At 38.8% G+C, this 576,716-nt stretch overlaps 4 protein-coding genes and 3 long non-coding RNA genes across 28 annotated transcripts in view; 2 read left to right on the top strand and 5 right to left on the bottom strand.

The window, feature by feature from the left end:
* Positions 1-87,046, bottom strand: part of FGD4 (FYVE, RhoGEF and PH domain containing 4) — a 205,269-nt gene extending 118,223 nt beyond the window's left edge. Inside the window, exons 1-2 of the mRNA XM_082742459.1 lie at positions 86,556-87,046; positions 41,841-41,936 (exon numbers count right to left, since the gene is read on the bottom strand). Of these exons, the coding sequence (XP_082598585.1) occupies positions 41,841-41,936; positions 86,556-86,721 (262 nt within the window). The 5' untranslated portion in view covers positions 86,722-87,046. The remainder of the gene's footprint in view (positions 1-41,840; positions 41,937-86,555) is intronic.
* Positions 19,447-21,913, bottom strand: LOC309868605. Its single transcript, XR_014313747.1, has 2 exons — positions 21,751-21,913; positions 19,447-20,182 (listed from the first exon to the last, which is right to left on the bottom strand). It is a non-coding gene; the product is annotated as an uncharacterized lncRNA (long non-coding RNA).
* Positions 87,047-100,541: 13,495 nt separating the features above from the next.
* Positions 100,542-322,198, bottom strand: BICD1 (BICD cargo adaptor 1). Of its 12 annotated transcripts, none has more exons than XM_082738619.1 (10): positions 321,980-322,198; positions 223,986-224,198; positions 164,578-164,730; positions 156,822-157,247; positions 143,252-144,346; positions 139,111-139,262; positions 136,115-136,432; positions 134,938-135,131; positions 112,280-112,355; positions 100,542-106,720 (listed from the first exon to the last, which is right to left on the bottom strand). In XM_082738619.1, exons 1-10 carry the CDS (start codon positions 322,190-322,192, stop codon positions 106,633-106,635), a joined length of 2,928 nt encoding a protein of 975 aa, XP_082594745.1. In that variant the 5' UTR covers positions 322,193-322,198; the 3' UTR covers positions 100,542-106,632. The 12 variants fall into 12 exon arrangements, with proteins under 12 accessions (XP_082594745.1, XP_082594749.1, XP_082594750.1 ...); XM_082738623.1 differs by having other exon boundaries at positions 134,938-135,103; positions 136,225-136,432; XM_082738624.1 differs by lacking the exon at positions 134,938-135,131.
* LOC309868602 (uncharacterized protein) lies at positions 142,361-223,237 on the top strand. 5 transcript variants are annotated; one of them, XR_014313741.1, is made up of 5 exons: positions 153,585-153,650; positions 188,125-188,304; positions 210,127-210,250; positions 216,164-216,279; positions 223,207-223,237. XR_014313741.1 is itself a non-coding variant. In XM_082738658.1 (4 exons), the coding sequence occupies exons 1-4, from the start codon at positions 153,621-153,623 to the stop codon at positions 216,175-216,177; spliced, it is 348 nt and encodes a 115-aa protein (XP_082594784.1). In that variant the 5' UTR covers positions 153,585-153,620; the 3' UTR covers positions 216,178-216,485. The 5 variants fall into 5 exon arrangements, 1 of the variants encoding a protein (XP_082594784.1); XR_014313742.1 differs by lacking the exons at positions 153,585-153,650; positions 188,125-188,304; positions 223,207-223,237 and adding exons at positions 142,361-142,491; positions 145,511-145,585 and having other exon boundaries at positions 216,164-216,485; XM_082738658.1 differs by lacking the exon at positions 223,207-223,237 and having other exon boundaries at positions 216,164-216,485.
* Positions 322,199-433,046: 110,848 nt separating the features above from the next.
* Positions 433,047-462,260, bottom strand: RESF1 (retroelement silencing factor 1). 7 transcript variants are annotated; one of them, XM_082738616.1, is made up of 9 exons: positions 462,026-462,135; positions 460,411-460,504; positions 458,267-458,441; positions 451,134-451,310; positions 446,858-446,923; positions 444,070-444,216; positions 438,106-443,148; positions 436,740-436,823; positions 433,047-433,773 (listed from the first exon to the last, which is right to left on the bottom strand). In XM_082738616.1, exons 7-9 carry the CDS (start codon positions 443,093-443,095, stop codon positions 433,610-433,612), a joined length of 5,238 nt encoding a protein of 1,745 aa, XP_082594742.1. In that variant the 5' UTR covers positions 443,096-443,148; positions 444,070-444,216; positions 446,858-446,923; positions 451,134-451,310; positions 458,267-458,441; positions 460,411-460,504; positions 462,026-462,135; the 3' UTR covers positions 433,047-433,609. The 7 variants fall into 7 exon arrangements, with proteins under 7 accessions (XP_082594742.1, XP_082594741.1, XP_082594740.1 ...); XM_082738615.1 differs by lacking the exon at positions 451,134-451,310 and having other exon boundaries at positions 462,026-462,177; XM_082738614.1 differs by lacking the exon at positions 444,070-444,216.
* An 873-nt stretch (positions 462,261-463,133) lies between these two features.
* LOC309868603 lies at positions 463,134-465,835 on the top strand. Its single transcript, XR_014313745.1, has 2 exons — positions 463,134-463,650; positions 465,382-465,835. It is a non-coding gene; the product is annotated as an uncharacterized lncRNA (long non-coding RNA).
* Positions 465,836-562,630: 96,795 nt separating this feature from the next.
* LOC309868604 overlaps positions 562,631-576,716 on the bottom strand; it is a 55,426-nt gene continuing 41,340 nt past the window's right edge. Inside the window, exons 2-3 of the long non-coding RNA XR_014313746.1 lie at positions 569,401-569,560; positions 562,631-562,724 (exon numbers count right to left, since the gene is read on the bottom strand). This is a non-coding gene — a long non-coding RNA (uncharacterized lncRNA). The remainder of the gene's footprint in view (positions 562,725-569,400; positions 569,561-576,716) is intronic.

Here is a 576,716-nt window from a genome sequence, read left to right as displayed (position 1 = left end):
TAAGTTGTACTGAAGGACTGAAAAGTAGCATGCCATCAGTTTGAAAAGTTGGAAGAAGGCTCAGAAACCACAAAAATCTAGCACCTACAGGTAAGGACAGTGAGAATCAGAAAGCAACACCTGGCAGGAGACCCAAGAACGGAGTACAGTCTGAACTCGTTACAAGACTGTGGACATGATGCTGGGTCTCACTCCCGACAGTGTTCATGAATGGAGACAAACACCTCACCGCCTGCAGTAAGAACCACCAGGTCCCAAAGTCATATCCCCTCAAACGAACTCACATAGTTCTATGACCGTGCACTCCCGTCCCTCGGGTACGCTGGTAGGGATCTCAAATGCTCCAGGAGTGTCCCAGCTGTCCAGTCCTATTCATTAATTTCTGAAAGAGCAGCCTTAGGTTTCACGTCCGTGGTTTTCAACACATTTAAATATGCTTGTGGCTTCACTATTTCTTACTCGGAAAACTCAGTCAAGGGTGATATTAATAAATATGCTAACAAGTGAAAATAAATGACTAAGTGCCTGCCAATATCCGTAAAACGCCGGGATGAATTCTGACATGGATACCCACTGAAAGCAAACACAAACTTTTAACTTTAATTCGGTAATGATAAAAATGGTAAAGAAGTTCACAAACACTAGAGAACTTGAGAAATACACAGATTGATCCAGCCTCCCTCAACTGCTCAAGCAGTTGTGCTCAACCACACCCCAGGCACACGGATGCTCACACACACTCATTTACTCAGAGCCTTTTTCAGGTTTTTAAGATAATGGGTAACTAAAGCAACATGAACATCCTAAATATGGATGCTTTTTGAATATTTCATTTCCTCCTTAAACTTACAATGCTTGTGTTTTTATGGGTGAAAATTTCACCCAGTAAAACAAGATTAGCCAAAAATTTCTTACAGATGCTAAGGAAAATTTCAAGCAGAGGCACATTATTATTGAAAAAGATGCTTTTTAGAGCAGGTATATACCTAATTTAATTCTTCATAGTAAAAACAGTTCAAATAATAATAAGGTATATAGATCAGTAAGTGCAAAAGAAGGTTAGGATTTTAAAGTAAACTACAGTTAATACCAAGAACCCACAACTAGCAGTCAGGCCCCAAATCCTGTTCTGGAAGTAAGACCATGAGTCCTTGACCAATACAAGGTTATCTAATTTTATACTATCATTAAAAAAAGAAAATCAAACAAGGTAGGGCCTATTAGCAATGACCTTTTCTAGCTCTCCAGGCAGCCAATGACCCACTGACATCAACGTCTAAGGTGACAGCCAAACAGCACAATTAGAAGGACTCCAGCTGCATAAGCAAAAGCTTTTCTTTGCAACCCTTCCTATAGCAAATAAAAATGGCAGACCTAGCAAGACTCAGAGAGCCCTTGGTACTATGGTTTAAATGACAGAAAAACACAAAAGGAGTATCTGGAGTATAGACAGCACTCTTTTTGTTTTTCACTTTTATATTTTAGGACACTGTTTTAGGGAAGGGGATACAATGCTGCTTTACAAAGGACATAGAAGTCCCTTGTTTGAGCTACCAACCTCTTAGCCACACAGAGAAATGTCAGTCATCCATTTGTTAGCACCAAAATCTCCTTCGACTGCTTACAATATGCACCACACATTTTAAGGGACTGTTGAACCAGAAAAACAAAGGAAGCCCTTGAAAAAGAAACCGAGCTTCCTAGCACTGCCCCTGCCCTTATCACTGTGCCTGCATGCCTGCGGGTAAAGCACGGTCACATTGTTTCCACATGCTCAGGGCCCACGAAACTTGTGCAAAAGCATTGCAAAATAAAACTGCATCAACATTGCATTTCAAAACATGAGCTAGTAGTGGTAGGTCAGCCATGTGGGCTAGAATAATCCTTAATTAAACCATAACCTACAAATGTCCCTGACCTGAGACCTTTTCTTATTGAACGAACAGGCATAAGAACACGCTGTGGCCATGGGCGTATTTCAAAAAGAATATGGGTATAATTCACTCTCAGACACCATTAAAAATGACTGCCTCTTTGCCCCTTTCAGAGGTCATAACACAATTTCACAGGCACAAAGCATTTAAAATGATTAAAATGCAATTCTTTCATTTTTTCCATCAACATAAAATTGTACAGGCATAATTAAGCTGCTCAGATTCAATACAAGAGAAGTGTATAATGCTGGAGATGTGTTCCAGAAGAGCTTCTAGCTCCGGTTCCTGGGACCACATGGAGATAGTGCCCCACACCAAATGTAGTACAAACTGGATACAGAGAACTGGGGTTACTTACCTTATAAAAGCTGGATGTTTTCCTCTTGATTAGAAGTCACAAATGGTTTAAGTAAAACTCCCTTCATTTGTTCTTCCAGCGAGCCAAATCTAGCTTCGCATTAACCCAGTCCATTGCAGATAATTTCACACAGCACACGCTTCCCAGTTCCCAGCCCAGCAAGGATAATCACATTCCAGCGGGGAGTGAACAGATGGTGGATTCCATGGTAACCAGCCCTCCTAAGGCGATTGGTAGAAGTGTGTGACTACAGCTTATTGGGTAACAATCACTGTCTTTGTGCTCCAGCCTTGCAAATCCTAAAGGAAGCAACATATAGCCACTCACATGCGCAAGGGCTTGCCTAGCAGGTGTTTGGCTATTTAAACAAGGCAATGCAGGCCAATTAAAAGCTTTTCAGCGAATCTACCCTTGGTGGTTCAAAGTCCTAACGTTTCAGATAATGTCTACTGCTCATTCAGGGAGAAAGGTCACAAGCAGCTTAACTTGAGAAACAGAAAATAACACTTGAAAGTTAACTTGAAAATTCAAGATAAAGCAGTCTAGAAATCTAAGCTGCATCAGCAAATCGTTTTCTGATTTGCAATCCACATGAGAAGTGGAACTGGTTTTGTATTTAGATTTATTTTAAACAATATAACTTTTAAATTTGCTGAACTACCTTAGTTTGAAAATAAGTTTTCAAAACCAATTGTTTTATAAATGTGCACCTAGTCATTTAAAAAAATAACATATTCATTTTTACTGTGTTTGTGGATTTTGGGGGTTGAGGGGAAGGCTATTAAATTTAAACTTTTCATTAGAGCCTTACCCAATTATGGGATTGAAATCTCTTCGTTAGGTGCTTCCCACAGGTTTAATTTGTTTCTGCAATCATGAAAGTTAAATGCTGGGTCAGCAGGGAAACAGCTTTCCCCTCAACCCGTGGAGCTCAAGAAATCAGAGGGTAAGTCCTTGAAGGAGCAAAATGGCTGAAAACCAAGTACAACCTCACACCAAAACCAACTATCAGAAGTAACGCACAAATCTAAAACAGATAAACTCCAGATACTCCAAAAATCCATCAGAAATAAAATTTTAAAACAGCAAAGAAATAATTAGGATAAGCCTAAGGTAAAAAGAAAACAAAACTTTTACGTTATGACTAGAAGTAGGTATTAATTGCCTTCACAGTTACTTCCTATCTTAAATTGAGGAGTTCTTTTCCTGGCAAGAACATAAATGAGACAAATATCGAAAGGAACGAGACTAAATTATTTGCAGATGATGATTCTATCTTAAAAAAAAAAAAAAAACAGAAATCAAGTAGGCTATTATTTATAGTACCAGAAGCTCAGTGAACTATCCAATAAATTAATACAATTCCTTTAGAAGAGCAAAAACTATCAGAATACCAACGAAAGGGGAATTACTAACAAGGGCAAGGCAAAGTATACAATTCATGAGAATAGTAGCAAGAAATTTGTGTGAACTACCTGGCGAAAAAGAATGAATTCTTACCAGAAGGGGTAAAGGAAAATGAAATGAAGACACCTAGTATTTTGTTGAATAGAAATATCTATTTGAAAGACGCCAAGTTTTCCCAATTACCGCAGAGTGTAGTAGTAAAATTTCCAACATACTTTAGAAAATAAATTTAACAAAGTGACTCTAAAGTTTATTTGGATTTCAAAAAGATGAAAATACCAAAGAAAATTCTATATGAGATAAGTAATAAAAGGTAAAATAACTATACCAAGTTTTTAAAACATGCTATAAATACAACATACTGATACCTCCCATATTATATCTCCAGGAAAAACCTCTTTCTCATTGAATTCCTAATCTAATTACCTATTCTGCCTGGATGTTTAATAAATATCTCAAATCTAAGTCCCCCAAACTCAACTTCTGATTGTCTCCCCAAACCTACTCCTCCTGTATCCTTCCTTGTTTTTGGAAATGGCAACTCCACTCCTGCAATCATTCAATCTAACACCCAAGAGCCCACCTCCCAGCCTTCGCTGACACATTCTCATCCAACCTGACAGCTCATGTCATGAGCTATTTCTTCCAATCTGGCCACTTCTTACCACCTGGTCTCATAATAACTTCCTAATTAAACCCTGCTTCCATCTCACCTTCTACAGGCTGCAAACCTAAACAGACAATGCCAATTCTCTTCTCAAAACTGCCACTCCCATTGCACTAATACAAGTCCCATTCTGTGACGGCTTAAAAAGCCCTTGATAACCGGGCCCCCTCCCATTAACTCACTCAACTCCTTTCCTACAACCTTCTCCTGCCTTCCCCAAGCTCTCCAAGCAGTCTGCCCTTTTGTCCTCTCCTCAGCACTTTCTCAGTAACTCGGACAGCGATGGTGTTTCCCACAGGCCAGTTATCTGTACACATCCCCCCAAACCCCACCAGACTGTGAGCCCCTCAAGGCCAGGGACTTCCACTATGGACTCTGTGCTCCCAGTGCCAAGCAAAGGTCCTTGTGTATCACGAGCACTTATTAAATCTGCAATGAGTAACAGCTTGCTGCAGAATTTTTTATTCCACTGCACCTTTAGAGACAACCTAACAATCTAAATAATAAGTGAATGATTACACAAGAATGCGTGCTTGATGGAATATCATGTGGTTATTAAAAATAAAGTCACAAAAATGAGGAGAATGATGATGGCATATTAATAACAATATACAATGAGCCCTTAGTATGTGCCAGGCATTGTAATAAGCACTTTACAAATATTTTATTCAAACTTCAGAGGGACTTTAAAGTAGATCTTATTATCCTTGTTTTTTAAGTGTGGAAACACAGACTCAGAAATTCAGCTCAGTGTCCTATGTCTCAAGGCTAAAATTTGAACCTCATTTGTGGCCAAAGCTAGGGTCTAAGTCATTATTGCTACACTCCCTCCTGGAAGTAAAAGGGGAAAAATAAATACATAACTGAACACTCACTATGAACAACTACATAAAAAGGAAAAGATTCTTAGGAACAAAAGCCTAGGCTTACCTATCTCAAAATTATAAGAGCAGTTGTGAGGAAGAAATATTGGTGATATTGTCCTTTCTTCTATTTTCCAAAATTCCTAATATCAGGAATGATTACTTTCTTTTTTTTTTTTTTTAAGATTTTATTTATTTATTTGACAGAAATCACAAGTAGATGGAGAGGCAGGCAGAGAGAGAGAGGGAAGCAGGCTCCCTGCTGAGCAGAGAGCCCGATACGGGCCTCGATCCCAGGACCCTGAGATCATGACCTGAGCCGAAGGCAGCGGCGTAACCCACTGAGCCACCCAGGCGCCCAGGAATGATTACTTTCTAAAAATAATATTTATTCCTACTACACGGCCTCTTCACTATTCATTCCCCTATGTTCTTGGGTGGATCTACTAAGTAGCAAGCCACAACAAAAAAATCTAAAAATAACTTGACTCACAATTTCTTGAGAATTGATTCTATGGGAATTCATGAGAAAGAAAAAACAGTGGCAGATTCAAGAAAGGCATGTCAACAACAGTGTCCTCTTCAGAACCATAGTCAACTCTGGGTACTCTGACATTGTCTACAACAACAGCACCTCAAGCCACATTGCCCAGAATCTAGTAATAGGACCTCCAAATGTAAACTGTAGGGCAGGTGACAGAGCCAACAATCCTTAGAAAGGTTCTCAAGCTGAAAAAGTGTTGGAAGCAAAGAGGCCCAATAATTTATCTTCTTCAGATGGGGGCAACATCACTGCCTAGAATCTGTTAGAGTAGCGACTATGCCAGCTAAGGGAGGAAATAACCTTGTGAGCATAGTTCTATCTCCCTTCACTATTGAATGTACCTGGTTTCATTCCCCCTTAGTCAACCTTTATCTCTTTCTTAGCAAGAAGATACTCTTAAGTCAGAGGTCCCTAACCTCTTTCAAATTATGGAGCCCTTAGCCTCTCAAGGCACTCCAGGCCAACAGACATCCCTAACGGGCTCATTTACTTCGTGTTTAGGTATAAACAACTTAATAACGATTTCTAACCCAGCAACTTAGCATCATTTGAAAATGTAATATAAAACATTCGGAAAAAATAAATTTTTCTAAGATTTTACTTATTTGAGAGAGAGAGAGAGAGAGAGAGAGAGAGAAAGAGCATACGCACATGTGCCAGTGAGGAGAGAAGCAGAGAGGGAGGGAGAGGGACAAGCAGACTCTACGTTGAACATGGACCCCGACTTGGGGTTGATTCCAAGACCCCAACACCATGACTGAGACTCTGACGGAGTGAAACCAAGAGTCGGATACTCAACTGACTAAGCCACCCAGGTACCCTGAAAAATACTCTTACTCCACTCTTAAATCACTATGTCTACTTACTAATGGCATGTGGGTCCCTGTTGGGTTTGGGTCCCGCAAAACCTCTCACACCACAGGATCTAATAGTAGACCTTGCCCTCCTCATTCTTGCTTCACATGGATTTTTAACAGGTATTTGCTTGTTATCACAATAACCTGCCAACACCCCAGCTCTGCAAAACTTGGATGTCTCCTAAAGAAATACAGTTCAATCTAATACTAAAGCAGAAACACCTAGAGCTAATATAGTTCCCACAGTGTTTTATAGATGTGACGGTGCTTGTCTAGAAATGTTAAAATGTCCTGCAGGCAGCACACTCCAGTGAGCTGAGGGGCTATGCCCTCCAAGCACATAAGCATAGGGACATATTTTGGCAATAATGTTTTTAAGCTCTTAGATTTTGTAATGCCCCATGACAGAAAGACTCCCTAATTAGAAATCCAGAAGCCTGGACTGCCTGCTTAGCCACTCATGACATAGGCACGCCATTTTGTCCTCTCTATCCTGTGCGCTTCCATCACAAAACAAGGGAGCTAGGTTAGATCATCTCCAACATTCCTTCTCTTCTGAAATAGTAAGAATGAATGTTGGAGGAAGAGGGTCCTTCCTCGTTCTTACTAGTTTCAGAGGAAAAGGAGAAAGGGCAGAACAAGTATTTATTTTCCAGAAGGAAACCCAGACTAAAATTCATGTGTGCCATGATAAAGTTTTGAATGTGAGGTGTTACTGAAGTACCAGGTAAGGTGGTAAGTGGATCCCACGTAGGGCACACTCTGAGTGACCCTGTCACCAGTGCCACACTTTCGGCACTTTCTACTCTTAATGAAACTCCTCTAGACAAAAGGTTTGTATGATTAAGTGACTGGATATTGTCAGGGTTGGAGTATGATAATGAAACAGATTCAAATGACCTATCCTGATTGGAAATCAAATTTATCATCTCTGCCTAAGCAGCACCAAATTAAAAAACAGCACTAACCAGGTACAGACACTGAAACACAAAATACAACATTCAAAAAGAGGTGACATTTTCTCAGATATTTATACCGTGTTACCAAGAATTTTGTATTCTTAATGAACATTCTATTGTTTTTAATTTGACTTTTTTTTTGCAATTAGTTTTTAAAACAATGGTTTAGAACAAATATGTAGGCAAAGGAAACAATGGCAAAAGCTTTTGCACAGCAAAGGAAACAGTCAACAAAACCAAAACACAGCTGACAGAATAGGAGATATTTGCAAATGACACATCAGATAAAGGGCTAGTACCCAAAATCTATAAAGAACTTATCAAACTCAACACCCGGAGAATGAAAAATCCAATGAAGAAATGGGCAGAAGACATGAACAAACATTTCTCCAAAGAAGACATCCAAATGGCCAACAGACCCATGAAAAAGTGCTCAACATCTACGGCATCAGGGAAATACAAATCAAAACCACAATGAGGTACCACCTCACACCAGTCAGAATGGCTAAAATTAACAAGTCAGGAAATGACAGATGTTGGTGAGGATGCGGAGAAAGGGGAACCCTCCTACACTGTTGGTGGGAATGCAAGCTGGGGCAGCCACTGTGGAAAACAGTATGGAGGTTCCTCAAAAAGTTGAAAATAGAGCTACCCTATGACCCAACAATCACACTACTGGGTATTTACCCTAAAGGTATAGATGTAGTGATCCAAAGGGGCATTGCACCCGAATGTTTATAGCAGTAATGTCCACAATAGCCATACTACGGAAAGAGCTCAGATGTCCATCAACAGATGAATGGATAAAGAAGATGTGAACACACACACACAAACTCAGGAATATTATGCAGCTATCAAAAAACCTCCAAATCTTGCCATTTGCAATGACATGGATGGAACTAGAGGGTGTTATGCTAAGAGAAATAAGTCAATCTAAGAAAGACAATTATCATATGATCTCATTCCTAAGTGGGAATTTAAGAAACAAAACAGAGGAGCATAGAGAAAGAGAGGAGAAAATTAAACAAAACAAAACCAGAGAGGGAGACAAACCATAAGAGACTCTTAATCATAGGAAACAAACTGAGGGTAGCGGGGGGGGGGGGGGGGGAATGGGGGAAATGGGGCAACTGGGTAATGGACGTTAAGAAGGGCATGTGATATAATGAGCACTGGGTGTTATATAAGACTGATGAATCACCGACTTCTACCTCTGAAACTAATAATACATTAATTAATTGAATTTAAATAATTTTTTTAAAAAATGTATTTGCAGGGTAAAGAGCATATTATGAGCAAAAGAAAATAAATGAAAACAAATAAAATAAAATGGAAATAAACAAATGGAAAATTTCTGCCTAGTTTGCAAGGGGTTAAGATGATACAGTAACAAATCTGGTCTGATTTGATGGAAGTAAATTTTTTTTTAATTGCCCATCATTCCTCTCTTGTGGTTAGCATTTGAAAGAAGTACTTTCCTTTCTAGGACTTGCTACCATATTGTAAAGAAAACAATTATAAGGAGGATAAATCTATATCAGGGGTCTCATATACTAGTCATTTTCCATGCAAGTCCAGCCATCAGATAGACTCAGGTCTAACAATGCGTCAGGATTTTTTTTCTTAAATAGGCTCCATACCCCATGTGTGTCTTGAACTGATGACCCTGAAATCAAGAATTGAGCCAGCCAAGCACTCCACAGGGATATTTTTATTTACAATCAGAAGAACAATGTCATAGTCCAATGTGAATAACGGGATCCAATTTTTCACATCATTAGATTATCTACTGCTGTCTTCCATAGGGTAATATTCCCTCTCCTTCCAAATCCTTCACTTTGACTCTAAAACCCACGCATTGGGTCCTAGTCTGTTGCTCTCCCCATTCTCCATTTGTACCCACATTTTTTTTTAAAAGAAGTGATTCATTTAAGTTGGAATCTAGATGTTTTAAATTCTTGTGTAAGAAAATTCCAGAAATATATGAAAGTTGAAGACTCTTTACAGGGAGTACCTATGTCTAATATAATATACATTTCTGCTAATGTAATAATTATATTAATTAATTACATTAGTAAATACATTTAAGTTACATGTTTATGAGAGGGTTCAATAAGTGGAAAATGAGATAAGAACAAAGAATGTTATGTAAGCAAGACATTAGGTTTCCACAGTTTGCAAAGTGCCAACCTAAACTCCATAGGTAAGAAAAAGGAGACACAGGCTCCTTTTTCCAAAGGAGTCCTCAGCATGTTTAAGAAACAGTTTTACCTCTGGTGCAGGGGTGAGAGCAGGTATGGTGCTAACAAGATAAAGCAGTGATAGGGGCACCTGGGTGGCTCAGTGGATTAAAGCCTCTGTCTTCGGCTCAGGTCATGATCCCAGAGTCCTGGGATCAAGCCCCACATCTCATCGCATAGTGCTCTCTGCTCAGCAGGGAGCCTATTTCCCTTCCTCTCTCTGCCTGCCTCTCTGGTTAATTGTGATCTCTGTCTGTCAAATAAATAAAATCTTAAAAAAAAAAAAAAGGTAAAGCAGTGATAGATTTATAGTGCTAGGGAAGTGGCAAAGATACATCACACAAATGTCATTCCATAAAATTATCAAAATGATCAAAATGATGAATTCTTTTATTTTAAGAGACTGAGATAAGGCCAGAGTGAAAATGACAACCCAGGTTTTGTGCTCGTAAAACTCAAGGCTCAATAATTAACACTTATAGCTCAAAAAATAAATATCCTGAAAGATAACCCATGCAAACCACTATTACTTTTGATCAAATTTATTCAAAACTATTGAGCTTAAGTTGTACAGGATTTCCTTTGTTAGGAAGGAAAGCAAATCCTGCAAAAATAATCAACCGAACCTTTATTGTTGAAACCTGGAGATTTATTTATGGCCTATCTGGTCTTATAAAATCAATTCTCTCAACCTAGCTTTATCTTTCTATCATAAGCCCAAACCCCAGAGAGGAAAGTATTGAAAAGAGTAGCCAGGCTTTGTGAGCAAGAATCCTCTAAGACTAGGACTGAGGTAAACTCAACTGTGAACATTGGAAGGTGTGTGTGTGCGCGTGTGTGGTATGTGTGGCAGGAGTGTGTGTGTGAGGGGGTATACGTATGAAGATGCACATGTGGGGGAGAAGGGTGTGTGTGGCACATGGGACCTAACAGCATATTCTGAAAAGTTTCTTCATCTGCCCTGTAAATTATTTCTAAATGCCCTGGGTTCTTTTCTGAGGCAACCAGAGGATAACTGGCTGAATGGGGGGGTGGGGGGCAAATCCTGGTTAGTTAATGCTGTGAATACAGACTGCCGAATTCTGGGCAAGATGGGATGGAAGGATTAAACTTCTTCTTCTTCTTTTTTTTTAATTTATTTATTTGACAGACAGAGATCACAAGCAGGCAGAGAGAGAGGAGGAAGCAGACTCCTTGCGGAGGCGGAGATCAAGACTTGAGCCGAAGGCAGAGGCTTTAGCCCACTGAGCCACCCAGGCGCCCCAGGATTAAACTTCTTGTCCCTAAAATATTAGTGGGGTGACTCCGGAGCTCCAACCTGAGCTTTGAGACTTGCATCTAAGAAACCTAGGCACAATACTTGGTACCTTCCTCTCAAGAAGTTCAAGATCACACAGGTGAACTCTCTTTGAATACCTGGAAAACTATGCAGGTCTAAGATGTTTTAATCATGTTTGAAAGTAGAGTGATGGGACACATACACAAACAACTGTTTACTCTGTGAGCCAAGAATAGCATTTCTTGTCATGAAACACACACACACACACACACACACACACACTTAAAAGTTTCTTCTAAAATAAAAAACAAAACCCCTCTGAGCTTCATTTTCTTGTCAAGCTGTCCAATCTTGCTCCTTTCTTTCTCATTTGCACTTCTCAAAAGGTGAGACCTCTACAGTCAACTGCTTCCACTTCCTCAGCTCACCTCTGTCTGACCCACACGCACTGACCCTGCTCTCATCAAGATCAGCAGGGACATTCCAGTTGCCCAACCCGCAGGTTGCACTGTTACGTTCCCGTATCCCTACACTGTTTTTCCTGCCTATGTCTGGCTGTGCTGACCTTGTGCTTCTCTGAACATTCCTTCCTCCCGTGCCACCTCACTACCACCTCTCCTGGTTCTCCAGGACGCTCTCCTGCAACTCCTTTCTTCTCTTGTATCAGCAACTCCTTCTCTACCTTCTCCCTCTTTGGTCACAACCAATTAATCCGAGAAGGTCAGTAAATGTTCACTGAATAAATTCATAAAACACATCCCAAGCAAATGTGCTTAGATATTATACAGCAATTCATGGGCAAAATATGTAGTTATCAGTTCAAACATGGACTCCATTAGCAGAAGAGAAGCTTTTCATCCCTTTATGTAAAAAAAAAAAAAACACACACACACACAACAAAAAACCAATGTAAATGATATCTTACTAAGCATAGAGCAGGAGGTGGGTCAGAGTAAAGGCCTTAACAGCCGTCATATAGTCCGCCCAACAACTGTACAGGAATTTAAATACTTCCCAACCACATTCGGATGCCAAACCTCATTCTTGTTTCAGATCCTCTGCGCTTGCAGTTCCCTCTGCCTAGAACATTTCCCCAAATCTTCCTCTTGCTTCTGTAACACACTCCATACAAGTCTGCGCTTAGATGCCACGTCACTTCACAACCCTATCTCTTGTGACTTTCTACCGACCCCAACACCTTCGTCTCTTTGTTGCTTAATAGCACTAATCACTCCCCAACATTAAATGTTTGTTCTTTTTCCACTCATTTTCGGGTTCCTACCCTAGATGGTAAACTCCTTAAATAAGGAACGTTTGTTTTGTTTACTAAGGACTCTTTAAGGTCTGGCCCAAAGTAGATGCTCATTAAATCTTTGCTGCAAGAACAAATGAAAAGAATAAAAAAGGGTAGGGACTGAAAGAAGACCGCGTAAAGATGGGCTACACCTCTGTAACCTATGTGGGAAGTGGCCATGAAGCCAGGTCCCTAACACATCTGAGTGAATGGGAGTGGAAATAGGTGACGAATTTCTGAAGCAAGTTGAGCAGGTATGTTTGCTGGTCTTAAACAAGCAGGCAGTAAGCCTGTATCTAGGACTAATGATCTCGACTCATCAGGATATCACACTTCGTCCAGGACAAATGAGGGGGCTCAAAAGAAAGATGGCTAGCAGCCCAGGAGATAATAAGGGATCCTACAGAGGTCACTAATATCCTAGATGCTTTCAGTGGGAAAAGTGAAAAAGAGACGTCTGCCTTAGCAAAACTGTAAATCAAGGGAAATTTTTTTAACTTTCTTTTGGCACTTTCCTATTTCTTTGGTCTCCTACAGGGTGGCTGGACAGTGACTGGTGACTTTGACACCAGATCTCCATGTTCCCTGGCTATGACCCGGACTTTACCTCACAACACAAACCTGGCAGTCATCTAAATCCTAATCCTATTCCAGTGTGATCACACTATGGGGTTTTCCTCTCAAAAACAGCAGAGTCGGGGCGACTGGGTGGCGCAGTGGGTTAAGCCTCTGCCTTCAGCTCAGGTCATGATCCCAGGGTCCTGGGATCGAGCCCCACATCGAGCTCTCTGCTCAGCAGGGAGCCTGCCTCCCCCTACCTCCCCCCACCGCCTCTCTGCCTACTTGTGATCTCTGTCAAATAAATAAATAAATAATCTTAAAACAAAAAACAAAACAAAACAAAAAAAAAAACAAGAAACAGCAGAGTCAGCCAATCTTGGAGTTGAAAATAGCTGGCCAGTTCGTAAGCCTCCAGTTACATTCTCTTCATACATCTCCACCTTCACTGCCTTGTCCCTGGAGAGCAAGGCTGCCTCTGTTTAAGGCCAAAGGCTGATGTTTAACTGACTGAGAACCCAGGCACCAACCCCAGAAAAAAAATTTTTTTAAAAAAATAAGCAAAAGGCAATTAAGCAGCTTACTCTCACTACGTTACTATCTCTGGATAACCCCTAATTACTGTTTTGCGGTACTTATTCTGAACTCTTTTCTACACATTCATATATCATACAGATGTATATAACAAAAGTTTTATTTTTACAAAAACAATGTATTACATATCCTGCTTTACCTGTATGAAAAATTATAGCAATTTCAGATATGCACTATGTTAACATGTTTCTAAGTGTATTTCAATAAAAAGTATGGCTTCTTTTTTCTTTTTCTTTTTCTTTTTTATAAGTAGGCTCCACACCCAACATGAGACTTGAACTCAGGACCTTGAGATCAAAAGGCACCTGCTCTGAGCACCAGGGTGGCTCAGTCTGTTAAGATTCTGCCTTCAGCTCAGGTCACCATTCTAGGGTCCTGAAACCAGGTCCTGTGACAGGCTTCCAGCTCAGTGGGGAGTCTGCTTCTCCCTCTGCCCCTCCTCCTTCATGCTCTCTCTCTCTCTCTAATAAATTAAAATCTTAAAGAAGAAAAGTGTCACATGCTCTACTGACTGAGCCAGCCAGCCTCCCCAACCCCCAAAGTACAACGAATTTTAACTGCTATGCTCACCGTGAAAAAAAATTCTATTTTTAGTTAACTCTTGCAAATATTACTAAACAAAAATATCTTAATGACTAAAAAGCAATGTATTTTTACAGATTAAGAAATTACAGAAATAAAATTAAAATCACCTATAAAGCAATCATGTAGATATAATCATGACCAATATTTTGATGCCTTTCCTTTAAAACATTCATATAATACACATCAGGATTGGAATTTTTCTAAATATTGTGCTCTTTAAGAAATTCTATGAAATCATTTAGGGGCACTTGAGTGACTAAGTCATTAAGTGTCAGCCTTTGGCTCAGGTCATGATCCCAGGGTCCTGGGATCGAGCCCTGCATCAGGCTCTCTGCTCAGCTGGAGGCCTGCTTCTCCCACTCCCCCTGCTTGTGTTCCCTCTCTCACTGTATCCCTCTCTGTCAAATAAATAAATAAAATCTTTTTTTTTAAAGAAATTTTTACGAAATTTTTTTTAAAAAAGCAAACTCTTCTTAATTAAATAAAATAAATAAATAAATAAATAATTTATTCTTAATTATGTCAGGGTAGATGGGGTTAAAAAGGTGACTTTGTGAGGCACCTGGGTGGCTCAGTTGGTAAAGTTTCTGACTCTTGATTTCAGCTCAGGTCATGATCCCAGGGTCGTGGCATCAAGGTTCCTCCACCCCCGCCCCGCCCCATTAGGCTCTGTGCTCTGTACAGAGTCTGCCAGAGATTCTCTCTCCCTCCCCCACCCCTCCTTGTGTGCTATCTCTCTTAAATAAATAAAATCTTTTTAAAAAGTGACTTTGATATATAATTAAGCTATTTAACATGTTGTAGTGGTTGGTACAGCTAAGGAACATAATTTCTGTTACAGTCCAATAAATACCAGTATAGTCATTTCAAGTTTCTTCAAATAAACAAAACTTTCCACCCAAGAAGAGTTGCCTCCCAATTCAAAGGAGACTTATTTTCAGCTGATGTACCATTTTCTTCTGTAGGTTAAGCTAATTTATTGTGCAGAGTTGCTATCTGACTTTCTAATAAGGTTTCTAATAGTCTCCTAAATGCTGTTCACTTTGGAGGATTTTTAACTGTTAGCTGATTAATGTCTCATGCAAGATGAAACTCATGAATTTTAAGCAGCAACTGGAGTGCTATAATTTGATTCTTTCTTTAAAAATGGGCAACATATGGGACGCCTGGGTGGCTCAGTTGGTTAAGCGGCTGCCTTCGGCTCAGGTCATGATCCCAGCATCCTGGGATCGAGTCCCGCATCGGGCTCCTTGCTCGGCAGGGAGCCTGCTTCTCCCTCTGCCTCTGCCTGCCTCTCTGTCTGCCTGTGCTCACTTGCTCGCTCTCCCTCTATGCCTGACAAATAAATAAATAAAATCTTTAAAAAAAAAAAAAATGGGCAACATAGGGGCACCTGGGTGGCTCAGTGGGTTAAGCCTCTGCCTTTGGCTCAGGTCACGATATCAGGGTCCTGGGATTGAGCCCCACATCAGGTTCTCTGCTCAACAGGGAGCCTGCTTTCCCCCAACTCTCTCTGTCTGCCTCTCTGCATACTTGTGATCTCTGTCAAATAAATAAATAAAATCTTAAAAAAAAAAAAAAAAGGGCAACATAGGTGCACCTGGGTGGCTCAGTAGGCTAAGCCTCTGATTTCTGCTCCATTCATGATCTCAAGTCCACTGAGCTCCACATGGGGCTCCATGCTGACTCTCTCTCTCCCTCTGTCCCTTCCCCACCCACCAAAATAAATAAAAGGTTTTTTTCTTAAATGGGCAACATAGTGTTCAACAGAACTGTAATGCTAGGAAACACACACACACACACACGCTGCCCTCCACAATCTGCCCTTTCCAGCCCACCCCAAACTGCCATTGCTAGGAAGAGGATCCACATTACTTTTGGTTTAACTCATGACTGCAAGATTTATGGTTTTAGGTTAAAGGATCATGTCTGGGACCAACACAGCCCACACTCACACCCAACATGATTTATATGTTCAATCAAGGAAACCCTGAGGCCTTCCAAATCCTATAGTTTCACAAACACAAGAAATTAAAGTGCTTTCATTTCAGTAGGGTGTGCACATTTTCTGAAATGAACTAGATCAAAGTTCAGTTCCTTACTAAAGAAAGGTAAAGAATTGTAGGGTTTCTCAAGGGAAGAAATTTCTCTACTTAGTACTGAGTTATCCAATCAATTCTATTTAACAAACATTTCCCAAGAATGTTATGTCACATGCAAATAAAGAGGTTCGAAAGTTATTCCTTGCCCTCACAGACCTCACGGCCTAACACAATGGTTTCTGGGTTCAGCAACGTCATGTTAACATCATTATTTCTGAAAATTCTGAATTGCCAGTTCAACTTCTTTAGTAGGTTGTATGACTACTCAAATTCCTGTTTCTTCCCATTTGTTTTGTTTCCTCAGTTTGTCTTTCCTTTTTTTAAAAAGGAAAATTTCTGTTATTTTTAAGATTTGAGAGAGAGAGAAAGATTGAGAATACAGGAGTTGGGGGGGAGGGAGGAGAGAAGCTCAAGCAGACTCCTGGCTGAGCAAGGAGACTGCCACAGGCTCAATCCAGGGCCTTGATTGAGATCATGACCAAGCCGATATCAAGAGTCAGCCATTCAACTGACTTAGACACCCAGGGGCCACCTTAATTTGTCTTTCAAAGAAATTTGTGTATTGCATCTAAGTTGCTCCTAGTAACTACTTATCCCTTTAATATCTATAAGAAACCTGATATTGGAATTGTTTTTTATTCTTGATCGGTCTCAACAGTGATTTATCAATCTTACTATATTTCGGAGAAACATTTTGTTGTATTTTCTCTCTTGTCTGTTCTCTACTGCATATTGTTCACTTTCATGTTTCTTATGCCTTTCCTTGTATTTACCGTCACTGATTCTAAAACTTCTTTCCTAATATAAGCACACGAAGCTGCATATATCTTTCCATTTTTATAGTTTTCTTATGGCAGAAAAGTATTCCAATACCAATTATTCCATCATGGCCAGAACCAAAAATCCTTCATGGATGCTTTCTTTGTGCTTACTTAAAAATCAAATTAAAAACCAATGAAACCAAACAAATGAGGGGGGGAAAGTTCCCCACTATGGGGAACATGTATGTTTATCGAGCAAATATAGAACGCATCAGAGAGTGCAGCTAAAGAACTATGTTTTCGGTGAATGAGTCCTGTGATTCTTGCTTTCAGTCCAGTGAGAACTATAATCCAAACCTCCACAGTTTTCCGTGTAAAGAAATTTAGGTGAAAAGTGCAGCTAGGAAGACTTTGCCTCAAAAAAAGCCCATACACTGCTCCCACCTAGCAAAGCCAAGCCACTTCCTTTTCCTGCCCCTGCAGTGATATATACCCAGATGGCTGCCATTCTGTCAATAAAAACCTTTCCACAAGTGGCAAATTCTCTACTCTTTCCTACAATGTGTATAGGGCACTATCCTAGGTGAGGCTAGAGGAAAGAGAAAACACGGCCTGCACTTGAGACAACTTAAGGAAAGCCATGAAGAGAATTTAAGATGGTTTGGATTCTGGAAATGTCAAATGTCAGAATTCTCCCTTAAAATTGTGTAACAAAACTGACACTGAGAGACAGTAGGCGAAGGACAGTCTTTTCAGTAAATGGTGCTGAATCCACTTAAGATCCATATGGCACAAAAAAATAAATCTTGACCTTCTACCACACAGCTTTTACAAAAACCCATTTCAGAAGAATCATAGACCTAAAAGGTTAAACAATTATAAACAAGCAATAAGCTTCTAGAAATACTATATGAAAACACCTTCACCACCTTCAGATAGGCAAAATTTTAAAAAAGAACACAGAGACCTAACTTTAAAGGATGAAACTTAAATTGGACATCATTGATGAAAGGGCACCACTAACTATAAAAAAGACAGCATTAAAAGAAAAACAAACATTTGTAACTCACTGTCCAAGGAACCATATCCAGAATACACAAAGCACTCAGACAAAACAATCTGATTTTTTTTTTAATGGGCAAAAGTCTTGACTGGGAACTTCAAGAAAGAAGGTCTCTAATAAGTACATAAAAACCATTAATCATCAGAGAAATGTAAATTAAAGTCAAACAAAATAATATCATTAGACACATGACTAAAATGTTTTAAAACCAGCAGAAAGTACTGGCAAGGAATTGGAATAACTAAAATATTCACACACTACAACCACTATGGAAAACTTTTAGGCTAGCATCTCCTAAAGCTGAATATATGCATACCCTGTGACCCAATAATTCCACCAAAAGACATGTACAAAATGTTCATAGCACCATTCAGCATAATGATCAATGTCCATCCGTGGAAATAAAGACCTTTCAAAATGAACAAAACTACTGCTACAATGTGTAATGGACTGGACACAAGCTTTGGAAACAAATGATCCTGGACACGAATTTCAGCCCTGCTATTTCTCATGTAATACTAAATATGTAGACATGAGTACATAAACCTGCTTTCTCCATCTGAAAAATAGGGTCATATCACCTGTCTTACAAGATTACTCTTATAATTAATCTGAGGACTAAAGGTAATATGCACATAACACAAAACACTACATCTAATAGGTGCTCAGTAAACATTTTCTAGGATTTAGGAAATGGAACTTCTATCAGTCAGGATCAATACCAGAATTTTTAATATATAAACTCTCTTCCTATGAAGATAATGTTCCATCTGACCTGCCAAACCAATCTGTAGCATTTCTAAGTTGCCAACTCAGTCACTGGTAAAACTACACAAGAATCAGTTCATGGCATTTTGTTACCCAGCTACTTCATGAACCCATATGCAATTGCAGCTGTCGCCTCTAATGCCAGAGGATCAAATGAATTGGAAAGATTAAACAAATGGGCAGGAGAAATGTCAACTAGTGCATACACTGGACAGGAGTCCAAATGGTTCAGTTACAAAGTTGATGCTTAGAAACTATGCACACTGGATGCACACTCTGAAGAGAAGCATATGCAGGTTAGGATGTTTGAAAAACAAAAGAATGAAAATGGGACAAAACGCCCCTTAGTACTACTGCGGTTTTCAGCCCAATTCTTAGTCTACTTTAGTCTCAAAAATAAATCTATTCATACTTGTCATTAAAGACTAAAACAAACAGGTGCTACAATAAATCTCACATTGACGACTTCTTAATGTAAGAGAGTGTGTGTGTGTGTGTGTGTGTGTGTGTGTGTGTGTGTGTGTATAAGGTCTTGTATTTAGTAGCAACCAGATCCTAAATTTTAGTTATAATAAATATTAAGAGAAATGACTATTCTTAAGTATAATATATATTCAGTAAAATTTTTACTCATTTATTAAGAAAGGTTAGGATATTAACTTATATTGCCGTCTAAACTAGGAAGGGGAAGGTGGAGGTAGGGCAAAGAAAAAAGAATAAGTCTCCTGAAATCTTGAAATCAAATTTCCTGATCCAAAATAGTTTCTTGAAGAGAAAGGTCCAAAATTTCATATTTTGACTGTAGTCAAATAGAATAGCTGGTTCAATTCTATTAAAATTTATCATCAGGCCCATCAAGTTTTAAAAAGAAGATACATTAAAGAATTTATGAGTAATTCAAAGTAACTCTAAACTCAGTTCCAGTCATTCCACAAGAAAGGTCAGAACTCTGTCTGACCAAGTCAGTGACATAGGGGCTCCGTAAGAAGGGAATGAAGCTTTTTTTTCTTCTGTGGATGAATTATCAGGAGAATCCCAGGCCACTTCTAACCTAGTGAAACAAAGAGAAAAACTCTGGCCAAAGCCCTGTAAATCTGTTTTTCTGAGGCACATCTTCATAGCCCTTACTTAATTTATTTTGTTGCATGGATCTAGTCTTCCATTCATAGGATGTTGTGCATCTAAGAATCAACCTTAGTTAGGGAAGTCCTCTTTTAGTTTTCCTCAGTGATCCATTTATTTGCAAAAGTGTTACAGATTCCACTCCAGTTTGTCTCTCTAAAGAAAGCAATGTCATCCACATTTGAAAAACAGCTAGCACAAGGCTGTCTGCCACACAGAAGCAAAAGCTGAAAAAAATGTGAAATCCATAGTTTAAACCAATATGGAACCCAACACATTTGTTTGAAATCCTAATGCAATGTTTGCGAGTGCAATTCAATTGTAAAGTGCAATTCCCACACTTTGCAAGATAGTCTTCTAATTTAAAATGATGGTATTCTCAGTTATTTTTAATCCAAAATCTTGAAAAATTTTAAATATCTAGGACATCTTAACTAAATTAATGTACTAGTTTTTAATGGAACCATACAGTTACTGAATTTTTACTAAAGATTTTTAGTAACAAGAAATAATATAATGTTACATGGGAATGGAGAACCATGATTAAAAAATCTACATAAAATAGGACCTCAACTTCACAGAACAAAGAGGAAAAACACCTCAAAATGTTAGTTGCACCTTGATGTTTATCTTCTTTCTTACTAAGAATAATCTTTTTTTTTTTTTTTTTTTTTAAAGATTCTATTTATTTATTTGACAGACAGAGATCACAAGTAGGCAGAGAGGCAGGCAGAGAGAGAGGAGGAAGCGGGCTCCCCGCTGAGCAGAGAGCCCGATGCGGGGCTCGATCCCAGGACCCTGGGACCACGACCCGAGCCAAAGGCAGAGGCCTCAACCCACTGAGCCACCCAGGCGCCCCTAAGAATAATCTTTTTAAAACTTTTTTTGAATAAAAACATTCAGTAGCTTTTCAGTGAAATACAAAAGACCATGAGAACATTATTTAGCCATAATGACAGAGGATCAAGTGAACTAGAATTCAGACTCTAGCATGTAATTTCAAGAAATCCTTAAATTTGTACATGATCAGTGTACCTTGCTAATGTTTTAGAAGTACAGGGAATCTTGGGGCGCCTGGGTGGCTCAGTGGGTTAAGCCGCTGCCTTCAGCTCAGGTCATGATCCCAGGGTCCTGGGATCGAGTCCCACATCGGGCTCTCTGCTCAGCAGGGAGCCTGCTTCTTCCTCTCTCTCTTTCAGCCTGCCTCTCTGCCTACTTGTGATCTCTGTCTGTCAAATAAATAAAATCTTAAAAAAAAAAAAAAAAAAAGAAGTACAGGGAATCTTATCCCCAAATAATTGATGACTAAGAGAACATTAACTACACAAATAAGTTCTAAGAAATTGATTGGAGTTTTAAGAAATTGACTGAAGTATAGCTTTTATGTATTAGAAACAGAAGGAAGAACTGGATATTAGAAATAGATAGTAAGAGGTTGTAAGTCTCTGATTAGAAGGGTCAACAGTTTCACTCAAAGCACAGCTCACCTCCATCACTCTAAGGGCACACTGTTACGCTATAAATCCCAGGGAGAAGGTCCATTACCTCAAGGTATTAGACATGGACCATAAAAAAAAAAGAAAAAGTACACCCTCATGCTAAAACCACACCATGAAACCATTCTAAACAAGAGCCATGATAATTTTAATAGCGACAAATTACTTGTCATTTAGTAGTAACCAAAAGACAAATACCAGTTACTTCATCTACTCATATACTTTGTATATTAAAAGTTTCAAATGTTTTTAACCTGAGATATTTTAGAAATAGAAATTGCAAAAATAACAATACTCACAGCCCCCCATAAAGGACTTTTTTCCAACAACATCCAGCAGTGCCTTTTATTCTTCTGATTAATCATACTTTTTTCCTGCTTGTGGAGCAATTATTTGGATCTCTGATTTATGGGTAAAACCTAAAAGTCTGTATTTAGACACCAGACACGCACACATCTTCTGTCTGACATGGTGAAGAACTAACTAATAGGAAGTGCAGAGCTAGGTTTCATAACTTTTCTAGCACTGGTGTAGCCTCAAAGATCTACGCAAGTATAGCATTTCAAAATTCCATGAAGGTATTTCAAAATGTAGTGAGAGAGTTCTACGGTCCTGGGTTGGAATGGTAAGGATGGGGCCAACGGCATGTGATTTTACAGCAGTTATAGCCTAGAGTTTCATAACAAACTCTCCTTTAAAAACAGGCTTTAAATGGTCTTGGGATTTTTTTCACATTCATCAGAAAGTCATAAAGAATGCTGAAAAGCAAAACACAGTGAAATAGTGTTTATGCCCTCTGTTTCCTGAGCAAAAGGGCCTTCTATTTCCTTCCTAGGTTACCTAACAATGCCAAATAACTTCATAAAAACATCAGAATTTTAGAGGAGGAGCGTTACGAAGGAACAAATTTCTCATCCTTGCCAGATATTATATCAGAAAAAATTACTGATTAAAGTCAATGCTTTAGTTAATAAATCATAGACTTCTCAAGACACTTAATGATTTATCATGTGAATTCAACATTTACATAATAATCCAAATGCTAATTTGCCTTTCCTGTGATATTTAGATATTGTCAGAATCAAACTTTAATACTGAGGGTCAGTTCACTTTTGCTGTATCACTTCTTCAAATTACCGTATCTCTGAAAGAATGACAAATTGAAAATAGCATACTACCTTAAAGAGCTTGAAAATATGTGAGGAAATTCTGATGGATAGAAAAAGCATTTCATGTAGCTTATCAACCAACAAGTAGAAGTATAGAGGAAACTACTTGGAGACACTCATTAAAATCATGAAGTCTTAGGAATTTAGAAACCCTCCCATTGTATGGATGAGAAAACAGAAACCATAGGTGTCAAGGTAAATGTAGCCATACTGATCTATTAGGGAGACAAGCTATATATAATCCAGATCTTCTGATAGATTTTTTTTTTTGTATGATTTCCATAGAATTATATTTCTTTTTTTTTTTTTTTAAGAGATTCCATTTGTTTATTTGACAGACAGAGATCACAAGCAGGCAGAGAGAGAGAGAGAGAGAAGGAAGCAGGCTCCCACAGAGCAGAGAGCTCGATGCGGGGCTCGATCCCAGGACCCCGGGACCACGACCCAAGCCGAAGGCAGAGGCCTTAACCCACTGAGCCACCCAGGCGCCCCACCATAGAATTATATTTCTAAATTAGTTCTTAAACATGCTGTTATCCAGTAGAATATTTCAAGGATTGGTGATTTTAAGAGCTAATAAGCCACCTGCAACAATGTCTTGCTTTTGATAAATATTATTATCAGTTTTGAAAGCTGAATTCTAAGAAGTGAAAGGTACAGTAAAGAGACATGACATGTTCACATAGTGTGGATACCAGCAAGGTGAGGGCTTCACCAAGTCAAGCCATCATCCCTACCCAGATCAGTCAAGGGTTGGGGTGTCCTCTGCAGAATGAGGGTAGGTTTTATACAGGAAGTGCTGGTATATGTACTTAGGCTCCAGTGATGAAGTCAAATGAGGATGTCAGCATTCTTGGTTCCCTTCAAACTGACCACATGCTAGTAAACTATTGGCTAAAACTGCAACTGTCCTCCTCCGCTAAGTGTACCAGGGCCAGAAGGATCCTAATGAGTAGGTTGGCTCTGGTTCCCGACATCTTTTTCACTGTTTTAGCAGTGTGGTAATCAAAGAAAAAGAAAATCAAAAGCAAGTATTTTCTGATGATCTGACCCTGTATACTGTATATTTTTATATGTCTTTATAACTAATTAAGACTCTTCCTCACAGTTCTTTCAGATACTATGTGGCTATAGTTGTAGAAACAGGTTACAAAAATTATACTGAAATAACATTTCTCTCATAAATGTGTGGGGGTTGTTCAGTTTGCTGCTTATATTTTGGTCTACTGGATTTTTTTATAAGAACAGATATATCTTGGGACGCCTGGGTGGCTCAGTTGGTTGAGCAGTTGCCTTCGGCTCAGGTCATGATCCCAGCGTCCTGGGATCGAGTCCCACATCCTGCTCCTTGCTCAGCAGGGAGCCTGCTTCTCCCTCTCCCTCTGCCTGCCGTTCAGTCTGCCTGTGCTCTCTCTCTGATAAATAAATAAAATCTTAAAAAAAAAAAAGAACAGATTTATCTGTCTTAGCTTCAAATCAAGATTCGCTCTCTTTAGTCATTACTATATACATCACTTAAATTTGAGAATGGCTTTAGAAACCATGATATTAACCAATCTATTACAAAGCTAAAAATTAGTATCCTACCTCCAAAAACATTATCTAAATATTTAACTAAAAATACACCTTTATCATGATCCCAGGGTCCTGGGATCGAGTCCTGCATCGGGCTCTCTGCTCAGCGGGGAGCCTGCTTCCTCCTCTCTCTCTCTCTCCCTGCCTGTCTCTCTGCCTACTTGTGTTCTCTGTCAAATAAATAAAATATTTTTTAAAAATACACCTTTAAAAAAGGAAAATAACAAGGCTATTTAACTGTTCCTAACACCATCATTCTGTTCCATGACTTGATAAAATTATCAGTAACTAGAGAGGGAACACAGTAACTTGAGTCCTTCTCAAGAAAAACCTGACAAAGAGGTTTTTTTATAGCCCCATTTTACAGATGGTGAAAGTGAGAAGTCAAGTTAGGCAGCTTTCTCAGAGACTGAGTGGCAGAGCTGTGATTCAAACCCTGCACTGTTGAATTTCAAAACCTGGTCTCTAAAATCCAAAATGTCTGCTTAGTCTCCCAAAGCTTTCTTGAAGTTATTAACCTTGGATGGAAGAAGAAAAACTTTCACCCTGAGTTTTCTTGTATTCAACTCCAAACTCAAAAACTGAAACGGTCTGTACCTGGTAAACTTCTGCTTTCTATTCCATGTGACCTTTTCATAACCAAATTCCTCAAAACTTTGTATTTAATCTACTTGTAAACCAATAGTTTTACAAAGGATCCTCCTTTTGTATACCTCAGCCCTTAGTTCTCTCAAGCAATAGTCTGTTTTAGCTTAGTTTGCTCATTGGTTAGGAGAATGAGAAGAGTACATTTGTCATTTTCTCAAGGCCACTCTGAGCCAGAAATATAATTCTGGTCTAAGGTCTGGTTGCTAAACCACGCTTCCTCTGCAATGGTAAGCTACTATTGGTAGACTGGTTATTAAGAAACAAAAAATAACAAGAAGCATGGGATATTTAAAATACTTATTTTGCTGATCTCTTTCCCCTAACTTGTCCCTCCCCTCTATTTTGCCCATTTCCTATATATCCTGTATTGTGATTATGGAAAGAAACTGCAACTGCTTTGGCAGATAAGGAAAAAAAAACCTTACTCCTATTTCAAACATGAAGCAAAGTTTCATTTCCTTTTCTTATTAAAATATGGGATATAGCCTCAAGAAGTTTGATACTTTCAAGAAGTGTCATGTTAAGTCCATTTCTTCTATCTAAATTTTATTGATGCAGAACGTGATCTTTAATATATAAATTTAAGACAGTACACTAAGAAATGGGTTGGTACCCACGCATATGGCAATCAGCACTGTTGAGCTGGTCTAAATCAGCACTGTCAATTGAATTTCTGTGGCGACGGAAATGTTCTGTATTGTGTAATATGAAAGTAGTCACATGAGCACCTGAAACATGGCTGGTGTGACCAGAGGGCTAAAATTAATTTTATTTTTGTTAATTGAAATTTTAAAAACAACCAGTGGCTAATGGACAGCATAGGCCTCAGATCTGGGTGTCTTTTCAAATTTTTATTTTGAATTAATTATAGACTCACAGGAAATTGCAAAAATAATACAGAGAGGTCCAGTTTCCCCTAATGATTACATCATATTATATAACTATAGTACAATATCAAAACCAGGAAACTGACATTGGTACAATGTGTGTGTTTAGTTCTATGCCACTTTATCACTTGTATAGACCTGGGTAAGCACAGTCACAATCATGATACTGAAGGATTCCAGCATCACTAAGAGCTCCCTCATGCTACCCATTTCTAGTCATCAACACTTTCTCCTCACTGTCCCTAACTCCGGGCACTCACTACTCTGTTCTCTCTCATGTTGTCATGTTTAGAGAACGCTCTATAAGTGGAATTACTCAGAATGTGACTGTGACTCTGAGACTGGCTTTTTTCACTCAGCATAATGCTCGAGGCCCTTCCTTCCTTCCTTTCTTACGATTTTATTTATTTGACAGAGGAAGACAGCAAGAGAGGGAACACAAGCAAGGGAGAGTAGGAAGGAAAGAAGGAGGTTCCCCACAGAGCAGGGAGCCTGATGCGGGGCTTGATCCCAGGACCCCAGGATCATGACCTGAGCCAAAGGCAGATGCTTACCCGACTGAGCCACCCACGTGCCCCTCTTGTGGCCCTTTCAAGTGCTTGCATATATCAATAGTCTGTTCCTTTTCTTTCACTGGGTAGAATTCCATGCTGTGGTGATACCACAATGAGTTCAGCCATTAACATGTCAATGAACATTAAATGGTTAACAGTTTTTGACAATTACAAATAAAACTGCTATGAACATTCGTGTACAGCCTTAGTGTGGATCTAAGTCTTCATTTCTCTGGGATGAATGATCTGGGTATGACTGAGTGTCATATATGATGAGTGTCCACATGTGCTTATTTTCACTTGTTAACCTGAATGTTTTTGTGGTGTTTGCCCATTTTCTAATTAGGTTTTTAGGGTTTCTTTCTTTCTGTCTTTCTTTCTTTCCTGTTCTTTTTTTCTTTCTTTTAGTCTTCAGTTTTGAGAGTTCTTTATACACTCTAGAGATCTTTGTCACATATAGGGTTTTCAAATACTTTTTTCCAGTCTATAGCTTGTCTTTTTGCCCTTTTTAAAAGTCACAGAGCCAAAAGATTTAAACTTCGATGAGGTCCTATTTATCAATTTTTTTCTTTTATGGTTTTTATGCTTTTGGTGTCATGGCTAAGAACTTTTTGCTGAGTTCTAGGTCTAGAAGATTTTCTCTTAGGTTTTCTTTAAAAAAAGTTTCACAGTTTTATGTTTTACATTTAGATTGATGACCTACTTGGAGTTAATTCATGTATTCAGTCTAAGGTTTAGGTGGAAGTTAATTTTGGCAGGGGAGTCCATAGATATTCAATTGTTCTGATACCATTGTTGAAAGGTTCACCGTATTTGCACCTTTATCAAGAATCATTTGGCTCCACTTGTGTGGGCCTAATTCTGGGTTCTCAATTCTGTTGCACGGACCTATATGTTTTCCCTCTGGCAATACCCTAGTCTTGGTTACAGTAACTACATCACTTCTTAAAATTAAAGTGATTCTCCCCACATTATGCTTCTTTTTCAAAACTTTTTTTTTTTTAAGCTGTTTTGGTTACTTTGCCTTTCCATGTAAATTTTAGAATAATCTTATCTACACCTATAAGAAGTTTTGCTAGAATTTTAGCAGGAATGTTGTTAAACCTATATGTTAGTTTGGGAGAACTGTCATCTTCATTGTATTGACAGTCTTATATCCCCAGAACACAGTATGTCTCTCCATTCATTTAGATTTTTATTTCTTTCATCAGCACTTTATAGTTTTCATGGGTATATCTTTTAAAAGCAAACCTAGAAGTGACCTAGAAATACCTTATAAATGCCACCAAAATACAAAGGGGGTAGTCTACACAGGTTTTGGAATCCAGCGTGAACTGAGCTAACTAAAGTTAATAACCAAGAATCACACAAACACAAGTTCACTTGGGGCAAATAAGCAGATTTTGCTGAAAGACTGGCTTCCTATCATTTACAAAGAAATAAAAGGGCATTATAGGTAATTCTGCAATTAAAACAGTACATAGGACACATTGGAAGTTTAAAGGATGGAATATCTACCTTCCTATTACAAGTAGCACTTCTTCCCTTTCTTGATGTTATTTTTTCTAGGTATCAAAGCTGTGCATTACATGTGCAGTAACACTGCAAGATGGGAGCTCTAAATTACACATTTGCAAAGGTCCATTCCAAGTCCTACAGTATTTTATGAATTATATTTTTGAAAAGTGATAGAAAATAATGCCTTGTGAACGTTGCTGCTCAGAGATCTACAGAGGGCAGGTCAAGTGGAAAAACTTCTGTTGAATAGTAAGTGTATGTAACTATTTGGACAATCCATGAAAGCTGCAGGGAAAAGTGAGATACAAGAAAATTTTGAAGAGATTAAAATTATTTAGCCCAGAAATGAGAATTCTGTGAAAATACCTGTCAGGTAATTAGGAAGTTATGCACCTACCCAAGGGAAATGAACAACTTAAAAATATACACAAGAATACATTCTTAACAACTGGAGTTCAAAATAGAACACAGTAGATTGTACAAATAAGTAAGGTCCTATTCATGATGATTATAATTGTGAAGTATATTTGTGAAATAGGAGAGCAACACAGTAATTCAGACCAGTGTATGATCCAAGTCTTCCAAATACCATGCCCAGCTTTCAAATCTAACGGATAAAGAAGAATCTGAGGACTGGAGACTAAGGAACGATTAACAGTGACATCCCTGCTTACCTCTGTGCCTCCTAGAATGTTTATCAGTTCACACTGATATGCTAATTGGTGGAGAAACAGAGGAAGACAATTTCTGAAAACCGAAAGCATGGGCATCATTTTCTAAACCATTGGTCATGATTATCATGCCAGGGAAGTTGGATACTGACAGGTAGAAAGGACTATTCCACAGAATCAAATACAGGTATCATGGTCATCTTATCCACACTATCCATAATCTCACTCCTGGATAGGTCACTACACCAGACTCTGCAGGGTATGAGGAGAATAAAGAAGAAAAAACAAACAGAAGAACCAAGGATAGAGGGGGGGAAAAAAAAAAGAGGAAGTACATTATTAGTCAGCTTGACAACTACTTAGATATAGGAGAGTAAAAACTAAAACTAAGGGAAACAAGTGCTGCCTTAAACATTTTTACAAAAGATCAAATTAAAGTAAAAATATTCAACTTATTTTATGTTTAACAACATCTTATCAGTACTATCAAGATAACGTATAACCAAAACCAAAAGCATTCAAATGTTTGATTCTGAGCTAAAAATAGGAACTAAAGGTCAAAGATTTAACAGCAGTCAGAGTCTTTTAATTTTAAAGCTACAAGTTGTATTTAAACTCTTGAATCTAAACGAAATCTATAATAAACTATTGGAATAAAGTACTGCTTGATTTTTTTTTTTTTTTTTTTTTTAAATAGAGCTCCAATTTGAATAGTGAAAAAATCTACTTACACAAGTGCTTGACAAATTCAGGAAGCCATTTACCAGGCTATATGAGCAAATCTAATACGTGATTCGGGTGAATAAACAAAATCAGAGGCCACTTCTGCTGGCTGTTTTGTCCTCTCTCACCAGTCGAAACAGCTGCACACAAAAGTTCCAAATGGTAGAAAACCTTGGGACTCTTTCAGCCCATTATTTATTTCTGCCTTTACCACAATCATTTCTACAATGCACCCAGAGTCTGCTTTTTATTGTTCCCAATTCCTGAACAAGATTTAATCCCTATTATAAAAAGGAAAGTCTGTAGAAGAGGGGTATTTCTCTACTTTTGGTAATATATAAGGCCATCTGTACTAAAAACAACCATTTCTGTTTTCAGACCAATTAAAACCACAAATATATTCAGATATCCCTGTCACATCCAAATCTTGACACAACAAAGGTGCTAAAAACTATATTCTGTTAATGAAGAATTTAAGTTTAATTCTACCCATAAAAATGACTTTTGTGTACCAGTGAAGTACAACATTTAAAATTTCCACAGATATACTGAGAGGCTCTTTATCTGTAAATGTTTCTTTCACCCCCTTTCAGAGCTTGAACCTTTCTCCAACTAATAAACAATTACTTGCCACCAACTTATAACTTACGCCAAGTGCCTTTTCAGGATTACAAAAAACAAAACCAACACCAAAACACCAAAAACAAAACTCAAAAATATCTCTAACCGATTACAGTGGGTTAATGATGGCCACAAATTCTTTGCCACTATTCCCACACCAAGAGATGGGATCTATTTTTTCCCCCTCCTTGAAAGACTATCCAACAGAAAACAGCAGAAATGACACTGTACCAGTTCTGAGCTTAATCTTTAAGAAGCCTGGCCATTTCTATTTCCTTTCTGGAGCCCAGCTGCCATGTTATGAAAATGTCCAAATAGCTACACACGTGAGAAAAGCCTCCACGGGAAAGAATGAAGGCCCAGCTGACGACTCCAGCTAAAATCACAGCTGACAGCACCAAGCTGCCAGGCCTGCAAGTGAGCTACCTTGGAAATAAATCTTAAAGCCCTAAACATGCTGTCCCAGCAGACAACACATAGACCAGAAATGAGTCATCCTTACCAAACCCTGGCCAGATTCCAAAGCTATGAGCAAGAAAACAATTTTTTTTTTAAAGATTTATTTATTTATTTATTTGACAGAGAGCAAGCATAAGCAGGCAGATAGAGAAGCAGGGTCTCTGCTGAGCAGAGAGCCCAACCTGGGGTTTGATCCAAGGATCGTGAGATCATGACCTGAGCCAAAGGCAGACGCTTAACTGACTGAGCCACCCAGGTGCCCAAACATCGTTGTTGCTTTAAGCTACAAAATTTAAGGATGACTTATTAGGCAGCAACAGATAACCAAAACAAAGTTTAGAACTAGAAAGCCTGGGGAAAAAAAGCCTAAAATATACACTGGCCTTGGGTCCTGGTGGTGGGCAGAAATGAAAAGAATCTTGAGGAGACAGTTAATAAAAATCTGAAAAAGTGAAGAAATGTTATTGGTGGCTGAAGAAAAGGAACCTACATCCATGTTGGCAGAATAATAATGAGCAAACCCAAAGCATGCAGTAACATGGAAATAGAAAGGGTGCCTAGTGAACTCATGGATCTGATGAAGGAGAATTTCAGGAAGAATGCTGAAAGAACCAAATGGTTCATGTTAGCCGCCTATGATAAAATATGGGAGTAGTGAAATGAACTAAAAAAGGAACAGTGTGGTTCCTTTTCAAGTAGAATTTAGAGGAAATAAAAAGGAGCCGGACTTGATGGGTTCAAAAATAAAACCATTCCTCATTTGAGCATCTTAGCAAAAAGCAAGCTCAAAGTAAGCATGTCTCAAAGTAGGACATGGCTCAAGGCAAAGATCAAATCCTATAGTGCCCGTCAAATGTGGCCTCCAAACATTTTTTGAGCTCTCAAAGATTTTAGGTGGTTGGTTCCTCACAGACTAAGACGAGTGGTTCTAAAACTTCATGTGCACCAGACTCAGCTGTGGGGTGGGGGGCCAGTGTGTGTGTGTGTTAAAACCCAGACTGCAGCATCCAATCACGGTTTGATTCAGTAGGTCTGCAATGCTGTCTGACCCCTGTGGTTCCCAAGTGATGCTAACGCTGCTGATACAGAGACCATACTTTGCGAATCAGTGTGAGACCAAAAGGCTTTGGAGGATTGTAAGTGTGTCTTAAGAACCATCTCTACCAGACAGTAGAACTTGTAAGAATTTTTTTTTAAGACTTTATTGATTTATTTGAGAGAGAAAGCACAAATGGGGGAGAGAGAAAGGGGCAGAGAGAGGGGGAGAAAATGATTGCCCTCTGAGCAGGGAGCCCAGCACTGGGCTCAATGCCAGGACCCCCAGATAATGAACTGAGCCGAGGCAGGCACGTAACCAACTGAGCCACCCAGGCACCCTGAGCTTGTAAGAATTTTAATGGTATTTTCACACAATGCCCTGACTTAAAGGCAGTTCGAGGTAGAGCCCTGTCTCAAAGAGATTAGTGGGAACAGTTTTAATCTAATGTTGTGAACCCCAAAGAAATCCATGGGAATACTCAAACTCTAAATAAAAACATATGAATGGAAAGACCACCGATCTGGACTAAGAAGGCATAGTTCAAAATGAAAATTATCAGGGCCCTTATTCAGATAGGAAGAGGCTACAAACATAAGTCATTTCTTATGGAAAAATACGATTCAGAGGACATAACCAAGAGCCTAGAGAGTAGAGACAAGAGCCACAGAGAACCCCCTAGATTATAAACTAGCCCCAGGGTGCCTGGGTGGCTCGGGCAGTTGGGCATCCAACTCTTGATTCAGATCAGGTCATAATTTCAGGATTTTGAGACCAAGCACTTCCTCAGGCTCTGTGCTGGGTGTGGAGCCCACTTGGCATGCTCTCTTTCCTTCTGTTCCTCCCTCCCTTCTCTCTCTCTCCCCAACCCCCTAAAACAATCCCCAAAAACAAGAACAAAAAAATTAGTCCCAAACAAGGAACCACTGACATTTACCTAGCTGGATTTTAGAACTGTTGTGGACTGGGGACTGCTAGGTGTCTCTCATTTCCCTCTTCTGTTTTGTTTAAACAAAACAAAACAAAACAAAACAAAAACAGCTTTACTGAGATATAAGTCACATATCATAAAATTTACCCAAAGTTTGCAACTCAGATTTTTTTTTTTAGTATATAGCCACAGATACAACCAAATAGCTTTAAAACATTTCCATCTCCTCAAAAAGAAACCTGTACCCTTAGTTATTACCCCCCCCCATACGCCCAACCCACCAGCTCTAAGAAGCTGCTAGTCTACTTTGTTTCTATAGATTTACCTATGTAGGACATTTCATATAAATGGAATCATACAGTAAGTACTCTCTGTGACTAGCTTCTTGAACCTAGCATATTTTCAAGGTTTATCCATGGTGCAGTATAGGTCAGTACTTCATTCCACTGTATGGATATACTAGATTTTATGTTTCATCAGTTGATAGATATTTGAGTTGTTTCCACCTTTTGATTATATAATGTTGCTATGTTGTATTCAGGTATAAGTTTTGGGGGGGCATATTTTTTCCTTTCTCTTATGTATACACTTAGGAAAGGTATTGTCAGGTCACATGGTCACTCTATGTTTAAAATTTTTCTGGAACTGCCAGACTGTTTCTAAAGTAATGGTACCATTTTATATTACCATCAGCAGTGTATCAGTGTTGTGACCTCTCCAAAACCTCCAATACCATTTTGAAGATTTTATTTACTTGACAGAGAGACACACAGCAAGAGAGGGAACACAAGCAGGGGGAGTGGGAGAGGGAGAAGCAGGCTTCCCGCCGAGCAGGGAGCCTGAAGTGGGGCTCGATCCCAGAACCCTGAGATCATGACCTGAGCCGAAGGCAGATGCTTAACGGACTGTGCCCCCCAGGAGCCCCTCTAATACCTTTTTGAAGGAGAGTGTCTGTTGCAATTTTCCTGTCCCTGTCTTGCCATTGTATATTGGGTGGGGAGAAGAGAGCAAAGAACTTGTGCTTTTAGTTCACAGGTAGTTGTTTGAGAGTAGCTGTACCCAAAGAGCTTCATCTGCACCTGGACCTGATTTAGATGAGCTCCTGGACCCAAGCTAACGTAGCAACAGAGTGAGGCTTGTGGGAGTCTTATGTATGGGTGAGTATAGTCTGTCTGTATGTGTGAGGGCCAGAGAGCACACCGTGGTAAACTGTCATTCTGGTGACCACCTCCAATGAACCACACCTGTGGGTATTCATGTCCTTGTACAGTTCCTTCCCACACGGACGCTGGGCTGGGTCTGGGTCTATTACTGCCTACACCATTAGAATATGGCAGAAATGATGCAGTGCCAATTTGGGGCCAACTTAACTGGTTGGGTAGCATCTACTTCTATTTGGGAAGACAGACACCACAAGGCTACCTAAACAGCCACTGAGTCCCAGCTCCCAAGCAAGTCTCAGAGGACTACAGCCATCCCAGCATCCAGCTGACACCAACAGAACAGAACCTCCTGGTCAACTCACTGAATCATGAGATAAGTCACCGTTTTAGACTATCAAATTTTGGAGTGGTTTATTACACAACCATAAATAACCCAAACACTTTTAGCAGTATTTTAAGCTTCACTTCTCTCTAGTCACACTAGGCTACTTAATTATGAAGAACTATAATGTGCGTACACTTTTTTTTCCTCTACGAATTTAACCTATTATACCTAGGGTTAATTCAACAACCATTTAAGCAAATGAAATATACCTTCTAGGTCTCAGGAGACTTTTCACAGAGTCTATTTTAGAGTTCAAGTCTCTAAGAGTGACAAAAACTTGAAAGTTTCCATTTCCAGTAGCAAGCACTGAGCAGCTACATAAGCCAGCAGAGAGGACTGGCCAGGGATGGGAACCTCAGCTTTAGAGGACATCTCTTGGTGCTCAGTAAGGCACTCCAGGAGCACAGGCAAATCCGAGGAAAGGCCCTGCTGATCAGACAAATTCACAATAGGAATTCGGAAGAGAAGTGGGGACACACAAATACCAAGCAGTCTGTGGTGACAGCCAGGGAATCCTCCAGGCACAGTCACAAGGGTTAAGATGGCAGGGCTTCTGAAGCCAGTTGTTATGACAACCAGCGAATTTTTTTTTGTTTTTTGTTTTTTGTTAACATCAGTAACACCATTAAGATTTTCTCACCTCTGCTTTCTCTTATGCTGACACACCTGCTGTCCTGCTTAGCTCCTCTGGGTTTAAAGAGTGCTCACTTGTCTGCCTCAGTGACTCCTGACTTTCAGTTTATCTTAGGGATGGCCATGATGGCATGCAAGGATCTCAGAGGTTTTCTGCATCTCAAGAATACAGACAAGAAGAAATCCCTCATAACAGAATTACTCTAATTTTCGCAAGATAATGCTTAGAAAAGTTCTAGGCAGGTAGTAAGCTCTCAATATATTACACTATGAGTATATTGTATGTGGTAACTTTGTTCAATTGCAAGCGCATCTAACCCTAAAAACAATGATCTTCGAGGAAAAAAAATAGAGTATCAACTCAGAAGTCTATTAACAGAGAGCTGGTTTGAACAAATTGTAGTACAGCTATACAGTGAAATACTATGCTAACTTAAATAATAAACCAGAGGATTTTGAAAAATTTGATGTGGAAAATTTCCAATACATATCAATGAAAAACCAAGTTGCAAGAACATATAATCCCATTTTTAAAATATTTCTATACTGCTTGTATATGCACAGAAAAAATCTGCCAGAAGCCACCAGACTAAGAAGACACCACAATCTAGGTGAAAATTTCACTTTCTACAGAACATATTGCTGTAATATTTGGTTTTCTAATAGTGAGCACATGACTCTTATCATCAGAATGACATGGAGAGAAAGGCACACAGAGCCTTCTTAAAAAACAGCATGCTTTTACCTGAGTTTGCTCACATGGTCTTCAGTGTTCACTCCTCTTTAGCACTCAGAGCAGCTCAAGTCTGTTTTTAGAACGGTGTCAGGAGCTGCTAAATGAGCTGTTTCCTGTATGGGGCAGCTATTTTTAATTAATGAACATCTTGCTGTAAGAGTTCACTGGAAAATAAAACCACCACCACTTCTGCAAGTCAAACGAAAGAAAGGCTTACTCTCTAGAGTAAAATGAAAGATTTCAGTTATAAAAACTGAAAGGTATTAGAGGGTACATAACAATGAGTATTAAGCACTTTATTTCCACCCTGATACTAAGATCAATCTCATTTAAACATTTCTCAAGGGAATCTAAAACTCCTATTTACTTCATTTCTCCTAAGGAAAAAAATAATACAGCATTCTTCGTATCACAGACACTCAAATGTGAGCTGCAGGAAACATCGGAAGGAGAGAGAGAAAAGGGAATGAATACAGAAAGAGAATAAAGCTTTCCAAACTCTTCCTGAGCAACTAGGTGCAAAATACAGTTTTGTACTAACCTAGAAGAATTAAAATTGTGGTTGCTCTATCTGTAAGGGTATTAGCAACAAAATCACCGCTTCCAAATCATTTGATTCTCCCACGGTTTATGAGATAATACAGCCCAGAAGACAGCTACTATGGAAACAAGTTGTATTGATCTAGGCAATTCTTCAACCTATGGGCTCACGGCACCACGAAGGGGGTCCTCTCAGGGAGTCAGTAGCATGGCCAGCAGGAAGAATTCAATGGTTAGGTAGCAGACCAGAGTGTCAAAGGCCCCCACCAAGCCACTCCTTCCCAGAATGAAGACGGGACTTTCCTGCAGATCTAAGAAGATTCTAAGAAGCAGCTCCCGACACATACACAGTATATGGGAACATGCTGTCCAGTCACAAAAACAAGGGTTTATTGTTCTCTTGCCAAACTGTACTCATCACGACAGGTGGCAATACACAGTCTTACACTTAACTCCTCCCACCCTCTCCCCTCACCACATCCCTAATTTCCTTGCATTTGTAAACTATTACAGTTTTTTTTATTTTTTACAGATTTTATTTATTTATCTCAGAGAGAGAGAGACAGAGCGCACGTACAAGCAGAGGGAGCAGCAGAGTGAAATGGAGAAGCAGGCTCCCTGTTGAGCAGGGAGCCCAAAGAGTGGCTCGATCCTAGGACTTTGGGATCATGACCTGAGCTGAAAGCAGACACTTAACCAACTGAGCCACCCAGGCGCCCCTATGACACAATTTTAAAATTACCTTCTTGCCTGTTAATTTGATTCAAACAGGTTATAGAATTTCTACCTAATACACTGAACTGCTACCAGCAGTTTAATAACTACAGAGGAAGAGTAATTCAGTGAGGGGAAACAGCCTCTCCTGACCACAACATGCCTAACCCTTCTTCCAATCATGGTGTTGCCAGCAAATCATGCTGTTTAGGAACACATGAATACGCGTGGAATAGGATATAGCTAGGCACACCTTATTATCCCTTACTTATTAGCTTCTTAAGAAGAGAAAGAGTCCTGAAGAGAGTTTATACTTTGCTCAAAGCTTCAAAAGACAAACATAATATTAAAAAATCACATAACTAGGGGCACCTGGGTGGCTCAGTGGGTTGAGCCGCTGCCTTCGGCTCAGGTCATGATCTCAGGGTCCTGGGATCGAGTCCTGCATCGGGCTCTCTGCTCAGCAGGGAGACTGCTTCCCTCTCTCTCTCTCTCTCTCTCTCTCTCTGCCTGCCTCTCCATCTACTTGTGATTTCTCTCTGTCAAATAAATAAATAAAATTTTTTAAAAAATCACATAACTAGATAAACTGGCCTCATCAATGGCCTGCTGAGGCCATGGTGGTAATGAAAGGAAAATGGCCGGTAGAGACAACAGACAGTAGCGGAAAGTACACTGATTTTTGTTTTGGAGCATCACACACATCTTTTTCTCCATTACAAATGGCTGAATTATTCATGCTTGCCTCAAAATACCTCAGAATTTCCAAATATCTATCTACCTAGTTGTGGAACCTCTCCACCCAGCTCTCGCCCCCTCCATCAACATTTGCCTGGTTAAGCAAATGACCCACTCTTGCTGCTCTCTAATGTGGCGACCCCACTAAGCAGCAGCACCCAGAGGGCATCCCTATACATCCATCCTCTGATCACCAAAACTGCTACTTCTCCATTCTCCTTACAGCTCCTCATCTTCCCATTAATATGGTTACCTGCAGCCTACCCTGACCATTTCCATGTTAGGAGAAAAATAAGCATCACCACACCAACATTTTGGAATATTTCTTGCAGATAAGCTTTCTAAACCTACACTTTCTAGCACTTTCTATCATCTTTACCTCCTCATTGCCTCTCATTTCCACAATATATCCTGCTCGAGGGCCACTATACCACTCTAGTTTTTAATCCCCACTGAAGGTGTGGGCAGAAAAAGAATAGATTTTTTAAGATTTCTTTTTTTTTTTTTTTTAAAGATTCTATCCATTTATTTGTCAGAGAGAGAGAGAGCACAAACAGGAGAAGAGGCAGGCAGAGGGAGAAGCAGGCTCCCCACTGCGCAGGGAGTCTGAGGCAGCGCTTGATCCCAGGACTCCAGGACCATGGCCCAAGCCAAAGGCAGACACCCAACCCACTGAGCCACCCAGACACCCCCTGAAAAGATAATATACACAATTTAGAGATGAGGACAAAAAGGTAAAAAGAGATGAAGTGACTTGTACAAGTTCAGACTACAAATTATTAAAACGACAATTAGGACCAATTTTTCTATTAACTTAGATTTCTTTTACACCAGGAGGCTATATATCAAAAAGCCTTTTTTATCAAAAGCCTAAGATCAGAAGTCAGATTATACTTGTTTTACCACTTATCACAGTATGACCCTCAATTAAGTATATGAAGCAATTAGTTTATTAACCTTGGTTTCCCAGGCACCTGGGTGGCTTAGTCGTTAAGTGTCTGTCTTTGGCTCAGGTCATGATCCCAGGGTCCTGAGAAGAGCCCTTCATCAGGCTCCTTGCTCAGTGGGAAGTCTGCTCCTCCTTCTCCTAGTCCCCATGTTTGTGTTCTCTCACTATGTCTCTGTCAAATAAATAAAGTCTTTAAAAAAGCAAAACAAAACAAAACAAAACCCAAAACAAAAAACTTGGTTTCCTCAACTGTAAAAACCAGAATAGTATTGACCTTGGGTTTTGAAATTTCACAAAATAAAAAGGATAAAACCTTTGAACACTGCCTAACACATAGGAAATATTAATAAACTTTATCGATTCTCCTACTGTTTTATAATGAAATCAGCTTTTCAGTGGTTATGATATACATGACCTACTCACACTTGTCCTTTTTAATCTTTTGTAGAGTCATTAATTTCACCTGAAAGAGACTGAACACATTTAAAAACCACTGATATGGGGCGCCTGGTTGGCTCAGTGGGTCAAAGCCTCTGCCTTCAGCTCAGGTCATGATCCCAGGGTCCTGGGATCGAGCCCCACATCGGGCTCTCTGCTCAGTAGGGAGCCTGCTTCCTCCTCTCTCTGCCTACTTGTGATCTCTGTCAAATGAATAAATAAAATCCTAAAAAAAAAAAAAAGATTTAAAAACCACTGATATATCCATTGGTTTATTTACATAACATGCTTTATTGGGTCACATGCAAATAAGTGCTTAGCAAAAACTTTAAAAGAAAGTTGGGGGAGGGTGCTTGGGTGGCTCTGTTGGTTAAATGTCTGACTCTTGATCTCAGCTGAGGTCTTGATCTCAGGGTCATGAGTTCATATCCCTACGTTGGGTTCCACACAGGGCATGGAGCCTACTTAAAAAAAAAAAAAAGTTGGGAGAGAAAGGAAAAATCACAACTCAAATAACATTTCTACCTGTTGAGTTGGTTGCTTACTGGATATGTGAAATAGCCAGTAAGTGCAAAACTTAATTATTCTGTCATGGGGTCACTTTATAGAACATTGATCAAACAGTCTTGATATGACTACATTTTAAACTTAAGTGGCAGGTACATTTTGTGGTGCTCTTCCTCTGCCATTTTAGACCTTGGGCCTTTACTCAAAACATTCAGTTACTCTGCCCACATGGCTTAACGCTTCTGCAAAAAAAGTAGGCAGGTGGTCAGAAGACCCAAGTTCTCATTTAAATTCTCACATAACCTTTTCAGACCTCAATATTGCCAACAAGGATACCACCAGTCCCCTTACTGCACAGGTTTTTCAGACAAAAACAGTGAAGACAAACTATGAAACACAGGCACAGGCTTCCAAGTTTGCTGCACAGAGGGAAAAAATCATCTGTGGGAATGGTATCAATGTTCCTCCCAATGAAGGCATCTTAAATATCTAAAGTACAAAGTTTGTAAGAATGGGTTATTTGCCTTGAAACAATGACAGATGAGGGACAATTTCATGTGCTGTGCTCTTTAACTTGTCTCCCAAAGAATTAGTATTTTATTTTTTTTAATATTTTATTTATTTATTTGACAGAGAGAGAGAGAGAGATCACAAGTAGATAGAGAGCCAGGCAGAGAGAGAGGAGGAAGCAGGCTCCCTGCTGAGCAGAAAGCCCCATGCGGGGCTCGATCCCAGGACCCTGAGATCATGACCCGAGCCGAAGGCAGAGGTTTAACCCCCTGAGCCACCCAGGCACCCCAAGAATTAGTATTTTAATTTGTATGTAAAAATACTCTCGACATTGACATTTCCAAACTCATATCACAGAAGGTTTTGGTATCCAGATTTTTAGTAGTAAGGCAGACCTGGATTGAAGCCTTTTCCTAGCGTCTCTTCCACTAGCTCCGTGACTTTAAGAAGCTGGCTAACCTTGTAGATCCCTGTGCTTTGTTTGCTTTTGGTGCTGGTGGTCACAGTGAACAAAAAAGACAATTTCATCTTTTCTCTCACAGGATGATGAGGAGCAAATGAGCCCCCCACACACAGCACATTACGAGCAAGGCAGCACCAGTCAACACGGCTGCCCTCCGCCATCAGCAGCCGTGGCAGCAGTCTGTTTCATTCACACCTGGATTTCCAAGCTGTCTCAAGTGGATTTGCTAGATGATGTGAGTTAACACAAGTCCGCTGATCCAAGAACTGCAAGATAAGTTTAAAACCTACCCACAGAAGAAATACAGGGGGAGTAAAAGTTTAAGCAAGACTGTTAGCTGTGATTCACAGTACCTATGTTGCATTTTCTTTCCGTTCTCACTGCCTTTAATCATAGTTCTGGCACGAGTACGTGTAGGGAAAGCTGATAAAAAAGACAACGCCCCATCTGAAGCTCCAAGGACTACGGCCCAAACTTGCATGTTTCAAGTTCCTCTTCTGTAGGAGTGCTGACAATACTGACTCCATCTTGGGCCTCCATCTTGTTCATATTTGCTCAATGACCTCTCCTGGGGCTATGTGTCCTGGGTCCCTTGGAGATTAATATATATACCTTAGAGATGCCCACCAAGGCCAGGATGGGGACTTTATTTTGGCCTCTCATGAATCTCTTAGAGATAACATAGTCTTTCTTTCTTGAGGCACAGGTGATGCCACCAGATCTAATTAAAGGGTAACTGTCAAGTAAGTGCATGCAAGCCCTTTGAGGTGCATGTGAACCCTTTGATCCTACCACAGTGCCCTTCTGTGTTTCCCTCACCCTGTAAAATCTGTGGACTAAGGGCTGGACTTTGTGAGGACAGCTATGTGGCTGCCAAGGATCACCCTCTGCCCGGATCCCCGGTGTCCGTCAGGTACCTTAAATAAAGCTCTGTGTAAACTCTACAAGGGAGCTGGCTGTATTTTCCCGTCTCAAAGTGCCCACTCCATTTGGGAGATACTTTACTGTCTCTCCCCGACCTTCCAACACTTTTTCACTTTGAATTCGGCCCTGGATGTTGCCAATCTGCCAAAAAAGAATGTTTCATTTTCTTACCATCTTTTTCACTAAGGCATAAGATTTTTCAAAGTGCAGTCTCCTTCCATTAGCAGGCCTGACAGAAAACAGAGTTATGTATGCACACAGAAAAAATAAGTTTTATTCCACACAAACATGGTGTCATACAGGGTTGTGGTTCATAAGCTTGAAAACCACTATTCAAAAGCACAGTGACTGACTACTCTCCATTTGACAGTAAGTCACTGATGGTAACATTATTTTTTAAAAGGTCATTGCTATCACAAAGACAGTTTAAAAGGCTGAACTGTTAAGAAGAAAGTTCTCCCTCCTCCTTTAGCACGTTGGTCCAACTGATAATTAATAGGTCCAAATATCTTCAAGTCAAAAGGCAGATACGGAGCAAATCATGAGGGAGAGGGCAGGTACAGAGGAGAAGAAAAACTTTACTAATTCTAGGTATGGTGTTAGATTATATTCTAGGCACAAATATAGATTTCCTCCTTTAATCCCCCCAATCCTGTAAGTATCATGGTGTGGCAGCTACACTTCACAGTTCTGCATTTTAAGTGATGACCTAATGAAGATCATTTTCTTATAGTCCCAGGCCTGACAAGTTTGGTCATTACCACCCGTGGACCAGCAGTGCCTGGTTTGCGTAGGACAGGGCCTCCCTTTAGGGTTATGGATAACCAGAAGGTACAATTTAGAACATCCTCCCATCTCTAGATTTTTCCACAAATAGCACTTAAAACAACAGCTTACTTGGCACAGAACTGGAACTCGATGAGTAAGAACAGCCAGCGACTTGCTGTAAGATCTTGGGAAAGCCGACTTCTCCATGGACCTCTATTTGCGTGTCTATAAAATAAGTATAATTGTGTCTTAACTCCCTGATCACAGAACTTTGCAAGGTTTTGACAGCAAAGATTTTATGATTCATACCGTTAAAGGACACATTCTAAGTAATAAATCCCATCACCAGAAACTTCCTCAGAATTAAGGACAGAATTTTAAAAAGTAGCAAAGACATAAACCCTAGGGCACAAATTTTTTCCCTGTGGCATCCTGACTGGCTAGACCACCCTCTCCCACCCCCTGCAGGTAGGGCTGACCTGGCTTCCTAACTTTCTAGGTCGCCCCAGGATTCTTGCCTGTCCTGCCACCTAGTGGCAGCAAGGATTCTAGTGGCAGCAAGGATTCACATGACCAGAGCAAGTGAAGGCGCCCTGTGTTCAAGTTTGTTTGTTTGTTTGTTTGTTTCCTCAGTCCCTGCTGAGACAGAGCCTCTCCCTTGCTTGGACCCTAGTCTTCAGATGCCACCTATCTCACAAAGCCTGTCTTCATTAGGACAAACTTCACTTTCAGATGAGCCATCAATTGAGAAGCCACTGTATTTGTTACCATTTACTTAAATGGTAAAACACAGATATGGGATTTTTATTTTATTTTATTATTTTTTTAAGATTTTTATTTATTTATTTGACAGAGAGAGAGAGATCACAAGTAGGCAGAGAGGCAGGCAGAGAGAGGGTGGGGGAAGCAGGCTCGCTCCTGAGCAGAGAGCCCGACAGCCCGACGCCGGGCTCGATCCCAGGACCCTGGGATCATGACCCGAGCTGAAGGCAGAGGCTTTAACCCACTGAGCCACTCAGAAGCCCCGAGATGGGATTTTTAAAGAGACTTAAACACCCATACAAATAGAAAATGATCTCTATTCAGAAATTATCCATCTGTTAGATTCAAGGCCACTGTGCTATACAGCTCTGAGGTCCCGACGGGGCATTCTCAAGCTAGCCTATATGAATGGCACTGCATGGACCTTTCGCAAACACCCAAGGGTCCTGATGAGACTCACCAGTATTTAATATACCTAAGTTTGAGAACCTAAACTTGTCAGAACGCCCTCTTACTTCTTTCTTTGCAACAGGAGCTGTCTGGCCTTATAAGCAAAGGTAAGCTCCTGAAACGCTTACTCATTTTAAAAAAAAAAAAAAATCTTCAAACAAACCCTTCCTTAAAAACCCTATTTTTTTTTAATTTTTTAATTTTTAAAAATTTCTTTTCAGTGTACCAGAATTCATTGTTTATGCACCACACCCAGTGCTCCATGCAAAACGTGCCCTCCTTAATACCGACCACCAGGCTCACCCAACTTCCCACCCCCACCCCTTCAAAATCCTCAGATTGTTTTTCAGAGTCCATAGTCTCCCATAATAACCCTAATTATTAAGGGGTCAAATGGCTTCTAGCTCCCTGCACCTCTTGTTCAGCTCCCACTTATATTCAAAATAGAAAAACTTTGTCGGGGGTGGGCAAGTAGGTGAAGGGGATGAAGGGGTACCAACTTCCAGTTATAAAATAAAATAAGTCATGGGGATGAAAAGTACAGCAGAGAAAATATAGTTAATAATATTGTAATACCATTGTATGTGACAGATGGTAACTATACTTACAGTGAGCACTGAGTAATACAGAGTTGTCAAATCACTGTGCTGTATACCAGAAAATAATATAATGAAATGCCAATTGAATATTACCCCCACCTTAAAAGACCACCAGAGACGTGAGTCAAAGCCAATCACCAAGGGTCGTTTATTGCTGGACCTCTGCGCCGCTCGTTGCTGATAACACCGAGAGGTCCAGGTCCGGAGCTGGGATTTTTATAGACAGATACAAACAAGTTTCGGGTGGGGCTGAGCTGATTGATTGATAGTTTGAACACAATTGGGAGTCTCCTGGTGGAATGTTACATTCCTGCTATCAAGCATCCCTGTTAATGAGATTTAGGTTTAGAAGTATTTACTTTTCCTTCTACCTCCGCCTCCTTCTTCGGTTTTTTATGGAGGGGAGGGTGACATTAGGGCTATTGATAAGGTAACTTCTTTGTTGTAAATCTCAAGGACATTTGCAAACCAGGGGAGACTCCTACCTTGCAGGACTGTGATCTCTGCAAGTTAACTATTTATCGTTTTATGGCAGTCAGGGGTGCCTGAGGAATGCTACACATATGGAAGGGAGCGGGTGAGGGGGGGGTGCAAGGCACCAGCTTTTGCTTTGTCCTCAGCCAGCCTCCTGCTCCTTCAATAACATTTTATGTCAACTGTACTTCAGTAACAAGAGTTAAAAAGATAAGAAAAGGTCTCTTTTGAGTGGTCCCTTTATGCTAAGCCCAAAAGAGATAAAGCAGCATCCACATAGGTTTCTTTTCTTTTAATCAAGTTGTCCCTTCCCCCAAAGGGGGAAAACAGCAGCCAATCCCCTTTGTGGGTTTTCTGTTTGTTTCAGTGAAAGTTACAAAAGTTCAGAGAAAGAAAAAGGAGAATCTACATTTATTAAGAACCTACCAAGCAACAGACAGCAAGCTAAGACTTTTTTATATATATATAGGTTATCTCTCTTGAGAAAAAGTAAAGCAATGGGACCACAGTCAGAAATCAATCCCCACTTTGTCAGTTATTGAGGGTATAACCTTGAAAACACATTTAAATTTTCTGAAGCCTACTTTCCTCCCATGTAAAATGGAAATACTACATTCCTAGTGGGCACTACACAGCTATGCACTATACCTGGCATGTGTGGGTTGTATTCTCTCCTTTATTGCGGCCCCAGTTATACTTTCTAACTGGAGGCAGGCGGGGAGGGGCGGCAGCTTTAGGGAGCTAAGTTGGGTCCCAAACATTTATGCACTTAGAAAACTGCTTTCAGGATTTGTCTATTTTTAAGAATACTTGCAAACCTATTTAGATGAAAATTAAGTTTTATTTTAAATACAAGCATATAGTCATTTCCTCATAGATGGAAAAGAAATAGACAGAAAAAGAAGTAATGCATTATCGTATCTGACAATCATCATTAAAGGCAAACCGTGGAGTAAGCTGTGAAGGCACTTAAGGCTGCCCTACGGTGGATGGAAAAGTAGTTTTTCTACCAACTTTCCTACAACAGATATGCAGTGTTTACTTGTTATTAACCACCTGACATCATGCAGGAACCAAACCAAATCCATAACAAAAAGGGCAAAGTTAAAACCTTTAAAAGGACAAAATAATAGTCACAGGGCAGAGGGCATAAACTGGGAACAAGCAGATACTTCCATTTAAAACATTCTTGAAATTCCCCCAGGAAGGTTTCTGTTTGCTTTGAAGCACCTCTCAGTGTTCTGTGAAAATATGCAGACTCAAATTCCATTTTTGCTAGTTATATAAATTCACAGCAAATAAATTAAGTACCTGGCAAAAGGAGATCAAAAAGAACCAGAGAAATAGATGAATCAAGGGAAATATTATTACTGAACTCAATAAGTAAAAGCCTCTTGAGCTCTGAGGCATTTTTCTTCACCTTGTTAGCTTCTAAGACTGAAGAAATCATTTGAGAACTTTTATTACAAGCCTGGAGATACATAAGGAGCCATGAAAGCCTTCATCTGACAAGGGCTTAATTAAATACAACAGTAAATTTTGTACTTACATCAGTTTTAGTTGCTTGAATAGTGCTTATGTCCCCCCCTCCCATATGTTCCGGATTCAAATTAGGACAGACATTCCAAAGGGAAAAAAATTTTTTCTTCTAACTGGGTATTCTATTATCATACAAAAACTTAGATAAATCCATATTGACTTCGATCATGATGAATAAATGTTGGACCCTCAGACACAGGAATAACACACATCGTATATGGATTAGATGTTTCAAGTAGGGTTTCTATAAACACAACTCCATTAAAAATTCACTAGTAATCTACTGGAAAAAATGGGATACTTATATTCTTTTTCTCAGTTAATAGCATTTTAAAATCCCTAGTTATTCAATAGAAACAATATGTAGAAAGCCCATGAATTTTTAAGAGACCTGGGCTGAACTACTCAATCTGTAATACATATTGTAACTGTGATCTTGGGCAAGGTATTCCATTTCTCTGAATCTCAGTTTTGCTGTCTATAGAATGACAGTATCTATTTCAGGGGAGTAATGTTAACTTATCACAGAAAAATATACAAAGGACACAATAAGGTCTACAGTGCCTACGAAGAATCTAAGTAGATCCTCTGATCACCGACTCTTCTTTGCCTTAGTTTTTCAGCATCTTTCTCTAAACCAATCTTCTTGAGTTTTTTTTCATACAACCCATTAAAACTTCTGCTTCTGCACCCCAGAACATGAGCATTTATAAATTATATATGTATGACTACACTAATATATTACAGAATACACAAAAATAGAACTTTTAGTAAGAGGATATAAAGATAAAATGAAAAGTAGTTTTAAATACTGGATTCATAGTATTACTTAATATTTCAAAGCACAATAAAGCTTAAGCCAAGCACATACTTCACACTGGATGAACACCCAGATGTCAACTTTCTTTTTCTTTAAGATTTTATTTATTTATTTAACAGAGAGAGAGATCACCAGTAGGCAGAGGCAGGCAGGGGGTGGCAGGGGGCGGGGAGCAGTCTCCCTGCCAAGGAGAGAGTCCAATGCGGGGCCTCGAGCCCAGGACCCTGAGATTATCACCGGAGGCAAAGGCAGAGGCCCAGCCCACTGAGCCACCCAGGCACCGCAATCTTTGTGATAATTCTGATTTTAGTTTTTTGGTCACCTTCTTGTCCTATCAGGTTAAACCTTGTATTTGCATCATAATGTGACTCAGGGCTACAGGGAAGTGTAAGCTCTACCATTTACTTATTGTTCACTTGCATTTTACTGTTAGGCTTATCTTCAAACTGTGGTTTCCTTAACAGTATTTCTGCACTCTTGTATCATTCTGTAAGAGTTTAAAGCTGGCCAACAAATTGTGCAAATCTGCTGAACCGAGTACATACGAACTGTAACTTTTAGCAAAATACTAAAAGCAAAGACTAAAAAGCCCTGCCATGCCCTTTGAGTCACAGAGTTGCAATTCTCCTTTCAGGAAGCCTTACCTAACACATGGGATGCGACAATGTAACATTCACACAAGGAAGTCACCATCAACAGAATGTAATAACGATTTTTCAACATATATAACAATTCCTGGTAAGGATTTTTTTTTAAATAACCAAAAGTTTGAAAATTTTCTCCCAACACCTGAAATGTCTTAGATACCTCCAAGTATACACACACCCTACACCGCACTTGGCCTTCAACTTTTGATACAGCTCCTCCAGTCTTTGTTCTACACGGCTTAAAACTGTTACCTTTTTAAATTATAAAACTAATCATGTTACCCACTCCCTCCTCAGATATCCTCAATGGCCCTACCACTCCTTACAGGGTAAATCCAAACCCTTTGGCCTTGCATTAAAAGCCTAAGATATGGATAAGGGTATTATCTACATCCAGCTTTATCTCTTACCAATCCTCCACCACGCCTTATTCTGGAGCCCTACCGCATTGTTAGATGTTTCTAACATATGGTCTTGTATACCTTCACTCATTCAGCAAGCATTTATTGGCTACCTATTATATACCAGGCATTGAGGAAAATAAGGAAGACCCAGTCATTCATTGCCTACAAATGCCCAGACTCCCAGCACAATTATCAAATAAATAAGATTACAGCATAATGTGAAAAATACTGTAACGGAGCCTTAGACTTACTTGCCAAGAACAAACACCAGACCAGACCACTGGCTATAGTCATTGTCTGGGCTATAGAGCACTTGAAATTCATGATGCTCTTTGCAAAACATGTTCTTGTGGATAAAATATTGATTTACCAACAAGTTCAGTGTTATAACACATAGGAGACTCTTATTACCAGAAAATGTAACTCTATTATACCAATTAGAAAAAGAATGAAAGAAAGAAAATCACAGCCACAAGCAAACAAGGCCACAAAAAAATAGGCTGTTTGTGTTTTTCCCATTAATTTGCATTCATATGTACTTAAACAAATTTCACCGTGAATTCAGTTCATACTCCCAAACAGATAGATGGCAAGAAGTGATAAAGGTTAAAAGAAATTTTGAGTTAAAAAAAATTGTAATGAGGAAATGCTATTCATTATCTAACAGGAAGGAAAGCAATCCTGTCCTTACTGAATTTAATTATTAATCATTTGATAATTAAGTTTTAAAAGCAGAAGTCTTCACCCCAGCTCCTGGGAGCAGAGATGGATGACTAAAGACCTGGAAACTCTCTAAGGTCCCTTTAAGCTCTAGAACTTTGGTTTCCACTGAAATTTGCATTCTATCCCTATATGCTGTATGTTCTGGGCACAAATAACAATGTTGTGCTTTTAATAATGTGTAATAAGCTGATCGTTTTAATGAAAACAGCCCATCCCACACACATGTACATATACTCACACATAAATACATACCCACAAAACACAACCCTGGAGGGCTGGGTCCCCTGAATCTATCCTTGAAGCACACCTAATGCTCTAACCGTACATTTTTTTCCATATTTGATAAACCAAGCATAAGTTAGTTAGTTTTCTTACAAAAGATCCTAGCAATTAGATACTGAAATCTCACCCTTGTTACTACAATTCCCCATCTTAAGAGGAGTTGGACATCTTTTAAGCATTATTATTTCAGCTGTAATAATCCTGAATTAAGTTAAGGGACAAAAATAACCCTAGATACACTTGGGCTAAAATACAAAATGTTTGGGGCACCGGGGTGGCTCAGTCAGTTAAGCGTCTGCCTGCAGCTCAGGTCATGATCCCACCCTGCATTGGGCTCTTTGCTCAGTGGGCAGTCTGTTTCTCCCTCTGCCCCTCACCCCACTTGTGCACTCTCTCACTCTCTGTCTCTTTAATAAAAAAATAAAATGTTAATAAATAAATAAATAAATAAATAAATAAATAAAAGTTTTAAAATGTTAAAAAAAATACAAAATGTTTCACAGTGATTTTCCTTCATATAACTCTGATTTCTAGGGCACCTGGGTGGCTCAGTTGGTTAAGTGTCTGCCTTAGGCTCGGTTCATGATCTTGGGGTCCTGGGATTGAGTCTCACATGGGGCCCACTGCTCAGTAGGGAGCCTGCTTCTCCCTCTCACCCTCCCTCTGTCCTTCCTTCCCTCTCTCCCTCTCAAATAAATAAAATCCTTAAAAAAAAAAATTCTGATTTCTAGTTAAAAGAAAAACAGGAGGGGCGCCTGGGTGGCTCAGTGGGTTAAAGCCTCTGCCTTCGGCTCAGGTCATGATCCCAGAGTCCTGGGATGGAGCCCCACATCGGGCTCTCTGTTCTGCAGGGAGCCTGCTTCCTCCTCTATCTCTGCCTGCCTCTCTGCCTTCTTGTGATCTCTGTCTGTCAAATAAATAAATAAAATCTTTAAAAAATAAATAAATAAAAGAAAAACAAGAAACTAAACAATGTTGAAATAGAATACTCAATTTTTTTGATACAAACTATATTTTCCTATAAGAAATGTTCTAGTGACCTAATGCAGAATACATAAAAAAGTTGAGATAGAAACTATTTTGCTTCTTAAAATCTAAAGATTTCCAAATGATTGAATTCCCTCAAGTACATGCCGGCTCATTACAGAAATCACACAGGTTATGCCAGCTCAAGCTCTCCCATTTCCATTCTGTCCCAAGTATCAAACCCTGAAAATGCAAAGACAATAAACATTAAATGAACATTAAAAAAAAAAAATGCAAAAAGCAGCCCAGCGCATTAGGTGACTGTAGACCTTTGTGTCTGAAATACAAAAGGGGAGGTGGAAACCTCAGACCATTCCAAACAGAAAATGTCAGATTTTATGCTAAGATTTCCATTTTTATAATTTATATTTTATTTTTTTTTAGACTTCTGTTTTTAAAGGACTGTATCCTTTTATGGAAAAAGAACTACTGGACTTCTTCAGAATATACGGTACTCTAATTTTCTTTCACATTGATCAATTCGTTCAGTATTTGATGAATCCTTTCTGAATTAAGTACATTCAAGGTCAAAAGAGTGTGACCTGAACTTTGAGGTTTGGGTTGAAACAGACCCAAAACTAAATTACTGAAATTAACAATATCAACATCATAAATAAGGTTATAAGTAAATCTTCCCACCAGTTCCTTTGCCCCCTGAACCAACTTTTGAACTCTGAGCAGAATACATTCTCCTAAAAGTAGCAATTCTAGGAAAAGCAATGGGTATTATTCCTCTACTGTATTACCATCATCCAAATCACTAAATAGCAATCATTCAGGGGGCATGAAAACAGGAAAAGAAAAATAGGTCAAAATGGCTGTTCAAGCATTATCCCCTGACAACACATTCACAATTCCTGTTCTCCTGAAGACAATAGTTTTAATGTCATGAACACATTTTGATCACACCCAGAAAGTATAATTAAAATGAAAATACTAACATAATGTAGTTCTGGAGTTTCAGCCAATTTTAGATAGCATTTAATAGCTATAAGAGAGCCATAACATTTGCCAGTAATTTTAATCAAATTATACTTAAACGCTTACTATAGTATTTTAGCAAAAACAACAGCTAGAAATAAGAGTCCCAAACTATTAATGACAGTAATACTCACACAGCATTTCCATAAGAAAACTGATCTGCAAATGGAAAAGTACTTGTCCATTAAAATTATTAAGTCCTTTGTTTTCTCAATCATTAGGCTACTACTATGGCAATGACAACAATTCTTTTTCTTTTTAAATAGTCACAAAAGAGAACAACACAATCACAATCTCCAGCTGTAAGTCTGTGACTATCAGTTGTTACTTGTTCCCAGTATAACTTTATGAATCAAGGAGCAAATGTTTTCATAATGAAAAGTTCTTAAAATGACAAAGGACCAAGGATCCTTAGGATGTAGAAATTTTACTAGATCATGCTGCCTCCTGGAGGCCAAAGTACATAAGAATACTACATTTATCTCAATTGTCTACTTTCAACAAACATCACAAAACCTCAAGTTCAAGTGCTGGCAATCACCAAACAAAACATGTCCTGCTTATTTTTTACTTTAAGTGATTCTTTCTCATTTCTGAAGAAACATATACTTGCATTAAAAAAAAAAAAAAAAAAAAAACTGGTGCCCCAGGTGCCCCACCTGGGTGGTAGAGTCAGTAAGCTTTCAACTCTTGGTTTCGGCTCAGGTCTCAATCTCAGCCTTTTGAGATCAAGCCCAGCACTGGGCTCTGTGCTCAGCTCAGAGCTGGCTTGAGACTCTCTCTCCCTCTCCCCCTCCCCCTGCTTTTGCTCTCTCTAAAATAAATATATCTTAAAAAACAAAACAAAACAAAAACTGAAATGGGTAGGTAAAAATGTTTATTGTAAATGACCCAAACCTGAAAAGATCAAGCAAATGACCTAAATATTCTGCTGTCAATCACAAATATGGTGTATGAGGGGTGCCTGGGTGGCTCAGTGTGTTAAGCCTCTGCCTCCAGCTCAGGTCATGAACTCAGGGTCCTGGGTTAGAGTCCTACACTGGGCTCTGTGCTCAGCAGGGAGCCTGTTCCCCGCCCCCCAACTGCCTCTCTGCCTACTTGTGATTTCTCTGTCAAGTAAATAAATAAAATCTTTAAAAAATATATGGCATAGAGTAAATGCAAACATTGAAAATGTATACTGTAAGTTTAAATACAGTGACCTGACAGTTCATCTTTAAATACCAAAAAAGACTACACTGCTATACTTAATAGAGCCATACACGTAAGAAAGGTAAGGTATAAAGTAAAATTTTATCTGAAAGTATCATGTTGTATTAAACAAAATGTTTCTCACTACAGCAAACATACTGAGAAGGAACACACGTGCAAGCAACTGTTGTAAAATCCTTGTTCAGGATATTACTGACAAACAATCTGTAGAAAACACTAGATGAATAAAATGTCTTAATTCAAGGAAGTCAAGAACAATGCAATCTTCCTCCCTGCTTTTTGGCTACATGCTGTTCCTTGTGTTCAAATAATAAAAGATCTGGTAAGTGGGAAGTTTGGAAGCATTCACACGGGGCAATTCTTTAGCAGAGTTACCCTGGGGATAAACATTCTCTCTACTGCAAAAAGCCATTCCAAGTAGGTCAAAACACTCCCAAACGATATTTAGGATCACCAGAACCTTCAACAAAGACTTTAATACTGCCACATCACCCAAAAGGTGGAAAAATACAAAGAATCACAAAATACACTGTTAGATACAAGAACATTAAAGATGATAAAAAGAGCAACTGTTTAAAGATTTAAACTTTCTAAGATTCTGAATTGAAGTCTAGTCAACTTAAGATATTTAGCAGCAAAATATTTGGTCAAAAGCATGCTTATGATCCTATTGAATTAAATAAAAGAAAATAATATCTAATGACTAGGATAGAAATACAGACTACATGGAAACCAAACCTTACTTAAAACAACAAGCATTTGGTAAAGACCCAGAGGCTAGCATATCACATTGATATATTTTTTTTAAACATTAGTGAAAAGGGGCACCCCTGGGTGGCTCGGCTGGTTAAATTTCTGCATGGGCTCAGGTCGTGATCCTGGGGTCCTGGGATCAAGCCCTGCCTGCATTGGTCTCCCTGCTCGCGGGGAGTCTGCTTCTCCCTCTGACCCTCCCCCCACTCTTGCTCTCTAATAAATAAGCCTTTCTAAAAACAGTAAAAATAAAAAGACTAGAGATTAATGGAAAGGCAAAAGTCAATTTTTTTTTTAAGTCAAAGATTTTATCTAATATCAACCAGAGCATAGGGGCATCTTGTGGAGGATGTTAGAAAAGCAAACAGTCCATACAGAAAACCCTAACTTCTCTGGGACTCTTGTATCAACACTGTGAAGCTCTTGTCACTGTTTTCCTGTTTTCTTCAACAATTTCTGGCTGTGTGGGTACTCCAGATAGTGAGACAGAAAACTAACTTTATAAGCTAGAGCATCTTTATGGTGAGTGCTGTGAAGTGTGTAAACCTGGCGATTCACAGACCTGTACCCCAGGGGCTAATAATAAATTATGTTTAAAAAAATAGTTAACAAAATTGATATGCTCCAATAAAAAAAAAAAAACCTTTCATTTAAATATTTACATTTATTAGAAAAAAAAAAAAAAAAAAAAAAGCAAAAGCTAGAGCATCTTTTTCCTTCCATGACTCAACAGAAATCTAAGACCTTACAGTTAAGAAAACCATAACAATCCTAAATAGGTGACTGGCCTAAAAATGCTAAATCCTCACAATTGACTCCTCTTTCTGTTCTTATGCCTAGATGGGACATCTAATTTACATTAAAATAAATCTTTTTTGGGGGGGGGTGACAAGTATCTAAGAACATGTTAAAAAAGAGGTAAATTTAGGGGCACCTGGGTGGCTCAGTGGGTTAAAGCCTCTGCCTTCGGCTCAGGTCATGATCCAGGGGTCCTGGGATCAAGCCCCCAATGGAGCTCTCTACTCAGTGGGGAGCCTGCTTCCACCTCTCTCTCTCTGTGTATGCCTACTCTCTGCCTACTTGTGATCTCGGTCTGTCAAATAAATAAAATCTTAAAAAAAAAAAAAAAAAAGAGGTAAATTTATCCTAACGATGGAGTGGCTTCTCACAGATTCAAAATGCAGGTCTGCAACTCAGCCTCAAGAATGACTAGAACTGGGAATTGGAAGACCACTGAAAACCATGGGAATGTCTGCTTCTTGCCTCCAAGTTGCATTTCATGAACTGTTTTCTGTGCTCAACTTTGTTATTCAGTTCCCATAGACTATTACACATAAGCCCCAATTTCACATAGGAACAGGATTTCCTCAGTTCAAGTTTCACATTCCTACAAGGATATATTTTTTAATTTAAATTCCCGTTAAAAAATAATAAAAATAAAATACACTCTAGTTAACACACTGTGTAATATTGGTTCTAGAAGAATATTTGGATTGGCTCAGCTAAGGAAGTCATCTGAGCCCAATCAAATAGGGTGCTAGGAAGCCCATCTCTTGATGAATTCTTCTAGCTTTTGTACATCTGAAAATGTCTAAAAATGTTTTTATTTCACCTTTATTTTTGAAAGACATTTTTGGTGATGCAGAATTCTAAGGTTTTTTGTTTTGTTTTGTTTTGATTTGAGTACTTTAAAGATGTTGCTCTCTTGTTTTCTCACCTGCATTTTCAGACAAAATTTGCTGTCAAAGACCTTTGCCTTTATTCCTCTGTATGTATGGTATCATTTCCCCACCGGATGTCTTTTTTTTTTTTTTTTTTTTTTTTAATTTAAGTAGACGCCACTCCCATGTAACATGGGGCTTGAACACCGCCCTGAGATAAAAAGTTGCATGTTCTACCTACTGACCCAGCCAGGTGGCCCAGTCTGGTTGCTTTTAAGATGTTCTCTTCATCATGGATTTGAAGTAATGTGATTATGATGTGCTTCTGTGTAACTTAGTGTTTGGAGTTTCCTGAGCTTCTTGTATTTATGGATTTATTGTTTCCATCAAGTTTGGTAATTTTTTTGGCCATTCCTTCAAAATTATTTTCTGTCTCCTATGCCTTTCAAAGATTACAAGTAAATTATATCAGGCCACTTAAATCTGTCCATGATTAACTTACCTTCTTTTCAGTTTTTCTCAGTCTTGTCCCCCTACCCTCATTTTATTTCAGATAATGTCTATTATGCTCAAAAGTTTCTTAGTCTTTTGGAGGCGTGTGGGTAGCTCAGTCAGTTAGGTGTCTGCCTCCAGTTAAGCATCTCCCTTCAGCTCAGGTCATGATCCCGGGGTCCTGGGACAGGGTCCCAAGTGGGGCTCCCTGTTCATCAGGGAATCTGCTTCTCCACTGTCTTCTGCCCCCCTCTACACCACGCTCTTTCTTGCATGCATGTACACTCTCTCTCTCAAATAAATAAAATCTTTTTTTAAAAGTTCCTTGGTCTTTTCTTCTGCAATGTCTAATCTGCCATTAATCCCAACTGGTGTGATTTTCATCTCATATTATAGTTTCCATCTTTCAAAGTTCAATTTGGTCTTTGGTCAAAAATGGTCTTTTTTCCATCTCCCAGGTCTGTTTTTCATTTGTTTTGCCTTTTTTTTTCCAACATGTAATACATATATAGTAACCTGTTTTAATGACTTCTGATCGTTACAATGTCTGTTAGTTTTGGATTGGTTTCAAATGATTATCCTCCTTATTAAGGATTATAATGTTTCTTTGCATGCCTAGTAATCTTTGATTAAATGCTAGACATTGCTAATGTTATTCTTCTGGATACTGGATATTTTTATACTACTAAAAATATTCTTGAGTTTTGTTCCAAAATGCCATTAGAAATTACGTGAAAACCATCTGTGCCTCTCAGGGCTTGCTTTTATGATGTGTTAGGTAGGTCCAAGGCATTGCTCAGTCTAGGGCAACTTATTCTGCTCTATGAAGGCAAAAATCTTTCTGAGTATTCTCCCTAAGGTCCCATGACTCAGAAAAAGGACTATTCCCTTTGAGCACTGGGCACTGTTTCTTATAATCTATATCAGTGGTTTATCATGGCCTTTGGGTAGTTTCCTTATATGTAAACAATGATCAGTATTCTATAGGGGGTCTCCCTACAGATCTCTGGAGATTTCCCTTTGCAGCTCTGGTACTCTGTCCTAGAAATCCTAACCATAGTGGTCTAACTTCTCAACTCAAAGAATCCTCTGTGCTCTTCCTGAGATCTTCGCCCTCCCTGAGCTGTGGACTAGAAACACTCTCAAAGCAGTAAAACTTGGGAAATCTTAATACTTGCCTCATCTATTTCCCATCTCCCGGGGATAACACTTCTCAAGATCATTGTTCCTTGTTACCTTATGCCACGTCTTTTGTCTGTTTTGTTGGTTGGTTGCTTGCTTATTTTAGTTTTGTTTTAGATGGGAGGGTAAATTCAGTTATCCCATCATAGGCAGAAGCAGAAGTTCAAATCTATCATTTGAAGAGGGAAAGAAGAAACAATTCAGAGACTGACTGGCAGATACCCCAAAAAGCATCCACACTGCATGGATTCTATAATAAAGAATACTCAGAAGCACATGGAATTTATCACATCATGACAGACACATTTGACATTTCTGATTTTTTTAAATAAATATTTATTAAGTGTCTAATATGTTCCAGACTATCAAGATATGTAAGTGAAGAACATGTGACTTCTGTTCTCCTGCAGCTTTTAATTCAGTAGAGAAGACAGACGAAACAAACAGTTTCTGAGTAAACTGAGATAAAGAGTGACAGATGACCATGTAGTGCAGAGTCCTGAAATGAATCAAACCTCAGAAATCAAACTAAGTAGTAAATGTGGGCTTGTGGGAAGGGGCAAAGGGGTGAAGGGAAGTGGTAGGTAAAGGCTTCTAGGTATGGAATGAAGAAGTCACAGGAATGGGTACAGCACAGGGAATATAGTCAATGATATTGTAACAGTATCATATGGAGACAGATAGTAACTACATTTGTGGTGAGCATAGCAAAATGTACAGACTTGTTGAATCACTATGTTATATGCCTGAAATGGATTTGACACTGTATACCAACTATATTTCAATTTAAAAAAAAGTGTGAGGTGCATTGAAGAGCTAAGAAATCTTGTCAGAATAGGAATTTCAAAGCTTAGTTTTAGAAATAACTTATTTTAAACTTTAGATGAAATAACCAGTAATTGTCTTATTTCATCATTTACTAAACGATAAAAATAAAAATAAGAAATTCTGGTAGCCATTTGCAATGACATGGATGAAAGCAGAGGGTTTTGTGCTAGGCAAAGCAAGTTAATCAGAGAAAGACAATTATATAATCTCACTGATACATGGACTTTTAAGAAATAAGGCAGAGGATCACAGGGTAAGAGAGGGTAAAAATGAAACAAGACAAAACCAGAGAGGGAGAAAAACCATAAGAGACTCAATCCCAGGAAACAAACTGAGGGTTGCTGGAGAAGTGGGGGTAGGGGGGATAGGGTGGCTGGGTAATGGACATTGGGGAGGGTATGTGTTGTGGGGAGCGTGGTATGTTTTGTAACATAATAAAAGCCACATATGAAAAAAAAAAAGCCACATATGATAAACTGATAGTGAACATCATACTCATTTGAGAAAGATTAAAAGCTTTTCCTCTATAATCAGAAACCAGGGAAGGATGCCTGCCTTCACCACTTCTATTCAACATAGTACTGGAAGTTCTAGCCAGAGCAAACAGGCATGAAAAAGAAATAAAAGGCATCTAAATTGAGGGAAGAAGTAAAATTATCTGTTTGCAGATGATGATCTTATTGGCCATTTAGGAAACCCTAAAGATTACACACACACACACACACACACACACACACACACCTGTTATAAATAAAAAATAAATTCTACAAAGTCAACACACAAAACTCAATTGCATTTCTGTAAACAATGAACTGAAAAGAAAATTGTAAAAATATATTTGCAAGAGCATCAAGTAGACTACTTAGGAATACCCAGTGAAAACTATAAAATATTGCTGAAAGAGATTTTAAAAGACAAATGGAGTGGCACCTGGGTCGCTCACTCGGTTGAACATCTGACTCTTGGTTTTGGCTCAGGTCATGATCTTGGGGTTGTGGGATTCGGTCCTGCATCAGGCCCTGTGTTCAATGGGGAATCTGCTTCTCTCCCTCTCCTTCTGCCCCTCCTCCTGCTTATTCTCTCTCTCAAATAAATAAAATATATATTTTTAAAGATTTTATTAAACAGAGAGAGAGATTTTATTAAACAGAGAGAGAGATTTTATTAAACAGAGAGAGAGACAGCGAGAGAGGGAACACAAGCAGGGGGAACAGTAGGCAGAGCGAGAAGCAGGCTTCTTGCTGAGCAGTGAGCCCAATGTGGGACTCAATCCCAGGACCCTGGGATCATGACCTGAGCCGAAGGCAGATGCTTAACAACTGAGCCACCCAGGTGCCCGTCAAATAAATAAAATCCTTAAAAAATATATTGTTAAAATGTCAGTACTACCCAAATCAACCTACAGATTCAATCTCTATAGAAATCCCAATGACTTTTTTTGCAGAAATAGAGAAATCCATCCTAAAAGTCATATGAAATCTCAAGAGATTCTGAATACCTGCTGTAATTTTGAAGAAAAAAAAACCTGGATAGCTCACACTTCTTGATTTTGAAACTAAATACAAAGCTACAATAATTAAAACAGTGTAGCACTGTCATAAAGATATATAGACCAGTGGAATAGAACAGAGAAGTAAAAAATAAACCCTTACATATACGGTTAAATGATGTCTGACAAGGAAGCCAATACCATTTAATGGGGAAAGGATGGTCTTTCCAACAAAAGGTGCTGGGAAAAGTAGGTATCTACATGCAAAAGAATTAAGTTGGACCTTTACCTAATACCACATGGAAAAACTTAAATGGGTCAAGAACCTAAATTCAAGACCTAAAACAATAGAAGTCTTAGAAGAAAACATAGGACAAAAGATTCACAACATTTAATTTGACAACAAAGCAAAGGGACAAGTAACAAAATAAAAATGGACAAATTTGACTTGATGAAAATCTGTTTTTGTGCATACAGGACACTATCAAAAGAGTATAAAAAGGCAACCTACATAATGGGAGAAAATATTTACAACTCTATCTAGACTACATATAAAATTCCTAAAACTAAAAAAAAAAAAAAAAAAAAATACCCACAGGTTTTTGTGTTTTTTTTTTGGGGGGGGGTGCAGAAAATGGAGATTTGGTGTCTAATGGGTATAGTGTTTCAATTTTATTAAAGATGAAGAGTTTTGGGGATAGAGGGTGGAGATGGTTGCACAAAACTGTATTTAATACCACTGAACTGTACACATAAAAATGATGAAGACAACAAAATTTATGTTATGATTATTTTACCACAGTTTTTGAAAATGAAAAAAAAGTTCTATAGATGTTTGAGCAGAAAAGAAGAATACCACAAAATCAGGAGCAAAAGAAATCTTGCTACACAAACATCTTCTTGAACTTCTGTGATTAATTCAGGCAACTAACAATCATCAGTGCATTAATGTTTTTGTTTGTTTTATTTACTGTTGGTTAAGCCTTGAGGAAAGGTTTTTTCCCAGAAAGAAATCTTAATGATTTTACAAAACAAAAGGAGAAATGGAATAAATTGTAGCTAAGGCAATGATAACCTGGAATCCAAGGAAAATTTCTCATTTGCCATGGTATAGACAAAGTTTACATATGTACGATGCTTTAAATATAAATTACTTAATTCTGAGAACATAGCAGGCTAAAAGTTCTAAGTCCCATTTCATTAAAATTCAAAGGGTTTTAAAAATACTTTGTAACTTAAAATCATTTGTCCATATGTTAAATGGCAAAACTGGGTGATAGAACTGAAGGTCATACTCTTTCCGAACTTATGCAAAGTAGAGATTTTCCATAACAAAAAAAATTGTTCATTTTGTGCATAAGGTGTTTATACACTTCAGCTATTAAGGATCACATAGTTCCATAGGGCAATGACGGGCTAGAATTCAGAGCAGGGAAAATGCTCAAATAATTCACCCATCTTATGATCCCTTAAGTTCTCTACCTTTTGTCTCAGGGTCCCAACTTCCAAAAAGTAGCACATCCAACCAATCCAGCTGGTTATATTACTTTGCAATAGAACTGTACCTCACAAACTGGTATACCTACATGTATATTGCTATTTTTTTCTGCAGATTCCCACTTTTTTTTTTTTTTAACCAACATGCCATTCTTAGACAAACGAATCTTTAACTTGTTTTTGGATGAAGAGTGATCTGTCCGTTCATGGGTGCATAGTGATCTCCACATTCACTAAGAAAGAAAGATGAGATCTGAATAGTGTCTGGTACATACTGACAGTAAACTCCTCAAGAACTACCCTGTACCATGGGCATATATGCAAAACATTTTCCTATAAAATTGTTCCCCAAATCACTGAAGAACAATGAAAAAGTATGGCTTCTCAGAGTGCTATTTCAGGACAGACTTACGAATGGAAAATGTTAAGGAGCAAAGTTTAAAAGAATCTCAATGTGAGCATGCTTTTTATTTTTTTAAAATATTTTATTTATTTGACAGAGAGAGAGTGAGCACAAGCAGGGGGAGTGACAGGCAGAAAGAGAAGGAGAAGCAGGCTCCCCACCAAGCAGGGAGCCTGATGCAGGGCTCAATTCCAGGATGCCAGGATCATGACCTGAGCGGAAGACAGATTCTTAATAGACTGAGCCATCCAGGCGCCCCTCAGCATGATATTTAATCAATTTTAATCAATCAGATTGGCAATCAGTCAACAACTATTCAGAGTGCCCACATTTACATAAGCTTCCTACAGAACACACAAGTGCACACAAGAAAGTAAAGTCCAGAAAGCTCTATTTCCCAACAAATTGACTTGTGAAGGATTTCCAAAGGCATGCAGTTCAGGAAAGTAAGAAACCCTGTTCTTGTTATCTTTAAAAGACAGGCATGACCTTAATTAGTAATTTCCTCCTTATGCATATTTAAAAGAAAAATAAATTTAAGGAAAATAAAAGAAAAATAAATTTAAGGAAAAACACAAATATAAACCAAAAGAAACTGATACACCACTGGTAATGTCTTTGCTATACTTTTAAAATTAGAGGATCACAGGGCGCCTGGGTGGCTCAGACAGTTAAGCAATCAACTCTTGATTTTGGCTCAAATCATGATCTCAGGGTCATGGGAGCAGAGGAGCACAGTGGAACCGTGCTGGGCTCATGATCTCAAGGTCCGAGGATCAAGCCACATATTGGGCTCTGTGCTCAGCAGGGAATCTACTCGAGATTTTCTTCTTCTCCCTCTCTCTGCCCACCCCCCACTCACATGTGTGTGCACACACATGCACACTCTAAAATAAATAAATCTTCAAAAAAAAATTAGAGGATCATGACATTGTGCAATATTCTAATTTATATTGCAATCCATGAGAAAGAGAATTACAGATGAAACTGGTTCTTACATCTTTGCATTTTATGTTACTACACAAACATATGGCTTCACCACTTATACCACAAGCTGTCTAATAATGATACATATAGGCATTATACAAGAATCACAATACCACACATAAATATATTCATTGCTTTTGTACAAAGTACAAAACAAAAAGAAACCTAACCACATGAAAAAACTGACTAAAAATATACAATTTAAGATTAGGAGAGTACAGGCAAAATCTCAATTACCCCTTCACAAAGCTTCATCTGAAGTGCAAGAGAGGTAAACCTAGTGCCTCCAGTCTCGCCACTCTTCTAATTAGAGTCATGCCCATGTTCAATCAAGAAGGTATCCAAACGGGGTCAACATGGGACAGAATATCAGAGCCCAAGCAGTAGGAGGACAAGAGCACAGAGGGAGGAGAGGCAGCAGCAACAACAGACTGGGTCTGTATAGCAGAACTGACCAAATAAGAAAATACATTAAAGCTAATAGCCAGAATATCCACTTTCTGAAAAGATGTTGCAAATATGGCAAGGGAGAAAACTGGAATGAATCCTGTGGTGTCAGATTAGAACTAGCTATATCTTTATGAACAGCTCACAATTTTTAGATTGAGAATGTATAAATATGTGAGTGTGTGTGTGTGTGTGTATGGATGTATGCATATAACCGCGTATATTCCCCTAGCTGAGAAGCCCTGAGAGCAGTTAACACCCCCATAGTCATGATCTTGGTTTCTCTATACCATTCTCCACTAAGAAAAACAAGGACTCCTTGGAGAATCACTGATGCCAGGACAATTCCAGTACGGAGGCAAAAGGGAAGAACAAGATGACCTTGGAACAACTTGTGTCCACCAGAAGTGCTCAAAGAATTATGGGAACTTGTCAAACAGAAACAAAAGCTACAACCTGAAAGGAGTATAACAGATAAAAACCTACCAGGAAATGATGCATCCATACTACTGTAACCAAATAAACTTAAAAGTTTGATGAGAAAGGAGATATTTACAGTCTCAAAGTACTCAACCACAAAATACTTGGTAATTAATTACAGAGAAAGAAATTTGCATTAGAGAAGCCTGGCAGAAATCACATTAGTCAAGGGATCAAAGGGAACAGCATTAGCAATGAGATAGAGAAATCAGTCATCTTATGATTGCTAAGATTCAATTAGAAGGAAAGCAGTGTAAGTCTTGTGATATGCCTATTAAAGACATCTAAACTTCAGACAAACCCATTCCATACAACAGCTGGCCTTCAATCTTTGGAAGTGTCAAGGTCATGAAAATGAAGGAAAGACTAAGATTCTGTTCCAGGTTGTAGGAGACTATAAGTACACAGAGCGGCTAAAAGCAAGGGGCAATTCTGAACTGGATCTCCTGCCATAAAGGACATGACTGGGGCAACTGGTGAGACTCGAATGGGACCTATTGAAAAGGACCTGAATTGTTGGAAACTATTTACTATCCTGATTTTGATGGCTGTATTATGAATACATAAGTGAATATCCTTAGTTTAAAATATATATATGCACTAAATATTCAGGGTTGATTGGGTATCAGGTAGACCACTTATTATCAATCAGGAAAAAAAAATTCTATGTACTATAATTTTAATTTTTTTGGCATATTTGATACTATTTTAAATTTATTTAAAATTTTAAGTTAGGGGCACCTGGGTGGCTCAGTGGGTTAAAGCCTCTGCCTTCAGCTCAGGTTATGATCAGGCAGGGAGCCTGCCTCCCCATCTCTCTCTGCCTACCTCTCTGCCTACTTGTGATCTCTGTCAAATAAATAAATAAAATCTTTAAAAATAAATAAATAAAATAAAATAAACTTTTAAGTTAAATTTTAAGTTTAAAAGACACAGAATCTGTACCCTAAACACATCATCTGACTTTGATTACCTCAAATTCTCAGTCTACAAATGGAAACAATATTGCCTATTTTTCCAGGAGTATTATGAAAATTAAATTACATAAAAATACAAAGGTTAGTATGCTGGAAGAAATATTTTAACATAAAACTACATTACTTTATAACTCTACTTCAGAAAAACTGTCTCAGGAGATATCTTATGGTGTCAGGTTTTTCCCAGTTTTTCCTTGCATCCCTCCCTTATGTCTCTCCCCATAATTCAGCTTACAGGAGGTGATCCCCAGTGCCCTACCTTTTCTTTCCTCTTACTCAACACGTTCATGGTTTTTTAAGATTTCATTTATTTATTTGGCAAAAAGAGAGAGCACAAGCAGGGTGAGTGAGGGGCAGGCAGGCAGTGAAGGTGAAGCAGATGCCCTGAGGAGTGGGGAACCTGACGCGGGGCTCAATCCCAGAACCCTGAGATCATGACCTGAGGGTAAGGCAGATGCTTAACCGACTTAGCCACCCAGGTGCCCCAACACACATTCACATTTCCAGACCTAGCTCAAGTACCCCTTTTTCTACGAGCCCAAAGGACTCTGCTCCAAGGGCTCCCTTACTTGCATTTCCACTATTCCTTCTATATACACTCACTATAATACCTCTAGCATCATACAGCACTGTGATCTGCTTCTGTTCATTTCTCTATTAAAATGACAGCCTCCTGAGCACCTGGGTGGCTCAGCTGGTTAAGCGACTGCCTTTGCTCAGGTCACGATCCCAGAGTCCCAGGATCAAGTCCCACATGGGGCTCCCTGCTCAGCAAGGCATCTGCTTCTCCCTCTGACCTTCTTCCTTCTCATGCTCTCTCTCAGTCAAATAAATAAATAAAATCTTAAAAAAAAAATGGTGATGGTCTGTTTAATGGTATGAACCTAATTCATCTTAGCCACCGTCATGCTTAAACCAGGACTCAAGACCTGGCAGGTGCTCAAGAAATGAGTTCTGAATAAATAAATGCATCAACCAAAGTGAATGAGCAAGTAAAGGCATAAAAAAGGCCAAGATTACAATCTGTAGGACCTCAAGATTTGGGAACAGATCAGGCAAGCACTTACTTTTAATTTTTGCCACACAGTTCTGTCTTGTACCTGTGTCCTTCTCTCAATGAGTTTTACACACACACACACACACACTCATCAAAACAAACACTGACGATACCTATCTCTGCCTCTTCTAGTACCATGGTGGGGGAGGAGGGTGGATTTCTTTTCCATATTGATTTCATCCAACAAATACTTGAGAACCTGCTATGTATGACGCACCACACTAGGATTCCAAGGTGAACAAATCAGACAGTACACTGGTGGGAAGGGACAGCATTTGCGTGTGTCTGTTCCAAATCTTGCCCTATCAGGCATTTAACCTGGCTACACATCTCTATTTAACAGATGAAAAACATCACACATCATTCAAGGTAAGTGACTTGCCCTAGGTCACTGAGCAAGTTAATGGATGACCCAGGACTAGAAAGGCTAAGCCTTTCCGTTGTACATTTAATTTCAGTTGTGTTAGATTATCTCCTACAATGCAAATGGAACAGATAGTCTCACCTAATACAACCCAATAGCTCATACAGCACACTGGTGTCACCTTAAATCAGAAATCGAATGCTTAACAGTAAAGACAATAAACTTGAACTCCAGGAAAGTCAAAGAGTAACTATAGTAACCTTGAGTCATCCAACCACACCTCAGGAAACTACTGAGAAATATAAAGGTGATTCTAAAATATGAAAGTCTAGTGAAGGAAACACAAAATTTAAGGGACCAAAGCCTTTAATTATTCTGGTACTCAGCCAATATCCTCTTTACTTAAAAGTAAAATGTGAGACTACTCAGGACAGCAGCTCCACTACACACAAGACATTTTTTTTTTTTTTTTTTTTTTAGATTTTATTTATCTATTTGACAGACAGAGATCACAGGTAGGCAGAGAGGCAGACAGAGAGAGAGGAAGGGAACCAGGCTCTCTGCTGAGCAGAGAGCTAGATGCGATGCGGGGCTCTGATCCCAGGACCCTGGGATCACAACCCAAGCTGAAGGCAGAGGCCTTAACCCACTGAGCCATCAGGGCGCCCCCGCACGAGACTTTTTAAGAATCAACAATCCGGTCAGTCTAGGGGACCTGTCTTAAAGCTGTTTTTTCTTATTTTTGAATTTTCACATTCTCTTTTTTAACTTATAGTGCATGAATCATTTTGAGAGGCTGGGGGTGTGGGGGCACACAGATTATGGGAAGCGCTTGGCTTTATCCTTCTTCTCCTCCTGGGGACATCTCCAGAGCAGAAGGCTGGAGGCACACTGAACCAACTGCCACTCCCAGTAATCGGCTGGTGCTTTCCCCCTCTGGGCAGGACGTGTGCTCCTCACTGACCCCCCTCTAAATCTGACCTGTGCTTCAGGCTCCAGATCAATGCCACTTCCCATCTACACTCTTCCTCTGGGTCCCGCTGCAGGACCGCAGCACGTCCCTGCGCTCCAGACTTGTCAACTTTGAGTGTGTTGAACAGGTGCTGCTGTTGTCTCTCCACGGAGGACAGAATCATACCCACACCACCCAGCCTGAGAGTGCACACCGCTAAAAAGAGCAGGTTAGTGTGGCCCACAAAACAAAGTAACTTTTCATTAGTGGCAACCATCAAGAAATTTTTACATACAATTCCCGCTTCTGGTCTTCTGTAGAAAAATCAGAAGTTCCACCGGCAGGAGGTCCTTACAGAAGCACATCGAGACAGATACATAAATAGACAGATCTGTCTCCATGTTTAGTAATTTAGCAAAGAAATTTGAAACTTAGAAAGAATATGTATCGTATTCACAATTCACAGTATAGCCCAATTCCCAGTCTCAACTTGGGCCTCATTTTCAGTGACTGCTTACGTGAAACATGTAAGTTCAGTCCCAAAATAATGAATGCATAAAGACCTACTGATGAAATGCAGTAAATAGGCTTTCTGCCATTTTCAGCACCCACAGAAACAAAAGATTTAATTCAATAATCCTATCATGAGCTAGCTGTTTCCTTCAGTCCGTACCCATATAAAAAGCTATTGTACCAGAGGCAACCTCCAACTTTCAACCTCATCATTTTTAAGCAATGGTCAAAGGGTAAGAATTATGTAAGTCAAAGTTCAACTTCCTAAATACCTATTTTGTAAATGGAAAAGAAAACCTTGACACAGGCTTTTATAAATACTAAGCATGTCAAAACTTACTTTTAAAGAGCTGTATTATGAAGATTGTATATTCTTTTAAAGGATTTTTTTTTCTGATAAGGACTAAAGAGATTTCACTAAAGACATCACTGGATATCATTTTTTCTAATAAATCTCATTATGCTAAGTACATGTTCTCCTAGCTCTTTAAGAACCTTTGAACCATCTTCATACTCTATTTGTCTCACATTCTTTCATGGCCAATTCATGACACACCGCTTAGTCTTCAACTGGGAAGTGTTAAAGAAAGCAAATATTTGCACAGGAACTTATTCATTAATGACCTTTTTTTTTTTTTAAATTTTGTTTTGTTTTGTTTTTAAGATTTTATTTATTTATTTGACAGAGAGAGACACAGAGAGAGGGAACACAAGCAGGAGGAGTGGGAGAGAGGGAAGCAGGCTTCCCACTGAGCAGGGAACCGGATGTGGAATGATCCCAGGACCCTGCAGGATCACAACCTGACCTAAGCCTAGGGCAGACACTTAATGACTGAGTCACCCAGGCACCCTGGACCCTTGCTTTTCTATTTCAATTTGCTAAGCTTCTGTGAAAGATATTCTAATAAGCCAACCATGTCTTCATGCATTATCAATCACCATTTCAAATGTTATGCAGTTTGGAAGAACGCAGTTAAATCATTACAAATTTGGGACAGAGTGTCTTCTTAAGGGTTGCCAAAACTTTCCACTGATCTCTGAAGAAATGCCACCCATTTTGTTTGATCTTTGCCTTGTTCCTACTTTTCCATAATTAAGCACTTCTGAAGAACGGAGACTCCTGTCAGAAATCATTGCCTAATTCAGAGCTTTACGGAACTATACTGAAATAATCCAAAGTTTTTTCACCTCAGAAGTCAGCTGATTCACTTTAAATGAGTAAAGTGTATAGTATTTTAACTATATCTCAATAAAGCTGGTTTTTAAAAAGAGACCTTGTCAATTTTCTAAAAAACAACAACCAAAAAACAAACAAAAATCTACTACCTCACAATGTATTACTTTGATTTGGTTTTAAGCCCTTTCAAATACTGCTCCTTCTTCAAAACTGTCATCACAATCAAGTGCAAAAGACTATGGTTCATTTTCATTTTTTTTGATGACTACCCCTACTGATGTGGGAAACAAATGCAAAAGAAACATTAAATTTCCTTACTACTTACAGCCCACTACTGACAAGTCCTGGAAGCAGGCAGAGTGACATTCCTCTAGGAACTCAGCTGCCTTGATGTTAATATTAATACTTTGCTAAGGGCAAAAGGCAATCTTAGCCCGACCCCCAGGATCCTGGAAGTCTTTAACTTTAACATATAAAAATTCCTTGGAAACTTCATCTCTATCCCCCAAAATGTATGTTGGCAGTCATCCCCAAAGCATATGACCCACTGATATATATCTAAAGGGTCTCATGACTAAGGTTTTATTAGACAGTAATAAATGCTCTTTTCCCAACAATAGCTAGCCCCCTCAAGGTCCTGGAAATCTTGCTTCCAAAATTCCTTAGAGACTTATGTTATCCTTAACCCCCTCCAAACTTGAAAGTATATATGTCACCAGTCCCAACCCCAGTGCAGCACTTTCTGCCCACAGGACCTGTCCCTGTGTTTTTTCTTCTTTTTTTTCCCTAAGATTTTATTTATTTATTTGAGTGAGGGAGAGAGTGCATATGTGCAAGAGAGAACATGAGCAGGGGGAGGGGCAGAGGGAGAAGCAGACTCTCCGCTGAGCAGGGAGCCTGACGGATGTGGGACTCCATCCCGGGACCCTGGGATCATGACCTGAGCTGAAGACAGCCACTTAACTGACTGAGCCACCCAGGCACTCTGTCCCCGTGCTTTAACAAAACCCCCTTTTTGCACCAAAGATGTCTCAAGAATTCTTTCTTGGCTATTGGCTTGGAACCCTAACATCAAGTACTATAACTCTCTTAAAACAGATTTTTTTGACTGACCCTCTTTTCTTAGTCAGAAAGCAAGAACACTGAGGAACATGAAAATTTACAAACAAGAATGGTGCTCTAAAGATAAAACTTTTGGCTAAGGAATGGCTGGGGACAGAAAAGAGCTAAGCCACCATGACCAGATCCTAGGGCTGATGGTTCAGTGAACTTTAAGTAGGAGGGGCAGAGGAATTTACTGTAAAAACATTCCACAAAACCAGAGGACTACTAGCTCATGAACGGATATCACCAAAAGTAATTCTCTAAGTACGGATCCAGAGATCTATAAAATGGCAGTAGGCAGAAACCATGGTTTGAGACATGCCTGGGTGATTTTACATTTATCTTACCAAAAAGCAACAGTGACCATGTATGTAATCTCCTTACAAATACCTACCTAGATGTGCTTCCTGGTTCTACCATACACTAGCTGTGAGACTCAGAGCAAGTCAGTCACCTCTCCAAGACCTTGGTATCCTGATCTATAATATGAGTGGAACGGTGCTCACCTCAGCAAATTGGAGGGAGAATTCCATAAAGTTGCACATAGAAAGCGCTTTGCTCAACACCTGGCATATAGAAGACATTTAAGCACAACGAATACAATGCCCACTCCACAGCAACAGCTCTTAAAGCTCTCTCTGGTCTCCCATGTGCTTCTTACACTCTGCACTTGTTCCTGGACCTATTCAGAGCTCTCCTTCAAAGCATTCCCCACTGCCCCAGCCTTCTCTGGTTCTCCTGCCCACCCGCCTGGTCCAATTCATGCTTCTGTAAAACCACTACAAAAATGATGTGACTCCTGATGGAATGAGGAGGAAGAAGAAAAAAATGAGAAAGGCAACCTTCAACACCTTCTGTGGTCGGCAGGAAGCAAAGGCTGCAACATTCATCTCCCTGGTAGGTTCTCTGGCACTGTGCCCCACTTTGTCCGTGCTGATCGGCATAGCCAGAGACCAGCGTTAAGGGTATCAGCTATTCCAGGGCACCAGCTACAAATCGGCAAGTTCCAAATACTCTCCTCTTCAACCAGCACTTGGCATTCTACTAAGAATTATATGCCCCACCAAAATGTTTAGAAGCTTTGATAATGAGAAACTAAAACAATGATGTATACTCCCCTCTATGAGTCATAGACGTCTTTTTCAGTACTTTAAAGTCACAATAGGGACAACATAAAACAAGTAGGAAACAAATATCCAAATATAAGCAGTTCTTTCATCACTCAACAAAAAAAGTGAGAACAGAAGGTACCCAGAACTACCAAAAAAAGATGATGGTGATTGGATATTTTTGCATGGCTAAAACAATGTTAGCAATGCATTTGGTTTTAAGTTTATACCTAATATAAATACACTTACAGGGCGCCTGGGTGGCTCAGTGGGTTAAGCCGCTGCCTTCAGCTCAGGTCATGATCTCAGGGTCCTGGGATCGAGTCCCGCATGGGGCTCTCTGCTCAGCAGGGAGCCTGCTTCCCTCTCTCTCTGCCTGCCTCTCCATCTACTTGTGATTTCTCTCTGTCAAATAAATAAATAAAATCTTTTAAAAAAAAAATACACTTACAATAAACCAGTGGTTCTCAAGCTGGGGCAATTTTGTCTCTTAGTGGAAAACCTGGCAATGTCTGGAGCTATGTGCATGTAGTGAGTAAAGGCTGGCATGCTACTATGCATCCCCCTATGCACAGGACAGCCTCTACAATGAAGAATTATCTAGCCCAGAGTGCCAATAGTGCAGATGAGAAATTCTGCCCCAACTAAATTCCTTATTGGCAGTACTCTTAAACATCATAACTGGGGTTGATAAAGAAAATCCTGTTTACCAACCACTAGCATTTGAAAAGAATTTAAAAACCCATTATCTATACTGTTTGCTTTGTTCTCACGAAGACCCAAGAGATAAGCCAATGGAAACCACAGGGAAGAAAAAAAAAAAGAAGAAGAAGAAGAAGAAGAAGAAGAAGCCTGGTCATGATTTAACAGCCAGATTGTTATTTCTATTATATTACACTATAATCCTAGTCTGGTACATGAAGGTATACCTGAAAACTATTACAGTTGAAATTTTAAGGAAATTATATACTATTGCCTTTTACAATGTTGGACACTATTTAACATTTTTATTGAGAAAGATATAGTTGTAAATACCCATTAATGAAACACCGGATGGTATCTAATTTTTTTCTATTCTTTATGCCAGATTATCAGGTAATTTCTGGAGTATTGTCTAAAAGCACACACCTGTAGTCACTCTCTTGCAGACCAACTTTCTTGCCTCTCCTAATCTGTGGCTTTTCATCTGCTGTGAACAGTGGGGAAAAGTAAAACCAAGCTTAAAGAATTTGCTGATGAAGGCTAACATGAATTAAGTGCAGAGCTTTCAACATTATTTTAAAAGCAGATATTTCTTCCTTTTCCAAGGTGGGATGGTGTCCTAATAGTTACTACTGTTATCTCAAGACTGACCTATAGAGGTACAATGCTGTCAGGTGCTATGTATTTCCAAGACATTTTTATAATGCAAATGTAAATGTACTGTTTTCTAAAATGAAAGAAGTAAATAAGCATTGTCTGCCAACTCCTAACCCTAAAATTGGAGAGCAACATTATGAAAAATAATTTTCATGGTGACAATATATCAGTGGTATACAGAGTTACAGAGGATGATGGGAGAGTAAAATGAGTGAAATTATGTGCAATAGTAAGATTGTGGGTCTACGAAAGATATTTCACTTGTACTGAAAATGAAAAGACACAGGTCAAATGTGAAACATCGAAAAGGATATTTCAAGGAATAAAGGAGAATATATATTTTTTTTAAAAAACTTTGTAAGCATAACTTTGTAAACTAAGAACAGATTAAAATCTTTGTAAGATTTTTAGGAGCTAATAAAAACACTTCCTAATTTGAAATCTGCTAGTTCTACTTAAATACTGTGGGTATCTGTCTAGAAGTTTTGCTACATTAGTTTTAGCAGATGTCTTCAAAAGAGCCCAGTCCAATTCTAATTACCAGTTAAAATGCACACACCGGGGTACCTGGGTGGCTCAGTGGGTTAAAGCTTCTGCCTTCGGCTTGGGTCATGATCCCAGGGTCCTAGGATGACTCCTGTATCGGGCTCTCCGCTTGGCAGGGAGCCTGCTTCTCCCTCTCTCTGCCTGCCTCTCTGCCTATTTGTGATCTCTGTCAAATAAATAAAATCTTAAAAAAAATGTACACACCACCATACACACACATACATAGTTTGTATATAATTAGTAGCCAGCATTTATTGAGGACTGAATATGTAAATGTACTAAACTTGCCATTCATTTAACCCCTTACAACCTTATGAATATTTTCATTATTCATTATAATCCTAATTATAAAGAAACCCCTAGGGAGGTAAGACAACTTGCTCAAGCTGTAGTGTAGCAGAGGTAGGATTTGAACCCAGACCTGTATGATTACTGAGCCAGAACTCTTAACCAGTTTGTCCCACTTTCAAGAAATGAAGCTATGCCTCTCAGAAAAGAAATTTCTAACATTCATCATTGTATTGAATTTTTCTTTCATCTGTCTGCTACTCCACTACTGTCTACTACTGACTTTATATACAGGGCACAGACAAAATTTCATCAAAACACCAGATGATGCCTCATCACATTGTACAGATTTTTGCATTAGAATAAATCTGAACTCTGTTCATAAGTTAATCATTTTCTAAATGTCAGTATCTACAGAAGTTTAAAACAGTTCCCTGCCCCCTGGCACGAAGAACTGAGAAGGCAATTAAGTTAATTATGCCTATAAAGAAACCAGAGTGGGGCCAGATACACAAAAATCCTAATTTACATGAAGGAAGTGACCTTCCTGTAGACAGCATAATTAAAGCTTTCTTCTGTGAAAACGCCAGACTATTATAAAGGAGCTAAGAAATGAATTTAGCCTATGAATATAAAATTATTTTCATGTGCATTAAATTTATGGGGAGGAGAACAAAACCATTTTAGATATTCCAGCTATAAAAAGTTTTGTATTCAAATGATTAACTGCTCACCTGCAGTTACTGTTTTAGTTACAGGATAACTAACTTTTTCGTAGCTAAGGAAGATCTACTGCAAGCTAACACAGAACAAATTAGCGTGGTTTAAGGTCTTCCTCCATTATATAAATGTAGATGGAAAGTTTAGAATGTACTATTAAATAAGAGCTGAAGGAGAAACCTTCCTGGGTCCTGTGAGAAACCTTAGAAAACCAAGGGAAAAGGCTCAGCTTGTTTTGTAGTTCAGATTAAATGTACATGATCAAATAGCTAATCCCTCCGCTTGTCAAAGGATTCTTCCTTCGCATCCCACCCCAACCCAGGGGAGATTTTCAAAGATACAACTCTGTCTCAAAGAAACAATTCAGAGATATAACTTCAACAGCTATAATTAAAGGATACTTTGTATATCAAACAAATAAACTTTTAAAAGTTATACACTTTTAAATTGAATTACTTCTCAACAGCACCAAAAAAAACTTATTTAAAGGAACTCTATTTCGGAAAAATAAAGAAACCGAGTAAAGAAAACAATTAAGGTAAGATGCGATAAAACGTGTGTATTAGCCAGATTTTTAAGTATTGGGCTGACATATTGAAAGCCTATGTTGAGTGCTACATTTTTATACTCTTGCTCAACTTCACAAAAACCCAGTGAACAAGGAACTCTTCTAGGTACTGGAGAAACAGGAAGGGACCGAGACCAAAAGTCACTGCTCTCATTATACTAACATAAAGTTTCATCTTCATGTCAAAGTGATTTAACAAATTACTAAAAGAGGTGATGAAGAAAGCTTCTCAGAATCCATAGTTTCAACTTAATGAACTGAAGGCCTCACACCAACTCTTGTCTCTACCTTATTCTTAAAATCAGTTTGACCCCACACTCTACCTCCACCTGTTCCTGTTAAAACCTCAGCCAAGAGTGTTTGGGTTGCTGCAGCCACCGGTGCTCTGGGAAGGGCCTCGGCCTCACACCCCCTCTCTCAGGACTATGCTCACTTCTACCACACACGCCACACACACCTACCTCCTACCTCCCTGTCTCCCAAGTCTGCAGGCTTAGGCTGGGCAGTCTCCACAATGGGGATCCTGACTGTACCCTGCCTTTGGAAAAAAAGAATGCAACAGACAAAACCTCCGGCTCTTGGGGTGCCTGAGTGGCTCAGCTGGTTAAGCTCTGCCTTCTGCTCAGGTCATGATCCCATGATCCAGCCCCACGTTGGGCTCCTGGCTCAGGGGGGACCCTGCTTCTCTCTCTCCCCCCAGCTCATGCATGAGCTCTCCCTCTTTCTCTCCCCCTCCCTCTCTCTCCTACTCAAACAAGTAAAATCTTAAAAACAAAAACCTTCTGCTCTCATGGAATTTAGTATATGCACTAGGGCAAGAGAGGCAGGGATAGAAAATAAAACTTAAAAAAAACAGAGATAGTGGCAAGTGTTATAGAGAACAAAAGATGGAGGAGAGAAGTGTGGAAGCGAGACTTTCAACATTAAATCAGGTGGTCAGGGAGGGTCCTCAGTGAAAAGGCAAATGTAAGTAAACACATGAAACCGACGAATTCAATACTTTTTTAACATTAAAAATGATGTTTCAAGTGGCCAAAACTTCTATTAGTCAAGACTTTCAGGTCTACAATAAGTTGTATCACTTAACACATGAGCAAAGAGGAAATATTAGAAGAAAAAAATAAAGAGGAATAATTTATTCATCTGTTCTTGCAGAGGTATTTTTGGATAAGAGAAAATAAGCAGATATAAACTATTAAGCTTTTCTAAAAGTCCATGACAAAGCTTATTTTCTGAATGAGCTGCTATAACATTTGTAGGAACTAATTGTAAGGAACTGGCTTTGAGACCTTTTCCAGATGGAAAAGTATAAATAGTAGGACCCAGAAATCTCTGCCAGAAATGGACAATTAACAAAAGATCTGTAGGGATGAATATTCTAAAACAAGAGCTTTTAGTGCAATGATACATGTAATTGCCAATATAATTTTCTCAGATTTATAGAAATGAGCTACCGTCAAGACCATGAGGAAGAGAAGTAGGGATTAGATCAGTATCTTAATTTTCGAATTCTTTGTTCTATCTCCCCAGTGCCCACCATGTGGTTAAAGCAAATCTCCCAGGTTAACAAAAACATGCAAGTTGGCCATTCAGTTCCCAAACTTGGAAACGGGCATTAGTTCTCCAGTGAAAAGGAGCTTATACTGGGCACCACACTGACTTCAGAACAATGATTGCCATCATTGGCAGTTTCCTCCTTGCTTCCCCCTGAATCCTTCTCTTCCCTTCTTTTCACTGTTTTCATAACCAGTGGCCTGAGTTTGCCACTTTCTATAAAAGGACTACAGAGGGGCTCTAATTAGCACCCTTGTCAGTTGCCTAGTTCTTTCACAGCGGCGGGCATCTGAGTTTGACTACTCACACCCAGTTTTATTACACTAAGATGTTAGGAGTGGGGGAAGAGGGAGTTATGCATAATTCTCTTTGAAAAATTAAAATGGCAAATACCAGTAGGTTCATGATATTGATATATTTAACATTAGACATATACACATATCGTGTATAGTAGATATGATCTATTATATAACCATATACTATAGTTCTATTTTTTAATTAGTTAGGAGAAAAGTAGTTTTGCCTGTTCACAGCACATCTACAAATAACAGGATTCTTGAAAATCAATACCATTCATGTACCATCCAAGTTCAATAGGTCACTATCACTGTGCTAAAGGTAGGATCTAGTCTAATCAAAACTTCCTCGAAAGAAAGCAGTAGAGGACTTGAATTAGGTGAGTGTTCCTGAGTCGGGTTGCACAGCAAAGACCAGGAAGCTATTTCTGGTTTCTGTTTCCATCTCCAGAATCTTTTTTAATAGGTTTCTCTTTCTTCTTGAAAATATCTTTTTTTTTTTTTTCCTTCCTTGCTAGCTACAGTGGGCCAGAGCATTGCTTTTGTTTTTAATACTATGGATAAAGTAGACAAAATTATCAGGGAAATGTACTTCCTCCATTATTCAAAATCAACAACTAATATCTTTAGGTTCAGAGATGTTAAAAACTGGCAATAAGAAATTAATGAGAGAGAGAGAAAAGTCCAGGGGTTAAAGGCATGAGTTTACATCCTGACTCGCCCAGCCATATGAACTTCAACAAATTATTGAGTCTGCCTGGGCTTCTGATTCCATTTTTCTTATTTTTTTTTTTTTAAGATTTTATTTATTTATTTGACAGAGAGAAAGAGAGATCACAAGTAGGCAGAGAGGTAGGCGGGGGGGGGGGGGGCGGGGGGGAGCAGGCTCCCTGCTGAGCAGACAGCCCTATGTGGGGCTTGATCCTAGGACCCTGAGATCATGACCTGAGCCAAAGGCAGAGGATTAACCCACTCAGCCACCCAGGCACCCTGATTCCATTTTTCTACAGTGGAGATTACGGATTCTATTTGTAATGAGTAAGTTTATGCACATGAAGTACTTAAGACAGTGTCTGACCAACAAAGTGCTGGATAAATGGTAACTATTATTATGACTCTTATAGTAATTATAATTAAGGAGGCTGAAGAAGTTGCCAGAGATACAGAGAGATAACAATGCAAAGTATGTTTTGGGTTTAGAGGAGAGGAAGAGGAAAGCTGTTAGTCGATGTTCTTAGTTATATAATCCAGGAATATATTTCGTCATCTTTACTACTATTTAGAGGCAGTAAATATTGTGCAGTCATGTTTTAAAATTCAGGCCAATCTACATTTCACCATCTTACAATTTTTTTAATGCCATCAACAGAAAGCATCCCATTTCAGAGATGTTAAAATGTGATAAAATATACATTTTAGATCTGATGAAACACACTACGATCTGGAAAATAATATAGAGCTATTTCAGGTATCAGCTGCTCCACAGTCCCATCTTTTGCTAGAAGAGCTGGAAGCTAAAACCTTGCTTCTGATCATACCTAGCACCTACCACTCAGATGGCTTTTAAGACAAGCCTATTAGATCTGGGCAGAAAGACAATGATTATTAAGAGTTTGGGGGGCGGGGGGAGGGAAGAGTTTTGACCTTAAAAGACAGGTCCTACTAGTGAGAAACCCAACAGGCAAGGAAGAACAAGGCTTGGAAGTGGGCAAGGAAGAAAGAAGGGCAGCAGGAATGGAAAACAAAAGGCAAAGCTAGAAGAGAACAAAACTTCTACAACAAAGTACTCGGGGTCTTCCAGTGCAGGAACCACCCAGGTCCTCCCAACTCCAATGGTCTCTTACTCAAGACATATCAACAGCAGCACAACTGATTAAGCACAACCGGTAACCAGGTAACCGGTAACCAGGTCCTCCCAACTCCAATGGTCTCTTACTCAAGACATATCAACAGCAGCAAGAATACCTGAATAAGCACAACCGGTAACCTACAAAGGACACCTAGTACATGAATTCTCAAAGACCAAAGTACACCACTCCCTGGCCTTCCCTAACACATGTTGCTGATGGGAGCACAGGAACCGTGTAGACTCAGAAGGAAAGCAGAGAAGCACTGAGGCAAGAAGGGTCTGTGCACAAGGTGCACAGGCCAGAGAGACAGCATATCTCCTCTAAGCTCAGCCGCTCAGTCCCCCAGCCCCTCCTTGAGCATCCTCATTAATAAGAAGCTCACAACCAGCAAAGGAACCTAATTCCATTTTCTGGCAATATTGCCAGAAAATTCTCATGCTGAACCAAAATGTGCCAAGCTAATTCAGGGTTCTTCTGTGTACGTAATATTTATTGAGTCCTCAAATGGACTTCAAAAAGCCCCTAAGGAGTGATGGCAATGGACCACACAAGTTAGGGACTGGACAGCAGGTGCAGCAACTTGAGTTGGCTGGGAAGAGTGAGTGCAGGAAGATTTTCTTCTAGGAACACAGACAACAAATAGTCAGGGAAAGTTAAGGGAGGGAGGGCCTCATATCCTGACCAGGAGATCTGTGGATCGATCCTGCAAGATGCCCAGCAGGTACTTGTGTCACCAGAAAAGCAGCATGGTAAAGAGGAGAAGGCCAGAATGTTAGGAAACAGAGGCAGAGGATGATGGTTTTGTGACACAATCCAGGCTTTAGGGAAGTCTGACATCAAAGTGGGACTCAAGACAGCACAAGAGGAAAGACCGAGGACAGAGGTCAGCAGTGAGAGGTACTTTCACGAGGGGGTGGGTGGGGCTGAGCAGGAAGGGGATGTAAAAGGATGGAAGACATGTGCCCAGCATAGCCTGCTGCTTGGGGAGGAGCTCACACTCTGTGGGGATGACTGGAGGCAACTAATCACAATCTTGTGAGACAGCAGTAGACTAGACAGACACAGAAAATGAGAAGAGAACACCAGATTGTGAAGCTAGCACTTGTGTTCATCCCAACAAAAATACTGAAATTTACCTGAACACTTCCTAAGCACTGTTCTAAGCCCTTTAAGAATATCAATTTTTATCCTGCCAACTTTTCTATGATGCGGTAATATTAATATTCCCATTTTATAGATGAGAGAACAGAACCAAAGAGATCCAAATCAGCCAGTTAATTACTAGAGAAGGATTCAAACCCAGCCAGTCTAACTCCAAAGCCCACACTTAGCTCTTATCATGGATTCTTCTCACCTTGATTTCTAGACCCTGCCACAATGCCTGATCCATAGTAAACACTGAGATATCTGTTGAAGGACTGAAGAATCCCTAGCTTTAGTGGGATTAGAGGAGGCAAACTCTGTAGTGCAGGGTACAGGGATCTGAAAAGAGAACAGAAATACCGATGGAGGTAGCTGGCACAGGGCTCTGAATAAAACTTGGAGATGAAATCGTTTTTCCAACCTGGTACAGATTTCCTTCCCCTGAACTACAAGCACACTAATTATTGCTCTTATACACAATACTAACTTACACCCTGGTGTTTATTATAGATCACATTCCTCCTTCTAGGATGGAAATCACTAAAGGTCAGGGCATCTGTCTCATTCAGCTTTGGACTCCCGATACCATTTATCAGTATGGTATGTTGTCAATATGATACCATTATGTAGCATAATTTAGGGGGAAAAAAAGGTATAGGTAACTCAACTTTTTACAGGGAAAATGAAGATGACTTTGTTTACAAAAATCCTTGATAGGAAAATTAAATGCATTTTTAACTGAATTTGGCTATAATTTGATAAACTCACATATACCATTTTGCATTGTATGTGAAACTATAAGCATGATCCCTCTGTATCCTTCAGTTAGGGCATCTTATTTATTTGGGACTTTCCACTCCTAAATACACTCACTAACATACATTTTAAAAATACAAATAACCTTTTCTTAAAGTCACTGCACTTTTTAGGATTACTATTAACATGTGGCCTAACCCAAAATCCTGTTAGAGGTCCCAGAGAACAGCCCAGCCTTGCAGAGCAGGTGGACATTTTAAAAATACAAATAACCTTTTCTTAAAGTCACTGCACTTTTTAGGATTACTATTAACATGTGGCCTAACCCAAATCCTGTTAGAGGTCCCAGAGAACAGCCCAGCCTTGCAGAGCAGGTGGCAGATTGGTCTGCAGCAAGGCTGCCCGGTGGCTCAATGCATTCCCCAGAATGGGGGCAGCTCCCAAGCTTCTGCAGATGCTGAAGCTGAGTCTGGTTTCAATGCATGGGTATGCATAAGGGGGAATGGCAGCTGGGTTTGTCTTCTCCACTCCATTCCTGCATCAGTGAAGCAATACAAAATTGATTACAGGCACGAGAACACTTGTTGGTGATGTGCACACCTTCAACTATAGTCCAGGAACAGAGAACTAATTCTAGACAATGCTCTTCAAACCATGCCAAATTTATTCCTGAACACACACACACAATTTCTCAGGTGTGATCAATGTATGACTAGTCCAACTTTCAGAGTTCAAATAAGAGTTAATATTTGCATGAATTTTAAAAGGTCCATCTTCATACTGAAAGGTTCCTGGTGAAGTCTGACCCAGAATCACTAAGGTGATCATTTTAGAACAGAGACATCAATAACAGGCAGTTGGGGAGCCACAGAAGGTGGCTGATAATGTGAAAATTATGATCAAGACCCAGATTTAAGAAAATTAATGGGACTGTGTGAGGTGGATAATAACACTACTGGTTAGAAGCTGGTCTGAAATAAGACAAAGGCCACCATCAAAAATGAAGGTGAGTCAGTAAGAAATGGCAGATGACCGGGTGGCAAGTAGACAAGAGAGAAAAGCAGATTTAAAATAAACTTTGAAGCCTTAAAGTTAGTAACACCTCCAAGCAAAGTTAGGAGGAGGGGCTGTGCTGCTGGCAGAAAAAGAAGTCACACTTTGGTACCCTTAGCACATTAACATGTATTAAAAGCCAGTTCTCGAAAATGCAGAGCAGTATAGATAAGCTACAGAAGCCCGGGGTTGGGGGTGGGGAATGACACCACCAAAGAATAGAGGTGGCAGGAAATAATGGGGCAAGAAGAAAAATAGGCTAGCCAGAGGAAGAAACCTGGAGATCTGGTGCAATAATAAACTCAGATGACAATCAAGACCAAGAAAAGTGCCTTCAGAGGAAGCAAACATGGAACACCTGGATGGCTCAATCAGTTCAGTGCCTGCCTTCAGTTTAGTTCATGATCCTGAAGTCCTGGGATCAAGCCCCACATCCGCTCCAGCACAGGGAGCCTGCCGCTCCCTCTGCCAGTGTGCGCTCTCTCCCTCCCCCTCTTCCTCTTTGTCAAATAAATAAATACACACACACACACACACACACACACACACACACACACGGACGCAAACACCACAGAGAAATTAAGAAAAAGGTCCCAAAACAGCCTATAGGAGAATACTTGGGAATCTACAGCTGACCTAGACTACCTACCAATGCCAGCTTGGGAAGAGAAGCCAGCCGAAAAGAAGAGGAAGTGGGGAGAAAGACAGGGTGACCGGGATGAAGAAAGAAGTGGAGGCAACAAGGGAAGTACAGAGTAGTTTAAGGGAGAAAGCTGTTGGGTCATAGCTCCAAAGAACTTCCAAGTATAAAGTGTAGGCAGACCTCATCTGGAGGGAAAAGAGGGAGTGAGGGCCAAGCCCAGGACGGGATAGTAAAGAGGCATGCAGCCCAGGGAAGGTAAAAAAGGAGAAATGTGGCTGAGGACCAGATCTGTCCACCGGAGAAAGAGGTCAGCTATCAAGTACAAAGAAGCCAAGTCTGAAGTGAAAGGAAGGTATGTGGGTTCATATCAGATAATCCAGTCAGATATAAATTGTACATCTGCATAAATTAAAGTCTCCTTCAAGAGGAACAGGATGAGGCTGAGAAATAAGACAAAGTAGAAAAGACCTATAACAGATGTAAAAAAATGCAATTAAGAATCAACCAGTTAGGGGCGCCTGGATGGCTCAGTGGGTTACAGCCTCTGCCGTGGGCTCAGGTCATGATCCCAGCATCCTGGGATCGAGCCCCGCAAAGAACCTGCTTCCTTCTCTCTGTCTCTGCCTGCCTCTCTGCTTACTTGTGATCTTTGTCTGTCAAATAAATAAATAAAGTCTTTAAAAAAAAAAAAAAAAAAGAATCAGCCAGTTAGGGGCAGAAAATTTGCCAAAAGTTACAGAGGGCCCAGAAGATGTGCTAGTTGAGAAGCCATCTAGATTACTCTTTGCTTTGCACCTGCAAATTTTGGTTGCCTGTGCTCAAGACTGAAGGCAGGGTTTGCCCATGTTTGGGAATGCACAGTAGTTCATAAAGCTGGTTACACCTCAGAATCATCTGGGGCACTTGTTAAAAATATGGCTTTTCTCACCCTACCCCTGGAGATTCTGACTCATTATACCTAGGGTGCGGCTGGGAATTTCTAATTAGCACTCCAAGTAACTCTGATGCAGCCATCAGGAGAACATTTGGAAATCAAACAGATCATGAGAATTATCTGATGTACTTTTTAAAAAAGTAAAGGTTCATGAGCTTCTATCCAAACGGAGTGAATCTCACACTATACTCACAAAATTAAATGCATCATGTTTGACTCCTTTTTCAAGCAACTTTTCAGCAGACGCATGTACAGAAGAACTTCAGTACAACCTTGACTATAACAAGGAAGGAATCCAGTGCCCCATTAGTCCAGGGCTTTGGGCAGACCCTTAATTCCATTCCCCAAAAGTCCCACATCCTCTTCTGTCACCAGTTGGATCTATGAACCTAAGTTTCCATCAGCAGAGGAAGAATGCAAGCAAATAAGTAAATGTGGAATAAGTCTCTGAATGTCCTCAGGTTCACAAGTTGGCAGAGCTGTTCCTTAAGAGACGACTAACAGCTCTTAGAAGGAAATCCAAGTAAGAAAACGCTTCCTGGTTCCTGCCCCTCTGAGGGACTTTCTTATTTCAAAGTCCATCTTTAAGCAGCTTCCAAGAAACAAACAATATTGATGGACACTGCTATTTTACTCTAAATCCTCAGATAAATTATTTGCTCAGATCATTATATTCATTAAAGTTACAAATAATCTTAGACCTAAATACATAACACATCATTGTTGCATTGCACTTTGCCTCTTAAAGCCCTGGGAAACCTTCAGAACTAGTGGGTCAAGCATGTGAGCACTGAAGCTAGAGAGAACTGGTTCAAATCTTGCCCCCGAAGATTAGGCCATTTGTACAGCAACAAGTTAAGACTTTCTGAAACTTGGTCTTTTTCTCTAAAAGGATAATATACCCTATCTTATAGGATTGTCATAAGAATAAGAAGTGGAAGTAAAACACACATGGTCCTGGCTCAGAGACAGTGTTCAATACACAGTAAGTGCTCATCCGGGGATCCCAAATCTCCATCCCTCCTCCCCCCAATAGTGGTGACATCATCCTTAAGAGACGACTAACAGCTCTTGGAAGGAAATCCAAGTAAGATGGATGAAGAAGTCATCTTCATCACTCAGGATATTGGAGTTAAGTGTTGAAAATCCAAGTACCCCAGCCATGGTGAGAACTAGAAAAAGAAACTCTACTTATGTAAAGCTAGCACATCATACAATGTGAAACATCTATGGCCACAAAGTACCAAGATGATGAATACATTACAACAGTTATGCTTTGAAATGTAGTTTTATTGTTGAGATTATAAGAAAGGAGGTTCCCAAGGACAAGAGGGAAAAAAAAGAAAAAGAACAGTAAATCTAAACCTGAATGGCAAACTAATTCGTAAGCCCGTGCTACCCTGGGGGCAATACCATTCCCAAGAACCTAGAGCCCAAGAACTGAGGGGCTTGCAGGAGAGAGGGAGACTGGCCTTGACCTTGTGAAATGGGAAAGGACTGAACCTCAAACCAGACACCAATGTTCCACACTGAAAGAGCTACACCTGAATACAAAGGTGGCCTAGGAAAAATTTGCCATCACAGCAAACTGACGATAAAGTCTGCCCCTACACCAAGTGGAAAAATTAATGATGATAATGATGCTGATCTCCCCTGAGAAAGCCTGAATTCAAATTTACACTATCTTCAAGTCATGGAAAGGCCTGCCTAATAAAAGTAGCATTAGGTTGCAAGTAAAAACAAATATTTTCTACAGGAAGTCATCTTCAATAAAGGCCTTCAGGATTCCCATAAAACTACAGAATTACAGAAATAAGCTGCCTTGAATGATAGCAGAAAAAAAACAAAACAAAGAACTGACTAGATCAACTCTTCCCCACCATCAAGGGCAACCAGTATTCAGAGTATGGGGTTGGGGGGAAGCACAACAGAAAATTTTCATCTTACTTTATGTGTATACAAGTAACCGTTTAAATTTATGGATTTTTTTTCCCGTAATCGAATTACATGATTAATGTTATATGCATAGGACCATTACCTTTGACTCTAAGCACACTTGAATTTGAATCCTAGTAAAACAAGTACCAGTTTTAGGACTCCAAGCAAGTTAGTAAAACTCTTTGTGCTTCCATTTTTTCAGCTGTAAAATGGGCATACTACTGCTACTATTTGGACTGTTATAAAATAAATTCATATACATATACATGTGTGTATCACATAGTATTTCATAGAAAACACACTCAATAGATCATTATTATGAACATTATAGGGGGAGGGTATTCATTCATTCAACAAGTATTTTTAGAGTATCCTAGTGCCAGATTCTTGGAGACACAGAGAATAAAGATTCCTTGTTATGATACTACCTGGAATGTTTGCTTTGTGCCATTTATTTCTATTATCTTTTAAAGTACTGTTTTCTCCATTTTATAAATGAAGAAAGTGAGAAATTAAGAGGCTTGGTCTAATTCACACAACTAGGACTTGGATGCTATATGACCCCAAAGCCTAGATCTTAATCACCTCAACTCTCTGCTTCACCTAGACGAGGAAATTTATAGCCAGGTATATACAGCATATGCAGTTGGTAGACTTTTTCTTTTCCCCTGGGAAAAATCACAAAACTCTAAAGTTAGTGGGTTTCACAATCATAGATATAACACAATACCATGAAACTGAATTTTCTGTTAAGCTCTTGACCTCTCAAGTTTTTGTTCCTTCTTTAAGAGGGAAAGTAACAATTATGAGTAACATCCACTCTGTATGTAATGGGTCTAAATGCTGTGGTTTCATATATAAATACTTTTCTAGGTGCTGCAGTGAAACTGGCACTCCTTGCAGATTTAAACCTGGTTGAGTTTTTGATTTGGAGAGGATCTTATAAAATAATGGTTGGATGAGACTGAATAGGGAGGCAGATTTGATTCAAAGAAGGAAGCGCTTTCTAAAATGTTTTTATACTACCCAGTTAAATAGGGTGTGGCCACTCAATAGGTTAAGACTTCCTGTCAGAACACTGGATCATTCTCCAATAGATACTATAGATTATATATCCTGGTAAAGAGGAACAATCTTACCTTGGAAGATTAAGTCATTTTCACTTTTCAACTTTGAAACTACAGCAGCAAGAACTCTGAGTTTGTGTAAACAATATTAAGACAATGTAACAGACTAGAAAAGTTACTGCTACACTCTACATATCATTTTATTATTTTAAACACTTTTTTTTTTTAAAAGATTTTATTTGACAGACAGCAATCACAAGTAGACAGAGAGGCAGGCAGAGACAGAGAGAGAGGGAAGCAGGCTCCCCGCTGAGCAGAGCCCCCAACGCGGGGCTTGATCCCAGGACCCTGGGATCATGACCTGAGCCAAAGGCAGAGGCTTTAACCCACTGAGCCACTCAGGCGCCCCTATTTTAAAGATTTTATTTTTAAGTAATCCCTACATCCAGCATGGGGTTTAAACTTCTAACCGGGAGATCAAGAGTTGCACCTCTACTCCCTATCACGACCCTACCTACCATTTTAAAAAGAACAAAAAGGGTGTCTGAGTGACTCAGTCAGTTGAGTGTCTAACTCTTGGTTTCAGCTCAGGTCATGATCTCAGGGTCATCAAATCCAGTCCAAGGCAGTGTCCCCACTCAGTGGGGACTCTGCTTGAGAGTCTCCTTCTCTCTTGCCCCTCCCCCACTTGCTCTCATTTGCTCTCTCTGTAAAAGAAATATAGTTTTTAAAAATTCAAAAAGAAAAAGAAAAAAACTGTTGTGGGGGCACTTGGGTGGCAGTCAGTTAAGTGACCAACTCTTGGTTTCAGTTCAGACTCTCTCTTCCTCTCCCTCTCCTTCACTATCCCCCCCCCCCACCGCCCTGATCCCTGCATGTGCACTCACTCACACTCTAAAATAAATAAATCTTTCAAAAAAAAAAAAAAGTGTTCTGGATTTTCTCTGAAGTAAAAAAGGACTGTTTCTTCTATAAGCAAAGCTACTTTATAGAAGATTATTTATAGCCTCCAACAACTCCTTTCATTCCTACTTCTAAGTCACTTCATCTTTTGCTCACCTATTCAGTTTGGAAACTGAATGTAATGTAATTTTAAATAAAAACATGATGTAAAGAACTTGAATCCTATTGCCCTCAAAACTGAAAACAGTCAGTGATTAAGAAATTGGTAACTCTGGGACGCCTGGGTGGCTCAGTTGGTTAAGCAGCTGCCTTCGGCTCAGGTCATGATCCCAGGGTCCTGGGATCAAGTCCCACATCGGGCTCCTTGTTCGGCAAGGAGCCTGCTTCTCCCTCTGCCTCTGCCTGCCTCTTTGTCTGCCTATGCTCGCTTGCTCTCTCTCCCTCTGTCTCTGGCAAATAAATAAATAAAATCTTTAAAAAAAAAAAAAGAAAGAAATTGGTAACTCATGGCACCTGGCTGACTCAGTCAGAGGAACACGAGAGTCTTGATATTGGCTTCATGAGTTCGAGCCCATGTTGGATGTAGAGATCACGCTTAAAAAAAAAAAAAAATGGTAGCTCAATTTAAAAATGTGTAAATAACTTCAGAAAAAGCAAAACATACTCACTAAGAAAGGAAAACACTCTTCCATTCATTTTAGAGTGAATCACACCTAAATCTAGAAGAGATGATTTCACTGTCCTCATTTCACAGAAGAGGAAATTGAGAGGTAACCAACTGTAATTCAGTTACTTGGTTGCATTATTTTCTCACATCACTATTTCTGCCCTTATCTAATGTGGCTTTAAATTTGTAAATCATCCATCATGTTTTTCTACCCTATGACTACTAACTACAACTTCAGGACAAGGATTAGAGAAATTTTAAAACTCCAACAGTTATCACATTTAAATAATCATGGCACATTTGCTTAATCAAAACAAAATGAAAGTGAATAAAAGTATTTGCGTTTCTGCTGCGTGAATGAGGGTTTTGTCTCATAACTGGTCTACATACAAAACGTTTCTAGCTATAGTATGATAGGAGCACAAAAATCAAGAAAAAATCCCTAGCGTTCCACATAGTTTCAAGCTCCCCTCCGAAATGCCGAGGGCTTGAACAGATCTTTAGGATTTCTTCCAATACTAAGATTCGACGAGAATTCACTACTCAAAATACCGCATTACTGATAGCTGAATTTATCTATACGAAAAGAGCAATAATAGTTCCATTTCTTGATACTAGGAATCTGTTTCCTTATGAGAGACGCCGCCTTTCACACGTAAGGTGGGAGTCAAGCGTATTCTGCAAAAGCGAAAACCGGAGCCCTCCGGATAGCTGGTCCCAGGTTACCAACAACTACGCGAGCCCAAGGGGAACATCAGCCTAGTACAAGTAGGCTACATGTGTTGTACTAGTCCTTCACGAGGTCTGCCGAAGCAGGAATTTAACTAAGAAACTTAAACTTCAGTGTCTCAAAAGAATGGGCTTTATTACTTCGTAGCCAAACTTTTAAAATAATACCTATAGTCCCGGAATTCCCTGATAAGGGACCTCCAGGGCAAGCTCGGGCCCCCCGCGGATTCTTGCCCAAGGTCCTTTGGGGGAAGGGACACAGTCTTTGGGGGAAAGGGACACAATCGGTAAGGGGTGGACGGCCCGGCTCAGCCGTCTGGGAAGCTCCCCCCACTGGGCTCCCTTAGCAGCAAGGAGACTGGGCGCACCTGCGGGGCGCTCCGCCCGGCTTACTCAGGCAGCAACGCCTCCGCCCGCCCCTGCCCCGCGGGGCACTCACCTGGGCGGTCCGCAGGTGCCTGGCTCCTGAAGGCGTCCGTCTCGGGCCGTCCCCAGTGCGACCCCGAGGGTCTCCAGGGCTGAGGGGTCCCCAGCGGCAGGCAGAAGGGACCGGGCTTCCGCCGTATAGCGGTCCGCCTGAAGTTGTAGCCGCCCTCGCCGTTCATCGCGCCGGGTTCGCTCACAGCTCCCGCCTCTCTATCACGCTCGTCCGTCAGCAAAGGTGCGCTCGACCGGCTCCTTCGGGGTGACCGGACCCCGGGGGGGGGGGGCGTCGCCTGCGTGCCACGCTAGGTCCGACTCAAGAGGGGCGACTGCGGGCTGCTCGGCGCCGGCGTCCCCTCGGCGAGTGCCCCGCGGTCCCCTCCTTCCCGGGACGCTCTGGGCCGCGCTGAGAATTTGGCTCGGACTCCTGGTGCTGCCGCAACGCCTCAGTCTCTGCGGCGCCCGCACTCACCTGACGCCGCTGCAGCGGCCGGCCGGGCTGCGTCCACCCTCCTCCCTGCGAGCGGACGGCCGCAAGCCCCGAGGGCGGAGCGCAGAGCGCGCAGAGTACAGGCAGTTCGCGCCGCCGCCTCCGCCTCCAGCCGGGCATGCAGCCAAGGACTCGCAGTGCTGCTGGAAGAGCCCAGGGCGCGGCTCGGGAGCCGGTTTTCACCGGACGGCTCCGCCCCCGTCCCGCCCGGCGCGTAACGGGCACTCCCATTGGCCGAGAGGCGCGCACCTGCGGCACACACCTGGGTGCTCAAAAGGTCAGCCGCGCTCACCTGCGGTCTCACGCCGCTGTGCCGGGCGCTCGATAATAATCTTATTTATGTCCTAGAGCTACCCAGTGAATTAAGTATTTCAGATAAGGAAACCAAAGCGCGGAACCTACAGTGAGTCGCTGCCGACCTAGAATCCCTACTCGAGTTTCTGCATCAATGTCTGTCCTTGTCTCACCGAATCAAATTATCTTACCAGAAGCATCATACTAGAGATGATGAGGGATGTGTGGAAGTAAAAGAGAAAGGTGGTGCTAACAATCCACAGATTTCCAGAAGGGCATCAGAACCCTCCATCACCATGAACACTTTTAGGACTGTATTAGTAATCACGTTAGAGTCCATTTAATTTGTTGTTTTAACACTAGCTAAACAGCAAATTGAAGAAAATACATGTTAAATTGGTTTATGTGCACTTAAAAACTCGCGACTCTAATAATGAAGGGATTGTGTTCCAAAATCACAGAGATAGGAGGGGAAAGGACATTCCAAGAACTCCAGCGTTCCAACTCAAGCAGATCAAGTTCCCCAGCCATCACTTCCACCTGAGAAACCACTCCACATTTATTCAAATGGTCCTTCACCCAGGTAACATCTCCTCTAGCAAACTGAGGTTAGCCCTTAATCCAGTCCTCCTGAAGTAACCTTTGAGGAGGGCAATTCAACTGTCTCAGTTATTTGGCTGATACTTCAATAGACACACCACTGAGGAGAAGGAAATACCCCCTAATTTTTAATGCATCCTTTCAGATCTTGTTGAAAGGAGGTTTTGCTCCCTTTGGATTTATTATGCATATCACTACATTCCCCTTAAACATTGTTTCACTTTCAGTGTAATTGCAGTGTTATCTACTGTGCCATGTATAGTACTGGAAATAATTTAAACAAGTAGTTTCAAAGACAAGTTAATATTGAAAGAAGTTTTACTACAATTACCATGAGTTGATCATAATTGAAAAATTTATAACTTAATGTATTTGGTTCTATAAAAAAGTGGTATTGCAATCAATACTATCATACTAGCCACCTATGTAATAACCTTGAAATAACCTATTTTTTAAGTGGGCAGATGCTGTCAATCTTTTTTTTTTTTAAGATTTATTTATTTATTCTGGAGGGATGCAGAGGGAGAAAAGCAGACTTCCCACTGAGCAGGGAGCAGGGACACTGATGTGGGTCTCAATCCCAGGACCCTGAGATCATGACCTGGGCCAAAATCAAGAGTTGGACATTTAACCAACAGAATCACCCAGGCGCCCCTGCAACATTTTTTAGAGAACTGGTTACTGATAAAATCACCCCCCTCACACACACACACATGCACACATACACACACAGAAATACTTTCTATGTAGAAAGCTCATTCTTTCTGTAGAGAACTGCAGTAAACATACCTGTTTCGGGCAAAAAGGTGTCTTATCACAAGTGTTTGTAGCAAGAGTTCTATGCTTCCTCATTTGGATATTTTGAGTTATGTATACATATTTCTATTTCTTTTTTGATTCAAAGTTGTTCATAGTTGCCTAATAATATACCAGAGGATGTCTTTATTTTCAGATGGAATGTTTATAATTTATATACACCATCTGGGGGCACTGGGTGTCTCGGTCAGTTAGGCATCTGCCTTTGGCACAGGTCATGACCCCAGGTCCTGGGATGGAGTCCCACATTGGGCTCCTCGCTCAGCAGAAAAGCCTGCCTCTTCCTCTCCCTCTGCCTGCTGCTCCTCCTGCTTGTGCACACACACACTCTCTCTGACAAATAAATAAATACCATCTTTAAAAATATATGTATATCATCTGACATTACTTCTATCAATATTACTGCTGCTTACAATTTTCTGCAACAATTTCTAACAGACTTTGCATTTGATGGCTGTGTTTTGAAACACTAGGTGAATGGATCAAATGACTCCATTTGATCTCAAGTTATCTTAGGTTAGAGTAGAACAAAATATTGAGTATCACCTTGTACATATAGTCTTCATATACTGTTTTATTCATCTATATATCTAATAGGAAGTTTACCACTAATTAACACATATTGAGTGAGAGCTCTGCTGGATACTGACACAGATATGTGCAGGTTTCTTTTTGTTTGTTTGTTTCTTTTTTTAAAATTGTATTTATCTGAGAGAGAGCAAGAGCTGGGGGCAGGGAGAGGAAGAAGCAGTATCCTTGCTGAGCAGGGAGTCTGACTTGGGCATTTAACGGACTGGACCACCCAGGCAGCCTGAGATGTGCATATTTCACAGGTTTCTATGCACGACAGCTCTCTGTGACTGAGACAGCGCTGAACGCTAACCAAATCCCACATCATTTTCATTTGGACACACACTTCCCTTGCACTTAGGTGGAGCCATGTCACTACAGTCTTCAGAATTTTGTGGACAGAAGTGGTATGTGTCACCTCAGGCCTGGCTTCTGCACCCTTACCAGGAGATGTGCTAGTCCTCTTCTCTGTCTGCTGGAATGCAGAAGGACCGTTGGAGGAACCTGGAACCCCACACTGTGGTGGAGTCACAGTATGGAGAGGAGGTGGCAGCTCAGAATCAACTCTTTCCTAGGAATTAACATATAGGGTCAGACTAGAAAAATGCACAGGAAGACTATAGACTAATTCATGTTCCTTAAATTTTATCTTTAGACTTCCCAATGTAGCAAAAATCACATGTAGATTGGCATATGTCTCTTCGGTCTAGTTTAAATGTTTTAAACAAACATTCAATTTAATTTTAACAACCTAACCAGTCTCCAACTGATCTAGTTCCTAATAAGCAAGATAAAACCAAAAAAGAATATTCAGGAGAAAAATTAGGAATCAGTAAGCTGCTTCAACTATTAATAGGACATCATTTCCAAAACTGGAATCTAAGGGAAATCAACACTTTGTAACAAAGTTATTCTTATTTTTATCTCACGAGAGAAAGATAAAAGTTCTCTCATTTTAATAATAAATTGTTATTTCCTCAGTAAATAAATTATAAATTTATTAGTTATACACTTTGATGCTATCACTGGGTAGAAATTTATATAAATGCTATTAAAGTAATAAAGGTGACTAAAAGCCATGAACACGAGCCATGCTGCCTTTATGTAGTAGCATTTACAGGAGATAATTTTATAAAAACCTACTTGAAGAAGATGATGCATTTATTTTAATAGGAACTTAGTAAACAGTATGATATATTGAGCGGATGCAAGTTGAAATTTCAATAGTTTCATATATATGAAACCATATATATGAAATGACACGTTAGAAATTATAGTCATAGATATATAATTTTACATGTATTATTTAAAGTTAATTAATGTCCATGTTAATTTAGTTCCTACTTCTGCATTTTTACCAGGTGTTGCATGTATTAGTGACTTGTGCAAGGAAAAATATATACACACCTCTTAGAAGATTTGCACAAATTTGAGGCGTCACCTAAACCTGTCATGATACAAGTTTGGCCTTGAAGAGCTGAAATATTCAGGACTGATCAAGAGTGAATTAGTGGCAGAGTATAGAAAGAGTTAGAAAATGTACCATGGAGTTACAAAATACATAACAAAATACAAAAAGTGCATATGGTGTAACAAAAGCCTCATATCTTATTCAATAAATTGTGTTTTTCCTGTTGATTTGATTTTATACACCTTAAATATATCAACTCATAAATTATTAAAAATTAAAACAACGTGGCAAGCACTTGTCTACTCAACTGCCATCCCCACTTTTCCTTCCTAACAAAACCCAATGTCATTCAAATATTGGAGGCAATATGGACGGACAAGTTGTATTCCTTCACAGCAAAGGCCAGATGGGGCCAGATGATCATGGTAATCCTATTTTCTTTGTCAGCTGATGAGTTAAGGGGAGAGCGTACATGCATATATGACTGGTTCTGCACTATGGGTCTTAAGGGGAAAACTGCTGTGGGACTTCTGGGAAGAATTTTCTTACTCATTAAGAGAATAACCTATTGAAAAGAACTGATTCCCTACCCACCTCCTTCGTGCTCCCTTTGCTTGCAGATGTGGCTTTGTAAGGATACAGATATAAGTCCTGAAATGCCTATCATCTTGTGACCAAGAGAGGCGATGTTGCGGGATCTACTAAGGGTGGCAGAACAGCATGTTGGAAAGAGCCCCGGGCCATTGCAGAGTTCGGTGTGCTCTGCAACCAACCCTGAAATGTCTTATGTCTTGAATCCTTGATAAGTGATAAAATTACTTGTCCTCAGAGTTAAGCCACCATTAGTCACACTTTGTTGTTACCTGTAGCCAAAAGCATACCAATACAAGGGAAATGGTTGATCCAAATTTTAAGAAAAGTACTTAGAGTTGTAAAATTATATATACCACATCTTCTTGATCCATTCATCTGTTGATGGACATCTAGGTTCTTTCCATAGTTTGGCTATTGTGGAGTTGTAAAATTATAAAGCCTCGTATTTAATCTTTTAGTATTGCTGCTTAAAGGGTTTTATTTTAGAATTTGTACATAACTGTTGTTTTTGAATGAGATAGTCTAGGCAACAAGCCAGCAAACGATGACCTGTGACCCAAATGCAGCCCACCCACGGATTATTTTTGTATGGCCCATGAACTAAAAAGGGCTTTTAATTAAATGGTGGGGGGGGAATCAAAATAATAGTATTTTATGACATATAAAATTTATGTAAAATGTCAATTTCCATGTCCATAAATATTTATTGAGCCAGTCAGCAGTTCACAATTGCTTTCACATTACCATGGCAGAGCTGGGTGGCTGTGACACAGATGAGAAGGACAGTCTGAAAATTTCCTCTCTGATTCTTTTACAAAGTTTTTTGATACAATGAAAATAAGAAACCTACATAAAAGTTTCGTCTGACTTTGAAAAATGATAATACTATTATCAAAACCTGTCATTTAAGCTCAGCGAGATGATGCCTTTGTACCTACCATAACAAATCAATGGAAGCTAACATACTGAATCTGTGAGAGTGTATGCTAATCTATAATCGCAACCTACACCTATCCCCAGTGACCATTGCTTTATTACAAGGTTCGCGACACCATTGCTTTATTATAAGGCTTGCGCCTATAGGGATTTGCAGCCACCCACATAACCCTGCATCGTTAGAAAACAAAGTGCTCATATTCAAATGCTTGAAATTTCTGCTGGGAAAAAGACAAACTATTAAACCTGAAGTCAGTAATACTTATGCAATACATCCAACAGAGGTTTTTTTTCCAAAGTAGACACAGAGAAACGATAAACATTTCAATGAGAATATTAGCAATCAGAAACAGCTTTTAAAGCAGGGAATAAACATTTTCAGGCAAAGAGGTTTCAATTTGTCATGAGAAAAGAGTCCTCATTTTTGAGTCTCCAAAGGGCAAATCAAAACCTTTGTTCATGAAATGTATCCCTTTCCCATATTTATTACAGTTATGTATACTTTTGTCTGATTTTCCCTTCTAGATTGTAAGCTTCTTAGTGGTGAACTCGGTTTAATTCATATTTGTATTGTCTGTAGTATCATGCACAGTGACTTCTATATAGTAAAATGCTCAGTGAAATTTCCTGGAGAAATATGCATTAAAGGAAAAATGTGCATTATAGTAATTCTTCTTAAAGGAATGGATCCCAAGAGTCATAAATTTAGATGACAATTTCTGTACAAGGATTTTAATGGCATTATTATTTATAATAGTAAAAGTCTGGAAGCAATTTAAATGTTCCAAAACAAGAGTATTTTATAAAGTATAGTTTATTCATTCCATAGAATAATATATCAGCATTAAAAATGACTTAATTAAGAACCTTTAAAGCCCTAGAAAAAAATGCACCATAAAATAGTAAGAGAAAAGCTGGATTCAAAACTGAGTATTCAGTATGATTCAAGGAAGGACACCAAAGTGTTATCAGCGGTTTCTATTGAGAGATGATTATGGGTGAATTTCATTGCCCTCTTTCAACTTTCCCACGTCTTGCAAATTTGCTAAAATAAACACGTATTGGTTTTTATTACTAGGAAAAGACAAACGTTTGGGAAGTAAATGAATGGGATTGTCAGAACCTCTTCTGTGACCAGTCTGAAGGAAAATAACCTGATTTATTCCAGCTGAAATGAATGTTTTTTTTAAATCTTTTTAAAAAACATTTTATGGGGACGCCTGGGTGGCACAGTGGGTTAAACCCTCTGCCTTTGGCTCAGGTCATGATCCCAGGGTCCTTGGATCGAGTCCCACATCGGGCTCTCTGCTCAGCAGGGAGCCTGCTTCCTCCTCTCTCTCTACCTGCCTCTCTGCCTGCTTGTGATCTTTGTCTGTCAAATAAATACATACAATCTTAAAAAAAAAAAAAGATTGTATGTATTTATTTGACACAGAGAGGGAGAGCACGAGCACACTAGCAGGGGGAGCTGCAGGCAGAGGGTAAAGTAGGCTCTGCCCTGAGCAGGGAGCCCAACAATAAGAGGCGAGGTCCCAGGACCCCGGATTCACAACCTTAGTTGAAGGCAGATGCTTAACTGACTGAGCCACCCAGGTGCCCCCAGAATGAATGCTTTTATCCTGAACTGATCAGGTCTCTTGCAAAGTTCCCAGTTGTGAGGAGATGTAAGTAACTCCCATCCAAGGACAAAGAGAAGCTCTGTATGAATATACTGAGCAAGGTTCAGCCGTGAATGGGATCTTGAACTTAAAGGGCTGACACTGTGTCCACAGCCTCACCAGCGTGATCCTCACTTCTCCAGCCAATTATCACCCTGTGTCTTTGCTGATCTAGAGTATATTTAAGAACATGATCAGTTCTTGCATAATTTGTTCAATGCCTCAGGTGCAATATTTCCATCCGAAAATAGACACAGGCTCTCTGTGCTTCTTTGCAGACTTTACCAGATATATTCTGGTGAAAGTTTTAGCTCTATTATACTGCATTCATGTCTTAAATGACAGCACTGCTTTAGAAGCATCAATGTTGTTCAGTAGAGGGCTTGTGAGCACCAGGACATTGCCATGACTTTGGCACGTGTTCCAGCTTTTCATGATAGAATAATTTTTCTCAAGGAAGTTTTGAGAGTCCACTGACACACATAGTACATGGTCAATAAATGTTCGTTTAATGACTGCACAAGAATCTTTTGTAGTCACCGAACAATTTATAAGAGAAAATTGCAGTTTTCTACTGGGTATTTACCCTAAAGATACAAATGTAGTGATCCAAAGGGGCACATGCACCCGAATGTTTATAGCAGCAATGTCCACAATAGCCAACTATGGAAAGAACCTAGATGTCCATCAACAGATGAATGGATAAAGAAGATGTGGTATATATACACAACGGAATACAATGCAGCCTCAAAGGAAATGAAATTCTGCCATTTGTGATGAAGTGGATGGAGCTAGAGGGTATCATGCTTAGCGAAATAAGTCAATCAGAGAAAGACAACAATCATATGATCTCCCTGATATGAGGAAGCAGAGATGCAATGTGGGGGGTTTGAGGGGTAGGAAAAGAATAAATGAAACAAGATGGGATTGGGAGGGAGACAAACCATAAGAGACTCTTAATTTCACAAAACAAACTGAGGGTTGCCGGGGGGAGGTAGGGAGAGGGTGGTGGGGTTATGGACATTGGGGAGGGTATATGCTATGGTGAGTGCTGTGAAGGGTGTAAACCTGGCGATTCACAGACCTGTACCCTGGGGCTAATAATACATTATATGTTCATAAAAAAAAAACTTAAAAATTAAAAAAAAAATAGAAAATTGCAGTTTTAGTGGTCACATGCAATGTTATACAGAGAACCAAAGGCAAGAACAGCTTGGTGCCTACACATTGAACTCATTTAGTTTTTATTTCAACAATGGAAGAAATATGAAATTGCTCCATTTCTCTGGTCTGACCCCAAAGTTCTTTCTTTCTTTGTGTAAAGGATTTTATTTATTTAACACAGAGAGAGAAAGCACAAGCAGAGAGGGAGCGGGAGAGGGAGAAGCAGGTTCCCCATTAGGGAGCCTGATGTGGGACTTGATCCCAGGACTCTGGGATCATGACCTGAGTGGAAGGCAGATGCTTAAGGACTGAGCCACCCAGGCGCCCTAACTAAAGAGTATTTTCGGATAATCTTGTTTTTTTTTTTTTAAATCAACCACTAGATGTGGAAATTAAATGGCACTACCAGTAATGGAAGGCTGTCATCATCCAGTCCAATGACAGCCATTTTCCAGATAAAATGCACTTTTAAAAGACAGTCTTTGGTTTGGTGTGCATAATTAAAACCACATTATCGTAATTATACCTGAATTCAGTCAGCTTTGTATTTGCATCTGCTGGAAAAAAAGTGACATTAAATTAGACTTAGATAATTGGACTTTTAATAGGTAATATTTTCATCAGTTGGATTTTATTTTCATCTTTGTTTGAAATTTGTTAAGTATGCATACTTACCTAGATTTATAATTTGAAGAGACTCTTTCCACATTACATAAGTATATTTAGAAACACGGATTTTATTTTCTAGTAAAGTAACCCAGAATTAGGGGAACTATTTATGAGAATAAAGAGAAGGCTGACTTCAAAATATATATTCCTTTCTGCTGATTCTAATGAGATAACCAGGCTTGAAGTTTGAATCTGCACAAATCTAAGAAAAGTGGTAATTCTCAGCAGCAAGCTAACGTAAAGTTTAGCAATGTGGCAATATCTTCTTTCTTTTAAAGATTTTATTTCTAAGTAATCTCTACACCCAGCATGGTGCTGGAACTCACAACCCTGGGATTAAGAGTTGCATGTTCCACCAACTGAGTCAGCCAGGTGCCCCATGACAGTATCCTTCTTTTTTTTACCTTTGTTTTTGGAAAGAAAGTTTGTGCAAATGTACTTGGGTGGGGAGGGCTGCAAATGTACTGGGGAAGGCTGCCAGTGTATTTTTAAAAGATGCCCTTACTTTTATAGAAAATTTAGATGAAAGGGTCATTCAAGGAGAGAGTTGGAATTCACAACTAGAAGAAAGAACTGTTTACGGTGCCTGAGTGGCTCAGTCATTAAGTGTTTGCCTTTGGCTCAGGTCATGATCCCAGGTCCTGGGATCAAGTCCCACTTCAGGCTCCCTGCTCGACAGGGCGCCTGCTTCTCTCTCTCCCATTCCCCTTTCTTTTGTGTTTCCTCTCTTATGTGTCTCTCTGTCAGATAAATAAATAAATAAATAAACAAACAAACAAACTATCTTAAAAAAGAAGAAGAAGAAGAAGAAAGAACAGTTTAGTCTCTGGCTATATGTTGAAAAACACAAGTCCTCATAAAGATTATTTCTAGGGTCAATCACAAATTCATTCATTATTCAACCAAGTTGGTTGAATAAAATTATGACTCAATTTTTTTTATTGTGTTATGTTAGTCACCATAAAATACATTATTAGTTTGTTTTTTTTTTTAAGATTCTATTTATTTATTTGAGAGAGAGTGCATGAGAGGGAGAGGTCAGAGGGAGAAGCAGACTCCCCGCTGAGCAGGGAGCCTGATGTGGGACTTGATCCCAGGACTCCAGGACCATGACCTGAGCCGAAGGCAGTTGCTTTAACCCACTGAGCCACCTAGGTGCCCACATCATTAGTTTTTGATGCAGTGTCTGACTCAAATTTTTATTGGAGAAGCATAAATGGGCTTGTCCTGAATCTTCAAAAAGGCATGATACCTATTTGTAGAATGAATATTGAGTTTTTAAGCTCATATTGTCATGAAATGAGATTTTGTAATGCTCACTCTAAAATTATTAGAACATCTTAAAAGACTAGCTTTTGAAAATGCTATTGCTTAATGTTCATGGCGTTTGATGTTTTTAGATGGATAATAACATCTAAAACTCTAAGTAACATGTAATTTAATAATTTTAAAAACTGAAACAATCACAATGTGAACAGGATTATATTTGTTTTCTTCTTTTTTAGTAAAGCCCCACCTGCCCACCCCATTTAATATTGTGATCTGTTTCACCTTCTCCCCAACCCAACCCAGCATAATCTCTTTTCTTGGTCCTGCTTTTTTCCTTTTTCCATAAGTTTCACTGTTTGAAACTGTTTTACATACTTCGATATTTACATTTTTATTCTGTTTACTGCTTTTCGTATCTCTTCCTCATCAATGCAACATATCTGATACAAACTTCAAAAGGACATGAACCTTCTTTGCTTTACTTTCTGATATATTAAGCCCTTAGAGCAAAATCTTGTCTCAAAGCAGTATCTCAATAAAAATTTGCTGAATTAATGTATATATAAGTGATTGAAGAATTTCATGCAGATAAGACTCCACTAGTCTAAGCATTATATTATTGGAAATAATATTAGCTATCAAAGACTAAACACCATTTTGAAAGGTATCACCTTTGTCATTTCCTTTAATCTTTGCAATAAACTTGCCAGGTGAGCATTTTTATCCTCATTTATAAAATGAGACACTTGAGGCATAAAGAGGCTAAATACCTTTCCAACGCACAGAGCTTATAAATACCAGGGCTTAAAATTGAACAAATTCCATGTTTTTCAAAATACTTCCACTGACATAGCTTGCTTTGGAACAATTCTTTCTCTAGAATTCATGATAATTTTTATTTTTTATTGCTTTTTAAATTATTATTATTATTTTAGATTTTATTTATTTATTTGAGAGAGAGAACGAGAAAGTGAGCATGACTGTGGGGAGGAGCAGAGGCAGAGGGAGAAACAGGCTCCCCACTGAGCAGGGAACCCATTGGGGGCAGGGCTTGATCCCTGGACTCTGGGATCACGACTTGAGCTGCAGGCAGACATTTAACCAACTGAGCCACACAGGCGCCCCACTAATTTTTATTTCTGACTTAGTCATAAAATGTGGGGGAGCCCATATTTTTTTTTCATTTTTGAACAGATACTGTATTTCCATGGTTGAAATAGGAAAAAATACAAAAAGGAGCATTCAGCTCCTAGTGAGGAATCTGTCCCCTCTGGTTCCCTTCCACCACATGCTTTGCTCTTTTACAGATAACCATTTCTATCGGTCTTTACTGTTGCTTTACCAAGAAGAAAAAAATTAATATATATTCTAATTTTCTCCCTTTTTTTCGTATAGGGTAGCTTATGTTTTACTAAGCTATCTTCAGTACCAATGGCTCTCGATGAAGTAAATAGTCTTTTTCCTCTTTGATTTATTTAGAAGTTGATATAAAACAATTACTAATCTTGGGCTATTAGCTCTTCTAAATGACATAAATCTTCCTGTGATATTTGGCTGACCTTATTAATCATTCATAACTTCAAAGGAAGTCAAGTTGTGAAGCTATCAGTAGAGATCTTATATTAGTTTTACTTAAATATACGGTAATTACAATGTCTACTGCTATTATTTATTTATTTTAATGATTTTTATAATTTCTATACAACTTGATAGATAACATCAGAATTTACAAAATTTTAAGTTGAAATGTAAGGCTGCATTGGGTTATGGAATTATTGCCAGATTCAACTTGGTAACTCTTTAAAGTAATAGCATTAAAATGTTTTGTCCCAGATAATAAGTACATTGTTTTCTTTTTGTAAGCACGGAAACTGGAAAATCCATTCTGTTAATAATAAAGTCCAGGTTCTGGATAGCTACCTTCACTGTTTAGGTCCTGGATCACTACTTTAGCATATTCTGGGGCAAGTCTGGCTTCACGGGCTAGCCCTCTATAGTCACATAGGGCCCTACACTTAGGATTCCCTGCCCGACTTAATGTTCTGCTGTCACAGTTTTGAAATTCTTAATAATTTTAGAACAAGGAGGTCCACATTTTCATTCTGCACTGGGTCGCACCAATTATGTAAACAATTGTAACTTTTCTTTGCTCTTTACGGGATGTCACTATAGTGATGATTTATCTTATATTGTTTTCTACAGTTAAATTACATTATGAATTATGTTTACTTTTGATACTGGCAATATTCTTTCCAGTAAGATTCATCTTCCTTATTGTTAATGTTGTGGCTGATTTATCCTTTTCTCTTAAAGTATTTCAATGATAGTTCACTCATAAAATGTTTAAGAAGGAACTCTGGAGAGGATTTCATTGTACACATGAAGACTCCTTGAAACACAGTTAGAGATCTAGATTGACCAAGAGAGAATGAGGAGAATAACCATTCACTGAATTTAAAGGCCATTTCCCTCGACTGGTTGGTATTTGGTGTCTTCTGGTATTACGGCAGGTAAAGTTAGGTTCTATAATCTCAATTCCAGATAGCTATAACTAAGGCTTGGTGACAAGGAGCCAAGGAACCCATCTCTCAGGAACTTACTGCTCACATTCAAAATTCAGGTTCCCATAATTTACTAGTCAATGTGTGTACAACCCCAAATAAAGGAAAATCCCTCCCACAAGTTCCCATCAATTCTGGACTCTTTCTTACCTCCAGTGGGGATGCAGGGCTACCCAAATCACCCGCAAAATGCAGGGATAAGAAGAAATTTTCTTGGTTCTCCTGGAGGCTGATCCAGTTTTTTAGCTTTTGAATGCAACTATCAGCTTCCTTGTGTAAGAGAAGATTAGGGATCAAACAGATTTAGAGATCCAGCCTCCAGGAAGTGATAGTTCTTAGAAGAGAAAAAGGAGATATCTGGGGGAAAGTTTACACTATTATTTCTAGAGTTGTATTCATACAACAGGTAGACAGACACCATTAGCTAGAACTGTTGTTGTACCCATTAATCTGCTTAGCTATGGTGAGGATTGCATTGGAGTTTTCGACTCATCAAAACCTCACGGAAGTCCATATTTGCTCCAACATATATTTCTGGGAGGACTCTGCTGCTCCTTCATGTGAGAGAGAACAAAGAAGTATTGTGTCCCAAATAAAGCCTACAAACTTCATTCTTCTTTCATTAAAATAATGTTTCCCTTTTTTTTTTTTTTAAACAGGCATTTTCTTCATGTTGGAACATTTCTAACCTAATTCAGCTAAGTGTAACCACCTGCCAAAATATCCTTTTAGAAATGATTACAAGTGGGAAAGATGACAAGTGGAGAAAATGGGCAAATTTGATAAACATTACTTACTAGAAATGTGTAGACATGTCAAAGCAAAGCATTTAGTTTTTAGTTCAAATAAGGGCTCTTTGCATAGATATATAAATTATATAGAGATTCATTTACTTTTTTTCTTATTTGATAAATACAAGTCAAAATGACATACAGAAAGATTGCTAAAACTGATAAAAAGGTAGCATAGATGAAATGAACAAAAGATAACCAGTTTATTTACTGGAAAGAGTTATGCATTACACCATAGTCAGTTGGTAACATAAACCAAGATATAAGAACTATTATATCGGCTTTTGGTTATTTTCTTAGCATTGGAGTGCCTTTTCCAACCATTGATTACACAAACACAAGCAGATATCATAAACAGATTCTCCCATAGACATTCACTTAGGAGTGTCTACAATAAAAAAATTCAAAATGACAAGCAATAATAAATTCATAAGAATTATTTTGAATTTAAAATAAATGCATATGTCTTTGAGAACAAGTTTCTGTTGAAATTTGGATTTTAAAAAATGATTAGCAACAAAAGAATTTCTTAGGTCAGTCTTTTAGTCATGTTTTCATATGGTATTATCATTAGGTGGAAACACTTCACATCATTTAATCCCAAAAGGCATAATAACAAAATTGCAATTAAATGTAGGAAGAGCAGAATCCTTACAACAACAATTATATAGTGTACAAATCAGGGTTGGTCACACACTACACAAATGTTAATACTGGAAAGAAATACAATTCAGAATCATGTATGGTTCATCATATACATGTAATCATGCAAATAAAAACACTGAGTAGATTACAAAAATATCAAAAAAGATTTTCAAAGAATTGTTTAATTGACTCTAACAGTCAAACCATGGAGCTTAAAAATTTTGTGGCAATAATGGTAAAATCATTTCTTTCCTCTAAGATTTGGTGTGTAATCATATCTATAAACCTAAATGACAAAAATGATTCATTCTGGATATTCCGTATTACTGAATAATGGTTTGTCAACAAAAAGATGACATTTTTCTTTACTTCAAACGGTTCTCTGATCTTTGTTTTTTAAATGACTTTTTAGAAAGAAAACCATACAGTCACACTAAAAGCATCCAATTTACTTCTCAGTGTTTTTATTAGAGAACCATAATAATCAGAGAATAATTCTGAAAGAAATAAAAGTTAAAAAAAAAAGATGTGTTCTCGGCCAATGTTCTACAGCACTTAAACTCCAATCACAGAAATCATCCGGCTTGGTAGTTTATCCAGGTGTCAGTTTAAATAGGACAAATTTTAAATAACTGTGAAGGAAAGGGCTAAAAATACATTGAGGATTAGAGCCATGCATTTCAATATGGAAAGGAGACCAGATATAGGTAATAATCTCTTTACATTCCTAATGGAGAGAAGATCATAAGAGAAATAAGACGTCTATAGTGTTTGCATTATGAGTATGAGAAAGCTTACATGATGTGAAATTTCTCATGCAAACATTTTACACACATACTTATGTACTCACACCCTTATAGTAAAGGCAGTTAATTACTCCTCTTCTTCTTAAGTAGAATATTATTTCTGGAAAATTGTCGACTGGGAAACATATCTCAGTACTAAATATCTTCCTCAGTTATACTTTGAGGGAGAAGGATGAAAGAGATGCCTCGACAAAATCTTTCACATGTCAACATAATTGGATCAGCCTACAAATGCAATACATCAGGGACTATGGCGGTTAATTTAGCATTTAAATAAAGATGAACTTACTTACAGATGCAACTCATCTGGGGGCATAACTGCAGACAGTGGAAAAGGTCACTCGGAAGCTAGATTGGTCTTCCATGTCCATAGAAATGGATTTCAAGGTAAAAATTACTTGTCGGTATCAGCATTGATCACGAACGTCATTTATCACAACTAGTTCAACAACTTTTTGGAGAACTATATCCTCTTATGTGAAAACACATTCTTCTAAATTTTTGCAATCTTAAATATAAAGATTATTTTAAATCATCCTAGTTTATAAACAAACAAAACACCTGAAGAACAAATTTTTTTAAATTGTGAACTTTTCCCTAGGAGTTCCTTTTGAATCTAGTCCTACGTTCTATCTACAGTATCAGTGGGTTTGGCCTCCTTGGGCTGAATCAGCACAGTTCCTTACTGGGAATTGATTAGTGTCCCTTGATGTGTCTTTCTGGAAGACAGATTATGTCTTTTGGCTGTTTGATTATAACAATTAGACATTAAATTTGCCATTCTTATCCTAGTAGAAAATATATTTCATTTCTTCTTTTTCATATTTTGTAATTTCTACTTGAGAATTGTAGAGGATTTCATTTAATACTGTCCACATTCACAGTTGGTTTATTTGACCAATATTTCATGGTTGTTTGAAACAGAAGGACTAGCTGCACAGGAATATTTTCCAAAGCAATAAGAAAGAGGAAATATTGAGATTGAAGATCCTTTTAAGAAAAGATAAAATTCGAGAGGCATTTGCCCCCCAAAGGATTGCATACCTTCTATTTCCAAAGTATTCCTGAGGACATTTGTTTTTTCAAACTCTGACAATTGAGGCTTTTTAAAGTAAAATTACTAACAATATTATGAAATACAGCTGGAAGAAAAAACAATACCAATGATTTCCTTTTTTAAAAATCAGATATCTTGGAAAAATTAAGATTGCCTTCCTATTTTCAAGGGATAAAATATTTTGTGACTAACCAGCATAACTTTAATGTATTTTTAAGTTCAAAAGAAGCATAAGATTATGAAACCCCAGAATTATAATACATTATCATAAGATACATTGCCCCCTAACTCAATCCTTACTAAATAACCAATAATGTTTAATTTGTAAAAAACCAATGTTCCTTATGATTATCAATATTAGTGATTCATATTCCACTGTTAAAAATCTCTTTCATCGAGGTAATATAAATCCTACACACTAAAGGCTTAGATTTTCTTATTCCAGTTTAAATAGTGATATCTATAGCTGGTACCTCTTGTTAAATTTCCTTTCTTTAGAGGTCACTATTGTACCTCCTCTTCCTTAGGCTAAATAAAAGTATTATCTTTCTAAATGGGTCTTTTCTTAATTATGTAATAGCTTTCTGTTTTCTCAAAGTTCTACAAATTCTTCTTCTTGAAGCAGAATCGGATGTAAGAAAGGGATCTGATGAGTCAGAAGTTGATTGGAAAGAATTATGCAAGGGTCCTGTATACTCCTGTGCACTCAGGCTAAAGGAAATTTATTGCTCCCTTAAATTTAATTTAATTTTTTAGCTAAGAGGAATCCTCAGTTAGGAAAGCATTTCTGCATAAGGACTTCTTGTTAGGATGGTAATTGTGTTTACTTTAAAAAACCTACCTAATTACTTTGCTAACCACTCTTGCTGGTTACCTCTAATCTTTGACCACTCTGTTCCCAATAATTAGCCATATTCTTATTGTATTTCTGTGTTTGGTTTTTACGCTACAATTCTATCTACAATTAGTCTTACTGAGGTTCACTCTTTTTGATTTTCACTGATATTTCAATTTTTCATTTCCTTTTGATTCCTGATTTTTTTTTACAGGTACTAATTTTAACACATTCTACACATATTTATTCTTTTAAATGCATCTAAATAAATACAGATATGGCTCAGTTTAAAGTGTACTAAATGATGCCACAGGGTAAGTACATGGAATTCTCTCCTACTGCTTAGGGATTATTATCTAATTTTGTGCTGAAAATTAGACATTTATTTCCAAGTCTCGATATCTTCTTGGCAAAATTTTGCTAAAATTAACATGTTTATAGAATTTGTATTTCAAAACAAGCATTTCCCACTCTATTAAGATAAAGAACTGAGTTAAAACCAGCATATAATAGACTTTGTATGGGAAGAAATAAATGTTTCATCTACAATGTGGCTTTTCACCAGGTCATAAATACAAAGTCAGGGAGCATGAAAGCAATACTACACTGTAAGTAGGCACACAGATGGTACTGTGTGGCAGTACTGTGTGTAGTTACACACAGACAGTACTTACTGCTCAGTTCCCTGTACCACCAACAATATCGAGATGCAGCATAGGAAGATTTTCTGAGGTACTTTTTAAAAAGGCATATTTTCCCTCAGGCACAAACAGTTTTTCTTAAAAGTCAACTTAGCAGCTATGCCACTTCTCAGCTCTGAAAACATGATGCTTGAAGAACAAATAAAAAGATAAAAAAGAAAAAGCAGGAATGGGGAAGTATGGGGAATGGGGTCATTTCTTTCACTTGAACTCCAACAAAACCCACACTGTCTCACTCACACTGGTACCAGGCAGATAAAACGCCAATAAAATGAAGCAAGTGTTTAGGAACAACAAGGCGATGCAGGTAGGGAAAGAGCAGAATGTTAGCGTGCCATGATCTGGACTTTGTGAAGATTTGCTTTGTTTCTTGTTTTCTTTACTTTAACCTGAATCTCTATTTTGGTGAAGATTTCCAGTTACTCCAAGTTGCATAAAGAATGACGCTGTTGAAAAATAGCACTCATAGAAGGAACTCAAAACCTCCTGGTTGCTTTGGTAATAGTGTGACCACTACTTACTAGGTATACGATTGACGAAAGCTCCTGCACCGTGCTTTATGATTTACCGACTGGCTGGCATCTTTGATGGACCGTCCATTAATGTACACCCGCTCCCACTCAGTAAGCCGCGATCTCCACTACCAGATCGTCACTGTTAGAACCCGGCGTTGTTAACTACCTTTTGTGTTAACAGTGAGGATTGTTTTTGTTTTGAAGAGAAGTTACAGATATAGTTACACGAAAAGGTCAAACTGTTAATGGTCTTAAATAAGTTAAGGCTACCTGACTAGACAAGGAATCAGGGCTAGGAGCAATTGTGTGGGCAGCACTTGATAGTTAAGGAGCCCAGGAGTGTTAGACCTTTCAGCTCGATTAGCTGTTTTCCTTGTTTGTCAGATTATGTGCAAAAGAAATTTTGCTATGAAAATCCACTGCCTTAAATCAAGTCATAAAAGTTACCCAGCAGAATCTGAAAACAAACTAAGAACATGGACTATCTCAATATAATATAATGATTGTAGGCACCTGAGTGTTTGTCAAAAGTAGACAATGAGCTAAGGTTTATTATTGTTTTTTGGCAAGGACGATTCACTATGAGAAAAAACCCCAACAACAACGTAACGTACAATCCTACTCAAAATTTGAACACTTTCTGGGTCAACTAATTAACCAAACGCTACATCTATTTATATATTTTCCCAATTGTTACCTTTTTGCAGGAAAAACTCCTAGTAGGACCCTGAATTTGGGAAAGTAAAAAAAAAAAATCTGGTCATTTAATAAACACAGCTTTTTGTTTCCCTTCACGTTATTTAGCTTTCTTAACATTATCACACACACATACACACACACACAAATGGGCAGCACCAGAGCATCTACTTGTCTGTAATTTTAAAAAATTAAAGATGCTGTCAAGAGTTCAATAAGTCAATGAATCATAGCATAGTCTTTCTTAGAGTTACTTAATGATGGCAACTGAAGAATTCTGGTTAAAAAAAAAAAAAAGAAAGAAAGAAAAAACAACAACCAGCAGTTAATGAGCTACTGATCAGAAAATAAGTGCATAAACAGTATCATTGTAGCAGCAAAATACAGTTATTGTTAACATTCTGATGCACCTCATTTATTATTTTGTGCAAGAAACATGACCACAGTCTGGCCAATTCCAGATTTTGAACTAAATTAAAACTCATACTTAACTGAACAAATTATGTATACTTAACAATAAAGGAATTAAGTTCACCTCTCACAGAAATTATTTTTATAGACATAAATCATGTGGTAAATAAAATACAAAATAAATATCAATGACAAAAAGTATCAGAATCAACTCCTATAGCTGAATTTGAAGTACAAGGAAAGATGATTTTACAATATATGTATTTTACATTGTCTTAGGTCTTTCTTACGCTATCGAGGTAAAGCTAGCCATCTGAGATACATAGTTCTGGTTTCCTTTTATTTTTTGTTTTTATTGAACTCAACCACAGCCATTTGATTGCAGAATTCATCTGTGACTTAGAGAAACCATAAAGTGTTTTATCACACTTGAGTCTGTGCTTTGTGTTATTCTTCTTAACTTTCTCTCATCTTCCAAAATGATGAACATGAATCCAATCCTACATCTCACAACCGAGAAGAAAACACCCGCCGGGTCTTGGGCAGTATCCTGTGTGTGGCTACAAAGCATTCACCTTAGATATCCATCCGCGGGAGATGAAGACTAGGGGTAAGGAGGCTTGGAGAGACAGTGGAGAGGGGCGCAGTGTGGGCTGGAATGTGGCTGCTCATCAGGGAGAGCTAGGTCAGGACTGAAAATGAGAAACAAGCGTGTCAGCAAAAACGCCATTTACGGGAGGCCAGGCATACTCTTTAAGAGTTACAGAGACACAATCTTTTCATAGAAATTTTAAAAACATAAACACAAATTTTGCACAGAAAATAGTTTAAAGCATGCCAAGACGACTGCAGCTTTTCAAAAAGAATACCAAAAATACCCAAAACAAACAAACAAACAAAAAAACCTTAGGGAAATGACACATAAACCCTTCCCCTAACGTCGCTCTATTCAATTTCTGCACACAGTCTCTTTTCTTCTAGGTCTCTGTGTTAGTTGCAAGATTTCTTCAAATCAGTTCTTTTAAAACTTCAATATGCATACCATCCACTCGGGGGATCTCGGTAAAATGCAGCTTCTGATTGATAGGTATGGGATGGGACAGGAGAATCTTCATTTCCAACAAGCTCCAGGGGAGTAGGCAACGTTGGATCAAAGCTTTAGAGGACCCACAGTTCTCTGCTGGATCTAGATTCCCTAGGATAAGTAATTTGCCCATGGAAGCCTAAGTTGCTCTAAGGGTTCCCACTACTTGCTTTAGTTTGGCAGTATAAGTAAGACAGGACAGTTTTAAGACTTCCTAGTTATTGAACATACCATGCACCCTTCCAAATAACCACTTCTGAGAGCCTCCTGTTTAAATGAATGCATAAATGCTCAGGCTAATTAATGTCTTAATGAATAATCTTGACAGACAAGGGAGTAAAACTTCCTAAGGTAAAACTACAAAACACTTTTGGGTTTGGACCCTCTCAAAGATGATTGACTGGGGGAAACACACACTATAGGTTTATTTTAAATCAAAAAAGACTGGCATTTTTCTAAAACTCTGCTTTTCCCCTTCATATATTATGAATTCAGTACCATAGAATTTATTTCAAATCAGAACCATTTAATTAAGCCATGGCCCAAATAAAGAATTATTTAATAAATAATTTATTTTCTATTTTGTTTTTATATCTAAAGTTAATATTCCCATTGAATTCATTAAAAATTAGCATTCAAAATCCTTTTTATCACTGGTACTGAAATTATCCTTCACGTGTAACTCTTGAACTTTAAGACAAAATTATAATTATGTAAACTGCTGATTTACTTGAGGTCATCCTTAGTTCCCAAACTCTTTGAACTGCTATGAATTTATTTTCAGAGGACAGCGCCCTTCTGTACTAGTTAGAGCAACCTGTGATAAAAATGACTTTTCCTACCTATTTTTAAAACGTGGTAGGTAGCCCTGGGAGAGCTGGAGCTTCACCCCCGAGGGCGGGGTGGGGGGGAATCATTGCATGGCAAGGCTCTTCCTCCCCACTGCAGACGGAGTCAGATGGCCCAGGAAACACAGCAGCAGACAGACTCTCCCACAGATCTAACAGAGTTTCTCTCTCTGTTAGAGCTGCATGGTTTAGAACACGTTTCTTTTTTAGGAAGCTAAACACATTATTCAACATAAGTTATGGCAAGTAGTGTGGGGTGGTCACATTATGAAAGAAAGATATTGGAAGGTCCCATGTAGTCTAAATACTCTTCCTAATCAAAGAAGACAAACATTTCTTTTCTTTTCTGAGCTAACATACAGCATGATTTTGGTTTCTGGTCGAAGGCAAGAATTTCTGCTGGACCAGCTGAAGGGTGTGGCAAGAGCTGAGCCACAGGTTATGTAGCTCACTTGGCCCAACACCATCACATTATGTCATTCATGATGATTTCAAAATGAGTTCACTATTTCAGATTTCTGACATGATTTCAGATTTTCATAAATACTTTATATTATAATATTTCTACTTTACATGATTTCAAAATGTGCTCACTACTTCAGACTTCTTAAATGATTTCAGATTTTCATAAATACTTTATATTATAATATTTCTACTTTACATGATTTCAAAATGTGTTCACTACTTCAGACTTCTTAAATGATTTCAGATTTTCATAAATACTTTATATTATACTATTTCTACTTTACATGATTTCAAAATGTGTTCACTATTTCAGGTTTCTTACATGATTTCAGATTTTCATAAATACTTTATATTACACTACTTCTACTTTACATTTGCATAAACTGCCATCACACTATATACATTAAGATAGAAGCATTTTCTTGGCTTACTGGTTAAGAAATTATTTCTTAGATGTAAATATTTAATAAGTTCTAATTATTTCAGGTATAGGATGTATTTAGTTCCAATTGCTAACAGCCTTCGGGAACCCACTTGTTATTCAACCTTTACCATTTAAGAACCTACTTTTTGTAGGTAGATCATTTTGTAAACAGTAGGCTTAGGAAACTGTTCCTAAGATGTAAAAATTGATATTTCTTCAGAAAGTTTCTTTTTTCGTCCCAGTAAGCAACTCCCCGATAGAAGGGGAGAAGTGCTAAATCCCAAACATCTCCATATATTTAAATATTACATCTAAGGCTGCCCCATGTTGGCCATTCCCTTCACATTTTGATTATCTATTATCTATAAACAACTTTAATAATTTAGCTTTATAACGGAATCAGTCTGTAAGAAGCATACATGGAAAATATGAGAATGCTCATTTATTTAAAACCCTAAACCTAAAAAGTTATTTGAACATATGTATAAGCTGATGGACATATAAAACAATTTTTATTGTGAGAAAACAGAGATAGAGAACACCGACCTAAAGTTACTCAACATTGGGAGCATGTTCTATTTCTCATGTTTCTCATTAAACGAATGTTCCTTTTTTTCAATTCAGTGATACAGGGTCAACATGAGTGATTGAAATTTTGATTATGCTCCTTACAGTATAATGAAAACCAGGGAGGGTCTCCTGGCGGTACAGTGATGTACCATGGTGGTTAGGACAACACCTGCCAGACTCGTTGGGCTCAATAGCTTTCAGGATGGGTGACCCTGGAGAAGTCATGTTAACCTCCTACTCCTCCCCCTCAGTTTCCTGGTTTCAAAATGGGTGTGATAACGGTTCCTGCTTTCTGGGAGTTGTAATGATTAATAAGTGTAAAGAACCGAACACATGTCATGTACACGGTAGAAATTCAAACACTGGCTGTTAACTTTTCTGCCACCAAGAAGTGACAAGAGCAGTGAGGGCTTTAAATTAGATCCATTTGGCAGCCGGTGTGGGTGGGAAGGAAGTCAATCATAATCCCAGTGACTATGAAAATAAGTTTTTCCAGGTCTATGTGGATTTTATAATTTCTCTGGGGACCACAGAACCTGGCTATGCTTTGTTTATATGGGTAGAAACTAGAAACATTTGTAACTCATTAAATTGCTCTTCTTTAAAGTAAATCATCCCTGTGAAAGTCTAACGAGCAACCTAAATTCTGTAAGCTCAGAAGATACCGAACTAGGGCAGGTAACCATTTACTCAAACCAATTCCTTAAAAAAAAAAAAAAAAAAAAGTAAAGTGAAATAAAATTTAAAAAATTTCCCCAGTAGCCTTTCCCCTCCTTACCTAATTGAAACACTTAAAGAAGTAGGCTTCTCTATTCTTTCCCCAAGCAAATCAGAGAAGTTATGAAAGAGAAAGAGGCCACAGACCTTTGCCTTGAGGAAGTTAGGTACTGACAACGGTTAGTAAGAGCAACACATCTTGAGAGCACACTATGCGTTGGGTCTGTGACATACTCAATCCCTCAGAACTATTCCCTTCCTTACTTTACAAGTTAAAAAAACAAAAACAAAAACCACTCACACGTAGACAGAGAATCTGAGCTAGCAAATCAGGAAGCACGATTACACAACTAGCAGGGGGTAGAGATGGGATTTCAACCCAAACAATCTGCCTCCAGAGCTCATTCCCTTACTCCTGTAATCAGCAGGGGCTGAACATGGGTTGCGTGCCTGGCACTGTGCCAGAACCTGGCGGAGGTGGGGTGCTTGGTGGAGAAGGGACGGTGGCAGTGGGTTAAGACCCCATGTTGTTCACCACTGCATGCACTGGGTCCCACTAGGATGGGTCTGAACATTTACCATTATATTCAGTTAGTCACATCATTAAAATGACTCGACAGCTGGCTGTTATGATAAGATGGTATTCATATGTCAGCAAAGAATGCTCCTGAAATAAAAACTCTGTGACTGGAATCCTGTTGGCAGACTAGACATCAATCAGGAGACACTGGCTTGGGCTTATTTAATCGTGTACCTTCTCCTGCTAACTCCATGTCTCCCTTCTGCAACTGGCAGGCACAGCCCCCTCTGAGACCAAGTCACATGGGGGCTTTGGCTGCCCTCGTGTTTCTGCGGAGCGTCTGGGGCTCCCCAGCTCTCCTGGTTTGAACCCCTGACCACATGGAGCCTGCTCCTGAGGTCTGTGGAGATGCATTTAGGCCTGCCCCTGTGCCAAAACAGCCTTCCTCTGGTAGAAGAGTGACACATACATTAAAATACAGAAAGAACAATAAGTAGACTATAAAAGCCACACCAGACTATAAAAGCTTTGTACCATCAGAGGCCAAATAACTGGAGATGAAGTACTAGCCAGAGATGGAATATCCTGAGGGGGTGCTCTGATGCCGAGTGTGGATTCACCCACATGGGGGTAAATTCGTGATGGATTTGCAAAGCTTTCACTGGAATAAAAACCGTCAGCCACTATGGTGAGTGCTATGAAATGTGTAAGCCAGATGACATGTACATCACCTGATGGGTACAGACCTGTACCCCTGGGGCAAATATTACATTATATGTTAATTTTAAAAAACTGTCAACCAGTTCTCCAATTTAGTGTATGGGGAGTGAGTAACACTACTTTTAAGATTCCTCAGTTAATCTCACATAAAGGGCACTATCACTGTAAATATTCTTTTAGAATGCCAATTATAAATTTTTCTCCAGCCTTCAAATCCAGTTTTAATGAGGATAGTGAGTGGAGACAAAAGAGAAACACATTCATAATGTTGTCTTGGAACAGACAGGAGATATGCTTTCTATTCTTACTGCTTGTTTCTCTGAGAACTATATTCTAAGGACAAAAGACAAGCAAAAGAAGAAGTAGAGGGCGCCTGGGTGGCTCAGTGGGTTGGGCCGCTGCCTTCGGCTCGGGTCATGATCTCAGGATCCTGGGATGGAGTCCCGCATCAGGCTCTCTGCTCAGCAGGAAGCCTGCTTCCTCCTCTCTCTCTCTCTGCCTGCCTCTCTGCCTACTTGTGATCTCTGTCAAATAAATAAATAAAAATCTTAAAAAAAAAAAAAAAAGAAGAAGAAGAAAAAGTAGGGCAAACATCCTAACTCCAAGTTTTGTACTTTGGAAGGTAACGAACCACTGCACTAATCCTAGCATTTATTCACATAAGGGAGCTGAAGGGAGCTTGGAGTCTACCCACTAGCAGCCAGTAAAATAAACTAGCTCTCCTGCCTGTCCACAGAGCACATGTAGACTTCAGGTATCCAGAGTATGTTAGCATAGCCCATGTTTAAGATAAAATGTAGCAAATATAATTATGGATAGGAAGTTATGGTGTGGAAAGGAGAGCTTGGGATCCATGGATCTGACATGCAGCTGGGTAAGAAGAGAAAGGATGTCCGAATTTACCTGACAGTTGGGCAGTCTTGCCTCCCGGCTAGTTGTGAGCACTGTGGCGGTACGGAGGCAGCAGGCTGCTGACAATCTACAAGAAACTGATAAATTAGACATGTATACAAAGAGATGACGGAGCATTGTGTTAGTAACAGTAACGAAAGCAGTTGCCTGAGAGATTTAGTGAGGAATGTGCATTCATACAGAAACATCTGACATTTTATTTCCCCCTGAATGAGGTCAATAAGAAAGATGTTTTTCTTAATTAAATACAGGATTTAAAAATTAGTGATGCAAAATTGATAGTGAGCTTTCTCAAGAACATTAGAATATATGTGGCTATTCACATTTAGTATCTGGATTAAAAATAGAGGGTCTATTAATATAACGAAAGATCTTCAAGTTCTGAACTTGAACACGATGGCAGTTACACGCTTAGCACCTAAATGTGCTTTTCCAAAATGGAATATATTCAGATAACTGCCTTTATTGTCAGGACACATGGTCATATTGTCAATCCCATAGGTACACTGAAAAAACCAAGCATGCATACAATGTTTTCCATGATTAAGGAGATATTAGAGAAAGAAATCATCTTTACAGTTTTCTGAAAATTTTATTAATCAAAAGCAAGATTTGTTAGCAGAAATATTAGAATGTTTATTATATAGTAAATTGTTATTAACTTGGACTGATGGAGAAAGCTAACCTGAATGGGAAGTCCACTTTTGTTATATTTTAAAGTCATATAATGTAACTCACACTAGGTTAACAAAATGCTAGCTATTAAAACTCCATGTTTTAGCTAATCAGTTATGTTAATCATCTACTGCAAGAAAGACCATGTGCTGAGTGTTCTACACTAATGAAAGAACATCTGTTTATTGGTACCAGGCTGACTGTACCGGAGTCACCTGAGAAGCTGGTTAGAAATGCATGTTATACTTCTGCAAAAAGATTTTGCAAAAAAGTTAAAATTGGAGTTAGACTTGAAAATTCAATTAGTCTAAAGTAACTGCAGGTTGTCCTCTCACTAAGTGTTCAGACCAAGTATTTTCTTGCAAATTGCTTTTTGTATTTGTTATGTAGGTAATACTGAAGCCAAATTATCATAAAAACTTGGAATTACAGGATTGAATTATTGAAGCTCTCCTGAAATTTACATTCACAGGCCTGTATCTTAAGTACCACTTGTTTTAAGCCAGAATATTTTTTATTACAGCAAAACCTGCCTATATAATTCCAGAATACCAAAATTCATGCAAACTGCTGATGCTTTTGCTTACGACATTGAAAACACACTAAAGTTGTCTGTGATGTAAAGTACACAGGCTTGATTTGCATTCATTCAAGAGAACATCCTTCCTGAAGGGAGCCTTTCACAGACGGTCTTTGTTGCAGAGTAGCTTATTAATTATCATTTATTAATAGGAATGAGATCTGCTTCTGATTGGTAGCTGGTCTATAGGTTATCACACTCAGTAAAAGCCCTTCAAATGTAACAATTCCATTTTCTCCACTTTGGGGAATTTTTTTTTTCTTCTCCTTTAACTCCTTGTCTTCTCATTTTGCATCTTGATTAGCTCAAAGATTCGCTTTTGTAGAAACTCAGAGTCTTAAAGGATGAATTCCTTTATGCTCCTTTTATCCTTTCCAACAGATTTCCTATCTGAGTTATCATTTAGGGATGTCAAGGACTTTGAGATGGTCAGCAGACATGCAGTTTTGTTTAAGTTAACCAGGAGAGTGCTGCCCTCCTATGGTGTATTTGGGTAAATACAATGGATGTAAATGAAAATGAACTCTTGGAGAACCACTCTGGAATTTGGCCTCAGGTCTTCCATTTCCAGGCAGGTAAAAACGAAGCACTCCTATAGCAAAATTTTGGCCTCTGTGGAATTACAGACCTTAGAATTAGAGTAATTCGAGTAGGGGGTTTAAATTTGTTTCCATATTTCACTTACATTAGAAATGGTTTTTTTGCTAATACAATTATAGATTATTATTTATTCAAAATATGCTCTGTGATGCAATTTAGAGAGCAGGTGAGCAGAGGCACAGTGCACTCTCTTAACAAAATGTCAGTGAGTGGTGGATATTCCTGACATTTGTAGTGAATATAACTTTTTCTCCTTTAGAAGTAACATCACATGTTGCAACAGGCCATACTGCCCTGAACACGGCCGATCTCGTTTGATCTCAGAAGCTAAGCAGGGTCAGGCCTGGTTAGTACTTGGATGGGAGAAGTAACATCACCTCTGGGCTAATTATTATTATGATTATTTTGTACCTGTTATTTACATTTACTTAGCTAAGTGTTATTTTTAAAGGATAAAAAGCAAATTCTACAGGTAAGATGGTGACAGATGAAAAAAGTGGAATTTGAAAAATGGACGTATTGCTCTGACTCAACCATCTTCTAAATCTCTCTTCTCAGTTTAACAGCCCTCCAGTTATATACACATCTAACCCAGCAGAGCAGCGGAGGTGTGACAGCATGGGCTTTGTAAAATCAAAGGAGTGAACTGGGAGATGGGAAAAATCCTTCCTAGTTCCGAGATGCTATGGGTTCTGCATAGTCTCACCTGCTCTTTCTGGGATCTACGCCAGGGGTAGACTCACTCCTGAAGGAGCGAGGCCTCATCTCATTACGTTTGAGGGCATAAAAGATGAAAATTATTTGACCCAAGCAGGATGCATTAAAGTACGCCAGCAGCCACTGTTGTCTTGTGGGCCACCAGAACACAACCATTCAACAATCAAGTTACTAAACTCCTAGTATGTGTTCAAAACTGTTAGGTACTAGAGACAAAGGGAAAACAGAGAAGATGTGGTCCCTGGCCATTTGGGTGAGACAATCATATTCAACGAGCAGTTACAATAAAGTGTCACGATGATGATGATGGTGACGATGATGATGGTGAGGATGATGACAGCACCGAGCACTTATTTATTGCCCACTGTGTGCCAGGCACTGTGGAGGCACTTAACCTGCATGCTCTCCTATAACCCTGTTTTATGAGTGGCAGTTGATGGATGAGGAAAGGGGGACTTGGGTTAAGTAGCTAGCCAAAGCCCACTAAGAGATGAATCTGGATTTAAATCCAGGATTGCATGATCCAAAGGCTAGATTGAATTTACAGACATATCCCTGCATTGCTTTCCATGATAGGGAAATGTAGGGGTCTCAGAGCAGAAAAACTTAACTAAATCTAAGTGGTCAGGAAATGCTTCCTGGAGGTTGTAACATCCATGCTAATGCCTTAAGAAAAAAATGTAGCCAGAGAACTTCTTAGCAACTCTAAATGGTTTATAGTCTCTACTAATAGCAATAAAATATTTCATCATAAAAAAGTCTTTTGAAATGCTCAGAACTGAATTAGATCCCACTGTACATTCATAAGGTTACAGGACTGAGAAATGTCAGAGCATACTCAAGAGATTTTTAGTGCCTCAAGGGCAGATGAATAAGGCATATGACAGCTTAAAGCATCTATAGGTCTGTAGTGACAGACGTAGGAAGAATACCCATGGATGACATTCCTCCATAAACAAAAGCTAACTAGAAAGGAGGGTTAAAAAAAAATGAAGGAGAAAGAAGGAAGGAAATTATGTGCTGAATCAACATGATATAATTTCTCTTAGGAACTTAATATGAGTTACCTTTTTTTTAAGTTCTAGCAACACTCTGGGGGCATTATTTTCACTATTCCTACCACGAGCAAATAAATATTTCTGATCTATGGGACTATATCAAGATCTCACATACCCTGAGGCATTTTATTCCTTGAACACCTTTCAGGGCCCAGAAGCAAATACAGAGCTGGTGTCATAGGAGGGGCTCCCCAAACATCTGCTGATTATATTAATAATACACGATCACCATATACATTAACTCACCCACAGTCACAGTGCTAGGAAGTGGCAGAATAAGGATTTAAAATCAGACTTTTCTGATGCTGAGGCCTATTTTCTACTCTTTACTCTGGCCGGCACTCAAATTGACACCAACTACCTCTAGAAAATGTGAGGGTCATAGTCAAAGAAACCTAAGTAAGAACTTCAGACAGTTGAGAGAGTAATTTGAATGTACCCCATTACTTCAAAAACACAAAGCAAGGTAAAGGGTGTAAGAATGGGGATATTATTCCATGTCTGTAAGTTAACGAATGAGGAGAGAAATTCTGGTCATAGGGTTCTTGCCTCAGGCGTCTACTACTTTTAAGCTCCCTAGGGTAATTTAGAAAATTAACCAATTTTCTAAAAGTCAATGTCTTAGAAAGTCCCATGAGCCCAATTGGTTCGGGGAGGGAGGGAGAGCCCCATGTGGAAGGAGGCAGGAAGCCCCTCTGTGTTTGGGTTCCACACCGGGCTCCGCTGGCAGTGCTGAGAGGTGGGTGAGGACCCTATGGGTGAAAGCTGATCCATAGAGACCATACCCAGCAATCGTGCGGCTGCATGGACAGCTTCCCTGGTCCCCAGATGTTCTGTGGGAAGTGGAACAGCAGCTCTTTGTGGCAAGCATTCTCCTACAGAATGGCCAGCACGACAGCCCCTGGTTTTCCAGAACGGAGAACTAATGCATCCCTACTGCTTCATGAGCACCTGTACTCCCTCATGACCACAAACTCCCCAGGGCTGCACACTTTTTATGAAAACTCTCTCTGTCCCTTGAGTTTTCTTCCGGGCCAAATAGGGCAAGTTCTTCCTCACAGGACACATTTTCAACTTCGCTCACTCTCCTCCTCGCTCTTTGACTATGTTCCAGGGTGTGCAACCGTCTTCTAAAAACGAGGCGTTCTGAAAGGAAATCATGTGTGATTAGATGTGATTGGTGGAGTCAAGTGGCAGGCTTGCCTCATTTGAGATACCCTCACTCTATTAAAAGAGCAGAAGCCTGCATGGCAATTGTTTTTGGCAGCTGACCTGTTTCATATGAGCTTACTTTGGCTACAGATGGTGCTATCAAGTCATGCTTCCTCCACCCTGTATCGGGGTGTCTGGAATCCCAATGCAATATTTTACACACTTTCTTTTTTTAAAGTTTTATTTATTTAAGTAATCTCTACACCGAATGTGGGGCTTGGACTCACGACCCCGAGATCAAGAGTCACATTCTCCTCTGACTGAGCCCGCCAGGCACCCCCACATACTTTTTACTTGATGTTTATCTCTAGTAGGTCTCACCTTTTCCTCCCTGATGCATCTTTTAGATCCTATTCTATAATTTAGCATATCAACTTCCTCTCCCTCATTTCTCCCTTAAATCAGAAAATGTGGTAATCATGACCTTAATATCTTCATCTTTATCGAAGAGTAGTAACTAATAATGGGGTCAGGCTAAGTAGAGACCATATTTCATAAATATCCATCTATGAATTTGGGCCCTCACTCAATCAGTTATGGACCCCCAAAATTATATCACCACCTAGAATTTTCTCTCTTTGTCTAAAAGATATTTTATAAAATACCTGGTTAGTTGTTTGCCAAAATTCAGGTATATTATGTTACCACTTTCCCTGATCTTATGAGATAAAGAATGAAAATGAGTCTAGCGTAAGTCTTTCTTGATGAACTCATGCTGGCAGTTAGTAATCCCTATTCTACATGGAGTGTACGAACCCATTCACTTCCAGAAATTTGCCTAGGACCAGCCTCAAGGTTGTTGGTCCGTAGGTTAGAGAAACATCTTTCTTTTCCGTTGTATAACAACTCTGTTTCCACCTTTCTTCCTCTGACCCACATAGCAATCTACCTTCTCACTTGCATATCCTGTTTCTCCCTGGGTACCTTTTCCTCGACCTTTCACAAAGCCATGATTTTTTGGCATCTTTCCTTCGACAAGGAGGAAAGCCATGTGTATTTTCCTTTTTTTCCTCTTCTCATTTAAAAATGGCAACTCATATACTTAAAAAATTGTTGTGTATGGCTCATGGTGAGACAGTTAGGATCTCTGTTAACTTGTACTGTCTCCAAGACTGGTAAAGAAAGATAGGCTCAGTAATTAAATTTAACCACTTAAACAACTGCTGCTGTAAAACAATGACATTGCTGTTATTTCCGAATAGGTATCACTTTGAACCAAATAAATATCCTACCTAGTTAGAGTAAATGTTCGATATTCATTAAGGACCTTTCAATGAGAACAGATGATTAACAGTAGAAAAGCAAGAATGTTTCATGATGAAAGTTATTAAACAGAAGATCGACAGAAATAGTTATGAATTGTCCAAAAATAACTACCTAGTTAATGATCAAAGCATAGAGACATCTTTTGTGTCCTTAAGAGAGATAGGATATCTCTCTTTCTCCTTTCTGCACACTTGGTCATCTCTTCCCGACTACTCACTAATTGGGATATTGGCAATGACAGAAAAGGGAGAGCAGGCAGCAGGAAGGCAGAAGAGGAAAGGATGAGAAACAATGGTAACACAGAGTACTCATTAAGTGCTGTATCTATGCAGACATTAGGCTAAACACTTTACATGCAACAGCTCTTTAATCCCTAAATAAACTTAAAGAGATGGTTTTTATTTTTATTTTAGAAATGACAAACTGGGGCCTAGGGAGGTTCAGGAGTGTGCTTGGTCACCTTCTGTATGATTTTTTTTTATAGTGAACAAAAGCTTTCTGGCACTCACAAAACAACGGAGTTTGGCTGCCATAATCCTCCTTTGAGAGGTCAGGACACTGAGGATCGGAAAGGTTAAGTGATTTTCTCAGGGGCTCTGGAGCGAGCGGAAGATGAGAACATGAGCCCAGTGGAATGCCCCATGGAGCCCACAATGGATTACATTTTGTCACCCCAAATTCACATGTTGGAAACTCTACTACTACCTCAGAATGCAACTACATTTGACGATGGGATCTTTAAAGAGGTAATTAAGTGAAAATGATGCTGTGTTAGGTGGGCCTTATCCGGCCTGATTGCTAGCCTCTGAGCAGACAGGACTGGGAGATTTAGAACAAAAGACACCAGAGATGGCCTCACACAGGCCATGTGGGGACTCAGGGAGAGGGTGGCCATCTACCCACCAGGGGGAGAGGCCAAACCTGCCTAACCTTGATCTTGGACTTCTAGCTTCCAGAACCATGAATAAATACATGTAGATTGTTCAAGCCCCTCAGTTTGTGGTCTTTTGCCCTGGCAGTCCTTGCAAACTAATATGGAGCCCTCGTACTTGCTCCAAAGTGGAAGCAATTGTCACACCTTCTCTTACCGTTCACTCTAGTCTAGGTAAACTGAGAATAGCCAAAGTTCTCTCATATTTTTTTAAATTCTAAGCATTCTAACAGTTGGGACAAATAAATCTGTCTTATTGGGGAAGACTAAACTGATGATAGAATATGATATTTGAGTCATTGATAGAAAATACACAACTCTAGGGACACCTGGGTGGCTCAATACATTAAGTGACTGCCTTCGGCTCAGGTCATAATCTCAGGATCCTGAGTTGGGAGTCCCACGTTGGGCTCCCCGCTCAGTGGGAAGTCTGCCTCCCTCTTCTCTCCCCACTTGGGCTCTCTCTTGGTAACTCACTCTCTCTCTCTCTCAATAAATAAATAAATAAATAGAAGAAAATACACATTTCTAGGCACTATGCTCCGAAGTAGAGATAGGAAATTGCATAATTATTAAAGAAAAGCCTCCCAAACTCAGGAATTCTGGATAATAACACAAAGGTGCTCCCCATCATTAGCTACTGACATACTTACGCATACACCCAGGTCTTAAGTGAGGGCTTTACACAACAGTTCTTGAGCATGGACAATGGGTGTACCACAGCGATTTTCTTCCATCTGCCAACGACGTAGCAATTCTCTGTGGTCTCCTCATCCTCCTCTTCATTCCCATTCTCTCTCCCCTGTGTTCCTCAGCTTTCCTCCATTTCAGCATGAGATTTAGTGTCCATCAGAGACACTTTGGTGTTGAGACCCCTGCTCTACCAAACAATAACTGAAGGAAACCAAAAAAGGGGACTTAATGGTTCTGAGTCTCAGTTTTTCTGTTAAGTGAGGACGTTAAATACCACTTTGCAGACCAGGTGAAAGAATGCCTGTGAAAGCATGTAGCCCAGGGTCGGCTGATAGGAAGAGGTCATTAATTACACATGAGGGACCAAGGGGAGGAGTCAAGGTGACCTTGAGGTTTTCAGCCTCAAGAAATGAAGTAAATGCCATTGACAACAATGAAATTTAAAAAGCCAAGATAGACCATAGGGTGAAATCATTTTGACAATGATCTTTCTTCTTCTTCTTCTTCTTTTTGCGTCTTTCGTTCATTCATCTGAAATGCTCTTCTCTTGTTCTATTCAGAACTAACAAGTTTCATCTTTGTTCCCAACCACCCAGGAGGAAGTGTCTGCTTCTCCTAAACTGCTTTAGCACTTACAGCATCTTTTCCAGCATTTCTGCGTACAGCTCTGACCACTGCTGTCCTTGCAGTGTATCTCATCTCCTTCATCACTCTATGTGGTTCAGAGCAGGGTGGACCCTACCTTATAATTCTTTGTTTTCCCACCATAGTTTGCTTGGGGATGCGTGCATTAGCATGTATTACTAATATATTGATTTCACCTTCCCTAAAGCACCCTTGGATTTGCTTCTCTATTAGTACTTTATTAATGCATTGTCTGACGGATCCATTTGAAGAAGGGAGAATTTAAAATTAGGCATTCCTAACACAACACCTTTCTGATAAAAGTTTTAAAGTCAACTTAATAATTTGGGGGAGATTAATTATTCTTCTTTATAATAATTTATAATAATTATTTAAAATAATTTTAGTTGCCATTATTTAAACTGTGCCAAATAACATTAATACTGAATTATTCCTCACTAAATCTACAAAATGATTAATAGTGTGTTAGTGAATTAACAGAAAAGTTAATGGTAAGAAGCATCAAAATACATTCTCCTAATAGTAACAGTTTGAACACTGAAGTACTCCTATGGATGTCTATACACATAAACTGAAAAAAACAAACAAACAAAAATCATACATACATAGTAGAGAATTTAGGAAAAAAATAAGAAATATTTAAAGTAGAAACATTTTATAAAGAAAAATAATAAGGAGAGCATGAGATAAAAACATTGACATAAATATAAACAGTAATCAGGAAAAATCTAATGATGAACTTAATGGTACATTGACACTAATAAAAATGGAGAGCTGTGAACAACTTTTAGCATTTTATAATCAAACACATAGAGTTGGCTATCTCATCCCTTTTTGCCAAACATATGACATATCCTGTTAATACATTAGTTTCTCTGAAAGCATCCACAGATAAGACAATAACCTTATTTCCAACTATTCAGGAGTGTAATTTACTAATTCATGTCACCAAACGCTTCTGCCTTAACTTTCCATCAGTGTTTAACACAGCAAATTCCATTATAGGTTTATACCCTTGACAGTCAGAAACAATCATCATTCATCAAAAGTTTCCAAAGAACAGTAAAGACAGAATTGTTGAAATACACAGAAAAAAAAAATTCAACATAGACAATGTAAAAATACGACCTGATAACAAATCTTAAAAAACATCTGGCTCTGCCTTCATGTGTATGACAACTGCATATAGTTTATCACATTTTGGTGACAAGCATTAAAGTGGTCTTCAGTGATGTAAAATCAGAGTATGACTTGTGAAGAAGAGGAGGGAGCATTTTTAGACCTTTCCGTCATTATAGATTAGACAAAAACTTTCACCCAGCTTTCCATTTGCTGTCCTGATGGCTAACATCTGACTAGCTGATAAAAAAAGCAATATTCACAATCTGTTTTTTATTTCAAAGCTTGCAAGAGAAATATACAAATGCCCTGCAGTATAGTCAACTTTCTGTTCCCAAACAAGATACAATGAAACCATGAGCGTGTGTGTAATCAACTGCCTACCACAGGAAGACAGAAGATAAATTTTGGGGGAAGGGGAGGGTGATAAAAGACAGTGGCACCAAGAGGTAAAAGTACATTTTGCTGCCATATTTTTACACCAATTAAACACCTTTTCGAAATGACCTTCTCAAGAACAGTGTCAGCTGGCACAGAGGTAACTCAAGGTGGTAGGATGGTCTGTTCTCATTCAGCAAAGTCAATAATAGCACGCAACAGATGAAGACCAGCTATACCTTGGAAATGTCAGAATTAATTCATCATCAGAAAGACACAAAACAGAAGTTAAGTTAAACAAACTACAACCAAAAACCCACTAAAAGGATCCACTGTAAAAAATATATATCCCCCAAAGAAAATATATGAGACACCACTCAGTGAAATGTGTTTGATTTTCTTATTTAATATTTTTTTATCATTAAAAAAAAAAACAACACTAGAAAATATTCTGAGAGGTTCAGGGCATCCTCTTCTGTAAAGTGATGGATCTGAAAATTATAGGTTTTCAGCAATGTCAGTGGTTTCTTGGCTTTTTTTTTTTTTTTTTTTTTACTTCTCTTAGAAAAGAAGAAATACTTATGTAATCCATATTTTTGGGGGGGAAGCATTCCAGAAACCCCCAAACTAAACCAAGTATTATAAAATGCACTATGTCCTCACAAGCAAATTAAACCATAAGTATAACTCAGTTAAAGGAAAAGCAATATATGTCAATATTAAATATTTTTAAAATCCAAGTTTACAGAAGGCGCTTATTCATTTTTCAAAGAAAAGAATAAGAATTTACAAAGGCAAGCTTCCTAATGTGAAAGTATGTGACTTATAGAAACTTATCTGAAGCAAAGCTACTCAGGAATAATTCTATTAAAGAAAATAAGGTTCACCTACAGGTTTGTAGCCAACTTACCTCTTTTTGCTTTTGATGTCAAGTAGAGCATAAAAAGAGAAAAAAATTTATATTTAACTGATTCTATTGTTATTACATAATGGCTATTCCATAAATACCTACTCAGAGTAAGTGACTATCCTACACTTCTTTTTTTAAGGACATACGAATAGAGGTGAAGCTGGGATTGCCTGGACAGCCAGACATAGGCACACAAGGTGCACTTCGCAGCATCCTCATTGGGATGTCTGTGCCAGAGCCTTGAGTGTACCCCCTCCTCTACTCTAAATTTCATATTTCAGATCACATGATCTTAAACTGATCACAGACTGATTCTGTTTGTTGTAAGACACTCTTATGTGCAATGCAGAATTGGGAGGCAAGGCTCAGCTTAGAGCAAAAAACAATCCAGATGAACAGCATCAGAGCAGCAAAAAGTCCTTAATATGAGGAAAGTTTTTCCCCATCAACTAAAAAAAGCAATGATTTTACAGCCACTAGAAGTAGGTTTAGCTAAGATAACAGTACTGCTCTAAATCAGTGTCCTGCAAAATAAACACACATATTTTCATATAAATCTATCAATGCAAATATTAGAGTTGTTTCTTTTAACTCTTTTAAGAGTAACAATCTAATCTAGTCCATTTCTGGAGAACCTTCAGGCACTAATTCGGTTACATGAGAGGCCAGCTTCAAAAGCAGCCCCTTAGAAGAAGACCTGATTTATGGTCTGGCCACAGAGAAGTGACATAACCTATACAAACGTACACACACACACATACACAAGAAAGAAAGAAAGAAAGAATCCCCAGAGTCCAGTAATGAGTAAAACTGAAACAAAATTGGCTTTTACATGTACAGTTCCTAAAAACTTTAGATTTGTGATGAGGGAAACATACCAATTACTGTTCGTTTTTGGCTGACAGGTGACAATAGACAGTAAAATTAAGAGTAATATGACATCTTTATGACTTTACTTTTTTAAAAAGTAAACAATAGAAAGGAATAAAGCAGCTGTTTTGAGTTGTGGTTTTTCCTTTTTCCTCTCATAATTTCAGGCACAATACACTGGTGAAACAGCCTAAGAAACCAAACAAGCATCAAGAGATGACTAAAGAGACAAGTGTGTAGAGGAAGGGACACAAGTTGCGCAAAAGGAAAACCCGGGTGGCCGGATATTCCGTTGTTATGCCATGAATACAGTGCACTATGAATCTTTTCTGCTTCATTAGTTGCACACGTTAAGTCACATTAAGTAGCACAGGTGCAAGCACTACATTTTACTACATCACTTAAAACCAAGGAACAAGCAGCAAGGGTAGCCTTTCCATGAGCATTACAACCACCCATCGTGGGTGCCACACTCACAGCAGAACTCAGGCTGCTCCTTCCGACCTTGACAAACTTGTTCAGAGGTCAGGAGAGCCACTGAAGCCAGGGCTAGCACATAGAAAGGCCCATTCCCCAACTGTTTGTTAAGGCCTCAGAAGGGTCTGGTCGGCTGCCATGTTGTTCAGCACCAGAGAAAGATTCTTGAATTAAATTGGTGGCCTCCGTATCATGTACACCAATCTAGATATGCTTTTAGAAATTGAATCCCATCAGTTGTGAGAAGGAAATCCAAGTGTGAGAATACTGCGAGAACTTGGCATGAACTCTGGAACACTGTTCCTTTCTGCCTTGTACATTCAGTGCTAACACACAGACACTTTAAAATGTCCAAAAAAAAAAAAAAAGCTTGTTCTGTTAAGATAATCCAAATCTTCCTTTTTCTTGATGCAAACGATACTACTGGTGCTGAGATACTTTAATATTTTTCCTTACAAGTCTATTTGGAAACATGGGTTGTGTACAGTAAGTCCAGTACCAGTCAAGAAGGGAATAATTTATATTATTGGAATCAGAGAGCTTCAGAATTGGGAGAAGCTCCATCAGTATCTTTTCATTGTAACTGTCCATATATTGTTATAAATGTAAAGGAGAGTTTACAGTTGTTAACCTCAAGATTGACTTTGCTAGGTACCAATGTGGCCTTTTCTTATCACGTTTTTCTTAGTGTTCTTTGTAAATAGAAAATGTCTCTTTGAAAGCTGAAGTTTTGATATAACTTCTGGGAAATGCTTATGACCAAAGGGTTTGTTGCTATTTTTTAAATAAAGGTTTAAAGGTTGTTAGGTAGTTATAGTGAGGGCAAACAGTAGAATACAACAGACTAGAGCCAGCAGACTGGATTAAATAGTGTGAGCATAGCAGAGAAGATGCTGGTGGTCACCTTCTCCCGGAATACAGTAAGGGAGAGGTACCAGCTACCTACCAGAACTGAGACCTGAAACTCTTTTTTGCATAAGGGGCTTTGGGATATGAAGGCAAAGTGATGCCAATGGTAGACAGTTGTAGCACTGGATACCCACGAAGGACACCAAAGATCCTAAGGGTTAGGTGCTATAGGTATTGTAATTAACAGCACGTGGGCAGAATAAAGGCTGGTCTCTGACTTGATATCCCCTGGGGAGCATACATAGGTAGAAAGCAGGGAGAGAACATGAGCGATTTCTTATTTCGGTATTTGGACTAGTGTGTCGTTAGGGGGCAGAGACTGATCACTTCAGTGAGTCTGAAGCAGAGCTATGATTAAAACCAATCCTAGAGGTGTGTCTCTTTCATGTTTTCTATTTCCCTATTGATATTTGTAGTGAGCCAGAAAGTGTCATTTGGGCAGAATCAGGAGAGGAAGGCGGTTATTGGCTGCAATGTCCTGAGCCTTCTGTATGTCTCAGCCCATCTGTGCTGTGCACCCCCCGTCCTGCCCCCGCTGTAGCCACTCCAGACTCAGCCACCTTCTGGAGGCCTCTGTCTCTACACACCATATGTTTGGACTCTGGTGGACACAAGGATGCCCTGACTGCTGTTGCCCTGAATAGGTAATACATATATATATATACACACACACACAAATCCTGTATTTTTTTTCACTTAATGGATATATTAGGGGAAGATTTTAGTTTTTTCCTTGAAGAATTTAATAAGAAAATTTCAATTTCCATGGGATTAATATGAATAAAACTCAAAAGACTTTCAAACTACATAGTTACACTAAAATCGTCAACATGGATTGAAAAATATTATCTAATATAATATGGACATTCCGGCTGCAACGTTGGATCCCTTCAGTAATCCTTCCATCATCACTTATTTGGCTTACAATGCTCAGGGTTTGAATATGGAATCTTTTAAGAAAATTTAAGTTCTGGTTAGTAAACCCGACAGAGGAAGGAGTAGGAATCAAAAACAAAAATAAAAAATAAGTAAAAATGCTGACAGAGCTGTAGTCATCAGATGTTCCTTAATCACTGCATTATTTACTGAGTGGCATCAGTTTGTACCATGAAATTATTTACTTGGTATTATCTTTATCATCTCTGTTATCCTGGACAAAAGGAAGTACATGAGACCCACCTGGAAAGTGGTGGTTTTTGGTCCCCTTATGGTGACCCCTTTGTGTTTTTCATCCCCTTATGGGGTCATTAAATTCTGCCATTTAAAATGGCCAGGATGCATTATAAATATTTTCAAAGTACTCCTTACTTAAAACAAATAAAAACAGACTTTTTATAAGCTTGCCTACACTGATTTTTTTAAAATTAAGTTGTGTTATTATTTTAAGAATGTTTAAGACACATGGTTTCTTAGGGTGTACCTAAACAATAGGAATTAATTATAATACTGACAAAGAGACCTAGTAACAAATAAGAAAGATGTATAAAGAAGAGTAAACAAACATTTACTATGCACCTACTTAAAGAGCATTGCCACCAATTGGAGATAAACAAGGAAGAATCAAACTGCAACCAAAAACATATGGCCCAGTATTTCATTTCCAAAGAAAAGCTAAATATGTGCCATCTTAACTCTTATTTAAAATTAGATGTTGTGTGTAAAATTTCAGGTTTCTGTGCAGAAATTATATCTAGTAAAGCCACCGGTGAGTAAGAAGGCCTAGAACTATACTGTCCAATAGAGTAGCTACTAGCCACACCTGGCTATTGAGCCCTTGAAATTCGGCTAGTTCAAACTGACATGCATTCTAAGTGCAAAATGTATGCTGAATTTCAAAGACTAAGAAGAACAGAACATAAAATATCTCAATAGTTGCTTCTATTGATTGCATATTGCAATGATAATATTATGGGTACATGGTATTAAGTAAAATATTACTAAAATTAAGTTCATGTGTTTCTTTCTACTTTTTCTCATATGGCTACTAGATTTAAATTACATATCTGGTTCACATTATCTTTCTATTGAAAAGCTCTGGTCTAGAAAGTAAAACATTCTTTTGGTGGCCATTTTATTGTTTGGCAAGAAATATTTCTATTCTACACTTGAAAACGTTCGAGCTTTCATAAAGGGTTCAAGTATCTTCCTTGTCCTCTATAGCATCCAGTTAAAAATAAACAGAAAGATGAAACTGATATAAAGAAAGCCAAGATATATTAAGTGAAAATAATAGCATGCAGAACAATGTTTCTGGTTGTGCCAATTTTAATACATATATAATCAGCAGTTGTGATTATCTATGTACACATTTTTATATATTCACCTATACATATAGAGAATGTTCCTGGAAGGACACAAGCAGTAGGCTGGGAGAGAGCTACTTTCTATTTTACAATCTTTATACCCTTTGAACTTTGAACCATCATTATCTATTGAAAATACTTTAAAACTATTTTAAAAACAGATAAAAAAAAGTAAAAAACGAGGAAAGCCATATTTATATGTAATCTTTTACTGCATATTACATGGATATTTTCTTATAATTGTCTTGATTTTTAGGCACCCATATATAAAAACAACCAACTAAAGAAACTTCAGTAATATATTACATATACACATATACATATGTATATACATATGTATTGTATATATTATATATATATATATATATATATATATATAATATTACACACATACACACAGACATACACACTGCCTAAACTGAATGATAAGAGAAGTGAATAACTGACTTGGGAAGTTCCCAAATTCAATTCTTATGGAGAATTTATTATATCACCTACATAAATCACATCTGAAATAACTATTAGAAAATCTACATGTATAGGTGGTAAACCACAGTAAAGCCATATCTTTTGAGATACTGTAGAAAATTTGGGCTAATTACCAATTATCCACCCAACTGAGGGCCTACTATGTGCCAGGTACAGTGCAGGACCTGAAGATTAAAAGATCAAGGAGCAAGGTTCCTGCTCAAAAGCTTACAGATTCATAGGGGAATGTGATTTAAGACACTCCATCTGTAGTTAGGCAAAGAGGAGGAGGTAGGTAATTCTACCTGGTGAATATAAGAGATCATAAAAGTCTTTATAACTTATGTACACAGTAGTAAAATTGGTGTATATGATACATATAGGTTAAAGACTTTGTAAGAGAAAATAACAGGGGAAGAAATCTTAAAATTCTAAAATATCTTTATATGAAACTGTTATCTGGATGAAAATAAAAACATTCAGCTAAGTTAGAGAATATCAGGTATTTATCTATACAAAGCAAATCTGGAACTATTGGGAAAAAATGAAATACATTTTTCAGGTTTCTGGGTATTTTTCACTTGGTTATCTGTCATCACAGAGACAGATGGAATCTAATTAAGACCTCTCATTTCATGTCATTTTTAATATTGTACATTCCAACTCAAGATCATCCTATAGTAAACGATTTCCTTGAAAAAAATACTGAATAGAAATATGAAGGTATTGCACATTTCCACTATAAAATGAATCATGAGTACCCCCAGAAAAAGAAAAATACTCCTGCAGCATACATGATTCACTAAAATTTGGACATTTGAACCCACTTCTAATTGTATATTACATTGGGGCTAGATAGAAACATGTATATTTCAGCATGTGGTTGGTGATTTTCTGAATTAATATTTTCGATTTAACTTCTGTCAGATACCAAACTAAAGGCAACATGCTCTAGCATTAGAAAATGCCCAAGCCTTCCTCTGCAGAGAAGAACTCTACAGAAGCTATGTTAAGAGAAAATATAGGCCTAAAAGATGGCTATTTCAAGGACTGAATCCTGCAGGGGCAGAAAAAAGCATAGTGATTTGGGGAAGGGGAGCTCACAAAAATGGAGAAGAAGCCTCTAGAGAAAAAAATATACCTTAGGGGGGAAAAAAACCACCACTGAGGCTATCTGTTAGTTCAGGAAGTCAGTTCAAATAGCATTCACTGAGCTCCTTCTACATACAAAATGTGGGAGGATGAAGCAGACAGGCAGTTAGAGGAGGTGGTGTGTACACAGGACACACTGGCTCTCAGGTATGGTTGGACTTCTCTCCATTCAGACACATGTCAACATTCACACTCCTCCCCGTTTTGATTTTGAGTCTCCACCATCTCTCATCTGCACATTTCATGAGTCTTCATACCTATTTCTTTATCGTAGGTGTTAGCCACATCTAATCCATTCTCCACCTTGCTGTCAGGGCAATTTAATATAATGAAAACCTGGACTTATTCTTTAAAGAGTCAACTATGCCCATGAAGTAAAGTCCAACCTATGAACCCGGCTGTCTGTTTCCAGGTCCTTGTCTGTCTTTCCAGTGTCACTTCCCAACACTCCCAAGTCCTCCTTCAATTTCTAGTCCCGAAGCTCCTGGCCTTTGCAAAAGCTGCCCTTTCCCAGACGGCTCTTCACATTACCCACACCTGCATTCCTACTGTCCGCCATTAAGGTTTAGTCAACTTTCACCACCAGAGCTCGCTCTTCTTTTGGGCGAATGCTCCTAACCACCCCAACTCCTCTTTTATTTTGGGAACATCTATTAACACCACTACTTATTGGAAGCACAGGGATGACATTTCACTTAAATAACATATTATATTAAAAGCCAAAAAAAGTGCCTGACACATAGTGGTAGCTCAATACATTCTGTTAAAATTTGATGAATGAGTGAATGAGCAAATGAGTTAAAGAAATGTGGGTTTGGTACACGCTTAAGAACATCAACTACAATATAAAAAACAGACAAATGTCGTTTGAATAGTGAAATGTAAAGGCAATTTTCACTCATGAACATGCTTGTGTCTGTTGACTACACATTTAAAAGGGTGATTACATATCTAAGGTTAACACATTTCTGTGAGCTACTTTAAACACTGACAAAATTTAAAATATCATACAAAATTTTCAGATTTCAAAACAATACCATTCTCTCACACTAGTTCAGTAACGGTGTCAGAGAAAGAGAAGGAAAGGGAGTAGTAGGGAGGGGCAGTGGGAATTGAAATGATGGGGGAAAGCAAAACATCTAAAAGGGAAAACTCCCACATGGAAAAAAGAGTGTGAAGAGCAAATTGCTTAGGCTGTAACTTCAAGAAGAGTTCAAACTTGCTTTTTAAGTTTGAGATTTCTTGTTTATCCTGTTGCAATATTGTGATTTAGAAGAAAGATTTGTTTGGTTTTCATTCACATTTCCTGGCTCATAGCCCTCAAAACCCTTGCAATTTCCTAAGTGTTGAGAGTGACAAAGGTGTCCCCAGTTATTTTAATAAAGTGACATTCCACCTAAGAATGGGGGCTGATTGCCAGGAGAATCAAGAAAACAATCCATGTGACTAGAGGGTTGGAACATTTAGTCCTACTACCTAACCTCTGCGAAGGGGAAAGAGGCTGGAGGTTGAATCAATCACCAACGGCCAGTGATTTAATCAATGATGCCTATGTAATGGTACCTCCACAAAACCCCAAAAGGACTGAATTGGTGAATGCCTGGAGATCCGGGGAGAGTGGTGTGCTCTGGGAGAGAACATGGAACTCCAAGTTCCTTCATTATACCTTGCCTTACACATCTCTTCCATCTGGCTATCTCTGAGTTATATCCTTTTATAATAAATTAGTAATCTGGTAGGTAACATGTTTCTCTGATTTCTGTGAGCTGCTCTAGCAAACTGACTGAAGTTGAGGAGGGGATCATGGGAACTCTGATTTACAGTCAGTTGGTTAGAAATACAGGTAACAACATAAACTTGTGACTGGTCTCTCAAGCCGGGGCAAGGGGTGGGGGGGCATTGTCACCGGAACCTCTAATCCATAGCCAGTTGGTCAGAAGCACAGTAATAACTTGGGCTTTCAACTGGTGTCTGAAAAGGGGGAGGGGCAGTCTTGTGGAACTGAGTCCTAACAGGTGAAATCTAATGTTATTTCGCTGTAGACAGTGTCAGAACTCAGTTGAATTGCAGCACACCCTGCTGGTGTCTGAGAATTGCTTGTTGGAGTTGGGAAGCCTCCACACAGACAGACATACTCTCAGTGCAGTTGGGTTCGGGAACTTCATTTAACTGTGCAGATCACATAATCAAGTCTTTACTATAGAAATAACATCTCTTGCCTATAAATTACATGGATCCTCTTTCACATATTCTGGTAGGTTGAGTTTAATTATTGATGAATTGGTAAGATTTTATTATTATTATTATATAAGTAATATTCTACAGCTATTTGTATGATAAATACTATGAAACAAAGTGATTTTGTGAAGATGTACCACCTGCTGCCTGACTGCCTCACTGGTGACAGCAGGGTCCTTTTTGACTCAGATTCATCAAGGGTGGGAGCAATATGGGGGAGAACACTGGAGTTTGTATGCTAAGATAAGGACTAAGTCAGCAACAAGAAAGTCAATAAACAGAAATTCTGGAATTTGGGGGGGGGGGTGAGGCAGCAGAAACAGCCAGAGTCAAAGGCAAAAGCCAGAATTTTCCTCCACAAGGTTGTATTAATGTTGCAAATCAATTAGTACAAAACAACCTTTTAATTTTGAAAATCAATGCCCCATCCCAGAGTTGATTCTTCAGAAATTGAGAAATTGTGGCTTGAAGAAGATGGGGTTTTCTGCTGACCATCTCATAGAAAAACAATCTATTTGAAAATATCCCTTATATATGGTAGATAATATTTTATGCTTTGTGCTTAAATTTTTTTTTAAAGATTTTATTTATTTATTTGACAGAGGGAGAGAGATCACAAGTAGGCAGAGAGGCAGGCAGAGAGAGAGAGGGGGGAAGCAGGCTCCCTGCTGAGCCCAGGACCCCAGCTGGGATCATGACCTGAGCTGAAGGCAGAGGCTAAACCCACTGAGTACCCAGATGCCCCGTGCTTAAATTTTTAAGTGAAATTTAAATCTGTCATAATTCCTCAAGAAAGCATTCAAAAAATTTAAACTCTTTGTATTTCTACTGCAATGATTCAATTAATTTAATTACTTCAACGGTTCTCAATAGAAAACCCAATTAGAATAATAATAACCACCTACAAAGATATATTAAAAATACCTTTCAGAAAACTTACCCAAAAACATTCTAATAAATTAACGGGGAATTATCCTTTTAAAAAATGATGAATGGATATTGTTACTAGCTAACAGATTCTATAATCATCAGTAACTTATATTAAATTCATGAATAAAAATCTATTTATTTATTTAAAAATCTGTTGCTTCTCATGGGTTTAAAATATTTCTTACAGAGAACATAGGACTGCATCTATTTGGCATATCCCCTTCTCAGCTTATTGAACACATTTTATACAGTAAAAGTACCATAAATAATTTTTAATATGTCTTATCCTATGGAGTTCAGTCTACAAAAAATAATATACACTGTTTAATAATACAAATATTTTTAGAAGCTACAATTTTTTGATGTAGCTAATTAGTCACTTTCTATAGCAATTGATTTAACCAAAACTTTTTAGAAGCTGTTGCTCAGTTGATTAAAAATTTATTAAGAACAAATCCGGTTGTACTCACAGTATATAACTAAAAACTCCTTAGGCTATAATAACAGCTTTACTTCCTCCCCCTGTCATTATTGTAACTTCAAATAAATGGTTAAAAATGTAAAATTTGTTAGTATGCTACATTGTCATTAAAATGATTTTCTGGCCTCGTGATGATTCTGAATGCCATGTTCTTTATATATCTAATCTTATATATAATGATAATTTCTAAGGCCAATGGTTTTTCTAGTTATTCAAAACTAAGAATGTAAGACAACATAATGGTGCTTTCATTCACATATGGTAGGTAGCCTTAAGAGTTGCAAGTTGTAAATGGTGTGCAAGAAGTCTTAGAAAGATTCAGAATGTATGAAAACAGGAAAAATGTTTTGTGAGACTGTTGGTATACTGATATATTCTTTTTGACAGGAATGTCAAAATGGAGCAAAAAACAGAGATGTTTGTAATTTTAACCCAATGATGTTGCTCAAGAAAAACTGAACCAATGAGAAGTTGACTGCATGAGGCTATTTCCAGCAACACTGCATAAAATAACAAATAATGAAAAACTATCCAGCGGTTAACAAGAGAAGAAGTACTGATTAAAGTGAAAACATTTGAAATAAAATTTATGATACAACAACCTTTAAAAATAAAAATAGACTAGGTAGTAAACACAGAAAAGTTTACAATATAATGTTAATGGTTTTGACAATGTAATGACAATGACATAAATACATATTAATGTAAATAAGGATCGAGTGATCATATAAAAAATGAAAATAGTTATTATTTATTAATTTGTAATCTTACTGATATGTCACTTTTAAATTAAAATACCATAGGGTTATTTATTGATCACAAGATTTCTTTTCTAAGTTCTAGTAGGTAGTGCTACTAAAGTCAGTTGGAACACTAAAACAACTGGTGGGTTTTATTCAAGTGTCCTGATGAATTATAACTACTTTGGTGATTTATAGATACTCCAAAGTACGTTCCAAGAGGTCTGAAATAAAAGGAAATGAGTTATGAAAGTAAGAACGTCCAGCAGCGTTCTTGCTTTTTTTTTTCTTTTCTCTCCTTTCTTTTCTTTCTTTCTTTCTTTGTGTACATTTTGGCTGTTATGCTCTCTGAACTCATTATCACTACTTATTCACTCAAACATTCTTAGAATGTAGAGTATGTGCTGCAAATTTCCACACCACACCTTTTAAGTCCAATCAGTAGACTGATTTACAAATCAGATATGGAAAGTATTAGAGATCCAAAGGCTGAGGTTTCCAAAAAGGAATTAAGGTAAAAATTGAAGTAAATGAGGTAAGGTGATAAAATCAAAGTGAATTAAAAAACAAAATTTGGTGGCAAACTCAAAGGCTATACAATAGGGTCAAGAAGACAAAACAGGGCAGCGGTCTGGGTATCCATACTCAGTCACATTTTTAACAAGCTCTTCATAGGAAAAATTTTTGAAAAAGAAAAAGAAAAATGCAAAACAGTGAAGCTAAACATAAAATGTGAGCATATTGGTAAGCACAAATCAATAAGGGCTTGGAAACTATAAGAATGTTATACTAAGGTGTAAATGTTCCTGAGGAGCAAAATCTGAAGAGGATTTTACTTCTATTTTCTCTATGGTGATAGAGGAGACATTCTGAGTGACTACAAAAGGAGAAGAGCCCTAAAGGCTTTATAAAGACGGTTCCCTTTACTGAAATTACCTTAAAAATTATCAGAACAAAATGGCAAAATTTGATCAGGATGGAATCCCTATGAGCTACCGAATTGCAAATAGGACCCAGGGCTGTGCTCTGCATTATACCTGATGCTAGGTTCCCTTGACATGTCCCATTCCTTCCAACTCTCATTTTCCATTGTTGGCTGTTAAAAGGAATGCTTGTCTAGCTGAGTAGAGGAGGAAACAGGATGCTAACTGTAAAGGTGTTTTTACGTTAGCTGTAGGAATTCACCCGTCATTAAAGTTGGACTCCGATGGGTGCGCACGAGTGGCTGGGAGGAAGGGGAGAGTTGTCTATTCAGCTAACCATCTGCATCACATGCACCCAAGGAAAAAATGTTTACCTGGTGGAGCCACGGTTAACCTTTTTTCCTTGCTGAGCCGGTGCCCTTGGATGAATTCATTCATGGAAGGGGGGCCCTTCAGAAGAAATGATTCTGTGGAGGTGGGATCAGGGGGAACTCTTAATAAATTCTGTAGGTAGGTAGCCCCTGAAGTCCTGGGACGGCTCTGATCACAAAGGGAAGGTGAAAATTGTCTTGCAGGAGATCCAAGAAAATACATATAGGAAACAAAAAAGTTTTACTTTAATTACCTTTCAAAGCCTCACCAGTGACAACATTATTTATACTGGCATTTAATTTTTTTTTAACATGTAAATCAAGATTGTTTGCTAAGTGCTTAGTTTCCATAACAGGATACAACCCTGTTTGGAAACTGTATTGGATACTGGAAAAGAAATTTATTATAGTTAGTCAGTTTGAATCCCAAATAGAAAATATTGATATTCTTTGATTCTTTACTGAAAGTTCCTAAAATAAAAATTTTACCATTAACTGATAATACAGGGTAAGTAATTCAACATTCAGGACTCTGTAAAAAGGTCACAAAATTAAGCCACTAAAAACCTTGCAAATGAGTTCTTGAGCAACATTCACATACCAAATGAAAAGGCACAAAAACCTGGTTTTAAGAAAAAGACTATACATATTCCATTCCATTTTACCTCAGGAGAGACATCTCCTTTTAGTCAGTTGTTAGTTTGGTAATACAGACAAAAATTTCTCTAAGAGAACAGATTCATATTCTTGCCCCATTAAAGAGAAGCTGGTGAATAGCACCATTACCAGAGGTACAGTAACTTTTAAATGTCACGTAAAACATGTAAAACGTAGCTCCATTCTTAATATCCACCTTTTATCTAGCAATTTTTAGGTTGGAGGTAAGGGAGAGGCATAATTACGCATACAAGGAACAGCAAAAATGTTGACAGATACTTGAAAATTATATTATGGTTAATCAAGAGGTGGGGTATGGGAGGACAGAAAGGAATAAATCAACACAATTATCAAAAGGTTTTGATTTGGAAAAACCAACATTAGCAAGGCCCGTTTATACACCCACTCCCAGTTTTTCTCCTCCTTCCCTTCCTCCATCCTCCACAATAAGAGCACATTAATTTTTGCAGTTAACTAAAAATCTGGCCTCTGCACCATACTATGAAGATCGCTGCATGCATACCTTTTCCTCTGAGTGCCACTGCTGACCCGAATGTTGGGTGTCTGTGGGCCCTGACTATGCAGGAGGTAAGTGTCTATGGTGGGCACGGTGACTGATGCCTCCCCACTTACTTTAGGGCTGCCGATCTTGCTCTTTCCAAGTTTGCCTTTGCTGCGTCGGGACTGCTCATGGTCAAACTCTAAGTCCTCCAGCCGCTGGGTCAGGGCGAGTTTTTGCTGGATAGCCATTCGTAACAAAGTGTTTAGAGTCTTCTTCTCATCTTCTGCGGCTGCTAACTGTCTCTGCATCTCATCCAACTGTGTGACATATTCATCACATCTAGAACCCAAACAAATCTCAGTGAAAATCTCAGTGAAATTAAGTGGTGAACTTATGCAGAACAGTAACAAATTTTCCTGGAATTTAGATATGGAATACTGGTCTTCCCTGAGCAGAATGGAGGTAAGCTATGGCAGAGGAAACTAGATACAGTAACTGATGGTTCATCTCTACAATGGAGTACATATAGACATTCTTAGTAGAGGACATCTTAAACCCCAAAGACAGAGTTCCTCTGGAGGCTGCCACGGGCGTCAGAAGAATGAGCAGTAAAGTCTCGGGTAATGTTCACACGGGCGTCAGAAGAATGAGCAGTAAAGTCTCGGGTAATGTTCACTGCTCCTTAGATGTGTTACAATAGTTTCTTCTATAGCATAACACTGTAATCTTTGGAGGAATGTGACAAGTTTGTTATAGAGCAGGCTTGTAGCATGCAAAAGAATAATAATGTTTATAAAGAAAATGCTCATTTCCTTCTTTATCTGTATCTATGGGTTTTATTTTGAGTACAGATTGCAGCTGCACTGCTTTCAATATGGCAGATCTGCCTGAATTAGAAACTTGAATATTTTCAAAGCTTTCTCAACCCGTGATAAAGCAATAGATGTCAAAGAAAACCAAGATTTGCATGGAGTTTGATACAGAGATAGCAGGCTGTCAGGAATCTCTTTATTCAGATTTGATACTCATGCTACAGCAGAAAGAAAAGCTCAGGGATCTTTTTCCCCATCAAAAGTAAAATGTAAGCACATAAACATTTGTAAGGAAAAACTAATCACATAATTATTCAGAGATTTTTTTTCTGAGTTTACTTCCCCACTAAGAAAAATAACAAATATTTTTCATGCACCAGTTGAGACTTAATGACTTGATGGAGGTATCTAAAATCTGCTATACAAACTTTGAAATTAACACAAGCCTTGCAGCATTTTAAAGAAAAAACAGATTCTAGTGAAAGAAGTTGAGATCCAGGCCGGTGCTTTTTTTTTTTTTTTTTTTTTTAAAGTTAAATCTCAAGAAGCAGTAGGGATACCATAACAAAGATTAAGTCTTAGTAAAATAGAAGGTGGATTTCAGGACCTTGGATTTATTTTAATTGCTTAGATAAACAATATTTTTAAAAATACTACAGAGAAACGCAATTATGATACATAAAAATACAGTGTGAAAATGCACTATTTGGGAGAAATAATGCTTATATAAGCTAGATTTAGACATAAATGTCCCCTTAGAAAGTTTTGATTTCTTTTTAAAAGAACGTATATATACTACACGTAATGCTGACTGATTTCATTCATCAAAGAGGGGAGCACTGAGTATCATCCCCCTTCTCTATCTTGCCCTCTACAGTGGCCAGAGGTGTATATATATATCCTACTCCTTGAACTCTCCCAGGCTCAGACCCAGAAGTCAGTTTCTTCAGGTCCCCTGCATCCCTGTGATCCACAGGCACTCAGCCTTCTCACAGCCATCACTAAGAGAATCAATCACAAAGTATGAGCTTGAAACTTTTCTCTCTATATACAAGGGAGCTGGACAAACTCCAGGGCTCCTATAAAAACCAGGACTTTTTTTTTACTACAAACAAGTTAATTACTGAATCTCCAAATAAAGCCACAATTATGCTTTGTGAATTTTGTACCCTGTTTGTATCTTATAAGATACGTGACTGGTATTGTTTTGGTACTGAACTGTGACAGCAAAAAAAAAAAAAAAAAAAAAAAAAGGATGGCAAAATCTTTGAAAAGCTCATAATTTTAATGGGACACCTGGGTGGCTCAGTCTGGTTAAATATGGACTGTTGATTTGGGCTCAGGTCATGATCTCAGGGCCATGATTGAGCCCCAAGTCTAGGCTCTCCCCTGAGCATGGAGCCTTCTTAAGATTCTTCCTTTCCCTCTGCTCTTTCCCTTCACACACGCTCTCTTGCTTTCTCTCTCTGTCTCTCTCTCTCTCAAAACAAATAAATATTAAGAAAAGGAAAAAGGAAATTTCAGGATTTCAAAACATTTGAATCAATATTTGAAACCGTCTTATCATGCTTAATCACTTCAAGTTTAAAAGCAAAGTACAGAACCAATGAATTGTGATAATGAAACTGGTGGGGGGAGGGAGTCACTAATATCTGCCTAATTAATTAGCTGGGCAATGTGAAAATTTTAGTGATAAATACAATTACATTTTAGAAATTCTAATTTAATTCGGTATACTAAAGTTTCAGTAATTAGCTGATATAATGCATACTGATATTCGCTGTGGAGCTTTCTCACACAATACTAATGATAAGCACTTTTATGTCCTTTACTCACAGAAATAAATTTCAGTGGTAAAAATATAGCACTTAGCTATTTTAGGAAATATGTTCCCCCCCCCCTTATCGGAGGCTTTTGGGGGAGGGGTCTAAATCTTTTTGGCACATAAGCTCTAGGAAAAATATCTATTGCATTAATTTAAAAATTCTTCTGTGTAAAAAATTGCTTGATCCACTGTGCCCAGTAGAGGGCTCTGGAAAACAGGGCAAAACATTTTGTCTCAGATTTCTTCTCGGGGAATGTCAAGTGATTTCTTCACACCTTACCTTCTTGGATGGCACACCAAACAACACTCAAGAGATACATATGAATTTTAAAGTCTTTTTACCACCTATTGCACCTAATCTTGGAAGAAGAAAATATTACCTTGTTGCAAACATTGCTCTCAGGGATGAGAAAGTCGCTGCATCTTCTTTCAAAGCCTTCAGTTCATTCCTAAGCTTCGTCATCGTTTCGGTCACCATTGCTTTCTCATTTTCGTATTTGTTCTTGAGATTAGCTAGTGCCACCTCAGCTGTCTGAAGCAGAAAATTCACAGTGCTTATGGTTTTCATATCAGGAAAACCGATCATACAGACTTATCCTTGCTGGGTCTATTACTTTCTTTCAGAAAGAGAAAGTGAAATTGACTTGGTTATTTTATCTATCTATTATCTATCTATCTATCTATCTATCTATCTATCTATCTATCTATCTATCTATCTATCTATACTTTAACATAGTTAAAGTGCCCTGGAAGCCAGCTGTGAACCAGAGTCAGTATCAGGAGCTAAGGAAATGATAGTAATTCAGTAGATAGTTGATGCAGATGCTTGAAAGTATAATTTTTCAGACAGAAAGGGAATTGAACTGAAACTTTATACAAGAAGGATTTTATTAAGGAGAAGGTAGTGAAGAAGCATAGTCCAATTGAAATATAATAGAATGCAAATATTCTTGTGTCATTTGTGCTCTGTGGGCCTAAAAGACACAGGCCATTGCAATTTATAGCATGGGTATATGACAAGCTATAAATCCACATTACATATTTAAGGAAAAGAATTAACAAAGAACCAAGTACTTCCTATCTTTGCCTATAATTTCAAAACAAAAAACTATAGTCTAATTTAATTCTTCACAATCTCCATAAAAGCAGAAATTTCAAAATGTTGAATGAATTAAAATACTTGTTTGAACTTGGAATTTGGGCATTTCTGAATCTGGGAATTAACAGTATTTCAAGTTGAGAACTAGCTGACACATAGTAAGAAGAAAAATGTGGACTGAATCAATGCATGAAATCAATGTATGTTTAGGGATTACCTGTTTGATGCATATACATCGCAAATATATACATATATGTGTGTATATACATGTATGTGTATATATATGTATATACACACACACACAGCTGGAAGCATACTATTTTTACAAACTGTTAACCACAGCTTTTCAGAGTGTGTAGAAATAGTCAATACTAATGAAAAAGTCCATCATTAATTTAAAAAAAATCTATTACTAATGGGATTTCTTAAGAAGACTATCCTGGTTTTTAACATTTCTTTTTGTGCTTGAAATGGACAGCCTCAACTTCCTTATGCAAAGTGCCAACTTCTATAGAGACAAGTGGATTCTTTTTAAAATTAAAACAATGTTGGGGTAGGGTAGTTTGTTAATGTTTTGATTCCAGAGTAGTTTCTCATGAGTTTTAATTGAATCTCAGACTCAGATTAAAATGAGAATTTACTCATAAAATATTTTGGTATGTTCTGTAGTGCTACAGCTCAGTGGACTCTTCAGAAATATTATGGATTCAGAAAATTATCCAGAATGCAGAAATTGACCTGGGGGAAAAATGGACATTGTTTAGTTTTTTAAAAAAATCTATACACATATTTACTTCAGAAAGGCCATTAACTCTGAAAGTCGTGAAAATGTTGACGGATAAATCATGTAGGAGCCTCATGGTCAGTCATGTAAGGGTTGGAGAGGAGGGAATGACAAAAGAGCAAGATCTGAAATAGAAATACAAACTCATTTCTTCTTCGTAAGAAATGCCCCAAAGTCTCCACTTTGTCTGCAGGGTGTTTGTTAGTTTGTTTATGTGTCCACAGACTGTACAAAGCTTTCTCAGAAGTCAGAAATTCAAGTTTCTACAACCTTTGAGTGGATTTGGTGATGTCTGCATGCGCTACATTCTCCATGCTCCCAGAGTTGACTTTCTAAATAAAATACCTTGTTTCCAGCCACAGAGATCTTCACCACCATTCCATGAGTATATCCTTCTATTCTGTGGCTCTCTACCTACGCTTCTTGCTGTCTGGAATGGTTTCTTCCTCTCCTGGAAAGCAGCTCTTTATCCTTGAAGAACAAACTCAGGTATAACTGCCTCCATGAAGTCTTCTGCTAACCCTGTTAGAAAATGTTAATCCCTTCCTCGGCATCGCTTGTATAGCTTCTAATGCACCATGTGTAACATCACACTGTCATAACCTGTATCTTTCCCCACAGGCTCCCTAGTTTGCGAGCCCTCATCTGGAAGGTGAGGACTGTGTATTAGTCCTCACTGAATGTTCAGCCTCCCATAGAGTTTAGTCCACAGATGGTATTTCATAAACATAAACTGCATATTTCAGCAGAAGACAACGTGCATGCAAAAAACCCTGAAGTATATTAAAAGACTCACAGATAGCAGAATGCCTCTTTTTAAAACAGGAAGAGTCCCCTTTTCCCCTTTATGACTGAATTCTTACCTTAGTCTTAATAGTGAACATTCCACAATGTCTAAATATAATGGATGTCATTTGCAGACATCTGAAGTTATTCATGGCACATAAGTATCATAGTTGTAGGCCCAACATCATTAAAATGCAAACCAAATGCATGGCTAGAAATGTATTTTCATTTTATTTACTGAGACCATAAGAGTTGCAATGCTAATGTAATGCAAATGGTACCACAAACCACTGAGGAAATAAAAATTTAGCCAGGAATGTTTTGTATTCCTGTATCACACTGAATTCCAATGGTTCTGTTTAGACTGCTCAATATGTCCTACCCTGTAAATAGTTACAGGCATGTGTTGAATTCCTACTAAATTACTTGACACTTATTTTTGTATCCCTATTTATTACCTGTCTTGAAATATGTAACCAATGAATACTTGTTCACAAATTAGTCTCCTGTTGCTTATCAGCCATGCTTATCTATACTTCTGCATCAGTAAAGCCTCTTGACATTTATAGACCTAGGTTTCCAGGTTGTTAACATTCAACCTGCAAGAAGTCGAAGATGTTATTTGAATGGCTTGACCAACAAGCCATTACGTCTTTTATAAAGTCTTATCTATCATGGTATTAGTAATATGGTATTGGTTATTGATGACCACTCTAAGTCACTGGGTCTTTGGACTGTAGCAGTTTATGACAACAGATTCTTTCACTCTGACCTAAAACTGGAATCAGATCTCTCACAAATCCTTTATTCATCCTAATCTTTTCTATTTCCCTGAAGTGACGGCACAAAAGAAGGTCCTAATTAGCCCTTAGATTTATATAAAGATATTTATAGTGCAGACAATATTAGTGCTTGGGTGATAGACCTCCCATTTACATCAGTGGGTTTATGGTAACTGAAGATAAAGATGCTAGAATGCTGCATTGTGGATGACATAATAATGGTGTGCTTCCCCCCCAAATAAGGGCAAAAGAAGGAGCATTACATCTGAAATCACCCCCCAGCACCAGCCCTGGTTACGTTTGCAAGAAGGTATTTGATGCTTTGTTGTTTCTCTTTTATCAACACCCTTTATTAGCACCCTTCTCCAATGTACCTTTCAAGGTTTACCTGAGAAACTAAACAGAAATTAAAAGTATTTTCCCACCTATATATCATAGCACTCCCACCCAGGTAAAGTTGAAGGGTGGACAACAAAATTCAGTCGTGAAGGAGATTTAGGGATCAGTTACATAAGGTCCTGTCGTAGCATTCCAACTTATTCCAGAAGGACAAGATCTACCATTAGGAAAATTTTTCTACTGCTTTTGGTCAGATGAATTAACATCCCACTGGATGTGGTATGTGGCCACTGACAAGGCTAGTGGACATTCTATCTCTATCTCTGTCTGTCTCCAGACCTGTTTGCTCTAGCCCCTTGCCAGCATCTCCCTGGTGAGAGCTGCCCTGACAGCCTATTCTGCCATCCCTCCAGCTCCTGTTTCTCCACTCAGTGACTGCTGGACTCCAGCTAAGTACTGCCTGAATTGCCATTCTACATCTGCAACTGGATTCTCCTGGGGTCACCTCTACCGCTCTCTACGGGGCATCCTTACTCCCTCAGATCATCCACTCACTCACTGAAAAATAATTCTCACATTCTGATCTGGCACTGGGACATAGTTTGATTTATTCCGCTGCTGACCAGGAATCTGAACTCTCATCCTGATGCGAATGGACACTCAGAAACCTTAAAGAATTAACTAGTTAAGAAAGTGGTAGCTAGCATGCATTGTCAGTAGGATGAGATCACCTGTTTGTTGGCCTTCAGCACTGCTCTCAGTGTGGCGATCTGCTCCCGTTTGGTGCTCAGGAGGGACTTGAGCTTAAGGATCTCTTCCATTAAGGCTTCCTTGTCTTTATCAATCATGGGGGCCAGCTCCCGTGCTGCTGCTCTTTGACGAGACAGTTGCAAGGACCGGTCTACAGCCTTCTGCAGATGCTTGATTTGGTCCCGGATTATGGCATTAAGGTTGTAGATATTCATTGGCTCTTTGCGGATGTCACTTGTGTCTAATACTGGAGATGATGGTGGGGCAGTAATAACAGGAGAGATTGTGGGGGTCTTGGTTGGACTTGGTTCTTTGCTGGCCTCTGTGTTTTCTTTTGAAACTGGTTCAGATGAGGTCCTTGTTTCTACTGGGGATGACACACCTCTCCTGGCTAATCGTGGAGATAAAAGTCCCCTGGGATCATCAGGCCCTTTCAGGCTGCCACTACGAGTGACTCTGCTTTGCCTATAGTAGTCCAGCATGACCCTGTTGGGGGTTTCATTATTACACAGACACACATGGTGGTAAAGCTGGGCAAGCTCCTCACTAAACGTCACCAACTCATCCTGGGCTGTATTAAGGGTATTGTGATTTTCATTGGCTATGCTGGTCATCTTTTGCAGTTCCTTCTCCATGTGGGCCATCTTCTCTCCACTCTCCTTGGTGGTCTTCTCAAGACCTGTAACCTGCTCATCATACATTTGGATCTTACTCTCATACTTGGCTTTTTCTTCAGTATAGTTCTCTACAGATTTATTATATTTCTCTTTTAAGGCCTTAATTTCAGCTTTCAAATCAATCACCTCAGTTACTGCCACCCTATATTTGCATTCAAGGATCTCTAAGCCATTGATGTCCACTTCGTAGTCATGGGCCTCCTCCCCTGAGTCCCGGCCCTTCTCCCCGTCCAGCTCAGCCTTGAGTTCTTTGCTGCTCTGCAGGCCTCTCATGGCATTAACGTGTTCTGTGAGCCGGTGCACCCGTTCATGCTGCTCTGTCAGTGCCCCCTTGGTGTGTTCCAGCTGTGTCTGTGACTCCTGGAGATTGGCCAGAAGAATGGCCTTTTCCCGCTCTACCTGCAATGGCAAAACAAAGTCTGTGAATGACTTCAGTGCAGTGCCAATGATGCACTTGATCCCTTCACTGTCAGGCACGTATACATCTCACAGAACTGCAGCACAGCCAATATCCCGAATACTTCAAAGTAAATTGGAGTGGTTTTCTCACTTCAGCAGTTCTGGTAAGTCAATCAGTCTAAAAGTACATCATTTTAAAAGAATTATACTATGCATATTTACTTATCCAAATTCTCATGCATTATACACATACACTCATGAAACTTGAATGTTATTCAAACAATCTTATTTTTATCTTTTAACACCTTGTAGAAAATATAACATGATGTCAAGAGATAAGTACTTGGCACTGTCTTTATTTTGAGAGCCCTAGGGTATATCTGTTCCTTAGTTCCTGTGGAAGAAGTGACTGTCTCAAGGTGCCTGTGTATCACCCTTTCCTTCTGAGAGCTCAACCCCAAATCAGATTTAACACCTGAGGCTTTAACTTACTAAATAATACTAGGACCCTTAACCATTCCCTTAAAATAAAAGGAAATTTAATCCCCCAAATAGACATGTACTACATTTGATAGCTTTTGATATAAAAGTCAGAGAACACAGAGTTTTAGGATTAAAAGAACAATTTACAAATCATTTCAATTCCTTCAGTTCAAATAGGAATCTTAAAAATTAACAATTTACTTGAATAACATGACAGTTTTGTTATTATATGATAGTATTATTGTATATTGAAAAATATTCTGGTGTTGGGGCGCCTGGGTGGCTCAGTGGGTTAAAGCCTCTGCCTTTGGCTCAGGTCATGATCTCAAGGTCTTGGGATCGAGCCCCACATGGGGCTCTCTGCTCAGTAGGGAGCCTGCTTCCTCCTCTCTCTCTGCCTGCCTCTCTGCCTACTTGTGATCTCTGTCTGTTAAATAAATAAATAAAATCTTAAAAAAAAATATTCTGGTGTCAATATAAAATATGGTCTCATTAAATATAAATATATAAGAAATTATAATAGGAGAATTTAAAAAACCATTTTCTGTCCCTCTATATGGGTAATCATTATGAATTAAAATTTTTACATGCTTAAAACATAAATGTGTTTTCAATAAGCAAATATTATTGAGACCTGCTTTAAAGATAATGGATTGATGTTGAATGTTTTTCTATCTAAAGGAATTTATCAATTTGAACTTTTTAATTTTCCTGGATCGTACATTACAACCCCCCAAACGTCTAAATTGCTAGGAGGTAAGTAAAATTATTCTACTAGCATGATAAATAACAATTCTTAAACTATAATGAATAAAACACTAGCATATTACTTTAGGAGATCTATACCTATCTATAAATTTGTAATTCAGTATAGTAGTAGTTTTTTAAATAGCTTGAGATATCACCAAACTTCATTTTTAAAAAAAAATTTAAAAGACGTATTTATCTATTTTAGAGAGAAAGAGAGAGAGAGAGAGCCTGGTGGGAGGAATCAGGGGGAGGGAGTTGGGAAGAGAGAGTCTTAAGCAGACTCTGTGCTGAGTGCAGAGCCCGATACAGGGTCAATATCATGACCCTGAGATCACAAAACCAAGAGTCTGCACTTACCTGGTGCCCCAGTAAGTAGTATTTTTATGATCCTTTGTGGTATAATATCTTTCATATTATTATCATATGTAGACAGTCCTCACTTAAGGTTCTAGTATGCATGAATTTCAGTGACCATGGTTAGTTAAAACACAGGTCCCCCAATACACAGTACATTAACTGTGAGCACTGTGTAAGTATAAACTTTGCTGCTTCCATTTACAAAGTTTACAAAATTATGAAATTACCCATCATATCACTTCTTTCAAAGTATTTCCGTGATTGGTCACGGTGTATCTGTTATTCAGTTCATTCACAGAGAGCAAAGTGTAGCTGTGTTCTCTTGTCTTCTTGTCTCCCGGTGGTAAACCCACCTGAGGTTTTACCAAAATCGGTAGTCCAAAAAAGGGAAATGAGAAAGAGAAGGAAGGAAGGAAGGAGAGAGAGAGAGAGAAAGAAAAGAAAAAGAAAGAGAAGGAGAGAGAAAGAAAGAAAAGAAAAGAAAAAAGCAAAAGGGAGGGAGGAAAGGAAGGCGAGGAAAAAGGAAAGGAAGGAAAGAAAGAACAAGCAGCAGAGAAACAAAGTGATGACAACACTGGAAATGAAATCCGAGTCAGATATAAATGGAGTTACGGAAGAAATAGTTGAATGTGACAGTGTTGACACTGATGTCATTTGAAAGAATTTGGATATGTAGTCAAAGCAGTTGGTGATGGAGAATGCATCAACAAGAATAAAAAAAGTAGTTGTTACAAAAAGGATAAAAATGTCCTAGAGGAAGTGACAAGGGCACACTCAATGTACTCTCAGAGATATTTTCAGACATTGAAAGTGCAACGGATAGAAGATTGAAGGTTGATCCAAACAGAAGTATGACAATTTACCAAAGCATAGAAAAGATTTCTCCTATCATAAAACATAGGATGAGAAGAACGTAAGACTGAACTGTAGTTGGTAAGTTTGTTGGGGGGTATAGGCACAATTTAAATTTTTGTTTCAAAAGCTTGGATATCTTTGGTATTCTATAAAATGTAAAGTTAATTTCCCTAGTTTTTTGGGGGGGGGTAAGTTTTTATTTTAAAGGTAAGTTTTTTAAACAAGAAAAACTTTATGTTTCTATTTTCTGGATTACAGTGTACTGAGTCATTGTATTATTTTTTCATTTTTTTTATACATTTATAACAAACTGTAAGAGAGTTTTTGATTAGCATTTTAAAGATCATAAAACAGAGGACACCTGACTGGCTCAATTGGTAAAAGCATGAGACTCCTCATCTCGGGGTTATGAGTTCAAGCATTGGGCACTGAGCTTACTTTAAAAAAAAAAGAAAGGGTCACGAAACAATTGAATTTTCTCCATTTCTCTATTAATTATGAGTTTGTTTTGCATCGTTTCAGCTTGCACAATCATTTATGGCCTAGCAATTTCATGCAAAGCAAGGTCTGCCTGTGTGGTAGGTCATGAAATTAGAATGAAAAATTCAGTTTTATTATTTTAAATTATTATCAGAGGCTTCTAAGTTGTAGCTTTGATTTTATGACACAGTACTTGCCCAGATCTGGAACACAATCCACAGGTTACATATTATGGCTACAGAAACCAAAATATTCCAAAAAAATAGTATAACAGATTAAAAAAGAAAGTCTACTGGGGCTGTAGCATCTGAGAACTCAGCTCTAATTTTGGCACCAACATTTACCTAGCTACGTGGCTCTGGGCAAGCTACAGTTTAAGCAATTAAAAAAGGATGATTGAGTAAGACAGTGAATATAATGTTCAAGCTATTATAATGTTAACCATTGTTAACATTTGGGTAGCTGGTCATTGCCAGGACCAAAATATTTCTTTATGCCAAACACATTTGTTTCGCAGATTTGTATCTGTAGTTGCAAAAGCAACTCTTTCCTTTCAGAGTCAAGATATATTCTAATACAAATCCCCTTAGTTGGGTTTCACTAGGTGTAACAAATTATGTTCCATAGCTGAAGATCTGATTTATCCAGACTATTGGGCAATACCTTTAAGTGAAAAACCCAGGTAATTAGGTAATGTGGTACTTGATGAAGAGCCAAGTTATTTGCAATTTTGATAGAAAATAAAAAATAAATCCTAAATATTCTGTTATTGATATTGCATATAATCTCAGTGAAAATAGATTATTTTAGGAGTTTTCTTTTTCTCTTGAAAATTAAGTGAATTTGCTCTGAAAAGCCTAAACATCATTTGATCAGTATACATGATTACAAAAGACAAAGCTGTTTTCTTTTTTATGATTTTATTTATTTACTTGAAAGAGAGAGAGAGAGAAAGAGCACTCATGAGCGGTGTGGGGGGGAGAGGCAGGGGGAATCAGACTCCCTGCTGAGCAGGGTCCCCCCCCCCGCCCCCATGCAGGATTCAGTCCTAGGACCCTGAGACCATACCCTGAGCAGAAGGCAGACACTTAACGCCTCGACAAAGGTATTCTCAAAAAGCCTTTTATTTTTTTTATTTTTATTTTTTTAGATTTTGTTTATTTATTTGACAGACAGAGATCACAAGTAGGCAGAGAGGCAGGCAGAGAGAGGAGGAAGCAGGCTCCCTACTGAGGAGATAGCCTGATGTGAGGCTCTATCCCAGGACCCTGGGATCATGACCTGAGCCAAAGGCAGAGGCTTTAACCTACTGAGCCACCCAGGCGCCCCTCAAAAATCCTTTTAATAGGGGTGCCTGGGTGGGTCAGTTAAGTATCTGACCCTTGATCGAGGGGTCATGAGTTTAAGCCCAGCAGCAGGCTCCACACTGGTTTTGGAGCCTACTTAAAAAAAAAAAAAAAAAAAAAAAAGCTTTTAATAAAATAAAAATTGGACTAGAACAAAATGTACGGAAGTGTTTCAACCTCATTTTTAGAGGGAAAAATGTTATAACGAAAGAGGTAATGCCATTAGGAGAGCTCCAATCTGTGCTCTGCCAATTCTGATTTTAAAATAACATTTTTTAAGACTAAAAGACAAATCAATCAGGCTCCTTAGGTTAGCCTCTCTAGAAAACATCAGATAGAATATTGTCTCTTTCGTGTATGGCTCTTCCACACACTCAGTGCATTTCTGGTGGAATCCCTTGAACAGAGAGTGATATCCAAATTTACACACACACATTTTTCCAGATAGTTATGACTGGTCTGCTTTCCCTCCAAAGATGACTAAATGGTGGGTAATTTTATACAACTCCAGCTTGATTATTATTTTCACTCAGCTATTGAAGTTTGGAGTACCTTAAATTGTATTTGGATTTCAGAAGCAATCCATAAACTATTTAAGATATCTTGCATTTTGAATTAATAAAAGCAAAGGACTTCAAATATTAAAATTTCTATTCATTTTAAGTGTACTATTTTATTCTCCATTTATGAAGAACTTATCCAAGAGACACTTGCTGGTTTAATTATCATGTTCTATAGTGACTAAGAATGGTTGCTTTATTTCTCTTTCTACAATCTTCATCTTCTACCTGGAACTGAGGATTTTAATTTTTTTACAGTAGGACTGGTTGCTTTGCCAGAGAACTTAAATGCAGAATTTGTGAACTCTGTAATCCAGTGTAAATATACAGTATATGCTTATTATTATTGTTGTTATTATGTCCAATTGAAATATTTTTTACAAGTAATCTTTGCTCCCAATGTGGGGCTCAAACCCATGACCCTTAGGTCAAGAGTCATATGCTCTACTTACTGAGCCTGCCAGGTATCCCTCCCACAGAAATTTTTTTAATTTCACTGAGGGTTTATCTTTTTTTTTTATAAACTTATTTTATTTTATTTATCTATTTGACAGAGAGAGATCACAAGTAGGCAGAGAGGCAGGCAGAGAGAGAGGAGGAAGCTCCCTGCTGAGCAGAGAGCTTGATGCAGGACTTGATCCCAGGACTCTGAGATCATGACCTGAGCCAAAGGCAGAGGCTTAACCCACTGAGCCACCCAGGCATCCCGAGGCTTCATCTTTTAAATAAGCACACTTACATGTATTGAATACTGATAGATTCTTTTGTGGAAGAACAAAAGAAAAGATAATCAGAATTTGACATTCATATTAAGACTTTTATAGGAAAAGAAGCCAAAAAGCTGTTTCGTAGGCTATTAATTTTCATCGCCTTTATCCTGGTCAACGGACTCTCAATTTGACATTTGAATGCTTGGGTGTGATTCTTGTAATGGTATACATAGTATCGACATGCACAAATAGAACTTATAAATAAATAGCTTATTCTCCTCTGCTTGAAGTGAAGCAATTCTGCCAATGCCTGTCTGGGTCCTGAAAGGAAAGAACTGTGAAAAAGATCAACCTAGTGCAAAGTTGATCTGGTGACAATGAGTTACCATATGACCTAGCAATCCCATTCTTAGGCATAAACCAAAGAGAATCAGAATATATGTGCACACAAAAAGTAGTATATAAATGTTCATGCCATTATTCGGAAGAGTCAAAAAGTGGAAACAATTCAAATGTTCATCACTGATAAATGGAAATTTAGAATGTGGTCTATCCAAACAATGGAATATTACTTGACAATAAAAAGAATGAAGTACTAATATATGTTGTAACATGAATGAACCACAAACATGTTATGCTAAGTGGAAAAAGCCAGTCATGAAAGGCTATCTGTTGTATGATTCCATTTACATCCAATGTCCAGACCAGAGAAATCTATCAAGACATAAAGTAGATTAGTGGTTGCTCAGGGGTGGAGTGGCTAATGGGTACACAGTTTATTTTTGTTGTGATGAAAATGTTCTAAAATTGACTGTGGTGATGGTTGCACAGATCTGTAAGTAAACTAAAAACCACTGAGTGGCGCCTGGGTGGCTCAGTTGGTTAAGCGTCTGCCTTAGGTTCATGATCTCAGGGTCCTGGCATGGAGCCCTGGATTGGGGCCTTGCTCAGCTGGAAGACTGCTTCTCCCTCTACTCTCCACTCATGCTCTCTGTCACTATTTCTGTCTGTCTCTCTCAAATAAATAAATAAAATCTTTAAAATAAACAAACAAACAAATATCATTGACACACTTTAACTGGTTGGATATAATTATATCTCTTAAAAGTTGTTCTTAAAAAAGATCACAAAGACTCTTCCCTTGCTGTTGTGACAAGAGATGCTCTTCTTATGTTTTCTGATATGTGGTAGAAAAAGTTCTTCTGAGAAATACATTTACCAATAAAGCTTACATTAAAGGTAACCTTTATAAAATCTGTAATAGTTTAATGGGTTGTCAACTCTGCCCTAGAAATTTTTATTTGTCACTTTAAGTTTTAAAAGACACAAACTGCCTAAATTTCTTTTAATTAATTTCACCCCATAAATATTCTGTCTTTGTTAAGCACAGAGAATATTTAACTTGTTTGACTTGCTCTCTGTAGCAAATTTACTTACTAAGTTCTTGACTTTGAGCAAATGATAATAACATATCTATGCCTCAATTTGCCTCTCTGTAAAAATGGGGATAATAATACTCTCTACCTCAAACAGTTGTTATAAAACCAACCAATTAAGCAAATATATATAAATTGCTTTGAACTCTTAGTGGACATAACAGCAAACTGACCACTTACCATCATTATAGGAAAAATCAAAATAGTCTTCAATAGAGTAGACCTAAATATATAATATGAATCTTTATTTCTTTCACATCCGTGAGGATACAATAGAACATCAGTTTCAGTTTCATAGAAACATTGCTGTTTTGTCACATTAGATGTGAAATTATATAGCTGGTATGATATTGAAAAAAAAAAAATCTGAAGAGTTTTCTCCCTAGTTTGACTCTCTGCAATGTGAGGTTAAACAGAGACTATCAAAGGCAGAAATTTTAGTACAAGCAGAGAGACTCCTTTAAATAGATTAAGTAATTTAGCTTCCCCAGACAGGATCTACTTATTTTCATTCTAATAAAACTAATTAAGGTACTTGGCTGTCACTGGAAAATATCAATTACAGCTGTCCCTTGAACAATGCAGTACTATAGATTGTAAGCCTTACCAATAACATAAATAGTCTACTAATACATATTTTGAATGTTACGTGTATTATATACTTTTTTTTTTTTTTACAATAAAGTAAGCTAGAGAAAAAAGTTAAGGATCGTAAGAGACACCTTTACAGTACTATATTGTATTTACGCAAAAAGAACTACATGTCAGTGGACCGATGCAGTTCAAATCCGTGTTGTTCAAGGGTCAGCTGTATAGTCTATTAGAAATAACTGAGTCTTGAGGGCAATACAACTCTGGGAATTACTCTAAATTACAGTTGTCCTAGATTTTCGTATTAGTTATCACCACTTCCCAGCAGATGGCAGTATGATCTCTTCGACTTGGGTATGTTGTTTTCAAAAGGTTTCTGTAATTTTAAGAACAACAATTTAAAAGCTGCATATTCCCTGGTACAGTGTGTTAGATCCCTCCCTGTGCCCCCACATATCTCCACAAACTGTCAACAATAACGAAGCACTGGTGTTCGATTTCAAGGTACTTTGGACCCCAGCCAAAAGAAATCCTAAAAAAACAAGGGAACCATGAAAACACAAGCTGTGATATCCAAAGTATGCTGATATTAGAAACTGAGATACACAAGCCAGCGAGCTGCAGCACAGTACGGCAATTGCCATGCCCCAGACAGCCGTAACTTCTAAATCTCCAGTGGCTTTAAATAAAAGTCTACTCTTAACTCACAGCTCTAGACTTCTCCAGCAGCAAAATTGCACCTGACTGATGAGAGACCTTTTCTGGTCCTCATTTTCTGCTCTTAGCATGAATAACCACATGTTGCACTACAGAAACGTTTATACTTTTTGATCATTCACTGCTGCACCCCATCGCATTAGGGATGTCATAAATATATCACACGTGTTGCATATTACCTTTCTACATTCTGAACATTTAATTTCAAAACACACCTGGCCCCAAGCATTTCAGAGAGCCGCACCTAAAGTGCGCTTTATTGCTTGCTCCTTGGACCATCCAGGAGAGTGGCACTGATACACAGTATATACTGCAAGGTGTATTAGTACTGTTGAATATCAGAACTTTCATACTCTTTATTAACTTTATTATAACTTTATTAACTTTATTAAATGTCATGCTCTAACATTAACATGGTGAAACATTAAGATCAAACACAAATGCAATCACTTCTAGGCAGTATATCCTGGCATGTTCTTTATAATTTACTTATTTACATAAATTAAACTTAGGGGATGCATAGCTAAGGAAAATCTGTCCGATTATATAGACAAATTATGCATGAAAAGATATATTCTGCTATATTTGTACTCAATGAAATATATTCTTAGAACAAGTTGATATGCTTTTTTAAAAATGTTGCTTACCAAAAGATGGCTACTTTGTCTAAAACAAAATTACACGTTAGTGTTGTAGGTTGTGAGGCTGGAAGCTGCAAAACCCTTCCTGTGTTGAGCCTGGTTTCTAAAATTAAACGTGGAGCAAATTTTGGAACATGAAGCCCTCCCTGTGCCCCTCTATATCTTGACAAACTGTCAACATGAATTAAGCACTGGTACAGTTTTCTGCTGTATTGAGGGAAGGCTTACCAGTCATGTTTTTCTCTCCCTCTTTGCTAAATGAACATCAGTTTTCAGAAAGAACTCCCCCTCAGACACTATTACCTTTCTGTATTCCTACCAGTGACCACATATGTTAGTCCTTCTGAGATGAGTCTCCTCGAGCAAAACTTTCCAGAAGTAAGTTAATATTAATAGAAGCTAAATGAATCAAGAGCTTAATAAATGAAAGGCACTGTGGAGTTGAAAATAGTAATAATAGCTCACCATCACTGCATTTACTGTGTGTCTGGCCCTGTTCTAAGCACTCTACACACATTAACTCATAAATCAAGCCATTCTAACCAGGAAGGTATTCTGTAGCCCCCATTTGATGGTAGAGTAACATGCTGTCCCTCTAAAGGGTTCCCAACTAGTGGTTGGCCCTTGGAGCATCTGAAATGTTTGGGGCACTCTGGGTCATCAAGTTGACTGAAGAGATGTACCTAGCACTAAATGGGTTGGGTCCAAAGTGCTAGACCCCTTGCAGCTCACTAGTCTCAGACAATGAGGAATCTTCCCCCCCCTCCCAAATGCAAATGACATTCCAGCCAAGAACCACTCTCTTGCTGAGAACTCATCTTCAGCATTCTTCTTGTTAAATGACTCATCTCTTCCAGAATTTTGTATTATTTCAGATTAGATTTAGGATTAAATGCAAAGAAAACAGCTCTGAGTTTTCAGCCAATAGCTGACCTTGCTGAAAACTGTTGAGCTGTTTTGTGCATAAAAGCCCCTCTTCCTATTATTTTCTACACTGCCACCATAAAAAGAAGAAACAAAAAGTCTTGGTACACTAACTTTGTTTACTAAAGCTATCAACGTGATAGTTTAAGAAAAACTTTAAATTAATTCTATTTAGTTGGGGGGTATGAATTCTTACAAATTATGCAAAAATTTAAAATATGTTTGCTATCAATCTAGTTGTATTAGTGTAAACTGAGCAAAAAGACACAGAGAAATATTACCCAACAAAACTGAACTTCACAGTCAGGTAAAAGTCTATATGAAATTCATTTTCTTCCAATGGCCATGCCCTCTTGATTTCTTGATTTAAACACTGTGAAAAAGAATTCTTTGCTAGTAGCCCAACACACAGGGCAAGTAAAGTGCATGATATGTTAATTCTCGATGTGCTGTCAATAATAAACCTATTAACATCACTGGTTCTCTAGTTTCTTACTTCTACTATTTTCACTTTTTAGTCATCATTTCTGTAAAGGCAGGAAAGTATAAGCCCCAGTGGCTATAGAAATAAATGCCTGCCAGAATCTCCAACAGCCTCTAATTATCACCCAAATGCAAAGAACCTGGGGGAGATAAGAGACTGAAAATTCAGCCTCAAACCTAATCACCTGACCAGCCTGTTGAACCAGATTCCCGGTTCCACAGGTCTGCTGGAGCCCAACAATTTGTAATAGTGAGAAGCCCCCAGGCCATGGTGACAGCGGTGATGCTGTTCCTCAGGCAAGACTCCTATCAGCACTGGATTAAGATATGGCAGGGAAGAAAGACCTAAACTAGAAAAGCCATTTCATAGCGAGATAACCTTAAAGGCCAGGACTCTTCACAAGGCATTTGAATTTGAAGGTGCTAAAAATTTAAGGCCTAGATCATGTTGGAATAACAACTCCTTGGTTTCAGATTTATCCCTGTTCTGTATTTTGAATCATATGATATCCTGGCTAATTAGCATACTGAAAGTCCTTCATGTCTTTTAAAGCTTAAGGTATTCTTGTGAAGTCTACCATATTCTTGAAGCTATATATACAGTTGTTTGTGATGGAAACGTTCATTTTTCTATCATTTCACTTGTATGTAAAGGTTCTGAATTTTTCTCAGAAAATGGATGGAGACCTTTTTCTCCTTTCACACCTGATTGCAATCCACTTTGTGGGTTTAAGATAGATTTCTTTTTTTTTTTTAAATTTGTTTCAGGGGTACAGGTCTGTGATTCATCAGGCTTACACAATTCACAGGACTTACCATAGCACATACCCTCCCCAATGCCCATCCTCCAGCCACCCCTCCCTACCACCCCCCTTCCACTCCAGCTACCCTCAGTTTGTTTCCTGAGATTGAGTCTCTTATGGTTTGTCCCCTCTCTGGTTTAGTCTTGTTTCATTTTTCCCACCCTTTCCCTATGATCCTCTGCCTTGTTTCTCAAATTCCTCGTATCAGTAAAATCATATGATAATTGTCTTTCTCTGATTGATTTATTTTGCTTGGCATAACGTCCTCTAGTTCCATCCATGTCATTGCAAATGGCAAGATCTCATTTTTCTGATGGCTGCATACTATTCCTGAAAGACCCCTCCCCTAGAAGATAGACAGGATAACTAACCGCTTGTTTGCTTTTCTGTAAACCGCTGGCTTTTAGGGATGAAATTAGGTTATCAATGGTGTGATTAATTGCTTATTTGCCTTTCTGTAACTGCTTGGCTTATAGAAATAATAGGGACGCCATGATGGCAGTCCTCCCTTCCCCCTTCTTGTTCCCCTTCCCATCCTCTCCTTTCGAGCGCGCGCGAGCCCTCATAACCAATCAGCTTGTGTCCCCCTTCCCGCTGCTCTCTTCGCGCGCGCGGGTCCCCAAAACCAATCAGCAAACTCCACATATGCCTTTTTCAAAAGTTCAAACTGTCCACCAATCAGTTGCGCCCCACCCAAAACTTGTTTGTACCTGTCTATAAAAACCCAGCACCACCCCAGCCGGGTGTGCTCAGCTAGCGGGAGCTGCTGACCACCCGCAGGCGCCTGCGTAACAATAAAGAACCTCTTGCTGATTGCATCCAGTGGCAGTGTTGGATTCTTGGGTAAGGGGATCCGCGGGTCTTTCATTCCATTGTGTGTGTATGTATGTGTATAGATAGATCTCCCATCTTCTTTATCCATTCTCTAACATAGATTTCTTAAAGTGAGGCAAATGAGTTTTCTTTTCTTTTTCTTTTTTTTTTTTTTAAAGATTTTATTTATTTATTTGACAGAGAGATTACAAGTAGGCAGAGAGGCAGGCAGAGAGAGAGAGAGGAGGAAGCAGGCTCCCTGCTGAGCAGAGAGCCCGATGCGGGACCCGATCCCAGGACCCTGAGATCATGACCTGAGCCGAAGGCAGCGGCTTAACCCACTGAGCCACCCAGGCACCCCATGAGTTTTCTTTTCAACACATATTCTGTTATGTCTTTCTAAGATACTGTACGTTCAAAGTTGCCAGTTGAAGAAGCTAGAAGTAAAATGTGAGAACAAAAAATCCCAGAACAGGTGACCGCAATCTTTAAGAAATCTACTCTCACAGCCCTAAAGAGATCTTACCTGCATAAGTTGTTGCTTCAACTTCTGTATTTCTGAAATGTTCAGCTCACTGAATAAGTCGGAAACAGGGTGTAGAGATTCTCCTTTCCTTAAAGTGGGAGTCCGATAGTCTCCATTCAGTTTCACAAGGGGCCCATGGATATGTCCATTCATTTTGTCATCATTGTTTGGTTCACTTGCGTCCTCCGTGAACTTGAGTCCATCCACAGAGATGCTGATATGGTTATCGTTGAGGGTGATGTACTGAGAGAGCTCCTTCCGCAGGATGTTCTTTTGCTCCCTCTCGTTTTTTAAGGTCTCAAGGGCTTCTTCCAGTTGGTGCTCCGCAATCTCTTTCAACCGGATGGCGTCTTCCAGCTGGCTGTTGAGCAGCACAGTTTCCTCCTCAAACCGCTTAATCTCATGCTTTAAGCCTTCGTATTCAACCTGAATTAGACAGGATAAAGAAGATTCATAGAACTAAAATTTGGGTCTTACAAAACTGCCATCAACCACTCTAGTAGACCTAACTATATAAAAAAATTAAAATGTTAACCAACTCATTATATTGTACACCTGAAATTAATATAATACTGTATGTTAACGAAAAACAGAAAACCACACAGTATAAAATGTGAGTCTACAAAATAAATCTAAAAAGGCACACAGTATATATACTCTTCAGATAACATAGGATGGTGTCTTTGGAAATTATGCATAATTTATAATAATTTATATTATATAAAATTTATATATTATATATTATAAAATTTATAAATACTTTAAGTTATATATAATTTATATACATAAATTCAATTCTTAGCAGAGATAAAAATGTCATCTGTTTTAGGATTTCTTTTCGTGGGGACCAATGGCCAACAGGGGGCACTGTTTGCTTAAAAAAAAAAACCCAGGAATTTTCTTTTTTTTTTTTTTAAAGATTTTATTTATTTGACAGGAATCACAAGTAGGCCTAGAGGAAGGCAGAGAGAGAGAGAGTGGGAAGCAGGCTCCCCGCTGAGCAGAGAGCCCAATACGGGGCTCAATCCCAGGACCCCGGGATTATGACCCAAGCTGAAGGGAGAGTCTTCAACCCTTCAAGAGCCACCCAGGAGCCCCTATTCCCCCCCCCCCCAAAGATTTTGTTTATTTATTTATTTGAAAGAGAGACAGAGGCAGGGAGAAGGGTTGAGGGAGGGGGAGAAGCAGGCTCCACGATGAACAAGAAGCCCTACCAGGGGCTGGATCCCAAGACCTGAGATCATGACCTGAGCTAAAGGCAGACACTTAACTGACTAAACCACCCAGGTGCCCCCAGGAATTTTTTAGAAATAAGTTTATCAGGGACGCTTGGGTGGCTCAGTTGGTTAAGGGACTGCTTTCGGCTCAGGTCATGATCCCAGGGTCCTGAGATTGAGCCCCAAATCGGGCACCCTGATCAGCAGAGAGCCTGCTTCTCCCTCTCCCTCTGCCTGCCTCTCTAGCTGTGCTCTCTCTATCAAATAAATAAATAAAATCTTTAAAAAAACAAAAAGTTTATCAGAATCAAACCAAGAAAATATTTTACCATCACTATTACTGTTTTATTTAATTATTAATGATAAGGAAATTTTTATATTCAGAGATAGATTAGCTAAAAGATCACACTAAGAATTTAATCTCAACAAAATATGTTTGCAAGTAAAATGAAACAAAGAAAAATTTTATGTGCTTACGGATAGAATCTGGAATAGAGGTACTGATTATCTGATAACAAAAAAATACATATATATTGTTATCAATGTGATAGTCCTTTGAATTAAGAGCCAAATAGCCTGTGTAAACACTCTCTTGGTCATGAAAGCCCACAGAGGAAAGAGATCTATCTATATTCTAAACTGACAGGCCTTCCTTGAGGCCTTTTCCATGGCACTAATGACATTCCACTTTTTAATAAATATTTTATCTCCACAACTATACTGTGGTCTCCTCAGAAGGAGGAAATACTTGTCATGCTCCTACGTGTCCCTCAGTGCTTCAATATTCCATCATTGTATTGCAAGAGAATTCCACTCTTCAACAAGCATTTGCTGTTGTGAATGAAAAAGTAAACTAGAAAAGGTATTATCATAAAGTCATTATGATATTAGATACTAGTATAAACTTTGTGCTTGGTTGTACATTTATTTTACTGTTTATATTATTAAACTTATATTTTAAGAGATATTTTAAATTATTTTTTTATTTTTAGATTTTATTTATTTGAGAGAGAGACAGAGAAGGGGCAGAAGCAAAATCCTCATGGGGCAGGAAGCCAGAGGATTCCTGGGATCATGACCTGAGCTGAAGGCAGATAAGTTTAACTGACTGAGCCACCCAAGCACCCCCAGAAATATTTTTAAAAATGAAAGAACAGGGATCATAGACCATTGCCATTTTCACTTCTTTATATTCCACACCCCACCCTACCCTTCTTCACATAATCTCAGTGCCATGTCTTGTAAAGGTTAGGATAACAGTTTTGACATAGGTTTAAGTCAGATGTAGGTTTAGGCTGATGTAACAGAGACATATATAAGAATGACTGAGTCTAAATAGACATTTGGCTTTCTCTCATGTAACACTATGGAAATAGACAGTCAAGGGCCAGTAGGATTCTCTGTTCCATGAGGTCATCCAGGAACCAGGCGTCTTTTTTTTTTTTTTTTTTTAAGATTTTATTTATTTATTTGACTGACAGAGATCACAAGTAGGCAGAGAGGCAGGCAGGAGAGAGGGGAAAGCAGGCTCCCTGCTGAGCAGAGAGCCTGATGCGGGGCTCGATCCCAGGACCCTGAGATCATGACCTGAGCTGAAGGCAGAGGCTTAACCTACTGAGCCACCTAGGTGCCCCGGGCATCTTCTATCCTATTATACTACCTCCTACTCTGGTCCATATGATCTAAGGCACCTTGCCACCTTGATCATGTTTCAAGCAGTGGGTCAAAGTAAGAGGAACACCCTTTCTCTTTAAGGACATATCTCAAAAGGTGTTCATACACTTCTTAGACCCCAGTGGCCAGTACTAAACACATAACAGCTACTTACAAGGGAGGTGAAGAATCTTGTCTTTACCCCACATAGCCTTAAGCTCAGTTAAAAACTGAGTAACAAGGGCGCCTGAATGGCTTAGATGGTTGAGTGCTTGACTCTTGGTTTCAGCTCAGGTCATGATCTCAGGGTCTTGGGATTTTCAATCAGCAGGAATTCTGCTTATGGATTCTTTCTCTCTCTCTCCCTCTGCCCCTCTCCCTGCTTGCTTTCTCAAATAAATAAAAACAAACATACAGACAAACACAGGGTAATCACACTGGGAGAGGGAACAATGGATACTGATGGACAACCAGTGCTCACTGCTATACAAGATTACTGGAATTCCACATGTCTGTGACAGAAAAGACTCAAATCATAAAAACCGTCTGGGATAACAGAATCTGGGTCCTTGTTTCATGGTTCCTTCTAGGCCTGCTTATAAGCTATAAAGTCATCTTTCTCCTGATCTTCTCTTTTCCTTTCCCTGGGCAACTCAGGATACCTGCTTGCTACCCTTTCCTAGTATTTCAATCAACCCTCTGATTCTCCCAAATTATCTGATAGCGTACATTTGCAGAGACTTCTTTAGTTTGCATTGTAGAACTTTTATTCTGTAATCCTTGTTAGACTGATAGCTTAGGCCAGGGATTGTCTAATATTATTGTGTCTTCTGGATGAAATCTAGCCCACTACCAACCAATTTTTGTGAATAAAGTTTTATTAGAACACAGTCACACTATTTTGTCTCTGGCTACTTTCATGCTACAAGAGCAGAATGTAGTAGTTGGAAGAGACACTGTTAGAGATATATTAGACATACAAAACCCAACATATTTACTATCTGGCCTTTATAGAAAAAGTTTACTGATTCCTGGGCTAGACTTGAAGACATTAATTTAGTTTGCATCATAGATTTTTAAATTTTGTAATCCATATTTAATTGATGGTAGACGTCATATAAAACCTGATCTCTCTCTCTCTGGTCACCTCCACTCACTCTACTCATTCCAATGTGGTTCAGCCTCCTAATATTCATGCCGCTATTTCATGTTTCTCTGCCTTAGCCAAGGTTGTCATCTGGAAAACTCTTATTCGACCTTTAAGACCAGTATAAAAAATATGATCCTAACTCCAAAGTCCTTATTGACTTGTTCAGGCAAACAGATCAGTCCTTTCTGGTGCCATTACTATAAGGCTGAATCAGATCATTTGAGCCCCCCCAAAAGTGGAGGCACCAAGAAACAGGAATGAGAAGACACTTAAAAACTGATATCTGGGGCCACCTGGGTGGTTCAGTCAGCTAAGCATCTGATTCTCGATCACAGCTTAGGTCTTGATCACAGGGTCATGTGTTCAAGCCTCTAATTGGGCTCCATAAAAAAAAAAAAAAAAAAAAAAAAAAAAAAAGCCTGACATTTTTAAGATAGCATCAAAGTAGTCACCATTACAAAAATCAGGACTTTGGTGCAATTCCTTCTAGCAACTTCCTAGTTTAGTAACTTCTTTTTCTATTTAACTACATGATGGTTGGGGGGTAAGTATTATAATCATTGCTTTTAATATGCAATTACATGGATGGTTATGAGTCTATTAACTGCCTTCTCTTCTGGGACTATACATTCTTTAAGACAGTGACCATATCTTTTGTCCTTAAAAAAAGTACATGGACTCATAGAAATATACTCTTGAAACACTGGTTAAATGAAATCAAACTGAATATGTTCCCTAGGTCTCTTATGATATTATTTCCTGATCTAGAGACATATCCCTGGAGGAAATGTTCTTCATAATATCAGTATGGTTGAATTATTAATTTTAACAAGTGTTTTCAATGGTTAGATAACTACTGAGTGCTTTAGTTCAGTATGTGAGATACTGGGGACATAGGATTTATTATTTCTCCCCTACCTCCCACAAGTACATCTCTAGAAATGGAAGCTGACATAATTTCCTGCCCCGGTAGTTAACACTGGGGCCAGACAAATTTTCCTGTTAACCTTATATTAACCAATACTGAGACTAGGCATAGAACACTTAGCTGCTTGTGGGAAATACTCTTCTAAAAGATGAGACCCAATGAAAACAAGGCAAGACCCAAGTAAAAGACCTTCACTCTGTTACGCCCCTCAACAGAGTCATTATGTCATAAACTCTACCTATCCCAACCAGTTTCCCACCATCCAAAACCCAGTCCAGACCCTAAAACCCTATGAACAGCCTTTCTCTAAACCTCCCATTTTGAGAAATTACTGAGGCTCTGTCAAGGTGGGTCTCTTCGTGGACAGATGTAATACATAGCTTTGCTTCCTCAGTGGGTTTTTCTGATGGGGAATTGACAGTCAACTCGACCTCTCTTTAGGCTGCTGCTTCTTTCTACACTTCTTTCAGATAATTCGGTTTTCAAAAATATCAAAGTATAAAACGTATTTGTAAGGCTGGGCCTGATTTTATATTGTACACAGAAACAAGTCAGCACACAGAGGGATGTGGCTAAAGTTTTCAGAGTCAACTCTCTGATGTTCTTATGGATTTCATATTTAGGGTCACAAATAAAACTTGGTTTGGTTAATTACAATAATCTTCGATTTTAGTTTCCTTTCTAAGCTGAAGAGTGAATATAAGCAAGAAAAAAACCCTAATTTACTCATTCTTTCAACAGATATTTATTTAATGCCTTCTATGGGCCAGGCAGGCTCTGTTCTTGATGTTGTATTATAGTTGAGGGGAATGGAAAATAAATAAACTAACCTATAGGAACTATATAGGGAATAAGAAGTGCTATTTAAACAACAGTCACTTAGCAAATAGTATATAGCTAAGCATTTTATGATGTTAGTAGCTTGGCTACTCAAGAGAAATGTCAACCCAGATGGCAGAAGTAGATTTTGTATAGGGAGCTTCAGTACAAAGAACATTCAGAGCAGTTTTGAGACTGAAAGCGAGCATTGTCGTCTCTTTGAAAAACAAACAAACAAAAAAAAAAACGGTGGCATTTGTACATAAACTATTTTACTGAACACTTCACTAATAAGAAATGGAGTATATGATGGATTCTAACTCCTGTCAATAAAGGCCAATAGTAGGGAAAAAACAAAACCCAGCATTTTCTTCACTGGGAGAGACTTGTACAGGGCGTCCACTTGTCAGGAAGTAAGACGGAATGGCCCTCTGTGGAGGAAATAATGTCAGGTTAATTAATTAGACACTTAATTGGGAAAATTACCATATTGCATCTAGAAAATAAAATTAAAGAGATGTGTACATTTTTTCATTTGTTTGTTTTGTTTCAAACTTCTGAGGTAAGCCTTTGATTTCCATATTTCAGTGACTGGTGGAAGGGCCTGGGTAAACCATAAACAGTAATCAGCCAGGCTAATAGTACAAATTCCCACAGAAACGGCCTCTGGGTTAATGAATACACACAGGATACCTTGGCAGACTTTCAAAAATACCTAATACTGGCCTAAATTAACCTCCTGAGTAAATTAGTCCACCACATGCAGGGATGGGAGACTACAGCCTCCTGTCTGTGCAGAGAGCAGAGAGGATTTGTAGGAATTGGGAATAATGACCACTTTAAATATGTGAACTGCAAGTACATTTGCTTCAAATCCTCTGCAACCAGGGTTGCTGGTAACCAAAAACAAAACAAAACAAAACAAAAACCTTCTTTAGAAGTTCTGAGCATACTTGAAAAATTCTTCTCAGTATGATTTTCTTCACCGTGGGCTCATTGACCCCAGCCAAGCTGAGACCAGGGATGTTTACAATACCGTCAAGCCTCAGTACACAAACACACAGTAAGTCAGTGCTCAAAAGGGAAGGACTGAGGTAAAACCAGAGGGGACATCCTGGCAAACCTTTCTAAGGGTCTAAAACCACCCGTGGTACTCCCGGGCAAACATCTTGTTCCCCGAACACTCCAAAGCTGGAGGAAGTGGCAGTGATCAGAAATCAAATTTCAATTGTGTCAATACATGCATTGTTTCCCCTTCTGGATTCTCTCTTTCTCTTCTTAACCCATGTATTTGTCAAAACCAAAAATAGTTTTGTATAGAGATACGAGCTTTGGAAGGGAGTAGAAGTAGAAGCATACATCTGGGCTGGCCTCTAAGTTTACCTACTAATTTACTAAGACTTTTGTTACTTACTGTAACAAACCACAATGCAAACCAATCAGGAAAATAAAGCAATTAAGCTGCCAAACCATCACTACCAAAAAAAATTATTTAAGTGTAGACATGCAATGTTTTTGGTTACATTATTGCTGAAAAAAAAAAAAACCCAGAAATATCTTTCTCTTATAATTTTATTCTTATTTATTTGTATTTCATAATTCCTCTCCAAGTATGATTTAAAAGCAATTTACAGAGAGAGAGAGAGACAGACAGACAGACAGAGAGAAGGGATTCCTTTTAATGAGAAGTTGTCAATTTAAATGGATTATAATACATTCCACTTCCACCTAAAATACGTTAACACAAAGCTAAAGGATCAACTAAGATTCTGTGTCTTACCCAATAAAACTCTCCTGTAAATCATCCTTCTAGGTTTGCCTTTTAAATGTCAGCTGAAATAGGAGGGGTGGAAAATTTCAGCACATACATATTGTAGGAAGATTAAAGCAAATTTTGACACGTTCCTTTCTGGGAAAGAAGATTTAACCTTAGTGGTCAGAAGATATGGCTCCAACTGGGGTGTAGCCAAAAAATTTCTTGAACCTTACCTGGTTCTGCTTTAATGTGGACACGAGTTTCTGCAACGTGATATTTTCTTCTTCCAGCTCAGTGTAGTCCTGAAGGAGGCGGGCCTCTCGGAATTTGTATTCTCGGATTTCATCCTTCATCCGTATTCTCTGCAGCTCCACCATCTCATTGTTCTGAAACAACAGAAGAAACAGTCAATATAAAACTTTCTTATCCTAGAGTTAATAATGTGCAGATCTCTTGGTGGTTAAAGATAATAAAACACCTCATAGAAGGGAAGTCAGGACCACCTTCTTTTGAATGGCAATGTAATGACATCTGTCAAAACTTTTTAAAGCACACACATGAGACCCAGCAATTCTACATCTAAAAATCACTCTAAAGTATATTTTCATAGAGGTAAATAAAAGAGAAAAATAAATCCTGTATATTTACACAAAGAATTAGAAACAGTCGAAATGTTTGCTATCAGGGAAACAACGAAATAATCATGCATCCATTGAATTGAACATTATAAAATTATGTAAAAGAATGAGAAAAATGAGGAGCTTTATGTATTAAAAGAGAAATATAGCTACAGCATATTATGAAATATTAAAGAAAATTGTAGATTAGTATGCAGATAGTATCAACTTTCCATACTCCGGAGGGTGTGGGGGAGTGTCCAACCACAAGTTCCCCAACAAGCCACATGGTCTGACCTGCCTTTGTTCAGCCCTTGGTCACTCGCTTCAGCCTCAGTAGCTTTCCTTGTGCTCCCTGACCTCGCTGGACTTGCCAGCTCACTCCTGCCTTGAGGCTTTGCACTTTGTACTTCCCCTCCCAGAACTCCCTGCCTCCAGAACAGGGGTTCTTAACCTCATTTGTATGATGGCTCTCTTTGGCAACATGCTGAAGGTGATGAGGATCTTGTCAGGATAGTATTTTAAAGGGAAGTGAAAGGGTTCAGAGCACGTCACCCCAAAATATGCCCCTTTGACATACTGATTATTTTGAGCTTCAGGCCCTTGGGAAATAGGAGATGCAGGAAGGGCTCTCTGCCCTCCTCCTTTCCACCTAAAAGCAGGACACAAAATTGCTCCTAAAAATGGTGAAGAATGATCTTAGCAGCAGACACTGGGAGTTGGCACCAAAATGCACTTGTACAAACAAACATATAAAATAACCCTGATCTTCCATTAGTTTCTCCATACATTTCCTAGTCCCTGTCCTACAACTTACAGCCCCTAGCCTAATTTATCATATTTTGTCACATCCCCACAATTCATCATTCTTTGTGTAAAAAAGGCATAAAAGTTTTGGGGCCTAACGGTTTCTTTGGGTCTTTATTTTCCTGGTAAAGACTCCGTATACATGTAAAACAATTAAATACATTTGTATGCTTTCTTCTTGTTTATCTGTCTTAGCTCAGTTTAATTTTTTGGCCCAGCCAAATTTTCCTTACTTGTAGCATAAAAGACAGGATTACAAAGGAAAGGATACCGATTCTATTAGAATTAAGTTAATACAATATTTAAGAAATTATGATATGGTAATCAGGTAGTTTATCATAGTAATGGTCCTAAATTAATTACACTTCCCTGTGGAGTCTCCTCTCAAACTGACTCTGAGCGGGCCTCTGACTTGCTCTGACCCACAGAAGGCGGTAAAAGTGAGGAGGACTTTTGAGCCTCGGCCTCAAGAGGCCTGGCTACCCTTGCTCTCTTGGAACACTGCCACGGAATGATGAACCCAGGTCAGCCTGCTGGAGCCACGTGGCCCAGCCCAGAGTCAGCACCAGCAGCTGATGGGAGTGAAGCTTGATGGGCTGTTTGGCTCAGTGGAATGCCCGGTGATGGCAGCCATGGGAGTGACCCCAGGCAAGTCCATAAGAACTGCCCAGCTGAGTATAACCCAAACGACCGGTCCACAGAATCATGGGGTATTGTATGAAGGCTCTGTGTGTTCGATGATTTCGTAGGAGTACATAACCAATTCTGTAATTATGTATGCTTCTTGATTTATACAATGTATTGATCAGATTTAGTGGCAGATCTAAGAAATACCATAATTTCAAAGCAATGAAGGTATTTCAAAAAACCTGCAAGAACTGAGATGTGGTATGAAAATACTGATCACCAAGTCACAGGCAATGCTAATACTGCTAAGGTATTCAAATAGGATACATTCCAATGGAAGAAAATGTTAAATTTCAGTCAGTGTAGCAAAAACAGAAATGGAATTATTTTTCCCAACCAATCATCCCACCCTGTTTCCTGAATTCTATCCACAGACTCTTAGGACCTAGGTCAAAAAACTCTTCTGCTTCTACTTAGATCTCAACTCAAAAGTCATCTCAACTTTCAACTCAACTCAACTCAAAAGTCATCTCCTTAGAGTGGCCTTCCCTGAACAGCTAAGACGAGATAGCTCCCTGGCCTTCATCCTACATGATTTACTTTATATATCAGCATTTAGCATATAGTAGATACTCAAAAAAATCACTGTTGCAAGAACAGCACTAACCATTACTTGAAACCACTTATCTACCTTTTTTGCATTTATTAAATTTCCTGTTTGATTTGAACATAATGAACATTTTTTGTATTGTTAATCAATGTGTCCCTAATTCCTGGCAAATTACAGCAATACAAATGGTTAACACAAAATTTAAAGAAGAATATTATTGCTGGGATGATGGCTTTTGTCTTGTATTGTTTTATAGTGGAGAACAAAGGGAGAATAACACACTTTGAAATAAACATACCTAGATTTATGAAATAACTAGACCTGTTATAATTCTTCTTCACTACATAGTCCAGCAACTTGGAGGCAGAAATGTTACTTTATTCCCTAGTCCTTAGATAATACTTTGAGCATATGTGTCCAATAAATGAAAAGAATGAAAAATAGAGTTGGGTATAAAGCCAAATTACAACCTTTCATTAAATTCTTTTATTTTGCAGAAACATGAAACTTTAATATAATATTTTTTTATTTCTTGAGAAACTTACCATTAACTAAGTGACATATATTTATTTAGTTTTCTGTATTTACCTGCATAAAGATATGAAGAAACCAGACAAACTGGATGCCAGCCATTGATACAAAATTATAAAGAAAAATGTTAAGATACAAGAGATTCTATAAAATGTGAATGCATACATTGTAAAAAATGTAATGACCAGAAGCCTAGCTTGCACACACTGAGAATTAACCATAAAATCCTATATAGTGAGACAGTAAATGTCAAACAGATTTAAGGCCACAGCAAAGCTAATGAGGATCACTAACAAATAAGTCATAAAAGAGCTAAAGAAAACTCCTGATGCTAATTAAGGAAAAGCAAGAGCATAGCTGAGAGACTGGCTAAGTTGAAAGACTAGCTAACAACGAAACAGACATAGGACCAAAGGAAGAAAACCCATCTTACGAATTTTGCTAGAAGTCCTTGTTTTTTGAACTGTCAAAGATTCCATTCTATGGCAATGTTCTTTGCTTCCATAAAAAATTTTAAAGATAACTCCTGTTGTTTTTCGTGCCACTCATCATCATAAATTTATCTATGACAACTTCTTCTTCCTGGGATAAGATGGTGCTGAGCTCTACTAAAAACCCCCATGAAGAATAATGGGAGTGAGAAAAATAAAGCAGGTGAGAAAGGGGAGAAATAGGTACAACCAGGGAATGCTTTAGCCTTTCACCTCCAGAGCCCTGGGCCCCTCAGGAAGCTCCTCAGGAAGATCAGATGAACCCGAGACGGTTGGGGCAGGCGATCCTCATTGTTTGCACTAGCAGCGTTCTTAAGTTTTAACTGCTATTTAAAGGATTTCTTTACGTGAAAATAATAAATTCTATTATTGGAAAGAAAGAAATATAAACATCTGTTACCACACAAAAGTAATGTATAAAAAAGAATGCCTCCCAGTTCTATAGCTTAGTCCTTTATAAATTAATTATATTTATGATCAAATTAGGTCTTAATAATAGCTGTGCAAGATGGGTGAGAGACCCTCTAGTTCACTTATCTGTAAAATGAGGACTTAATACTTAACATTTTGTGGTAGTTGTGAGGATTTGATGATGTCACGTGGGGACAGGAGCAGCGATGCCAGACACACAGATAATTTACCATAACACAACAGAACAAGTGCTGTGAGAGGTTCGTACCACAAGGCTGAGCGATCAGTTACTCCGGGATGAGTCAGCAAAAGCTTTACAAAGGAAGTTACATTTGAGCAGAACCTTGAAGGACAAGGGGAATTAACATAATCGATAAGGAGGGCAGACTTTCCAGTCAGAAGTAAACTTCTGAAACAAAAGCAGAGTCATATTTGTATTGAGGGCAGTGTTAAAATACCCAGTAGTCAAATTGGGCATTTCCGTGGGGGATCAGCAAAGAGCACTAACAGAGAGACAGTAAGAGAAATTCAAAAAATCTAGAAAATAGCCTATTTTCAGCTTATGTCTAAATTACACATTATTCCATACAATAAAATTAAATTAATTACAGAATAATGTTGTTAATCTATGAGGTAGGAAAAGAAACAAGATGTTTTTAGTGCTTAGAACCTTTAAAGTTCTTAACTGGGGGTTCCTGGGTGGTTGAGGGCATGATCCCCGGGTCCTGGGATAGAGCCCCACATTAGGCTCCCTGCTCAGCAGGAAACCTGCTTCTTCCTCTCCCACTCCCCCTGCTTGTGTTCCCTCTCTCGCTGTGTGTCTCTCTCTGTCAAATAAATAAATAAAATCTTTAAAGTTCTTAACTGTGCTGTGGTTTAGAAAATAGTGCCGTTTGGTGTTGTTGGAACAAAGCAACTTGAGACGATTTTGCAGGAAATTCAATGTTAAAATAATTTGGAGAACCATCAAAGTCTTTCACACAAAGAAGCCATGTGATCAGATCTATGCTTTGGCAAGTGACCCTGCTGAGAGCAGGGAGGGTGGGCTGTAAGAAGAAAGCGCCCCAGAAAATTGGCTGAGCAGCCGTTCCAAGAGCCCATAGTGAGGGAGACAGGGAATGTTGAAGGACATTGCAGTTAGAATGACGGACTTAAGAAACGAAGAAAAAAACAAAGAGTAAGGATAAAAGTGCCTAAACCAAGCTGTAAGAAGAAAAGACATCTACAACAAAGTGAATGCAAGGGTTAGTGATGTGGCTTATAAACAATTATAAGTAGCATTAATTTGGATAGTCAAAGTGGGAACTTCTGATCTGTGAGTGGAGTAAAGGAAGACAGCTGCACTGGTCCAAGGGGAGGACGCTGGAGAGGGGAGTGGATGGGGTATTTCTTACTTCTCTCCCAGAGAATTGCCGCTGCCAGGCAATTTGCTTATTTTATTTTTCTTCACTTGGCCAAAAATGAAGACTTCTCTTGTTGGTGAGAGGAGTGAACCATTGTTCTATTTGCCTCTCCCCAGCCAAGAATTCTCTGACCTGGGGCCAAGAATGCCTGGCTTAGGGTAGTTTAGGGGTGTGGGACAGAGAGGGAAAGGAGTGACACTTTAACCCAAGGGAGCCTGCTGATATTGCTGCTTGCACTGCCCAAACTCTCCATGCCCTAAGATAAGCACACTTCATATGAGGACGCCACAAGAGCGCAAGGCTCTGAGTTTCTCTTTTGCAAGGAAAGAAGGATGAGGCTCATGGATGACAGATCCATGGGACAGGTCCTGACCCCTCAGTTCCTCAGCCTTAGCTCAGGTGATCTGCCCTTCTATCCCACATCAACCACCCACTCTGTGAGGTTGTCACCAATAATCATACTGCCTAGTCTTCCAAATCATCTCCAGTTCTCCTAACCCAGCCACTCTTCCACCTTTGACCACCAATTTGCTCATTATCTATGACCTTGGGTCTTCACTTCCCTCCTCATCCAGCTTCAATCCCACTGTTGTCACACACTGTCTTACAAACATATTTAACTCCCTTGTATCCCTCTCTCTTGATCATAAAGCCCAACTCCGCCTTGCATGCCCAAAGCTAAACATGCTCAAAGCTAAACTCCAACACTTACTAACCTTGGTGAAGTTTATTTACTTCTCCCTGTCTCCTTCTTTTCCTGTAGGGGGAACCACTTCTGGAGGATTGCCTTGTAGATTTGAATGGTGTCTGGTAGGAGGCATCAATTAAAAAACCAAAAAAGTCCTGACTCTCTCAAATTCAAACAGGCTTTAAACACTAGTGGCCATACTCTGTGTCCACAATGTAGTTAAGTTTCCTGCTTCTCTCTTTTCCTTTTATCAGTTTCTCCTTTCCTCCTAAGAATCTTGCCTCACATTTCCTCGGTGGTGGTGGTATGGGGAAAAGGGAGGGAAGAAAGAAGGTGGAGCTCCTATTCCCATTCTCATTTTTATTAATTTCTTCCAATCTACTCTACACAGTTTAAATCCTGCCTTAAAACAAGCAAACCTTGACCTTTCTATCTGTATTTCTTTTTCTATACCCATGAGCATTCTCAGATCATGTTCGTCTTCAGTCCATTCTGATGGACACTGAACCTGCTCTTGTCAAAGTCATCAACGATTTGCATGTCGCCACTGAATTCAGCACCTGTGTTTTCCTTTAACTCCATGTCTTCAACAGCATTTACCACTTGCTCCTTTTTGAAACACGTTCTCCTGTCGGCTTTCCGTACATCTAAACTAATCTCACTGGTTGCTTTGTTGCAGTCCCTTCTGACTTGCTCCCCTTCCTTCTCTGCTCAACCTCTAAAGGTGGACTATTCTAAACGGATACTGAGGCCCTCCTTTTTTGGCTACTCACTCCCCAAAGGAAACCTTGTCCAAGTCTTCGGCTTTCAATATATTGCCAATATGTTAACGACTGTCAAATCCTGACTAGGGTGAGCCTCCCTTAAAGAGCTCATCATCTCTCTCCTACTCACCAAGGAAGGACTCCCTTCCTTGGCCTTTGGTTGACCCCACCTCAAGCGGGGTCCTACTTTAGTGTTTTGCATTTTCAATTCCCTTCTCCTTGTTCACATTGCTATCGCTTCATTAGGATCTCAACCTAAATGCCATCTCTGTAAGAAGCGTTCCCTGATCATTCGATCTGAAGTTGCCACCCAGTCATGCTCACATTACCCTGTGTTCATGGTTTGAAAAGTGTTTATCACTACCTGTTTGCTTATTGGCTATTTCCTCTTCCCCCACTAGATGTAAGAGCCATGAGAATAGGGACTTTGTGAGGAACTGTTCACCACAGTGCTCCAGGATCCGGGTGGGCATATCAGTCATGGTATTTGTATCCTAGAGCTCAACTTATCACTTCCAACCTGGATAGGATTAGTGGTAGCATGATGGGGGAAATCTTTTTTAGGGATGAGCATATTTTATACTTGTAAGTTCATAGGTTGAAAAAAAAAAAAAAAACCACCCAAAACATACCTATGAAGCAGGTCCCGTGTAAAATTCTCTAGAGTTGAAAAGGCCTTATTGGTTAATACCCATTCCATGTATATTTATACTTTATTCCATCTCTAGAAATTTTCACTAAGAAAAGATTTCATAAACTTAATTACTGTAGGTAATTACTGATATGACTTGTGATGCTATCTCTTATAAGAATGGGTACCAATCATTGAGGGACAGAACAACACAACTACTGAAAGACACAGAAAGATCTTAATCCAAAGTCACAGTAAGACAAATACTATTGTTCTATCAGGCGGTAATGTGGAGTTCACAAGTCTTTAGGGGAGCTATCAGTGAAGAAAACATAATATCCAGAGCACCAAAGAGTCAGCATCTTCAAATGCATTCCAGACTTAATAAATAGGAAAAACAATTATGGCAAATTTGAAATGTAGCTTACAACAAACATGCTGAGGAAGAAAAGGGAAATATAAGGAGATTTGTCATGGCTGAGAAAGAGTAACAGAGGAGAGAATTATAATTTCAAGACAGCATTTCCCACAGTGAATTCTAAAGTAGGCTAGCTCTATATAGGGTTACTAGGAGTCATTCAAACTTTTTTCTTTTCCTTTCTTTTCTTTGTTTCCTTTTCCTTTCCTCTTTCTTCCTCCACCCCCCTTCTTTCACTTCTTGACTTCTCAGAGACCTTCATTTGCTAGTGTTCTTTGAGACTTTGCAAGAGCAAGACATGGTATGCAGGCTTTGCTAAATTTATTTGACCACAAGACTTGTGCCTTTTAAAGAAACATTTTGAACAACCCACAGACCAGATCATTGAAAAATGTTACTTTGAGACAGTAGAAAATGATAGTATCTGCACAGCTGAATGGGATAAACCACTAAGTTCCTTATCCCTTGTGACTGTCAAGGACTGAATGGACCATCAGATTTAAATAATGGCATAAAATTAGAAGTAGAGAAGTAGATGGATATTAAAAAAGGCTAAGATAAGATGATCAAGTCCTGACTGGCCATGAATGAGTGAGTATACAAGAGTGACAAAGCCTGCAATACTGGAGTGTCACGGACAAAGAAAAGGTAGAGGAACAGATCCGAGGGATGCCTGGAATACGGGAGAGAAGATCCTCTGCTCTTCTGGAGGGGCTTCCTGGACAGGTGGGTACAAGCTCCCCTCTCTGAAGCCGAGGGAGGAGGCTGGTGCCCTTTCTCTCCTCCACTCTTCAGCATAAACTAACTTCAATAAGCAACATAGAGCCAACAGTGACAGCCTAAAGCACTTACGCCAAACCCCCTCCCCCACTCCCACCGTGCTCTACAGGTGCTGCTTTTCTTGGGCAAATGTGCCTGAGAACAAATGCAATGGGCCCCTCCCACAGAAGATCAGCATAAACCACCTCCACATACCACATCTATTGACCATAGAGTGCTGCAAAGCTTCAGGTCTAGTGGAAATAGCATCAGGTCTCTTTTAACAAGTAGACCAGAGCACACCTAGTTAAAAACTTACCATTAGAAGTCAAAAGAAAGTCAGAGTAGCAATACTTATATCAGACAAACTAGATTTACACCAAAGACTGTAACAAGATTTGAAGAAGGACACTATATCATAATAAAGGAGACTATCCAAGAACATCTAACAATTGAAGTATTTATGCCCCCAACAAGAGCAATGATATATAAAACAATACCAAGCATAAAGGAAATAATCAAGAGTAATGCAATAATAGTAGGGACCTTTAACACCCCACTTACATAAATGGACAGATCATCTAAGCAGAAAATCAATAAGGAAACCATGGCTTTGAATAACACACTGCACCAGATGGATTTAACAGATATACACAGAACATTTCATCCTAAAGCAACAGAACACACATTCTTTTTCTTTTTTTTTTTTTTAAGATTTTTATTTATTCATTTGACACAGAGAGAGATCACAAGTAGGCAGAAAGGCAGGCAGAGAGGGAGGGGGAAGCAGACTCCCTAATGAGCAGAGAGCTCAACGAGGGGCTCAATCCCAGGACCCTGAGATCACGACCCAAGCCAAAGGCTGAGGCTTAACCCACTGAGCCACCCAGGTGCCCCCAGAATACACACTCCTTTCAAAAGCACATGAGACATCTTCCAGAAAAGATCACAGTCTAGGTCACAGGTCAGGCTCAACAAGTACAGAGATTGATCATACCATGTGTAGTTTCACATGCATAGTTCACAATGCTATGAAACTTGAAGTTAACCACAAGAAAAAATTTGGAAAGACCACAAATACATGGAGGTTAAACAACATGCTACTAAGAACAAATGGGTTACCAGAAAATAAAAGAGTAAGTAAAAAATATATGGAAACAAATTATAATGAAAACACAATGGTCCAAAACCTTTAGGATGCAAGTGCACCTGGATGGCTCAGTTGGTTAAGTGTCTGACTTCTGATTTTGGCTCATGTCATGATCTCAAGGTCGTGAGATCAAGCCCCATGTCTGGCTCTGTGCTGAGTGTGGAGCCTGTCGAGGTTTCTCTCTTTCCATCTCCCTCAGCCCCTTTGTTCTTTCTTGCTCTCTCTTTCTCTCTCAAATAAATAAATCTTTAAAAAAAAATTAGGGGGATGCAGCAACAATGGTCATAGGAGCGAAGTATACAGCAATACAGGCCTACCTCAAGAAGCAAAAGAAATCTCAAATAAACAACCTAACCTTATATGTAAGGAGCTAGAAAAAGAACAACAATGAAGCTGGAAGCCAGCAGAAGAAGGGAAATAATAAAGATTAGAGCAGAAATAAATGATACAGAAACTTAAAAAACAGAACAGATCAATGAAACCAGGAACTGGTTCTTTGAGAAAACTAACAAAATTAATAAGCCTCTGGCCAGATTTTCCAAAAAGAAAAGAGAAAAGACCTAAATAAATAAAGTCACAAATGAGAGAGGAGAAATAACAACTAACACCACAGAAATACAAACAATTACAAGAAAGTAGTATGAAAAATTATATGCCAATGAATTGGACAATCTGGAAGAAATGGATAAATTTCTGGAAACATTTAAACTACCAAAACTAAAACAGAAAGAAATAGAAAACTCCAACAGACTAGCAAAGATAGTGAATCAGGAATCCAAAATCTCCCAGGGGAATTCTACCAAATATTTAAAGAAGAGTTAATACCTATTTTTCTCAAACTTTTCCAAAAAATAGAAATGGAAAAAAACCTCTCAAACTCATTCCAAAACCAGACAAAGGGCCCACTAAGAAGATAATTACAAGCCAATACCCCCGATGAACATGGATGCAAAATTCTCAACAACAAGAAACTGGCAAATTGAATCCAACAGTATATTAAAAGAATCATTCACCATGATCAAGTGTGATTTACTCCTGGGCTGCAAGGATGGTTCAAGAATAACAAATCAATCAACATGATACACCACATGGGGGCACCTAGGTAGCTCAGTTGGTGAAGCATCTGCCTTTGTCTTGGGTCATGATCTCAGGGTCCTGGGATAGAGCCCTGCATCAGGCTCTCCATTCAGTGGGGAGTCTGCTTCTCCCTCATCCTCCTCTCTGTTCTTTCTCTCTCTCAAATAAATAATAAAATTAAATTTAAAAAAAGAATGCTCCTTAAAATGAAAAACAAAAATAAAACATGATATGCCACATAATAAGGGAAAGGATAAGAACCATGTGATCTCTTCAATAGATGCAGAAAAAGCATTTGACAAAGTACGGCATCCATTCTTGATAAAAACCCTGAACAAAGTAAGGATAGAGGGAACATATCTCAACATCATAAAGGCCATATGCAAAGAAATAACCCCACAGCTAATATCATCCTCAATGGGGAACAACTGAGAGCTTTTCTCTATGGTCAGGAACAAGACAGGGATGTCCACTCTCACCGTCGTTATTTAACATAGTACTGAAGTCCTAGCCTCATCAGTCAGACAACAAAAAGAGATGAAAGGCATCCAACCAGCAAAGAAGAAATCAAATTTTCACTATTTGTAGATGACATGATATTGTATGTAGAAACCTCAAAAGACTCCACCAAAAAATTGCTAGAACTGATACACAATGTAAAGTCACAGGATACAAAATCAATGTATAGAAATTTGTTGCATTTGTACATACCAATAATGAAGAAGCAGAAAGAGAAATAAAAGAATTAGTCCCATTTACAATTGCACCAGAAAAACACAAGAAACCTAGGAATAAACCTAACCAAAGAGGCAAAAGACTTGTACTCTGAAAACTATAGAACACTTATGAAAGAAATGGAAGATGACACAAGGAAATGGAAAAACATTCCATACTCATGGATTGGAAGAACAAACATTGTTAAAATGTTTATACTACCCAAAGCAATCTATACATTTAATGTAATCCCTGTAAAAATACCACCAGCATTGTTCACAGAGTTAGAAAAAACAATCATAAAATTTGAATGGAACCACAAAAGACCCACAAAAGCCAAAGAAATCCTGAAAAAGAAAAGCAAAGATGGAGGCATCAAAATTCCAGATTTCAAGTTATATTACAAAGCTATAGTCATTGAGACAGTATGATACTGGTGCAAAAAACCACATAAATCAATAATACAGAATAGAAAACCCAGAAATGGATTCACAACTGTATCTTTGATATATATCAACTAATCTTCGACAAAGTAAGAAAGAATATCCAATGGAAAAGACAGTCTCTTCAACAAATGGTGTTGAGAAAATTGTAAAGCAACACGCAGAAAAATGAAACTAGACCACTTGCTTATACCATACACACACAAAAATTCAAAATGGACGAAAGACCCGAATGTGAGACAGGAAACCATCAAAATCCTAGAGGAGAACACAAGTAGCAACCTCTTTGATCTCGGCTGTAGCAACTTTTTACTCAACACATTGCTGGAGGCCAGGGAAACAAAAGCAAAAATGAACTACTGTGAATTCATCAAGATTAAAAAAAACTTCTGCACAGTGAAGGAAACAATCAACAAAACTAAAAGGCAACCTTCAGAATGGGAGAAGATATTTGCAAATGACATATCTGATAGAAGATTAGTATCCAAAAAATATAAAGAACTTATCAAACTTAACACCCAAAAAACAAATAATCCAGTGAAAAAATGGACAGAAGACATGAATAGACAGTTTTCCAAGAAGATATACAGATGCTAAGAGACACATGAAAAGATGCTCAGCATCACTCATCATCAGGGAAATACAAATTAGAACTACAATCAGAGACCACTTCACACTTGTCAGAAGGGCTAAAATGAACAACCCAGGAAACGACAGATGATGGAGAGGATGTGGGGAAAGGGCAACACCCTTACATGTTGGTGGGAATGCAAGCTGGTACAGCCACTCTGGAAAAGTGTGGAGGTTTCACAGAAAGTTAAAACTAGAACTAACTTATGACCCAGCAATTGTACTGCTAGACATTTACCTTAAGGACACAAAAACACTGAATTGAAGGGATACATGCATCCTGACGTTTATAGTAGCATTATGAATAGTAGCCAAATTATAGAAAGATCACAAATGTCCATTGACTGTTAAATGGATAAAGATGTGGTGTATATATACAATAGAATATTACTCATCTATGAAAAAGAATGAAATCTTGACATTTGCAAAGACATGGATGGAACTAGAGTGTATTATGCTAAGCGAAATAAGTCAGAGAAAGACAAATACCATGTAATTTCACTCATATGTGGAATAAAAAAAAAAAAAAACCCAAACAGATTAACATAGGGGAAAACAAAGACAAAGGCAAACCATAAAACAAACTCTTAACTATAGATAACAAACTGAAGGTTGCTAGAGGGAAGGTGGGCAGGGGATGTATTTATTGGGTGATGGGCATTAGGAGGGCACTTGTGATGAGCACTGGGTGTTGTATATAAGTGTTGAATCACTGAAGTCTACTCCTGAAACCAACAGTACATTATGTTAGCTTACTGGAATTTAAATAAAAACTTCAAACTTAGAAGAATAGTAAGCTATAACAAAACCAAGATTCTGTCATTCTCACTTTGAGGTGTATATAAATCTTGCTCTGGAGAAAGTGGTACCATGAAGAGTTATTGATGCTAGACTGAATTTGAAGCAACAAAGTCATCTTTCCCATTGGATATCTGCTTCCATTAGAAAGAAGCCAATGATCAACCCATTTCACAAGCAGTTCACATTTAAATGCCTCATTTCAAATATTTATCATAACTAAAATCTTGACAGCAAAATGTCTTTTGTTGTAAACATTTGAAATAAATGGGACAAAAGAAGTAATATATGACTGATTTTCTTATATCCTGTTTATAGTTTTTCCTCATTTTGTTTGTATAGAAAGTACATTAAAATAATTCAGACATTATTCTATTTTTTAAAGATTTTATTTACTTATTTGAGATAGAGAGCAAGAGCAGGTGACAGAGGGAGAAGCAGGTTCCGCTCAGCAAGGAGCCCGATTTGGGGCTCAATCCTAGGATCATTACCTGAGCTGAAGACAGACACTTAAATGACTGAGCCACCCAGGTGCCCCACAGATATTGTTCTAAATTTAAATAGAAAAACGTTTACATTCTATCTTAATTGAGTGGAACATGTGTTTTACAGGAAAGCTTTTTGTGTAGATTTTTTTGGTATCACTTTTTTTTTTTTTAAAGATTTTATTTATTTGAGAGAGAGAAAGCATGAGCAAGAGGGGCAGAGGGAGAGACAATCTGAAGCAGACCCAGCGCTGAGCATGGAGCCCTACGTGGGACTCAATCTCAGGACTCTGAGATCAGACCTGAGCTGAAACCAAGAGCTGGCTGCTTAACCAACTACGCCGCCTAGGCACCCTGCTATCAAGTTTATTAAACTACAATTCACATACCTGTAATCTACCCATTTAAAATAGTCACAGAGTTGAGACCATCACCACAATCAACTTTAGATCATTTTTTTTACTTCAGAAATAAATCCCATACCTTTTAGCTACAACCCCCCACCCCACACCCCATCTTTTCCAGCCCTTGGCAACTACGAATCTACTTTCTATTTGCCTCTATTGGACAATTCATATAAATGCAATCATATAATCTGTGGTCTTTCAAGACTGAGTGGAAGATTTTAAATAGTTGGCTACTGCTCATAGAGTATCTTTGTTTTTCAAAGTCTACAGACAGCTTTGCTACAGCACAAAACATATTTTGTTCTGCATCAGCGAAGTACTCCATTGTGCTGGTATTTATCCAGCATACGTCAGGTCTAGTAATTGTGATATTACATTTCACAAGAAAGCACGGCCATTTAAACTTCTGCCAATGGCTCCAAGTTATTTTTTATCATAAAATGTGGCTTTGTGACCCTGAATATACTGATCTGTTTTGGAATAAGCTTTTTACACACATAAATATTGGAATCTTTCATCTTTCTACAACCAACTTTGAAATCAGGAAACCATGATCGTTTCCCAAAGTAGTCTATTTACCTCTTGTTTACTTGTTTGATTTTTCTTTTAATTTCTCTTTCTTAAATTTAAAGACACAAAACAGCGTAATGAATGATGGTATGCGAGTTTTCTGCTAGTAACGCCTTATAACTATAAGTACACATGTTGCCTTGATTATACAATTACTGTGATAATTTATTAAATGGAAAAGGGAAACTTCGGTAAGACAATAGATTTGAATCTACATTGTACAATGAACATAAAGGCTGGATTCACAAATATTCCAGAAATAGTTCAATCTTAAGCAATTACCCTTTCACCTCGGCTTCTCATACTTTCCTGAGATCTTACTGTAAAGAATGATCTAATTAACCAAAGAGATGAATAGCATCAACAGGATCAAAGTCATTGATTATGATAAGCAATTTTAGTCCCCACGACCAAGGGAACATACTATAAATAGATTGTTTTTTTGAAAAGAGATACTGTGAAAGGGAACGAAGTGAACAAAAAAGGAGATAATGGTGTGCATTAAAGTGATTTTTAAATCAGTTTTATTTCTCTTTTAAAGATTTATTTATTTATTTTAGAGAGAGAGAAAGAGTACATGTGAGCAAGGAGGGAGAGGAGTGGCAGAGGGAGAGAGAGAATCCTAGCAGGTTTCCCCACTGAGCCTGGAGTTCGATGCAGGTCTAGATCCCACGACCCTGAGATCATGACCTGAGCAGAAATCAAGAGTCAGACACTTAACCGACTGAGCCCCCCAGGTGCCTCTGAGAGAGAGGCGTTTATTTTACACAGAGGTGGGTGGTAGAGTAAAAATGGGATTAATCTACATGAGCACGGTGAGACATAACATACTCTTCTATAAACTTGTGTCTTGGCTTCCCTGGAAACAGGTATCTTGTGTGTACTTTAGTGGTTCATAACCCAAACACAAATCACATCCACTGAGATTAAGAAAAGGCCCTGAAGCTATGTCTGGAAGGCTCAGATCTCTCTGTCTGCCTGTGTTTTTCTTCCCCTGGTGAACCACACCCTTTAGTTTATCGGAGCCAAGAGTGAGCAGAATAAACCACCCCAGAATGTGCCACTTTGACATGGATTATTTGGAGCTGAAGAAAACCAGGAATCCAGCAGACTCTGGAAGACTTTTTTTTTTTTTAGGCTTTTTGTTTGTTTGTTTGTTTGTTTTTAAACCTCCCTCTGAACTGCCTTAAAGAATTTAGATAGGGGGGCGCCTGGGTGGCCCAGTGGGTTAAGCCTCTGCGTATGGCTCAGGTCATGATCCCAGGATTCTGGGATCGAGCCCCACATCAGGCTCTCTGCTCCTCGGGGAGTCTGCTTCTTCCTCTCTCCCTCTGCCTGCCTCTGACTTGTGATCTCTGTCTGTCAAATAAATAAATAAAATCTTAAAAAAAAAAAAAAGAATTTAGATAGGGAGCCTGTCCTATTACCAGAGAGAACTTTTATATCAGAAAGCTACCTGCATGACATGGCAAATATTTGTTTACCAAACACTGGCTTTTCCCATCTTCCTATTTATTACCTTCCACCCTCTAAAGTCTCAGGCCCCTACCCCCTATCTTATCAGGATAGGATGTAAGCCTCAATTATCTGATTGCTGGGGAGTCTCCTATTTTTTACATGCAAAATTTGTCTCCTATCAATCAGTGTTTTGTCAATGTAGTTACTAGACCAGCCAAAGAACCTAAAAGGGAAGACGGGAAAGGTTTCTGCCCCTACAAAGCCTTACATGAATATACCCTTTGGAACCATGTGAGTCCTTTCAATCATCTGATCCTTGTAAACTGCTGCAACTTTAGTAAAAGCAAGCAGAAACAGAGACCAAGACTAGGAAAGTCGAGGGCAATAAGGATGAATTCCAGCAACCCGCCAGGAAGACAATACGCAGAGGCTAAGAAGGCACAGCCTTCCTCCCTTGCATCCTGCTTATGGATGGGACAGAGCCGTTCAGTCACCGGAAGGCAGACAACACAAGTTAGCCCTGAAGTGAAACAGAGGCGTCCAGGGATGAACTGTAGCAGAAAATTTCTGCTTTCCTAAGAAAATATTCTGAGGCATTTTTCTTCCCATTCTCTCTAACAGTAAGAAATGTTTGGAGTAGAACATTTTCCCCACAAATTATATCTTTGCAGATACACTTCAGAGTGAAATACTAGCAGAAATTCAATTATATTTGAAATATTTGAAAGATATACATACATATGTATGTATATATAAATACACTCAGCAACATCTTGGCAGGTGAAGGTAAATAGATTCTAAATCTTGTGGGTTTTCTCTTTCTCTTATATGAAAATAACTGCTTTTTTGTTACCACCTATTTTACAATTGCTCAAAGTGAATTTTCAATCATTTACACTGTCATTGAAGTGGGAAACTTTGATTATTTTAATGTTTTAATAAAAGTTGTTTTAACCACATACATATAACTTATCAGACATCGGAAAGCAATTTCTCAGGCATAAAAAAGTAAGAGAAAATACGATTCAAACATATATTACTAACATGTAATATTAGTATTCGGTAATTAAATAGGGTATAAGTTGTGAAGTAAAAGGAACTTGTAGTGTATATTTGACTACAATAATGAGTAAACTGAGGCCCACAGAGAGTAAGGAAATTGAGGTAGGTCACAGAGGTAGGAAATGATAGCTCTAAGTTTTGGCAAAGGTCCTCCCGGTCTCTAGGTCTGAGCTCCTTGCATTAAGACACGCTGATTTGGTCTCCTGGATTCATTGAGGCAGAAACCCCTGCCCTCCCTTCACAAAAAAATCTTAAAGGAAAAGAATAAAATATGCAAGGTGGAAATGAGGAGTTTTCCACAAATCAAAATGAATCCCTTATTTTGTGGACCTTCAAACTTGGAAGCCGGGGACATTCTGCAAACAGAGAAATAAGGGGTCATACCCTCAAGCCCTAAGTAGGTCCTTACTTGGCTCAAAGAAAGGACATGAATTCAGGGAGAAAATGGAATGTTTGAGGGATGAGAACATGCTTTACCTTCTTGGAGACTCAGAGGTCCAGACAGGGGCTCAAAGATGGCTCCCTTCCCCCAGGCCTGGGAAAACATTTTGGGTAGCATGAGTGAGCATCTTCTTTTGGCACCTGCTCAGAGGCGCATAGGGCTTGTGAGCTGCCCTCTTAAAGAAAGCATGATGGCTTCCGGCTGGTGAGCAACTGGTATCTACGTTGTTCTTGAAGACCCCGCTGAACATACTTCACACATAGGGTCACTCTCACTTGGCAGAGAAGAGAAGCTTTTATACTAAACAAAGTCTAATAAGAAGGTCTTTCATAGATACACAAAGGCCAGTGATGTCTTTTTCCCTGTCCTGAATTTCAATTAGCATCTTAGGCCACAAACTTGAAAATGACTGAGAAATATTTGCATTTAGTCTGTGGGCCAAGACCCAGGCAATATTATAAAATATATATATATATTAAGAATCACCATTAGCCAAACAAGCTCTCAGTGTGCTTGGGGGTGTGTGGATATTTCATAGGAATATTCTGCTGAAGTTTCATTTTTTTTTTATCTTGTCATAGTTTTACCTAAAAAGTCCTAATAATTACTTTTTGCTTTACTTATTTAACACTGTAGTGATCTAAAGAGTGAGATAAAATATGTTCCTATCTACTATTTAGTTAACCAAGATATGTGTGAGATATGGGGTGCCTGGGTGACAAAGTCGGTTAAGCATCGTCGATCTCTTGATTTTGGCTCAGCTCATGATTCCAGAGTCGTGAGATGGAGCCCGGTGTCAGGCTCCACACTGGGTGGGGATTCTGCTTAAGATTCTCTCTCCCTCTCCTTCTGTACCACCCACTCCTCTCTACAAAAAAAAAAAAATAAATAATAAAAGAGGTATGTGAGACATAGCTTTCACTGTTTGTGGTACCTCACTCATTCAATTTCATCTCCATCAAACTCCATTTCATCTCCATGATTTTAGTAAAGCTCCATTCTCCAGAAGCACTTAAACTGAAAGACTTTTAAAATGCAAATTTTTTAGTAAGCCAGAACTGTTCTTTGTAAAAAATCCGTTATAAGACAAACATAGTATCAATTACATTCAAAATGTAAAGATAAACTATTATTTTAGTACTATGAATATGCTAAAATGTTCTAATTCATCATTATTTTAATCTCTTTCATTAATAAATCAAAAATATAAATCTAAATTATGACTTTTTTATCCAGTTTAATCATAAGCTAATATATGTTAGGGCCTAACACATGACTGGCTTAAAACAAGTCAATTTTAAGCAAACATAAAGTTAAGTAGCATTTTAAAAAGTCAAAGCCAAGAATTTCAGCATATAGTTGACCCTCCCACAACATGAGGGTTAGGACTGCCAACGTCCCATCGTGCGGATTTCAACTCCCCAAAAAACTCAAAAACTTAACTACTAATAGCCTACTCTTGGCTAGAAGCCTTACCAAGTACATGAACAGTCAATTAGCAGATATTTTGTATGTTATATATATTGTATACTGTATTTTTACAACAGAGTAAACTAGAGAAAAGAAAATGTTATTTTAAAAAGTCATAGGGAAGGGGTACCTGGGTGGCTCAGTCTGTTAAGTGTCTGACTTCAGCTCCGGTCATGATCTCAGGGTCCTGGGATCTGTCCCTGTTCAGCAGGGAGTCTGCCTTTTTCTCTGCCTTTCCCCCCACCCGTCCCTTGCTGTCTCTCTCTCAAATAAATAATATCTTTTATTTTTTATTTTATTTAATTAATTTATTTTTTTAAAGATTGTATTTATTTATTTGACACAGAGTCAGAGAACACAAGCATGGGGAGCCCTAGAGGGAGGGGGAGAAGTGGGCTCTCCGCCAAGCAGGGAGTCTGATTCAGGGCTTGATCCCAGGGCCCTGGGATCATGACCTGAGCCTAAGGCAGATGCCCAACCATCTGAGCCACTCATGTGCCCCTATTTTTTTAATTTTTGTTTTTAAGTAGATCTTTTTTTTTTTTTTTAAATTGAGAGAGAGAGAGAGCACAAGTATGGGGAGAAGCAGACTCCCTGCTGAGCAGAGATTCCCAACGTGGGATTTCATCCCAGGACCTGAGCCGCAGGCAGTCACTTAACTGAGCCACCCAGGTGCTCTACAAATAAAAACTTAAGAAAGAACGAAAGAAACAAACAAACAACATCATAGGGAAGAGAAAGCACATTTGCAGTACTGCAAATATTGATACTATAAATTTATATAGTTATTGAAAATAATCCACATATAAGTGGATTTTTTAAAACACATTTTAAACCCATGTTATTTATGGGTCAGCTCTATTCCTAATGAGCTACTGATCAGTGTCTCAGCCATCCAATCTGGGTGACTCAGAAGGTAAAGTTGAAAGTATTATAAATCCAAAAAATTTTGTCTGTAAAAGTGCCACTTTGGCATGTGGATTATTTCTTGGGCTAAAGGCAATCATGGCCCAACAGACTTAAGAAGAGCCGCTCACCTTCCTCTTAACTGCCTAGGAAAATGGGCAGATGGAAGGCCTATACCAGGAGACAGCTAATACCAAAGATAAATTTTTATCAGAAAGACCTGCATGGCAAAGCAAACACCAGTTTACCAAACACTTGCTCTACCCATCTTCCTGTGAATTGTCTTCCTCCCCTTTGAAGCCCCAGACCACTACCCTTTCTCCTTAGCTCAGGATGGCATGTAAGCCTCCACTGTCTCTGGGTCTTGTGTCTTTGGGGCTCCTGTATGTAACAAATTTGTTTGTCTCCTGTTAACCTGTTTTATGTCAATTTAATTATTAGAGCAGCCAAAAAACCTGGAAGAGAGGAAGGGAAAATTTTTGGCCCCTACAAAATTGTTAGAAATATTAAAATGATGCATTAAACATTTATCTAGTTTTGCCAGAGCATTTTCTCTGTAATTTTTTTCCTTTTGGATAAAATCAAATCAGAAGCTGTAAGTATAAACTAGTAAAAAATGCTTTTTTGCATATAGAAATATTGTATTAAATCACTCATCTTATAGTTCCTATATAACAGTTAAGTCTGTAAAGGAAAATGCTTTATATTTTCAGTCTAAGAAAATAATTTACATTAAAAAAAACTCCTACTATCAAAGTCTGAAAGGACAGCATTCATATTTATACTCCTTTAAAAAAGCAACATTTAAGTCCAAAATATTATATATTCATGTAATTATTTCTCATATTATGTGTTAAATAAATCTGCCTTTCTAATATGATGTGTGTATATATATATATATATATATATACATATATATGTATATATATATATATACTACCACTTAAATCTGATGATATATTAAATCTGATGATATAAGGAATAAATAATGACCACTTGATGTTGTAGGCATATTATTGATAACAGAGGTTCTCAAAGTGTAGTCCTATAACCAACAGCATCAATAGCACATAAGAAATGTTAAAAATGCAAATTCTCAAGCCCCAACCCAAATCTACTGAATCAGAAACTCCAGCAATCAATGTCTTAACAAGTTCTTCTGATGCATATGAAAGTTTTACAACCACTGGTCCAAATAAGAAAAATTGACTCACAACAGCTGCATGCCAAAAAATGAAGCTGGATATTTCTTACACCACACACAGAAATAAAGTCAAAATTGATTAAAGACCTAAATTTGAGACCTGAAACCATAAAACTCCTAGAAGAAAACACAGGCAATAATTTCTTGACATTGGCCATAGAAATATTTTTCTAGATATGTCTCCTCAGACAAGGAAAACAAAAGTAAAAATAAACTGTTAAGACTACCCCAAAATAAAAAGCAAAGGAAACCATCAACAGAACAAAAAGACAACCTACTAAATGGGAGAAAAGAGATGATATTTGCCAATGATACAACCAATAAGGGGTTAATATCCAAAACCTAAACAACTTCTTCAACTCTACACACGCCCCCCAAAAAAGTAATTTGATTTAAAAATGGGTAGAGAAGGGTGCCTGGGTGGCTCAGTGGGTTAAGCCTCTGCCTTTGGCTCAGGTCATGATCCCAGGGTCCTGGAATTGAGCCCCATTTCGGATCTCTGCTCAGTGGGGAGCCTGCCTCCCCCCCACTCTCTGCCTGCCTCTCTGCCTACTTGTGACCTGTCAAATAAATGAATAAAATCCTTTAAAAAAAATAAAAAATAAAAATGGGTAGAGGACTTGAACAGACGTTTTTCCAAAGAAGCATACAGATGGTCAACAGACAATGAAAAGATCTCAACATCACTCATCATCAGGGAAATGCAAATCAAAACCACAATGAAGTATCACCTTATACCTGTCAGAATGGCTAGATTCAAAATGACAAGAAATAACAAGTGTTGGCACAGATGTGGATAAAAAGAAACCCTTATGCACTATTGGTGGGAATATAAATTGGTGCAGCCACTGTAGAAAGTATAGAAAACTCTCCTCAAAAAATTAAAACTAGAAGTACCATATAATCCAATAATTCTACTACTGGGTATTTATCCCAGGAAATGAAAACTCTAATTTTAAAAGACACACACACCCCTATGTCTATTGCAGCATTATTTACAATAGCCAAAATATGGAAGCAATGCATGAGTCCATCAACAGATGAATGGATAAAGAAAATGTGAGATATATATAATGGAATGTTATTCAGCCATAAAAAATAGTGAAATTTTACCATTTGCAGCAACACAGATGAGATAGAGAGTATAATGCTAGGCGAAATAAGTCAGTCAGAGAAAGACAAATGCCATATGATTTTACTCATATGTGGAACCGAAGAAACAAAACAAGTGAGCAAAGGGGAAAAAAAAGAGACAAAGCAAAAAAGAGGTTCTTAATTATATAGAACAGATGGTTACCAGAGGGGAGGCAGGTGGGGGGATGGGTGAAATAGGTGAAGGGGATTAAGAGTACACCGACCTTGATGAGTACTGAGTAATGTATAGAATATTGTATACCTGAAACTAATTTAATATTGTATGTTAACTATACTAGAATTAGAATAAATTTTTTTTTTAAAAAAGGAAGATATGATACACACACACACACACACACAAGAATACTACTCAGACATAAGAAAGGAAGAGACCTTGCCATTTGTGACAACACAGATGGACCTAGAGGGTACAATGCTAAGTGAAATAAGTCAGACAGATAAAAACAAATACCATATGATTTCCCTCATGTGTGGAATCTAAAAAGCAAAACAAATGAATAAACAAAAAGCAGAAACAGATCCATAAATAAAGAGAACAAACTGATGGTTGTCAGAGGCAAGATGAGTAAAGGGATGGATGGGAAAATACAACAGAGATGTCACTGCACATCAGTGGGGGAACAGATGGGCTAGAAGACAATATAGAATATGTTTGGGACCTTGTAGCAGAAAATTTCTCAAATAAGAAATAAAAATGGCTTACCATAAAGGAGAAGATTGATACACCTAAAATTCGATACAACCATTTACATAAATATCATTTACAATAAAGTTAATGAAAAGATAAGCTTCTAAACAGGAATAGATATTTCTCACACATATTGACAAAGATTCATATTTCATATTTATTCATTCAACAACCATTTATTGAGTGCTTATGTGCCAGGCACTATTTTAAGTGTTAGGATATAGTAAACACAATAACAAGACCATGGAGATCTCTGCTCTCTTGAACGTACATACCTTGCTGACAAGACACCTAGCAATAAGTACATCACGCAGTTTACTTACTTAAATTGTGGGTAAATTAAATACATTATGTTTAAATACAGGGACCCAAAAGAAGAAAGTCTGAAAGTTGGGCAAGTGTCAAACTGTCAGCCTCTGACGTCAGCCACTCTCAGACCAGGAAAGTGATCGGAAGCATCCGGAATCCTGTCAACTGCAACAGAATTCAAGCCTCGGTGCCAGGCTTCTCACTGCAGGGCTCTGAGTCCTGCAAGGCCATCGTGGTATTAGTCATTAACTTCTCGCTCATTCTAAATTCCATGCCAGCTGTATTGCTTTGGCTTCTGGACGAAATGGGTTCCTAGAATATCTTTTAGCTGGTGGGGTTCAACTGCTGTTCTGGCAGCCCACATGAAGGAGCTTTTGAGAGTCTGGTCATAATTCATGAGGAAATGAATTTTAGAACTTGGCCCAATTATAATCACTATGCTGAAAAGCAAACCCTCTGTCTGTCGTAAAATTGACAATGACCACATTTAAGTAAAATTTGAAATTTTTGAACAATATAATTCCAAGAGTGTTTCTGAAACAAGAAAATCTTCCAATAGGTAGAACGCATTTCTTTGATGAAACAGCTCCCACCCTTTTCTCCCCAGCAGCACAGCAGGGTGCTATCAAAATAGACTGTGGGGGGGGGGGGATTGTATAGGATTGAACTGTAGGGCCTTGACCTTGGAGGGGAAATGACTAATTGCACAGAAATAATGCAAAAGAAATGGACTCTGGGCTTGGATGAGGAAATCTGTATATATCATCATTAAAAGTTTAAGCCAATTTGTGAGAAGCAATGGAAGATCCTCACAGACTATGGCTAGAAGAACTAATGTACAAATAAATGGAGAGATGACATACTAACTCACCATTCTGCCTAACAAGCTATGAGATATGTGTTCTGGGTCAAGTAACAACACACATGCTTTATACTTTAGAATTCCATTCTCCATTCTAATTCACTTAAGCTGGAAGTGAGGATGGAAGTGTCTGTTCTTGAAGCAAACTGCTGACTGAGACTGAAAATTTGCCTAGCAGAACCTCTTCGAAACTGAGGAATGGCACTGTCGTTTTTCATTAATTACAGCATTTAGCTCTTAACCAACAAAAGAACTGAATGAAGTTAAAAGTCTCAGTTTATAGTGACTTAATTTTTTGCTCTTTTAACCAAGATGCCTGTGTGAGAACTTATGCTTTTAACCATGATAAAGTAACTTTAATTTCAAGTTTGTAAACAATTAAAAATCTGAACAAAGTAAACGAAACAGCTGTTTTCAAACATTGAATGACACCCATATATAGGCCTGTGATTTCTGGAAGAAGGAAAGCAGATGAGGTAAGCACTACAAACACCCCAACTTTCTGCCTAGAGATGCCAGGAGAGGGAACCCAGAGGCACAGCTGAGGTGAGCGGACAGAGTTTAGAGCTCAGGAAGCTGAGGTGGCTGGAAGCTTCAGGATAGAATTCTGGAAAGGAGAGAGCCACACAGAAAAGGGAATATTGACATAGGGGAGTCCTTGAATTCTTCCTATGTATGAGGCTGCACATGTCTTTCTATCCCAAACATAATGCAAACCACTGGAATTACAAAGAAACGTAGGAAGACTCTGTCTTCCGGGGGCTAAAATATAGTGAAGAATTTCCGATTGGTAGTGATTTCCGTTTCTTGTCTCCTCTTATTTATACCTGTAGTTAGTTCTCTGACAAGTCTTAAATTCTGTTTAAATTCTGAACACATTTTTTACTGTAACAAACGTTAGAATGTTATCAAATTCTGTATAAATCTGATTTTTTAATGGAGAAAGTACTGTAATCATATATCCACCCATCCATTCATTCTTTTTATTAGTTAGATGATACTCCTTGAATGTATATAATATGTAAGAAATTGTATAGGTTCTGTTGTTATAAAAAGTATAAGACATTGCTTCTGTCTCCAACAGTTTATAATTTAGGTGGGGAGATGTACTTAAGAGCTAATAATATTTAACATGTATTGCATCCTGGTATGCAAGTACTGTTACTTTGTTAAGTATTTCATATGTAATAATTCATTTATTTCTCCTAACATTATGAGGTAGGTATTATTATGATCATCACAATTTTATAGACAAATAAACTGAGGCATTAGAAATATTATGTAATTTGCTTAAAGACTTACACCTCGTAGGTGGCAGAGCCAGAATTTCGAGACTTAAAATTTAACTTCAAAACAGCTGCTATAGCACATTACTGGTACTTAAAAAAATGAACTGTTTAAGGAGTATTTATCGGGGGGGCCACTGTATACAAAGCTGTCTGCTAGGCAGTGAAATTTAGAAGTGTATAGGACAATCCCCAGTTTCAAGAAATTTACAGTCTACATAACCAACATTAAAATAATTATTAAGGGGGCGCCTGGGTGGCTCAGAGGGTTAAGACTCTGCCTTCGGCTCAGGTCATGATCTCAGGGTCCTCGGATCAAGTCCCACATCGGGCTCTCTGCTCAGCAGGGAGCCTGCTTCCTCTTCTCTCTCTCTCTGCCTGCCTCTCTGCCTACTCGTGATCTCTCTCTCTGTCAAATAAATAAATAAAATTAAAAAAAAAATAAAATAATTATTAAGGATTAATATCTGAAAAACTCATAACATAGCATATGACTCCTGCAGGAAAAAATGCATTATGAGTCTCAAATGTCTGTATGCATTAACTTTAGGACCACTTTATTGCCAGGTTAGAACTGGCTCTAAACCATGTCACATGTAATTATTTAGCAAGCATTTTTAAAATGTGTTACTAATTGGAAAATGTTTTCATATTCTTCTTTAGAATATGTTTTTAAAAGATATTTAAGTAATCTCTATACCCAACATGAGGCTCGAACTCACAGCCCCGAGATCAAGAGTCACACACAGTCCACTGACTGAGCCAGCCAGGCACCTGTTTATAACATATTTTTTTAAAAGATTTTATTTATTTATTTGACAGAGAGAGACAGACAGCGAGAGAGGGATCACAAGCAGGGGGAGTGGGAGGAGGAGAGGGAGAAGCAGGCTTCCTGCTCAGCAGGGAGCCTGATGTGGGGCTCGATGCCAGGACCCTGGGATCATGACCTGAGCCAAAGGCAGACACTTAATGACCAAGCCACCCAGGCGCCCCCAATACTTTTTTCTATTTAAAACATTCACCAGTTTTGAAATAAATGTTCCTTTCATGCTGTTTGGTCTCCCACTGTCTGAATTTTTCAGGGCTGCTGAATCAAATTCCCACAAACTTGGTGGCTTAAACAATAGAATGTATTTTCTCACAGTTCTAAAAGCATAAAGTCTGAAATTAAAGTTCCAGCAGAGTCACACTCCTTCTGGAGGCACCCTCCTTCTGGAGACTCCAGCAGAATCACACTCCTTCTGGAGGGGAGAATCCTTCCTTGCCTGTTCCAGCGTCCAGTGGCCTTCCGCAGTTTACCTCAACAGAACTCTAATCTCTGCCTCTGTGGTCACATGGCCTTCTTTCCTGTCTCACCTCCTTTTCAAAACAGCTGCACTCATCATTGGATTCAGGGCCCACTCTACTCCAGGATGACCTCATCTCAAGATCCTCACCCTAATTACATTTGCAGAGACCCTTCCTCCAAATAAGATCCCATTCTGAGGTACCAGGTATGAGCCTGGGCTGAGCTGTGTGACCTATATGAAATCATGTGCACATGTAGATACACATATACATACATAATCCAAAACCAAATTTCATGAAACAATGCTTAGTGGAAAGGGTGGACCACTAGTCAATCCACTATACCCACCTTAATTATTCTTTTTGTTGTTGTTGTTTTGCTAATGTTAAGTGTGGGAGGAAGCCGGAGGGCATGGCAGTGGGGGATGGGGGTGTCAGGGGTGTGGGGGGATGCCTTGCTAGTAGCAGGGATAGGGACAGAGAAGGTAATGGAAGACTGAAGAGGAACCACGGAGGAAATAGAAGACACAGATAACGGAGCAGCCGAAGAGTTCATGAGTCCTCAGGCTCGATATATACTCAAGGGATCAAGAAAAGAGTAGGCAGGAAAGGAGACAACATGAAGAAAAAAACCAAAAAACAAAATGTCAAGGCAATGGGGAAGGATGGGGACAGTGTTCAGGGATGCTTGGTAATGAGCTCCATCCACTTATGAAAGGGCATTTACAGGAGAAGCATATACACAGACAAAGATAAATAACCTTGTTATCTAAGCCCAGGACTTAAAACGAGGTTACATATAATAGTAACAACCTAGGTATCTCCCATCCTTGCCTCTTATCAGCTATGGTAGTATCTCTTCAGTGTGAACTCCACCTTATCCCCATAATTCTTTCCGGGAGTCTCCCTCAGCTGTCCTCCTGGGCTCAGAAACATGTCCTGTCAAGGCATCACACACTTCCTTCCTCTCCTGCTCTGGTCTCTCCCAGCAATGTCCACTGATGGGCCTTCGCTGCCTGTCAGCTGGCAGGAAAGGGCCTCACTGCTGCCTCTGCTGGTCCCGATGGGTCTCTTCCCTCCATGTCCCAGCAGGCCTTGCTGCCTGATCATGCTGGGCTCTCCGGACCAGCACTTCCCTAGGCGCCAAATCTCTTCCAGACACCAACACCACAGAAGTGGCGCAATCCTCTTGGTACCAAAATGGGTCTGGTCCTGAAAATGCAAAAGCCTCACTGAACTCCATAAAAATGTGGAGACACTGTTTTCCTTCCCCTTTAGTATTACCCTTTTCCACTTGGTTTTCAATTAGCAATGATTGCGCCTCGGATAAACCTCATTGGCTACGATACTATAACAACGCCACTGCGTCACGGTGGTGACAGATTTTACTCTGTGTCTCACAGTCTCCATACCCTCTTCCTATAGCAACATGCATATAACCCATGCCACGCATGTACAGAAAAACCACCACGAGACTTCACACAGATCTGAGCAGGACACACATCTGAGTGAGAAACACTGAACTAGAACTGCCTTTTGGCAGTGGATGGATTTCTGGGCTAAGGGAAGACAAGAAACAGGAAGGGAAAAACACAGAAATAAATGCTTATTACCACCTACACTCTGCGCATCTAGAAATCTTTGCACAAGTTTTGGATATGTTCTCCAGGACAGGGCCTGGCACGCTGGTGATCAATAAATACTTACTAAATGAATCCATGAGATAGAGGAATTGATCCTCACGAAACCATGTGCGTGGGACTCGCCAGGTAATGAAGGCCCTGTTCCCAGCTCTCATGCTCAGAGCTCTCCTTCCTGCACCTGCAGGAGGCTCACTCACATTTGCCCAGCTAAGAGACTATGATACTTTGAATCAGAGGTCTGTTTGCCTAAAAGGTTATTCTGATTGAAATAGAAAGTCAGTCAAGGAAAGAGAAGTCAGGGAAACTTCCAGATACTTAAGCAGTCTGAGTTTTATTTAGGGCCCTTGGGCAAAAGCAGTAATTGCACAGGCTTAAATCAGTGAGGGAAAGCAGATGCTGCTCACCCACACAACAGACTGTCCTGGGAATCCTAAAAAGCTTAGACAGAAATTCAGTCTGGAAAACTAACCAGTAGCATTCAGCAGAGCAGAGACAAGTAACATGATCAAGAGCAATGTTTTCAAGTTGTGGCCTGTGACCCAGCAGGGGTTTTTGAAATCAATTTAGAGGGTTGATTCCAGCATTTTTTTTTAAATCAAATAATAGAATAGGGTAATTAGGATAGACTAGAAGAGGTGATATCAGTATGCATTGCAGAAAGTAACAGTGCGGACTGTTTAATGAAATTCTGCTTTGGAGTGTGTATGTATATGTCTATCTACACCTGCAAACAAGTGTGTACACCTGCATGCATATGTGTGCATATGATGAAGAGTATGTAAAAGGTACTATTTATTGGGGGCTATGTTACAAATGTCTGGAAGGCACAATTGCAGAGAAGGCAGCCATCAGTCACAGTCATGAAGAACTGGTGAGTGCATATCCCACCTAGCGGGGCAGCTGCTATTTAGCTCCAAATGGTTCTTGCTATAGCTTATGATTTCCAAGAGAAGCCACAAATCTGTATCTTCGTGAAATGTCATGATTTTAGAAGGTTAGCAACTAATTCAACTAAACAAACAACAAAAAAGTGCTGTGTGTGTGTGTGTGTCTATGGGTTGAAAACAGCCCACAGACAAACAGTCTGGGCTCTCCATCCCAGAGTAATATTCTTATAAAGCTACTCTGCAGAAAGAGATTTTACTGGTCCCTCTCTTGTTTGTAAATAAATATAAGCCCCTCCCTTTCAGAAGATTATATAATGCTGCCACTAGCACCAGTCTTGAACACATGATGTGTTTGGTCAGTGGAACGTGAGTCCAAGTGAAGTGCTTGCCCCCTCTTGAGCAGAAGCTTTAAGAGCTTGTATGTGACCATCATATCGCTGCCTCTCTTTTCTCTCTGCTATGCACCATGTAAGAGCTATGCTTGTAGCCAAGCTGCCAGAATGCTGGGGATGTGGAACAGAGCCACTGACCATCAGAAATAGGCAAGAAGCAAAAGCAACAATTAAATCTTGTTTTAACTACTGAGATTGTCAAGTCATGCAACACTCCCTATAGGATGATGTAACCTCTGTTCACTGACACAGTGATTTATACAGATATTTCATAATCAAGTTTATTAAGTAATGTTTCCAGTGATCCTTTTGTTAATAAATATCTTTTTTGAAAAATAGCATATCAGGGGCACCTGGGTGGCTCAGTGAGTTAAAGCCTCTGCCTTCAGCTCAGGTCATAATCCCAGGGTCTTGGGATCGAGCCCTGCATCCGGCTCTCTGCTCGGCAGGGAGCCTGCTTCCTCCTCTCTCTCTGCCTGCTTCTCTGCCTACTTGTGATCTCTATCTGTCAAATAAAATAAATAAAATCTTTAAAAAAAATAGCATATCAAATGACCAATAGACATATTAAAAGGGCCTCGATTTTATTACTCATCAGGAAAATGTACATTAAAACCATGATACGGACCAATATACACTCACAAGAGTGGCAAAAATGAAGAGAAACAATTACCAGGTACTGCTGAAGATGTAGCATAACCAAAGCCTCACATATTAGGTATGTACACTGGTACAATCACTTTGGAAAATTGTTTGGCAGTCTCTACTAAGCTGAACAGGTATAAAACTCCACAGCACTCCTAACTCCTAGACATATAACTAACAGAAATGCACACATACATGCACAAGGATGTTTAGAGAAACATTATTCCTAATAGCCAAGTGTCTCAATTTCGACACATGAAAAGATGCCAACATCACTCATCATCAGGGAAATGCAAATCAACACCACAACGAGATCATTTTATACCTGTCAGAATGGCTAGAATCAAAATGACAAGAGGTAACAAGTGTTGGCACAGATGTGGATAAAGGGAACCCTTGTGCAGTCTTATTGGGAATATAAATTGATGTACTGACCATGGAAAACAGTATGGACCCTCCTCGAAAAATAAAAATAGAAATTCCATGTGATTAGTAATTCTGCTATTGAAATGAAAATACTAATTAGTAAAGATATATGTGCCCCTATGTTCATTGCAGCATTATTTACAACAGCCAAATTATCCCAAGTGTCCATCCAAGATGTGATACACACACATACACACACACACTCTCAATGCAGCCACATGCGGCCACTTAAATAAATTATACAAACATAAGGTTCTATTGTATAACTACACTAAAATTTATTGATTTCACTATGAGTGGAGATTTTGATTGTTTTCAGTCTTCTTTACTACAAACACTGCTGCTGTAAACTTTATTGTATGTGCCTTCTAATTCAAAAGTGTCAAGTTTTCTCAGGTACATACCTAGGATTGGAATCACTACATCTTAGGATCTATACATCTTTAGTTTTACTTGATAAGACCAAACAGTTTTTCAAGGTAGTTGTACCAAGATACACTCCCACTCTCAATGTTTGAGAGTTCCTAGTGACCCCCATCTTCACTAGCATTTGGTATTATCATACATTTTTAATAACCTGGCACAGTCTTCAAAGAGATAGAGGAGCTCAACAAAATGCTAACACAAGTTTGGACGATTACTGGATCTACAGTGAGAAATACAGGCAAGATTTTATGTTCCAGAACAAATAAAATAGTTTTATATGTATAGAATTATATATATTTCTACTTCCCTAACAACATGTTTAATCTTTCAACATAGCTGTGGAATTTCTGGAAAAATTGCAATTCTAATCTTAGTGCTCCTTAGAAAAGATTTTTTATATTGAAAAGAAACATTAAATGTTTATTTTTGCTTGGTGCTGAATTGCAAAATTATTACATACCTGAGTTTTGTTGCTACAATTCAAGAAAATCAAACTAATATTGAATGAGAATATGTTAGTGCCTGTGTTTCTTATCTCATCTAATCGTAACTTCCTTTTTACAGATAAGAAAAAAATAAGAGTTAATTCTTTGATAAGAGCCAATTGGTGGCTGGGTCAGAGTCCAAATACAGGTCAAATACCTTTATCTCCAATAATCACTGCTATTTCTTTTTACAATTTTCCTTCTGATCTATTATTTTTTCAATTTTTCAAGGTAAAGAAACTTTGTCTTGTTGATTTTGTGTATCATTTGGGAAAAAGGAAATCTTACTTAAGGATTTAAAATCGAAAGCGTAGTGAAACGGAGTAATTCCTTGCCCTCCCATTTTCTCCTGCACTGTGGTTTTCGATCTGATGTGAAGATAATGATCGTATGTATACCAGAGGTTGTCTGAAAGGATTTGATTACAGAAATAATAGTAAACCCTTGGCACAGTGCTTCCTACATAGTAGGTGTTCAATACACACCAGCTATTATTTTTTTAAATGTTTTATTTATTTATTTGAGAGAGAGAGAGATCACAAGTAGGCAGAGAGGCAGGCAGAGAGAGAGGGGGAACAGGCTCCCCACTGAACGGAGAGTCTGATATGGGGCTCGATCCCAGGACCCTGAGATCATGACCTGAGCTAAAGGCAGAGGCTTAACCCACTGAGCCACCCAGGCGCCCCGACGCACCAGCTATTATTAACGTGAACACACATGCCGACTTTTATTAAGAGTAACACTTTAACAAGCCTGGCATTTTACTACTGATCTTTGGCTTCTTTGTATCCAGCAAAGCATCTGGCACAAACCAGCTAGTCCAAGGAGTAACTGTGGCTGGGTGTCCGGGAAGTCCTATGAGGGAAGACATTTAACTCAATGCTGAGAATGAGCTGGCCATTTGGGGCAAAGCACTGCAAGGGAGAGAGGACAGCAAGAGCAAAGGCTCCAAAGAAGGAGGCCCCAGCAAGGAGGCTGAGTCAGGTGCTGAGGCAGGGTGGGTCAGGGAGAGTGCTACTGTGCATTTGGGAGGTAAGCACCTGGCTCATCATGACCTTGTAGAAAGACTGGTTATAGTACCCAATTCACTGCTCCCTCATTAGAAGATTTTTAAGGCAGTGAGAAATATGGCACAAACAAGTATCTGTAGAATATATGAGCATTAAAAGGGTCACATTAGTAATTAAACCTCCATTACTTTAAAAAGGATAAAGCTTTTGCATGGATAGAGCCTTTTCCAACTTCAACCAGCTGACTGGCCCATTGTAGCTGCCAGGTACTGAATTGTTGCTCCCTCCCCCAAATTCATGTGTAAGTCCTAACCTCTGCCAATGTGATGGAGATGGGTCCTTCGGGAGGTAATTAGAATGATTACCTTATGAGGGGGGGCACCCCAGGATGGGATTTCAGAAGGCACCAGACAGCTTGCTTCCTCCCTGGCACCCCGCTCCCCAGCCTGAGCACAGAAGGAAAAGCAGTGTGAGGACGCAGCAAGAAGGCTGCTTTTACCACAAACCAAATTGGCTGGAATCTTATCTTGGCTTTCCCAGCCTCCAGAACTTTCAGATATAAATTTCTGTTATTTAAGCCACCCAGTCTGTAATTTTGTTACGGCAGCCTGCGCAGACTAATGCAGTGGCCAAGATTTAGTCACGGGAGAATAAATGAGGCTCAGTCAAAACACTGAAGGGATCGCAAGGCTTTTGCTCTGGGAGAAGAAAATGCCCCTCGGCAGCTCAGAGACAGACAAACTGAAGACGAATTGAAGAAGAACAAAAAAGGGAATCGCTTTTCAAGCAATGTTATCTGTTGGTTCACTGCTCCATTCTAACTGCACCCACGGGAAACTAGATAAAGGTACTCACTGAATTCCAGAAAACTGGGCCCTGATTTCATTCATCTGATTCAAGGCTCAGTCCAGCAAGAGGCAGATGATGTGACTGTCCCCAGCTGAGTGAGACAGTGATGCAAGCACAGGTACTGATTAGCAGCATGCTGAAGGGAGGAGGAACGAGCTCTTATTGTGTTGCTGGTAGGTTTTCAAACAGTTATTACAAATGAATATATCAAAATATGGTACCTATTAAGAGGTTTAAATTTCTTTTCTTTATGCAACACATACTTTCCCAAGCAAATGTTCTTCAATGAGGACCAGACACTCTTCTGGATGCTTGGGATAAGAGCAGTGAATATGGCAGATATGATCCCTGACTACAAACAGCGTATACTGCAGTTGGAGGAAAACAGAAAATAAACGAAAGAAACCCAGAGAAGCTCACATGGTGGAAAAAAATGTTAAGCATAAAATAAAATAAAAATGTGCTAGAGAGTAACTAGGGACCTATGTCGGTCACTATTCACCAATGGCCTGTGACTCATAAATAACAATCACCTTTGACTTTTTTTATTTTTGGTCCTTGAGAAAGGAAACATTCTAATCACTTTTGGTCAAAAACAATAAAATACTAATCCATGGTTCTACTTGGGCTGTTATCATTTTTTTTTTTAAGATTTTATTTATTTATTTGACAGAGAGAAATCACAAGTAGATGGAGAGGCAGGCAGAGAGAGAGAGGGAAGCAGGCTCCCTGCCAAGCAGAGAGCCCGATGTGGGACTCGATCCCAGGACCCCGAGATCATGACCTGAGCCGAAGGCAGTGGCTTAACCCACTGAGCCACCCAGGCGCCCCTTTTCTTTTCTTTTAATAGCAAGTTTATTTATTTATTTTTAAGATTTATTTATTTATTTACTTGACAGTAAGTACAGAGATCACAAGTAGGCAGAGAGGCAGACAGAGAGAGAGGGGGAAGCGGGCTCCCTGCTAAGTAGATAACCCAAAGCGGGGGGCTCCCTGCTAAGTAGATAACCCAAAGCGGGGCTCGATCCCAAGACCCTGGGATCATGACCTGAGCTGAAGGCAGAGGCTTTAACCTACTGAGCCACCGAGGCTCCGTGCCAAGCAGAGAGTCCCATGCAGGGCTCGATCCCAGGACCCTGGGATCATGACCTGAGCCGAAGGCAGAGGCTTAACCCACTGAGCCACTCAGGGGCCCCGGCTTAACACTTTCTTAATTTCCTAATCAGCAGCAAACTGCTGGCTTTTTTATTTTTTTTTTAAACATGGTTTGGTGGAAATCTACCATATTATTATGCTGTTATTTCTGGACGTAGACAGAATCCATTTTTTTTTCCTTAAAAAGGAAAAATAACCATGAACTAATAGGTCATTCAAGTGTCCTCAAACCCAAAGGTATTATTTACATCTTTATATTTCCCAACAGGTGGTTGTTTTTCAATCTAAACATTCCTTCTATTCTATACTAGAAAGTCAGTTTGGGCAACATTTCCTAATCTTCCCTTCTGACTTAAGAATAATCAGACCATTGGATAGTTTTAATATTTCTTTTCCACACTTGCCATTCAGCTGGCAAAGGTCTTTACAGCTACTGGAGAGAGAACTAGAAGCAATGTCGGCTGCTTCTTCAATGTCCTGATTCTAAGATTGAAGCCCAGTGATTGATTACTCCAGCACTGGAATTTGGAATTTCACCTTCTCAGAGAATTTAATCAAATCAGGGCTTTGTGATGTTCTTTAAATAATTCTTAAACATTATAGGAGTCAGGTTAAAGTTAGGTATTTTTTGGTACTGTAGTTCCATCTATCTTCCTTCCTTCTTTCCTTCCTTCCTTTCTTTTTAAGATCTATATTTATTTATTTGAGAGAGAGAACACAGAGAAAGAGTGAGAGGGAGAAGCAGACTCCCCACTGAGTGGAGAGCTTGACGTGGGGATCAATCCCAGGACCCCAAGATCACGACCCTGCCAATGGCAGATGCTCAGCTGACTGAGCCACTCAGGCACCCTGGTAGTTCATGCTTCTTGATAAGAAAAGCTGAGGGAGGGGTGCCTGGGTGGCTCAGTGGGTTAAGCATCTACCTTTGGCTCAGGTCATAGTCTCAGGGTCCTGGGATTGAGCCCCACATCAGGCTCTCTGCTCAGTATGGAGACTGCTTCCTCCTCTCTCTGCCTGCCTCTCTGCCTACTTGCAATCTCTGTCGGTCAAATAAATAAAATAAAATAAAATAAAATAAAATAAAATAAAATAAAATAAAATAAAATAAAATAGAAGAGCTGTCAGACCGAGCACTCATTAGCAGGAAAAAAAATTAGACTGGAAATTCTGAGTAGGTATTATGAACTTTCTACTTCAAATACAAAATAACTTTCGTCTTGAGTTTTACAATGTCTAGTTGTATCACTGGTTTCCATATTTCATTTTAGAGAATACATATGAAAGCAATGATTTTAATTTTGGAACAGTTGATAAAGAAAAAGTCTTCTTACTTGAGGACAACTGAACTTTAAAATCCCTCCTAGAAGAAATATTAAAACAGCACAGGAAAAGAAAAGGGAGCCTGAGTGTGTCTTCCAAATGGTACTATCTATCAAAAATGCAGGCAGATTGATAAACTAAAAATAAAAAGGTCACCAAAATAATTGAAACAAAAGATAAAATAAGAGAAAAACAGTACTAGTAAATCTTAAACATTGCCACATGGCAATAACTACAAAGTGATTTGTACCTATCTACCTAAGAGTGATTTGTACCTACCTACCTAAGAGTAGGTAGACAGATTAACAGGATAGAACAGAAATAAAATAAAATAGGAAAGACAGTATAGAAAACGCAGTACAGTGAGGACAGGATAATGTAGGTGTTCTTTCAGAAAAGAAAATACATATCCTTAAGAAAGGAATTGATTTTTTTTTAAAAAAGGGAAATTACCAAGAAAATCACTCAGACCAAAAAATGCTTTATTTATTCAGAAGCTACATATATAGCAACTTTCTTGGACCTGATAGGAAACCCTTAGGCTATTGAATATTTAGGTTTCAGGAGGCTAGTCAAAACCTATTGCTGACCAATCAAGCAAAAGGAAATTTGACTATAGTCTTGCAAATTTTAGAAATATTTTATTTACTTATTTGATAGGGATAGGGACAGAGCACAAGTGCAGGGGGAGGGAGAGAGGGAGAGGGAGAAGTGGCTCAGTGAGTTCCTCAGAGAGGAAGAAGAGGCTCAGTGGGTTAAGCCTCTGCCTTAGGCTCAGGTCATGATTCCAGGGTCCTGAGATCTAGCCCTGCATCTGGCTCTTGCTCAGCAGGGAGTCTGCTTCCCCCTTCAGTCTCTCCTGCCTCTCCTCTTACTTGTGATCTCTGTCTGTCAAGTAAATAAATAAAATCTTAAAAAAAATAAAAGTCCCTTAAAAAAAAATAATAAATTCCCCGCTAAGCAGGGAATCTGCCATGGGGCTCCCTGGGGGACTCAATCCCGGGACCCCAGGATCAGGACCCAAGCAGACACCTAACCAACTGAGCCACTCAGGTGCCCCAAGTCTTGTATTTTTTTTTAAGATTTTTAAAATTTGAGACAGAGAGAGAATGAAGTGGTGGGTATGGCAGGAGGAGCAGAGGGAGAAGAAGAAGCAGACCACACTAAGTAGGGAGCCCAGTACAGAGCTCAATCCCAGGACCCTGAGATCATGACCTGAGTTGAAGGCAGGTGCTTAACCCACTGAGCCACCCAGGTGCCCCAGTAATGTATTTTTAATATTTAAAGTAAAAACACTGAGTCTCTTAACAAAATTATAAACCCTTAACTGAAGGACTTAAGCTAATTTTAAAAGCTTGTCAATCATGTCTTAAAGAACTATGTCAAATCATAAAAATTGTGTATTGTAGAAAACATTAATAACATTAAATATGCTTATTTATCTTGACTTGAAAATTACTAACAATTCATTCATTTCTTTTATTCTCCAACATTATAAAAATATTCTGGGTTTTATTGTTGTTATTTTTTTAAACCTGTAATGTATTCTGATTCTCCCAGTTTTAGCTGTTTATAATAAACTTAAATCAAAATTATAGAAAAGAAGGGGCACCTGGCTGGCTCAGTGGATGTGAGAACATCCACTGTGACAGCACTCAGAGCATGTGACTCTTGATCTCAGGGTCATGAGTTCAAACCCCATGTTGGGTGTGGAGCTTACTTAAAAAAAAAAAAAAAAAGTATATAGAAGGATAATCTAAAAGAGGGGCACCATGCTATAAAGGGTATGTTTTAACCATTTCAGGGGAGATTTTTAACTTAAACTCACATTGTTCTATACACCAAACTGAATCTCACATAGACTAAAGCATTAGTAAATGCTTTAGTTAAAAACCTGGGGAGCCTGGGTCGCTCAGTTGGTTAAGTGTCTGCCTTTGGCTCAGGTTAGGATCTCAGGGTCCTGGGATGGAGTCCCACACTGGGCTCCCTGCTCGGAGGGAAGGGAGTCTGCTTCTCCCGCTGCCTCTGCCCCCAACGTGTGCTCATTCTCTCAGTCTCTCTCAAATAAATAAGTAAAATCTTTTAAAAAATAAATAAAAGTAAAAAAAAAAAACCATCAAAACTGATATAAATGAGCGTTAAAGTTTCATAGTTTTGAGAAGGTGAATGGAAAAAAGAGGGAAAAACATTCTATGCTTAAAATTACTAAGAGGAATCTCATAGGAGTATAAGCAGAAGATTTAAAAACAGAACTGCCCAAACTTCAGCAGGTCAAAAGTAAAATAAAATCAAAAGGCAAATAACAAACTGGAAGAAATACTCAGTAATGATTAAAAAAATCAACTCCAAGCAGAGGGGAGGACTGATGAGATAGGTGAGGAGGATCCAGAGCACACTCCCCATGATGAGCACTGAGTAATGTATGGAAGTGTTGAATCACTGTACTGGACACCTGAAACTAATATAACACTATGTTAACTATTTTGGAATTAAAATATAAATAAATAAATATGAGAAAAAAATCAATTTCTTGAAACAGATACATATGTAATAGAAACACTAAAACCTAATAAATAGATGTGCAAAACCTTAAGGAACATAAATTATTTCTTAATTAATTACTCTACAATTTAATGAAAGTGGTCAATTTCTCACTCATCTATCTGTTCTTTTTTCTGTGTCTGCTATATGCCTAAATCTATGCTAGGATACAGAGATGAGCAAGATAAATCATGTCTCTACCGTCAATAACCTTATAAATTAGAACTGAAATGTCACTACGCACATAGCAAATAAGCAACCTGAAAGAGTTAGAGCTTAATGCTTGCCAGGGCTCAGGGAAATGGGAATTCTTTTCTATTACGATGAGAGCATCAATTGCTTTAATCAATTAAGAAAGCAATACAGCTACACATATGATCTTTATATTTTTAATAAAGATTTTATTTATTTATTTGACAGAGGGAGAGAGCACAAGCAGGAGGAGCAGCAGACAGAGGGGGAGGGAGAAGCAGGCTCCCTACTTAGCAAGGAGCCCAATGTGGGGCTTGATCCCCAAGATCACGACCCCAGCCGAAGGCAGCTGCTTAACTGACTGAACCACCCAGGCGCCCCTATACATATGATCTTAAAACAAAATAAAACAAAACAAAAAAAACCCCAAACATTGTATCATTTGATGTCATAATTCTACTTCTGGAATGCTTTTCTAGAGAAATAATCCTAAATATATTTTTTAAAGATATTTGAACAACAATGAAATAATAAAATGGCTCACTCCGACTCAGTGTTAACCATGTGCAGGTGCTATTCCAAGTGTGTCACATGTAAGGATTCATTTAATCCTCACAACAGCCCAGGAGGTAAGTGTTACTCTTATCTCCACTTAACAGATAACAATATTGAGGCCCCAAGAGACTGTCTCACTCGCCTAACATGACTCTGCTCATATGTGCAGAACCAATGTTAAAAGGCAGCAACTATGCAGGAAAAAATACTTGCAAAATCTGCACCTAGCTCTAAAAACAAAACCCAAAGCTTCTAACTTCATTTATTTACAAAGTTTTAAATAATACACTTTTCAGGGTTTTTTCCTAATACAATTTTCCTTTTATACATCTGCTTTATCCAACATGAAATATTATTATGCTGGGCTTCAATAAAATTTTCCCAGCAACTCAGTTTTTGAATTTTTTTTTTTTAAAGATTTGTTTCTTTGACAGAGAGACTGAGACACAGTAAGAGAAGGAACACAAACAGGGAGAACAGCAGAGAAAGAGGGAGAAGCAAGCTTCCTGCAGAGCAGGGAGCCCGATGTGGGGCTCAATCCCAGGACCCTGGGATCATGACCTGAGCCGAAGGCAGACACTTAAGGACTGAGCCACCCAGTTGCCCAGCAACTCAGTTTTTTTAAAAAAAGATTAAGATGCCCAGGCCTATTTGCCCAAGAATAAGGGTAAGTAGGAAGGTTTTTAGCCTATGATTTGGTGAAATATGTCAGGAAAAGTCTGTCTCCAGAAGCAGTTTGACCAGAGGCCTAAGAATCTAGTTGGACTTCATAAGGGCTCTTGTTGAGCTCAACCTCCACAATTATATTAAATACATTATTCAACCTCTATCATACCCTCTAGGTATTTCAGAGAAAGGTACAACTCATGGACTGTTAATAGAGAACTGATCAATTTCAAGGTTATCTAAGATATTTGTTACAATAAACAAAGAAGAACCTGGCAGTAAGTCTTTAATAATACTTCTCTGGAGAACCAAGTAGTAGCCCCTGGATGTTTCCCAGAGGGCACTGATCAGGCTGTGTACTACTGAGAAGATGTCAGGCAGGTGTTTTCTGCTTTAATTCAGGCAACTGTCCTGAGCAGCCCAGAGAGAGAAAAGTGCCTTCCAGTACTGTACGTAATTATATATTTATTTTATCCCTGCAAACAGTCTCTTCGAGGTACACATTGCATTGCACACGCTGGGTATGTTCAATAGTGTTTGGCACAGCATTTGCACAGAGTCCTTAACAGAATGGTCATTTATGAAGAAGTTTTGCAGCACAGAAGATTTTTTTATTTGACACAGAGAGATCACATTTAGGCAGAGAGGCAGGTAGAGGAGGGTGGGGGAAGCAAGCTCCCCACTGAGCAGAGAGCCCGATGTGGGGCTCGATCCCAGGACCCTGAGACCATGACCTGAGCTGAAGGCAGAGGCTTAATCCTCTGAGCCACCCAGGAGCCCCTTTGCAGCACATTAAAATACAACACAGAATTCCCATTTCTCTTTTCATTTCATTTTCATCTCTCTCTTTGCCATAGAGTGTGAAAACCGTGGTTACATATGACTATCTGCACGTACACATCGAAAGCATTTGCCAACTCAATAGTATTTCTCTCAGTCTGAAGCTTACTGGTGGATTTGCCCATCACAATAAGAGTTAGGTAATAACACTGTCTGACCTTGGAGTGACTCATTGCCCTTCTCTGCTGACTGGCCCCAGCAGAAAGGGTGATGCAGAGTAAATGGATGGGTGAATACACCACAGTAAGATGGGCATCACCAACTTTACTCTTTTGACTCCTATTATTTTTGACATGTCTTATGTTTTCTAATGACAAGTGCCCTCAATAGATTAAAATATAATCTATAAATATATAATCTATAAAATATATCTATATTTATAGATATAAAATATATCTACAAAATATCTATAATCTATAAAATATCATCTATAAAGAAATAATTACTAGCAAAAGTTACATATTTATCATCTTCTGTTCTTTCTTTTTTTATTTCTTAATGGTGCATTTCCTATTGGACGGTATCACCCATGTGGTTGGCTGAATAATGACCCCCAAAGATATCCAAGTTTTAATGGCTGGAACCTGCGAATGTTACCTTATATAGTAACAGAGACTTGGCAGATGTAAATAGGTTAAGAATTTTGAGATGGAAAGATTATCCTGGCTTATCCAGGTAGACCCTAAATGTAATCACAGTGTCTTCATAGGAGGGAGGCAGAGGAAGATTTGACAAAGAAGAAGGCACTATGACACTGAAGCAAGACGCTAAAATGCTGACTTTGATAGGTGGAAGACAGGGTCCTGAGCCAATGTATGCGTGGAATGCAGTTCTAGAATCTGGGAAAGGGTGGAAGCTCAGAGAGGGAACGGACACTCCTCCAGCACCTTCAGAGAGACTGTGGCTCTGTCCACACTTTGACTATAGCCCAGTAACCTACAGACTTCTAGGCTCCAGAAACTAAAGACCTATTCTCTAGCCATAGAATTTGAAGTACTTTGTTACAGCAGCCCTAGAAACTTAATGCAGCCCAAGAGGGGTTGGGGATGTGAAAAAAGTCTTAGATATTACATTGCTTTGTGATCCCCTCAAGCTCAACCCTGTTCTATAAAACCTTACTCCTCCATATTTAATTTTGTGGTAATTAGAAAAAAAAATACCTTGAAATGCTCCTTTAAGGAGATGATAATGAAAAAAGATTATAAAACCACCATTTCTTTGGTGAGCACTGTCAGTGAAAGATCGATTCAAATAATGAGGCCAGGTGTTCATTACTCTCAAGGCCCAGGCTCACCATCATTAATAGCTGGGGAGGTGGGGTGGGTGCTGTTATCCCAACAGGTTCTTTTATATTATTCATTCTAATAATCAAATTGGCCATCCAGAAAACGGTTGAAGGCCATTTCTCTGTACAGGTAGCCAAATCTCTACCTTGTTTAAAAACAATTGTGGGGTTATAGTGTGTGTCAAATCCCATATTTCCATGAGGAAATATATTTTGATATTCTAGATTTCTTCAATGTAATGCAGGTAGTGAGGATTTTTATATTGTGGTAGCCTCAGAAGAGATGTTTAGTTACAATTCTGCCTCTTGAAAGATTGCTTTAATGAAACCAAAGCTCTATCAGAGAACTATTTCTAAATCCAAGTACTTTTAATATTATTGAAAATAAGTGATTATGAGAAAGCTAGTTAAGACGGTAATCAACATGTAAGCCTTTTTTATGGGATATATAGTATTCTACTCTAACTCAAATCGCAAGTTAAAGTTTGGGTCTATTAATACATTTAGTATTATTTGGTTTATAACATTTTAAAAATTATTTATTTATTTGAGAGAGAGAGTGTGTGTGAGAGAAAGAGAGCACAAGCAGAAGGAGGGGCAGAGGCAGAGGGAGAAGCAGACACCCCACTGAGAAGGGAGCTCAACTCAGAACTCCATCCCAGGACCAGAGCTGAAATCAGGCACTTAACCGACTAAGCCACCCAGGCATCTCTACAACATTTAGTTTTTAAAATATATTTTGGTGGTGGGGGGGGGGGCGTCTGGGTGGTTCAGTGGCTCTTCCTTAGGCTCAGGTCATGATCCCAGGGTCCTGGGATCGAGCCCCACATCCGGCTCTCTGCTTGGCGGGGAGCCTGCTTCCCTATCTCTCTCTCTGCCCAACTCTTCTGCCTACTTGTGATCTCTGTCTGTCAAATAAATAAATAACATCTTTAAAAAATCATTAAAAAAATATATTTGTTGGGGGTACCTGGGTGGCTCAGTCAGTTGAACATCCGACTCTTGATTTCAGCTCAGGGAGTAATCTCAGGCTCACGAGATCAAGCCCCACATCATGCTCCGTGCTCAGTGTGGGGGTCTGCTGGAGAGTCTCTCTCCCTCCTTCTCCCCCTGCCCCTCCCCACCACGCACACAGTTGTGTGAGCACTCTCTCTAAAACAGATAAGTAAGTCTTTAAAAAATACATATGTATATATATTTGATTAAGCATTAAAAAGCATAATTCAAAATATATACATCAAAATTCATTATATCCCTAAATTCACTCATTTCTTTGCCCTCTCTGCCTTGCTCAAGTATAAGTTTCCTATAACCTTCAAGAAATTAAGTTCTGAGTAGATTCAGGTATTCTTGATTGTTAGATTAAGCTATAAATTCCCTTAGGAGAATTAAATGCCTGAGCAGAATCTTAATCAGGCTAGACCTGCCAACCAGGATGTTCTTTGGAAATAGAGGTCAAGATAAAAAAAAAAAAAAAAAAAAAGATTAAAATTGTCCACTAAGCACTCCAGCTGAAATGCTGATTGTGCATTACTTCTCCTTCTACCGAGTCTGCACAGAGAGCAAAACCTGAGCTTGGTGTGAGAGTAAAGTTTGAAACTGAATCAGGCTATTTTTAGTCCAAAAATCAATGTGTAGAAAAGGGACTGTGTGCATATCTTTCTTCTTATATTCCAAGAGGCAGAAAGCTGGTGTTTTGACTATTCCAAAGATATGAAAAGGAAGGGGAGAAGGCAAGGCATGAGAAGGGGAGAAAAAAGGGAGGGAAGGAGAGAGGAAAGAAATATATATACATATATATAATAAACATACTGATTTTACATTAGAAAAGCAGGCTGCCTCTTACTGCTTATTATTATTATTATTATTAAGATTTTATATGCTTATTTGACAGAGAAAGATCACAAGTAGGCAGAGAGGCAGGCAGAGGAGGAAGCATGCTCTCCGCCAAGCAGAGAGCCCAATGCGGGTCTTGATCCCAGGACCCTGAGATCATGACCTGGGCCGAAAGCTGAGGCTTAACCCACTGAGCCACCCAGGTGCCCTACTGCTTATTATTTTTAAATGGTGAATGATAATGAATAAAAACTTAATTACCTTTAAAAAAGTAGACTATGCAGGATTACTTTAAAAATAGACTTTCTTTAAAACTTGTCAGTTTCTGAGTTTCCATCTCTACAGGATGTTCTGAGCAATGCTCTCTCACCATTTCTAACTTTGGCTTGACCTTCCCTGCAGCTTCCCATTTAATTCCCCAATTGGCACTGGTTTAATGACTGGCTATCACACAGGAAACTGATGCAACTATCATCTCAGGCCAGAAGTTAATGCCCCTTCACATTGTCTAATGCAGAAACGAAGGCATCACAAAGAAGGTACTATTTTGAAGCTGTGTCCAAATGAGGTCCAACATCTGGACATTTGGGATTATAAAGATGTTGTACCTTATCACCTCTCTAATCTCAAAAAAGCTAATAATATTTTTGTGTTAAGATCAACTGACATCATTTTCAGAGCTATTCAAAAGCTGTTATATTATTTCTCATGGACAAACATAATAATCCAACATCTGAAATCATGGAAAAAACACTTCCAGTCCTCAAAAAGAGAAATTAAGTGTATATGCTCCTTACGATAATGCATGCATTTGAGTTGATATCCACGGCCTGAGCATATGGGGTCACAGCAGGCATCATATCAGTTTTACAGATGTGTGTAGTGCACTCCTTACCTCGATGTAATGGAAACCTGACTCTCCCTGGGGACACTGTTTCCCCGGCAACCCTCTCAAGTGCTGGCCTGGAGGTGGAATGGGTGCCCCTTTTGCTCCACATGGCTGCTTCCAGAGCAGTCTCCCTCCCACTTCCCCTGAAATTCCTCTGCTTCAAACCTCAAGGCATTAGGAGATTTTCTTCTTGAGCTGATAAATATACATTTTGGGGGGACACAAATAACAGTAGCTTTCACTGGGACAAGGGAGCGGCAGCAGGGTAGCATTAAACCCTCCATACTGTCCATTACCAGCACGGACACTGTCAGCTCTCACACACCAACACATTCTCTTCCTCATTTCTCCAAGACTTCAGCTCCAGGCTTACCACCAGTATCTCTAGAAGTTCTGGTCTAGTCTTAATTCCTGGCATTCTCAATATGTACACAGATGATCTTGATTCCTGGAATTCCTTTTCCTGAGGGATGTCCTCCTCCTGCTTCAGCCCGTCCTACCTTAGTGACTCACTCCCAGGTGATTATTTCACTACTTCTCTCTCCTCAAAACATAACACCTCCCCCATCTTTCTTCTCAGCTACTGGCCTTGCTTCCTGCTTCAGTGAGGAAAATGAAGCAGCCTGAAGAGGACTTGGAAAGACTCTGTCCACTCACACCTAACAAAGTACCTACGTCTACATCCACATACTCTGCTTTTCCAGGTATTGCCAAAGATGAAACTTCCTTGCTCCTTTTTTTTTTTTTTTTTCTTTGAGAGAGAGAGAATGGGGGGTAGGGACCACATAGGTTGGGAGAGGGCCAGGAGAAGGAGAGAAAGAATCTTAAGCAGACTCCACACCCTGTGCAGAGCCTGATGTGGAGCTCGATCTCACGACTCCAAGATCATGACCTGAGCCAAAATCAAGAGTCAGATGCTTAACAAACTAAGCCATCCAGGTGCCCCCAAATCAGCATTTTTTTTAGTAGGTTCCACACTCAGCCTGGAGCCCCACACAGGGCTTGAACTCACAACCCTGATAGGATCAAGACTTGAGCTGAAATCAAGAGGCAACCGACTGAGACACCCAGGCATCCTATTCCTTGCTCCTTTTTAAAGGCAATCCCTCCATTTTTTGGTACCAGGTCCCATTCATTGCTCTCTCTTTCAATCAAGGAAATCAATTGTTCTAAGCATTCTCCCCTTTTCCTCTTAAATCATTAAAATTTCCCTCCCTGCTAGGTCACCCATCAGCAATCAGTACTCACATACACTGTTACATTATTATTTCTTTCACATTAAAAAAAAAAAAAGAATAAACACCAACAACTTTCTCTTGAGTTCATTTTGTCCCCTAGCTTCAGCTACCTGCTCATTTCTTTGGTCTTCTTTGCAAATAAACTAAAAAAAAAAAAAAAAAGTTGTCTCTATTCTCTGTCTTCAACTCCTCTCCATCCAGTCGCTCTTAAACTACTCCAAATCAGACTTCTGTTTCCACCACTCCATGGAAACCTCTCTCACTGAGGTGACTGATGCTAAATCCAAAAGTCTATTTAGTTTCCTCACTGTTTGACCTATTAGCAGCATTTGCACTGTTGATAACCTCCTGCAGAGATAGCACTTTCCTCATTTGTCTTCCAGGAACCATTCTCTCTTTATTTCCTTTCCACCCCACTAGGATGTTTAGTCTTCTTTGCTAGTTTCCTTTCTTGTCCCCAATTTCACTGAGGTAATCTAGGACTCAGTTCTTGGTCCTCCACCTTTTCTATCTATACTCTGGTCTTGACGACATCTCTGATATTCCTTAAATAACATACATCTGCTGATAAATCCACAAGTTATATTTCTATCCCTAAATCTCTCTCCCAAACTCTAAGCCTTCATGTCTAAGAACCCATCCATATTTTACACTTGGAGGTCTAATCAAAATTTAAAATTCAACACATCCAAAACTTAAGTTCTGATCCTCCCTCCTAAAACTTGCTTCACCTGACACTTTCCCCATCTCAGCTGATGATAATTCTATTTTTCAATGGGTCAAGCTAAAACCTTTGGAGTCATCCTTTCTCCTCCTCATTTCTTTGTCTCTATATCCAACCCTTTAAAAAGTCATGTTGGCTCCACTCTCAAAATACATTCATGGGCACCTGGGTGGCTCAGATGGTTAAGCCTCTGCTTTTGGCTCAGGTCATGATCCCAGGGTTCTGGGATTGAGTCCTGCATTAGGAGGGGGGGGGGGTCCCTGCTCAGCAGGGAGCTTGCTTCTCCATCTCCCTCTGCTGCTCTCCCTGCTTGTGCTCTCTCTCTCTGTCAAATAAATACATAAAAATTTTAAAAGAAAAAAATACATTCATAATTTATGACCTCTTTTCACCACCTTCACCTCTCATTCTGGCCAAAACCACCATCTTCTCAAATCTGGATGACTGCAAAAATTTCCTACGTTTATCCTTGCCTCATTAAAGTCATGTCACTCTTTTGCTCAATATTTTCCAGTAACTCCATTTCACTCAAAGCAAAAGCCAAAATCCTTTCAAAGATCTATAAGATCCTACAAGATTTGGCTTCCTGTTAGCTCTATGACTTCATCATGACAGTGTGGTACTGGTAAAGGGACAGGCACATAAATCAGCAGAACAGAATAGAGAGTGTAGAAATACACCCAAACAAATATAGCCAATTGATTTCAACAAAGGTGCAAAGGTAACTCAATGGAATGCAGTCTTTTTAACAAATAGTGATGAACAATCAGACATTTATATGTAAAAAAAAATAAATAAACCTCATCTTAAACTTCATACCTTACACAAAATTTAACTCAAAGGGAACACAGAGCTACATTTAAATCTATAAAGCTTTAAAACGAAAATATAGGGAAAAATCTTCATGACATGGGGATAGAAAAGTATTCTTAAATCTGATATTAAAAGCATGACACATAAAATGTGTTGTTATTATTGAGGTAAAATTGACACATGATATTATATTAGCTTCAGGTATCATGATATTATATTAGTTTCAGGTATATAATATAATGATTCAATATTTGCATGCACTGCAAAATGATCACAGTAAGTATATAATATACAATAAATATAGTTAGCATCTGTCACCATATAGAGTTATAGAATTTTTTGCATATGCTGAGTATTTTTAAGATCTACTCTCTTAGTGCGGTGCCTGGGTGGCTCAGTCGTTAAGCATCTGCCTTCGGCTCAGGTCGTGATCCCAGGGTCCTCAGATCGATCCCCATATCGGGCTCTCCGCTCCGCAGGAAGCTTGCTTCTCCCTCTCCCACTCCCCCTGTTTGTGTTCTCTCTCTCTCTCTCTGTGTCAGATAAATAAATAAAATCTTTAAAAAAAGCTCTACTCTCTTAGCAACATTCAACTATGCAATACAGTATTATTAACTATAGTTGTCATGCTCTACATTACATCTTCATGACATATTTTTTCTAACTGGAAGTTTGTAGCTTTTGACCCCCTTAACTCATTCCAGCCTTTCCCCAACTCTCTAATTTTTTTTTGACACATTAGACTTTATCAAAATGAAAAGTGTTGTACTCTGCAAAAGACACTTTAAAGAGAAAGAAAAGACAAGCCGAATACTAGGACAAAACATTTGCAAATCACTTATCTTACAAAGGTCTTGTAGCCAGAATATATAAAGAATTCTCAAAACGTACCTATGAAAAGAAATAATACAACTAATAAGTGGAAAAAAACCTCAAACAAAGTTTATCAAGGAAAATATATGGAAGGCAAATAAACACATGAAAGGATGTTCAAAATTGTTAGCCATTACGCAAACAAAACCATAATGAGATACTTCTACACGCCTGTCAGAATGGCTAAAATTAAAAATACTGATAATGTCATATGTTGGAAAGCATGAAGGGAAATTAGAACTTTTACACATTGCTAGAAGAAAGGCAAAATGGTATGGCCATTCTGAAAAAGTTAAACCCACATATACCATCTGACTAAGAATTCCCACTCTCCTAGTATTTGTCCCAGAGAAATGAAAATTTATGTTCACACAAAAATACAAATACACATGAATGTACATAACAGCTCTGTTTATAGCTGCCAAAATCTGAAAATGATCCAAATGTTCTTCAACAGGTGAACTGATAAAAATCAACAACTATAGCACATCCCACACAGTGGAAACCTATTCCTTAACAAAAAGGAAGACTTATTGATATATGTAAAAACTTAGATGAATCTCATAGGCATTATGCTGAGAGAAAAGACCTAACCTCAAAAGGTTATATGCTGTTTGATTCCATTTGCATGACGTTCCTGAAAAAGTAAAACTACAGTGATTGAGAATAGTTGATTGGTTATCAGAAATTGAGTGGGGGAGGGTATGCCTACAAAGGAGTAGCACAGCACAGGGGAGGTTCTGGGGTGATGAAGCTGTTCTGCATCTTGATCGTGGCTGTGGTTACATGAATCTATTTGTTAAAATTCATAGGACTGCAGATCTACCTCCACCCCCCCCCAAATTCTATAAGCTTATAATTTTCAACTAGTCCTACAAACAAGCCCACTTATGTAACTTGTTTTTCCCAAAGGCATCATCAAATCCCCATGATTCAAAGGTGAATTGTCTGTATATCATTAAACTCTTGCTTTCAAATTCCTGATGATGTTAATTAGGGATATTTGTTTATAGTACCTTAACAAGTGTTGGAAAGAACTTTTCCTCCAAAAGAAATATAGCTCTCTCCAGTGGAATTAATAAACCAACAGCAGGCACTAACATAATTAAGAGCAGGGGCTCCAGAGTCAGATTTTCAAGCCAGCTTGACTACTTGCTAGACAAGCTGTTCAGCCTCTTTGCCTCGCAAGTAGAGGCGAGTAAAGATTGAGAGGAAACAGAGAAACAGTGCACGCCTTGTAATTCTGTTGAGAGAATTAAATGAGATGATGAGGTTAAAGTGCTGATATCATGCTTGGAACATGGTAAGCTCTCAAAAATGTTAGCTATGATATTGTTATTAGTTATTTAAACCAATTAAAACACTGTTAATTCTTCACTGGGGCTTGCATCATTCCAAGAGGCATAAGGTCCATTCCCAAAAAGAGTGGAGAGCTGGGGAGAAATTGGGACATGCCAGGAAAACAGATCACTTTCCAGCTATCACCAAGCCATTTACAAAATGATAAAAATCATCATTCAGTTGGAAGTGTCAAGCTCATTCAGTGATGTGTAAACACAGCTCCCAATGACCAATATCAGAGACTACAAGAAAAGCTTTATTATTTACTGGATGTGTTAATTAAATAACTTAATCTTGCCCCATGACTTGGATCATCTGTAAGCACATTTGATGTGGTACTCATAACGTAGTGACCCTTTCAAGAACAAGCCAGGTGTGAAAGGCTGTGTCACATGGATAGAACACCTAGACAACTCTCCTTTTTCAACCTATTGGATTTAATATATGTGTTGTTTCCTCTTTGGGTGTCAGGAGTCAGGCATTATTCTTGCTATTACTGGAAGGTGCTGAAGCCTTTCCCGATACTCCAATACATCTTTCTAATTTATTTGTCTTGCTATGTGTGAGTAAGTCTGATAACCAAACCTTGAAACAATAAATAGAGCATTTCCTTTTCGTTCTTATAAAGCATTTTCATGAAGATATTTTATCCTTAACAAAATCATGGGGAACAGGACAGGTTATTAATAAAGTTCCTATAATGTTTATACGGGAAATGAAAAGTTTAATCACACAACGGGTAAAATAGTAAAGACATGAACTCAGATTTCTTGGTTTCTTTTTTTTTTTTTTTAAGATTTTATTTATTTATTTGACAGAGACAGAGACTGTGAGAGAGGAAAATCAAGCACGGGGAGTGGGAGAGGGAGAAGCAGGCTTCCCAACAAATAGGAAGCCCAAAGAGGGGCTGGATCCCAGGACCCTGGGATCATGACCTGAGCAGAAGGCAGACGCTTAACAACTGAGTCACCCAGCCGCCCCTAGATTTCCTGGTTTCTAATTCAACCCTATTACCAAACCATCTGTTTATAAAATAAGCAAATCAATTTTTTAAAGTAGCTGGCTCTCCTTGGAATAAAGTGAATATGTATTTAGTGACTGAGTTCATAACATTTAATCTGGCTTCAGAGTGTGTTTTTCACTTTGTCACAGCAAGTACCACATCTTTGTAGTTTTAATAAGAGATTAGATGCATATAATATACAACATGTTATATGTTGTCCTAGTCCCATTGGCTGCTATAATAAAATACCATAAAATGGATGGCTTAAACAACAAACACTTATTTCTCACAGTCTGGAGGCCAGAAGTCCAAGATCAAGGAACAGGCATGTTCTGTGACAAGTGAGGGCATTCCTCCTGGTTCAGAGATGGCCATCTTCTTGCAGTGTCTTCACATGGTGGAAGGGGCTAGGGACATCTTTTTTATGAGCGTGCTAAAGCCATTCACAAGGCCTTCACCCTTAAAACCTAATCATTTCTAAAAACCTCATCTCCAAATTCTACCGCATTGGAGGTTAGTTTCAATATAAGAATGTTTGGCAGTGGCAGGGATGGGAGGGAGGTGTGCAAACATCCGATCTATCACATAGATTGTCTAAAACACAGCTTACTCTCTATTTCCACAGATAATAAAGAGTAGAAGGAAACAGTTTCTAAATACATTTAGCTGTTTTAACATTGAAAACAACCACTTATTATTGAATTTTTGACTCACTGATGTTCCCCAATCATCTGGCTCATGGTAAGCACTTAAGAGACCTTCGTTGAATGAATGAATGTATGACTGCAAAGTTGGAAATCCAAAGAAATTAAAACACTAAGATGAGAAACTCAAAATCTAGGTCCAATGATTCAAAATTTCAAGGATATTTATAATAGGGGTAAAGACACTTAATTATGTTTTTTAAAAGCAGACACACATTTTTAAGAGACACTGGATGCTAGTCTAAGAAGGTAAGGCAGCCTGAAACCATGTTACATAAAGAAATGTTAATGGATCTAGGTATGTTTAGTCTGAAAAAGAGAAGACAAGATAGTTCTTTGCAAATATTTGGGCATAGGCTAAAATTGTCAAGTGGAATAGGAAACTAAAAAAATTATATATATCTAATTAGATATATATATAATATTTTTAAAATATAAATATAAATATAAATATATCTTTTTTTTCCCTCTGTAGATCCAGAGGCTAGAAATATGGCCAACCGGTAAAAATGACAGGAAGTCAACTTTTCATTTAATAAAAAAAGAGCAGTTTAACAATTAGAGCTGCCAAGTGACAGGGTGAGCATCCTTGGGAAGAAGTTGTAAGAAAGGGAATAAACAGTCATTTAGCAAATCCAGATATTTTGCACAGGACCTACACATTAGTATTACCACCTCCACATCAGATATTTTGCACAGGACCTGCACATTAGTATTACCACCTCCACATCAGAGTTAAAGAAGTGTAGCTTAGAGAACAAAAGTAATTTGTCGGGGCGCCTGGGTGGCTCAGTGGGTTAAGCCGCTGCCTTCGGCTCAGGTCATGATCTCAGAGTCCTGGGATTGAGTCCCGCATCGGGCTCTCTGCTTGGCAAAGAGCCTGCTTCCCCCTCTCTCTCTCTCTCTGGCTGCCTCTCCATCTACTTGTGATTTCTCTCTGTCAAATTAATAAATAAAATCTTTAAAAAAAAAAAAAGTAATTTGTCAGTACCACACAGTTGGTAAGTGATACAGCAGGAATTCAAACCTAGGAGTAGCTAACTCCCAAAGTATGTTCTTTCATTTCAAGTCAACAAATATTTTTTAATGTCTAATTTGGCAAGGCACTGTGCTGAGTGCTGGGGATTCAAAGATAAAGGACAGACAAAGCACAGTTCCTTCCTTGAAAGGACTCAGAGTTTTTCTTCTCCACAGTGCTGCAAATGTCTGAGTAAGGTCTACATGACCATTTAGGGATACTGGAGAAAGAATTGTTGATCTGGGAGTAGTCTTTACCAAATAATCTTTTTTTAAAAAAAGATTTTATTTTTTATTCATTTGAGAGAAAGAGCTAGAGAGAGAGCAGTGAGCACACAGAGAGGGAGAGGGAGCAGACTCCCTGCTGAGCCGGGAGCCTGGTGCAGGCCTCCATCCCTGGACCCTGGAATCATGACCTAAGCCGAAGGCAGATGCTTAACGATGGAACCACCCAGACACCCCTTTACCAAATAATCGCTGAGAGTCTTCCTGCCCTGAAAAGCTTATAGATATGGATTCCTTATATTGGATTAGGTATATTCCTACAATGTTGGCATCATTAGGTTTCTGGAATTTGAGCCACTGGTATATTATGAAATCTGGTTGTATATTCCATTGAAGCAGAAGAGCTTCAAATGTAATAAAAATCATACGGATTGGGGCACCCAGCTGGCTCAGTTGGAAAAGCACGTGACTCTTGATCTCAGGGTCATGAGTTCAAGTCCCCCATTGGGTGGTAGAGATTACTTAAATAAAAAACTTAAAAAATTTTTTGGTAAAGATTATATTGGGGGTGCCTGGGTGGCTCAGTGGAGTAAAGCCTCTGCCAGGCCGTGATCCCAGGGTCCTGGGATCGAGCCCCGCATCGGGCTTTCTGCTTGGCAGGGAGCCTGCTTCCCTTCCTCTCTCTCTACCTGTCTCTCTGCCTATCTGTGATCTCTGTCTGTCAAATAAATAAATTTTAAAAATCTTTTAAAAAAATTATATAGATTGGGGCACCTGGATGGCTCAGTCAGTGAACATCCCACTCTTGGTTTTGGCTCAGGTCATGATCTCAGAGTCCTGGGATAGAGGTCCTGCATGGGCCTCTGCACTCTAGCATGGAGTCTGCTCAAAATTTTCTCACCCTCTCCCTCTGCCCCTCCCCCCGCTCTCTTGCACTCACACACACACTCTCTCTCTTTTTAAAAGATTTTATTTATTTGACAGACAGAGATCACAAGTAGGCAAAGAGGCAGGCAGAGAGAGGTGGGAGGGAGGCAGGCTTCCTGCTGAGCAGAGAGCCTAATGCTGGGCTCGATCCCAGGACCCTGGGATCATGACCTGAGCTGAAGGCAGAGGCTTTAATCCACTGAGCTACCCAGGTGCCCCTCACTGTCTCTCTCTTTAACATAAATAAATCTTTTTAAAAAATCATATGGATTAAGCACTTTTTAAAATATAAAATGGCCACATCCCAACAAAAGGCTAATGATAATATTCCAATAAGTTACAAATTTAGATAATGTACTAAAGCTTCATATATTTTGCTAGAAATTTCATTAGCTTGAGGCAGGACTAAACTTATGCTCTTGGCAGTGCACAATGTCTAGATCAGAGCCACCTTCTGAATTCTCATCCTGGCTTGTCACTTATTACCAACATGCTTTGGACTTTGGACAGGTTATGTGACCTCAGATTTACATGTCCTGTCAGAAAAATGAAATGATAGAGTAACAGAACCTACCTCAATAGAGTGTTATAAGGGTTCAGCAAGTTAATCCACACAAAGAATTTAGAACAGTGCCAGGCACACTTTCTGGCAGTCCGTGTTAAGTTATTTTCACTTGAAAGTACAGACTTGATCTCCATTAATGTCAATAATCCATTTTAGAACTCCTATCTTCTGCATTCTACCTGAAGGGGTCTACCTTTCATAACATCTCTTTTTCACATATAAGCCAGTTCTGGTTAGGAATATTTGTAAAATTGTACTATATAGTTTGTAAAATAGTGCAGTAAATTCTGACTTAACTTACTAACAACTAAAAGTTTCATTATCCTCTTTTATGATTTCATCAATGTGGATTTTAATTTAGTACAAAGTAAATGTTCAATAAATATTGGTCAAATACACCTATTTAGGCTACATTTTACATGTTACATCTATAGGGTCAAAGAAAGATGAAAATCAAATTTGTTTACTAAATATCTGCTTAGTCATTATAGTAGTCTCTTTTTTTTTTTTTTTTTTTTTTTAATTTGACAGAGAGAGAGAGAGAGACAAGTAGGCAGAGAGACAGACGGGGTGGGGGAGAGGCAGGCTTCCTGTCAATCAGAGCGCCCAATGTGGGACTCGATCCCAGGACCCTGAGACCATGACCTGAGCCGAAGACAGAGGCTTAACCCACTGAGCCACCCGGGCGCCCCTCACTATAGAAATCTATCTGTTCTCTAAGCTCACACCAAAATGATGCTGGTCAAGGTAACCCAGGGTTGTTTTTCCTCCCTGCCCTACAGGATTAACTCTTATTTGGTGCTTTGTTGGGGTGATATTTTTTTCTTCATACTCTATATACTTCAAAAAATTATTCAAGGCAGTTTACCATTAAAGACACACATGCAATAAGGATAATAAAAATGGGAAGAATTATATGGAAAATCTTAGTCTTCACAGTTAAACACAGTCCTGGAGTTTCTTAACAATCAAAGCAGGACAAAAAAGCACACTGTAATCCCTACTGCCTCATTCATCTCAACAGAACGAATTTCCAAGGCAATAAATTCAAAGAGGCATCTATATGATGTTTCTTTAACCTAAGAATATGGATGAACTAGATGAACATAATAAAGATATCCCCAACAATGTTTTTATGGAGTATGCAGAAAACTATTAATGATAACAGTTTATGTTTACTATGTACTGTATTTACTATACACATGCTAAAATAATCTTCTATAAATACCATGGATATAATTATAAAACATTTTAGCAGAGCTGAGTCTAGAATATTAATTTTCTAATATTGAATTCAGAAAATTTTATGGGTTTTTCCCACTACATTATTCTATACCTGCCATATATGGAAGAGAATCTGACCTAGGAATTACACATTTACAAACATATATATAAAGCTCCCATAATATACACACCATGTTGACGCACGCGCACGCGCGCGCGCGCGCACACACACACACACACACACACACACGCAAACCTTGGCCAGTACCAATAATCCTACTGAAATAAGAGATGAATAAATAAACGAGTAAATAATTTACTTTCAGTAAATAAAAGTGATTCCATAAGTTAAATTCACACAGCATCTGTCAAACTGATGATTTACTGCATTTTGTGCTGGTCATTCTTGTGTATTTCTCATGGCCCACCAGGTCATAATTTTTTGTTTCATGATCTCTCCTCCAATCGCTATGCATCAATCAAAGCTCAGAGTACAAAAATAAATTAATTAAATTGAGTCTATAATAAAAACAAATCTGGGATTTGAATTTAACACCAGACATCAAAAATCTTTATCAATTCAGACTTCCAGTTATAAAATAAATAAGTCATGGGGATATAATGTACAGTATGGTGACCATAGTTAATAAAACTGTAATACTTATTTGCTAGGAGAATAGACCTTAGAAGGTTTCATCACAGGAAAAAATTTTTTTCAAGGGGTGCCTTGGGGGCTCAGTCAGTTGGGCATCTGCCTTTGGCTCAGGTTATGATCCCAGGGTCCTGGGATTGAGCCCCACATTGGGTTTTCTACTCAGTGGAGAGCCTGCTTCTCCCTCTCTCTCTGCTTGTGTGCTTGCTTTCTCTCTCTCGCTCTCTGTCAAATAAATGAATAAAATTTAAAAAAACCCACTTCTTTCAAGATTTTATTTATTGAGTTTAGAGAAAGAGAGAGCATGCGTATGTGCATGAGTCAGGGGAGGGGTAGAGGGAGGGGAAGAGAGAATCCTAAGCAGACTTCATGCTGAGCATGGAGCTGGGTGCAGAGCTGGACCCCACAACCAGGAAATCATGACCTGAGCTGAAACAGAGAGTCGGACATCTAAGCAACCAGGCCACCCGAGTGTATCAAGAAAGAAGATTTTTTTGTAATTATGTAAAGTGATGGACATTATTGGCTTACCATAGTAATTGTTGTGCAATATAAATATCAAGCCACTACACTATATACCTGAGTTAATATAATATTATATGCCAATCACCTCAATCAAAAAGTCTGTATCAATGTTCCAAAACATACAATTCATTCCTTTCCTCCTTTTACAAACATACTCAGCTCTAAATGTTCATAATTTTACTAGGTACATTAAAACATGAGGCCTGGATGAAACCCAGAGGCCTCCCGGTGTAGTAATACCAACAGCTTCCAGCCTAGCAGAGAGAACACCAACAAATATACTACCATACTTACAAGCCCAGGAAACCAACAACCTGGCTTTTTTTTTTTTTCTTTTAGTTAACTGGTGAACCTGAATGAATACATTCATAGGCTAGATTGCTTTATGTATATATTAGATTTTAAAAAATACACAAATTTGGATGAAGCAAGTCATTCTCTTACTGCAATCAACTACTGAAAATGTATAGAAATAGAGAATTATAACGCAGTGATCCATTCAGCAATTCCCCCAACTGTGAACCTAATGATACTCCCCTTCCCTAGCTTTGGGCCAGTCAAAAAGTTTAAATAAGTGATTCTTAAAGCACAGTCTCCAGAGAAGCAGCCACACTACTGCCTGCTGTGAACTTGTGAGAAATGTATATTCTTGAGCTCCACCTAGACCTCCAGAATCAAATTTCTGGGGGTGGAGTCCAGGGTCATGTTTTGACATGTCCTCGAGGTGACTCTGGCGCTCAGTACAACTGGAGAACTGATCTGAAGCAACAGCTACTCAAGATCTTTTCTTCTTTGCTGCCTCAGTTCATTCCTAACTAACATCCTCCTACTCTTCATTACTCTGAACTAATTAATGAGGATCCTGCTGGTGATCCTAAATCTGCTCACTGGAAATAGCCCTCAAGCATGGTCTATGTTATGAGGAGGCTTCGTTAGTCACCACTGTAAAGCCTCAACAGAGAAACATCTCTGGATGTTCGGCCCTTCCCCAACCCTGATGGCTCGATGCTCAGTTGTAGCTGCCATGCACCGCGGGGATACACAGCTTTTCAGAGGATCCATCCAACTGACAATCAACGCTGCTTGACTCATTGCCTGCAGTTACTCTCCACAAACCGTGTGTGTGTGTGTGTGTGTGTGTGTGTCCACCATCCTCATGTTGCCTAGCCTTCTCAGCCCCTCTGCCAACTTGCCTTGTGGATCTACTGCTTATGGCTGCCCTCTGTGGGTGTTTGGGACCTTGCTTGATCCAGGGTGTAGCCTACGACATTACATGATCTCAGGTCCACTTCCACAGTGGACGCTTGTCTCATAAGGAAGCCTGGGGCTGAAAGCGTGAATGAATTCCTTAGGAGGAGCAGGGTCTGGGACTCCAGAGAGTAAGCAAGTGATGGCCCACACCCAATACGCACAGAGACATCAGATAAAGAACCAGGGAGGAGCTTTTTTCTTAACAACCACTGGCATTGGAGGGAAATGGGGCCGCGTATCTAGAAAACTGTCTCATGTTCTTCTCAGTACCCAGCACCAACTCCCACTTGGTTGGCTGCTTCTCGGTCTCTAGAAGTCATACTGCTGTATTTGGGCATGTCCAAAGAGAATGAGCTAGGTAAAGCAGAAACCCTCATGTCAATATGCACTTAGTTTATTACAATACGGCTATGTGTAAATGCAAATTATTGATTAAATTCCAATAAATCGAGGATAATTTACTGTATTTGTAATATGTCACTAATTTCAAGAGAAAAATGTCAGTGGATCATTTCTCTTGTATTTCACAATCTTTAATAATTTTTCATCTTTCCTTTTTGTATTACTACAACGCTCAGTTAATAAGCCTGCTTGGCTCGTCAATCTCCACGGCACTGCTGTAAGACTCAGAGGATATCTGCACCTCTTCTATAGTTTTCTTATCAAAAAATGGAGTGACGTTTCCAAAAATGTTCTTAAAAGGGTCTGGCGGATGAAGCTGTTCCCAGTTACTGCCCCTCCAGTAAAGAATGACTCTGCCACTCTGAAAATGGCCTGGCACATGACACTGCGTGGAAAAGCCAAAGAGAAACAGTTGAGTGCAGCGACTGAGGAGGCTTCCCGACCTGATTCATACCAGCTGTAATCTGCTGCCTTCCCTAAAACCAGAAACATAGTTAATGACTCTGCATGGCCAGATTCTACGACCCCACAGACACTCCCCTGAGGTCTCATTCCCTAGTGGGAAGGGTCCTGAGCTAACACTACTGTCGTTTTGAATTAGTGCTGGCATAGAGGATCACAGCCAACTGTTCTCCTCCACCTTGTATTAGAACAGGTAAAAGTGAGAGGAGGAGCTAAGGTCACTATCTTTCTTTAAACTTTTGCAGAAATAGTAAGGCCCGTTCCCAACTACTCAATAAACAGATTTTAATTCTTAACACACAATAAGAGAAAAGCTCATCTCAGAACAAGCTGTCATTTCCCTAAACAAGAAAAATAGCTAGCATCAGCATTAAGTGCTTCTTGTTTAAGGCAGCTCCTCTGAGCAAAGAAAATGTTTTATTCCTCTCTCTTAGAAAGAATTTTATCTTACTGCTTGCTCACACAAATCTCTCTCAGGGAGTCTGCTGTTTACCTCCTTCAGATCCTGCACGACGGCTGTGAGTCTCTCGTTTTCTGCCTGAACGTTGGTGACCACGGCCCGGCTCTGCTTCAGTTCGTTCTGCATCTCCAAGATCTTCCCCAGATAGTAAGCTTCCTTGGATGCAGACTCCTGCAGAAGCGTTTCCTCCCGAGTCTCTCCATCCTCAGCAACCTTCCGGTGGATGGAGAAGGACTGCCCAAAGGCCTGCAGAGTATTTGGGGAAAAGGGGGGAAAAAAAAAACGAGTGTCTGATGAAATGCACCATAGCACTATTTAAATAGACTCAGGGAAACATTTTCTTTTGTATTTTAGAGAAGCAAAACAACACATTTTATACAACAATCTAACTGTTCTCACGGATACCTGAAATCATTCAAATTCAATTAATAAGGGGAGAGAGAATTTTTAAGTATCTTGCTAGAGATACATATAATGAGTTAAGGAAAACCTGAAAAACACTGTTTTATTGCTATTTTTTTTTTTTAACAAATTCTATTAAGGAAAAGACTGTTCAGTGTTAATGAGGTCATCAAAATTCACACTCTCACTTTCATTCTAGAAAAAAAATCCCAAAAACGTTTTTCAAGGAAGAAAATCATGGTTTCATTAGCTTTCTGATACATTAGTGGTAAGACTACACCAATTATGAACAGCACCCTGAAGACAGAAAACCCCTAAATGGCATTCACTGCCCAGTACTACCACTACAAAACAAAAACAAAAAACTGAAATGTAGTCACTGTATAAGAAAATGTGTATGTATCTATATATTTGTATTAAAAAATAAAGAATAAACCAGAAACTAATGAAATTGGTTAAGCCACAGGGGATGAGTGGGAATGAGGGGGAGGCGTGGGATGGAATTCAAAACAAGGGATGAGGGAAACTTTCAGGAGCCTGTTCATACAGTTCTGACTCTCAGAGCGATAGTAATGTTTCACAGACCTTCCAAATAAATAAGTAAAACTAGTCTCTGGGTGTCAGGGGACCCCACGTGGAACACAAACAGTAACAAATGTTTCTAGTTGTGCTACAAAGGAACAACTTAACCACACTGAAAAGTTTGGAGAAGAAAAGATCTGGCTTGAGTAATTTGGGAAATCGGTATTTTTTGCTATATGCTAAAAACCAAAAAAAACTGTCCCCAACTCCTACAGTGGAGTTAATAAATTCTCACACGGATCACAATTCTAAAAACTTCTTTATATTTATACTAGGGTCGAACAAATAAGTAACTATATTATCAATCATGAATGCCAGGTCTCTCACTTTTGGAGAAAGTTACAAGTCAGGAAAGAGAATTCTAAAAGGAAACTAGTGGTACTGAGTTGTAATTATAAGCATCAGGATGAACTTACAGTTTCTAGTGGGTAGATAAATATTCATAGATAGGCAGATGGGTAGAGACATTTCCATGCACACAATTCCCACTGAGAGGCCCAGAAGCAAGAACATCTCAGTAGCAATGCATACCTACACCCAGGTTTTGTTTCTAAATAGCAATCACCAGTTAAAAGAACTAGGGTTCTTTGGAGAAATGATCTGTTCTTGAGCTAGAGCAAAATGGTTTCATACATCTTGTGGTGCCAAAGAGTAAATAACAGGGACGCCTGGGTGGCTCAGTTGGTTAAGCAGCTGCCTTCAGCTCAGGTCATGATCCCAGCGTCCTGGGATCAAGTTCCACATCGGGCTCCTTGCTCTGCAGGGAGCCTGCTTCTCCCTCTGACTCTGCCTTCCACTCTGTCTGCCTGTGCTCGCTCTCGCTCACTCTCTCTCTGACAAATAAATAAATAAAATCTTTAAAAAAAAAAAAGAAAAGAGTAAATAACAAAATGTTTTAAAAAAATAACAGGATCTATAAAAAAATTAAAAAAAAAAAAAAACAAGGATCTGTTAAAGGACACAAAAGCCTGTCAGAAGGGGCTCCCAATGGCCAAATCTGGGATAATTTGGCCAATAAAATAAATAACTGTAGTAATGAATTATAATCAATAGAATAATATAGTCATGAGCACACACTGATACAATCACTGAATAAATGAGGGAAGGAATAGCTCTTCCTTACAGTAGAATTCTAATTAATAAGAGTAGTAGGAATGATGAAGATAAAATATATTAGAATTTGGCAAACACCGAGTAATAATTGTTGCAGATAAAAATTATCAATGCAATATTAAACTAAAGCCAAACGGATGAGAAATGGGATATTTACATAGTTCTAATACTTATTAGGAGGAGACACCATGATTTACTGATTTCAAAGACTCTTCCCCAAATTTCACTCATAGAACAGAAATTTAGAAAAATAATAACCCATAAACCTGTGTTTCAATAAACTATCTTTAGACTCTCTATACGGATTGAAATAAAAAAATGTTTCCTAAAGCATCAACTGAGAAAGAAACATTCCCATATAGATGGACAGATGGATGTTCATCTGTACAGAGTAGAACGCTCTTGGCATTTGGCTTGTTAAGTCTCTGAACAGAAAGAAATTCCTATTTCAGGAGCCAAAATTTCTATACGTAGTAATAAGCATACAGACTCATGAACAGATGAAAAATCATCTTCGGTGGTGGTGTTTACTTTGCTTTCCCATCAGTAATGGTCAGATTCTTTGAGGTCAATTCTGAATTCGTTACCTATTAGAAAGCCTTTGGGGGGGGAGAGTTTCACAATGACCTGGTGAATTCTTCACCAGACCCCATCCTAGCAAATGAATCCTGACTATACGGTTAAGCATTAATAAAACTTACAATTAGCACAAACCCTGCATCAAGCACCTCAGCTAGTTTCCTTTTTACAACATACTTTTCCACTTCTTTGTAACAGAAAACTGCCACAGGGCCATTTTCTTTACTCTGCCTAAAATCAACACACTTAGGCACTCAGAATATGGCTCTCATATTATTCTCAGCACGCAGGCAATGGTCTCTCGGTAGCTAAAGCAACCTTTAAAGTCTTAACAGCAAGTGAATTTGCCTTTCCGCCCCAACATAAAGTTTTATAAATTGTACTCTGGATCCAGCACCAAAGGAAATAAAAATTTCCAGATAACTATATGGAATAGGTTTTCAGAAAAGAATCAAGAATTGAAATTGCAAATATAAACATTTTGATGACTCTATTTACTGCAGCTCAGAAACCTTAACTGAACATATGGGTTTCCAAAGTTAGTCATTATTTTTATGAGGAATCTGGCCCTTCATTGGACCTGATTTGAAAACCAATGAAAGCATGCAAGGTTATCCAAGGACATTAACCATGGTGTTTTCCATGTATAATATAAAAATAATACCAACGCTGCACAGCCTACAGATGCCCCATGATGTGCATTTGCAAATCCAGTGGGTACTAACACTACTCAGAAAAAAATCTGCATTTTAGAAAGGGAGAGTAAAGGGGAAAACACTCCTAATTGTCAGTGAGTGGAATGGGACATGACGCCAACTGACATCTGCCATTTGGCTAATTGTTAAAGTGGATTGACCAGGACCTGTCTGGCTTTGCCGGGTAGCTTCCTCCTCCATCACTATTTAAGAATGTCCTGACAAAGCTGGACCTAAGAGAAGACAAACAACGTTTATCAAGGCCACTGAAGCTGTATCCTTGGCAGAAATCACAAAACTAGCTTCAATGTCTATTTATAGGCAAACCGAGGGTAGTCATGTTCCTACTTATATTTCATTCAGGCAGCAAATTCCGTTTAGGTACTGCAATAATTACATGGATGATTTTCATTTGAAATCAATTCCAGTAAACTGACATTTCTACACAATTTTGGAATATATTATGATTTAATTGCACAATATCACCTTCATATAGCCCACTGCAATGAATCATAGTGCTTTCAATTACATACCAATGTAAGACCAATTAGCTATATAATAAGTTCTTTCCTTTCTCATTCTACTCACATGACTTCTTAATCCAAAGAAAGCGGATTATTTTTCACCTTAATGTTCAGGACAATATATTAGCTGTTAAATGGAATTTTCATACTTGTTATCCTTCTTACTATGAATGATTAAAGAAATAAAAGTTTGGCTAGTATATTTAATAACATCACATTATCTTAAAAATATGTGTCCTTGGTTACAGAATTTTCATTCTTTCATCTTAAAAAACTGTAGCAGAACAGTGTACTAAGTCACCTAAGGACATTAGACAAAATAGTTTTTATTTGAAATACTAAAATTTTTTTGTTCATTCACATAACAAGTATTTACAGAGAACTGTAATTGATGCTGCTTAAGACACTGAAGATCTGCTATGTTCTAGCAAAAAGATCTCTTGCTTGTGGGAGCATACATTCCAGTGTAACATAAATAAAGCAATGATCATGTGGCGTAATGTAGCAGAAGTTCTAGAAAGAAAATGAAAGCCAGGGTAAAAGCATAGAATAGCACCGCCTAATAGGACTTCCCTCAAAGACGGATCTGTGTTGTCCACTAACCACTAACTACAGGTGACTAGTGAGTTCTTAAACTGTGGCTAGTGAGACCAAAGAAGTGAATTTTTTAATTTTATGTAATTTCATGAATTTTAATTGTCACCTTTGGCTAGTGGTTACCATATTGTACAGTGCAGAGATAGAGAGTAAGGCAGGTGCTGAGACAGGAAACCCTATTTAGACAGGACCTTCAGGGAAGGGGGTAACCTTTGAGCAGATCTGAACAAAGGAAGGAGTGAGCCAGAAGCTGGCCTTTCCCCATAGCAGCAAGCCTAAAATTAAGTGTTACTAAGCAAGAATTACTGCACTGCCATGCCACCTCTTTAAAGATCATTGGCAGCATGGCATGGTGGCATCTTCTTTAAGTCTCTGCCAGAGCACTTAAAAACCTGAGTGAGCCAGGCATGACTGAGAGACATGACTTACTTGAAAGAAGAAAAGCGGTGACAACTACTCTGTCACTGTAACCCAACCTCCACAAACCCTACCTTCTTTGAACATACAATAAAAAATATTTGACCAGGTATAGGTCTCTGTTGCCTCAGATGGCCAGGAAATTCAGCATTAAATGCTCTACAGCAATTAGCTAAATTATTTTAAGTTTCTGATATAACTCTCCAGAATATACAGTTTTCTCTATACTGTTTTGAGTTTCTGTTGTATTTACCCTCATGGTATTGGTTTCCTTTATTTTTATATACTTCAAACACTTTTGGAGTAGAAAGGATATGAATTTAAATCCCACCAACTGGTTTAAATAATGTTGAATTATCCCCCCCCCCCCTTTTTTAAATGTAAGCCTTAAAGAAAGTCCATGTTAAAGAATGGAGTTTGAAAGTTTAAGAAAACTCAGAGTTCTATTAAGGATTCATTCTCATTCTGTGGAAAATAATGGGTCCAAAGAATTTCATAAAGTGTGCACATGTGCACACACATACAGGAATAAACGAGCTAAACTTGTTAGAACTGACTAAGAAACATTTCCCAAAATACTTACTCCAGCAGTGAAGTGTCTTAGTGGGTATGATCCAGTTACAAAAGAAGGGATCATTGGAGGTGAGACAATCCAAAAGTACCTAGCTAGGAGAAATTGGTTTCCATGACTCATGGCTCAAAAGTAATTAATAATCATTGGGTATCCTTGACAGAATCAAGCCTGATCCTTGAAAGGGCACATGAACCCATAAGAGGCAAAAGAGGCAAAAGAGGTCAAGGGTGTGGGCTCCTGAGCTGGACCAAATCTGCCACTTCCTAACTGCAGAACACTGAGCAAGTTACTTAGCATTTTGTACCTCAGTCTTCTCATCTCACAGTGTTGTGAGGCTTAAAAGAGAAAGTCTATATATCACTTAGAAGAGTTCTTGGTACAAATACTCTAAGTGCTCAAAAATTATTGGCTAAAATTAGGAGAAAGAGTATGTACTTTGGAATCAAATGCATTTGGTGTACACGTGCCTCTTCTGAAATCTCTGGCAAGGTTCTGAAATTCTATGTCTCAGTCATTGTATGTGCAAAACGAGAATAGCATCTACTTAAAAGTAAAAACAGAATAGCCCTAAAAACATAATAACCTCTTATCAAAGGAGATATAAGATCTACCACAAAGGGCGCCTGGGTGGTTCAGTCATTAAGCACCCGCCTTCAGCTCAGATCTTGATCCCAGGATCCTGGATTGGAGACCCACAGAGGGCTCCTCCTCCTCCATGCTCATGCTCCTTTTCACTATCTCAGTCTCTCTTTCTCTCTCAAATAAATAAATAAAATCTTTAATAAGAAAATCCACCACAAAATGCCTTGCCCACAGTAGATGCTTGCTCAGTACCAGTCCTCAGCCTCTCTCACCTGCCCTTTAGAAGTCTCAGATCTGACATGAACAGGTTCTTGCTTCCTCTGGTGTAAAGGTCCTCAGTGAACTCCCACATGACTCGGGAGGTGGGTCGCCCCTCTATGGACCACAACTCCATGTGTATTTCTGAAACACTAAACCTCTTATCAAAAGTTCTGATGTGGGGCACCTGGGTGGCTCAGTGGGTTAAGCCGCTGCCTTCGGCTCAGGTCATGATCTCGGGGTCCTGGGATCGAGTCCCGCATCGGGCTCTCTGCTCGGCAGGAAGCCTGCTTCCCTCTCTGCCTCTCTGACTACTTGTGATTTCTCTCTGTCAAATAAATAAATAAAAAATCTTTAAAAAAAAAAAAGTTCTGATGTAATCCTTTTATTTTATTAAGCCATTAAAAATGTAAAAAGACAAATTTCTCAAGTCCTGGCTCTAAGGTTTGTTTTAGCAAACAATTCAGTTTTATCTTCTTTCAGTGAAAATTTTCAACTCTTCCTTAACTTGCCTCCTCTTATCTGGCTTTTAACCTAAGTCCTAACCAATTATAAATCCCATCCATCTAGGAAACACAGGATAGCTATGATAACTTGGGTTATTGCCCCTGATTTTTCCAAGTGTAATACCTAACAGCTTATCATTCATATATATATTTACTTGAAGCCTAGATTATTTTTTATATCCTTGCTGATTTATAATTAGCACCTTCTGTCTCACTGAACAAACCCCCTTTCAAACTATTCTGAGATTTTTCTAAAAATTTTTTTTAAAGATTTTATTTATTTATTTGACAGAGAGAGATCACAAGTAGGCAGAGAGGCAGGCAGAGAGAGAGAGAGAGAGGAGGAAGCAGGCTCCCTGCTGAGCAAAGAGCCCGATGGGGCTCGATCCCAGGACCCTGAGATCACGACCTGAGCCGAAGGCAGCGGCTCAACCCACTGAGCCACCCAGGTGCCCCGATTTTTCTAAATTTTATTATTATATATTGAATATACACGAAAAGACTTTATCACAAAATATAAGCAAAAAAATATTGAAATTAATTTCTGTAGTTTAAGAAAAAGACCATTACCCATTAGTCTCAAAAGCTTCTGTTTGCCCTTCCTTTGTCCTATCTCCCTCATTGTGCCCCAACCCCTCTCCAAATAAACATTATCCTAAATTTTGTGTTTACCATTTTCTTACTTTTTTTGTAGTTTTCCCTATACATATGTATTTGTAAACAATATACTGTTCAATATTGCTTGTTTTTAAAGTCCTATAATGGACTCATTCCATACACAACTTTCGCAATTTGCTTTTTCAACTCAACTTTACATTCCTACAATGTATCCATTTTGATTGGTATAGCTGTAACTAATCTTTTTTCATTGCTATCGGCTACTGAATGGATAATTGGATTGCTTCTAGTTCTTTGATGTTATAAACAATGTAGCTGTGGTAAATATCTGTGTGCAGGTTTTTTATGGATATGTTTTCATATCCATATTCCTTTGGGTAGATATCAAGGAGCATGACTGCTAGATCATATAGCAAGAGTATGTTTTGTTTTATAGGAAACCACCAAATTGTCTCCCAAAGTGGCTGCACCATTTTGCATTTCTACCAGCAATGCATGGGAGTTCACGTTGTTACATATCCTCACCAGTAATCACTTAAGCAATTTATTCAGTATTAAATTTAACAGACATAAAATTATATTTCAATATATTTAACCACATAGCATATGGAAAAAAAGGATTACAAAAGGATTATAAAAACGGTATCATTATTTACTATAAGTAAAATTAATATAAATGACATTTATCTTGGTGCAGACCTGTAGGAAATAGTTCGCAAACCAGTGCTGGTTCCCAGATACACACATTTTGAATTTTGAATAGCATTATTCTAAGTCACAAGTGCAAGAATTTCTCTTTAATGGTTCACAGCCATAGTGGCCCATTCGAATCACCTGGAAAGCTTTTGAAAAACAGATACATAGACTTCATCTCCAAATATTCTGAGTTAACTGATTTGGGACAAAGACTCCTAAACTTTCTTGGTTTAGACCTCCCAGTGGACCCCAGTGTCAATAATGGGGTCTCATGGGCGCCTGGGTGGCTCAGTGGTTAAGCCGCTGCCTTCGGCTCAGGTCATGATCTCAGGTCCTGGGATCGAGTCCTGCATCGGGCTCTCTGCTCAGCAGGGAGCCTGCTTCCTCCTCTCTCTCTCTGCCTGCCTCTCTGCCTACTTGTGATTTCTCTCTGTCAAATAAATAAATAAAATCTTTAAAAAAAAATAATGGAGTCTCAATAATGTTTTCATAGCACCCCAAGACAAAAGAAATAGTGAATAATTCTTTTTACTAAATAAGTGCTCATGTCCTAAGAATATAGTAGCTGTTTGAAAAAAAAAAAAAGTAAATTTAAAGAAAAAATATTTTCATTTCATTCTTAAATAACCACAATTATGTATAATAAGATGTGTGCTCCCACTGGGCACTGCACAACTTCTCAAACCTGGAATCAGATTGGACTCCATCACCCTCATTTCCATTCCACACTGATTTTCATATGGCATCTGCTTTTTATCAGAGCAACCACTGAAAAAACCAGCTTTGCAAAATATTGCATTAAAAAAAAAGAATATAGCTCAATCCAATATTGAAACTGTGAACTGAAGTAGAGCTCGCAGTGACAAAAGACACCACGTATCACTGTGTTCCCCTCAAACATGTAAAATATCCCATGGTCCTCTGTGGGTTTGCAATGGTGCCTGTGGGCACTTAGGCACATAAGGTCTGGGGTATCCACAGATCTGGGGTAAGGCCTAGCCAAAGTATCTCTAACACACTCATTGTGAGATTCTCATGTAAAGAAGGGTTAAGAACCACTGCTCTAGGGTGTGGGCCAGGAGCTAAAACCCCCAGATTGTAGATGACACACAGCCTGAGCTCTTCTTAACAGGGCTGCCGAGCATTCCAATGTTGCCACATACATTCACACTGTCACTTGCAGTGTCCACAAGTTCCTATTGCTCCACATCCTTATTCTTGACTTTTAGACTCTGAAGGGTTTTTTTTTGTTTGTTTTGTTTTGTTTTGTTTTTTACCACCTGGTAGTTTCATTTGCATTTCCCTGATTACTAATGAAGTTAGTTAGGAATTTTCATATTTCATTAACTGTTCTATTTCCATTTCTGTGTAGTTTCTACTTAAGGCTTTTTTCCTTTTTCCACAGAGTGCATTTTCCCCCCTTTATTAATTTGTCAGTCATATGCATGGCAAATATCCTCTCATCTTGTTTTTTCACTCATTTTACAGTGTCTTTTTTTTTCTTCTCTTCAAAGGGCAGGGAGGAGCAGAGGGAGAGGGACAAGCAGACCTTACACTGAGCACAAAGCCCAACACAGGGCTTAATCTCAAGACCCTGAGACCACAACCTGAGTAGAAATCAGAGCAGATGCTTAACTGACTGAGCCACCCAGGCACCCCTATAGTGTCTTTTGAAAACATAAGGTCTCATTTTCTTAAGAACAGATTTTTGTTTCCTTACTATTTGTTAGTAGTAAGTAAGGCACGTATTTTCTCCCAGTTTGTGCCCCCCTCCCATTCTTTCAGTGATGTCTTTTGATGAAATAATGTCACTGACTTATTATTAATATCCTTGGTCAATCCCTTGCTTCTTGGCTAGGACTTTTTGTGTCTCATTTAAGTCTTCCCTCCTCTATGTTCATAAAGGTATTCTGTATTTTCTTTGAAAAGTTTAAAAGTTTTGTATTTTACATTTAAGTCTCTTACTCCATCTGAAATTGATTTTTGTGTACAGAATGAAGTAGAGGTCTATTTTAATTATTTTCTATATAAATAATCAATTTCCCTAGCACTAGTTAATGAATTACCCCTCCATTTCCACTGATGTTGAGTGCTAAGTCAGCCATAAATCGTATTGACATAAATGTGCCTGTTTCTAGGCTATCCCATAAGGCTCCACTGATGTTTTGAGGGCACGGAAGTGAGGGGCAGTCCCTCTGAGAAAGAAGCTGTAACTTACGTCATCTAAACCTTTTTCATTGTGATTTAAGCTTTGAACTAAATGCATCAAACAGGATGTCATTACTAATGGCAATCTATTAAATGAAAATGCCATACTTTGTAGGAAAGGAGCAAATCCATATTGATTTTAAAATTTAGCCAGTGAATATACAAAACCTAGGTTCTTCTTTCCTTTATGTAAGGAATATATACAATTATTAAAGAAAATATAGATAATCCCAAAAAATAGCAAAAGAAAAAGTTACACCTTTCTTCCCTTACCCCAACAATTTAGGGCAATTAAGGACCTCCAAACCCTTGCTCACCATTGCCTACTGGGCCCCTTGAGGTCTTTAACACATGTTTTACTCATAAAGGTTTAGGCCTCAAGCTAGGATCTGGTCTTCTTCCTGAAATGAACTTGGCTCAACCAAAAGGACTCTATCTCTCAAGGAGGGTGTGCACCCATGCCTCTCCTCCTTAGCTCTCCCTGGGTTCTAAGTATTTTTTTGTTGTTGTTGGCAGAGTGATGTATGTCATAAGAAATCTTAGACAACCACTGTCCCCTAGTTGATATTTATAGTCAAACTTATGGTTCACTTCAGCCTCCTCTTACTGGGTTAGAAGCTGGTCTCTTATTACTATGGCTATTCACAGTCCCAAGCAAGTTACAGAGACTTTAAGAATCAGCATAAGGAAAAATATAGATGCTCAGCAAGTAATCTCTAGACTGCTTGCTTAGCAGAATATGTCTGTCCAGAAGCAAAACTCAAATGTACACTTTTAGGAGTATTACAACCAGAAAGACACTCTTCAGTGTTTTTTGAACAACACATGTAAAAATACAGGTAAAAAAAAAAAAAAACATAAATAAATAAAATATAGGTAAAAAAAAATTTTTTTTTCTGGGTCCTATCCGATGAGGGTCTTTGTCTATGAAAAGGTAGATAAAAGGAACTTAACCTCTTAAGTCATCATAAGTTGTATTCTGGGTCCCCACGTATAAAAATAATAAATTTTACATTCCTTTTCCTGATTAAAAATCAAACCAATATCCAGTAAAAAAAAACAAAAAACTTCTTTTTGCTAACTTTCCCTTCCCTTACCCCAACAATTTAGGGCAATTAAGGACCTCCAAATGTGGAGGTCCCTTTCTCCCTTTCTGCCACTCCTTCCCACTAACATTCATTTAGAAGCTATGCGTTTACATAGCAAATCTACCAAGTCACTGGACTATCAAGGACTCATTATATTGTATGAAGAAACTGGTGGTTTTATTTATATGCTGGCTTTGTATAAAAACAAATCTATCCCTTGGGCACCTCAGTGGCTCAGTTGTTGAGCACCCGCCTCGTGGTTTTGGCTAAGGTTGTGATCTTAGGGTCTCGAGACTGAGCCCCACATTGGGCTCCACAACGCGGAATCTGCTTGAGATTGTCTCTTTCCCTCTCTCTTTGCCCTTCCTCCCACTCACGCTCTAAATAAATAAATATCTGTTGAAAAAGTCATTAAAAACACAAATCTATCCTTTTAAAGAATAACTTGTAGAGCCATTCATTTGATCCATCTCAAGCAAATGAACTGACCTTGGCTCAGGCAGTGACCTCAAAATAATCCCCGTAGAGAAGAGGGACCCCCAGAGGAGACTATTCCTACTTAGGACTCAGAAAAGGAAAGTCTTGTTTCAGGAGAAAGAACTGAATGTAGAAAGGAGGGTTTCATTCAGGAAAAGAATTATCTCACACACTATCCTCAGAGAATAAACACAGTAGCCTTTTTGGAAACCTAAAGAAAAAAGTAATGAGGGCATATTCCTGATCTTGAAGCTAACAGTAAAAAACCAGTAATGACATAGAGTTATCAATATGACCTAGATTTTCTTAAAACTCAGTTGTGACTAAGATATAAGAGAATAGATCAAGTGACTTTTATTACTAATCAAGTAAGGAAAGAAAAATGGTTGTTTTCTGGGGGGGGGGGGGCACCTTATTTCCTTTCCCCCATACGTGGGCCTTTATGTTTTTCACTGGTTAACCAAGGAAAGGAACTGTATGTTTTGAGTGTGTCTTCCTGTCTTCATGTAAAGTAATGTGATCCTCTACTTGAATTTTTAAAAATCACCTCAGCCTTAAAAAAACTACTTATAAAGCAAATGGCATTATTCACTACTTTGCATATAATGCTTGGTAATCTGCCAAAGTCACCAGCTGGTCAGTGGCAGAGTGGGGATTCAAAGCCCAGTAGCCCTGACCCCAGAGCCTGCATATTAGGTACTCTGCACTATGTATAAGCAGAACTGCAGCAAGAAATCAGAATGAAGAACCTAATAAAAAGCATTTATAAGGGGGCGCCTGGGTGGCTCAGTTGTTAAGCCTGTGCCTTTAGCTCAGGTCATGATCCCTGGCATCGGGCTCTTTGCTCATTGGGAAGCCTGTTTCTACTTCTCCCTCTGCCTGCTGCTCCCCCTGCTGTGTTCTTTCTGTCAAATAAATAAATAAAATCTTTTTTTTAAAAAGGAGGGGGACATTTTAAGACAATATGAGATTTTTGTTCTGAACTTATAGGAAGTTAGGAAATACAAAAGTAATTAAGGCAGAGTAAGATATGAGCTTGTTCAGGCTAAACCAAAATGAAAGCATCATCTAGCTATCTCTGTCCTAGTTTGCCATTGTGGACGGGCCTGGTGAGTTACCTAATCAATATCCACCCTCCTCTCCCCTTTCCAAGAAAGGTTGATGTCATTTGGGTATAGTAACCCAGCTTTAAGACTACTTTTCCTAACTTTCTGGGTTTCTAGGGAAGTTTAAGGAAATGGAAACAGAAGCTACGTAGATGGAAGCCAGGAAAGCTCTTTCAAAAGGGGCGGATTCAGTTGAGAGGTACGTGCTTTGTCCTTTCATTTCCTTCCAGCTTGGAATATAGGCAAAATGGTGGAAGCACTGATAGCATCTTATGACCACGAGGAGACTTATGGCATGTAAGACAGCACTAGGAGAAGCCTGGGCTCTTTGTGACCAAAGAATTGCCACACCAGGGCCACACCAGGGTGGCTCAGTCTGTTAAGCGCCTGTCTTCGGCTCAGGTGGTGATCCCAGAGTCCTGGGATCCGGCCACATGTTGGGCTCCTTGCTCAGCAGGGAGCCTGCTTCTCCCTCTGCCAGCCTCTCCCTTTGCCTGTGCTCTCTCTCTGTGTCAAATAAAGAAATTAATAAAATCTTATTTAAAAAAAAAAAAAAGTATTGTCACCCCAGCCCTGAACTACTTAGCTCTGGACTTTTATGTTTAAGCCACTCTTATTTGAGTTTTCTTAAAGATAATTTTTTAACTCTTAATTATCCTCAATACTTTCTTTCCAGAAATTTACAAGAACTCTTAATAAATTGTGTTCTAATTCACAATAACATCCTTTCTGCCCCACATTTATTCCTCTCTGCAACTCATCTCTACTAGCCTTATACTCATGTCTTTATGAATTCATAGCATATACTGTTAACAGAAAACACTGGAATATCTACCTTTGTAGAAATGAATAGTAGATCCAAAAGTTAACAGCTCAGCCTGTGATGTAAAAAAAGATCATGAGAAATTTAAAGTTAAGCAATTTGTCTAGAATTGTGAGTCCAGTTATTGGTGAATCCAGGGCTCCAACCGAAAGGCTCCTTTGTGATGCTGGTCTTAAAGGGAACCGCTGAGAGTAAAACTGGCAAGAAGGAAGTGGAAAAAACTTCTGGTTGAGGGTGATTTAGCAAAAGCCTCAGGAAGGAAGGAAGGAGGTAGACGGTACTTATTTATAGGCCATCAGAAGCTGTGAGAGTCAGGGACCATTTTAAGAAAAGCAGAACCTGGTGCAGTACTGAAGCAGATTTGGTGAAAAGAACCAAAAGGGAGGTGTGAAATCATGAAATAAGTAGGCTTAGAGGTGCCTCTCAACCAGCATGGGGAAGACGGGGGTGGGGAAATAGCTGAACAAGCAGGGTATTCAGACTGGCCTGTCAAAACGCACAGTTGCTGGTATTTATTATAAGTCATGCAACATTCATCCCTGATCCTGACCCTGAGCCTGACCCTGAGACTGACCGTGACCCTGGCTATGAAGAATTTTCAGTCTCCTATTTTTTTTTTTCTTTTTTCAGTATTTTCAGGGCATTTGTAATACAGATGTTACTCCTATAATCACTCTCCTCTCAAAAAATTTTTAAAATGTCTGGGAGAACTTTAAAGATATTTGGGCCTCTTTCCAAACTGATCATTATAAAGGGTTAGGGGTAAAAAACAGGACACATGCTTGTTACTCAGAGATTTGTGTTAGTCAGTCACAGCCAGCAGACAAGTGAAGGTGAAGAGCAGCCATCCTAGGAATTAGAGATCTATAAATCCTCCCCTGTACTGGATGAAGGCCCCTTCTTGTCTTACTTATGGCTCATCTGTATCTTGTCATCATAAAAGAGTCCTAACTAACTTGTAAAGTGTGCCTTGAGACTCCCAGACTTCAGAAGGCTAACTCTATCTCTTGGGGAATATAGTCATCAACTTTGAAGCTATGCATATTAAGGGGTTGTCAAGGAAGAGGTCTTCAGCCCTCTCTATCTAACAACCCTGGTCAAGAGCTTAAATTCCTCTGTTGGTAAGAAAATATGAAGACTTTCTGGCTTCCTCCTTTGGGCCTGATTGTAATAAGATGATAATCACAGATTCTTCTCTTCCAACAAAAACTTGTATGAATTTTCCTACCACAGACCCAAACATTTCCACCCCAACTCTAATCTACATCAAGGCTTTTAACTCTAGGGAGAAATGAGAGAAATAGAATTTAAGATGCAGATATTAAAGATAGAAGTAAAATCTCAGGAAGGAAAAGATGCTTTGTTTTTTTTTTATGACTGATTGATGGCTTTTCCTGAGATGAGTAAGTGTGGCTAGAAAACTTCTAACATCTAGTCATACATGGTTGGGTTGCCAGAAGTTATTTAACCCTCAAGCTCAGCTCATGCTTCTCTCTGATTTACCTTATGCCTCACCACATCTCCAATTAGACATTATATCTGATATCAACAGAGCAAAGGTGGAAGTTGGGGGAGAGGTGTTCAGGAAGGGAAAGAGAATGTAACAAGTAGTCAACAGTAGGGTGAGACTCACAGAAGATGAGGTCGTCTGCTTTGCTCATTATTTGACCACTTCTCTCCAATGAAAATCAAAGTATCCTTTCAGTCTACTTCAAATGACCCCACAACAAAATGGCTATAGCAAAGCAAAAGAAGGTAACTGTCACAGGATTCATTCTCAGGGTAATTCCTTCTTAAAGGCACGTTCTAAGTTCTAACTCCATACCCTCAACAACCTTCTTTCAGACTCATATTTGAATTTCCCAAGGTAAAACTGTGACTCTGAGGACAAAGCTTTTCCTCTCAGACTTCATATGGAAATAGAAAGTATGAATTTGGAAGTACTTCAATTCAACCTTAGTTAAAATTAAAAAACTCATGAGAAATGTAGGTATTGAGTGAGAAGCTTTGAGAAAAATAATTTTATAGTTATTTCAGTAATAACATAGGCTATTTACGAATTCAGGAAAGGTCGGGGCACCTGGGTGGCTCAGTGGCTTAGAACCTCTGTCTTCAGCTCAGGTCATGATCCAAGGGTCCTGGGATGAAGCCCCACATCAGGCTCTCTGCTCAGCAGGGAGCCTGCTTCCCCCACTCTCCCTGCCTGCCTCTCTGCCTACTTGCTTTTTTTTTTTTTAAAGATTTTATTTATTTATTTGACAGAGAGAGATCACAAGCAGGCAGAAAGGAGGCAGAGAGAGAGGAGGAAGCAGGCTCCCTGCTGAGCAGAGAGCCTGATGCAGGGCTTGATCCCAGAACCCTGGGATCATGACCCGAGCTGAAGGCAGAGGCTTTAACTCACTGAGCCACCCAGGTGCCCCTCTCTGCCTACTTGTGATCTCTGTCTGTGAAATAAATAAATAAAATCTTTTTAAAAAAGAAAAGAAAGAATTCAAGAAGGGTTAAAAATATGAGGAGTTGAGAAGTATTTCTATTTGGGGGTCTTAAGAGCACATTGAACAAATTTATGCTCATTTAAATTTGCACAGGCTCTGTCTCTTGTCAAACTAATCAGCAGCTTTAAAAAAATAAATTATTTGGGGATGGAGGGCAGAGACTCTGTGCTGAATGGTGAACCTAACCTGAGACTTGACATCATGACCCTGAAGTCACAACCTGAGATCATGTCCTGAGCCAAAACTAAGAGTTGGAAGCTTAGCTGACTGTGCCACCCAGATGCCCCAAGCTAATAAGTAGTTCTTAAGTGTTGCATGAGTAATGTCAGGGAACATCTGTATTATATTATTTCAAACTATTAAGGGTTGGGGCACCTGGCTGGCTCAGTCAGCAGAGCATGTGAATCTTGATCTCAGGGTCTTAAATTCAAGCCCCATATTGGGCATAATGCTTACTTAATTAAAAAAAAAAAAGATGCAAGTTATAAAGGCTTTAACCTGGAACCGTAAGACTACATATGCTTGTTAGGGAGAACCGAATCTCTCACCATGTATTTTAAAGACAAATTCTCATTTACATAAAGTTGTAAACTATGTTTGACATAGAAAATTGATTTTGCACACCCACCTTGTTATAATTAACCCAATATCTGTGATCTCAGTATACTTGACCTCAGTATACTTAACCTCACCAAGGCACAAACTCAGTAGCATGTGATGCTAGTTAAGAAGAATACCTAGACTCACATACTAAGATATTTTTTCTCCCAACTAGATAGTAAAATAACATAGCATTTATAGCAGCTTCATTTTCAAGACCACAATGCATAATGTCATTCTTCTACGTATCTGTCAAGCTGTTTGCCCAGATGAACAATATATTGTTCCATTAAGAGAGCTATTTGCCCAGATGAGCAAATTGTTTGTTCTGATAAATTGATTTGCAAGAATTTCCTAAAGCAAACAGTAAAGTTATTTATTAATTTACTGTCTAATCTTCCTGAGCAAGAATTTCCTGGAGCAAAGAGTTAAGTCATATTGACACGGGTGGGCTCAGTTCTAATATATCGCATTCCACATGTAAATAACAAATGGTTAAGGAGAAAAAACATGATTGACATAGAGGAACATTCAGCCATAGAATTTTAGAAGTTGGTGAGTAGTAAGCTCATAAGTAAACTGTAGAAAAAATTGAGACCCAGAGAATTTAAATAATCTACCTAAACTCATACAGCAAGCAACCTAGAGAATTTAAATAACCTGCCTAACTTTATATAGCTTGAAAGAGGACACCAGAATACAGATATTTTGCTCTGAATCCAATATTCTATTACATGACTCAGCTCCTGTTTTGAAATGGACCCTTAAACACAGAGAAATGTAGATTCTTTCACAGTACCTATAAGTGGTTCCTGGGATCACAAGCATCTCTACAGCTGTTATATGGAGATCGAAGCAAAGATGTAGCATTGGCAAAGTTGTCAATTGCTAACACATCTTACATACTTAACAATGAAAAAATTTAGAAACTTAAAAGACTGTGAAGTCTTCTTCATTTTAAATTTATTTTATGTCAGTAAAGATCATACTTGTACTTTGGCAAAAAATGTCCATTCCACCATTTATTCTTTTGCACTGTATTTGGAACCTATTAACATGGGCCCTCATGTCAACTTTTACCAGTAAAGTACTCTGACTAGTGCTCCAATATCAAAACTGTCACCAATGAAACACTATATGAAGATGTGATTACTTTCTGTTCTTCATTTTTATGACTCCCAGTCATTCAAAAAGTGTCCAATTTAGACAACATGTTGGTTTTATGTTTAGATGCCTGAAAGAGTGGAAAGATTTATAACACATTAAACAGCCAAAAGCTTCCTACTGTCTAAAGCTCTGTGATCCAATATGGCAGCCATTAGCCACATGTGGCTATTTACATTCACATTAATTAAAATTAAATAATATCTAAAAATCAGTTCTTTGATCACATATTCATATTTGTAGAGTAGAAATCTATGTATACTTTCAAAAATTTGCAGGGAGGGATATGTCATAGTTGGCCACTCTACTACAGAATGTATAAAACCTTAGTAAATGTGCATCATTAAATAAACCATAAAGCAAAGTTATATAAATCAGAATATGGTAACACAGGAACAAGCAACCACAAAATCTTAGCATCTTAAGACAACAAAGGTTCATTTGTTCTATCCCATAGTTCAAAGTAGATGTTTCTGGTCACGTGGTTCTCCAGGCTACATCTCCTTGGATGACTTGGATGATTGCAGCAATGATTTGGAGAGGTAGGCTCCTCTGAATTCACCTCAACAATAATGAGAGGAGGGGGGATTTTACTAGATCTTTGGGAGCTAGCTCTGGAAGTGCCACACACCACTTGTCTCCATAGTCCACTGGCCATAAGTAGTCTTCTGGCCCCATACAGATGCAAAGGGGTTGAGAAAGGCTATCTTCGTATAAGCCCCAAAAGAAAATGAAATAATGTGATGAGTACAGAGGGCTGTCTTTGCCTGAGACGTCAGCCAACATTCAGACCTCATCACACACACACAGAGGAGTCTCAAGATTTTATAAGTAGGTGGTATCGCTATTCAAAACTATTCCTTGCCGCTCACTATGGAAGGATTATACATCCCTGTCACACTGACACCAGGCTTGGCTGCACGACGCAGGGTCCCTCTTTGCAGAACTGCGCAGCCCCAGAGTGGCTTCTGACTTGACTTGTAAAACGTGTGTGGCATGCCAGGTGCTGCTTTCAAGCAGGAGCTTTAAGAGTCATTGTATGCTTCCACTTAGGGATTTTTTTCCCCCTCTGCTAAAAGATAAGCAAAGTCAGTGAGGGGCTGCTCCTCTGGCTCATGTCTCAGAATGACAATGACATGGAATAAGTCTTAGTTAACTCTAACAGATGTAGAGCACGAGAGATAAAACTCCCGTTGTTACAAGCCGCTTTAAGTTGGGGAGGTGGTTGTTTACCACAGCATAACTTAGCTTAAGTGACTAATAAAGTATGAAAACCATAGTGGTGGATGCAGCTCTTCAGAAGCATTATAAACTAAGAACAGAAACTCCATGATTTGGGACTAATAATAAAACGTTCTTATGACTGATAGAGAATGTGACAAAAGCAATAATTTAAATTAGGTACAACCTTTACTTGAGACTTTTTTCTTCTACAATTACTTTCTAGGTCCTGGGGAAGGTACTCTACCAGCAGCTTGTAAATGGCGGAGTCCCTGCTTGCCCTGCCAAGTGGTGATACCGTGGATGAGGAGAGGTACCTGAAGACAGTTGTGCTCCTCTGTTTGCTGGCACTATTAGTTCTTCACCTTGCACGTGCAGGGATGAAGAGATGTCCATGTGGATAGAGCTTATATATAATAACACGTTCATAACAAATGACTTACAAATAAACTTCTAGAATTCAACAAATCATACTGAAAAAAGGCAATACTGGGTCTGCAGGAATGTGGCTCGTAGGGACTAAGTTAACATATAACTAATATATAATTCTATTAACATATAACATATAACTAACCTGATAATGACTTTTCTATTAGACCATAAAACACATTTCACATATTGAAGAAAATTTAGGTTTCATAAACTTACCACAGAACAATGAAAATCAAGAAAACAAAAGTTGAGAAAATTTAGCTCTCTGATTCACCTATTTTCCAAAGTTTCAGATAAAAGGAGTCCTATACAAAAGGATTCCCATCATCCTTATTTTGCTTTTCTGAAGTCTAAGGTCCTTTGCTGTGATTTTTAAGCAAATATTCTCTAGGTCCTCACAAAGGATGGAAAACAAGCACCTTCCACAGCACAGTGTAGGCATAGTCATTTAAGGCCATATAGCAGCAAGAAATCAGTGCACCATGAAATGAAATCAATAAAAGTTCTCCTTGCAAGGCACTGCAGTAGATACCATCACAATTTAGATACTTTTTTCAGTAACCTAGAATGTCAGCTTTCTTCAACAGTCCTGATTATGAGCATCAATATTGTTCTTTCTAAAAAAGGGTTTTATTTTTAAGTAATCTCTACACCCAACATGGGGCTTGAACCCACAGCCCAAAATCACATACTCCATCAACTGAACAAGCCAGGTACCTCAAGATGCTAAACCATCATCTGACCTTTCAGCATGTTGTAAATTTTATTTTTTTTAAAGTACGCTCTATACCCAACATGGGGCTTGAACTCACAACCCTGAGATCGAGTCATATGTTCTACTGACTAAGCAGCATCCCAATACTGCGCTTTTTAAAAACTAACAGCAAGAGGTGCCTGGGTGGCTCAGTTGGTTGAGCATTCACTCTTGGTTTCCACTCGGGCCATGATCTCATGGGCCATGATCTCATGGGTGGAGAGATCGAGCCCCACATTGGGCTCTGCACTTAGTGGGGAGTCAGCTTGAAGATTCTTTCCCTCTACCCCTCTACCCACTCACACATGCTTCCTATCTTTTTAAAAATACATACATACATATATACATACAACTAACAGCAAAATGGTATAAAGGCCTATAAAAATAGAAAAATTAACATAGATTTTTTTTCCCCAATCCACTGGATAAATAAAGCTCTGTGAATGATAGTCAATTTTCATGATAAATCATAACACTTAACTCCCCTTCATTTCTAACCCTTTTTCTCAAAGCAAGTTTTAAAACTCGTGTGAATAGAAATACTACAAATCTCCTTATGGCAAGAAATGTTTTCTATACACAGTGGCCCACAGTGGGGACTGCAAAGAGCCTTTTCCTTGGAAGTGAATCCTCTACTCAAAATAGAAATTTACATATGAGAAAAAATTAGGAAACTAAATAGAACATAAGATGCAGTCATCTGTACCAGAGAAAATCAAGTTTTTCTCCTCCCCATAAAGTCAAAAGGATGCATTAAGATTTTTACTGCCATCTTTCCGAACTTGATTAATAATGAGTTTTCCATTCAATGTAGATATTCTTTAAATTTCCTTTATTTGGAATAGAATAAATTTAAAGAAATCTAACATGCATACACTGGCAGTTAATCATTTATAGCAGCTAATTAAAAACAGCTTCAAGTCTAGTCTTAGTAAACAGAAGGCATCTTTGAGCAATTACCATCACAATTCTGCCAGAATCAGGGTTTTACAATGCAAACAAATCAGTAGACACTCTTTCCCCTACAATCTGCTCTGCAGGGATTTCGAAGTTTTGCTGTGGCTTTTGCGAAATTGATGAAATACATATACACATAGAGAGAAGCATTTAATTGCACTAAAATTACATAGGTCAGTGTTTTGCTCTGTTAGAATTGTAACAACTAAATGTCAATTATAAAAGCAAAAGCTGCTAAAAATTTTTTGAATTATGTTCCAAAAACCAGTGGGTAGAAAATTGCATTTTCTGATAGACTCTTTAGGTTAGGTGAATTTGAAGATGTGTTAAAACGCAATCCTTCATAAGATTGTACATAATTGCATTTAAGATCACCAACAAGCTGTCTTACTGTACGTACATGCACAAAATAAAGGACTCCTGATAGTAACTTTCAATGATTTCAAATGTTAACTCAGGAAAAAAAAATCAAGTTTAAAAATAATCATTTTCTTTTTATAGCCAGAATTACTATACAGCATGACATTCAATGTGACACCTTAGTAAAGAGTGGGATTTTTTTTATAAACACCTATTTAGTTCTTTCAGTCTGCCTCCAAGCTCTAAAATATACCTAAACTCAAGACTCCACTGTAGAACGTGATATTCCAACTTCTGGGTAAAGATAGATGGAAACATGTATTTTCACTTCCCCCTTGGAAATCCTTTCAAGCTATAGTAAAATTAAATATGTATCTATGTTTCCACCGGACAATGTGTCAGGAGGCAACGTTACCAACTGGAATATGAGTGGATGACAAGGGACTGGTTCTACAAACCGGAGAAAGCCAATGCTCCTTAATCAGTGGGTTAAGTGTCTGCCTTTGGCTCAGGTTATGATCTCAGGGTCCCGGGATCACATTGGGCTCCCTGCTCATTGGGAAGGCTGCTTCTCCCTCTATGCTCTCCCTCCCTCTCAAATAAAGAAATAAAATCTTTTAAGAAGATTTTAAAGATAAAAAAGATTTTTTTAAAATTGTATTTATTTGAGGGAGAGAAAGAGACAGCACAGGTGGTGGGGGGTGGGTAGGAGCAGAGGGAGAGCAGGAGGCTGACACGGGGCTCAATCCCAGGACCCCGAGATCATGACCTGAGCCAAAGAAAGACCTTAACCAACTGAGATACCCAGGCACCCACAAGTTTTAATTTTTAATAAGATGTTTACAAAGGGTGACCTTTTGGAAGACAGCACAGAGTTTTGAATTGGCAAAGCAGACACCAGAAATGTTAGGAAGAAAATATAACCTCCTGAGACCAGAGCTGTGAATTACTAAAGGAAAAGGCTCTAAGGCATAACCTCATTTTATGATACTTTTGATTTGCACATTGCAGATACTGGGTTTTTTTTTTTGTTTTGTTTTGTTTTTTTCTTAACAAATGAAATGTTTGTGTTTTGAGCAAGTCTATCAATGTCATTTTCCCAACAGTGTTTGTTCACTTTGTGTCTCTGTGTCACATATGGTAATTCTAGCAATATTTTCAAACTTTTCTATTATTATTATATTTGTTATGGTGATCTGTGATCAATGATTCTTGATGTAACTACTGTGATTATTTTGGGGTACCACAAACCACACTCACATAAGACAGTGAACTTAATTTGTAAATACTATGTGTGTTCTGACTGTTCCACCAACCAGATGTTTCTCCATCCTTCTCCTTCTACTTAGGTCTCCCTATTCCCCTAGACACAACAATATTGAAATTAGGCCAGTTAATAACCCTACAATGGCCTATAAATGTTCAAGTGAAAGAAGTATCACACATCTCTCACTTTAAATTAAAAGATCAAAATAATTAAGCTCAGTAAGGAAAGTATGTTGAAAACTGAAACAGTCCAAAAGCTAAGCCTCTTGCACCAAAGAGTGACCCAAGCTGTGAATGGAAGAAAAGTTCTTGAGGCTACTCCAGTGAACACCAAAATAAGAAGGGGAACAGGCTTATTGCTGATACGGAGAAAGTCTGAGTATTCTGGATAGAAGATCAAACAAGCCACAACATTCCCTTAAGCCAGAGCCTAATTCAAAGCAAGACCCTGGTTCTGTTCAATTCCATGAAGGCTGAGAGAGGTGAGGAAGCTGCAGAAGAAAAGTGTGACGTTAGCAGAGGGTGGTTCGTGAGGTTTAAGGAAAGAAGCCGTTTCCATAACATAAAAGTGCAAGATGAAGCAACAGGTGCTGATATAGAAGCTGCCGCTACCCAGAAGATCTGGGAAGAAGATGCCATCTAGGACTTTTGTAGCTGGAGGAAAAGTCAATGCCTGGTCCCGAAGCTCTGAAGGACAGGCTGGCTTTTTTTTAGGGGGTTATGCAGCTGGTGACTTTAAGTTGAAGCCAGTGCTCATTGACCATTTCCAAAAATCCCAGGGCCCTGAAAAATTATGCTAAATCCACTCTACGTTTGCTCTGTAAATGGAACAGCAAAGTCTGGATGACAGCTCTTCTGTTTACAACATGGCTTACTGGATATTTTAAGCCCACTGTTGAGACCTACAGCTCTGAAAAAAGAATCCTTTCAAAATACAACTGCTTGTTTACAATGAATCTTGTCACCGAGAGATATGATGGAGATGTACAAGATTAATGTTGTTTTTACATCTGCTAACATAACACCCGTTCTGTGGTCCATGGAAAAAGGAGTAATTTCAAATTTCAAGTCTTATTTGAGAAATACACTTTGTAAGGCTACAGATGCCATCGAAAGTAATTCTTCTAATAGATTTGGGCAAAGTAAACTGAAAATGGTCTGGAAAGGATTTGCCATTCTAGACCTATTAACAGTATTTGTGATTCATGGGAAGGTCAAAGACTGACATGAGCAGGAGTTTGGAAGAAGTTGATTTCAAATCACACGGATGACTCTGAGGGGTTCAAGACTTCAGGGGAGGAAGTAACTGCAGATGTGGGGAAATAGCCAGAGAGCAAGAATCAGAAGAAGAGCCTGAAGTTGTTACTGAAGTGTAGCAATCTCATAATAAAATTTTAATGGATGAGGAGATGCTTCTTATGGATGAACAAAGAAAGAGGTTTCCTGAGAGGGAATCTACTCCTGGTGAAGATGCTTGAAGATTGTTGAAATGACAACAAAGGATTTAAAATATTATATTAACTAGGGCATCTAGGTGGGTCAGTAGGTTAGAGCCTCTGCCTTTGGCTCAGGTCATGATCCCAGGGTCCTGGGATCAAGCCCTGCATCCGGCTCTCTGCTCAGCGGGGAGCCTGCTTCCCTTCCTCTCTGCCTGCCTCTCTGCCTACTTGTGATCTCTGTCTGTCGAATGAATAAATAAAATCTTTTTTAAAAAATTAAAAAAATAAAATAAAATATTACATTAACTTAATTGATAAAGCAGCGACTGTGAGGGGACTAACTTCGATCGTGAAAAAAGTTGTACTGTAAGTAAAATGCTATCAAACAAAGTCAGATGCTAGAGAAATTGTTCATGAAAGGAAGAGTAAATTGATACAGCAAACTTTACTGTTGTCACTGTCTTATATTTAAAAATTGCCACAGCCATGCCAACTTTCAGCAACCACCACCCTGATCAGTCAGCAGCCATCAACATCAAGGCAAAACCCTCCACCAGCAAGAAGATTATGACTCACTGAAAAAGCTCAGATGACAGCATTTTTTAGTAAAGTATTTTTAAACGAAGGCATATACATTTTTTTAGATATAATGTTATTGCACACTTAATTGACTACAGTTTAGTATAAACAAATTTTATATGCACTGGGAAACCAAGAAATTCATTTGACTCTATTTATTGCAATATTCACTTTATTGTGGTGTTCTGGGACTAAACCCACAATATCTCCGAGGTGCTGCCCTTATTTTAGATTCCCCAAGGGTACCATGTACTTCCAATAGAGCTATGGTAACCTTGCCTAGAAAAGCTTTTGCAGAAGAGAATGGAGGACACAAGGGAAAGTATATTTGGAAATCTGATAAAGAAATAAAATGCGTAACTACAGAAAACATCAAGAGAAAGGCCTGACTCCAAAATTGTATAAGTAGAACATGTACCTGGTGCCTATTATAAAGCCCGAGTTTCCCTCTAGATGAAAGGCTAAGTGAAGTAGAGACTCTTCAGGAAGACAGAGAAGATATCCATCCATGAGGAAAAAGGAAAAGCAGACCCAGAAAACACATCTCAGTGGATGACTGCAAGGTCTAGGGAGAAATCCTCAGGGTTCTCTCAGCAGGGCTGATTACTGGACCCAAGGGCTCAGGAGCATTGAAGTCAATGTGCAGACTTCCCTGGCTGTGCTGCTTCGTAAGAAGGGAGGAATTCAAATCTGGACTCGGGCTCGGTGGTTAATATAGGGTTTTGCTGCTTTTCTTCTTTGCCTCGTGCAAGGGGAAATCCTCCATGTTGAGTCCACTTTATTCCCACTATAGAGCTCCGAGCTGCTTCAGCCTGAAACACAATCTTCACACGTTTAAAAAATCAGTATTATAGCTATGAAAATACCTTGCTTATTTTCATAGTTTTAGTAAAGTTGGCGTATTGGGAGTCAAAAAAGTAGAAATTTAGATTCCTTTCCTACTCAACCTGTTGATGGGGTTCAGGATACCTCACCTCAAAATATGGCAACTTGACACGTCGAAATTTTAAGCTGAGGGAGTTTGAAAAATTGGCAAAAGTAGAAAAGACCATCTCTCCTCCTCCCCATCTTCCACCCTGAGCATGTCACAAAATCTTTCCAAGGGAGGTGTCTTCCCTATAAGGGAGGGAGGGAGCATCCTTATCTCTGAAGACAAAGGGACACTAAGAAAAACCGAAGCAAACAGGCCTTGTTAAATCTCCTCCAGTTTCCTTCACTAATCTCATATTCTTTGACAAGCCAAATTTTTCCACAAATGTCCACTCTTCATCAAATTTAGCATAAAGATACTCAGGTTTATCAACTTCTTCAGGGTTTAATTTCCTTATGAAAGCTCCCATATCATGTAAAATTAATATTAAATATATTTGTATGCTTTTCTCCTGTTAATCTGTCTTTTTGTCAGTTTAATTCTCAGACCCAGCCAGGGGCCGCAAGAGGGTTGAGAAAAATTTCTTCCTCCCCTACACTGTCATATCATTAAATTTTATGCAATTTACCTCAAAAATGTGTTTTATCTATTTTAAGAAGGGATTGATATTTATCTGTCAGGTTCGACTTTAGCTGAAATGGATTGATAAATATACCAACAATATAAAATTTCTACTTTGTAATACATACTTTAACTAGATATTGATTTTCTCATTTATTTAAAATAAAAGTAAATTCTTGGCATTGTTTCTGGTGGGAATGTCATCCAGAATCCGGTATAAATGGGTTTCTCCACAGAGAACTGCTTTGTCACTTGAGGCGTGGCCTACCGTTTCTATAGAGGCACCAAGAGATTACAGAGAAAAGCAAGGCCAGGTCCCTCAGCTATGTGGAATCACCTAATCTATTTACATTCCGGTAGCCTTTAGAAAAATATGAAGCATAACTTGTTCTTTTTGGTTAATACTTTATATATCCCAAAATTCACCCCTCCTATAAGTGAAAAATAGCGGCTGTCTGTTAAAAGTAGAGAGCTGTGTGATTAAAGAACAGCTCTGCTCCCTAAAATGAAGTGTGAAGCTCTTAAATGAAAGTGTAAGACAAGAGCCTCGCTCATTACTCATTACCTCAGTGGGAAGGTGCTGAAGAGAGTGACCCCCCAGGTGCCTGGCCTACAGTCTGGAAGGACCCAGGAGGGCCACAGCAGTGACAGAGGAACTCCCTACATCAGCATTGGGGAGAGCAGACTGAGCTACCCAGTCGGTTGCCAGGCTTCTGTAGAGTTAGAGACTTTGTAGAACCAACAAGTGGCCACCTGCCTGACTTTTTAACATTAATATGAGATGCTTATTTCTACGGCCTGTCCACCAGATGAGATATCCTGGAGTAGTCTTCACCTTGAATCAAAGCAACGTTAATCAGATTCTAATCAAATCAAATCTTAAATTCCCATACATCAGGGACTAATTTGCTGACCTAGCAAACAGATCAGTCTCATTTAACACCACCTAGCTCACCTCTCTGTCCTTTTCCTGGGAACTTCACTTAAATCCCAGCAAGCATTGTGATGGAGCTAGTTAGTTGCAACAGGCAAGCACCAGCACTGACTGAGTGAAGAATACATGCACCATGGTCTGCTGTTTTCAAGAGTTCATGCTTTGACCTCTTTAATGCTGTCCATTCTTATGTATGGGCTGTGTTCAATGGTGATCGCTTGAAATTATGAATCAGAATTATTCTGAGTGCTGAGAGTGACACAAAGAATCTTAAAAAGTGATTCCTACCTTCAATCAGACTACTATCTAATTAAAGATATGACTAAATCTCCTGTAATTACAGCTATACCAGGAGGAGTATAATTAAAGTAATACAGACTACAAGTACTAGAAGTAATTCATACTTCCAGAAATAACTTCAGTTCTTCTTCCCTATTAGGTTAAAAAAATAAACAAAAAAGCACCCATCATCACATAATCATATTAGCACAAAGTAGACAATATGAATTGTCCTTTAAAATACATTCTAAACACATATATATCCCTATTTTTAACAGCTGCAAAAAAATTCATTAAGCTAATCGTTTGTACTGTTTCTAAATTTTATCATTATAAAGTTCTGCAATATTATTTTACATAAATATCTATATGCTTTTAAAATAATTTTCTTTTCACAGTAATGTTTTTATCCTTGTTTCCTTTTTTTTTTTTTAAACTCAATTGTTTCCACTATTTCTCAGACATCCCCAATCCTCAGCCAGGAAATTATTTGAAAGAGAGAGAGACTGAGAGGGTGAGCAGGACCAGGGGGAGGAGAAGAGGGCCAAGTAGACTCCCCACCAAGTGGGAAGCTTGACACAGGACTCTATCCCAGGACACTGAGCCAATGTCAGATCATAATTGACTAAGCCCCCCAGGCTCCCCAGCCTTGGAATTTATATGAATAACAAACAGAAGGAGTTAGATCTTTATCTACTGATTTTGGGTTTGTTTTTGTCTTTTGTTTTTAGTGAAATGAGCAAGTTGCTGAGAAATGTAGGTAGTATAATACAAATTTTATAAGACATATATATTTATTTACAATCATGTGAACATTTGTTTACACAACATTGCATATATTTGTTTACATGCTCAGAGGCAAGGGAAGAGATTCAAAAGATGCGCACAGGGATACTGTCCTCCCTGCTCATGCTCACCCTTTCCTTCCTCCTTCTTCTCTCTCGCTTTCAAATAAATAAACAAAATCTTTAAAAAAATTAAAATAGATTCCAAGGCATGAATGCATGATATGGATTTTATCCAACCATTTCCCTACTAATGGGCTTCAGATTTTTCTAGCTCTTGCCATTATACAAAATGATATAAAACTAACTGTATTAATATTGAGGAAGGTAAGATTTAGCTTGAGTCTGATCTAAACATTATACTATTACTGAATACTTAAATTAAGTCTAAATAAATAGAAACCTAGTATGTTAGGGAGAAAAGTGCACATTTCAAGAAAAAACTTGTTTTTTAAAAAAGAGAATGGAAATAATGGAATAAAGTAAAGGAAATAATAAAATAAAAGGAAATAATGGAAAATAAAGAACACATGCTATCTTTAAATTACTCTAGTAAGACTATGAAAAAGAGAGCACTTTTTTTTATTCTCTATTATAATGCATTATTGCCAGAAGCCACGGGCATTCAATACAAGAAACCTTTCATGTATATGTAGTAAACTTTACACTTTAAAGTTATAAATTAAACATTAGTGATTGTTTTTATAAAGCAAATTATCTCATCAAGTCTTGGATTTGTCCACTTTAGTGGAACATATGTTTTTTATTATAAATTTCTTTTTTAAAAAAGATTGTATTTTTTTTATTTGACAGAGAGAGAGAGCACAAGCAGGGGAGAAACAGACAGAGGGAGAAGCAGGCTTCCCGCTGAGCGGAGAGCTTGCGGCTGAGTTCAATCCTGGGACCTCAGGATCAATACCTGAACCAAAGGTAGACACTTAACCAACTGAGCCAGCTAGGAAACCCTTTTATTATAAATTTATTATGGATGGCAATCTTTAATATTTATGCCACTCATACTCCTTACTCTGTTGTTATATAAAATCCTGCTGTTTATATACCATTAAAATAATGATCTGATAATTGGAATGTTATTATAATATTATTTCAAATTTACATGCTAATCAAGGGTAACATTTATTACTCAAGAGCTTGATGTTCTGATTATTTGACAGTCTCACTTGGGGCACCTGGTAGGCTCAGTTGGTTGAACATGTGACTCTTGATCTCTTGATCTTGGGTTGTAAGTTCAAGCCCCATGCTGGATATAGAGATTACTTGAAAATAAAACCTTAAAAAAAGAAAAGACTGTCTCCATCACACACAACATAAAATCAAATTCTTGTAAGGTATGAAATTAATGAAAAATATTATAAGGCTATTCTAACATAAGGCAAGATTATAACTATTAGATCACATATTAATAATTATATTAGTCTTCCCAAAAGGCTATAGTAATTCACATTCCCTCCAGTAAATATGAGTGTGTTCTTTTCTTAAAATTCGCTAGTATTGAGTATCATCACCTTCTTTGCTAATCTTATGAACAAAAGTATATCAATGTTACCTTAATATATATTTTCCTCATTAAAACTAAAGTTGAGCCTCTTTTTATGTTTTTTGGTCATTTGGATTTCCTCTTCTATAAAATCCTATTTCTACCTTCTGTCTTTTGTAAGAATTGTTTCAGGAATGGTAAGTTAGTTCATTTTCAGGAAATCTATAAACATAATTTATTATCTCAACAAAAAAATGGAGAGAAGTAAAGGAAGATATTAAGAAATTCCCAGAATGTATTGGGCAAAATTCAGCAGCTAACTAAAATAGGGAAAACTTAAAACAATTTAAGTATGATAAAGACTTTAACCAAAAGCAAACATCATGCCAAATGGTGATGTATCAAAGCCATATCTATTCAAATCAGCAACAAAACAAAAATGCCAAACATCACCATCATGATTAAATGTTTTTTAGAAGTTCTATACAAGAAAATTAAATAGTCAGTAAAATATCATAAAATATAAAATTATCTATATCATCAAATTATACAATTATTTTAAAAATCAAAGACTAGATTTTTTATAAACTGTAATTCTTACAGAAACTTCATAAGGTGACAATATCAGATATACATCAGTAGTTAACATACAATTACCTTATGACCTAGCAATTACATTCTTGGGTATTTATACAAGAAAAATGAAAGCATGTCCACAAAAACATTTGCAGGATTGTTTAACTGCAGCTTTGTTCCTAATAACCATAAACTAAAAATGATTCAAATGTCCATTAAGAGGTAAATGGATGAATAAAATACGGTGCTTTCATACACTGAAATATTCTCAGTAATAAAAAGAACAAAGTACTGAGAATAAACAGAGCAACAAAACTCAAACAAAGTGAAAAAAGTCAACATGAAAGAGCACATCTGTATGCGTCAGTTTCTATTAAATTCTAGAATAGGCAATACTAATCCACAATGATCAAAATCCAAACAATAATTGCTGCTGAGGGGGAAGAGATATGGGGACTTTCTAGAGTTGTGGCAATGTCCTGTATCTTGACTGACAGAGCAGTTGTATACACACATGTATACCTTTGTCAAAACTCACTGAACTGTTCACTTAAGATCTGAGGATTTTAGGGGCACCTGGATGGCCCAGTCATTTAAGCATCTGACTCTTGATTTCCACTCAGGTTATGGTCTCAGGGTTGTAAGATCGAGCCCTGACTCGGGCTCTGTGCCATGTACTCATGCTTAAGACTCTCTCTCTCCCTTTCTCTCAAATAAATCTTAAAAAGGGGGGGGGTCCCGAGGATTTTATCACATATAAATCATACCTCAGTGTAAATCATATCTCAATCATACATCATTTGGGAGGGAAGAGTTAAGGAAGCAGAAATCAGAAACTTTACACATTGCTGCTAGGAATATAATATACATTGCTGCTGTACAGTCAGTTTGGGAAATAGTTTGATATTTTCTCAAAAACAGTAAAATGAACCAGCAATTCCACTCCTAGATGCCTACCCAAGAGAAATGAAAACATCTGTCCACACAAAGACTTGCATCTGAAGTTCACAGCAATGCTATTTACAATAACCAAAAAGTGGAGACAATCTAAATGTCTAACAACTAATGAACGGATAGACAAAAAGTGGTATAACATACAATAGTCTATTATTTAGCAGTAATGGAATGAAATACTGATACATGCTACAACATGAAGGAACCTCAGCAACATCATGTGAAGTGAAATATCCTAGTCACAAAAGATCACATATTATATGATCCCATTTATGTGAAACGTCTAGAATAAGCAAATTCACTGAAATGAAAAATAGATTAGTGGTTGCCTGGGGCTTGGGGTGGAGATGGGAACAGAGATTAATTATAAATGGGCATAAGGGATCTTATTAGGATGCTCTAAATCTGATTAAAAATGACAATTGTACTACTCAGTAAATTTGCTAAAAATCATTTAATTGGGGGTGCCTGGGTGGCTCAGTGGTTAAAGCCTCTGCCTTCGGCTCAGCTCGTGATCTCAGGGTCCTGAGACTGAACCCTCCATCGGGTTCTCTGCTCAGCAGGGAGCCCGCTTCCCCCTCTCTCTCTGTCTGCCTCTCTGCCTCCTTGTGATCTCTGTCTGTCAAATAAATAAATATAATCTTTTTAAAAAATCATTTAATTGTGCACTTCAAATAAGTGATTTTCATGATACATAAAACAGATACTTAAATAAAATGGTTTTTAAAAGTTAAAAAAAAAATTGAAGAATCTTCCCAATTTATTGACAGCAGGAATCCAAGGATGTTAAGTTTCATATGTGTTAGAAACACATTTATGAAAAAACAAAAAGGAAAAGTAGAGCAGATTGTCGAATCTCCTCTCCAACTCTTTTTAAAAGAAGTTCATTCGTTCATTCATTCATTTGACTCGCTGGAATGGGAATAAAATAGAAAGCAATGTAAACTCAACCTATCTTGTTCTTATAGTCAAAACAGGAAACAGACCCTAAAAACAATCAACTAATAAATGTTTACAAATAATAAATCAAATAAATAAAGGGCTAATAAAAATCACTGTTCTTTATACTAATAATAACCAGGTAGAAAGAAAAAAAAATTTTTAAGATTTTATTTATTTATTTGACAGAGAGAGATCACAAGTAGGCAGAGAGGCAAGAGTGGGGGTTGGGGGTTGGGGAGCAGGCTCCCTGCTGAGCAGAGAGCCCTATGCCAGCTCGATCCCAGGACCCTGAGATCATGACCTGAGCCAAAGGCAAAGGCTTAACCCACTGAGCCACTCAGGCACCCCAAAAGAGAAAAATTTTAAATTCCATTTACAGGGGTGTCCGGGTGGCTCAGTCGATTAAGCATCTGCTTAGATCATCACCTAGCCACCCTGGGACTGAGCTCCATCCTGGGTCTGGGGCTCTCTACTCAGTGGGAAGTTTGCTTTTCCCTCTCCCCCACCCCCACCCCAGCTTGTGCTATCTCTCTCAAATAAATAAACAAAATCTTAAAAATAAGCAAAGAAACAAATAAATAAAATTCCATTTACAAAAAGCTATAAAATAGTGTGGAATTTTACAAATCTTATATGAAGACAACTATAGAAAAACATGAAAGAAGATGAATAAATGGAAATACATTCCATGCTTGTGAATCAGAAGATCTAATGCAATTCTAGTTAGAATCCTAATGAGGTTTTGGAGCTAAATGATTTATATCACATATTTAAAAAATAAAAATCTGGAAAGAATCATGAAAATTATGAAAAATAAGAAGAGTGAAGAGTATCTCTACTATTTTTAAATTTCTGTTAACAACAATGCTTTCAAACGTTATACTGGCCTAACTATAGAAGATAGATCAGTGGAGCAGAACAGAATATATGGGGAAAGATGGCTTTATAAACAGTGATGGCAATTCATTGCATAGGGCAGAATAATTATGCTGACACAATTGGCTATCCAACTGGAAGAAAAATACAGAATAATTCCAGTGGATTAAGACTTTAAAGTTATAATCATAATAGACAAAGAATGCCTATGAATTATAGAGGAAAACAATACCCAAAAGAAAAATGTGATGATGCCTTTTTATTTTTACCATAAACAAGACTGAAATATGTTCAAGATTATTTTCTAAAGGCTATTGTAAAACTCTGTGGGAAGAAGCAGAATTGTTTTTTTTGTCTTGTTTTTTGACTTAATACAAAAATTGTTTCTGGAAATTTTGGTAAAGGGCCATTTGTGGAATAAGTGATTCCTACAGAGTTCACATTCCAATATTTATTGAATTGCAAGTATGTGCAAAATTCTTGGAGATGTGTTTGATGAATATATTTGGCACCTATATATAAATTAAAGTAATTTTTCAAAGAAAAAACAAAATACAGTAAGTGACAAATGATTTTGTTTTTTAATTTTTTATTTTTTAGAAACATAATATTTTTATCCCCAGGGGTACAGGTCTCTGAATCACCTATATGTTGCCTCCAAGAAACTCATTTTAAGCCCGAAGACACCTCCAGATTTAAAGTGAGGGGGTGGAAAAGAATTTACCATGCTAATGGACATCAGAAGAAAGCAGGAGTGACAAGTGATTTCTAAAAAGTGGATTAAAAAATCAGGTTTGGAGTTGGGGATTACTCTGTTAGGGTGTTTGATCTACCTTTGGGCTACTGTATTGGTAAGAAAGAAGCAAAATTCACAAGCAGAAACTAGGCTAAGCATGCTTCTCTCTAGCGGTTATTTTCCCTCCTTCCCTCCTTCTTTCCTTTCTTTCCTTCTTTTCTTCCTTCCCTCCCATTTCTTTGTTTCTAAAGAAAATATTTATAAAAATGATCATGTTAGGTAAAGTTCTCATAGACAGCCAAGGGAGAAATTGATACCACCCTTATGTTAACTACTCAGCAGCAGTATTAAGACAGCCAGTCAGGTAAGTGGGACATAGCTTTAAGGAACCTGAGCAGAAATTAGTATCGAGGAGTGATGCAGTTCCTCATAGTCACTTAAAACTCTGCCTGAATGGAGCAGGATCCCTGGCCAGCCAGCTGAGAGCAGAAGCAAGTGGTAAACTCAGCATTTTATGCTGCTGGTATTAGTTGGATTATGCTGTCAACTGGCATAAACCTACCTGGTAATGTTGGTTTAACAACTGAACAACGCATAATTAAAGATGAGAAATAGGGCTTCCTGGGTGGTTCAGTCATTAAGCATCTGCCTTTGACTCAGGTCATGATCTGAGGATCCTGGGATCCAGCCAGACATCAAGCTCCTTGTTCTGTGGGAAGCCTGCTTCTCCCTCTCCCACTCCCCCCTGCTTGTGTTCTCTCTCTCGCCGCGTCTCTCTCTGTCAAACAAACAAACAAATAAAATATTAAAGATGAGAAATAGAAGAGGATGACTTGGCCTACGCTATGGTACAGGGGAAATTCACAGTATTAATGTACAGAACACAAACACTTTGAGGGCAAAGACATAGTCTGCCTTATTTAGCAGCGGATCCCCAATTCTGGCACATGGTAAGCACAGGCAGGAATGAATGGGCTCTCTGACCTAGCCATGTCAAACCCTTCCGTAGGGCCAAATGATGTACAAGAGCCCTGGAGGGTTAGTCACTGTAGACCTCCCTACACAGGAATGAGGTAAGAGGGCTTGAGTCTTGGAAGTTCCGTACACCTTTAAAAGATCTGAAGTTGTGTGAAGGACCAATAGCAGGTAGGTGAGTAAGAAGGTGTAATCAGCCAGATCTACTATAAGCCTGGGAGAGAAAGCTCTGGACTCTGGATCTCTTACTGCCTTTTCTCAGGAAGGGCTTTTCTCTTCACATTGAAGTGTTACAGAGATTCAAGTGTAAGTTTAGAGAAGAGGAGAAAAAATAGCTTGCTGTCATGTCTGTTTCCCTTCCAGACTCTAAGGTTTTTGAGTGAAGAGTCCTTCTCTTTTCATCTCTATATAACCAGTACCTAGTGTAAAAGCAAACTAGTCACTCCCTCTCACAAAGATGCCAGCTGTTTGGGGACACATGCTAACTATAATCTGTCTGCTTCTCTAGCCACTTACTCCTTCTTCTTTGGGTAATTGGTATTCTAGACTTACTACACAAGGTAGATGAAAGCAGCCAGTAATGAATGCATTTATGCTCAGTCCAAAGTAGAAATAAATATCAAATGAAGGACAGAAGAACAGAAGGAAAAATTGATGCAAAGAAGCAAGAAGGGAAGGAAAAATTCTATCATAAAGCCCAGTGCTCCATTCCAGCAGTCTTGGTATTATAATTTTAAAAATATAAATATACAAACAACAACAAAGAGAAGCAATCGTATTGCTAGTTCCATCAGAACGGGCTGCGACATAAGCCTTACCATCTACTCCTGATGGATAAGAACAGAGGGTTCCCTGGCTGAGGTACCACAAAAGAAGAAACAATTATTGAATGTTGTGTGTGCAGATCTTAAGTTATAAAGGAAAGGAAGCATCAAAATCTTGCTCTTCATAGGAAAACTGTATATCACACTTCCTTAATGTGATTATGTTTTTAAGACAACAGTAAAGACTTATTTCTAGTTTCCACCACATCCCATCTAAGAGTGACTGTGACTGAGACCACACTAACAGACCTGCCTAACCTGGAACATTGCCAGTCATGCTGGCAAAGGGAAGAGAGAACAGGACACGCCATGCAAACACTCCCAAGGCTTCCATTTGAAACTGTCATGTTGCTTCTGCTCCTAGGCCACAGGCCCAGACAATTCAAAGAGCCATGTTTGACTTCAGCATGGCAGGAACACACATTCTTCCTGTAGAGAGGCACCCTCAGGGAGGGCACTCAGTTTTTGAGAACAGGTATCTTGATCTGGATCTCAGTCTCAAAGTGAAATATCTCATCATCAAGAATAAATCTGGGTGATTATGTTTTAAATCTTATATTTGATGGACAAGACATGTAACCTCTCTCAGCCTCAGTTTGTCTCAAAAATGGCACCATGTGGTTTGAGCTCAGATCCTTATATTTAGAAGAGCTCATCATTAAGCCCACTTCTATTATGGAAATGAAAGCTTCTGACCAGGATTCACTTGTAGGTACAATAGTGTTTCATCCCCTCATAACAGACAGACACACAATTGGGATTCTTCTCAGATACCCATTTTGGTTCACTCAGGACCTGACCTAGTGCTTGGTCCACATCCAACATTTCTACACAGCTGAGCATTGTTCAGGCAGTCTGAGCCTAAAACCCTTTCAGCACAAATGTTACCAGTGATCGACTTTTGTTACAACTTCCTGGCTCCTGTCAGCCAAATGCCAGTAACTGTTTCTTCTCACCAGTCTCAAAGACTGCCCCATCCCACCTTCCATCTTCTTTTCCTCAAGGTCTAGGAGAGAACCACCCACCGAGTTGCTGGCTTCCATTTCTTGTCCCTGGACCCTCAGCTGGCCTCACTCCTCGGTCCTACACTGGGGTCCTCAAAGCAGAAGGCTCAAAGAGGCCAAGTCTTACCAGGTAAGTAGAAAACAAGGACCAAGAAACCACCAGGAGAAAGGGACCCTGAATCCTTCACTTTCTCACCAGGAAAACAGAAGTGTGCATTCTCAAATTTTATCTCTCGTGATTTGAACAAAAATGAGAGGCCCTCCTTGAGAAGGACAGAAAGGTGAGGAAGGTGTTTGACCAAGAACTACAATGTGGAAATCTCAGTCATGCATTAGTAGCTAGTTCTGAATAATATGATCATCAATGTAACTGACAGCATGAAGCCAGAGGAGGCAATCCAATATAAGTGAACTAATTCAGCACAGTCTGATATCTTTTATTTACATACTGAAGAACGTCTATCAAAACTATCTTTGTTTTATCAAAGTTAGTGTTGTGTGTGTTTGCAGTAGGTTAAAAAAATAGAAAATTTTTAGATAGATATGGATAGAACCATATCCAACCATCAATAAATAGAAATAGAAATACATACCATCTTCTTTTAACTTTCATATTATAAAAACATTATTATTTCCTTTTTAAAGGTGAGGAAACTAAGTCACAAGGAAGTTAAGTTACTTAGCCAAGATCAAAAAGCTAATGAGTGATAGGGCTGGGATTTGCTGCAAAGCTCGTGTTCTTTATTTTATTTTATTTTATTTTATTTATTTGACACAGAGAGAGAGAGAGAGAGAGAGAGAGAAGGAATACAAGCAGGGGGAGTAGGAGAAGGAGAAGCAGGTTTCCCACTGAGCAGGGACCCCAATGCGGGGCTCGATCCCTGAACCCTGGGATCTTGATCTGAGCCGAAGGCAGACGCTTAACAACTGAGCCACCCAAGTGCTCTCAGGATCTGTGTTCTTAACCACTCTGCAAAACTCTTTCTGGGTTTCTCTTCATCACATATGACCTGGCAATAGGAAAATCTGTGTCAAATTAGAATGACTCTCAGCTACTTGCTCATAGAAAGAGAAATAATTTTAAAGTCTAAGCAAAACACGAATATATATGAATAACTTGAACAAAACCAAACCCTGTAATCCATTCTCCCATCTGTCATAAACACATCTAAAACACATCACTGCTTTTGCTATCCCAGAATACAAACAACTATTTTATTTCATTCTTATTCATTGATTAGGTAGTAGCTGAAAGTATCTATTTTGTGATCTAGATAACCTAGACTTGACTCTGGAAAGGAGAATATTTAGAATTTATGATATAAATTGAATAAAATATTATGAATTTTTGATATTACGTTTCCTTTTGAATTGATTTAAAACAAGTTTACTATTTCCTCCTAAAAATAAGCATGTTATGGTAGAAAATTTTAAAATACAGTCTAAGTAAAAACTCATGGCCCAGTGAAAACCAATATAGACACTGTGGTATATACCCATTCAATTTTATTTCTGTGTCAATACTAGCTACCATTTACTGGGCATTTAAAGATTGTCAGTTACTATGCCAAGCATTTATGTTTCTTGTTTAATTTTTACAAAAACCTGCAAGGCAAGTACTATTATTATTATTTCTACTTTTGTGATAACTGAGGCTTAGAGAGCTCCAGAAACTTGCTCTCAGCCAAGGTTCCAAGCTAGTACTAGAAGGATTGCTAATCCTAGCCTCTCAGGGAGGCAGGCACCCCATCTATAATCAGGCACTGTGTTGGGTAGAGGCTTAACAAATATGGTTAACTTTCACTTCCTCCAGTCTTATCCCTTTTTATACTTGAATACAATTTCCTGGTTTATCAACTCAAGGTTTCTCAATTTGAGCAATAATGACCTTGGTGGCTGAATGATTCCTTGTTGTGGGAACTGTCCTGTGCCATGTAGGTCACTGCGATGTTTAGCATCCCTGGCCTCTATGCACTAGTGCCAGTAGCATTCCCCTCATCATGACAACCAAAAATGCCTCCAGACATTGTGGAGGGAGAGGTGAGAGCAAAACTGCCCCCATTTGAGAACTAGTGCAGTTTAATAGACTCTGGAACAATCTTTGGAAACTCATAATACCACAGCCCATTAACTAAGATCTTACTCATAGAAAAAAGTCAAGAAAGATGATCTACAGATTTCCTTTATAAAGAGCCCCTTAAGGCTTCTTGAACGGTCCGGTCCGCAGGTACTTCTTTGCAGTTTCTAGGTATTTTGCATTCTTCCATGGTGTTCACCTTGAGGCTAACTGCCAAATTCTCTTGACAAATGATTTTTGACAGAGCATCTCCTCAAATACTTCTATATGAATCTGAACCGTTAATCCTGTGGTCTCATTTCAAATATTTCTTCAACTAATTCTTGACTTTCTTCTCATAATATTCTATTTTATACTTAGGACCCCAGTTCATCTTTATTGCAGGTTCTCTGAGCTCCGATGTGAAATTCAAGCTCTCACTGCATGCTTTGTCTAACTTGCCATGGTCCCCTCTGGATCTTTCTCAAGGGGAGATGTCCCTGCATTTCAGCAAAAGCAGGGTACTGTCAGCCAAGTATGCCCCTAGGATTCTAGGCTACACTGCCAGGATACCCAGCAATCAAGGAGCTCATTAAAAATAACTTTGATGAGGGGCCTGAATACTGACAATTAGCTTCTATGACCTTCTAAAATCCATTTGCCTCTTGATCTTTTCCCCACAGTAGTCAGATTGTTTTCTATAGTGCTAATGAATTCACTTTTGTCCTCTCAGTCCCTTGAAGAGCAAAGTTTCTCTTTAACTATCAATATGCTATCGAAAGGGATTTCTGGACCCAGGATGCAGTGTTCCTCCTTTGACCTCATAACTAAGGAACTGAGACAGAAGGATAGGTTATATTTGTATTTCACTAATTACCTTAATCGTCTCTATAACAAACACCATAAAGTTTCATTTAACAAAGGAATTATCTCAACCTATTTTACTTTCCTCCATGCTACAAAAAATTTGGAGTCTCAAATACTGACTGGTTCAATGTTAATAAAAAAAGGGAAAGGAGACAAAAATAGATTATATGGTAGTTACGTGTGTTTTATATAATTATCCTTCAATAAAGTTGGTTAAGAATGGAAAACAAAAACAAAAATAAAAAAAGATTACATGGTAGTAAACTTTCTTTAGTCTTTCACTTTTGAACTACATATTCTGATTTATCTTCAGTTTACTTAGTAGGAAGAACCAACTGTTGAGGGCACTGGTGAAAATTGGTGCATAATAGCCAGGCCCATTAAAATTGGAGAGAAAAAAAAAGTATAAAAGTACACCAATACCATTGGTAAACAAGATACATTCCATAAATTATTAGGACTATTATCAGAAGCTGCTACAATAGACAAATCTGTACATTTTAATGGTTTAACTCAACAAATGTTTATTTTCCACTCAGGTAAAGGCCAAAGTAGACTGGGCAGCTATCCTCAAGTGTGCCATCTTGAATATACCACCTCCGAGTTCATTTCACCAGAGGAAGAAAGCGATAAAGGAAACACATGGGCTCTTAACTGCCTTGGCCTAGAAGTGTCACTAGTGAACTCTGTTCACAGATCACTGTCTAAACTGGACTGAGGGTCCTAACTCAACTAGAAGGGAAGCTAAGAAATATGAGGGGCACAATGGAGTATTTTGTGAGCACTAAAATCCATGTTCAAAAGATATATTTCCAGGGTGCCTGGCTGGCTCATTGGTAGACCATGCAGCTCTTGATCTCAGTACTATAAATTTGTAAATGTGAACCCAACACTGGGTATAGAGATTACTTAATAAAATCTTTAATAAAAAATGATTATTTCAAAAAAAGATATATTTCAATTGCTGGAAATGGCAATGTTTTACATTCTACATAATAAAATTAAAATTAAAATTAAAAGCTATAGGAAAATACCATGTTGCTACCAATAGTGATCTCTATAGTATGATTACAGGTAATTTAATGTTATTCTCTATGTACTTTCTTATTGCCAAATTCTCTAATGCCATGGTCAAATAGAATAATCATGTATTAATAATTTATATCAGGGGCACATGGATGGCACAGTTGGTTGAGCATCTCACTCTTGGTTTCAGCTCAGGTTGTGATCTCGAGGTCCTGGGATCAAGCTCCCCATTGGACTCCATGCTCAGCTGAGTCTGCTAAAGTTTCTCTCTCCCTCTGCCCCTCCCTCTGTGCTCTCTCTCTCTCTCTCTCTCTCAAAAAAATAAATAAATAAATCTTAAAAAAAAAAGAATTTATATCAATCCATGCTTGCCATATGAATAAATGAAAAGGAAACTGGAAGAATGAAACAATGAGATCTGTTACTCTTACATGACAAATCTATTAAATGGAAAATTAAAATTTTACTTATTAATCAAAGAATCTCCATTTCCTACTAGAAAACAAAAATTTGACGAATGAGGGTTAGAATTACAATAGGCAGCATTTATTGGTCAGTTACCATTAGTCAGGCACTGTGCTAAGCATATCACATTTTTTATCTCAAACTTCTACCTTGAAACAAGATTTTGCTGATTTACAGATTTGGAAATTAGAGCACATAGAGCAGCAAGACGACTTGACTTCAGACAGCATGACTCTACCTGTCAATTATTTTCTGGCACTGAAAAATCTTCACCTACATCAACATTCTTCCCAAGACTGCTCATGGAATACAGACTTTTTTTTTTTTTTTGAATATAGACTTTTAAAAAAATATTTTATTTATTTATTTGACAGAGAGAGATCACATGTAGGCAGAGAGGCAGGCAGAGAGAGGGGAGGAAGCAGGCTCCCTGCTGAGCAGAGAGCCCGATGTGGGGCTCCATCCCAGGACCCTGGGATCATGACCTGAGCTGAAGGCAGAGGCTTAACCCACTGAGCCACCCAGGCGCCCCTGGAATAAACTTTTAAGGAAATCAAATAGATACAATAGACTGTGCTTACTATCCATCCCAACTTCTTTCTAATGGGTCTTCTTTCCAGCAGAGGCCAGAATATTTTCTAGACTCCTTTGTGGCTAGGTTTTTGAGTATGATTTAAGGTGACCACAGACATACTCACTTGGGATTTAGAAGGGGAAAGGGAGGCTGAGGTCACAGCTGTTTCTGCAATGGAGCATGGTCATGGAGGTAGCTTCCTCCTCAGTGACAGGGCTACCAAAGATTATTCCCTCATCTCAAGGGTATTGAAGGACCCATTTGCTGGTGCATGCTGTAGCAGGCACAGCATGGTTCTGGAACCAGCAACAGTATTTGCGGTTTCCTGATCATGGTGGTTTTCTTCCTACAGTAGTTGGAGGTATAACTCTGAAGCTGATGTCTTCCCAATGTCAAAAAGTTAAACAAAAATCCACAGAACATTAGAAATGCATTAAGAGGGCGCCTGGGTGGCTCAGTGGGTTAAGCCGCTGCCTTCGGCTCAGGTCATGATCTCAGGGTCCTGGGATCGAGTCCCGCATTGGGCTCTCTGCTCAGCAGGGAGCCTGCTTCCTCCTCTCTCTCTGCCTGCCTCTCTGCCTACTTGTGATCTCTCTCTGTCAAATAAATAAATAAAATCTTAAAAAAAAAAAAAAAAAGAAATGCATTAAGAAAATATTCACCAGGAGGCATCTATTTGCCAGACACTATACTGTTCTTGGTGGTGGGACCACAATGACAAGCAAAATATACACATCCCTACTAGGAGCTTACAGGGAGCTTACAGCCTAGTTGGGAAAGCAGAAATTAATGAAAATATTTATTACAAATAAATATTTATTTACAAACTCTAATTACTTAAATTTCTGCCTGCTTTCATTTTATCCTATTTTGTAGGTAGTGAATACTATTAGAAATTTCTAGAATTCATATTGACTGAGTGATTAGTCCAGTTTATTGTTCTCAACGTTCAAACTAGGGTAAGTTACAATCAGGCATTTAGATACCAAATAAAGACAAATTGAACCAGTAATGATGACGATGCAAAACTTCCAAGAAGACCTTCTTCTGGCAAATGGCTACAACTCAACAATTACGGTAAGCAAAACTATTCTCTGCTAAAGACAAAGAGAAAAAAAAATAAAATCATGATGTCAGTGCTATAGAAAGTAATTGGTCATATTGACATACTGTTAATGGAGTGTATGTCTCTGGCTGAATAATATTGATTTCACTAATGTTCTTTCTAGTGTCAGCTCCCTTTCCTTTGTTATACAGCATGCCATCTTTCAGCTTGGAAGGATCACTACTTAGCATTATGATGGCTAATGATTTGGCAGTGGGTATCATCAGACTCAGATCTCTTACCATCTGGGGGTTCAGTAAGTCATGTAAAAGACTGGATTTAGGAATGTGTCTGAAGACATAATGACATCCAAATCATTTCTCTTTCTGGATCTGAACAGATTATGAACAATTACTGTATCATTGACTATTACTGTATCATTAAGACTCCCAGACAAAAGATAAAGATAGCTCATAGAGTCAGAGTAAACCTACATCATAAAAATGGTTTTTTTAAAAAAAAAGATGATGTTAGATATTTATAAAGTTGTGTCAGTCTTACTGCAAATAAAGCAGACTTAGAACTTTAAAGCACAACTGAAACAACTTTCACTTGTTTTAACTTTTCATTACATAAGGAGAAAAAGGGAAACATTATATATACCTATATATGTATGTGTGTGTGCCAGAGATATCTGACATTTAATTATACAAAAATATGTTTTATCTTTAACAAGCAGAAACATCTACCCATCTTGTGATCTACTACCCATAATCTACATAAGCTCTAAATTGTTGCATGAATGTAGGAATATGAAACACAAAAGCAGTTTTAATTGTCACCACTGAATTTCAAGATGATTCAGATTATCATCCTAAATTATAAGAATTAAAAGCAATTTGAGTTAGCTAGCTCTTATTACCCAGATTTAACACTGAAAAACTCATACTCCCTGATTTTCCAAAATCTGTAGTAAGGCTCAATTTTTTTTTTTTTTAAAGTGAGGTGCTTTGGGGCGCCTGGGTGGCTCAGTGGTTAAGCCGCTGCCTTCGGCTCAGGTCATGATCCCAGGGTCCTGGGATCGAGTCCCGCATCGGGCTCTCTGCTCGGCAGGGAGCCTGCTTCCTCCTCTCTCTGCCTGCCTCTCTACCTACTTGTGATTTCTCTCTGTCAAATAAATAAATAAAATCTTTAAAAAAAAAAATTAAGTGAGGTGCTTTTATTTTCAGGTAAATGAACATAACTTCCATAAGACTGGTTACTTTTATTTTAACCATATTTATGGAAATATCTCTAAAGTATACAATAGGTTTTTAAAAATAGCTTGCATCAGCTTAGTTTTTTAACAATAAAATCTTTTCTTAACTACAAAGGGTATTTATAAATCTCTTGTCAAAAGAGGCTCTGTAAGGCATGCTGGGAGAGATTCTCCTTGCTGTGGGGTCCACCTCTGAGGGATTAGCCAGAGCTGCCTAATAAAGGTAGGCTCGATTCCAGAAAAAAATAATATGCAGAGTGAGCTAAGCCAGTGGTTGGGACATGGCAGTGGGAGGGATAATGCCTGCCATTTGTTGACTACAAGGTATGTGCCAGACCAAACCACAGGCTAAGAATGTGTTAGATATTATACACACATGTTATCTAAACTTATAATAACTGGGCATTATCATCCCTATTTTGTGGGGGCAAATATGGAGGTTCAGAGAGTTCACAAACTAGGAAAGGTGGAATCCACGGCCTGTTGGGTCCAACAGATTCCATCTAAGGAAAGCTCTGTGCTTGAAGTGGGCAATTGTGCGTCTTCTCCTGAAAGAGAACCCCAAACTACAGGTAGAAATTAACTGCCCTATTTCCTCTGCAGGAGTAGCAAGATAAGCTGGGAAGAATGTCAAAGCACCAGGTAAACAGGCAGGGTGCAAGCCAGAGTTCTGTCAAAGGAATGGTTAGTACAGTGACTCTGACTTGGGGACACACGTATCCAGTAATAACAGACACACACCACAGAGTGGGTCTTTGGTTGCAAGATCATTGCAGAGTCCCACCTGCTGGTGAACTGATTCTCCCTGAATGTGCCTTGGCAGGACTGGCTTTTGGAACCAAGTGGCTGATGCTGCACTAACAGGATAGTGATGGCTGAAGCTAATGGGACAGGGAGGACACAGGTGACCGCACCTTGACGTTAGAAGAATGCTGGAGAGGAGTGCTGAGCTGTGTAACATCCGTATCTACAGGAAATAGCTGTGGAACACTAGACTTTTCACAGTTCTTCTCTCTCCCCTCCCTGCTAGCCTGCAAGTAGCGACTTTTGCTGTCAGAATGCCTGACCAGCAGCTTCTGCCTCCCCTCCTCTCCCCACCAGGCCTCTCCAAAAGGTGCATCTTACCAGCTCATCTAGAAGCTAGAAAACTAGGAAACCAAACTTGTTTGATGGGGTGCAAATTACACACACATTAATGGCCCCATTCTTTCATTCACTCACTCAACAAACATTTCTTCAGCATTTTTAATCAAGAGTGGCAGGCATCATGCAGGCCTTTTGAAAAGAATACCAAAGACCGCGCACATTCCTGCATTCAAAGAGCCGAGAAACCAGTGGGGATGGAGAGCAGGGAATACAAACATGAAGCTGAGGGATGTCCCAGAGCTCTTCGACAGAGCTCTGTGCAAGTGTGGAAATCACACAGAAATGGAGGCAAAGCCATCAAGAGAGTCATGGAAGGCTGGTCACAAACCCACAGTGTGAGCTTCTCTACCATACACCACCAAGGACCAAGTCTGCCACCTACGGAATTTAAAAGACGAACACCTAATACTTGTTGAGTGCTTACTATGGGTCAGAGGTGTTCTTCCCACACATGAACTCATTTTGTTCTTATAACCTTAAGAGTAGCTATTATTTTTATTTTCCTTTTACTTCTGGAAACTAAGCCATGGAGAAGTTAAGTAATATGCCAAATGTCATAGAGCTAGAGCCAGGATCTAAAAAACCAGGCTGTCTAATTCCAGAGCCCACACCTTAACCATTTAACAGTATTATTGTCCCAACCATTAGCACATAGAGAAGTGCCCAATAATTCATGGCCAAACTAAAATTAAATAAACTGAGGGACATGTTTTATTTGGCTAAAGGCCTTGGCTTCTTTTCAGGTTGTGAAGGTACAGATATAAGGGAGGCCACTCTTGACCCCAGATAGCAAGGCCATCAGTCCATTGTCAAGTAAGCAAACACACTCCCAACTTATAAACCAGGCATGTTCCCAATATTAATCTATAGGCTTGTACCCTGAAAATATTTCCTCAAATATTATGAAATGGGGCAAAGTGTCCTATCTATTCATCAAAAGTTATTTTAATCCATAATGCTGCTAAAATATCACACCTTCGTAACGCCAGACATCAAAATATCAAAATCCCAAAGGGAGCTTCTGGTCAGACAAAAATTTTAGGTAAAAGCAGAATTATTATGTTTACTTTCCCTTCAGTAGAAATGGTAACATTTATCAAGTGCTTATTACCTACTTTATTTGTTCATTCTCATTTGTCTTCAAAACAACCCTTTTAAGTATTATTATTGCCATTTGCATATAAAGAGACTGACACAGGGGGAGGTAATTTGCCCAAGATCACATAGCCAGTCCAAGGCAGATCGAGGATCTGGCCCAGGCATTTGGGGTCCAGAGCCCACATTCTCAATCACGACACCATAATGAATATGGGAGGCAGGATTTTTTTTCGTGTGAATAGGTGAAAAAGTAAATCTCAAAGGTGAAATTCACTAAGCTATGGCCAATAAAGATGGAGCGGGGAGAGACCGATGAAACACCTAGGAAATGAAGAGTCATGCTGAACAAATAAAGGAATGCGGCAAGGAGATTTGGGATCAGACGGCTCCGGGCACCATCCAATAGGCAGCCCGGAGCACTCAGGAATCCGGGTTGCTCCAAAAGCAGAAAAATATGAAGAGCACCCTTGACTTACCACTTTTAATATTTAGACATAGAATGTATGGGCTTTCATTTGCCCTCTTGTCCTGGCCCCCTAAAATGTTTAGGGGTGGTCTGAAATATCTGTTAATACAAACTATCCAAAAAGAGTAACAACACACCTGCATTTGCTCTGAAACATAGAAGTCTGTCCTACCAACATTTCAGCTCTTCTAGAGAAGGTAAACTCCTTAGCATCATCAGAGTGGGCCTAGGTCCTTCATTAATGTCTGCATGTGTACGTAAAGAATACTATCAAAAGGCATATGGATAGGGATGCCTGGGTGGCTGGGTTGGTTAAGCGACTGCCTTCAGCTCAGGTCATAATCCTGGAGTCCCAGGATCGAGTCCCATATCGGGCTCCCTGCTCAGCTGGGAGTCTGCTTCTCCCTCTGACCCTCCCACTTCTCATGCTCATTCTCTCTCTCACACTCTCTCTCTCAAATAAATAAATAAAATCTTAAAAAAAAAAAAAGGCATATGCATAAAGAGTGAAACTCAAATTGATACACAGAAGCTGGGGTCAAATCCTTATCTCTGAAAATAAGACTCCAGACTCAAAATAATTATAATAGGCAAAAGAACTTTTTAAAGAATTTAATTACCCAAATCAATACCTAATATTTTTAAAACATGCTAATTAACATCCAACTTTATTGGGTTTTAAGCCTGTGAAAACTGGACCTTTGGTTTAGAAAAATAATTACAATGTACACATACATACCATATGTAAATGCAATTATATTCTAGGCAACAGTGCAAAGTGTTTTGTATTTACTGACTCATCTGGTGTATGTTTATGCGTCTGTCTCTATCTCTGTGTCCATCTCTCTCTCTCTCCTTATATATATGGAGTGTGCATATGTATTTATGCACATGTATGTACATATGTATATATCCACACAGAGTACATGTACATAGTTTATGTGCGGATATCTACATCCACACATATACATACGTGCGGATATATATATCCACACATATACATACATGCATACGTCTATCTCTCTCTCACACACACACACACACACGAATGTATCCAGGTCAACAACATTTAATTTATGCTAATCCAGGGATAATCAACCTCAGCAGTATTGACATTTGGATCAGATAATTCTTTGTTTTGGGGGGCTGTCTTGTGCACTGTAGGACATTAAGCAGTATCCAGGCCTCCCTACAGACGCAGGTAACAACTCCTAATTGTGACAACCAAAAACGTCTCCAGACATTACCAAATGTCCCCTGAGGTAAGGAGGAAGGGAGGGCAAAACTGCTTCCAGTTAACAGTCATTCACGTATACTAACTCATTCTATATATGCATATACATCTAGAGGGTGTGTGTGTGTGTGTATACATCTCTATCACATATATATTGGGGGGGATAATGTATAAGTGTATACATGATAAATATGTATAGATAAACAAATACATAAAATCCTTCAAGATAGGCACTATGATTAACATACACATTTTACATGGGGCACCTGGCTGACTCAGTCAGTAGCACATGCAACTCTTGATCTCGAGGTCGTGAGTTCAAGCCCTGCAGATGGGCACAAGAACTTCAAAAAAATACACATTTTACAAATGAGAAGACTGCAAAATCAGAGAATTAGCTTGACTATAAAAAATTACTTAATATGCAAATGCAGAAACTATTGTTTTTATAATAATCAGCATTTACTCAGTATAAAATAGTACCATCATGTTTGAGAAATTGTTCTGAGAGTTAATAAATTGGGATTTCCTGATTTATTCTTAGGTCACATGGTGTAGTGTCAACACTGTCAAATCTTACGATAATAGAGACATAATCATACACCCATTAATAAACACAGCACTTCACACACACATTACAAAACACAATTTACACACTATGTAACAATAAACAAGTCTCATACACACGTGTGTAGACATATATTTATACAAACATACATATTTATAACAATTTTACAGAATTTGCCCTCTTTGGAGAGAAGAATCCAAATAGAAGTTTTCCTGAACTGGGAGCCTGGGTGGCTCAGTTGGTAAAGAATTTTTCCTGAATACAAATAAATGTCAAATAACATATTAAGAATATAAAAAGCTGTCTTGGGGCGCCTGGGTGGCTCAGTGGGTTAAAGCCTCTGCCTTCGGCTCAGGTCATGATCCCAGGGTTCTGGGATCGAGCCCCGCATCGGGCTCTCTGCTCGGCAGGGAGCTTGCTTCCTCCTCTCTCTCTCTGCCTGCCTCTCCGCATACCTGATTTCTGTCTGTCAAATAAATGAATAGAATCTTTAAAAAAAAAAAAAAAAAAAGCTGTCTTGATTGCTTCCAGGACTGTGTCACAAGTGTATCTCCTAGTTGATCTAAACACATGTGTTCTGAAACACACACATTCCCAGCTGGTGGTAAATAATACCAAGACAGCTTAGAGATAGCCGCATGGCATTATTTCAAAACATAATCATGTAAACTGACTGGGAGGGAACAGCTCTTTAGAAAAGAATGGTTAGTGACGCCTGGGTGGCTCAGTTGGTTAAGCAGCTGCCTTCGACTCAGGTCATGATCCCAGCGTCCTGGGATCGAGTCCCACATCGGGCTCCTTGCTCCGCAGGGAGCCTGCTTCTCCCTCTGACTCTGCCTGTGCTCACTCTCGCTCGCTCTCTCTGACAAATAAATAAATCTTAAAAAAAAAAAAAAAAAGAAAAAAATGGTTAAGTATCTGGAGCCCAGAACACCAAGAAATACTGCAATTTTAGGGGACACGATCTAGGTTTCCAATGCCAAATAACTCCCCAAATGCTGTTAACAGACCTCTCTCAGAGTGCCTCATCTTGAGCCAATAAAATCCTGCTGTGCTTTCCTTCAATTACTTTAAGCCCATCCTTAGATTTCAGCAATACGATAGCTGGGAACCTGAGCCCTGGCCAAGGCTGCCCTTGGCGATATCCCTTTATTAATTCATCCCAGAAGCCAGGACTGAGCTATGCCGGGGAGAAGAGAAGATGCCATTGTGTCCTCCCTGGTGAAGGGAAGGCAAGCACAGGCGCTCCACACACAGACATGCTTGTCCTGCCCTTCAGAGAGAGCTGTCTGCCTGCTGCGAGACCGCATACAAAACCCTGCAGAAGCAATCATTTTTAAGTGCAATTTTATTGCAGAAAGGCCTGAGTCTACTGTTGGCTCTTTACAAATATCTGCTAATACACTCCTGTCACAGACTGACCGAGCTGCTATTTTCCCTCCAGCCATTAGGGGAGACCTCAGGAGACTAGGGATCTCTCAATGGAGAGCAACAACAGGGTTATTTCAAGACCTCACTGCATTTTAAAGGTGTTATTTGTCTGCACAGAAGTATAAATCACGCAGAACATCTTTTCTGAAGGGGGAGCTGGCCTGTAGGATTTCTAGATAATTCCAAGTGACCTGATATCACTGTGAGGGAGGGCTTGGTACAACCAGCCAGCCAGCCACTTTATGTGACCCTTTCATTATTACATCTCATAATAAAGGGAAAGAAATTTCTAAAGATTTTAAGCCACTGTTATAAAACTAATTTAATACAAGTGAATATATTTTAATATTTTAACAAATGTGACTTCTAATATTTTAAATATAGATGCAATATTAAATAAGGCATTTTCTTTTCTTTCTTTCTTTCTTTTTTTTTTTCCCCTGTTTCTGGAGGGCAAGCAAATGGATGAAGGAAATGTATTGCTGCTGTGGCATCCTACAGCCACAGTAGCAACCTCCTTCCCTTAATAAGAACTTCCTTTCTTTGCAGAGTTTAAATCTTTTACAATAAACATGTATTAAAAGATGATACTTTTACTCTGAGATGTTTTAATCTGAATGGAGAAGAGGGCATTATTTCTACTTGAGAATCTTAATACAATAAGTTCTGGAACTGGATACTATGTAAAAAATTTAGCTCATTGCTGAATTTTAATCTCCATAGCTGGACAACTGAAATTCTCCTTGCATATCAATTAGATTTAGTTCTCATCATTCTACCTTATGGTGTCAACATTCACAGATGGTTACTCCAGGGATGGATGCATCTCAGTAACTGTTTGAAATGCCCCTGGGTAATAAAGAGTGTAAATGATTGCTGTGCCTTTGAAATAATGCAATCAGAGTGTTAGTGGCTGATAGGGTACATCTGTGGACAAAATCCATGTTTGTTTTTGGGGACATGTCTGTACTATGGATTTTTAAAGAAGTTTAAAAATATGTCACCTGAAAAAAATAATAAATGTCATTCCAGATACTGGATTTTAAGAAAATCACAGCTTGTTTTTCAAAATCACATTTCAGAGTTAAAAAAAAAAAAAAAAAAAAGCCGAAAGGTTAATTTCACAGATGCTCATCTTTCTGCCTAATTGCAGAAACAATATGGGGTAAAATACCTGAATTAGAGGAAAACCTGAAATGAGATCATTTTAACTGGATACAGGATAAGCACAAGGTTTATCCACAATGCATCAGTATGCACAATAAGTTTACTCAGAGTACCAGGCTATCCTAGATTATGCACAGGATATCACAAAAGACTGTCCTACTCTTAAGAAATGAAAAGTCTACTTTGACAGAAAAGATTTCATGCATACACGACAATACATAATCAAGTATTGGGTTGTAAGAAGTCTAGACAATAAGACCATAGGAATTTGGAAAAGGAAAGAAAAACATGAGCTATATTCATTGGGAATGATCGGTAGAGAAATTAAGGCAGAACTACTTTAATGAGACTAGTAAAGCTGCAGACTGAATATGAACACAGCAGATAAAAAAAACACTAGTTACTCCAAGTGCAGGGGTCACATAGAGGAAGGGTAAGCACTAAATGTCAGACTAAGTATCTTGACCTTGACCTGACTGGTATAAGGAGGCTGATGGGAAAAGAAGGACTTAAGTGGTGTTTAAAGAACTGATTTAATAGTAGTAAAATGGAATGGAGCTACGGCAGACCAGAGCAGTAATCCTTAACCAAGGAAACACATCAGAATCACCTGGGAAACTTACTACACTAGAACTTGTCTTTATTTTTTGAGACTTTTAGATCACTCCAGAGGGTGTATATTTAAGAAATAAGTAATTCTTGGTGTGATATTTGCCTATAAAACACTAAGCAGGGGCGCCTGGGTGGCTCAGTGGGTTAAGCCGCTGCCTTCGGCTCAGGTCATGATTTCAGGGTCCTGGGATCGAGTCCCGCATCGGGCTCTCTGCTCAGCAGGGAGCCTGCTTCCCTTCCTTTCTCTCTGCCTGCCTCTCTGCCTACTTGTGATCTCGCTCTGTCAAATAAATAAATAAAATCTAAAAAAAAAAAAAAAAGTTAAAAAAAAAAAAACACTAAGCAGAGAAGTTTTAAAATACAAAGCGAAACAAAAGCCAAAAAAGAAAAAAGAAAAAAAAAACTTCTTAGGCAAATATGGAATGTATTCCAATGAGAATATGATCTGTGGTCACAGCAATGACAATGCAGAAGAAGGAAATTCTGTCAAAGATGAGTTCATGGTATTACGTCTAAGCAAATGGGAGAATGTTGGTGACACTGACAAAATTAGGGGGAAGTTAGTAATTATGGGACATGAAGCCACTGAGTTGTCATTCAATTGGCAACTGTATCTACAAAGAAATAGTGATGTGAGAGGTCAGGGGTAGAAATTGTGCCTCCTTGGCATAAAACACTGGAAAAACTTATGAAAATGAGTGAAAAAAGAAAAGCAGAGGTAAAGGACTGAAGCAGAGCCCGTATTCACAGAGTAAGGCAGATACAGAGTGTTTAGGGGACTTTGGAGGAAAGAGATGTAAGAGGAGAATGAGAAAAAGGTCCTGGTAGCCCCAGGAAGGAAAGTCATTAAGAAGCATTAGGTCCAGGGGGCCCGTGTGGCTCAGTCAGTTAAGGAGCCGACTCTTGATTTCGGCTCAAATCATGATCTGGGGTTGCAAGATTGACCCCCATGTCCAGCTCTATGTCCAGGGCAGAAATCTGCTTGAGATTCTCTCTTTCTGTCCCATCCCCAAACCGGCTCATGTATGCTCTCTCTCTTTCAAATAAATAAAATCTTAAAAGAAAAAAATTTAAAAAAAGCATTAGGTCCAAAATATTCACTGAAAAGAAATAACTATTGTCTTGTTTAAAATAAGGTCTACAAACCTGCCTCCTTAGCGCAGTAGGCAGCGCGTCAGTCTCATAATCTGAAAATAAGGTCTACAATGAACTTGAAAAAACCCGTAAAAAACTCTTAGAGTTGCATTAAGTCTTAAATCCATCCTCTGATTTCAAGCATTGGGAATCTGATAAACATCTTAATTGATTTAATGTTCTTTAATTTCCTCTTCTGTCAGGGCGGCCTTATTTACTCACTTGCTAAGAGCAGTGTTCCTACTGAACCTCTTGAACATTACTGAACAATCCTCACAGATCAAGATGAGAACCAAATCTAACCAGATGTGGCTCTGTATTTCCTTGACTATGTTATTACTACATTCACTAGGTTTGATTCTTTGAAAAGAATGAATGAATGAAAGGTTATGTGATATGCCTACATATGCCTTAAATGGAGAACTTATTCTCACTAGCTCATATCTCTGTTTTCTTGGGGCTGGGCCCCAGCGGCCATGTTTATACAAACAAATCTGTCTCCCTGGCTACAGCATAATAGACCAGCTGCGAACACATAATCCAGGTACACCAATCAATTTTGCCCTCCCTGGCAGGCAGTATCGGGATTTAAAAATACCTATGTCTGCTGACTGCTTAAACGGAAGACATGGCATCTCAGGAATTGGGGAGCATCCATCTTCTACCATGGCTATCGGGAAGAAGAAAAAGGAAAACCAGAGGCAGGGAAGAAAGACGTAGATGTGCAGACGGAGGCACGGATGCCCCCACCTCAGAGTTTACTTGGATATTCCTTACTCTGTGACTTGATGCTCTCCAGGCTCTCTAAGCTGCTTTTAGGCTCTGCTCCTCCTCTTTCTGCCTCCTGCTCCCACCGCTGGCATTTCTGTTCCTTTCTCTCTGTCTTACAAACTCCCAGAGGGTAGATCTGATCAAGTCTGATTAATCAGCACCCAATATGAAGTAACCATAATATAGAGTTACCAAGCCTAGGGGTGCCTAGAAACATGACCTCCAATCCCTCTAGTCTCGCAACAAATACTGTGCAACTCATTATATTTGGGTTGGCATATACATTTCTCCAAATTAATAAGAATGAAAAATGTAAGTGATTTAAGCAAAGCTGTACCACAATTCAGTAATCATATTGTATACAAATAATTAACAAACTGTATTTGCTGAGCGGGCAGCCAGGCAACCAGAGGCTCCAGAAGAGTCAGAAGGGCTGTCAGGGTAAAAAGACTGCAGAAGAAAGAAGGTGAGTGCTTGTCCACTGACAGAATCTGTACAGGCTCCATGAGCAGCAGCCGTAGCACTGTGTGAATTGGACCACATATTTCTGCCTTGAAACAGGTTACACTGTCACCCACCTTGTACAGAAATTTCCAGTTACTTTTATCTCAGTATTTGTCATATCAACGAAATCTAGTACTGTTAAGCAACTGTGTCTGATACCATCATTCCAATAATGTCCCCATCATCTCTTTTGATGCTTACACATAGGACGTAAGCCAGTAGACCCTACATTTTTGGAGCATTTGTTGAAGTACTAAGATTTACCAGAACTGCTGAGAAGCACAGTATACAGTTTATATTAAGATTACAAGGAAGAGGGGTGCCTGGGTGGCTCAGTGGGTTAAAGCCTCTGCCTTCAGCTCAGGTCATTATCTCAGGGTCCTGGGATCGAGCCCCGCATCGGGCTCTCTGCTCAGCAGGGAGCCTGCTTCCTCCTCTCTCTCTGCCTGCCTCTCTGCCTACTTGTGATCTCTGTTTGTCTGTCAAATACATAAATAAAGTCTTTAAAAAAAAAAAAAGATTACAAGAAAGAGTTATAATTATCAAGAAGAGTCAATGAATTTACCAGGAGTCTTGCCAGGCTTCTTAACCTATGGAAAGGGTTCTAACTCTTTAGACTACTATCACTGAGCAACAGTCTGCATGTCTTACCTATTTCATAAGACAGCAGAGTACCCCCACTCTAGCCGGGATATCAGTCACACACTTACTGCTGTCACAGACCAACCCAAGGCATCTCAGTCACACTGTGCAGACCCACACTGCATAACCTCAGGGGTGCTATTTGCATCACTAATCCTCAAAGTTCTGCAACACAGCAGCCCTGGAAATTACCTGTCTCTAGCATGGAAAAGCAAGGATGTGAATTCAGTGATGTTAATAAGCAATGTATTTGTACAGCGAGAGAAGCATCTGACCTGGGTTTCCTTTCAGATCATCATTCTCTCTGCCCAGCTGCCAAGCCCAGTTCTTGCAATCCCTACTTTTATTCACATGCCTTTCTAAAACTGATTGGGCATCTCCTAGGATCTTCCTTTTTGTACACAGCAGAACCAGGGTAAACACTCAAGGTCAGGAGGAGAATGTATGCGACTTCTTTCATGTCCCTAGATAAAATCTTCAGAGAGGCCAAAATGATCTACCAGGACTATCAGGGAAATCCTAAACTGATTACATGTTCTGAAGATCCCATGACCAGAATTCTCCCAAGTCAGACAGGGTCAATATTTTTGTCTTTATTCTTGTTTTGCATCCTTTTAACTCTGACACTAGTCTTCCTTTTTTTGGTTCACTTAAAACATCTTATGCAGGGCGCCTGGGTGGCTCAGTCATTAAGGGTTTGCCTTGGGCTCAGGTCATGGTGCCAGGGTCCTGGGATAGAGCCCCAGATCAGGCTTCTTACTCAGCGGGAAGCCTGCTTCTCCCTCTCCCACCCCTCCCCCTTGCTTGTGCTTGCTCTCTCGCTGTGTCTCTGTCAAATAAACAAAAATAATAAAAACAAAATCTTAAAGCCCCAACTTTATTGTCCTAGAGTTCAGCTCATTTTCTGGAAGTGCTTTTTTGACAAAGCATACAAATTTAGCAGCATAAACCAATATTTATTTTTGACTTCAGAAGAAAATGCTTCCTAGGATGCCTGTGTGGCTCAGTTGGTTACGCGTCCACCTTCGGGTCAGGTCATGATCTCGGGCCCTGGGATCAGGTTCCCTGTTCAGCAGGGAGCCTGTTTCTCCTTCTATCTCTCCCTCTGCCCCTCTCCCCCCACTCATAGTCTCTCTCTCTCAAAGAAATAAATAAAATCTATTAAGAAAAGAAAAAATGGTTTTGCCTAGAATACATGTTGAAACATTACAAAGGCAGATTTAGCTGTGTGACTTATGTAACTTGTTATAAAGTTACATGAGTTTTAACATAAAAAACATGTAGATGTGTAATGCTACCACTCCTAAGAGACCAGCCCGTCACTACAGAGAACAATCCTTGTCAATGGCCATGAATGTCTCCAATATTACCGAAGATCTATATTTAATACATGTTTATGGGCATCATCGTTCCTTATTCAGATGACCGGGCTATATCGAAATGGTCTGGCCCATGCAGTTGAGCACCAGGAGACAGAATGCAATATGGGAGCAATCACGACATGCCTGCAAATGGCCAGTTATTTATTTCACAGGAGATAATATCTGTTTCATATCTTTACAACAGAATTAAATCTTACTACATTAAATTTTATCAGTTTTAGAAAAATAATGGTAATCTGTGAAAACTCCCAGAGTAAGGCTGTATGGTAAAACAGAAGAGTTTCGTGAAAAAAGAGCCCACCTGCCCCCACAGCCTGCCTGCCTGCCAACAGACTTTCACAGACTTTAATCTGACGTGGTTCAGGACATGAGCCGTGGACCAAGAAACTCGATCCCATTCCAGACTCATTCAGACTTACGGATGTTCTAACATGTGAATTAAAGCCCCAGGAGATTGATACACAAAACCAAAATAGGCATTTACTCTACTATATAAATTATATAACTGTCAAGAGGTCAAACAAGGACATTGGTAGGAAAATCACATTCTCTCCTCAAAGGCAAGCTCTCCGGCAACACCAGTTGGGGGAACATGGACTCAAAATCAACATGAGATGTGCCTGACTCAAATGTAAGTACATCAGGGCCTGAAAACTCACCATGTCTGTCTCCACAGCACAGGCCTGTTGCCAGAACTGACCACTGCAGAGCCAGGCATGGTGCCCACCCCTGCTCAGTGCACCCTGCCAACATCTGCTTCTCAGATTCTCTTTGTTCTCTGCTTCCCTTTTTAAACAACCCTACCTCTGACTGCTGTAGTCTTGATGGAGAATTAAGATGTTTTTTCTTAAGATTGTAGACAAAACTTGCTGATCTGGAGCCATTCTGTCTCTGAGAGTTTTCCTTCTCTACTCAAGCCCTTTAATGGTTCCTGTCATTCCTTATCTCTTAAGTTCATAGCAGGCACTCCACCACCACACCCATGTACTGAATGCCCACATTCACAAAGTTATTGTGTCCTTACACATGTTTCTAGAAAACTTGAAAAAACTTTTCAAAAATTATCACCAGAGAGAGTAGCCTTGAAGCAGATGTTAAAACACAGGACAGAACAAAGAAATTGAATGAGCAGTGTGGTGAACAATGAACTTGAAGGATATTAATCCCAAGTCATTTAACTTTGAAGAGTGTAGAAATTCTTCTTGGTAAATCTTAACTACCAAGAAGTGGGAAGTTAGCTGGCTGATAATTAATCAAATATCCAAAGGGTGGTTAAGAAAAAGAAAAGAAACCACCACCCAACTGTCCTTTGCGTGAAGTGAGAACTGTGGATTTCAGACTTCAGGATTCTCCACCCTTTTCCTGCAAACCGCCCAATCCAGCCTGCTCTCCAGGGTCCATCTGTCTTGCACTCTGTGCAGCACTGGTCGCCGGGTCTCGAAATTCTTCCCATGCTGGTTTCCATTAGCCTACTCTCCTGTCACATTCATAGCTCTCCCACCACACTGTTCTGGCTCTCACAGCAGCCTCTTCCTCTGCCTGACCCAAAGGACTGCAATTCCCAGGGCTCCACGCACAGCTCTTGTCCTTCTCCCTCTACTTGCATCTCATTCATTCTGTGACTTGAAGGATGACTTATATACATGAGCCAGACACACAGGATGGGTTTCTCATTGTTAATTTTCTTGTTTTTTTCATTAGTCAGTCCCGAGATTTCTCAAGTGCATTTGCACCAGCCAATTCCATACCTCCACTCTGATGTCTCACAGTCCCCTTAAAACTGTGTGTTCAAAACATTTTTTTTCCCCTTAGTCTCAAATTTTCTCTCCTATGTTCTTTATTTTGGTTTATGGCCTCTCCATCCACCTGCTTTCCCAAATTGAAAATCTAGAAGCCACCATGGTTGTTAGGCATTTTGGCTACTATGTAAAAGTGACTGCGTAACAATAATTGTTAGTAAAAAGGTGCAAGAGAAAATTGCAAAGCCTGTTGCTAAATAAGCCTGACACACTTGTGCAGACAGTATAAATAGGAAGAGTGGTAAGGAATAATGAATGGGTTATAAGAGACCTTTATTTGTATTTATAAATATGGAAGATTTACTATTTCTGTTTTTCCCACTCAATTTTAAGCTCTAAGAGGGCAAGATCCATGCCTGTTTTGCTTATTTCTATATAGCATGCATCTAGTATAGTGCTCCACAGATAGTAGGTGTTTAGAAGACACTTGCTGGATATGTTGTTGCTAACACAATTAGCTGAAAACACAACTGAGTTCCCCTTTTCAAAGCCGAATCACCAAATGCCAGTACACGATATCAGTTTAATACCACCACAAAAGCTAAAAATTGTCTAGTGAGAGGAATAAAACTTCCTTAGCATAACTGTTGAGTCATCAGTTCATCAAATAATCAGAAATTTCTCTTTCTCACTAAATCAAAGACCCTGATTATGATGTGATTTTCACCTCAGTAAAACTAAACTGGCCTTGAGAGTCATTTATCATTTTAAAAGCAAGTCTTTTAAATGATTAAGCAAGTCTAGAATGTCTAATATCAAATTTCTTAGGCATCAATTGATGAGGAAGGTATGAGACAAGCAGAGAGATCTAATCAAATGGGGGGGGGGGGGACAAGAGGAGGCTGAATACATTCCACACAAACACCCACTGAAGGAGAAGCTGACTCCAAATTCTCTTATGATCAAAGTTGACAATTCAGAGCAGGTAGAAGGTAATGATATGAACAATCTATTCACAAGGATGAGTGTCTGTGTCTGTTCATGCACTATCCTGATATATAAATACATAGAAAATAGAAATCTGCTGTCTTCTGGCACTTTGTCCTAAGCCTTTCTCCTTAAAGCACTGTATTTGTAGACATAATATTCACTCCAGCCTTCAATCAAACAAACAACAAACTCACTCTCCCTAGCTTCTCAAATCTAACTGATCACCAAATCCCATCAACCTGGTCCCCTAAAATCAAGCTCAAAAACCACTTTCTCTGTGTAAAGTTCCTGGCTTTTTGTGCTTCCAATGTGCTCTGCAAATATCATGTATTATAATTATTTTGCAATTTCCCTCCTCCTCCCCTCATCTAAGACCAGGAACTAATTAAAGATTTTCAGGATCTCCTGTGTAATGAATGGGATTAACAGAGTACCTAGTAATTTAATTGGTATTCAACAAATCATTGTCTTTATTTTTTTTTAAGATTATTTATTTATTTATTTGACAGAGAGAGATCACAAGTAGGCAGAGACACAGGCAGAGAGAGAGGGGGCAAGCAGGCTCCCTGCTGAGCAGAGAGCCTGATTCGGGGCTTGATCCCAAGACCCTGAGATCATGACCTGAGCTGAAGGCAGAGGCTTAAACCACGGAGCCACCCAGGCGCCCCAAGTCATTGTCTTTAAAAGAAGAAAATAGATTGGGGATACAAAGAGTTTTGATAGGAAAAGAATCTTTTCATCTTTCCTACTTTGTACCTCTCCATGGCCTCTTCCTCTACCATTTGTCATGGTCATCTCATATGATCATTAACTTGTGTCAGAGAACCTTCCTTGCAATTTCAATGAGGTGGAGCTATAGGCACTGTACTTGGCATTAAGGCTCCTTTAGTTTCTTGTTTCTCTATTACTCAGTCCCTGAGCAGAAACAAAGAACAAATATGGAGTTCAACATCAAGTGCTAAAATATGCAGAAATAATATATGCATAGTGGTACTGATTAAAACATTGACAATAATTAAATACTGCTTTCAAGAAAACTTTGGTCTCTCTTTGTCTACATAGATTACTCAACCATCAGGAAACAGCCAACTCTTTTCCTAGATAAGAGACAATCACTTCCATAAAAATAAATAAATAAATAAATAAAATAAAATTTAAAACCATTGGCCTGGTATTGGATATAAAAGAGGAAGGCTTTAAGATGACTGATAAAGTAATTTGGCTTCCCTCATAAGGGAGTGGGTGCAGGTATCAGAAAGGTGAGGGAAAGAAAGTGATTCTGAGTATTTGAATTAACGGTTAATCTTAAATATTTACGAAAGAGGGTTGCCTGGGTGGCTCAGCCTCTGCCTTTGACTCAGGTCCTGCATCAGGCTCCCTGCTCAGTGGCCGAAGTCTGCTTCTCCCTCTCCCACCCCCCCTGCTTGTGTTCCCTCTCTCACTTTCTCTCTGTCAAATAAAAAAAAAAAAATCTGAATGAAAGAAGAGCTTCACTTGCTATATAAAAGGTTTCAGTAGAAAATAGGTTTTTTACATTGTTATACAAGTACATAGAAATTAACCTGCCTTGATTAATGAAAGCAATTACCAAGTGCTGTCACCACAAGTGGATTAATTTCACTATGTAATATCTCCTGGTGATTCTTCATTTAGCCCAGATGAAACTAGCGGCTATTTGAGAAAATGTTTCTTGTCTCAGAAGGTGTATTTTGCTGATTTAAATCATAACTTTTGTTGTTCACATCTACTACAGATTTCTTTTTTTTTTTTTTAAGATTTTTTAATTTATTTATCAGAGAGAGAGGGGGAGACAGCGAGCACAGGCAGACAGAATGGCAGGCAGAGGCAGAGAGAGAAGCAGGCTCCCCGCTGAGCAAGGAGCCCGATGTGGGACTCGATCCCAGGACGCTGGGATCACGACCCGAGCCGAAGTCAGCTGCTTAACCAACTGAGCCACCCAGGTATCCCTACAGATTTCTATCTTTGTACATTCATTTCTAGTTTAGCAAACATGTTTTTGTGAGTGGGTAAGGAGAAAAAGGGATTTTGCTAGCAAAAAAGCCATTGTCCTAGTGTGATATGCTAATATTCACCCTGGAAAGAATCATTTATGAACTCAAGCTTCTATAGATGCAGTTTAACTACTATGGATTCAAAGATGGTCAAAATTTATTTACACTTAGAATAATGTAATATTAAATAATGTGATTTAATTATAATGTAAGATTAAATAATGTAAGATTATGCAATGGAGGATTAATAAAGTAAATTATTGAACTGTAAGATTATAGATTGTAATGTAATAATGTAAGATTAAAGAACTATTTGTGGAAGACAAAAATTATATGTAACACCTCAGAATAGGAAAGACTTTCTTTAAGAAGACACAAAAATACATGAACAACAAAGGAAAAAAACTGATAAATTCAGTTACATTAATTAGAACTAATAATTTTATCAAAGGACATCACAAAAAGAATGAAAAGATAAGGAAACAATATTTGCAATACAATGTAAATGATAAAGAAAGAGGACTCAGAATATATATAAAATATTCCTATATACCAGTATAAAAAGACAGATAACCTAATATTTTAAATGGCTAAAGACTTAAATAGGCATTTCATAAAATGGGAAATCAAATGAACATCTGGAAAGTTGAAAAGTTGTTCAATCTCCTTAGTAATCAAGAAAATGCAAATTATAACTACAAGAGGATGCCATTCTATATCCACCAAATTAGCAAAACTTTAAAATCTGACAATATCCAAGAATGTGAGAATTCTCATACACTGCTCGTCGGCATATAAATCCTTCACTTGGAAAACATGGTGAGGTTGAAGACAGGCATATTCTATGCCACAGAAATTACACTTATAGAAATTCACAAACTCATATTCAGAGTAGCACTCTTCATTATCACCCAAAGAATGAAAGTAACCTAAAAGTCCACCAGCCAAAGAGTGGATAAATAGGGCAATGGGGCACTGTACAATAATTAAGTGAAGTTAACTACTGTTGCATGCAATGACCAGGAGAATATCACAAAAAAATATTAAACAAAACAATATGGTATGAAAGAATATATACAATCTGATTCCATTCATGTAAAGTTCAAAACAGATGAAAATTAAACCACATGTAAAAAACTTTAACAGGGGCACCTGGGTGGTTCAATGGGTTAAAGCTTCTGCCTTCAGCTCAGGTCTTAGAGCCCACATAGGGCTCTCTGCTCTCTGCTCAGTAGGGAACTTGCTTCCCCATCTCTTTCTCTCTGCCTGCCTCTCTGCCTACCTGTGATCTCTGTCTGTCAAATAAACAGGTAAAATCTTAAAAAAAAAAAAAAAAAGACTTTGACAAAATCAAGATAATTATTATGACAAAATTATGGATTACCTGGGGTGGAGGGAGTTGCAATTGAGGAAGGGACAAAGGGAGATTCTGCAGTGCTTACAATATTCTATTCCCTTCACCTGGGTGGTGGCTACATGAAGAGTGGCTTTGTATTATTTGTTTAAACCATGCTTCCAGTTTGTGTACTTTTTCTGAATATGATGGTATATTTCACAGGTAAAAGATGTTGTTTAAGTACATTAAAAGGATTATTCACCACGACCAAGTGGGATTTATTCCTGGGCTGCAAGGTTGGTTCAACAGCTGCAAATCAATCAATGTGACACAACACATTAATAAAAGAAAGAACAAGAACCATATGATAACTCTCAATAGATGCTGAAAAAGCATTTGACAAAGTACAGCATCCCTTTCCTGATCAAAGCTCTTCAAAGTGTAAGGATAGAGGGCACATACCTCAATATCATCAAAGCCATCTATGAAAAACCCACCGCAAATATCATTCTCAATGGAGAAAAACTGAGAGCTTTTCAGCTAAGGTCAGGAACACGGCAGGGATGTCCATTATCACCACTGCTATTCAACATAGTACAAGAAGTCCTAGCCTCAGCAATCAGACAACAAAAAGAAATTAAAGGCATCCAAATTGGCAAAGAAGAAGTCAAACTATCACTCTTTGCAGATGATATGAAACTTTATGTGGAAAACCCAAAAGATTCCACTCCAATTCTGCTAGAACTTGTACAGGAATTCAGTAAAGTGTCAGGATATAAAATCAATGCACAGGAATCAGATGCATTTCTATACACCAACAACAATACAGAAGAAAGAAATTCAAGAGTCGATCCCATTTACAATTGCACCCAAAACCATAGGACACCTAGGAATAAACCTAACCAAAGAGGAAAGAATCTGTATTCAGAAAACTATAAATACTCATGAAAGAAATTGAGAAAGACACAAAGAAATGGAAAACTGTTCCATGCTCATGGATTGGAAGAACAAATATTGTGAAAATGTCTATGCTACCGAAAGCAATCTACACATTTAATGCAATCGCTATCAAAATCCCATTTTTTTCAAGGAAATGGAACAAATAATCCAAAAATTTATATGGAACCAGAAAAGACCTAGAATAGCCAAAGGAATATTGAAAAAGAAAGCCAGGGCGCCTGGGTGGCTCAGTGGGTTAAGCCGCTGCCTTCGGCTCAGGTCATGATCTCAGGGTCCTGGGATCGAGTCCCACATCGGGCTCTCTGCTCAGCAGGGAGCCTGCTTCCCTCTCTCTCTCTCTCTCTCTGCCTGCCTCTCCATCTACTTGTGATTTCTCTCTGTCAAATAAATAAATAAAATCTAAAAAAAAAAAAGAAAAAAAAAAAAGCCAAAGTTGGTGGCATCACAATTCTGGACTTCAAGCTCTATTACAAAGCTGTCTTCATCAAGACAGTATGGTACTGGCACAAAAACAGACACAGATCAATGGAACAAAATAGAAAGCCCAGAAATAGACCCTCAACTCTATGGTCAACTAATCTTTGACACAGCAGGAAGGAATGTCCACTGGGAAAAAAGACAGTCTCTTCAACAAATTGTTTTGGGAAAATTGGACAGCCACATGCAGAAAAATGAAACTGGACCATTTCCTTACACCACACACAAAAATAGACTCCAAATGGATGAAAGACTTCAATGTGAGAAAGGAATCCATCAAAATCCTTGAGGAGAACACAGGCAGTGACCTCTTCCACCTCAGCCACAACAACTTCTTCCTAGAAATATCACCAAAGGCAAGGGAAGCAAGGGCAAAAATGAATTATTGGGACTTCGTCAAGATCAAAAGTTTTTGCACAGCAAAGGATACAGTCAACAAAAGCAAAAGACAACTGACAGAATGGGAGAAGATATTTGCAAACGATATATCAGATGAAGGGCTAGCATCCAAAATCTATAAAGAACTTATCAAACTCAACACCCAAAGAACAAATAATCCAATCAAGAAATAGGTAGAAGACATGAACAGACATTTCTGCAAAGAATACATCCAGATAGCCAACAGACACATGAAAAAGTGCTTCACTTTACTCAGTATCAGAGAAATACAAATCAAAACCACAATGAGATACCACCTCACACCAGTCAGAATGGCTAAAACTAACAAGTCAGGAAATGACAGATGCTGGCGAGGATGTGGAGAAAGGGGAGCCCTCCTACACTGTTGGTGGGAATGCAAGCCACTCTGGAAAAACAGTATGGAGGTTCCTCAAAAAGTTGAAAATAGAGCTACCCTATGCCCCAGGAATAACACTACTGAGTATTTACCCTAAAGATACAAATGTAGTGATCCAAAGGGGCGTGTGCACAGAATGTTTATAGCAGCAATGTCTACAACAGCCAAACTATGGAAAGAATCTAGATATCCATCAGCAGATGAATGGATAAAGAAGAGGCAGTATATATATATACAATGGAATACTATGCAGCCATCAAAGGAAATGAAATCTTGCCATTTGCAACGATGTGCATGGAACTAGAGGGTATTATGCTGAGCAAAACAAGTCAATCAGAGAAAGACAATTATCATATTATTTCCCTGATATGAGGAATTTGAGAGAGGGGGATTGGGGAGTAGGGAAGGATAAAAATGAAACAAGATGGGATCGGGAGGGAGACAAACCGTAAGAGATTCTTAATCTCACAGAACAAACTGAGGGTTGCAGGAGGGAGAGGGGAAGGGAGAGGGTGGTTGGGTTATGGACACTTGGGAGGGTATGTGCAATGGTGAGTGCTGTGAAGTGTGTAAGCCTGGCGATTAACAGACCTGTACCCCTAGAGCTAATAATACATTATATGTTAATTTTTTAAAAAGTTTAAAAAAAAAAATGTTGTTTAGGGGCACCTGCGTAGCTCAGTTGGTTAAGCACCTGCCTTCAGCTCAGGTCATGATCCGGGGTCCTGGGATTGTGCCCCATATCGGGCTCCCTGCTCTGCAGGAAACCTGCTTCCTCTCTCTCTCTCTCTCTCTCTCTCTCTCTTTTTCTCTGCCTGCTGCTCCCCCTGCTTGTGCTCTGTCAAATAAATAAATAAAATCTTAAAATATATATATATATATTTTTTTTTTTTTTTGAAAAGGCTATGAAGATGTGTAAGACTAGATGTTCCAGAAATTGGATGGGAGGAAATAAAAGACAAACAAAAAACAAATCATCAGGGTGCCTGGGTGGCTCAGTCTGTTTGGTGTCTGCCTTCAGCTTAGGTCATGATCCCGGGGTCCTTGGACTAAGCCCTGCATTGGACTCCCTGCTCAGCAGGCAGCCTGTTTCTCCCTCTCTTTCTGCCCCTCCCCATGCTATGCTCTCTCTCTCTCCTTTGTGCACGCGCACACACACATGTGCAAAAATAAATGAATAATATCTTTAAAAAAATATATTATTAGTAGAGAACACACACCATGAAGAAATATAAAGCAGGATAACAAGAGTGGGTTGAGTAGAGGGAACTATTTATTTATAGCTGACAAAATCAGTGTCTCCACAGCCAAGTATACAGCGCTGCTGTGGACACAACAGGAGCAATGCAAAATGAATGCACAGTGAAATTTCAAAGTGTGCCACGTGCAAGAGTTCATAAAGTCTATAAAAGATGGTTCCAACTACACCCAAAGTCCCTGACAGATAAGGATCTAAAAGTGTTCGACTGTTAAAAATTAAAGAAAATAAAATTTAAAAGGCAGTCTATATTTTGGATGCTTCATATGAACATTTTAATAATAAAGTATTTATTAAAGCCTTGAAACAATTAATCTTCAAATTTAATCTGAGATCTGAGATGTGAAGTTAAGGCTATATGTTATAAATAACAATAAAGCATCCATTTTTAATTTGAAGAATTAGTTGTTACTTTTATCAACATTTTCATATGTTTATATATTTCAAGAAAGAATTCCAATCAGTACTTTTTCTTTTCCTGACTATGTACTGTGAAGCGTTGTTCCCAATTTTTAAATGAATAGATTTTTTCCTGTATGTCATTTGTTCACAGATAACAAAGGTCCTCAAAATGGATTAAATTTTAAGCCTTCACACTCACCCTTTTCTGTTCAATATATTAGAATACTGCAATTCCACATGGTTCAACCTATTGCTTTTGATCTAAAAAAAAAAAAAAAAAAAGGCAGTTTCATACAATTTGTCCTAACACGTGACTCTCACTGTCTAAGCTATGTCCTATTTATGGCACAGTACCGCCTCCCAGAGCTTGAAGAGTTGGCCATTATGCAGAAATATGTGTTTTTCACTGTAACTTGTCCTCTCTATTTAAAAGGAATCCACTAACTTCTATTCGGCAAAATCGAAAACACTGATGAGGTTTATACCTTTTTTTAAAACTAGACTATGATTTAGCTCATACATTCGGCAAACATTTGTTTGATCATATGCCATGTGTAAGCACCAAGGGAGAGACAAAAACACGGAAGACAAAGATCATTGGCTCATGAAGCTCACAGATAATCGGCAAAAAAAAAGGTTAGGAAACCAACACATACAAGATACCATGGTAAGTGTTACTGAAGTTTGTCCAAAGGAGGAGGTGTCTAAATCAGATTTCTCATTGGGCATTACAAATACAGCATTTTGTTTTGAAATATTATTTCACATTGTTTAAGCTATAACAAAAACACAACAAATTGGTCAAAAGCAGATATCAGGACAAAATAAATAAAAAATATAAACTCTGAATAAGCTACAGAGGAGGTAATAAAGTCTTGAATAATTCCATTTTCTTAATTTTAAGTTGGAATCTTACAAAAACGGAGTGTAAGATCAAAACAGTGTCTTGCTTGAATTATAAATCTTCACTTTAAGACAGCAGATGGAGCGCCTTCTGTTCACAGATGGAAAGCCAAGGGCTCAGGAAAGGTAACCACTGGGCCAAAGGCAAAGAGCAAAACAGAGAACCATGGCTCTGAACTTTTATCCCTCCAAAGGTAAGAGACTTTGAATTTCAGAGACTTTTACAGAAATAGAAGATAACTAGTGTAAACTTCTCTAACGTGTTTTCCTCTGAATCAAGGAAACTTGCACATTCAAAGGAAGATTTCAATGACATTGAAAAATTTTGAGTTTTCAGTCAGTGAATTTAAGTTAGTACATTTCTTCTGCTATATAGGATGCTGCTGCTGTGGTTATAAACATCTTTTTTTGTTTTTGTTTTTGTTTTTGTTTAGTTCTGCTCGTTCAAATGCCAAAACTATACACACTCAAGCCTGTAACCTTGTAAGGATGAGGAAGTATATGTAAAATTTTATTCATTCAAAGAAACTAATACCCAACATTTTGCTTTTTATTTATAGATCTCGTTCTTCTAATACTGAATCAAAGAAATTGTCTGCTTAGAAAATAAAGATCCTCTCAAATTATGGCACTTCTTTCAATGGAAGCATTGACATGCAGTTTGATAAGGCGGCAAGGGCTCTTCTTTTCACTACATCTGTATCTTTATGGGAAAATACCCAGTAGTGCAATTGCAGGGTCATAGGGAAGCTCTGTTTTTAATTTCTTAAGGAATCTCCACACTGTTTTCCAAAGTGGCTGCGCCAACTTGCATTCTCACCAATAGTGTAAGAGGGTACCCCAATGTTCATAGCAGCAATGGCCACAGTCGCCAAATTGTGGAAAGAGCCAAGATGCCCTTCAATGGACGAATGAATAAGGAAGATGTGGTCCATATATACAATGGAGTATTATGCCTCCATCAGAAAGGATGAATACCCAACTTTTGTAGCAACATGGACAGGACTGGAAGAGATTATGCTGAGTGAAATAAGTCAAGCAGAGAGAGTCAATTATCATATGGTTTCACTTACTTGTGGAGCATAAGGAATAACATGAACACTGGGAGATGGAAAGCAGAAATGAGTTGTGGGAAATCAGAGGGGAAGACAAACCATGCGAGACTGTGGACTCAAACAAACTGAGGGTTTTGGCAAGAAGGGGGGTGGGAAGTTGGGTGAGCCTGGTGGTGGGTATTAAGGAGGGCACATATTGCATGGAGCACTGGGGGTGGTGCATAAACAATGAATTCTGGAACACTGAAAAGAAATAAAGTACAATAAAATGGGAAAAAAAAAAAAAGAAGGCAAGGGACACATACACCAAAAACAAGTTGACATAAGAGGAATTTTTAATGGTTAAACAATATCAAAGCAACTTGTTCACCCTTATTAATAATTTAAAAATTCAAAATACTGGGGCACTTGGGTGGTTCAGTTAGTTAAGTATCTGCCTTCAGCTCAGGTCATGATCTCAGGGTCCTGGGCTCAAATCCTGCATTGTGCTCCTTCCTTAGCGAGGAGCCTTCTGCCTCTTCCTCTGCCCCTCTCCCTGCTCATGATCTCTCTCTGTCAAATAAATTAACAAAATCTTTTAAAAAAATAAATAGGGGCACCTGGGTGGCTCAGTCAGTTAAGCATCTACCTTTGGCTCAGGTCACGATCCCTGATCGTGTCCTGGGATCGAGTGCCACATCGGGCTCTCTGCTTGTTGGGAAGTTTGTTTTTCCCTCTCCCTCTGCCTGCTACTCTGCCTACCTATGCTCTCTATCTCTTTGTCAAATAAATAAATAAAATCTTTTTTAAAGATAATAATAAAAATTCAAAACACTATATATGGCATATTACGTTTTACCTATCCAATAAGTAGGGATTTGGGGGAAAGAAGGCATAGATTTCTGTCTCCTTTGTGTACCTATGGCCACAATTCTAGCATTTTTCATAATTTACATTTCTAATCACCTGTTTGTTCCTATTAAGATATCCTCAGAGTGATAACAGACTTCAAAAGGTCATGCCTGAGAAGATTTCCTGCAAGAAATGAAAGCACCGTGAAATGCTTCTTGGAAAACTGAGGCCCATTTTGACTGAATTTACAGACATTTCAAAGTGAAATTATGCATCTTACCAATGGAATAATATTATTTCTACCCTTAAATTAAATATTCAAACTTTATATGATCACTCTTGGAGTTGCTTTTTTTTTTTTTTTAAGATTTTATTTATTTATTTGACAGAGAGAAATCACAAGTCGATGGAGAGGCAGGCAGAGAGAGAGAGATAGAGGGAAGCAGGCTCCCTGCTGAGCAGAGAGCCCGATGCGGGCCTCGATCCCAGGACCCTGAGATCATGACCTGAGCCGAAGGCAGTGGCTTAACCCACTGAGCCACCCAGGCGCCCGTTGGAGTTGCTTTATATGCAGCCAGGTAATCAGCATTGAGAGCTCATAATTGAGGTTAAAAATTTTCATAAAGAAGTAACAGCACCAGGGCACCTGGGTGGCTCAGTCAGCTAAACCACTGCCTTCAGCTCAGAAAATAATCTCGGGATCCAGGAATGGAGTCCTGTAACCAGCTCCACACTCAGCAGGGAGTCTGCCTCTCCCTCTTCCTCTGCCCTCCTCCCGCAGCTCGTGCTCACTCTCTCTTGCTTGTTCTCTCTCTAATAAATAAATAAATAGAATCTTTGGGGTGCCTGAGTGAGTCATTCAGGTAGGTGTCTGCTGTCGGCTCAGGTCATAGTCTCGGGATCCTAGGATTGAGCCCGATTTCAGGCTCCCTGCTCAGTGGGGAGTCTGCTTATCCCTCTCCTCTGCCCCCTGCTTGTGCTGCCTCTCTCTCTCAAATGGGTAAATAAAATCTTAAAAAAAAAAAAATCTTAAGAAGTAACAGCATCATATCATAGCATATTTGCTGATGAACTTCCCACTTACGTCTCCCCATTTAACCTCTTCCCTTCAGTCTATTCTTTTTCACTGAGCTATTTAGTCCAACTAGACTACAGGCAAGGATATATAACAAAAGTAGAGGCAATGAAAGAGGAATAATCATCTGTATGTTGCAAAAAGGAAGAAAAAGAAAATATGCCCTTGTCTCTGGATTCTTAGGTTTATAGGATATGGGAGAAAAGAGCAATATCTTCTCCAAAGGGCTGCAGGAGAAGACAAGCAAGGCCAAGAGAAGGAGATGACTATTCCGGGAAGACATTAAGGTACAAGAAAGTCTCCTTGCTGTGGGGCAGGACAACAGACAGTAAGTAAGCAGGTGGGGTCTAGAGAGTTGGCAGAATAAGAGAATGGGGGAGCAGAAAGAGGCGTATGGCTGAAGGAGGAGACAAGGCTTTAGGAAGGTAAGAATAAGAGACAAAATGTATCCAATCATAAGTCTCATTTATAGCCTTTCTTCTATTAGACCACAACGAGAGGCATGTAAAGAGGTTATATTCTTGACTCTTGGCATTTTAAAAATATTAAATCTTTATAAAATTTATCTGTCATGTTAAAAAAAAATTCCATCTTTGCCAGAACAGAAAAGAAGCCAGTGAACCAAGTAACTCATTGTGAGTATAATTACAAACATTTAGCATTGTTTTGAATATGAGAAAAAGAAAAGCTTTCATTTAATAGTTTTTCATAATCTGGAGACAGAATCCATCCACCATATATTTTCAGGGAAACAAGAAACATGCTTGGAGGAAGCCCAGAGGATCCTGCTGTTAAATCAAGACCCATGCAGGAAAAAAAATTACCCACTCCACAATAACATGACATATAACACAAAGGCAATGGTACTTATCCAGCAGGGAAGGGCCCCTTCCATACAGGGACTCCCGCCGCCTGACTTAATTACAGTGCAGCAAGGCAATCCACTACAAAGAGTGCAACCCAAAGGAGGACCGCTAAGATCTGTCCAATGTATCAGGACAGATGGTTCTGCTGCTTTTCATCTGGTAGAAGACCTTCTAGAAAAACCTGAAAATGGATACATGCCAACAAGTTTTCCACTACCGATACATTTTTCTAAGTCTACCATATGCTACTATAAAAATAATCCTTAACTTCAGAATCAATCAGCAAGTATTTATAGAGCCATGACTAGGTGTAAAGGGAGAGGAAAAGGTCTAAAGCAGCTTACCACCTAGTTTAGGGATGTGTATTAAAGGCTGATTTAATTTAAGAACATTTTTTTTTTATTTATGCTGCTCACAAAAGGAAAAAAGAGAGGCCATAAAAGCAATGCCTTAAAATTTCTGAAATAACAACAAACACAAATTCACAGAAACAGTATGGGTCTACATTAGAAAAGACGGCGTTAGCCACAGATGGTGCAGTAAAACCTAACTCAGCAGCATAGGGAACACTTGTTAAAAGCAGTTACCTTAACAACCACAGGGCATAGGACAGATTAGCTTCCCCACTTATGAAGCTATAATGCAGTTTCTAGATAAGACCACCGAGTAAATTCTCTTGTAAAAAGTTTTCAAGAAAATGGAAATTGAACTACAAACTTACTAAAGAAAGACCAAGTTATTCCTGGCATACTGTTTTAGGAAATTAATGCACATGCAGCTTTCTTGCAAGCAGCAAATTCTACCATCCTGCTTACTTTATAGTCTATGAATTAATAAAAATTACAAATTCTTCATTCTTATGTGTGAATGTACAATAATGCCATGTAAGAAATTTATAGTTATTGTATAATTTCATAGCATATATATACATTAGTAAATATGCACACACATTTACATTTCCTACTCATAACAACTTTATGAACTTTAAAAAAACACAGCTCAGGGGTACGTGGGTGGCTCAGTTGGTGAAGCATCTGCCTTCAGCTCAGGTCATGATCCTCAGATCGAGTCCCACATGGGGCTCCAGTCTCATGGGGAATGGCTTCTCCCTCTTTACCTCTGTGCTCTCTCTCTCTCTCTCTCAAATAAATAAAATCTTAAAAAAAAAAAAACCAACACAGCTCAATTAGTTTGAGCTACATAAATATATATAAAGCACACGGAGAACTGCTTGACACATAACCAGCACTATGTATGTCTAAGCTATTACCCCACCATAATAGTATTATTATTATTGTTGCTATTGATACTATTATTTAAGAACATAAGTTTTGAAGTCACACCGCTGATTCAAATTTTTGTTACATCACAAGTTACTCTATCTGTGCCCTGATTTTTATCATTCATACAATGCAATTTATTTTAATAATACAAATATATACTTCATAGGCTATTAAGAGTATTAAAATAAGTATTAAGTATTTAGCACAATACTCAGTGTTTGGTTGACGCAAACACAATTTAGTAATTTTTTACAGTTTAAATGTTTGGCTTTGGTCTCCTAGGCAGTAAATAGGGGATATGAATTAAAAACCAGAGAGCACCTACTATAGCCACACTGCTAGAAAACAGAAAAGAGGCCATTTAAATGAATAGATACAATTAAGTATTATTTATGATATAGTAGCAAAAAGTAACATATGTTGCACTGTGTATTGGGTGAAACTAAGTACCAAAGGCTTTATAGGAGGTAACATAATCAGGTCAGATACTCCAGTAGGACAAACAACCAACCAGACTAACTAGCTTGTTCTCTTTCTTTCTGCTATGACTTTTCCCTTTTTGAAAAATATAAAGTATATATCCAAGCAATGAATCACTACAGTAAATATTTGATAGTATTACTCCAGGTCACAAAAGCAAAATAACTTGTTAATAAGGTAACCAGAGTCTTGTATATATGGAAATCAGAGTCTTGATAAACGAAACAGTGCTCAAGCTCCAGATATCAACGGCTACATCTGGAACCATAAGCAAAGCTGGTAACAAAGCTTCTAAATAAGAAACTGGCAAATGTTTAACCACATCCTTATTTTCTTAAGAATGTACAACCTGGGCACAAAGTGGTCCAAGTCAATATGGCTGGACATTCTTCTGGAGAGATTAGGATTCACAGCAAGACTAGGAGGCTGAGGGTCTGGAGGAAGAGGGAGAGGTATCTGAAGTAGGGGAAGGCAGGAGGTGACCAGTCATTCCTTTTTTCTCTATTCTCTTTTCCTCCACCCTTAAAATCCACTGGTAAATACATTTATTCATCAAAATGTCAAGTTCATTGCTTGGTGATATAAAGTTGAATAAGATGTAAAGAATCTAGTAAAGAAAACAAACAAATATCAATGGCCCCAGAACAGGGGAACATTACAGTTACCTTAAGTTTTATAGGAAAACACAGATATCAGCTAACCAGCTAACCAGAAGGTATACTTTGGGTAAAGTTATATATCAGATGCTCCTGTATATACTCTTGTTCGAAAAGAATTATCAGTCCTATTTATGGTTCTTGTTCTGTAGATGAAGAAATGGAGTCTTCAAGATGTAAGAGATAGAACTCAGAATGAAATTGGGGCCCTCTTAATCCAAGTCCAGGGCTCTCTGTAAGACACCATGATGCTTCTCCACCTCTTCTACTTTCTCATTCTTGACTTGCCTTTCTCTATTTTTTATCCCCTAGAAGGGCAAGAGAGTGTCAGCATCTAGATCAGAAGTCAAAACTCAAATGTCAATAGGGAAGTGGCAGATGATGTAAATGAGGAAAATAGAAGAGGATATAGATGAGATGGTGGGGACTGTGGCTAATTGAAGGTTCATGCCCTTTCTGAAGGAGACTCACTTAGCTCTGCTATCATGCAGAATGTAGACCCAGGGCTTTGTGAAATCTTCCAGTTTTTTGAGAGAGTTCTGAAATCCAGTCTTTTCATATAACTCTCCATATTATTATTATTATTTTTTTAAGAAGCTCCCTAAATCAAATGTTTCCTAATCACTGGGCTGAATTCTGCCTATGAGATAGCAGTTTGCAATCTCTGCTCTAGATGACAGGTGGCCAGTCTGACTGGCATGCTCTCCATCACTATGGTATTTCACCCCTAGGGTTAAACAACCAAGCAGTCATTGCAAAGCAAGCCACAGGACTGGTGCAACCATTGTCATCAGGATTTTATTTTAATTCTGCACTATGAATGGGACAGGTGTGTTTAATGACAGAATCTCAGGTATGAAAACAAATTAGACATCATCTGTTCCAAAGTCCATCGAGTACCTGCCTCACTTCCTGGACATCCCTTAGTGAGTAGCTAAGGAGCGAGTCTCTCTCCTCGGAAGTCCTGCTAATTTTCATCTACTCTAGTCGTAACCCTCTTCCTATTAAGGCCTCTCTTCCTATTAAGCTGAGCTCTCTATCCTTACATCTGCTACCTCTTTGTTCCTGGATTATGCCTAAACACAATATTCCAGCAGTGGATGGACTCTCATTTGTCATCACAGCCTGAACATAGTTTCATGAGTCTAGTACACTTGCCTCCCTTGCCCCTTGGGACTATGGAATGATACAGCAATGCAAGTAAGTCAACAAAGATCCACACTGAAGGGGAAAGAGAGCTGTTTTTTTCCTACCAGACATCTTTTTAAGACTTAATTCCACTTTAAGGATGTGTTTATGCCCTAATCTCCATGTTCCTAATCTAGAATATACACATTGCATCTTAACTCTTTAGTTTTAAAAATACAATCATTTTGGGCATTTGGGTGGCTCAGCTGGTTAAGCAACTACCTTCAGCTCAGGTCATGATCCTGGAATCCCGGGATCGAGTCTGCATCAGGATCCCTGCTTAGTAGGGAGTCTGCTTCTCCCTCTGACCCTCCCTCTTCTCATGTTCTCTCTATAAAAATACACCCATTTTAATAACTAGATGAGGTTGCCTTCATAGAATATTAAAAGAGTATTTGATTTCATAGGAAGGAATTTCACACGAAGAAAATGACTTAACTTTTAAATTTAGCTTTTAAATGAAAACTAAGAAATATGGTTATATACCCAATGTGTATCATGAAATGTAGCCAACTTAATTCCAGCAAATTACATCATAGAACATAATAACTATAGGAAGATGCTTATTTATCTGTCAAAGTCATGAATCCTTTCCAAATGTTAAATGCTTTTGGCTGACATATTTTAAAATTCTTTTTTAAACAGAACATCAAAATTGGGTGGTGCCTGGGTGGTGCAGTCAGTTAAGTGTCTGACTCTTGGTTTCAACTCAGGTTAGGATCTCAAGGTCATGAGATTGAGCTCCGTGAGACTCTGCACTTGTGTGGAGTCAGCTTAAGACTTTCTCTCCCTGTCTCCCAACCCCCGTGTGTGTGCTGTCTCTGTTCCGTTCTGTCTCTGTTCCGTCTCTATCTCAGATACATAAATCTGTCTCTGTTCTGTCCGTTCTGTCTCTGTTCTGTCTCTGTCTCAGATACATAAATCCTTAAAAACCAAAAAAAGAAGAACATTAGGGCACCTGGGTGGCTGTTAAGGATCTGGCTGCCTTTAGCTCAGGTAATGATCTCAGGGTTTTGGGATTGCGCATCCCTTCAAGCTCCCTGCTCAGCGGGGAGCTTGCTTCTCCCTCTCCCTGCCTCTCCCCTTGTTTGTGTTCTCTCTCTCTCTCTAATAAGTAAATAAAATCTTAAAAAAAAAAAAAAAGAACATCAAAACTGGGGTCCATAAGAATTTGAAAATTCAAACAAATATGGAGTATTTCATCTCTAAATAGAACTGTGAAATGTTATCCTTCTCCTTCATTTTCTAATCTCCTTATCATATGATTTCTTTGTATTATTCTTAATGTCTTAAGAAACCCCCAAACCAGGAGCCATCCTAATTTTCTTTTGCTCTCACGTCCAAGTAATTATCAAATCTTTCAGTACCCTGCATGAGATCATCCCCTCCCCCAAGGAGGTTCCCTTCAGTCCAAGCCATACCATCTAATACGGGAACTGGAGCCACAGTCTTCCTAACTTGTCTATCTCATTCTGTCCACAGTCTGTAAGGGGAAGAGCCATAGTGAATTTTTAAAACATTTATCAGATCACATCACTCCAGTGGCTGCGCATTATGCTTAAAATAAAATGCAGATCTCTTGCCAGGGCTCAAGGACCTGGTTGCTGTTCACCTCTCTACCCTCCTTTCTAATTTCTAACATCCCTACTCCCAACTCCTTCACTCCAGCTTTCAGAGATTCTCCATCGGGGGGCAGGACTGGCACCTTGCAGGAGGAATAAGGAGTATTCAAAATGTGTGAGAATGTTTCTGGCTTTGTGTTTCTTTTCTTTTTATTTACTTATTTTTTAATGGAGATACAATTGACAAATAACAATGTATTAGTCGGGGTGCCTGGGTGGCTCAGTGGGTTAAACCTCTGCCTTCAGCTCAGGTCATGATCTCAGGGACCTGGGATCAAGCCCCGCATAGGGCTCTCTCTGCTTAGCAGGGAGCCTGCTTCCCTCCCTCTCTGCCTGCCTCTCTGCCTACTTGTAGTCTCTCTCTGTCAAATAAATAAATAAAATCTTTAAAAAAAACACAATGTATTAGTTTTAGGTATATAACACAATGAGTTGGTAAATGTATATGCTGCAAAATGATTACCACAATAAATTTAGTTTACATCCATCACTGCACATAGTTACAATTTTTTCTTGTGATGAGAACTTTTAAGATCTACTCTCTTTCCAAGTTTCGAATATGCAATACAGGACTGTTAACTACAGTCACCATGGTGTACAGTGAGTGCACTTTTGTAATCACAATGACTTGGGAGGGGGCCACCACTGGCATTTAGTAGGCAGCAGATCAGGGACATGAAACATTGCACCAAAGAACCCACGGCCCCACAACACAGCCCAGTTCTACACTACAAAGGATCACGGTACCCACACAACAGGAATATCCATGCCATTTTTGCAAACACCAAGCTTGTTCTCACCTCAGGGTCTTTGCATTTGCAGTTACTTTCAGCCCAGGACACTGAAATCTTTCCTGGCTTGCTCCTTCTCACCACTTGGGAAGTCATCTCCTTTGAAGATGGACCAGCCCTCATTTTTTAAATAGCCTCCCCTAAGAGCATCCCTGCCAGTGTTATTACTTTTTTACCCTGCTTTGTTCACATTTTAGCATACATCATTATGCAAAAATTTTTTATTTATTTGTTTACTCTTTTATTGCTTTTCTCCCCCATTGGTATGTCAACCCCTTGAGGGAATTTGTACCTACAGCACCTAACAATGCCTGGGATAGAGCAGCTGTTCAATAATCATCTGTGAGATGAATAAATATCTATAATAACTTTTCTTATTTAGGGTTAGGAACGAATAAAACTTCATTTTGATGTACAGTGTCACCTACTCATCATTCCACAGCACAGAGAGGTAATGGTAAATTTTATTTATTTTTATTTTTTTTAAGATTTTATTTATTTATTTGACAGACAGAGATCACAAGTAGGCAGAGAGGCAGGCAGAGAGAGAGGGAGGAAAGCCCTCCCCGCTGAGCAGAGAGCCTGATATGGGGCTCGATCCCAGGACCCTGAGATCATGACCTGAGCCGAAAACAGAGGCTTAACCCACTGAGCCACCCAGGCACCCTGTAATGGTAAATTGTAAATGTTCTAAGTCACCACTTTACTCTTTCAGAGAATGTGAAAGAGGGTGTTTTTGTTTTTGTTTTTGTTTTGCTTTGATTTTTTTTGTGTGAGCACCATATTTCTGTAAGCCTCACAGTAAATGTGTCACTTTTGGCTAACATGGTCAGTAGACCAAGGGTAGAAGTGCTTCCAAGGGCAAAAGTAAACACAGGTGATGGTAGTCCACTTTACCTTGACGTAAACAACTCCTTAATCCACCAGATGAATGAGAATCACCTTTTGTCAGAAATGCTCACAAAACATATTTTCAAGACCAAAAAGAGTTGAAAAATAATGCAATGTTAAAAAACTATTTTCCAAACACACTTTGAAAGTGCTAAATCTCAAGTTTCAAGACAGGTCTATGAAATGAGCTAAGGAAGAAGGGGTAAGCGGGGATATGGAGGATTAATTTAGATTTTATAATATGCATTTATGAAGTGTACCAAAGCAATATTTATTTTAATATATGGAAGTCCGTTAAAGAAGAAAGTATAATTTGATTCCTTTTATGTTCCACACATATAAGACCTCTAGTTGGATTGAGTCTAGATTAGATACTACATGCTAAGTGCTTTTCTTCAATCAGTGATATCTGGGGTCTGGAATACAATAACCTATGATTTGTGTGAGATTGTTGGGCTCAAGTACTATGTGTATTTCATATAATAATATAGACTGCCAGACGCCATTCTCTCGCTCTTTTTTAAGATTTTTATTTATTTGACAGAAAGAGTGAGAAAGAGCACAAGCAGAGGGAGCAGCAGGCAGAGGGAGAGGGAGAAGCAGGTTCCCCAGTGAGCAGCAAGCCCAATGGGGGGCTTGATCCCGGGACTCCAGGATTATGACCTGAGCCAAAGGCAGACGCTTAACCGACTGAGCCACTCAGGTGACCCACCAGATGCCATTCTCAAACTCAGAGCAATTCATGCTCCAATAAGCAATGTATGAGAATGCTCCCACTCCCACTCACTTTCCAACATTGTATATTATCAATATTTTCACTTTTTGTAAGTCGATTGATGAAAAAGTAAAAAATCACTATTATTAATTTGCATTCACTACTATGATTGTGCATCTTTTCAGATGTTATTATTTGCGAATCCTCCTCTGTTTGCCCATTTAGTCTTTGCCCTTTCTTCTACATTATTGTTTTTAGTCACCCTGTAGGAGCTGTACTTTGGGGATAATAGTCTTCATAAGTCATCCATGTTGCATTATTTTTTCTGTCTGTTGCTTGTTTTTGACTTTTGTTTATGGTATCTATCACATTTTTTTAAATTTCTATGTAACCAAATGTGTCAGTCCTGCCTTTTGACTGCAAGTTTCATATCTTGCTTAGGAATATTTCCCCCACACTGACATTTAATAAATGCTCTTGGGAATTTTCTCCTAATTAGAGTTCATTCTGTAACAATCCATTAAATCCTCAAAATTCTAGTGTAAAGTTAATGAAGACAGGGGATAAATGAGGATAAGAAAAATATAAAGGTAGAGAAAAGGAACTGGAGAAGTCTTGTTTTTTCATGTAAAAGAGATGCTGCATTATTCAATTTTCCTCTCCATAAAGTTAATATTACGAAAGGGAAAAAAAACCTCAAGTATTTGGACTTGAAAATGTAATTAAGCTTTAATTATATAAATATAATCGTAAGGGAGAATTACTGGTTTAAAACTGAGCACAAATAATACTAGAAATTTTTTTAATACTAGAAATTTTTTTAAAGTAAGATGAGGAATAATTACAATTTTCATAATACTAAAAGTAAAATCATATCAAATGATAAAAAATAAGTTAATTCCTACTTAGGTAATATTGCATCTGAGCCTTTTCCATAAAAGCTTTAAATTTTCTGATATTATGATGTTGTTATGATGTTATATTATGATGTAAATAAACCAGGGAATTGGGAATTAGTCAACGAATTTGTTTTTCCAACAACTATAATGAGAAGAAAATAAAGGAAGAATTTTTACAGAGCTATAGGTAATAAGATATTCCAGATGCTTAAGTTAGAAATATGCATGTGCTTGCTCAAAAGCCTAACAAATATACTTCTGAGATGAGAACTTGTATTTTGTAATACTTTATGAAAAGCCCTTAAATAAAATTTTTCTCCAAAGTAACTTCCTAAGGATTAGAGCACAGATCCCATTAGGGTTTCCAATAACATCTAATTAGACAATTAAGTTCCTTTGTTGGAGCTTGCCTGCTTTGCTTATAAAAACGTATGCAAAGTCTACATCAGCCACAACCAAACATTTGGCATCCTTTTCCTTAACACTTACTGGGGAGATAGAAATAAACAGTATGATCTGCTCTCATTCACTTGTTGCTTCTTTGTAAATGTTGAAAGCCTATCAAAGCAAAGAGTCAATGAGAGCAAAGAAGATGACTTCTGAAACCAATGGGTCCTAAAGAAGAGAAAAATAGGAAGGAATATTCCACCATCTATCAAGAATGTTATTATAAGGATACCTGGGTGGCTTTCATGATCTCAGGGTCCGGGGATGGAGCACCGCTTCAGGCTCCCTGCTCAGCTGGGAGCCTGCTTCTCCCTCTCCCTGCCACTCCCCGTACTTGTGCACACGTGCACGGTCTCTGTGTCAAATAAATGAAATCTTTTTTTTTAAAAAAAAAGAATGTTATTATAAAATCATAACAGTAAGACAATGTGATATTTGCACAGGAATAAACCAACAGTCAGTGGAATAGAATAGTCCAGAAACAGACCTATGCACATATAGAAACTTGATTTATAACAAAGCAGACTTTAAAGATTAGTGGAGGAAAGGACTGTTCAATAACTGCTGGTGTTGAGATAAGTGGCTCTCCAGTTTTATGGAAAAGTTATGGGAAAAAAATTAAATTAGATTTCTATCTCACATTAAACACATATGTCAACTCCAGGAAAATGAAAGTTTTAAATACAAAAGGCAAACGGCAATATATTCAGAAAACAATTTAAGTGAAAAATTTTTTTTATAGATTTTATTTATTTATTTGACAGAGAGATAGAGCACATAAGCTGGGGGTGCCCCAGGCAGAGGGAGAAGCAGGCTTCCTGCTGAGCTGGAAGCCCCATGCCGGGCTCAATCCCAGGATCCCAGGATCATGACCTGAGCCAAAGGCAGGCATTTAACCGACTGAGCCACACGGGCACCCCTAGAGGAATATTTTTATGACCTCATAGTAAGGAAGGATTTCTTTTTTCTTTTTTTTTTTTTTTTAAAGATTTTATTTATTTATTTATTTTTATTATTTATTTGACAGAGAGAAATCACAAGTAGATGGAGAGGCAGGCAGAGAGAGAGAAAGAGGGAAGCAGGCTCCCTGCTGAGTAGAGAGCCCGACGTGGGACTCGATCCCAGGACCCTGAGATCATGACCTGAGCCGAAGGCAGCGGCTTAACCCACTGAGCCACCCAGGCGCCCCTAAGGAAGGATTTCTTAAGCAAGAATCAAAACAGAGAATCTATAAAGGTGTGATATATCAACCAAATGAAAATTATATTCTCTTCATCAAAGGACACCCCAGAAAGAATCAAAAGACAAGCCATAAACTAGGAAGAGATTTCTAACACATATAACTAAGAAGGCTTAGTCTACAGAATACAGTTACACTCCTACAAATCAGTATGAAAATATAAACAACTCCAATAGAAAAATGGGCAAAAGACACACAAGAAAACATTTCTTTTTTTTTTTTTTTAAATTTACTTATTTGACAGACAGAGATCACAAGTAGGCAGAGAGGCAGGCAGAGAGAAAGGAGGAGGCAGGCTCCCTGCTGAGCAGAGAGCCTGATGTGGGGCTTGATGCCAGAACCCTGGGATCAGGACCTGAGCCGAAGGCAGAGGCTTTAACCCACTGAGCCACTCAGGTGCCCCAAGAAAACATTTCAATGAAGAGGAAACATAAATGACTATAAATATTTACAAAGATGTTTAACCTCATCAACAGTCCCAAAAATGCAAACTAAAGGTACAATGAGACCCACTTTCACATCCAGCAGTCAGCCAAATATCCTGTAGTTTAACAATACAAAGTAATGACAAAGAGGTGGAGTCAATGGTGCCTTGTTCCTTGCATATTTTGCAATTTTTTTTTTTTTACACCACGGTCTCATAGTTTTTAGAAAGAGGGAAGCAGGCTCCCTGCTGAGTAGAGAGCCCGACGTGGGACTCGATCCCAGGACCCTGAGATCATGACCTGAGCCGTGTTGATTTTTTCTAGGGCCACCATAGCAGTAGTCTTCTTCTCTCTTTCTCTCTCTTTTTTAATGATTTTATTTATTTATTTGACAGAGAGAGACCAAGAGAGGGAACACAAGCAGGCAGAGTGGGAGAGGGAGAAGCAGGCTTCCCGCTGAGCAGGGAGCTGGACCCTGGAGCTCAATTCCAGAACCCTGGGATCATGACCTGTGCTGAAGGCAGACACCCAACGACTGAGCCACCCAGGTGCCCCAAGTAGTAGGTTTCTTCAAAATATGTCTGTATTTATTTCTGACAGATGTCTGCAGGCATGACCAGCCTGCAATCACTCCAAACTAAATTCTGACTTTAAGACCTTAGGGGTTTTTGGATTTCATCACCTCCACACACATTCCCTGTGTGAATAGTCTGTAATCTTGTGAAAGCCAGTGGTGGGAGGTGTGAAGCCTGAGGAAAGAGACCCAATTTTTCACATAGTCAGGTGCTAAAGGTAAGAAAAGACAATATATCCAATTGTCCCTTATTTTTAGTGTGAAGTCCTTTGGGGCCCAAACTTAGGAGGATCCTATGTTTTGTCTTTCTCCTACTTTCTTTACCCTAAGTTGTCCACAGAAACAAAGCTCATTTTACCCGATTCAGCAAATGCACTCAAGGCCAAAGTCAGCTCTGATGCACTCTTTATTTCCTCGGGTTTCTCCTTTAATTCAGTTTTAGCCTCTGAAAATCTTCACTAAGTAGCCACTAAGTAGCCTGCATTTTAAGGGACAGTATTACATTTTATCCAACATTCTTAATTGTTTCCAGCAGAAGAGTTAGTTATGTTAGGCCTGTTATTAAACGAAACGAGACTGAGACAAAGTGTAAGTTATTTAAAGGTTTATTTTCTGATAAGTATTAGAAGTTAGACTGATCGGCCAGGGGACCGAGACGGAGACAAGGTGAAAGTTATGCAAAGCTCTATTCTACGGTGAGCATTAGAAGTCAGAATGACCGGCCAGGGCCCTCTCCGAAGAGAGCGACCACCCCCAGCTTACAGGCTCAAGGATTGACTGACCGGTCAGGGCCACCTCTGAAGAGAGCAACCACCCCCAGCTTACAGACTACCTTTTATAGAGTAAAAGCCTGGCCCTGGCCACACATAGGTGGCCAATGAGATTGTAACACACAGAGAAAGTTGCATAGTCCTGTTAGGTCACATGCAGGTAGCCAACTGAATTACAATTTACCCTATAGTAGCTGTTTGAACTAACCTATTACTCTGGTCAGAATTGGCACTCAAGTGTGGCACCCAAAAGGCAGAGTTTACATTCTTTGGTGGTTAGGGAGACAATATGTGTACTTTTACTGAGTGGATGTCTACACCTGGCCTGCCTCGTCCTTGTATTCCGGGCTCTGTTATCGGGAACTGGCCGACCTGGCTTTGTATTCTGGGCTCTGTTATTAGGAACTAGCTGACCATATTTTACTGGTTTCCCAGACTTGCTTCTGAGTAAGTTTCTCGGCGGGTGGGGTTGGGGGGGAAGGGGGGGGGAAGCAGGGTCAGTTTAAGTTTTCCTGCACAAACAACAAAATGGCTTTTAACCAAGATGGAGTCGCTCTGGCTAAATAGGCCCTTATAAGTTAGAGGTCCTACACCACTGTGCTGCCAGAATCAAAAGCCCAAAGTCATGATTTTAAAACATGATTTTAAAATTATATTATTTTTGTGCTTTGAGGTTTTGAAGTTTTCAATGCTTGTCCCACAGCAACAGAATAAAACTGAAGCTCCTTCGCATTCCCACAAGTGACCTGCTCCTATTCTGGGGCCATAAGAGAGATTCTTGCAGAAAAGAAGGAAAAGGAAGGTTAAGGCCAAATCCATGGCAACTGAGAGAAAAGACAAGAGAGAGGAGAAAATGGCAATTAATTAGCAAAGCCAACAGCAGAGAATATTTAAACCTAGTATGGACGGAGCTTAACATACCCAAAGGTTTGATCAACACGTTCAAATCTGAGTCAAGCCCACAGGGCACTACAGGCTCTCAGAGCTGAGGGTCAGGAATCTGGAGGGGTTGGGGTGAAGACCCCAAGGAGCAGCACCAGTCCAATGCCATGAAAGGACAGTGGGCGATGAGGACCCAGACTAATGGGCAATTGGGCAACCTGGTCACAATGGTGGGAAGACTGAGAAGCTGCCACTCTTGGAGAAATTCACAAAAAGCCATGAGGCAAAAACAAACCCTAAGCAAAAAAACAGAGCACAGAGGAATAACAGGTATTTCCAGACCCCTGATTCCTTAGATGCTCCTTCCTCCAATGTCGCTGGGCCTCCTCTCACTGTCAAAGCCTTCCCATGGCAGACATCAGAGTCAGCTATACCAAGCCCTTGGCTGGTGGGGACTGACAACCTCCTTACAAGACCTTTTACTGTCTGGCCCCAAACCATCTCTTCAGGCCCATCCCACCTCTTATCTCATTTCAGCTGCAACCACACACAGCGGCTGACAAGCAACAATCCCTCCAATCTTCCCTCTTTCACATGTTGTTTCCCTCTTCCTGAATGACTCTGCCTCTTCAGGTGCCTGGAAGATCCCTACTTGTTCTTCAATGACCACTCACAGTTGCCTTGATCAGGAAGTTTTCTCTGATTTTTTAAAGGTGATTTTGCTGCCTTCCACTTCCATGTCCTATCAACCATAGCCAACACATTATTGGTTCAATTTTTTTTTTATTATTATTACCATCACAGCCATCATTTATCAAGTGTTTACTATGTATCAAGGACTCCATTAAAGGCTCCACATGGATTTTTCTTTAATGCCCATGATTATTATCTTCCTCTATTTTACAGAGGAGAAAAGTGAGGTTCGTAGAGTTTTAAGATTAGCCCAAGATCACATAGCCACTAAACAGATTTAAATACAGTTCATTCTGACTCGAAAGGCCATCAGCTGTCCAATAAAATCACCTTCGTTCATGTCTGTTGCCACTAAGAGTAAATAACTAAAAAAATTAAAGCCCATTTCTTCCTCATTTTTGTATAATAAGCATAATGCTTAGCATATAGCTGATGATCTCTAAATATTTAATATAGTAAAAACTTCCAGTTAGAAAATTAACAATACATGAGGATACAATGTACAGTAGAGAATGCATATACAAATATGTAACAACTTCATGGCATGGTAACAGACAGTAGCTAGATTTATCATGATCATGTCATAAAGTATATAAATGGGGGCACCTGGGTGTCTCAGTCATTAGGTGTTAACAGTCTCCCTTTGGCTTAGGTCATGATCCCAGGGTCCTGGCATGGAGCCCCACATCAGGCTCCCTGCTCAGGTGGAAGCCTGCTTCTCCCTCACCCACTCCCCTCTCTCGTTGTCTCTGTCAAATAAATAAATAAAATCTTAAAAAAAAATAAATAAAGTATATACATGTTGAATCACTATGTTCTGTACCTGAAATTATGCAATACTATATGTCAACTACACTTCAATAAAAAGATTTGGTACACAAATGAATGAAATAATGACTAGCACCCATTCCAGTCCTTCAGAAACTAGAATATCAACAATGGCACAGAATCCATATTACGATGTCTTTATGTCACCTTAGACTAGGGTCTACTGGCTGGCTCAGATGGTCCAAAATAAGAGATAGAAAATAAAAGAAAGTTAAAGATTCAGGGACAAAAAGAACAGAAAAGTCAACACAGCATGTTTTTAATAAACTGATTCAATTTTTAAAATGGTTATTTTTTAGACAAGTGGTCTAATCCAACCTCTTTTCAAAATAACTGACTATCTGTGGCACCTGGCTAACTCAGCTTGTACAGCACATGACTCTTAATCTTGGGGTTATGAGTTTGTCACATAGATTTATTTAGATAAATATATTTTTTAAATAAAATACTATACTGGCTATCTTAATAACGCCATCTTTTTTTCCAGCCTAAATCAATAGTCTGACATCTATTAAATACTTGCCATGGGGAGAGAGTTAAAAAAACAAAAAAAGAAGAATGCATCATATCTCATGAGCTACCAGTTTAACATAAACTCTTTTTCCTGGAAAGAAGTGAAGTCTTACTTGAGTGTGTGCACAGGTTATCTCACTATGGGAAAATACAGTGCAGAACATTGTGGCTCCTTTGCTCAAAATTCTCCGTAAGTTTCCCCATCTCACTCAGAGCAAAAGGCAAGTCCTGGTTACAATCTAAAAGCTGCTTCATCATTTAACCCTCATTGTCTCTGTGCTTATTTACTTTTCACCCCTTCATCCAGTCCCAGACAGCCAGGTGGCCTCTTTGCCATCCCTTTCTAGAAGCCTTTCTGACCCCTCTATTGAAAATAACTTTTCAGGGCACTTGGGTGGCTCAGTTTGTTCAGCATCAAACTTTTGGTTTCCACTCAGGTCACGATCTCCCTGAAAGGAGACTGAGCCCCATGTTGGGCTCAGTGCTCTGCGGGGAGTCTGCTTCCCCTCTCCTCCTCCCTCTGCACCACCCGTCCTCGTACTGTCTCTCTCTCACTCTCTGAAATATATAAATAAATCTTTAAAAAAAAATTTTTTTTTTATTTGGAACTGATCAATGACAAAGATCTCAAGTGTATAGAGTTCTTTTCATTGTCTTTTCCTGAAATGTCTTACAATGACCATTGTCTAAAAATTTAATTGTGGCATTGAGATCCTGGTCTCAATTCTAGCAAATAATAGCTCAAATTACCCCAAACACTTAAAGTGACCTGCAAGGTATATTATTTATTTTGCTAAAATGAAAAACACACACATATAACTTGATTGGAAATAATTACAGTGACTAAGACAAATGACCTGAGGACTCCCTTAGGAAAGGGTTCTTTAAATTATCTTAAAATATTAAATGAAAGAGGATCTTCTTGTGCAGATCATTAAACCATAGCTAATTCTGAATTACCACCACTACTTAAGAAACTGTATCAATTTTTTAAAAATAATTCAAAGAGCCAAAAATTCAAAAGATACTTTAAGAATTGGTTTTCAAGTGCAATATATCCCTTTTCTTCTGCCTCTCTAATGGTTGCTTTTCCTTCCTAATTATATTTACTTGAGGTTTTGAGTTTAAAAGCTCTGCACACACATCAGCATTAGCAGAAAGCAAGCCAGATTGTGATTTAAAGAGGAAAAAATGGTTGTATATGCCAAAGAGATAATGCACAAGATGACAGTATCTTCAGCTCAACAAAAGAAGTCATGTACAGTCCTGTCTCCATCTAGTTACCTCACACTGAGGTCAACTTAAATAAAAAAATCTCCTAAAACCTTCTAGAGAATGACAATCAGTAAGGCTTATCAACAACACACATCCATGTTATAATATAAACCTCTTTCAATTTCAAAAATTGATGGTTAAGGGCTGGCTCTTCAGCAGTGGCATTTGATTCCACATTAGTCTGCAGTATGAAAAAGAAAAACAAAGACCCATCATTCCGAACCTTCCATTACAGACCCACACCAAACTGCAACAAAACGTTCTTAAGGAAATTGCTGTTACTGTGTACTTCCCATAAATGTAAACAGGTTTCTTATTTTCAGTTCTAAATTTAAAGATAGAAACACAGCAGTTAAATATTACATTTTAGAATAGTGCTTTTTCTCCATAAACTAGTGTTGGAAAACTGTAAGCATGTATAACCAAAGAGCAATTGAAAATAACCCCAGAAGTTAACAATCAATGTAACAAAGCAATCTTTTTTAATACCCTATTTATAAACTCGTAAAGTTTGTGTACGCTATTGCAAGCAGAACAAAGCCACAAAACAGATTTAACAAAGGAAACAACTTTCAAAAGACTTTAAACAACCCCGGAGGATATAAGAATAAACACAGTCACATTTAATATACATCTCTGTCTAGTACAGTCAAGTTTTTGATATTTGATGGTTTTCTGAAAGGCTTTACAGCATTTTAATCGCTAGAAAATGGAGAAGCAAAAAGACACTGCAATTAAGTTTTCCATATTAGCTCATAACTTCCCAGCCTTTTTCTCCAAAACACTTCTATTCCTGGGGTGCCTGAGTGGCTCAGTCGGTTAAGCATCTGACTCTTGATTTCGGCTCAGGTCATGACCTCAGGATCGTGAAATCAGCCCCACGCTGGGTTCCATGCAGGACATGCAGTCTGCTTAGGATTGTGTCTCTCCTCTCCTTTTGCCCCTCCCCTCAAAAAATAAAGAACAAATAAATCGTCTTTAAAAAAACAAATAAAGCTTCTCTTCCAGTGGACTCATTTACTCCTAGAGTTGGAAGTTTCTAGGAAAGGTTCTCAGCTCCAGCTGTACCTGTGAGAGAAGAAGGGCTAACATAATAAAGCACCAGCTCCACCCCCATTGACTCTCAACTATCGTGGAGTGCGGTCAAGGCGGCAGTATTTTTGTAAATCACCCAGGTGACGGTAAAGAGTAGTCTGTATAGAAAGTCACTGATTCTGACACAGCTCTTCTAAAAGAAGATCCCAGGGAGGGTATTTAAGCTTTGCTTAAACACTTCCTATGCTAAGATCCAAAATCCCATCCAAAAGCGCTGAAGGTAATATAGTACTTTACAGATGGTCATTTTTCAAATATGAATGGTTATTTGAACGGGGCATGGTGACCCATCATTTTTCCTAACAACTACAAACAGAGTTCCAAGATCTTTGTACTTGTACTCCTTCCTAAAATTCATTTCCCCCAGTCTCCATGTGACTCATCATTCCGGTCTGGGCTCAAATATCACCTCCCAGAGAGGGTTTCCTGATCACACTTTTCCCAACCGGTCTCCATCTCTTTGCTCACGGCATTCCTCACATCCTAAGTGCATATGTGCTTGCTGATGATCTCCTAGGTCTGAAACATTAGCTCCATTCAGGCAACTCTGTCTTGTCTGTCTTGCTCAGTACTTTTATCTTCAAGCAAGTGGCACAGTGCCCAACACAGTAGCCACTCAATACAAATATTTGAATGGATAAATGAAATAGAACAGGAGGCATGGGCAACCTACAGCAAAACCCAAACTCAGATCGCTATATAATGCAAATAGTTGGCCATGCCAAAGACCCCCTCAATGTAACCATGTAGCTTCAAACTGTACAAAATTTCATGGAAACTTCCCCAAATTTACAGATGTAGTCATCTTAAATTCCTTATTATGCATCAGTTTTCTTCTGAAACTCAAGTAAGACATAATCAAAATTAAGATAAACTTTTCATATACTTTGAAAACATTCTAAATATTCAACAGCCATAAATATAGCAAAATGCTAAATATTAAAACAGGAAAGTGTAACCATATTGGAATCACTGTGATCTAGTAGTGGGGAAGGGAGCATAAAAAAACATCAACAATATGAAATTACTTGGAATACCTGAAATGATAATATAAAAAAACTCATATTGGGGTGGGGGGGAACTTACAGAGATCATCCCATATAAACTCCTTTCCAAGCATGAACCTTCCAGACAGTATTCCTAGCATGTGGCTAGCCTTTCCTTAAATTTTTTGGGTGACAGGGAACTCACTACTTCCTAAAGAAACCACACTTGTTCCATTCTTGCACACCTATACTTGTTAGTTCTTGATTTTGACTCAAAATCTGGCTCCCATGGACCCACTGGGCCTTGTTCTGCTCTCTGAAGCCAAGTACAAATATGTCAATGAAACAAACTCAATGAGTCAGTTCTAACAAAAATCATTTAACAATGATTAAAGAAGTAAAGTGAGTCCAGAAGGGAAATAAGTTTGGGCCAGGAAAAGAGAACACTGAATTGTTATAAAGAAAGAAAGAAAGAAAGGCGCCTGGGTTGCTCAGTGGGTTAAAGCCTCTGCCTTCAGCTCAGGCCATGATCCCAGAGTCCTAGGATCAAGACCCCGCATTGCATCAGGCTCTCTGATAAATAAAATCTTAAAACAAACAAACTGTCAAGGGACATAATACAAGTGTGAAAACAGGTGGATTATCCTGGCTGGAGGTGAGTGACCAGAGTAGAAATAGAAAGGACGAAAAAAATGGAAAACAGCTGATACACATCCCTGAAGGCTAAGTAAAAATTATGGTAATTGAACAAGATTATTCTGTATTTAAAAAAGAGAAAGAATGTGAAAAGTAAAGGACAAATAGATAAAATAAGTAGACTAGGTAACTCAAAAACAGAGCAACACAGAAATTCAGAGCTGAAAAAAATCATAGAAATTATCTATCTCAACCCCTTAATTTTATAGATGAAACAAATACTAGAAGAAAAGGTATCAATTGCCACTCTTATATGCCTTTTCATTGTTGTTGTTGTTTTTTAAAGATTTTATTTATTTATTTGACAGAGAGAGAGAGAGATCACAAGCAGGCAGAGAGGCAGGCAGAGAGAGGGGGGAAGCAGGCTCCCCGCTGAGCAGAGAGCCCGATGTGGACCCTGAGATCATGACCTGAGCCGAAGGCAGAGGCTCAACCCACTGAACTACCCAGGCGCCCCGCCTTTTCATTGTTTTAAGAAAGAACACTTTTGCCAAACCATTCCCTGTCTTATAGCCACTGATGCCCATCGCTTACATACCATGCTGAATCTGAGATTCTGTATAAGACCCTAACCAGCTATCTCAAAACTCAACTATCACAGGGCAAAGAAGGAATAACATAATGAGGCCCAACTGCCTGAATCATCTTGGCTTCTCACCAAGACCTGGTATGGACAGGATATGGCCACACTGCAGGACCAGCTCTCTCAGGCCATGGAATCTAGCCACCTATCAAGCTGATACACATAACCCCATCATCAGCCAAGAAAACAAGAATCAAAATAGCTGCTAATTCACCCACAAAACTTTTCCATTTTTTTCCAAGGCTACCTGCTCCCTCTAAGCTCCTAGGGTCACCCACACTCCCTGAGATTCCTTGGTTTTCTTTTCTTACTCAGTCCCATTTTCTTCACACTTGAAACATCAGTGCCTTAAAAAGGAAGCCCTGCGGGGTGCCTGGGTGACTCAGTCAGTTAAGCATCTGCCTTCAGCTCGGGTCATGATCTCAGGGTCCTGGGATTGAGCCCTGTGTGGGACTCCTTGCTCAGTGGGAAGTCTGCTTCTCCCTCTGCCCCATCTCTCTTCCCTGCCCAGCCCATGATCGCTTGCTTGCCTTCCATCTCTCAAATAAGTAAATAAAATCTTAAAAAAAAAAAAAAAAAGTTAGCGTTGTTCTAGAAATATCTGCATTTTTAAAATTTTTTAAGGATTTTTGTAATTATTTGGGGGAGGGGGTTGGACAGAGGGGCAGAAGGGGAGGAAGAGGGACAAGCAGACTCCACAGTGAGCATGGAGCCTGACACTAGGGCTCGATCCCAGGATCCCAAGATCATGATCTGAGCAGAAACCAAGAGTCCCACGTTTAACAAACTGAGCCCCCAGGCACCCCAGAAATATTTGCATTTTAAAAGGATAAAGTATTGGGACGCCTGGGTGGCTCAGTTGGTTAAGCAGCTGCCTTCAGCTCAGGTCATGATCCCAGTGTCCTGGGATGGAGTCCCACATCAGGCTCCTTGCTCGGCAGGGAGCCTGCTTCTCCCTCTGCCTCTGCCTGCCTCTCTGTCTGCCTGTGCTCGCTCGCTCTCTCTCCCTCTATCCCTGACAAATAAATAAATAAAATCTTAAAAAAAATAAAATAAAATAAAAGGATAAAGTATTAAATGAAAAATACCAGGTTGCAGAGTAATATGTATAACACAACCCCATTTTTATGAAAATAAAAGAACAGGATAAACAAAAAACCCTGTCAATGGACTCATGTATTTAAAGACATTTAAGGGGGGCCTACGTGGCTCAGTGGGTTAAGCCTCTGCCTTCTGCTCAGGTCATGATCTCAGGGTCCTGGGATCAAGCCCCTCATCAGGCTCTCTGCTCATTGGGGAGCCTGCTTCCTCCTCTCTCTCTCTCTCTGCCTGCCTCTCTGCAATCAAGGGGTGCCTGGGTGGCTCAGTGGGTTAAGCCTCTGCCTTCGGCTCAGGTCATGATCCCAGTGTCCTGGGATAGAGCCCGGAATCAGGCTCTCTGCTCAACAGGGAGCCTGCTTCCTCCTCTCTCTCTCTGCCAGTCTCTCTGCCTACTTGTGATCTCTGTCAAATAAATAAATAAAATCTTTAAAAAAATAGATTAGCTATACCTTTAAAAAAATTAAAAATAAAAAAATAAAGAGCAATCAAATGATTATGACCAAAAAGAGAAAGAAAAAAAAATTAAATTAAAAGCACTAATGCAATTTCAAGTTATCTGTCAGCAAGAGGTGTGTGCTATTTCTCCTAGCGCCCTCTAACCTACGAGGTCAGGAAGGGCGAGTTTTCCACTGAGGCTGACCTCTGGGTACTCACTGTGCCAGCCCAGCTTCTTTGCCCATTTTTTATTAATTTGTACATTTCCTAATTCAAAATACAATCAAACTAACTGGAGAAAACACTGTTGAATTGTTCCTATTTTCTGTGTTCTGGAGACTAGATTTGAATAAAATGACAACTAATTATACAAATTATTCCTTTGTTTTATTAAGTTGAGAGTTGAGTATTTGAATTTCTCATGCAACTTATACCTCTGCTCAAAGAAAACATGAATTAAAAGGATTCATATAACCTGGTCATCAACTGGACCCTTTAAAAGAGCTTTCCCCCATAGCACCTTCCTTTGTGAATGGAGCCAAATTCCACATACCCTGAGAAAATTCTCAACACTATTCTTTTCCTTACTTCCCACATCTAGTCACCCAGCATCATGTTCCACCCTGCATCTTCTAAACAGCTATTAAGTTTGGCCCCTCCTCATCATTTCTACTGCCCCTGCACAGCTCCAATATACTCTCTATAACCAATGCTAGGACTTTTTTTTTTTTTAAGATTTTATTTATTTATTTGACAGACAGAGATCACAAGACGGCAGAGAGGCAGGCAGAGAGAGAGAGGAGGAAGCAGGCTCTCCGCCAAGCAGAGAGCCCGATGTGGAACTTGAACCCAGGACCCCGAGATCATGACCTGAGCTGAAGGCAGAGGCTTAACCCACTGAGCCACCCAGGTGCCCCACGCTGGGACTTTCTAAACCAACTTGTAACTAAGGTGTTCCACCCTCTCAGGTAGTGTGGTATAGTAAAAAGAAAATGTGCTTCTTCCTAAACCAAGTTCTACCACTTAGTTTTGCAGTCTTGAGAAGAACACTTAATCTAAGACCTATTTTCCTCTTCTGCATAATTCACGTGATAACTACCTTAAAAAAGGATTCTTATAAGAATGAAAGATAAGGCATGCAAAATGCCAAGTCCTAAATGGAGCTTTTTACAGAATTAAATGCTTTGTTATTTTTATTATTTTCTTATCGGTAAAAATGAGCAGTAAATCTCTGAATTCCTCTGAAGATTAAATAAGATGTGAGGCACCACAGTGTTACTAAGTGTTTCTTTTCATCTCCTTTTAATGGTTCTGCTATCCCCAGGGCAAAATGTGACTACTGCCCCTTTTCCAATATGATCTCCTGCCACTTGACTTCACATGTCTTCTTCAGCATACTGAATTATTAAATAGTAAGACTGCTTCTCTTCATGTCTTCCTCTCCTTCAAAGCCATATTTACAGGTCCAACATTCTGTGTGAGAAAGTCTTTTACTATATATTTCAACATGCAAGTAATTATCATATTTTCAAATTTGGAATGCAATACCCATAAAGTATAAGTATATGGAAGGGTTGATAAAGCAGAATATTCATAAACATGAAAATCTGAAAAAATCATCAAACCATGGTTACTTACATGTTCATGCAAACATAATGAATGTGATAAAAGATATAACATCTTGTTAAATGATATCTGAGAAATAACTTTGCCAAAGATGAAATTTTGAGTTGAAATAAAAAGAAGGAATGGTACAGGTTAGAGTGACTGGGTCAAAAAATATACACATATGATTGAAAGTGATTGTGTTTATTTGTTGAGGTTGTTTGCAAATACTTTGCAAATACCTTCTAAAAGCATATGTTGGTACATTATAGATGTTTTAATTTAGTAATAAATATGATGATAAATATAAACATTCTTCTTTCAAACCAGTGAAAGAGAAAACACTAGTCTAGGCAAATAAATTATTAACATTCTCTATGTTTATTCATAGATTGGAAATGAAATCTAGGGGCTCCCTCCTGCCAGTATGATTTCATGATTTAGCATATACAAAGCTAACAATCTTTCTAAGCATAAGAAGGAAAAAATTTCTGTTTAAAGATGAATCCAAAAAATTAAATGGCTTTCATCAGATACCCAATGTGACAGTCTCTAAAAAGTGTCTAAGTTCAAAGTTTATTCCTTGAATGATTTAACCATAGTCCTGAAAAAACAAACAAACAAAACCCATAAAATTACCTTCAGGAAGAAAAGCTGGTCATTGTCCACAAAGTGCTTCATTAGCAAATGGTGTCTATAATTGGTGTCAGGATTAAGAATATGAGCAAAAATATGAGTTGAAAATTCTTAGTACATAGTCTACCATAAGCTAGCTGCAAAACTTTTCTTAAGTTGTCACATGGATATGTTTTCTACAATGCTACCAGGAATGCTGAATCATTCCTTTCTATAGGGATCTTTTTCAATTTTACTGGTTTTTAAATTTCAAATACTTTTAAAGTAAAAAACAAAACAACCACAAACAAATTTAAATTCTAGGAATGTGTGTGTGTGTGTGTGTGTGTGTGTGTGTGTGTGTGTATTTTTAGTTTTTTAAAATTATTTTGGAACTATGACTCTTCCTCAAACACTATTTTGGCCTGAATGACAATCACAGTGCTGATTTACACATGTCCCAAACATATAATCAGCCAGGACCTGAACATAACTGGGCATGGGTGCCCCTCAGGTCACTGAAAAGCAAGCATTACTTGTGAAATTATAAAACCATGGTCAAGTATGACCAAGGGATGTTGCTTTGTCCAGCTCCCCTAAGATAATTAAAAGGAGAACACTATGATGATGGCAGAAGTCATTCTTTTTTCATAACATTAGTACTTTTCTTTCAAGTCTGTTCTTTTGGGTCATGTGAACAGTGATGTAGGCACAGAGCAGAGCCCTAAATGATGTCAAGCCAGGTCAAAAGCAATCTAGACTCAGGGAAGAAATAACTAGAAAAAATTAATGAATTCATTATCTTGATTTTGCACATCTTCAGGCAGCACTGCTCACTTAGCATTATTATCACAGCAGTAATCAGCCTGGGAAGAAGGGCAGCAACACTGCTGAGTACTGACTCTTGAAAATAAAATGATCTGTAAAGACCAAGCCAGGTTGCTACACTGCAAATTATCAACGTTCAACTTGGACTTAGTACTGTCATTTTCTGCTGACATTTCCGTAAACTGGACCAATTACTTTTAAATGAATCATATTTGTTGCAAGAGTCTAGAAACAAGCCAAAGATTTTATACTTGGCTTTACAGAAAAAATGCAGCATTGTTTACTATATGTACCTGCAAGTGAACAAAACTTCCCTTTTAAAAATCAGAACCCTCACAAAACACGTCTTTCAAAAATGGCTTCTATATGATTATCATCATTGGGATATTTTAGTTTGCCCAATTATTCTGGATTTACCTTTCAAGTAGGAAGTATTATTGAGACTGATTTAGCGCCTTTAAATAATACTTCCAATTAAAGTATACATTAAAAGAGTAAAAATAACAGGTCACAACATCAAACAATCAAATAAAATGATTATTTTATTACTCTTAGATACATTTTTATGTAATTGCTTAAGACAGTTCATTCGGAATAAATAACCAAATCAATTTATGCTAAGTGCAACTCAAAATACTTATGTAAATGAGTTTCATTTGGTAAAAATAATCCTGATAAATTTTTTATCAGCCTCCTGCTAATATAGAACAAAATATGCCTCAAATTTTTAAAGAAAAAATGTCTAACTGCTATTTGTATTATTCTTCATTAAGAAACTACAATTGTGCTATTCTCACAAAATGTTTTTTCTCATTTTTCCCATTATTGTTGATGACAATAATAAAGGTAGTGTTTCAATACCAGTCACTTCCTATACTTCCTAATTTTCTTCATCTTTCTCTGACACTAACCAATACTGACTAGTGAATGTTTGATAAGGGTATCCCTTCTTTCAGTAGAAATTCATTCTTTAATAAAATATTTATTATACACTTACAATGTGATAGACTTTGTGTTCAAGGATTTGGATGCAAAATAAATTAAGGCAGTTTCCTTTCCTTAAGAGCTCATGGTCTAGTAAAGGCAAAAGACAATTGCATAATGGACTACTATGCAGAGTAAGTGCAAATGACACAGAAATACCCCCAGAAAGGTTGCTAAAATCAAGCAGGAAGATCTGTTAACAGTAATACTCCATTTCATTAAATTAAGTCTACCCCCTTTATCAAGGAGGTGATGGGTTACCACTGCCTGGTTTGCACTCCCTCACCTTGGCAAAGCAATGTTGACAGGTTTAAACATCAAAACACCTCTGAGAATTACAATCACTATCCTGTTTCCTGACTTCACAAGGTTTAGCATCACTGAATTTAAACATATCTGGCCTAATCTAACTTGGAAAATACCAGTGAGTCCAGCTGTTGTTAAGAACAGACATGTACATGATAAGAAAAACACGGACTCAAAATTTACAGCCTGATATGTGAAAATCAGATTTTTAGTTGGGGTTTTCACCATATGTTAATTTGTTCGCATTTAGGCATCAGAATAAAAATAAGACATACCTGAAAGTGTATTTACCATATTGTGCACTAGATTAGAAGGCAATTTGATTAGACAGGTCATAAATCACGTTTTTAACTGTAGCCAGATAAAAGAGACATCCTCCAAAAAACTAAGTAAGAAAAACATTTTTGATAATTATACATGCCAAATTTAAAACTAACACCTAAAAGCCAATATGCACCTAGAAAAAAAGACTCACCACAAAGAAAAGCAGTGTATACATCTAAATTTATAACTAGTGACCTGCTACCCATAGTGCTTCAGGAATCAGATAAAACAGACCGAGTTCCTTCAACAGTATGTATATTCTTATGAGCGCTTGATAGGCAATCAAAGCATATCCATTATTTTCTTCCAAACATTAGCCAGTGTTTAAGAGAAGCCAAACACCGAAAGACTCAAGAGGGCCAGTGGCATACAGGGCCCATTTGTGATATTCTGGTTTTATACAAACCCAGTCATTTCAAACAGAAGAGCCTCATTTGATATGGACGGCTACCCTTGCACTTGATATATACCATTCAGCCAATGTGTAGAGGAGTTCAATTTTCCCTGGTCAGGGTGACCTTATCTGACTTGGGCATGGCTCTGCCTCACTCAGAGGTGAAATCGAGGCAGTGGGATCACCCAGCAGAGTTGTTTTTCTCAGGCAGCCTGAGGACATGAATAAAGCCAAGGAGAAGGAAAACCGCCCAGACTTTGTCCGATGGGATTGGCGGAGAGTTCTAATCACAGTTCCCTCTTGCATCAAGGAGTGGTCACATTCACCAGGCGGAGGCACCGTAGGTCCCGCCGCCTGACACCGTGGGTCCCTCAGCGCAACCCTACTCATCCCCTTTTGTGGATTACGGGATCGTCGCTGGAACCCGGGTTTGAAAGAACAGTTTTGGGAAGTTGGATTTACGCATTCCGACCCAGCGGTCGCCCTCGAGTGCTGAGACTTGAAGACTTCTGAACCTCCCTCCCTCCCCCACAGCCCGCACAGCCACCGCCTCTCAAATTCCAGCTTATACATTCATTTCCCGGGCAATTTTTCTCTTGGGGGGGGGGGGGGACAATGGACTCTTTCAATCTTCTCTTATCAACAAAGGGCTCTAAGACGAAGAAACCTCCCTCTCAACCGCATCCTTTCCGACTTTTTACCAGCGAAGAGTGGGCGTTGGGGGGTGGGGGCGCGGGGCCCGCGGAGGGATGAGGTGACAGGCAACTCACCTCTTTCAGCTGCTCCAGCTCCTGTTTGAGGCTGTCGTACTCAGCCTCCAGCTCGTCATACTGCTGTTTGAGGGTCAGCTTCTCTTCCAGCACCACCAGCCCGTACTCGGCAGCCTGGATCTTCTCGTGGGTCGTCTCCGTGAGCTCCTTGGTCAGCCTCTCTATCTCAGTCTTATAATGGTCCACAGTCTGCAATACCTCTTCTGCGGCCATAGCCCCGGCGGATGGAGGCAGGAGGGGGTGTCGGGGTGGGGAGATGGATGCAAAGCAGGCGGGGGAAGGGTGAAAATGGGAAAGAAAAGTGTGGCTGGATGCAGGGCTACACTGCCGGCAGCGGCTACACTGCCGGAGAAACTGAGGAGAAATGCAACATGGAGAACGCAGGAGAGGATCAGGGGCGAGGCGCCGGCCGCTGCCGCATGAGTCCTCTGGGCCGGCCCCTGCGTGCGGTCAGCAGCCGTGTGGCATGGCCTGGGCTGCGGCTGCCGGGGACGACGAGGAGCTCCGGATTCTGCTTATTCAGAGGCGCCGGGCCGCCATGTCTCCCGGGCAGCGTCACTGCAGTCTCCCCGGGGCCTGGCGCGCTCGGGCTCGCGTCTCGCTCGCTCGCTCCACCTGCTCCCTCTGGCTGTGCTGCAGCCGGTGCGGAATGATGCAGTCTCGGCCCGCTCCCTCCCTTCGCGCCTGGCCCCGGCTCCGAGCAGGGGGGCGGGGAGGCGGATGGAGTCAGCGCGGGGGGAGGGAAGGAACCGACGGAAACATCCCGAGGCGCCTCCCGCCGGGCGCGCGGGGCCGCCACCGCCAGCTGCACCGGGGGGCGCGCGGGCGGGAGACCGAGGCGGAGGCGGCGGGACGCGCGCCGGGGGAGCCTCCGCCCCGCCCGGCTGGCCGCGGACGCGAGTTCCTCCCAGGACTTTGACCCGCGGACACCGAAGCCCCCCGGAGTGGCGGGGACGCCCCTGCTCTGCCGCTGCGACGGGAGCCCGAGCTCAGGAACCGCCTGGAATCGACGCCTTTCCCAGGGAAAAGCAAACAGTAACTAACGCGCTCGGGGTCCCGCGTATCCTTCTCGCCCCCTGGGCTCCCAGCCTCCTTCCAGCCTCCAGCACCCAAACCAGCGCTGCGCTTGCAAAGCCTGCCAGACCCACCCCACTGCGCGCTCTTCCCGCCCTCTCCCCTACCTTCCACCTCCCCTCCCTTCCCCTGGCTAGCTTGGCCTGGTTATAACCCCTTATTACCCCTTAGGACAGTCTTCACTAAAGTTGCTTGCCTTCGCACAGCGGTTTGTGCCCAGCTTGCCACAGGACTGGGATCTGCTCTGCAAAATGCATACACCCAGTAAGCCTTTAGGTAGCACTGTTTCTTGCCTCAGTCGTGCTACTCTACTCGTTCTTCATTAAAGGAAAACTGCATGAAATTCCCTATATTGGCATCAACGATTCCTTCCCTACAATAAACATTTCTAAAATAATAAGAGCTAATAGTTCTTGAGACCACATGCCAGCCGTTCTTCTGAGTATGGTATATGCATTCTCTCTAGTCCTAATGACCACTCTTGGGGGTAGGAACCATTATCCCCAATCTAGGAACCATTAACCCCACCAACTTAAAAGTGGTGAAAGAAAGGCACAGGAAATTGAGGGATTTGTCCAAATCAGGCAACTCTTCAGTGGTGAAGCCAAAATTTAATCCAAACTCCAGAGCCCTAAACTGGATTATATTGGCCTCAGCACTCATTAATAATACACACCCGGCAACTAAATATTATATGCTAGTAAAATGACCACTTTGATCAATATGAAGAGTCACAAAAGGAGAGGAAGACAAAGTCAGAGTGAAAGACCAAAAACGGAGAAGAGATGAAAATGGCTAACCTAGAGGAAAGGGAGAATAGGAGAGAAAAGGAGTGATTTCTGTGGAAATGGAAGGGAGGCTCTGGGACCAATACACCAAAGGGCTTACCAGTTCCTTCTCTTCTATTGGGGGCCACTATTTAGAGAGGTGTTTCTCAGTAGCCAGGAGGTGATCAACACACACACACACACACACACTTTCCTATTAGAAAGCAGGACTCAACACTCCCCTTCCTTTTGTAGATGGTAAAGAAACAAAGACAGTTGCTGATGGTGTGGGAGGAAGAGCAAACAATGCTCTTACAAAGCCTTGACTAATAATAGGCAGTCTGGATGTGATTTTCACTGCCTCCAAAAACAGACAAAAAATGATTCCTTCCAGATGCTGACAATTACAACAGAATATTCTCTTGTGATTATCTGACCTATAATTAATTAATTAATTAATTAAATGGAGAAAATACTTGAAACCCGCTCCTAACCATACATTCCAACCTGGCAGAGAAGCAGGGGAGATAATGACCACATCATTCCCACTTATACTGCCTTGATGTCACAGTCCAGTTGCGAAGCTCCTCCTGGGCGCCCCACAATGAAGAATGATCATGACCTGCTGAGAGAAGAGATAAAAGCTATAATTATGGGTAGCCAAACTGCCTTCTTCCCAGTATGCTCCCTGGCCTTTCCTCACTCCACAAAGTATAAGCAGAGCCCTTCTGAAGGAACTGAAGGAATCGTAACACTTCGGGGAGACTGCCTGTTACTCCCTTTCCTTTGGATATTTCTGAGAATGGAGTTTGCCTCTGCAACTTTCCTTCTTGCCCCATTTTCCTGATTCATCTACTTTAGTTAATGTATTCAGTCTGACTTCGTTCAGACATTACACTATTTTAACATTACAAGATTTTGCTTATTACAACTTTGATCCTTTATATGTTGGTATTTAACTTGAAGAAAATTAACGTATTCCCTTACATACCATACTCTCCCAGAGCTGCACAGTTACATTTCTCTCCATATATATGTCATACATACCATGTATATATAGGTACACACATAGATATAGATAGAAGTATATATAGATCACTGACAAGTATCTAGAAAATAATTTTTTTAATATTTATTTATTTGAGAGAGAGAGAGAGAGAGTGAGACAGAGAGAGGGAGGGAACACAAGTAGAGGAAGTGGGGAAGGGGAAGCAGGCTACTCATTGAGCTGGGAGCCTGGTACTGGGCTCCATCCCAGAACCCTGGGATAATGACCAGAGCCAGAGGCAGACGCTTAATGACTGAGCCACCCAGGTGCCCTAGAAAAGAATTTCTTAAACCATTCCTGGAAGTAGTGTTCCCTCATATTTCTTTAAATTAGCAGCCTCTGATTACTTAGGAAACCTTCTTATTTACAAATATTTAGAAAAAAATTAGGGGTGTCTGGCTAGCTCAGTCAGAAGAGAGTGCAACTCTTGATCTCAGGATCATAAGTTCGAGCCCCACACTCAAACTCGAACTGTAGAGAATAAACAATACTTTTTAAAAATACAAATATTTAAGAAAAATTATATTTTGTGACTTAGTACCTCAAATCAACCACTCACAACTTTACATGAATATTGTTTTCCCTTGTTCTCATTCATTCATTCTTTAAACAGATATTTATTAAGTGCCCCTTATGTCCTAAGAACAATAGTAGGCATTGTGAAATCAGTGACCAGTAAGATATCAGTGGTCAGTGGTCCTGACTTCATGGAGCTTGTGTTCTGAGAGGGACAAGCAAAAAAACACATGACAAAACGAATTAAAAACAACAGGGACGCCTGGGTGGCTCAGTTGGTTAAGCAGCTGCCTTCAGCTCAGGTCATCATCCCAGCGTCCTGGGATCGAGTCCCACATCGGGCTTCTTGCTCCGCAGGGAGCCTGCTTCTCCCTCTGACTCTGCCTGCCACTCTGCCTGTGCTCGCTCTCGCTCGCTCCCTCTCTGACAAATAAATAAATAAAATCTTAAAAAAAAAAAAAAAAAACAGGAATGCATGGGTGGTTCAGTTGGTTAAGCCTCCAACTCTTGGTTTTGGCTCAGGTCATAATCTTGGGGTCATGAGATCAAGCCCCACCATGGGTTCTGCACCCAGCACAGAGTCTGCTTGAGATTCTTTCCTCCTCCCTCTCCCTCCTCCTCTGTTCCTCCCCACCCCCCCACACAGAGTCTCATGCTTCCTCTCTCTCTAAAATAAATAAATAAAATCTTTTTTTAAAAAGATAAATATAAAAATTCCAGATTGTGGCACTGATAAGCAGGATACAGCATAGTGGTGAAGAGCAGAAGCTAATCTGTTTGGGTCAAATCCAACTTTACCTCTTACTAGCTATGTGTGCCTCAGTTGCCTCATCCTTAAAGAGGGGACAATAATATAATTACTGATGAGATTATTGTGAATAGAACAATATTTGACACCTAATAAGCAGCAAATGTATGTTTGTTTTTAAGTTTTGGGGGAAAAAAAAAGAAGAAGAAGAAGAAGACAGAGATAGAAAAAAAGAAACAGAAAGATCAGTGGCGATCTCTCTGCAGAAGTGATATTTACCCTAGTATCTAAGGAATCTGAAGGAACTGGCTATGCTAACTGTGGAGGAAGAGCTTCCCAGGAAGAGGGAAGGGCATGTGTAAAGGTCTAAGGCAGAAAAGAGTTTGGTGAGTACAAAGGATAAAAATCAGAAGCTGAGGCTTATAAGCCAAGGGGAAATAGCCTGGGACCACACTAGAAGAGCAATACAGAAGGGAAACTCAGATCATGCCTGCCATGCAGATTAGACCCATCTGGATGTTGAGCATCTGAAACCAATATAATATTTTATGTCGATTATATATAAAAAAAAAAGAGAATATGGTCTTTCGAATTGCAAACATTTGCAGAGTTAAAAAACTTTGCCAGGCAAATAAGTTTCACACCACACAAGAACAAGAGGAAACAAAATACTTCTATTTTGCTTCTCAGCATGCTTTATAATAAATTTTAAATAACCCTAGCTGGATTAGCCTTTTTAAAGGCAGAATAGCTGGTAGGTTGTAAACGGGGATTTTTTTAAATCATCTGCTCTTCTTTCTAATCCCCCTCAAAAATGATGTCTGAAATTCCTTTGGTAATAAAGAAAGATGCCTATCATTTCATAATTAGAAGTAACTTTGAAATGCAAAGAGTTATTAAGCTTAAATTTGTACTTATATTCGCTTTATATTTTTTCCTGGTTCTGATAAGGAAATACCCCAAGGAAGGAATTGAATGGCTGAAGAGATGGAGGCTGCAAACACTGCAGATAAACATTACCCAATTCACATCTGTGCCTAAGGCTGGTCTCTTGCCTCCAGTTCTTCAAGAATTGAACAAAATTTCTTAATATGCTTCTTTCTGCCAAAATATGTCCCCTTCTCTTGGTTTTTTGATAGCCCTAAAACTTATATAGAGATTCTTAACCTGTTCAGAAACATTCCTTTATCCAACAGGCAAAAAAAAAAAAAAAGAAGAAGAAGAAGAAGAAGAAAAAGAGAAAGAAAGAAGAAAAGAATAAGGAATTTGGGTTTTATTCTCAGTGGAGTGGAAAACTTGATTTATTTAGTCAGGAAATGAAATTATTTGATTTATATTTTAAGAGTATCATGACTGGGTCCCTGGGTGGCTCAGTGGGTTAAGCCACTGCCTTCGGCTCAGGTCATGATCTCAGGGTCCTGGGATCGAGTCCCGCATCGGGCTCTCTGCTCGGCAGGGGTCCTGCTTCCTCCTCTCTCTCTCTCTCTGCCTGCCTCTCTGCCTACTTGTGATCTCTCTCTGTCAAGTAAATTAAAAAAAAAAAAAAAAAGAGTATCATGACTACACAGAAAAAAAGATTGGTGGTATCAAAAAATAGAAGTAGAAGGGGCCTGCCTGGCTCTGTCCGTGGATCCTGCAGCTCTTGATCTCAGGGTCACAAGTTCAAGCCCCATGTTGCAGAGAGAGAGAAAGGAAGAAAGAGAGGGAGGGAGGGGACTGGAACTCATGACCAGAGGGAAGGAAGGAAGGAAGGAAGGAAAGAAGGGAGAGAGAGAAAGAAAATGGGGGTGCCTGGATGCCTCAGTTGGTCAAGCATCAAGACTCTTGAGTTTGGCTCAGGTCATGATCTCATGGGTCATGGGATGGAGCCTCACATAAAGCCCATATCAAGTCCAAATCGAGCCCCTGGACTCAGCAGGGAGCCTGCTTAAAGGTCCTATTCCTCTGTCCCTCCCCTCACTCACACATGCTCTCTCTCTCTCTCTCTCCTTTCAAATAAATAAATAATGAAAAATAAAATAAATAATGAAAAAAAAAAGAAGAAGAAGAAGTGGGGTTGCTAGTTAGGAAGTTGTTGTGATTGACTAGAAGAAGATGGCAGGCTGGACTACGCTAGTAGCAGTAGGGGAGAGAAATGATGGATTCCTAATAGATTGCCAGAGGGGGAGGGGAGATAGAAGTCTCCAGACTTGTTTGGGGATTGGATGTGGGATAGAAAGAAAAAGAAGCAATCATTAAAAATCTAATTTTTTGACTTGCACAATTGGGAAGGTGGTTTGCCAATTAGTTGGATGAGAAAGACTTTAAGAAAGTTTCAGGAAATTTTGAGTTCTATTTTGGACATATCAAATGTAAGACATTTTGGAGACATAGAAATGTTAAGCAAACAATTGGATAAAAGACCAGAATTAAGAAGAGAATTCTTGGGAGGTATAACAATTCTCCTCTGGAAACCATTAACATTAAATGTTTTGTGGGTTGTTGTTGTTGTTATTTTAAGTAAACTCTACACCCAGTAGGGGACTGGAACTCATGACCAGAGACCAAGAATCAGATGCTCTTCTGCCTGAGCCATCCAGGCGCTCCAGCATTATGTGAATTTCAAATGAAAGAAATGGATGGTATTATCCAGGAAAAGAGTACAAATAGAGAAGAAACAGAGGTCCTTGAGGTACCCCTATTTAAGGTTGAGTTGAAGAGGAAAAGCCAACAAAATTAAGAGGTAACTACAGAGAACAAACTGATGGTTACCAGAAGGGATGTGGGTGAGGGAATGAGTTTAATAGTTGATGGGGATTAAGGAGTGCACTTGCGATGATCACCGGGTAGTGTATGCAAGTGTTGAATCACTGAAACTAATATTACACCATATATTAATTAACTGGAATTTAAATATAAACTTGAAAAAAAGAAAAGAAAGAAAGCTAAGAAGGACAAGTCAGTGTGGTTAGGAAAATCAGGAGAGAAATATCTGAAGGGTATATAGAGAGTACTTGAAGAGTAAAGGAATAAGGACCAAGTCAATGCCATTGAGAGGTCAAGGTCAAGTAAGATGAGGACAAAGAAATGTTACTATATTTAGCAATGTGCAAATAGGTACTCTTGACCACAGTAGTTTGTGCAGGACAAAGAGAGTAAAAACCAGAATATAAGAGATTGAAACATGAAGAGAGTTTAAGGTGTGGAAACAGCTGGAGCTCACAGTGCCCCCAAGAAACAGTGGAGGGAACAACATACAAAGAGAATGTGAATCTGGATTGGAATCTCAGCTATGAAATGCTGGAGGGAAATCTACCCTTCAAAAGCAGTTCACACTGAGATGTCCAAATGCACCCTCAAGGTAAGAGTGAGATTTCCCCCGTCAATGCCTTTTGAGCCAGAACTTGACCTCCAAGCTGCTCAGATATCTGCCCTCTGAGCAGATCCCTCTGGCGCAGATCCTGGAGTACACGCCTGGGTCCAGGCTCACTCCCAGAAGGTGCTGTCTCCCTCTGCTCACATGGTTTCCTGTGCCCTAGCTACTCTCTTCTGGGTACTGGTTCAAGGAGCGCTCCCAGCTCTGCTTCCTCATCTGTCTTTTGTCTCTTCTAAGATGCAAGATGCTAATGAATTAAAGCTGGAGTATTTTGTTGGAGGGAAGTGGAGTGGCACATAGCTGTTCTCTCCTGTTTTGCATCTTCAAAATCAGTGACCACCAGATGATCTGGGGTTGTTTCTTAGCCACAGCCTACATCCCTGTTATCTTCCCACCAGAGAGGCACTGATTTAATTTTCGTTGGAATTACATTTCTCCATCTGTGTTTTGCTTTACTTTTTAAATGATATTTTCTTCAAAACTCTTGATTTTACTGTTTTTTGTCATCAGCATTTGCCAATTTCGGAGGCAATCTCATCTCATTAATTCTTTCTTCATTATTAAATCTGTCTCCCATGTATTTTGGCTGCAAACAACCACAAGGAATTTGTACACTGTAGTACACAAGCTAATATAACTTATTCTTTCTTTAAAAGAAGACTAAAAACTTCTGACTGCCAGTTATTATTTCTTTAGAATTCGTCCACTAACCTGCCTTGATTTTCTTGATCTGAGGCAGTGTTCTGAGTCATTTGTTTCAGAAAATCAATTCCTCTTTTTTATGAAGTTTATTTTAAGGATCACTTTAGTGAGCAAAAACTATATGCTAGCAGCCAAAGTGATAGTTATATCCCAGGTTTTCTGAGGTGCGATGGAATCGGCGTTGGTGGTATAGTGGTGAGCGTAGCTGCCTTCCAAGGTGCAATGGATCAAAGAATAGAAAGATTGTTGTGAACAAATTCCTGTAAGCTAGCTGTGTGAAAGCTCACCTGTAGTTAAATATCACAGACTTGTAGAAACACTAAAAGCCATATAGTTGTATGGCTTTTTTCAAAAGATCAGTATAAGAGCAGAGATGGTGGGTAGATGTATCGGTCCAGACTTAGGGTTTTGTCAATGATTGTGTAGGAGGAATAGGAGACAAGGAAATTGAGGATATTGATGAAAAGGTAAATGCTGGGTTAAATTGTGGAACATGGGGGCGCCTGGGTGGCTCAGTGGTTAAGCCTCTGCCTTCAGCTCAGGTCGTGATCTCAGGGTCCTGGTATCGGGTCCCGCGTTGGGCTCTCTGCTCAGTGGAGAACCTGCTTCCTCCTCTCTCTCTCTCTCTGCCTACTTGTGATCTCTGTCAAATAAGTAAATAAATAAATCTTTCTTTTAAATAAATAAATAAATTGTGGAACATGGCCAAGTGCTAGGTGTCTCTCAACATCTCTTTTCTTCTATAATAATTGCATCCCCAATTTTTTGCTGTATGAATGGTCATGTAATAAATCTGGCTACTTACTTAAATTAATGCATTCAGTTACTTGCCAGTGACAAGGGGCTGCAAATTGGATTTAAGAATTGGTACGTACAACTCCATAATTGTCCTTAATGTGAGGAGGCATGCCCTTCCCCCCTTTCACTTTCTTGCTGTCTGGAATGCAAACAGAATGACTGAGCTCCAGGAGCCATCCAGCCCATGAAGTAAGTTCGATAATGAAAGTATTGTAGAATGAGCAACAGGATAGAAGTTGCCTAGGTCCTTAAATCTTAACAGGAGGATTGGTGAGATATCCAGCTTTAATATTCCAAACTCAACACCCATGTAAAGTGACTTTTATTTTTTATTTTTTAATTAGAAAAAGATAAAAAACCTTGAGAAAATCAGCTTAGCTCTTGTTCCTCCTTTGTGACTGCAAGGAACACCCAAGAAGAGCAACATTAGAAATTATCTATTCTAGTCAATCTTTTTTTTCTTAACAGCCTTTTTGAGATATGGGTCACATACCCTAGAATTTACCCATTTAAAGTATACAACTCAATGGTGTTTAGTATGTAGTATGTTCACAGAACTGTGCAGCTATCACTACAGTCAATTTTGGAAAAATTCCATTATCTCAAGTAGAAACCCTGTGGGGCACCTGGTTGGCTCAGTCAGTAGAGCATGTGATTCTTGATCTTGGGGTTGTGAGTTCAAGCCCCACACTGGGTATAGAAATTACTTAGAATATTTTGTTTTAATTATAAACAAACAAAAACCCCTGTATTCTTTAGCTATCATCCAAGTATCTTCCCCCGCAAAGTCCCACCCCACCTGCCCCCTGCGGCCCCACCACAACCACTAATCTTTCTGTCTCTATAGATTTCCCTATTATGGGGACGCCTGGGTGGCTCAGTGGATTAAGCCGTTGCCTTCGGCTCAGGTCATGATCTCAGTGTCCTGGGATCAAGCCCCACATCGGGCTCTCTGCTCAGCAGGGAGCCTGCTTCCCCTTCTCTCTCTGCCTAGCTCTCTGCCTACTTGTGATCTCTCTCTGTCAAATAAATAAATAAAATCTTTAAAAAAAAAAAAAGATTTCCCTATTATGGACACTTAATATGAATAGAATCATGTTGTAAATTATTGTAACTTTCAGGGCCATCCCCCATTTCAGCAAGGAGGTTGAATCAATCATCAAAAGGCCAAAGATCTAATCATTCATGCTCATGTAAGAAAGCCTCCATAAAAACCCCAGAAGGTGGGGTTCAGAGGACTTCCGGGTGGGTGAGCACATCCGTATACTGGGATGGAGGACAGAGCTCCGACCCTCAAGACCCTTCCGGGCTTTGTCCTGTGTATGTCTTCAGCCAGCTATTTATCTGTATCCTTTTTTATAATCTGGCACTCTGATAAGTAAACCATTTTCCTGAGTTTTACGAGTTGCTGTAGTAAATTAACCACACCCAAGGATTTGGGTGTGGAAACCTCTCCCTGATAGCCTGTTGGTCAGAAGCACAGGTAACAACTCTGACTTTTAATTCGTGTCTGAAGGAGGAGGTGTAGGGCAGTTTTGCGAGACTGAGTCCTTAACCTGTGGGATCTGAACCATCTCCGGATAAGTGGTGTCACAGCTGAGTTGAATTGTAGGACACCCGGCTGGTATCCCAGAATTGCTTGAAATGTGGAAAACCCACATATGTGGGGTCAGAAGAGTAGTGTGAGAGTAAAGGAGACACACAGCGGGAGGGTTGTTTTTTTCTTTATGCTGTGCATCCTATAATGTGCCTTTTTGCTGGGCAGGCTGAGGTTCCAGGTAATGTCAGAAGATAAATGAAGCCAAAACGTCACAGCATTTACTCAGGATTCTTAAATAAAACTGAGGTTAAAAGACAGGGATGACTTACAAAACACCTCATACGTGACCACGCCCTAGAGGAAAAATTAGTTCTGGTCGGCAAAGTCTCCCATATCCTGGGGACAAGAAGTCTGATTCCCCAACAAGAGCCAGGAAGTCTAACTTTAAACCTTAGTCATCCTACTTCCAAGCTGTTTGATCTTATACAAGTTACCTGCTCCAACCTCAGTTTCCTCACCTGCAAATAGGAATGACTGTACACCTACTTCACAAGTAGCTATAAGGATTCCGAGTACTAATTTCTTTCTCCTTCCCAGGACCCTCCTGTTTACGATGGAACAATATTCATCAAGGCTTAAAGAATAAAGACAAAAAGAAAAAAAGTGTATAGATGAGGAACTAGATGTGTTTCCTATGTGGAAGCTGTTTTGGGTGTCATTAGACCATAATTGAAGGATATTTATGCTGGAGATTTCACATTTAATGTACATGCATCAGAATTTGTGTGGAAGTTGAAACAGCCCAGGAAGCGTACCTAGAATTAGGAGAAGGAGGACTGAGAATAGATCCTGGGCAGCACCCATATTTAAGAGGCAGTTAGGGGAGGCAGAGTAGGATCCTGAAGGAGGTAGAGTTTTCTCCAGTATGTGCATGTGTACGTGCATACACACATGGGCACACTATTAAAATTATCTCAAAAGGAAATGATCCCAAATTTGTCTAGTTCACCTTCTTTACACACAAAAGCTTCCTTCCTGTTCCCTGCCTTCCCTGCACGGGTATCCTAGAGCACGGTTATTGAAGATGCTCATAAGGAGTACCGAATGAGGGATCCCACAGTCTTGTTGTGGGGCAATTATCAGCTTAATGCAAATTCAGGAAGGAGCACATCCCTTCCTATATCCAGCTGTAGACCCTGGGACACTGGTGATGGGCATATTACCATCCAAGTGCAGGTGTATCCGATTGGGTATAAGGGCTCAGCTCTCTCCTGGGCACAGAAATCTAGTCCTGGATTCCCTCCCTTCATGGGCAACTCCACTGACCAGCTTTTAGGTTTCTGAAGGCCCCTGGAAATTCTCCTCATTGTTATCCTTCCTCCCAATCTGTTACCCCATATTGTCTTTGTACCCCCCATAAATTCTTGCCCCCCAAATCAAATCAAAACAAAACCTGCTTTCTTCTTTTCTCCTCTTGTTTGGATTGTGAAATCAAATGTAGAGCCCAAGCAATTAGTAACTGAAAACTGGTTCCTCTTTCCAAGATATTCCAATTGATCCCAAAAGTGCCTTCCATTCTCCTATTGCAGTAAACAACAGGAAAAACAAAATCAGATTGCATATTAAGAAAAGCTGAAGATTCATATCTTGCTATATACATATTCTTATCATAGCTAAAACCATATGCTATCTATAGTTTTATATCCTGCTTCATTTATTTAATATTGTAGCCCAAGACATTTTTCATGTTATCAGAATATTTCCTAAGCATCACCCTTAATAGCTGCATAATTGACTATTTCATGTTATAATTTTTTAAATCCTTTTTACCTCCAGCCAATCCAACGGTCCTTAGTGCACATGAAACTGACAAAATACAAAAGCTGATTTCTAGGTACTTGTTAAAAAACACAATCTCAATCTCATGCCCCATAACATTTATCAAAGGGAGCATTATCTAAAGGATATGAGCTCACTCACTCACAGGTACTCTATAATCTCTGGACCAGTACAGAACCACATGCCTGATCCACATTCTAGTTGCCCACTAACTGTGTTTTGATGCGGGGTCATGAGGCTCTATGAGAAAAGTTGGAATTCTCAACCCAGCATAAATAGTCATCCTGTCTACTACAGAAGGATACTGTTGAGGTCATGAGCCATGACCTCACCTAATATCGTTTATGAGAACCTTCTACATTCTATGGAATAAATCTGTGTCTGATCTTACTACGAAGAATAGCTGGCCTTTTCCAGAGTAACTGGTCTGCTTTTATAACATGAGTACTGTGACTTGTATAACTGATCAGGTTTTCCTTTACCCACAGGCTGCTAGAAAGCTTCTTTTGGCAAATTTGTGATCTTTTAGCATGGATATAGGTCAAATAATGTGTATTTTTAATCCTTATTCCTGTTTTAACCCAGTTGGAATGACTGGGCAAAGACCATGCATGTTTCGAAGGCTGTGTACTAATTTTTCCATCAACTGGCATGGGAATAGTTACTGTTTTATCATGCCTTTATCTGTGCTGAGTTCTTTTATAAATTCTTGCTGACTTGACAGGCAAAAGAGGAGTACTGTCTTACTGTCGTTTCAATCTACATTTTGTTGATAACCAATGAGATTGAACCTTCTGACCAAAACCACTACATTTATTCTATTAATCATTTACATTTCTTCCCTCTTTCCATCTTTTGCAATCTTTCTATTAAGTCTTTGTGTTTTTCCTTTTATCTGTTTAAACAAGATAAGGGCCCCTCTTTCCACTCTCTCCTGTCATCTGTTGAGAGAAGGGAGACAGTGTAGTAAAGGCTTGAGGAACGGTCACAGGGAATAGACAGGAACACATAAAGGACACTCAGGTCAACACGCAGAATGAACCGAAGATGCGCGCATAGTTTTAAAGCAAAACACCCAAAGCACAGTTGATAGATCATTTCCATAATCTGACTCTCTCCTCTTGTTCTTTTAAAACATACCCAATTCCAGAAAAACACATTTTTAAAACATTAAGTTTTTGTTCTTTCAGTTGAAGAAAATTCCTTGAACTATAAAGTAATTTTAAGATCATAATCAAACACTTGTCTATTGCAAAGACTGTTTGTAGGAGAGTGCTTATTTTTGTAACCATGGAAACCCAGATGATGCCATGCCTACATACCTAGCTTGCACAAATAATTTTTAGTGAACCAAGTCAAACAAATCATATATCTACCAAAATCATTTCTTTTTAGAAATGCTTTCTCTTGGGGCACCTGGGTGGCTAAGTCGTTAAGCATCTGCCTCCCACAGGTCATGATCCCAGGGCCCTGGGATCAAGCCCCACATCCAACTCCCTGCTTCTCCCTCTCCCACTCCCCTTGTTTGTGTTCCCTCTTTCACTGTTTCTCTCTCGTCAAATAAATAAATAAAATCTTTTTAAAAAATGCTTTCTCTCATTGCTAGTAGAGGGAGGTTCGATGGTTTGGCATGGTGTTACATGAGCAGCTCAACTTCTTAGCATCTGTTTTTTGACAGTTTTAGTTTTTTCTTTTCTTTTAAAAACACTTTAATTAATACAAAGCATATGCCATAATAATTCTCAAATCTCTCTTCTGGTTTCTCTTAATAAGGTTCCTGGATATACCAACCTCTTTTTCTGATACTGAGAGATTCAAAGATGTTATACACCTGGCCCATGGCCCCATGCTAGACAGAGCTATACAAACCTCATCCCCAATTTATGTCAAGTGCAACTGCATTCTCAGGGTGATTAAGGAAAACCCAACTGCAAGCTTTTGATTTTCAATTTGGTACACAGACGTGAAGGTTGATTTCATCTTAACCCATTGTCCTTGTCTCTAAAGCTTTCTTTAAAGAAAACATGTCCTGAATGCTACTTTATGGCAGACCTTGTTCTAAGTGTTTTACAACGAATTGACCCCTCATGACAACCACAGGAGATTATATTCCTATTTGACAGATGAGGAAATGAAGGCACAGGAAGGTTATATACCTTGCCCAAGGCCTCACAACAAGCAAATGATGTTCATCCACTGTAAACACAAGCTTTTCTCCTAAACCAGTGTCTCCTCTTTCATTGGACTAGAAACTGGGAATGTCCACAAAATTTACATTGTTTCAAGCCTTCAGCTATACAGAATGAGTCAAGTGAAACATTGTAAGCAGAAAGAGTTAGGGGTTCTCAGAAATAAAAGACAAGACCTAGATCTCCTGACAAAAGAGAATTTATTGTATGTTCCCAGCTCTTTCCTATGATCTGTGTCCTGCTTGCCCAAGCACACTTCCTGCAGAACTTCCTAGGAGGTGTTGGAATTACAAAGAAATGCAAACACCTCAGTAGCTAAGGATTTTCAGGGAACAAAGGGAATTCAAACAGTAACAGTTTCTACCAGGCCAGCAAATAGCTCAACCGGATCAGAGATAATAAATAAATATTAAAACTCCCAGTGCAGAGTTTCATAAATAAGCAAGGACCTCCGCTCCTTCCCCAAGATAATGCCCCTATGACCACCATGTAGATTATACCAGCTCCAAGAGCATGCCCATAGCCCCTTCCCCTGCTCTGATGGTTACATCTGCTTCATTAGGAGTAGGAGGAGCACAGGCTTCATGAACATGACATAGAATCATGCATAGGCAGGTTTTCCAAGGGCCTACATAACCTTATGCCCATCCTTACATGCGATGACAAAGTTCCCCTTTCTGAATATTCATCCTAACTCTAAATAAAAAGAACCCAATCACCCTTGCTCAGGGAGTCATGGCTTTGGAAATTGTTTCCCATGATCTCCATTTTGCTGCAAATAAAGCTTCCCTTGTGTGACGAGTCCACCTGGCATAATCTTAACTGTGACTCATCAAGGAGCAAACTCCCATTAGTTTGGTTACAACACCACTGAGGATTTTTTTTTTTCATGTTTCCAAACATCACTTCTGACGCAATTAGTACAACTAGAAATTGAGATGATCAGTGAAGCAACTGCTACCCACAACAGATCTCTAGAGCCAGAAGGGAAGGCTTCACGGACTAGGAGGGCACACATCATGTATCAAAGCTGCACATGCAAAACCAACATGAAGGACATGTTGAGGGATATGGACAGGAAGAGGAGTGGGGATGGAAGAAATGATGCTTATCACAACACATTCAACTAATTTTTAAAATCTATTTTTTTTCATTTCAGGACCAGGAATTCTATTACTCACCCTCAAGACAAAAAAAAAAAAAAAAAAAAGAAAGAAACCCTAAGTACTTTTGATTGTTTACCTGAATGTGACAGATGGAACGCTGACGACATAAACACGAAAGGTTGGCGCTATCACATATGTGGCTAAGGCAAGCAGGTCTGATGCTTTTGGGTTCTGTATTACACCATGGAAAGCATTGTCCATTGTAGTATCCTTCTTGGACAGTTCAAATGTGGTTGTGAATAGACAGAGGTAGAGGAGCACTCAAAGCCACGTTCTTCTAGAAGACTAAGGGTATGTGCTAAGAAGTCATCCTAGTGGAGGAAGTAGGCAGAAGAAGTTCAAGTCATCAGAAAGATCAGGCCACGCTATGTCCTTTTACCCTAAAGTGAATACTCCCTGAGCAATCTTTCCGAATATATCCACAGTCTATAACAAAGGCTGTTGAGTGAAAACTACATTATTAATCCATCAAACCATGTTGGTAGCTGTTTACTTCTTAACTGAGGCTATACCACACTTGGCTTGTCAGGATGGATACTGAAAAATAAACACTATAAATACAACCAATCCTTAATGGAACACTTTTGCAATCAAAGGGAATTATTCCTGTCATGTCTTCATTGAGTTCAGCAGTTCATGACTTGGGCTCCTGTAGATCACTCATCTGGGGGGACACAGGTTACCACCTTCAAAACCTGTTCAAAAGCTTGGAAAGACATGGGACACAGAGTAATTTGGGTTAGGGGAACCTTTATGATAGTTACAATAATAATGACATCCAACCGGGTCAGTGGGAAATTGAACTATGACCACCAGTTGGCCTGAGGAAAAATTGCAAAATTACAGAAGCTGGGGGTGGTGGGAGAGTGGGCATGGAGGGAGGAATTAAGTAAATCCTAAATTATTCAATTTACATCATATAATAAGGAACATCCTCAAACATAGAAAGGGAAGGCAAAAGAATAATATAATTGATCATATAATAAATTGAAAAAATTAATTGTTTACAAATTTCATACTTTCTCCTCATAAGAGAGTTCAAATATGTATGGAAATAGAAAACTTACTATTATGTTTCTTCTGTAGATATGGGCATATAAAAGGCTATAAGCCTTTGTAGGGGGAGAAAGACTTTCCCTCACCCTTCTAGGTACAATATCTGGGTCTAGATTAACAGGAGAAAAGGTACACAAATTTATTAATTTTTAATATTATGCACCTGGGGGAAAAAGTGAATACCCCAAAAAGCTGTGAAATCTGAGAGCTTTACAGTCTCAGTAGGACAAGGGAAGAGAGGTTGTAGGCCACTTCGGAGAGACTACATGATTTTTTTTAAAAAAATGAATGGGCCTTAGGAGAATTGATGGGAGATACAATAGTTTGTGACAAAGTTTGTCTGGATGTGGAAACTAGAAGAAGACTTCTTGTCTCCCTCCTGTGATAAGACTCAATCTTCCCTGTTTGATGAAACTCCAGAAGAGATAGTCTCTAACAACTGCATTCCCATTCCTTTTGAAGTATCAGTCTTTAGGCAGATAAGAGGAGTTCCAGAAAAGTATCTTCCTGCCTTTGCTGATTTTCCAGTGTCTTCAGCTCAAAATAATCAATCTACCAAAGGGGCCATATTTGGGGGAGGCATGTTCTGAACACTTTCACCTCTATAAATGAGACTGCAAAGATACTGAGGAAGCCCTTTATAGAGGCTGTAGGCTCTGTAAATACATGTGAGACAGGCAGGTCAGATGCTCTTCTTGGGAACTCCCCCATCTCCTCAGAGGCTGGCTAGCATGTGAATCAGCAATACCTAGGGGCTCCCGGGTGGCTCAGTCAGTTAAGCAGCTGACTCTTAGTTTCAGATCAGGTCATGATCTCAAGGTCTTGGTCTCTAGCCCACACATCAGACCTGTGGAACAGAGGATAACAGATGTCTAGAATGGACCTATAAGTGTGGAACCTAACCATAGTCTCACACTATGGCACTCAAGCCACAGTAGCCAGCTACTTCTGACCAGTCTTATCAGCACGCCTCCCACCTCCATGGCATTGTCGAGGAGCAGATCTATTTTCGGTGCCAGCTAAAGGAACAAGCTCCTTCCAAACTTGAAGAGTTTCAGCAATTAGCTAATCTTTTATGCAAATATAAACCCAGGACTAAGAATGTGACAGTAAAGTTATCCCCACTTCACAGATGATGAAAAAGCAAGTCTTGTCTTAATTATCAAAGCCTAGATTTGAAAACAGGATTCAATCTATTTAGCCAAAACTCTAAGCTTTCCCAAAACTTAATAGGTACCTATAGAGATGAAGTAGGGGAAAAAAAATACAAACACACACATATATATGTATAAAAATCCTATGGAGCCTGTTTTAAATAAATGTAAAAGGAAATTTTAAGTGAATTTCCTTCTCAAAAAAGGAAATATTTATAATGTTACTATATACACTGTTGGTTCATTAAATTATGACATAAATATGGCTCAGCTGTTGTCTATTTTAGCAAAATAGACTGAAGGTTCATGGAATGAACTGAGTCATCACTGTGGCTTCTATCCAGACCAAAAACAAAGTTGAGATATAACAATAATCATGGAAGCATTTTAAGAGTGAGAACTTTAATGAGTGCCTACATTTTGTGGAGAAAAAATAATGAAATTTAAAAACACAGTTGGGTGTTTGCAGTATATCTTTAAGAGCATCTGATCAAAATATTTAAGAGCATTTTGGTAAAAAACAAAAAACAAACAAACAAAAAACCCAGATTGGTCAGGATCATAAAGTTTTAGGGCTCAACATAAGAAAAGAAATACTATGGAATAATGTGTAAATCTAGACTTTTTTTTTCCTTAAATTCTATTTATTTATTTATTTGAGAAAGAGAGAAAGAGCACAAGTGGGGGGAGGGGCAGAGGGAGAGAGATAAGCAGACTCCCTGCTGAGCAGGGAGCCCAATATGGGGTTCTATCCCAGGACCCTGGGATAATGACCCGAGCAGAAGGCAGATACCCAACCAACTGAGCCATCCGGGTACCCTTAGACATATATTGTTTAGAGTAAAGGAGAGTTAAGTGAAAATGAAAATAAAGTTGATAAATGTCAATAAAACAATAAAAAGTCACATAGAAGCCCAGATTCTTTATAAGGCCACCATATTACTTGTGAAAGGCAGGCCTCCTCAGACCTCAGGGGAAAGGGACTCTAATGCAGCCTCAAGAGAAAGCTCACTTGAGCCAGGGGAAGTTGCTTTAAATCACGGCATCAGGAGAGGATCCAGAGGAAGAATCTGCTCTACAGGAGGAGTTCTTTCTCCCAAACCATCTCTGAATTTAGGCAAACAAGGTCAAGCATAGAGCATTGTTCCTACTGTGTGTATTCACTTAAAAAAAAAATATTCTATTTATTTATTTGACAGAGAGAGAGATCACAAGTAGGCATAGAGGCAGACAGAGAGAGAGAGGGAGAAGCAGGCTCCCTGTTGGGCAGAGAGCCTGATACCGAGCTCTATCCCAGGACCTTGAGATCATGACCTGAGCTGAAGACAGAGGCTCAACCCACTGAGCCATCCCGGAGCCCCTGTATTCAATTTTTTTAAACTACACACTACACGTGTCTGAATTAACATCCCTACTGTACAGATGACAAAACTGATGCTCCATAAATAGCATCCAGCAGAGCCAGAATGCAAACCCAGGTTTGTCCTCTAGTAAGTTCTCGGCTCTTTCTGGACCTCCTCTACTTCAGACTTAGGAATAAACCAAGACTCTCACTTTAACCCAATTCCTCTGAGTTCAGATTGAAGTTCCCCAAAATATGCATAGAAAAGGAGGAGTGTAGGACAGGAGAAGCAAGGAAGAGCAAAGTATCAAATATTAAACTTAGAAATCAGGGCACCTGGGTAGCTTAGTTGGTTAAGCATCTACCTTGGGCTCAGATCATGATCTCAGGGCGGTGGGATGGGGGCCTATGTTGGGTTCCCTACTCAGCAGGGAGTCTGCTTCTCCCTCTGACTCTCCTCTGTGTGCACTCTCTCTCTCTCTCTCTCAATAAAATCTTTAAAAAAATAAATAAAGTTAATAACTAGTCTGGGGTGAACAAGCTATTACTACTAAAGGCCAGATATTAAATATTTTGCAGACTAGATGATCTCTGTCATAACTTCTCAACTTGGCCATAATAGTAGGAAATCATCCACAAATAATACTTAAAAAGAGCAGCTGTGTTCCAACAAAACTTCATTCATGGCCACTGAAATTTGAATTCCTTATAATTTTCACATGTCACAAAATGGACTTCTTTTATTTTTTTTCCAACCACCAAAATATCATAAAAACCACCCTTGATTCATGAGCTGTATATAAACAGGCATTGGGCCAGATTTGGCCAACTGGATTTTTTGCTAACCCCTGCTCTAAGCTAAACCAGTTCCCAACTAGTAACTGTTCAATCAAACATTCCTCTTATTCAGACTTCCATACCCATCTTCCTTCTTCTTCTTTATTCAAAGATTGTAGTTATTTATTTGACACAGAGAGACACAGTAAGAGACATAACACAAGCAGGGGGAGTGGGTGAGGGAGAAATAGGCTTTCTGCCAAGAGAGGAGCCCAATGTGGGGCTTGATCATGACCTGAGCTGGCGGCAGATACTTAACGACCGAGCCACCCAGAGGTCCCCATTTCTTTCTTCTTAATGATCTGCTTTCTTCATTTTCCTTTTTTCACCTCATCTTTTACTGTTAATTACTACATATTAGTCCATTTACTTAAAACCTCTTATGCTGACAAACTTATAGGAATTAAAAAAAAAAAAAAAAAAAAAACAAGGCAGTGATTATTTTCCCCTCAGGTGGGCATCCAGGTTAACTCATTCAGATACTGACAAATGTATTATCTCTCAGGCAGCAGGCTTGGGTCTGGAGATAAGATTCAGTCCCAGGCTCACAAACAATAGGATAAAACTCAAACATCAGTCAGTTGAGCCCCTTGTCTATCAGATATGCTGATCGAAGTGAGACCTAGTGTCAAACAGAAGTCTTTGCAAAAGAGACTAAACTGATGAGCAAACAGCAAAACGCTTTTGCAACAAATGGCTAAAAGCCATAGACTCGAGATTTTAAAAGGGTTTACTATTTACTATGTTTACCTGTTTAGTAGGCCTAATAACCCAGGAGGATTAAAGTTCAAATAATATGATTTTTCATCCAACAAACACTGAATCTGGTATCTGTGCTGAAATGCGCTAAAATTATTAATAATGTTCCTTTTCCTTTAAGTATTTTTTCTTAATTTGCTATATTCTGTCAAGTGTCTTTACTTATATATTGAGACTAGTTTTTTTTAATAAGCATGAAATTCCTCATTTGTAAGATGATGTTAATGAGAAAAGCATGATTCGTTTTAAAGTAACTTCATAGTAAACTTATGAAAGCTATGCCATCCTGCAGAGAGACAAACTTTCTCTTTTGAGATATGCACTAATGAAAATTTGATTTGATCATCCCTGGTACAGCTACCAGAATGTATATATCAAGAAAACGAACTAGAAGCTGCTGTATTTGAGGATTTAAGACAGTAGACATGTTGCTCTACCGCAGAGTCGGAATAGACAGTTCATTTGTACACTTGTCACAGTTCTGAGAGGTGTTGTCAAAGGAAAAACAGGCTCTGAAAATGAATGGGGGCGGGGGTGCTGAATGCAGAGAAGTGCTTCACTCTATGGTATTGGGTTTCTGGCAGCAGCAGGAAATGTTCAATCTGCTACTTGGAGACTCTTTGCCAGGGGACTGACATTCTCTGCTGTCAATACCCTGTGAGTGGGGGGCGATAAACCCCCTGGAATCCTTCAGGAAAAGCAATATCCTTGTCATTTGTCAATGCCCTTGACAGCCTGTAGGACAGCCCGTCAGCTTGCTGGCGGTACTAAATTAATGAACGTTGCCCTCGAAAGGCAAAAAAACCTTAACAGAATAATCAATGAAGAAACTTTCTTCTTCTTCTTCTTCTTTTTTTTTTTTTTTTTTTTAAAGATTTTATTTATTTATTTGTCAGAGAGAGAGAGAGAGAGCACAAGCAGGCAGAGCGGCGTGCAGAGGCAGAGAGAGGAGCAGGCTCGCCGCTGATGCGGGACTCGATCCCAAGATCCTGGGATCACGACCTGAGCCGAGGGCAGTGGCTTAAACGACTGAGCTCCAATGAAGAAACTTTCTTATTTTAAGATATTAAAATGTATCCATTACTAAGGTGCCGAGTATAGGACCAGTCAGAAAGCTTTCCTGCACCCTTTCAGTTTATTAAGACTTTTCGTAAGCCACTAGAAGGGTTTTTAGTCAACATTTCATATAAGATCACCGCAACAGAGAAGGGACGTCCCCATAGGTTGGCTTTACCGTATACTCACGTGGGAGTAGAGGCAAGGTTTTATCTGACCATTTACCTCCAGAAGTAAAATTAAAACAAGTAAAAACAAAAACTTCAAGGATTTAATTTATTTAAAGCAGGTCCTCATCTTACTTAAAGAAGTATGTGAAGGGGCGCCTCAGTGGCTCAGTGGGTTAAACCTCCGCCTTCCGATTGAGTCATGATCTCAGGGTCCTGGGATTGAGCCCCACATCGGGCTCTGCTCAGCAGGGAGACTGCTTCCCCATCTCTCTCTCTCTCTCTGCCTGCCTCTCTGCCTACTGTGATCTCTGTCTGTCAAATAAATAAAATCTTAAAAAAAAAAAAAAAGAAGTATGTGAATATTTTAATGTTTATTTATGGCGTTACCTAAAAGAAATCAGGAACAACTCCTTAACCTATGGCAAGAAGCCACTATTTCCTCCTCAGCCAGCAGAGGCATCCTTCCTACACCATGGCCCTCATTCCTAAAATTCCACCTCTATCATTCCAACACTACCGCTCTCCTAGAGATGTTCTGTATTGCAATGCATCTGTTGGCTCCGCCTTGTGTCAATTAACCAGTTAAATAGCTCCCCTGGAAAGAAAGATCTTTATTTAAGGAAGCCATTGTCAGATCCACCTATTAGCTCATTCAGTGCCAGTTGCAACCCTTTCTAGCTTGCTAACCCACACTTGAGTTCTGGAAAACTAAGAACTCAGTGTTTTAGACTCCCTTGTAGTCTCAGTTACATACATGTCCAGGTTTGGTCAAGCAAGCTGGGGAGACTCGGAAAGAGGAAAAAAAGTCCTGTGAGGAGGCAACTACCCTGGGACATATGGGCGCTGGTGGTGCCAGCACACAATTCCTCTGGGGCTGCTGTGTGCGAAGTTCCACTGACCACGCTCTGGTATCCCAGCTGCCCAGGGCTCTCACACACAAGCAGCATTGGGGGGTGGGGAGGGGCTAGGTAGAGACAGTCCATAGTGTGGTCAAGTATTTATAGTAAGCTGTGCAGCACTAAAGCTGGGTCCCTAGGACTCCTGGAAATTCTGTAATCTATGAAACCAGTCCCTTTCTGCTTGAAGAGCTAGAGCACATTACTCTTTTGGCAGCCATCACTTCTGTATGCAGCTCTTGGAAGTGTCCATGAGGGACCTGGTCACTCTAACATATCTGGTATGCTGCCTGACACGTGGTAGGTCCTCCATATATCATTGTTTCCTATATCTAAAAAATAGAATAATTTTGTGGGAGTAGAATAGTCTTTTTTTTTTTTTAAGATTATATTTATTTATTTGACAGAGAGAGATCACAAGTAGGCAGAGAGGCAGCGGGGGCAGGGGGGGGATGTAGGCTCTCCGCTGAGCAAGGAGTCTGAAGCGGGACTGGATTCCAGGACCCTGAGATCATGATCTGAGCCAAAGGCAGCTGCTTAACCTACTGAGCCACCCAGGCGCCCGTGGAGTAGAATAGTCTTATTTAGCCTTTAGAGAAAAGTGTAGGGGGACATCCAGTGGTGGACAAGGAAAAGTCTACAATTGGGACACAAAGAAAATTAAAATTTCAAGAGACGGATGAACCAGGAATGCATGAATGTGAGGTCATAGTACATGTCACATGAGATAATACCTAGAAATAAGACCAGTCTGATGTTCTAAGAGGAAATGAACTCCAAGTTAGAATTCATGCTTTTGCAAGTAAAATAAAACCCAACTTCAGGCTTAAACAAATAATAGATAAATTTTCCCACAAAACAAGCCCAAAGGTAGGTTGTTGCTGGCATCTGTTCAGGTGCAAAATGTGCAAAAGGGACTCAGCTCTCCTGTTGTTCTGCTGTGCTTAACGTGTCAGCTCTTGTCTTCATGCTGGTCATTTCAAGCTTGCAGGAGCACTGCTTCCACGGGTCCTGGACCACCCCCCCCCCACCCCTCTGGTTCAAGCCAGTTAAAGGGGGTGGGGGCAAGAGCTTTTTCCTTTGGTGTCTTCATCTGGTTTTTCAGGAAATAAACCCCTCACAGGTCAGTTCCACTCCCATCTCATATGCCAGAGTTGACTCATTGATCCTCTTTAAATACATTACTAGCCAATGGAATGAAATTATAGGAGCACTTTCATTTTTATTTTTAATAATATATAAGTTGTGTGACTTAGAAAGGGAAAGCAAGACAATTCCTGTTTGGAAGAAGTGGACAGATAAGGGTGAACTGAAGCAATAAAGTCTGCTTATCCCCCTTGTGCACTGCCAAAGAGAGGAGCTTTTCTCATAACCATATATAGTCTTGGCCTTCAGATCTGCTGGGAATCCAACAGTGAACTGGCAGAGAGATGAATGAGCTGTGACTAAGATAGCATATTTGTAATAGGAGCAATCCCCAAAGTGGAGACAGTATTTTAAAATATAAATCTAAAAGTGTATGTGCATGTGTATGTGTTGAGAGAGCATTGATTCATGTCTGATCCAGGATGGAATCAGTATTAAGGAATCCATTTCAATAGACAGGGAACTTAGTGTAACAGTCAATAGGTACTGGATTTTAACATGATTTAAAATCATGGCACCACTGTGCATTCAGAGATAGCCAGGACACAGGACAAAGTAGGGCTTCCAGGACCTGAAGCCAACTCCCTAGGAAGAAAATAGAAAGCAAGCTAGAGGTATGCAGGGGATCTGGTCCATCGCCAAATAGGCTGTTTAATGGTAGGACTCAAATCCCAGTATGTACTTAAGAAGAATCCCACTCAGGGGTGCCTGGGTGGCTCAGTGGGTTAAAGCCTCTGCCTTTGGCTCAGGTCATCCCAGGGTCCTGGGATCGAGCCCCACATCAGGCTTTCTGCTCAGCAGGAAGCCTGCTTCCCCCCCCCCCCCACCTGTCTCTCTGCCTACTTGTGATCTCTGTCTGTCAAATAAATAAGTAAAAACTTATATATATATATGTATATATATATATATATATATATATATATATAGGAAGAATTCCACTCAATCAAATCAGATGCATAAAATGTGTAGTGATGGAGGGAGAAGAGGAAAAACCCTACCTCTGAACTTTACTCTGGGCTAAGCCGATCCTTAGCCCATAGATCCTATGTGAGATGTTGTGGGTCCTGAGCCAGTCAAATTGACTTTTCATTGATTTGGAGACTGCAAACCTAGCGCAAAGCTGTGACACACAGCTGTTGAAGGAACAAAAGATAGTTCCTTCAACAAATTGAGCACCCATGGTGTGCAAAACGCTGTTGTTCTAAGTGCTGGAAATACAGCAATAGGCAAAACCAGACACAGTTCTTGCCCACATGGAGTGCACTAGTTCTCCCCCAAACACTTGTCGGGGGAGTGGGGAATAACTACTAGTTAAGGGTGTAGAAATTCCAAGGCTCCAGTATCCCTTGATCTGGGAAGAAATATGAGTCCCATGTGGAGATTAAAGGCATGCAAGATACAATCTCCGTCTTGAAGCTCTGACAGTCTAAAGGAAAAGTTTCAACAAGGAGACTTCCAGGAGACATCTAAAGAGATAGAACAGCTAACATTCAGACCATGACAGCTTCAGGAAACCAGCACCCCTGCCTCTCCGTGAGTGCTCCTACTGTTTCACATAAGCAAGCGCACAACTAGAGCTACCCTCACTCTAGCAGAGGGAAAGCCTGTAGGAGCACCCTACCCATACCACCTGCCCCCAACCTTTGCATTTTCCAGGTAGGTTTTCAGAATCTGATATTCCTCTGGCAAACAGTGGGGATTCTCTGGCTAATGGATCATGAATATATATCAAAAACAAGAGAGCTGGCCGGGGCGCCTGGGTGGCTCAGTGGGTTATACCGCTGCCTTCGGCTCAGGTCATGATCTCAGGGTCCTGGGATCGAGTTCCGCATCGGGCTCTCTGCTCAGCAGGGAGCCTGCTTCCCTCTCTCTCTCTCTGCCTGCCTCTCTGCCTACCTGTGGTCTCTCTCTGTCAAATAAATAAATAAAATATTAAAAAAAAAAACAAGAGAGCTGGTGATAAATGTCATTAATAAGAAAACTTGTGCTGGGCACCTTGGTGGCTCAGTTGGTTAAGTAACTGCCTTGGGCTCAGATCAGCACCCGGAGTGCCGAGTCCCATGTCAGGCTTCCTGCTCAGCGGGTAGCCTGCTTCTTCCTCTCCTCACTGCTCCTACTCTCTCTCTCTCATTCGCCAATAAATAAATACATAAATCTTAAAAAAAAAAAAAACAACTGTCATGCAGACGTCAACATTTCCAACAGTTGTGATCAGGGCTTTGCTCCTTGTATAAGTTACCTACTGTGTTCCTAAAAACACTTTCCTAACAGTGATTGTTTGCCTTACTAACCTGATAATCTCAATTACAGGTATGAACAGAAGCATGAAAAACAGTTGAGAAATGCAAACTCGCTTACACAAACAACCATTTTCTCATTCCACTTACCAGTTATATGTTAAAGCATATTCTATCAGCACACATTTAACTTTCAAACAATGCTCAGTTTTCCAAGGTAGTAGAGAATTAACATGGGTTATTAAAATCAACAGTCCAGGGAGAAATTTACTATATAACTAATCGTAATGCTGAGTCACCAACAAATAGTAACACTAACTGACTTAGTTAAGTTTCCATTATGTTTTGTACTGACTGCCTAGTCAGATAACAAGGAAAGCATTTTGGTCAAATATTCATAAATCATACTGCAAAAAAAGGAGGAAAGGAAATAAGGGTTTAGCTAATACATGATATAAATAGCCTGTCTCTTATTTTACATAAATCAATATGTGATTCTGATATTATTGATTATTGATCAAGAATTCAACAGAGAAGATAACCAATGTCAAATTCATAAAATTATTTTCATTTTCAAGGATCAGCAATATCTTGTTAAAAGGCAAAATCTGTAGCATTAGCAATATTCCAGAAAAAAAACATTAAAAATGTTATAAATATAAACTAAAATCCTTATTAAAATAACATTTCTCCCCTATTTGTTGGCAAAACTTCAAAATTTGACAATACACCCTCCAGTGAGATTTTGGGAAAATAGACTCTCATAATTTGTGATGGGAGTGCAAAATAGTTCAGTCTTTATAAGGGCAAATTTATCAATAGTTAACAAACTTATAAAGGTATTTATCTCTTGGCCCAATATTCCTGTTGCTAGTAGTCTATCTCAAAGATACAAGAGTAAATAAACAAAAAAATTGTGATTTTGCTTCTATTTGCCGAATGAACAATGAAATACTGATATAAATAATTACCCATGAGGGAATGGGATGGACGGGGCAGTGACGGAAATGAGACTTGTCAGAATGCAGTTATTTAGTCTTAACCTTGGATAATAAAAATGTTTATGTAATAATAAATAACATTAAATTAAAATCAACATCTAGAAGTTTAAAATAAATGAAAACAAATTAATCTAATTATGTTATGTAGGATCTTGACTGAATAGTCTCAGTGGGATGCCCTAAGGATAAAAAGAACAGAAAAAAAAAATCTTGAACTTCATTCTATGTTCTTATTAGCAATGATATTAAGATTGATATTTTGATATAAATATATTTATATTATTGGCTAACACAAGCATTTATTCTAATAATGTTAAGAATCAGAGTGGTCAATATCAGAAAAGACATACAAGGAAATTAAACCAAAGGTTTTAAGTAAAAATCCAGTAATCAGAGGCTCCTGAGTGGCTCAGTCAGTTAAGTGTGCCTTCGGCTCAGGTTATGATCCCAGCTCAGGTGCTTCTGTCCCTCCCCCTTGCACGTGCACACTGTCTCTCTCTCTTAAATAAATAAATAAATAAATAAATAAATAAATAAAATGTTTTTTAAAAATGCAGTAATCTAAACCCAAGGATATCAATATATCCTCATGATTTCTTCCTGGTCCTATTCAATGAAAAACCCTAGAAACAATGACAACCCAGCAGCAGTGAATATTACTAAAATCTAGATTGTGGTCGTCAAATATCATTCTTTCTCTACAAGAAAGTAACTAAAGCTTTAAATAAGTTTGGCAAATAAATACATTTGGCAAAGTCATAGGATATAAGGTTATTATACAAAATTCAACTTCATTTCTATATATTACTAATAAACTCAAAACTGAAATTTAAAATACCATTTACAGTAATATCCAAAACATGAAATACTTATTTTAACTGAATATGACTTATACACTGAAACCACAAAGCATTGCTGAGAGAAATTAAAGAAGATCTAAATAAATGGAAAGGTACACCATGCTTATAGATGGAAACAATCATATTGTTAAAATGCCAATACTCCCCAAATTGATCTATAGATTCAATGCAATTCCAATAAGAATTTCAGAAGTCTGTTTTGTAGATGTTGACAAGCTAAAACTAATATGGAAATTTAAAGAACCCATCTTGAAAAAGAAAAACACCGATCAAAGATTTACACTACTTCATTTCAAAATTTCCCATAAAGTGAGCATAATCAGGGCAATTTTTTATTAGCATGAGGATGTACATAGAGATCAATGCAAGAGAAAAGAGTTCAGAGATAGACCCATGCATATGTGGACCACTGATTTTCAAAAATAGATGCCAAGATACCTTAATGAAGGAAAAAAACAGTCTTTTAAACAAATGATATGAAAACACCTTACACTATACACAAAAAATTAATTCAAAATGCATTATGGACTTAAAGGTAATAGATAAAACCATAAATTTTTTAGAAAACATAGCGGGAAAAATCTTTACAACTTTGGGATAGTGAAAGACTTTCAAACATAAAAAAGCAGAAGCCTTAAAAGAAATAATTGATTATCTGGACTTTATGAAAACAAAACTTCTGCTCTTTGAAAAACACAATGGGAAATTTTTTTTTTTAAGATTTTATTTATTTATTTGACAGAGAGAGATCACAAGTAGGCAGAGAGGCAGGCAGAGAGAGAGAGAGAGAGAGAGAGAGAGAGAGGACGAAGAAGCAGGCTCCCTGCCAAGCAGAGAGCCTGCCTCAGGACTAGATCCCAGGACCCCGAGATCTCAGCCCGAGCTGAAGGCAGAGGCTTAACCCACTGAGCCACCCAGGCGCCTCACAATGGGAAATTAAATGGCAAGCCACGAACTGGGAGAAATATTCATAATAATATATCTGTCAAAAGACTTGATTCAGAATATACATAAAAAAGAAACCTTTACAACTTAATAATAAAAGACAACCCAACTTTTTTTAATGGGTGAAAGATTTGAACAGACACTTTCAGAAAAGATACATGGTCAATAAGCACACAAAAAGATGTTCACAACCATTAATTATCAGTGAAATGCAAGTTAAAACCACAATGAAATACCCCTATACACCCATTAGAATAGCTAAAAAAAAACACCATTTCCCATTCCAAGGCACCAAGTCTAATTCATGTGTGGGGCAGAAAGTATACAAGATGAGCTTCAAACAGCTTATTGTACCAGGAAGCGAAGAGGTTATTAAAACCCAAAAATGGGAACACATCAGAAAACGAAAAACCATGAGCCAGGTGGAAGAGGCTCCTATTGGTCAAAGATGAGATGGTTTGATCATGAAAGAATTACGATTTCGAATGATTAAAATAAATTTCTTTATTTTTTATTTGTTTTTAAATATTTTATTCATTTATTTGAAACAGAGAGAAAGAAATAGCAAGAGAGAGAGAAAGAAGCACAAGCAGGGGGATTGGCAGCCAGAGGAAGAGGTAGAGGCAGGCTCCCCACTGAGCAAGGAGCCTGACATGGGGCCCAATCCCAGGACCCTGGAAACATGACCTGAGCCGAAGTCAGACACTTAACTGACTGAGTCACCCTGTAAAATGAATTTTTTTAAAAAAAGACATCTTAAAAAAAAAAAAAAAGATTAAAGAAAATACAAGAATATGTGGATACAATTAAAGCTTGCTGGGCACTAACTCATTACTCTAAAAATTGATAACTAAAGAGAAAGAAATGAGAATTTATTTTGCCTCTCTAGTATGAACAGAATTTCCTGGAATTTAAATAGTTCTAGTAGATACAAATTAGAATTAGAAAATCAACATTTTGCAACTCCTAATGAAATGGTTAGCAAGGGATAACAAAATCATTAGATAAAGATTAAAGGGAAATTTTCCAGTAAAGGGAGCAGGTTGGACTCACTGGTCAGTCTTAGCATCCACTAAAGGTAAGACAAGCAGATATTACATGCTTTTGCATATGATGCAATATTAAGTACATAGTACCACCTATGAAAAAGTCTTTACAAAACAAATAGACAAAAACCTCAGACCTGGATCTAATCAAGCCTGAAGTCTACAGGAAATATGGAGGATATAGGGAAAATTTAAGTAACAGTAAGAGGAATATTCAGTTAAAACCAGAATTTGAGACTTTGTGTGGGACAATTAACCCCGCTTTGTAATCAAGTCAATAGCATTTTTTAGGTGGGGAGGAATAGAGGGAGAAAGAGAATCTTAAGCAGGCTCCACGCCCAGCATAGCGCCTGACTTAGGGCTCAGTCTCATGACCCTGAGATCAGGATTGAGCTGAAATCAAGAGTCAGATGCTTAGCCAACTGAGCCATCCTCAAAATGTTTTTAAGAAACTAAAACTAAATGCAATAAATAGACATACTGAGCTACCTGAACAGGAACCGTATTACTTCTTTGCCTAAAACTCTTTAGACAGAGGATGAGGGCCCACTGTTGATTCTTTAAAATTTATTCTCAGTTGGTCTGAAAAGTCTTCAAAGAACTGGACTCCCTAGGTCTCGAGTTTTGTCTCCTTCTTCTCCCTACAATAAACCTTACTCTCAGGTAATACTTCATTGTTCACAGATCTCGCAAATCCCCATTCTCCCAACATTCTGCTGTAAGTTTGGGATTCAGGCTATGGCTTATGATTGTGTCCACCTCGGAATGTCTTCCCAAGTTTCTTTGCTCAGCCAACTCTTGTTCATCTAAACCTGGCTCATTCATTGTACTGCAGCTCAGGCTTCATCTACCTTAAAAAAATCTCCCTAGTCTCCCAGACCGGCTATTGCACATTTCTTGTTGCTCCTATGGCCCCTGTATATATCTTTACCTTCGTACTTACTTTTTGGAATTTCTATCCGTGTCTTTGTCCAATTCAATAGACTCTTCTAAGGCAGCACAGCACAGACCTTAGCATATAACAGATGCTTAACAAATATTTGCTGAACTAAACTGAAGTTCAAATTCCATCGGGAGATGTGAGTATTAATCCATCAGTGGCTAATTAATATATTTGATATAGGCATTGCAAAATTATGAAATGATTTGCCCCTCAAATAAAAATACTTGGAGAGTCAATTGGCTTGAACAGCATGCTTCCTCGTCTATTTAATTGCTCTGTCGGCTAAGAATTGTAATTCCAATATGTTCTCTTCTGAATTGATTGATTTGAGTGGAAACTATCTGATTTCAAGAACAGCTATTATAACATTAATAATATAAGCTATAATCTATTAAAATTGTTCTGCTAGTAATATTAAAATTCAGAGTACTTAAAAAGTCTGATAAATTCTAACATAGATAAAGTGATGGATCAGGTGAGCTAATATTCTCTGCTAGGTAGGTGAGAGCAGAAAATGTTAAATTGAAGATTTTCCCTTTGCTGCCATCTTTTGGTTAGACAACAGTAGTAAACCATAGGAAGAAAGCAAGAGTGACTCAGTAGGTTGAGCATCTGACTTTTGATTTCAACTCAGGTCATAATCTCAGGGTCATGATCTCAGCATTGTGGGATTGAGCCTTGTGTTAGGCTCCATGCTCAACATGGAGTCTGCTTGAGATTTTCTCTCTCCCTCTCCCTCTGCTCATGCATGTGCCCTCTTTCTCGCTTTAAAAATAAGTAAATAAATCATTTTAAAGAAGAAGGGGTGTCTATTTGGTTCAGCCAGTGAAGCACCTGCTTTTGGCTCAGCTCATCATCTCAGGATCCTGGCATCATCCCTGTGTCAGGCTCCCTGCCTAGTAGGGAGTCTGCTTCTCCCTTTCCCTCTGCTCCCCACCCCCGATGCTCTCTCTCTCTCTCTCACTCTTTCTCAAATAAGTAAATGAAAAAAAAATTTTTTTTAAAGGAAGAAGAAGAAGAAAGCAAGGGAAGAAATTTTATTCCAGACACTGGTAAGAGGACTTCACATATTTTATATCATAGCAATATTCCATAAATGACATCATCCTCCTTTTGATAAGAGAAAAAACTGAGTATGTACTGTTGTCATCTTTTCCAAACCAGATTATGTTTATTATGCAGACAAATCCTTCAGAGGAGTTTCAGTGCCCTCATATATATATGATTTTATATATAAAATCACTGGGGAAAGAAGAGAATACAGATATGTTTGCTAAATTACATATAAAAGTGCTTAAATTAAAATGAAAGTTGTAACCTTTGGAGTTATCTTTTCTTCCAGACAGAAACCATTTACATTGTACTGAAAAAGATATCATTTGAAAATTATCCATCCATTTAATATTAACTTCAGAGTCAGGGTCCCCTAGAGCAAGGGCTCTCAAAGGACTCTTGGGTATGGGGTGGGGAGAACAGGCAGCTAAAATCCTTTTTAAGAGGTGTGCAAGGGGCGCCTGGGTGGCTCAGTCATTGGGCATCCGGGGCATCCCAGGGTCCTGGAATCGAGCTCTGCATCGGGCTCCCTACGCAGCAGAAGGCCTGTTTCCCCCTCTCCCACTTCCCCTGCTTGTGTTCCCTCTCACTCTGTCTCCCTCTCTCTGTCAAATAAATAAATAAAATCTTAAAAAAAAAAAAAGGTGTGTAAGGTCAATTTATTTTTATAATAATACTAAGGTAAATATATATATATATATTTTTTTCATTTTCATTTTCATCCTTTCATGAGAGTATGGTGGAGTTTTCCAGAGTCTACATGTGATATTGCCACATATTGACTACAGGAACAGATATGAGAATCCATGTGTCTTCTATTAACCCAGAGATTAAACAGATTTCCAAAACTTTAAAACAATGCCATTCTACTGATTAATTTATTTTTGGAAAATATAGTTATCTTTAAAGTATATATATTATGTTCATATGTAATGAGTCATTATTTTTAAAAAATGAGCTAGTAAGTATTTTTAAAATTTTTAGAATAATTTCTAATACATCAAATATTTTTAAAAGATTTTATTTATTTTATTTGAGATAGAGAGAGAGTGAGAACACAAGAGGGAGGCAGAGGGAGAAGCCTGCTCCACATTAAATTGGGAACCCAATGTGGGGCTCAATCCCAGGACCCTGGGATCACGAGCCAACCTGAAGGCAGATGCTTAACTGGCTGAGCCCTCTAGATTACCCTCTAATCCATTAAATATTGATTGATATTACCCACCTAAATGAAAACCTTTGAGGTCTTCAATAATTTTTAGAATGTATGGGGGTTCTAAGGCCCAAATTAAGAACCATTGCTCTAGAAAATCATATAATACTTGGCATAACTTCTTCGAGTGTGATTTTGAGAGGATACATGCCATAATTTTGCTTTATTTTCGAGTTGCAGATTATCCTTAACAGAAAAAAAAAAGTTGTTAAATGAAATAGAAAAAAATAAATTGAATTTATTTTTCACTTTAAAAAGTAAAAACTGATAAAACGTGGTTTCTTCCCTGAGTAGCCAAGGGCATTACATTGCCTGATTTCAAACTATATTACAAAGCTATAGTGATCAAAACAGGATGGTATTGACATAAAAGCATGCATATAAATCAATGGAACACAATAGAGAGATGAGAAATAAATCCATGCCTTTGGTCAATTAATTAACGACAAGGAAGCCAAGACTACACGATGGGGAAAGGATAGTCTCTTCAGTAAACGGTGTTGGGAAAACGGGACAGCAACATGCAAAAGAATGAAACTGGACCACTATCTTATACCACACACAAAAATAAACTCGAGATGGGTTACAGACTTCAACATAAGACCTGAAATTACAAAACTCCTAGAATACCAGGGATAAGCTCCTGGACATGTCTTAGAAATGAGTGTTTGGATCTGATATCAAAAGTACAGGCGAGAAAAGCAAAAATAAATAAGCGGGACTGTATCACATTAAAATGCTTCCATACAACAAAGGAAACCATCAACAAAATGGAAAGGTAAACTATAGAATGGGAGCATGTATTTGCATGATAAAGGGTTAATACCTAAAATATATAAGAACTCATACAAATCAATAGCAAGAAACCAAACAGTTCCATTAAAAATGGGCAGAGGATCTGATAGATGGATTTCCAAAGAAGACATATAAATTGCCAGCAGGTACATGAAAAGGGGTTCAACATCACTAATTATCAGGGAAATGCAAGTCAAAACCACAAAGAGCTGTCACCTCACACATGTTAGGATGGCTTTTATCAAAGACAACAGATAAGACGTGCTGGCGAGGATGTGGAAGAAAGGGGATTCTGGTGCACTGCTGTTGGGCATGTAAATTGGTGCAGCCACTAAGGAAGACAGCATGAAGTCTCCTCAAAAAAATTCAAACTAGAAATACCATATAACCTAGCAATTTCACTTCTATGTATTTAGCTAAAGGAAATGAAGTCACTCTCTCAGACAGATGTCTGCATTCCCATGTTCACTGCAGATATAAAAGCCAAAATATGGAAACAATCTAAGTGCTCATCAACAGACAAATGGATACACATGTGTGTGCACACATGCATACACACACATGCACACACACACACAAATGGAATATTGTTCACCATAAAAAAGAAGGAAATATGGCCGTTTATGACAACACGGATGGATCTTGAGGGCATTATGCTAAGTGAAATAAGACAGAGAAAGATGAATAAGACAAATACTATATGATATCACTCATATGTAGAAACAAAAAACCAAACCAAAACAAGAATAACCCAAACCAAAACTCATAGATACAGAGAACAGATTGGTGGTTGCCAGAAGCAGGGGGTAGCATGGCGTGGGGAGTGAAACCATACAAATTTCAATGATAAGTTAATAAGTTCTAGGGATGGGTGTTCAGCATGGTGACTATAGTTAACACTACTCTATTGTATTTTGAAAACTGCTAAGAGAGTAGATCTCAAAAATTCTCCTCACAAAAAAATCTTGAAAGTTCTCATCACAGGCAAAAATTCTGTAACTCCTATGGTGATGAATGTTAACTAAACTTACTGCAGTAATCATTTTGCAATATATATCTACATCGAGTCATTATCTTGTACACCTAAAACTAACACAATATTCTCTGTCAATTACATCTCACTTAGAAAATAATAATAAAGAAAAAATAGTAAAAGTAAAGAAGTCTTTAAAAACCTATATAATAATAAAAAAAAACCCATATAATAAACATATAGCATGGGAAAAAACAAACAAAAAAACAAACGTTGACAAACTAAACTGTGATAGTGCCAAGAGCAAAATGAAGTCACTCATGTCAAGCAGGGACCCAAGCAGTTGAGGTGCCTGCAGCTACCAGATATGGCTGAGTCCAGTACCAGCTGACCGCACCCCAGAACAGATAACCAGCAGAAGCAGAGGAGGCCCGCAGGACCCTAAGGTGGTTAAATCCCATGAAAGAGGGAAGATTCTTGCAGCAAATTGCCAGACTCCTCAGACCCCGACCCCTCTATGTCAGAGCATTTCAAAAAAGAAGCTGCCGCCAAAAGCTATGCTGATTCATTTCCCAGCAGAGCTGAGATCCTTCACTGCTTCAACATCATAAGCAGTACGAGCGGAGAGCTGAGGAGACCAGACTGAGGCCTTATCTCAACTGCACACCCACAGACCGATCATTGGGTTTGGCACGTTAACTTCCTACTCCCTGTTCTATCTTGTTTGTCGTGGCACTCATCTTGTGCTTTGCTTTATGTGCCGTGGAAGAAGCCAAGTTAAACATGGGGTGAGATGTCAGTGCGTTTGGAATCCTGGACCTGCTTTATAATTGTGCTAACCTTGCTTTAACATTGAATCAAGCTGACATTGTAGAAAGACACAACTCATTTATGGGATCTTCCTAGTGTGCTCAAGACAGATGGGGAGTACAAGGTGCCTCCTGTGTGGAGGGCTGGAGACACCAAAGAAGTTCCTGAGCATCTAAGATTTGGGGAAAGCCTTCTTAAAGAAATTGGCAGCTGGTACCTGAAGAATGTGAAGAATTTAGCCAGAAATATATGGGATTTGAGGGGAGGCAGTTTCAGCTAGAAGCAACAGCATGGGCAAAGCTTCTCCTACTGGAACAAATGAAGGAAGTCAAGTATGAATAGAGAGAGAGTGCCTATGTGTGTGGAAGTTAGTGGTGGTGGCAGGGAAGCCTGGAGAGTGAGGTTCTTGTCTCACAGAGCTGAGGAATGAATCTTGTGAGCAAAGGAGAGTGAGTAAAATGATAGAATTTTTACTAAGCAAGGATACAAAAAAAAAAGAGCTCTCAGGAGTGAAAGGGGTTGGGACAGGGTTGCTACTGAGGGCTTTTAAGGTTGGTCTTTATTGAAGGTTAACCAGGGAACTGAAATCGTTTTAACATCTCTATTGATAGCACCACGGAGTAAGGACTAGTGCTAACACGTTTAATGGCTTACATCCTTCCTAGGGTCTGGTAATACTATGTTGGTCACAAGTAGCTGTTACAACGTCTTGTTCCAAAAGTCTTGGAAGTTTTAAGAAACAGAGTGACGATTCAAAAGTTAGGAAGACCAACTACGATGGGGATGTGAATTGAAGTAATGTAAAACTAACAAAATTCTCAGTTTTGCTAAGGTAACTGGGTTGATTGAGAACAGGGCAAATTCAGCAACAAAGCATATCTTGAGTCTGCCTGAGCATTTCTAGGCTACATGGAGAAATAGGTTGAATATCATCAGGTAGGGTAGATTCTGGAGCCAGGTTCAAATCCCAGTTCTACCACTTCAGAGTTTTATGAAGTTGGACTTATCTAACACCATGAGAATAACTCACCTCATTGACTTGTCATGAATATTAAATGAATGAATACTTTTAAAGAGCTAGAATGATACCTAGCACATAATTAGAGCTCTATGTCCCTCCTAGTATAATTTCACAAGAAAATTCATACACTCACTTTTATTAAGCTGTGTATCAGTTTCTTCAAATATCGCTTTCTCCGAAAGGTGAATAGGTTTCATGGTCACATAAGTTTTAACAATACTGGAAGAAAAAAAAAAAGGAAGAAAAAAAAAAAGGGAAAAAAAGAAGAAGAAACCTAATCAAAACCTGATATCACACATGGCTTTCTGTGGGTTGTGGTCATGATTTAGTGGGTCATCCTACTATAAAAGTCCTACAACTCCCTGCAATTTTCAGATTCCAGATAACCACTAATAATGTTTTAGCTTATATCCTTTCAGTTCTGTCTCTGTGCACATCAGATTTACAGTTAAGTTGCTCTTGAGGACATTCTTCAAGGCCAATGAATTGATCTACCTCATTAAAAAAAACAAAAAACAAAAAACAGATACAATGTTATTCCATTTTATGGAGATGACATAGGTTTGTTTTTTCTTTCTTTTTTTTTAAATCCACTCTCCTGGTTGGGACATTTGTTTATTACCTCTACTTTTTTCTACAGAACAAGTAAGCAGTGACATGGTGAATATGTGTGTGTCCACAGACTATATATATATATATATATATATATATATATATATATACACATATACATACAGATAGAGAGCTCTGCATTTATTCTACCATTTTTATAGGGAGGGGCTGACTCCAGCTTTCTATGCAAGGCAAAATGATCAAGGAAAACTGAAAATGCAGGGGAAAGGTGTCAAAAGTTACCCAGCCATTCATTTATGTTAAAGCCCCAGTACTGCAGCCTTCCGTGGTGGCTAGCAAGAGGGGAAAATATTCCTTTGTTTCCACCATTCACCCCCAAACCAAGCCAGCCTCCCAGGCAACAGAAATAATGCCACTGTATCTAATCCTACAGGCAAGTGAAGAAAAGTTTTTTGACTTCAGTGATTCTCCGCAGGAATCAGACTGCCCCCTAGAGGTCAATTGGGAAATTTCTGAACGTCCTTTTGACTGTCTCAGTGAAAGGGATTGACGAGTGGAGGGATTTGTACCGGCACTACCATCATTTAGTAAGTAGGGACCAGGGAAACAACAATATGCAGAATAGTCTCATTGAGCAAAACTCTTCCTCAGCATGAATGTCTAGTCACTCCACACATTTATACAGGTTAAAAACCTATTCATAATTATCTGGGCTTAAACTTAACTTTGTTTTATCTGAGCTTAAACCTAACTTTGTTTTAAATCTAGGAAAGATTATACTTCACTTGGCCCAGGATTCTACTGAGCTAGGATTTTGGAAAATCGTTTCTTTGAAGCCAACTTTGGTTAGAGTATTTGTGTTGGTGATATACTGAAGTGGTTCAGAACGAGTCTCCCCAAAATATGCCAGAATTTTGGCATGTGTACTATTTTGAGCTGAACACAACTGAGACTCTGCAGGCTTAAGAAAAACTTTGCCCTCCCTTAACTACCTAGAAGAATCTAAATCAGAAGCCTTTCCCCCAGTAAGTGTTATAACCAATATTACTTGTTCCCCAATAAGAGATAAATTTTAGCTGAGTGTTCCATCTGTATGGCAGGGCACACATCCAATTACCAAACATCTGCTCTTCTGATAGCCTGTGAATTGCCCTCCCCCTTTGAAGCTCCAGGTCCCTACCCCCCATTCCTTAGCTCAGAATGTCATATACCCCTCATTTTAGCTCTTTGTCTTTTAACCTCTCATTTATGTGGAATTCTCACATGCAAAATTAAATTTGAGTTTCTCCTGTTAATCTGCCTCATGTTAATTTAATTCTTAGGCCAGCTAGAAGAAAGGTAAAGAAAAAGTGTTCACTAGAAAATATCATAACTCTTTGTATATGCATATGTATCCATTAGTTTCTCATTTTTCTATGTAGAGGCCCAGGCAGCTCACTATTCATTATGCCTTCTAGTATGACCATACCAAACATTTACATATTAACTATCTGGGTTTTTTTAAAAGATTCTATTTATTTACTTGACAGAGAGAGACCACAAGTAGGCAGAGAGGCAGGCAGAGAGAGAGAGAGGAGGAAGCAGGCTCCCTGCTGAGCAGAGAACCCAATGTGGGGCTAGATCCCAGGACCCTGAGATCATGTCCTGAGCAGAAGGCAGAGGCTTTAACCCACTGAGCCACCCAGGTGCCCCTATATGTTATTTTTATAATAAATTTTTTCATTTCTGTATGTTTCAATTTGAGCATTATATTGATTTTTAAAAATTGTACATATAAGTAGGTGTTTAGTAAAAACGATGTTACAACATATTTATTACTGAAAGAAGACCGATAAGAAGACATTGTACAATAAGGAGCAAAGCACCCTACCTCTCCAATGCCTAGCCATCTCTATCCCAAAATAGAACTTTTGTTCTTTTTTTGTTCTTCAAGTTTTTATTTAAATTCCAGTTAGTTAACATACAGTGTAATAGTAGTTTCAGGTGTAGAATTTAGTGATTCATCACTTTTACAATACTCAGTGCTCACCCCAACACCTGCCCTCCTTAATACCCAACACTCATTTAACCCATCCCTCACAACTTCTCCTCCAGTAACCCTCAGTCTGTTCTCTAGAGATCAGAGTCTGTTTCCGGATTTGCCTCTCTTCCCCAAACCCCACGCTCTGTTCATCTCTTTTGTTTCTTAAATTCCACATATGAGTGAAATAATTTGGTATTTGTGTTTCTCTGACTGAGTTGTTTTCCTTAGCATAATACTCTCTAGTTCTATCCACATCATTGCAAATGACAAGATTTCTTTTTTTTTTTTTTATGGCTTGGTAATATTCCACTGTATAGATATACCACCTCTTCATTATCCATTCATTAGTAGATGGATGTTTGGGCTGTTTCCATAATTTGGCTATGATAGATAATGTTGCTATAAACATTGGGGTGCATCCATCTTTTTTAATTAATTTTTTTGTATTCTTTTTAGAAAAGATTTTATTTATTTGTCAGAGAGAGAGAACATGCATAAGCAGAGGGAGCAGCAGGCAGAGAGAGAAGCAGGCTCTCTGCTGAGCAAAGGACCTGATTTGGAACTTGATCCCAGGACCCTGGGATCATTACCTGAACCGAAGGCAGATGCCTAACTGACTGAGCCACCAGGTGCCCTCTTTTTTCTTTTCTTTTCTTTTTTTTTTTTGAGAAAGGGAGAGAGAGATAGAGGAGGGGGAAAAGGAGAGGGAGAGAGAGAATCTTAAGCAGGCTCCATGGCCAGTGCAGAGTCTGACATGGGGCTCCATCACACATTTCTGCTCATGACCTGAGCAGAAATCAAGAATCGGATGCTTAAGCAACTGAGCTACCCAGGTACCCAAGTATTTTTGTATTCTTTGGGTAAACAGCCATTAGCACTATTGCTGGATTGTAGACTAGTTCTATTTGTAATTTTTTGAGGACCCCCATACTGTTTTCCAGAGTGGCTACACCAGTTTGCATTCCTATCAAAAGTGTAAGAGTGTCTGGAAAACAGCATGGAGTTTCCTCAAATAGTTGAAAATAGAGCTACCCTATGACCCAGCAATTACATACTGGGTATTTATCCTAAAGATACAAATGTAGTAATCTGAAGGGACACATGCACCTGAATGTTTATAGCAGCAATGTCCACAATAGCCAAACTATGAAAAGAACCTAGATGTCCATCAACAGATGAATGGATAAAGAAGAGGTGGTATATATACACAATGGAATACTATGCAGCCATCAGAAGAAATGACATCTTGCCAATTGTGATGACATGGATGGAACTAGAGGGTATCATTCTTAGTGAAATAAGTCAACTGGAGAAAGACAACTATCATATGATCTCCCTGATATGAGGAAGTGGAGATGCAGCATGGGGGGTTAAGGGGGTAGGAGAAGAATAAATGAAAAAAGATGGGATTGGGAGGGAGACAAACCATAAGAGACTCTGAATGTCACAAAACAAACTGGGGTTGCCGGGGGGAGGGGGATAGGGAGAGGGTGGTGGGGTTATGGACATTGGGGAGGGTGTGTGCTATGGTAAGTGCTGTGAAGTGTGTAAACCTGGTGATTCACAACCTGTACCCCTGGAGCTAATAATACATTATATGTTAATTAAAAAAAATTTTTTTTTAAAGATTTTATTTATTTATTTGACAGACAGAGATTACAAGTAGGCAGAGAGGCATTCAGAGAGAGGAGGAAGCAGGCTCCCTGCTGAGCAGAGAGCCCGATGCGGGGCTCGATCCCAGGACGCTGGGATCATGACCTGAGCCGAAAGCAGAGGCTTTAATCCACTGAGCCACCCAGGCGCCCCCCCAAAATTTTTTTTTTAAGTGTAAAGTGTTCCTCTTTCTTTGCATCCCCACCAATACCTGTTGTTTCCTGTGTTGTGAATTTTAAACATTCTGACTGGTATGAGGTGATATCTCATCATAGTTTTGACTTGTATTTCCTTGATAATGAGTGATGTTAAGCATCTTTTCATGTGTCTCTTAGCCATCTGTATGTCTTCTTGGGAAAATGTCCATTCATGTCTTCTGCCCATTTTTTAACTGGATTATTTGTTTTTTAGGTGTTAAGTCTGATAAGTTCTTTTTTTTTTTTTTTTAAGATTTTACTTATTTATTTGACAGAGAAAGACACAGTGAGAGAGGGAACACAGCAGGGAGAGTGGGAGAGAGAGAAGCAGGCTTCCCACTGAGCAGGGTGTCTGAGGCAGGGCTCGATTCCAGAACCCTGGGATCATGACCCGAGCAGAAGGCAGATGCTTAATGACTGAGCCACCCAGGTGTCCCAAGTTTGATAAGTTCCTTATATATTTTGGATACTAAACCTTTTCAGATATGTCATTTGCAAATATCTTCTCCCATTCTGTAGGTTGCCTTTTAAGTTCATTGATTGTTTCCTTTGCTGTGCAGAAGTTTTTTTATCTTGACAAGGTCCCAATAGTTCATTTTTGCTGTTGCTTCCCTTGCCTCAGGAGACATATCTAGTAAGAAGCTGCTATGGTCAATGTCAAAGAGGTTGCTGCCTGTATTCTCCTCTGGGATATTGATGGTTTTCTGTCTCACATTGAGTTCTTTCATCCATTTTGAATGTGTTTTTGTGTGTGGTGTAAGAAAGTGGTCCAGTTTCATTCTTCTGCATGTTGCTGTCCAGTTTTCCCAAATAACATTTGTTGATAAGTTCCTTATATATTCCTTATATACCTTTTTTTACATTGGATATTCTTTCCTGCTTTGTTGAAGATTAATTGACCATATAGTTGTGGATCCATTTATGGGTTTGTTTGTTTTTTTTTTTTCTCTTTTCTTTAAAGATTTTATTTATTTATTTGCGCGATAGAGCTGCAGGCAGAGTGAGAGGGAGAATCAGACACTCCACTGAGCATGGAGCCCAACACAAGGCTCTATCCCAGGACCCAGGGATCATGGCTTGAGGCAAAGGCAGAGGCTCAACCAGCTGAGCCACCCAGGCACCCCTGGATTTTCTATTCTGTTCCATTGATCTATGCATCTCTTTTCATGCCAGTGGCATACTGTCTTGATGACTACAGCTTTGCAGAAGCAGCAAAGGGCAGAGGAAGAGGAAGAAGCAGACTCCCCACTGAGCAGGGTGCCTGATGCAGGCTCCCAAGACTCTGGGATCATGACCTGAGCCAAAGGCAGACGCTTAACTGACTGAGCCACTCAGGCACCCCTTTAGTAACACATTCTTTAACCTCCATGTATTTGTGGTCTTTCCAAATTTTTTCTTGTGGTTGACTTCAACTTTCATAACATTGTGGTCAGAAACTATGCATGATATGATCTCAATCTTTTTGTATTTATTGAGGTCGGATTTGTGCTGTAGTGTGTGCTCTATTCTGGAAAGTGTTCCATGTGCACTTGAAAAGAATGTGTATTCTGTTGCTTTAGGATGAAATGCACTGATCTGTTAAGTCCATCTAGTGTAGTGTGTCATTCAAAACCATTGTTTCTTTGTTGATTTTCTGTTTAGATGATCTGTCCATTGATGTCATTGGAGTGTTAAAGTCCCCTATTACTGTGTTATTATCAATGAGTTTCTTTCTGTTTGTTAATTGTTTTATATATTTTGGTGCTCCACATGAGGGCATAAATATTTACAATTGTTAGATCCTCTTGTTGGCTGAACCCTTTTATTATGACATTGTCCCTTCTTTCTTCATCTCTTGTTTCAGCCTTTGGTTTAAAACCTAGTTTGTCTGATATAAGTATTGCTACTCCACTTTTTTTTTTTTTTTTTAACTTTCTTTTGCATGATGAATGTTTCTCCAACCCCTTACTTTTAATCTGCAGTTGTCTTTAGGTCTAAAATGAGTTCTCATAGGCAGCATATAGATAGGTGTTGTTTTTTTAATCCATTCTGACACCCTGTGTCTTTTCATTGGGATATTTAGTCCATTTCATTTTGAGTATTTTTTTAAAGATTTTATTTAGTTATTTTACAGACAGAGATCACAAATAGGCAGAGAGGCAAGCAGAGAGAAAGGGAGAAGTAGGCTCCCCACCGATCAGAGAGTCCAATGTGAGGCTCGATCCCAGAACTCTGGGATCATGACCTGAGCGGAAGGCAGAGGCTTCAACCCACTGAGCCACCCAGGTGCCCCTTATTCTGAGTAATTGTTGATAGATATGTTATTCAGTGACATTTTATTACTTATTTTGTCATTGTTTCTGGGGATTTTCTCTGTTCTTTGCCACTTTCAGTCTTCTTTTCTGAGTCAGAGTCCCTTTTAATATTTCTTGTAGGGCTGGTTTAGTGGTCATGAACTTCTTTAGCTTTTGTTTGTCTGGGAAACTCTTTATCTCTCTTTCTATTCTAAATGGTAGCTGTGCTGGATAGAGTATCTTGGCTGCAGATTTTTCCCATCTAGCATGTGGAATATTTCATGCCATTCTCTTCTGGCTTGCCAAATTTCTGTGGAGAGATCTTCAGCTAGCTTTATGGGCCTAACTTTTTAAGTTAGGAACTTTTTTGTCTTGCTACTTTAAGGTTTCTTTCTTTCTTTCTTTCTTTCTTTCTTTCTTTCTTTCTTTTTTAAAGATTTTATTTATTTCTTTGACACACAGAGAGATCACTAGCAGGCAGAGAGGCGGCAGAGAGAGAGGGAGAAGCAGGCTTCCCGCCGAGCAGAGAGCCCGATGCAGGGCTTGATCCCAGGACCCAGAGATCATGACCTGAGCCTGAGGCCGAGGCTCAACCCACTGAGCCACCCAGGTGCTCCAGGATTTTTTCCTTTATCAACATATTCTGCAAATTTGACTACAGTATGCCTTGGTGTTGGACTGTTTTTGTTTATTTTGATAGGAGTTGTCTGTGCCTCCTAAATTTGAATGTTTGTTTCCTTCCCCAAATTAGGGAAGTTTACAGCTATTATTTCCTCAAATAAACCTTCTACCCCCTTTTCTCTCTTCTTCTGGGACTCCTATGATATGAATATTATTATGTTTGATGGAGTCACTGAGTTCCTTAAGGGGCTATTCTCATGATCCAAAGTTCTTTGTCTCTTTTGTTCAGCTTCATTATTTTCCATTATTCTATCTTCTATGTTATTCACTCCTCTACTTCTTCCAACCTTGTAGTTATTACATCCAGATGGTTTTGAATCTGTTATTGCATTTTCATCTCTGCCTGATTGTTTTTTTTAGCTCTTTGATCTCTGTGTTAAGGATCTCCCTGATGCCTTCCATGCTTTTCTCGAGGCCAGAAATATCCATGTGATGGTGCTTTAAATTCTCTGTCAGTCATATTACTTATATCTGTTTCAATTAGATCTCTGGCTATGCCTTTTCTTGTTCTTTCTTTTAGGATAAATTCCTCTGTCTTGGCATTTTGTATAGGTCTGTGTCTTCTTTGTGTTAGAAAATCCTGTTATGTTTCCAGTTCCTGAGAAGGCAGGACTTGGTATAAGCAGGTTAAGCAACGTGTTGGCTCTGTGCTGTTACTGAAGTTTATTTATGCTGAGGGGCCATGGAGGGAAATGGCACCAGCCTGGTGGAGGCCTGGACTGGTCTTCTGGGGGACGGTCTCACTGTGCTGGGACCGAGGCAAGTTTGACTGAGAAGGGCAATTGTACCAGAGCACAGAGGTATGGGATTTGGAGCAAAGCAGGCAAGACAGCCAGTGTCTAGATTACTTGTCCTCATCAGGTGCCGATGCTGAGGGCTGGGGAAGGCAAATGGTGCCTGCTGGCTCTTTTGTCCCCAGAGAGGCGACTCTGTGAATGCCATCTCTCAGAGATGCACCCCAAGAACAGTGAACAGTCTCTGCCCATGTGTGTTAGGTGATCCTCAGATAGTGCCCTCTGTCCCAGGGTTGCTTGGCTGTCTTCTACTCAGAGCTCTACCCCAGCCAAGCCCACAGACCTTTAAAACTCCAGTCTTTAAACCCCTTTGGTTGCAAGAAGTCACAAAAACCAGCCCCTCTCATTTTCCTAGCCAATGGCTTTGGGGAAGTGACCTCCTTGTGTGTATCCATGTGTGCTCCACTCTCTCTCACCTTTCTCTGTGACCAGGGTTCCCACCCCTCAGCATCACCTGCAGTCTGTTTCTTCCACAAACCACATCTCCACACTTCTACCTTTCTCAATGTGGCCTCTTCTCTCCCTCTAGTTCTACAGGTTTTTTTGGTCAGTCCTCAGGTCAATTTCTTGCATATTCAGAATGATTTGTTTGAGGGACAAGGACAGGTCCTCTTCCTATGTTGCTATCTTAGCACCTTCCTAATAGGATTTTAATTTTTACTTTCCCATATTCAAAAGGCCCAGTGAAGTAGTTTTCTAAAATCAATGACATCCCAAAGTCCTGTATATCATTTCTTTGTTTCCCCTGCCTTCAGGCATCACATATCTAGGACATCTTTCTCAGACTAGACTCAGACTTCATCTCTTAGCAAAAAGCTCCTTACCATTATACATTTGACCTCCTCACTGAACTGTGAAAGTGATAGGGCTAGGTTCTATTCATTGCTGTTCAATACTCATCAGTTAGGTTAAAACTTAGGGAATTTGGAGTTTCCAGGCTGGTGAACATGTGAAAATTCAGGGAAAGTGCTACGCTCAGAGAACATGGCAGGCCTGTGCACTTCCCCACCTACCTTGCCCTGTGCATCTCTTCCATCTGGCTGATTTCTGAGTTATACCCTCTCACAATATACCAATGATCTAAAACATTAAAGAAAAAAAAAAGTTAAAGAATACACGGACATAACTATTTGCTTAAGAATGAGTAAAGAGGGGTGCCTGGGTGGCTCAGTGGGTTGAGCCACTGCTTTCGGCTCAGGTCATGATCTCAGGGTCCTGGGATCGAGTCCCGCATCGGGCTCTCTGCTCAGCAGGGAGCCTGTTTCCCTCTATCTCTCTCTCTGCCTGCCTCTCCATCTACTTGTGATCTCTCTCTGTCAAATAAATAAATAAAATCTTAAAAAAAAAAAAAGAATGAGTAAAGAAAGCACAAGCCAAAAAGAAAAAAAAAAAAGGGAGCTGGTAGAGCTAAGTATATAAATTAAGATAAAAGTTAATGCTATTGCTGAATACATTTTGATTACCCAAGTAAAAGTGACACTGTAAAAAGCAATAACTGGGGGAAGAGGCTTGTGAAAAGTACACTGGTTACAAAAGAAATGCGTAAGATGACTGAAGGAAGAATGAGAGAAATGAAAAGTAGACCATGGGATACTTAGTGATGTCTAGAGTAAATTTAAGAAAGTATACCAAAGGAAATGTTAAAGATAATATCAAATATGAAAGAAAATGTTACTGAAATGAAGAGATGGATGTGCAGATGGGTAGTCTCATTATACTCCAAGAAAGTGAAATTAACTACAACAATATGTATCATGATGTGGTCAATTAAACTTTATAGTAAAAAACCAAAATTTGGGTGCCTGGGTGGCACAGTTGGTTAAGGAACTACCTTTGGCTTGGGTCATGATCCCAGGGTCCTGGGATCAAGTCCCACATTGGGCTCCACCTGCTCTCTGGGGAGCCTGCTTCCTCCTCTCCCTCCACCTGCCAGTCCCCTGCTTGTGCTACTTCTCTCTCTGTGTCAAATAAATAAATAAATAGAATCATTTTTAAAAAGAAAATTAAAATAGAAAATTTTCTGCTTTCATAAATGTTACAGTTCATTTAGAAGGATAAAAAAATGCCCTCTAAATTACTTATAATTAATAAAGCAATATAAGAGAAAATAAACATCTGGAACATTTTGAAGGAAAAAATAAAATAAAACGTAGGGAATTTGAACTGAAAGGTCTATCTGAAGATAATGGAAGCAGATAAACTATGTATTGACGGTTCCCAAATAGCTATCAAGAAAATTATTCGAAGCTTGCAAATAAAGCAAAAAAGGTGAGTAACACATGCTTTCTGTATCATATCAGGGCAAAGCCCACTGAAGGCCTGATAAGGACAGGTTGCCAACAAACGTTTATGTGTGAAAGTCTAGGTACTTAGTAAGGATGTTTGGCTTCATGGGCTTTAGTACTCTTGCTGAAGTACTCAGGTCTTCTGTTGTAGCACAAAAGCAGTCATAGACAATAAGGAATGACTTTGGCTGAATTCCAGTAACACTTTATTTATAATATACATGGGCTAAACCTGCCTCCCCCTCCACCCCTGCCTGCTTCTCTCCCTACTTGTGATTTCTGTCAGGTGAATAAATAAAATCTTAAAAAACAAACAAACAAACAAACAAACAAACAAACAAAAAACATGGGCTAAATCTGGCCAGAGGATCATAGTAATGTAAAGTTTATCCTATCATTTACTATTGATTAAAGGTTTCAGAATTAAGACATTACTTGTGTTAAATAAGAAACATGACCAAAATGGAGTCACTTATGTTAAGGCACACCAATCTATTGGCTCATTGGCAACCTAACTTCAGTTAAAGCCTGTCCCAAGAGCAGAATTCTAAACTGACCATTCTGGAAATTTCTGATCAACACTAATGAGGTCATCTTCATGATAACACCACCTGAAACAATCCCTTCTTTTCCTTTGCTAATAGTTTCCTTGCCCTACTCTCTTACCTACAAAACCTTTCCATTTTGCACAATTTCTCAGAGCATCTTTCTACCTGCTAGATGGGATGCTGTCCATCTATGAATGGTTGAATAAAGCTAATTTGCTCTTCAAACTTACTCAATTGAATATCTGTTCTTTAAGACTTGTTAACTTGAAGATTTTTGTCTGGAAGAGATGCAAATGACTTCTGTCAGTGGAAAAGATAGTTCCAAAGATTTATGGCCAACTGGGCATTTTCTATCTCAGACATCTTTTTCTGTAAATGTCCTTGATTCTCAGATGCTCTTTGAATTGATTATAACATCTTGATTGGCCCCTTCATTACTGAATGAGATTTTACTTTAAAATCTTTGAAATACATCTATTTTATATTTGCCAGAGAGTTATAATTTTGCTTTTTTGAAAATTATACTTTAACATATATCATAAGACTGAAACACTCACAGGTTTTTTCCATTTTAACAGGGAAAGTGCCAGTGATTCTACACACTGCATTTCCCCAAATTTTGAAGAGGTTGGTTAACACTAAAATAGAGATGTAAATAATTGGTTCTAAACTAAAGTTTATTTCAAATCTTGATGAACAGGAGACCATAAGAGCTAAAACAGGTATATCATGAAACCTCTTCATACACTGCAATTAGGTTCATAATAGTTAAAGTAAGTCCATATTTCAAACAGTGTTGATAATTTTGAATTTTTGACCAATTTCTTATAAGATATGCTAGATTCTTATTGTTTTTTCCTTGTCAAGTAGCTGATGAAGTTTATTGCTGTAGGAATATTTGCTAGTGCTCCCATAGATTCCTGTGAAAGACCCTAGAGGACCCGCACCCAAGGACGCACTCACAGACCACTGGATGCAATAAGCAAAAGGATTTTATTCGGGCATGCTCTGACTCCCAGGGACACTTGACCACGAAATCCGCGAGGGATGGGTCAGTGTCTGAGAGCCCCGATCTGTTTCAGGAATGACTTAATATAGAATTTTACAGCCCATTACATCAGAGCCCTCACTTTTCTAGCCAGTAATTTCAAAGCATTACAGCAAGGCCTACACACAGGTAGCCAATCCTTTAAAACCAACCATACATTCTGGCCAGTCACCGTTCAGGTAGAGTACAGTAGAGGGTACGTGTTGAATTGCACGTTTCTAACCTTTATCTGTATACGTGCTGAACCGCACGTCTCCAGCTAGCGTATGTGCTGAACCGCACGTCTCCGGCCTTGGTACGGGAGACAACCCTTATCAATTTTACTTAGTAGTAGGGGAGATTCTTAACAGAGGAAGGGTATAACTTTATTTGATTACACAGCAAGCGAGGGTTTAAGCAATTTTTCATTTCTTAGCAAAGCATTAGAAGCATTATTATACAGAAGCCAGAAACAGCTGGGTTAAACACAGATTTTTGCTATTCGTTATCCTGTTATGCTGCTTGCTGACTTCCTTATCTATGGTCAGCTGGCCGCAGTTTCTTAGTTATCATAAGCTGGTTATAAAAAGAATGTTAAAACTTATAGGCTATACTATAGTTCTGACCTGGGGTCCTTCACCTGTTTGCTGGTACATGCAATATTAGTTATTTTTTAAGCAAGCAGTTTCTCGGTGGGGGTCTTGTGAAGGCACTTGTGCATGTGTTAAGACAAGTTTAACTCAAACCAGATATTATCTGTGCTTAATCAGGCACTCTCAATCTGCGATATGCTACTACACTCTGAAGGAGTTCAAAGAAGCAAGTTACCACTGTGTGAAGCTTCTACTCTTCCCTGAGAAGGTAACATGTGACATAAATTCAGGGTGAGAAACCCAGTGTAAACTGGTATATTAAATATCAGTACTGAGTTTGAATTCTTGCTTGCTTTTTATCATAAAACTAAAATGAAGCAGAAATGTTGTTGTTTTTCTTCCTGCATTTCAGTGGTTTTTCTTGCATTCCCCCAGGGTACATAGAGTCCACTGGAGTCTGAAAAAAAGGATGTCATTACTTTTCAAGGCTGACGTCTGGCAGTGTTAATGTCTGGAGTCGACCACCCCTCAAATGGACAGAGGACACTCATGATAATGCAAATCACACAGCGAGGTTTATTTCCAGCTAGCTGGGGTCCAAGTATCTGCCCGGCACAGTGGGTTTCAACAAGGACCCCAAGCACTCAAAGCCAAGGGTTTATATAGCATTTTTTAAAACATGCAACTCACAGTAATTTTCCATCACTTCAGAGACTGTACATAATTTTGGCTTGCGCCCCCCTGGTGGTTTAGTAGGATAAGCTCTTTTCAACATCTGGTCCCCATGGCGCAACCGCCTAGCCTGGTGATTTAAGCTAATTAGCTGCTGCTGGGGTCTTGCAAGGTGGGGTACTTTCTTGGAACTAAAGTAGGGTGGGGGTCCCTGGAACTAAAGTAAAGTAGGGGAAAGTTCAGCCCTTGGGCCTGAGATGGCTGCCGGAGCTAAGATGGCCGTACTTATGCTAACCCACTCTTACAGGCAGTAGCTAAGCGGGTGCTGCCACTTGGTGACAGCGGTGTCCCACACGGCGGGATTCGTTTTGCAGGGATAAATCTTTTCTAAAAGATGAAGTGTAAATAGTTAATAGCAAGCAGTGACAACATGCACTCAGACTGACACAGACCCTTCCTCGACTGTTGACGGTGTTGAAGTTTGTGCTTCTGGAAAGCTGTATGGTAAAGAACACCTCCCCCATCCTTTTGTTTTTCCCAAATCTCCCGCATTCCTTTGCCTTCCAAGAAAGGGCTTACTCAGAGTTGCCCTTCCCCATTTGGCTTAGATAAACCTCACTGTCCACTCTTTCTATGACTCCCAGAATTCTCACAGATGATTCCTCTGTTTACCTGTGACCAGGCCAAATGCAGGTCTTTTTACCCCCTTTTCAGAACCTGATGACAAGTCTTTGATGACCAACTTCCCAGTCTTTGATATAATTGATAAGCTAAGATGAAAACTGTTCCCTTGAAACTTGGTAACCATAGAGAAAAATATTTCCTGTTCAGCTACCTGACTTACAAAACAGCCCAACTCTAAATCAGCCACCCATAGTCTGTTTACCCCTCCCCATGTAAATCTAAGGCAAAACCTCCCTGCAGATCAGCCTGATCTTTGGATCTAGGTCGTTCTTCTCATAACAGCCCAAAGAGAAGCAATCTTTTTACTTGGCTGGTTTTGACTTTGACACACGGACGGATTCCTCTAAAAAGCTTCACCCTTACTAAACCTAAGCTGCCATCTGGCAGACAGATTACTCTTTACTCTGCACAGCTTTACCTAGATAAATCTCCCCAACGAGAGAAATGCCTCTTTATTTTTAATCTAAGATAGGGAAATGGAAGCGACTGCATTTTAGAAAGGCTCTGTTTCTGCTGTTTCTCTGCTAAGTCCCATTTACTCATGTTCTATATTTTGCATCTGAATAAACCAAAGAAGCTCTGTTCCCACTGGAGCTGAAGGGGGAGGGGACAAAAAAATAAATCATTCTCTGAGTTTTTTCCTAGGCCCCCAAACACCTGATAACATCTAAAAAGAACTGGATTCCAAACGTGCTTCAGGACATTTGCTTAGAACAAACCTTATGGACACTGGCATCGATACCCTCTACCTGATGTGGGACACAGAGGCAGAAGAATATTTATTAAATACCCTTACCTACAGACAAGCCCTTAAAACAGGCAGAGTGACCTCCACCTTAAGGCTTTGCTAAGGACAAAGGACAATCCTAGTCTGACCAAACCCCTATCCTCAACTGGGATCCTGTAAGTCTACTTTAACAATTCCTTTGGAAACTTTATCTCTAAACCTCCAAGATAGTGTCGAGAATCATTCCCAAGCATATGGCCCACTGATATACATCTAAAGTGTCTCACGAGAAGGTTTTATTACTGGTAATGAATAACCTTTTCCCCCACACAATAGCTAGCCCCTCAGGGTCCTAGAAACCTTGCTTCCAAAATTCCTTAGAGACTTAAGCCATCCCTAATCCCCTCCCTAATTTACAGGTATATAATAGACTAGACCACTCCTCACATCCCCAGGGCAGCAGCTCTTCATGCCCACGGGTCGGGTCCTGTTCCTATGCTTTAATAAACCACCATTTTGCACCATAGATGTCTCAAGAATTCTTTCTCAGTCATTGGCTCCTGACCTCACCCCACTGAACCTCACCTATGTTCTAGAACGTCATCATACCTTTGGTGATTTATGTGGAAACATAAATAAGTGTCACTGGACACTCACCTTTGATTGTATCCCATCCTGGATTCCTGAAGGAACACATCCCCTGGACTTCTTTCCTATATAAACCTCTCATCCCAAGTGACAGGGATACTCACTTCTCTTAAGTCTCCCAGACCCTCCATTCACTATATTCTGTCACTTACACTATTCAATAAACCCTGCTCTCACTTCCTCTTGGCTCGCATTTGATTTCTGCCCCACACAAAGCCAATGACCCTCTTTGCTCGTTCTGTGGGACCCCCTCTGGGTCCTCAGACCTGGCCTGCTTATGTCAATACCCAGGCTTCACAGAACATATGTATCTCTCAGTATAATATTTCCAGCCAACATTTATATAGAAAATCTTCAATTGCCTCTTAAACCCAATACAATGTTTTTAAGAAAATGCAATAGAATAAGTCTTTCATTCTAAATACTGTTGATATTTCCTCAGTTAGTTGTTAGTTGCACTGTGTGCACCCCCCGCCCCAATATATTGAAATTCTAATCCCTTGTACTTGTGAATGTAACTGATGAAGTTCTAGAATGTAAGTGAGGTTTGATGGGGTGAGGTGTGGATCCCATGGCCAAGAAAGAATTAAGATGTCTCTGGTGCAAAACGGTGATTTATTAAAGCATGGGGACAGGACCCGTGGGCGGGAAGAGATGCTGCCCAGGGGTTGTGAGGGGTGGCAGGTTATGTACCATGGAGTTGGGGGAAGGTAAGGAAAAGGGAGGTTTCAATAGAACTTTCATATGCTAAAGAGGATCTACAAGATACCAGAGGCCTTGAGGTCTTGCCATTGTCAAGGCTGTTTTTCCCTTTTAGCAAGGTATTAACATTAAAATAGTGGGAGATTCCTGAGGAATGTCAAGTATGTCCCACCCAGGAATGGGGGTGGGGTAAAATTGCAAGGGGTCAGCCTTTTGCTTTGTCCTCAGCCAGTCTTCTGTTCCCTCATCATTCCCCCCTGAACAATTTTGACCCTTAAATCTTTAAGGTTGTTGAAGGTGGAAGGTCTCATCTTCTGTAACTTCTTCCTGCTAAATAGGGACATAGAATTGTCCCTGCCTACTCAGATCAACATTGATTAGTTGAGGAATGTGTAGGGGAGTTAAAGATGGAGACAGCTGAATCCAATGCCGATAGTGAAGAAGAGTCTCTCTGAGTGGTAAGGATCATCTATCATCGTGGTCATTGCAGCAATGGAGTCTCAGCACCAAGTAGAGAAAACCTGAACAAGGCAACATATTAAGATTAATAAAGCTATAAGAATAAGAAGTCCGGGGCGTCTGGGTAGCTCAGTGGGCTAAAGCCTCTGCCTTCAGCTCGGGTCATGATCCCAGGGTCCTGGGATCAAGCCCCACATCGGGCTCTCTGCTCAGTGGGGAGACTGCTTCCACCTCTCTCTCTCTGCCTGCCTCTCAGCCTACTTGTGATCTCTGTCAAATAAGTAAATAAAATCTAAAAAATAAAAAAAATAAATTGGGGAGATTAGCTGGAGTAGTGATGGCTTTAGTAATGCGTCCATGAATCCAACCAAGCAAAACCTGAGGTGCAACGACCTGTCCACCTTGGAGGAAGGCAGGGCCACAGGTTAGTTCCACAGATCCAGTGGGATCTATTTGGAGCTGGCCATCTGATGCCAGGTCGCCTTACCCAGTCAGTAGCAAACCAGTCAGTAGCCTGGAATACTATTATAATACATTATGTTTATAAAAAAATAAAAAATTATAAAAAAAAATTACCAAAGAGAAAGGGCTGAGTCCTAGAGGTTGTTTTGGAGCAGTTCTTATCATGAGAAGTCCTATTGGCAAGAAAGTAACCCAATTTTCATGGGTTTCTAGACTAAGCTTAGTAAGATGATGGTTTAAAGTATGATTATTTTTTCTACCTTTCCAGAGGATTGTGGATGCCAGGCCGAATGCAAGAAATATTTAATTTTTAAGGCTTGGGCCATTTGTTGAGTTATTTGAGCAGTAAAAGAAGGACCATTGTCACTTTGAAGAGATCGAAGAAAGCCAAATCTAGGGATAGTTTCTCATAACAAAAATCTTAGTTACTTCTGTGGCTCTTTCAGTTTTACATGGAAAGGCCTCAACCCATCCGGTGAAGGTATCAACAAACACTAGTAGATGCTTAGAGCTTTTGCAAGGTGGCATTTGTGTGAAATCAAGTTGCCAGTCCTCTCCTGGATAGGATCCACGCCTTTGGAATGGTTTTAAAAGAAGGGGTGGGTGAGCTGTACCTTCCGGATTTACTTGGGCACAGATAATACAGGATCGGCAAACCTGTTTTATTGTGGCTGTCAAATTTACTCTATCAAATATATATATACATATACATATACATATACATATACATATACATATATTTTGTTTATTTGACAGAAATCACAAGTAGGCAGAGAGGCAGGCAGAAAGAGAGGAAGAAGAAGCAGGCTCCCTGTGGAGCAGAGAGCCCGATGCGGGGCTTGATCCCAGGACCCTGGGATCTTGACCTGAGCTGAAGGCAGAGGCTTTACCCAACTGAGCCACCCAGGCGCCCCAGAAGTTTAGTTTTTAATGTTTAAAAGGCTGTCTGCTGCACTTAGTCTGGAGCAAGAGTTCCTCACCCGGACCTTTAATTGACTCATACAGTGGTTTGGCTGAGAGTCCAAATCCAGGAATCCACAGGCAGTAAAAACCTGCCATACCTAGAAAAGTGTGAAGTTGTTTTTTTGTAGTTGGAGGCTCGAGATCTAGTATGGCCCTTTTGCTATCAGTAGATAGAATATGGTGACCTGGTGTTAGTTCATATCCTAAATAATGTACCTTTTGTTGAGATATTTGTGCCTTTTTAGGGGATACATGATACACTCTATCTGCCAAGAAATTAAGTAAAATTAAAGAATTTTTATCAGATGTCTCCTTTGTGGGACTACAAATCAGAATGTCATCTACAGGGACGCCTGGGTGGCTCAGTTGGTTGGACAACTGCCTTTGGCTCAGGTCATGATCTCGGAGTCCCGGGATCAAGTCCCGCATCGGGCTCCCAGCTCCACGGGGAGTCTGCTTCTCTCTCTGCCCTTCTCCTCACTCATGGTCTCTCTCCCTGTCTCTCTCTCTCAAATAAATAAATAAAATCTTAAAAAAAAAAAAAAAGAATGTCATCTACATGCTGAATTATTGTTCCTTCAGACAAGGATGTATCATGGAGGTGTTTGCTAAGTACAGCTCCAAATAGATGAGGACTGTTTTTAAATCCTTGTGGTAAGACTGTCGAGGTTAATTGAGCAGCCTGCAGGATTGAAGGTGAGGTTCATTTGAAAGCAAATAGGTGGCTGCATTTCCTCACTTAGTGGGATGCAAAAAAGGGGATCTTTTAGGTCAAGCACTGTAAACCAGTTGGTGTCACCAGGGATATGCATGAGAATAGTGTATGGATTTGGCACTATGAGATGAATCAGCATTACTGCCTCATTTATAGCTCTTAAATCTTGCACCATCTGATATCCCCCATTTGGCTTTTTTACTGGTAAAATTGGGGTGTTATAAGCAGATTGACAAGGCTTTAGTATACCATGTCTTAGAAACTTATCAATAAGAAGTTGAAGCCCAGCTTTGGCCTAAGGTTTTAGAGGATATTATTTCTTATGAGGTATATTGAAATTGTAATCCCTTGTAGTTGTGAATATGACCTTATTTGGAAATAGGGTCTTTGCAGATGTAATTAAAATGCCCATTAAGATGAGGTCATACAAAAGTAGTAGGGATCCTTGATCCAATATTGATGAGGGAACCTAAGGCTGGCTGAGGACAAAGCAAAAGGCTGACACCTTGCAATCTTCCCCCACCCCCATTCCTGAGTGGGACATACTTGACAGTCCTCAGGAATCTCCCAGCTATTTTAATGTTAATACCTTGCTAAAAGGTTAAAACAGCCTTGACAATGGCAAGACCTCAAGGCCTCTGGTATCTTGTAGATCCTCTTTAGCAAATGAAAGTTCTATTGAAACCTCCCTTTTCCTTACCTCCCCCCAACTCCATGGTACATAACCTGCCACCCCTCACAACCCCTGGGCAGCATCTCTTCCCGCCCACGGGTCCTGTCCCCATGCTTTAATAAATCACCGTTTTGCACCAGAGACATCTTAAGAATTCTTTCTTGGCCATCAGCTCTGGTCCTCACTTACATTCTAGTACATCATCAATATGACTGGTATCATTATAAGAAAAAACACAGAGACATGCACAGGGAGAATGCCATGTGACAATGTAAGCAGTGATGCATGAGGCCTCTGCAAGTCAAGGAACGCAAAGACTATTGGCAAGTCCAGAAGCTAAGAGAACAGAAGCATGGAACAGATTCTTTCTTAGAGCCTTCAGAAAGAGCATGGCTCTGTCAACACCTCTTGATTTGGGGCTTCTTGCCTTCAGATTTGTGGAAGAATAAACTTCTGGAGTTTTCTAAGCCTTCCAATTTATGGTGCTCTGTTAAAGCAGCCCTAGAAAATGAATACTCATTCAAGTTTTTGGAAATTGTGGAATTGATAGTCCAGAAAAGGGATGCAGTACAGGTCCGTTGGTATTAAAACAAAAATTGCACTGGACCATGTTCAACTGGTGAAGGAGATTTCATCTGAGGCTACTGTAATAGGAGAGAGGCCAGCATGCATTCTGAACTCAACTACACTGCAGCACAGGGACCAGGGCTGGGGTGAGCCAGGGAAAAGTACCAGAGGATGTCAGCAGGAGGTCACAGGCCATCTGTGTTTGCTAACTGATTTTACCCAAAGAAAAAACAAATTTCTCTTATGTTTACAAAAAACAGTTTCATAACTTGGAGCAAGGAATCTTGGAGTTGGCTCCTACCCTCCTGTGGAAGCTGACAGAGGGATGCTAGCTCCTTTGCTGATTAAATTTCAAAGAGATGGTCCCCAGGTTACTGAGAATTCCCTAGGTTGTAAAACTGACCAGTGGCTTTTTCATAGATTTACATCTCAAAGGGGCAAAGAAAGAATTTTAAAGTTTCAAAAGTAAATATTCTAAGAAAAGGGAGTTCAGGAGCCTAGAGTCAGGAAGAAGCCTGTTTAACTGAAGTCAAGCTGAAGAGAACATTAAACCATCTTGGTCAGTGGCCTTTCACTGTACAAAATCTGCTGTGTGTTACTGATTATATTAATTACTTGGTAATGGAGAAATAATATTTTAAGCATTTCACACCTAATACGATAGTTTGGTTTTTTAAATATTATATATAGGTATGTTACCTATTTAAGAAATTGTTGAGGGCTTAAGGTTGACATTAATGAAAGTTTTCCTACTTCAAATAAATGAGAAAGAGCAGATTAACATTTGCATGCAGAACAACGGGTTTTCAGTAACAGACTACTTACTGATGGACAGCAGGAGATGACTACATTTCTAAATTATTTAATTTTTGAGACACTTTTGAATCATAGGACCAAATTGCTTTTAAAGAATCACCTATCTGACAGAGTGATTCAGGGCAGATCCAATACATTCTAAATCCTAGAACAAGGCCATGTTTAATGAGCTTTGTGTCGGCATCCCCCACTTCTAGCCCCACTCTCATCAAGATCCAGGACGGATGGGCCATCAACTCAAAGATCAACAGCAGGACAGTCCCACTGGCACACTGCCTAGAAAGTTTGGGAGTGAATAACAAACATCTGTTCTAAAATCTACAACACTGATCCAAGGAGGAGACAGCTGCTAGCCATATTCTCTCTATCCCAGACAATGCTTTAAAATTGCAGTTGGAGGCCAGGAATTAAAAAACAAAAGCATACATAATAGACTAGAAAATAAACAATGCATTAGGTGATTTAAGGCTAAGTGTTAGTTCAGTTAAGTAGGTATGTATATATGGAGGTATGTATGTGTGTGTATGTGTCCTAGGTCATAATGTAAGGTGCATTCCTTTGAGAATTGTTCTAGGAAGTCCCCTGTAGTTACTTGGAAGAAAGGGAAAAGGAGTCAATTATTACTAAATGTCTTAGACATCAGTAAGCTAGGATTTGAGATCTGGTCCCACTCTTCAAACTCACCTGCCAACAGATATTACTGGTGGTCCAAATCATTCGAGGAATTTTCAACTGTCCCAAGTCTGGCATTTGAAACCCAAAACTCATTGCATTACCACCATCCTCTGGTTTCTCTCACCTCCTGGCAAGCAGCCTTTTCCACTTGCTTCCAGAGGCCAGTAAGAAACAAACTGAGCAGTTAAAAAAAACAAAACAAAACATGTAACTTTTGTAAATAGATAAGGACAAAGAAAAATAATCTCAAGGGATTACAGAGAACATTTTAAAGATTTTTATTTATTTATTTGATAGAGAGAGATCACAAGTAGGCAGAGAGGCAGGCAGAGAGAGAGGGGGAAGCAGGCTCCCCGCTGAACAGAGAGCCCAATGTGGGGCTCAATCCCAGGACCCTGAGATCACGACCCGAGCCGAAGGCAGAGGCCCAAACCACTGAGCCACCCAGGCGTCCCTACAGAGAACATTTTAAATCAGGCTCCATCATTTTTACAAGTAAGAAAAAATTAATGCCATTGACCTGAGGGGATTTACTGGAACTCACATAACAAATTAGTGATAGATTTAGAGCAAGAAACTTGGTCTTCAAATTTCCCAACTTGGGCTCTCCCTGCTAACCCCATGCCTGCTGATGGAGAGATGTAAGAATAGTACCCAGGTGTGGTTATGTTTTCATTACACTTTACTGAAGAGTCTGCATTCTGGATGGTTGGGGAGTCAGCCTAAGCAGTGGTGAATGTAGCTGGCATTCTTCTCCATTCTTTTTCAATTTACCTGGAATCAAAGTGTCTTGAGAGAGAAACCCAAGTCCACTAATTTGGGTTTGATGCCACTAATCATACAGCAGTTATTTAAGTGAACTACCAGGAGTCTTCTGAATAGTGAGTTTCTATATCTGTAGCTTATTAATGAGTGATTGAAATTTTTTGCTTAAATATTTATTTATTTATTCAAGAAAGAGAAAGAGAGTGTGCACAAGCAGGGAGAGGGACAGAAGGGGGATACTCTTCAAGCAGACTCCCTGACTCCCTGCTAAGAATGGAACCCGATGCGGGGGGCTTTACTCCATGACCCATGAGATCATGACCTGAACCTAAACCAAGAATCACACATTAAACCAACTGAGCCACCCAAGTGCCCCATGACTGATGGAAAATTTATTTACAGCTTATTAAAACACCCAAAGAGAAAACAAAACAAAACTATAAGCAGTTTGGAATTTAAAATTTTTCTAAATAAATAAAAAAAAATTTCTAGTTATGCCTCAATAAAACAGAATTAAAACAAAGAAGAATTTTCTTACCCTGAATTTCAAGACAAAATTCTACAAGGTGAAAGACCTAGTGAAAGTCTGGAATGTTTCTGCCATTTTCATTGTTCAGTAGATATGAATTTAATTATTACATTATTATTATTATTTAATTGTGAAAGGATTCCACCATCTAACTAACACATCCATCCTCACATTTACATTTTTAGTGAGAACATTTAAGTTCTACTCCCTTGGCAAATTACAATTATATAATACAGTGTTATCAACCATAGTCACAATATTTTACATTAGATCCTCAGACTTCATCTTTTGGCTGAAAGTTTGTACCTTTTACCAGCCTTTCTTTATTTCTCCCACTCCCCAGCCCACAGCAACAACTTTTCTATTCTCTTCTTCTGAGTCTGACTTTTTTTTTCTTTTTTTTAAAGATTTATTTATTTATTTATTTGACAGAGAGATCACAAGTAGACAGAGAGGCAGGCAGAGAGAAAGAGAGAGAGAGAGAGAGAGAGAGAGAGAGAAGCAGGCTCCCTGCTGAGCAGAGAGCCCGATGTGGGACTCCATCCCAGGACCCCGAGATCATGACCTGAGCCGAAGGCAGCGGCTTAACCCACTGAGTCACCCAGGCGCCCTAAGTCTGACTTTTTAAAAAAGATTCCATACACAAGTGGGGTACCTGGGTGGCTCAGTTGGTCAAGTATCTAACTCTTGATCTCAGCTCATTTCTTGATCTCAGGGTCATGAGTTGAAGCCCTGCATGGGCTCCATGCTGGGCATGGAGACGAGGTTAAAAAAAATAAAAAAGATTCCATATATAAGTGATAACATACAGTATTTGTCTTTCTCTATCTGGTTTATTTCACTTAGCATAATACCCTCAAGTTCCATCCATGTTGTCACAGATGTCAAGATTGCCTTCTTTCTTGTGACTGAATAATATTCCATTGTATGTATATACCTTTTTCTTTATCCAATTGTCTCTTGGTACACACTTAGGTTGTTTCATATTTTGGCTGTTGTGAACAGTGCTGTAACGAAGCTGGGAGTGTAGATATCTCTTTGGTATTCTGTCTTCATTTCCTTTGAATACATACTTAGAAAGGGGAATGTTGGGTCACCTGGGTGGCTTAGTGGGTTAAGCCTCTACCTTCAGTTCAGGTCATGATCTCAGGGCCCTGGGATCAAGTCCCAAATCTGGGCTCTCTGCTCAGCAGGGAGCCAGTTTCTCACTTTCTCTCTGCCTGCCTCTTGCTTACTTGTGATCTCTCTCTCTCTGTCAAATAAATAAATAAATTCTTAAAAAAAAAAGAGAGAGAGAGAGAGAAATGGGATTGTTGAATCATATGGTAGTTCTATTTCTAATTTTTTTGAAGAACCTCTATACTGTTTCCCATAGTGTGCCTACCAATTTTACATTCCCATTAATAGAACACAAGTGTTCCCTTTTCTCTACATCCTTGCCAACACGTGTCATCTCTTGTCATCTTTTCAATAGCCATCATAACAAGCGTGTGGTAATATTGTGGTTTTTGATTTGCATTTCCTTGATGATTAGTGATGTTGAGAAACTTTTTGTATACCTGTTGGCCATTTCTGTGACTTCTCTAGAATAATATCTATTCAGATCCTCTGTCCATTTTTGACTGGATTAATAAATACATAATACTATATGATAACAAGTAAATGAAAATTCATTTTAAAGAAGCTGTACATATCATTTCCAGTGCTTTTTTTCCCCTTTGGTCAAAGTCAAGGATTTTCTAAATTTCTCTTTACAACGAATGTTTTGTGCAGCATGACTGCAGAATGCAGATTCTAATATTTATGGTTAATCCAAAGTAAAGTTGGCAGGTGGCTTCTGTCAAAATCCAGAAACTGTTAAAAATAAAATACATGTCAACAAATTGTATTTAAGAAGGGTTTATTATGCATAGAAGAACACTTTACAAACTGGGCATCTTCAAACCAACAGTGACTAGAAGCCTAGAGGCATGTTACAGGCAGCTAATATAGTAAAAACACAGAAGCTATTTCATCTTTACAATTGGTGACAGCATTGGGGTTTTCTGAAAGACAGGGAATTGGTTAAAAGCGATCTTCTTATGCCATTTTGCGAAAACAATTTAAGTTTTATTTATGATTTTCAGAGGCATTTATAAGAAACAATCAAAGTTGTTTTGTTTATGATGCAAAATAAATTATATTAGGTTTTGCTTATGTGGTTTAACTTGTTCTGTCTGTTTAGGGGATTTTCAAGTCTGGTCCTCACTTTGTATTTATTTTAATCCATCTAAAAAGATGTCCACTTGAGATATTAACATAAGTTTTCCCCCCATACACAATGAGAAATCAAGATACAAAGCACCTGCCCACCAGAAGCATAAACAGGTCTTAAAATTAAAAAGTTAATTTTGAGCCAGATGATGCTGAAGAAGTCATCTCCCAGAGCATCCATCCAGCCTTCACTTAACAATGAAATTCTTTCAGTTCATGAAAGAGTTTCAGTAAGAACTCACATTGTTGGGGCGCCTGGGGGGCTCAGTGGGTTAAAGCCTCTGCCTTTGGCTCAGGTCATTATCCCGGGGTCCTGGGATCAAGCCCCGGCATTGGGCTCTCTGTTCTGTGGGGAGTCTGCTTCCTCCTCTCTCTCTGCCTGTTTCTCTGCCTACTTGTGATCTCTGTCAAATAAATAAATAATGAAAGGCCTGGACAAACCTCACCCCACCCGAAACTTGTTTATACCCGAAAGTGTTATCAACCAGCTACTTCTGCTTCTGTAAAAGTGCTTGCTCAAGGCTTGGGCTAACTAGCTACTTTCACTTCTGTTCGAATGCTTGCTTAAAATGCACGCGCGGGCTCCCAACACCAATCAACCAACACCAGGTATGATTTTTTAACTTGTTTGTACCCCACCCAAAAACTTGTTTGTACCTGCTTATAAAAACCCTGCACTTGGGGCGCCTGGGTGGGTTAAGCCTCTGCCTTTGGCTCAGATCATGATCTCAGGGTCCTGAGATCGAGCCCCGCATCAGGCTCTCTGCTCAGCGGGGAGCATGCTTTCTCCTCTCTCTCTCTGCCCGCCTCTCTGCCTACTTGTGATCTCTCTCTCTGTCATATAAATAAATAAAAAATCTTTAAAAAAAAAACAAAAAAACCCCTGCACTTACTCTGCTCGGGACCTCTCAGCGTCGCCGGCAATGAGTGCGCAGAGGTCCAGGTTTGAACTCGCAATAAACGACCCTTGCTGTTTGGCTTTGACTTGTGTCTCTGGTGGTCTTTTAAGGTGGGCATACAATGCATCTGGCATTACAATAAAATCCTTAAAAAAAAAAAAGAACTTAACATTGTGTTATTACATCTCAGTCATTGGTCACCAAATATTTCTTGAGCACCAGCTTTGTGCCAGGTTCTGGGAGGACAAAGGGAACAAGAGAACATCCCCACCCTTGCTAACTTATAGTCCAGTGGGGAAAAAACCCACAAAAACTGAACAAGTAAAATAGGTCCTAACAAATTCCAAAAACTGCTGTAAAGAAAAAAACCAACAGGCTACTTTGAGAGAGCATTAAAGGACTGTTTTAAACAGTCTGGATGGTTAGGAAGGGTTTCTTAGAAGAGATGACATTCACGGAGAAAACTAAATGAGAAAGTCTGTTATAGGTACTTAAAGGAGAAGCTTCAGGAATAGGAAAAGCATGTAAAATCTTGGGATAGGAAAGAACCTGTGTACTCCAGAACGGGAGAAAGGCCTGGATACTGGGAGCTTAGTGAGTAAAGGGTGCAGGTTGCTTTCTCTTGAGCTTCAATCCTCTTTCCTCAAAGAAAAGCATATGGCAGCCTGGTAAATAAAACAGATGAGGGCACAACATCTCTGAACAAAAAGGGGAAGGGAACACCCCAACATGAATGCCTTAGCACATGAGGTACTCAGAACTATCCTTGGCTCATAGTAAACGCTTAAAAATGATGGCTTTTTTTTTTTTTCCCTAAATGAATTTTTTAAAAAAGATTTATTTATTTCTTTGAGACAGAGAGAGCACATGTGCATGCAAGTGGGGGGAGGGGCAGAGGGAGATATTCTCAAGCAGACTGAGCGTGGAGCATCTCATGACCCATGAGATCATGAACTGAGCCTAAACCAAGAGTCTAATGCCTAACCAACTGTCACTCAGGTACTCCAAATGTTGGCTTTCTTTAAAGGCAGGAATAGAAAGCTTTATTCCTCTTTTCTCAACTTTTCATTTGTTCCAGAAGGGCACTCAAGGAAATGCTTGGGGTTCCAAAGAACAGAGTTTGATAATCATTAAACTATTGCTTCTGCAACACAGATGAATATGAATTTCTGAAACCAAGCTGGTTATAAAATCAACTTAATACAAAGAGTATTTCTAAACACTTGATTCGTGGGGAATTCTGATTAAAAGTTAAACCTGGGTCTTGATTTATGGAAAATCTTTTACAAAACACAATACTAAGAAATAAACAATGTAAAGAGTTTCAGATAAGGCACAATTGACCCGAGTAAATGAAGTAGCAAAACAGGGCAATCAAGAAAAGACAGATGGCAAAAGGTGGTCTGGTCCAGTGCTTCTCAAACATTCCTACATAAGGACCAGATGAAAAGCTTGTTAAAACAACTCCAGGGCTTCTAATTTGGCAGTTTCAAGGTGGGTCTCAATAATTTGCATTTCAAAAAGCTCCTAGATGATGCTGGAGCTGCCATCTTAGAGATTGCGCTTTGAGAACCCCAGGTCTAGATCCTGGAAACCAGGAAAAAGGAAATGGGACTGAAGTGGGAAACAAAGGCAGAAGGAAATACAGATAAAAATAAATGTTCTTATAACCCACAACCCACTGACAAATACTGGAGGGAGGCAGAGTATAACCTTCTCCCAGGAAGCTCCCAAGAGTCTTATTTATTTATTTATTTATTTATTTATTTGACAGAGGTCACAAGTATGCAGAGAGACAGGAAGAGAGAGAGAGGAGGAAGCAGGTTCCCCACTGAGCAGAAAGCTGGATGCTGGGGTTAGATTGAAGGACCCTGAAATCATGACCTGAGCTGAAGATAGAGGCTTTAACCCACTGAGCCACCCAAGCTACCAAGAGTCTTACTGTTAATACCTAGCTAGAGGGAAAACAACCTTGGTTTAACAATAGCAAGGCCTTGGTATCCTCTGAGTCTTCTTTAGCATATGAAAGTCCTTTTGGAACTTCCCTTATCTTTATAATCAGGCCCCAGGGAATCCTGGGTGGCTGCCAGGAGTAGCTGCCACAGCTCTTTCCACCCCCTGTCCCCGTGCTTTAATAAAACTACCTTTTTGCACCAAAGAGCCTCAAGAATTCTTTCTTGGTCACTAGCTCCAGACCCCACCAACCTTACCAACATTAAAAAAAAACTGCTTCATGGGGCGCCTGGGTGGCTCAGTGGGTTAAGCTGCTGCCTTCGGCTCAGGTCATGATCTCAGGGTCTTGGGATCGAGTCCCGCATCGGGCTCTCTGCTCAGCGGGGAGCCTGCTTCCTTCTCTCTCTCTCTCTGCCTGCCTCTCAGTGTACTTGTAATTTCTCTCTGTCAAATAAATAAATAAAATCTTTAAAAAAAAAAAAAAAAAAAAAACTGCTTCAGGACCAGACTGAGGGACAGGTCATGCCCAAGTATACAGTTCTTTTCGTTTTGTTTAATTTTTTAAAAAACATTTTATTTATTTATTTGACAAAGAAAAAGAGCAAGAAAGGGAACACAAGCAGGGGGAGTGGGAGAGGGAGAAGCAGGCTCCTTGCAGAGCAGGGAGACCGAGGCGGGGATCAGCCCCAGGACTCTGGGATCATGACCTGGGCTGAAGGCAGATGTTTAATGACTGAGCCACCCAGGCACCCCTATACAGTTCTGTTTCTGTTTGGCAGAGGTAGTCATCTCTCCAAGTTAGAGGTGGGTAAGGGTTAGCCACTCCTGGGCACCGTCCTTACCGGGTTATAGTGAAAGCAGGTCTGCAGCACACAGACATTCATTTGCTAATAGATACAAAACAATTCAGAAACCCTGTTTTGGAGGTTCAACAAAGACTGCTATCTGTCCCTTCAGGCTCTTGGAAGTTAATCAGGATGAGAGTCCAAACCCATGACAGGTTGCAAGTTGTTTAGGGGTCAAGATATGGATGCCATCCTTAGGGCTATATAGGCATCCAAAACTCTGAATTCTTTGATACTGGTCATGCAAGAATGGAAGCATTTCTAAACTCTTTCAGCCAATCCACACTTCTTGAATATCATTAATTTCATCATAAACACCCATTTCTAATATTCATTTTGATAATTTGTAAAGCTTCTGGGGTTTCACAAGTAGAGATAACTCAAGCTGGGGTACCTTAGTGGGGCAGTTGGTTGAACACTGGACTCTTAGTTTTGGCTCAGGTCATGATCTCAGGGTCATGGGATCGAGCCCCGAGTCAGGCTCCAGGCTAAGTGCAGGTTCTGCTTAAAGATTCTCTCTCCCTCTCTCTCTGCCCCTCCCCTGCATGCTCTCTTCCTCTAAAATAAATAGATAAATATATATTTTAAAAAAAGATAACTCAAGCTTTGTGGTGGCTACTTCTATACTCTAATCTTTCTAATGAATTAGTCCCCAAGGTATATCCTTGGACTATCCTGCAGGATACCTATTTGACAGCACACTGTTTATGCTAATATTTTTTAATGGCCATTAGCTTATAAAAGTCACAAGATACAGTAAAGTTTCAAAAGTGAAAAATGATTTTTAATAAAACTGAGGAATGACATAACATTGACAGATTTACTAGGAAGTGGAATATACTCTGATTTAACCTGGCATGCTATTGTGGCTTAAGAATGACCTGGGGCATAGCATCTCTTGAAATTCTTCAAGTTTATACCGCAGTGAGTTCCTGCTCCTGCTCTTCTTCCCTCTGTTCTCATGCTCCCTGCACCTCCCTTGTAAGACATCTTCTTTTAATAACTTGTGGTGTATTTGTCTGTGCTATTTCTGTTGCTTTATCCTTAGCCAGATAGAGTGGAGAGCCAGTTAGGCAAAATCCCAGAGCACAAAGTTGTGAGTAGGGAGGATTGCCATATAATTATCTTCCAAATGGATCAAAAGAAGGTGACAAAAGTAATCATAATTCTAGAATTTTTGATATATTTATTTATTGACTAACAGATTGGTTTTATTATTTTGGTGGATCTAAAAATAATATCATTGCAAAACCATTTTTTAAATAATAGTTAAGAAAATAAAAACAAGATATATGTGCATAGGTTAAAGCAAAATTTAAAAGCTTTATGTTGATTTTATGAATATTGAAAAATAATATAGAAAAATAATTATTTTAAGAACATATTCATATACTTTAACTAGTTTTCATTTTTACCTTTATTGAGGAATAGTTGATAAATAAAATTCAAAGTGTACAATGTGCTGATTTGACATACATATTCTTTGTAAAAAGATTACTACAATCAGGTTATTTACTGCTTCCATTACCTCCCATGCTTACTATATGATGTCAAATACATAAACTTTGGGGTGGAAATGGTGGGGGTGGACAGAATAAAAATGTAGTGCTTTTAGAATATGTTCAAACTTAAGCAACCATCAACTAAAATAGACTGCTATAGGCATAGAATGTTACATATGAACCTCATGGTAACCAAAACCCAAAAAATAAAGAGAGAGGAACATAAGCATAACACTAAAGAAAGTCATCAATTCACAAGGGAAGACAGTGAGAGAAGACAGCAAGGGAGAACTACAAAAATAATAAAAAATAATGAACAAAATGGCAATAAGTCAATAGCTCCTTTAAATGGACTCAAGGCTTAACTCAAAAGGTGTAGGATAACTGAATGGATAATAAAACAAGACACATCTATATGCTGCCTACAAGACACTGATTTCAGATCTAAGGACACAGGCAGACCACAAGTGAAAGGATAGAAAAAGCTAATCCAGGTAAACGGAAACAAAAAGAAAGGTGGATTAACAACACTTATATCATTATATCATATAAAATGCTTTTAAAAAAAGGATAATAAGAGACAAAAAAGGATATTACACAATGATAAAAGGATCAATCCAGCTAGAGAATATAACGATTATAAATATTCATACAACCAACAAAGGAGCACCTAAGTATACATAGCAAATGTGACTAGACATAAAGGGAGAAATTGACAACAGTACAATAAAAATAAAGAGCTTAACACCCCACTTACATCAATGGATAGATCATACAGACAGAAAATTAATAAAAAACACTGGCTTTGAAAAACATATTATTAGATCAGATGGACAACAGATTCATGCAGAATAATCTAAAAATAGTGGAATACACTCATTTCAAATGCACATGGGACATTCTTCAGAATAGATCAGGCCATAAAACACATCTCAATAAACATCTTTTCTGATCACAACAATATGAAACTAAAAATCAATAAAAGAAAAAAACAAAAATGTATAGAAACTAAACATCATGCTACTAAACAACAAATAGGTCAATGAAGAAATCAAAGATGAAATAAAAAAATACCTGCGACAAATAAAAATGGAAACATAATGTCCCCAAATTTTGGGGACATAGCAAAAATAGTTCTAAAAAGGAAATTTGTAGTAAAACAGGCCTACCTCAACAAAACAAAACAAGAAAAATCTCAAATAAAAAAATCTAACCTTAAACCTAAAAAAACAAGTAAATCTCAAAATTAGTAGAAGGAAAGAAATAATAAAGATCACAGTGGAAATAAGTGAAATAGAGAGTGAAAAAACAACTGAAATCAATACACTTAGGAGGCTGTTCTCTGAAAAGATTAACAAAATTGATAAGGCTTCAGCTAGATTTACCAAGAAAGAAAAAGAGGAATCAAATAAATAAAATCAGAAATGAAAAAGGAGGGGCACTTGGGTGGCTCAGTCATTAAGCATCTCCTTGGGCTCAGGTCATGACTAGGATCGAGGTCTCATTGGGCTCCCTGCTTTGCAGGAAGCCTGCTTCTCCCTCTCCTACTCCTCCTGCTTCTGTTCCCTTTCTTACTGTGTCTCTCTCTGTCAATAAATAAATAAAATCTTAAAAAAAAAAAAAGAAATGAAAAAGGAGAAGTTACAACCAACACCACAAAAATCCAAAGGATTATAAGAGATTATCATGAAAAATGTTATGCCCACAAATTGGACAACATAGAAGAAATTAATAAATTCCTAGAAACAAGACCAATTGGTCTTCCAAGACCAATTCAGGAAGAAATAGAAAAGCTGGACAGATTACTGGTAATGAAATTTAATCAGTAATTAAAAAAAAAAAAAATATCAAAAAACCAAAAGTACAGGCCCAGATGGCTTCATAAATGAATCTTACAAAACACTTAAAGAAGGATTAATACCTATCCTTCTCAAACTATCCAAGACTGAAGAGGAAGGAAGCCTTCCAAATTTGTTCTATGAGGTAACTCGTTACTTAATACCAAAACCAGGCAAAGGTACTACAAAAAAGAAAATTTCAGGCCAATATCCCTGAGGAACATAAATGCAAAGTCCTGAACAAAATATTAGCAAGTTGAATTCTATATATTTTAAAAGGATCATTTGCTATGATCAAGTAAGATTTATTCCAGAAAAGCAAGGATGGTTCAAATCAAACAGTGATATACCACATTAACAGAATAAAAGATAAAAATTATATGATTTTCTTAATAGATAGAGAAAAGGTATTTGACAAACACAACATCATTCATGACTCTCAACAAAATGGGTATTGAGGGAACATACATCAACATAATAAAGGCCACGTATGACAAACCCATAGCTAACATCATACTCAACTGAAAAACTGAAAGCCTTTCTCTAAGATCAGGAACAAAACAAGGATGTTCACTTTTATTCAACATAATACTAGATGTATGAACTACAGCAATCAGAAAATAAAAAGAAATTAAAAACACCCAATTTTAGTAAGAAAGAAGTAAGACTATCACTCTTTGCAGATGACATGATACTATACATAGGGAACCCTAAAGACTCCACCAAAAAACTATTAGAATAAATAAATTCAGTAAGTTGCAGAATACAAAATTAGAAATTTTGTAAATTTATAGAAACCTGTTGTGTATCTATATACTAACAATGAACCAGCAGAAGGAAAAAATAAGCAAGCAATTTCATTTACAATTGCATCAAAAGGAATAATATACACACAAATAAACTTAACCAAAGAGGTGAAAGACCTGTATTCTGAAAACTGTAAAACAATGACAAAAGAAATTAAAGACACAAATAAATGGAAAGATATTTCATGCTCATGGATTAGAAGAATCAATGTTAAGAGGTCCATGCTACCCAAAGCAATCTACAGATTTATGCAATCCCTATTAAAATACCAACAGTATCTTTCACAAAACTAAAATACTACTAGAATCTATATGGAACGACAAAAGACCCCAAATAGTTGAAGTGATGTTGAGAAAAGGGAATAAAGCTGGAGGTATTATACTCCAGATTTCAAACTGTACTACAAAGCTACAGAAATTAATACAGTATGGTTCTGGCACAAAAATATTTATATAGATCAATTGAATAGAATAGAGAAATAAACCCATGCTTATGTGGTCAATTATTCTATCATATAGAAAGCAAGAATATACTATGGTGAAAAGACAGTAATAAATGGTACGGGGAAAATTGGGTAGCTACCTGCAAAGGAATGAAACTCGACTACTTTCTCACACCACATATAAAAATAAACTCAACATGGGTTAAAGACCTAAAATGTAAGACATGAAACCATAAAATTTTTGAAAGAAAATATAGGTAGTAATCTTTTAGACTTTGGTCCTAGATATCAGTCTTATTAGCAACATGTTTTTGGGTCTATCTCCCCAGGCAGGGCAACAAAAGCAAAAATACACAATTGGGACTACACGGGGGGAAAAAAAAAGGCTTTACACAGTGAAGGAAGCCATCAACAAAACAAACAGTCAATCTACTGAATGAAGGAAGATATTTATAAATGACATACCTGGGTTAATACCCAATATATATAAAGAGCTCATACAACTCAACACCAAAGAAACAAACAATCTGATTAAAAAATGAGGAGAGGACTTGAGTAAACTTTTTTGTTTGTTTGTTTTGAGAGAGAGAGAAAGTGAGAGGGAATAAGCACTTGTAAATTTTGTATAATTACAAGTTGTTAAAACCTTTGGTAGCTGAATATTTGGGAGCACTCAAATTCTTTGATTAAAGTTTTCTATTTCATTTTATATGCAATGCATTCAAACAGGACTCCCTAACCAAAAGGTTCAATGCCATTGTAGGACACAGGTTTACTTAGAAAGTAGTTCTTCTTTTTCTTTTTTAAAGATTTTTATCTATTTATTTGAGAGGGAGTGAGAAAGAGAGCATGAAGTGGGGAGGGTCAGAGGAAGAAGCAGACACCCTGCTGAGCAGGGAGCCTGATATGGGACTTGATCCTGGACTCCAGGATCATTACCTGAGATGAAGGCAGTTGCTTAACCAACTGAGCCACCCACTGAGGCTTAGATATTCCATAAAGATTTATTTACTTATTTTAGAGAGAGAGAGTGCGAGTGGGGAGAGGGGTAGAGGGAGAAGGAGAGAGAGCCGGAGAGAAGCAGACTCCCTGCTGAAGCCCTATGCAGGACTAGATCTCATGACCCCAATATCATGACCTGAGCCAAAATTGAGTCAGATGCTTAGCTGACTGAGACACCCTGGTGCCCCAAGGCTCAGATATTTTAAGAATTTAGTTAATAATAATTCTTATTTAAATTCAAATTAGCTTCACCAAAATTTGGTACTTTCATCTGTGCATATAAAAAATTATAAATTTTTATAATTACAGTTTTAATTTACATTGGTAGATTATTGCGTTTTTAATTTGTTATTATTTATTTATTTAAAAAATTTATTTATTTATTTGACACAGAGTGAGAGAGCATAAGCAGAGAAAGCAGGAGACAGAGGGAGAGGGAGAAGCAGGCTCCCCACTGAGCAAGCAGTCCGATGCAGGGCTCAATCTCAGGACCCTGGGATCATGACCTGAGTCAAAGGCAGATGCTTAACTGACTAAGCTATCCAGGTGCCCCAATTATTGCACTTTTTAAAACAATTTTGACTTATGCATGCATCTCAATTTCAAGAATATTCCTGGATCCATGGGTTTCTTAATTTAATAAGAACATTGTTTTTCCATAAAGCTGTACTCCTTCAAAATTTACATTTAAGTTTATTTTATATTTAAGTAAACCCTACATCCAACATGGGGCTTGAACCCATGACCCCAAGATCAAAAGTCCTATGTTTCTCTTACTGAGCCGGCCAGGTGCCCCATAATTGTTATCAGTTGAAAACCAAATCTTTTATGTCAATATTGAACTTTTTAACTAAAACTACAATGGTCTTCACAATGAAGTTAAACTTTTTGACAGAATGAGCTTCGAAAAACTTGAGGGCGCCTGGGTGGCTCAGTGGGTTAAGCCGCTGCCTTCGGCTCAGGTCATGATCTCAGGGTCCTGGGATCGAGTCCCGCATCGGGCTCTCTGCTCAGCAGAGAGCCTGCTTCCTTCTCTCTCTCTCTCTCTGCCTGCCTCTCAGTGTACTTGTAATTTCTCTCTGTCAAATAAATAAATAAAATCTTTAAAAAAAAATAAAAAAAATATAAAAACTTGAATTGGATGAAAAAAATCAAACTATTATTGTAATTAACTTATTTGATGACACCAATATAAAACAAACATTATCAAGCTGGAGACACAGTTAGAAAGCCAATACATTAACAGGTATTTTACTCTTCACGTGTGCACAAGAAAACTTAGACTTGAGTCCACAATAGCCAAACTATGGAAAGAGTCCAGACGTCCATCAACAGATGAATGGCTAAAGAGGATGTGAGATATATAGAGATATATATCTCACATCCATCTATATAGATATCTAGATATCTATCTATATATCAGAATATTATGCAGCCATAAAAATGAATTTTTTATCATTTGCAATGACGTGGATGGAACTAGAGGGTATTATGAACAAAATAAGTCAATCAGAAAAAGACAATTATCATATGATCTCACTGATGTGTGGAATTTAAGAAACAAGGCAGAGGATCATAGGGGAAGAGAAAAAAAAATGAAATAAGATAAAACCAGAGCGGGAAATGAAGCACCAGAGACCCCTAATCTTAGGAAACAAACAGAGGGTTGCTGGAAGGGAGAGGGGTATGGGGATGGGTTATAGACACTGGGGAGGGTATGTGTTGTGGTGACCACAGGGTGTTGCGTAAGACTAAATCACAGACCTGTACCCCTGAAGCAAATAATACATTATATTTTAATTAAAAAAAATAATTAAAAATAAAACTTAGACTTGAGAGTATGCAGAAGTACTCTAGAAAACCCATCATTTGCTCTAAATGAGAAGTATGCTTCACAGCCTCTGCATCTGCATGCATTACATAGCCATCTTCAGGCACAGTGTTTTGTTTTGTTTTGTTTAGATTTTATTTATTTATCTGAGAGAGGGAGCGAGTGAGTGAGCATGAGCAGGTGGCAGAGGGAGAAGCAGGCTCCCCACTGAGCTGGGAGCCTAACAGAAGTCTCCATCCCAAAACCCTGGGATTGTGGCCTGAGCCGAAGGCAGACACTTAACTGACTGAGCCACCCAGGTGCCTCCAGGCATAGTCTTCTTTTAAAAAAAAGTCCTAATATATGAAGTAGATGCTAATTTTTTTCTTCAGCAAATTTGGGTCTTCTACTTTTCACTTAGTCAGTGATGTCACTATAGCCTACACTGGCCATGGTAAGTGTTCATAAATATCCCATGCAATTTATACATTCATCATTAACTTTATTGAGGAACCAAAATTTGGACTTAATCTTTTATTCTATAAGAAATTTCAAAGGCTTATTCTAACTGAAAGAGATAATGGGGGAAGTTAATGTACAGAATATAAATAGTTATAGATTCACACTATATATGTATTTATAGTACATATATAGTTACCAATATATATTTATATAATATATAATAAAGCCCCTAAGGCAAGTGTAACCAGACTATTCTCTGCCCACAGTGTGGCAGGACTGCTCGGTCTATTTTCTCCACTTATTTCACATACAACTTATGTGAAGTATAGTATAGTATATAGTATATTATAGTATAGTATAATTAATACTATAATTAAGTGTCCTGGAGGCTCCATGTGCATCTTTGATGGAAGCATGGACCCTAGCACAACCAGTAGATAGAGCAAATGGTCAGCAGCAGCTGCATCCAATCCTTCTTCCACCATCACTGGACCTGAGCCATCTGTTTGACTGAGGGTTTGGGCTCTTCAAGTAATACAATTCCTTAAATATGTTGAACACATATTTAAACAATACTGGTTTGATGATGGACCAAATAACCAGAGTGTTGTGTTTCTACCTCCATTCTTTGTATTATCACTAGGTGATTCTCAAAATATTTACCTCTCCCTTTGGCATATCTAATAATTTCTTCTTATAATAACTTAATCATGAAAAGGAAGGTAGCTGATTTTCAGTATTCTTTGTGTGCATTGGGAGGTGGGAATTTATGTTTACTATATTGTGTTGTCTCAACAATGGTTTTTTTTTTAAATTTTATTTATTTATTTGATATAGAGATAACAAGTAGGCAGAGAGGCAGGCGGGGGTGGGGGTGGGAGGAAGCAGGCTCTGAGCAGAGAGGCTCAATCCCAGGACCCTGGGATCATGACCTGAGCTGAAGGCAGAGGCTTTAACCCACTGAGCCACCCAGGCGCTCCTCAATGATGGTTTTAATTATATTTTACTCTTTGCTTACCTCTTTCTTGAGATATGCTTGACAAATAAAATTGTATATATTTAAGGTGTACAACATAATATATATATATATTTTTGAAGTAATCTCTACACCGAGCGTGGGGCTCAAATTCATGACCCTGAGATTAAGAGTCAGAGTCTCTACTGATTGAGCCAGCCAGACTCCCCTGCTGACATTTTGATAATAGCCCTCTTAAGAAGTGGGAGATTATAACACAGTGTGGTTTTGATTTACATTCCTTGATGATTAGTGATGTTGAGCATTTTTTCATGTGCCTGTTGGTCACTTGTAAGTGTTCTTTAGAAAAATGTCCATTTAGGTTTTTTGCTCATTTTAAAATTTAGGTATTTGGTTTCTTGCTATTGATTTACATGAGTTCCTTATACATTTTGGAAGTTAATTTCTTGTCAGATACTCATTTTACCCAAGGTGATTTATAGATTCAATGCAATCCCTACCAAAATTCCAATGCCATTATCACCAAAATAGAAAAAATAATCCTAAAATTCATATGAAGCCACAAGAGACCCAGAATGGCCAAAGCAATCTTGTGCAAGAAAAACAAAGTTTTTTGTGACATTATACTTCCTGACTTTAAACTATATTACAAAGCTATAATAACCAAAACCGGCATAGTACTGGCATAAAAACAGACATACAGACTAATGGAACAGACCAGAGAGCTCAGAAATAAACCTATTCACAAATACACAGTGAACTAACTTTCAACAAAGGCACAAATAATACCCAATGGGGAAAGGGTAGCCTCTTTGATAAATGATGTTGAGAAAGCTTAATATCCACATCTACCATACATGCAAATCTATTCAAAATATGTTAAAAACTTAAACATAAGACCCAAAACTATAAAGCTCCTAGAAAAAAATGTAGAGGAAGAGCTCCTTGCAATGATTTTTTTGGATTTGACACCAAAAGCACAGGCAACAAAAGCAAAAATAAACAAGTGAGACTACATCAAACTATATCAAAAGGTTTTGCCCAGCAAAGGACATAATCAACAAAATGAAAAGGTAACCTACAGAAGGGAAGAAAACATACACCAACTGTTATGCCCAAGTTTTCATGTCCGAGAGACCACCAAGGAGCCAACACCAATGTAAACATACGAGGGTTTATTCAGAGTAGGGACTTGGACCCCAAACCAGATTATAGTCAGAGTTTTTAAAGGCAGAGCAGGGGTGTCAATAGGTGATTGGGCCACGACTACTGGCCCTGTGTTTCTGTTTTTTCCTTTTTCTTTCTGACATGATCTATTACAACGTCATACCATGTTGTTCCTGTTTTTTCCTTTTTCTTTCTGACATGATCTATTATAACGTCAAGCCATGTTATTCCTGATGTGAGTTATTACAATGATAAGCCATCTTATTCCTGATTGATCATTGTTTTTGCTCCAGTCAGTCTTCCTGGAGCTATCCTATTCCTGATTTATCATTGTTTTTGCTCTGGTCAGTCTTCCTGGAACCAGGGGTCATTTACCGGTCCTGGAGACCTAAGATGGCTGCCGGGGCCAAGATGGCTGTACTTATGTCAAGGCTTGGGCTGTACATACAGCCTTGTTTTTCTTGGCCTCCACACAACCAAATGAATTCTTTTTCACATAAAAAGGACCTTGAAAGAGTGAGAAGGCAGTAACAGATTTGTTGAGTTTTATATTTTCAGTGAGATAGATTAAAAATTAAATAAAACACATATTTCAAGGCTCAGAGTAACTGTTCAGCTAGTAAAATTAGAGAACAAACAATCACCCCCTTCCCTTTACCTTGGTTTTAAGGAATATAGCCAAAATGAGATTTGGAGTAGGAATTTAATTCTACTTCATTTCACAAACTTTTTTTTTTTTTGGATTTTATTTATTTATTTGTCAGAGAGAGAGAGAGAGAGAGAGAACGCAGGCAGACAGAGTGGCAGGCAGAGACAGAGAGAGAAGCAGGCTCCCTGCTGAGCAAGGAGCCCCACGTGGGACTTGATCCCAGGATGCTGGGATCCTGACCTGAGCAGAAGGTGGGCGCTTAACCAACTGAGCCACCCAGGCGTCCCCATTTCACAAACATTTAATGAACATTTTCTAAATGCGACGAATCACATAAAGAGATAAACTGATGCACTCTACCCTAAAGGAGTTTCCACTTTCTCAGAGGATGCAGCCACTGCCTGAAAATCTATGGCTATAATAAGGTTTGGAAGGTTATGCTAACAGCATGAGTAAAGTATAGTAAAAATCTCAGAAGCGGGGCTTAAATGATTGTCACTGTAAGTGTTAGGAAATGCTTCACAGATGGGGTGATATTTGAGCTGGGATTAGGAGTAGAATGAGTAGGATCTGTTCCATTAACTGGAGAAGCAGTGAAAGGATTTTCTAGATAGAGGAGCATAGAAGTGCCGACAACACTGATTCCATCTTTGGCTCTTCATCTTGTTCAAGCCCTCACAAGGACCTCTCTTGGAGCTATGAGTTCCAGGTCCCAGGGAGGTTAACGTGTGCCCTGACTGGAATGCAGGAAGACTTGTTCTGATTCTTCCTAAAGTGGTGCACAGAAGACAACACTTTAGATAACTAGTAGAGATGACTGGTACCCAGATGGCGCCACTTGAGATAACTACCTTTTGACCGCACCACAGTGATCTTCTTGCTCTATAGAAGCTGTGAATTAAGGTCCAGACTTGGCAGAAAATAGCTGGGTAGCACCTGGATTGTTGCCCACCCAATCCCAAACCCCTCACCCCATCCCACACTCCCCAACTCCTGTCAGTAAGATACCTTGAATAAAACTCTGTAGACAGAGTGGACTGCCTTGCTTCATTTTTCCATCTTAAAATGCTTTCTCAGTCTGGAGGATACTTTACTATCCCTCTTCCACCTTCCAACAAGGAGACAAATAATAAGAGCAAAGGCAGGCAGCTCCCTCATGCCAAAGGCTGGCGTGTTTATTTGAGGAAAGTGAGAAGTTTACTGTGGCTGGCACAGAGAAAAGATAAGATGGGAGCATGGGGTACAAGTAAAAATAATTTGGTCTGTGGAAATAAAGATAAATCAAAAGACCAACCATATGCCCCGATGTCCAGGCTTTGGTTAAAACTGCCAGCTTCCGGGGCGCCTGGGTGGCTCAGTGGGTTAAGCCACTGCCTTCGGCTCGGGTCATGATCCCGGAGTCCTGGGATCGAGTCCCGCATCGGGCTCTCTGCTCAGCGGGGAGCCTGCTTCCTCCTCTCTCTCTCTGCCTGCCTCTCTTCCTACTTGTGATCTCTGTCAAATAAATAAATAAATTCTTAAAAAAAAAAAAACAAAAAACTGCCAGCTTCCCTAATGTTTGCCCTGACTTCCAACTGTGGAGGCTGAGAAAATTAAGGACATCCCACCTCAAGTTTAGTGCTAGCACAAGTACAGCCATCTTAGCTTCAGCAGCCATCTCAGGCCCCTGTGACCAGGGGCTGAACTTTACCCTACTTTAGTTCCAGGAAAAACTGCTATACCCAACCCTGCAACAATAGCTAATCAGCTTACCGCAGGAAAGTCTGAAATTTCCCCTCTTCCCCTCATCCCCAAGACTCTTGTAAGGACACATAAATACCCCTGCCTTAACTAGGCTCGGGGTCCAAGTCCCTATTCCACTGTGTCAAGTATACTTGGGCCCAAGTTTAAGCTTGTCGAATAAACCCTCATGTGATTGCATCGGTGTTGGCTCCTTGGGGGTCTCTCAGACACGAAAACTTGGGCATTATACCAACGAGGGACCAACCAGAGTCAGCCAAATATGCTCCCCTAACCAACACATAGGATGTTCCATTTCCAGTTAGCCTATCAGCTTCCCCTGCCAACAACTGAAAGACCCTCACTCCGCACCCAAGAACCAGACACCACATGCAAGTCGCAAGAGGTGATTTATTGTTTACACAGGCGCCTGCGGACGCCATCAGCCTCCTGTGGACGCCATCAGCCTCCTGTGGACTGAGCGTGCCGGGCTAAGTTGGGGAGCAGATTATATAGGGCAGGGTTGGGGTGGTGGGAAGCAAGCTTACAGAAACAGATGCATGGTTACAGGGATCTGATTGGTTAATTTAAATCAAGCATAGTCAGGCGTTGGGTTCAAGGCAAGGACACAACCGTTTGTTCTGGCAGGCCTTGCCTCAGCGCTCTGGAAAGTCCCAGGTACACTCTGTTCCTCATTTGTCTTCCCTTTTGACAGGCCGGTTGACCATAGACATCCTGGTATATGTTGCCATCCAGCTATGGGGACAATAGGTTACTTAATCAAGCCTTCAGCAAGGGGAGAGGCCGGCTGTGGGGACAATAGGTTACTTAATCAAGCCTTCAGCAAGGGGAGAGGGGTCTTTCACAACCTTCAGTTGAACATACCTGAAGACTTCCATTTTTCTGATTTCTTGATTTCTGATTTTCTTGATTTCTACTATCAAGCCTTCCCACTCTTCTGCCTGCTCTAAGTCTCTGTTAAAATGTAAGTGATAGTGGCAGCGGACTCCCTTGCTATAGCAAGCTCTGAATAAATAGCCTTCGCTTGTTCTCATTCAGGTGGTCCTTGTTTAATATCACCCAGTCAGGTAGGTCTAAGCTGCCATCTGGATCACCTCAAGTTTTCTTCTACCCAGACCTTCTCCAATAATAAGACTCAACACTGATTACCAAAATCTTTCAAAATACACGAAATAATAAAGTGTTTATGATGAAAAGTTTTGCGCTGGGTTTGTAGCTGCTGCTGTTAGTGCCCCCACCCAGGCTCCTGACGCTGCAGTATGCTTGGCTGACTTCTAACTCTGAGGGTTTTCTCCAGTGGCTTGAATTTAAACACTCCCCCCATCAGGCCATAACCAATGACTGAAGGCAGCTGGTATAAATACCCCAGTGCCTTCACCTCTCCGGTGGAATGATGGCAGGCACGTTTTCCACACTGATCCCCAGAGTTTCCTAGCAGGATTAAGCTACAATTGCTCACAGCAGTGGGGTTAGGGATGCCAACCCTTGCCCCAGTCAAAAATTTGCATCTAACTTTTCTTTTTCAAAATTTTATTTAAATTCCAGTTAGTTAACATATAGTGTAATACTGGTTTCCGGAGTAGAATTTAGTGATTCATCACTTCCATATAACACCCAGTGCTCATCATAGCAAGTGCCCTCCTTAATACCCATCACCCATTTCACCCATCCCCCACCCACCTCCCTCCATCGACCCACAGTTTGTTCTCTGTCATTATGAGTCTCTTATAGTTTGCTTCCCTCTCTCTCTTTTTTTCCCCCTTCCCACATGTTCATCTGTTTTGTTTCTTAAATTCCACATATGAGTGAAATTATATGGTATTTGTCTTTCTCTGACTTATTTTGCTTAGCATAATACACTCTGGCTCCATCCACATCATTGCAAAAGGCATGCTTATAACTTTTGACTCACCAAAAACTCAACTTCTAAAAGCCTGTTTTTTTTTTTCTTGTTACATTTTTTTAAATTAATTTTTAATTTTTTTTATAAACATATAAGGTATTTTTATCCCCAGGGGTACAAGTCTGTGAATCGCCAGGTTTACACATGTCACAACACTCACCATAGCATATACCTTCCCCAATGTCCATAACCCCACCCCCCTCTCCCTCCCCGACTCCCCACAGCAACCCTCAGTTTGTTTTGTGATATTAAGAGTCTCTTATGGTTTGTCTCCCTCCTGATCCCATGATCCCATTTTTGTTTCATTTATTCTTTTCCTACCCCCAAGCCCCCTATGTTGCATCTCCACTTCCTCATATCAGGGAGATCATATGATAGTTGTCTTTCTCTGGATGACTTATTTCACTCAGCATAATACCCTCTAGTTCCATCCATGTCATCACAAATGGCAAGATTTTGTTTCTTTTGATGGCTGCATAATATATATATATATATACATATATATATATATATATATATATATACCACATCTTTAGCCATTCATCTGTTTAAAAGTCTACTGTTGACATGTACAGTTGATTAACATACATGTTGTATGTTATATGTATTACACACTGTATTCTCATAATAAAGTCAACTAAAGAAAAGCAAGTAAAAAAAAATCCATTTACAGTACTATACTAGAGAAAGTCAGACTATAAGTGTACCCATGCAGTTCAAACCCATGTTGTTCAAGGATTATCTATAGTTTAATTTATCAATATTTACTGCATTGCAAAATAAAACTAAGCACTTAAAAATTATTAATCCATTTTTAAAATAGCAGCAATAATCATGAATAATATGTTAAAAAAAACCCTCAAAACAATTTTCTCCAAGAAGAGAGGCATTGTTTTACATTTTTGCAAATCCCTTTGATATCTAGCCAATTAGAAGACAGCTGGATTCTCATATCTGCTATAGATTCAATCTGTTAGGACACCACATGCCATGTAGTCTCTGGAAAACTCCCTTTTACATTTATGAAAGAATGAAAGTGAAAACAACCCAAATGATGGCTTAGTATTATTTTGAGAAGTTTTGACCTTGTAGAATCCCTGAAAGGATTTTGGGCATCTCCAGGGTGTCTGGACTACACTGGAACAATTGTTGCCTTAAAAGATATCCAAATCAGGAAGCGGAGAGTATGCATTCCACTGAACATGATTACACCATAGGTAGAAGTTGAGGCACCTGGTCATTTTGGCTTTTTCCTTTGGCATCCTTCTAACCTGGGGAGCCATCCTTCTAAGCTGTTACTTACATGGAAGTAATACCCTGTTGCTAATTGACAAGTCTCCAGCACCTGTTGCTCATATTCTTCCTATTGCTATTTATTGCTGCTGTACACGCACCTTGTGCCCAAGGATAGGGACTTTCCAGATTCTGAAGCCCAGAGGCTTGGGGGAAGGGAGCAGGGGAAATAGGCTAGCAATCAGCACGGACCTGACATAGGCCCAGTTTTCAGAGCATAACCAATTCTCACGTGACTTAGCACTTAGTTGCACCTTAATCAGACAGTTGACCACATTTCTTTGTTTAGGTCACTGAAGGAGAGTCATCCTTCTTTACCAGCTCAGAACAAAAATTTGGGCAGAGCGTATATGCAAAGCACAGTCATACTAAATCCAGGGAGAGCTCCTCTTTGTCAGGCACTTCATCTATTGTTCTTTTGAATCCAGGCTGGGCAATAGGGAAGTGATACTGTTTATATTCCATATTTTTGGTTACAAAAGACAGACACTTTTTCTTTTAAAAATAAACATTGTATATATTTAAGGTATACAAGATGACTGGACATTCATATATGTAATAAAAGCACCATTACAATCAAGCTAATTAAAATACCATATCCTACAGTTATCATTTTTGCATGTCATAAGAGCACCTGAAATCTCCTCTCTTAGCAGCTTTCTAGTATTCAATAAATATTAAATATAGTCATTGTACTAGATCTCTAGACTTAATCATTCTACATAGCAACTTTGTACCCTTTGATTAACATCTCCCCATTTCCCCCCACAAAACTGAAATAGAACTACCATATGATCCAGCAATCCAACTTCTGGATAGATATCCAAAGGAAATAAAATCAGTACCTTAAAGAGATACCAATACACCCATGTTCATTGCAGCATTAGTCACACTAGCCAAGACATGTAAAAAACCCAAGTATCTGTCAATGGATGAATGAGTAAAGAATGTGTGGTGTGTATGTACAGTGGAATATTATTCAGCCTTAATAATGAGGAATACTGCCATTTGTAACACTGTGATGAACCTGGAAGCAGTGTGCTAAGTGAAAGACGCTAGACACAGAAGGAAAAACACTTTGTGATCTCACATATATGGAGAAGCTAAAAAAAAACTGGAACAGAGGAGAGAGTAAATTGTAAAATCACACTGCTACCACAACTGGAAGGAAGCACACCAAATATAGAATAGGGATAGCTTCAAGAGAGACTGAGGGTGGGAAATGTACAAATGAATTTTAACTTCCATATTTTTCTTTTTGTTAAAAAATTTTGAAGCACCTGTACCCCTGTGGCAAATAATACATTATACATTAATAAAAATAATTTTAAAAATAGGTATGGGGATTAAGAAGTGCATTTGTGATGGGCACTGAAGGTTGTATGGAAATGTTGAATCACTATATTGTACAACTGAAACTAACATTACACTGTATGTTAACTAACTAGAATTTGAATTAAGACTGAAAAGAAATGACCAAAGTAGGCAGTTTTATGCTTTTTAGACAAAGAAACATAAATACGGAACACTTGACAAGATGAAAAAAAACATATTTGGGAGCTCCAATTAATAAGAATTTGAAATAGGATTTGGGCTGGAGTATTTAGTAAAAGTAACAATGCTTATTTATAAAATATTCTCAGCTCTCAATTCCCTAACTCTGGTGCTAAGAATGTCTCTTTATTTCCTGGTTCAGGAAGAATATCTTTCACATGGGAGATTTATTTCTTGCTTTCTAGAGAGAAAGAGGGGTCAGAGTGTTGTTCTTGCACTGACTCTTCCTTAAGTAACTTTAACATAGCATAATCAATATGCCAAAGTGTCATATTTTGGGGAAGGATGCCCTGGGCCCTCACACAAGTATCAGTTACCATTAACTTGTTTTTTAATGCTCTGCTGTTTAATGAACACTGAAAGGAAGGATTTGGGAGAAAAGGGACACATAGACTAGATAGTCTCTCCTTTTGCTAAATGGTTTGAGAACTCCTCGGAATTGAAAAAATATTAAAGATGCAAAAAAAATTTTTTTGGAAGCAAACATAACTAAATGTTAATACTTCTTAATTGTATGTGGCAGTATTTGGGTGTGTAAGGGCAAATAAAAATAAAAAATAAGAGGCTTAATTCTCCCTGTTAAAAATGAAGGAAGAGGGGATCTGGGTGGCTCAGTTGTTAACTGTCTGCCTTTGGCTTAAGTCATGATCCTGGCATCCTGGGATCGAGCCCCATATGGGGCTCCCTGCTCTGTGGGAAGCCTGCTTCTCCCTCTCCCACTCCCCCTGCTTATATTCCCTCTCTCCCTGTGTCTTGCTCTGTCAATAAATAAATAAAATCTTAAAAAAAAAAAATGAAGGAAGAGGGCACCTGGGTGGCTCAGTCAGTTAAGCATCTACATTTGGCCAGGTCCTGGGATCAAACCCCATGTCAGGCTCCCAGCTCAGTGGGGAGCCTGCTTCTCCCTCTCCCTCTATTCCTCCCCCTCACTCCTGTGGCTGTCTCTCTCAAATAAATAAAATCCTTTTTAAAAAAATGAAGGAAGAGAATCTCTCCTCCCTTAGGGTATTATCTTTAGAAAACTCGTATGTTTGAGATGTATGCAAATATTTTAAAAGGCTTTTTGCCAGTTTTGTAGCCCAGGAATGTTTAGCTCAAGGAGCTGGAGCACATCTCCTTGAAATGTAAATGTGAAGAGAGATGGCACTCCTATTTCCCAGGTCCTGCAGAAGAGGAGGTGCCTAATTTTGGTGGGTACCTTGCTCCAAATTGCAAAACTACATGCTCTTGTAAAGATATAAGAAGTTGGTTTTTCTTTCATTATACAGTCAACTAGCACTCCTGGCTACACAAATTTCCAGGCGAATTTAGGATGAACTGTAAGTGACAAATGTTCTCAAGGCCTCCTTCTTGAGGACTAGTTTTATTGTTTACTTTGAAGATATGTATGTAATAGGTTGTATCGACCTGGCTGTATAAAACAGTGAGATTTATTGCTCTGTAATCTGTTAGCAGATTGCCTGTGATGAATATCACATTCTAGTTTAATGCTTAGCAAATAAAATGATTCTCTTTCTCTTCTACCTCGGTGGAGAGGTTTATTGGGTTGGGAGATTTTGTTTTTAATTATATTTCCCCAACAGGTATTTGTTATACTATTCTTTGTGCTTTCTCTATTTTTTTTAAATTAGGAAGAAAGAGATACTGTTCATGGGCAATTTCTCAAAAATGTTGTCTGCTTTCCTCTACTGCTTTTACCTATAAGCAAACTTCATTATGTTTAGCAAATAAGCTATTTTTTCCCCATGAAAAGGGTTTTTGTATTTAAATGTCTAGAAAACTGTATTGAGAACTTTGTATTAAATATGTTAAAAAAAAAAAAAAGAGGCTTCAGAAGAAGAGTTTATTTTTTTAACTAAAATCTATATACCCAACATGGGGCTCAAACTCACAACCCCAAAATCAAAAGTTGCATGCTCTTCCAACTGAGCTAGCCAGGTGCCCCCAGAAGAGTCTAAAATCGAAAATGGAATTCACAGAGGATTTTTTATTTTCCCATAAACTACAATGTGATTTATTTTTTCTAGCTTTATTGAGGTATACCTGACAAATACAAATTGTATAAAGTGTACAATATCATGCTTTGATATATATGCATTATTAAATAATTATAATGATCAAGCTAATTAACATACCCATCACCTCACATTGCCATCTTGTGTGTGTGGTGGGTTGGAGGGGGTAGTGAGAATGATGTGATTTAAATTAAAACAAAACAAAACAAAACAAAAAACGCTGTCTGTGTCTCTTGCCAAATTTCAGCTTCTTTAAGATTGGGATCATTGGGTGCTTGGGTGGCTCAGTGAGTTAAGGCTCTGCCTTTGCCTCAGGTCATGATCTCAGGGTCCTGGGATTGAGTCCCACGTCAGGCTTTCTGCTCAGCAGGGAGCCTGCTTCCCTCTCTCTCTGCCTGCATCTCTGCCTACTTGTGATCTCTCTCTGTCAAATAAACAAATAAAGTCTTTAAAAAAAAGATTGGGATTGTAGTTTTATTTGCTATTATACCCTAATACAGTGCTCCCAATACAGTGATAGGTACATAGAAGATGTCTAATAATTACTTATTTGAATAAAGGAAAAGTTAAATATCAGAATATCAGCTATTGAAAGGTAAACAGGGGTCGTCTGGGTGGCTCAGTGGGTTAAAGCCTCTGCCTTCACCTCAGGTCATGATCCCTGGGTCCTGGCATTGGGCTCCCTGCTCAGCATGGGGCCTGCTTCCTCCTCTCTCTCTGCCTGCCTCTCTGCCTACTTGTGATCTCTGTCTGTCAAATAAATAAATAATAAATAAATAAATAAAACCTTAAAAAAAAAAAAAACCATGAAAGATAATCAGGACTTAGGTATATGACGCTACAATCTACACTTATAGATTTCCTGGTATTTGGGTTTTTTGTCTCCACAGTCTGTGTTTAGGTATATGTATGTGGGATTTACCTTTGCCTCTGTCTGGTTCTTTTCTATTTGGTTCTTCATTTCTCATTCTTCTTTGGTCTGTCATTGTCCTTCTTCAATGCTTCTTTTCTTCCACTCTTACTGCTTTTTCTTTGGAGTATACTTTTCTTTGACTTATTTTCTGAGTAGAATTACAGACTGCTTATTTCCAGCTTAGAAAAGCAAGAAAGTTAAATAGTATATTAAGGGGCACCAGGCTGGCTCAGTTGGTAGACCATGTGACTCTTGATCTCAGGGCTATAGTTCTGAGCCCCACATTGGGTATAGAGATTGTTTAAAAACAAAATCTTAAAAAGAGAAGTATATTAATTTAAGTTGTGTAATTATTTGTGTAACCATTTTTTAAGGTGTTATTTATTTGAGAGAGAGAGAGAGAGCAAGCAAGGGAGAGAGGGATAGACAGCAGGAACTGGGTGGGGGTGAGGGACAGTTAAGAGAAGAAGAAGCAGACTCTCCTTTGAGCAGGGAGCCTGATGCTGGGCTCTATCCTAGGACCCTGGGATCATGACCTGAGCCAAAAGCAGATGCTTAACCCACTGAGACACCCATCCCCCTTAACTCCTTATGTCAATGATCACTGATAAAAAGACCTTTGTCCTCCTTGATTAAATTTAATCAAATGCTTGATAACCCTTTAAGTTAAAAAATAAGGAAGATTTCCAGTTTCTGGTTCTACATTTAAGAAGCCTAATAATCTCCATTCTGTCCTTACAAGTAAAATGCTTAACAGACTGAAAAATCAAGAACTCTTCTTGGATCCAACTCTTCTGGACAGCAAACCACTGTTCCCAAGATTGGAGAATCTTGTGAATACTGGTGAATACCAGGAGTGGGCTTACCAGAGCAGAGATTCACAAATGGAAACCACCATGGGAAACTGCCAGGATAAGAAATATGAGCTGTACAGGTCATGATCCCAAGGTCCTGGGATGGAGCCCCACATCAGGGTCTCTGCTCAGTGGGGAGCCTGTGTCCACCTCTCTCTACCTGCCTGCCTCGCTGCCTACTTGTGATCTCTGCCTGTCAAATAAATAAATAAAATCTTAAAAAAAAAAAAAAAAGAAATCTGAGCTGTAATAAACAAATTGCTGGAGGCTCAGTGTGGACAAATATGAGAGTTAAAAACTCCAGGAGAATTCAGACACACAATGGACCTCCAGGAGTTCTAACAGGTTTTCCACAGTAAATATCAGAGAAAAATCATTCTGTGCTTCTGGTAGAGAGATATGAAAAGAAACCAGTTTGAAATACACCAGAACACTCTGCTCCTTTTTTTTTTTTTTTTTAAGATTTTATTTATTTAGTTGACAGACATAGCGAGAGAGGGAACAGAAGCACAGGGAATGGGCTAGGGAGAAGCAGACTTCCTGCTGAGCAGGAACAAACTTAGCCTAATTATTTACATAGGCTCAGCAAGAATAGTGATTGACCATATATATAGATTCTTTAAAACTTGCTTTGCAGGAACTTTTCAAAAGGAATTCTAGATTGAACTTCCTGACTCTCAAGGCCAGAAGCAAGTCAAATATTTGCCATCAGATATGCCTGCAATATTTGGAGATTTGGGTGAATTCCTCTTCTTGAGGTTCACAAGATATCCCAAGGTTCCTGCACTGCCCAGAAGTGACATTATTTTACTCAGCTGGTAAGGCTGCTGGGAACTCTGTAGGCAAGGTATCTGGCCAACATTTCCAAGAAGCTCCATAAAGTCAACCTAAATTCCTTAGAGCTGTCTGGTCATATCTGAATCTATGCCTGTCTCCCTCAAATATGACATTTCAGCCAAGGCCTTGTTACTACAACCAATGTTTCCAATGGTATCCTGTTTTAAGGAGAACAGATTCTCACTGAACTTTTCCAAATAACTACACTTGTCATGGAAGAAAGAATACTCAATGATAGCTTCTGAATTTCAGAGGGTTCAGGTAGGGAGAAAGGTTAAATGTTTCAATTTGTTCACAAAGAAATACTTTATCACATTTCTTTTTTTTTTTTTAAGATTTTATTTATTTATTTGACAGACAGAGATCACAAGTAGGTGGAGAGGCAGGCAGAGAGAGAGAGAGGAGGAAGTAGGCTCCCTGCTGAGGAGAGAGCCCGATGAGGGGCTGGATCCCAGGACCCTGGGATCATGACCTGAGCCTAAGGTAGAGGCTTTAACCCACTGAGCCAGCCAGGTGCCCCACTTTATTACATTTCTGTAAGTCATAAAAATTTTAAGAGAAAACTCTCAATCTGGAAGAGCAAACAGTAGAGAACCAGGAATGTTTCAAACAAGAGTCACAAAAACTGTGACTCTTTCTTAACTGTGACTCTTAATCTCTTTCTCAATTCATTCAGTCCCACATTACGAACTCTAGTTTGGATGCAGCTTGTTTGTTAGTTCTAGAAATTCTTATCTAGTTCAATTTTATGATCCTAAAGACACGAAATATCTGTATTTGTAAAAAAAATAAAAATAAAAATAAAAATAAATCATTTTCATGCATCTCCTTGAAGACCAAACTCATTTGAATAACTATAAATGACAAAAAAAACCCCTCAGAAATGAACATGGTTAAGGATCTAATATGAGAGTTGATTACAAGGAAATCTGTTGTTGGTTTTTTTTTCTGTGACTCACACCAGAATAACAAGTGATAACCTTATACCAGATCATAACATAACAAATAAACAAGCCCAACCGGTCTCCTCCCTGCCCCCCCAAAAAAAGACTTCATTTACAATTCAGATCTCAGGGAAGTTATTAAAAACCTTAGGAAATCTTAAGGCACATGCCTAAATAAGATTATTTACACTTAACCAAAATGGCAATAAGGGGTTCTGTGGGAAGCTATACAGTTGATACCAAAACTTAGCTCCTTTAATATTAAGAAGTTTTACTTTTCTGAAGTAATCAAAGACTTGATAAAGACAAAACATAGAAGATTTGGTTTTCTAGGCAGATAAAGAGAAAAACCCGTTCGTTTACATTTTCTTATCAAGAGCCGACCAACAATCCAAGAAAACTTTGTCTTTTTAACAGAGAGTAAAACAGAGTTTCAATCTTATACCAATGTACTTTTAAAATCCATTAATTTTAATCTTACTCCATCCTGACCTCATATAAAATTATTTTCTAAAGATTTCCCTTCACAAGACTTCTACAACTTTCTTTAACATTCAGATTTTATCCTAAGCCTTTTTTTCTCTAGATAACTAGTCTCATTTTAGGACAAAATTACCTTCTTTTCCCTCAACAAAAATGTACTCTCATTCCTTATACTTAAGAGATATATTCCTTATATTTAAGAGACATATTTCTTACATATCTCCTGCTTTCCTACATACAGAGCTGCTTTCCTTATTATTTCTATCAGTCTTAATCACATTTAGCAGAATTTTAACTCATAGAAACCTTAGTTTCCAGTGAAAAACTATGTAGTAACCAATTGTGACCTGTGTATTACAACAGGATTCTACAGACTGGCAAATTTTTAAATACATTTCATAATTTTTAGGAACATGCATTTTTCAGAGTACAATCTTTCAGTAAGGCACAAAATATGTTTCCCAACAGACCGAAGTATCTTTGGTTCCTCTAAAATACAAACTCAAAAGCAGATAAAACTTATGTTTAGTAATTAATGTTTTGGTATTTTATCTTATTTGGAAAAGACTTAAGATATCCAATGAATTCAACCCAATTTATCATTTAACCTTCTTCAAACTTTCAGGTCACCAAAGATTTTGAAAGCTATTTTAACAATCACTTCTGAGAACTTCATGGGAGACAGACAAAATTAACCATCTTTTTTGGGGGGGGGGGTGGTTATTTATTTATTTGACAGACAGACATCACAAGTAGGCAGAGAAGCAAGCAGAGGGAGAGAGGAGGAAGCTGGCTCACCACGGAGTAGAGAGCCTGATTCGGGGCTCGATCCCAGGACACTGAGATCATGACCTGAGCTGAAGGCAGAGGCTTTAACCCACTGAGCCAACCAGACTCCCCTACATGAGCTTATTTGACCTTCAGTAAACCTTGGTAGAATTTAATATTGGTAACTCTAAAGACATATTTAGTTAAACCAACAAACTTAAGTTAGCTTTAATACCAACTGTTGCATCTATGTCCACTAAAAGTTAATCAGTTTGTTCCCTATTCCCAATTTTTAAAAAAAAATTTTAATTTTTTCAGCATAACAGTATTCATTATTTTTGCACCATACCCAGTGCTCCATGCAATCCATGCCCTCTCCAACACCAACCACCTGGTTCCCCCAACCTCCCAACCCCTGCCCCTTCAACCCCTCAGGTTGTTTTTCAGAGTTCATAGTCTCTCATGGTTCACCTCCCCTTCCAATTTCCCCCAACTCCCTTCTCCTCTCCATCTCCCCATGTCCTCCATGCTATTTGTTATGCTCCACAAATAAGTGAAAAACCATATGATAATTGACTTTCTCTGCTTGACCTATTTCACTCAGCATAATCTCTTCCAGTCCTGTCCATGTTGCTACAAGAGTTTTTACCTGGGGCACCTGTGGGGGAATCTAATGTGGGCAGTTTAAGTCCACGGGAGCCTCTGGGGTTTCAGGGGGAGGAGAAAGATGATGGGGTGGTATAAAAGAGAGATCATCTTGAATGGCCGCAGAGTCAGATGGGCCATGAAACCGAGAAAGACACATTATACAGTTTTTGTGGAGGTTGAGAATTGGGGGACAATGCCATAAAGGCCTGCATATATGGGAACTCTGACCATTTGGTAGAGTTCGGACAACAGAGGTTAAGCTAGAAGGTAATATTATAAGAAAAGTTCCGTCAAGGGGCCATACCTCTGGATCTGAGAGTTTGTACCGAGGCCAGGAAACATTACATAAAAAGATGAGACATCTCAGGCCCCAGGGGTCAAATTTGTTTCAGTTTTTAAGAAAACAGCCCAAGGGCAAGTCCTAAGGAATACAGGGAGTTTGTCCCATAGTGGGAAAGACTGGCTGCTAATTTCCAAAGGGGCATCCCACCAAAAAATGAAGCTCTGACTCATGGTTGTGATTTCATTCAGGGCATTCCACTGACCTGAAAAAGGACTGGACTGTATTCAGGGTGGCTGACTCTAATGGGGTGTCCCACTGAGAAAGTCATGGCAAACAGCAATAGCAGTCCCTGTTGGGGGACACTGGGTGCTGGACACTGGGTGCCCAAACTGGGTTAAAAAAGGAGGGGGAATCGGGATGCCTGGGTGGCTCAGTTGGTTAAGCAGCTGCCTTCGGCTCAGGTCATGATCCCAGCGTCCTGGGATCGAGTCCCACAACAGGCTCCTTGCTCAGCAGGGAGCCTGCTTCTTCCTCTGCCTCTGCCTGTGCTTGCTCTCTCCCCTCTCTCTCTCTGATAAATAAATAAAATCTTTAAAAAAAAAAAAAAAAAAAAAGGAGGGGGAAGGACTCACCACTTATATTTTAAATACCCGTAATAAAATTAAAGGATTTTTGTTTCATTTCTAAGATTAGTTGATAGGACTTTGCAGAAATATTTCTAACAATACAAATTTTCTTTTATTTTCTTCTGTAGAATTATATGAATAAAATATTTTTAACACCAAGAGCAAACTGACTCATAAAGTGGGGGGGGGACAATCAAAATCCATATTCAAATGAGAAGGAACTGTTTTCCCCAGGAGACATAATGATGGAGCCTATGATGTTAGAACCTTTTTGCCTCTCTTTTTTGATTCCTGCTTCAGTATAAGATTGCTGAAGAATGAGTAAAAAGTTAATCAAGGGAGGAGGCACCCATTTTTACTCACAACTCAGAAATCCATAAAGTAGCAGTGTAGGGTAGTGTTCACCCTGATGCCCGTGTTTATGTTCGGCTTTGGGCATTTGCCATCCATGTGTTTTTTGGACAAACCCTCTTTATCTCAAGAGTCCTCATCTGCAAGTTAGGATTATAATACTAGCTTGCTATGAGAATCTTACTGTACAATGGAATGGTTCACACAATAGGGGTACACATATGGCAGGAAAAGCAAGAAATCACATTGTAAGAAATACCTTCCAAATTTCTTCAACTTCACGCAATTAAATCAAGAAGAGTCTTGGTTTGTGCCAGTGGGGTTCTTCTTTAACACCGCTCTAAGACATTTCACAAGAAATGTCTCTCTCTGTGGGAGAACAGGTAGTTATCTAACTAAAATTTCAAAATGTTGTTGGCTTTAGCATTTAGTAATTTGAATAAACTAATTATTACTGCCACCCTCCTGAAGGCCCTTAACCCTGAATTTTGCTCTACTGCCTAGACTTCATGCCAGGCTCAAGGACAAAGACTCACAATTTCTTTTCTATCTTCTGCCTCTTAAACATAGATGGAATTGTCCTTGGCCCCAGGGTAAACAAAATCAAGCTATAAAGTAAGCACAGCTCTCTAGCAAAAGATTCCCACTGATCTGGCAGAAAATTAAAGAAGGAAATAGGGAAAGACAGGGAATGTCAAAAGTCATGTATTTTTCATTTTCTAGAAGTGTGAAATCATCCACAATGCGGCAACCATTTGGTCGAGTGTTTACATTTTCCTCTCCATTGCCATGATTATGGAAACAGGAACAAGCCAAGACTCCCACTGTAACCTGTAACAGCCCAGACTCGTGGTTTTTGAGGCTAAGGTCATTTACTCTTTCTTGCTTTCTTCCTGCCCATCCTCTGTGGGTCCTTCACCCTCCAGCATTCCCAGTGAAGTGGATTCTCCTTAGGGTCTTCCTTCTAGGAGAGTGAATGGGCTTCTCTTAACTGGTGGGAGTATTGCTAAGGAGGTGTATCCCAGGCAAAACGTTGTTCTAGATGCTCCAGTTTTATCTTAAATTTTTGTGTGTGTCGATTTACATTTTGTGCCAACTTTCACTCCTGCTTGTTTTCATTTTACACTTATTTACCTTCAGGAAAAAAAATTTATTTGACATTTTTTTTTTTTAAGATTTTATTTATTTATTTGACAGAGAGAAATCACAAGTAGTCGGAGAGGCAGGCAGAGAGAGAGAGGGAAGCAGGCTCCCTGCTGAGCCAGAGCCTGATGCGGGACTCGATCCCAGGATCCTGAGATCACGACCTGAGCCGAAGGCAGCGGCTTAACCTACTGAGCCACCCAGGCGTCCCCAGGAAAAAAAATTTAAACTCTTTTTTTTTTCCAAATCTTTTGATCTGATTTATACATTAGAAAGTTGCCACCAATGAATCTGTGATTCCAGACTTTAGCAGGAGTCAAAGAATACACTGGATTTTGGATCAGAGAACAGTGATTTCATGCTGACCTTCCAAATAGCCCATGGTCAGGTTGTGACTAACTGAGTTCTCAGAGATTTAAATTCTAGCAGAGAAAGAAATAATAAACTAATACACATATTATATAATAAAATATTGTGATAGATACTATAAGGAAAAATAAATCAGCCCCAAGGATGAGGGTGTAGTTTGGATAGTGTGGCCTGGGAAGGTGTCTCTGAAAAGTGACAGTATTAGGGTTCTCCAGAGAAACAGAAGCAATACAGCTAGCCAGCTAAATAGGGAGATAGAAAAAGAGAGAATGAGGGAGATTTATTATAAGATATCAGCTCTTGTGATTATGGAGGTTGAGAAATCCCAAGATCTGACGTCTTTTATCTGCAAATGCACAAAACTTGGGAGGTGTAGTTCAAAAGCCTGAGAGCCAACAGCCAATGGTAAAGTCCAGTCCAACTCTGCCAGCCTGAGAACCAAGAGCACCAAAGGCACATCAATATCCCAGCTAATGAAGCTAGGCAGAAAGCTCATTCAATCTTTCTTCTACTTTTTGTTCTAATAAGGCCCTCAACAGATTAGATAATAACTAGACAATGAGGAGGGCAAACCATTTTACCAATTCGAATGCTAATCTCTCCTGGAAACACCCTCACAGACATGACCACAACCAACGTCTAACCAGATATCCAGGCATTCCTGATCGAGTGAAACTGACACATAAATTTTAACTATCAGAGTGACATTTGAATGCCTGTATAAAGGGGGTTGGGGGAAGGGCACTATAGCTATCTGAGCAGATATTGTTCCAGGCAGAAAGAACAGTTAAGTACAGAGGTCCTGGGGTATAGTATTTCATTCATTCAAAGAGCTACAAAAAAAAACCCCACTGAGACTGGAGTGAACTAAACTTATGTAGATGTTCCCTGAACCTAGAACAGCACCTTAGGGATCTGAAAATGGCCCTAAACACAAGCTATTTGAAATAACCTAAGAATTAATCATTACCCTCTATAGATAGTGGAATTTGGGGTCATTTTAAGTTTCTTTTGAATTTTACCAATCTTTTCCTACAGACTTAATCTCTTTAGAATTAGGGGATTAAAAAAACTTTACTTTTTTTTTTTAATAGTTGAAGAATTGAAGGAAGAGAACTTATATTTCCAGATGTTGCAGAAACTTAAATCTTGGTTGGTTTTTTCCTACCTCTTGGAGTCCTGGCACCAGCATGCTGAGACTGAAAAGCCTCCCTTATTTCATGAAGTTGCTAACTGATGAAGTATGAGGATTCTCTTATCATGCTTGCAGGGACTAGAGGATATTGGTTAGGGAAGAAGTTCAAAGTGATAAGCTAAGAAAGCAAAGAAGCCACCCAAGAATCTCCTCATTCAAAGGGGCTTCTGGAATTTGATTTTATATGAAAGGTCCAGAAAAGTGGAACTATATAGATATCTGTATCTCTAAAGATATCTACAGATATAACTATATCTACCTAGATATCATCATAACTAAGATGTAACTGTAACTAATTTGTCTAAAAGTTAGTAAAAAAAGAAAAATGGTATTTTACTTGGCATACATTCCTATATTGAGAGGGCAATTATGAAAAAAAGTGAGTTTTAAAAATTGATTCATGTTTCCACAAATACCTATGGAGAGCCTCCTAGGAGAAAGCAGTGTGCTGTGCAATCAAGAAAAGTGCCTCAGAGAACTTAGAGCCCAGTGGGAGAGAGAACGTGGAACAAGTATGCAGATAATTATGTAATTACAATTGAGGTTTGCGCCAGGAAGGAAAAGGCAGAATGCAAAGAAAACTATGAAAGCAAGATTTAATCTGGACTGGAGTGCTGGGGATGAGTCCTAGGAAGGGTTATCTAAGCTGAAAACTAAAGAATTAGGCTTAGAGGAGGAGAAAGAAATAGTGAAGAGAAGGGGAATGTTCCAGGAAACAGAACTATAAATGGGAAGGTCTTTAGTGTCAGAGGAGTCTGGGGCATTCAAAGAAAGGAGGGCTGCTTGGGTGTTGGGAAAGTGAGAGAGATGGAAATGTTGAGACCTGAAAATTGACAGGCAGGCAAGAGCCAGAGGACCCAGTTTCTCTTATCTGTATGGATGTTGAAATTACCTTCGGAGCAGTGCCAGGTCAGTGAAGATCTTATGCAGAGGGCTGACAAGCTTTGTAGTCCAAAGATGGTGCTCTGAGAGTCAAAGTGTAACAAACCTAACCACAGTCTATTTCCCATAAATGATCACATTCAGCTAAAGGAACTAGAAATACTATAGATACAAAAGCAGAGGTTTTTACCTCTGTGTAGCTTCTTTTTGGTTACAAATATTTTCCCTTTATATTGTCAGCCTACTAATAAAATCTGATCTTAACAATGTTCACAGATTTTTATTATTTTGGTTGGCTCAAAACAAGTATTGTCATTTTTATAGAGTTTAGATAAGGAGCAGTAGAAAAAAATGAAGTAGGATTAGATCATAAATTCAGTATTTGACAGAGAATTTTATTTTTCTACAAATTGTACAAAAATGCCCATTTTGTTTTCAAAATTTTGTCAACATCCCACCAGACAAATTACTAAAGTTGGTTTTATCAAATTTACTGCAGCAGAGGTCAGTGCCATCTCGACTCAATTGTGAGTCAGAGGGAGGGGAGGTGTGTGGATTAAGGAAGAGTTATGGATTAAGGCTTTGAAGGTCTAGACTCCCAGTGGTTTAAGGAAGGTCCTAGGTGGAGACCTGGTTGGAACTGGGAAAAGTCTACGACAGGAAAGTGAGGATTTTTTTTTTTTGGAAAGTGAGAATTTTAAAGTAATTTTTGATAATCAAACTGTTGTCAGAGAAGCAAGCTCTTTTCCAGGTAAGCATGCTATTATCTTAAAAGGAGAGTTGTTCCTAAAGATCATCTTCCCAGATACACTGACTGGCAAGCATATCCTAAGGTAAACAGTGAAGTTATATATTCTTCACAGTTTTATATTCCTGGGCAAGATTATACTGGTAGAAAGAATCAGGCAGGTATTCTCAGGCAGGTAATCTCAATTTCCACTTTCCCTTTAAAGAATTCTCCTTTTAAAATCCACTAAGGGGTACTTCATTGGCTCAGTAGGAAGAGCATGAAACTCTTGAACTTGGGGTCATGAATTTGAACCCCACATAGGGTATGTAGAGATTACTTAAATAAAACTTTTAAAAAAATTAACTAATACAAGAGATCAATGAAATATAGTTCAAAAAAATAGTTGCAGCAAGTATGGTGAAAGTTACCATCTGAACATATGAAGAACAAAAGTAATATTAAATTTATATGCTGCTGTTTGTTGTTTATATGCTAGAAATTCTTTAAATAATGAAGACTCAAATAAGTTAAAAAAGTATAAGAAGTTATACCAGGCAAATGCTAGTCATAAGAAAGTTGGAGTGGCTGTGTATATCAGATAAGTAGACTTAAGGATGAGGAATATTAGTGGAGATAGAGACATTTCACAACAAAAAGAGAACCAATTCATTAAGAAGATATAACAATACAAACACATATGCCCTAATAACAGAGTCTCAAAATAGACTGTTATATGAAAACAAAAGTGACAAAACTGGGAGAATTTGAGTGTTTTGTAATCATTGTTGGTTATTTTGTCACTTTTCTCCTAGTAACTAATAGAAAAATTTAAAAAAAGATACAGAAATTTAGAGCCACTAAATCAGCAATCCTTCCTGGTCTTTCATTACTCCACCTCATCAATCACAAAGTCTTGACAACATAACTTCCTCTGCATTTCTTAAATCTGCTCCCTCTTCCCCATTTCCATGGGTTGCTGACTTGGATTGACTTCCTTCCTTCATTAGTCAGCAACAATCCAATTTCCCCTTAATAACCGAGATCAATCACCCAGCCAGTGACCCCTTTTTCACTGCTTGGTATTTAAGTGGGATGAGGAACCCAAAATGGTAGGAGGAAGTACCAGCTACTGATGGGCCGGCTGGGAAACTGCAGCTCCAAAATGGCGGATCTTCCCACCAACACTCTCCAAGATGGCGGACTTTCCCGCCACCTTCATTGGGGCCTCCATGTCACCCTCAGGAGACTGAAACTCTCCACCCAGTAACTTCCAAATTGGGAACTGCCCATCACAGACCGCCCTCACCCCACACCTTCTGATCACCAAATATGGATGTGAGCCCATGCCCTACCTTGGCCTGATAAAAAAGCCCCGCCAACTCCCTCCCAGTGCAACTTCCCCCCCTCCCCTTTCCAGAGTCAAGGAACCTCACCGAGGGTGCCCACCTTCTCCCTTTGCGACTTTCCTGGCTTCCCTTCTCCTGAGCCCTGAAACTTTGCCAGAGACTGCCTTTAATAAATCTTGCCTTGCGCCTACCTTGCCTGGTGTTGTGTTTACCTTGCCTGCAAAACCTTACAGCTACCAGTATAGCAGAACTATGTCAGTGTTCACTAGTGGACCATTCTTTCACTGGACATTGGAACCTCCAAACTCACTGAGTCCAGTGATTATAGATTGGGAAGAAAATCTTCCTTAATTGGATTATTATGTTTAAAAATAAAAGGCCTATCAACAAGAGCCAAACTATGGAAAGAGCCCAAATGTCCACTGACTAATGAATGTAATATTAATCAGTCATCAAAAGGAATGAAATATTTCCATTTGCAATGATGTAGATGGAGCTAGAGGGTATTATGCTGAGCAAAATAAGTCAGAGAAGGACAAATACCATATGATTTCACTCATATGTGGACTTTAAGAAAACCCATAAATGTATGGGAAGGGGGGGAAAAAGAAAGAGAAGGAAACAAACCATAGGAGACTCTGTACAACAGAGAACAAACTGAGGGTTGCTGAGGAGAGGTAGGTGGGGGATGGTCTAAGTGAGTGATGGTTATTAAGGAGAGCACTTGTTATAATGAGTACTAGGTATTATGTGTAAGTGATTCATCACTAAATTCTACTCCTGAAAATAATATTACACTATGTGTTAATTAGCTAGAATTTAAATAAAATTTTGAAAAAATTAAAGTTAAAATAAATAAAGGTAAAAGGACATGGGGGTGCTTGGCTGGCTCACTTGGCAGAAAATGAAACTCTTGATATCAGGGTTGTGAGTTAAAGCCCCATCTTGGGTATAAAGATTACTTAAAAATAATAATTATGATAATAAAATAAAAGTAAAAGACCATACGATGGAATGAATATTATCCAGCTGTAAAATGGAATGAAGTATTGATACATTCTACAACATGAATGAACTATGAAAACATCTTACTAAGTGAAAGGAGCCAAATATAAAGGCCACATATTATATCATTTCATTCATAAGAAATACCCAGAACAGATAAATCCACAGAGGCAGAAGGTACACCAGTAAGACTACTAGCTTTTTTTTTTTTTTTTTTTTTTTTTTAGAGATAATGACAATGTTCTGGAATCAGAAGAGTGGTGATAGTTACACCACTTTATGAATATACTGTAAAAATTCACTGCATTGTACACTTTAGATTATATATGATATATAGCTCAACTTTTTAAAAACAAGGAAAAAACTGAATGGAACCACTCTGGACCTCCACTCCTTGGTTTGTGGGCTCACGTATTTGGCAATGAGGGAGATGTCACCATATACTGTCTGCTGATTTAAGTTAGTTACTCATCCTGTACAACAGCACCCTAATCCTGTAAGGTAATTTTCTTTTAGCTCATATAGTAATTGAGTTTTTAGCAGGCCCTTCTACCATTTTGTTAAGCCAGATGTTGTTGGGGCTTATGGTAATGTTGGTAAATTCTGTGAGTGTAATTCCACTGCATTTCATCGTCCACTGTAAATATGTTCCTTGGTCTGAGGTGATCTGTATGGAACATGAATGAATGAGGCCTTCTGTTTAGTGCTGGTAGAAGCATTTGGGGTAGGAAAGGTAAAGCCATATCTGAAATATGTTTCTATGCCCAAGAGAACAAGTCGTTCCTCTCTCCATGATGGAAAGTGTCCAATGTATTGATTTACCTCCAAGTAGCTCATCAGTTCCTTGGAGAATGGTGTGCTCTGTCAGGGACTCAGCATGGCTTTGACTCACAGCAATGGGTACTCAGCAAGGGCAGAAGTGAGGAGAAATCCATGCAGAGAGCCTCCATCCCTGCTGCCATCTCACTTTATAAATGGGCCAATTAACCAAACAGCAGGGTGGCTGGTGAAAGAGGTTGACTGACCCACAGGACTGGATATACTGCCCATCTGATAATGAGAGCCTACTCTACAGTGGAGGCCCTCGGGTGATACGGGCTGCAGATTTGTCACGTTATGCACATTCTGAGAGGTCTTCCACATGATTTTTCTCCCAGACATCCTTAACAACAATGTGTCAATCTTGTTGTAAGTTTCTGACCAGCAGGTCAATCCACTAGCCACTTTCCATGAATCAATTTTAGTATATGTGCTGCCGAAGCGAGCACCACTGTCCATGAATCAATATTGACTCATACATCAAAGTATCCATACACCTAAGTCCAAAGTTGATAACTAGATGCACAGGCTCCTTAGTCACTTTGGTTCTTGCTTAATAGGTTTATCAAACCAGATAGGGCATTGTGTACATGTGTTCTGATAATTATTTAATGCATATTTAGTCAGTTTATAGATGCTATAAAGGTGAGTGAACTAGTGCTTTGTCTCAACTCCAGATTTAATCACATCCAAGAATTGGCTCTTATAAAGGCTGTGGGCTGTCTCAGTATAAGTAACTCAAGAGCTACCTAAAGGAATTAATCTCTCTTCCTGGTGGCCATAGTGAAATTGGCTTTATCACTATCTTTTAGTATCATCTCTAAGTAGGCTATCAAATAGTTCTGGGTGGACTCAGCATACCTCACAAACCAGTTCATAAACCAGGACCTTACTTTCCTTTCGTTCACTCCTCATGCAGCCATATGTGTGTGCACAGAGGAAAGCAGAGAAGTAGAAAGCCGCAGGTATGACAGAACACTGGGGCAACTTGACTATATGTTTTAATTATGCCTTAAGATCTGCTTGGATTAAAATGAGTATGTTTTCACTTAACAATGAAATGCTGCTGCACCAATCCAATTATACACACACACACACACACATATGTGTATATAGTTTTTAAAGATACATTTATTTGAGAGAGAGTGTGTGTGCACACATGCACAGGGGTGGCGGGCAGAGAGAGAATCTCTAGTAGACTTCCCACTGAGTGAGGAATCTGATGTGGGGCTCTATCCCAGGACTATGGGATCACTACCTGAGCTGAGGGCAGATGCTTAACCAACTGAGCTACGCAGGGCACTCCCCACCCCCAATTACATAGTTTTGTGAATCAGAGAGTACCCCATCATGATGGACAGTTCAGCTGCATAGTTAAATTGTGTCCTAAGAATAAGGCCCAGTAGTGATTGCAGATTTTTTTCAAATGGAGAATACCTGTCAGGAAAACAGGGCATGATGCTAGGATTCTCCTTAAAAAAACAGTTTTTTGAGAGGCTTCATACAGCATATAAATTCCCTGTACCATTGGGCCCCCTGGGGCCTTCTGGCCTGAGGGGCAAGGCAGCTTGCACCACAGACTGTGTGTGCTGTAAAGCCTTCTCTTGCTTGAGGCCACTATATAGCTGGAGTTATGTGAATTACTTTATAAATTACTTGGGGCAGCATATCCATATATGGTGTATGCTGCCCACAAACCCCGCAGAGGTTCTCCAAACACTGTGCCTCTTTCTTTGCAGTGCATGTTTTATTAAATCTCCTGGAATGCTTATTCTTTCTGTCAGGTCCAATCAGCATAATATCATCAAAGAATTGGACCCGTGTTCTACAGGATACCAAGATGACAAATTTCACTCCATAAAAGACAGGAAAATGCTCAAAGGCAGGTGTCTAAGCTACGAGCAGGTATATTCATTGTTATATGTTCACGTCATAGAGGTTGAAAGAATTATGGTCAGGAGGCCAGAGAACAGCCAGGTGCTGAGTCAGCCCGCAAGGGATCTCAGATAAGGCCTTAGACAGGCACTACCAGGGTCCTACTGATAACTCGCACAAACCTATGGGGATCCTAGTGACAGACAAATACACTTGTTAATACTGTACTATCCAAGAAGGGACATGTGGTCAAATAGTCACATGTAGCTATTTAACTTTAAATTAATTAAAATTAAATAAAATTAAAAAGTCAGTTTCTTAATAGCATAGGTAGCTAGCAGCTATATGGTTAGATCACAAAGATACAGAACTATGGGACAATGCTGCTACACGAAGTGCTTCTATTCCAAAGTAGGAGTAGCCGATGCTCTTTTTAACTAGCCAACATCCACACAGGTGAATGAACCAGTGCTCTCTCTCTGCTTTACATTTAATCATATCCAAGAATTTTTTCATAAAAGAATGGTCTATAGGATGTTGGAGTATACTAACCCAAAGGCTATATATAAGAGTTATTCTTGGGGGGGGGTAACTGGGGAGCTCAGTTGGTTAGGCATCCAACTCTTGGTCTCAGCTCAGGTCTTAATCTCAGGATCATGACTTCAAGCCTCACATAGGGTTCCATGGTGGGCATGGAGCCTACTTAAAGAAAAAAAAAAAAGGAGTTATTCTCCGGGAAAAGATGGTTCCTTCAATAAATGCTGCTAGGGAGACTGGACAGCTGCTTACAGAAGAACAAAACAGGACCACTTTCTTGTACCATACACAAAAATAAACTCAAAATGGATTAAAGATTGGAGCAGAGATCTGAAACCATAAAACTTCTAGAAGAAAACACAGGCAATAATTTCTTTGACATCAGCCTTAGCAATACTTTTCTCAATATGTTTCTTCAGGCAACTTAAACAAAAGCAAAAATAAATGACTGAAACTACACCAAAATATAATACTTTTGCACAGCAAAACAAACCATCAACAAAACTAAAAGGCAACCTATTGAATGGGAGATAATACTTGCAAATGATACGTCTGATAAAGGATTAATATCTAAGATATACAAATATAAAATATATAAAAAACTTAATCATCTGGGCTTTCTCACCCCTAAAACATGGCTATATTGACTTCAGAGTACTTGGAACACCAGGAAATTCACTGGGGGATTGTAAGAAGAATTTCCACAGTTGGAGGGAGACAGCATGACAGGAGTAAGGTAGGTGGAAGTGAATTGGGCAAGAGAAAAACTGTCATGCCATAGAGGGGAGAGAGCCCTTTCTGTGGGAAGAGGAAGAAAGAGGGATTGAGAGAGTACAGTGTTGGGTTCACACAAGAAGAAAACCTCCCTGGACCCTGGACTGGTGGAATAGGAAGTGAGGGTCACAAGTGTTTTGCAAAAAGTGTGTGGTGCTCAAACTCTGAGGTTTTGGAAATGCACAACTTTTGCCTGAATGGAGTCTGTGGCATGCACTCTGGGGGAGAAGGAGGGCACAGGCCAGAGAATGCACAAAGTGATGTTGGTATGTCCTGGACTGGACTGGGAAAGAATGTTGCCCTTCCTAGACTACATTTGGAAGAAGGCATATTGCCTCTTCAAGGGCAAAACTCTGCAGGCACCAGCAAAAGTCTTCAACTGGCAGGGGACAGAGGTATATGCATACAATGGATAACGTGGTCACTGCTTTTTACAGTGCTACAACATAGATTCCATGCACTGCACAGGTGTGGACAGATTTTCTGGGACAAAGGACACCAGACACAGCATGATGGGAAGGCTCTATTCCAGAGGAAGGAGTAGATCTGTGTGGTGCCAGGTCTTTTAAGACATTTTGAACCCCAGCTGTGTGCTAAAGATAAAATGCAGGAGAGCTGCAGCGCCAGGAGCACTGAGGGCCCTCAATTTTCTGTGAGGGCTTCCTAAACAGCTGGGGTTGTTATGGAGTGGGGTGGCACCATTTTACCCTCACCACCAACATGATCAGACTTCAGAGAACAAAAGAGCATTCCCCCAGTGAAGTTGGGAGTCACTTATACCAAACACCATCCCCCTGTGCCTGGCAGGTGCATGGACTGACTTTGAGTCCTAGAGCAGGACTGACTTTGACCCAGCACAGCGGGTCTATCCCCCAGGAGACCAGCACTGGCAGCACCCAGCATGCACCAAGTCTACTGACTAAAGAGTGCTTCAAAGTGTTACCTTCAGTTCTGGTGGAAATATGACCAGGCTGTATTTTTCTTTTTCTTTTTTCCCCTTGGAATCTGGCTTATAGTTTTTGTTTTGTTAGTTTTTTTTTCATTTCCTTGTCTATTTTTTTTGGATCAAGATTCATTTTTTCTTCTATTTTTCTTTTCTTTTTCTTTGGAATCAGGCTTATAGTTTTTTGATTGTCTATTTGGTTTTTTGGTTCCTTTTCCTTCTCTCTCTCTCTCTCTCTCTCTTTTTTTTTTGATCAGTATTATTTTTTCCTTTTCTTTCTTCTCCCCCAGGATTATTTTTATTTTTTTAAAAAGAGTATTTATTTATTTATTTGACAGAGAGAGAGAGAGAGATCACAAGCAGGCAGAGAGGCAGGCAGAGAGAGATGGGGAAGCAGGCTCCCCACTGAGCAGAGAGCCTGGTGTGTGCTCGATCCCAGGACCCCGAGATCACAACCTGAACCAAAGGCAGAGGCTTAACCCACTGAGCCACCTAGGCGCCCCCCAACCGGGATGATTTTAATAAATAAATCAAGGCACAAAAAGTTAAAGGTCCAAATACTCCCCACTGCAAGCAAGGAGGAACTCTGCTGAGGCCTGACCAGTGTGGGAAAGAGAAGCCAAAACACAATAGCAGAGTGCACACAGCATACACCAGAAACACTTCCTAAAGTGCCAGGCTCTGAACAGTGTATGACCCCTATTTTAATACAGCATTAGCCTCAGGTGCAGGAAACATAACAAGCAAAAGACAGGAACTGAACCAAAATGACAAGATGGAGGAATTCTCCTGAATAGAAGGTCAGGAAGAAATCACAGCCATGGACAAGCTCGAAACAAATATAAGCAATATATCTGAACAAGAATTTAGAACAATAATTTAGTAATCATAAGACCACGAGCTGGGGGGCGCCTGGGTGGCTCAGGGGGTTAAGCCTCTGCCTTCGGCTCAGGTCATGATCTCAGGGTCCTGGGATTGAGCCCCGCATTGGGCTCTCTGCTCAGCAGGGAGCCTGCTTCCTCCTTTCTCTCTGCCTGTCTCTCTGCCTACTTATGATCTCTCTCTGTCAAATAAATAAATAAATAAAATCTTAAAAAAAAAAAAAAAAAAGACCACGAGCTGGACTTGAAGAAAGTATAGAAGACACCAAAAAAACCCTTGCAGAGATAAAGGACCTAAAAACTAGTCAGGGTGGAAAAAACAAAAAAAACGACCACAAAACCTGCTGTAACAGGGATGCAAAACCAACTGGATATAATCACAAAGACTGAAGAAGCAGAGGAGAGAATAGGTAAAATTATGGAAAATAATGAAACTGAAAAGAAGGGGGAAAGAAAACTATTAGATCACAAAGGTAGACTTAGGGAACTCAGTGATTCCATAAAGCAAAATAATCAAATAATCTCCGTATCAGGAGTCCCAGAAGAAGAGCAGGAAAAAGGCAAAGATGGTTTATTTGAAGGCAAAAATTTCCCTAATCTGGGGAAGCAACAAACATTCAAGTCCAAGAGTCACAGAGCACTCCCGTCGAAATCAACAAAAATAGGTCAATACCATGACATATCATAGAGAAACATGCAAAATACAAAGATAGAGAATTCTAAAAGCAAATACAGACAAAAGGTCTTTAATCTACAAGGGTAGACACTAGCACCAGACCTGTCCACTGAAACTTGGCAGGCCAGAAAGGAGTGGAAAGAAATATTCAATGTGCTAAATGGGAAGAACATGCAGCCAAGAATACTTCATCCAGCAAGGCTGTCATTCAGAATAGAAAGAGAGTTAAAGAGCTTTCAACACAAACAAAAACTAAAGGAATTCAGGAACTCTAAACTAGCTCTGCAAGGAATATTAAAGGGGATGTATTGAGCAGGAAAGAGAGACCAAAATTAACAAAGACTAGAGAGAAAGAGACAATCTACAGGAACAGTGACTTTACAGATCATACTATAACACTAACTTCATCTTTCAATATTTACTCTGAAAGTAAATAGACTAAATGCTCCAGTCAAAAGACACAGGGTATGTTTGGATAAAAAAACAAGACCTATCTATATGCTGCTTACAAGAGACTCATTTTAGACCCCCAAACATCTCCAGATTAAAAGTAGAGGGTGGAGAACAATTTATCATGCTAATGGACATTAAAAGAAAGCTGGAGTAGCCATCCTTGTATCAAACCAGATTATCAACAAAAACTGTAATAAGAGATGAAGACAGACACTATATTATAATAAAGGAGTCTATCCAAGAAGATCTAACAACTATATATACATTTATACCCCTAACTTGGGAGCAGCCAAATATATAAACCAATTAATAACAAACTTAATAATAATTATTATTGATAAAAATACAGTAATAATACAGTAACAGTAGGGGACTTTAACACCCCACTCACAGAAATGGACAGATCATCTCAGCAGAAGATCAACAAGGAAACACGGGCTTTGAATGACACACTATACCAGATGGACCTACCAGGTATATTTGGAACACTTTATCCTAAAGCAGCAGAATACACCTTCTTTTCAAGTACACATGGGACATTCTCCAGAACAGATCATATACTGGGTCACAAAGGAGGCCTCAACAGTACAAAAAGATTGAAATCATACTATACATAGTTTCAGACCACAGTGCTATGTAACTTCAACCACAAGAATGAATTTGGGGAGACCACAAGTACATGGAGGTTAAAGAATGAATAGGCTAACCAGGAATTAAAGAAGAAATAAAATATACATGGAAGCAAATGAAAATGAAAACACAATAGTCCAAAACTCTGGGATGCAGCAAAGAAGGTCCTAAAAGGGAAGTATATAGCAATACAGGCTTTCCTTGAGAAGGAAGAAAAGTCTCAGACATCCTAATCTTACATCCGAGCTGGAAAAAGAACAGCAAATAAAGCCTAAATCCAGCAGGAGATTAGATGATACAGAAATGATATAGAAATTAAATAAAACAGAACACATCAACAAAACTAGGAGCTGGTTCTTTGAAAGAATTAACAAAATCTATAAAACCCTAGCCAGACTTATCAAAAAGAAAAAAGGATCCAAATAAGTAAAATCATGGATGAAAGAGGAAAGATCACAACCAACTCCACAGAAAAACAAACAATTATAAGAGAATATTGTGAGCAATTGTATGCCAACAAATTAGGCAAACTGGAAGAAATGGATCTTTCCTAGAAACATATAAACTATCAAAACTGAAACAGGAAGAACTAGAAAGTCTGAATAGACCCATAACCAGCAAATAAATTGAATCAGTAATAAAAAACCTCCATATCAGAAATATGAAAGTAATGATGTTTGGGAAAATGGTGCCCTGAGAATGACTCCATTCCTCTCCAGAAGCTATGCTGAGTTGACTCAGCTGCTAAATGGTGTGTATTAATTTTTTAAGACTGTTGCCTTGAAGGCTGGCCTTCAGGTAAAAGCTCCATGGAAAATGGCCATGTGCTTAAAGTAATCAATTCCTGCTCAGCCTAAAGACTTCCAACTCCCTACTCACATAGGCAAGGCAGGCCTCTCTACACACTCAGTGGCACAATCCAAAAACAAGATTACCCCCTCTTGTTCTCCCTTATACAATCCAGCAACAAGTTCCATTGGCTCTTCCTCTAAAATATAGATCCAAACTGTTTAGTACATTTTATATTCTAGTGCTCAATACATATACATAAGGCTAACAGCTACCATATTGGACAGCAAGTCTTGTTGTTTACTTTCTGGTTACCTATATTTACGGCATGTTTACTAGGATTCTAAAACTATCAAAATGCTATCAACTTGCATCATTCTTAACGTTCCCTTGCAATGCTTTTTTTTTTTTTTTTAAAGATTTTATTTATTTATTTGACAGAGATCACAAGTAGGCAGAGAGGCAGGTAGAGAGAGAGGAGGGGAAGCAGGCTCCCTGCTGAACAGAGAGCCCGACGCAGGGCTCGATCCCAGGACCCTGGGATCATGACCTTGGCTGAAGGCAGAGGCTTAACCCACTGAGCCACCCAGGTGCCCCCCTTGCAATGCTTTCTTAAAGGTGTATTCACACCCTTCTCAAGGCACTCTCCTGATCTCGGAGCATAATAATCTGATCATCAGTCTCAAGCTTTCTTCAGTATTTAAGAGGCTTGAGTTCTGATGGCCTGATGGTCGTTTTGATGTGACAGTCTTCATTTAAGTATACAGTATCACTGCAATCCTGATTCATATTCCATAATCTCTGCTCTGCAGTCTAAACTTAACATAGTAAGAGTTTCAAAACTTTTCCAAGTTCTATTTTTATATATCTAGAATTGGAAGAAAATGAACCTTGACTGTGTTCCTTTAAATATGGAAATAGTAACAGCAAATCAATATTACTTATGGTTCTATTATAATAACACATTACTTATGTTTCTTTCTCTGGACCCTTCTCTTGAATAGAAACTCAAATGAAAATTAGTTGATCAGACCAGTAGTTGGTTTTGGCCACTTTCATCTAGATAATAGATGGGCAAGAGAAGGCATTAACCTGGATTACGATAAGGTAATAAAAGGCATCCCAAAGTCAGTAAGAAAACTTCTATAGTAATTGTTTTTTCTCTCTCATTTCATCTCCCCAAACGTTTATGCCTCATATGAGTACTGACTGGTATTTGCACACTTGCATCTTTTCTAGATTGGAGATTCCTAATGAAATAACTTGTTTTACTTGTGTTTGCAGCTTCTATAATAGTACCATAGTTGCCACAAAGCTTCATACAATATAGGTACTTACTATTTGCAAATTTATCTCCATCTCCAGGAAATAAGATACATGTAACATGCTAGTCAGCATTACCATTTAGTTGGATTTTCCACTGCATTTTTTCCTTTAAAATTGGTTTAATTGATGTGTTCTTTCCCTGGTCATTCTTTAGATGAAGCTCCCCTGATTTGATTTTCACTCTTGCATCTCACTTCTATTTTCAATTCCCTTTTTCCTGAAGGAAATTCATTGGTCTTTATTTCATTGAGGTTGTCTTTCGTTGTATCATGCATAAGGGAATATTTTACATAATACTGCCCTGAACCTCAAACACCTGAAAGACTGATTTTTTTTTTTTTTTACAGATTTTATTTATTTGGCAGAGATCACAAGTAGGCAGAGAGGCAGGCAGACAAGAGAGAAGGAAGCAGCCTCCCTGCTGAGCAGAAAGCCCAGACTCTGGGATCATGACTTGAGCTGAAGACAGAGGCTTTTTTAACCCACTGAGCCACCCAGGCACCCCAAGATTGATTTTTTTTTTTTTTTTTTTTTACTAATTTTATTATTACTATTTTTTTAAGAAGACTCCATGCTCAGCATGAAGCCCAAAGTGGGGTTTGAAATCACAACACTGACAACAAGACCTGAGCTAAGATCAGAGTTGGGTACTTTATAGACTGAACCAGTCAGTTTTCCCTATTTTTAAATTTTTTAAAAATTTTCAGTCTATGCAGGCTTCTCTCAATCTTGTACTGAAATTACTCTTTGAAATTCATTATTAGAAAATAATATTAATTGGTACCTATAAGGTTCTAGCCTGAAATTGTAAAAGCCACACCTAACACGAAAACATTAAAGAATGACAGCAGCCAATTCAACACTGTTAACCACTTATATGTAACTCTAAATGCTTTATACTATTTAAGAAAAGCTCTTGAAAGTTAATGTTGACTTTTCAGCAATGATGCAAGACTGAATATATTCATCTAATTGTGCTTGTTCCTCAATCACCACTGTAAACTCTTTTAAAATTGTGGAATTGAGATATTTAATCGATATTTGTTCCATTAAATTCAAACATCTTAAGTGTTTCATTTAAAAGTAAACCCATTGCATAGTTACATAAATATCATTTTAATGAAAAATATGTATCAAAAACAAAAAATCCATGAGAAGTCTACCATTTTTTTCATTCTTGCAAATCTCTCTCTCTTTTTTAAGATTTTATTTATTTATTTGAAATAGAGAGAGATCACAAGTAGGCAGAGAGGCAGGCAGAGAGAGAAGGAAGCAGGCTCCCTGCTGAGCAGAGAGCCCGATGCGGGGCTCCATCCCAGGACCCTGAGATCATGACCTGAGCCGAAGGCAGAGGCTGAACCCACTGAGCCACCCAGGCGCCCTCTTGCAAATCTCTTTAAGGTCGGACTTCATAGAACTCAGTTGAATCTCTTATTTACTTTTGCATTCAGCCTGTTGTTGACCTATGCCTTAGTTCGAGTATATCAAGAAAATCGCATCTCACACAAATAAATGGCTTTTTATGTGGAGAAGAGTGCTCCTTATCTTTTCCAGATAACATATATTCTTCAATACTGCACCAAAAGCTGACAGTTGATTCCTAAAAGGTTAGTTGCAACATGAAAGCTTGATGATCTTTTTGCATTCTATTAAAATCCATTGGTTTACCTGGCATTCCCAGTAGATCTCTCATCAACTTGCGTTGGTCGTTAGAAAATGCTGGTTCATCAAGTTATGCAGATCATCCAAATACTGACACACGTTAGCATACATCAAAAATAATTACATTCAGGGGCGCCTGGGTGGCTCAGTGGGTTAAGCCGCTGCCTTCGGCTCAGGTCATGATCTCAGGGTCCTGGGATGGAGCCCCGCATCGGGCTCTCTGCTCAGCAGGGAGCCTGCTTCCTTCTCTCTCTGCCTGCCTCTCTGCCTACTTGTGATCTCTCTCTCTGTCAAATAAATAAATAAATAAAATCTTAAAAAAATTACATTCAGTGGCACCTGGCTGGCTGTTGGTAGAGCATATGACTCTCGATTTCAGGGACTGAGTTTAGGCTCCATAAGTATTTTTAATTACATTCATTAATATTTCCGTGGAACTCATCAGAGATCTAGTAGTAGGATGCTATCAAACCTGGTCTCAGCACCTTTTTCTTTAGGAAGCTCAAGTTTGATCATTGACAGCAAATATTTTTATTTTCCTTGAAATGTCAGGATGACATAGTTGAGAAAAATGTCAATGATTTCCTCAAGTAAAAATAATGTCCAACCAGACCAGTTCAATTTACAAGCCTAAATTACATTTTTCCTCAATGGCCAGTGTACCATCATAGCTTGTACATCTCTGCTTCAAATTATTCTGAAATGCATTTTCATCACTTAGGATATTTAAAAGATGTATACTCAAGCATTGAGACTTATTAATAACTTAAATTTTATCAAAGACATTAAAACTTCAAAAAAAAATCCTGAGAATTTCCAGCAGTAACGAATACAATGATGAATATGACTACCACAGTTTGAAGGCATTGCCTTGACTGGTGCTATGGTGCCGGCAGTTTTCCCAACCATTGCTTTTTTAACTGCATCTTTTATTGATAGGAAACCATCAAAGAGGCAAGATAAGCACAGATGCTTATTATGTTATGAGAAGCCCAGTCTTCTGAAGTCTTCAGAATACAGTTCTTAGACTTGTAATAAAATGCACATAAAAGTTACTATCTTAAGGATTTTTAAATGTACAGGTCAATAGTGTTAAGAATAGCCACACAATAGCAAAACTGTGACTATACTCTCACTGAACTCCCCATTTCTCCCTAGTCCCAGAAATGTATTTTTTAAATTAATAGGAACTGTACATGTAGCACTGAGATTTTATGAAAATAATCTACACTTTTCTAGTAGCCATAAAGTGAAAGCCAAAAACATTTTGCTTTCCATGCTTTCTTGCCATTTCCTGACCCTAGAAAAATGTTTGCTCTTCTTCTGAATGTAACCTGAAAATATTTACTCCTGACAGCTTAACTAAAATTTCTCCTTTTTTAAAACACCCTTCTAAGATGTGCATTGTTGTGAGGGTAGAAAATCAAACACGAACCATTATAATTAAATACATATATATTTTAAAAATAAATGTTTATTTCAAGTATGAAAAGTAATGTTTAAACATTATCCAAAAATTATGTCCAGCTTAACAAGTACAAAACAAGACTTCTGACAAAGTTTACAATTAGGTATAAAATACTTAAGAATATACTCTGACATTCACAGTGAGCATTTTAAAAAAATAAGTATTGCTAATAAGCTTTAGAAATAAAAACTTATTTACAGTCCCAGCTAAAATAAACAAGTACTTAACTGAGAACAGCCCTCCCTCAGGATGGATAATTAGCATTTCAAAATAAACAATGGTAAACTTTGTTCAATAATGTCAAAATTCAATACCTTGCAGTTTCCCTGAAAAATACCATCTATTTCTTATGCCTGGTACCCACAGGTAAGGTCCTCAAGCTGTTTTAATTAAGTAATTCCAATGATATACAGAACTTAAGTGGTAACCAAACTCTCTTGAGAGATTTTATCATGGTAATTCTGAGCATTTCCAGCAAAATACCCTGAACAAAAAATGGCAGGAATTTTCTGGTGCCAATTACAGAACCATCAAAAAAATTACCCTCAAAATTATTTTAAAGGACTGCTACCAAGGCTTCTGCTTCTCTTCTCCATATACATCTTTTTGTAGGTTTGAAACATTGCTTTTGAATCTTTTACTGGATTTTGTAGTGTCTCAAATCCATCTGCACTGAAGGTTCTCTTGGAGAGTCTCGAATTAGCCAAAACATTATCTAAGGAAACAGAAATTTTATTTATTACTCAGTATTAGTGACCAATATATAATTAAAACGAAGAGGAAAACCTGCATTCTTCTTTGGGATAAAATATCACCAACAAAGACTTTGATAAACTGGCTTTTTGGGCAACCTTCTCCGGTCCCCTCTCTCTGCAGAAGCTCTGTACTACATCGTTCAATATACTTTGCTGCCCAAACAAACAAAAACTATGGCTTTTTACCTACAGAATGATAAATTATGCACAAAGGGGATCTTGCCTCTCTTGTGGGGACTATTTTCTACTCTCATCCCATCTTCACAAGCCCAGGGCTATTCTATTCTACTATCATTTGCACAAAATATAAGTGTGACCTTTTTAACCACTATCTCAACTAACATAATAAAAAGCATGAACACGAGCCAGTTTCAACCAGTGAATGGGAAAGACAGTATTCTGGCCTTGCTACACTTTACAAGTCCGTCATTTTTGTTTTGTTAGACCATCTCAGCATTGCATTAGCTCATTATCTTTTTGATGGGTTCAGTTTTTCCTAATTCTTGAATTTCTAGCTGTTCCTCTATTTCTCAGTCTCCATTACCTCTATACAGAATTCACATGGTTTTCATTCCTGCTCTAAAAAGTCCATTCCTACTCTAGAAAGACCAATATTTTCTAGAATACAGTACAATTTTACCTTTTTCTGATGCTCTAGTTCTTTTGGTTCTTTACATGATTCAAAATTCTTGTATGTTCTCAATAGCTTTCTTTTATGATGTCAGTAATACTGATACCCAAGATGGGTCCCTAAATCATTTCCACTGGATTCTCTCAGCTCCTCTTCTCTGAACCTTATCCTGACTTGAGTTTCACAACTTGCTCCATCTACACTCCAATCTTTGCTACCAAATTTAGATGTACAATTATCTAAAAAGTTTCTTTGCATCTATTTGGGAGTTCATGACAATTGTTTTTTTATCTTTCTTCACATTGGTTCATAGTGTCCACATCTTCATCTCTATTTGTTCTTTCACACTTTCCCTGAATCTGATCCAGCTTTTTTGAATTACAGGTGCATTTTATTTGCCTTTACTTTTTAACTGAAATTAAATTGACATACAGTATTATATTAGTTTCAGGTACAACCTGGTGATTTGATCTTACACTTTTGACAGAGCTGTGACTTGTACCTTGGCTTTTCTCTACCGTTTCAGATCTCCTTGAGCTTGTCCGAAAGTCTGTATTTTTTTTTTTCATCATGACTCTGGGTATTGTTTATTCTACTTCAGTTTATTGCTCATCCTATCTGTGGATATCTTTTCTAGTCAATCTGTGCAGGCATCTGTGTTTTCAGATTCAGATTTCAATCATGCCTCTCACTTAATCTACGAGGTATTATCTCTATTTCCAAGGATCTTTCTTGCCCAATCTCCATGCCCACTTTCATTTTCTCGTTTTTAAATTCCTGTGTTCCAACTCTGGAAGTGTTTTCTACTCTCAGGACTCTTAAAATTCATTTTCCCCCTTTTCAGCTGTTTTCCTATTCTGATTAAATGTGCATTTTTTCCTTCTTTGAGTCTTCAATTCTACTCAGTGTTTACCTATATGCACCTTTAATGTATAGATGCAATTTCTAAAAATTATATTTAAGCTCTCTCCTCAATTTTGTCAAACTTCCTCTCCTTTAAGAAATGTGCTTCTTCCAGGGGGAGGGAGGTAGGGAGACGGTGGTGGGGTTATAGACATTGGGGAGGGTATGTGTTATGGTGAGTGCTGTGAAGTCTCAGCACTCACCTGAGAGATTCAGAAACCTGGTGATTCACAGACCTGTACCCCTGGGGCTAATAATGTTTATAAAAAAATAAAAAAAAACTATAAAAAAATAATTGAGAGGAAAAAAATGTGCTTCTAATTGTTGCTTATGGGGAAATTCTGCTTCCCTCCATCTTCAAGGAATTCTAAACTCCTGTCTTTGCATATTCAATTAACCAAAACAAAGCTAAAACTCCTGAACCCTAGCTTCTAATTCTCAGTGTAAAACCCTAAAAACCAAGTACATTCATTCCACTACTTAAATCAGATGCTGAAAGTTCTGGTTTTTCTGGTTGATCCTCAGCCCAAATCCCTTCCCTGCAAAAATAAATTTTAACTAGTAGGCTCAGTCTTATCATCAAAATAATTCAGATTCCACACTTTTTGAAAAGGGACCAATTTTAAGTGCCCACTCAGTTACTAGTCATGGAATTTCAGTCAAATGATCTAACCTTCCACTGATAAAATGGGGACACCCTGTCTATCTGGATTTGAGAATTAAATGGATTAACTTATAAATCACCCAACCCAGGGGCTGGCAAACAATGACATGGCCTGTAGGCCAAGCCCAGCCTCTAGCCCAGTATGGTTGGAACACAGCCCATACTCTTTCACTTATTATTTTACTGCCATTTTCTCACTAGTGTCAGAGATGAGTATTTAGGAGACCTTATGGTCTGCAAAACCTAGTATTTACTATCTAGTCCTACAGGAAAAAAAGTATGCCAACCTCTTAACTCATGATAAGAAACATCTTTTTATTAACGAGTAACCTCTTCCTTCTCTACAGTAGGACAGAAGCGATGGAAGGGGCGCCTGGGTGGCTCAGTTGTTAAGTATCTGCCTTCCGCTCAGGTTATGATCTCAGGCTCCTGGGATCAAGCCACATATAGGGTTCCCTGCTCAGCAGGAAGCCTGCTTCTCCCTCTTCCACTCCTCCTGCTTGTGTTCCCTCTCTTGCTGTGTCTCTGTCAAACAAATAAAATCTAAAAAAAAGAAAACCAAAAAACAAAAGGGAAGGGAAAATATCTTCCTATTATTCACACAAATATTTAATCACTAAAAATATGGGTAAAAAACGAATGTCACAAGTTTCATAACTATAATCCAGCTTCTACATAACCAAGTGCCCAATAAACAAAATAAAAATTTAAATAGATGATGATTTTACCTATTTCTTGGCTGGCTTCTGGCATCCTTTTCTCCTCAGTTACACCTCTTAACCAGTCTTCTTTAGTACTTTTTATTCCTGAAACTAAATATTCATTTTCAGATCTCTAGAAATTGCTATTCATCTTTTAATACTATATTGAAGGAAAATCATGTAAGCATAAAACAGAGATTAAAAGGTATAATATATTCACATATAATCCAAGTCGGAAAGAAGCCTGAAAAAAATGCTCTCTTCCATTTCAAGTGCCTGAGTATCACGTAAATGGAAAAGAAATTGCTTCAAAAGTTTATCTTCACTATGGAATTGTATTTCTCCCTCTTGGGCTGAACATCAACCAATCTCAAGGTACTTAAGGGTTCATGAGACAGAAAAGTCACTCCCATTGCCCCCACCCACTTTTAATGTTCTTGTTACACATGCCTCAGTTCCCAAAGATCTACTTACATAGCCAAGTGAAATCACCAATACTTTACAAACTGAATTTTATACTGATTTTTATCATACATCCCTATCTCCTTTCAAGAAAAGATACCTTGTATTTATATCGTTATTTTATGTGCCCCAACAGATACCATCTAAATATCACGGGAGAAATTAAGATTGTCATTCAAATCATTTAGTTCTCCAATCTGAATTTCTAAACACAATGTTTTATATGTAATATCCACAACCCCTAGATGTTTCCTTACTATCATAAAAAATTAGTCCCCTGTTTTTTCCTTCCTGACACTACACTGAAAGTTCTATTACTCAGCAGCTGACAGTCATGCTTAACGTTCTGGCTTTGGTAACTTAATACTGGACAATACTACTTCCACAGTCCTCCCCTTTCAAGATTTTAAGAGAAGACTACATAGTTGCACTTTTTTGTGTTAACACAGTCACCAACTACTTTAAAGTCGATAGGTAGTTGTGCCATTTCCCTATGTATGAGAAGTTTTCACTAATATGTAACAATTATCTCCTCATATTTAGACAGACAAAATCTTCAAGTTCACAGGGCTTTGAAATTCCAAGCCCAAATGACAATCAACAAAATACTTGAAATAGTATGTAACATTTTTCTAACTTATCGCAAAAACCATTTTTCGTAATATAGGCTTCTTGGTGCAAAAGGAAATCTTTGTATTTGGCAAACTTCCAATTTTATATACCTCTGAAGTACAAATTGAGGACAATTTACAGTAAGGGGAAGATAAATACTGCCCAAATGATCCATTGATTTACAAAAACAAATACCAAGCAACAGCAAATTCATTTAAGTCTTTGCGAGCTACCCACGTGGCTTAAATAGTGCTAACCTACTTTTTCACCTATAATGCCTGACAATGTTCCAGACACGATGAAGAAAATCATACTAGACCTTGCACAGGTGCTTGCTCCTTCCTAGGACAAGGCTGCAGATCCTTCCAGTCATGAACAGAATTTGTATTCTTCATCAGTCCATCTGGACATAATTTAAATTCCAGCATGCTTCGTTTTTCTGTAGCATCTTTAACAGGTAAGAGGCTCTGAGGTTTATTTTCCAGTCTCTTCTCTTTATGAAGCTTCCTGGGTGAACTCTCTAATTTTGTGAGACAAATGCTCTCACGCTCAGTACATTTAAATGCAACTCTGTTCAGATACAGTTTCCTTTGATCCTTCGACTGGGGAGACATTTGACTGAATTCCACTTCAGTGTTTATGTTGCCTGAAGTTTTGTCTAACTTGGTTTTATCAATCCACATTTTATCAGGTTGCTTTCCACCAACTATACCCTTAACACTTCTTGAAACGTATGTTTTAGATTCCTCAGAATGGTGAATCTTGAGGCTTTTACCATGGCTTGAATGAATATTTAAGGATTCTTTAGAAGTCTGTACACTGCTGTTAGGTCTCTCATTTGATTTCCCACAACTCCCAACCTGCATGGGAAGTTTACTGGACTTCATGTATTGAGAATCACATGGTACATTTCTCAGATAGCTTTTCTTTGATGCATTGCTACCCATTGCTTCTTTGTGCTTCTGCCTTTGCAAATACTCCTTTGATGTTAGAACTCTACTAATTTTAGATGAACTATCCTTAGAAACTGAGGACTTAACATGTGATACTGCCTTTTCTTTAACCCTAGCTCTTTCATTTGTAATTGACAAAAAATTACATAATTTAAAGGTACTATCTCCCATACTTTTATTCTGCTCCCGTTCATATTTCTTCTTCTTCTTTATCTTTGAATCAAGTATGCTCCCATCATCTAACTTCCTTTTTTCCAAAACTTTTTGTCTTAAGCCACCTTTCAATTTTATTTTCTCTGGGGATAGTGACTGTACCAAAGAACCACTCTTCATACGTAGATCTTTATTTTTACTTGTCAAAAACCCTGCCTTTGGTTTTAGTGGACGTAAGTTTTGTACCATGAGCTTCTGTTGCAGACTCTCTTGAGAAAATTTTGTCATTTTATTACTGGTATTAAAAGTTACCTCATGAAACTGCAATTTTCTTTTTCTTTTGTGACTTTGCATGGAATCTAGTTTTTTATCACCTTTAGATAAAAACTGACCTGATGCTTCTTCTTGTGTCTTCACTGACTTATGTTTTGTTTTGGGCATATCATTTCTATTTTTGCCATGCTCTATTTCAGAAAAATGTTTTTTTGTATCTGGAGAAGTCGAAGGAATTTTTGGACTGTTATTTAGAGAACTATTACACCCAACAGGTACATTTCTATCAGAAGTTCTTTCTTCTTGTTCACAACTGTTAATCTTTGAAGGAGAACACTGATTTTCCCCTTCTTCTTTTGAAATTGAATCGTTGTTGGAACTACACGGACACTGGGGTACTCCTTCATAAACCATAGACAGCCACCCCAATGCACAGCAACCGACATCATCTTTCTCTGAATCTAAGGTATCCTCGGTCTTTCCATCTGTATCTGCTTGTGGCTCACACTGGCTGCTCCCTTTTTTAATAGGTTGTTCTTTCTGATGTTCCATCAACTTGTCTACCTCACAGAGTTGATCATCATGTTCAGGAAATAATTCTCTCATTTGCTCTGAGTTTAATATTGTAATTTGTATCTGGTCTGCTGAGTCCTTAGAGTCACAACCAGTTTTATCACAAGTTTGATCTTTCAAGATTTGGTTTGTTATTTGCTGGGTCACAGAACCTTCATGTGTGTTCACAGCTTCAATACCATAGGGAAATTCTTTTAAGAGTTCTGACAGCTGATCATGTAGGTATAAAACAGATGCTTTATCAGTGAGAATCTCACTTTCCGGAGGATCTTGAGCAGTGTAACTGCTAGACATGTCAACTTCCTGAGGACAACTATCCTGCTGAATAGCTGACAATGAACACATATCATTAGCTGTGCTTTCTTTTTTAGTGATATGGTCCATGTTATTCTCCTCTAGAATTCCACTATCCACTTTAACATACTCTGAAGATGACTCTGGAGGTTGCAGAGATTCTGCCTCATCAGTTATTTTACATGAAACATCTGTGCACTGTGAAAAATTATCATTTTGAAAACGAAAGTCTTTATTTTCAGTGAGGCTATCTATTTGTTCTTTTTGTTGTTCTTTGGTAATCACTTGAGTAGGTAGAGATTTCTGTGGCTCAACCCTTTTCAAAGGAGGCATGTTAAATATCTTTGCTATTTGGGAATTGTAAGATGTATCACCTTCAACAAGAGAACAAATATTGTCAATATGTAACATATCACCACTAACAGTATCAGTGTTCCTTGACTTGTATGAGGCTTGCTGTTCACTCACAGAACAGTGGGTATCTGGTTCTAACTTGATACGTTTCTCTTGATTGCTTTTAGGTGTGTCTTCTGAATTAGTTGACTCACTTTGCTCTTCCTTCTGAATTGGTGAGAACATCTTTGTGTCTGTTGAGGTACCAGCAACTGGTTCATTAAGATTAGCTTTCAAAGCAGCAGTAACACTTGTATTTTCTGCCAGCTGATTTTGTAAGCTACAAACACTGCCTTCCTTAATAACTGGATACAGTGTTTCGGGTACAGCTTCAGGTGTTACTCCTTTGGCAGACAATGTTTTGACATCTGAAAGAATTAAGGGAGACACCACAGCAACCTGAAGTTCTGTTCCCTTTGTAACAGCTGCACTGGAAGACTCGTAATTCTGTACTCCTGTTGACAAAGTTGTTTCTTGTAAGGTGTTTACCTTCTTATGAGAATTTCCTATAACTGAAAATGGGCTCTTATCACAGGTTTCCACAGGCTTTGAAACTCCAACTGCTGTTCTGTTTTTTGACTCATTGTACTGTTTTCCCTCTGTAGATTCTGAAGGCTTTTTCCATAGAGAAAGACAGGTTGCTAGCAATTCCATAGAAAAGCGTTTGTCACTGTCAGAAGGCATTCCACTTGAGGATTTATGCTCGAGGAAAAAGGAGTTGTCTAAAACCCTGGCATTTAGATTACAAGTACTTGGAGTTTCCATAGTTTTCGAAGATGGTTGGTTACCAGTGATTTGAGTATTTGGGTTAATTTTAAAACCATGTGGTTTAGAACCCTGAATAGTTTCACTTGCATTTTTAAATAATTTCTCCTGAGGTTGATCTCTACATGTAAGCAGACTGAGAATTAGCGTATTTTTATTTGGGTTTTTTGAAACATATTCCTCAAAGGATGTAGACTGAGGGACACTAGTAGTTTCAGAATTTGTTGGCACATTTAGTTCAACATTGACATTTCCTGATGAAATCTGAGTGTTATTTAATGTTGCCTGGGTAATCTCAACAGTTGATGCCTTTAAAGAAGTCCTAACTTTTAAATCATGTAACTTGTCTGGCATAGGCAACTTTTCTGAACAGACAGAATTTAGTAAAACAGAATTCACTTGGTTACAATTTCCCCAGTTTGGGTCCTGAATGTTGGAATTCATTCTATTGTGTGTTCTATTTGTTTCTTTTGTAGATTCTGTTATGGTTCGTGGTTTATCCTCTTTAGTCCCTAGGGTCACTTGTGGTCCAGACTGGATTTGGGCAGTTTGTTTCAGAGATAATTCAGAATTTGGAGCTAATTCATTATAAGAGGTATCAGTTGTTTTAATACAACCTGCTGCCATCAGAAGATTTTTATTAATTTTAATTTTCCTTGCAAGTTCCGAGAACTTCTTTTTTATTTCTACTAATGTTTTAATATCCCTCACTAACTTTTCTTTTGTGGCACTTGTGTCCAGTACTTGATTTGAAGTTAGATCACAGTTTCTTCTTCTCTCTTGATTATTTTGAGCAAGGGCCTGAACACCATCCACAGAAGATCTAACAGGTTCATTAAAAGGCTGAGTGACATTGGTATTTACTTTCAAGTTACAGGAATTTCCAACTGTGCTGACATTTTCATTAAGGTTTTGCCAATGCTGTTGAAAGCTTCTAGAGTAGTCTTTCCTCATCTCAGGTAAGTGCAGTTCTTGACTCTGAGGAATGTCCACAGAAGCCTGTTTAATAACATGCTGAGTACTCTGCAAAGGCTGGCCTGCGTATCTACAATCGTAAGGAGGAGGTGGAGGTCTTTTGTCAGTTTGAGTAACTGCATATTGATAGGACTGTATGGCTGCAGTCTGCTTTGACTGTAAAGTCTGTGGAGAATCTGGAGGGTGAACATTTTTAATATGCAATGATGTTGATGGCACAGAGGTTTGTTTTTGAGGAGTAGGATCTGGCAAAAAGCTTCGTGATGAGTAACTGTATTGCTTTGAAAGTGGTCTGTAATCTGGATAAGTCAGTCCACTGGATGTATACTGTGGTGTCCAATCAACCTGTCGTTCTGATAAAGATGGGTTAAGTCCTGGGGCTCCCTGATAAGTTACAGGAACTCTTGCAGAATTAGAAGGGATCATTTGTAGTTGCACAGAATAGGAGTCTGATGTTACAAACTGATTCTGTAGTGCATGTATACTAGGTGTATTAGTTCCAAAACCAGTCTGATGGGACATAGTTGCACCTGCATGAGAAAGCATAGGATTTCTCATTGGTGAGTTCAACCATACATTTTGGGTAACTCCTGAAGACGTTTGCAAATTGTGATTTAGCTGTTTGGATCCATTAACATTTGCATATGTGATTCGTTCTACTGAAGTTTGTGAGGCCACAAGTGTCCCATTATGCATATCAGGAAAAGGGATTTGCTGAGGAGTTGTGTAATTCCTGATATTTAACAGTGGCTGTGAAACTGGATTTGAAATACCAAGAATACATGCTTCTTGGTTACTTCCAGGATAGTTTAAAGAACTTTGAGATGTTGTGTTAAGTGTATTTATTAATGCCTGCTCCAAAAAACATGACTGCTTTTTAGGATACTGTGGTGGTGAGGTGACATTCTCTGGTTTTGAATTCCAATTCATTGCTGATTTGATGTAGCAGCAGTGTGTTAGCAGTTGCTTTGAATGTCAGGAATCTGTAGGAAATAAAGATCTTTTATTAGGATTGTGGCTATGTAACCTTAACACCAATGCTATGTCTATCATAATTCCAGACACCTTAGGCCAAAATTCATATTTAACTTGGAGAAGAGAAACAAAGAAAAGAGCAAAGGAGGATACAATAAAAAATTATGTCAAAGCTCAAGAAGATTTCTGGGGTGTTTTTACAGGAATTCATTCTACATTATACAGTTAAGTATTTTGTTTGTTACACTGATGTGGCAATTACTTTCTGCTATTATTTATTTTAATAGGTTCTTTTTTTTTTTTTAAAGATTTTATTTATTTTATTTGACAGAGAGAGAGATCACAAGTAGGCAGAGAGGCAGGCAGAGACAGAGGGGGAAGCAGGCTCCCTGCTGAGCAGAGGGCCCGATGCGTGGCTCGATCCCAGGACACTGAGATCATGACCTGAGCCGAAGGCAGCGGCTTTAATCCACTGAGCCACCCAGGCGCCCCTTTAATAGGTTCTTTATTCTAAGTAACCCATGCTCATTGAAGCAAACACAAACAAATTGCCTTCCAAAATGGTTAAAAAGAATTTTACACTCACCAACAGTACATTGATAAATTTAAAAAGTTTAAAAAGTCAAATCTATAACCATAATAAATGAAGACAAATGAACAAACTTAACATACTAATTAAATAAACTTAACATACTAATAGTACATCCCAAATGCAGGCCATTAATAGATTACCCAATGCAGACATTCCTTCCAAGCGCACATCGAACTTTTACCAATATGACCATCCAACTGAGCGATAAACCTCAATTTTCAAAGAATTATAATAATTCAGATTAATTTACAGTAGAATCAATCTAGAAATTATAGGGGGGGAAGTAACGAGGAAATTGCCAAATAACTAAGAAATAAGGAATGTACTTTATACTTACATAGAAAAAGTGCTCTGGTGTCTCTACCTCTACTTAGGATACCAGTCCTACTGAGTCAGAGCCCCACCCTTGTAATGTCATTTAACCTTAATTACCTCCCTAAAGGCCTTCTCTTCAAATAGTTACAACAGGGGTTAAGGCTTCAACCTATGAAAAGCAAAGAGGGACACACAATTCAGGCCATAACTTGCTCTTACATTCATGTTCATGTAACACTTCAGGATAATTCATAGCATAAATAAATGTACTTTAAAAAGAAGACTGGAAGGGGGGCTTGATTGGCTCAGTTAGCAGGGCTTGTGACTCGATCTTGTGAGCCCCACGATGGCTGCAGAAATTACTTCAGATCTTTAAAAAATTAATTAAAATAAAATGAAATCACTGGGAAATAATTCCCACATTTATCACAAGCAGAGTAATAAGTTAATTCAGGGAAAGAAATGATGATTGAAATAAACAAAATAATGAATGCATATGGAAATGCAGAGATTCAGCAAGTCACAGGTAATTCTTTAAAAAGAATAAAAATCAGTTAAGCCTCTGACAATACTGATCATGACATTTTTAAAGTGCAATACTGGCAGCGGTGGGGGGTTGGAGTGGGGTCGGCACCTCAGTTGGTTAAGTGGCCAACTCTTGTTTCCAGTTCAGGTCATGATCTCAGGGTTGTAAGCCCCACATCTGGCTCCCTGCTCAGCTGAAGAGTCTGCTTGTGGATTCTCTTTCTCCCTCTCTTTCTCTGCCTCTAGCCCAGCTTGCATGCACCCACTTACTCTATCTTTACAATCAATCAATCTCTATTTAAAAAGTACAATATTGGGAATAGAGACTACCATTAGACCCTATAGATTTAAAATAACATTATTATTCTGAAAAATTCTATTCCAATATATTTCAAATTTAGATGGAATAGAGAAATTCTTCAAAAAAATACACCTAGCCATGAAAAATATCACAAAATTAAGTATCTTTTCACAAAGAAAATGCCAGACCCATATGGCTTTGCTGGAGTATTCTAACAATCATTTATGAAAGAAATAATCCAAAATAACAAAGGATAAAGGAGAGCACTTCAGAGCTCCTTCACTGACGCTATCATCCAAAAGATGAAAAGGAAAATTAAGAAGCCAATCTCTTGCAGAAACACAAATGCGAAAATCCTAAATAAAATGTTAGCAAACCAAAAAGAGTGACATATGAAAACAATAACCTATCATGATCAAATTGGGATTATTTCGGAAATACAAATGTCATTTGAAAATTAAAGTAATAATGACAATAATTTTTAAAATTCCAAGTTCATTTCAACACATGCAAGAACTTGATAAAATTCAACATTCATTCATTTGAAGAAAACTATCAAACCAACAACAGAAATTTCCTTAAATTTGATACATGGTAGCTTTCAAAATTCAGACTGACAACAAAACCAACACATCACTATTTCCCTTTCTATTCATCACTGTACTGGAGATCCTCGAAAATTTTAAGAATCAGGAAGGAAAACATAGAAACTACGATGTAGAGGTTATGTAGAAAACCCAAAACAATCTACAGATCTTTGAGATCTATTAATTTATGCATCGTAGTGTTCTCCTTAAGAAGAAAAACGAAACTGAAGAAGGCATATATGCTTCTGGATTAAAAACAGATCCCAGAAAAACTCAATGAGAAGAAATCAGAGGGAGATAAATCATGAGAAGCTCTTAACTCTAGGAAGCAAACTCAGGGTTTGGAGAGGAGGAGGGTGGGGGAACAGGGTTAACTATGTGATGGGCATTAAGGACGGCATCGCAACTGAGGAATAACCGACTCTACATCTGAAAGTTAGGATGTAATTATGATTATTATTATGCTGGCTAATAAACTTAAAGAAAAATCAGATCCACATATTCCTTAGACTCTTGATTTAAGGGTTATGAGTTGGAATCAGGGGCAGTTTACTTAAAACAGAAATAGTAATACAACTGATCAAGAAGATGCATTAATGCAAAGTGGCACTTACATTGGAGTTAATGATGCCTAATACATTCCCCTTAGTTCTTATTCCTACTTGCAGTGGGAGGCCAGTTATGAAGTGAATTGTGTCGTTCCACCGCAAATTCATTATGCTAAAACCCTAACCCTCAATGTGACTATATTTGGAGACAGGCCCTTCAGGCAGGTCATTACATTTATTTGAGGTGATAAGGCTAGGCCCCTAATCCAATAGGACTAATGTCCTTTTAACAGAGACATCAGGCAGACACACACAGAGGAAAGACCATGTGAGATCACACAGAGGCGGCTGACTACAAGCTGAGAGGACTCAGGAGAAACCACCTGATCTTGATCAGGACTTCCTTGATCTTGGACTTCCAGACTAAAACTGTGAGAAACAAATTTGTTGTTTAAGCCACCCAGTCTGTTACATTAGGGCAACCCTGGAGGACCAATATAGAGCCTATGGGTAGGAAGACAAATGACCTTTTTGAGTAACTTGGGGTTACTTTTTTCCTCTCTCTTCTCTGCTGGCACAGAAGAAAACTGAAGCCTGGAAAATCATCCTTGAACTACCTATTTAGATGGAGGGAGTCAAAAGTTGTCTGACTTTTTTCGGACTACAGAGTCTCTACTTTTGGATACCCAGTATTAAGCCTTCTGAGAATATAATGTAATGGAGATTACCAGAGACAAGATTTACATGAGCTATCTATCATCTTAATTTCTCTTGAAAAAATGAATTATTGGACAAAATCTCCACCCCACTCCATCATCACCCTTCACCTGTGACAGCCATGGCACTCACCTGACAAACCCCAAGTATGGCTGATTTTAAGAATCCCCTTCTCTGCACAGGAGCAACTGAAGTTTTCTAGGGGAAAAATAAAAGTCACAAGTCAGCAGACTGGTTTTATTTCAGGAACACAAACATCAAACTTAACACCACTCAACAATTCTACTTCATTTTATTGAATTTCCCTATTCTCTAAGACCTCTCCTCTCAGGTCCCCAGCTACTCCAACCCACACAACACGTTTCCCTGCCCTAATTCAGCTGCTTATATTTCATTTTTTTTTAAAAGATTTTATTTGTCAGAGAGAGAGAGGGAGAGTGAGCAAGCACAGGCAGACAGAATGGCAGGCAGAGGCAGAAAGAGAAGCAGGCTCCCTGCCGAGCAAAGAGCCCGATGTGGGACTCGATCCCAGGACACTGGGATCATGACCTGAGCCGAAGTCAGCTGCTTAACCAACTGAGCCACCCAGGCGTCCCATCAGCTGCTTATATTTCAGAGAAAAAATAGCATCATCTGCTGTTCTCCCATCATCAAATCTATGAAGCCCACCAATATAAATGTAACATGCATCTCCTGCAACAGAGCTGACCTTCATACAGAATCTTCACATTTAAAATCCTATTCCTAGGGCATGTGGGTGGCTCAGTGGGTTAGGTGTCTGCCTCTGGCTCAGGTCATGATTCAGGGTCATGATATCAGGTCATGATATCAGTGCATGGAGCACTGGGTGTGGTGCATAAACAATGAATCTTAGAACACTGAAAAAAATAAAATAAAAAAATATATAACGTATACAAAATACAGAAAAATATAAGAAGGAAGATTTTCAGGTGGTCTACAAAAAAAGGTAACTTGTGCTTCCACAAAATATACAGTGGGGAAAAAAACATTTTGAATATTAAAATGTACACTAGAAAATATTCACTTAATGCAAAAGAAAATACTAAGGAAGGAAAAAGACACAAGACCTAGAAATCAAAAGTATAAATAGCCGATATAAATCCCACTATATCAGTAACATTAAATGTGAATGGATTAAATAATCCAAAAGACAGAGAATGTTAGACTAGATTAAAAACAAACCCAAAACCTATTTAACTAAAATGCTGTCTCTAATAGACACACTTTACATCCAAAGATACAAACAGAATGAAAGTAAAAGAATAAAGAAGGCATCATATCATGCAAACACAGCAGTTAAGAGAACTATGGAAGGTCTATGCTAATTATCAGACAAAATAAACCAATCTTACTAGACTTAAGAAGTATTCTGCAACCATAAAGGGTCAATCTAACAAAAAGATAAACACACCTAAAAGAGCATTAAAATTAAAAAAAAAAAAAAAAAGCAAAAACACAGAACAAGGGAGAAAAAGGCAATTCACCAAGAGTTGAAAATTTCAGTTCTGTATTTTCAATAATGAATAGAACTGGCAGAAAAATCAAGAAAGAGAAATACAGAACACATTATACACGCCTGTACTGGTTTCTAGTAGGGATTAAAACAAATTGAGTATCTTAAGTTGCGGGTTAGTAAATAATTGTCCATTGGTTGCCTTCTAAGTTTAAGGATCTCCCCACTTTGGCAACAACAGTTCAAGTACTTTTGTCAAGTGGTGAAAGCAGGCCGCTCAGTAATGGGAGATGTCATCAAGCCACCAAAACACTGGAATTTTATATTCAACTGTGGGAAATTCTAGGAACATCTTTGCTATTACTAGCTGTAAGCAAATTAGCAAACCCTGAATAATGACACTTGATACAATGAGTACAAAGTCTGGCTCTACTAATCCCCTCCCCCCACATCTGGTAGGTTTTGTAGTCTGAAGAATAGGTAATACCAATATGTTGATGCTGATAGGATGTTTGGCATTCACTGGGAGGCCAGAAGTCCTTGTATGTTGACAATGATAAAAGTGCAGTGACCCAAACTGAGGGAAGTCAGAGTCAATACACACACTCCTACCCTGAAGAAAACATCTGTGAGGTTTGTGTGTCATCATAAAAACAATCTTAAAAGTTTTAGCTAAAAAAACCTTTTTTACATCCTAGAAATAGACAAAGTCCCCCCCCCCCTTTTTAAAGATTTATTTATTAGAGAGAAAGAGTGTGAGCACATATGGGAGGGAGGAGCAGAGGAAGAGAGTCCTTAGGCAGACTCCCTACTGAGCAACACAAGCTCCATTCCAGGACCCCGAGATTATGACCGGAACCAAAAATCAAGAGTCAGCCATGTCATTGACTGAGCCACCCAGGTGTCCCAGTCTATGGCTTTAAATTTTCTGATACTATCACTATTACATACTGTGAGAAAACTGGAAGAAAGCAAATCACTAAAAATACAAAGTATAAGAAGTTGTGTGAATAGTAAGCTATGAAATGCATAGTCTGGGGCTTTAAATTTTATGATACTATCACTGGTACATTCTGTGAGAAACTGGAAGAAAGCAAGTCACTAAAAATTCAAAGTATAAGAAGCTGTTAATAGTAAGCTATGAAATGCAAAATTAATCTGTGAAGCAGGGAAAAAAAAATCAACAGCTCTAAGAGACTGTATGTTAACAATGTATGTGATTTTCATATAAAAATTTCATAAAACCCTCACCAACGGAAGAAAAGATTTGTGAATTGTCTTTTCATTTTAAAGTATTCTATATCCTTTTAATGCAAAGATTGTAGTTTAAATGAAAAATTGTCAACCTAGCAGCCTCCTTTATTGGTAATTTAGCCTTATTACAGAAATTTACAAAGCAAAAAATAATCTAAAAATCACAGCTTGGAGGAATAATCATAATATCTATCTTATACAGAAACACATAAGCACACATACCCATGAACAAAACTCTTATGAAAAGGAACTGTCGTATTATGGTTTGCCATGGCCAGGCCTACTATAGGGTCAGATGAAATAGTAAGAAAGACTAGGACAAACTAAGCCACATCAAGAACTGTTTTATATACGGGGTGACTGTTAATTTATCAAACTGGAACATTACTGAAGTGAAAGACAATGCTATTAATAACCAAGATAATAGGCATAAAAAAAGACTGTCTTAGAGCAACACAAAAGATGCAAATCTAGACAATGTCTGGTGGGCTTCAATAAATGTCAAACTAATAAACATTATCTGTAAGTGCTGAACACCAAGTTAAAAAGAAGTCCCTATTTAAACTTCTGAATGGGGAAAAAGTTCCCACCCCTCCCTTTAGATCTATGTCAACCATAATTATCACATGATTTCATTTGCAAGCCTTTTAGTACTTCAAAAATATAGAAACTTCTTAAGAAATGAATACTTTTCTCCTATCTAAACAAACAAAAAAGCAAAAATAAACAACTATCCTGGTATTTTAAACTGGAACTCTCCCTTATTGCTTTTTAAGTTCCACTTCTAATGTGTTCCACACCAAAGTTTATTTGGAGTGTCCACTGATGTGGTTAAATTGAAGAAGGCCAATATTTTTCATTGAAAAAACCAATCTGCATTAGAAAAAGCTACCGATACTTCTATATTATCAACAACACCACAAATACCAACACTTTTCAGGAATGCCAAAGTATCATATTTACTCAACCTATTCTACCTTTGGCTGTTTGTAACCTTAGTCATAAAAGAAAGTAGGCTATCAATCCTTGAATTAACAATTCTAAGTTTTGTGTTATTTATAATACAACTCTGTAAGTAACGGTTAACATGAGAATTTACCATATGTTAAGAACTGCATTGAATGCTTTAAAGATATGATGCCACACAGTAGTGTCACAGCTAGCACAAGTCCCACTATCACAGCTGTGAGGTCTCCACGCTGCCGGAGACAAAACGGAGACAAGACTACAATTTCATATGCAATTTATTACTTACACACCAGAAAAACCAGTATCAGTGTCCCTATTCCTGGAGGGTGATACCAACATGGCTAAGAACACAGGGTGCTGAGAAGCCAACTCAAGCATAATCATTTTATAGCCTGAAGCTATATCTCAAGGGTAAGGGAGGTGGTAAACTGTGCTCAATGGACACCAGGGCAGTAGAAAGAAAGAAAGAAACAAACAAACAAAAAAACATCCTCATGGTCATTTTTTCCAAGGGTTCTTTATCAACCTTTGTTCCAGCCTGCCAAGATATTCACACAGCGATTTGGCTTTGCCTATTCGGCCCATGAGAAGACAAAGGTAATCACAGTACCATGGTGAAGCTGCCCTCTCCCCCTACATCTCTACCTTCTCTACCTTTCACATGTCCAGCTACAAATTTTACTCAGAAGCACAGGACAGTTGGTCAAATACCTTAATTAACTGTACTTTTCTCTTGGCTAACAATGGAAAAGACTGACTTGACCCTGATCCCTGGCAGGATGATCAGGTGTTTTGTGGAGGTCAGGCCTCCACACAGAGCCAAGTCAGCAAAGTACGTCCCAGGTATCATCATCAAGGTTCACCAATGACAGCCACATGGCTTTCTCCCTGGAAGAACAAGGGAAGAAGAAATAAACTGCTCTACTCTTGCTGACTGATTAATGGGACAGCACAGGGTGTTGGGAATCACATACATCGCATCGTAACTGGCCAGTGGGAAGTTCAGAGCAATGCATTTGTCATTCCGGTTAGAAAGTTTATGCTACTTTACTGTGTCTCTAAAGCAGAGGTCAGAGACAAATTTCAGACTACCTTTTATAGTTGTACTATACCCTAGAGTGGGAATTAAAGATCCCAGAGCACACATGAGAAAGTCAGTTACCCTTCCTTGGAGTTCTGCCTAGCCGACTGTTCCAGGTAAGGAAGGAAAAAGGATTCATTAGAGGGTAGTAGTTTCAAGTATCTAGAAATCCCTGACAAGGGTCTCAAGTACATAAGTAGTTTGCCAGGCAAGTATAAGCTACCTAAGATGCAACATGCTGCTGGAGTACAAAGTATATTTATTAAGAGTTTAAATATTGCTATTGTAATAGGCGTGAGCCAATTCTGTGGCTCTTGAGGTGGACAAACTCTTTGAACAAAACTAAATAGGAGCCATAAAAGCAGGCTGAATTGCCCCGAAGAAAAATCTGAAAACTTTCACAGTTATCTCTGTCATTATAAGCCACATTCTACCATCCACTTTGGTTGTCCCAGGTTTAGAGGGTCACAAGAACTTTGTTATAACAGAGGCATTTTATTGGCATGGAGTTAAGATCTAGACTTTAGAGAACTGAAGTTTGAGATTAATGATGCAAGGGGACCTGAAGTACCAGAAGAACCCTGTGGGACACAGTCTACTTTGTTAGCAGGGTCAGGCAGGGGATAACATATCTACTTAAAGCCAGAGCCTGTAACTCTAGTCCAGAAAATACATACAGGAGAACTTCGCTTTCACTGATCAGGAAATCAATGGAAATCACGACTAGAAGGATAAGGTATAGAAGCCTTAACCCAAAGGACACCACTCCCAAGGACATTCACTCCCCAAATCAGCAGGGGCTGAGTTGGTAAGAGTCCTCAGATTACAATCTTCCACTGGCCAGCAGTATGTTGACTGAGGGTGGTAGGTAGCAATAGCCTGGGGTAAATTAGATTACAAGTTTCTGCCTACTTCCCCAACCCTGATCCCCTGGGTCTACTGTCTTCCTTCTTTCTCCAACTAGCACAGGGGACCTATGCAAGTTTTGCAGGTGAGATGGCATGACAATCACTCAATTGTGAACTGATCTATACTATGCTCTAAGCCGCCCTAGCTACAACACTTTGTCCAGTAACATGGTCACCTGGAAGGAAAATGTAAAAGCCAATAGAAGCTGTGGCAGTGATCCTTCAGCACTGTAATGAAGCACTGATCTAGTTCATACATCCAATAAACACCCTCAACTACTTCATCTAAAACAGTACATGGCAAAAAACTGAAGCAAAAGCAGATCTGATGTAACCTACATAAACAAATACTCTTTGGGGTTCTAAAGAATTTCTAATGTACATAAATGCTTCTGGAGACCATCTGTCCCTGCCATCTGCAGCTGCAGAGATGGCATACGCATACAGTCCTCGTGAAAGGAGAACCTGGAAACATGCATCTCGCCTCCATGAACTTTGCCTGTGCCTTCTCTCTCTTCTGTTGGTCATATATTGTATTTTGCTGTCATAAACTTCAGCCATGAGAATACAAAAATAGAGATCTTTGAGAAGATCACCAAAATGGATAAACTTATCTGAACTGACCAAAAAGTCTCAAATTTCTAAAATCAGGAAATAGAGACATTACTATCAATACTTCACAGAACATAAAGAGAATACTACAAGCAACTGTATGCCAATGTATTTGATAATTTGGATAAAAATCATATATTGTGATTTACAGTTAAGAAATATGTATTTGATTTTTGTCCCCACTTCTGCCGGAGTTCCTAAAATCCTTAGGTTTTCCAAAGTGATGTGATGAAGGAAGGTGCCTTTTGTTATGTTAATATGGCAAATTTTCAGAATGCACCAAAAGAGGTGGGCTGTTGGCCAAGAGAACCAGCCCCCTGCTTAAGGGGTTGGAACTTTGGGTCCCACCCCTCCCACCTCCAGACAGGAAGAAGATGTGAGGCTGCAATCAACGGCCAATGTTTTTAATCAATCATGATTATGTAATGAAGCCTCTATAAAAACCCAAAAGACAGGATTCTGAGGGCTTCTACATTTGTGAACACATGAAGATTTGGGGAGAGTGGCATGCTCAGAGGAGACAGAAGTTCCATTCTCCTTCCCACATACCTCACCCTATGCATTTCTTCTATGACCACTGATTTGTATCCTTTAAAATCCTTTGCAATAAACCAGTAACCTAGTAAGTAAAATGATTGAGTTCTGTGAGCCTCTCTAGCAAATTAATAGACTCCAGGGAAGAGTTTGTGGAAACCTATGATCTACACAGCCAGCTAACTGGAAGTACAGGTAACAAATAATCTGGACTTGTGACCAGTATGGGAAATCCAAGGAGGGTCAGAGAAAAACCTACAATATGCAGCCTGTTGGTCAGAAGCACAAGGGACAACCTAGGCACTGGTATCTTTCATGGGGGTGAGGACAATCTTGTGGGACAGAACACTCAACCTATAGAAACTGATGCTACTTCCAGGTATATAGTATCAAAAATGTGTTGACTTGCGGAATACCCACATTGTATCTTTAGAGAACTGCTTGTTGTTGATGTGGGAGGAACCTTCCCCCGGAGAGTGGAATTGAGTGCACAATCCCAAAAGACCCCAAAAGACACACTGACCAAAACTGACTCCAGAAAATACAAGAAATCTAAACTGACCTATCAAGAGAATGAATTAGTAACCAGAAAATTACCTAAAAAGAAATGCTTAGTTCCAGACAGCTTTCTGGTGAATCATATAAAAAATTTAAATATTAGAAACCAATTCTATAAACTTTTTTTTTAAAGATTTTATTTATTTATTTGACAGATAGAGATCACAAGTAGGCAGAGAGGCAGGCAGAGGCTAAACCACTGAGCCACCCAGGTGACCCTCTATAAACTTTTCTAAAATGCAAAAGAGGAGGGAATACTTTCCAAGTTAATGCTATGAGGCTAATATTCCCTAACAGCAAAACCAGGAAAGAGATCACAATGAAATTGCAGACCAGTTTCTTATGAATACAGATGCAAAAACATCCCCACAAAGTACTAGCAACCAAATACAGTAGTATATAAAAATAATTATATGCCATAACCAAGTGGGACTTGTCCCTGAAATGCAAAATTGGTTCAACATTAAAAAAAAAAAAAAAAAAAATCAACGTTATATAACCAATAAAATGAAGAACAAAAACCACATGATCATCTCAGCAGATGCAGAAGGATCTAATAGGGCAGAAATTAAATGCACGTTCAAATATAACACATGTCCATGATAAAAACACTCAAACTAGAAACAGAAGGGAATTTCTTTGATTTGATGAAAGGTATCTACAAAAAACCCGTAGCTGACTTCATAATGAACAAAGACTGAATGCTTACCCCCTAAGAGATCAGGAACAAAACAGAGATGTCTATTCTTGCTACTTCTGTTCAGTATTGTACTAGAGGGATAAGCAAAAAACCAAGGCAGTTATACAAAAAGAAAGAAAGGGATATCTGATTGGAAATGAAGAAGTAAAATTGCAGGGCACCTGGGTGGCTCAGTGGGTTAAGTCTCTGCCTTTGGCTCTGGTCATGGTCTCGGGAGTCCTGGGATCGAGTCCCGCTTTGAGCTCTCTGCTTGGCAGGGAGCCTGCTTCCTCCTCTATCTCTGCCTGCCTCTCTGTCTACTTGTGATCCCTGTCAAATAAATAAATAAAATCTTTAAAAAATAAATAAATTTTAAAAAACTATCTCTAATTGCAGATGACATCATATTGTATGTAGAAAACTATAAGGAATCCACTAAAAAACTAACGTAAGTAATAAACTAATTTAACTAGGATGCCTGGTACAAGCTGGATGTACAAAATCCAAATGTATTTCTTTTCTTTTTTTTTTTTTTTAAAGATGTTTATTTATTTATTTGACACAGAGAGAGAGAGAGATCACAAGCAGGCAGGGAGGCAGGCAGAGAGAGGAGGAAGCAGGCTCTCTGCAGAGCCAAGAGCCTGATGCAGGGCTCGATCCCAGGACGCTGGGATCATGACCTGAGCCAAAGGGGAGGCTTTAACCCATTGAGCCACCCAGGCAGCCCCCAAATGTATTTCTAAACGAAACAACACTTACTCTTGTAAACAATCCATTACATCATTAAAAAGAACAAAATACACTTTGGAATAAATTTAACAAAAATGAAACATTTATACTCTGCAAAACATTGCTGCAAGAAATTAAAGACCCTGGGCACCGGGCTAGCTGGGTCAGAAGAGCATGAAACTCTTCATCTTGGAGAGGTTAAGTTTGAGCCTGATGTTGGGTGTGGAGTTTATTTAAAAAGAAAAGGAAAAAAAAAGTGTCATAATTCTTTTTATTTTTTTTTTAAAGATTTTACTTATTTGACAGAGGGAGACACAGTAAGAGAGAGAACACACAGGGGGAGGGGGAGAGGGAGAAGCAGGCTTCCCACCGAGCAGGGAGCCTTATGTGGGGCTCAATCCCAGGACCCTGGGGATCACGACCCAGGCCAAAGGCAGATGCCTGACAACTGAGCCACCCAGGCACCCCAAGGTATCATAATTCTGAGAAAATAAATAAATAAATAAATAAAACCCTAGATAAAACAAACAAAATACTTGGGGCACTTGGCTGGCACAGCAGGAAGAGCATGCACCTCAATCACGAGTTCGAGCCCCATGTTTGGTGTAGAAATTACCAAAAAAAAAATGTTTTATTAAAAAAAAGAAAAAAGAAATTAAAGACCTAAAAAAAAAAAAAAAAAAGGAAAACATCCCACATTCAATGAATTAAAGGATTTAATAATGTTAAGGTGGTAATACTCCCCAAACTCATCTACAGATTAAGTGCAAACCTTACCAAAATCCCAGATGTCTTTTCAGAAGTTGAGAACATGATCCTAAAATTTATTTTGAAAAGAGTAAATTTGGAAAATTTACACTACCCAATTTCATATTCTTTTTTTTTTTTTGAAGATTTTATTTATTTATTTATTTGACAGAGATAGTAAATAGGCAGAATGGCAGGCAGAAAGAGAGAGAGCGGGAAGCAGGCTCCCGGCTGAGCAGAGAGCCTGATGTGGGGCTCGATTGCAGAACCCTAGGATCATGACCTGAGCTGAAGCTTGCAGAGGCTTAAACTACTGAGCCACCCAGGTGCCCCTCGCACTTCCCACTTCAAAACTACAATAACAAAACCATGTGCTACCTACCAAACAGGATAGACAATCATCAGTGAAACAGAATTCGGTAAAGAACTCTTACAACTCAACAATACAAAGACAACTCAAATTCTAAGTCAACAAAGATTCTGAACAATTTTTCCAAAGATCTAAGTAGATCACAAAAAGATGTTCAACATCATAAACCATCAATCAAAAACAGTGCCATACCACAAAAAGTGCTTGCCATGGATGTGGACACACTGGAACTCTTATGCATTGCTGTTGAGAACATAAATACTTCCACTACTATGAAGAACACTCTGGCAGTTTCTTTCTTTTTTTTTTTTAAGACTTTATTTATTTATTTGACAGAGACACAAGCAGGGGGAGTGGGAGAGGGAGAAGCAGGCTTCCTGTTGAGCAGAGAGCAGATGTGGGCCTCGTTCCCACGAACTGAGCCAAAGGCAGATGCTTAAAGACGGAGCCACCCAGGCTCCCCACTCTGTTTCTCAAAAGATCAAATAGTTATCATATGATGGAGCAATTCTGCTCCTATGTGTATATCCAAGGGAATTAAAAATGTATGTCTACACAAACGCTTGCACGTGAATGCTCACAGCAGCATTTACAGTAGCCAAGTGTCTGTTACCTGATGAAAGGATAAACAAAATATGGCATACCCATACAATGGACTATTACTTGGCAATAAAAAGCAGTGAAGTACATACATGATTCAACATGGATAAACCTTGAAAACAACATGTGAGGTGAGAGAAAGTCACAAAAGATCATGTATTATTAATTCATCTATAAGAAATGTGCAGAACACACAAACCTAGACTTAGAAACTAGATTAACAGTTGCCTGGGAATACTTGGGTTGGGGTGGGTTGGGGGTGAGGAGGGAGGGATTTGTGAAACAACATTCCAAAACAGTAAGTATTACTAACAGCCACTCCAAATAGAGTCAGAAGGATATTAAGGAAATAGGGCCAGTGCTTATCTTATTTCAATTTTTGGAACACCATGAACTTTTGACTTTTGTCAACCGGAACTAGACCACCTCCTGCAACACATCCTCTTACTATGGACTGAAACAGAGAGAATGTTAATGCCTATTAGCCAGTCAACCGTGTATTCTAGTTAGTTTAAACTCTGGTACCACCAAGCATTATTCTTCCAAAATAAGTTATGTACCCTTCTGGTTTCTGCCTCTATAACCCTGCACTCCTCACTTGTTGGGAGGACACTTTGGATTTCAGTCAAATCTGTGTATCCCAGATTGCAGTCCAAAATATGCCTAAGAAACTCTTTCAGTTACTTTACAGCCTCATCATCATCTGAGTCGACAACATTAATGAGCATGGAAACTGTTTGAGGTGGTGTGTGTATGTGTGTGAAGAAACTGTTCTAAAATTGACTGCAGTAATGGTTGCAAACCATGTGAATACACCAAAAATCACTGTACTCTGTAAACGGACAAACTGAATTAATGAGTATGTATGAATTCTATCCCTGACTGTAAAGACTAAACACAGCATTTCCCTGTTATCAGCACAGACAGGCACATGACCCAATGAAAGCCAATGAAATTAATTATAGACTTCTGGTAAAAACAATCATACACAAGGCATGTCCAAGACGAAGCTATTTGGATATTTACCTGGATATGCTGCAGCCACTCAATGAAGGGAGAATGAAGTCAATGCTGAAGATAGCAGAGTTCAAAGATAGGAGTGTCTCTAAAGCCTAAAAATTTTCTTTCCTTAGATTCACATGCTAGATCCAGCCGAAGATGGAGCTACTTGAACTTCCAATGATGTAATCCAATAAATTACCTTTTGGAATTAAAAAAAATAATTTGCTTATGATTTGTTTCTTAAAACCCAAGGTGCACAATATTTCATATAACATTTTGCAACTTTAAGCAGATTAAAGATTTTACTTACAAAGAAGTCTTGTAATACATCTCAAGAGAATCTTAGTGATTGTTATTAAATCTTTGCAGTCATTACTACTATGAGCAAATGTCTCACTTGAGACATTTACCTCAACATTGCCCTTCAATTTACAAGCACACTTAAGATCCCAAGAATACATACACTACAATGCTGCCTCCCAACAAAGCATTTAGAATTCCTCAAAGTCTGCAAGATTACTTCTTTCTTTACAAGGCTTATTATAAAGTAAATTTTAACTTGCATTTCTGGAGACAGAGTTGGTAAACTGTCGTCTCTTTATCTCAAACTGAAAGCTTTCCATGTCTGTTTCAGAGTATGCCTTATATGAGGGGGGGGGTGCAAAAGGGTGGAGAAGGCCTCCATACACACACAGAAAAACTGGAAATTCACCTTTATAAATACCTTTTTAAAGATTTTATTATTTACTTGAGAGAGGGCACAGGCAGAGGAAGGAGGAAAAACAGAGGACTCCTCCCCCAGCCCAGCATGAGACAGAGCCGGACATGGGGCTCAATCCCAGGACCCCAAGACTACGACCCTAGCAGAAGTCGGATGCTTAACTGACTGAGCCACCCATGCACTCCTATAAACACCTTTTTAAAAAACAACATCGGGGCGCCTGGGTGGCTCAGTGGGTTAAGCCGCTGCCTTCCCCTCAGGTCATGATCTCAGGGTGCTGGGATCCAGTCCGGCATCGGGCTCTCTGCTCAGCGGGGAGCCTGCTTCCTCCTCTCTCTCTCTCTCTCTGCCTACTTGTGATCGCTCTCTGTCAAATAAATAAATAAAATCTTTTAAATAAATAAATAAATAAATAGATAGATAGATAGATAGATAAAAAAGCGACATCAATTCCCTAAACATTTGCACTCCTATTTGTGCCAGCCATCGATAATCTAACCGGGAAGAGATTCCTGTATATCACATAGTTAACATGTAAAAACAAGGCTTTCGGGCAAATCTGCCTAGATAAAGAATTTAATGAGGCATTCCTGATTTCAAATTAAGCCTGCAGGTAAACTAGAGCTGTGTCTGGTACTTTCCTACAAAAACTGGACCTACAGCAGGGTCTATAATGAAGGGATTTAATCAACACAAAGCTGGTAAACGGACTTGGTAAAGTTGGTAAACTTAAGAGTTTACATTAGCAGACTGAATTCCCTATTAGACATAATGTTGTCTTGGACTATAAAATATCTTTCTTCTATCAAAACAATAGCTAAAATTTATTAATCCCTTACCACTAATAGCTGACAGCTATTTCAAGTGTATTGTATGAGTAAAATCATGTAACCTATCCCAACAATGCTATGAGGCAGGTGCTGTCATCCCCATTTTACAGATGAGAAAACTAAGGCAAAAGGTTAAATAATTTTCCAAAGGTTGTATAGATAATAAATGGTAGAGCCAAGATTTGAAGCTCAGCAATCGACTGCAAGGCCATAGTCTTAATCACTACAGATTATTTCCTGACACAACTTGGGTGTTTACAGTATAGAAGCCTAAGAGATGATCTCTCCAGCTTTCTATCTCACAGAATGATTCTCTCAGAGTTGCGCTCTGTGGTGCCTTAACTCCTTGCCAGAAATAATAAAACCAAATTTTAAAAATCAAGAAACAGAGCAATCTTAAGTAGACCTCTACCTGAGTAACCTGAACCAATCACCTCACCATAATCTACTCTTCCTTATCTTGAAAAGATTAACAACTGAATTCTGTGCTTTGTCAACCATACCATTTCTCCCCAAGTTTTGTCATCAAATCCATTGTGTCCTACCATTTAATGTTTAACCAATTTTATTCCCTAACAGATAAATTAAAAAAGGTTACTTGGAGGGAACATACTTACTTGTAAAGACAATCTTACTCTTGTATTATTGTGTATGTTCCCATTTCCCTCTGAAAATGTGTTCCCCCTTCACACAGTGTTTACTTCTTTGGTCCTAGGAAGAGCAAGAAACATTTAGTAATCAATAATAATTTAATATAAAATTTATATTTTTATGTATATGAAATTTACTTCCAAGTTACAATAAAAGTATATGTTAATCTGTTTACTTGATACAACACTGCTGTGCAAAACTCAGTTCCTTTAAGGTTACACCAAAAACATACTAGGTTTACAAAAATTCTTAAGTGTGCAAAGTAACAGAAATAGAAACTAGGTGTGGCCTAAAATACTATTCACTGTTTAATTCAGAATTGATGTGCAGTCCTCCAGGTTCACTACTGTCCTACCATTCTAAAACAAAACTACTTTGTTTTTGCAATTTTCCTGAATAGTAAGAGAACAGTAAGAGAATCCGAATCTCTGCTATACAGGAGGAAAAATTAAAAAAAAAAAAAAAAAAAGTAAAACCTTAACATTCGTGCACGTTAACACTGAATATAAAACATACGGTTTACAGCCAACATTAAACAGAAAAATCCCCAAATCCCCACCTATTCAAATGCACCCCAAATTGAATCACATCACCGGCTGTTCTCTTTGTTTTAAAAATAGGCCTTTTCAAAATGTTACAAATAGGGGCGCCTGGGTGGCTCAGTGGGTTAAGCCTCTGCCTTTGGCTCCAGTCACTGATCTCAGGGTCCTGGGATCGAGCCCCACATCCGGCTCTCTGCTCAGTTGGGAGCCGGCTTCCCCCTCTCTGTCTGCCTACTTGTGATCTCTGTCAAATAAATAAAATCTTAAAAAAAAAATTAAAGTGTTACAAATTAAATGTTTTCCCTGAAACGATTCCCCTAAAGGGTGCTGCTGAACTCGGGACCAAGGACACTCGCTCAGGGCATTCGCATCCCTCGAGAATACCTAAAAGCGATATGCATTTGTGCATTTAAAAATGCCTCCAGGAACCAGCTACCGCTGAGAACGGAGAGCATATGCGGTACAGAGGCGTTCGCGGGCCACTTGGATACACGAGCCGAGCAATCCTGTTTCGGGAGGGTCAGCATAATGGAGGTGGAGAGGAAAGGAACGCTCGAGAAACAGTAAATGCAAAACACAATTTTTTTTTTCCCCCCACACCGACGGCAGGAAATAATGAAAAACATCAGCTTTTTTCACACCCACTGCCTAAACAACCGCCTTGTAGTTCAACAAAATGAGTGCTCGCTCTCGCCACCCGCGACCTCCACCACAAGGAGCAAGGCAATTTAAAGAAAACACCCAACGAGGCGCCGCCCTCCGGCTCGAGCTCGGCGTCCGCCGCTGGCCGCCGCCAGTCCCGCGCGGCCCTCCCGGCCACGAGCGGGGCGGACGGCTGGCCGCGGGAACCGCCGGGCCAAGGCCCGGAGCCGCCTGAGAGTCCGCGATCCCGCTACCCCGTCCCCTCCTCAGAACAAAAGCTCCCGCCGCCGCACGCCGGGCCCCAGCCCGCGGGCGCCTACACTTCCGGCGCCCAGCGCCCCACGGGGCGCCGAGGACGGCGAGCGAGCAGCCGCGGGCTGCCCGGCCCCACACTTACCGACCAGCGAACGACCTAGGGCGGGCAAGCAGGGAGGACGCTCTGGCCTCCCGGGCCCCTGAGTTTAAGTCAGCTCGGTCCGCCTCCAGGGGCGGGTCGAGCAGCGAGGTCCCGGCTCCCCGCACAGCTTGGCCCCGCCCCCGGCCGTGGGCGGTAGCGGTGAAGTCCGTGCCGCCCGGGTCCTAGCGCCACCCGTGTGAGCAAGGCAGTGGCCAGCCTGGCCTTCCAGTGTCTGGGCGGCGAGATTTGCAAAGGCACGTTCACGTGTCTGATGGAGAATCCCTCTCCATCAGTGGTTCTCTGCCTCTCACTTGCATCAGAACGGTCCAGAGAGCTTGTTACAAAGGGATTAAAGATTAAAGACCGCTACCTGGGAAACTGCCAATTCAGTAGGGCTGAAAGTGTAGATTTCTAATAAGTTTCCAGCATAGGCTATTGCTGCTGGTCTCCGGACCAATGATACAAAGAATGGGGTCGGCAAGCTTTTTATAACACATGTGATAGAAACCGCACCAAGGGAAGCTGAGATTCCCGCCCCCCACCAGGCCACTGGAAATAGGGAGCGTGTCCATTAATGCAGAGGAAACTTCTCAAAGAAAATAGACCCTTTTTTCATATGAGGGCTTGTATAGGAAGACGTAAATAAGGGAATATGACTGAGGGTAAAGAATAACAAAGGGTAGTGGTGGTTTGTTCTTGCTTTTGGGAGGGCAGAGTATTCCTTTGCCCCCAAGGTTTGGATCTTAGCTCTGCCATTCACTAGACATACAACTCTGGGAAAATCACTTACCCTGTCTCTGCTCAGTTTTCCAAAAGAAGAAGTAACAGGAATGCGGGTTTCCCCTGCTATCCAAAAGTAGAGATTTCCTATGAAAACTTTCCTAAGCCAAAATGGTGTAAAGTGAGGAAGCGATGACCATTAATTGATATGGAAACATTTTTGAACATCCCCAGACCCAAAAAATAACTCCTAGGTTTTCCTTAGGACACATCATGCTAACTGTAATGAGTACGAACCTTTAATAAATAAAGTGTAATAAATAAATGAATAAATAAATAAATAAATAATATGTAGTAAGTGCAAATCCCTACTAAATGAAAAACAGGAACAAATTGCAAACTAACCACATAGCAAGTAAGCCTAGACCATATGCGTGTAGTGATAACAAACTAACCACATAGCAAATACCACATAGCAAGTAAGCCTAGACCAAATGCGTGTAGTGATAAGATTAGCGCGGAGTAACAAGTTGTAAATATTTTAACTTGTGCGAAATATTGTAGACCAAAACATGTTTACGACGTGTGTATGTTTTTGGTGTGTAAGCATAAGAAAAATAAGTGATGTAATATGTTTATGAAGGAGACTTAGCACAGTATATAAAGAGGCATCGGGTTGGACTGAAGTGAAGCGAGTTCCCTGTCGGGAGAACGTCATCGCCGGTGCTACCGGGCTACCGACATCCCAACAGTTTCATTGCCAACCACTCGCTGGTTCTCAGTCTCAACTTCTGCGGTGACCTCTCTATCTAGATTGTGAGGCGACGTCTCCTTCTCCGTGACAACATCAGCGGACCGTGACCGGGCCACGATAGTGGTGCGGACCTCGTCCCAATAAAGATCAAGTGAGTTATATTATATCCATCTCTCTATCTCTTCTTTACACGTTGCGACCTCCTGGCGGGACGCAGGGGTTTTGCTCGCGACACTAACAGATGCACAAAATAAATTGGGGTACAGCACAGATGCTCCCAGACATAATTAAAAGCTACAGCAGCTCAGTGCTGAGATACCCAGTGTCCTCCCCAAGGATGGAGTGTGGTGGTGGCCCTCTGGCTGCTGAGGGTCCATGCAGTAAAATAAATGTTGAATACTGTTTTCACTTACCACCTTTTTTTCCATGAAAGCAAAAATCCTCTTCAGATTTCTCAGGGTTAGTGAAACACCCCCCCCCCCCCCCCCCCGTCGTTAACTAATTAACTGCTCTTTTGTTGTGTAAAAGTACCCCTCCTCCCCTTGCAATGAAAAGACCCTTCCCCCAGGGTTGAATTCAATGTAACTGCTCTTTTGCCTTTCTGTAACCGCTTGGCTTTTAGGGCATGACACTTGACTCCTGTTTGAACAAGATACCCTCTCCTAATAGCCGGGGCATGGTCCCGTAGGTCACGTAGGCAAGGGGGCTGCATGGTCATGTAGGTCACGTAGACAGGGGGCTGCATAGTCAGGTAGGCAGGATGTCTTTCTGCTGAGTAATAAGGTCAAACTTCCCCTCTTTGTTTCCCCTTCCCGCCTTTCTCTTCGCGCGAGGGGGGTCTTCCAGGGCCAATCCACTAACACCAAGTATGCCTTTTTCAAAAGTTCAAACTGTCCACCAATCAGTTTCGCCCCACCCAAAACTTGTTTGTACCTTCCTATAAAAGACCCCACTTCACTCCAGTCGGTGTGCTCGGTTAGCTGGAGCTGCCGACCACCCGCCGGTACCTGCGTGACAATAAACCTCTTGCTGTTTGCATCCAGTGGCAGTGTTGGATTCTTGGGTAAGGGGATCCGCGGGTCTTTCAGTGTAAGTACCTTATGTACTAAGTACATTATGCCACTAAAAGCCAAGTGGCATAAGGAGAACTTTTGAAGAGAGAAAAGCAGGGCATACCTATACTTCCTTTATAGGATTATTGAGATCATTACATAAAGTAATATATCTTAGACTGTCTCCTGGTACATGGAGTGGTGCACTTGGCTCAGAAAAGGGATTTTCCAGAGCCTCCACCACACACATCGGCTATGAAATACCAACCCAAGGGAGAGGGAGTTTTATTGCCAGAAAGTCTGATGCAGACCCCACTCCTATACCACCTAAGGAAGGCTTAATGCCCAGCAAGATTTAATGCCCAGGAAGCTACAACCCTATTTGGGATGAAGCTGCTGATCTCTCTTCCATGTATCCTTGCCTGTGTTTATGCTGACTTTCTCCTTCTGCCTTTGGATAAGTAAAGCTTGTCTGACTTCCAGGAAGCGTTTGATCTTTCCAGAAATCCTAAAGAAAAACTGGCAGTCATCAATACAGTAGCCCTGAAGGATCCCTAGTGAGAAGACTTGCAAAGGGAAGCACAATCCCTAGGACTTGAAAGTATGTTTAATCCAGGGCTGGACTTTACATTGCCTTCTTTTTTAAAAGGCTTAAAAAAAAGAGAGATTTTATTTATTTATTTGAGAGAGAGTATGAGAGAGAGAGAGAGAGATCACAAGCAGGGAGGAGGGGTAGAAGGAGAAGCAGACTCTGAGATTATGACCTGAGCCAAGGTAGATACTTAACCAACTGAGCCACCCAAGCACCCCTACATTGCCTTCTCTTTCAGGTACTTACAACACAGTGTGTCAAAGTATGTTGTATCCAGATGTTCAGCCTGAGGAAAGATATCCCTGTTGGAACACAACCTGGATCCTGGCCAATGTGACTGGTGTCCTGTGAAATCTTGTGAGAAAATACCAGGAGATGGAGGGCACGAATCTTCCTGGGCCAACGACTGGATTAAACGTGGGAGGATCCGTGGGGTGTTTTCCTGTCCTCTAGATAGATCTGATAATTATGCAGAATCCTTAACTCGCTCTTGTCATTTAAAGCTAAGAGATACTGTCATTTAAAGCTAAGAGATAATTGTTGTTCACTTGTCTCACTTGATTGCCTGCATGTAAATCACATTTCACATGTAGCCTACCCCCTGCACATAAATCTATATCCTGTTTGTAATTGGATCTTGTGGAAGGTATAAAAGAAGAGACTGTAAGAAATAAAGATGCCTACTGATCATCGGTCAGTAGTCCCCCATCATTTTGGCCCAGATCATCAGGATCCCCACCTCACAAAGGTGACAATCCCCAAAAGATTAGATTGCTCTATCCTATCTCTCCCATGATAAATTACACATGCTCTGCCTATGTTTCCTGACATTCGACATTCAAAAGCAAAAATTCAAAATTAATTTGACTATAGATACTATCTCAATCTTTGCATGACATCATTAGCATGTTTATAGTAAGAAATTATAGCAGTGTACAAAAGGTGACTATTATTCATTTAAATTGCAAATTAGGTCATTGATTTTCTTTTTCTTTTCTTGAATGTCCTCTATATTCTGTTTCCCCTTTCTGTTAGTAATACTTAGCTGGGTACAGGGCCACATAACTGGGTCCCAAGCCTCTTGCAACTAAGTATTGCCATATTTCAGTTCTCAAAATGACATATGAGCAGAATTGTACCCAGCTTCGGCCTAAGGGAATGCTTTAACCCAAAGTTCCTCTATCATTCTCATTTGTTTAGATTGCAATGTAGAAAAGACAATAACCAAATTTCAACCATACAAAGGAAGATAATTCCTGAGGACAGGAATTCTTTTCCTTTCTGGGGCCATAAACTCTCTTTGGTAGCTTAGTAGAACCCATAGACTCCTACTTAGAAAAGTGTTTGGGAATGCTTAAAATAAAATACATAAGATTACAAAGGAAATTAATTCAGTATGAAAGTTCTGAAAATATTTTAAAAACTAATTATGACCTAGTAATATGTGTTTCCTTATTAGGAAATAAGATCTAGTAGCAGATCCAATAAAAACTGATTTTTTTTTTGAACCGATGGACTGAAATGATATTTCAAGATCATCTGCACTAACTCTGATAATCTGAAAATACCTGTGATATATATGATAACAAATATATTGTTAATACTACTATGTTACTGTGGATTTTTTTTTGCCAACATTCGTAATTGAAGATGTGAAAGAAGATTCAGAATGACCTATCTATTGCTAAAATAGTCACTCTAAATAGAGTTAGAAAGATATTAGGAAGTAAGGCCTATGCACATCTCTTCTTTCAATTCTCAGAACACCATGAATTTTTGACTTTTGTCAGTTGCAACTGGACCATCTCCTGGGATACATCCTTCTACTTTGGACTGAAATAGAGATAACCTAATACCTGTTAGCTAAATAGCCAATCATGTATTAGATAGTTGAAAGTCTGCCAGCACCAATTATAATTCTTTATTTTTTTAAGATTTTATTTATTTATTTGAGAGACAGAGATCACAAGTAGGCAAAGAGGCAGGCAGAGGGGGGGTGGGGAAGCAGGCTCCCCGCCAAGCTGAGAGCCTGATTTGAGGCTCAATCCCAGGACCCTGGGATCATGACCTGAGCCGAAGGCCATATGCTTTAATCCACTGAGTCACCCAGGTGCCCCACCAATTATAATTCTTCCAAAACAAATTATGTTAACTGGTGTTTTTTGCCTTTATAGTCCTGGAATTCCCACTCATAATTTGCAAATTCCCAATTCAAGCATCCTTTGGATTAGGTGGACTCTGTGTTTTCCAGATTGCAATCCCTAAGACCCCAAATAAACACTTTGATTGCTTCACAGTCTCTTTTTGACCGAATGACAAGGAACATGATACATTTCAGTAAAGCATTTGAGTAAAAATAGAGTTAATTGTTTTGCCATTATCAGGGACAAGTATTCCTTTAAGGAAGCAAGGTCCGTTTCAAGGGTCCTTCTAACTGGATTGAGAATCAAATTGACATGAGACAGATTAACTGGAGAAAATAAAATTTAATAGCATATGTATGAGGAATTCACATAGACATGGAAATTCCAAAGATAGGCAAAATGAGGTACATGTGTCATTCTGAACTAAGGAGAATGGGATAGGGATCTGGAACTTCAGAGGAAAAGAATGTAATTCACAGGGTGGTGAGAAAAGAGAAGATTTTTGGTAATTAGGTGTTTGCCGTGCCATTCAGATGGGTCACTCAGATAAAATTTATCTTTGCTAATAAACCTTTATTCTGGAAAGACCCTCCAATTTAGATTCTTCTATATAGTAGAGTGAGGGGCAAAAGTTTCTCCTAAGCCCACAAGGTCTTGATTGCCTGCAGCTCAAAGTAGCCCATATGCCAAATGCCAAAGTGGGGGTAGGGGTGAGGAGTGGGAGCTGTCCCATGTCCCAAACTCCTTCACCTTCCAAATTCATGGTATTACTAAATTCTATCCATGAGTGTAGTAGGCAGAATTTTGGTGCCTGGAATCTTTACCTCCTGATGTTACTCCATGGTTATATTAGTTACATACAAAGGGGATTTTGCAGAGATAACTAAGATTACTAATTAGCTGATCTTAGCATAAGCAAATGAGTCTGGATTATCTGGGTGGATCCAGCCCAATGTAATCATATGAGCCCTTTAAAGCAGAAAAGGAAGATGGAGGAGGAGGAGGAGGCCAGAGAGATGTGGCAGAGGTGGAAGTCTGAGAGTGAAAGGATGAGAGAGGCTCAACTCACTGTTGCTGACTTGAATGGAGGGGACCACAAGGAAAACATGTGAAGCAAGTAAATTCTGCCAGTTACCTGAATGGGCTTGAAAGCTCTGTGAGATAATAAGTAGGTGTTGTTTAAGCAGCTCAGTTTGTGGTAATTTATTATGGCAGTAATAGAGAAATAATATAATGGACTCCAGGTTATAACCCTTACCCAAGGCAAGGTTTAAGGAACAAAATGGAAAGAAAATAGATACTGAAAGATCTGTAAAGAAGAACTCTTCACCTGCCTGGAACAGCCAGAATATCTAACTGAAAGAGAAGTAAATTCCAGTCTTTTAAGAGTTTATTAAAATTCTGGATATGAAGGGGTATTGCCTTATGTGAGATGAAAAATGAGAAACGAGATGAGGACCAAGCCTCAAAAAACTGTAAAGTTTAATGGTAAGAGAAAAGGATAAACCTTAAAGAGACAAAGGAATAGCCAGAAAGAAAGAAGGAAAACCAAGAGAATGTTGATACACAGGTGAAGAAAAGAATGGGCTAGATGAGTAAATATTGTGCCATTTGTTAAATATCAAGGAAGAGAAAATAGGAAAATTTCCTTTGGATTTGACAAGAAGAGGATAATTGGAGACTTGAGCCTGTAAATAGAAAGGAATGAGACCAGCAGAAACCATCCTGAAAAACACCTGAAGGACTTTCACAACCTGATTTCAAGACTTACCCAATAATGATACACATGGTTTGGGTACAGCGATGAGCCACCAATTCCCCTTCATCCATGTGTACTTCAGTACTTTTCTCCATGCTCACTCAACCATGTATTAATAAATAAACATCTATACAGAGAGATATTAGTCACCATTTTATTAAATAGTATATGTTACACACTTCTCTGATTTGGCTTCCAGGTCATAGAAATTGTTATAAATCATTTTTTTAAAAAGATTTTATTTATTTATTTGAGAGATAGAGATCACAAGTAGGCAAAGAGGCAGGGAGAGAGAGAGGAAGGGAAGCAGGCTCCCCACTGAGCAGAGAGCCCGATGTGGGGCTCGATCCCAGGACCCTGGGATCATGACCTGAGCCGAAGGCAGAGGCTTTAACCCACTGAACCACCCAGGCACCCCGTTATAAGTCATTTTTAATAATTAGTTAAATTGTGTCTTATCCAATGAAATCCACTTTGTTTCCAATTTTTTGCCACTTATGAACAATCCATGAGTATTGGAAGGATTCCCAGGAGGAGGACTGTTGGGCTGAATTGTAATTTTAACATAACAGGTATTGCCAGATTATTTCCTTTTATGGCTACAAGAATTTCCATTAACGACCAGAAAATTATCCTTTCCCCATCATTAGCAATGACCATTTACTTCTCAACTTATGTAAAGTTGATCTCCGTGTCGTGTTATTTGAACAGTCAAAAAGATCACCCTGAGTAGAATTACCAACTGGAAAACAAAATTCAAGGGGAGTTTGGAAAACAAAAACCAAGGAGGATAAGATGTTGTCACAGGGTTCAGCAGACAAAAACAAAATAGCCTAGCAATGCAGATTCTAAGAGCTTGAGTTTGGAAGACTGAATGTAAGATGATGAATGTAAGAATTACTATTCTGTTCAGATTCATGTTCAAGGAGAATAAATCCTACCATTGTTGAGAATTAGTTTTTAAAGACTGAATTTCAGCCCAGTTTTGTTAGGTCAGTTCATTCTCAGTGGTGGTATCCCAGGTGACATTGAATGTTGTTAGAGACACAGATGGTCTAAGAATTTTCCACACCTGTTACTGTTCTTGTCCCAATTGTCCCTCATCACACCTTCTTGCACATGACCATAGCCCCTACCTATTATCATCCTCAAATCTACTTGACAAAACCGATCCCGTCCTATAGGTAGGTAGGTTACCAGTTGGGGTTGGGAAATGTAAAGTAAAGTTGCATTGAGTAGTAGGCACATTACAAGCTATGCAAATGCAATTGGCCTCCAATACATTATTAGATGCTGGAGAATACACCTATGTAAAAATACAAATAGGATCTCCTGATACTTACTATAAAAGTTATCTTCCCATTATGGTTATGATAAACCCGGACCCTGCAAGACTGTTGGCCTAGCCAACTTTTGGATACATATGGCTCTGAATATTATGAATCAATCTCAGTTTTGTGTTGCTGATGGTAACTACCCACAAAACCTGCTTTTCAATAGCCTAGTGGGTGTGGGGGCCAAGCAGGCCAAAGTTTTACAACTCAATAAGAGTCTTACCACTCAGTTTGGAATGCTTCCCTGTGGTTCAGGCCCTCAATACATCTAAAACATGTAATCAGAACCAATTGCAGATGCATGGCCAGTAATGAGCCTCTACTCAATACGACTTTACCTTACATTTCCCATCTCCAACTAGTAACTCATAACTTCCTAGAGGATGGGATCTGTTTTGTGCCTGTATGGACTATATCATCTTTGAACAATTCTTATGGGGGTGTTCTCTAGGCAAACTAGGATTATTGATCATGTCACACCCAGTGACACATTATCAACAAGACTTGCTGCATCTCACCTCCCACCCCACGCTCCATTAGGGTGATAATGTGGCTCTCATATCAGATAGGGAAACAGCAGGCTTGCCTCTCTCTGGTGGGACTCCGAGCACTTGGAAAAATCTTACACCATGAGATAAAACAAACTGTGTGCCTACTCCTTAGAACCTTGAATGATATGTCCCAAGAGTTAGATGCCCTGAATCAAGAACTGAGCGAAGTTAGGGGAAACTTCTGGAGAATCAGGCAACCATTGATTATTTATTACTTCTGCATCACTTAGATTGTAAAGAGTTTCCACACATGTGTTGTTTTAACTGACAATTCTTATAAAGTCTCACAATATATAACATTCAAGCTGAACTGGACAAAATCAGGGTCTCTTCTGGATTATTTAGCTGGCTTGGAGAATGGGATCATTATTTCAGGGTTGCTATTTTGCTGGTGAAAATAATCATTGGTTTGTGTTTTTCTGTCTGTTTTTGTCAATGCCTGTGTCACCTCATGCTTTTCAGCATTTCCCCAGAGTTGTACCATGGACCTCCTGACCAACCCCAGGGTAGACTCTGACTGTTGTAACCTCATACCCTCCCTTTCCAGCATGAAGAAGTCAGAGCTGTCATCATTCTTACTCCCTAATGGCAATCAGGGGTCCTCTTCCAAGAGGAAGGATGAATAGGGAAAGGAGGGGACTTTTGGGAGGGAAAGAAGGGCTCTAACTAGGTTCTGAGGGTATTCAGGTATGCAGGCACCAAGACAGAAAAATAAAAATCAGAAAGAAAAATCAGACCACCCTGCCCCAATGGGTAAGGTTGAAATGTTTGATGATAATTACACTGTGACCACGGAATATAGAAAATGACCACACACCAAAAAAATGACCAGGCCTTAGAGGAAAAGTTAACCATCAAAGATGTTATCACAAATCCTTGCTCAACAAAAGACGTCATGGGAATTGGAAGTCTACAAGTTTCCTGGTCAGTTTTTAAACAAAACACTGCTAGCAAAAGTCCCCATTGGCACCCCTGGTTGGGACCCCTCTCACTCCTGAGAGCTTCCTCTACACATTTGCTTTATGAAGATCTTGTCACTTTGCTCACTCTCCTTTGTTCAGAAGATTCATTCTTTGACTCCTTAAGAGAAGAACCTCATCTCCTGCTTCATTTTTGACCAAACAATAATTACCAATCCACAAGAATTATTACACCCTTTCTTAAACCCATCTTTGACATTCTGTTCCCCAAATTAGCCAACCTGAACCCCTCCCTACTAAGATGCCACCCTTTCATAAGTGAGACTGCTCATTTGGAGACTTCTCACACTTGGCATTCTCAAGTAAACATTGTTTCTGTAAGGGCAGGAAATGCCATCTTAGTCATGACATTATTGCACAAAATGGAAAGTTTCTTTCCCATCAAAGAGTGGAAGCTCTTCATTACTTTACCTTGCTAATCACCAAAGCATAATGTCAAAGAGTTCTTGGACTCCTGGGATATTGTAGACATCGCATTCCTAACTTTTGGTACTGGCTATCCCTTTATACAACCTTTAGTTGACACATGTCAGGGAATAGAAATTTCCTGTCCCCTCCTCTGTCTTTTTAGCCAGACAAAGAATCAAATTGCTATGAGACAGATTAACAGGAAAAAATCAAATTTGCTTTTTTACATGTACACAGAATCCACATGGACCTAGAAATTCCACAGATGCTCAAACAAAAATGAGGTATACATGTTGTTCTGAACGGAGAAGGGGTTAGTGGTCTGTGGTTTCAGAGGGAAGGGATGCATGCAATTCACAGGAAGATGAGAAAAGGAAATCTTTGGTAAACCAATGTTGCTGGATCACTCAGAAATACTGAGATATAGAGGACTCAGCTCAAAGAAGACTTGCTAGATTCCTCCCTGTCTACCATACCTGGTTCCTCTCCAAATGTGGTACTGATTTAGCTCTCTTCCCAGAGTAGGTTGCCTATCTAAATTCTTTTTAGACAGTTGAGAGGGAGGTAAAGAGCTTTTCCTGAATCTACTGGTTTTGTTTGCTTTTTAACTTAAGTAATCTTCATGCCAAAGAGGCCCATTTTGGGATAGCTGGCCCTTAGTTCCTATGCACCTGGGTCTTTGCCCTGAATAGACTCCCCACCCTTGGGTTCCCTAATTATCACAATCCTTTCTTTCTACTTGTATATTAAAAAATCAGGACAGACTCTATGGGTCTTAACAATAGTATAATGGACATCAGAGACCCATTGATTATGTCCCCTTCTTTGACCCCATTGCAAAAGGCCACCCACCTTGTTTGGGTGTAATGACAGCAGCTGCCACAGTCTGGTGACTTAGCCTTATTAACTGTACTTAACCTCGTGGTCCCTGAGCCTGCTCAGACTTTATTCTTAACTGAAAATAGCTAGCATTTTCTGCATCTAGATTGGCTTAAGTTAGGGACAGGTGGGACTAGGTGGGCCATGGGATCAGGCTCACAAAATTCAAAATGTGGGAGATGAAGGGAAACCAGAGATAAGAGAACATCTTGTCCTAGGTGTCAGAGGTGGGGTCTTGGTTGGTCACAAGTAGCTCTTACAAGAATTACTGGACCCTAAAAAGGAAGTAATCCACTGAAGGTGTTATCACTAGTACTTACTCAGTGGTGCTATTGATATAGATGTTAAAAGGATTTGAGTTCTCTGGTTAGCTTTCTATAAAAGACCATCCCTAAAAGTCCTCAGTGGTAACCCTGTGGGGACCCCTCTCACTCCTGAGAACTGCTTTTCTGTATCCTTCCTTAAAAAACTTCCATGGCTTTATTCACTTTCCTTTGTCTGAGATTCATTCTTCAACTCCGTGAGAGGAGAACCTTGCTCTCCCACATCAAAATCACCTCCTCTCCCCTGTACCTATTTATCCATTCCAGGGACACTCTAGAACCCATCCCAGTTCTTCCTTATTCAAAAGAAGGCAAACCTCTTAACTGTGATGGGTTTATTTGGGAATCATACCTACCTTAGTGAAACTCCTTTACATGATCCATATCTAAAGCGCCTGGGTGACTCATTTGGTTAAGTATCTGAATTAAGTGCAGGTCCTGAACTCAGGATTCTGGGATTGAGTTCCGCATTAGGCTCCATGCTCAGCAGGGAGTCTGTCTCTCTCTGCCACCCCCCACCCTGGACTAGTGCACGCTCTCTCTCTTTCTCTCTCTCTCTAATAAATAAATAAAAATCTTTTAAATAAATACATAAATAAATATTAAATCCCTCTGTAGATGGGTACTATTTGAGGAACAAAGAAGGCTATCATGCTGGACATGCTGTTACAACCTTCTCAGATATCTTTGGACCCAACCCTTTCCCAGGGGCCAGTTCTTCACAAGAGTTTGATAGCCCCTTGCCCAACAAATTTCTATATGCTGTGATACATGATTCACTTGAAATTACATGTTCTGAAGTGAATTATATTTGTTTTCTTAACTACAAATTCATCAAATAGAATATAGAAAGTGAATTTTTAAAATTTTTTTAAAAAAAGACTTAATGTTTTTGTCAGAGAGAGAGAAAGAGAGAGAGAGAGCACAAGCAGGTGGAGCAGCAGACAGAACAAGTATAGGGAGAAGCAGGCTCCCCATGAAGCAAGGAGCCCAATGCAGGACTTGATTTCAGGCCGAAGGCAGACACTTAACCAACTGAGCCACCCCAGTGTCCCTTGAAAGTGAATTTTTATTATTAGAAATCCCCAAGTTTCAAAATAAAAGAGCTAGGCTTAAAATATCTGAATGGTATAGTGTGTTTTTTCCTCTAAGTTTTCAGTTTCGACTGAAGTAAGCAGGATTACAAACAATACAAAGAATGCAATGACTTTGTACTACATCAATTTACCGAACTTCAAACTAACTTTCCCAGAATTTCTTTGCCTGTGTGATTCTGTGTTACAGTTGACCACAGGAGAAGTAGGAGTGTTTTAGAAGGCTTAAGTGAAGTACTTGCCATTTTTTTTTTCATGCTGGAAGTCAGTATAGGGTGTCAGGCATTGTGGTAGCAATCGCATGTTGTTGCTGATGTCCTAGCGCAACTAGTAGTGAATGGTAATACCCAGTTCATAGTTCCTCAAGCACACACCATATCCCTTCCTTCAGCTTTTCTTAATCCTGGGCCAGGTGTGGGTGTAGTCCAATGAGGAAGGACGCCAGTTTCTACCACAGGTCACCCAACATCATGGTTTGTCCTTGTGGTTTTTAATTTCTTCTTATTGAATCCAGTTCTTTCTCTTCCCTACTTCACACCCAGCCCCTGATTGCCAGCCGGCATGACATCACGCTCTTAACAACCATCTTCTCAACCAGCTACCATAATCGTCTAAGTTCTAATGCCTGCAAGAAACTCCTTATCCTATTATTGATAGTGTTTCTGCTTCTCAAATCTAACACTGCCTGATACAAAGATTTTGGTGTCCTTATGAAAAAAACATCTTTAAAAAGAAACATAAAAGGATATTTGTAGCATTTATTGTTTACTGTGCCAGACATTTTGTTAACTATGCCCTATCTTTACGACAATAATCTTCTACAGGTGAAGAATCTTCTACAGGTGAAGAATTTGAGCTCAAAGAGATCAATACTTTTGCTGAAGGGCACAGTGCTAAAATATGAAAAGCCAGGCAGTCAAGAGTTTTTGTTTAGGGGTACCTGGCTGGTTCAGTCAGAAGATCATGGGACTCTTGACCTTTGGGTCATGAGTTTGAGCCCCATGCTGGATAGAGAGATTACTTAAATAAATAAATAATAAACTTAAAAAAAAAAAGAAAAGGAGTTTTTGCTCATAACCCTGGAGGCTTCCTGCCTCCCCCAAAAGCATAAATTTGGCACAGCAATGAATTCTTTACATAGAATGCTGAATTTTTACCCTATAGACATTGTGACTTTATTCCTTTTTGTTTGAAAGGTATCTAAATATGTTTCCCTGAAATATGCCACTTTGGCGTAAGTTTTTTTTTTTTAAGATTTTATTTATTTATTTGAGAGAGAGAGAGCATGAGTGGGAGAAGTGAAAGAGGGAGAGGGAAAAGCAGGCTTCCAGATGAGCCGGGAACCCACATGGGGCTGAATCCCAGGACCCCAGGACCAGGACCTGAGACAAAGCCAGATGCCTAACCAACTGAGTCACGGAGGTACCCCAAGCGTAAGGATTATTTTGTGCTGAAGACATTAAGAATCACACCTCTATCCACAAGCACCCCCACCAGAGAGGCAAGAGTGATTCTCATTGTCCAAGCCAAGGAACCATCACCAGGATGAGTTTGCATAAACAAAACTTATTGAAATAGCCTTTATCTTCCATTAGTTTCACTTCCCCACCATTTATTGTCTTTGTAAGCTCAAACTCCCTTTCTCTTGTTAAAAGAATATATAAACTCTGTTTCTCTGAGTTTCCCTTCTTTTCTGTGAACTCCTATACACATTAAAAAAAGTAAGCGCCTTTTCTCCTGTTGTTATTTAATTTGCTTACTTCCAGGTATTAAACCCAATAAGGTAGAGGTTTTTTCCTCTCAGTGTCTACTAAAAAAAATTTCCAAATAGATAGACCATCTGAATTTCTTTTTTTTTTTAAAGATTTTTTTTTATTTATTTGACAGAGATCACAGGTAGGCAGAGAGAGAGAGAGAGAGAGAGAGAGAGAAGGAAGCAGGTTCCCTGCTGAGCAGAGAGCCCGATGTGGGGCTCGATCCCAGGACCCTGGGACCATTACCTGAGCCGAAGGCAGAGGCTTTAATCCACTGAGCCACCCAGGCACCCCAAGAAGTTCTTTTGATTAACAACACAGCACAGAAATGTTGTCTTCTTAGTAAAAACTTGCAAGCCTTTAATTCAATCTCAGTTTAAAGTGTTAACTTGCACTCCTTTAATAAAAAGTCCCCTATCATATATCCATTATGTGAGGTAAAATTCTTAGTTGTGGGAGGGAACACAAACTATAAGCTTTTGTATAGGTCACAAAAAGCCAAATTATTGCATCATACATTCTCAAAGAGTCAGGGCATGCTGGAACGTGCTATGCTCTGTTTGTATCAGTGTTTTCTTCATTATTAAGGTGAGGTGCTCATTAGACAATGAGGAAAATACTGAAAAATAAAAATTAATAGCCTATTACCCTAAGATGGCTATCACGAATATATTGTTTTTTCTTCCCATGATTTAAAAAAAAAATAGTTTTACATGTTAAAATGTAATCTTTGGGGTGCCTGGTTGGCTCAGTAGGTAGAGTGTATGACTTTGAGTCACACATTGGGTATAAAGATTACTTAAAAATAAAATCTTTGGGGTGCCTGGGTGGCTCAGTCATTAAGCATCTGCCTTCAGTTCAGATCATGATCCCAGGGTCCTGGGATCGAGCCCCACATTTGGTTACCTGCTCAGAGGGAAGCCTATTTCTCCCTCTCCCACTCCCTCTGCTTATGTTCCTGCTCTTGCTGTCTTTCTCTCTGTCAAATATATAAATAAAATCTTGAAAAATAAATAAATAGATAGATAAATAGATAAATAAATAAAATATTTAGGGTTACCTGGGTGACTCAGTTGGTTAAGCATCTACCTTCAGCTCAGTTCATGATCCTGGAGTCCTGGAATTGAGTCCCACTTTGGGCTCCCTACTCAGTGGGGATTCTGCTTCTCCCTTTTCCTCTGCCTTTCCTCCCAACTTGTGCTGTCTCTTGCACTCTTTCTCTCTTAAATAAATAAATATTTGAAAAATAAATAAAAAATAAATTTAAAAAGAAAATATTTAAAATAAAATAAAATATAATCTTCACAAAATGATTTTAATTATTGTGTATTTTTCCAAAGAAAAAAATACCGTAGTTTGCTAAATCATTTCTCTAGTGAACAGAGTTCATGAAAACATTCTGTTTTCTTTGTTTATACTTCCTTTTTATTGACACAATAACATTTTTGTGTTCTCAATTAAGGGACGTTTAAAATACAAAAGTAATAAAATACAAAAGTAATAAAGAAATGTAACAGTTCAATGTCCTACTTGCATCCCCAGAAGTAAAACCACTGTCTAATTTTCTTTTTGTACATTCCTTCCAGAGACTTGTCTATAAATATACAATTATATTGAAAGGCAAAATTCTTTCATACATGTAAAGGTTTTTTTTCTTTGTTTCTTAAATTTATTTAAGAGAGAAAGAGCACAAGTGTGGGGGTAGAGGGGCAGAGGGGCAGAGGGAGAAGCAGACTCCCTGCTGAGCAGGAAGCCCGACACAGGGCTGGATCCCAGAACTCTGGGATCTAGGCAGATGCTTAATTGACTGAGCCACCCAGGTGCCCCAGCACATGCCAAGCTTTTACTGAATTGTGAAGAAATTAGCAGGTAAGAACAGAGCTGGCTTGAGAAGTTTTTGAAGAACAGCGTCTTACTTATTTTGTTAGAGGAGAAAGAAATGCCAAATAAGATTGCAAAATTGTCTATAAAAGTGGTTAACAAAAAAAAAAAAAAAAAAAAAGTGGTTAACATTTTCACAGCAATAAAGGCTTGTCACTTATGGTTAATATCTTCACAAGGTAGTACGTATCCTAACAACTTACAGGTTTACATGTTAACTCTTAATTTTATAGATCAGTTGGCTTTCTGTAACTTCATCAGATGTTGATTATTGTCAAATAGATTGTGTCATTTCCCAAGAGTATCACATTAGTGTAAGCCGTTGGGGGAGCTCCAGAAAAAGAAAGGTGAGACATAACTTTCTTGACACAAGAGAAGTCATTTTAGAGCCTGGCCATCTTGTGATCTCTGCTTGATCAGCACTGCTTGTCCACAGCCCATTTCTTGCAGAACTTCTTGGCATATGTTGAAATGGCAGAAGAATAGACCACAGTAGTTAATGATTTTAAGAGAACAAAAGAATGTAAGACCAAATAGCCACTATCAGGCCAGGAGATAGCCTAATCATATCAGAGACAATAAATCAGTAGAAAAACTCCCAGTGCCATTTCAAAAGTAAAGATTGACTTTATGCACATTCTTGAGTTATCTTTGCAGGATTTAAACTCCTTTGAGCACTCAAATACCAGACCTGCTGGAGCCAGAGAATAGACGATTCTGACCCTTGCTGGCCCCCATAACTTCTATCAACCAAGACCTAAAGTCTTGCACCTTAAGATAACTTTTGCCCCAATTCCATTCTAAATTCCACACTGCACAAGCCCTTTCATGAATATATATGCATCCTTAGCTTAAAACTTCCCTGGAGTTGTTCTGTTGGGAACTAGCCCTGGTTGTCTTCTTCACTTGTTGTAAGTAAAACCCTTCCTTTTCCTTTTCTTTGTCTTGGTGGTATCTTTTTGGCTCAATACCCACTAGGAGGTGAATCCAGTTTTAGGCAAAGTGAGGGCAAGCAGACTCAGCATGTATTAAAAAAACAACTAATTATCATATTACCTCTTTCCAAGTTCTAGATAAAATTTCTTTAACTATATATACAGTGTATATACAATGTATATACAATTATATTTAATGTATATTTAAGGTACACACATGCACACGAACACACATCCCCCCCCATTCTTCAAATTATAAAGGTATTCTACAAATTTTTTTCTGGTAAATTTGTATCTTTGTTTATCTTTAGACTTTTAAGTCTCTTCCTCCCCAAATATTTATTATTATTATTATTTTAAGTTTCATTGACTTAAGTAATCTGTGCATCCAGCGTGGGACTTAAACTCACCACTGCCAGTTCAAGAGTCACATGCTCTTCACACCGAGTCAGTCAAATCAAAATATTTATTATTTTTGGTGTGATGTGTGAATCTTTTTTTTTTTTTATCAGAACAGATAAAACAATACTTACCCAATAGTTCATTTTTTTCCCCATTGATTGAGATGAAACTTAGATAACTATGCAATATAAATATATATCCCTAATATAACCACATAGTATAAATATATGTCCTTAAGGTAACTACACAATAAAAACATATGTCCTCGGGGCGCCTGGGTGGCTCAGTGGGTTAAGCCGCTGCCTTCGGCTCAGGTCATGATCTCAGGGTCCTGGGATCGAGTCCCGCATCGGGCTCTCTGCTTAGCAGGGAGCCTGCTTCCTTCTCTCTCTCTCTCTGCCTGCCTTTCAGTGTACTTGTAATTTCTCTGTCAAATAAATAAATAAAATCTTTAAAAACATATGTCCTTAATGGTTTCTAAACTTTCTTCCCTTTTAGTGGTCAATTTGTTTATAACTGCTTCAATATGACAATGTTTTAATAACTTTATATTTTGATATCTAGGAGAGCATGTCCCCTATGTTTATTCTTCAGTTCAAAATATTTATGTGAACCTGCTCTCTAGACATCCTTTTTTTAAATTAAATTTTATTTTTTAAAAAAAATTTTTAAAGATTTTTTAAAACTTATTTGACACAGAGAGAGAGAAATCACAAGTAGGCAGTGATGCAGGCGGAGAGAGAGGAGGAAGCAGGGTTCCCGCTGAGCAGAGAGCCCGGTACGGCTCGATCCCTGGACCCTGAGATCATGACCTGAGCCAAAGGCAGAAGCTTAACCCACTGAGTCACCCTGGCACCCCGATGTCTTTTTTTATTAATAAGTCATATTCTTTCGGGCTGATAGAAGTGGAATTTTGGAGTTGTTGGGAATGTTTATGTCAAACTTTTTCTCAAAGAAGTTGTCCCAGTTGATGCTCCCAATGACAGGGCACAAAGGTTCCCATTGCTTACTTTCTCACCAATATGTGGTTTTATTAACCTTCTTAAACTCACTCATTCTGATGGGTATATAGATGTAACTTATTGTGGATCCAGACACAACTTATTCTGCTTTTACTGATTATTATGTGAAATAGCACCTCACTGATTCATCATTTGGAATTTCTGTTTTATGTGATGCCTATTTAAGACTTCAGCATATTTAGAGAGGAGAGGTCTATCTTTTCTGTGTTTTCACTATGGTTTTAAGTTCACGTTTTTGATCCCCTGTAATTAATTTTGGTGTATGTTAAGTTGTAGGAGTTCGACTACCACTTTCCAGTTGGCTAGTTAGTTGTCATACTACTACTTACTGAATAATCCATTCTAGATCATTGAAAATTATAGAATCAGTTTTTGTACATGTGTACATGTGTCTGTCTACTTATATTATATAAATTCTATAAAGACTTCCTTTATATTGCATGGAATGCATAGATAAACTAGAGGAGAGCTTCCTTGTCTTTTCTTTTCTTTTTTTTTTACATTGAGTTCTCCAATCCAGAAACATAGTATGTTTCTCCATTTATCCAGGTGTTCTTCTATGTCTTTTTATACAGTTTTATAGTTTTCTAGATAGTCGTTTCTCTTACTGTTATCAGGATCTGTGCATTACAATTTCTAATTTCTTCTTTTTTTCCATGTGCTTAAAAAATTATGGTAAAATATATATAACATAAAATTACTATTTTAAACATTTTGTGTTTTTAAAAAATGATTTATTTATTTATTTCAGAGAGAGAGAGTGCGTGAGTGTGGGGAGGGGCAAAGGGAGACTTCAAGCAGACTCCCCATGGAGCAGAGTCTTACTCAGGGCTTCATCTTACAATCCATGAGATCATGACCTGAGCCAACACCAAAAGTTGGATGCCTATCCAAATTAGCCATCCAGGTGCCATTCCCTCACCCCCATTTTAACCATTTTAAAATATATAATCCAATGGCATTAAGTGTATTTACAAAATTATACAGCCATCACACTATCATCCAATTTATGCCCTATATTTATCTTACTCATGGCTACTTACTAAGTCTACCCATTCTGAGAACTCCTCATGGACAACTTTAATCACAAAAACACTGGTAACTAAACGTTTAAAAGCATTCACAAGAAACTGTTATATTTTCCATAAATTAATTTTGTAACAGAGAGCTTTCCACTAAGATTAGACCAAGGCAGTGGATCTGGTTACTTTAGGAACCTTCTAGTTCAATCAAAAAATAAGGAGTGAGGGATGCCTAGGTGGCTCAGTCATTAAGTGTTTGTCCTCTACTTAGGTCATGATCCCAGGTTCCTGGGATGGAGCCCCACAACAGACTTCCTGCTCAGTGGGAAGTTTTCTTCTCCCTCTCCCACTCCCCTTGTTGTGTTCCCTCTCATGGTATCTCTCTCTCTATCAAATAAATAAATAAATAAAATATTAATGAAGGAAGGAAAGAAAGAAAGGAAGGGAGGAAGGGAGGAAGGGAGGGAAAGAGTGTTTCAGGGACCCCTGGGTCGCTCAGCTGGTTAAGTACCCAACTCTTCATTTTGGCTCAGGTCATGATCTTAGGGTCATGAGACTGGTTGGGCTCTGTGCTTGGAGTCTTCTGGAAATTCTCTCTTCCTCCTTCTTCTTCTACTCCCTACCCCCACCAATTCCCCCACCCCCTGTCTCTCTAGCTCTCTTTCTCTAAAATAAATACATAAAATCTTAAAAAAAGAGAGAGAGAGAAAGAAATTCCTTAAAAAAAAAAAAAAAAAAAAAAAGAACGAGTGATTCAATAATTGTTGATTGGGTAAATGTTGTAACAAGGCCAGACACATATTCTTCCTCTTTGCCTAAACCTGCTTTCTACCTCACCAACTTCCCATTCTTTGTCTCCTGATTTTCAGCTAAGATTAGAACTATTTGTCTCCTTGAAACTAGCCAACTAGAGAGAAAAATGTTTGTTCCAATAACTGACTGAGACTTCCCCTGTTTACAAAACAACCTCCACTGTAAATTACCCCTGCCTATAAAAGTCTAAGGCAATACCACCCCTCTGAGATACTCTGATCTGAATAAAATCAATCTTCTTACTTGTCTGGTTTTTGTCATTGACCACTGCAAATGAATAGTATATATGTCCTACCAGGAAAAGTCACACTTAACCAAGACAGAGACATTTATTCTTAGAAACTTTATTTTCCATACCCATTCATTCTTTTGCAAGATGTAGGAAGCAAAGCATATATTTGCCAGAGCCACCATAAATGATTTATCTTCCCCATAGGGCCTAACAAACCTAGATCACGTAAGGTGCATAAGGAATTGAAAAATTGACTTTAGTCCTTCTGGGAAATATTAATTACATCCTTAGGAATTCATCCAGAGAGATGATCTTATCCAGAATCATTAAAAGGTAGCCAAACTCTTTGTTTAGCTGACTATGCTCTCTCGCCTATTAGCTATTGAACTAAGAGTCAGGAGTTGGTGTGTGTAATGAAGCATCTCATAAACTACACACCATTAGATACGAATCAGAAGATCTGAATTATAGTATCAATCCTGGTACTAAAACTTTAGCAAGTAATTTAACCTTTAAGCATTCAATCTTTTCTTTAAAAAGTCCTTTAAAAAGGACTTGAACTAGGTTGCTCCTAGATCTCTTTGCAGTCCCACACAACAACATTATACAATTAACCCATAACTGGCAGAGCAGTTGTTTCAAGGAAAACTAGACTCCAGGCTTCAGTCTTTCACATCTGTTAGATCTCTGAGTATGACTTCTCATTTCTAGTCTATTTGCTTTCCCTTTTTTTGTTCTCTTTTATTTCCTTTCTCCTTCCTTTCTCTCTGCCTTTGTCTTTCCTCCCTCAATTTCTTCCTTCCCTTTCTTTTCTTCTCTTTTACTTTCCTCTCCTTTCTTTCACCATCATGAATAAATTCATTATCTTACATAATGGAAAATCCAAATATAGAATATTCTGTCCTTTAATCTAATACAACAAGTACAAAAATTTTTGAGACTCTTTTGGGAAAAAGAAAACTTGATCTTCATTACCCTTAGGATGGCTTCAGTATGGCTTAGGGATTTGGGTGCCTTTGAGAACTACCCTTGGGTAAACACACTAATAATGGTTACTTGTGTCCGCTAAGTTTAGAAGTAGCCATTTAAATAAAGTTGCCACCTGAGTCCTCAGTCTTCTAATCCTCTGGGATTTATTAAGTTCAGTTGTTAGGGACTCTTTAAGTCTTTATGCTTAACCATCTTACTTTACTAAGATCCCACAAGAGAACTCCACTATTTCCAGTCCACTGAATTAATAAAAAACAAACAAGAAAGGAGTGGAATTACTAAAGAAAAAAAAATTATAGAAATTTTTGCAACCCAAGAGAATTTGTTTTATGAACAAGTTAAGTTCTATCAAATTTGGAACCTCATTTACCTCTTCTTGAATCTTTTCTCATATCCAACTTGTCCTTGGTTTACATCAACCCTTACTAACTCTTTACCCCAATAGATAGCCTACAGTCTTTAATCCTGTTCCAGTCCAGGCTTTACACTGCCAACTCACATACCTCATATACACTGTAATATGTGCTGTGGGAGAAAAAAAAAATGATATAACCCTGACCTCATGGAGCTTGTAATTTTAGAGGAAGCAAAATAAACAGATATGAGGCTATTATAAATCAGTATAAAGAATTGTTTTAAAAATGAAAACTAATAAAAAAAAAGGAAAATTCCCATCATATGCCATGAGTTCTAAAAGATTTTAAACTGACAGATAGGCAGCATAAAGACAAGGGAATTTGATAAACTGTATATCTTTATATTTGAAGAATTTCCAAGTTAAAAGATAAACTTAAAAACAAAAATTTGAATAACACAACAAAAGCTTAATATCCTTAGCATAAAAAACTGGGTATTAGAAAGTTTTTAGGCTTCTTGAAGAAATATTCAGTTCTATAGTCATGATAACAAGCAATTCTGTTTATCAATTTTCTTTTGTGAAAATTCTTTTGAAAGCCATCAGAGCCAGCCCAATATTCCTGAAAGCCAGCCAGTCACCAAGATATTGAGGAGGAAACAATCTTCTCTATCCTTCAAGATTCATCTGACTGGTCTAAGAATTAAATTAACACAAGACAGGTTAAGAGAATAATAATCATTTTTAAAAAGCTCAATTAGGTGCACATGGAGGCCCAGTGGTAAAACTGACACCCAAAGAAATGACCAAGACAGGCAGTTTTTATATGCTTTAGACAAAGAAGCAGAAATCTGTGAATAATTGATAGGACAAAGAAAATGGTGACCTTTAATCAATAAAGAATTCTAAAGGTGATTCAGGCTAAGACAGTAAGTTATTAAAAGTAACAAGGTTCGTCTATATAGGTTTCTTCAACCCTGAAATCCCATCTGTGGTGGTAACTATACTTCTCTCAGTCTCCAGGTAAAGATTGGGATGCCCTTCACATGGGAGAATTATTTCCTGCATTCAGGGAGACAAAGAGTCAAGATGCCCTTCTTGCCCTGGCTGCTTTTCAAGTAATTCAAAATAATCATTATGACATTGTGGCATATTTTGGAGTGATCTTCCCCAGGCCCCCTCTTACCAGAATAATCCACTCTCTTCTCTTTAACTAGTAGAGGTCACATTTTTAAGGCTGATGTAAACCCATGCTTGCCTCTATAATTAATACAACCACTAGACAAATGCTTCCAAAGAACCTCATTAAATGAGGAGTTTGTTTTCTTCAAGGATACTGTGCCTGGTAGTATTATTTTCCTTTACTTACGTAAAGGAATAAGTAATAAGATCCTGTTTCTCTTCAATTACAGATATTGAGTGGTAATCCTCTCCTTTGATGGAACCAGGTATAAACTAAGCAAATATGCCATTAAATGTACAAAGGATATGAGACAATAATTCATGAAGGGGGAAATCCAAATGCCTGCCCCGCCCCAAATTCAACTTCCCAGGTAATCTAAATAAAACATTATACATTTTTTCCCCTGAAAGATTAATGCTGTTAAGTGTTTACTGAAATAAACAAATTTATTTGTTTATTTTTAAAGTAATCTCTACATACAACCTGGGGCTCAAACTCATGACTCTGAGATCAAGAGTTGGATGCTTCACTGACTGAGCCAGCCAGGTACACCTGAAATAAATTTAATGCCTTGAAAATCTTTATTTTACACTAACTCAAGAATCTTGTTTTTATCTCCACCTCTTCCAGAGAGAGAAAGAGAGAAAGGGAAAAAGAAGAGGAAGGAAAAAGGAAGAGGATGGGAGGAGAGAAAGAAAAAGAAGGAAGTAGGAGGAGATAGGGAGGACAGAAAGGAAAGGAAGAAGAAGAAAGTAGAAGGAGAAGAGAAAATAAGATGCTTTATGAACAAATTTTTGGTGTGATAATAGGAAATATAAGATACCATCATGTTTTGATGGTTGAATTATATAATCACAGGGATGAGTCAGTCGTGGATAGTCTTAATTCTTATTTTTTTTTTAAAAAGATTTATTTATTTGAGAGAGAGCAAGAAGCGGGGAGGGGCAGAGAGAATCCCAGACATATTCCATGCTGAGCATGGAGCCTAACACAAATCTTGATCCCATGACCCTGGGATCATGTCCTGAGCTGAAATCAATCTGAATTCTTAACTGACTGAACCATCCAAGTACTCCTTATATCCTTATCTTGAACACTGCTAGCACAAGGCCTTGTTTATTTCTAATAATGTTATTTGTGCTGAATTCTACTATTCTCATTTTGATGGAGCTATGATGGTTTTCATTTTGCCTATATCTTTTCCATCTATTCACTTCTATTCTTTTCTATTATCATTTACTTTTCAAATTTTCAAATTTCATTTTACCTTCTAAAGGTCTTGCATGCAGTCTATAAATAAATTTTTGCAATTGAATCTTTTTTAAACTACTAAGGCATCAAGTTCATCTACTTTTACTTTATGAAATTAGTTTCATAAAGATCTACCATCCTAGTTTATGCCTTTACTTCCTACTGCTTTTTGCCTCTTTTTGGATCAATTTTACTATTTTTCTACTAGTTTGGAAGTTATACATTCTATTTTGTTTGGGGATGTGGTTTTTGTCTTTATTTTTTTTTGTTAGTGGTTACCCTCTATGTTGCCATGTAATCATTTAAATTACAATGTCTAAAGTTAATAAATATCCTTATCTCCTCCAGAAGATGAACCTGACATATAGTGTTATTTTGGATTTTGTTTCTTTTCAATATACAAATCATTAAACATCATCCTTGTTTTATAGTTTGTAGTTGGTATGTGTTTAGATTTATTCAAATATTTATTAATTTTTTTTCCCTTTGTTTCTTCTTATATCTTAGACCTTTCATCTGGGATTACTTTCCTTCTGGCTAAACTTTCCCTTTCTTGGAGACACAGTTTTATTTGTCTGCAAATGATTATATTTCCCCTTATTCTTGAAAAATACTTTCACTGGGTTTAGAATTCCAGGTTTTCAGTTGCTTACTCTTAGTGCACTAAAGAGAACATTTCATTGTTTTGTAGATTACAGTGCTCCTAAGCCAAGTGTGACTAATTTTGCTTCTTTGAGGATTACGTCTTTCCCTCCTATTCCCAATGATAACCTCTTTTCCATTACTGTTCTGCAGTTTCACTATTTTGGACATAGGTAGGAATTTCCCTAATAGGTTCCTATATTCAAAGCCTGAGAGGAATCAAGATGGCAGAGAAGTAGCAGGCTGAAATGACATCAGGTAGCAGGAGATCAGCTAGATAGCTTATCAAACCATTCCGAACACCTACAAATCCAACAGGAGATTGAAGAGAAGAAGAGCAGCAACTCTAGAAACAGAAAATTGACCACTTTCTGAAAGGTAGGACCGGTGGAGAAGTGAATCCAAAGTGATGGGAAGATAGACTGTGGGGGGAGGGGCCAGCTCCCAGCAAGCGGCAGAGCAACAAAGCACAAAATCAGAACTTTTAAAAGTCTGCTCCAGTGAGGGACACTGCACCAGAGGCCAAGCCGGGGCGAAGCCCACATGGGGACAGCATGGCCTCAGGTCCTGCGGGGTCACAGAAGGATTGGGGCTGTCTGAGTGTCACAGAGTTCACAGGTATTAGAGCGGGGAAGCCAGCTACAGAGACAGAACTGAGGAGTAAGCTCTCAACTCGGGGTTACTTTAAATCATGATCTGTGGCACAGACCACTTCTCTGTGAGCAGGGACCCCACAAGATCCAGGGAGCTCAAGATCCAGATCCAGAGCTCAGGGATCTGTGGGGTTCAGACACTCCAGGCAGGGCTGTGTGCCAGAGACAGAGAAGCTTGGTCACAGGCTGGGTGAGCTCAAGGCGTGGCGGAAGGCCAGGGAGATGGGAGTGATTGAGTGCTTTTCTCTGAGGGCACACTGAGGAGTTGAGCCCTGAGTTCTCAGCTCCTCTAGGACAGAGATTGGGAGGCTGCCATTTTCATCATTCCCATCCTCCAGAACTCTACGGAAAGTGTTCAGGGAACAAAAGCTTCGGAAATGAACTCGAGTGGATACTTAGCCTGGCCCCTGGTAAGGGTGGTGCAATTCCACCTTGGGCAAAGACACTTGAGAATCACTATAACAGGCCCCTCCCCTAGAAGATCAACAAGAAATTCAGCCAAGACCAATTTCACTTATCAAGGAAAACAGCAGAATTCCAGAGGAGGAGAAAGCAAAGCATGGAATTCATGGCTTCCTCCCTGTGATTTTTTAGTCTTGCAAAGTTAGTTTTTTAAAATTTTATTTTTTTTCTTCTGCTATTTTTTTTAAACTTTTACCCTTTCCTCATTTAACATTTTTTAAACTAGTTTATCTTAACAATACCTTTCATTAAAAAAAATCTTTTTTGAACCTTCATTATTACTGTCATATTTTATTCTTCATTCTATGCAGCCATCAAAAGAAATGAAATATTACCATTTGCAACAATGTGGATGGAACTAGAGGTTATTATGCTTAGTGAAATAAGTCAATCAGAGAAAGACAACTATCATATGATCTCCCTCATATGAGGAAGTGGAGATACAATGTGGGGAGTTTGAAATGTGAGGGGTAGGAAAATAATAAATGGAACAAGATGGAATCAGGAGGGAGACAAACCATAGGAGACTCTTAATCTCACAAAACAAACTGAAGGTTGCTGGGGGGGAATGGAGTAGGGAGAGGGCGGTGGTGAGGTTATGGACATTGGGGAGGGTATGTGCTATGATGAGTGCTGTGAAGTGTGTAAACCTGGTGATTCACAGAATTGTACCCCTGGTGCTAATAGTACATTATAAGTTTATTTAAAAAAATATTAAAAAAAGAAATAAAGCCTGGAAAAACATGCATAAAGCATAGACTGATAGAATCACCAGAAGAAACAGATAAATCTATAATTATAGTGAAAGAATGTGTCTAAACTCCCTAGTAACTAACAGAAAATGTTTGATAAGTTAGAAGATCTGATGTATATAACTTACAAAATTTGACATAATGAAAACATGGAACTCTGCACTGAGAACTGCAAAACAAACAAACAAACAAAAAACAAACAAAACAAAACAAAAAAACAACATGTATACACACATTATCTTTCAGCACACATGAAGCTTATGAACTGAATATGTATTTGGCTGTAAGGCAAATCTCAACAAAGTTCCCAGGATTGAAATCACATAGATGACATTCTCTAATAAATGCTATTAAGTTATAAGGAGACAATAAAATGATAACTAGAAAATCTTCTTGTGCTAGGAATTTAAGAAAGACACTAAGAATTCAGAATGGAAATTATGATATATTGAACCAATGATTTTTTTTCCTTTTCAAATTTTTATTTAAATTCTATTTAGTTGACATACAGCATAATATTGGTCTCAGGAGTAGAATTTAGTTATTCATCACTTACATATAACACCTGGTGCTCATCATAACAAGTGCCCTCCTTAATACTCATCACCCATTTAACCCATCCCCCACCCGCCTTCCTCCATCAACTCAGTCTGTTCTCTACCCTTAAGAGTCCCTTCTGGTTTGGTTTCTGCTCTTTTTTTCCCCTTTCCCTCCCTATGTTCATCTGTTTTGTTTCTTACCTTCCACATATGAGTGAAATCATATGGTATTTGTCTTTCTCTGACTGACTTATTTTGCTCAGCATAATATACTCTAGTTCCACCCATGTCATTGCAAATGGCAAGATTTCATCCTTTTGATGGTTGGATAATATTCCACTGTATATAGATAGTATACCATGTTTTCCATTCAACAGACAATGGACATTTGGGCTCTCACCATAGTTTGGCCATTGTTGATAATGTTGCTATAAACATCCTAGTACATGTACCCCTTTAAATCAGTATTTCTGTATCCTTTGTAAATACCTAGTAGTACAATTGCTGGGTCATAGCGTAGCACTGAAACTTTTCGAGGAAACTCCATACTGTTTTCGGAGTGACTGCAGTAGTTTGCATTCCCACCAACAACATAAGAGTGAACCAAATGATTATAAAAACATTACAGATGGGATGTCTGAGTGGTTCAGTCTGTTAAGCACCAGCCTTTGGCTCAGGTCATGATCGCAGGGTCCCGGGATCCAGCCCCACATCAGGCTCCTGGCTTAAAACAGGGAGCCTGCTTCTCCCTCTCCCTCTGCCGCTCACTCATACTTTGCTCTCTCTGTGTGTGCTCTCTCTCTCTCAAATAAAAAATAAAATCTTGGGATGCCTGGGTGGCTCAGACAGTTAAGTGGCAGCCTTCAGCTCAGGTCATGATCCCAGCGTCTTAGGACTGAGTCGCACAATGAGGCTCCTTGCTCAGCAGGGAGCCTGCTTCTCCCTCTGCCTCTGCCTGCCACTCTGTCTGCCTTTGCTCTCTCGCTCTCTGACAAGTAAATAAAAATAAAATCTTTATTAAAAAAAAATATTAAAAAATATTACAGATGGCAAATGCAAGATGCAGGTAAGTAATAGAAATGTATGAACTTAAAAAGCTTGTATTTGAAAAATAAAAGCAGAAAAATCAATAAGTAAACATCTATAATAAATCAATGTAAGGGAGAAAAGTTTTCCTTGATCCTCTTAGGGTGTCCAGTTGGGTCTGAACATTAAAGACAGATTAGCAGAAGAAAAGCACACAAATTTATTTAATATATATTTTTTGTGACACTGAAGCCCCCATAAGGAAATGAAGACCCAAAGGCACAATTCGATCTGAGTATTTTATGCTAGGTTTGATGAAGAGTGTACAGTTTTTTAGAAATATGATTGTAATTAGGAGAAACATAAGAAGGCAAGTTTGTTTGGATTCTTCTCCCTGTTCCTTTGTCCTTGGAGATAAGGACTCTCCTTTCCTTCAGCAGAGGGAGAGCACTTCCTGTATCATGGCTTTCTGACCTGTTTCAGGGAAAGAGGACAGGGGAAAGGTCAAAGTGACCTTCCTGCTTCTGTTTACTCAAACCCTTTCATTTTAAAATTTTCAATATGCCAAGGTGTCATACTTAGGGGTAGCATGTCCTGAACCCCATAATCACAAAAACAGCAAAAATAAATCCAGTTACAAGCAACAGTTATTTTAAAAGAATAGACAAAATCTGGTAAGAATGATAAAAAACAAGACAGAAGTGTGAAAACATATTTTACCTAAGAAGTTATATGAATGGCAAATAAGAACATCATTTAGTCATTGAGGAAATGCAAATTAAAACCATGCAATACCACTTTGCACCCACTTGTGACTCCAATTAAAAAGACTAATAATAGGGGCACCTGGGTGGCTCAGTGGGTTAGGCCACTGCCTTTGGCTCAGGTCATGATCTCAGGGTCCTGGGATTGAGTCCCGCATTGGGCTCTCCGCTTAGCGGGGAGCCTGCTTCCCTCTCTCTCTCTCTGCCTACTTGTGATCTTTCTCTGTCAAATAAATAAATAAAATCTTAAAAAAAAAAAAAGACTAACAATACCAGGCATTGGTGAGAATGTGGAGCATCTGAAATTTTATTTCCTTGCTAGTAAAAATAATTAAAAAATGGCTCAAATACTTTGAAAATAGTTTCTTTTCTTTTTTTTTTTTTAATGTTGTTTGTAAATTCCAGTCACTTAACATACAGTGTAACATTAGTTTCAGGTATACAAGATAGTGATTCAACACTTCCATGCATCACCTGGTGCACAACAAGGACCCTCCTTAATCCCCATCATCAATTCCACCCATTCCCTGCCCCACCTAGCTCCCCTGAGGTAAACATCAAATTGTTCTCTGGAGTTAAGAGTCTGTTTTTCTTGGTTTGCCCCCCTCTTTTTCCCCTCTCCTTTTGCTCTTTTATTTTGTTTCTTGAATTCCACATATGAGTGAAATCATATGGACTTTGTTTTTCTCTGACTGACTTATTCACTTAGCACAATACTTTCTAGCTCCCTCTATGTTATTGCAAATGGCAAGATCACATTCTTTTTTACGGTTGACTAATGTTATATATATATATGTGCGTATATACATATATGCACCCCACCTCTTCTTTATCTTCATCAATCAGTGGGCATTGGACTGTTTCCTTAATTAGGCTATTATAGATAATGCTGTTATAAACATCAGGGTACATATATCCCTTTGAATTAGTGTTTTTGTATCCTTTGGGTAAATTCCTAGTAATGCAATTGTTGGGTCATATGGTAGTTCTATTTTTAACTTTTTGAGGAACCTCCACACTGTTTTCCAGAGTGGCTGCATGAGATTGCATTCCCACCAACAGCAAGAGGGTTCCCCTTTCTCAGTTCTCAGTTTGTTAGTTTCTTTCTTTCCTTTTTTTTTTTTTTTTTGTAGTTTTTATTAAGTGAATATATTTACCACATGACCCAACAATTTAATTCTCAGATATTTACCCAAAAGAAGTGAAAAAATACAAACAAACATACATGTCTTTGTGAAGACACGAAAACTTGTATACAACTGTTCATTGTAGGTTTTCTTTCTTTTTTTTTGTTCATTGTAGTTTTATTCATAATATCCCAAACCTGGAAACAACCAACTGATAAATGAATAAACTGCAGTACAATACTACTCACCAACAAAAATGAATGAACAATACATATCACAACATATATGAATCTCAAAAGTATTATGTTGAATACAGAGTAAGACACAAAAGACTATACTATATGATTCCACTTATATAAAATTCCAGAAAAGGCGAGTTATATAGTGACAGAAAACACATCCACAGTTGTTGGAGACAAACGTCAGACAAATTGACTGCAGGGGCACCTGGCTGGCTCAGTCGGTAGAGCATGTGACTCTTGATCTCTGGGCTGTGAGTTTAAGTCCCATGCTGGGTGTAGAGATTACTTAAAAATAAAATGTAAAAAAGAAAAAAAAAAAAGACAGACTGACTGCAGTGGGGCATGATGAATATTTTGGGGTCATAAAACTGTTTTTTCCTATCCATTTGTAACAAAAGCATGTGAGTTCACTCCTTTGTGAGTCACATATAGGTCTGTAATCAAAGGAGTGAGACTGATACAAAGTGAAGATAAAGCAAAGCTTTATTTTGTGCCAAGCATTGAGACTCAAACCAACCGGTCAGGGCTGCCTCTTACAGAGAGGGTGACCCCTCCCTGCCTTACAGACTAACTTTTAAAGGGCAAAGGCCATGTGGTTGAGCCTGGCCACACACAGGTGGCCAATGAGAATGTAACACACAGAGAAAGTTGCATAGTCATGCTAGGTCACACATGAATTGAATGGCCAATTGAGTTACAATTTACCCTATAGTAGATATTTGAAGTAGCCTATCACCTTGGTTAGAATTGGCGCCCAAAAAGGGGGCCCACAGTCCTTGGTAGTTAGGGAGACAGTATGTTAGCCCCATTGATTGGATGTCTCCACTTGGCCTGACCCACCCTTGTATTTGGGCTCTGTTACCTGGGACTGGTCAACCATATTTTACTAGTTTCCCAGACTTGCTTTTAAGTAAGTCCCCTGAGGGGGAGGTAGAGTCAGTTTAAGTTTTACTGCAGAAACAACAAAATGGCTGTTCAACCGAGATGGAATTGCTCTGGCTAAGTAAGACTCTTCCATTCTCCCCTTTTCTTTGGAGATTAGTCAAATCCTTGACTCTTCTAAGGAAATCTCTTTTGCCAGACTGTCTTTAATGACTCCAATGTGATTTACCCAGAAACAGCATTCCTCTCCTAGGGCTATGCAGAGCTCCCCTTTTTCTAGAAATAGCATGTCAAGCCCTAATTGTCTATATTTCGCACCTATACTTTAATAATAGGAGCAACAATGAACTCAATGAACTCATTGTTTTTTTGAGTCTTAGCTTTAGTCCACAATCGGTGGGGTCCATTGGCAGTGGCATCCATCTCTGGGGGGTGTCCTCATCCTCGGCTTGTTTGATGTGACCCATGTGAATCCAGACACTGATGCTTTCTACTTTTATTGTCGTGGGGGTGGTCAGGATGACAGTAAATGGCCCCTTCCAGTGAGGCTCCAAGTTTCCCACTTGGTGGTAGCATATCCAAACCAAGTCCCCATGTTTGTAAGAATGTGGTTCCACCTCTGTCTCTGTCTTAGTGTGTGTTGGAGGCAGGCCCCTGGCCAGGGTGGCTTCCGCCATTAAAAGATGGCGCCTGGCTAGTTGCCAGGTTAGGATTGCCTCGTGAGACTAAGCAGAACGCCCAAAGAGGAAGTAAACAGCATTGGTTGCTAGCAAAGTTGTTCGTTTAGGTGCACAGCCTGATTCGCTCCCTCCTGTACCCTGCTCACTGATTGGTCATGTAAGCATATATAAGTGTGTAGACTTGTGGAAATAAAGAGAGAGAAGAGAGAGAAGATGCATCCGAACCAGGGCGTCTTGTCGTCCTTGCGGGGCGAGGGCGATAAGTGTGGGCAGTTCGGATCCCTGCATGGGGTCTTTTTAAGAAAGACTGTAATGCCTGCAGGGACTGGAGTACAGGCTGATCAGTCATTTCTGCTAGGGCAATCTCTTGTAGCTGAGGGCAGAGTGTGGGGGAGAGTGGAGTCTCCCGAACATTACTTCAAATGGGGTCACCTTGTTTAAGTAGGGTGTACATCACACCCTGAAGAGGGTGAAAGGAAGGAGATCCACCCATCTACTGCCAGTCTCCAGAATTAGCTTTATCAAGGTCTCTTAAGAGTCTGGTTCATTCTCTCTACTTGCCTGAAGCTCTGGGGCAGGTAGGCACAATGTAGTTTCCAATTAGTGCCCACGGCCTTTGCCAATGCCTGTGAGACTAAACTCAAATGCAGGGTTGTTGTCTGACCTGATCACGAGAGGCAGCCCAAACCTAGGAATTATTTCTTCTTGTAGATGTGGGAGGCCGCAATAAGGCTTGAGACCAGGCCCCGACTTGTGCCTCCTTTAAAGTCTGAATAACCTAACAAAAGGTTTAGGATGGGAAAAGTTGAGTAGCACTGAGAAAGGGTCTGTGCTATGTGTTGTGTGCTCACCTACGTGACTTCGCACATGCTTGCTAAACAAATGAGAACAATTCGGTTAGGGTCATCAGTTTGTGTCTCCTTGCTGCCCTAGTACAGCTCATAAATCACTTCCAAGATTGCTGTATCAATACAGAACAATTGTACTGGCATCAGCCATTTGGCATCATGAGGTCTGTTTATAGTTAATAGTGAAACTTATTATGGGAACTCGTGGTTGTTTAGCTAGACACAGATGTATTGCTTCTCCTATGGTAATATCACTATATATATGGCCTTAATGCTTTGAATAAACTTAGCACTGTTGGACATCCTCCTCAGTGCTCCTCCTGCCCCCATCTCTCTGCTTCTCGAGTTATTTTCTTCATCCTCTTACCCTCACATTCCTGGCCGATTTGTCGTGCCAGCCATGACAAGTAGATTTTTGGCTACCACTCCTGCCATCTAATGTTTGGTGGAAAAAAACCTCTACTCAGCCTGAAAAGGTACCCATAAAAACTAACATATACTTGTGTCCATACTTTCCCTATGTTAAACATCTTTTCTGCTATTCTCACTAACTCAGTCAGATTCTTCCCTTCAAATCCTTTAATTTTCTGAAGTTTCTTCCTTATATCTGGGGTCGACTGGTGAAGGCAAGATCGTCTAAATGAGGTATCATGCAACTTCTCTGACATTTACCTCAAGTTGTCTAGCTTAGGTAAACAAACATTTAAAGACAACCAAATCTAGAATTTAACATCCCTAAAGTTGTGTTATTAAAACATAATTTTTCTCTCTAAAATAACCCTAATTTCCAGAGATAGCCAAATCAGGATTAATTTATTTGAAAAACAAGTCCAGTTTTAACAAACTTGGCCTAATTATTTACATAAGCTCAGCAAGAACAGTGAGTGATCATATAGATCTTTTAGAATCTGCTTGCTGGAACTTCTTATAAGGAATCTCTAAGTTGAATTTTTAGTAGCGTCTCCAGGCCAGAAGCCAAGCCACGTACTTGCCATCAGATATGCCTGCAATACCTGTCGGATTTGGGTGTATTACTCTTCCTGAGGTGCCCAAAGTAGCCTCAGGCTCCTGCACCTGCCAGGAAGTGACATTCTTTACTCACCTGGTGAGGCTGCTGGGAACTCTGTAAGCAAAGTATCAGGCCAACAGTTCCAAAGGGCTTTATGGCTCCAGGTTTTATAAAGTCAACCTTAGTTCCTTTAAGCTGTCTGGTCATATCTGAGTCTTTTTCAAATATGACATTCCAGTCAAAGCCTTGGTAAAATAAACAGTGTTTCCAATGCTGTCCTGTTACAAGGAGAACAGATTCTTATTGAACTTATGCAAATGACTGACTGCTATGGAAGAAAGAATACTAGCTGAGACCTTTTGAGTTTCAGAGGGTTCAGATAGAGAGAAAAGTTGAATGCTTTGATTTGTTTACAAGTGAATACTTTTACATCTCTGTAAGTTACAGATAACTTAAGAAAAAGTTTTCCTGGTCTGGAAGAGCAAAAATTACAGAACCAGTAATTATTTAAAATAAGACAAAACATTAAGAGACACAACATTACAATCTTTCAGTTCATCTAGTCCCATGTTGCTAATTCTAGTTTAGTCTGAAGGTAGCTCTTACTTCTGGAAATTCTTACCCATTTCAGTTACAGGATCTCAACATATCAAAGACCTGTATTTGTCCTGAAAGTCTCCCATATGAATTTCCTTTATGGCAGAATTCATTTTACAAAAGAATCAAAACAATTACAAATGACAATAACTCAGAATATATATGGTTAAATATCAAGTGATGATCCTTATCAAAACATTAAAACTTTAGAAAATATATAGAACTTCTAGAGTAGTTACAGCATTTACCCAAAAATAATCCAAGGTTTATCATTGGTTTAGCAGTACTTCCCAAGTCAATTAGCATATCAAGGAAAAGCCTTATGAGTCAAAGAGACTTCATTTACAATCCTGGGCAGGCAAAGAGAAAACCATTTACATTTTCTTAGAAACATCTCAATCTCTAGTGAAGACTAAATATTAACCAATTGTGAATTGTTATAACAGAATTCTTAGAAGGCAAATTTATGAATCAGTCAAGCACAAAACACGTTTACCAACAGATTTCAAAAGCACAAACCTAGTTCTAGCAACCAGTGATCTAGCATTTTATCCCATTTGGTTAAGACCTAGATGTCCAACAAATTTAATTCCATTTGTCATCCAAGCAAAACTTTAAAGTTTCAGGTTACTAAAGACTTTGAAAGCTACTTTAACAATTACCCATTAAAACTTTGAGACAGACAATTGACCATCAGTTTTAGTCATCTCTTCGCTAACAGATTTCAACAAATAACATGAGCTTATTTGACCCTCAGTAAACTTTGATTGAAGTTTCACATTTACTGCTGTTAACTCAAAAGACATGTTCATCCTAATTAAAACAACAAACTTAACTTAGTTCAAATACTGATTTACGTTCCATCTGGGCCCACTCCACTTCAAATGTTTACCTGAGACCCGGGTGGGAAGTTCCGGAGTGGGCGGGTGTTAGGTCCAGGGGGTGCTCTTCTTGTTTCCCAACAGTAAAGAGAGAAGGAGTCACCGAGGATGCACCGAGGATGGTCTAGGGGCCAGTTATGCAGGCCACATCCATGTTGGTGCAGAAACAGAATGGGGAGACAGAAGAACAAAGTGCCGCCAGAAGGCAGAGAAAGGGTTCCCGGTTTTAGAGCTCATCAGCTCCAAGAGAGGAACAGACGCCATTCTTTCCCACCAGCAAGGGGGAGGCAGTCCATGTCAGGCCAGAGAAGGCAAGGAATTTCCCTGAAACAAAGGGAATTTCAGCAGCTGCTTGGGAATATTCCTTACAGTCTCTGTCTCGAGTTAGACTAACCACAGTTGGCTCCAGTTATAGCCATTAACACAAGAAATGAGAAAGGGAGAAGCCCCACATCTTTTAGGAGGAACAGAGAGATGAAAGTTAGAGTCCTCTGACTCTCTGCTTTCCCCATTCCTTCAAACACAACAAACAACATAAGAGACAACAAAAAGAGAAGTCAAAGGCAACCGCAGACCCAGTGGCCCTTACGCAGAACCTGCTGCTGGTGGGGATTTTCTTAGTCCCTGCAAACACTCGCTGGTGGGGATTTTCTCAGTACCCTACAAATGAGCAGCACAACAGACAACAAAAAGACAAGACAAAGACAACCACAGACCCAGCGGCTGGTGGGGATTTTCTTGGTCCCCTGACCGCCTAGTGGGACTCAAACCCCCTGGTGATCTATCAGAAGACAGATGGGGGATCCCTGCATCCACTCCAGCCCTGGGGAGCAATGCTGTGTCCAGCTTCTCCCCTGTGGGCCATACCCTGGAGCTCCACAACCAGGCAGACCGACCAGATCTCACAGAATAAAATCTTGAGATCTTACCTCCGGAGGATTTTCCCAGAAATTCTGATGCTGGCTCAGTTCTCATCGTTTGATCCCGGGCGAGCCCCAATGATGGGTCCGTGATCAAAGGAACGAGACTGATACAAAGCGAAGGTCAAGCAAAGCTTTATTTCATGCCAAGCATCAATAATCAAACCGACCTGTCAGGGCCGCCTCTTACAGAGGGGATGACTCTTTCCTGCCTTACAGACTAACTTTTAAAGGGCAACAAACATGTGGTTGAGCCTGCCCAGACACAGGTGGCCAATGAGATTATAACACACAGAGAAAGTTGCATAGTTATGCTAGGTCACACATGAATGGCCAACTGAACTACAATTTACCCTATAGTAGATATTTGAACTAGCCTATCACCTTGGTCAGAATTGGCACCCAAAAGGTGCTCAAAAGGTAGGCCCACACTCCTTGATAGCTAGGGAGACAGTATGCATGCCCCACTAACTGGATGTCTCCACTTGGCCTGACTCACCCTTGAATTTGGGCTCTGTTACCTGGGACTGGTTAACCATATTTTACTAGTTTCCTGGACTTGCTTTTAAGTAAGTCGCCTGGTGGGGAGAGGAGAAACAACAAAATCTTACTGCAGAAACAACAAAATGGCTGTTCAACTGAGATGGAATCTCTCTGGCTAAGTGTAAAGTAGGCCCTTACAGTTGTACAAAGTAAACTTTATTTGCTCCAAAGAAGGAGATCACAAGGAAAACTTACAAAGCTCCGACTCTTTGAGCAAGACTGAATAGATTCCTTCTATTTAGTGTTAGAATGAAAGTTTAAAAAGGGGACTGTTGTCATCATATGAAGAGGCAGGCATAAGGTGATACATGTACCTTAAGGAACATGCCTAGACCTACATTTTATGTTATGTAAATGAGGCTTGTACCCCTCTAGGGGGTAAATTTTAGTATTACAATGAGGTAAAGGTAATTGTGAGTCACTCTAGAGATCACTCTATGGTCCCTCTATACTGTTTCAGGTCAAAGGTTATGCTCAAACTGGTCTGGGTAGTCTGAGCCACTGGAGGTTTTGTCAGGCAGTTGCTATTGCTCGAGGGGTGCTTTTGCTTTCCAATTGCTGAGTTAAAAGATAGGCTGGGGCACCTTTCTGGCTCAGTTAGTAGAGTAGAGCATGTGGCTCTTGATCTCAGGATTGTGAGTTCAAGCTCCATGATGGGTGTGGAGATTACTAAAAAAAAGCAGGGGGGGGATTTTTTTTTTCCAATTTAAGAAATAATGTGGGGAAAAGATTAGTGATTATAAGTAGGTGTAATGTGGGGAACAAAGGCAAAAGAAAAAAATTAAATTTCCTTATAACTTACAGCCCATTGACAAGTTCTTGAGACAGGTTGAATGAACTTCAGCTGCCTTGATGTCGACACTTTGTTAAGGGTAAAAGACAATCTCACCTTCACATTATCTGAACCTCCAGGACACTGTAAGCCTCCTATAACATATAAAAATTCTTTTGGAAACTTCCTTTATCTCTAAGCCCCCAGGATATATGTTAGAATCATCCTCCAAGCATATGGTCCACCAGTATATATCTGAAGGGTCTGATGACAAGGGTTTTACTATACCTTTCCTAACAATAGCTAGCCCCTCCAGGTCCTAGAAACCTTGCTTTCAAATTCCTTAGAGACCTTCCCTATCTCTGACCCCCTCCCACCTTGAAAGTCTATCATCAGCCACCCCTCATGACACCAATGCGGCTCTTTTTGCCCATGAGTCCTCTCCCAGTGCTTTAATAAAACCACCATTTTGCGCTGAAGTCATCTCAAGAATTCTTTCTCGTTTGCTCCTGAACCCCAACATTTTCATATGAGGTGGGCAATAAAGCTCAGGTCTTGGGGTCTAGTTGGTGACATAATGATAGGATAATCTACTGCATTGGTTCTCAATTTTCAAGTTACAACCCATTGGTCAATTCATAAAACCATGTGGTAGGTTTTTACCAGAACTATTAAAAAATGAAGTTGAATGAAATGGGCTAGAATATGACAGAAAAGAGTCGAATATGTAATGTCAGAGTGCACTGCAAAGCTACCTTGCAATTCTCTTGTGAAATTTTGTTTCAATTGTGTAAAAGTCTATGTCTATATTGTGTGGCGATAAAAAAAAAATTGAACTTGGGCGCCTAGGTGGCTCAGTGGGTTGAGCTGCTGCCTTCGGCTGGGGTCATAATCTCGGGGTCCTGGGATCGAGTCTCGCGTCGGGCTCTCTGCTCGGCGGGGAGCCTGCTTCCCTCTCTCTCTCTCTGCCTGCCTCTCTGACTACTTGTGATTTCTCTCTGTCAAATAAATAGATAAAATCTTAAAAAAAAAAAATTGAACTTTAACCTGTTTTCAAACAAAGCTCAAAAAATATTGACTAAAAAACAAAACAACCCCCCCCACACTGACTTAGGGGGTTAATGTAGGAAGGGGCCTTGGCAACATTGATCCTAAAAAGAACAAGAACATACTGAGGATATGGTCCATCTCTATATTTCACAGAAGAAACAATAACAGAGGTAAAGTCAAACAATGAGAGGAAAATGTCAGGTAAAATTAAAGTTGCAAAACCATTAGCAATTATTGGTGTCCTATGCTGGGGTTGCTTAAATCATAGGAAGACTTCATAAATGATCATCCAAGCAAGGGTACCACTGAGAGTGAAATCAAAAGCCAAGACTGTGGGTATAAACTAGGATCTTGCCAGGCAATTGAAGATATACTTAAAACTAAATATTCAGCTGTTTTTAACTATGAAGAATGAATGCGTGTCAAAACTGATCATCTAACTACAATGTTTTATCACCACCAGTGAATTATGAAGGGCTTTCTGAGTATCTGCCTTTATTACCAGGGCCTTGTCTGACTGTCTCCCTCCACTAAACCTATTCTTGTTACAATCAGGATGATTCACCTAGTTTAAATTTTAAACTACATATCTGATTATGTCAGTGTGATGTTGTGATTTATAAAAGAAATATATATATATTTATATGTCTTTTATATATATATCTTTTATATATTATATATATATATATATATATATATATATATATATTTCTTTTATAAATCACAACATCACACTGGCATAGACAGAGACTATATTTAGTCTCTGTCTACTGTTCCTGACAAAATGTTTATAATTTTCAATACTAGAGTTTTAGGGGCATCTTTTTTACAATTTTGGTTTTTGTTCCCAGTTCCTGAAATAACTCCAGGGCAATGATGAGTGCCTTTTGTTATTCATGTAATAAGCCCCTTTCAGCCACATCTGAGTTTATGTTAACAAGGAGACTTTGGAGTGCTTCTAAGGATGGGGACTGGTTGCCAGCGGAACAAACCATGTGATTAGAGGACTGGAACTTTCAGTCTCTCTTCACTAATCCCCATTTCTGGTGACGGGAGAGGGGCTGAAGGTCAAATCACTCACCAATGGCCAATGATTTAACAAGTCATGCTGTTTAATGAATCTTGAACTGCTGGGATATGCAGAGGTGCTGAGAAAGGGACACTCCTAGAGGAGACAGAGAAGCTCAGCATACATTCCTACCTTTCTTGCATACCTTGCCTTTATGTAGCTCTGCATCTGGCTGTTGCACCCTATCCTTTAATGCCTCTGCAATAAACTGGTAATCTATAAATGTTAAAGAACAAAAATTCAACTAGCAAATTTGAGTATCTGATTGGCTTTATTGGATTCACAATTGGACAACAACCCTTCCAGCAAATAGATAGGCTTTTTCAGGAATTTTATAGGCCAAAGGAGAGTGGGGCAAGGAAGTTATTAGCAAAAGAAAACACAGGTTGTTTGAGGTCAGGCCATCTCCTTTTGCAAGGAAGGGAATACAGGAGACTTATTATGGAGATTATCTCACAAGTGCTGATCAGGAAATTTCAGATCCACCCTTTAATGGTCACATTTCTGGGAGCTAAATCTTGGTTTGCTGTGGTGGGGATAAGTGAACACATTTTGACCCCACTTTTTCTTTACCAGCATAAGTTAACTGTTTTCCTCAGTTATATGAGCTGCTCTAGCAAATTAATTGGAAGGTGGGATGAAACTCCAATTTATAGCCTGTTATAAGAAGCACAGGTTATAACCAGGGCTTGAGATTAGAGTATGAAGTGAGCCCTTAACCTGTGGGACCTGATGTTATCTCCAGGTAGATATCCTCAGAATTGAGTCAGGGGAGTGTTGGTCGGTTAAGCATCTAAATCTTGATTGCAGCTCAGGTCATGATCTCAGGGTCATGAGATTGAGCCCATCATCAGGCTCCCTGCTGGGAGTGAGGTGGCTTGGGATTATCTCTCTTCTTCTGTTCCTTCCCACTGCATGTGCACACACACACACACACACTCTCTCTCTCTCTTAAATAAATAAATACTAAAAAAAAAAAAAAAAAAAAAAAAAGAATGAGTTAAATTGTAAGACACCCAGCAGGTGCCCCAGAATTGCACGATGTGTGAAAAACTCATGTCTGGTGTCATAAGTGTAGTTAAGTGAAGTGCTCTGAATGCTCAGATTAATGTGTGTAATATATACGAAGATAATAGTTTTCCTTTACAATCAGACACAGCTTTAAACTTTGCATTCACAAACAAGATTCGATTTATGTTTTGAAGATTTGAATCTCCATAGCACTGTTTACAAAGGAAGGCTCTTCATCTGCAACCTCTCAGGTAGCTGATACTCTTTTGGAACACGCTTCCAACTTTTTGGAACTTCAAAAATTCATTTTACCTGTTCTCCCAAATCCATTTTAGCTTATCTTCTCCTGGAAGCCTTCCTCAGAGTCCCAAGATAGGCTAAGAGCAGAGGTGCCTGAAATTCTTCCTAGGGGAGCTTTAGCATGGAGTCTGCCTGGATGGGTTGAATGATGAAGGGATTTATTTTGATATATCATTTGCAGAAGATGGACACTTTGGGAGGGGGTAAATAGCCCCTCTCCCCAACCCACTCCCCTAGGCCAGTTGATTCTTGTGGCTGGACTAATAATTAAATTGACACAAGACATAATAACAGGTGAGTGTCCTGCTTTTTTTTTTCCTCCAAATTTTTACTTAAATTCTAGTTAGTTGACATATAGTATAATATTGGTTTCAGGAGTATAACTTAGTGATTCCTCATTTACACATAACACCAAATGCTCATCATATCAAAGTGCCCTCCTAAATACTCATCACCCATCAAATCCATCCCCACCCACTTCCTTGCATCAACCTGCAGTTTGTTCTATATGCGTAAAGAGTGTCTTATGGCCTGTTTCCTTCCTTTTTTTTTTCCTTTTCCATGTGCTCATCTGTTTTGTTTCCTAAATTCCATATATATGTAAAATCATAGGTCCTTCTCTGACTTATTTCATTTAGCATAATACACTCTAGCTCCATCCTTGTTGTTGCAGATGGAAAGATTTCATTTCTCTTAGATGTCTGAACAATATTCCCATGTGTGTGTGTGTGTGTGTGTGTGTGTGTACACACCTTCTTTTCCCATTCATCAGTCAGTGGGTATTTGGGTTCTTTCCATAGTTTTGTTATTGTTGATAATGCTACTGTAAACAGTAGGGTGCCCCTTCAAATTCAGTATTTTTGTATCCTTTGGGTAAATACCTAATAGTGCAATTGCTGGGTTGTAGGGTAGCTCTGTTTGTAACTTTTTGGGAACATCCATACTGTTTTCAGAGTGGCTGCACCAGTTGCATTCCCACCAAGAGTGTAAGAGGTTTCCTTTTCTCTGCATCCTTTAAAACATCTCTTGTTGCCCGTGTTGTTAATTTTAGCCATTATGACAGGTGTGAAGTGATATCTCAGCAGGGTTTTGGTTTGTATTTCCCTGATGATGAGTGATACTGAGCATCTTTTCATGTGGCTCTTAGCCATCTGGATGTATTCTTTGGAAACAAGTCTATTCGTGGCCTCTACCCATTTCTTAACTATTTGTTTTTTAGGTGTTGAGTTTGGTAAGTTCTTTATAGATTTTGGATATTAACCCTTTATCAGATAAGTCATTTGCAAATATCTTTTCCATTCTGAAGGTTGCCTTTTAGTTTTATTGTTTCCTTCACTGTGCAGAAGCGCTTTATTTATTTATTTTTTTTAAGATTTATTTATTTGAGAGAAAGAGAAAGTATGAGCCTGAGATCAGGAGAGCAGGACAGCTCAAAAGCACAAGCAGCAGAGGAGCAGAGGGAAAAGCAGACTCCTTGATGAGTAGGGAGCCCTAATGCAGGACTCTATCCCAGGACCCTGAGATCATGACCTCAGCTGAAGTCAGACACTTAACTGAGTCACTCAGGTGCCCCAGAAACTTTTAATCTTGACCTAGTTCCAGTACTTCCTTTTTGCTTTTGTTTCCCTCGCTTCCAATGACACGTCTACGTCTAGTAAGAAATTGCTACAGCTAGCCAAATGGGTTGCTGCCTGTGTTCTCTAGGATTCTGATGGTATCCTGTCTCACACTTAGGTCTTTCATCCATTTTGAATTTGTGTTTGTGGTATAAGAAACTGGACCAGTTTCATTTTTCTGCATGTTGCTGTCTAGGTTTTCCATCATATTTTGAAGAGCCTGTATTTTCCATCAGATATTTGTTCCTGCTTTGTAAAAGATTAGTTGGCCATAGATTTGTAGGTCCATTCTAGGTTTTCTATTCTGTTCCATTGATCTATGTGCCTGCTTTTGTGCAAGTACCATACTGTCTTGCTGACCACAGCTTTGTAATATTGCTTGAAGTCTGGGATTGTGATGCTTCCAGCTTTTCTTTTTCATTACTGTTTTGGCTACTCAGGGTCTTTGTGGTTCTATATAAATTTCAGGATTCTTTGACCTATGTGAAAAATACTGGTGGTATTTTGATAGGGATTGCATTAAATGTGTAGATGGATTTGGGTAGTATAGGCATTTTACAATATTTGTTCTTCTGATCCATAAGCATGGAATATTTTCCAATTTCTTTGTGACCTCTTCAATTTCTTTCATAAGTATTCTAGTTTTCAGAGTACAGATCTTTCACCTCCTTGGTTAGGTTTATTCCCAGTTATCTTATGGTTTTGGGTACAATTGTAAATGGCACTGATTTCTTGATTTCTCTTTCTGCTGCTTCATTATTGGTGCATAGAAATGCAACAGATTTCTGTACACTGATTTTCTATCTTGTGACTTTGTTGAACTTGTTTATATCAGTTCTAGGAATATTTTGGTGGAGTCTTTCATTTTCTACCAAGAATATCATATCATAGGGAATAGTGAAATTTTGACTTCTTCCTTGTGGATTTGGATGGCCTTTATTTTCTTTTGTCTAATTGCTGAGGCTAGGACTTCTAGTACTATGTTAAATAACAATGGTGAGAGTAAACATCCCCATCTTGCTCCTGACCTTAGGGGAAAAGCTCTCAGTTTTTCCTCATTGAGGATGATCTTAGTTGAGGTTCACTTGTATATGATGATGTTGAGATATGCTTTATGATGTTGAGATATGCTCCCTCTTTCTTATTTTCTTGAGGGGTTTTATCAAGAATGGATACTGTACTTTGTGAAATGCTTTTTATGCATTTATTGAGAAGACCTTATCTTTTCTTTTATTAATGTGGTGTATCATCACATTGATTGATTTGTGAATATTGAGCCATCTGTGCAGCCTAGGAATAAATCCCACTTGATTGTGGCAAATGATTCTTTAGTAAACTGTTGGATTTGCTAGTATCTTGTTGAGAATTTCTTTGCATTAATGCTCATCAGGGATACTGGCCTGTAATTCTTCTTCTTCTTTTTTTTAAGATTTTATTTATTTATTTGACAGACAGAGATCACAAGTAGGCAGAGAGGCAGGCAGAGAGAGAGGGAGGAAGCAGGCTCTCTGCTGAGCAGAGAGCCCGATGCGGGGCTCGATCCCAGAACCCCAGGACCATGACCTGAGCCGAAGGCAGAGGCTTAACCCACTGAGCCACCCAGGCGTCCCTGTAATTCTTCTTTTCAGTGGGGTCTTTGTCTGGTTTTTGGAATCAAGGTAATGCTGGCCTGTAGAATGAGTTTGTTTTTCTTCAATTTCAATTTTTTGAAACAGTTTCAGAAGAATAGGTATTAACTCTTCTTTAAATGTCCAGTAGAACTCTCCTCGGAAGCCACCTGACCCTGGAGCTTTGTTTGTTGGGAGATTTTTGATTACTGATTTAATTTCTTTGCTTGTTATCAGTCTGTTCAAGTTTTCTATTTCTTCCTTTCAGTTTTGTGTTTCTAGGAATTTATCCATTTCTTCCAGATTGCTCAGTTTGTTGGCATGTAATTTTTCATAATATTCTCTTATAATTGTTTATATTTATGTGATGTTGGTTGTGATTTCTCCTTTTTAATTCATAATTTTATTTATATGGGTCCTTTATTTTTTCTTTATGATAAGTCTGGCTAGGGGTTGATCAATTTTGTTAATTCTTTCAAAAAGCCAGCTCCTAGTTTCATTGATCTGTTCTACTGTTTTTTTATTTGTTTCTATATCATTTAATTCTTCTCTAGTCTTTATTATTTCCCTTCTCCTGCTGACTTTAGGCCTTATTTGCTATTCCTTCAGGTGTAAGCTTAGGTTATATATATTGAGACTTTTCTTCCTTCTTGAGGTAGGCCTGTATTGCTATATTCTTCCCTCTTATGACCACTTTTGCTGCCTCTCAAAGGTTTAGGACTGTTGTGTTTATTTTCATTTGCTTCCATGTCCTTTTTGCATTCCTTCTTTAATTTTCTGGTAACCCAGTCATTCTTTAGTAGGGTGTTCTTTAACCTCCATGTATTTGTGGTCTTTTCAAATTTTTTCTTGTGGTTGACTTCAAGTTTCATAGTGTTGTGGTCTGAAAATATGCATGGAATGCTCTCAATCTTTTTGTACTTGTTGAGGGCTGATTTGTGGTCCCATGTGTGATCTATTCTGGAGAATTTTCCATGTGTACTCAAAAAGAATGTGTATTCTGTTGCTTTAGGATGAAATGTTCTGAATATATCTATTAAGTCCATCCTGTCCAGTATGTCAAACCATTGTTTTCTTATTGATTTTCTGCTTAGATAATCTGTCCATTGCTGTAAGTGGGGTGTTAAAGTTCCTGTATGGCTACTCCAGCTTTCTTTTGATATTCCTTAAGATGATACATGGTTATCAACCTCTCACTTTAAATCTTCAGATGTCTTTAGGTCTAAAATGAATCTCTTCTATAAGGCAGTGTGTAGATGGGTCTTTTTTTTTTTTTTAATCCATTCTGATACCACCCGATGTGTGTGTGTGTGTGTGTTTTCTTTTGCTTTGTTTTGTGAAAGAGTGAGAGTGTGAAGAGGGGCCAAAGGAGGGGAAGAAGGAGAGAGAGAACATCACGCTGGTTCTACATCCAGGGCAGACTCCAATGCAGGGCTTGATCTCAGTACTCAAGACCATAGCCTGAGCCAAAACCAAGAGTCAGATGCTTAACTAAGCTACCCAGGTGCCCCCCACCATGTGTTTTGATTAGAGCATTTCCCATAGACATACCGAGTGATTATTGATAGATATGAATTTAGTGCCGTTGTGTTATTTGTAAAGTTGGTATTTCTCATGATGTTCTCTGCTCTTTCTAGTCTTTATTGCTTTTGGCCTTTTTTTCTCCACTCAGAATTCCCTTTAATATTTCTTGCAGGCTGGTTTAGAATTCATGAACTCCTTTAGTTTTTGTTTGCCTAGAAAATTCTTTTTCTCTGTTATTCTGAATTACAGCTTGCTAAGTAGGGTATTCTTGACTGCAGGTTTTTCCCATTCAGCATGTTGAATATATTATGGCACTCTCTTCTGGCCTACTAAGTTTCTATGGACATATCTGCTGCAGACCTGATCTACTTTCCTTGTAGATTTTTTCCCCTTGCAACTTTCAGGACTTTTTCCTTGCTTGTGTATGTTGTGAATTTGACTTTGATATGTCTTGGTGTTGGCCTGGTTTTGCTGGACTTAATGGGAGTTCTCTGTTCTTGGATTTCAAAATCTATTTCCTTCTCCAAATTAGGGAAGTTTTCAGCTATAATTTGCTTAAATAAACCTTCTGCTCCTTTTTCTTTCTCTTCTTCTGGGACTGCTATGATATGAAGGTTATTATACTTTAAGGAGTCACTGAATTCCCTAAATCTATGTTCATTAGAGGACCCCCCCTTTTTTAAAAAAATATTTTATTTATTTATTTGAGAGAGAGACAGTGAGAGAGAGTATGAGCGAGGAGAAGGTCAGAGAGAGAAGCAGACACCCCGTGGAGCTGGGAGCCCGATGCGGGATTTGATCCCAGGACTCCAGGATCATGACCTGAGCTGAAGGCAGTCACTTAACCAACTGAGCCTCCCAGGTGCCCGAGGACCCCCTTTTAAAATATTCATCCTAACCCTAAGTAAAAGGAAACCATCCACCCCTGTTTGTAGAGTCACAGTTTTGGAATCACTTCCTGTGATCTCTTTATTTGCTGCAAATAAAATTTACTTTGTGCAACAACTCAACCTGGTGTAATTTCTATCTGTTAGTCATTAAGGAGTGAACTCATGTTAGTTCAATTACACTATGATGATGCACACTCAAGTTGTGTCTTTCTACAAAGTCAGCTTTATTCAATCATAAAGCAAGGTTAACATAACTGTAAAGCAGGTTCAGAACTCCAAATTCACTGGCATTTCACTATGCATTTACCTTGGCTTCCTAAACATCACATAAAGGAAAATACAATCAAAATCACACAACAGACAAGATACAACAAGGGGTAAGAAGTTAAGGAACCAAACAGAATGAAGTCAGTCGGAGTACACAGTTGAGGTGAAGCCTCTGTCCAGTCCAGGTCAGCTTTTGGCATGTACTGCTTATTACATTTTAGCAGTGGAGGGTTCTATAATGTTCAGAGATCAACTGGGTATAGTCTTCAGTGGCAGTTGTCTTTCAAATTCGGTCAGAGATGGAAGAGTCAGTGTCTGGAGAACCTGACAATTTGATGCAGTAGTTCTCTCTTTTCAAAGGAGTTTAATCAGTGTTAGAACTTTGCAGATCCCTTCTGGTTCTAGTGATTATCAGCTCCTGGTTTATCCAGGTTCAAGCGGCCTTACTGATTATCTGTCCTTTGTACTGCTGGTCTGTGCTGGCTTTGGTGATATTTGGTCTTAGCTTCAAAACCATTGGCTGCTTACATCACTACAATGAGTGACTCCATCTTGCTCTCTACATACTCCCCTTAGGAGGTCAACCTTGCCTAAACAATGCATTTCTTACTAGCAAATTCCTTTCTTCTTTTTTTAATGCCTCCTTTCTGCCTTTTATAAACCTTCTTTTGTTTAGCTCAATGGAATTCCCTTTGGCTTGCTAGATTGGAGATTGCCAGTTCATGAATCATTTAATAAAGTCAGTTGGATCTTCCAATTTACTTAGTTGAATTTTGTTCTTTATTTTATTTTTTAACTTTTATTTATTTAGTCAATTAAGTAATCTCTGCACCCAACATAGGATTCAAATTCATGACCCGGAGATCAAGAGCTGTATGCTCTTCTGACTGGTCCAGCCAGCACCATGAATTTTGTTTTTTAATTGAAAGAACAGTGAGTTTGAGATTACTGAAATGGGAGCAATCTTGATATTAAGAAAAAAATTTAAATTCTGTAAGAAAGTGGAAGACATCCAAATGTCATTTTCCATTTGATACTGCTTTGTAATGCAGAATGAAATGAGATAGATGTAAAATGAAATTGTAGAATTGATGTGTTTATCCTGCATGAAGTTTTTACTCATCACTAGGCATCCTCTTCTTCAGACACACTCCAGCTATACTACTCAGCTAAAAGATACCACTCTGTTGTTCCCAATACAGACAGGCCCACTCTCCTACCCACTACCTTACACATTGATTCACCCCCCAACTTTTTTTTTTTAAGATTTTATTTATTTATTTGACAGAGAGAGATCACAAGTAGGCATAGAGGCAGGCAGAGAGAGAGGAGGAAGCAGGCTCCCTGCCGAGCAGAGAGCCCGATGCGAGACTCGATCCCAGGACCCCGAGATCATGACCTGAGCTGGAGGCAGCGGCTTAACCCACTGAGCCACCCAGGTGCCCCACCCCCCAACTTTAAAGTCAATTTATTAAAATCTCACTCTAAAACAGGAATTCAATAATAGTTGTTAAAAAAAAAATGACCCTAGTTACTCTACTGTGGGATCTTAGTTAAGTCAGCTAAAATACAAAGTAATCCACCATGAAAGAAGAACATCAATTGAACCAATGAGTTAAGTATTCATGTAAGGCGCACATGGTGACTCAAGCATATAAGTATGAAAATATGAAATAACAGTTTAATATTCTAAAACCTGTCTACATTAATGTGAAATATTCTGTTAATCATCTAATTGAGTTATGTCCTGAAGGGTCACATATTGCAATGGCAATATAAATTAAGTTAAACAAAAGACAGTGTATATTGATAAAGATATATTGATAAAGATAGCTTTTAAGTTAGCTTCCATTGACATTAACATTAATTATCAATACAAAGGCTATTCTAGTTAAGGTGGCTCTTTGGAGAGGCTAGCAGAGATTAAGGCTCTGCCAAATTACTCCTTTTTTTTTTTTTTGAAGATTTTATTTATTTATTTGATAGAGAGAGAGAGACAGCAAGAGAGGAAACACAAGCAGGGGGAGTGGGAGAGGGAGAAGCAGGCTTCCCACCAAGCAGAGAGCCTGATTCAGGGCTTGATGCTGGGCTATATGCCCAGGACCCTGGAACCATGACCCAAGCCAAAGGCAGATTTCTAAAGTTTGAGCCACCCAGGTGCCCCCAAATTTCTCTTTTTAAAGCTAATAGGCAATCACTTATTATATGAAGAAAATCTGCCTTCTACTGAGATTGGGAATTCTTTAAGGGCAGAAACATTTTCTGTCACACACTTCTTTGTTTCTCCAACAGATATCTGATAAATATGGACCATAAGTAACTCTTTGTTGGGGAGTAGCAGTAGAGTAGTACAGCATTCAGGCAGAGGGAAAATTATCAGTGTTGTATTCTGAAGGATGCTGGAGTCAGACCTTAGAGAAGAGTCAGCTACTGTAGAAATCCTGGGGAGGTAGGCTAACATGAGGGAGGTCCAAATTAGTGAGAGCTTTAGTACTCTGCCCTAAAAAACAGGATAACTAGAATTGTATAGGGGGTCTATAATGAGATTATCCAACCCTATACTTGGATTAACCTGTCACTTTCCTGGGATTAGTTTAAGGAATAGTGTAGAGAACTGCCTTTTGAAACTCCCTTATTTCTTTATTAATATTAGGCCACACATCCTAGGCTGCTTCTTTTTTACTGACCAGATAATGGGTTAACAAATTACCTGCAACCTATTTTTGTATAACCTGTGGGCTAAGAGTGGCTTTTTAAATAGTTGGAAAAAATATAAAAAGAATAATAATATTTAATGACCCATGAAAATGATATGAAAGTCATACTTTAGTGTCCATAAATGGTTTTATTTGAACATAGCCATGCTCATTCATTTATGTATTATCTGTGGTTGCTTTTATGCTACAATGGCATAGTTGAGTACGTGCAACAGACACTGTATGGCCTACAAAGCTGAAAATATTTATTTTCTGGTTCTTTTAAGAAAACAAAAATTGCCAACCAGATTAACTCATCTAAAGAAAAGTCAATGTGAGGGTGGTAGCTCAGCCAGGTAAATGGTGTAAAGACTAAATTTACAAGTTTTCTTTGGCGCCTTTGCAGTGAGGAGGCTTTAAATAACAGACTGCAGGTGTTTAGTTCCCTTTAACAAATCTTCTCTAAGCCTGAAACCAGTAAATATTTGATCATCTTGCTTCTTCTACTCTAATTGTTATTTGGCATCAAGGTAGGTCAGTGCTTAGAAACAACATTCACATCATAAGGTTCCTGACTAGTATTTCCCCTCTCTGCTACAGTGATTTTTACCTTATAAATTAATGATTGGGTCCTTGAATGTTATTGGTTTCCTGGATAGCTTGAAGCCTGAAAGAGAATGTGTTCCTCATATAGAACTGAGCATTCTGATCTCAATGTAAATGTAAATTAATACATTGACTTTCCACCTTTTCAAGGCCATTTCAATAGCCTATTTAACACTGGTTCATTTTCTTCTTGTTCTCCTTCTTCTTCTCCTCCTCCTCCTCCTTTTTAAATTTTTTTATTTTTGAGAGAGAGAGAAAGAGAAAGACGGAGAACAAGTGAGGGGATGGGCAGAGGGAGAAGCAGACATCCCGCTGAGCAGGGAGCCTGATGCTGGTCTCAATCCCAGGACCCTGGGATCATGACCTGAACCAAAGCCAGATGCTTAACCAACCAACCCACCCAGGTGCCCAACCGGTTCATTTTCAAGAGATGGAGTCACTCTTGGTGAATTCAGGGAAGTAGCTAGAGCATACCAGGTTCCCAAGAAATTATATTGGTTATTACCAAAGACTTACATCTAGGGGAGACTATGGATTGATAAGAGTTATTTTTCAATAACTTGCATTCTGATTTGTACACTACATGGAGAGTTTATTTAGTGTGAGTCAGTTCCCTTAAGCTTGCTTGTCCCTGAATGTTCAAAGAAACTTGATGTCCTGGCCCTGGAAAACAAAGGATGAGAACTTGGAAAAAATTTGTCTGAGCATTATTTATTTATTATTAATTATTTATTATTTATTTGTCCAATGCTCATTGAATATCTACCATCTACAAATCACCACACTGGCCTCTGGGGTTCAAAATATGAATAAGACATAATCTCTGCCCTCAGGGAACTCATGACATTAAACAAACTAAGTTATAAGTACAAAGATATAGAGAGGTGTGAATAGAACTTATGGCAAGGATATACGAGGAGTGCTTTAACCTAGTCAATGGAGACTTCAGAGAAGTAATGCCAGGACCGAATCTTAAGAAATGGATAGTGAATCTGAGTAAATAAAGAACTCCTGGGAGTAGAGGAGGTGAAGACACGAACAAGGTAGAAACCAACGAACATTATAAATTGTGGAGGAATGTATATGCAGTGTAGTAAACTGGAGTGATGAGCATGAGCCAGTTTAAGTTTTCACTTTTAACATTTTTAGGATAGCTGGGAAGTCCCTGAAACTACCACTTAAATTTATTGAGCCTGGTACTGTTTTATATTCTTTAAGTCATTTAAGGTTTTCCATGACACAGTAAATAGACACCATTATTAGCCCCATTTGTCAGAGGCAAAAACTAACACTCAGAGTGGTTAATTGTTCTAAGACCAGAAAGCAACACATGTCAGAACAAGGATTTGAAACAAAGTCTTTATAAACCCAGAGGCTATGTACAATAGAAGCACTGTGGAATAATGCCAAGCCCATATATTTTGAAGGAAAGTTGTCCAAATAACTGTCACCAATTCTTTCTGCCTTGATTTTCAAGTTAGACTCTGAGGAGTCATTCTCAACCCTCCCTCCCCTTGAAAACAGCACACAAAACCCTTTTCATTTGAGTTGAGTTTACTTGAGGAAACACATATGGCAGCAAGGGAGAAGGGCTAAACTTCTCATAAACAAACCAAGTGCAGACAAGATTCTCACCCCAGGTTAAGCATGGCAGTAGACATTTTGGGGATGACATTCTTAGCAACATGGCAGTAGGCATTTGGGGAATGACATTCTTAGCATGCCTGTGTCTACAGTTACATCTCCCCCAATCTGGACCAGTTGCCTTCTACCCTTGGTGCCTGCTATTTATTTGTGATTTCCTTTCACTATCATGTCAGGTATTCCCCCTTGTCTCTCTCCCATTTTCTATATATCATACCTTATTCTTTTTTAGTTTTATCATTTTTGTGGCACATATCTGCCAGTAGTTTCTTAACAAAGGGTACATGGAGAGTATTTTCAAAATCTTTGCAAATTTTTTCCTTTTTTAAAAAGTCTTTGCAAGTTTTTATATAAAACAGCAATTGTTTCAAAATTTGGTTGACTAGACAGTTCTCTATTTCAAATAAATTTTACTTCAGAATTTTTAAGGCATTCCTGTACTGTCTTCTAGCATCTTAATGATGGGGCTCCAGACACACAACCTCAACATATGGTACCTTGGCATATGCATATATTAATTTGGAGTTTGAGAAAATAGCAGGAAGTTCACTCTGACCTCTCCTCGTACCCCCTAATTCCCTCAAAGGAGGAGATAAATCTTCCACTGAAAGATACCCTTCCTGTGCCATTAGAAAGGATGTGTTCTAATATTTAGAGACAGAAAATTTAAGGTCCAGAAGCCTTCATAAACAAACCTTGTTACTATTTACCATTTATTGTCCATAACCCAAATCTTTGTCTTGTTAATTCCTCATAAATATCCTTTTGTTTAAAAGGTATAAAAAGCTTCCTTCTCTGGTTACTTCTTCTGGTCTTTATTCTCTTATGAAGTCTCTTATGCACATGTAGAAATTCTATAAAGTTTATATGCCTTTCTCCTGTTAATCTATCTTTGTCAGTTTAATATTCAGACTTAGCCAGGAACCCTAACAGGTTTAAACCCTAACAGGTTTAAAGGAAAATTTTTCTTCCCCTACACCACATTGCTGTTGAGAAGCCCAAAGCAATTCTGATTCCTGTTCCTCCTTTTTGTACCCTATTTCCTCCCGTCCCTTTCCTAGAAGACTGAGAATCTCATCTTCTGTCCTAAATGTTTTAAATTTCACAATTATATGCTTTGGTGTAGGACAATTTTAATCTGTTAAAATGGGCTTCAATTTGGAAATTTGTGTCCTTCAGCTCTGGAAATTTTCCTTGAGTTATTTCATTGTTGATTTCATCCCCCCTCCCCACCTTTTTTTCTTTCCTGGAAATCCCATTATTTGGCTGCTGAAATGCATAGACTAATTTAATTTTTCTTACCTTTACCCTCCTATTTCATATCCCCTTCTTATCTTTTTGCTGTTCTATCTAGTGATTTCTTCAATTTTTATATCTCAATTCTTTATTGTTTTCACTTATCATACTTTTAATTTCCAAAAGCTTCTCTTTGTTCTATGAATGTTCCTCTTTTTAAAAATAGTGTCTTGTTCTTGTTTTAATAATAAAATACCTTCTCTTACCTCTCTCAGGACTGAGAAATGAAAAACTACTGAAACCACAACTTGAAAAACAAAAGAAAAAAAGCACAGAAACCACAATTTCCAAGATAGATAATTTCAGCAACAGCTTATGTGTTCAGAAAAGATAAAACCACAGACTCTTTCACAACAGCCTAGCCTAGCCTATCAAAGCAGTCAGAAACTCAAGTCTCTTGCAAATTCTGACCAATTCTTTCCTGTCATAGCCCTACACTTCCTTCCTGCCCCTCCCCCATTTTTGTTAACTTCCACCTAAAACCATCCTTTGACTAACTCCTCCCCAACGAAACTTTATAAAACTCAAGTGCTAAAGCTTCTCAGAGTCCATTTGATGGATTTTAATTGGCCAGTGTCACCCTTTTCTGGCACATTTCTAATAAACTGTGCTAGGTATTTATTGTTGTAATCACAATAGAGTTCTTTGGTGGTCTCTTATGGGAAGCTTTGAACAGAAATTACGTAACATTTTCTTTCTCCTACATATTCTCTTCCCTCAACAGGTTCTTCTTCTATTTGCTTGGTCTTTATCTTTCATGATAGACACTTTCTTTAAAATTCTGGCAATCTTTAGCTTTCTGCTCATAATTGAAAGAAAAAGACTAAAGAGTCGACTGGAAGTTCTGAGTACATAGAGAACTCTTGTATACTTCGAGTTCACTCTAGGGCCATTCTTTTTGTTGCGTAATCCCAAATGTCAGTTTCTCTATTTTTTCTCTCTTGGGTTGCATATAGAGAGAAGTGTGCTAATATCCTGTCTAGAGGGTAAAGATACAGCAGGCATAGTTTGGGGGTTGAATAGTTAATAAGTCTATGAAATAGAAGACAGAGTCTTAGCATGCATAATGCATGTGATTATGTTGCCAGGGAGGAAGACCTCCCTCTGCCCTATGGTCATTCTAGAATCAAATTGACATAGGACCAATTAATAGGAGAAAATCAAACTTAATAGGTACATATGGGGAATCCACAGACATGAAATTTCAAAGACAATGAGGCAACATGAAGCTTATAGAAGCTATGGAGAGGGGTAGAGTCAGAGGATACAAAGGGGAGGGAGGCCATTAGCAGGAAGGTAAAAAGAGATGTTTGTGCAGGTAAGTTTCTTGGGTAAAGGGAAGTCTCTGTTAATATCTCTCTTCCTTGTATAGGCTCTTCTTTGCAGATTTAAGAAGTTGAGAGGGAGGCAGAGAGCTTTTCCTACATCTGCTGGGTTTGGGTTACTTTTAACTTGAAATAATCTTTATGCCAAAGTGGCCCATCTTGGAGCAGTCTTCCCTTGGCCTCTATTATGTAAACCTCCATTTTTGCATGGTACCAATGATCTCAATTTTGCTTACTATTCCCCAGTACTGAGACACAGTTTTATCTTCTCCAGAGATTCCTAGCCTCTACAGGAGTCATTGAGAGGTAGTCATCCAATACCATGGATTTAGGGAGAGAAGAGGAGGAGAGGATTTGAGTCTGTGGGTATTTCTGCAATATAGTAATGTCTATTTTCACTTTTTCTCACTGTTTCCAGAGAACTCAGTTTTCTCAGTTCTTCTAAGTTATTTTGCAACTATTTGTTTTCCAGCTTCCAAAGGTTTATTGTTCTTGTCCACCCCATCTTCATGCTTTCATGTCTTTTAAAATAATACCACTATTGTAGTTATAGAGAAGAAAAAATTCAGATTGGTATGTTCTATGTACTACCTTAACCCAGGATGCATCTAATCCTTTTTTCCATTAGCCATGTGGCCTTACATTGGCATTTCACCAGAAACACATCTGGGGCAATAGTTTTATAAAGGCTCACTCACTAGCGGCCAAACTGTTTTGGGAACATTTAGACGTATCATAAGATTAATCAATGAAATGGTTTGACTACTTAACATTGAACATTTTTCATAGACAAAATTTAACCAATAAATGGCTTAGGAAATGGATGCAGCAGGATTTTCTTTCAAAATTTTCTCTTTATTTTGTGAATCACAAGTGAAAGTGGTATAGTTTAAGAATGTACTGGGTATGAGGTAGAGGAAGATAGGAAGAGAGAGGGAGAAGAAAGAGAAAAAGAGAAAAGAAAAGAGGAAGAGAGAGAGAGAGTTGTGTTTATAGAGGGTTTAGAAGAGGAAAGATATTCCCTCTATCATTCTAGGTTTTGTAGTTGGATCTATTAAACGAGCTGACAACAGGAAGATTACAAGGAGAAAAAGTATACAACTTTATTAATTTTTAGTGTTCCATGCAAAAAGGAATTATGGGGAAAAAAAGAATACTCAAAAAAGCAGTAAGATTTAAGAGCTTACATACAGTGTGTTTGTTTGTTTTGTTTTGTTTTTAACTACATACAGTCTTAATAGAGGAAGGGGAGGGAGGATTAGGCTTCTGAAGGAAGAGTAAGTGATATTTAGGATAGAGAAATGGGCCCTTAGAAGGACAGATAGAAGATAGGATTGTTTGTGATAGTTTTCTAGTTTCTCCTGTGTTAAGAACCAGTTTTCTCTGGTTGATGAAACTCTAGAGAAAGATATTGGTGACAATTGAGTTCTTTTTGGAGGATGTGTCTATAGATAGATAAGGGGAACTTAAAGAAAGTCTCATCCTGTATTTGTTATTTTTCAAGTAACTTTAGCTCTAAATAATAATACTCAAAATAATAATATGCCCAAAAGGCATATTTTAGGGTGCTATATTCTGCCACTCTTTAAGGGCAAACTGTCCTGTCTTCAGGCTTCTCATGCTATCTTGGAGGGTCATCCATTCTAGTTTAGAAATTAAACTGAGTTTAGAAATTAAAATGGTGGAGGAGGAGTTACGATGGTGGAATAGTAGGGGAACCCTAAGGTTGTTTCATCCCTCAAACACAGCTAGATAAATATCAAATCATTCTGAATACCCAAGAAATTGATCTGAGGACTGAGAGAACAAATTGCATAACTAGAGGGAGAAAAGAAACAACACCGTGGAAGGTGGGAGGTGCAGGTGCATGCTTTGGAGGAGAAGAATCATGGATGCTGTAGGGGGAGGGGGATGTGATCACAGAGAGAGAGAGAGAGAGAGAGAGAGAGAGAGAGAGAGAGAAGTGCACAAGGAATGGCACAAGAAAAACACTTCCCCCAAACCATTGACGAGGAAAACAAAAAGGGCTGTTTACTGTGAGTTTTTACAAACAGCAGAGCTCAAAGATGAAAGTTTTAGAAGCCTACCCCATGGCAGGTATGGAGGCTGGCAGGCTCCTATGGAGGGTGGCTGTGCTCCTATGGAGGCTGGCTGTGCTCCTATGGAGAAGGAGGGAAGAGGCCTGGAAGTGGACAGTATGGTCTGAAGATCCCCCAGGGTCACACTGGGAGAAAAATTCTCCTTCTTGGAGTGCATTTGGGAGGTGGCCTAGCCTCTCAGGCATCAAAAGAGCTGGTGGGCAGCATTGTGCTGCCCCATTCATTAGCATAGGGGCAAAGACACCTGCTAAGGGCAGCTAACCTGGAAACTGCTTTTTGCTGCACTATACTTTAAACTCTAAGCCACTGCATGCTTGTGCAACTGTCCTTCTGGGACAAACCAGCACCAGCTACAGCATGGTGAGTCCCTCTGTGAGGGGATCAGTGCAAGTTCATGCTGTGCTGTGTTCTTAAAATTTGGTATTTTGAAACTCAGCTGGTGTGCCTGAGAGAAAACACAGGAGCATTACACCACTAGGTGGGCAGATGGCCTGGACACAGATAGGAAGAAGGCAGGGATTTTAGGGATGCCTGGGAAAAATGACAGGAAATTATTCACTCCTCTTTGAGGCTTCCTGGTCACTGGTGGGTGAGAACTCCCTTATCTGGGGATGAGAGGTTGGTTGATGCTGTTTTTATCCCCCACCTATGAGTATTGATGGACTTCAGTGAGCAGCACAGTGTCCATAGTGGAGGTGCTTATGATTGAGATGCTTACACCAAGCCCCACCCCGTGCACTCTGCAGGGTTTCTTTACTAGAGCAAGTGTGCCTGAGAGCCCCAGCAGCAGCAGGCCCTTCCCCAGAAGACCAGCACAATTTCCTCCAACACCATGTCTACTGACCATAAAGTGCAGGAAAGCTTTAGCTCTAGTGGAGACAATATCAGGCTTATTTTAACAAGCAGACAAAAGAGAAACTAAAACTTGCCACACACTGGGCAAGGAAAAAACACAACCCACGGCAGGTAAGAAGAAACTTCACATAGGATTTATTGAGGGAAAGAGCAGAATGCACACAGCATACACCAAACACTTCCTGAAATGATAGGCACTGGACAGTATATGACCTCTTCTTAGTAAAATCATTAATCTCAAAAGCAAGAAACATAACAGGCTTTTCTAACATAGAGAAGAAGACAGAGAACTAAATAAAAATGCCAAGATAAAGGAATTAATACCAAAAGAAGGAACAAAGTTATAGCCAGGGTTCTAATTGAAACAGATATAAATAATATGCCTGAATCAGAATTTAAAACCACAATCATAAGGATGAGTCCATTACTGCAAGATAAAAGAGAGTCCATTACTGCAAGATAAAAAACCTAAAATCTAGTCAGGCTGAAATAAAAAATTCTATAACTGAGATATGAAACCAACTGGATGTAATGACTATAACAATGGAACAAGCAGAGGAATGACGGAGCAATATAGAAGATAAAATTAACAAAAATACTGATGCTGAAAAGAATAAAGAAAAATATTGGAGTAGACTGGAGACATGAGAGTAGACTTAGGGAACTCAGTGACTCCATAAAGCATAATAACGTTCATCACAGGAGTCCCAGAACAAGAGGGAGGAAAGGGGGCAGAAGGCTTTTTGAGCAAATTACAGCTGAAAACTTTCCTAATTTGGGGAAGGAAATAGACATTCAAATCCAGAGGCACAGAGAACTTCCACCAAATACAACAAAAGCAGGCCAACACCAAGACATATCTTAGGAAAATTTGCAAAATACAGAGATAAGGAAAATCCTGAGAGCAATAAGGGAAAAGAAATTCCAGATTTACAAGGGTAGACAAGTAGGGTTGGTAGCAGACTTATCCACAGAAGCTTTGTAGGCCAGAAGAGAGTGCCATGATATATTCAAAGTGCCGAATGGGAAAAATATGCAGCCAAGAATACTTTATCCAGAAAGGCAGTCATTCAGAATAGAAAGAGAGAAAAACAGTTTCCCAGACAAGTAAAAACTAAAAGGGTTCATGACTACTAAACCAGTCGTGCAAGAAATATTAAAGGGAAAGAAAGTGGAAAGAAAGACCCAAAACATCAAAGACTAGAAACGAACAGAGAAAATCTACAGAAACAACCACTATATAGGTAATACAATGGCACTAAACTCATATCTAACAATAAGCACTCTGAACATAAATGGACTAAGTGCTCTAATAAAAACACATAGGGTATCAGAAGGGATTAAAAAAAAAAAAAAAAACAAGGTCCATCTATATGTTGCTTACAAGAGACTTATTTTAGACCTGAAGACAGCTACAGAATGAAAGTGATGGAATGGAAAACAATTTATCATGCTAATGGACATAAAAAAAAAAAAGCAGGAGTAGCCATATCAGTCATATTGACAGCCATATTAACAGAAAAACTGGATTTTAAACCAAAGACTGTAACAAGAGATGAAGGACACTCTGTTATAATAAAGGGGACTACCCAATAAGAAGATCTAAAAACTGCAAATATTTTGTAAAATATTTTATTTATTTGTTATTATATTTTTATTTTTTATTTATTTAGAGAAGTGGAGAAAGGGCCAGAGGGAGAGAATCTCAAGCAGACTCCCTGCTAAGCACAGAGCAAGATGCAGGGCTTGATTTCACAACCTTGAGACCATACATGACCAGAGCTGAAACCACGAGTCAGATGCTTAACCAACTAAGCCACCCAGGCTCCCCCCAGTTGTAAATATTTATGCCCTCAACTTGGGAGCAGCCAAATATATAAATCAATTAATAACAAATGCGAAGAAACTCATTGATAACAGTACAATAATAGTAGGGGACTTTAACACCCCACTTATAGCAATGGACAGATCATCTAAGCAGAAAATCAACAAGGATACAGTGGATTTGACTGACACAGTGGACCAGATGGAGTTAAGAGATATATTCAGAACATTTCATCCTAAACCAAATACACATCCTTTTCAAGTGCACATGGGACATTCTCAAGAATAGATCACATACTGGGCCACAAATCAGGCCTCTACAGTACAAAAATATTGAGATCATACCACACATATTTTCAGACCACAATACTATGAAACTTGAAGTCAACAAGAAAAAATTTGGAAAGACCACAAATACATGGAGATTAAAGAACATCCTACTGGGACGCCTGGGTGGCTCAGTTGGTTGGGCAGCTGCCTTCAGCTCAGGTCATGATCCCAGCGTCCTGGGATCGAGTCCCACATCGGGCTCCTTGCTCGGCAGGGAGCCTGCTTCTCCCTCTGCCTCTGCCTGCCATTCTGTCTGCCTGTGCTCGCTTTCTCCCTCTCTCTCTCTGATAAATAAATAAAATCTTAGGAAAAAAAAAAAAAGAACATCCTACTAAAGAATGACTGGGTTACCAGGAAATTAAGGAAGAAATTTAAAACAACAACAACGCGAAAACAAATGAAAATGTAAACAATGGTCCAAAACCTTTGGGATGCAGCAAAAGTGGTCATAAGAGGGAAGTATATCGCAAAACAGGCCTACCTCAAGAGGCAAGAACAATCTCAAATAAACAACCTAATCTTACACCTAAAGCAGCTAGAACAAGAACAACAAATGAAACCCAAAGGCAGCAGAAGAGGGAAAATAATAAAGATTAGAACAGAAATAAATGAGTACTTTTATGCTGGATTTGATTGAAGAATGGGTAATGGAGGAACAGGTTATGTTGTGAGGAATATGATAGGTTAAGGAGTATGAAGTAACTGCGATAAACTGGGGAACACTTAGCAAGCCCTGGTAGCATTTTTCTTGGTGTCCCTTTGCCTTTGGAAATAAGTATACTCCTTTCCTCTGGGGGTAGGGAGGGCACCTCTCACATGAAGGCTTTATGACTTAGTTCTGGGATAAAGGGTAAGGGAAGGGGGAGGTCAGGGTGACTTTCTTCCTTATGGTGTTTTTTAAACTCTTTCAACTTAAAATATTCAGTATGCCAAATTGCCATATTTTGGGATAGCATGTCCTAAACCTCATCATATAAATGTGTTTATAGCATACGTTTTAAAAAATTGTCTTTTTCTTAGTGATCTGTAGACATTTTAATATGTTTTGAATGCTAATCTTTTACAGGTTACCTGTGTAGCATGTATCTTCTTTCAATTCATGGCTTGTGTTTTCTTTTTTCAAGTGACTCAGTACACAGAAGTTTTTCATATTAATACAGTTTCCCATTTAATGTGTAAAAGTCAAGGATGGTGTTCTGAGTTCCCAGGTGGCTCTAGTCCTTATAGTCATTCAGGAATACAGATTTCTTCCAATTTGAGTCTAAGCCATTTCCTAGAACTTTGTTTCATTTTTTGGTTGAAGAGAGGTTGCAGCTACAGTCATATTTCCACTAGGAAGACAAGGTAAGAAGAAAGTGGAGTGTCCTTCCCTTTTCTGTTAAGGTAAGGACAATGCATTTCTACTTTCTGCTCTTCAATTGGGGAGAACTTATTCAAATAACCATATCTGATTACAACTGAGGGAGAACCATTGTATCTGGAGAGGTAACCAGATGCCTCCTTCCTCTTGGAAAAAGGGGGAAAAGATTTTATTTATTTATTTGTTTACTGACTTATTTACTTATGTAGGTATGTACTTATGTGTGTATGTATTTTTAAATAGGCTCCATTCCCAATGTAGAGCTTAAATTCATGACCCTGAGACCAAGAGTTTCATGCTCCACTGAGCCAGCCAGGTGCCTCCTTTTTTTTATTTTTTAAGGGAAAAGATTTTAAATGTCCATTTGACAGATTTACTACAGGAGCTTTCCCTCTTTTTCTATTATTTGGAAGAGTCTGTAACAATGATCTCTTCCTTAAAGGTTTAATATAACTCACACCTAAAATCTTAAGGATCTAATTTTTTTCCATGGGAATATTTTAAATTCATGATTGGAAGTACTTAACTGGTGATAGAATTATTTAACTTTTTTTTCTTATTAATTAAGTCTTGCTAAGTTACATTTTTCCAAAAAAATTTGAACATTATATCTAAAGTTTCAAATGTATTGGCATTAATTTATTTGTATAATTACTATTTATATATTATTAAAGTATTTGTTGAATCTGCTATTGTTTTCCTTTTTTCTGATCCTAATATTAATTATTTGTGGCCTTGCTCTCTCTCTCTCTCCCTCTCTCTTTTTTATCTCAACAGAAGTTTGTTTTATTGGTCTTTTCAATAACCAACTTTCAGCTTTGTAGCTCCTACTTATTTTATCTTTGCTTTCCAGTTTCTTATTTTCTTCTCTTTCCTTTTTAACTTTCTTCTTTTGTTTATTCAATTGTTCTTTTGTTTACCTCTTAAGCTTATTAATTTCCAGCTTTTCTTATTTGCTAATACAATTAAAACTAAAAAACTTTCTGTATATGCTTTAGATGCATTCTAGAAGTGCTGATATTTGGTATTTTCATTATCACTAAGTTTAGAATTTCTTTTTTAAGATTATTTATTTATTTGAGAGAGAGAGTGTGTGTGAGCAAGAAAGAGAGCAAAAGCCGTGGGAGAGAGGCAAAGGGCGAAGCAGGCTCCCAGCTCAGCCCATGTGGGGCTCAATCCCAGGACCCTAAGATTATGACCTGAGCTGAAGGCAGATAGTTTAACTGCCTGAGCCACCCAGGTGCTCCTAGGATTTCTTAATTTCTATAATTATAATTATAATCATTATAATTTCTATAATGATTTCTGCTTGGTTACATGGGCTATTTAATATTACACTTTTAAATTAAGAAATAAAATGTTTATCTTTTTAATTAATTTTTAATTTAATTACATTATAGTCAGAAGTTGTGGCCACTAGAATATTTTGAGTATCAAGCATTGTTACTATCCCTTCTTACTCTAGCACCTTTCCTTGAAAGAAACCTGTCCTTCTTAACTTTCTCTTCCTTTAGGAGAAGTTTCAGGAGTCTCCTGTCTTCTTCTTACACCTGGCCACTAGCCCAGCTGCTGTAACACATTGGCTTGAATCCTAGAGTGAGTGCAACATAGGTTCAAACACCAATTCATGTCACATATATAATTTTTAGCCCACTATATAGTGAATTGCTTGTAATACTAGTAGATAGCATTTATTGAAGGGTCACCATGTGCTGGGCATAGTACTAAAAATCTTACAGACATGATCTTATTTAATTATCCCAATAATACCATTATTAACCTCCATTTTGTAGACAAGAAAACTGACACCAAAAAGTTGAATAACTTTTCTCAAGTCACTCAGCTTCAAGTGGTTACATCAAGAGAAGAACTCAGTGTTTGTTGGGTCCTAGAGCCTATGGTATGTAAGCACTCAAATAAGGTTTATTGAATGAAGAATTTCCCCTTTCAGCAGTTTAAGGCCAAAATGAAGTTCATTACAACTGAGTCATGCATTCACATAATACTCTTTTATGTCACTTTACATAAAACACTTATAGGGTGCCTGGGTGGCTCAGTTAATTGGACATCTGACTCCTGATTTTGGCTCAGATCATGGTATCAGGGTCATGGCATTGAGCACCACTCTGGGCTCCATGCTCAGCAGGGTGTCTGCTCAAGATTATCTTTCTCCCTCTCCCTTTGCCCCTCCACCCTGTTCTCTCTCTATAAAATAAATTAAAAAACAAAAAATCTTAAAAAAAAACATTTAAAACTTGTCAAATACATTTAGAAATTTGGAATTTCTTCCTTTTGAACTATTTCAAATCATCTATGAGGCAATAATATGTAGAATTACAAGACAGCTGCTACCTATCTTTTAATATCAGCTGTTTTGGAGTTAACATGTTTCTTTGACAGACCAGTAGACACCCTCTAACCACATCCTTCTTCAAAATGCTACCTGTTAATGCTGTTAAAGCTCAGGAAATTGCAAATTTTCTAAATTGCTTAAGATAATTCACAATCTTTCGCAAAAGTTATTTTATCATTTCTTGTCACCTAACTTATCTTTTTCCTCATTGTATGTCATTTCCACAATTAATTACATATCTATTTTAAAGTTTTTATTGCATATATATGTTCATATGTATAAAATTTAAAAATAAAAAACTAAATACATGTTATAGAGTACACTTTATTACTCATTTTTAAAAGTTTGTGGGTTTTTTTTTTTTTTTTGGTGAACTTAATCACAATAAGCAACATTTGAAATTATCTTTTGATTTTAATTATCTATTGTTTCTATCATAAAATGAAAGAAAAACTTAAGTATTAGTTAAAATAGTAGCACTATAATGATTAATCACCTACATTTTTATTGTGATAAAAATACTTAATATAAAATTGATCATTTTAGCTATTTTTAAATGCAATATTCAGTGGTATTAAGTGCATTCTCAGTGCTGTATAACCATTACCACTATCCATGTCCAGAACTACTTCATCATCACAAACAGAAACTGTATCCATTAAACAATAGTTCCCCATTCTCCCCTCCCCCAGCCCTTGGTAACCTCTATTCTACTTTCTATCTCCATGAATTTGCTTGTTGTTGGTGCCTCTTGTATGTGGAATCAGACAATACTTGTCTTTCCATGTCCAGTTTATTCACTTTGCACAGTATTCTTAAGGTTTATTTGTGTTGTAGCATGGATCAGAATTTCATACCTTCTTAAGACCAAATAATATTCCCTGGATATATCTCACATTTTATCTCTTCATTTATTTATAGATATTTAGGTTATTTTCACCTCTTAGTTAATGTGAATAATGGTTCCATAAACATTGGTGTACAAGTACCTGAGTAATTTCTTTCAAATCTCTGGGTTGTATAGCTGGGAGTGGAATTGTTGGATCATATGGCAATTCTATGTTTAACTCATTGAGAACCTCTGAACTATTTCTATAGCATTAAATTGTTTTATATTCCCACAAACAATGCACAAGGGTTTCAATTTCTTTCCATCCTTGCCAATATTTGTTATTTTCTACTTTGTTTTGTGTGGTAATATCTACCTTAGTGGGTATGAAATGGTATCTCACTGTGGTTTAATCATATTTAGAGTCTCATTTGAGAGACAAGGAAACTTTAATTAGGAGAAACCAATACAGTTAGTAGGTGGTGAAGGAGAATACAAGAGTCAGAGTCTTCTAACTTGAACCAGGGCTTTTTCTTCCACACAATCTTGCTTTATTGTATCATTATGATATTTTCTATTTGACTTATTATATATTTTGTTCAAGTTACATTTTTAGAGATGAAACAGGGTACTGTATATGTAATATTTGGTCTAATTGTATGAGACTATGTTCTATTTATTTATTTGTTTGCTTATTTGACAGACAGAGATCACAAGTAGGTAGAGAGGCAGGCAGAGAGAGTGGAGGAAGTGGGCTCCTCACTGAGCAGAGAGCCCGATGTGGGGCTTGATTCCAGGACCCTGAGATCATGAGGCAGAGGCACCCAGGCGCCCCGAGACCATGTTCTTACAGGCCAACACAATCAAGTATCAGGAATTTTGTATGGTTCAAATTAATATTGAAACACGCTCCTTTTGTAGCCTGGATGGCTCAGCTGCTGAGCGTCCAACTCATGATTACAGCTTGGGTGGTGTCTCAAGATCATGGAAGCATGGAGTCTGCTTGAGTTCTCTCTCTCTTGTTCTCTGTCCCTCCCCCAACCTTGCACAGTCTCTAGAAAGAAAAAGAAAGAAAGAAAGAAGAAAGAAAGAAGAAGGAACATGCTCTTTTTATCAAGGATATATTGGGGGAAACAAGCAACATTTCAGAAAATGTCCATAAGTACACTGAAAGAAAAGTTGTTTGATGGATGGACTTTGGAGGGTCCATATATGAAGGAGCAGATTCATATATAAGATACATCCAAATGAATACATACAATGTCTTGGCCTTTTTGGCATAGCATTCCATTGTTTATAGGTCGTAATTTAAATTTGCCCAGCCTCCTAATAGAGAATATTCAGATTATTTCCATTCATTTTGCTTTTATAAATATGCTGCATGGTGTAAGAGAATGGTCGAGTTTCATTCTTCTACATATTGCTGCCCAGTTTTCCCAGTACCATTTATTGAAGAGACTGTCTTTTTTCCACTGTATATTTTTTCCTGCTTTGTTGAAGATTATTTGCCCATAGAGTTGAGGGTCCATATCTGGGCTCTCTACTCTGTTTCACTGGTCTATGTGTCTGTTTTTATGCCAGTACCATGCTATCTTGGTGATCACAGCTTTGTAATAAAGCTTGAAATCAAGTAACGTGATGCCCCCAGTTTTATTTTTGTTTTCAACATTACCTTAGTGATTCGGGGTCTCTTCTGATTCCATACAAATTTTTGGATTATTTGCTCCAGCTCTTTGAAGAATACTGGTGGAATTTTGATTGGAATGGCATTAAAAGTATAGATTGCTCTAGGCAGTATAGACATGTTAACAATGTTTATTCTTCCGATCCAAGAGCATGGTATGGTCTTCCATCTTTTTGTGTCTTCTTCAATTTCTTTCATGAGTGTTCTGTAGTTCCTCAAGTACAGATTTTTTACCTCTTGGGTTAGGTTTATTCCCAGGTATATTATGGTTCTTGGTGCTATAGTAAATGGAATCGATTCTCTAATTTTCCTTTCTGTATTTTCATTGTTAGTGTATAAGAAAGCCACTGATTTCTGTACATTGACTTTGTATCCTGCCACATTGCTGAATTGCTGTATGAGTTCTAGTAGTTTGGGGGTGGAGTCTTTTGGGTTTTCCATATAAAGAATCATGTCATCTGCGAAGAGAGATATGCCAATTCATTGCCAATTTGGATACCTTTTATTTCTCTTTGTTGTCTGATTGCTGTTTCTAGGACTTCTAATACTATGTTGAACAAGAGTGGTGAGAGTGGGCATCCTTATCGTGTTCCTGATCTCAACGGGAAGGCTGCAAGCTTTTTCCCACTGAGGATGATATTTGCTGTGGGTCTTTCATAGATAGATTTTTTTTTTTAAAGATTTTATTTATTTGACAGAGAGAGAGAAATCACAAGTAGGCAGAGAGGCAGGCAGAGAGAGGGGAGAAAGCAGGTTCCCTGCGGAGCAGAGAGCCCGACGTGGGGCTCGATACCAGGACCCTGGGATCATGACCTGAGCTGAAGGCAGAGGCTTTAACCCACTGAGCCAGGTGCCCCCATAGATAGATTTTATGAAGTTCAGGAATGTTCCCTCTATCCCTAAACTTTGAAGCATTTTAATCAGGAACGGATGCTGGATTTTGTAAAATGCTTTTTCTGCATCGATTGAGAGGACCATGTGGTTCTTTTCTCTTCTCATATTAATTTGCTCTATCACATTGATTGATTTGTGAATGTTGAACCATCCTTGTAGCCCATGGATAAATCCCACCTGGTCATGGTGGATAATCTTATTAATGTGCTGTTGGATCCTGTTTGCTTGGATCTTGTTGAGAATCTTCGCATCCACATTCATCAGTGATATTGGTCTGAAATTCTCCTTTTTGGTAGGGTCTTTGCCTGGTTTGGGGATCAGTGTAATGCTGGCTTCATAGAAAGAGTCAGGAACTTTTCCTTCTGCTTCAAATTTTTGAAACAGCTTCAGGAGTATAGATGTTATTTCTTCTTTAAAAGTTTGGTAGAATTCCCCAGGGAATCTGTCAGGTCCTGGGCTCTTGTTTTTTGGGAGGTTTTTGATCACCGCTTCAATCTCATAACTAGATATCAGTCTATTCAAGTTGTCAATTTCTTCTGGGTTCAATTTTGGGAGTTTATAGTTTTCCAGGATGCATCCATTTCATCTAGGTTGCTTAGCTTATTGGCATATAACTGTTGATAATAACTTCTGATGATTATTTCTACCTCAACGTGAGACAGGAATCCATCAGAATCCTAGAGGAGAACATAGGCAGTAATCTCTTCGATATCAGCCACAGCAACTTCTTTCAAGATATGTCTTCAAAGGCAAAGGAAACAAAAGCAAAAATAAACTTTTGGGACTTCATTAAAATCAAAAGCTTCTGCACAGCAAAGGAAAAAGTCAAAAAAACAAAGAGGCAACCCACGGAATGGGAGAAGATATTTGCAAATGACAGTACAGACAAAAGGTTGATATCCAGGATCTATAATGAATTCCTCAAACTCAACACATAAAAAACAGGCAATCATATCAAAAAATGGGCAGAAGATATGAACAGAGACTTCTCCAATGAAGACATACAAATGGCTATCAGACACCTGAAAAAATGTTCATCATCACTAGCCAGCAGGGAGATTCAAATTAAAACCACATTGAGATATCACCTTACACCAGTTAGAATGGCCAAAATTAACAAGACAGGAAACAACATGTGTTGGAGGGGTAGTGGACAAAGGGGAACCCTCTTCCACTGTTGGTGGGAATGCAAGTTGGTGCAGCCTTTTTGGAGAACAGTGTGGAGATTCCTCAAGAAATTAAAAATAGAACTTCCCTATGACCCTGCAATTGCACTCCTGGGTATTTACCCCAAAGATACAGATGTAGTGACCCTCTGTACCCCAATGTTTATAACAGCAATGGCCATGGTTGCCAAACTGTGGAAAGAACCAAGATGCCCTTCAATGGACAAATGGATAAGGAAAATGTGGTCCATATACACTCCGGAGTATTATGCCTCCATCAGAAAGGATGAATACCCAATTTTGTAGCAACATGGATGGGACTGGAAGAGATTATGCTGAGTGAAATAAGCCAATCAGAGAGAGTCAATTATCATATGGTTTCACTTACTTGTGGAGCATAATAAATAGCATGAGGACATGGGGAGTTAGAGAGGAGAAGGGAGTTGGGGGGAATTGGAAGGGGAGGTGAACCATGAGAGACTATGGACTCTAAAAAAATATCTGAGGGGTTTGAAGTGGTGGGAGGTTGGGGTACCAGCTGGTGGGTATTATAGAGGGCACAGATTGCGTGGAGGACTGCGTGTGGTGAAAAAAATAATGAATACTGTTATGCTGAAAATAAATAAAAAATAAATTTGAAAATAAATAAATAAATAAATAAATAAAGCTGCAGCAAAGATCTTTGTTCACAGATCAACTTGCATAATTGGGAATAGATCAGTAGGGCCAATTCTTCCAAATAGAATTTCTAGGTCAAAGGACAGGTACATTTTCAATTTCGGCAGCTATTGCCAATTTGTTCCCTATAGATTTATACTTTTTTTTAATATAATTTTTTTAAAGATTTTATTTATTTATCAGAGAGAGAGAGAGGGGGAGAGAGTGAGCACAGGCAGACAGAATGGCAGGCAGAGGCAGAGGGAGAAGCAGGCTCCCTGCTGAGCAAGGAGCCCGATGTGGGACTCGATCCTAGGACACTGGGATCATGACCTGATCCAAAGGCAGCTGTTTAACCAACTGAGCCACCCAAGCGTCCCTAGATTTATACTTCTATCAACTATGTGGGATAGTGTCTATTTCTCTATACATTCACCTCACCTTTTCCAAATGAATGGGTAAAATATTTTTATCTTTTAACTTTGATTTGCTTTTCTTCTACAGGTACAATTAAACATCACATAAATGTATCTTTCTAAAAACTTAATATCTCATTTTAGGTCTGGGACCTGGATTGGCACTTTAAACATAAGGTGAAACCCAGGTGTCACTGCATTAAATATGCCCTTCTTGGGGCGCCTGGGTGGCTCAGGGGGTTAAAGCCTCTGCCTTCGGCTCAGGTCATAATCCCAGGGTCCTGGGATGGAGCCCCGCATCGGGCTCTCTGCTCAGCAGGGAGCCTGCTTCCCACCCTCCTCTCTGCCTGCCTCTCTGCCTACTTGTAATCTGTCAAATAAATAAATAAATCTTTTAAAAAAATGCCCTTCTTTACAGGTGTTTTATGTCTGTAATTCTCCACAAAACCCCCAGTTTCATATGTTAATCTCCTGTTAAAATAAGCTCCCTATAGAGAAATGATAACTATCTGTCTTTGGATATTAGTAGGAAAGAAGACTCCAACATTGGGGTTAGCTAGAAGGGAAGAGAGTACTGCTTATGGCAGATGAGGCACTGGGAAGGAAGCCTACTCCTTATAAATGCTTTCAACCAACTGGTAGGAGGAAGGATATAGGGAATAATCAGAGGACATTTTAGAAGTGGTAGAGAATAATTTCATATTACTGAAGAAAAAAGTGACATCCAACATTTTTAAAAGAGACAGTGGAATGACTGAAATATTTAAATACAAGATGACTTTTGAACAGTTAGTAGAGTTGACTACAGAATATGGTAGGAAGCCAAACAGATGTTTTATAGGAAGACATAGAGAGCCTAGACTAAAGATTATGTACAGTGATAGAAAGGTTTTTTTAATCTAAATGTAGGTGATCAACATCATCATCATCACCATAATTTTCATATAGATAGTTGTTTCACCATTGCCCTGCTGTTCTCAGTCAAGCTCCTTCCAAAACAATAGGGTAATTGAGGAATCAAAAGCACTCTTCATAATGGTGTGGGAACAGTAAAGAGAAACCAAGAAAAGATGATGAAGCTTCTCAGGACTAGAAAGCGTATGGAATAGTCACCACCTTTGGGCCCAAAAAGCCAAGGAGGGAGTAGTTGTTAGAACCCAAAGAAAGTGTCTCAAGCTGGAAAAGAGGGCCACCTGATAGGAGCCAAAACCTTCACACAGGGATGCAGCAACCAGCAGGAAGAAGCCAGAGAATAAATACTTCAAACTTACTTTCCTTATGCTTGCTAATCTCATCACCACCATTACCTTACCCACAAGGGCTGAATCCAAATGGAAGCTATGTTAGACAGAGTAATGACTCTCCAAGTCCATGTTCTAAACTCTGGAACTTGTGACTATTTTACTTAACATGGCAAGAGACTTTACAGATGTGGTAAAGGATCTTGAGATGGGAGTACCTGGGTGGGCCCAACAGAACTGTATAGGTCCTGTGAGTGAAAGAGGGTGAAGGGAAAATGAAAGAAGTGGGATGCCTGGGTGGCTCAGTTGGTTAAGCATCTGTCTTCAGCTCAGGTCATGATCCCAGGGTCCTGGCATTGAGCCCTGCACCAGGTTCCTTGCTCACTGGGGACTCTGCTTCTCCCTCTCCCTCTAATCCTACCCCCATTCATGATCTCTCTCTCTCTCAAACAAACAAACAAACAAACAAAAAACAAAACAAGAAAGTGAAAGAAGAATCAGAGAAAGGGACTTGAAGATGCAGTGTTGCTGACTATGAAGAGGAAGGGGCCATAAACTAAGGAATACAGACAAGCTTTAGAAACTGGGAAAGACAGAGAAAGAGATTCTCCTCTAGAGTCTCCAGAAGGAATGCAGCCATGCTAATACTTTGATTTTAGCCTGGTGAAATTCATTTCAGACTTCAGATTTCCAGAAGTGTAGGATAACAAATATGTGTTGTTTTAATTCACTAAGTTTGTGGCAATATTTTTACAGCAGCAATAGAAGACTAATCAGAATCCAAGGGTAAGGAAGCCTGTTGATACAGTCCATAATGATCCAACTCCATGGACACACAAAAGAGTGGATAGGGACAGGGACTTAACCATGGGCAAATAGAAACCACAAGCACTATCCTTTTACTCCTCACGATGCATTCTGTCCCTGGACAAAATGAGAAATTGTCCCTCAAAACAAGAGACACATGGGGCACCTGGGTGGCTCAGTTGGTTAAGTGTCTAACTCTTGATTTCGGCTCAGGTCATAATCCTAGGGTCATGAAATTGAGCCCATGATGGGCTCCACACTCTGTGGGGAGTCTGCTTGAGATTCTCTCTCTCCTTTCTCTCTGCCCCTCCTCGCACACTCTCTCTCTTTCCCTCAAATAAATAAATTTAAAAAATATTAAAAAAAAAACCCAAACCAAAAGACACAAAATCCCATCAATCACCATATTATCATGGGATGATGTCACTTCAGTCATATTTTCAACCCGAAACCAAAAAAATTAGCAATTTCCAGAGCTCTTTATATGAGTTGTTTGGGGAAACCAAAGAAGGAAGGAAAGACATTAACAGAAAATGTGTCTACTAATTTCTCAACTGCTGTATTTAGTTATAAAGTTATGTTGATAATTATATCCTCTTCATAATCTCTTTACCTCAGCTATTGGGTGTTTATGCGCTAAAATGAAAAAGTTTACTCCCACTCTATTCCACAGGCTCCCAGATTTATAAATCACAGTTGCTGTAGAGATGGACCTGAATTACCACAAATAATTAGATCATGTATATAGACTCCCATGAATCATTTACCAACACCAAACGTTGCCAGAATGATTTAATTGATATATAGATAGAATACAGACACAAATGTAGCATTTATTCTTGGAGGGATACATCTTCCCAATTACTCCTTTCTCCCACCCTGGGATGCATTTTGGTTTTAACTTAATAGTGTTTTCTCAGGGAAAATCACTTGGTAGATAGAAAGTTTTGCATGACTAATTCTCATTACCTAGTTCATGTACAAAAATCTATAATTCCAGGTTTATTTACAATAAAATGTAGAGACAGACAAGGCATAGCCTGTTAAACAGGCATTTCCAGGTAATGAACTCCCTATATATTTCCACTAGCAAATGCCATTAGAAAGGGTTACAAGGCAGGATGATTACTGTCAACCTTTTCCTCCCATGCCCTTGGTAGGGAGTAAATGAGTCACAGGCCTGGAGTTAATTCTTTTCTTTTCAGAAACATTTATTAATTACTGGCTTAAGGCATAAACTGCATACTGTAGAAGGATGTGCCAACCTCACAAGGCATCCTCTCCTGGCTGGCAACTTCAGCAGCTCTGGGTGATAGGACACATGTTAAGAAAGGTGAATATTATGGGCATGAGCTCTTTGTCAATTTTTTTGCTGTAAAATTATTGTTCTGGTTTGAGTCTATGTGGATACCATACACACAACTGGCAGAAGTAGTTTGCCAGGGCAGGTGAGACTAGACCTGAAATGTGTATCTATCCCTATGATGACAAGTTGTTCCATCACCATGATGGAAGGAATTAGTGTAATCAGTCTCCACAGGGTTGCCTGAATTCCCAGGGCATAATGCCATATTCAGGCTCATTACCAGCCTTTACTGTTCTTAGCAGTAGTTGCCACAACCTCAATCTGGTGAGGACAAGATGATGTTTTTAAACCTATGTGTATTAGTTTGCTAGAGCTGCCATAACAAAATACCACAGATTGGTATTAAATACCAATATTAATATTAAATTATTAAATTATAAATTATTAAATCATTAATATGAAATAATAGAAATATTTTCTCACAGTCTAACATCAAGGTATTGGCAAATTTGGTTTCTTCTGATGGGTCTCCTTAGCTTACAGATGGCTGCCTTCTCACTGTGTCCTCACAGGGCCTCTTTGTGTGCACTCATCCCTAGTATCTTCCTAACCACCCCCCCATTTAAGATTTATTAATTTATTTGAGAGAGAGTGTGTGTAAGTGGGGAGAAGGACAGAGGGAGAGAAACTTCAAGAAGATTTCCTACTGAGCACAGACCACCCCCTTCTCCCCTCCCCGCCCCCTGACATGGGGTTGGATCTCATGACCCATGAGATCACAACCTGAGCTGAAAGCAAGAGTCAGATGACTAGCTGACTGAGTTACCCAGGTGCCCCAGATCTCCCCTTCTTATAAAGACACTGGTCATATTGGATTAGGGCCCACCTTTATGGATTCATTTTAAGTTAATTACCTTTTTAATGGCCCTATGTCCAAATACAGTAATATTCTGAGGTTACGGGGATTAGAGCTTCAACACATGAATTTTGGTGGAATACCATTCAGTCCATAACAATCCACACTTTGGATCACCCAAATTAATATCTTTCTCATATACAAAATACTGTCCCAATAGCTCAAAATTCTTAACCCACTTCAGCATCACCTCCATATCCCAGATCTCATCTATATATTATTTAAACAAGTATAGGTAAGACTCAAGGTATAATTCATCTTTTTTTAAAGATTTTATTTAATTAATTAATTTATTTGACAAACAGAGATCACAAGTAGGCAGACAGGAAGGCAGAGAGAGAGAGAGAGAGAGAGAGAGAGAGATGGAAGCATGCTCTCTGCTGAGCAGAGAACCCGATGTAAGGCCTGATCCCAGGACCTTGAGATCATGACCTGAGCTGAAAGCAGAGGCTTAACCCACTGAGCCACCCAGGTGCCCCAAGGTATGATTCATCTTGAGACAAAAATTCCTCTCTATTTGAAGCTCTGAAATCAGACAAGATATCTACTGATAATGATGGGACAGGCATGGGGTAGAAATTCCCATTTCAAAAGGGGAAAAAAATGTCAGAAAGAAGGGACAACTGGGTGGCTCAGTTGGTTAAGCAGCTGTCTTTGGCTCAGGTCATGATCTCAGGGTCCTGGGATTGAGTCCTGCATCAGGCTTCTTGCTCAGCAGGGAGCCTGCTTCTTTCCCTCTCTCTCTGGCAAATAAATAAATAAATAAATATCTTTTAAAAAAGTCAGAAAGAAGAAAGGGGTCACAAGTTCCTTAATCATCATCATCATCATCATCATCATCATCATAAATAATTAATAGTAAATGTAGCAGAGTAAATTCTGTTAGATTTTAAGGCTGAAGAATAATCTCCCTTGGTTTGATTGTTTGTCCTCTGGTCCCACCAGAGTGGTGTCCCTGCCTTCTGGGTCCATAGGGACAGCAGTATCACCTAGACGCCCTCGAGAGTAGCCCTGCTCTGAAGGCCTATACATAAATACAGTAATATACTGAGGTACTGAGTTTCAGCATTTCAGTTTTTCAGGAGGGGCACAATTCAATCAATAACACCACACATAGCTTCTTTTCCTACCACCATGAACACTTGTACCTGGGACAATTAAGCAAACACTGGGGTGACTGGGCAAAGAAGGTTACTCATGTCCAGAGTAAGAGCCATCTTTTCTACTTGATTACTGAACTCTTCCTCCAGAATGGATACCCTCTGATGGCACTTACATGGGACAATAATACCTTCCCATTATATGCCCATTCTGAGAAATCTATCCCACACCTTTCTCTTTGTCCTTTTGTTGTCAGTCTTCCTATCCTCTTGTTAACAAGTCTCTGTGTAATTAATCAATCATTAGTCATGAATTAGTATAGATGATTTCAGGTCACCTCTCTTTAAGAAGTGTACAACCAAATATATGATCCAGATTTCTGTCCCAGGGAGGGTTTCTCAACCACTCTCAGAATTACCCTTAAGTGGGACTATAGTGTAGTGGCCTTCCATTTTTGGCTGATGTCAGCATATCATCATTGGGGCTGATTCCATGTTAAAACCTGTTAAAACCCTAGGGCCTGCCTGGGCCTGCTTAGCCATGTTGCCTAGGTAGCCATTTTTTTTGTTTAATAAATGCTTCAGCAGTTACTGGTATCAGTTCCGGGTAGCTGTTGCTAAAACACATGCCTAAATAAGGCCAGACAGGTAGGAGACATCCAATCAGCCAAAGCCGCATACATAGAGGTCTGCGGTTGCACCCTATAAAAACTAGTCTGTAAGACCAAGGGGTGGTCGCTGTCTTTGGAGGCGGCCCTGGCCAGTCGTTCTGACTTCTAATGCTTGGCATAGAATAAAGCTTTGCATAACTTTAACTTTGTCTCAGTCTTGTTCCTTTGGTAATGGACCCCATCTATCATGAGTCTCATCCACAAATCAGGCCTCCATTTTTTCCTATTCTGCTTTTTGGGCATAGAGCACTCCATATAAAATCTTAATGTGAGATGAAAAAAGGGCAGCAAATTAGTATATGTAGTAACCAAGCAGCTCTAATTCACCCACTTGTGCAGTTTAATTGTACTTCTTGAATCTACTTGGGCCTAGTCTTATATACAAATTGCCATTATAAAATGCTGCAGCAATAATAAAATGTACCCATGTAATGCTCTGATTTGATCATCATATAACATTTAGTTCATGAGTGGCGGTTTGGGTAAGCTAAATACTTGAATGTTCCACATTTAAGGAGTCGATCTCTACCAGGTCCTAGGAGCAAGTGAAGAGCTACTTTTCAAATGAAGCATTGTTGTCAGAAGAAGAAAGTGTGGCCATCCTCAAAAACTCTAGGACTCTTCTGTTAAGGCTTCCTGGGGACTGAATGCAGCATCTCTGCCTCCCAAGATGCTTCCAATATCATTGGGACTGCTGCCACCTGCACAAGTATCAGGGAAGTTTCCACTATACCTTAGACTTACTACAATAACTTCTAACTCTGGGCTTTACTTGAAATGGAAGGCCTATGGGTTACCTAGTACATTGAAAGTGGCAATATAATCAAAGAGAATGTAGGTTGTCAGTTTAAAGAGGTCCTCCAAGCATGATCCCTTTCTCCCTGTGGTGCAATACCACATGCAGCAATTTCTTTCATTTCAAGGGGCAATCCCGACATATCCTCAAAAATCCACCAAAGAGGCAGGTCTTGATTTGTGTGGGGTTTATCTACCATTCTCTGGCAAGACCGTGCCCACAGGGTGACTGGGTGGCTCAGTCAGTTAAACATCTGCCTTTGGCTCAGGTCATGATCCCAGGGTCCTGGGATTGAACCCCAGGTCAGGCTCCCTGCTCAGCAGGAGCCTGCTTTTCCCTCTCCTACCCCCTTGTGCTCTTTCTCACTATTTCTGTCACTATCTCTCTTTCTCTCTCTCTCTAAAAAAGAAAAAAAAAAAAAAAAGACTGTGTCCATAAAAGTCACTCCTCTAGGAAACACAAGATAGAGAAGAATAAAAAACTATGTATGGAAGGGACACCAGGGTGGTTCAGTCAGTTAAACATCTGACTCTCAGTGTCTGCTCAGGTCGAGATCTTAGGGTCATCAGATTGAGCTATTAGGCTTCAACTCAGCAGGAAGTGTGCTTGAGATTCGCTCTCTCCCCCTCTCCTGCTCATGAGCTCTATTTCTCAATAAAAGTAAATAAAACTATATATGGAGGAGAAAAAGAGACATAGTGCAAAGTAAGATCGTGAATGTTTATTCCTATCCCTGACACATGATGGCAAGATGCCTTTGATTATCTTTGCTAAAAGGAATTGGAAAACGAGAGGTCATTAGTTCATAACAATTTCCAGAGGCTATGATGATATGCTCCATAAATATACCATACCCAGGATCACAGCTGTTATTGGTATCACTTTCTGATTCTGATTAAATTTCTGGTAAAATCAAATAGCCATTTTCTAAAACAGATGTGGCTTTTAAACAAGCAAAGAATTAAGTGGAATTGTAGTAGAAATCGCCAGTTTGCACCTTTTAAGTGTTTGTTGGTGATACAAATCTTTGGAATTTTCCCAAGGAAGCAGAATAACTTTTGGAACACCATCTTAGTAGGCTTCTACTTGAACCTTCTTACTGTAAAGGCACTCACTCTATCAATCAACGAACAGTTACTAAATATCCCTTTTCCATCATACTTTCTGAGAGTACAGAAGTAACTATAGAATGGTTCCATCATGGCATTAGACCAACTATGAAACTGACTCTAGTCAAGATTTTATGTCACCTGGCCTCGTAAGGTCCAGCTCTGACTAGCAGACTGGGTGGATTTTGTTTTTTGTTTTTGTTTTGCTTTGCTTTATCTTATTTTGCTTATTTTGGTCTCTGAGCATTAGCTTCAATTCAAAACCAATATCAAATAACCCCAAAAGATATTTAACTTCTTCTAGTTTCTTCACACTGGTAAGTGGCCCCACTTATCCTTGGGGAAAGTTTTACTAAAGATTCACAAAACACAACTGTGATTGCATTGCAGAGTGCTTTGGGGCTCCAAGTCTATGAACTAATTTACTTCTACAAAGTGGATAAGGGGTTGTGAATCCCCATTATGGTGACTTAAGTTAGTTTTTTACTTACTAGACCTAGAATCACTATCTGAATATGCTAAGAGGCATATTGGTATGCTGTCCTTATATTTAATTCCTAAGGTCTTGCGACCAATTATACATTGTCACATATCCCTATAGGTCACACACTCTGATTATTCCTTCATCTCTGTGTGTTATTCTGATAATTGTGCTCATCTTGTTAGTGAAGCCTAAGGATTGCCATGCTTTTTCCACTTCTGGATCTTTTCCTTCCATTTGAGGTGAGGTGAGGATACTCTATTCCTTGGCAATATACTTTGCTGACATCTCCAGTGGACAAAGAACTACCAAAGAGCTACCAAAGAGCTGTATAAGGATGTTGGTGTCTCCCTTACAAAATCATTCTGTAATGCATTGGTATAGGGATTGTCCTCCAGGTTTGCCCATGGAGGCATGTGGTTCACAGCAGCATAGCAAGTAAATTATACTAGATTCATGCCATCATTTTTATTTCTCTGAGCCTTTAGACCATTTCCTCTCACTACACTAGGGAAGTTGAAAGGCAATGAGTTGGGCCCAAGATTCAATTAGCCAACCTAGGAGAATGTTTGTGCTTCTTCTAAGTGCTGAGTCAACATATTAAATTCTAATTCTAATTGATAGGGAGGTGCACCTAACTGGTAATTGTCACAACAGCAATCAAATGCCACAGTGATTTGATCTCCTGATGTCTTCAAACTGTGCATATTCTCATACTACTATTGATAATCTGGGTAATTGTAATGCCATTACATTCTGTGGATTCTCAACATTTCACTTTCTTTCAACAAGGGGTTTAGTCACTATTCCTCAAAAATGTTAGCAATTGAATCCGAAAATTCCATCTTGAAGGTATGTTTCCTGGAACCACTTCTGGTATGAATTACTGTTATCTGTCAAGTTCTGGTAGGAAACACTACACATTTATTTATTTTTATTTATTTATTTATTTATTTATTTGACAGAGAGAAATCACAAGTAGATTGAGAGGCAGGCAGAGAGAGAGAGGGAAGCAGGCTCCCTGCCGAGCAGAGAGCCCGATGCGGGACTCGATCCCAGGACCCTGAGATCATGACCTGAGCCGAAGGCAGCGGCTTAACCACTGAGCCACCCAGGCGCCCAACACTACACATTTAAATAGAAACACTGTACAGAGCTTAAGAAATGTCGCAGCCGGCACAACAAATCAACCAGGAACATGAGGTTAAGAGGATGAAGAAAAGAACTTGAGAAGCAGAGAGATGGGGGCAGGAGGATCACTGAGGAGGATGTCCAACAGTGCTAAGTTTATTCAAAGCATTAAGGCCATATATATAGTGATATTACAATAGGAGAAGCAATACATCTGTGTCTAGTTAAACACCCATGAGTTCCCATAATAAGTTTCACAATTAAGTATAAGCAGACCTCATGGCGCCAAATGGCTGATGCCAGTACAAGTGTTCTGTACTGATACAGCAAAACTGAAAGTAATTTATGGGTTGTACTAGGGCAGCAAGGACCAGCCACAACCTTATGACCCCAACCGAATTGTTCTCATTTATTTAGCAAGCGTGTGGGAAGTTATGTAGGAGAGAGCACAACACATAGCACAGACCCTTTCACAGTGCTACTCAACTTTTGTCCTAAACCTTTTGTTAGGATATTCGGACTTTAAAGGAGGCACAAGTCAGGGCCTGGTTTGGTCCTCATCTCAAGCCTTATTGTGGCCTCCCACAAAGAAAAATACAGGTCAATTGAGTTTTTGACAAGAGTGCTGAGATAATTCAAAAGAATAGTGTTTTCAACAAATGGTGCTGGAACAATTCAATCTACATGCAAAAGAATCATGTTTGGACCCCTACTTTTTTTTTCCTCCTTCAGCACTCCATTTCCTTCATACAAAAAGTGACTAAAAATGGATCAAAGGCCTTAGGTCTTTGTAAGAGCTAAAACTCTTTAGAATTAAACTTAAGCTTACTCTTAAAAGTAAACTAAAATTTCTTAACCTTGAGATAGGCAATGGACTTTTAGATGTGATACTAAAAGTGCAACCAACAAAATAATTTTTGCCTTCATAAAAATTAAAAATTTTGTGCTTTGGGAGCTCCCCTCGACTTGCTAGATGGGATGTTGCCCGATTGTTGAATCACTTAATAAAACCAATTAGGCCAACATCCCTAATTTTTATTCTTTAAAAGACTTATAAAGAGGGGTGCCTGTGTGGCTCAGTGGGTTAAAGCCTCTGCCTTTGGCTCAGGTCATGATCTCAGGGTCCTGGGATCGAGCCCCACATTAGGTTTGATTGGGGAGCCTGCTTCCTCCTCTCTCTCTGCCTGTTTCTCTGCCTACTTGTGATCTCTGTCAAATAAATAAATAAAATCTTAAAAATAAAATAAAAGACTTATAAATAAAGTGAAAAGACAACCCATAAAATGTGAGAAGACATTTGCAAATCATATCCAGGGACTAATATTCAGAATGTACAAAAATCTCTTACAACTCAGCAATAAAAAAATAAATAGCTCATTTAAAAATGGACAAAGAATCTAAATAGACTTTTCTCCAAAGAAATGTACAAAGAACAAATATGCATATGAATGTCAGTGATGATGAATATCATTAACCATCAGGGGAATGTAAATCAAAACCCCAATGAGATACCACTTTATGTTCATTATGATGGCTATAATAAAAAAGATAGATGAGTGTGGTGAAGATACAGATAAACTGGAACTCTGATACATTGCTGTTGAGAATATAAAATGGTGCATCTTCTTTGGATAATAGTCTGGTAGTTCCTCAAAAGGTTAAAGTTATCACAGGACCTAACAATTTCATTGCTAGGATATATAATCTCATTCCTACAGAACAATACCTAAAGGAAATGGAAGACAAATGAAAACATCCTTACAAAAACTTGTACCAAATGTTCATAGTAGTTATTCATTATAACCAAAAGTAGAAACAATCCAACATGAAGAGGTGTACTCATTGGCAAAGTTCTAACTCTTGCTGTTCACTTGCCCTTTATTTGGCAGTGGTGAGGTTTCCCTTGCACATTCATTTATCCATCTAAAACAACCAAGTTCCTCACCATCAAGTTAGAATGACTATAAACATCCACAACTCTTGAACAGTGGATGGCCCTCAGATTATGTGTTTGTTTACGATGGATTGGATGGAGGTTGACTTCCCCTATCCTTCATGGTCTTCATGATGGTGAGCCCTCTTCTCCATCTTTCCTTCTCCCAGCACTCCATTTCCTATCACTTCTCTATGCAATCAACCTGCTCTTCTGTCTCCTCTCCTTTGACTATTCGTGCCTTGTCTATTCTTGAGTCTAAATTTTGATTCTGGGATGTTGATTGTAATCAAGAAGGCCCTGAATTAAAAGGGAGTTGGAGACAGTATTGGAATAGGAGTAGAGAGCCATTTCTCCAATATATGTAAAAGTTCTCTCAACAAAAGGCTGACACCATCCCATGAAGTTAATAAAAATATGCTCCTCAAAAGCAGAAACTGTGGTTTGTGTTTAATCAATTTTCCCTAGCTCTTGGCATGGAACATGATACAGCAAGAATCCTCAGTAAATATTTACTGATTTGAAGGTTCTTTAAGTCAGAAGGGTCTCCTGCTTCTCCAACATGTCTGGGTGCTAAGGAGTGATGGCTACAAGGGTCTTAGGAAAGGGGTTTCTGTTGTTGTGATGTGGCATGGTTAAATGTCATAAGATTAATTTATTTTTTCTTTTTTTAAAAAAGATTTTATTTGTTTATTTGACACAGAGAGAGAGATCACAAGTAGACAGAGGCAGGCGGGGGGGGGGGGGGAGCAGGCTCCCTGCTGAGCAGAGAGCCTGATGCAGGGCTTGATCCCAGGACCCTGGGATCATGACCTGAGCCGAAGGTAGAGGCTTAACCCACTGAGCCACCCAGGCGCCCCAGATTAATTTATTTTCAATGTGTACCACCCTTCTCTCTTAATGGTATCTTAAGAGCTAATTTTACCTCTTCCCCAGGCCACAGTGTCACAGAAAGAGGAATCCAAAAATTTGCTAACTTAAGCAGGAATTGAAAAGATTAAGATACATATGTGCAGATTTGGATGCCTTTAATTTCCTTTTGTTGTCTGATTGCTGAGGCTAGGACTTCTAGTACTATGTTGAATAGCAGTGATGATAATGGACATCCCTGCCGTGTTCCTTACCTTAGCGGAAAAGCTTTCAGTTTTTCTCCATTGAGAGTGATATTTGCGGTGGGTTTCTCATAGATGGCTTTGATGATATTGAGCTATGTGCCCTCTATCCCTACACTTTGAAGAGTTTTGATCAGGAAGGGATGCTGTACTTTGTCAAATGCTTTTTCAGCATCTATTGAGAGTATCATATGGTTCTTGTTCTTTCTTTTATTGATGTGTTGTATCACATTGACTGATTTGCAGATGTTGAACCAACCTTGCAGCCCTGGAATAAATCCCACTTGGTTGTGGTGAATAATCCTTTTAATGTACTGTTGAATCCTATTGGCTAGTATTTTGGTGAGAATTTTCGCATCTGTGTTCATCAAGGATATTGGTCTATAGCTCTCTTTTTTGATGGGATCCTTGTCTGGTTTTGGGATCAAAGTGATGCTGGCCTCATAAAATGAGTTTGGAAGTTTTCCTTTATTTCTATTTTTTGGAACAGTTTCAGGAGAATAGAAATTAGTTCTTCTTTAAATGTTTGGTAGAATTCCCCTGGGAAGCCATCTGGCCCTGGGCTTTTGTTTGTTTGGAGATTTTTAATGACTGTTTCAATTTCCTTACTGGTTATGGGTCTGTTCAGGACAACAAAAGGAAATTAAAGGCATCCAAATCGGCAAAGAAGAAGTCAAATTATCACTCTTCGCAGATGATATGAAACTATATGTGGAAAACCCAAAAGACTCCACTCCAAAACTGCTAGAACTTGTACAGGAATTCAGTAAAGTGTCAGGATATAAAAATCAATGCACAGAAATCAGTTGCATTTCTCTACACCAACAACAAGACAGAAGAAAGAGAAATTAAGGAGTCAGTCCCATTTACAATTGCACCCCAAACCATAAGATACCTAGGAATAAACCTAACCAAAGAGGCACAGAATCTATACTCAGAAAACTATAAAGTACTCATGAAAGAAATTGATGAAGACACAAAGAAATGGAAAAAGGAAGAATAAATATTGTGAAAATGTCTATGCTACCTAAAGCAATCTACACATTTAATGCAATTCCTATCAAAGTACCATCCATCTTTTTCAAAGAAATGGAACAAATAATTCTAAAATTTATATGGAACCAGAAAAGACCTCGAATAGCCAAAGGGATATTGAAAAAGAAAGTGAACGTTGGTGGCATCACAATTCCGGACTTCAAGCTCTATTACAAAGCTGTCATCATCAAGACAGCATGGTACTGGCACAAAAACAGACACATAGATCAATGGAACAGAATAGAGAGCCCAGAAATAGACCCTCAACTCTATGGTCAACTAATCTTCAACAAAGCAGAAAAGAATGTCCAATGGAAAAAAAAGACAGCCTCTTCAATAAATGGTGCTGGGAAAATTGGACAGCCACATGCAGAAAAATGAAATTGGACCATTTCCTTACACCACACATGAAAACAGACTCAAAATGAATAAAGGACCTCAATGTGAGAAAGGAATCCATCAAAATCCTTGAGGAGACCACAGGCAGCAACCTCTTCGACCTCAGCCGCAGCAACATCTTCCTAAGAACATTGCCAAAGGCAAGGGAAGCAAGGGCAAAAATGAGCTATTGGGATTTCATCAAGATCAAAAGCTTTTGCACAACAAAGGAAACAGTTAACAAAATCAAAAGACAACTGACAGAATGGGAGAAGATATTTGCAAACGACATATCAGATGAAGGACTAGTGTCCAAAATCTATAAAGAACTTAGCAAACTCAACACCCAAAGAACAAATAATCCAATCAAGAAATGGGCAGAAGACATGAACAGACATTTCTGCAAAGAAGACATCCAGATGGCCAACAGACACATGAAAAAGTGCTCCATATCACTTGGCATCAGGGAAATACAAATCAAAACCACAATGAGATATCACCTCACACCAGTCAGAATGGTTAAAATTAACAAGTCAGGAAATGACAGATGCTGGCAAGGATGCGGAGAAAGGGGAACCTTCCTACACTGTTGGTGGGAATGCAAGCTGGTGCAACCACTCTGGAAAACAGCATGGAGGTTCCTCAAAATGTTGAAAATAGAACTACCCTATGACTCAACAATTGCACTACTGGGTATTTACCCTAAAGATACAAAGGTAGTGATCCAAAGGGGCACGTGCACCCAAATGTTTATAGCAGCAATGTCCACAATAGCCAAACTATGGAAAGGACCTAGATGTCCATCAACAGATGAGTGGATAAAGAAGAGGTGGTATATATACACAATGGAATACTATGCAGCCATCAAAAGAAATGAAATCTTGCCATTTGCGACAACATGGATGGAACTAGAGGGTATCATGCTTAGTGAAATAAGTCAATCGGAGAAAGACAACAATCATATGATCTCCCTGATATGAGGAAGTGGTGATGTAACTTGGGGGGTTAAGGGGGTAGGAGAAGAATGAATGAAACAAGATGGGATTGGGAGGGAGACAAACCATAAGTGACTCTTAATCTCACAAAACAAACTGAGGGTTGCTGGGCGGGGGGAGGGGGTTGGCGGGGTGGGGTTATGGACATCGGGGAGGGTCTGTGCTATGGTGAGTGCTGTGAAGTGTGTAAACCTGGTGATTCACAGACCTGTACCCCTTGGGATAAAAATACATTATATGTTTATTAAAAAAAAAAAAAAAGAGTAGACAAGGCACATTATAGGCCTAGATATAAAATGGGAAGCCTATCAAAGATACCAATTTAATCACATTTCATATCTTAGATGGGAGGAAAGGGTTTCTCTCATTAAGAAATTCCTTTGGAGATTAATGAGGAAGGAAATATAATATTCTCAATCCTAATAGCTCTTATCCTAGAAGCGACCCAAAGTGTTAATCATCATGATAGTCTCTAGAGCAGCAAAAAAAAAAAAATTTTTTTTTTCTATCCCAATATATTTATAATCTTGTTTGAAAAAACTTCTTATATAAAAGACAAAATCTCTAATCCAGAGGACATAGAAGAAGAAAAATCTTCATGTTTGACTACACAAAAATTAAAACAACAAATTAAAACACATGATTAAAATGTTAAAAACTTCTGTGTACATATATATGTGTGTGTGTGCGTGTGTGTGTGTGTGTGTGTGTATATATATATATATATGGTGAGAGAGAGAGAGGGAGAGAGAACTCTTGCAAGTAATGAGAAAAATACAACAACTTAATAGAAAAATTGGAGGAGGATGTGAACCTACTATTAACAGAAAAATAAATATTAATGGCCTATAAACAAGAAGATGCTCAACTGCATTTGTAATTAAACAAATGCAAATTAAAACAGCAAAATACCATTTTAACTTAGATGGACAAACTTATGGTGCTAGAGAACTTATTGGAAAATAGACATACGTAATGCAACTGTAAATCTTTGAAGCCTCTTTGGTGGGCAAATATTGGAAACATATATTAAAAATTGAAAGCACAATATCATTTCCATCAGCCATGACCAGTTTGCTTCATTTTCTACTCTTCTGTTCAGCTCTGTCTCATCCCTGCAAACTACAGTCCCCAGTTTCCTTTGCCCATGAGTTTCCAGAGGTTCAGGCAATGGGAAGTTCCAGCAGGAGATACAAGAGGCAAAGAATAGAAGAAGCTAGTATATATGTTTTCCCTTTCTGCTTCGAGGGCATTCTCAACAGTGGCTTCCTCTGACTCAAAATGACCCATCTCCCACCAGGCAGGACATTCTTCCCTCTATGGTCCCAGCTCCCACAGAGTGCATCCAGCTCCAGCCTCTGGTCATACTACCATGTCTTTGTCTCTCTAACCCCTAGTGGCTTTATACTGTTACTGATCTTTGAGTGGCCTACTTGCCATTTCAGGCTCCCTTCTACCTCTCTGAAACTGGCTCCCCATATCGAATTCCTTCTATTAAAAGTAACCTGGAGTGGGATTTTAAAATTGTTTTAAAAATATACTCTAACTGATATACTCTTTGACTTAGCACTTGTAATTTTCCATACATTCTTAGATATGTGAGCCCCTTGTGTACAAAAACCTCAGTACAAGGATACTCAGTGAAGCATTGTTTTAAAAGGCAAATGCACAAATAGAAGATAGATATTTACCTATAGGTAATTCATACAATGGAATACTGTACATCTACTTAAAGGTACTGGGTGAATTTATAAATGTGTTGATGTGGAAAGACAGCCAAGATATTAAGTGAAAAAAGCAGAACAGTATGTGTAGTATAAGGTTAAAAAAAATACAAATGTGTGTATACACTCTTTAAAATCATGGCTGAAGGAAAGTTCTCTAGAGACACACTGCCTGGGATTACATCTCAGTTCCATAACTTGATAACAGTGAGAGCTTGGGCAATTTCCTTGAGCTTTCTCTTCCTTACCTGTCCCTATTTCTTTATCTGTAAAATGGAGATAATAATAATCATATTTTTTGTATTAAATGAACTAATGCAAGAGTTGAGAAAATATAGCCCATAGGCCAAATCTGGCTATTGCCTATTTTTATAACTAAGGTTTATTAGAACATAGTTACACTTGTTATTTATATACTCTCTATGGCTGGTGTCCTTTGAGATGGGGGGGAGCTAAGGTGGCAGCATAGTGGGAGGACCCTAGGCTTGCCTCTCCCTTGAACACAGCTAGATAACTTTCAATTCATTCTGAATACTCAAGAAATTAACCTGAGGATTGACAGAAGAAACTGCACAACTAAAGGGAGAGAATAGGCCACACTGAAGAAGGTAGGAAGTATGGAAATGTGGTTTGGGAGAGAAACAGATTATGGGTGCTACTGAGGGAGGGAACCCTTGTCACAGAGAAAGGTGAGAGAGGGTGGAATGCACAGGAATAGACACAAGGAGATCACTTCCCCAAAGTCAGTGGTTGGCAAAACAAAAGATGCTGATTTTCATGAGTTTTTGCAAACAGCAAGGCTCAAAAGACTTAGAGGTTCACAGGCTTGGCTGGGATAGAGACCTAAGGGTACTGCCCTATTCCTGGAGAAAAGACATGTAAGCAACCCCAGGGCAGATGACATGATCTGAGGATCACTTAGTGTGCATAGGTGATGGGTGGTGGTGGGGGATTGTTTCCTCTACATGCAGTGTAACCATAATAGGGACAAGGTAGACAGTGGGCACCATTTCCCCCTACCCCTCAGCATCAGCACAGAAACATTTCCTGGGGTTGGCTAACTTGGACACTCCAAATCCCAAGACCCTGTGCTCTTGGTGACTGCTTTTCTGTTTCCAAACTGCATTGGTCTCAGTCCAGTGAGACTTTCACAAAGAAGACAAGTTCATGCCCACCACACCAGGTTCCTAAAGTTTGGAGCTATCAGGCTTGGCTGTGATAGAGCCTGAGGTGTACTACACTCCTCCAGGTAGGCAAGCAACCTGGAGATGGACAGTGTGAAAACAGCAATCTGAAAAATGCGTAGGATGCACAAGGGGAAATGGCTTCTTCTTTGGGAGGACTTGCCTGAGAGCATCAAGAATGGATTCCCATCTATGGAGACAAAGGTTCTGGCTGACACCATTTCCATCTCAGACCCCTCATCATAAACCAACTTCAGTAAATAGTACAGGGACAAAATGGCTTATACCTTTTTATATAAGGTCCCACCACCCCTGCACTCTGCTGTTACTACTTTTCTTTAGCAAGGGTGTCTTAGAACCAGTTCACAAACGCCCATACACATCATGTCTTCTGACCATAGAGTTCTGCAAAGCTTCAGTTCTAGTGGAAATAGAATCAGGTCTCACTTAACAAACAGACCAGAGCACACCTAGTTAAAACTTTCCATCTCTGGACAAGGTCCAAACAGTCCTCACTATAGGCAAGGAGAGCCTCTGCAGATGACTGACCTGAGGGATGGAGCAGCCAAAACATAGCAGAGTGCACACAGCACACACCAGAGACACTTCCTAAAGCACCTTGTGGTGCTTTCCCATTATACAACCACTTCTCTACGGTGGTTGTATAATGTCCAGGGACATTACATTATACAACCACTTCTTCATAAAGCCATTACTCTCAGGAACAGAAAATATTAAACGATTTTCTAAAACAGAGAAGAAGACACGGACCTAGACAAAATGTCAAGACAGAGGAATTTATCCCAAAAGAAAGAACAAGAAAAAGTCACAGCCAGAAATCTAATCAAAACAGATATTAGTGATATGCCTGATGGAGAACTTAAAGCACAGTCACATGGATGGTTGCTGGCCTCCAGGAAACCATGGAAGACATCAGGGAGACCCTTGCCACAGAGATCAAAGAGCTAAAAATACCAATCAGGCAAAAATGAAAAACGTAATAATTGAGATGCAAAACTGTCTGGATATAATGATCACAAGGATGGAAGAAGTAGAGGAATAAATAAGTAATACAAATAGAATAATGAAAAATAATGAAGTGGAACAAAAGAGAGAAAGAACCATGGATCATGAGAATAGACATAGGGAACTCAGTGACTCCACCAAACACAATATCATTCATATCACTGTAACCCAGAAGAAGAGAAAAGGGGACAGAAGGCTTATTTGAGGAAATAGAACTGCAGACTTCCCCAATCTGGGGAAGTAAACAGACATCCAAATCTAGGAGCACAGAGTACTCCATTCAAAACCAACAAAAACAGGCCTACACCAAGATATATTGTGACTAAATTTGCAAAATACACTGCTAAAGAAAAAAAATCCTAAAAGCAGCAAGACAAAGGAAGCCCCTAACTTAAAAGGGAAGACCCATAAGGTTAGCAGCAGATCTCCCCATAGGAACTTGACAAGCCAGAAGAAAGTGGCATGTTATATTCAGCATGCTGAATGGGGAAAATATGCAGCCAAGAATACTCTATCCAACAAGGCTGTCATTCAGAATAGAAGGTGATAAAGAGTTTCACAGACAAACAAAAACTGAAAAAATTCATGACCACTAAACCAGCTCTCTAAGAAATATTTAAGGGACCCTCTGAGTAAGAAGAAAAACCAAAAGCTGCAAAGACGAAAAAGGAACAGAGAAAATCTCCAGAAACAATGACAAAATAAGTAAAAATGGTAGTAAATAAATATCAGTAATTACTCTGAATGCAAATGGACTAAATGTTATAATGAAAAGGCATAGTGTACCAGAATGGATAAAAATATATTACCCAAGGGCAATCCTCTTGGATCCCCTTGGGTCCCCTCACTCCTTGGGAGCTTTGTACTATCACTTTGCTATTGTTCAATAAATCTTGCTTTGCTGCCCGCCCACACCCCCAAAAAACCATCTATATGCTGCCTATAACACACACATTTTAGATCTAAAGATAACTGCAGATTGAAAGTAAGGAGATGGAGAAACATTTATCATGCTAATGGACTTCAAAAGAAAGCCAGAGTAGCAATACTTATATCAGACAAACTAGATTTTAAACCAAAGACTGTAACAAGAGATGAAGAGGGGCACTGTATTGAAATAGAGGGGTCTCTCTGAAAAGAAGACATAACAATTGTAAATATTTATGCACCCAACTTGAGAGCACCCAAATATGTAAAACAATTAAAAACAAACATAAAGGAACTCATTGGTATTAAAACAATAATAGTAAGGGACTTTTGACACCCCACTTACAGCAGTGAATAGATCATCTAAGCAGAAAATCAATAAGGAAATAATAGCTTTGAATGACACACTGTACCCGATACAGTCAGAACATTTCATACTAAAGCAGCAGAATACACATTCTTTTCACGTGCGCATGGGACATTCTTCAGAACAGATCACATACTAGGTCACAACAAATACAGAAAGACTGAGATCATACCATGCATAGTTTCTGACCAAAGTGTTATGAAACTTGAAGTTAACCACAAGAAAAAATTTGAAAAGACAACAAATACATGGAGGTTAAAGAATGTGCTACTAAAGGGGTGCCTGGGTGACTCAGTCAGTTAAGTGCTGGTTTTTGGCTCAGGTCATGATCTTCAAGTCCTAGGATTGAGCCCTGCAGGGAGCCTGCTTCTCCCTCTCCCTCTGCCCCCTCCTCTGCTTATGTTCAATTTATCTCTCTCTCTGTCAAATAAATAAATTCTTTTAAAAAATTTTTTACTTATTTATTTGACAGAGAGAGAGACCACAAGTAGATAGAGAGGCAGACAGAGAGAGAGGGGGAAGCAGGCTCCCCGCTGAGTGGAGAGCCCAATATGGGGCTCCATCCCAGGACCCTGAGATCATGATCTGAGCCAAAGGCAGAGGCTTAACCCACTGAGCTACCCAGGTGCCCCCAAAAATAAATTCTTAAAACAAAAATAAAAACAAAACAACAACAACAACAAAACATGCTACTAAAGAATGAATGAATATATCCACCAGAAAATTAAAGAAGAATAATAAAAATACATGGAAACAAATGAAAATGAAAACATATGGTCCAAAACTTTTGGGATGCAGCAAAAGTGGTCATACAAGGTAACTGCATAGCAATATAGACCTAACCTCAAGAGGCAAGAACAATCTCATATAAACAACCTAATCTTGCACCTAAAGAAACTGAAACAACAAATGATGCCTAAAGCCAGCAGACAAGGAGAAATACTAAAGATTAGAGCAAAAATAAATGATATAGAAACAAAAAAGAACAGATCAACAAAACCAGAATTTGGTTCTTTGAGAAAATATTGATGAATCCCTAGCTGGACTTACCAAAAAGAAGTGAGAAAAGACCCAAATAATAAAATCACAAACGAGAGAGGAGAAATAACAACCAATACCACAGAAATACAAACAATTTTAAGAGAATAGTATGAAAAGTTATATGCCAATAAATGGGGCAATCTGGAAGAAATGGGTACATTCCTGGAAATATATAAACTACCAAAACTGAAATAAGAAGAAATGGAAAACTTGAACAGACTGAGAATTAGTAAAGAAATTGAATCAGTAATAAAAAATCTCCCAACAAAAGAAAGTTTAGGGCCAGAAAGCTTCTGAGGAAAATTCTACCAGACATTTAAAGAAGAGTTAATACCTATTTTTCTCAAACTGTTCCAAAGGATAGAAATGGAAGGAAAACTTCCAAACTCATTCTACCAGGCCAGCATTCCCAATTCCAAAACCAGACAAAGGCTCCACTAAAAAAGAGAACTACAGGCCCTGATGAACATGGATGCAAAAATTCTCAAAAAGATACTAGCAAATTGAATCCAACAGTACATTAAAAGAATCATTTGCCATGATCAAATGGGATTTATTCCTGGGCCACATAGGTGGCTCAATATTCATGAATCAATCAAGGTGATACACCACATTAGTAAGTGGGAGGATAAGAATGATACGATCCTTTCAATAGATGCAGAAAAAGCAATTGAGAAGTAAAACACACATTCATGATAAAAACTGTCAACAAAGTAGGGTTAGAGGAAACATACTTCAATATCATAAAGGCCATATATGAAAAACCCACAGCTAATATCATACTCAAAGGGGAAAAATGGAGAGTTTTTCCTATGTAATAAGGAATAAGACAGGGATATCTACTCAGCACTGTTATTTAACATAATATTGGAAATCCTAGCCTCATTAATCCGACAACAAAAAGAAAAAGAAGGTCTCCAAATTGGCAAGGAAGAAGTCAAACTTTCAGTATTTGCAGATAGCATGATACTCTACTTAGAAAATCTAAAAGATTCCACCAAAAAATAGCTAGAACTCATATGTGAATTCAGTAGTCACAGGATACAAAGTCAATGCACAGAAATTTGTTGCATTTCTATACACCAATAGTGAAGAAGCAGAAAAAGAAATTAAGGCATCAGTCCCATTTAGAATTGCACCCAAAACCATAAGATACCTAGGAATAAACCTAAGCAAAGAGGTAAAAGATCTGTAATCTGAAAACTATAAAACACTTATGGAAGAAATTGAAGAGAAAGAAATGGAAAAACATTCTATGCTTATGGATTGGAGGAATAAAAATTGTTAAAATGTCTATACTACTCAAATCCATCTACACATTTAATACAATCCCTATCAAAATTACACTAGCATTTTCCACAGAGCTCAAACAGTCCTAAAATTTGTATGGAAACACAAATGACCCCAGTAGCCAAACAATATTGAAAAAAAAAGGCAAAGCTGGAGGCATCACAGTGAATTCCAGACTTCGTTATATTACAAAACTGTAATGATCCAGACAGCAGAGTACTGACATAAGAGTAGGCACATAGATCAATAAATCAGAATAGAAAACCCAGAAGTGAACTCATAACCATATGGTCAACTAATCTTTGACAAAGCAGGAAAGAAAATCCATGAAAAAAAAAAAGTTTCTTCAACAAACGATATTGGCAAAACTGCACCGCAACTTGCAGAGGAATGAAACCGGACCACTTTGTTACACCATACACAGAAAGAAATTAAAAATGGATTAAAGACCTAAATATGACTTAGGAAATCATCAAAATCCTAGGTGAGAACACAGACAGAAACCTCTTTGACTTTGGGAGTAGCAACTTCTTACTAGAAATGACTCCTGAACCAGGGGAAATGAAAGCAAAAATAAACTATTGGGAGTACATTCAGATAAAAAGCTTCTGCACAGTGAAGGAAACAACAAATCTAAAGGCGACCTTTGGAATGGGAGAAGATATTTGCAAATGACATATCTGATAAGGGGTTAATATTCAAAATCTGTAAAGAGCTTATCAAACTCCACACACAAAAAATAACCCAGTTAAGAAATGGGCATAAAATGTGAATAGACAATTTTTCAAAGAGGACATTCAGATGGCTAAGAGACACATGAAAAGATGCTCAACATCATTCATCATCAGGGACATACCGATCAAAACTATCATGAAATTCACCTCACACCAGTAAGAATGGCTAAAATTAACAACACAAGAAACCAAAGGTGCTGGCAAGGATGCAGAGAGAGGGCTCCTTTTGCACTGTTGGTGGAAATGGAAACTGGTGCAACCACTCTAGACAACAGTACAGAGGTTCCTCAAAAAGTTAAAAATAGAACTACCCTACAATTCAGCGTCCACTACTAGGTATTTACCCAAGTGATACAAAAATCCTGTTTCAAAGGAATACATTCACCCCAATGTTTATAGCAGCAGCATCAACAATAGCAAATTATGTAAGGAACCCAAGGGTCCATGGATTGATGAATTGGTATAGAAAGTGTATAAATACTATGGAATATTACTCAGCCATTCAAAAGAATGAAATCTTGCAATTTACAATGATGTGGGTGGAGCTACAGAGTATTATCCTAAGTGATATAAGTCAGTCAAAGAAAGACAAATGCCATATGATTGTAGAATTTAAGAAACAAAACAGATGAACAGGTGAAAAAAAAGAGTCAAATGAGAAAAACAGATTTTTAAGTATAGAGAACAAACTGAGGGTTACAGGAGGGGAGATTTGTGGGGGGATGGGTTAAATGGGTGATGGGGATTAAGGGGGCACTTCTGATGAACACTGGGCATTGTATGTAAGTGATGAATCACTAAATTATACACTTGAAACTAATATTACACTGAATGTTAAGAAACTGGACTATAAATAAAAACTTGACAATGATAAATATCTATCTATAGATAGATAATTCTCTATAGCTGCTTTCATTGTACAACAAAAGAGTTGAGTATTTGCAGCAGAGACTAAATGGTCCAAAAGGCCTAAAACACTTACTATCTGGCCTTCACAAAAAAATTTTGCCAAGCCCTGAATCAAATTACAGCCCAGCTGTAAAATGGGCATTTAATAACTGCATTATATTAATATGAGAGTTTAATGAAATAATGTGCCTAGTCAGCAACTGGCCAGTCAGATATTGTCAGTGTTACAGAATTTACAATTACAGTTGACTCTTGAAAAATGCATGGGTTAGGGGCTCTGCTTCACACCTGCACAGTCAAAAATCCAAATATAACTACTGACTTCCCCAAAACTTAACTACTGATAGCCTACTGTTGACCAGAAACCTTACCAAAAACACAAGTCAGTAAAGACATATTTTGTATGTTGTATTTATTATATACTATATTCTTACAATAAAGTAAGCTAGAGAAAAGAAAATGTTAAAAACACATAAGGAAGAGAAAATACATTTATAGCACTGTACCATAATTATTTTTAAAAATATGTGTGTAAGAGAACTCACACAGTTCGAACCTGTGTTGTTCAAGGATCAGCTGTGAAGTTCTTTCACATCAAGATAGGGAGGACCGTTGGAATCTCTGAGCTTCAGCATGCGATAAACACTGAAGTATAGATGTTTTCATATATGTAGTTGTGAAAGATACAAAGCTATTGGGGACACACAGAGGACCCTCTGGGAAGATCTGCCATATCCAGAGCTACATTTGAAGTCTGGTTCATGGGAGGCACAGAAAACATGAATCAGAAGTTTTCCACAACAACTCCTCAAGAGTTTTCTCTTTTCCCCATCTTTTTGGATGGGATGCTTATAGCTCTATAGATGCTCCTTAGAAGAATTCTGCAAATTGTGGGAAGAGAGCCTTGCCCAGAAATTATGCTAAAATCATCTCTGTAGCTATTTTAGTTATGTAATGCTAGATAATAAACGACTCCAAAGTACTCATGGTTCCGTAGTTTAAACTCCAGGCAAGGTTTGACTACATGGTTCTTCTCTGTTCTATGTGGCAACAGCCATTGTTACTCACTAGGCTGATCTAGGTATAGGCTCAAGCTAGGCTGGAGGGCCCAAGAAGATGTCACTCACATTTATAGTGCCTCAGTGTTCCTCCACATGGTCTTTCTTTCTCCATGTGGTCTCTCCCTTCAGTAAACTTGCCTGAACTTCTTTACACTGAAAGGGTTTAGGGCAACCCTGTCAAAACATGCCACTTTGGCATATGGACTATTTTGAGCTGAAAGCAGTGGAGATGCTATGGGATCAAGATAAACTTTTGCCCTTCCTTTAACTATACAGAAGAACCTAAATTGGGGGGTCTTTCACAGACTAGGGTTATTGCCAGAGATAAATGTTATTTGAGTGACCTACCTATAGAGCAGAGCGAACATCTAATTACCAAGCGTCTGTTCTTCTTATTGCTCTGTGAATTGCATCCTTTCCCTTTGAAGTCCCAGACTCCTACTCCCTTCTATTTAATTCAGAATGAAATATATAACTCATTTTGCCTGTCTTTGGAATTTCCATGACTGTATGGATTCCCTGTATCAAGGAAATTAAATCTGATTTTTTTTCCTGGCAATCTGTTTCATGTCAACTTGATTCACAGTTCAGCTAGAGAGACCTTGAAGGGGACAGGAAGTTCTTCCTCTTCAACAAGACCATGAAATCTAGCTTCTTGAAACAAAAATGGAAACTTCTAGACTCCTGAAGAGCTAAGCCTAGAATTGGCACAGCATCACTTTGTTGGAAGGAAAACTTTTCTTCTACTAACTTAGGTCTAATCATTGGGAACCTGGAAATTGATTGACAACAGACAGATTAACAGGAAAACAACAACAACCACAACCACAACCACCACAACAAGAACAACCCACCAAGTTTTATTAGCTTGCATGCAGGAATGTCCAAAAGAAGAGACTCACTGAGCAGTTGGGCATAAAGGAGAATGAGGAGGGGGTGTAGATATAGGACTTCTATGAGAAAGAAATAGGAGAACAAATGGAAAGTATTACAACTTATAATCATATTTCTTTATGCGATTTCTCTCTCTCTCTCTCTCTCTCTCTCTCTATATATATATATATATATATACAGAAGTCTCTGTATTAAGTCAGATAAGGGAAGCTCAGAGAAGGCTTCTTTTCACATCTGCTCAGTATCTCAAATATCTTCATTTTAAAACAATCTTTATACCATCTTGGTGGGATGTGAGTTCCTTCAACTTCCACTTTATTTCTACTAATCAAGGCAAGTTACAGGTCAGACCAGATGCACAAAAAGGAAATAATTTCAACTTTCTTTCTTTCTTTTAAGTAGGCTCCACATCCAGCATGAAGTCCAACACAGGGCTTGAACTCATGACCCTGATATCAAGATTTGGATGCTTACCTGACTGAGTCACCCAGGCACCCCAATATTCTCTTCTTCTTAATGGCTGGAGTAGCACGTGCATGGAAGTAGGAAAGAATTAAGGAAGGTCATCTTTAAGGACTATCTGCCTCAGGAGCTGAAGCGAAAGGACTTGAAAGGACTGTTCTGTCTAGGCTTTCCTAACTGTGGCTCCAGGCACCATTTTCTGCATTAGACAGGAAAAGGAAGCTCCCAGGAAAGTAAAAAGGCTGTTTCCTAAATCCCTCAAGTGCTACCCAACTATTGCCCCACCAGCTATTCCAGATATATCACAAAGAAACCTAGCCTCTCAAAAACCCCAAATCAGATGTCTCATCTCTGGCTCTTGTTCATGAATCAGGTTATTACTGAATGCGGCCTGTTACAATGATGAAGGCAGGATGAAGAAGAACTGGAGAAGATCTAAGAGTAATGGGCAGAGATTCATCAGAAAAACCTTTTTGAAAGTATAATAGGTATGTGCCATGTTATTTAAGCTGTATTATTCACTTTAACTAGAAAACTTGAGAAATAAACAAGTGAAGACACATTGAATTATTTAGAGACAAGTAGTTTGTGAGACAGGTAGAATTCATAAGATGTGCTCATGAACGTTGTATTCATGAACACTGAATATACACGAGGTATACGAAGCAACAAAAAACTGTGAAGCATTAAATACATGTAAGAAAAACAAGTGCTAAGTGTTTATGAAGTCACAGTTGGGCAATCAGCAATCCCTCTTGTTCAACTATAAACCACAATAGTTAAAACCAGAAATAGACAAGACCATTTAACTCATGCTTGAACTAAAACCCATTGTTCTTATTTCTTATCACACTTTCTTAAAGGATTGATGACGATGTTTTACAGTGACCAGAACATTCCAACCACGGGGCCATAAAAGCCCTGATAGCAACAAGAATACCTAGAAGACCACACCCCACACTTTCCACATTCCCTTCCCTGCCCATGATCACATGCTGAACACATACCAAGCCCCATCCACGATCACATGCTCCCTGCCTGCTCTCTTACATGCACCACCCCACCCCAGCAACATCTGCTTAGAACTTTAGGTGTCCATCTTGCAGCCTAGAGCTTGCCACTGCCCTAGGCTGCCACCACCTGAAATAAATTTCTCCCTTTCTCTTTTCCAAACCCTGTTCTCTTAAGTTATTGGCTTCTCTTGCAAAGAGTTTATCTGACTATGTTGGCAAACCTAACTGGGACCTTCACTTTCAATTTGCCAGCCCCTCAGGATTCCCTGGAATGGAGTAGTAGGCCATGGCATTATGGGTTATGGGTTCGATTCCTAAGTTAGTGGCTCTGATAGATCTGTAACAGCCCTTGCCATGCAGATAAAAGCATGATTATTCAGCAGGCTAACTGGCAAGTTACAGCGTTTTTACCTCTGGGTCTCTCCTATATGAAAACCCAAATACCTTTCCTCTAATTGAACCCACTTTCTCAGACTTTGAGTCTTGTTCCTGAAACTATGTGAGTTAGCAGGGAAGGCTGCTGCAGCAGAGAGAGTGGCAGAACATCTGAACATCATACATCCCAGGATTCAGGTGATAAGGCCATTGTATCCCACTTACATCCCATCTTTTTCATTTTTATTTTTCACTTGAACTCTATCTTAATTGTGTTAATTTCACTCCATCTCTTTTTCCTTACCACTTGCTTGTTTCAGATTTATTCACTAAACCATGTATTCTGGATACCTTTATTTGTCTGTGAACCTTTCTGTACCATGGGCTCTAAGTTAGCTTGCTGGGTAGTATAGTTGGCAAGTATAACAAATAATCTCCCACAGAACAAGAAATTTCTTAAATTCAGATTGAGATGTTGAGTTTCTGCTTCCATGATATTAACATGCTAATAATTTTTTTAAAGGTTATGGGAATCAGCCTGGTCTCTGTTTTTAATTTATCCTGGGACCCTAAGAGCCCAGGGTTTATGAAGAAGAGTCCTTGTAAGTTCTACACTACATGTAAACAAAGAGCAGTGAGCATTCCCTTGAAGAATTTATTTCTGGGGCTGACTCTTTTCATTGCTCTTTTACCATTTCCGATTTTCTTTGTTAAACCTCTCAAGAGCAGTATAAAAATTTGTTTTTCTTCTCCCCAAACACTTGCCCCATAACCTACTACGGTCTACCCTTCCCACTTACTTGCCACTGAAATTCATCAGTTGAATGTTCCAGTGCCATTGTAATGAATAAATCCAAAAGTTTGTTCTCATTTCTTACTTTGTGCTCATGTGTCATTTGACACTATTAATCTCTTCCTATTTGGCTTCCCTGATATTTCAAACCCTGTTTCTTGTACTTCAAGCCCTTTTACTCCACTCTCTGGGATATATTTTCAAAATCCTTCTTCTGTATCTCCTTAGGTAGTATAGGGGATCAAAATATGTCACTCCCAAATATGCCACTTTGGCGTAAAAATTATTGTAGGCTGAAGAAAACTGAGAAACATCACACACCAAAAAACTTCTCTGCCCCCCCATACTTGCCTAAAAACACATACATTTTTTCAAAAATTTTTGAAGTTTTTATTTTTTTATTATTTATTTTTTAGGTAAGTCTATGCCCAATGTGGGGCTTGAACTCATAACCCTGAGATTGAGTCACATGTTCTATAGACTGAGCCAGGCAGGCACCTCTAAGTTTTTATTTAAATTCCAATTGGTTAACATATAGTGTAATATTATTTTCAGGTGTACAATACAGTGATTCAACACTTCCATGCAACACTGGGTACTCATCACAAGTGTACTCCTTAATCTCCACTATCTATTTTTACCCATCTCTCACCCCCTCTCCTCTTTAGTGACCATAAGTTTGTTCTCTATAAGAGGTAAAAGTCTGTTTTCTTTTTTTTTTTTTAAGATTTTATTTATTTGACAGAGATCACAAGCAGGCAGAGAGACAGGCAGAGAGAGAGGGGACAAGCAGGCTCCCTGCCGAGCAGAGAGCCCAATGTGGGGCCCAATCCCAGGACCCCAGGATCATGACCCGAGCCAAAAGCAGAGGCTTTAACCCATTGAGCCACCCAGCGCCCCAAAAGTCTGTTTTCTTGTTTGCCTCTCTCTCTTCTTTTTTTCCTTTTGCTTATTCGTTTTGTTCTTAAATTCTGCATGAGTTAGATCATATAACATTTGTCTTTTATTGAGTGAGTCATTTCACTTAGCATAATACATTCTAGATCCATCCATGTTGTTGCAAATGGCAAGATTCCATTCTTTTTTTATGGCAGGGTAATAGTCTATCATGTATATATACCACCTCTTCTTTATTCATCAATTGATGGACAGTTGGACTTTCCATAATTTGGCTATTGTAGATAATGTTGCTGTAAACATCAGGGTGCATGTATCCTTTTGAATTAGTATTTTTGTATTCTTTGGGTAAACACCTAGTAGTGCAGATCATAGGGTAGCTCTCTTTTTAATGTTTTGAGGAACCTCCATACTGTTTTCCAGAGTAGCTACACCTGTTGGCATTCCCACCAACAGTGTAAGAGGCTCCCTTTCCTCCACATCCTTGCCAACACCTGTTGTTTCTTGTGTTGTTGATTTTAACCAGTCTGACAGGTATGAGGTGATAACTTATGTAGTTTTGCTTTGCATTTCCCTGATGATGAGTGATGTTGAACATCTTTTCATGTGCCTGTTGTCCATCTGTATGTCTTCTTTGGAAAAATGTCTATTCATGTCTTCTGAGCAGTTTTTAATTGGATTATTCATTTTGGAGGTGTTGAATTTTATAAGGTCTCTATATATTTTGGATACCAACCCTTTATCAGATAAATCATTTGAAATATCTTCTCCCATTTGATAGGTTGTCTTTTGGTTTATTGTTTCCTTTGCCCTGTAGAAGCTTCTTATTTTGATATAGTCCCAATAGTTTATTTTTTATTTTATTTCCCTTGCCTCAGAAGACAGATCTAGAAAGAAGTTGCTATAGCTGATGTCAAAGAATTTACTGACTGTGTTCTCTTCTAGGATTTTTCCATTGAGTATTTTTTCCTGCTTTGCTGAAGACTGATTGACCATATAATTATGGGTTTACTTTTGGGCTTTCTGTTCTGTTCTATTGACCTATGTGTCTATTATTGTGCCAATACCATACTGTTTTGTGCCAGTACCATACCATACCACTATATTACAGCTTTCTAATATAACTTTAAGTCTAGAATTGTGATGACTCCAGCTTTATTTTCTTTTTCAAGGTTGCTTTCACTATTCAGGGTCTTTTGTGATTCCAAACTAAATTTAGGGTGTTTTGTCCTGGCTCTGAAAATACGCTTAGCCTCTTAATCACCAGAGACTCTTATTAGTGCAGAGATGGCATTGAGAGGAATATACATAATCAACTTTATGAAAACAACTCTTGTCTTCCATTATTTTGTTATATATTTACCTTCCTGTAGTTTGCCACACCTGGAAGCCCAGAAACCTTGAGGGGTAGAGGAAAATTTTACTTTCTTCCCCTGTAGTGCCTTTTCTTGTTCCTCTCGGCATCCTTTCCATCTCTATTCATTGGCCTCAAAGAGTAAGGGAACAGAAGTAGGCCCAGCAACTTAGGCAATGGAGATCAGGCAAAACCCTAGCAACAAGTGCTCTTTGCATTGCTACGCTACCACCCTTTAAGCAAAATGCTCCCAGAGACTAGAGTATTTAAGAGAGGTTGGGGTTGTGGTAGCATGGATAATAAAGCACATTCTGTGTAGTGGAGAGGCTTGACAGTCTTGGAGAAGCTGACACTAGAATCAGAGATAAAAAAAAAAAAATCAGAGATCATAACCTGAGAGCAAAAATTTGAGTGCTCGAATACCACAAGGTTTTATTATTGCTGCCAGCTGCTCATGGTGAATGGCCAAATTAACATGCCAGGAACTGTCTCACTGTGACCTTGAGAGAGAGAGAGAGAGAGAGTGTGTGTGTGTGACCAGTCTGTGTGGCGTTCCTAAGAGATAGCTGCCTTAAAAAACACAAAATCAAAGAGAGCAAAACCACAAATAATCTGCCATCCTGGAGGCTGGGGGAGACTATGGGAAGTGATACAAGGCAGTCATAATGCCTAAATCACATCTCTGTGTGTAGATTGATGTTGTTAATGTTAAAGATTTTACTTAATAATTACAAGAGAAAAACCAGGAAAAATGTTATAACCTATTCAAAGAAGTCAAAGAAGGGCACCTGGATGGCTCAGTCGTTAAGCAGCTGCCTTCAGCTCAGGTCATGAGGCCCACATTGGGCTCCCTTCTCAGTGGGAAGCCTGCTTCTCCCTCTTCCACTCCCCCTGCTTGTGTTCCCACTCTTGATCTGTCTCTCTCTGTCCAATAAATAAATAAAATCTTAAAAAAAAAAGAAGTCAAAGAAGAACAAGTTTATGTGGAATAAAGAAATGTTGAAATTAATATGCAAATGAAAGCAAATGGCTTGGGGTGGGGCCAGTGCTGGTCCTCCACAGGAACAGACACAATTTGCATATATATGGGCAAGAATTATTTTCCATTGTTTTCAATGCTTTGATGTTTCAATCAATTATTTTGAATTGTTACCAAACTTGCAGAGGTGTAAAATAGCTCTTTTAGGTTTAGAATCAGATAACCAAAGAAAGTGTGCTGTAGACAATGGGGTTTTCCACTGAAGCAATTTTTTCCCTAAATGCAAAGCCTTGGAAGGAGACACAGCAAACATCTTTGCCAAAGTTAGGGAAGTGCTCTGTGTTTTCTTTCAGACAGTTGTATAAAACGGGCTCTTAAAAAAATGTATTCAGACAACGTTTGTTCTAAAAAAAGGGGAAACAGTATTTAAAAGTTGAGTTGAATTGAGTGCTGCACAATTTGAAGGATAAACACAAAACTCTATAGTCAGTGACTGAGTTTGAATTCCAGATTCACCATTTGACAGCTGTTTAATCTTGAACAAGGTACTTAGCCTTTGTAAGTCATTTTCTTAAGCTACAAAAATAAATAATAGTAATACCATCCTTCTTGCAACTATTGTGAAGATTAAATGAGAAAATGTATGTAAGGCACTTAGCACTATGGCACATAGTAAACATTTATAATATTGCCTATTATTATTATTATTAATTGCTATGAGACTGAAGTAACATAGAATGGCAGGACCTGAAGACGACATTGTGAGGCCAAAAACTGTGAGTCACTCTCTGAGTAACATCTTCAGAAGGGCCTTGATTTCAGACAATGTAAAGTTCAAATATGTGTTAGTAACTTTGGGAAAAGTTATGCCTGGAAGAGTTTGAAGTGTCCTGTGTTAGCCAGTTCATAGAATTATAGAAATTTAGAGCTGGAAGTAGTCTTAGTCCAGTTTTTTTCTTGCAGGCTAGGAAACTATTATGGACATGTTGCTTGGATGTCACAGAAAACTAAAGGACCGTAATGGGAAGCTCTGAGAAATGAAGGAGAATATGCCATCCCAAAATATGCCAAAATATGTATTATTTAAAACTGAAGACAGTTGAGAACAGATGGAGAAAGTAGTCTTCTTGGAGATTCCCTCATCTGATTAAAAGTAGAAACTTCTGAGAAATGACGACAGTCATAAATCTCCTTTTCAGGAGAGTTCTATGACCATGAAGATGGAAAGCTAGCACTGAGATAAGTCTATACAAACAAATCTTATTAAAATAATCTTTATTTTCTCTTAGTTCTCCATGTATTTACCTTCTCTAAAAGCCCCCTTTCCTTTATCCAGTACTTTATAGATATTTTACTGCCCTTTGTTAAAATGGTATATAAGCTCTCAAGCCTAACTACCTTTTCAGCTTTCACTTCTTTTCTGTAACTCCCAATGCATATAAAATAAAAAATATAAACGTCATCAAGAATTTATATGCTTTTCCTTCTATTCTCCTTCTTTTGCCAATTTAATTTGCGGGCTATAGTTACAGAACTTAAGAGGGTAGAGGAAAGTTTTTCTTCCTCCACAGAAATAACTGTCAGGAAGATCAGGTGTCGCAGTAATCCTAAAGGCCTAGGAATGAGAAAGGTATCTGACTGGAGAAAACCTGAGCAGGCAAGGTCCCTGTTTACCTCTCAACTATACCACCCAACACTTCACTCTGATAATCCATTTTCTATCTCCTTTCCCTTCTCCTTTCTCTTTGAACAGATTGAAAATCAACCAAATTTAATGACTTTCTAACAGAGACACTATGTTTTTATGAACACTTAGTTCTTTGTCTTCTGATATGTAGCACAAATAGCATCTCTCCTACAAAATCAAACCAGAAAATAAAACAAACTGGCTTTAGCCAATTTTGAACACATCTGGGGAAAAACTTTTCCTCTACTCACTTAGGTCTTATCACCAAGTGCCTGCAAATTAATTAACAATAGACAGATTAACAGAAGAAAACACATTTTATTCACATACCTGTAGGAGCATTCAGATGAAGAGGTGCCCTGAATAGCTAGAGATAAGGGTTTAAATACCAGTTTAATAGGGGAATTCAAGGAGGGAGAAAGGGCTTCCACGGGAAGAGCAAATGGGCTTTTAGGGAAACAAATGGAAGGTATGACATTTTGTGATAATGTTTGTTTATGCAATTTCTCATCCCTGTGTGAGTGGTCAGTCTTCTCCCTAGGAGTAAGGCTCTCTCAGAGAGGGAATTTATGGCAGCTTCACTCTCTGCCTCTTAGTCAGATAAGGGAAACTTTGAAAAGGCTTCTTTCTGCATCTGCTATATCTCAGTGTGTCAGCTTAATCATCATACCAACTCTGGGAATCTGAGTCTCCAGAGAACTGTCTGATGCAAAGGAAAAGAAAGTCACTTCAAAGGAAATTCCAGAAATTTAACAAATATCCATATACATATAAAATTTCAGGTGATCACATTAAAGTTTATTTTTTAGAAATTAATTAATAATGAAAAATATAGTGATAATTATACTGTAAGTTTCTATGAAAAAGAGTGATGAATATTAGTCAGTGCCTCCAGAGTTTAAGGAACACAGACACATGTAATAATGACTTCTATACAATTGAATTTCTTATGTAATAGGAAACAAAACATTTAATATCATTGAAAATTTGTCACCTATGAATATGGGAACAATGAGTACCTTGGTATCCTGGGGGATATGTTAGAATTACCAATGCTTTATGAAATTGTTGAGTATTTCATTTTTCCTCCATTGTGGCCACTGCGATGTCAGCTGTGTTTAGACCTACACTTTCTACTCATATTTTGTGAGTTTGTTCTATATCTCAGTACCATGACATTTTCCAATCTTAGGTACTGGGGCAATCTGATTATTTGGTTGTGTATAGAACACCACCTAACCTACCCTCACAATATGATTTTTATTTGGCAATCAACTGTCCCCAAACTCAGTGTTTTAGGTTAAGCTTGTTGCTTTATTGAGGCATATCATCTATCTTGACTTGCCCTGAACTCTCAAAGCCCCAGTGACTTTCCCAGGATTCTTTTTAGTAGATCCAAATCTATATACTCACTCAACAAATATGAGTTAAGCATTTATTATTTGCTAGGCATGTTCTAGACTTCTAGAAATACAAAAAAGAATATAGGTTTTTGTGAATCTCAGCTTAGTAAAAAAGAAAGACCTGTAAATAAATTATTGAAATATAATGTCAGACATGTTGTAATATAAATGAGCATAATAGAAGCCTCCTTAAATGACCTCTTCTTAACCTACTCAATGGATTAAACAATGCTCATGGTTCTTTCAGCAAGACTAAAAGAAGACTTCAGCTACCTTCATTTGGACCTCAGTCTGTACTTTCTAATACATTAAGTTCTTCTTTCCATGTCATCTCTAAACTCAGGCAAAAAAACCAAAACTACCCCTCAAGCAATGACAACTGCCCCAAGCCAGCAGTACCTCCTGTGGTTGCCAACAACAGACAACAATCAACCAGACTTTTACTGCCCACCGGCATGTACCCACCTACCTTTGTCTCACATTCTCCTTATATGAACCTAGAAGTATTTTCAGCATTTTGGAGAGGGTTTTTGAAACATTAGTGCACTATCTACCTGGTGTTGGCCTCACTGAAATAAATTTCTTCTTTTACAACTGCCACTCTCTGCCTTTGGATTTTGTCAGTGGTGAGTAGCTGAACCTGGTCTGTTTGGGACCCCTGGAGCCAGGTGCTTTTGTACCTCTTCACTCCCGTTATAAGACATGGCTGATAGTCATGGCAATTTGAGCATTTTCAACCAGTGGGCTCATGTCTATAAATATAATCACTTCTGCTTTTATACCATCATATTGCATTCTTACTAGTAATCAGACATGCAAGAAGAATAAAAAAAGGAAACTTGTTCAAATTCTATTTATTATAGAGGTATAATAGAGGGGGAAATTTTTGATGTATGAAAGTGAAGCATGGTATTTCATGCTTCAGTGGGGGGGGGGGGAACTATTCAATAAATTGAGCTGGAAAAATAATTATCCATATAAAAAAAGAAATTGGATCCCTAGCTCACACCATGATAAAAATCAAACACAGAGAGATTAAGGACTTGAAAATTAAACATAAAAATTTAAAACCTTTAGTAGTAAATATGGATAAATATATTTCGGGCTTTTGGCTAGTGAAGGAATTCTTAAGACACAGAAACTACTTAACCTAGAGGATATGAAAAGTCTGCCATATAAAATAAAGAATGTGTATTCATCAAAAACACCTTAAAGAAAATGGAAAGTCAAGACACAAACTTGAAGAAGATATATTCATTACACATAACTGATTAAAGGATTAGTATCGACTATAAAAAACAACAACAACTAGAAATGAAAGGGAGAAGGACCAATCCACTGGAAATAAAATGGACAAAGAGCATGAATAGGTTTACACCTGAAGAAATACTAAGTTCAATAAAAATGAGGAGATACTCAATTTTGATAGTAATCAGGACCACAATCAAGACCATAGTGACGTGTCATTTTCTACTCATCTGATTGGCAAACAACATCAAGTATTGGAGAGGATGTGGGTCAGCATACATCTTAAACATCATTGGGAAGGATATAAATCAATTTAGGCATTTTTGAGAAAAGTAACTCTACTCCCAACTATATACCTTAGAGAAACTAGTTTATGTACACCAGGATCCAAATACAGGAATGCTTGCTTTATGACTCCTCATAATAGTAAAAGCAAATACGCAAAACACCTAAAAGCTCTTCAACAAGAGAGTGAATATGTATAAAATATTAGAGGGGTGAAAATGGATAAATGAACACATCAATATGAAAGAATCCCAGTAATGTTTCATTTGAATGAAAAAGCTGAGACTGATAATATTAAGGATAATACGATGTACATTTGATAAAATTCAGAAATAATGAAAGTTAAACAGCATATTTTGGGCACACATGCAAAAATAACTTTAAACAATAAAGTAATATAATCAGATGAACAGAATATGGAATACCATACAAGACAAGTTATCTTGTAAGTATACAAGATAAGTATCTCATATTCTCAGAAGATTAAAATAATACTGCAGGGAATGGCTAAAATTAACAAGTCAGGAAATGACAGATGCTGGCGAGGATGTGGAGAAAGGGGAACCCTCCTACACTGTTGGTGGGAATGCAAGCTGGTGCAACCACTCTGGAAAACAGCATGGAGGTTCCTCAAAAAGTTGAAAATAGAGGTTCCCTATGACCCAGCAATTGCACTACTGGGTATTTACCCTAAAGATACAAACATAGTGATCCGAAGGGGCATGTGCACTTGAATGTTTATAGCAGCAATGTCCACAATAGCCAAACTATGGAAAGAACCTAGATGTCCATCAACAGATGAATGGATAAAGAAGAGGTGGTATATATATATATATAATGGAATACTATGCAGCCATCAAAAGAAATGAAATCTTTCCATTTGTGATGACGTGGCTGGAACTAGAAGGTATTATGCTTAGCGAAATAAGTCAATCAGAGAAAGACAGCTATCATATGATCTCCCTGATATGAGCAGGTAGAGATGCAACATGGGAGGTTTGGGAGGTAGGAAAAGAATAAATGAAACAAGATGGGATTAGGAGGGAGACAAACCATAAATGACTCTTAATCTCACAAAACTAAGGGTTTCTGGGGGGAGGGGTATGGGGAGGTGGGGTTATGGACATTGGGGAGGGTATGTGCTTTAGTGAGTGTTGTGAAGTGTGCAAACCTGGCGATTCACAGACCTGTACCCCTGGGGATAAAAATACATTATATGTTTATAAAAAAATAAAAAAATTTAATAAAGGTAAAAAATATAATACTGCAGGAGTAGGAAGTAACTAAAAGATAAGCAGAGGATAAACATTTTCAAATTTGCATTTAAAAATTTATCAATCTGGTGGCTGCATGGAAGATCATTTACAAGTATATGGACAAAACCTCAGTGGTTAAAGTACAGGCATACCTCAGAAATACTGTAGCTTTAGTTTCAGACCACCACAATAAAGTGAATATCACAATAAAGTGAGCCAAATGAATTTTTTGTTTCCTAATGCATTTAAAATTATGTTTATCTATACTTTTAGTCTATTAAGTGTGCAATAGCATTATGTCTAAAAAAATGTACATACCTTAGGAGTACCTGAGTGGCTCAGTTGTTGAAATGTCTGCCTGATCATAACCTGATCCTGGGATCCTGGGATCAAGTTCTGCATCTGGGCTCCCTGCTCAGTCTCCCTCTCCCTCTGCTGCTCCCCTGGTTTGCACTTTCTCTCACTCTTCACTAGCTTTCTATCAAATAAATAAACAAAATCTTTAAAAAAAATGTGCATACCATAAATAAAAAATACTTTATTGCTAAAAAAAAATACTAACCATCACTGAGATTTCAGCTAATCATAATCACTTATCACAGATGACCATAGCAATTACAATAATTATGAAAAAGTTTGAAACATTGTGAGAATTACCAAAATGTGACACAGAGAGACTACATGAACAAATGCTATAAAAAAAAATGGCACCAATAGACGCTCAACCCAGGGTTGATGCAATCCTTCCATTTGTAACAAATGCAATATCTGCAAAGCATAATAACACAAAGTACAAATAAAATGAGGTATGCCTGTATAATGACACATGAAAATCACATAAAACCATGTCCCTCTTCTTCTTCTTGTAGCACACTTAAATAAATTATACAATTTATTGCAGGCTTGATTGTAATTGTGAAATATTGGAAGCAATCTAAATGCCCATACATAGAAGAGTGGTTGAATCAACTATGGCATATCTACACAATGGAGGACTACGTAACTATACAAAACAATGAGGATGATCTCTATAAAGCAGCACAGTTTTTGTCAACTATTGTGACTAGACTATTTGTCCATTTAATTTATAGATGCTTATTTCTAGAATTGTGAAAACATTGACTTTATACCTTTTGTATATTTATCTTGAATGCAACTACCTTGTTAATACTTTTATTGATTCTTGTAGGTTTTCTGTTTGTTTGCTTTTTTATTAGAGTCTTTGGAATTTCCAGGTATAAATTTTATAATCAGTCCAAAGGGATCATTGTTTCTTTTCCATCATACATGCCAGGTTTTTTTTTTTTTCCACTTAAAAAAAATCTTACTGAATTTATTAGAAGACTTAAGATAATAATAAAAATTATAGATGGCATCCCTGTCTAGTTGCAAATTTTACTATTTCACCATTTAAAATAGGAAAAAGATAGAAATAATTTAAAGGAAAAGATCAATCAATTCCATTATATTACAATTTTAAAACTTTGTTCATCAAAAGACCCCATAAAGAAAATGAAAATTCAAATTACAACCTGGAAGAAGATACTTCATACACATATATAATTCTGATAAAGATTAGGAAGATTAGAACCCAGAAAATGTAAATAATTTTTTAAAATAAGTAAGAAATACTAAATAACTCACAGAAAAATGGGGAGAGGTGCTGGGGCAGGTTTTGACTTCAAGAGTCAGTAAACTGGGTGCCCGTCACCCAATTACCCCACCCCTCCACCAACCTTCAATTTTTTTCCTGTGGTTAAGAGTCTCTTATGGTTTGTCTCCCTCTCTGATTTCAACTTTTTTTTTTTTCCCTCCCTTCTCCCGTGGTCCTGTTTTGTTTTTTAAATTCCAAATATGAGTGAAATCATATGGTAATTGTCTTTCTCTGATTGACTTATTTCACTTAGTATAATACCTTCTAGTTCCATCCACATCATTGCAAATGTCAAGATTTCATTTTTTTGATGGCTGAGTAGTATTCCATTGTGTGTGTGTGTATGTGTGTGTGCGCATGTGCGCACACATACGCGCATGCACACATACATACTACATCTTTATCTATTCATCTTTCAATGGCCATCTGGACTTTTCCCACAGTTTGGCTATTGTAGACATTGCTGCTATAAACACTGGGGTGCAGGTGCACCTTCAGATCATTGCTTTTGTATCTTTGGGGTAAATATCTAGTATTGCAATTGCTGGGTCATAGGGTAGCTCTATTTTCAACTTTATGAGGAATCTCCATAATGTTTTCCAGAGTGACTGTCACAGCTTGCATTCCCACCAACAGTGTTCCCCTTTCTCTAGATCTCACCAACATCTGTTGTTTCCTAACTTGTTAATTTTAGCCGTTCTGACCATGCGAGGTGGTATCTAATTGTGGTTTTGATTTGTATTTCCCTGAAGCCAAGTGATGTGGAATATTTTTTCGTGTGTCTGTTAGCCATTTGTAGGTCTTCTTTAGAGAAATGTCTGTTCATAGCTTCTGCCCATTTCTTGATTGGGTTATTTATTCTTTGGGTGTTGAGTTTGGTAAGTTCTTTATAGATTTATCCGATAAGACATTTGCAAATATCTTCTTCCATTCAGTCAGTTGTCTTTTAGTTTTGTTGACTGTTTCCTTTGCTGTGCAAAAGATTTTTTATCTACATGAAATCCCAATAGTTAATTTTTGTTTTTGCTTCCCTTGTCCTCAGAGATGTGTCCAGCAAGAAGTTGCTGTGGCTGAAGTCACAGTAGTTGCTGCCAGTGTTCTCCTGAATGATTTTGATAGATTCCTGTCTCACATTAAGGTGTTTCATCCATTTCGGTCTATTTTTGTGTATGGTATAGGGAAATAGTCCATTTTCATTCTTCTGCATGCAACTGTCCAATTTTCCCAACATCATTTGTTCAAGAGACTGTCTTATTTCCATTGGATATTCTTTCTTGCTTTGTTGAAGGTTAGTTGGTCATGGAGTTGAGGATCCATTTCTGGGTTCTCTTTTCTGTTCCATTGATCTTTGCATCTGTTTTTGTGCCAGTACCATATTGTCTTGATGATCACAGCTTTGTAATAAAGCTTGAAGTCAGGAATTGTGATGCCACCAACTTTGTGTGTGTGGTTTTTTTTTTTTTTTTAACATTCCTTTTGCTATTTGGTATCTTTTCTAGTTCTACACAAATTTTAAGATTATTTGTTTCAGCTCTGTGAAAAATGTCAATGGTATTTTGACAGGGATTGCATAGCCTGCATCCATGTTCATCAGGGATATTGGCCTGTAATTCTTCTTTTTATTGGTGTCTTTGTCTGGTTTTGGGGTCAAGGTAATGCTGGTGTCATAGAATGAGTTTGGAAGTTTTCTTTCCATTTCTATTTTTTTTGAATCAGCATCAGAAGAATAGGTAATCATTCTTCTTTAATTGTTTGATAGAATTCTCTGGGAAGCCATCTGGCCCTGGGCTTTTTGTTGGGAGATTTTTGATTACTGCTTCAGTTTCCTTGCTGGTCATGGGTCTGTTCAGGTTTTCTATTTCTTCCTGTTTCAGTTTTGGTAGTTTATACATCTCTAGGAATGCATCCATTTCTTCCAGATTGCCTAATTTGTTGGCATATGGTTGCTCATAGTATGTTCTTATAATTGCATTTCTTCAGTGTTAGTTGTTTTCTTTTTTTTAAAAGATTTTATTTATTTATTTGACAGACAGAGATCACAAGCAGGCAGAGAGGCAGGCATAGAGAGAGGAGGAAGCAGGCTCCCCGCTGAGCAGAGAGCCCGATGCGGGCCTTGATCCCAGGACCCTGAGATCATGACCTGAGCCGAAGGCAGTGGCTTAACCCACTGAGCCACCCAGGCGCCCTCTTCAGTGTTAGTTGTGATCACTCCTCTTTCATTCATGGTATTATTAATTTGGGTCCTTTCTCTTTTCTTTTTGATAAGTCTGGCTAGGGGGTTATCTATCTTATTAATTCATTCAAAGAACTAGCTCCTAGTTTTGTTGATCTTTTCTACCATTCTTTTGGTTTTCTGTTTTATTGATTTCTGCCCTAGTTTTTATTAATATTTATTAATTCTCTTTTCCTGCTTAGTTTAGGCTTTATTTGCTGCTTTTCTCCACCTCCTTTAGGTGTAAGGTTGGGTTGTGTATCTGAGACCTTCATTGTTTCTTAAAGAAGGCTTGTATTGCTGTATACTTTCCTCTTCAAACCACTTTTGCTGCATCCTAAAGGTTTTGAACAGTTGTGTTTTCATTTTCATTTGTTTCCTTGAATTTTTTTTAGTTCTTCTTTAATTACCTGGTTGACTCACTCATTCTTTAGTAGGATACTCTTTCGCCTCCATTATTTGAGTTCTTTCCTAATTTCCTCTTGTGATTGAGTTCAACTTTTAAAGCATTGTGGCCTGAAAATATGCATATTCTTATGGTACTGGTTGAGACCTGATTTGTGACCCAGTACGTGATCTAGTCTGGAGAATGTTCCATGTGCACTTGAGCATACTTTTGGTTATTGTGAGTTTGTGCATCTGGGTATGTATGTGTATACAGTGAAGAATAGATTAGAAAATATTTCTATTGATTGTCCTTCTTCCCCAGCAGAAACACATGTTCATATTTGTTATGTTTTTGCCTAACAATGCAATTACTGAAAAGTAAGTTCCTTACGTTTCAAACATGAAAACATTCAAGATTTAGTTAAGTTTTCTCTGTTAACTTTTGTATATGAAAAAAAATTTTTTTTTCTTTAAGGTGTCTTGCTATCAGCCTTGTGTCATATGTGACTAAGATATCTTTGGTCCAATTTCCTTTGATTTAGGTACCCAGGCAGACATAGAAGAATTTCTCCATTTTCTTTGTTTCAACCTATACATTGTCCTTTTCTTTTTGTTCTTAAATAGCTTAGTCACACTTTAGTAATATATTCTCCCATGAAGGGATGAGGTCAGCAAAAAAGTGGTCTTGCTCTTTTTCTTATTTTTTTTTTTTTAATAAAGAGCCAGATAGTAAATATTTAGGCATGGCAGGCCATACAGTTTCTGTCACAACTAATCAGCTCTGTCCTGTCGCATGAAAGTAGCCATAGACAATACGAAATTAGTGTGGCAATATCCCAATAAAATTATTTATGGACATCAAAATTTTCTTTTAATTTTCATGTGTCACAAAGTAGCCTTTTGATTTTTTTAAGTATTTAAAAAATATAAAGACCATTATTAGCTTATGGATTGTACAAAAATAGGTAATGGGCCAGATTTGGCTCATAGGCTATAGTCTGCCAATCACTGATCTAGACTAAGAAAGAAACAGGGTAGAGCAAGTGCCTAGGCTTCTCTTTGTAAGGATTGTTCACTCTTCCTGACTGATAATTGAGACCACCTGCATCAACACAACTTAACTATTGAGACAGAGAACTAAAATATTTGGCTAAGGAAATCTTATCCAATAAATCAATAATATCACTGTCCCTTTGGAGAAATTTTTCATACCTAATTTTTTCTAGATAAGCAATTGTTCATCTAGGCACACATCTTTTCTGTTAGGACAATAGATCAACCACATGGACAAAAAACTTACTTATCAAGTAATTGTTTCTTTACCATTACTCATTTCAAGCTCCTCAACTCACTCTATCTACCAATGCTAAACTATTATAACACAAATTTTGTCTGATCCCAATCAATTTCCTTTCTTGAAAGATACATCTATGCCACTTGAACTCAAGGCTCTAAAACTGTATGAAATATCTTCTTCTGACTTCACTCTTTGGAAGCATTACCAAGAATATCAAAGTGGTATTCTTCCTTACTGCAGCTATTCTAACAGTTTTGTCTGTTTAACAGGTTTTTCTAGTAATATTTTGGAAGAGTTGATGGTTGATCTGAGTAACAGCTCTATCCTCAATTACTGGTTTTGTATTTTCTTTATTATTTTTTTGGATTTCAAGATAGGCTAGCTTACATGCACTTATGTAATTATTCATCAACCTTATCTTATGTACACACTGTTCTTACAAGTACATGCAGAGTTCTCTCTTTTTCAGCAAGGTTGAAATTGTGAATGTCCTTTTTTTTTTTAAGATTTTATTTATTTATTTGACACACAGAGAGAGATCACAATAGGCAGGGAGACAGGCAGAGAGAGAGTGGGGAAGCAGATTATGGAAAATTGTCTTCTAACATCTCTTAAGTTGCCCCCTTTCAAAGATCTTGTTTTGAACATTCCACTGTACTTGCCTTAAAAGAAATCTCATTCTTTCCAACTGTTTCAATTGTGGAGACTCCCAATTAAGTCCTGCTAATTTCCTTAATATCAAAACACTGTGGGTCCCAAAACCATAAGATACCAAGGAATAAACCTAACCAAAGAGACACAGTATCTATACTCAGAAAACTATAAAGTACTCATGAAAGAAATTGAGGAAGACACAAAGAAATGGAAAAATGTTCCATGCTCCTGGATTGGAAGAATAAATATTGTGAAAATGTCTATGCTACCTAAAGCAATCTACACATTTAATGCAATTCCTATCAAAGTGCCATCCATCTTTTTCAAAGAAATGGAACAAATAATTCTAAAATTTATATGGAACCAGAAAAGACCTCGAATAGCCAAAGGGATATTGAAAAAGAAAGCCAACGTTGGTGGCATCACAATTCCGGACTTCAAGCTCTATTACAAAGCTGTCATCATCAAGACAGCATGGTACTGGCACAAAAACAGACACATAGATCAATGGAACAGAATAGAGAGCCCAGAAATAGACCCTCAACTCTATGGTCAACTAATCTTTGACAAAGCAGGAAAGAATGTCCAATGGAAAAAAGACAGCCTCTTCAATAAATGGTGCTGGGAAAATTGGACAGCCACATGCAGAAAAATGAAATTGGACCATTTCCTTACACCACACACAAAAATAGACTCAAAATGGATGAAGGACCTCAATGTGAGAAAGGAATCCATCAAAATCCTTGAGGAGACCACAGGCAGCAACCTCTCCTCTTTGACCTCAGCCACAGCAACATCTTCCTAGGAACAATGCCAAAGGCAAGGGAAGCAAGGGCAAAAATGAACTATTGGGATTTCATCAAGATCAAAAGCTTTTGCACAGCAAAGGAAACAGTGAACAAAATCAAAAGACAACTGACAGAATGGGAGAAGATATTTGCAAATGACATATCAGATAAAGGACTAGTGTCCAGAATCTATAAAGAACTTAGCAAACTCAACACCCAAAGAACAAATAATCCAATCAAGAAATGGGCAGAGGACATGAACAGACATTTCTGCAAAGAAGACATCCAGATGGCCAACAGACACATGAAAAAGTGCTCCATATCACTCAGCATCAGGGAAATACAAATCAAAACCACAATGAGATATCACCTCACACCAGTCAGAATGGCTAAAATCAACAAGTCAGGAAATGACAGATGCTGGCGAGGATGTGGAGAAAGGGGAACCCTCCTACACTGTTGGTGGGAATGCAAGCTGGTGCAGCCACTCTGGAAAACAGCATGGAGGTTCCTCAAAATGTTGAAAATAGAACTGCCCTATGACCCAGCAATTGCACTATTGGGTATTTACCCTAAAGATACAAACGTAGTGATCCAAAGGGGCACATGCACCCGAATGTTTATAGCAGCAATGTCCACAAT

Source organism: Mustela nivalis (assembly GCF_964662115.1).
Source record: "Mustela nivalis genome assembly, chromosome: 7".
NCBI lineage: Eukaryota > Metazoa > Chordata > Mammalia > Carnivora > Mustelidae > Mustela > Mustela nivalis.
This window is presented reverse-complemented; position numbering and strand designations above follow the sequence as displayed.

Excerpts from the sequence above, each read along its gene's own strand:
- BICD1 (XM_082738619.1), bottom strand. The coding sequence starts at position 322,192 with ATGGCCGCAGAAGAGGTATTGCAGACTGTGGACCATTATAAGACTGAG. Across the intron at positions 164,731-223,985 it reads TCGTGCAGGATCTGAAGGAG|AACAATGAGATGGTGGAGCT; the intron begins GTAAACAGCAGA and ends CTGTTGTTTCAG. Across the intron at positions 157,248-164,577 it reads CCACATTAAAGCAGAACCAG|GTTGAATACGAAGGCTTAAA; the intron begins GTAAGGTTCAAG and ends TGTCTAATTCAG.
- RESF1 (XM_082738612.1), bottom strand. The coding sequence starts at position 443,095 with ATGAATTGGAATTCAAAACCAGAGAATGTCACCTCACCACCACAGTAT. Across the intron at positions 436,824-438,105 it reads GGAGCAAGCACCTGTGCAAG|TTTCAGGAATAAAAAGTACT; the intron begins GTCTAGTATGAT and ends ATGAATATTTAG. Across the intron at positions 433,774-436,739 it reads AGAAGCCAGCCAAGAAATAG|ATAATGTTTTGGCTAATTCG; the intron begins GTAAAATCATCA and ends CTGTTTCCTTAG.
- LOC309868602 (XM_082738658.1), top strand. The coding sequence starts at position 153,621 with ATGAGTCTCCTCGAGCAAAACTTTCCAGAA. Across the intron at positions 153,651-188,124 it reads TCGAGCAAAACTTTCCAGAA|GGACCCAAAAGAAGAAAGTC; the intron begins GTAAGTTAATAT and ends GTTTAAATACAG. Across the intron at positions 188,305-210,126 it reads AGTCCTGCAAGGCCATCGTG|CTACTGGCCTTGCTTCCTGC; the intron begins GTATTAGTCATT and ends CTTTCTTCTCAG.